At 40.1% G+C, this 560,448-nt stretch overlaps 5 protein-coding genes across 15 annotated transcripts; 3 read left to right on the forward strand and 2 right to left on the reverse strand.

Moving 5' to 3' along the window:
• Window positions 1-59,046: 59,046 nt before the first annotated feature.
• CAND1 (cullin associated and neddylation dissociated 1) lies at window positions 59,047-84,477 on the reverse strand. Its single transcript, XM_058022154.1, has 15 exons — window positions 84,286-84,477; window positions 79,798-79,941; window positions 72,873-73,027; window positions 71,018-71,141; window positions 70,343-70,599; window positions 70,155-70,260; window positions 69,508-69,653; window positions 68,176-68,468; window positions 67,411-67,552; window positions 65,291-66,784; window positions 64,413-64,508; window positions 62,679-62,848; window positions 62,423-62,587; window positions 62,090-62,197; window positions 59,047-61,036 (listed from the first exon to the last, which is right to left on the reverse strand). The coding sequence occupies exons 1-15, from the start codon at window positions 84,351-84,353 to the stop codon at window positions 60,812-60,814; spliced, it is 3,693 nt and encodes a 1,230-aa protein (XP_057878137.1). The 5' UTR covers window positions 84,354-84,477; the 3' UTR covers window positions 59,047-60,811.
• Window positions 84,478-129,613: 45,136 nt separating this feature from the next.
• Window positions 129,614-437,656, forward strand: GRIP1 (glutamate receptor interacting protein 1). 10 transcript variants are annotated; one of them, XM_058023639.1, is made up of 25 exons: window positions 129,614-129,743; window positions 334,387-334,467; window positions 357,995-358,130; window positions 359,017-359,162; window positions 362,346-362,429; window positions 363,274-363,349; window positions 364,697-364,842; window positions 387,787-387,934; window positions 389,537-389,706; window positions 395,000-395,155; window positions 400,025-400,211; window positions 401,557-401,702; window positions 402,712-402,792; window positions 410,215-410,284; window positions 410,549-410,694; window positions 415,290-415,434; window positions 416,472-416,611; window positions 416,775-416,963; window positions 419,599-419,752; window positions 421,458-421,658; window positions 424,048-424,159; window positions 424,305-424,349; window positions 426,765-426,998; window positions 434,175-434,321; window positions 435,371-437,656. In XM_058023639.1, exons 1-25 carry the CDS (start codon window positions 129,689-129,691, stop codon window positions 435,605-435,607), a joined length of 3,432 nt encoding a protein of 1,143 aa, XP_057879622.1. In that variant the 5' UTR covers window positions 129,614-129,688; the 3' UTR covers window positions 435,608-437,656. The 10 variants fall into 10 exon arrangements, with proteins under 10 accessions (XP_057879622.1, XP_057879627.1, XP_057879618.1 ...); XM_058023635.1 differs by lacking the exon at window positions 129,614-129,743 and adding an exon at window positions 223,457-223,980; XM_058023636.1 differs by lacking the exon at window positions 129,614-129,743 and adding an exon at window positions 223,457-223,980 and having other exon boundaries at window positions 395,003-395,155.
• Window positions 437,657-437,673: 17 nt separating this feature from the next.
• Window positions 437,674-452,556, reverse strand: HELB (DNA helicase B). The gene is made up of 13 exons (XM_058023647.1): window positions 452,367-452,556; window positions 450,779-451,153; window positions 448,333-448,541; window positions 446,176-447,039; window positions 444,955-445,126; window positions 444,053-444,194; window positions 442,978-443,108; window positions 441,854-441,938; window positions 440,922-440,981; window positions 440,172-440,376; window positions 439,410-439,544; window positions 438,763-439,200; window positions 437,674-438,277 (listed from the first exon to the last, which is right to left on the reverse strand). Exons 1-13 carry the CDS (start codon window positions 452,554-452,556, stop codon window positions 438,188-438,190), a joined length of 3,096 nt encoding a protein of 1,031 aa, XP_057879630.1. The 3' UTR covers window positions 437,674-438,187.
• Window positions 452,557-488,926: 36,370 nt separating this feature from the next.
• On the forward strand, window positions 488,927-495,726 carry TMBIM4 (transmembrane BAX inhibitor motif containing 4). Its single transcript, XM_058022560.1, has 7 exons — window positions 488,927-489,032; window positions 490,056-490,164; window positions 491,418-491,523; window positions 492,595-492,628; window positions 493,571-493,688; window positions 494,171-494,216; window positions 494,888-495,726. The coding sequence occupies exons 1-7, from the start codon at window positions 488,930-488,932 to the stop codon at window positions 495,092-495,094; spliced, it is 723 nt and encodes a 240-aa protein (XP_057878543.1). The 5' UTR covers window positions 488,927-488,929; the 3' UTR covers window positions 495,095-495,726.
• A 554-nt stretch (window positions 495,727-496,280) lies between these two features.
• On the forward strand, window positions 496,281-500,551 carry LLPH (LLP homolog, long-term synaptic facilitation factor). 2 transcript variants are annotated; one of them, XM_058022428.1, is made up of 3 exons: window positions 496,281-496,343; window positions 496,425-496,608; window positions 498,982-500,551. In XM_058022428.1, the coding sequence occupies exons 2-3, from the start codon at window positions 496,428-496,430 to the stop codon at window positions 499,143-499,145; spliced, it is 345 nt and encodes a 114-aa protein (XP_057878411.1). In that variant the 5' UTR covers window positions 496,281-496,343; window positions 496,425-496,427; the 3' UTR covers window positions 499,146-500,551. The 2 variants fall into 2 exon arrangements, with proteins under 2 accessions (XP_057878411.1, XP_057878412.1); XM_058022429.1 differs by having other exon boundaries at window positions 496,289-496,347.
• The last annotated feature ends 59,897 nt before the right edge of the window (window positions 500,552-560,448 follow it).

Below are 560,448 nucleotides of genomic sequence, written 5' to 3' on the forward strand. Positions count from 1 at the left end.
CAAGGTGAAAGTGTAGCAATGTTCTTTTTCAGGACTATTGCTTGGGCAATAATAATTTGTCGCTAGGCAATATTAAAATTTTCCTACAATCCTCTGTCTGCCTTATCTTTCTCATGAAGGCTTCTTTTGCTGATGCTTTATTCTGCCTTTATTCTGCTTTATTCTGCCCCACCTCTTCCCACATGCACCTTTCAGCACCTGCCTTTGGCCAGGCTGGTGTGAGGGGTGGCAGTGAGCCCTGTGCCCAGCCATGCCAGGTGCTTTGGATGGGCAGGGTGGGGTGTCGGGGCCTGGCTGGTCAGTGGGGCTGCAGGGCTCTCTGCTGGGCCCTTCAGCCATCCAGGCTGACACAGCTAATCCCCTTGCTGTCAGGGACAGCTGTCAGACCCTGCTGGCTTTTTGGTCACTGCCAGCCCCGGCCAGATTTAAGCTGACGTCCTGTGGATGGCCTTGGATACCTCATCATCGCTCCTGCGAGGGACTTTCTCTCTGTTTTTTATACTGGAGTTTATTCTGCAGGGCAGGCAGGGCTGGTGCTGGCTATAACTAGGTTGCTTGAACCTGGAGAGCTGGGAGACTGAGCCAACCAGCTCAACATATTTTAATCTTTAGGCTTTAATCAGAGCTCAGGGTCTGCACTGATGCCTGTAAAATACAAACAGAAGGGTGTGTGCAGCAGTCACTCCAAACCACATCCCTGCTTATTCTAGTTCTGGCTGCAAAGGTCACGAAGCACTCATATGAAGGCTATTTCTAATTATTATCCCATTTGCAAAAAAAAAATCCCATAGTGCAGTCATCCATGAAGAAGTGAAGGGAGAGAAATATGTCTTATATAAGCAGCACCTTTGGGGATTTGCTTGACTTTGTGTGTGCATATGTATGGGTAACATTTGGTGAAAAATGCTCTTTCTGTTGGAATGGATATTATTCATGAATAATAATTCCAGTTAAGCTAATTGCTTTTGACTTTAAAAAAAGAAGGGAAATTTTTAGTAAGCTGAAATACCTTACTTAGACACCTTTGAAATTAGGTGTTCCAAATTCTTATTTAAAAAGAAAAAATTTGCATGGTCATCAATCTGTTTTATTTTTTAAGAAAAAGGATTTGAGGTGGGGTAGAAGAAACTAAACAAAAAAAAAAGGAAGCTGCTGACCTAAAACTAAATTTGTCAGATATTCTAAATTTGGCCATCTGACTGAATGAATTTGTCTTTCACAAAGCCCCTTCTCAGAGGAGGTGAATTGCCATCTAGCCATTCAGGGTGAGCCTTTCACTCAAAAGCTGCTTGATGGAGAAGCCTCTGCATAGCACAGGGAGGAAAGTAGGCCAATCTTTGTCCTTTAGAGAGGCACCTGAAGCTGTGTAATCATGGAGGATTAAACCTTCTGGGACTCTCGCCTCCAAGATGGACAGATGGCAACTTCATGTAACAATAAAGGCATCCTTGCAAAATAAATGAAAGACAATTAGTCACTTCATACATATCAGAAGACCCTATTGCAGGCAGCAAGTCTTGGGGATTTGGAAGGGATAAAACAAGCTCTTAAGCTATATTTTTTCCAAGGCATATGGAGGGTAGAATTTAGGGCTGTGCAAATAATAGGAGTGTTGGAGTTTTTTGTTCTACAACTGAATGAAAAAATCAGAATAATAAATTACAAATTGGATTGAATGCTAGTTTATCACCAAAACAAGACGTAAAAAATAATTGCCTATTCCCAACAGATCCCATCTTCCTTTCAGTCATTTAAAAAGCAACACCAAGTAATGGTCCCATTAAGAAAACACTGTTAATACCTCTGTTTTATTGTGATACTAGTGATTACACTGTTGGCTCAGGATGTGGGATATCAACACTGAATATCCCACTCTACAGAAGGGTCCTTCTGTGTGCTTTTCCTGGACAGGCTTCATATCCATGTGTGTGCCCTGGATCTTGCTCTGCTGATTATTAAATTTATTTTTATTTCCAAGCAGATGCTGGATTTTGAGCAGCACTCCACAGCCTCAGCAGGAGTGCAGTGCTGGGGTGACAAGGAGGAGTGCTGGTCCCTCCTGGTGGTGGTGGGTATGTCTGGGATGCCAGGGGTAGTGACTGCTCTGAGAGCAGGATGGAGACTTCAGCCACATGGCACTGCAGCCAAACACCTTCCAGCTCCACTTGAGCTTTGAACTGAAGCCTTCTAGGACATTAGAAAATCCTGTCAGAAGTGCAGAGGCTTCTCCACCAGTGTGTGTGTGTTTGCTTTCCTTCTGGCTTTCAGAGGCAACACTATAATGCCTAGAATTTGCCTGAAAAAGCAGCCTCTCATTCCACCAAGTGCCACTACTTTGTTCCTCTGTAGCATTCTCCCTTCACCCTTCTCCAGCCCAGCCCAAAGTGCTGGTACCAAAACTGCTTTTGTTTCCCATTGCTCTGATCACAGACCTGGTAATTTCTTTATGTACCCAGAGATGTGTGCATCAGCTTCACTGAGTGCTTGTGTTTTCTGTAAGCAGTTTCACTCCGCTGTTGTAGCTGGTCCTCAGGGCACTAGTTCAGCCCCAGAAACCTTCCTCACTCTGGCCTTTGTGTCACTTTGTACTGTTTGCCAGGCCCTGCTCATGCCACATCTCCTGCTCACATCCATCTCATTCTCTTCCAGAGTATGTGGCCACATTGCCTCCAGTGCCATCTCTTAGCATGGTTAAGGAGGCTTCTTACACTGCTCTTGCCTCAGGAAGCCTTAAGCAGGTACCAGAGTCCAGGCCCTTCCTGGTATTTGCCAGGTGCATGGCAGGGCTGGCAGAATAAATTTGATATGTATTTCTTTCAAATCTCTGCCCATTCTCTCTGCACCCATCAGTGCAGTGTTTCACTGACTTCCCACTTGAAAGTAGTGAGGGAGCAACTTCTCTCTGCATTTCTTCCCTTCTGTGCTCCTGATTGTTCAGCCTACAAACTGGCTGGGACTGGTGTTGTTTCCCATCACTTCTTAGCACAGACTCTGGCACAAAGGGACTCTGATCTCCACAGATCTAAGCCCTGCTGTACCAATAGCTAATTAAAGTTTCTTCCATATTTAGGACCCTAATCATCCCTTTACTGACAGCTCTGTGAAATCACAGTGACTGGAAATCAGACTCAGTGATACTAAAAAGTAACCAACCAGACTGAGCACATCAAAGGTTTCCTGACCTGTTTCACTTTGTCTCCCTTAGCTGAACCACATGGGTGGAATTTAGCGCCTCTATTTTTAAATCTTTAACTTTGGCGTTGACCTCTTTACTGCAGTCACCCTATGTTCCCTTTGCAGTCAAAGAAGAGAGAGGCACTTCTGGGGTGCAGTTTGCATGGCCTACTTTTGGGGTCTCCTTTAGGGCAGGATGAAAGGGATCCCAGAAATGCCTGCTTCTTCTATTCACTGGCTGTGAACAAAGTCTTGGTAGTCATGCCACATGTTACAGTGTCAATCAAAAGTTCATCTAAATGCTCTGAGTTGCCCTTTAGACGCCATTGTGCACACTATGCTGTCTAAATAAACTGATTATAGCATATAGAGTTTTTTATATGTTACACAGGTTCTGTATTTATATACATATCATACCAAATCCATTCATTCATCTATTACTACGAAGCTAATCAAGCAGCTCTAGTTTTCACTGTAACACTTTTCTTACAGTTTCTTGGATGAGAACTCCACCTTCCAGCAAGTCAAACCAGTATTGATACTAGAGGAGAGTGCATGGGGTATAGATTTCCAAGGTCCATGTCCTTGGTGATTCTTTGCTTTTCTGACAATGTAATTCCAGTGCTAGCCACAAAGTCAGAGCCACGCTCTGGGGAGTCTGGCTGGGGTTATTTCTTTGTGTCTTACCAGGACTGCATGGCAGCTTGCAGGGGAGTTTGGCTGGCACTACTGAGTAATAGTAGCATACCCCATGAACCAATTCCTCACCTGGGCACTCCTACCAGTGAAGCTTTTGGGAACAAGGACTTGATGTGTCAGTGTGAGAAGCCAGGCTGTTCCCACGATTTTGCTGCAGCTGACCAAAATTAGATCTGGAATTTTTAAATTTACATTTGAATCTACATGTGAGTCACTTGATGATGAGACCCACCATATGCAAAATTAATAACCCATCAGTGCCACTGGATCTGCCTGATGGATGTTGTTAGCCACCCACTACATTGCAGCCTTTGAAAAATGGAACTGGTACTTAGGGAAAAGGATGTTCTTAAAGCACTCAAAATGCTATAGCCTCTGAACTAACTTTGCTGCTACGTTTAATGCAGAGGAGAGGATTTTTAGGAAGGCAGGCCACATATGCCCTCCTATAGAGGGCATAAACTAAACAATAGCTCTGAAGAAAGTTTTCATTTTGCTATTCAAATCACTCTGTAGGAAGTAATTATTTGACTTATCTTTTACCCAGTATGCTGCTGAGAACTGGTATCAGTCACAGCAGGATTAATGCACAGATGTGGGCACACATGCCACCATACATATAAACTACATGCATGTCCTAGGACCATGTTCAGACATCACTGATTTCTTTAACCTGCCTACAAGGTAATATATAAGAAATGGAAGAAAATTACCTGCTATCACTTTTCAGCAACAGTAAGTCATTTGGTCTTGAGCACAAATATTGCAATAAAACCTCTTGATATAAACACCATTTTGTGACAGACAATTCCATTTATTTCCTTGAATTGGAATGCTAATTAAATCTGTCACTCGTTCTTCTGCCAAAGTTCTGCTCCTACATCTGTGGGCAAAACTATATTTAAATACCCTTCAGAGTCAGTAGTATTTCATTGATTTGATTTATGAAGGGAGCAGTACCAGGAAAAATGTATTCTGCTATCTTCTCACCTAGGAAAACAATCTGATAAGCAGATTCTTAAGTGGAGACATCTTTTGGTAATGGGTTTAACTCTTTGTATGGCAAATGAAAGTATTATGAATAATACCTTAACATTTCAGTAACTCTTTACAGTGATAAACTGCATTAAAAATCCATAGCAAAATATTTTCCCTTTCTTCCTAAGAGGCATTGTAGCTGTTTTCTTTTATGCTCAATGGAGCCTGCAGAAGTTATCCTTTGTGTGCAGCAATCCTGGCACTCTCACATACCTTTCAAAGAAAATTGGCCCAGCTGTACTGCATTTCTTATGGAAGGCCCCAGAGATCAGTATTCTCTTTCTAGCTCAAAAGCAGCCCAGACCATCAATCAATATCCTACTGCATTTAAGAAGTGGGTTTCCCTGAAGGAAGAGGACTTGATAGCCTTGATAGCCTTATTTGCATTTCCCCTTCCTATACATCTGGCTTTATGCAAAGTCTCTGAAAGATGAATTGTAGGTACTTCTACCTCAATCACTGCAATACTGAACTGCAGCAATGCCTGTGCCTAGGCAGCTCCCAGACAGAGCATTCCCAACCTTTCTACGGGGTCCAGAACTGTGGACCAGATCCCATCTTCTCCCTATGCCAACACTGTGACATGAAGCATCTTACAGGATGGCAAGGGACTGGGTAACTTTTCCTGGACAAGCAAAGTGGCACAATGACCCCTGTTCTGTGAATAGAACAGTGATGTTCATGAAGGTGGATCCTGGAGGTCCCAGACATTCTGGCCCCTGTTGGTATTGTCAGGACCCCAACATGTTCAAGGTGCTCGTCCTATCACTATTGCACTGAGCTATTCATGGGGCTAAACTTGCAGGTTCTCACTGAGCTGTTTGTTTATGGAAAGGTTACTCCCATCCTGGGAGCTCATCTGGTGTTACAGCAGCTTTCTGGCTTGTACATGCACTTTGTAGCTTACAACTGTGAGCAAAGTGGGTGCAGCTGAGACTGAGGCAAGCCAAGGCCCTGATCTCTCTCCTGTATTTAGGATCTTCAGAATTCTGTGGGATTCTGTTCGATCAATACAATGTGGGTGTCCCCAGTGCATCCCAAGTGTCTGGCACACTGTGACTGCTCCTCAGACCTTTCCTCCTGACCCAGGCCCCATGAGAGGCCCTTTCCTGAGAGAGGGCAGTGGGATCCCAGGGCCCCATGGGTCCCTCTGTAGCTTCCAATGCAGCATGGGGGGCTTTGGGTGGTGTGGGCTGAGCTGAGGCAAGACACACAAAAAGCACCAAACACAGCAGTACTTCACAACATTATTTCATACTTGGAAGCAGTATTTCACCATTACAGCAGAACATGTGTCTGCACGTGAGAGAGCCCTGAATGGCACTTTCCAGAGCAGTGCAATGGTGGCAGCTGGCTGGTGCCAGCAGCCTGCCATAAGAGGTTGTGATACAGATGCAAGAGCCTCACTGCAGCTTAGAATATTCCTGATATGTAAATTGAAAATGTCTAATTTTTCAGGACAATGAAAGCACACATGTCAGGTCATGCTATTCGGGACTTGCACAGAGCCACAGCAGCTCTACAGTGGATATAAAGAGCTCTTCAGCATCTCTAATTGATGCTCAGCTTCCTCTCACTCCAGCTACCAAAGCATGGAGAAGCTCAGCTGCACTAGGTAAAATCTTTGTGCTGAAAACCTATAGCAGATGTCTGAGAGCAGCTCCAGAGATTTCACGCTGCTCAGAGACCCTGGCATCTTGCAGCATTAAGTCAGACGTATGGACCCTTAATGACCTCAAGACAGGGTCCTCAGAGCAGAGGTCTGCCTTGATGGCAAGTGTGATTATTGTCCTTAGATGGCCATCAGCAATGCAGACAATGGATCCGTGTGTCTGGCTAACAGCTGTCATCATGAATGGGATCAATGCGTGCCTGCCATGGCTCTGTATTTTAAGAAGGACAAGAGAGGTGCAGAAGTTTGCATGCAGTGTCTCCTCTCCCTATGCCATTCTTGGTCATAGGTTAGTGGGTTATTTTAGCATCTGATGTATCTAGGCTAATCCACTGGAACTCAATCAGATCAGCTGGGAATGGGCACCCAGTGATGCCAGATTGAATTAATGGTCTTTATCGCTGATTCAGTGACAGGGGTCTAATCCTGGTATTTCTGCCATGACATGCAGAACAGAGCACACACGGGAAAGCACAGACAAGGTAAGTGCAAACATGCTTTTAACTTCTCAAACACCTGTACATTTGAGTGGGCTGATGCTGGAAGAAGTAACTTTCCCTGTATTTTTAGTGGAAAGTCAGGTCCAAGCAACAACCAAACAATGTTTGTATCTTCCCTCACACCTCACTGATAGCATTACTGAATGATATGTACCTATTTCCTCATCAAGATACACACATTTTAATTATAGAAATGTTCCAGTTTCATTCTTGCCTCCAAATATATGAAGGCTTTTAATGTTATCATACTTACCTAAATACTAGTAAGGTCATACCTAAGGGCTAGCGTGGTCTGAGTTGTGTGTTATTTTATGTTGTGTTAATTTAAATATCACTTAAACTATCACTTAAACTTATTTGCTTCAGCATTACCACCTCTCTGAAGGTGATGTGGTAGAGAAATGTAGTCTGTATTTTCCCTTGTAGCCTTCAAGGTCTGTTCCCCAGAGATCAAGAGGTAATTTTTTGGGTAATAATTGAGGTTGTCTTTAATTTTGACTTTTCAAGGGAAGTTAAAAGACATATCCAAAACCAGAGAAAGTCACCAGTCATCTTTTAAAGACTTCAGCATGTCCACACAGCTTTATCTATGATTTATCATCACAGCTATTATTTGTCTAAAAAATAGGCCTATATACATACATATAAGAAATATCAGTGAGACTGCTGATAGAGGAAAGGTCAGCAGGATCAGACCTTAATATTTTACATGTAATCCTATGAATATTAGGTCCCATATGCCCTGCTAATTCCAGCTTTATCTCTAATACGTGGCTTATTTCTTAGGATTAGGTTAAGAACAGCAATTGGCTGTTCAACCACGAGTGCACCAAAGCATCCATCTTGCAGCTCCAATTGGCTTCTTCTGCTGGGATTGTGAAAAATAATTCTCCAGCTCAACATCTAAGCAGTTGAATCTCTCTGTGATGAAATCTGTGCCTCCTAATGGCCCCTGTGTACGTGCAGAAGAATTCCCTGCTCTGCTGGCAATAACTACTTTGCAGCCATGGAGAAATCTGGGATGGCACCCATTGTCTGCAAGCAATATCCAAGTCATCTATTACACTTGCCAAAATATTTCTGCCTCTGCCTCTGTGTGTCTGCTGGGCCGGGGTTTGCTGTGAGCTGCAAGCCCCTCCTTGCCTTTCCCCATCACTCCCTGTCACAGCCGGGACAGGACGCAGCATCGTGCCACAGAGGGTGCACAGGCTGCCCCTTGGGTGGGAGCAGATGGTGTTTTGAGCTGGATGAGCAGGGAAGTGAGCACATGAGGCTGGGAATGGTGCTGGAGGGTAGCTTGGGCACGGGGAACAGCAGCTGGGCTGTGCCTTCCACTGCAGAGCCCGTGCTGCCTTCTGCAGGGGGCTGTTGCCACATCCAGATTTCAGGGTACTTGCTTCAGTGCCTGGGGCCAAACCCCTGCAGTGATCTCTCCAGGCTCCACATCACATCCTCACCCACACAGCAATCCAGCTCCTAGTTCCCTTTCTGAACACCTTGTGAAAGCCCATCCTAAAAATAAGCTTCCTGGCTCATGGACACAGTGGGGAACAGTGGGAAAACAGCAGTTAAACAAATACAAGCAAGGCATGAGAACTCACAAAGTATTGGTTCACTGTCACATCATCCAGTTAGTTAATTTTGTCTTCTGTCATTTGCATCACATGCCCAGGCAGTCATTTAAATGTTTGAGTTTTTCCTTTACCTTTGTGGCTTCCAGGGTAATATTCCCTTCTGTTGGTTGGCTGGACTCACTGTTTCTTTTCCAAGGTCAGGATGAGTGTGAAGCTCTAGCAGTCTTGTGACTGACTTTCTGCTCTGCCACCAGCTCAAAGGTCTCCCAGCTGTGCACCACACAGGCCTTGGACACATCTTTCTCTCCAACATCCACCAACCCGGTGAACAAAAATGCAAAAATGCTAGAACCAAAAGACCGAACCAAAAGAAAAATAAAGAAATTTTGCGTTCATCTCAACTTGAGCCAAAAAAAGAGAAAGTTTTTAAAATTATTCTTGTGGAGGGAAAAATGCATTTCACTTATACAAAATGCAGTGATATATTTCTTTAGGCACCCAAAAGGCAAATCTCTTGAGGGTGTAAAATGGATCCAGTCCCTCCAGCCCAATGAGAAGACTACATCCTCTCCATACCTCTTACAAAAAGAGGCTGCCCCCTGAAAGAGAAACTGCTTCCCAGATGCAGAAAGCCCTCAGGACACAAACACCTTCATAACCTCCACACTGTCCCTTTGTCCACCTCTGGCAGCTGTCTGGCCTCTGCCCCAGGGCAGCACAGGACAGCAGGCAGTGTTAGATTCATCAGCACTGCCCTGGATGGGGCTCCCATCCAGGTGAGGTGCCCATGGTGTTCCAGCCTATGGAAAACATGGGCTTCATCCACTGCCTGCACAGATCTGGCCAAACCCCCAGGTAGGGTCCCCAGGTTGTTGTTTGGCTTGTTCAGCAAGTGTGGGTGCTGCACTGTGAAAGCACAAGCTGTTCCTCACTTCTTCCTCTGCTCTTTTTCCCCTGATTTCAAGTGGTTTGCTTCTCACAGCAGCCAACTGGTTGAGGAAAGGCTCCCTCCTGTCTGTCACCACTGGCACGTGGCATCTCCCCAGTGCAGGTATAAACAGCACCAGCCTCCAGAGCTGGGGGGCAGCTGCCATGCAGGGGCTTATCCCAGGACTAATCCACTCCAATGCTGGCAAAATCCAGCCTGTTAGCCCACAGTCCTTCTCTACAGAGAGGAATCATCTGTTATTTCCCAGCTTCCTGACCCTGCTCCCATGCAGGTCTGCTTCAAGCTTCTCTCTGGGAGTGTGGGTGCCTTGGCAAGCATGGGAACAAGAAGCCACAAACAGGCTGCTCACTGAGCATCCATGGAAAACCTCTTCAGTCTTACCTGACTGGGATGGTACTCAGCTGATGATTATTGTGGTTGTTGAAGTGCCCAAGTATTTATGCTCTATGACCCCATCACATAAGAGCCTTATTTAGGCTGATGGGCTAGATCTTTTTGTATTAAGGATTAATACAAATTTCTTGCATTACTATTAGAAAAATAGGATTTGCTGGGGTTTAATACCAGAAGGTAGAGGTTTAACATTATTTTGCTTCCTAGACTAGTATCTTATGCAGGAAAGCAATCTATGATCTTGATACACAATGTTGCTGTTACCTGAGATTCACAAAATCCCAAGGACCATCTCAGTGCAAGCATAAATATGTATGTTGCATCAGCAGCAAGTGCAGATATTTCAATAGGACATACAGGCTAAGGACTTTGCTGTGGATTCCTCTGACTAAAATTAGGACATGGCACACAGTGACTGAGAGTGTCTGTCCTGGAGCCCATAGCTCCATGCCCCCTTCAAAATCAATGGGGAGAAGGCACCTCTAGGGTACAATTCATCTGCTGTGGATTAGACTTGCCTTAGAATGACAGGAGCTCCGTGGGTATCTGTGTCCCTGCTCTAACCATTGAGCCCATCTGGATTAGGTACAGGCCCAGTGTAAGTGTGTGACACTGGTTATGTGAGTCCCATTCCAGGTGAAAATGGAATCCCATACCAGGTGTCCTTATAGCACAAAACTGGGAGGAGAATGGAAGGGGGAGGCAGGGTGAGATTTGTTAACAGTCCTCTAAGTTCTCTTGCTGTCAGTTTGCTCCTCTCAGCTTGGGTCAAGGGCAAGACCCCTCCAGTGCCCTAGAAAGGAGATGCCATCCAATGGAAGGGAAAAGGAATGGGACATGCCAAAAAGCCCCTGCCCCTTTTGTTCTCAACCCAAAATCCACTCAGCCAAGGTAGCTCTAGTGAGATTCTAAGCACAGGCAGGAAAGGTGGGTCATGAACCTTGGGAGGTGTTTGCAGACAATCTCATGCCTTACTTCAGTGGCTGCTGTTCAAGATCTTCCCACAGCTGGTTCCAGCACAATCAGTGGCCTTGGCTTTCTATGTCTCCCACACATCTTGAGCAGAGATTGTTTTCCCTCTTAGACCCAGAAGCCTTTTTCTTTAAACAGTTTTCAAAAAATAAATACTTCTCTCAGCATAACTGCTCCAGCCCAGCAGCTGTGAGCAGGTCTTGACCCCTGATCTCACTGTCTGAGGACAGATTCCCCCCTGCAGAATACCTGTAATTCAAGCGTTTGATTTTTCCCACAGGGAACAGTTTCTGCAAATGAAGTCTATTTGTGTAATGAAACATCAAGTAGTTCACACAGGGATATAGAACAGTCATAGAGGGAAAGAGCTCTCAAATGAAATGCCATGCCAGGAAAGATTTAATTGTAGTAACTATACAATAATAAAAGAAAAGAGAGGGAAAAGACTCCAACAAGATTGCAGGAACAGGCTGTTTTCATTTCCCAGCAATTGCACAGCAGCAAGGCCGCCTCAGCACTCAATAAGCTCCTGTTGGCACCAACTGGCACCCTTGGTGGTGGGTCTGTGTGGCTGGCGGGGCAGCCCCTGGCACACCCCTGCAGGCAGTGGCTGCACAGGGACACGGCGCACGCAGCTGCTCCTGCTTGGGACTGGCAGCAGCCTGGCCCTGGCAGCTCTCCTCACTTCTGCCAAAGAATTCCTCAGATAGGCAGAAAGCAAGTGCATGCACAGCCATGCTGATATCAGATGGGGGACTCCTGCCAGGATTTTAAGTGTAATTAGCAGCTTTGAGGTGTGCAGGGACACCTACTCCTTGGGTATAGCAGGCGTGTAGGTGCCTGTAGCGCTCAGAGTGTATGCTTCAGTGCTTTCTTCCATGAGGACCTCAAGAAGCCCAGAGTTCCTCTCAATCTTATTTACTGATAGCAACCAAGATGATCACAGGCTTTTCCCAGCTAGTATTTGCAGTGTTGTTTTCCATACTTCTCATTTCCTATGAACCTCCCCTTCTCTCTTTACAAGTTGCCACAACATTGCTACCCTTGTCCCTGACAGAGTCCAGAGTTTTTCCTGTGGAGGGAAACTTTCTCAGTGATTCTCAAGTGAATCGTAGCCTAGGGTAACCCAGGCTCTTCTTTTGGCCAGAGACCAAACCAGGCCCTTCTCTATGGTGTTTATGTGCCCAATGGCAGCCTGTCCCAGGGAGAGAGGGTAGTAAGACAGATCATACATAAAGGAGTCAGTGCTAAGTCTGCCTGTAAAATTTGAGCCAGGTTGCCTCAGCAACTTGGGACTTTGGGAAGAAACTTTACTATGAACACAGAAGCACTCTGTCAAAAATGCCAAATTGTTGCCAATTATTTTGCAGCCAAATCTAGGTCTGTTTTTTCATTTGCTTGTTGATTTGGTTTGGGTTTTCTTTTTTACAAGAAAAAAGAAGAGAGAAATGTTCCAATGGCTAAAAATTATCTCTGCAGTAGCTCTGTGTAATTGCTGGAAATGCACATTCATATATGAAGGATATCTTGCTATGCAAAATAAGTAACTTTATGAATGCATCAGCAATAAAAATGCCTGAGTTGTAACATAAAATTCTTGCAATAAGGCAGAGAAGAGGAAAATCTGATTGCCCACCAGTAAGCAATTTATTTTGTATGAAAATAAGCATTTCCATTCCTAATGACTATGTAAGCAGAAGTGCTTATGACAGCTACTTTATTTCTACAATAAGTGACTTCATGGGACTGGACAGTTTGTAGAATAGGGACACTGCATGCACTGATATTTGTCTGCATACCTAGTATTTTAGGTGGTCAAGAGGGAAGAGCCCTTATAAAGATGTCCCCAGAATCATAGCAGAATCACAGAATCACAGAATATGCTGAGTTGGAAGGGACCCATCAGGAGTGAGTCCAACTCCTGGGCCTGCACAGGACACCTCAAGAATGGCACCATGTGCCAGAGAGCATTGTCCAAACGTTTTTTGAACTCTGTCAGGCTGGCGCTGTGACCACTGCCCTGGGGAGCCTGGTCCAGTGCCCAACCACCCTCTGGGTGAAGAACCTTTAACTGATAGCAAATCTGAACCTCCTCTTACACAGCTTCATGATGTTTCAAGTCCTAGCACTGATCATGAGTGAAGACATCTGTACCTGGGGGGTGTTGGAGACCACCATGAGGTTCCTCCTCAGTGTCCTCCAGGCTGAACAAATCAAGTGTCCTCAGCCACTCCTCATAAGGCTTCTCCTCCAGACCCTTCACCCTTGTAATTCTGTGATCTGCGCTTCCCTTCAGGGAGGTCTGTGCTTACTCCTGCCATTGGATGGGATGGAACAGGGTTGGATGTCCCTTCCCAAGCCTGTCTGGTGGGGTCCAGCACTGGGGCTTGCCACCAGGTCCCACCCCTGCTCTGCCTCCTCATCCAGCTCCTCTGCTCCCACCCCTGCTCTGCCTCCTCATCCAGCTCCTCTGCTCCCACCCCTGCTCTGCAGTGGGGTTTCTGCCATGTCCCCTCCTGAGCCTCAGAAACAGCTGGCCGTCCCCTGTCAGGTATCTGTGTCCCACACTGGATGCTGGCTCACAGAAAATGGAGCCTCAGTAATGCCACAGCTAAGGCCAAAAAATAAGCACCTCTGGAAGGGGTTAAGATCTTATCTTCACACCTCTGATTTTGAATACCCATGCTTTAATTCAGCTGTGGTATGTGAAAAAAATATGAATGATCAATAATTGTTTTGTAGGTAAAATGACCATGCTGCAAATCACATTTTTATTTTAAATTTGATAATAAACACATAAGTAAAGGTATGCATTACATGTTCACAGTAGAGGATACCAAGCTTGTTAAAACAGTATCAATCAGGCACTGAAAATGGTTTATATTTAGCTCATCTCATTTTAGATTAAACAGACTCCACTCCCAATTATGCAGTAATTACCTAGAGGCATGAAGGCATGTACTCAAGGCTACAGCAAAGCAACTGTAAGTACTGGCTTACTTTGCTGTTGGTAAACTTCATTTTGTCAGGATTAATTGGAGAGAAGGCTGGTGATGAACACATGACAAGCACAACCCTCAATAATGCTTTAATAAAGTGATGGAAGCAAATGTTTTCCATCAAACCTCTTCAGCACAGGAAATGTGATTAATTAGACACATTCATCTAATTACTGTATGAATTCTCAGGAGGTAAATGTATACTCCAAGGCAGATACACTGAGTTGGATTCCAGAGGCTGTATTCAAACTATTTTTATGTGGTGTTTTTATGTAAACATTAAATAAGGTTTTTTTAAGGAGAGATCTTAATGGTGATTGGTTTCCAGCACTGGATCAAAGCTGATCCTACTCACCAGTGTTCTTCAGAGCTAATAGCTGCTCTTCCTTCAGAGTAACTCTTTAGCTTTTCTATTATCTCCAGTGAGACTGAGTTGTAGGAAAAATGCAACCACCAAAATGTTTGTTGGATATGGTCCATGTCTTACAAGCCTTCTGCTTTCCTTTGCATGAATAGTGTTTGGGTGTTCAGGGCTGGACCTGCGTTTCTAATTAGCAGCAGCAAACGAAGGACACCAGGCTCCAAATTGAGTCTCAATGGTACTGCCTGGGCCCAGGCCCTTTCAAAGGCAGGAGCCATAATGCCACTGTCATTAATCCAGGCACAGCAGCCCTACTTGATCAGCAGCTGTGCTACTCCATTAGATGCTGAGCTCCCAGCCCTTTTGTCAGCCTGGTGAGAGAAGCCCACAGGCAGGGCAGGGCAGGGCAGGTGTGGTGGCAGTGAGTGCCCGTGGCATTCCCCCCTGCCCACCACTGCCAGCCCAGTGCTGCCCTGGGGCTGTCTCCAGCACAGCGCAGAATTTGCTTCTGCAATGGAAATCCTCATTTTGCTTGGGACAGGAGAAGCAGCAGTGCAGGAACAATTCAGCCAAGTGATCCAAGGGGCAGAAAGGGCTGCTGAATCTTCCCCTTGCCCCAGCACAGCCCTGGGCTGCTGAGGGGCCAAATTCCCTCCCCAGCTGCAGGGTGGTCCCAGCCACAAGGTCACAGGGTGGGAGGCTGAAGGGGCTGGCATGCAGGGCACCAACAGACCTGCAATCACAGCAGTGCCTGGCTGTGGCTTTGTGCAGGAACACTGAATATTTGAGGTACTGAAGCTGGGGAGAGGGATACCAAAACTAGCAGTGAGGGAAAAGCCATGGCAAATTCCCACCACTTCTGTCAACGCTGCTTCCGCTCCATCCCCCTCTCCCTTCCCCAAGGGAAAACCCATGCCTGCTGCCTGTATCCTTAAAAAGATCATTGCTGAGCTATAAATATCCAGCCATCAATTAACTTCATGAATGCCCACTGTACAGAGGGCATTCTGAGCTGTCCTTCCGAGCTGCTAAGCTGATTAAAATCAGGGATGCTCACCATCACAGGTCCTGCCATACTTGCCTCATTAAACCTTGGACTTTACTGATGTATTTATTTTAGAGGTTTACAGCAATCTGGTCCATAGTGCATTTAAAGTTAACAGAAAGACTCTGCCTGACTTCTGTGGGCTTGGATTGCTTCCAAGAGAAATATTTTCCTACTTAAGTAACTCTGAAACAAGGCGATCACACCAACCAAAAAAAACCCCAACCCTGGAATGTTTCATTTAAAAATATGTTGTTGACAACAGAAAGCAAAAAGATCCTTAGCACTGGGGATGTATTTTTAATACTGCTTCAATCAAATGCTTCAGAATAATGAAAGACTTGCAAAAGAAACTTGTTTGCATTTATGGCCTTCCAGCTCTGGCTGGGAGGGGATGGGGGGAAGTTCTGTGAAATTCTGGTCCAAAGGAAACAACTAAGGAAAGCAAAAGCTTTCTCAGGCAGCCTGGCAGCTTGCTGGCTTCCCTGAGAGGGGCAGGGAGAGCAGAGGCTGGGAGAAGCCCCACAGTGTGATGCAGCACTGCTGCACTGCATCTGCCATGGTGGTGTGACCTAACTCATTGTAATACCAGCTCCTGACAAAGGTCTGGAGACTTTCCAGAGCATTTCACTAAGGACACTGCCCCTGGATGAACAGAAACAAGAAGGAATCCCCATGAGAGAAGGCAGGGCTCTGTTTGGCTTTTATTTGCTGACAGCAGCCCTGGGAGGATCCCACACACCCTAAATTGTTCATCACACATTGCTGATGCACCACAGGTACGCACAGCAGCAGCAGGTGAATATACCTGTGGGTAGGAAGATATCTGAGAGGGCTCCTGCAATCATTCCTGCTGTGTAATCACTTCCCTTCCCTATACTTAGTGCATAATTGGTGCCACTTCAGCAGGGTGAGCCTGCACTCACGGCATTGGAGCAGCCAGGTGACTCACCTGGGGCACCTGCTGGCTCCTGCCAGTGACAAGCAGGCAGTGTGGAGGAGGAGGAGGAAACACTTGCAGAGCTCACTGGGAGGGCAGGGCTAGCACCTGCCAAAGTACTCAATGGTGCAGCAAGATTCAAGCAACATCAAGTGAAACCGAAATCTGCAGAAGTATCAAGACGTGTAACTACTCTGGATTTGGGAAGGCTGTATGGTAGAGAGGTGACACATGGGCACTGGAGAGCCTGCAATCATCTCTTGATTGTCAGGAAAAGCAGAGGTCTGGTGTAAATTTGTCTGCCCTATTTCATAAATTAAACTTGTATCTAGGTACTGCTCCAGAGTGGTTAACCTGGTGTCTTCCATCAGTCTGTGTGATTTGGTGATTTTTGTCTGCCACTCTCTGTCCAGAGATTCATGTGTGGCCAGGGCCAGTAAAATGCTTTGGAGAGGTCTGTGCACTGTGTTGTCTCAGATCTGTATCTAATTGTATGGGATACCTAGGAGGGAGGCAGCAATCAAACCCTCACTGGGGCATTGTGAAGGGACAAGGGAAGCTGTTAGGACGTGGGCTGCAAACCCACAATTTTTCCTTGGGTTTGAAAGAGCAGTCCCAGAGTTCACCTTACTGAGATGTACATGACACACGAAGGGCTCTTCTCTCCCACTGTGCACTTAAGGTGTGGATATCAAGGTAACAGATCTGCCATTTGGAAAGCTAGCCACAGAAATGTTGCTTTGTGACATATCTTAGGCAGGCACTGTGTGCCTAGGACATGTCCCATGCCCTTCTTCTCCTTTGCAGCACCTTTGCTTACAAGAAGTGCCACTGAACTAAGTCCCCATTATGAAAAACCAGGGGAATATAGCATCACAGTCCAAGAGCTGGGTCTGTGTCCTGTTGAGCACATAGTAGGAGGGGGGGGGAAATAATGGAACAAGTGCTGGAGATTGAAAACATAAGAAATAGGGGTTGCCCTTCCCTTCCTGCCAGTGTCACCACAATGGCAGGAAGGGACTGCCTGAGGAGGTGCAACTGTGGTTGCAGCCCCAATATTTCTAAGACAGGAGGTGACCTGCAGCCTCAGCCCACAGAGACAAATAGGTGTCCTGCAGCTGAGACCCAGAAAAAAATCTCTTACAAATAAAAGGATGAAATAAGAAACATGAAGATCTGTATGAAAAGCCAACATACAATAGAAGACATAGACACAGGGCCCTGCTCATCTATAAAGTGATGCAGTGCTGGAAGGGGTGCAGGGCTGGGGCTGTCAGGACATGGACCAGATGTGGTAGCAGGAGGGTCCTGCCCTGGACTCCAGCTGAGCTCAGGTACCAGCAGGAAAAGGTTTGGAGAGGAGGCACTTTGCATTCAAAACACATATTCACATCTCTCCAGTTTGCCTCAGCTTCACTTTCCTCCCACAGCTGATGGAATGGGTCAGTCCTTTACAGAAAACAGCCTACACAGTTGTGAATGCATCCTCTCTTGTTTGTCTGTGTCCAGCTGTCACAGTTTCTTAAATATGGGCATGTGGGCAAAATGCCATTTTGATGAAAGACTGTAATATCCAAGAGAGCTGTGTAGAAAAATTGAGCATGGGCTTTTGGAGTAACTGGAATATCTGGACATGGAAGGATTACTAGATGCTGCTCATGCCATTTCTAAGGTGACTAAAGCAGCATGTTGTTTCCACTGCATTGCTAAAGCATATTACTTATCAAATACATTCTACAATTTATATACAGTGAGAAATGGCTTGAATGAAAAAGAAACAGATTTTCTTTAAAAAGAATTCAGAGGTGTCTCACAGTGGATGCACCAGATTTATCCTAGAATTTACTGTGGATGACCCAGGGCACATATTTGCTTTTTAATCCCCTTTTACATGATATTGAGCACAATAGGGCCCAGGCTTTGACAGTAGTTCCAAGATACTGTAGGAGTATAAGGAACATATGGGCCATAGTTTGGCTAGGATTTTGAAAAAAAAAACACCAGGGACCCAGTGCCCAAATCCAATGGCAATTTTGAGATGACTAATCTGTATCTTTAATTCTTAAAGAATGAAGATTACAGGAGGGTGTTCATGGCTGCTGCAGTGCAAAGCCCACGTTGCTGAAGAAGCCACTCCCAGTACAGAAAGTGAATAATCATGTATTTCCCTGTTACAGCCAGGCTGTCCTTTTCCATTTTGGGTGAATCACAGATTTCTCTAAACATTTAGTATTGATGTCCTCAGGTTTTTATCTGGGAGACCACAAACTCAAAACCTTTCTTGTATCTGTAATGCAGGTAGTAAAACAAGAATAGTACTGGATGCCAGGATCTGTGTGGCATGCAACTCCAGAACAATAAAAAACAGATGCTAAATTAGAGACACTTAAGGTAGAGCAAGCATTTAATGAGCATTTGGTAAATACTTGAGCTCAGGGTAAGAGGATAACACATACATAAGGAGAACTACTTTAACATCCTGGGGATACTTCTGCCCAAAAAGGAGACAATGATTTTTCAGGCTTACTGCCCAGAAGAGGAGTCATTCATTTCTGGTCCAGCAGTTCAAAGCTGAAGGTGTGCTAAGCTGGCTTCTTGACATCTGAGAACAGAGGCTGTCTCTGACCCAGCAAGAGAAACAAGATTAGCCTTTCCAGATTAGAAGGATAGTATTAGTAAAGCACCAGAGGGTTTGACATGAGGTCTATTTAATAGTGGCAGGCTGGATGATAATGGTGAAAGCAAGAGTTGCCAAGTCTATAAGGCAGGATGGATGAAGTATTAATTCAGTTATTGCTTAAATTCCAGCTGATAGTGAAATGCTGTTCAGGATAGACTGCTATAGAACAAGGTTTCTTGGAGCAAAGTCACAATATACAGCAAGAGCAGCTAAAATAATAAAAAGAAGGATTTTTAATCACCATACGAATATTTCCAAAGCTTTCAGCTAAGTACATCTGCAAGAAGAATAAGAAACATGAAACTGGGTGACCTGGCCCCAAGGAAAAATGGGGACTCTCTTGCTAATATCAGTGTGCCTCACCAGGGATATAATATATAAACAAATACTGTGTTAACATTTGCAGACCTGCTAGTAATCAGAAGATACATTTACTTCACAGTTTAGGCGTTTTCTACAGATTCAATATTTTCTTTTTACCTACTGCCAGATCTTAAACTAACTAAGGGCAGATTTCCTATGAGACCACAGAATTATGTATGTGTATTAGTCACTAGCTCTGGGATTGCACTGATCTCTTCCTTTATTTTTTTTCCTTGAGTTATTTCATTAACAAGATGACCCAACAGCAGATAGCCTCCATGGTGTCATTTTAGTATATAGGCATTGCTAAAGAATGGTGTCTCAATACTTTTCCTCTAGTAATTTTAATTTGTTTGTTCAGAGGGTGGCACAAGCCGTGTGGCAGAGACTTAATGCAGCAAATGCTAATCCATCAGATCAGGGCCAGAGTGCTGTGTTCAGTTTTGACACTCTGTTTTCTCAGCACCACAGGATGTCTCTTACCAGCCCTGCTCTCTAGCATGCGCTTCCCCATGGAACTGCACCTCAGAGAGGTGCAGCTCAGCTCTGCTCCCTTCATTGTCTTGTAGATGCACTACTTTAACATGAAACAAAATGCCATTTATGTGACAATTCCAACTGTTCATGTTGAATTAGTAAACAAGAAAAAAAATCAAATATCCAAATAGTTTTTATTTGACTGTGGTCATGAATAACAATGTACAAACATACTGCAAAATAAGATGTCCAGCTGTTCTCCTGCCAGAAGATGAACCAAATCAACATAATGCTATGCATTTGAGGTGTCTTTTTTTCTTAGCTCAAAAATCCTATGAAAAAAGCATTGCTGGATTTGAAGTAAACTATGAATAAACTGAGTTCAACACTGCCTTGGGGTACCCATGGACAAGCACTCACAGACCTTGTGGTGTGTACCTCTAGTGGGCTCACAGGCTGCTAAGAGGGATGCTAAACACTGTCCCTGCTCTGCACCTTTTGTGTGTGGTCAGTAGCAGAGGGCATGGGTTTTGCTACTTGAGATTCATTCATGAAAGCAAAATAAGAGAATAAAACCTCCTCTGAATGTTGCCATGAGAAATTGCTGCCCATCAGAAGTTAAAATCAGTCACAGCGTGTGGGTACATGCTGCTCACCTGAGCCCAGGCAGGCTGCCATCAGTGTGCACCATTTCTCTCAAAACCAAGCTCTGTTTGTACAACTGCCTCATGCAGGGCTCTCCTGACTGTAAATCCAGGCTGCAGGAGGCACTCAGTGTTTCTCCCTGGGCTGAGACAGGCAGACCCACAAGCCTGGGGAGCGAGGGCACCGGTGCCAGGCAGGGCGGGAGCCGAGCAGTCGGGTCAGACCCAGGGCGGGCAGAGAACACGCTCAGTGTGCTCCCTTCTGCAGGGGAGAGCAGCCATGTCTCAGAACAGGCTGTTTTCCCTTTTTCTCTGACTAGCAGGGCACTGGTAGTGACACCACTGACACCTCTCTGGTGTAGTCCAGATACATGGGAGCTGTTCTGGTTCCCATCAGTCTGGGATTGGGCTTTGCCATGTCCATAATTCACCTGAAACATACACTTAGCTGGTTTTGGCAAAAAGACTCCAGTGTCAGAGGCTCCTTTCTCAGAACACTTTCCAGCAGTCAGTAGAGAACATCATCATTTATTGTCATGGCTTAGTGATGTCTCAGCACTAGCTCTGCCCTGGAGCAGGGCTGTCTGTACCAGCCCTCTCCTGCCTCGGGGCAGCTGCCACACTCCCTTGGCAGTGCTCCTGTTCCACGCCACTTGTTGCTGAGAGCTGCTTCAGGTGCTCAGGATAAGGCTCACTTCTCAAACTTCATACCTTCTGTGCTAGGGTAACTGACCACTAAAATAAAACCTGACAGGGCACTTATTTTTCTGAGTAAGTGATTTCAGCAGAATTTCACCTATTGCCTCACAAACACAGTTATTTAACATAGCCTGGAACCTTACTCCTTCTGTTTGTTTTTTCACTGCCAATAGAGGCAGTAAAAAACCAACTCTTTTTTCCTTTTTTTCTTTTTTGTTTTTTTCTCCTTTAAAGGTAAATTCACTGTCAAAATCCAGATAATCAATTTACCTCCTGTTATGGCAATAGTCGAGCTGCGCTCAGTATCTCTCTTCTACCCAAACCTGGCTTTCTCCTTACTGGACAATAACCCAGGTGTCTCCTAGGCCCTGATAAGAAAACGAGCTCTAAACCAACAGGCAGCAGTTGAGATATGTGGCTCACTGACTTTGATGTTGTTTTCAACAGCACTGAGAGCCTTGACTTGCTGTGCTCCCCCCGCCAGGCCATGACCCCTCTGGGAGCCCAGGCAGCCACGAGCAGTGAGAGACCAGCACAAACACAACACCTGCCTGCAAGTTTTGGTGGTGCCAGCTCTTGCAGCCACGGCTGTGTTGCTCCAAGGGATAGGAAAAAGACAGGCAAAACCTTTCTGACAATGTTTTCATGTCTTGCTCACAACCACAACGCCTGAAAACACCAATTCAGAATAGCAAAGGAAAATAAGGTATTGAGTTGAGCTCACTGTGGAAACATATCAGGCTGGAACATTCCAATCTGACATTTTCAAATACCTTGAAATAAAAGGAAATCAAAACGATAGTTGAAAAACCCACATTATTTCGCATTACATTTGCCAATCAACAACAAATAGTCCAAAATTTAAAGGTTAACAGAGACCCAAAAATTACATTTTATTATGTTTTGAATTTTTTTAAATTTGAAAATTCTGCAGATTTTTCATCTGTAAAGCAAACAATCAGTAACCCCTCTTCGCAAAAAACTAGGAATACATGTATTGCTTTTGATTAGTCTGCTTTCCCCTTGCATGCAGAGAGTTCTTCTTTTCCATGTTTGAGCAGCACATTTCAATTGTGTGTTTTTATAAGAAAACTTAGAGGAAATTTTAGACGGAGATACAAAGTAAGAGTAGGGATTTTTTTGTTTTTCATTTTGTATTTACTCAGATTACTGAACTAGTGGGAAAGGACGCCCAAGATAAAGGTACAGCATGACAAAACATCTGAAGCATAGCAATTTCAATCCATCTCTAAATCACCTCCTTCTCATTGAACTTGCCTTTGTTTTCCAGTTTGTTTGCCTGGAGAAAAAAATAAATTCAATAATAATTGAATTTAATTCAATAAGTGGTAAAACATGATAAAATGAACTCTGCAAAAATGAACTCAAATAATATAACTTGTATATTAATAAATCTGTGGCCCTCACCAAGGGCTTCATAGCAAAACATCCTTTTCATGAACTACTTTGTCCAGGAAGGGTCACACCTCTTTTTACCCCCAGGATGTGAGTGCAGGCACCTGCATTGATCCCAGCTGCAGTGCTATGGCTGGGCAATAAATTGGTAGGCAGAAACAAAACTGGTACTTCATCATGTAATGAGAGCTGAAATTTGATGGACCCCGCTCTGTGTGGCCAGGTCACCAATGGGATGCTGCAGTGGAGGAAGGGAACAGCACTGACTGCCAGTCCAGGCAAGGAAGAGAATTTCAGCATTCTGACATTTCTGTCGTTTTTCATCCTCCCTCCAGGCCATCACTCATCTGAATTGTTGCACACGTGAGTTACCTCTAGGTGAGGAAGAAAGGTGAGACAGAACACTGCACCTCCAGACTGAAAATCTGGCTACCTTAGGAGCTGTACACTCAGGAATGCCCCAAACCACCTTTCTCCCCTTTTTTTATGCTACTGAAAAAAGCACAAATAGGGAAAACCATCCCTTCCTCATGCTTAAACACTGGCAGCTCTTCCTTCCAAGACCTTAATTCAGTGCTTTTTACTTATGGGAAGCAGACAAGGGGGGAGCCCAGCCTCTCTGTGCAGAAAAATGGCCCTGATAAAAATCCAAATTGCTGACATCTGAGGCCACGCAGTCAGGCTGGGTATTTTTTGTAGAAATTGTCTGATTTTAAGCCTCCAGCTTACCCCTTCCCAGTGCTGCCTGCGCTGCACTGCAGCAGTGACAGCTGTTGCTCTTTCCTTCCTCACTGGTGAGCGCAGGCAAGGAAAGCAATCAGAGGTTATTTTTCAATGCCTTACAAATTTTGCCATCTCCCCATAACACCAGGCACTATCTCCTCATTTTTCTCATCCTCTCAGATCACAGCTATTTGAATTATATCCCTCACATTGTCTCCAATTCACATCAGTAGGGACAGGGAACAGGCTCCTGCCCAACAGAGGCTTGGTGGGTTATGAAAACCCTGGCAGTCCAAGTGGCCTCTGAGGGTTGCTGCTTCTGGTACCTCCAATGCCTATGGCAGCTCAGTCCCTGGGCATTTCACTGCCAGGTTAAAAAGCTCATTCATCACTTGATCTTAAAATGGTAGATTTTCAAATGTTTAAAATATTTGTGTGGAAGAACCCACTTCCATAAATAAAACCTAGTTAAAGAGATTTCATTCAAGCTTTAAAGTGAATTAATTGCTTACTTTTTAGGCACAAAGCAAGCCTGGGAGTATTCACATGGCAGACAAAAAAAAACCAGCATGGAAACTTAAGGTGACAAAATACAGGCTCCCTGGTTTATCAGCCTGTACTCAAGTGGCTGCAGACAGCAAAAAGTTAGCAGTTTGCAAGTGTTTCAGCAAGTAGGTAAGTACTCAGATCAGGTTTTAACTGTGAAATGACCATTTGAAAAAACTGCTGTTGTATCTATTTCTAGATTATACACTATTTTAAAAATGTAGGGAAAAGGAGAAAAACTTCAATGGTATTTCAGCCTGCCTCTATATAGTTGAAAGGTCAATTACCAAGTAAATGAGGGATTTATAAAATCCACCCCATTTGTCCAGTCCCTCTGCCCGTGCTGCACATTCACCATGACATTTTGGTCCACAATTGATCAGTTTTGCCTTATTGCTTAAGCACAGTTTGCTTGTCACACACTAACCTGTTATTTTCTGAGTAATTTCCTCTGTGTGCCTCAGTCACACTAAACCAAGCCAAAACCAAATATTTACTGCCACTGTGGAGCACAAATAGCATTTATGGCCACGCAGAGATCTTAGTGAGGTAACTGTTTAAGCCCAAGAACTACATAGGGGTTTCTAGGAGCAAAGTCTTGCACAAAATCTGGCTGAGGTTGCTTTTAAGTTTTACGTTGTGAGGCTGTGGCTGCCCATGGGAGATGCTGTGGTGCCTCCTTCTCTCCAGCCTCCAAACCCCAGCCTACACTCTCCCAGCCTGGTCTGGGCATCTGAGCTTCAGTTTTGGGCTGAACTATGCTGACAAGCACAGGTCACACCAATGGCAAACCCAAGAGGTGGCTCTCCCTGCCCATCCATTGAGATAAAACCTGTTCTTTTTCTGTACAAGTGCTCATTACCACAACCCCAGCTTGGCAGATGTGAACACCAGCATGTTTGTACCCATCCATTTGCTAGCTTTGCTAGTGAAGCTGCCCTCTTTGCATCCCTGCAGAGGCCTCACCTTTCCTTTTATTGGGTGTCAGCAACAGATTTTAACCTTTGGAGCCCTGCTATCCAGAGTTGTGTGAAATATAAACACATATAGGCCATGACTCAGCTGAAGTGAAGGCACATCCCAGCATTCATTTCAGACAGATTCTAAGCAAAGGCTTCAAGGATGGCTTTTGAAGTTATGCTCCTAGGTGGAGGATGGAAACTCCAATTTCCAGTCTCACTGCTGTCACATTCCATAGAATCCCTGCTTCTCCTTGCAGCACCTGGTGACACTCCAGAAGTCAGCCACCGAAAAACAAATGCTGTGCTCCCTCTGGGCAGCTAGATACTTAACACTGGTAAGGATCTTTAGCTGTGAGCCCTCTCCCAGACTGAAGTCACAGAGCTGGAGTAAAAGAGATAGCAATGGACTTCACATCAGATACTGGGTGATGGCAGTGTGGACAGAAGTGATGAGTGGCCAGGTTCAAGTCCCACACTCTTCTTGATCTGAAGCAGGGATCCAAACCCCTGTTTCTCTGAGAAGTACTCCAATCACTGGGTCACTGGACACCTTTTTTGAAGGATAAATTGCTCAGGGTAGTTGTTCCACTGCACATAAAAGAAATAATCACATTTTAAGCTGATAGCAAAGTCAAAAGGCTTTACACCTTGACATTTAATCCCCTCAGAGAGGATAGCACAGTGAAAGTCTTTGTCATCCTAGCTAGAAGTGGGTGCTGCTAAACTGTGTGCATTTTGGGTTGTGTGCAATCTCCACCCCATTCCTCCCAAACAGACACTGGCTTTGACAGCAGCTTTTCAGTTCCACCATGACAATCATTTCTCCACAACCACATCACCAAGTGTGTGGAAAACAACTCACTTGCATAACAAATAAACAAAGAAGGAAACAAATACAAAGCATTTCCTCCCATAAGTTTAACATGAAAATACTCTGCTCATGGCAATGGCCAGCTAGAGTAACCCATTTGAGCATCATTTCATCAGCCACTGCTGAAATGGTCAGCTTCACAATGGAAGGACCTTTCTGAAGGTCATAATATTGCTTACAGGCATTTCATTACTACAGTTTGATTTAGTAAATACAGTGAAGAGTGACAGGTGGAAAGTTCAGAAAATTTGAGTTCTTTTGTTTATTTGAATTATTCCTGTAGATTATGGTGATGCTCCTAGTTCTTTTCCAGTCTCAGCTATCTGTCAAAAGTGCCCAGGACATCATTGTACTTTTCTTAGAGCTGCCTCTCTTAGGTTCAGGGCGAAACTCTGCCTTTGGCTCCCGTTACCAGCAACAGCTTCGTGCAGCCCCAGGCCAGACCCAGGCGGCGTCTCCAGTGGCACAGGCAGGAGGAACAGCTGTGTGGTGGCTTGGGGAACATGCATCACCACCCTCCAGTCACTTCAGGCAGGCTGGGTGGTCAATGAAGGGTGACAGGCCACCGAGCCCAAGGGCCCTGCCCAGGGGACAGGAGGGGGCAGCAGGGGTGAAATGTGCACAGGCAGAAATGGCTTGTAGCTCACAGGCCGATATTCCCCCACTGACCACCAGTCCCATCAATACAATTGTCATTTCAAGTCCCCCAGCATCACCCCTTCTGCTTTTGGACCAACCACAGTCAAAATTCCCTTTGGAAAGCCTGACCTGCCATGAGCTGTTATGAAAGCACAGCAGCCCCAGTTAAAAGAGGAGCATTTTGAGCATTGCTGTTCTTGGCCAGACAGATCATGGTCCTGCAGGCATCCAGTGAGGCAGAGCTGGGCTTGCACCATTCCCCTGGCCTTCCCAGCTGGGCTGGCTCTGCCCTCTGCTCCCCAGTGGTGTGACATTACATATCCACTTGTCATTCTGGTGTCAGCTGCTTCGGCATCTCTTCCTAGCAATGTTCGCTTCCAGAGGGGAAGGATGGGCTGGGGGTGGGGGATCTTTCCTGTTCACCTTCAGACATGTCAGTCATTGCAAGTAAGACAGAGTTCACCAGCACCAATAATCTTCCCATATTCCTGTTTTGTGGGTTTGTTTGCTTGTTTTTCCCTTTTTTCTTTAATTTGGAAAAAACCCCAAAACTAAAACCAAAACACCCCAAAAACCAAACCAACAACAAAACCAAAAACCCCCAGAAAACAAAAAAATCTATATCTTTAAAATTTATTTGTCTTGAAGATGCAAAACACAGATGACTGTACCAGATTCAGTCCAAAGGCCAACTTTTCAGTAAAATTTCCCTGTGTTTGCCGTTCCTGCAGTGACCCAGAGCAGCAAAGAGCATGGCACAGTGCAGCTGGTATGGCTGCCTGCTGCAAGCCAGCATCCCCATCCAGCAGCACGAGGAGCCCTCAAAATTGTTTAGTTGTCCATCTACTAGTGTCAAGGGTACTGAAACCCAGTTGGAAATTCAAAAAGGCAACAAAGAAAGTGTTCTCATTTAACCACTTTTCTAATATCTCAAGGGAAAAGCTGCTTGTTTTGGTAAGACTAAACAATTTTACCAGCAGTAACAAAAGCTGCTTGTTTCGATAAGACCAAACAATTTTACCACCAGTCCATATCTTCAGTTGGTTCCCCTGCAATGGAAAGCAGATTGTGTGCAAACAAAGCAAGTGGATAAGTTTGATCAAATTCCCTGTCCCTTATGAAAATAAGGATGTTCTCTGCACAGCTGCAGGCTTGCAATGAAGGACATTTTTGGGCAGTCTGAAGCAGAAAACTGTGCCACAAGCAACCATCATCTGTTTGGAGACTGAAGAAATATAAAGAAAAAACCTAGCAAGGTGTTTTCCTCTCTGTACACAGATATATCCAAGCATCACTGCTTCCAGAACCTGGGAACCACTAGTGAATTTGTCCTTGCCAGCCCAGCTGACATCACGTTACATTAGAGGAAGTCTTTCCAGGATCTGTTGAACTGGAAAATATTACCTGTGTTCTAATACACACTTATGTTTATTTATGTCTTTTAGGCAGGAAACTATCTTGATCAAGGCTACAAAAGAAAAATCCCTGAGACCCAGTATTCTGGTACTGGACCTCATCCTCCTAATCATTTCTGAAAGCCCCAGATATCTGTCACAAGATAAACTGTAGTGTTTCCACTTGCAGTCTATAAATAACCCATTTTGAACTCCCAGATACTCAGAAAAGAGAGAATGAGCCCAGCCCCCTTCCCTGCACAACTACTCATGATTTTGGACAAGGTACTTTCTAGAACAGCCTTTCTCCATGCTGACAAGTAAATAACAACATTTACCTACCTCAAAAATCATGGCAGTGGAGTCAAGACAGGATTTATAAGGCATTTCAAGGTTCTTGGAGAACAGGTATTACAGAATTGCAAGCTGATACAGTATCAGGCAGAACATTTATTATTTTATTTAGGATTACAAAACAAGCTGCTCTGTCTTATAGCAACATCAAGAAGTCAGATGGAATGCTCAAAGCATGAAATCCAGCACTTTTCTCTTGTAACAGAAGTCTCTTCATCAAAAGTTCATAAAAGGATGAATTGCTTTAACTGGTTCATATCATAAGACAACTGTTATAGGCATTGAGCTTAACTTAGAATTTCCCCAAATTTGTGGGTTTAAGTTGGAATTGGAAATGCTTTTGCCTGTGCTTGTGCAGAAACATGTGCATGTTGCAGGGAAAAAAAAAACAGTGAGAGCTGCCAATAACTGGCTGACAACCCAGCACAGGGGGTATGTTAGAACTGATTCACAGTCTTGTGCAACAACTTTGTTTTGGGTTAAAAGAGGGCAGAAAAAATAAACTCAGTTGAGACCGTGTTATGTGAGTCCGTGGACAAGGGCTTGACTTTTGATGTACATGCATTTGGCAGTCAGTGCTGGAGATTTATTTACAGGGTGTCATTTGAGGTTTGCTCTGATATGCCCCACAGGATAACCACTGGGGTTATTTTGCTTGGGGCTTGCTGTTTCCAGCTGCCTTCTTTAACTTTCTTCAGCTGCTCAGGAGACACTTCCTAAAGGCAACTTATTCCTACCTTGCACTGGGCTCAAACATTTCTGGTTTTCATTCCTCCACTGCTCCCTCTTAAACCTTGCCTGTCTAAGCAAATAAACAGGAGGCCTAAATATGTCCTTATGTATGCACATGCCAAAGAAAATACACATTCATTCACCCAAGGCCATACTGCCCTGCTCCTTGAGGGCTTGCAGAACCTCCTAAGGGACTGAGAGCTTTCCTTTGCTGAAAATCCCTATATTGCTGCAGCATGGTCATTCCTGAGAAGAGGTTAGGGGTATTACATGTTACCCTTGGAATGCTTCAGATGATGTAAGGCAGAAAGGTTTAATTTGTGTCAGGTAAGGATCTAACTCTGGAACATGACTTGACAGATGAAGACATTTGAAATCAGTCTCAGATCTGATTTCAGTTCTTCATGTGAATTGTTCAGTCTTTTGTCTCACTGTGAATTATTTTATGGTTTCCATCTACAGTTGTTATTAAATCAGTGAGTTCAAAATATGCTTATATTACACGCTTGATGAACACTTCTCATAAAGTCACACTTACAGTTGTGCAGCCTGAAAGAAATCAGTTGTTTTCACTTAGTGTGAGATTCCAGCAAGAGCCAGTCAGGCACACAACATCCATCAAAAACTGTCTCTGCCGGCTGAATCAGCGATATCAGCCTTAAGGGACTACCAGAATCATCTGCCATCAGAGAGCCTCTCACAGTCACAAAATCTCTTATTTGTAAATAGAAGCCAAGCTCTGTCTGGTGATGACACAGTCTGTTCCTGCCTTAGCTTCAGCATTAAGTACTGCACAGAAAAGTCACTGGTGCATGGCAGTGACTCTGGCTTTCCCAATGGAGACAATACAGCCACAGCTTCAGCCTCTGCAAATCCTCTCAAGGTTAAAAGGACCACGTCTCATAATCTGATGTGGCTGTGTGTGCTCCACAAACTCTTTCCTGCCACTTGCAACTAAAGATCACTGGCCATGGGGTGAGAGAGAAATGAGGGCAGGACTTGAACTGCTGAACCCTGAGCTGCTGGCAAGGCATGCCATTTTCCTCTGCTCTCCCCTCTTCCCTGGCAGGGGCTGCTGGGAATCTGTTTGTGGGTAGTGTGGCCAAGCACGGGGCCTCTCAGATGGGAACCTCCTCTCTGGGAGGTCAGCATGGCACACCTGTCTCTGAGGGAAGCACCTGAACCCTGGGGCAGACACAAGGAAGGGGGCCAGGAGCAGCAGTGATGGAGATGAGGAGGAGCAAGGAGCAATTCACCTCCAGAGCACATGAAGGACCAGTGCCAGTGGAAGGAGAAGAAAAATGACCTTACAACTACTGCCTTTAGCCTGACAGGCAGGCAGTTCCAGGGCTCCTGTGAGCTGGTTTCTCTTCCTGAATTACCTGCTCTCAACTATTACCATTCCTTTAATGTAGCTTGAGAATATTAAAGAGCACATGGGCTAAAAAAGTTTCTACAAACTTGAATGTGCAATTTCTTTTTACCAGCTTCTTCTGGGTCTTCAATTGCTCAAGCAATTATTTCTGAGCACTCTAACAACAATTACTCACATTTCAATAACCCTTTTCACATGAGCATGTCAACACTTGGTCCTCAGTTGAAGGTGAAGACCACTGCAAAGGAAATGGGCCTGATCTGATCTGTTAGAGACAGAGCTAACATTTTAGTGGAACTTATCTCAATAAAGCATCCATATTGTCCCCAGTCGCTGACTGAGAGAGACAGCATTTATTCAATGGAAAAAGGGATTCATTTATATTGATTGGACTTTCCCTCCCACCATGCACATTGTGTAACATCAGGGTACACTTATTCCACATCAGTAACTCTCAGCCCTGCTGCAGTCTAAGTGCTATCCCATTAAATTATTCAGGATGTCAGCATGACCAACCAGCTTAAAAAGAAAATCCAGAATGATCTAAAAAGGAAAGAAGGCTCTTGTCTTATAAAAAACCACAAACAACAGCAACAAAAAAATCAACCCACTAACCCCAAAGCAGGAATTGTCATGTTATTTTTACTTACAAAGATCTAATTATGGCACTATTAACTTGTTTCACTAGACAGAAGCCTATAAAAGAAATCAGTGTCATCAACACATAGGCTAATGCTAATTTTTTCTTTAGAAATCAGACCTTCTTGCTGTAACTGAGGTTAAAAACAGAAGTGTGAGCTACACATTATTTTAATGTGTGAGAACGGAAGTGAAGGATGGGCTGGAACAATAAATTAGTTGCTTGCTTGAAAAATAAGTGGAGGGAGATCACTGTCTTCGTGTCCTGGTCACATAATCTGGTGTTGTTTTAAACAAATTAAAGCAGACTGCTTTCTTTTTGTGCGTTCGAGTAAAACAGAGTTTTCAGCCAGCAGATATTCAATTTTCCTGGCTAGTTTTTGGATGCAGGCCATGTGTGATTAGTGACCTATTTTCACTGCAATGAGATCAGCTGTGTTTGTAGGAGCCTGATTCAGCAGATCTGTCCTTATTCCTGGCTCTGCCTGTCAGAGCACTGAGCCAGGCCTGCTCTCCAAACATGCTGACCTGCCACAGATCTGTAGCAAAGGGTGCTTGGTCACAAAAGAGCTGTGCTGAAACCTAACAGGACAGGACCCTCAGGATCTGTGGTGCACATAGATCTGCTGGTGCTGCTGAACTTGAAATTTTATTTGACTAATTGAAAGGGCCTAGGAATAGAAGAAACCTGTGCTGTTTGTAGGAATTATAATTCTTCCTGGGCAATAGTGCTATTAAAAAACATAAGGGGCAGAAGCAAGAGTCAGAGAAAGATCCTAGGGCTTTAGCTTTAGATCTGAAACAATTTTGGTGACAAATACCTGTGGCAGACTCTTGTCTTTGGAAAAGTACAGCATATCCCACACTTTGCTAGTAGTGCACGAATTATCATGTCCAAATGCAATTTTGAGTTCAGCTCCAAAGTATTCTGCTGTTGTTTGCCACCAAAGCCCAGTACAGCATCTGTGGAAGCTTGTTGGTGCTACTTGGACTGAGCTATACAGAAATGATTGAATCCTCATAGGAAAATTTAGGCTTGAGGGAACTCTGCAGAGGTCATCAAGTCCAACTCTCCACTCCAAGCAGGAACAGCTGAGATCAGGTTACTTGGAGACCTCTCAGTTGAGTTTTGGTGACTCAGAATAAAGTACACTATGTCCAGGATCTGCTCTTCTGGAATGAACCTCATTTGGATTAATAAATTTGAAGACAGTTTTGAAAGAAATTATTATTCATATAGGGCTGCACTGGAGACCAGAATTCTGACTGCAGTTCTTTTCACTTAGCCCCACAGCTGCCAGCAGCACTGGGCGCTCAGCTGTCAGGGAGAGAGGAGCTGGTGGCAAACAGATAGTGGTCAAAACCTGTCCCCACTGTTCAGCCAAGATCAAGGAAAGAGGAGGAAATAAAGACAGACAGATTTTCCTCCTAGCAGCCAGGAAAACAAAGGCAGTGGTTCACATCCTGCCTCCATTTACCTCTTATCCTGCGGCTGTTGGCAAAAAGAGTTGCTTTGTCAGGATTAGAGTATTGACTCTTGTCTTCATTTCCCAGTGGACCACCTCTGGGATGAAGTGATGTAAGAGGGATAAATTTGGTCTTGTGGTCACCAATGAAAACTATTGCTATGCATCACCTGAAACGTCCTCACAGTGCTCATAAAGACTGCACCAGCAGCAGCACCACTGGGGGTTTGTGAGGTGCAATGAGGGCCTCCTGGTAATGCAGCCTCCATACAGTGCTCTGAGGGAAACATAATTGAATCCATTGGCAGAACGCAAAACCATCTGTGGTGAGTGTTGTGTACCTGACTGCCTCTTACTGGATCCCACGCTGAGTAAAAACCACTGACTTCTGTGAATTTTGCTCAAAAACGCATATAATTTTGTGACAATCATTTGACATGATGCCTCCTTTCATTCTCCTCTGTAGTTCAGACTACAGTACTTCCCTGGGAACCTTTCTTTAGCACCAGCACCCCTGTGTGATCCCGGGAGGCCATTAAAATGCCAGAGACCCGAGTGTGACATGAAGAGGGCTGGCGTCTCTGCCAGCACAACTTCATGGACGCCAGTGCCCCGGGGAGCTGAGCTATGCCAGGGAAACATCCAAGACTTCAAATGTGAGCAGTGTCCCCTTAGTGCAATAGACATCCTCTCTTTGCATTCACAATGAATGACAAGCTGAAACGCCTGCCCTGAGGCGTGTGGCAGCAGCATGGGACAGCAGGAGCAGCCAAGTTCCTTCTGAAACACGGGGAATGATTTCATTACGTTAAAATCTCCGAGGACTCTGGGCAGATGCAGAAGTGAGAATGACAAAAGGCATTGCACGGTAGCCGCAGTGTGGACAGCAGATAGAGCTGGGGCTGGGCAGGTGAGCACAGCCCGGGTTAGAGCATTGTGATCTCCCGTGCCAGCTCACCTTCCTGCTGCCACAGAGGAATTTGCATATATTCTACAAATAGCTTTGCTGTGACCGAAGCGCTGAGGCTTTCCTTTGGGATAAGCATCTCTGCGTTTCAGCCATTCCTTTGTTGTTTGCTGCCTCCAACAGGATTACTGGGAAAATTTTCTCCAGGAGGTGACAATAGACCTGCAGTAAGAGCAGCTGCCTTTGATGCTCACAGAGGAGGGCAGAATGGTCCTGAGAGACAAGCAAGAGATTTGCAGCAAAATCAAGAGATGTCAGCTAAAAATTAGCACAGCTCCAGATTAAAAACTCTCTTCATGGTAGTTTAAGTATTAAACAGTAATACCACTGTTTAAAAGTTCATTAATAACAACAGATTTAAAAATCAATTGCTTTTTGGATAAGAAATGAAGATAATTCCTCCAGTGTTGTTCTTGGAGGTTTTATCTCTGTGAAAGGGCAGAGAAAATAGGAGAAGATTGCTGTGGGCCACCTCTCAAGCCACCCCTTCAGATGCTACCTAAGCTGCCTCTATATTCTCACACACCTGCTAGCACTGGATCTTTGAACCCAAGTGCAAAGTCTTGGTTCATTAGGACTAATGAAACTTGAGCTTAAGTCCAAAGTTTCAAGAAAGGTCAAACAGATTGCTGTGAGCTAGAAAAAGATGAGAGTGCTGCTTGACTTGAAGGAGTGCTACTGCTAAACACAAACTCAAGTGTAGGTTAACAAACATTTATGTGCTTGCAGATCTGCACACACACATGAAAAGCAGAGAGGAAAGAGAAAAAATGGGGGGGGAACTCATGCAATGCTCCTCATGTTACCTGCAGAAGACAAGGCAAAGAGATAAAGGGATTTCTCAGAAGTGCAGTATGTGCAATATGAGTGCAGAGTGGCCCCTGGATGCATGGGTGAGGCCACCTGCAAATCTTAGCCTGAACCACAGCATTCCCAACCTCCCAGAAGCTCAACGCACTGGTCCGCCAGACCCATCAGTCACCACAATGATTTTCTTACCAAGAAGGTGTTATGTGATGAAAAACAAAATCAGCAAGGGAAAGAACTTCTTCATTTCTGCTTTAACTGATTTTTCCATTGTGCAAGCAAACTGGAACCTGGGGGGACATGCATAGGTCTCAGTATTAAGGTGCTTGAGAGCTATGTGTTTATACAAAGACGTATTTAGTTAAAATTCTATGACCTCTTAACATACACAAGTCTAAAAATAACATTAAGCACATGCTTTTTATCACAGCTAAAGCTGTTGCAATAAACCCCATCCAACATCACACCCAGCTATTTGCTGTTATGTTGCATAGTAACAGTATTTGGCAAAAACAAAAACCACTTCTGGTCAAGTGAGATGGGGAATAAAGATCTGATAGAAACCCCAAAAGCTCCATGAAGCCCTTGAAGGAAGATACACAGCTGATGCTGTGGGATTTAATCTGATGAGGGAGACACAGGAAAGAGGCAAAGGCAAACTAGAGGCCAAGCCTAGTGCCATGACACCCAGTCAGGAAATGGGATGGGTTAAGAACACATTTTCCTGAGAATCAGCAAACATTTTTTCAATCCCAGGTGCAAGAAAGAGACAGAGCAAGGCTGCAGCATCCTTCCCCTTGGCTGTGCTCTGATCCTTCTTGCTGGGAGCTGGGAACCAGCAGAGGAGCCCTTATTTCAGGCCACTCAGTGGGAAGGAAGATGAGCAGGTTGTGCCTACTTGAGCATGTCTTCATGCAAGTGAAACAGTGTGAAATTAAATTAGTGCAATGAAGAATCAGTCCACAGACACAAAAGCATCAAACACCATGTCTATGATGAGCTATGATGATTGGTTTGTTTTCAGTGTGGCCCAGCTCATGCCCACAAATCTGGTCACATCCAAACTTCCAAATTCAGCTTTTTCTGTATGAAAAAAAGGATTAACTCAGATGGCACTCACTCCAAAATACCCTCAGTGACATGAACTTCAGCATCTAATCTACTTTTCTGAAACTCAGCCAACAGTTCTCTTCAGTTACTAGGAGCAGAAAAACACTGTTTCTCACATCTTCTGTTTAGCTGAGAGGCAAGAGCACATGCATTTGGCACTTTGTCAGTCAAGAAAGAAAAATGAGTTTATAAAGAAAATGCTGACACAAATGCTGGCAGGGCATCCCTGCAATAGGGGTGAAGAACACAAGCTGTTATTGTGACTGAACTCACCCTGGGCAAGACTTGCTGCCACGTGAGAGGGACACTGGTCCTGTCTCGTGCTGCTATCAGCTCTGGAGAGGCTGCTGACCATATGTTTGATCTCCGTTGATCCTAAGTTAGAAGCTAAACAGAAGGAGACAGCTAAAGGCTTGTGAGAGTGAAGTCTTCACAAGTCCTTGCTGCCAAGGCAAAACTCCCTGCTTTAAGGCAGAGGTGGTTTTACACCTTTGCCACACTGCTGAACATCACTGGTGTGCCACTAGTCCAGAATTTGCTTTATCCTTCCCTTGCCACCTCTTTATCACAGCTCCACTTCGTTCCTGGCCTCCAACTTGCTTCCTTCCATTTCCCTCAATTTCCTTGCCATATAGCACCTCTTTGTTCACCTACATCCTCCCAGAAAAAGCTGGGGACATAACCTTGTCTTGGCCACTGTCCTGTGATCCACTTCCCTTGTCTGCAAGTTCCCAACCCCCTGTATGCCAGTTGTTGCCCAGGCTACAGGACAGGAACTGCCTGCAGCCCTCTGCTTTGACAGAGGGTGCATGCCCAGATGCTCGTATTGTCATACACAGAACAGGCTTTTTACCACTGCTGGGGCTAGGTTAGTGGCTTGAGAAACATCATTCAGGACAGGCAGCTATTTCTGTTTCTTTTTTTCTTGCAATTCATAGGAATTCCAGCTCACTCATCAAAGATCCAGTTTGTTGCACAGCTTTCCACACTAGTCAGAGATAGTCACTGATTCCTGGGCTGTGTGGACAGAAGATGTGCTGGAAACTACACACTCTCTTTGCACCTGATTTTCTTTTCCCTGAGAAAGAAGCCAAAAAATTTTGGTTGCTCCTGCGCAAACACAGAGTGGGCAGGAGTGTAAAATGAAATTAAATAACTCAAAACCATCCAGAAATGGGGTAGACCTGCTGCCTGCTTAGGAGCTATTTCTACATCTATGTATAAAGATTTTAGTGTGGTTTTGTCCCATGTGCCATCACCTTTGGAGGGGTGACTGGGAGCCAGGAGAGCAGAAGAAGATGCTGGAGATTATGAGCTCCACTGGTGCAGAGGCCCCTGAGAGCAGCCCCAGGCAGCTGCTGCAGGTCCTGCTGGCTGACAGAACTCCTCATGGCCTCTATGTATTATTCTGTTATTTGCTAGGTATTTTTTCTGTGAATTCAGCTTCTGCTTTCCCAAGGAATGGCACAGTGCTTTCTCTTCCCCTCTTTTTCTGGGGGCACATAACCCCAAATTATTCAAGATTTGTATAAAACACTACCCTGTGTATACTTTCTTAAAGCTGCTGGAAAAAACAGCCCTGACCTGTTTCTCTCAAAGAGCTGGTGTGGGTCACCTGCATCTCCCTCCACTTGCAGAGATGTGGCCATCCACCCTACACAGAGGGCAGCTCTTTACCCACACCATGCTCTACTGCAAAGCTTAGGAGGCAACTTGAGCCAGATCCCAAAACTAGGATCTGTTCATGCTCTTGGTTCCCTTAAGGCCCCTGTGCCCATGGCTGTGCCCGGCAAGAGGGTGACCCCTACCTCCAGCACCTCAAGGATGACATGGAGAGGGCTGCTGCCCTGCCCATGGCTTTCTCCCAACCCCACACTCCCCTCTTGCTGACCTTCAGACCCTTCAAAGGGTTCTGAACACCACAAAGCCCAGAGCACACTGCAGCTACAAAAGGCATCCCAAGGGGAACACAGAACTGCCCCAACATGGCTGCCTCCACAGCTTTCTGCTTGGCACCAGCCTCTCCCCCATGCACCTTTTACTCCCTCACCTAGGGATAGGCTTACACTGAGGGTTAGGGTTCCAAAAACCACAAAGCCCAGAGCACACTGCAGCTGCAAAAGGCATCCCAAGGGGAGAACAGAACTGCCCCAACATGGCTGCCTCCACAGCTTTCTCCTTTGAGCCAGCCTCAGCCCAAGGCTGCTTCTCCTGCTCTGCCTCGGGTTAGGGTGACACCTAGGGTCTCCCACATGAAGTGTATGGCTCACCACACATCTGCTTGGTCTCACACGTTTGTAGGGCAGTGCCACACTGTCCCCTTGTATCTGCAACCCCAGAGCCTGGTCTCACCTGTGACTTACCAACTTGCTGAAACAGGCACATGGGGCCCCAAATTGGAAAGAAGCTGTCAGACTTCGAAAGCAGGTTATTTTCTACCAGTGAAAACACCTCTGCTCAGCAGTGCCCATGGGGCCAGGGAGGCCTGTGGGGTGTCAGCAGGTTCCCAGGCTGTCCCAGCTTGCTGTCTGTGGGACAGAAACCTCCCTGCTGAGAGCCTGGGCTTCCTCCATCAGCTCAATGCACACAAGGCACAAGCAATTTCCCCTGGGAACACAGACTTGCTGTCATCTCACTTGGTTTATAATTACCGGTCTGCACTTCAAACACTCAGTAGATTTTATTTCCTATGGAAACACCACCAATTCAAATTTTAAGATGTTGAACATCAGCACAATCCTATACCAGGCCCTTTTTTTTTTTTTAATTAAGAGACATTTTCAGAGAGGGGGTGAGGCAAATGAGAACAGTAATTAACTAAGAAACAACTTAAGTTGTTCTCTCAATTCCCTATGCACCAGGCTGAAATGGTATTACGGCTTCCTACAAAATTACACTTACCACATCAAAAGTAAACACTTAATCTAATATTCTAATTGTGGGTTTAGATAAACATCACAGTTATAAATCATTTTAATGAGTATATAAAAAAGAAGCAAATACCACATTAACTTTTCATTACCTTTTTAATATCCCCCATGGATAATGCAATTCATTTATGGGTATAACAGCCCCCTCTACTATATGGTGTAAATACACAGAGGAATTAAATAGTGTAGCTCTGGGGGTGGTTAAGGTGTTTTAGAGTAAGAAATGTCTATGACTTGTTGATGCATTGCTCGTAAAAATAAAGGTTATGCATTTTAACAAAGTCTGGGATGGAAACATGGATAATTTGATCCAGTAATTAAAAAGAAGAGTTTTCTTAATTGCTGAGCCTATACAAAAAGGGTTGTTAATCAAAGTAAAAGCGAACAGTGGAAAACTCTGAGGGAAGTCAACTTTTCTTGACAGGCTGTTAATCTAAAGACTCTCCAGTTACAGTCATGTCATCAAATACATCCCCAAAAAACATAGTTAAGGCAAACTAAGCATCCCAATGGGTGGCAACTTCTTTGCAATAGTAATTTAACTGCTTTCAGAAGTGCAGCCACATGCTTCAGTGAAGAACAGAAACATCTGGGGAAAAATCATGCTGTTCTGTAACTCAGCAGAATTTCAACATTGGCTTCAAATGTGCACCTCCAGGCACCGGGAGGTGTTTCCAGTGCTCTCTTTCAGGGAAAAGTCCCTCTTCAGGTCATTTGGCTGATAGTAATAACTTAAAAACATAAAACTTCAGTTATCTGAGCAAAAGCAGTATGAAATTCCTATTTATTTGAAACAATGTAAGCAAATATACCATGAAACCTTCCTACAGCAGTACAGCTGTTGTTTCTGATCTCACATTATTTTTTTTTGTCTTACTCTAAAATTTATGTTGTAATATTTGTACAGGCAATAGAATTTCACACAGATCTTTGCAGTAGCTGAATCAAATGACAGCAATGATGAAGAAAATAAATTCTTTCACTGTATCCTAATTTATTGCACTTGACTGAAATGGTTTAGAGGCATCTCTGAGCCACACAGCCAGTAATTCTATGCTTCATGGACAGGACATATTTTCCTAGATGTAAACTAAATTATTTCTATAATGCATAGAGCACATGAACCATCCATTACCTGATACCCTCAAAACAATAGGATGGAGAGCAGCCAGCATTAACTGATCATCCAACTGTCCAGTTACTCTGTGGGGGCAATTTATGCCAGATGCTGTATAACCACACTTTATATAACCAAACATTTTCCACAAATAAATCTTTCTTATAGAGGGAGGTGGTTGTCTTTGGAAAAGCTATTTATGAGCAGTGATTTGCCAGCTGCAGCACTTGGGTAGGACATGAGCCAAGCTCCTGTCCGTGCTGAGCAGCAGGGCTGGTGCTCACATCCAAACACACCTGATGGAAGGGCTGAGTCAGTGGGGCACTGTGTAATTCTTCTAAGACAGGTTTCTCTGAGGTGTCAGAGGCAGTTTGGCCTGGCTCAGAGGAATCAGGGAATAAAATTACAGCTACTTTCCAAAGCAGTGGAAAGAAAACCACCTTTGACAGCTCCGCCGGTGCCACTGGCTCAGCAGGGCTGGGCAGGCAGGTGGACACTCTGGTCTGCTCCCCAGAGCTGGGAGTCACCGTCTGAGCAGCAGCTGAACCAGCTCGTGGCTGAACCAGCGCCCTGGGACAGGAACAGCTCCAGCTCTGGGGCACTGCTTGGCACAAAGCCCAGGCTAAACAAACCAGCAAGGGCAGTGTGCCCTGTGCCCCAGCTCACACAGAGCCACACTGGCTGGTCCGTAGGGATGCCTCATGTGAACGTCACCCAGAGCATCTGGGCAAAATCTGCTCCTGTAGCATCAATGCATCACCCTCCTATCCTATATCAGCATGGACTATTTCATCCCGTGCAAACACGGTGATTAATCAATTAATCAAACAACAAGTTATTCTGGCCAATAAAAATGTCAACAAACTCTTTTTCTTTCTCTGATTGAGCCACCAGTTCTGAGAATCTTTCTGCTCTATCAGTTCTCTCCGTTCAACTTCATGCCCCACATGAATACTTGGGAAAGTTTTAATTTCTAATATCTACTTTCTATTCCACCAAAGCAAATATATTTACATCCAAGACCATCTGCCTGTTAAATTTGCAGCCTTCATATGGTTGGGTTTTTTCATTTCACAAGAGTTCTTCCTTTGGAAAAATCAGCCTTGGAACATTCCTCAACCTAGAAGGTGATGAGATGCTCTACACAACTCAAATCAGGGTGACAGATCAACATGGTATGTTTTAAAAAGATTTCCATGTCCATAAAAAGATTTTGTTTTATCTGGTAAGATATTATACATAGTATTTTTTTTATTGCATATGAAAAAATATTGAGAAATCTTATTTGTTATGACGGCAGTGTAAATCTTCATGTGGCCTCAGCAGGAGTGCCTGTGGGGCAGACAGAAACCCTCTAATGCATGACAAATAATTGCCATTCTTCACCTTTTCCTTGCTGCTCCACAAGACCTGATAACAGGTAATCTTGATAATCTGAGCAATTCACAGCTAAGCCTTTGCAATGACAAACTTGTCTTTCCCTGTGCACTGTGAGTCCCATTTTCCCCAGAAGAACAAGCCTGAGTGTCAGAGATTTCAGATGCAAACCATTTGGGATGTCCCACTGCCACCTACAAAGCAAAGCCAGCTGGTGTGCATGGGCTCTCCTGCTCTGGGAGGGATTTCTTTCATTTTCAGTGTATCCTACAGTTGCTCTGTCCCTTCCTTCCCTTTTCAAATCAGTCCATCTTTTCCTTTCTTCCTGACTCTCTCTTGCTCTTGTTTTCCCAAGTCTTTCAATGCCTACATTTTCCATTTTTTCCTCATCTAAGCTGACATTCTGTTCATTTCTTCCCTTATACTCCTAAAATTCACTCCCTGCAATGCACTACTGATCCCCAGGAGAGGAGGAGGTGGTGGCAGGACTGTGTTGTTCCTCCAAGACCTCTTTCCACCTACCCCTCTTCCCCATAAAAGACATCTTAATTCCACAGAAAATTATTACAGACGTTATGGGTAAAACGACAGTATCCCTTTTCACCTGTAAATTAATTTAGACGGATGACTCAGCTTAGTAAAGGTTTTGCTAAGGTACAGGAAACCCCCTACCTTTTCTGGAGTTCCCAAGTAGAAAACATTGCCCTATACAAAATTATAGTCCCTCAGATCCAAGGATACACGACCATTTAATACGGTTGTTTATAAGAAGTGCCACTTAAATCAGTAGCTGGGGTCTGAAGAGGTTTGCAGTGAACATGAGATCAGACCTGTCCACGCAGATGTGTCTGGCAACTGGAGCTCCTTCCTGCCCCTGGCACGATGTCAAACACTCAGATGCATGTGCCATGCATGGAGCTCACTGTGCTGGCAGGCAGTGTTCTGGAATTAACCACCTCCCTGCCATCTCCGTGGCAAACTGACGAGTCCTCCAGTGATGCTTAAAACCAGAGGTGAAATACAGCTGGTGACCAACTATTTTTTAAAAGAAGGGTTCAGTGTTTTCACTCACTATTGAAATGCAATTTGAGGCTCATGTGCAAGTAAAGGTCCAGATGAACCCTCTCAGTGCAGGAACACTCCATAGGTCAGAGCACGGTGCGGATAACCCTGAAGTTGTGGAGTCAACCCCCATTTGGGCCATTCATTTAGAGGTGGATTCGATCCTTGTGAGCCCCTTCCAACTCCAGATATCCTGTGAATTTGTGGCCAAAAAGCACAGCCAATTTCCTGTGACTGTGGTCACAAGGGTTTGCAGGTGAAGAGAGAGGCGAGAATGTTGATTCCATGATCAGAAGGCTTGATTTATTAATTTATTATATATATTACATTATGACTATACTAAAAAGAATAGAAGGAGAAGTTCTCAGAAGGCTGGCTAAGCTAGGAATAGAATAGAAAAGAATGATCAACAAAGGAGCTTTCTCCGACTCTGTCCAAGAGAGTTCAGCTCGATTGGCCATTAATTTTACACATCCAACATGGGCCAATCACAGGTGCACCTGTTGCATTTCACAGCAGCAGATAACCATTGTTTACATTCTTTTTCTGGGGCCTCAGCTTCCCAGAAGGGAAAATCTTAAAGAAAGGATTTTTATGAAAAGATGTCTGCGACAATTTCCCACCCAGCAACCCTGAGCAGCCATCACCCTGAGACATCTGAGTCCTCAGCAGAAGGCAGACGAAGGCTCACCCCTCCCGTGGGTGCAGGGAGGATTCTGGTCCCAGCCCAGACTTCCAGCCTGCCCTAGGAATGGATCTGCAGGCCACACTGAAAGTGTGCTCTCACTGGCTCCAGCTCTGAGAGAGCCAAGTGCAGAGCTGGCTAAACTGCTGATGCAAGGGGGAAACCCTGCATGCCAAGATGAAAGGGGGCGAGGGGTTTGCTTTGCTCTTCACTTCATTGCTTAGACCTTTCTTTTGATGTCTGCTTGGCTGCTCCAAAAAAATCACAGAAAGGAGATGCCAAACTACACAGCCTAGATTTGATCCAAGATTCTCTCTAAAATTTGTTTTATTCATAGTCTTTTCTACAAAAGGGGGATGTACATACTTTTACTGAGTCTTCTTATCTTTGCAGGACAGCCTAACTACCTAACTAGCAAAATATAGGGCCATAACAAAACAGGATAATAACTGTTTGACTGCTTATCTTAATGATAATTTATTCTCTAACAAAAGAGGCATATAGCTGTGAGATGGGAATTTATTTACAGCTCATGCCTGACCTTTTTAACGTCTGGTAAAATCATGTTATGGAACTGTTTGAAAATTTATTGTCCCCATTATCAATGCTGACATTTTGTGATTATTGGCCCTGGAAAATCTACTGGCACTGTCAGGCAGAGAAAGTTCAGAAATTGCTCTGCTCTGATTTTTAGAGTGCTGAACACTAACAGATCTTTTTTTATTGCATATTTTTAATATACACAAATAAGGAAAAACAAGATGCAAAGCAAAGCTGAAAAAGGAAAAGAGAGAAATACTCTTGATTAAATGCAAATTAGAACAGGGCTTCACTCCCAGCTGTCTGAAGTCCGTGGTAAAAAGCATCCTTACTTAAAGCAAGAATGGATCAGTCCAGGGACACTCCAAGACTGGTCCCGTGCCAGTTGGGGCTGAGGCAGGTGGAAAACAGCTCAGCACAGCCCAGCTGGCAGCAGAGCAGCCACGCAGGAGCTCCAGGCTTGTGGGGGGCTGCAGGCAGGGAGCCTCAGCAAATAGTGCTGGTGAAACTTTGCAAGTGCCCAGGCCACACAGGCAGGGCTGAGGGTGGTCCCACCAGGGCAAGTGACAGCTTTTGAGCATGGCCAAGGCGGTGCCCCTCAGCACCAGGTGCCTGGCACACAGCAGGGGTGAGGGGGAGCACTGCATCAGCAAAGCCCCCATAAAATTGTCAGTAGGTACTAGCCTGACATGGTGCTCAGGGTGGTGTTGAAAAAACCTCTGCCAGGATATTTCAGCTGCGTTCATGTACAGCAGCGAAATATTACTGCAGAATGACCACTTGCAGGCTTTGTTAGAAGACACCATGGTTTTCCTGACCTTTCATTCTCAGTGACCTTCCTTTTCAAAACTCTTCTTTATCCCTTTACATTTTTTCACCTAATGCTACAGAAAAATAGCATTAGATTTGTAGAAACCAATAACTTTTTGTACAGCAGTAAGAAACTACTTGCTCTGTCAAAATGTGCTTAAAATTCAGAGTGATATTGATTCACAAAATCTTTTCTATTGCTGAGATGAGGCAGCAGACCTCAGCTCTTAAAAGACACGTTCCTGGTGCATCAGCACTTCAGAACGAATTAGCTGGGCAGGGTTATAGCTGCTGTGGAAAAATGCTCAGTTAGCTGACCAGTTAACCAGTTTAGAACTGGGGGACAGGGATTTTCCAACACACTTAGCTTGCTACAAAATCTTTAATGCAACTGGATAAAAAATTCTTTCAGAATTGCAGCTACAAAGAGAACCAAGAAATAGAAAGATTTTCAGCTTTTCAAATATTCCATTTTTAGGTTGCCATCACGTCTGCAAATTCTGCAAGAGGAAGTGGCCTCCCTGTTGCACCAGGGGAGGTTTAGGTGGGCTATTAGGAAAAAACCTCTTCACTGAAAGGGTTGCCCAATATTGGAGCAGGCTGCCAAGGTATTCTCCATCCCAGGATATGTTCAAAAGGCACGTGGGTGTGTCAGCTAGAGGCATTGTTAAGTGGTGAACATGGAAGTGATGGGTTAACAGCTGGACTTGGGCTCTTAGTGGTCTTTTCCAACCTAAATATTTCTGTGATTCTTCTAAAGAAAACCACAGGGTACAGCAGAGGCCATAGCAGTTTGTGACAAGAAATATGTAAAACTAAACAAGTGGAAAATGTGAAAATTATGTTTATGGGGGTTTTGTTATGATAGTTCTCAACCATTGTTATTTAGAACCAGCCAAGTATTACACTGATTTCATTGAAGTATACTGGTCTTTACAACTGCTCCTCTAAATGTAGTGACTGATCTAACAGTAAGTTCAATGGAAATAACTCAACTACTTTTCAATAAAATACAGAACTTGCACTTTTGGAAAAAGCACTTTCTCTTGAAGCACACTACAACTCGATAAATGCAATTATGTACCTAAATGAGTTTTTCTTCATTCATAGCAGTATCAGATCTTTTCTGTCTGTTCTTAATGCTCCAAAGTTATTAATCAAAATCTCACATTAAAACATCTAGAAGAAATTTTGACTCAGCTACTCTAAAGGTCTGGTTTGCCACATGGATCACTATGTGCTGCTGCAGTCATTTATACCACAATAGAAATCTGATTATATTCTACTATCCTGCTTTGTCTGCTGCAGTAAAGAATCTCCATGGCTTTGCCAACACTTGAATTAATTTTAACAATAGCTTTTGACTTGATGGAACACCTCAAGAAGCTGTTAATTATAGGACATTTTCAGGCTCTTTCAGCAGATATAAAAGTTGTGTTGTCTGGTGATATTTTTCATAGTACCAGTTCTTCATTCTTTCTGCAAAATGCACATCTTAAAATTAATTGCTCCATTATGAAGGATTGGAGAAGCAAGGTAAAATAATGAAACCCTTATCCCAGTCTCAGTAATTGTACCAGGCTTAAGCTCAGGAGGAGGAACACAGATAACTTTTGTGTAACTGAACATTGCGAGCAATATGTTTATAAGAGTGACTGTTGTAAGAACTTGCCCCGTTTTGTGGTGAAAGTGATACCAGTTTGGATCAGGTTACACTTTTCTTTGTCTAGCTATTGTCAGCCTCACAGCTGTGCCTGGCTGTCAAGAAGACAATTTTCAAAAAAAAATGACAGAGTCCCCAAAGCTAAAATAAGAGAGGAGCAACCTTCTGGCCTAAGACAGACACAAACAGTGTGGGAAACAATGCAACAACTTCTTTCTGCAAAGAGCCAGCAATGACCCCAGTATTCCTGGAGCATTCTCAAGTGCAATTAAGGAAGTCTAGAGATGTAGTGAAGCTGCTGGTGGCCAAAAGGAGCACTGCTGGCGTGTGGAAAGCCCTCCTCACACGTTCTGTTTCAGGAGTCCGGCATGCCTGAGCCAGCATCCTTGAGGAAGTACACATTTTCTGGTATTTTTTACCTAAACAAGAGCATTTAAACAAAGCAGAACAGCCCTAATAAGGCACCTCGAGGGAAACTTACCTCAGATTAATTTACAGTTTGACTTTAGACTAGTGATAGTTAATGAAAGAACAAAACCAGACTCGAGATGAAGTTGATTTTCTCACTAGTGCCTGCAATCTCTTTTTGGGAAATTAAGAGAGCAGAGAAAAACCTAGCAAGAAAAGTGCAGCAGTAGCTCAACTAATCAATATTTCCATTTACATTGAAGAAAAAATTGTTATCTTTGATTTTGGAGTAGAATGTGATTCTTTCAGCTTTGCCATTATTGCACGGAATTTAATTCTGGACAGGGCAGCCCATTTTCACTTCTAACCTCATAAAGGGCAACATTGTCAGAAAAGTGCCTGTGAGTGCTGCTGGCCACCAAGCTGAGCAGGAGGCAGCGATGTGCCCTGGTGGCCAGGAAGGCCAACAGCCTCCTGGGCTGCCTCAGGCCCAGCCCTGCCAGCCGGGCGAGGGGGCCGATCCTTCCCCTCTGCCCATCCTGGTGAGACACACCCGGAGAGCCAGATCCACCCTGGGCTCCCCAGTGTGAGGGGGACATGCACAGACTGGAGCAGGTCCAGGGAAGGGCCTTGTGATGGCTCCAGGCTGTAGTGCCTGACACTGGGAGCGGGGAGGTGAGAGCTGGGATGTTCCACCTGGGTAACAGAAAGCTCCGTGAGGCATCTCACCCATGTGAGGGTACTCAAACTGGGGAGGAAATGAGTAAAGACAAGGATGTACAGTGACAAGGGGCAATAGCTATGAGTTGAAGCATAGATGAAACAAAGTAGAGAAGTTTTGAAGTTTTTCGTTTGTTGGGTTTTTTGTTTTGTTTTTTAATGAGGGTGGTCAAGCACTGGAACATGTTGCCCAGAGAGGTCCAGAGAGTTATTCCTGGTGTTCTATTCCCAAGGAATTTTAAACCTCTGGTACAGGGTAGCTTGTTTGCTGGTGTTTCATGGTTAGCTTGTAGTCTGGATGGATCAGATGGATCCCATCTCACAGCTCTCCCCAGCCTTATGTGTGAATTTATTAACCACATCCTTACACCTGTATTTATTAAAGCCCTAAAAGCAATTATCTGAGGCTCCACAGCAGCTTCACACCATCTCACTGCTTCTTCTTCAGCTGCCTCTCCTGTTAGTAACTCTTTCCCAAATTCTGAACCCTTCCTCGCCCTGGAAAGAAAGTCTTTATTGTCAAGCCAGTGCTTTACAGCTGATAAAGCATTCCAGATTGTAACAGCTGAGCTAGATAACCTCTGCAGAGACAGAAAGGAGAACAGTATTTTTCTCTCTAACCTGTGCAGTTCCTAAAAATACTCTGAAGCTAAAGCAAATGATTTAGAAAGTGTGAGATGATATGAAAATGTTATTCTCAGAAGTTAACTGAAATGACAATCACAGAGGATGCTGTGTCCTTTTGTTGGCCATTAATATGCATTTTGTGTTTTCATGGCCTGTGTGGACACACTGAGATGTAATTCATTTAAAAACACACCAAAGTTAAACAAAAATAGGTATATTAATGTGTGAATGTGATTTCAAACTTTAAAGATTATAAAAATTGGTGGCTTTTTCACGCCTAGAGAAATTAACCAGGTTATGCACAAGGTAACTCAGAGCAGATTTATGCTCTCAGTTGTTCACTAGAATAAATATAATGAAGGAAGTGGATCTGAAAGTTCAAGGTGAGCATTCACATCCAGGCAACTACAATTCAGGCAGCAGAGCTGTAAAAGCTGCCAATAAAGACCCTTCTTGGCCAGAATGGTGCAATGTCATCTCTTTGCCTCTATGGGAGCAAACCTGTTCCTGAGGCTGGAGATGCAGGCTCTGTCAGAGATGGCAACTGCTAAACAGCCACTTTTCCTATTGTTAGAGCAATGGGGCTGAAAGCCTGTAAATGCAGAAACAAACCAGCCCTTGTGTTTGTTCTATGCAGCTCCTAGCTCAATTGCATTCTGTTGTAGTGCTCTAACCAGTGACACCGAACTGCTCCACACTGAATTTTAGTCATGAGAAAAAAATTTAAATCTCAAACATTTTCTGCTCATTGACTTTTAACATTACATGAACTTAGTGGGAGAGTTTTTGCTTTGTCAGCTAGATACAGGGCTTTTTAAAATGGACAATTTCTCCTTACTCCAATATTTGCCATGTAATATTGGATCTCCACACACAGGGGTACATTTGAAGCCTGAAAAAAAAGCTCCTCATTGCTTGCTTGTACATCTAAAATTACCCATTCCCTTCTTGATAGCTGAGAGCACTCAAGCATGGCAGTTTTATGACATTCTCTGCAGCTTTATATGCTTTGGTTCTTCCAGAAACAGCACACACATGCTAATTAGCATAATACTGCTCCATAATAAGTACTGAGCAGTCAAGTAGTGCATACTTTAAAAAATATCTTTTTCCTTTTTGAAATTTCTCAAGCCTCAGGATGTTCCAGTTTTCCTTTCCAGTTAAGGTGTGTCAGGGAGCAGTGGGGGCCTCCCTCATCTTCTGACAAAGGGATGATATTTAGAGCATCACTCTATGAATGAGAAAAAGACAGTTCTGTCAAACTGACTTTAATTTTGTTTTAACTAAGATAACATTTCAGTTGGTATTTTTTACTGTGAGAGCTCTCTAAGAGTCATCCTTGACAAGCTGTTCATACAAAAAGAATTGTCACTGTCTTAGTAAATTCATTATAATTTTGATGCCTTTAATCCAGGCTGTTCCTGTAAGGCAAAACTTGTCATTGAAACTGGGTTCTGGTAAAACCAGCAAGTTCTGATGGCAGCTTAAACATTTAGAGCATTAGCACATCCAGGTGGCAGGTCAACTTCAGAGTGTATTTGTAACTTGAGTTTTGAAATGTATAGAAAAGCTAGTTTTCCTTTCCTTATTCCCCTCAGGTACCCAAGCTGCAGTTTTCTTCAGCAGTTTTTCAGCTAGAATGTTTGGGCAGATTAGCGCTGAGTTTTATTACATTTAGACCCCAAGCAAGAACACAGAGCCCAGTTTCCATACACATGAGAATAAACCAATTTTAAACTGTATCTTCTTCAAAATCTTCACAAATTTTGTTTCAGTTTTATTCTGAAGCTGTTTTTCAGACACAGAAGCTGAAGTGGCTCCCTGCATTGTACTTGGCAGGAGAAACCACTCAGTGAATGAGACCCTCGATTTAGGTGAAATTCAAAAAAACAAGGTAGATCAGAGACACATCCTGCCAGATGAGGAAACTGTTGATCTGCCACAGAAGCCAAGACACCGTGTACTTTTCCTGAGAACATTGTAAAGGAATACCAGCAACAGTTCTGGGCCCAAAGGGACTGAGTCAGCACAAGAGTGACGAATTTAGATCGTGCTGAGCGAAGGAATCCCTCTGCAGGGGAACAGCTGTGACAAACAGTGCTGAGCTGAACAGGAAGCTCCAAACAAACCCAGGAGGCTGATGGGCATATTGTACGCTCTGAGCACCAGGAGGAAGCCATGGAGGAGCACAGGCTTGTTGAGCTTAAGCAAAAGTGCAAAATAGCAAGGGGAGCTGGATGAGTTAGAAAATCAGAATCTACCTCAACTCACCAAATTAGTCCTTTTAGGCATGAGACCTTCTCTCTCAAGATCTCCTTGAGAAGGAATAAACTTCTTCAAGATACTGGGAAACTAACAATGAAACTGTGATGGGAAGGGGCAAATTGTGCTCAGGCCCCTAGCTGGAAATAGGCAATGAGAAGTAGGTCCACAGCCACGTCTCTGCAGCTTTCCCTGGCACCTGAGTTCAGGGCTTGCTGCTCTCCTTTTTCCCCATTAACAAGACCATAACCAAAACTCCTTTACAACACTAATGCAGTGTGATGACAGATGTTGTACTACCCTTGGACAAAACATACTCCTCAGTGAGGCAATAAAGGCATCCAGGATTTTTATTTGGTCTGATGCTGGTGTGAGCTGTGGGCATCTCAGAGAAAAGCTCTGCTCTGAGGGCTTGAGGACCAGGATAGTGGCTGAAATTAAAAGCAAACAAATAAAAGAAAACCCTCTGCAAGACTGAAAATACAAAAATGGTTACAAGTGAGATAAAACAAGCTGCAGCCAGACATCCAAATTCTGCTATCTCCCATAGCAGTGGCTAAGAACAACATCTGCAAGGATGTGTTTGGTCAGTGTTTGTGCTCACTGGATTTGACAGGTTTTTTCCTGCCTCTACTGCTGCCTGGAGCAGAAATCAAGCCTCCATCTCCAGGCATTTCTGCTAAGTTACTGCAGTATGGACAGATCATTTAAAACACTCATCACCTCCTTTTCAGTGTTCAGCACCAGATACAGAGATTTATAGGATCTATCAGATTTTTGGGGCTTTTTTTTTCTTTATCCACACATTTGTATATGCATTTGTGTATTTCAAATAAAATAATTTCATGTTTTGATTTTTGTAGAATCCTACCCCTAAGAGCTCTATCAGATGATAGAGCAGCATTTATTACAGCACTTGCAGCATGAAGTGCAGGTCTGCCCAAACCACCCCAAAAGAGTTTGTGAGCTCCTGAAGCTGCTGTTGGGCTTGCACAGACATCTCCAGGGACAACTGCTGGGCAGTTACCTTCTCCAGCTTTTCTTACAATTATGGTACAAGCTGTGCTTCGTTAGAATCACACACAGTTGGTTCTAGATTACTAGTTTTCCTCCCTTTGGTCAGCTTTCCCAGAATGGAAACCCCAGTTCTGCAGCATCAGAGAATATTACCATTGGAATTGGGGTCTGGTTGCATATTTTGTTCAGTTTATAGTCAAATTGTAAAACTGTATTTTAATACTTAATTTTAAAAAATTAAAAATAATAAAAAATAAAAAGGGTTTTGGTCGCCAGGGCAACTTAGATTCGAAATATAAATTAAAATCCTCTCTAGTTTAAACTCCAGACCTGCAAAGTAAGTCACTGTGCTGTTGCCCAAGCACCTGAATTTTACCACTGAAGAAGTGAATGCACTCATTCAGGGGAAGGGAATCACTGCTGACACACCCATCTGCTCACCAGAATCCAAACCTAGTTTTGTGAGGTCTCTCGTGTTCAGAGCCACCATTCCATTAGAGCTGACTGCTGAAAGCCTGCGAAAAAGGGAAATCATTAGCAAGGTAGAAAAAAAATATGGAACCATGCTACGAAATCTGCTTTTTCAGCCATGTAACTCAGCTGGGGAGGCCAGGGATTTACTGCACTCCTTGCAGCAGCAGCCAGCCATCCAGACTGGACCACCAGCAAACATCTGGCCACAGGAGCATTGCCTGGGGGCCACCCACCTGCACAAACTTTAACAAAATGTACACTACAGAAGCGAACCTCAGAAACAGCTTACAAAGGATTGAAATAGAACTTTGAAATAAGCCAGTCTTAACAGAAAGCTTCAGTAGCTTGTCAAGAAAAATAAAATTCACTAGATCCATTTCAAATCCATTCTTCAAACACCTGCAATTTCTTATCTGCGAAGAAATCTCGCTGGTTTTCCCCTCCCATTTTGTTTGGTGCTTGTTAATGAGGTTACGGCGCCATCTCCTGGAAGAACCCAACTGGTTGTGTCCTGAAATTTTCCATTTCACTGCGCCCACAGAACCTGCTTACACAATAGATTCAGGCGTGTCAGGGCAGCAACGTGAAGGAACTGGATGGGCAAAACAAGAAACTGCTGGCCTTTTTTTACTTAGTAGATATACTGCAATAATGAGCGCTGCGAGAGAATGGAGAGGTTGATTTTATCTCACACTCCACTTTTAAGAAGCAATGTGAGATTTATTATTATAGAATCAGCACTGGAAGAGCACAAGCCTGCTCAAATAGATTCACTAGTTCAAATAATGAAAATGAAAGGGTTTCTGGTCCAAGAGGTACATGTACCATGTGGTCAGAGGGTACAAAACCCAAGGTCCAAAAGCTTAATAACACCCCATGATGAAATCAAAATACCTCCAACGATTTGTTTTTTAGATTTGTGTTTCACTGCTTTACAAAAACACTGAGAAACTATTAGCAATAAAACTACTTTCATATAAAAAGGGCCATTGTCAGAGTTAATTTCAGCTTTTTTAAAAAATAAAATATTACTTAATGGTTTAACAGTTAGCATTGGAAAAACACCCAAGAATTGTCCTTTTAATCAGATGATTGATGTAACTTCTACAAATGCGATGCTGATCATCCAGGGGGAACAGTAACTTCAAAAAAATTGAAACACCAAAACATGAAAAACCCAGAAAGACCCATCCATTCTCAGATATATGTGCAGACAATATGCATAGATAATTAATGGGGATTTTAAAGTGTTAGAGAGCCACTTGAACAAACAGGAGACATTAATCAAGACTTACTAGCAAGCGGGTATTTTGATCTTGCAGCTAGATGTGATATTAAGTCCTAGGCACTTTGTTATATTAATGGAGCATTCTGAAAACTTTGTTATGGGGCATAAAGCATATACTTTATCAGCCTAGGGTTACTACTGGCATTATCAAGAAGAAATAATAGTTGTTTCCAGGACAGAAGAAATAAACAAAAAAATACTTAGTTACTTAAAACACTTTTCTTTCATTAAAAGGCTTCAGGGCTTGATATTTAAGGCTCTTCATGAAAAATGCAGAAAGAAAAAACTATAGTGATTTTTATGATCTAAGCAATGTAATATAATAGTCTTGGGTATCATAGCTCCTTGCTGAAAAATCCCACTGCACTAAAATTTTATTCAGAAATTCCATCAAAAGGGTAACTTGGGTTTACAGGAATACCCTATACACAACACATCATCTTGTGTCTGTGCACAAAAATAACCTACAGCACTGTGCTGTATTCACCAGCACAGGATAGTGTATTTACTGGTACAGGCAGGCAGAAACAGCAGGATCTTCCTTTGGCAAAGGCCACTGATGAGCTGTGCAGACAGACTTCACAGCAAATAGCCTCTTCTTCAGCCACATGACCAAGCAGCTCTAAGAACAGATTTATCAAAGAAGCTTCCAATGTTGTTCTCAGATACTATTCTTTTTAAAAGCCTATTTCCACTACTTTGTCAAAGAAATAGATGGTCTTCAAAATGGAGTGCATTACATATCACACCTCTGCAGTCAAACATACCGCTCTGCATGCCGACCTCAGACACTTCCTGGGGCTTCCATGTTTCTCCAACACCTGCTCGTGTCAGAAATGAATGTGTTTTTATTGCTATAGGCTGAAATCTGAACAAAACTACAGAAAAGTATGCAAGAGTTAAACAAGGCAAGCAAGACTGGGTTTTGTAGTGACAAAAAGCAAACGAACATTGACAATAAGAGACATAATCTCTTTACAATCCTAAAGTGCAGGTGTTGGAACATTTCTCTTATAAACAAACACTACAGAAGCTAAGAAACAACATTGTGACATTTAAGGCTAACTCTGCAAATAAATACTTAAATTTTGTATTATAGTTTTTGCCTTCCCAAAGCAGTATCCAGAGAGATTGCTCCTTGATGTGTTCTAAGTATTGCTGTACTTTATAACACTGGCAGATCACTTTCTGAAAGAAGTTGTCTCCTTCGAAGCTAACTGAAACAGATTGATAAGTAAGTCTGCAAACAAGTATATTTTTTTTTATTTTAAAAAAGCAGCATAAGCATTCTTGATTTGAAATCATATTTATTCACTAGATCATGTTAAAACTCAAAGAAGATGAACACAGACTAAATGCTCTCCCACTTTCTCTTCAGCACTTCTGAAGGTGGGAAGTAGGAAGAAAAATCTGACTTGATTCCTGCAGAATCTTTCAGCTGATCCTGGAAACTGTGCATTATAGTTGTTTGCTTTACTTCATTAGATGCCATAACAGCATTTTAAGGTTCCTCCTTGGAAACAGATTTATTGGAATTATTAAAGGTATTAAATCCTAGTTTCAGCTACTAACTGCTGCCAGAGGATTTTTTAAAAAATTACATTGAGGTGAATTTTCCAAAAGAAGATCCATGAGGCTAATTTTTAGGACAAACCTTCACTTGAAATGTAATTGTGCACTTACTAAAATTACAATTAAAAATATATGGAAAAAGTTGAGTATTGCATCCTTGTCGAGCAAACTGGACAGAGCTGCAAACGAGCACTACTCTGCTACCTCAAGCAAAACAAAGCTTCTGTACTTGCACTTAATGACCCATTGAAATATGAACTGAATGACGACATGACAGACTTTTTCTGCACCCCATCATCCCCATTTCACAACAGCATATTCTGATCAGCATTCACACTACACACAGCTATGGGCCTTCACTGCACCTGGGCTCAGAAGCACACTGTGAAATAAGCTCCCACGTTCTCTTCTTTCTGCAGTACAGGGCACACCTTTCCTACATGGTGTGGCTGAAAGCATACAAAATGACATCCACACTGCAACAGCAGCCTTTGGGGGATCTTTCCAACAGGTCTGATTCTCTTCTGTGAGTTTTAAGGAGACACTTGTTCTCTCAGCTGGGAGGTCTGATCTCACAGATATGCAAGGATATTACCAGGTCTATTTGGCCAGTAGTATTAGAATTTGTTTGTTCCTGGTATGCACTTCAGGACAGCAAGCAAAGAATACTTTGACCAAAGGATGCTCATTATACTCTGCAGTGCTCTTCCTGACCTCCATCTATAGAAGTACCTGAACCTGCCAATGGACCTTTTACTTTCCCACCCTTCCACATGCTGACATACAACAAGAAAATCCCAGCCTGTTGCCAAACTGTTTCTGCACTCGTTCCAATCCCTGTGACAAAGACAATTGGGTAACGTGTCAAATATTGTGTTGCTAACTAAGCTATGCAGTCTTGCAGCAATAAATGCCTACTGACACCAGTATTAAGAAAAACAGACCAACAAATATGAAACCTTTGCCAAACCGCACTACAATGCAGATTCATCTTTGTATGTGATAGCCTGCCTTTGTCTTCATTTTAAGTTTCCTGAAGCAGCCAGGTCCAGCCACCCAACAGACCTGAAATAAATAACTCATAGACAATCAGAAATTTTTACTGTTTCAGAAAATGTTCTGTCTTTACATGGTCCTTGATGAATCCAACTGTTTCAACCTTAATACATGTGTTCAAACCATTCAAAACATTTTCTCCATGTATAAATTACCTTTCCATTTTTTTTGTACAGCCACAGAATGACGGGATATTCAAGGCTGAAAGCCACTCAAATTAATTCACATTCAGAAATCAAATACCAACACCACTACAAAATTACACAATTGTGGGGTTTTTTTCTCTTATTTTCAAAACTTTGGAGTGAAGAAATGCAAAAATAATTTGTCATCTCCCTAGAAAATTACCTACGGCTAAGGTAAGGTCACTGTCAGAACAGTGTATAATCTTCCATGTCAAACAACTTTTTAATCTTTAAATTAGCTACTTGGAGATACACATATTCTATCATTTTAGTAGAGTTGAACTCAACCCACTTTATATGCCCAAACTGGTACCAAAAGCAAAAGCAGCACAGAGTATAGCATTTCATTTTGGCTGCCCCCTGCCAAGGTATTAAAATCAACCATTGATGCTCATCTGCATCTTCTTTTCTTCAATTCTGATGATGAGATGGTTTTTGCAAACAAGTCACATTTCAAACCAGTCACGGATTTTCAACCTACACTATTAGCAAAAACAAGAACTCCACAGAACTCAGTAACTTCAGTATATTTAAAAAGACTCATTTGATCATCTCCACATTTGGAAAAAAATATGGTAATGTTGTAAGACTTTGAAAAGGAGTTGATGATGGGAAATCCAATTTTTTTTCCCCTTCTGTCAAATGTGGCTGACATTTCAAAGTTGCCAGCTGTGGAGAGAAAAGAATCTAAGTAGCTCCTACCATACATTCCATCAGTAAGCAGAATTCAGCTGTTACAATTCAAAACACCTTACTGGCAAGCTGGGCTAGAATTTTAGATCATTCAATACAGTGTGAGCATTCTGAAACTGAGGGTCAGGAGAAAAATTTCCATGAAGCCACATTCATGGAATTCTGTGGAACACATCATTTTGTTTTGTCCCTAGATAATGTTAGGTATTTTCACTGCAGAGGGGAAGGCTTGGGCTATGAATGCTCTCAAAAATAGCATTCAGTTACATGTAAGCATGGCATCTCTGCATGAGCTCCCTCTGGAGAATGGATACTGCATGCAATAAAGGAAAACACTCTCTTGCACAATGGAAATATCATCGATACAGGAGACAAGCCTTGAGCCTTCTAGCATACAACCTTAGTAAGGACTGAAGGAAAAAATGTCTTCCAGAAGACTCCATATTACAACATCAAGAATCCCCAGGAAGGGTGGCATCCAAAGTAACAGTAATCAGATGTTTAGGAGTCCAGTATTTGTTCAGTTGAAGAGAAGAAAGGCTGGATGCTGAATAGAAATTACAGTCATATAGAACTGGGGCTTTTTAATCTATTAATAAAAGAGCAGTGGAAAAAAAATAAATGGCAAATTTCTTCTGTAGGAATATTTTTACTGCACTGAATCAAGTGACATAGCTTACTTCCTAAAGTCTTCAGCAGCTTTATTATACTGACTCAGAATTGTCAAGTGGGAGGAATCCACCTAAGAAGGGAAATAATTTCTGCACAATAAAAGAAAAAAAATAATAAAAATATGACAAACCCAAATATAAACTCTTTCAGAAAAAAAGTATTTTTTCAAAATTACTACACAGTTTTATCAAAATACTCTTTTTAAGAAGAAGCAAAAACTACCCCTTTGTGCTCTGGGATCACAGGCCACCACTTGCCCATTACTTTTTTCTTTCCCTTCTCTATTTCCCATTCTTCAAAAACATCAAAGGCAGAACACAGAGAAAATTATTTTAAATTAAAATAATCTCTTTGGATTTGTCTTTTTCTCAGCATAACAGTTTAGCTAACATCTTCCAGCCAGTGTCCAGCATTGTTCTTACAAGCATGCTTTTATTTCTTCTGAGGTTCAGTGTCATGCTCTAAACCACAACACACAGGTGAACATCAGCAGAAATCCTTTGTTTTGGGGGATGGATGTCCTTTCTGAAAGAAGGTTTTTCCTGATTTAAGATTATGTGGAAGTATTAAAGCCTCATGGGGTGGAAACAAATCTAAAGAAGTCCAACTCCATACCAAGACAAAATTGCCCGATTCTCACAAAAGCCTCATTTGCAGAAAGCTTCCCTGTTTCACCAACACTGCTCATGCAAGATTAATTTACTTCATTACTCTTAAAAACTCCATCTCCAAACTCAGATACAATGAAAAATTATAAATGGATACTGATGAAGAAGGTGGATTTAATGTGAGAGTTACAACTATACCCAAGAGCTCTTCTAGGGCAGGGAGCAACACTTGCTGCCAGAATTTTTACCTCCTCGTGTTCAGTAGTGCAGCACTCAAATCTTCCCATCACATAGCAAGGAGGAAGCAAAGAGGGGAAAAAAAGTAATAAACTGACTACTTTTTTTCTTTTTTTTTTCAGAATTAATTTTAAGAACAGCAATAACAAAATAGACATTTTATCTGAAGTTTAGAGCAACAGGGAAATAAAACCCAGAGGCTGCAGGTTGAACTGTTTGGCAGAAACAAGTATTATTTCAGTCAGAATGATAAGGACTCACAAAACAAAAACAACCCACACACACACATCCAAGGCCACATGTTTCTTTGCTTTTAGAAGTGGAGGTAATGGAGGAGAAGTACCAGTAAGTATGAGAACAGTTGCTAAATCCCTACTACTGAGTCCACCAGTACAGGGTGAACTTGTTCCAAGCCTCATTATTGAGAATATCTGTTAAGGCAAATACAATAGGAGCAGATATGGAGTTTTAATTCCTAACTTGGAGTTGATGAAATTTAAATATAATCCTTCATTCAAAGGAAGCAATGCTGTTTACATGGCTATGTGCTGCTTTGTACACCTCATAAAAATACAAGTGGAGTAGTACATCTCTCTTTATTTTGTCAACTGCTGTATTAGATGCCATACTTGGAAGGAAAATTATATAAAAAATAAATTTACATGACTGAAGTGCAGCATTCTTGAAGTATTTGTAGGTTTCAATTTCTAATTTTAGAAAAAAACTCTTGTAAGGATGGCAAGTTCTTTCACTGAAAAACAGAGCGTGAAGCCTTTTTGAGATACAAAAATATTTTAACCCAAGAATCTACAATGTGAGGACTGGCCAACCATTTATGTATTATGCACAAGCTTGTTCATGTGTCTCAACTGTCTGTGTGCAAAGCGATGAAAAATACTAGAGAAAGTTCTGATTTTACCAAACATCCTAAGGGTAGCCTTTGAGAATGCTGGTTTGTGTTTTAGTGAGAGAAATTTACTATTTCAGTTTCAAATACTCAGCATTTAAAAAACAGCTACAGGTATTTCTGACATCTTCCTTAAGAGAATTACATGAACGTAATTGATCTACAAGCATCAACACACCAGATTTATACAAGTACTTGGATATACAGAGGGAAAACCAAAGAAAACTTTCAATCTAGTGATCCAGTGAAACTGAGTGGAATTTCAACACCTAACGTAGTTAGATTTTGTAACATGGATAAATTATCTCAGTCATTATGGTGGAGTTACAATCTTTATGAGATAGTCTTCCCACATAACCAAAATAACTGCTATGTGGAGACAGCCACACTTAGAATTTCTGCAATTTACAGAGAATACTTAGTTCTTATGTTTCCACATGCTTTGTCAGTGGTCAAAGTGAAGATTACTCTTCTGCAAGAAAGCATTCACAAGGTAATAGAGCTCAAGCTTCCCTTCTGTCCTTAGGCTTGCTCCCCTGTAAAGTACTGTAAAGCAAAGTGAAGATGATCTGCCTCCACCACATCAGCTGTTTGTTATGGTAGTGCAGAAGCACACACAGATTCTCAACTACAAATATTCTGTTCACTTACCATTGTCACCTACTCCCTTTTCCTGTTTTAGCCTCATGGTTCATGTTTATCATACTATTCTCACATCTAACTTTAGATCTATAAAACATTTTAATATACTTTGAAAACTTAACACAAAAAGTTCAAAGATTAGTCTGACAACTAATTAGTACAACAGATTCTTAATTAGGAGGCCTGTATATTGCTGCAACTGAAGCAGATGATTTCTACAGTAAGATAGCATATACCTAATTCACAGTGATTTTTCTACTGTATGGTATCTCTCTAGTCATCCCACTCCTTTTCATGACATTTAGATATGTTGGTATGTTTAATCTCATTTATTTCTACTTCTAGAAGACAATTGTTACATTAGTATGAAGACTTTGGAGACAGAGAAAGCTACATTTTCAAAAATTTCTACAGCATTAGAATTGTTACTATTGAATGAGTTCATAGACTTCTTTGTTCAGGTCCTTCTATTAAGGTAAAATGTACCAGTATCTCTTTTGCTTTTCCCAAGCTGCAAGCATGTAAGGTGAAGATCTGCCCCCAAGCCCCAATGCTCACAGGAAACTGTCTCTGAGGTCATAAAAACGAATGCGTTTTCAGTCCCGTAGCAGCTTATGCCACGTACCCACATAACAGGTTTCCAAAATATCAAACTAGCTAAAAAAGACCAGTTAACTAAAAAAATTCAAATTTATATCTGACTTTGGGAAAAAAAGACAACTAAGCAGTTGCATAAAACAAGTAATGAGGCAGTGGTCCCTGATCATTTTGTTATTAAATTCCCAAATCCAGTTCATTGTGGGACTGCCAGCTCTCCAGTAAAGGTCCATTTCTAAATTACCCCATTGTATCCACAGAGGAATGTTTTCTTCTGTTTGCTCTCTATCTCTCTCCAGCCCTTTGGCCATTCCCTGTTTCCTGTCTCACCAGAATACTGTATGGCACTTGCAGCATTGCAGCCTACTGGTGGTGCCACGTGCCAGAACAAAATGATGGTCTGGCAACACTTGTCTAGGTAACACCATATATTAGTGCCTTAACAAAAGCTGTCAGATGAAGAATAGGAGATAGAATCCACTGAAGAAACTTCCTTCATACTTTTATAATAAAAGCAAAGTTGAATGCCGAGTTCAGGAACCACTGAGCAGCTCTTGTTGTCTCTGCTCATTTTACCTCCATCATGTTTCCTTCCAATCTCACGGTTTGTCCACCTTAATTCCAGTGGATTCAGTCTTTGGGAATGAAAACCCATGAAAACTGCAGAAACTGTCATGTTTACTGTAAGAATATCTGCAGGGTCATATTACTGGCATTTTAAAAAGCCAGGTTAAGACAACAAACCTTCATTCATCCCTTCCTGTCTGAATGGCCTGTATGTCAAAATACCTGAAAACTGCACTGATACAGTAGAACTTATTTTAACTTGCATTACGAATAAACTGCACATGCTGTTTTACAGACAATATATATTTGTAAACTTGCTCATGCAAAATTAGTGTGCACAACAGGGATATTGGTTTTCTAATCCCCACATCTGTAAAAATGACATTTATGTCTGCTCTTTTTGAACTGTGCCCAAACTCTCTTTTTAATATAATAAATCTTACACATAATTCATCTGCCAGCCAAACCAATTTATGAAGCTGAAACAAAGAATAAAAAGTTATACAAAAAACATGGTGCACCTGGACACTTGATTCCCACCTCCCCCCATACTGTTTACAAGTAGAAAGAATGACTAAAAGAAAAAAAAATCATGGTCACAAAATTTCGACATTTTAATCCTAAACATTACAGGGCAAATGGATGTTGGAATTTATTTCCATACACCATGAGTCAACTTTTTAATTCCCAAATGTGGCCAAATCCACTAAAACAAGAGTGGTTAAACTCTGGACTATGGAAATACATTTCTGGAATAAATGCTAGAAAAGCAATAATGGGAAAAGCCAACTGTCTCCATAAAGGTAAATAAAGTGGAACAATGTGTGGATTAGATACTTTTTCTGTTTCTTACTCATAACCTGTCAATTCAGTGCATCATATGGTTCAACATAATGGTCCCCATTAGACAAACATCTAACTAGTGTCCATTGATTCCAAGTTAGTGGATGATGAATCTTTTTGGATACTTTCAAAGATGGCTGCCAGCTCAGGGTTAGAGCTTATCTGTGACTGAAATTCACTCATTAATGGACTCTTCTCTGCTTCTGGAATGGTTAGAAGTGCTGCTACAGCTCTCATAGCAGATCGTTTTAGTTCATCTTGCTTTTCAAACTCCTGTTTCACTGAGTTTGCCTTTACCTACAGAAAAAATGAAAATATGTTTGAAACTTTACTCAACCCTCCCTCTATACAATCTTAAAAAATGTACCTTAAAATAAACCATATTTCCTCTCAAAATTATCTATGCTCTTAAAAAAAAACAACCAAACAAAAAATACCCCCAAAAATCTTTTTAGCAGAATTTTTACCAGCAGTTTACAAATAGACTGAAGCTCTGATATGGCACGGTAAGCAGAAAAAAGTTGTAAGCTGCCAAGTCAACCACAAATCAAAGCAACTATAGCAGCCAGCCTTTAAGCTAGTAAGTTCAGTAAATGACTTTAAACTGCTATTGTCAGAGTACTCCCAGCTTCTAGAGGACAGAACTTTTTAAAGAAGCTGACTTTCTTTAGAATAACTGCTTAACCTTCTCTTGTTATTCTCTAAGATATTTCAGTGCTACAAACATAAATTATAATTAAAGGCAGTCAATTTTCATTATGTGAAATAAAGCAGACTAGAGTAATGAAAAGCAAGGTAAATCAGACAATAAATGACTGTCAGAGCATGCAGGTGAATCAAGACCAAGCAGGAATGGAAGGAGACTAACTACAAAGATCCAATAATCCTGTAATATAAATGAAGAAGAGGTGGGGTAACTGACAAAATCTCTAACAGAAGTCTAGACAAAAAGTCTAACAAAACAAACACTACTTTACACTGCCTTTATCGGCCAAATGCTTGTCTGAAACAACATCATCATCAGAAGTGAGATAAACCCTCAGTATTCCAGTTTCAGATTTACAAGTTGCCGAAGTGGCAGCTGAATTTTTAAGGAACAAAAGAAAATGCATCATAGAAACAGAGGATTTTTTAAAAGAAGCTTACAAAAATCTCTCATTCTGTAATTTAAATACATTTAACACTTGTAAAAAAGATCCATTCATTTCTAATCTAATTATCCTCTCTACTGCAGCTTATCAACTGTAACTCAGGAAACGCTGCAGCAGTACAAAGGTATTCTTTAAACACAAGTTCATTTATATTTCTATAAGAAAACACAAACCAATGCATTTAAATAAGCTGAAATACCTTAGTTGTACACGTAGCACGCAGAGGTTCAACGAGCCTGTCCAACCTCTGCAGCACTGCACTTGGACAAAGGGTAGACAGCCTCACCAGCATTAAAAAGGTCAGCATCTAGGGTGAGGAAAAACCCAATTCAAAAACAGTTATGCCTGGCACATACATGGAGATACATCTCTCACCATGCTGTGTAACCTTTTGAACAGTCACACTTTAATTAAAATGGCAAATGTAGTGAAGTACTTAAGCATGTGAAGTAATATTTTCACCATTTCAGTCTATTAACTATTTGAAATATTTTGACAGTCACTGCTTTCACAGAGAAAAATGACAGCTAACCTTAATATCATAGTGATCCTTCAGGCCATCTTCAACATGGTTTAGGAATTCAAATATATCTAGTCTATCCAAACAGCTATCCAATAGAGTGTACATGCACTCAAAAGCTGCTTTCCTTATGTCCAACCCATCATCAACTGTGTGCTTAAATGGTCCCATTTCCACCTGTCAGTGAATAAAAAAAAAATGTTAAGTAATACACTTTTAAAAAACCACCTACTTACATATTTAGCATTGTTTCTCTCAGTTATCTTACCTCTCTGATTAATTCCTTTCTGACTTTTGTTTCATTGTAAAGATGAGGAAGCACAGTATCTAAGAGGTCCCTTATCAAAGATGGTTTATTGTGGGCAGCTGAATTAAAAGTCACTAGGGCTACTCTCCTGACATTGAGATCTGGGTCCTCCAGAGTTTTCAGAAAATCACCTGCAATCACATACAGAAAGAAAGCAACCTATGAGGATCTTTTACATTTGCCACTTTTAAAATATTTTTGCTTAGTTTTAAACTCAGAAAAAGACATACTTAGTGCAGGAGTTATTTTAATGTATCATATCAAAGCTATTAATATAATTGTTATATAGTAGTTCATATAATGAAACAGTAGTAGAAGAAACACCAACAAAATAAACTGCCATCACAATGACTTATAAACTTCCTTTTCACGTAAATTAATGAAAATTACATTTAACCTTTCATTTTTTCCATTTATTAAAATTCTCTCAAAATATGCACTGGAAAACCAATTTCAATTTCTGAGGTTCAGGAGTTCCAGAACACCTCTCAAGGAAACTACCAACATAACTGATTTTTTAACCCTCAAACTGGCATATACTGAGGATGCCTAAATTATTATAAAATTGGCCTACTCAGTATATATTAATGTAGCACCACCTCTCCCATGCGCCCCTACCTTTGGGCATTTTTAAATTAGTTTCTTCTATACTTCTCTAACACAGCTGTATTAAAAATAAATGGCTGCAAGAATATATCCTCAAACAAAGTGACTCTTACACCCACCAAAAAACTGGGTTACAAAACTCAAAATGACTGAGGTTTTTAAAGTACTAGATTCTGATAGCTTTTTGACTGAATAATCAATAAATATTTCCAGAAACCAAAGGGGCAAGACAAAGGGGGAAAACCTACAAACATAATTCTTGAATATATTACTTAGAAAACAAAAAAGCTTAGTGATGAAAATAACACACAGTAAACTCACTTCATTTCCCTATAAACAAAAACCTTGCTCTTTACAAAACTTTATGCTTTAAATCTTTCTCCTCCTATTAGGTTAAGAACCATAGATCATGTTTTTACAGATCTTTAGACCTGTAATTAAACAAGCACAGAACATTCATAACATCTTAAAAAATCTACAATACTTTGTTATACAAATGCAAAAATAAAAAAGCCACAGCATTGCAAAAGTCTTTGTCATACTGATGTTACACTGAAAGCTCTGATTACCTTACTCCTGTATAAAAATACACACAATTCCAAATGCTTTCAGACTACATGCACTACAGAATCATAACAACCTATATTTACAATTCAAAACCTGGTAATACTCAGAATAATTCACACAAGCATACATATCTTAAGTGGCTGAATGTCAAATATTTCCAAGACCACATTTCTTGGTAAATATAGTACATCTTATTAAATCAAACTGATATAATTTGGCAAAAACATGGAAAGCTTTTGGATCTCATCCTACTAAAAACATTAGCTTCTTGTTTTGCCCATCACAAAGTCAATACATAGAATTTTTAATGACATAATTTTTACTGCTCAGAATTCAAATAAATTAGTGTTAACAGAAATCATTGGCTACTATGGAAACATCTTGTAACTCTTCCAACAGTTATCATTAACAGCTAATTCTAGTATCTTCAAAATACTTATTTCTGGTAACACAAAAAGAAAATTTAAATGTAATTCTCTTGCCTGAAAACATAGAAGCTGTCAGGATAAGTGGAGTACTTACCTATGCAGTTCTTCAAGAGTGGGTCTATGGGTTGAGGATGATCAGAAATAGTGAACTTAACAGCAGTAACCACCGAACTTCGAGCATATGAGGACCCTAATAGGAAACAAAAGTGTGAACATGAAAGATTAAAACAGAACAACAACAGAATCTAAATCATGCTCAGTGCCACTCATTCCTCTTAGACTTCTAATACTCTTAAGAAACAGCAAACAAGAAATGCTATTTATTGCTAGCAATGCAACATGTAATTCAAATAAACCTACAGAGAGAATATTTTAAACAGGGGAAAAATACCATAACATTGTAATAAGCATGTAATGTTATCTCCTATAGAAAATGTGAGCAATAAGCCTATTAAAACAGATTATTTATGATCACACATCGGCCTACAAAAAAATTCTCCCCCTTACAGCAGAAGCACGTGAAGAAAACACGTGAATACAGTTCTTGATGTGAGACTGATTCATTAATTACGCACAAAAATCTTTCCTAATTCTTAAGAATTTCAGAATCCTTATCTAGAAAGTAGGAATATCATAGCTGACATGAAAAGGTCAAAATGTTGCAACTGGTTTGTCAATTTGTCCCTTAGTCACCCATTCTCCTTCTCCTTCAAGTTTATAGCTCTGTCTTAAACATAAAGGATAACATTGTTAACAGAAATATAATGTCTGAAAGCAGAACACAAGTAATTCTTGTTGTGTATGACTAACAACTTCTAGTAAACACAAAAAACCTTAACCTTCCATTGTTGGGGGAAGGGGGCAAAACTTCAAGACACAACATTTAAGCAAGTAATTTGAAAAAAAGATCCATTTTTAACAGGTATCATAAAGCCATCTGCTCCAGTACATACGTGCATTACTACTCCTCACCTGATGCCAAGTATCCCTTGAGTCGTGGAAGCAGAGTCTCTGGGTCTATCAACGTAAGCTTGCCCAAGCATTCAGCAACAACATTCCTCGTACCCTCTTCTGCACATTCACAGTGTTTCAGGAGTAAGGCCCAGATGTTCTCCACATATGGTTTGAGACCAATCACTGACGCAGAGCTAATTATTTCTTTCAAGGAATGCAGAAGAAGGTATTGCCTCTTAGGCTGACTGGTTATTTCTTGTAGGACAAATGGCAGATACTCAGGAAGATTGCCAACACTAATACTGCCTAAGGCGTACGATGCCGCTGACTTGACTTCTTCACTAGGAGAAGAGAACGCTTCCAGTATTACAGACTTCAGCTCGATTTGTCCACTTAAGTCAATGTGATGCCCAACTTCCCCAAGAGAAAGCAAAGCCAAAAGACGAATGGAATCTGTGGACCTCGAGTTCTTAACGTCTTGAATGAACTGACCTACGACAGCCGGTCCTTCCTTAGGGCAGGCTCGAGTGAGGGCAGCGACACATTTGGCAATGGAATAGTAAGACTGCTTGTGAGTAAGTGCTGTGCTCTGGGAGTACACTGGACCCGTTAACATGCGCAGTAAATCCATATAGCCTAAATTGTTTGTACCAGTCACAACCAAAGCCTGGAAAAATTCTAGCATGGCACTAAGTGCTCCACCCTGAAGTAGGGGTGATCTTACCAGCCCAATAAGTTCATTGAGAATGGAGCCACTAATCTTTGACAGGGAGGAAGGATATACTTTAGCCAGCGTTGTCAGAAAACTGATGGCCATCTGCGATACGTGCATGTCACTTTCGCTAATCAGAGGTGGAAGCTCATCCAGGACTGCATCAATCATGGCAGCTGTCAAGCTGTCACTGTAATTCTTAATTAAAATATCTAGCGCAGAAAGAGTGCCCAGCTTCAAAGCTCGCTGGTTCTTTCTCAGAAAAGAAGCAAGAATAGGAACTCCTTCCCCAAGGATTGGTCTCAAATCTATCTTCAAAGGAGAACCAGCAATCAATGTCATTGCCTTCACAGTAGTTAACCGAGTGATCTCATTCTTCAGTCTCTCTAGAAAGATCTGAAGTGTACTAGGCAGGTCTGTGCCTAGACTGTCACCAAGGCTACAAATTATTTGACCCATGCAAGATATTGCCCTTTCTTTCACCTCCTGATCAATGTCAGCAGCCTTTAATCTTTTGATTGTACAAGTAAACAAATCTTTGATGTAAGGAGTAGCATCAAAGGAAGTAGGCTGGTCTAAAGGACGAATAACCTTTACAAGTTGTTGGGTAACCAGTAGTGCCTCTGATGTTATCTTGTAAAATGGGTCACCAACACAAGCTACAACTGGAGGTACCAATGCTTGAACATGAGGATGAAAGACTTGGGGAGAATGATTGCAGAGGATCACATACAAACAGGACAAAGCATCTATCTTCAGATTAGAAGAACTTGATTTGTCATTCAGTGAAAAGATTATTCCTGGAAGAAACCAAAAAAATGTATTTTTAGGGCAGGTATTTATAGTGTCTGCTAGAACACTTTAAAATTTCCAAAGGAAGGCAGCTATACTGAATTTACACCTTCTGGCTCCCCATCTTTCTGAATGCTTCCAGGCCCCTTTAATCACTTTATTCAACCAATTAGCTTTTAAGCTGCCTCCCTCAAAAGACATGGGTCATTCAAGGGTCTATGACATATTTTCATAATTATAAAGAAACTCTGAACCTTTAACATTTTCAACCCCACTTTTGACCATTACTTCAAATTTCAACATTTTAAGTTTTAAAAGCTAAACTATGGAAAATATTTTTCTCTGTTCGGATAGAAAAGAAGGCAGTTTGATTTTGTAATTAAGAATCAAATTAACTTCTTTTTTTATAAAGAAGAAAAAACCTTTAATCTTCTCTTTAAGATTAATGGAAATATATGACTCAAATATTTATATGGATGCACATAATAGCTGATTATTTTGCCATTTTCTTTAACAGAAGCCACACTTCAAAGCTTTTGCAAAAAACACAGTCGGGACTTCAATATTTTGATGTTTCATAACTTCCCATACCACTTATTACTAAGTATTTAAGTTCATGCTGTGTTTCTCATACCTGGTACAAGTACAGGAACATGCTGTGTTAGGGCTCCAGGTAACACATTTACTAGCTCAGTCAGCATGTTAAAGCAGCACTGACGTGTCTTCACACTTTTCTCCTTCATCTGTTTGTGCAAGGCTTTAACTATGTTGGGAACCTGTAATCATCACACATCTGTTAATTGATTCAATAGCTGGATAGCTGGCATTTCTTTCATTATTGAACACTGGGGGCATATAAAGAAATATGTGCATCCTAATCCCCTGATTTCTCTACAGAACTAGAGCAGTTGTAGAAACACTGGGAAATGAAGATTCAAAATAATTGCATTTTTAAAAAAAGTGATTTAGCTTTGAAAGGTGATCTGCATTAATAAAACTTGTTGTAGAGAGCAACAATTGAAAAGCCACCTAAATAATTCACTTAGATGAAGTTTTCCAGCATTATCTTTTCTATTCTGCAAATAAAATATGTTGCAGCCGATTAAGTTTTATCTTCATCTTATGTCTGGATACAGAACGCAGGAAGTAACTTTTGCTTTGGCAATGTGCTAAATGACATAGGACATGCAACTTTTACAGGTGAGTAAACAAATTAAATAAGCACATTTGTACAAGTCAATTTCAGTTTCTAAGATTGCTGCATTTTTTGGGGCCACTTTATCCAGCTTGCTCTCTATGTTAGTACTACAGGACAAAGCACATTGAATGAACTATCCTTATGAACAGGGTGCAATTTTACCATGCCTTCTCAAAGATAACAAAAATCTTTACAAATAACCTGGCTCTGAAGCATTGTCAAAGGTGTCTCTCCTTGTTCCATTGCATCAGGATCACAAAGCCAACTTTGCACAGGTCGAGTTTGTTTTAAAAGAGAAAGATATGCATGAAAAACATCTGCTTTAACATTCTCTTCACGTTCTTTGAATCTGGCTATTAAAGCAGGAGATACAGTTTTGTAGAATTCTGGAAGCATTTCGTGTCGTGTGCTAACCACAGCATCCAGACATTTAGCAGCTGCACGTCTCACTTTCCAGCTCATGTCATCATCATCACTATATTCATCATCACTCCCTTGAAAAAATAAATTATGCATATGTTCAAGTTTAGACAAGCAAAGCATCAAGTTTTATTTTAAACAATTAAAAAGAACACACTTTTCAACAATTAAAAAGTTGGGTTCTTTGCATAAGACACACGAAGAAATAGGTTCAGAATTACGTTAAAAACCACACACACAAAAAGCCTTCTAAACAGCCTAACTTGTAATTCTCAGCCAATTTTTTCACGTTACCACCCCACACATATTAATTTAAACTGCAAATAGGAAAAGGAGCTCCCCATCATATTTCCAGCCTGACTACTGATTTAAAGCATATTCTTTCTTCATGACAACAAAGCAACAGTGAATACTAGCTGATCAAGATTCAACAAATTATTCTGTCTGCTTCTTTCTAGAGGTGAATCAAACTATACATTGTCCCCAAAAATAACAAAAAGCATAAAATAAGCAATATAGATTTTTCAGGTCTTAAAGCAACAGCTATACAGCTCACTCCTTCCTTAGGTAATGAGAATTTTATGCCCTCAGTTCAGATTACTTGTGTGTCCAAGTTTTCACAAAGCTTATATCTGGCAATGCTTGCCACCATATTAACAATAAAATACCTTATGCCTTTCAGTCTGAAACACTTCAATCCTACTGAAAAATACTGAGTCATTTTCAATCTATTCTGATTTTATGCATTAGGTACCAATATATTATAGTGGAAAGTAGTGAGAAGCCTTTCCCATGCCGTGTATGTATTTTCAATTCATTAACTGATGTTCTCACTTGATTTATATCATGCCACATGCTTCTGGCTTTTTCCACCTTTCAGGTATTTTAAAATATTTGTCTTGTATTTTATGTTCCCGCTCAGAATTACTGATCTCCAGCATCAACATCCTATACTTTTATGCCAGGAAGTGAGTTCATTAGCCATGTTTAAAAGAGGTACAAAATTTGAATTAAAATGCTGATACTCAGGAGTATTACCATCTACACCAATTCTCCCAGATGGGTGCAAGATCAAAAGCTCATTCTCTCTCCCAAACCAAAAAAAGAACATACCTTGATCATCATCATCACCGCCATCAGCATCCATAGCATTTTCATCTTCATCTTCATCATCATAATTGTAATTAGGATCATAAGTAAGATACTTAAGACAAATGTTTATAATAGTAGATACATGAGGATAAACTTCTTTAGGACACCTGTGTAATATAAAAATACAATCACTGTCAAATTACTTTGAAGTACTAAAATATTCTTAAAAGATTTTGTATTGCAAGCTGTACTTTGGAGAGAGTAGCCAAGACACCATCAAGGCATCCGTCTGAACTACAGAAATTCAAAGGGAAGGTCAGAAAGGGTAATGCCACTTTGTAACAGGATCTGCTAGACGGGAAGGTTGCAAAGGACTCAGATATGCCTTTGGATACCAATTTTTTATCACCACTACTGGACACAAATACAATCAGAGTACTTCCCACCTCTTGTTTGCACAAGTAGCAATGGCACAGTAGAAAGCTTGCAGAGTACAGACATAACACAGTGCTTAAGAGCTGAGTTACAAGATAGCTAAAGGAACTGTTCCAGCTCAAAGCTTGCAAGAGTAATTTGTAGGAAGGAGGCTGTCTCTTGACAGCTTACAACCAAATGACACACTACTAGATCTGAAGAAAGCCTGAAATAGGTACCAATGAATGACTTACCTCCTAACAAAAGATTCAAAGGCTTGAATGCAGTACTCTCGTAGTTCATCATCATCTACATTACAAAACTTTACAACCAAAGGAATTATTTTCTCAAGATATTCACCTGGTAAGATAAAAAAACTAGCTAAGTAATTACTCTCACGGAAAAACTTTAAAGTAAAAGATAATTTATATATTTTTCTTACCTATTCTATGACCTGCTTGCCTACTGATAGCAGCAATACACTGTATATAGGTCCTAGTTGTTGACATGGAATCATTTTTAGACAGTTCTGTCAACAGATGTTCAATGAGGTCAACAAAAACCATATTGCCACAACTCATAACCAGGTGACCAAGAGCAATGATGGTTCTTTTCCTCACAGCAAGTCTTGGGCTGGTCAGCTGGGGGAGCAGACAGGTCAGAATTGAAGGATGGAAGTTAACAAGCAGTCCTCCTTGCCTTAAAACAGACAAAACACAAACTCAAAACCAATTGAATCTAGATAACTTTGTTCATATACTGTAAAACAATCCTTCAAAAATTCACCAAACATCACAAACATTCCAACCAAATGTTTAAAATTTCAGGTTTTAGAACTTGTTAAAAGAAGAAATAGTTTAAAACGTAACTTCAAAATGACAAACATTAAAATAAGCTTAAAACCACAATTCTCAGAAAGTTAAATATTAATCGATCAACCAATTATCTTCAGTGCATTCACTTATTTTTTTCTAAATTAAGTTTCATCTACACATAACACTACCATATTATTTCATACGACTTGGAATAATTTAATTTTAACATTTGGAAAACTGAAGTTCAAGATTTAAGCAGTATTTATGAGTATTCGCCAGCATATTAGAAGAGAGATGTTTACCTGCTCAGCATATCAGCCATGATATCCAGTGCCTCCAGTTGAACAGACACATCTTCCTGCTTGGCTATAGCACTAGTGAGACGCCCTGTGATCTTTTTGCAAACATTAGCTGCTAATGCAGAACCTGAAAGTACAACAAAACCTCAGCATTTCCATATTCTAAAAATACACCTTTTAATACTAAAGATGATTTTTGCGACTATGGAAAGCAACCCAATCTACATAAAGAAGCTTTTTCCAACCAACAAAACAAGCTTAAATAGCCACTCTGCTAATGTCATGCATGCTCTGCATTAGAGCGGAAAAATTATCTATGTACAAACATACTAAGCAGTAAGGATTCCTGTCCCAGAGGGTACACACAACAGAGCACTGCTTTTGGAAGGGCAAGCGATGGAAAGTGAAAGTCACAACAAGTCTAGAGCAATAAATGAAAGGAGTGTAAGTAAAAATGAAGGTATATACTATATGGTAAGGAAAAGCACAAAAGTAGCAAAATAAAATTATTTTGCACAAGAAGCTACTTAAAAATTAAGTACCTGACTGAAATACTACTGAAACATTTGAGAAAGGCGGGAAAATTTATATCTGAAGTATTTTAAAATATAAGTAAAAATGTCTTTATAACAACTTCATAGTTCCCCATTCCTCTAATTGTCTAACATTGTTTGAAGTAATTATGAGAAGGAACTCCTATCATGGTAACGATTGCCCAGTGGTTAGTACTCATCTTCACCTGCATGAAATTTATTGTCACATTTTGCAAATTTTAATGTGAAATGAATACCATTCCAACCTATGGTAAATCTAGTTTATATATATTATGGCTCATTTTTAACTACAACTAAAATTAAAACATAACAAGTGGACAGTCTAATGTGTTACCATGGAGGCTAAGAAAAAGAGAACAATCTGTGTTTGAGTTGGGAGCAAGAAATAACATGCTGTTTATTTTTATACTAGGAATGTTAATTATATTGAAAGACTTGCCTACATTTTTGTTTGAGCTTCACCTCCACCCAAAAATCTTTTGTTTTGTGTAGGCAAACACAAGAGTAAAAGCTTAAAACAATTGACTTAAAATTAGTTACTTATGTAAAGCTTATGCATCTCACTGCTGCTTGATAGAAGCAAGACTTACATGTCAATTTTCAAAAAGGATATTAAAATCAGAGCTTTTTTTTAAATTCACGAGACCTCAGTCTCTAAAAATGTAGTTTCCAAAGCCTTTTTAATTACTCTCTAGTTTCATTCATATCCTACACTATGATATCTAAAAAGCACTTGAGTAAAAAAGTAATGCTATTAACTGATGAGCTGATCAACATTAGTGTCTCTTCTAGAGGAAAGACTGCCTTCATTTAAACCTGCAGGTAAGACTTTCACTAATTTAACAGGCAACTGTCAGAAGCACAATGTACTTCCCAAAACAATTCCTAGAAAGTGAGACAAGAAATCAGATGGTTAAGGAAAAATACAGGAGTTGTAATCAATTTTAAAGCTTATTATCAACCAAAGACCAAGATGAGATTTAGCTATTACTACAGCCTAGATGTGCTCCAACAGGCAATTATTAAAATATAAGTTTTTACAACTTGTTATACTGAAGTTTATATTCTCTGAACTTGTTTTTCACATTAATGCAATCCTTCAGTAAAAAATATGTTCTTAAACTAGTAAAATTTGGCAATATAGTCAGAGAAGGAGAAACTCAAAGGGTATTTGTGCCATGTTTTTACCCTAACTGAAACTATTTCCAGTGCTGAAACTCTTCCCTAAAACCTCCAGCTTTTTAAACTTTTTTGAATTAGTAAATGATACAACTACATAAAGTCTTTAGCACAAAATGCCTTACCACTGGAAGCAGGGGGAAGTTCTCCAATCACAGTTTTAAGACCAATGCTTGAAATGTCACGTAACTGTTCTTTATCTGAAAGCATGTTTGTACACAGGGTATCTACAATGGTCTCCACTTGATACTCCTTCACTTTACTCACCAGAGGTCCCAGACTGTATAAACAAGAGAAGAGTATTAAATTGGCAACAATATTATTTCAGTATTTTGCATTCAAGTCATAAACTTCAGCTTGGTTTTGGTAGCAACACAAAGTAGAATTTTAAAAACTGAAAACCCTCATCTGGTTGGACTGATAACTTGCTCCATAAATCTAGTAACAAAACACTTGTTTAGTACATGTTTCTTATTTGGAGCTGGAAATTCATTTTGTCTGGTTGTTCTGCTTCAGTCTCAAAACCACAGTCCCTCTTATTTCTCAGTTCACAACAAGATTTACAACAAAAATTAACCTACCCAGAGCCATCAGTTTACATGCTTGACCATCAGTGTCTGCATAATTCACAAACAAGTAAACAACATTCTTCATCACTGCATCTTTATTCTATACAACATTTGGATTCAGTCATGGCTCTATGCAGTAAAACAAACCCAAAGGCATCTTCCATCCCCAAACCTGTTGTAGGTACCCCATTGCTGTTACCATTTTTTCCATGTCCAAGAATTCACAGGGGCAAGACCCAATTATTATAAGAAAATGCCCATCATCAGCAAAAGGCAGAAAGCAAGAGCACACAGGAGTAGGACATGGACAAGCAAGCCCTTGCACTCAAGCACTAGCTGCACAATAGTAACCAGAGTAAGGTTCAGAGTTTTGCCATCAGGGGCTTGTCACCCATGTTAGGCAAACCTGGAGCTTCTCTTTTGATGGCCACGCTCACAAGGCCTTACCTCCCATGAACTCAGAACAGCGCTTGCACTTGAGGCACAACACTTGGATTAACACCCAGGAATCTGCAACTCCCAAGGCAATCACATCTAGCACTTGCCATGCTTTCCTTCACAAACCATAACCTGCTTGGTGTCTTTCTCTCCTTACCCACGCAGTAAAATCTGCTGAAAATACATGTGGGGGGCGGGGGCAGGGGAAGGGTGGGCGGAGAGGCAGCAAAGGCAAAACACACTTGCCAAAACCAGACACTGAAGTATCACTTGCAACTCACTCCATTTTGTTAATGCACAGAACTTGGAACTCATTTGAGATTAGTCAAACTAGTGCACAGACATCTGAAACTGATGCTTTATGATCAGCCACAAATTCAGAAAGATTGCAATTTATTCCATTTGGAGAGTATTTAATGGAGATTTACATATAACCTTAAAATAAATACACAAGAACAACTTTGGGGTTAGATTTTTAGCAAGTACGGCATACAGATAATCTCAAGAGAACTCTTAGTTGAGATACTGACTGGTATCTGATCAAAGGTATGAAGAGAAGCCCTTTAAGTGCACAGAAATGAAGATGTAATGGATGGTTTCTAACTTGCTTCAGCAGTTCCTGCAGAAATGAACAGTTCTGACAGAGATCCCTTCCTTAAAAGCAGTCAGACCTCATGCCCTAACCTGACACTACCCTTTAATTTAGGGAAAGGCCACTGTACTGGATTCTTTAGATTCTATTAAACTATCTCTACAGCCACTAAATCCCTGAGAGTAGGCAGGGGTTTAGAGGACCATATCCACAATCTAATCTGCTCATTTTATAGCTTCAATTATGTTAAATTATGAATGATTAAAATAATTTCTGAACACTAATATGGGTAAAAACTGCTAAATCTGTACACAAACATCTGCTAACACAAATTATTACCAATAATTATCTCTGAGACACAAATACATCAAGCTATCCCTGTCTACAGTTGAAATATTTTCACCAGTTGCTGAAAAAGCTCACAGCTTTCTTCACAACTTGATTTGACTCTTCAGTCAAGCTTTGCCTTCACCGTGATTCACTGACACATCTATATATAGAGTTTCTCTTTATACACACCACTGTCAGTCAGTGGCTACTCACAGCACTGTTGCATGCACCTACTCTTGGTGCATAGTAAATTGTTTTGCAAGCAACACAAGCACAAATCAACTCAAACAGAAACCTGTAGAATCCTAAGGTACAATGACTCCATAGTACTCCAGAGAAATGAAACTCCCTGTGTGTTTCAGTCAACAGACTACAGTACACAAGGTTAAAAACCCCTTATTTTAAACCTGAACTGCTGAACGACTACTGAATTCTTTTGATGTAAATATGCTTGTTTTTCAAAATGTTTTTCAAAATTTCAAATGCTTTTCAAAATTTAATTATGAGTAATTAAAATAATCACAGTAAAGGCCAGTCAATCAGATTCATCTCAGCTAAGAATCGGAAACTTTTTGCTAATGTTTTAAAGATGACCAAACCACTGGAATGATATTAACACACACTATGAATTACAGTTTCTGGGAAGTATTAAGCCATATATTACCTGAATCAGCATCTTCAGTCCTATTTATTCAACCTATTAGTTCAGCAAATCAGACATAACAATTGTGAAGTAAATTTTACAAAATATTACCTCAAGCTTTTCTGGCCTTCACAATCAGTAAATATCACTTATAGACCTTATTATTAGTCCGAGATTACAAATCAATCTTATCAGAAATTGAAAGTATACTATAACCTTCTTGTATCAAATCAGTTCTGACTACAAAGCTTTTGCACTTAAGCATGTATTTTACACACTTGAAGGCCATTTTGCATAGTTTTAAATGATCTTTGATCTTTTCCCTTTTACTAGCCAATAATTTGTGTCTAGGTTCTCTTAAAGTAAAAAGCTCATTCAGCTGCCTATGGAAATAAACAGCAACACACTGGCTCCTTTAAGTGACACACATTTGGAAATAAAGGTGTTCATAGCATAGCTCTTTATTAGGAAGCTGAACACCAACACATAATCAATTATAATCTCCAACTGGCATATTTTAACAGCTATGGAATAAGCACATTTATTTACAAGGAAGAATTAAAATTCACAAATTTAAAAAAACCCCACATTATTTAAATCACTAGTATAGCATGATGTGCAGCAGTGTATTAGCAAAGCATACAAAGTGCTTTAAAGCTGCTGAACTGGATCAGCCACACAGCAGCCAATACATGCATCATCCTGCTCACACTAATGACTCAGACTCACAGCGTCAGGGAGAGCTCCCTACATTGAACTACTGCCCAGAGAAGTCACTCTGATAAATGCAGAGAAACTGCAGTACCACACGGAGGAAGCACTGAAATGCTTACTTTAATTCCACCTTCTTTTTTCACTCTAGATAGATTTGGGTATGTTTGACTTCTTACTTAGTTCAGGAAAGATTTCACAGAGTGAATCAATAAAAATTTCTATTTGTAGGTTTAAATGGCAGAATATCAAAGTGTTCAAAACGAGAAACAACTCATCCTTAAGCTGCAACACTGAACACATGAAACAATTAATGTGCAATTTGGGCCAACAGAGCATTACAAAGATTATCAGCAATGAGGAACAAGCGATACCAACACAATACCTACACTTAGACAAACCACACTGCTTGACTACACCTCATGGACATAATCTTAATCAAGCCACAGGCAGTGCAACTACTGCTGCCATAAGGTGCACAGGATGCCATGCTGGACTAGATTTACAGTTATAAACTAAGGATATGCTGTAAGAATAGCCTTTTTCACACTGGCTGATGGTAAAACAGCCTATGACTATCAGGTAAATCATAAATCATTCCTTCAAAAATTGGAGACAACAAAAATACATTTAATATTTTACATGCAGTTAAGAAAAACAAGGTAAAGAACCTGTTGTTACTGACACAGGTTTCATCTACTGCCTGCAGTAAGAAGCTTAACAAATAAAACTCAGTTCCCTTCTGTAGGGTCAAAGACTACAGCAGGCCAACTTTTACTTCAAGACTCATACAGCTCATTCATTTTCACTTTTATTCAGAAATTAACTGGACAACTATTTTGCAAATAGCTACTCAAATACCAATGAACCCAAAAACTGACTTCTGCTTTGCTTTTACCTGGTTTATCCTGCCTCAAACAAGCATAATGTAATTGAAAGGAGCAAGAACAAAATCACCAGTGTGCTTTGTAGAGATAATAAGGAAAAGTTCATCAGCATTTTAACCAATGGAGCTCCTCTTACTCAAGCGTGAAAGCGAGCAGTGGATAAGGCAAAACCAGGAACACTGCTCACTTGTTGCTACACTCACCTAAAAATAAATACTGCTTTATGGTTGCTCTGAGTTGTTTCAAATCTGCTGGGTTCAGTGACCTCGAGAATCAAATCTTCAAAGAGTGACTCTTATGCAAGAGTTTTATTCAGAGCATTTCAATTGATCTACCTGTAAAGAAAGTTCCCCCAACAAGCTCCAACACCTTTCTCCCTTCCTCAAGGAAAATCTATCTCAAGTGCAGATTGAAAAGAATATTGGGCTGTCTTAAATCCTCTTTCTATGAGAGGGAATTGCTACTTTAATGGGTCATCAAGGGTCTGATAAAAGTTACTGCTAACAGTCTCTAATGTTCACCACAGTATTTAAATTAAGAGAGATTGAAAGACAGTTTGTGCTTTCCTCAGCTGGAAGTGCCAAGAAATCCTTAACAGAAATACACAAGAGCACAAAATATTTAAAATTTAAAAAGCCAAGAAAACTATGCTGTCTGAAATTAACTTCCCAACGAATCAGTCTTACATGGAGTGTTGTGGCAGATGGAAGATTTCAGATCAGCTTGAACTGTCTTAAAAAACCTAAACTAAAAAGCTTAGTAGTGCTCAGCCTCTCCCATCCTTCACCCCGCCAATTTTTCTATCAACAGGTAAACTGCAGGAGGAAAGCAATAAGCCAGAAGAAAACAAAGTCCCTAAACCAGACTGTCACAAAACCAGGGAAGGAGCAATGTGAGAAAAAGAACAAGGAGTACAAGAACAGCAAACAGGAAACAGCAGTAGTATTAGGCTTAAAAGTGTCATGAACTGTATTTTGACTACAAGCTGCTTTAAGAAAAGAATACTCTAAAAGAGTGGTGTTTTTTGTTGGGTTTTTTTTTTTTTTTTTTTTTTTTTTTATTTTTATTTAAAGCATAGCTGCAAGTGATTGGGACACAAACAAAAAAAACCCCACAACTTGATATGATCCAGAACATATACATGTCCACCTTCTACACAGATGGTCATAATTCACCTGAAAACTTTCTATTATGTTTCTTGTCCCATTAAAATAAATGTAAAACTGTTCCTTAACATTATCTGGAATTCTCAAAAACACTCCAAAATTGAAAGAGATTCAGTCATATTAGTTAAATCCAAGATTTTTATCAATATATCAAAGTAAATTTAAAAACTGAAGAACTGTTAATAAGAACAGGATGCGCACACACACAGGAAGTCATCTATTTTCTCATTCTCTTCCCTTTGCAATCTTTCTTCAACGTTTTAGTAAGCACTACTTGTACTTTAGACCCTACATTCTAACACTGCCATTAAAGATGGTGACATATGTCTCTACGTGCATTAATCTAAACTTCAGGACAACTTTAGGATTTACATTAGAAATGTATGCTAAAATGTAACTTTTCCATAAAATGCTCTTGCGCACAAAGACAATTCTAAGCCTGAGCCAAGTTTCACAACAATATGCTCTTCTGATTGAGTACAAGCAATCAGTTTCAAATTCATGAAAACATAAGGAGCAGATATTGCAGAAGTTTGAATTAAAAAGAAACAGGGTATTTTGTGTTGCTATGAAAAGAATAGGAGTAAGACACATGTTAAAAACACTGCATCCTTGGTGACAGTAGGGAAAAAGTAGTGACAATTATAGTGCAAATATACCTAACATAGCTAATATCTGGCTTGAAACTTGACATTCCAACACCCATTTGTCTGTGCAAGGTTTTGGTTACCATCACTTACTTCAAAAGCTGAAGCAAACACTGCTTCTAAGTACATAAGCAGAGGTACACACAGACTTTTTCTGCTTTGCTACTCTCACAGGGCTAAACTACAAAGAATAACGAGCTAAACCAAACTTGGCTAGTCACAATGTGAAACTTCTCAAGCTCCAAGTTTACTCCAATCCATACCTCATGGAATATAAGTAGTGTATATGGAGTATTAAAAAAAAAACCTAAGCTCACAAACAAGAAACATTCTCAGGAACACTATATGCCTCCTAAGAGAGGCTCGCTTTAAAGCACACAAAAATCAGAATGGCCAAGAACAAAAAGTCGTAAGAAATGTAGCACCTCTTCAAAGGGTGCTCTGGAAAATTCACACCATATGTAAAGCTCAATAAAGTGAGGAAGAGAGGGCAGTGAAGCAACAGAAGTCTCTGAAAGGCAAGTAAATGCACCCTGATCCCATAAAACATTTACAGTCCCTGAAAAGCTTGTAAAACCATCAGCAGAGCATTCTGAATGCTAGTGAAAAGGTAAGTTTCACTTTGATAACCGAGGCCACATCTTTACCATTCATGTTTTCATGTCTGCTTGAAAACAACTCTAATACCACAATTCTTCCCCTGCACACCATCTAAGGTCTCACCATCAAGTATCAATGTGGCAACTGCCACTGAATTATAAGCTTTTTCTATCTATTTAGCAATCAAGAATTGGCACCAAAGAGCAAGTGCATCACTCAAACACTTCCAGCAGGGGCTGCATGTGCTATTTGGTGCCTGAAACCCCAAATATTAATCCTCAATGTCAACAACATATAGTTTTTCATGTTACAACCATTAAGGCAGGTAGTCTACAAGAATAAGGGCTCCTCTGGGGACATAAATTTCAAAATTATTTTGTGAAGCAGTGGTCCTTTGAGTTTTCAGAAGTGCTTTATATTGTTCAGTCATTATACAATTCTTTACATCATAAAAAAAGAATACCTACCATTTAACAGCTAAGTTTTGTACCTCACCATTTTTATCTTCCAATAATTTCAAAATCATCTTCACCACCTTTCTTTCACTGTCATCATCCAGCTTGATAGAATCTTTCTGAAGTTCTGTCATCAAGTCATTAGTAGCCATAAACCTGACAAAAGATGTGAGATAGTTATTGCTAAAGGGATATGGGTTATTCACAGTGCTTAGGATTCAAAATTCTCATTTCCATAATTTGTTATCAAACAAATCACATTTAACATTGAGTTATTGTTGTCTGTTTTGTGATGCAAGTAGCACGTATAAAACAGAAAGGAAGAAAAACTGTATTTGAAAATGATAACTGAGCTAGGTCAGCACCTTTCTCTTATGAGAACAGCTACATATTTTACTTCCAGCATTTACATTATATTGCACATAATCTCCACAAAGAAAAACTGATACTTTCACAGATTTTAAGTAGTCCTTTCATAAGCTATGCTGATGTTGTAAAAAACAAGTTTTATAACTGTTTAAAAAAAACTGATCTCTGCTCTGAGTTTGTTTTAAAACAAGTTTTAACCAAGAAGAAAAAATATAGTTTCTTAAACATTCTCCCATAAAATTCACAAAAGCCAAACTTTAATTAATGAAGGGAGAAATAAAAGTTAAGCTTATGTTCCATGTGGTTTTAATTTTCTTGCCTTGTACAGACTAGCTTGTTTACAGCCAGAAAACAGAGCTGATCATTTATCCAGCCCTCAATACAGAGTGCCACAGTGAAGAACAAAATTAATTCTTGAGAGATCAAGCAAATAAAATCATCTTCATATCAATTAATTTACTATTTAATAACAGTCAATATCTACCAATAGAAGAACATACTGAAAAATTACTTTCCAAAAATATTGCCTTTATGCCTTCTGTTTCTTTTTAATCTGAAGTCTGTTTCACAATCCATTTTTCTTTTGTAAGTGCCCTCTCTTCTCAGAAGCAGCAATACAGATGTGTTTACTCAATTACAAATCCCACGGGCCTCGGCACTGACACCAACCCCCACTCAAAACTCCAAACAAGGGTTTGTAGTTAAACAGCTGAGGGTGACATTTGGACCTCAGGCACATCAGCCTCAAGCAGACATCACTTCAGCTCAGGTCATGCTTGGAAGGTTATCTCTGCAGCTTGACATGCCAGATACTACTTGTTACTGAAAACAAAAGCCAAGACTCTGCATAATCTTAATAAGCATCACAAATGCCAGACACCTAACCCTACATAACGGACCTCAACTTGTCCTGTCTTTTAATAATTCCAGTCTAATGGTCTCAAGGTGTTTCTAAGGTAAGACCTCACCCCTTTTTCACTCACTCCAACAGTCCCACTGAAGCAAGCCTGCAGTCTGACAGGAACCAGATGTGCACAAAAACAGGCTGGTGAGGCAAAGCATCAGCTTTTAAGCACAGTAATGAATAAAGCTACTTGGTAAGTAAAGATAACATATAGGACCTAATTTAAGCACATATATGAAGTCACACAGTACTAGAACACTCAAAAACTGTCTCCAACTTACTGCTGCATTTACCTCCTTTTCTTAAAAACTTTGGCCAATAGCTCCTATTTCCTAGCCTTAGAAGGTCATGTCCACTCATCACTCTCTTGTCAGTTCCTGAAGTAAGCACACCATGCACATCCTGCTGAGGTGCAGCAGCAGCCTCTGCATGCAACCACAATGGGGTTCTCTTGGTAGACTTCTCCACTGAAACTTGCAAACCAGCCCAAACACCACAATGGGGTGGGGAGACCAAGCAGCTTCAGTGTAAAGCTGCTGGTATTTAGAAACGTAGTTTTAAGTAGTTTTAATGTGACTTTTAGTCCCAATTCACCCTACCTGCACATCAAACTCCACCTGGTGCAAAGCAGGCAGCGTGTCAGCAGCTGCTCCCAGCCTGGACTCAGAGCACTCGTTCTCCTGCTGCAGGGAGGACACTCCTCCTCCCACAGCCAGACTGGAAACTGCCACCTTACCTGACTGCCTGCTTTAGAACTTACGCCCAAGCTTCTCTGTGGACAACACAATCACAAGTATGTACACCTTCCAAGAAGTACATATTCCAGCTCTGCATGGGACAGATCAGTTCATCAAGAAAAATGAGGATTACTTTCTACAGTAGACCGCTTACTTGAATGGTTGTTTTACACTCTGCTCCCTGGTATCAACAGGATAACTACACTGTCCTCATTCAAACAGACATGATCAAAGAACAAATGCACTTATAATTACTGAAACTAAATACTATTTTATCCATCATGCAAATACACAATACACATAAAGTTTCGTAAAATGTTACTCCATAACAGCCAGTTGGTAAAGGTCTATCATCACTCTTTTTTTTATGGTTTGTAACATTAGATTTTAATCTATGTTAAGATATTTTTTTTGTTTAACATTTGAGAATTTCAAAATTGTTCAAAGCTACTAGAACAGAATTTCTGAAGTGTGCTCTACTAAAGGAACTACAAAAGAAGTTTTAATTACACACAGCTGGGAGGAAAAGAGTGTTTGCTACAATTGCACTGGGCAGGTATAACCTAGCCCTTCTATACAGAAAGTTTTTAACTCCTAAAAATCAGTATCACAAATCCACTGGAACTTACTGTAAATCCTCCTCCCCATAACTACAAAATGCAAATTTTACTTAATCACAGAAACAAATTAGTATGAAAACAGTAAAAAATCTTGTAAAATTTAGAGGAAAAAATGTTTCAGTCTAGTTTCAGAACAATTTAAAGACAATTTTAGTTTGTGTCTTTTTAGACTAATCAGTATTTTATTTACACAATTTCTACACTGAACTCTCCAGGTAATATAAAGCTATTAAAATTTGAAAGAAATTGACACAAAAAATCCCATATCAAATTTGTGTCCTGTGCTAAAACACTCTGTCAAAACCTAACAAGATTATTCAAAATATCTATATATCAGGACCTCTGTTTTCCTTTAGATTTTAATACATTGAGACTTGTTTGGATGACTTTAATAATAAACTAAGCACTGTGATGCTGCAGCAAAGCAACAAAAAGCAAGTGTATTTTATGCCTTTTCCCTATCTGTATTGATATACTCTCACAGACAAGTAAAACCTTCAAACTTGAATTTCTGGTTGCACTCAATACCAAAACAATGTAATTCTTTTTAACCTAATGCTTTGCCAGAGGTACTGTGTAAATGTATTATCTCTGCTGTTTTTTAACTGTATTATTCTATTTTCTGAAATTTTACATTTCATCTGCTATTAATTTATTACAAAGCAAGCAAATGTTCCAATGAAAAGTAGCGCTCCTGTGACAGATCCTGAACTCAAAACTAAATCCAGTTCCCCATAAGACTTAACTGGATTTCTCTCTGGATGCACAGGGGCAGTAGCAAACTAAATGAGGAGCACAAACCCCCACTGTCTAAAAGACACAGCATCCAGAAGGATGTGAGCTGAGAATCACAGAATCGTCTGGGTTGGAAAGGAGCTCTGCAGATCATCCAGTCCAACCCGTGTGCAAAGACAGGGTAACCCAGAGCAGGTGACACAGGAACATGTCCAGGGTGGGTATGAAAGTCTGCAGCGAGGGAGACCCCATGGCTTCCCTGGGCAGCCTGTTCCAGTGCTCTGCTGCCCTCAGTGTAACAAAGCTCTTCCTCATGTTGAGATGAAACTTATTGTAGTTTAGTTTATGTCCACTCCTCTGAGTCCTGTCACTGGGCACTACTGAAAAGCGTCTGGCACCATCCTCTTGGCACGCACCTTTGAAAGAACTATATGCAGGTCCATATTGAAAGAACTATATAAGGTCCCCTCTCTTCTCTAGACTAAACACACCCAGCTCCCTCAGTCTCTCCTCATAAGGGGGATGCTCCAGTCCCTTTACCATCGTGGCCCTCCCCTGCACGGTCTTGAGTCTGCCCTAATGTCTACCCCTTCCTTCTATTCGTAGAATCGCAGGATCCATATTTTCTGAAGTTGGGAAGGGATAAGAGAGGTCACCTCACCCGACCTCTGCTGCTCGAGGCAGGGTCAGCGACAGCTGGTTGCTCAGGGCTTCTTCCCTTCGGCTTCTGAGCATCTGCGAGCTCAGGAATTCAGACCTCCACCCTCGCCTGTCCCCACGCGAGTCAGCAAAGCTGAGGCGGCTCAGCTTCTCCCGCCTGCTGGAGATCTCTGCCCACGATGCGCGGAGGCCGCGGCGGTGCCCGCACAGCCGCGCCCCGTCCTTCAAGGGCAGCGAGGAGCGGGGATCCCCTCACGGGAACTTTCTTCCCGGGGCAGCAGCAGCAGATTCGCGCCCAGCCCCGCAGCGGCGGCGCGGACAGCCCGGGCCCGCGGCACCGGCCCCGCCGCCGGGCACCTGCCCCCGCCCGGGCCGCCGCGGCACCAGGCCCGGGGCCGGCGCGCAGGCGGCCGCAGGGGCAGCGCGGGCGCGGGGCCGGCGGAGGGCGCGGAGGGACGGCGGCGGCGGATCTCACCTGAAGTCCTTGTCGCTGGATGTCATTTTCTCCAGCAGGTTGGAGATGTGGTACGAGGCGCTCGCCATGTTGACGGACCCGGCCGGGGCGCGGGGGGGAGGGAGAGCAGGAGAGCAGAAGGCGGCGGCGGCGGCGGCGGCGTCTTCCCGGCGGCGCCGGCTCCACTTCGCCCGCGGCTGCAGGGGCCGGGCCGGGCCGGGCCGGGCCGGGGGCGGCGGGGCGGGGGCGGCAGCTGCGGCGGACGCGGCGGGAGGGGCGGGGAGGCGCGCGCGGCCGCTCGCGCTCGGCGCCGGGTCGAAGGCCGGCGCTGTTGATTGGGTCCGCGGGCGGGCGGGAGGCGCGTGCAGCCCTGTGACACCACGTGACGTCAGAGCGTACGTGGCGCAGAGCGTGCGCGGGAAGTTCAGGCGCCGCCGGAGAGTGGCGGGAAGGGGGGAGGGGGCGCCGCTGAGCCCAGCCAGGACTGCGTGTCCCAGCGTGCATCGCGCTCGCGCTCATTCGTGGCCGTTAGCGGTGCACGCCGGGATGTGTAGTTTGGAGTGTGGCGGGTGCCCTGCGCCGCGGTGGCTGCTGGGATGCGGAGCCTCGTTGTGGCGCGGCGGCGCGGGTGCTGCTGAGGGAGAGCGGGCGGGGCTGGGAGCGGGGCTGGGGCGAGCCTCGGCGGCCTCGGCGGCCTCGGCGGCCTCGGCGGCCTCGGCGGCCTCGGTGCTGGCCGCGTCCAGAGCGCTCGGCAGCGCTGGGGCGAGCCCCCGCGGCCTCGGTCCCGTCCGCACCCAGAGCGCTCGGCAGCCCCGGGCCTACTGTGCTGTGCTCTGCGTGGCCATTACTAGCCCGCGACATACCCTCATGTTATGAATAAGAAGCTTGACTAGGCCAATATTCAAGCAGCAATCAGTTTATTATTTAATATGGTAAAGTATGAGCAATACAGCGTTGGGTACAGTGGGGGAAGTTTTCCCTCCAACTGCACACCGATAATTGATGGTTACAGGTATTTATAGGGGTACTCATCAGCTTTTTTTCAGCAGTTTCTATTTCCAGTCTTTTACTCATCAGCAATTTTTATTCCAAATTATTACATCACAATTCTATACACTATTGTGATTTTAATTTCTCAGGTTGTATCTCAAAAGAGTATCCCCAGATGGTGACGGTCCAGTTTCTGAAAGAAGAAGGGCGAATCCCATCTCGTGGGGTCCAGCTCCCCAGATGTGTGTCCACCTTTTAATTGCAAAGACTATAAATCTCATAACAGTGATGTCCAGCTTCCCTTTGGTCAAAACCATAAACCCTTGAGGTGATGTTCATCTTCCTTTCTCAAGCTGTTTTTCTCTGCTTCAATAAGGTGTGAGATAAGCATATTTCCTTTATATATATTCCAAAGCTATAGTTTCAAGGATACAAGTAATATTCTAAAATTACACTTCAAAAGGTTATTATTGCAGAGCTTTTTATGGATTAAATGCAAGCAAAAAGCAACATCTTTAACCCCTTAATTCCAATGCTCCTAAATCAACCAGGGTTAATTGCAAACAACAGATAGGTTCAAAGGCCTTTTTCCATGCTTTATTTTCCTCAGTTATTAGAATTCACAGCTCTCCCAATGTCCACACATTTCACATTCAGAACTACACACGTCACCTGTTTGTACCTGACACGAAACACAGCTTTGCATCTCACACTCATGTTACAGGGGCCGCACGCAGCTCCACTTGCAGGCCCCCTCAGAGCTGTACAGTGGTTCTCCTCATAGCTGAGCACGCTCAGAAAAATGTCAGATGTGAGCTAAAAATACTGTGAAAAATAATGTCCTGTGAAAAATAATTTTCTTGGTAGGTAATGGCGTGCTTCCATTGGTTGTGGTTTGCTGAAAGCAGTTTGAAAATATGAGTGCTTTCAGAGGCCTTGGAAGCCAAAGGAGGTTTCAGAGATGAGGCTTTTTTGTGTACACCCTTACTGTTCATGTCAGTCTCATTACTTCCCTGGGCTTAATTTATGGTTTGTCTATGCATAGATATGGAGCATTATATGGAGCATTAGGAAAACTGGGGAAATAGTTGCACATTGCATCTTTCTAAAAGTTCTTATTAAAGTTCCAGGCCATAAGTAAATAGCCTTAATCCTCAAATACATGTGTGTACAGCAAAACTGTAGAAGTGGCTTTTGAGACTATTATTAAAAATAAAAGACTTGAACTATAAAGAAAATTCCTATAGGCATTTATTACTGCAGCTTGCAGGCAGCCTTGCACAGCAGCTAATGGAAAATGTGCTCTTTACTCAGTTGGTGAACTGTGTCAGCACCACGGCCTGTCACCCTACCCCAGTGTACTGACAGCTATCTTGGAAGATGCTCATGCTGTTAATTTTCTGGCAGCTGTGCTATTTTTAAATAGGCCATTCACTCATTTGAATTAGAAATCCTTATTTTAGTGGTTACCTTTTAGAGAGGGAAATTCTGTACTTCATTTTGCTTGAATGCTTGTGTTGGATATTTAATGGAGCGAGCTGGAACAATACAGATGAAGATAGACTCAATCTTGACTTGGTTGTGACAGCTGAAAATAGTTTGTGATGATATTTTACACACACAGGAATACTGTAGCTCCTCTTTGAAGTACTGAGGCATCAAAAGTTGAAGTACAAATGTCTGACATTTGCCACACTGATTCATATTGTGCCATGGCAAGGATAGCACTATTCTGAAATGTTTCGGTGGCTGTAACATTGAGCATCTTACAACTTGTTTCTGGGACATTAGTGTCCCACAGTTGTCACATAGTGCAGGAAAAGAATGTTCTAACCTGGTCTTTATTTACATTCACATTTACATTACATTTTTACATTACATTTTACTTTATTTACATTAAATGGGGCTTGGGTGGTGAAAGATCATCTGTTCCAAAACCATTCTGCCCACTTGGTTACCATGATGCATTAAAGTGCAGAAACACGCTAAAACCAGGCAGACAAAAGAAAATCCTTCATGGCAGTTAGGGTTGTTTTATTGATTGCTCCTGCAGAGTAAAGCATTGCCAGTGGTCCCTGTGAACCACTGTTGGGATTTACCTTTTTAAATCCTTACCATTTTCAATTAGACACTAAAGCAAGTTATTTGCCTCTATGGGAATCCTGTATGCATCTGCTTAATATAAGAGATTGTACAAGAGGAAAAAAATCAGAACAATTCTGCTCTGCTCTGCTCTGCTCTGCTAGACAACCTTGAACACTTCTAAAATTTTTCTTAAATCCTCTGACATCATCCTTCCCTTGCTAGTTCCTGTACCACAGCCACCTTGTCCTGCCACTGCTCAAACCCAATCACGACGAGAAACACAGGCCGTCACAGAGGAAGAAAGTATTTTTTTGTTCAAGTACATTTATTACGATTGGGATTCAGCCATAGGAGATGTAATGTTCCAAAGGAAGGTAAACACAGAGAGAGACTAATTGAGTTGAGATTTTTTCCAGCTGATAGCAAACAACTTCACAGAAGGAGTGGCACTCCTGCTCTGTTCCCTGTAGGCATGCATATTAGATGCTGTTCAGTTCATTCACAAAGATAGCTGAAAGCTTAATTAAATGCTGGAACCTGAAAGGATTTATCTTGCTTTGCACTTACAAATACATTCCCCAAATGTTGAAGAAGAGGGAGTTAGAGATGCATATGCAGCCCTAGAATTGGAACCCTCCCCATTTTGCATTTTCACTTCACATGGGAGCTGTGAGGCCACTGATGGACAGAGGATATTGGGAATGTGCTGCATCTCAGTCTCAGTGTGGAAAGAGTTACACCACACAGCTGTACTCAGCTTAAAGGGAATCCTTTTGGATGACAAGTTAAAAGCTGGTTATCATTTTTTACAGCTGGTTTTGGGGGAATAAAAGGAAAATTGCTGCTCTAATTCAAAAGCTGCTCACTGCTGCAAGCAGATATTTGAACCAGAGGACCTTACAGTTGTGGTTTATCACTTAGATACATGGCTGACTTTGAACATATGAACTCTGAATTTTCACAAAGATGCCTGGAAAGAGAGTTTTACACATTTATTGACTGGTTTTATTAACAAACCAGAGATGGTTTCAAAGACGTGATCTAGATTTAAATATGAAAGAAATAAAAAGGAATGGTAGGGCAGTATTTAACTTAAGGCAAACGGTTTTTAAAAATAGCATAACCTACACTGGAATGGTCTCACAGGTAAATGTGTGTTCCAAGACATTAAGGTTATTATTGTATTGCATTGTATAAACTGTCATGTTCCAAGATATGAAGGTGAGTTAACTGTAGAACTTTAATCTTGGCTTTGGAATCTTAATCCTAACTATACTCTGCCAAGGGTGGATCTTTTTTCCTCCCCCCTTACTTTCTGTTTTCCTTATTTTTCAAGTTAGACGGCATTTCATAGCAAATTATAGCAATTTCCAAAGTAGGACACATTTCAAACTAAGTAAATCATTGGCTGCCTTTGACCTCATAAGCCAAAGTTTTAGTTAAGGTTTCTTTCTTCCTAAAACAGAAAATTTGTTGATGTAAGTAAGTAAGTAAGTAAGTAAGAGTGCCAAAGTATCTTTCCAAATGGTGCTAATCTGCTGATTTTCACTTAAGATTGTTTCATTTATGGACAATCGAAGATACTCTTGGCTTTATTTAGGAGATACCTCTACTGACTTACCAAAAAGAATAAACAATATCTGCAGTTGAGAACTACCTTCCTAACCCAGATAAACCACTCCTGAAAAGCAAAGCAAAGCAAAACAAAGTGTTTGAGTATCTGATTCCATCAGCTATAAAAAGAGAAAGATAGGAAAACAGTTCTAAAAAGAATGTATTCATCTGGGTAAGTAATGGAGTGAAACAACTGTCACATGAGCTCAAATTATCTCTCTAAAAGACAGACTTCCAATAGCAACCTCATCATAAGATTAAGTTTCAGGAAACATAATATCTTAAAGGAAAAAAATATAACAGCGTTTTAATTAAAATGTTAAAAAAATGTAAAACCTCTACAATGAAGCTAAAAGAAATTTCCCTTCTTATTGCTTAACACTGCACAGCTTTTTGCAGGATCTGTGGTCATTTTCAAATACATACAACAACCACCCAAAAATAGAAATGATCAGTCTTTCAAATGAAATCTGATTTGAAATATGACCCAGAAATTTAGATTCAAATATTTTTATCATTGTATTATTTTCATGCCAAATGAACTTGGTTTACAGAGCAAAATGGTTTTTTCCTCCCTCAGTAACTCTCCTAAAAATCAATCCACATTGTTTTTCTTTTTGCTTGACCATTTGTATTTTCATGCCTTCTCACAACTTGAAATTTATAATTCCTTCAGAGCCAATTATGTTTCCCTTTATGTCAGCATACCCACATTTGTTCATATAATGATCTCAGCAATGCTTGTACTTGAGACACTTGTCTTCAATAAACTTAAAAGCATTTGTTTAATTGAAGCTTCTGTTATTGAACCATATTCCCTGAATTTCAGAAGCTGTAAAAATACCAATTAAGTGTTTGCACTATTTAGGCTTATTAGAATCAGAGGTAGCTGTACTATGGATTTTCTTTACTCTGGATCCCACATTTCAAAAAAGCCTTGACCATACCTGCAATTTAGAGATTTCAATGTTAGTACATTGGCTAATTACACTATGAGTCAATGTTTGTCAAAGTGGACATAAGGGCTAATCTCTTTTGTTTTCTGACACAAGTGAATTCTGTTGGTTCTTAGAAATGCCTCACTTCAGGCCACAGAAGGTGCTATCTTTGGCACTTATGAGACTCAGTAACTGCAAAGTTGAAAAAATACAAATACAATTATTCTGCCATGCATCAATGTGAACAGAGAGGGCTAAAATTAAATTGCAATTAATGAATCGAGGGACTGGAGTGTAACTTTGCAGAGTCTGATTTCTTGGAACAAAACTGACTCATTTGGAGGATGGTCCAAGGTAAAGTGCCTCAGTGAGCTCTCTTGGAGCAGGTGATGCCTGTTGTCAGTTCACCATCACTTGAACAAGAAACACAGGCCACTGCCTGTCAAGATATGTCCCTGTTGGCTGCCACAAACTGACTCATGTTTTGATCTTTTCCATACTCTGTGAATGTTCTGCTGAAGGGCTTTATTAGTCTTTAGACATATGTTGAAGCTGAATGGCTCTTAATATATGATGTATGCTTTTCTAATTACTCAATATATACGGTCATCCACATTCCCAGAGCAGAACCTAAAAATATCCCCTGGCTTCCATATGCTCTGCAGGCACACTTCTCCAGGCATCCCTGTGTCATTGACTAGTTTTTAGACCTGCCATGTAATACCTGTAGCACTCAGGTCTTCCTGAGCAGGAACACGCTTGCTGGTCTTTATTAGAGACTCTTCTGGGACTGAGAACTCTACTGTCAATCAGCTCAAAAGTTTGTAGATTTCTTTTTAAGGTTTTTTTTAGTGAAGTATTTTTGACACATAATAAGTGTTTATTATGCACAAAACCTTGTCAGAGGAGTGCTAAATTCAAGTACTGATTAGAGCCTGTCTGTTTATTTTCCTCTTGTTACCTAGTTTTGCAAAGAGAACAAGGGTAACAGTACCATGCTCAGGAGCAGACTAGAAAGCAGCAGTAAGATTGCTTTCACTGTTTGCACTTACAGAACTGCCATATCTCCCTTCAAAATATTTAAGTGCTTTGAATTGAAACCTTCCAAAGGTCAGAAGTCAAGATCCAACCCCCAGAATTTATGAGTCTGCTAATATGTGAAAAAGCTCCAGTAACTCCTTGTCCACATTAAAGTTTTACCTAGACTTAGCTAACTCATTGCTCATTTATGCCAAGACCTTTTTTCCACTTTTCAGGAGGCAGGAGTGCTGAAGGGATTGGGGTCTCTGGAGTCCACTCTGGCTGTCTTGCATGCAGGTGGTGGCACCAAATTAGAGATGACCAACAATTGGTCTCTTCAGCTCAGCACTGAAGGTCTTGTGGGTGTCAACTACCATTTGAACAGAAACAAGAATTAATTTATACTGAAGAAAAGTCCTACCATAACCCATTGAACTCTGGGGCTTAGAGTCTTTGAAGATGATTTTGTTAATTCATATAAAACATTAAGCACATGTTTGTTTGCTAAAATTAGTTAACATGAAGTCATAAGTGTGAAAGGTGTTTACATGCATTTATTATTAGCCTATTCATATAACTCTAGGATTAGTAACCTAGATAACAAGGTATAGCCTAAGTTTAGGAGATCTATGCTATGGCATATGTTTGAACATGTCAGAGCCAGCATTAGAATTTTTAAGCCCTCTGGGTTTGTAAAATTTCTCTTCATAATAAATATGCATTAAACTGAGGACTGCCAAGTATAGGTGGCTTATTTGTGAATTTATGTATCTGAGAGGCAAATATGAAACAAAGTATCAAAAGAAGCAAGAATACAAGTCAAGAATCTCATATATCTCATGTGCATTATTCAAGCAAGGGGGGCCTCCCAAAAAAAAAAAAATCTACAATTAGTTATAATACTTTTGAAATCATTACATGCCAGGAAGAAAAACATATATCAATTTTTAACAATCAAATTTAAACAACATGATTACATTTTGAAACAGGTTTAAGAAATGCCTTCCAATATTTTGCTATCTCTTGGGGGGTTAATGATGCCAGTAGTTCTCACTGAGAGATCTGGTATTTTTTAATGACTTCCATCACAAAAGTCAACCCACATGCTACAGTCTGATGCAGAGGAATGTTCTTTCCAAAACAAAAATAGTTCTCCAAAATTTCGTCTTTTCATTTATTGGAAATTGAGTCACATTATTTACGTCAGAAACATCTCCTGCCTGTCACAGTCAAGGTGACTTATATGATTTTTAATTTTTTTACCACTTTTGTGGTACTGGCAATGTAAGGATGTCATTTTATCTCTGTGTTCCACTAGATCTGGGCTTTGTTCTGTTATCATCTTGTAGAGGCCAAAATTAGTCATTTTTCTAAGATTTTTGCATTACTAGCCAGTGCTTCAGAGAGACTGGAACAAATATATTGTAGAAGAAATGTCATTTGGAAGGATGAGATACAGAGAGACAATTGTCTGCTCACATATTGCAAGATGAAGATGATTTTGTCTCCCAACGATTTGTAAGAATGTCCTTGAAGTCCATTGCTACAGTGTTTCTGGAGGCAGTGCTTTCTGTAACAATAGAAATAAATAAGCTTCTTTCTTTGTTTTCCCTTACCTGATGTCGTCATTTACGCCAGCATGTAGTCAGTGTGAAAAAGCTGCTCTGATGGCATGTTGCAGTCTCTTTGCCCTGCTGTGAATAGTGACACCCTGTGCAGCTGTGATGGACACAGATGGAAGCAGGGTGCAGTTTTGCAGCCTTATCTTCCATCAAGAGGTCATTAGAGAGAGTGTGCCCATATAGAACTACTGTCAGGTCTGGTGTCCCTCAGCTCGCTCTTGAAACCTGTTCTGCCAAGGTGCAGAGAACCAGATGGAAAAACACCTACTGTATTCTGCCAGTCTTGTGTGTGGCCAAGTTTTTTTCTTGTGAGATACAGATTTATTCCATGAATAAACCACATAAGCTCATTGTTCTCAGGTCCTTGACATGGATTGCTTTCATTCTTGTCCACTCTGCTTTTCTACATGGTGTTAACGGGGTCATTCTGAGAACCCTTCAAAGGCTGAGAACACTGTGAGATTTGTATCATGTTGAATTTACACATCAGCTGAGGCTGAAAAAGAATTTTCATTGCCCCTCAGCAGTGTATAGTCTGAGGCATCTAGCTGAGAAGCTATGATATCATCCTGAAGGAATAGTTTGTACATGCCTCAAGGTTGGCTTGTAAATACAGATATTTTATTTCAGTTGAAAGATCCCATTTTAGTCAATGCTCATGAGCAAGACATTACTAGAAGAAGAATACTAGAAGAAGAGTGCTTACAGGAGTAGTTGGTTTTTTTCTGTTCAGAACTATTTGTCCACAAAGGATGCAATGGGTTTTTTTTTTCTCAAGAAGCCAACTCCAAAATTATATTTCCTTGAGATGATTCATCTGGTGGTGCAGTAGTGCCCCTGCAAGGCAGTCAGAGGAGGTTGGCAGTGGTCCATGGTATTTCAGGCTTCAGTGAATCGTGGAACATGGTTGGCTTGTGTGAGCCATCTTGGTTGATTCAAGGCACATTGCTGAATTTTAAAGCAGAGTGGTGTCTTATGGCTTCACATCTGCTTATGCACTGTGTTGGGAGAAAGATGTTGCTGTGTATGACAGGTGTATCAAGCAGGAAGAAAATCTCTATCACTATATACGTTCTGAGGCTCAGGTCCTTCTTTAGTTCCTGTATTTAAATCATGTGCTTCAGATATCAGGAAAAAAATAAGTTTTGTAATTTCCTTAATGAGTACCCAGCTTGTCAAAGTTCTTAGCTCAAGTTAGCACTTTACAACATGAATCCCATTTTCAGCATCTAGCAGGATAAAACCCTGACACATTTGCAAAACCAAGTGAAGTCTGAGATAGCAAAAACTTTTCCAGAACTGTGGAAAGTAATCAAAGGCAGCATTAAATCTACTTGACTCTCTTCCATTATCAACCACCTGGGTAGGTAATTCAGAACAAATGTGTTCCTTTGACTGATTTGAAACAACTGGAATGAAAATCCATTTTCACATCAATTGCTAAACACTGGCCAAATGAACAAATATGATGCTGAACCACGTTCTAATCTGGGGGAGGTGTAGAAGTCTGTCTGTCTATTGATCTATCTATCTATCTATCTATCTATCTATCTATCTATCTATCTATGTATCTATCTATCTCTTTCAGGATAAAGCACTGGGTCATGTATGTTGGAAGACAGAAGGGAAAAGAGCTACATGTCACAATTGTTTCTGCATTTCCCACCAACTAAAATATTTCCTGTAAAATTGTCCTGTTTAAGGTTTCTGCCTTAAGATAACTTTTTCACCTGCTGTTCAAAGATTAACTTGCATCTGTTGAAAAGAAACTTCCATTTGGGGTCAAATATGTTACCAAATGACATTTTTTATTTATTTGCGGAGCTAGGGCTACTGAATTAGGAAATCTTCCTCTTAATTTTGAGCTTTACTGTGGATCTTCATTATAAAATATTTTTTGAGACAGTGAAAACACTAAGGTTCTCAGTTTTATAGCAGGAAATAAAAGAAAAAAGAACATAGTTTCTTTCTGGATTTCTCTACAGTAATATATCTGTATTATTAACACTTCAGTTGTGTAAGCAATTCTATGCTCATCAAAAAATCACTCAGGTACCACAAAAAGTTATAGATTTTCATTATTAACTGCTTGATTCTTTCACTGTCATCTCTGGTAAGTGCTTTCCTCCATGCCATCCTCACACCTTCGAAGGATTTTCTTGTCAAAGTAATCTTTATGCCAAGCACCAATTCAGTGTCCTTCTTGATGTGTGCAGAATATGGCATAAGAAAGTAAGAGCAGTGTCTGCTTCTTAAAAAATAAGCGTTATGTATGGAGATGTTCCCAACATACAGTCTTTAAGAATTTTTGCAGAAAGCTTATAATATGGTTACTCCTCATGTAAAATAATATTCCTCTAGAAAAGTTATTTGATGACAGATATAGTTCTTTATCTTTGCACAGGTCTTTGTGCAGTTATTCTAGAATAACTTCTTTATGTACACAAGCTCAGTAACAATCAACATTAGTAAACTAGAGTTATCTAGATTCACTGGTTTTAATACAAAAAAGCTTGACAAAGAAGTAGAGGAGCAATGGCTGAAAATGCACCACTGTTTTTAACAAACCGGTATGAATTGCTCACTCCCTCCATGTTGCTCCCTAAATGTTGCTTTCTTTTTTGACAAGATCATTTACTCAAGCTGCCCTTTTGGCACATACAGTTTGTGGCCCATAGAGTCAAGTAAACCCCAGGTTTTCATCCTTTTTCCTGTAAGGGATTAAAATTCCTATGTAAACAGAATCAGGTGATGATACAAATGGGAGCTAGCAATTCCATTTTCTATGCTCTTAGGTCTTGTAGTGTTGATATACATTCATAGTTACTTCCAACTGAAATCTATCTCATGCCTATTTATTTTGTTTACCAACAGTTCCCAGGACAAACTAGTGTAAGAGGTTTAAAATGTGTTTACTGTTGTCCACATCACATCTTAAGAGTTATCATAATTTATGCTCAACATAAATGCCTAAAGAGCAAGACTATATTTCTAGGAATTGGAGCAAAATAGGGCTTCAGCAAAAAAAAAAAATATTCTCTGACTAAGTTATCAAGGGGTATAAGATTGTCCAGGGTTTTAGCATTGATTAAGGAATGCAAATGAAGGGAAAAAGAAATGCATGTTGTCCTGAGTGCTGAATGATATCAAGAACTAATGCAGCAATCAGCCCCTTTTATCCAAAGAGTCATTTTACAGTGGAGGGAGAAAAATGTGGTAATCACAACCTATAATGTGATGATGGAAGATACAGTGAGAATGATAGTCCTTTAAAGTTCATATTACATTTTTCACTAAAGATCAACAAGTTCAACAGTAGCTGAAGTCAGATTTCTATAGGCAGTTATTGTTTCAGCTGCCATTACCTCTTCATTATTTGCCATCAATTAAAGTTTTCAAGCAGCAGATCCAGTCCTTGCCTTAGCTGTGCTCAACTGATGCGCCAAAACACACTCAGAAAGGAAATACTGCAAGATTATTTGATACACAGTGACTTAAACATGAGGAAGAATTAAAGGAAATAATAAAAACAGTGTGCACTGAATCACAAAAAGGAAATAATTTCTTTTGCTAATAGAGCTACATAAAAGTAAAAACAAAGCAGTGGCTGTGCTTCAGGTCCAATTGATGCTGACAGAGTTAAGGTTCCTGATATTTAAGATTGAGTCACGCTGTGTGGCAGTCATGGTAGATTTTCTCTTGGCTATAAAAAACCCTTGTGATTCCAATAATAAAAACAGTTTCACTCAAATTCTGCAGCTTAATTCTTTTCCCTTCAAACCAAACCCGAGGAGCTGATGGCACAGAAGATATGGGAATTACATATCACATCAGTGGAGAATGATCTAATTTGCTCTGATGCAAAAGTCCTAAAGAAATATGCTGCTGAGGCAATCCAATCAGGCAGGGTTTCTTCTTTTCCTGTTCTAGTTTAGAAAGCAAAAAAACTGATCTGAAAACTAAAGCTATGCCCTCCAGAGAGTCACCTTATCACAAAATCAGTCACACATGAAATGCATAAATCTTTCAGGGAAAATAGACATCAAATCCAGCCTGGTGGTGTTACCGTCATTTTAGAGCTTCAGTAATGATATTCCAGAGAAATTTATAATGAACCCACAAAAAGAAAGAAGTCTGGAAAATTCACTTTCATTTCATACATGAATTAAAACAGCAGCTCCCAGACTGAGATAGTTCTCTCTAATCATAGTAAGCAAACCTACGCCTAAAGAACTGTCAAAAAAATCTTGCTAACATAATCAGAGTGTACCAGAATGTCTTCAGAGTTTATTTAGCCAAATGCAAAGGTACTGAAGTGTGATGTCTTGTTCTGCTACTAATAATACAACCAAGTATGATGATCTAGAAGGCTCAGTGTGCTCACAGTTGTTCTCTTTTTTATCTAGGGTAGCAATTCAAATCCTGAAATAAGTGAAGATAGTGAATTCTGTTGCCATATCTGCTCTAAGGGAATTGGTCAGAGTTCCTGGTAAACTGGTATTAATCAATACAAAATATTTTGTGTAAATTGTTGCCCTCTTAATCCTCAGAGAAAGAAATAATATTGACTGAAGCAGGCAGGAAGAACAAAATTCTCACTAGTTCTGTAACTTGTTCCCCTTTGGGCAACAGATTTACATTGAGGAATTGAGCCAGGAACAGCAAAAGAAATCTTGCAATTCTTCCCACCTCCATCTTCTAGTACCAGCCTTATGCTTAGCCAAACTTGGTCAATTTAATTTCTAAATTCTTCATGAAAGGCATTTTCAGGTCTGCATCGAAGCACTAAATGACAGCTAGAAAAATAACCCACAGCAACTAAGGAAGTTAAAGTAACTTATTTTTTTTTTCACTGAGGAAAACACATTTCGGATTTGCATTCTACTCATTCTCTCTCAGTGGTAATTTATTCTTTAGTCTTGTGCAACAGGTCATTAACCTGCTTAACAACCCTAAATTTAGATGTTTTCCCTTTAGAGAAGTGTAGTGAAAATACCAAATCTTTCTTCCACTTCACTTTCTTTGATAGTTTACAGGAATGCACAAACTGGGATTTTTCTTTCACAGTGGCAAACAGTAGTTTAGCTGTTAACTACATGGGATCCAGATTTGGGACCGTATGTCTGTGTACAGTCTTTTTATCTGCTGAGTCTGATTATATTCAGATCAATATTATCTGATGCCTGTTATCACTGGTAGGATATTTCAAGGATATTTCAACTTCCATCACCATCTGACAATAGGCAGAAGGTATCACTGCAAAGTTATTTCGTCATCTTGATCTTTTTTTTCCTAAACAGAAACAAGATGAAAATCCTTGAGAGGATAGTTTAAGTTTTTCATCCACATCTCCCATATTTTACCTGCACCAAAAGCCACATGGCTGTTTAAAATACAAATCACGTGAAGAAAGCAGAAGTAGAGCTATTCCTGAAAGCATAGTGACAGTTCAAACCCCCTCCTGAGTTTTGCCTCTCTCTCATTGGAATTGCTGGACAGAAGTTGCTGTTCTAAAGTTATGTTTAGATTTCCTATGTTTCCTTTGATGTATTCAGTCTTGTTCTCACCCATATCAATGTTCTTTTCCAATGCATAACCTGGAGGCAAAGGCCAAAACCTCTCTAGCTTAGAAGCAAATGCATTACTTGTTTTTCTTGAAGGATTATAAAACCCCATCATGTCTCTGCCAGAGATGTTCACTGAGAGAGACGCCAGCCAATATGTTGTTCCAGGATTAATTAAAGAGTTTGTCTGCCAGACATTTTTTAAGTCTGCTATTTCTCATTTTATTTTTACTTTTTGGCATGTAATAGTATTTCCATACTTATTAAATCCTGACTGATAATTACATGCAAAAGAGCAATTAGCAGCAGACAATTTAGTGGCAAAGAATTTATAATTTGAACTGTTTACCATTCATAGATGACTGAAAGTGATATCAACTGCATCAAATGAAACTTCATCAGTGATATTGTTCCAGTGGAGGTTCCACCTGGGGTGCTCTCTAGTTCTTCTATCTTTGTATTAAGCATAAAATCAAACCTGTAAGTAGACAGTTACAGGAATGTCCTGCAGGATATCAGATGTTTCCTAAAATCAAAACCTTATTTCATTGTTCAGCACTTTGTGTGTTGAGGGACCTGTGTTGCCTCCTGTTCTTATTAGAAAACCTGACTGTCACGAGTTAGCATAAATGAAATTTCCTAGTCAAAGAATCCCTGACTGAGTGGTTGAGATCTACAGAGGTTTTCCCTGCTTGTTTTCTATCCTTATTTTAAAAGAAGCTTTACTTTTCTGTCTGTGGGAGCATAGATTCTGTGTTCCAAAAATAATAGTGCCATTTCAAGCACAATCATTAGGCCAGCAAATGCAGAACCCTTATCAATCAGTACATATCTGAAAAAAGGAAAAGATTTGATGATTAGTAAAAGAGCTTATTCTGAATGAGACATTGAGAGTGAGGATTTGAACACCTCTCTGATCATGAACTAAGCAGGAACCAAAATGTCTCACCATTTTGACAGCCCTTTGAGCTTGAAGTATTTCAGTCCATTTATGTATGGGCAAGAATATGGACAGGTATTACCAGTTTACAGGAATAATTATCAACTGTCTCTGGTTCTTCTGGCACATGTCAGAATAAAGATTTGAAAATAGTGCTGGATAACCAAAAAGAAGAAGAATGCCTGGAAAAGAGAAGACACCCCCTCCCCTCAGACTGAGGCTTGATTTCTTTCTAGTATTTGCATGCTTTAGTCTGTTGCTTTTTTTTCCTAAAGTTACACTGCACTCCAATTTATACTGCAGTTACCCAAGATTGCTTCTCCTGTGTAAACCTTGTTTTCAATTGTCACCTTTTATGGTCAGCCATCCCATAAGAAACTGCATAGAAAACTCAGTACATTTATGATTCATCATCTCAAAGGAATTTGGGACCAGCTTATTAAGTAATACTAAGAAAGGAAAAGCTGAGATGAGGACCCAAGCTCATTGATCCCTTTAAGATGGGCAGGTAGCAGAGTATAGTTGTGTCAGTTTTAATGCCCTTGAACTTCTAAAAAGCCATTATGGGTTGTCCCTGGCTGGATGCTAGGTGCCCAGAAAAGCCATTCTATCACACCCCTTCTCAGCTGGGCAGGGGAGAGAAAATGTTAGGAAAGTCTGTTTGGTTGGGATAAGAACAGGGAGAGATCACTCACCAGTTACTGTGACAGGCCATACAGACTAAACTTGAAGACATCAGTCTAATTTGTTACCAATCAAATTCAAGTAGGATAATGATAAATAAAACCTAATCTTAAAATACCTTCCACACCTCCCCCTCCCTTTTTCCCAGACTCAAGTTTACTCACACATTTTCTCTTCCTCCCCTGAAGCAGCACAGCGGAAAGGGGAACGGGGGCTGTGCTCAGTTCACCACACATCGTCTCTGCTGCTGTTTCCTTCTCAGGGGGAGGACACCTTACACTCTTCCCCTACTCCAGTGTGGGTCCTCCCCATGTGAGACAGTCTTCCACAAGCTTCTCCAATGTAAGTCCTTCCCACAGGCTGCAGTTCTTCACAAATGGCTAAAGCATGGGTCCCTTCCATGGGGTGCTGTCCTTCACAAACAGACTGCTCCAGCACTGGTCTCACGTAGGATTACAAGACCTGCCATCAAGCCTCTCTCCATGGGGCCACAAATCCTGCCAGGACCCTGCTCCAGTATGGGCTTCCCACAGGGTCACAGCCTCCTTCCAGCATCCCCCTGTTCTGGCATGGCATCCTCCATGGGCTGTAGGTGGATGTCTGCATCCCTATGGACCTCCATGGGCTGCAGGGGGACAGCCTGTCTCACCATGGTCTGCACTGTGAGTTGCAGAGGAATCTCCGCTCCGGCACCTGGGGCACCTCCTGCCCCTACTGCACTAACTTGGTGTCTGCAGAGCTGTTGCTCTCACATATTCTCACTCCTCTCTTTCAGCTGCATCTGTGCAGGATTTTTTCTCCCTTCCTAAATCTGTTATGTCAGAGGCCCTTGCCACTGTCACTGATAGGCTCAGCCATGACCAGCGGAGGGTCTATCCTGGATCTGTGTGGCATTGTCTGTTGGATATGGTGGCACCTTCTCACAGAAGTCACCCCTGTAGTCCCTTGTCTACCAAATCCTTGCCACACAAACCCAACACAGTCATGTAGATCTTAGCTCTCTGTATTGACCTGGAGACTTGCAGTGACAATAGCGCCCTTTCAAACACTAGTTTAAGGCTCATACAAAAGGGAGTCTGCTATCTACTGGTGAATGTTTCCTTCCTGATTCACCTAGTATGTGTTTCCAACCTAATTATTGACCTAATCAAAACTCATTTAGCTTGTGAGAGCTGATGTGACTGCAGACTGGCAGGTATGACTTAGAATATTTCAGAACTCAGCAGAAGAAAATATATCCACTTCACATTGCAAACATCCTACCCTGAGCATGTATTTTGATTCATTACAGAAAGGCAACTGATGCTCTTAATAAGAAAGCAGAGAGGATCAGTTTTGAGGCTGTGTTATTTTTTATATTTATTTGCATGTGTAAGTAATGTGTAACTTCTTCGATCTAACCGACATAACAGGAAACTCTTGTTTGCTTTACAGTTGAAGGGTAAGTGTAATGAAAAGCATCCTTTAGCATCTATCATGAATATACACAACTGTGGCTCCATAATGACCTTTCAAGCCAAAATCAGAGAGGCTGGGAAAGCTTTGGTACGAATATATTTGTTACATCAAAGTCCTTGAGGCCATTGCCTACATTGTACTTACCAGCAGTTTTAAAGCACCACAAGAGTTTGTAGCCTCTGCATCTATCATTGGTTGCAGAATGATAACTGCATTATACTTGGTTTAATTCCTCTGAGATCAGTGTTCTCTTTTACTTTTCTAACCCTAAGACAAAACAGATAAATCCAGCACTATTAAGACAATATTGTTTTTAAGACAAAGGGTGTGTTTCTTTAATAAAATGAGAGACAACCATGCAATAAGGCATTAAAACATTTACACCTACAAAGAGGCGAGTAAGCATAGTTAGCCAGGCAATATTACTTAATTATATTGTAATAGAGTCTGCTGCTGTACTGGATGGAGAGTTCTTTATGGAGAAGATCCTCACCCATAAAAAACCAATTCCATTTGCTTATGCAAAAAAGGCGCAAAACTTTTCAAAATAACAAAGGATTATTCAGGCATTGAGTTGTTATTACTTCTCTGTCCTAGTCTGGGAAAAAAACAGTGTTGATGGTAGGTTGCAGGAGTCCATCTGGTCGGGAGGGTGTGGTGTGTGTACCAGTCCTTTCCCCCTTTGGTGGGGAGATGTCTGTCTTTCCACAGAGCCTATTCTTGCCTGCCCGGCTGCCTGCGCATTAATAACAGGGAACAGAATCCATTCAGTGATTGATACGAGCTTATGCTAAACAATTTCCCCTCCTGTTTCCAATAAACATGGCTGTTCAAATAGATTATAGTGTCTCAGAGCGTTCACATCCCCTCCAATCGCCCTCCCCGCTTCCCCCCTCCCGCCTTAGATGTCCTTTAGCTGCTCTTTTGTGATGGTAATGAAGCTAAACAGCATTTCAAAGAGGGCTTTGATTAGCATGATAACCGTGTAGTGGCTTGATGGGCAGCATGGAATGGTTGTCTAGCCTTCCAGCACCAACAGTTTGGAAGAGAAGTTATCCAACTTGTTAAAATGCATGCGTGGATGTAGATATGAATGTATGTGTGTTTGCATTCACATAAATGACGTATCAATAAAATCTGACAAGGTCTATTCATTGATACTCCCTGTTGGAACAGCGTTTTCCTGATGCACAGGCTAATTGCAGCAATTTGCCAAAACTTGCCCGGGTAATCCGTATGCATTTAAAGAGGGAACAGGAGGTGGAACTGCGGTAGAGCTCAGTAATTACTCATCATGTACAGCATCACCACACTGCTGCTTCTCAAGCCACTGGGCATTGCTAGAGGTTGGGATTCTGGAAATGACATAGAGCAGAAAGACTTCAGGAAACTCCGTGTCTCAAGACCTGTGTAATAGTGTCAACACTGAGGGCTGAAACTAAAATGCCGTGGCACCACTATAATATAGTCTCCCAAATCAGGTCATTTAGGCCAAGAGTTTGTGCTGAGAGAATGCCCTTCACCCCTTGTGATATTTATTCCTTTTTCTGAAAATTAAGTGCAAGACAAAAGTTTATTCTTGGACTGCTGTTATCTGACATGCATTGTGGTTCTAAAGGGTCAGAGCCACACAACGGGATGGGGAGCAGGAGCCCATTGGCTCTTTCACAGCAGTTAGACTTTATGGGACATTACTGACTCCTCTGGCTTCATTTGTTTTTGAGTTTCAGCTTTCAGCCTCCCCGTTGTAATTATTTGGAGCATGACCATGAAAAACTGCCTTAATTGAAATAATGTTTGCTCTGGATTTCTTTTTTAGTGTTTGTATGTATTTTGGCAGCCCTTCAGGATGCTATAATATGTTAAGCAAGTAGATGACAAGTGACATCTTGCTAGTCTGCAAATACTTAAATTCCAGAACATGAAGAAGCTTCATGTCATTTATACCAGCAACCTCTATCTGCATCCAAACAGAAGGTAAGAGAAAGTACATTGCAGAGGCAACAGATGAATTCAGCAGCATCATGAAGCTGATCACTATGACAAAAAGCAGACTGTCACCTCTGTAAGGGTACTCAGAACTTGCAGCTGTGGTTACTGAAGAATATCAAAAGCCTTACAAAGAGGTATATCTGCTTTACCTCTAGAAATACAAACAGCATGAACCCAATATATACTTTGGTAGAATATGTAAGGGTTTAGGTAAATATTGACAAAAATACTCAAATCAAGCCAACAAAACCTAAAGAGTTATTTGGAATGGAGAAGAAAACAGTGAGTAGCTGATGCTGCTGTGTAAATTTGGATATGGAGGGCCCTGTGTTAACAGCTGGCTGATCATGGGGGACTGAGTGGCTGGGGAGCAGCTCTGTGAGAAAGGGCTGGGACTCCTGGCTGACAGCAGGATGGAACATGAGTCAGCATCATGCCATGTGTGATGGGGATGGCTGGGAGCATGCCCAGCTGTGTCAGTAGGAGCAACATGGCCAAGGGATTATCACCCTTCTCTCAGTGCTCATCAGAGCACAGCTGGAATTCTGCATCCAGTCTTGGGTCCCGCAGTACAAGAAGAACATGAAAAAACTGGAGTGAATTCAGTGAAGGGCTACCCTTGATGTTAAAATCTGGGACACTTGCCCTTAAAGGACATACTGAAGAACCAGGGAATGAATCTCCAGTCTGGGAAAGGGAAGGCTCTGGGGGAGCCTGGCAGCAGTACCTACTAACCAGTACTAATTAGCACCTATCAAAGAGCACCCCTGCCTTATTGAGAAGCTGGAACCTGGGTCCTCCTGGCAGTGCATGGCAGCAAGACAAAGGACAATGGCCATGAAGAGCTGAATGGCAGATATGACTGAGTATAAAGGAAAATATTTTTCCAATGAAACTAAAAAAAATATTGGAACAAGGAAGTTTTGCAGTTTCTACCATGGACGTTTCACTGCCTAGCTGGATAAAGCCCTGAACAACTTCATCTGACCTCATAGCTGACTCTTGTTTTGAGCAGGAGGCTGGACTGCAGCCATCCTGAGGTCCCTTCCAGCCTGAATTACCAAGGGATCCTGTGTTTCACACAACTCATAGCCAAGCTGTACATCTTTGCTGCAGGATGCTGCAGACACTGTGGGTGTCAATGCAGGTTTCAGACACTGGCTAGGGTCACCAAAGGGAAATGCACTGATGTTTTGGGTCTGAACCCCAAACAAACACATGGAGAATGGGAAATATTCAGAGGAAATGCTGTAGGCTTGCTATAATCTCAAAATCTTCCTCGTGCAGCTGCTTATGGCCGCTGTCTGAGTTGGGGACTGACTGTCCATTTCCCAAACCAGTACAGCTCTTTTTGTCTTTTTATTTCTATAAAACACATCATCAGCATGATCTACTGTTTCAAACCTAAAATTTTGCAGAGCTTTTAATTACAGGGAAGTGCAGCTTTTAGAACGTCATCCCTACCCTTGGAAGGAATAGTAAAATAATGAGGCTTTTCAGACTACATTTTTTTCCAGTCAATTTTCATAATGACAGTATTTGGGGGGAAATTGAAGATTGTAGCATATTACCAAAAAGTATCATAAATGTTGTAGAGAGGTCTATTTTTATTTAATTTTTTTTTTTACTTCTTCAGAAGTTCAACAAGTTCATTGCAATCTGCCTTTCAAGGTCATCCATCTGAATCAATGATCTTAGCTCCACCAGTTCTGATTTTTTGAATAAAATTGTAATTACCATCCTTTTAAGCACCAGCTGTTCTATTGAAACATGATACTGGTGGTGTACTCAGTCCTGGTGGAAAAATATCTGTGAGCTGCTCTTCACTGAAGCCTCAGAGCTGATTGCAAGAAGCATTTATAGTCACAGAATTAAAGGGGCCACAACCAGATCCTTTATGGATACAGTTCCTTCTCCTTTTGTGCATTACCCTGTTCAAACATGCATTTGAACTTCCACTGTTCTTGTTCCTTATAAAATAATGAGAAAAGGTAAAGTTCAATATCATGCAGTGGAATGTGCAAAGGAATAATCTATGAGCTTGTCCACATGATGAGCCATATGAGAGCAATGCACAGAAACAGAAACCTTTTGGGGAAATGTTTCTCTGCCATTCTTTAGCAGCACCCATTTTTTAGATGTGTGTACCATCTTTATTGACAGGCAAGCAAGGTGAACAATTTAAGAGGAAGTTTATAATCTACGTACAGTAGGTTACTGTACTAAAGAATGAAAAGAGAAGCAGAAGAAGTGCTTTTCTAGCAGGATTTGCAGGAGAATTGAAAGGCTGATTGGCACAGGAAGTGGCATGGGAAAATAAAAGCAAGAGGTAGAATTTGTCTTGGCAGGAAAGTGATGTTCTACTATTAGAAATGCCTGCAGGCCAAAAAAAAAAAATCCTGTGCTGAGATTTAAAAAGGATTTTCCAACTGCTTTAAAGCTCAGGTCCTATACTAAATATCTTCCTAAAGGACATAGAATTTGGGAAGTGCAGAAGCTTTTGGTCATGTTCAGAGAAGCCAGAGACCAGTGAGTATTTCTGCTCTCAGACAGGGGTAGTGACAGTTTCTGTGCAGACAGGCAAGATGCAAGGAGCAGCCAGGCACTGTGGTGCACCTGCCAACTGCTGCATCCCTGCCTTCCCTCCTTTCCCCTGAAACATGTTTTCTTTATATATTATATGGTGGTGTATTTTCCTTTTTTTTCTTCTATTTTTATAAGAAATGAGGACGGTGGTAGTTTAGCGACATGTCTGAACAGCAGCTGCTGCCAGGGCAGGGTGCTACCAGAGGGCACTTGGGCCTGAGGACGCTGGGGAGGGAATTTGCCTTGTCAGCCACAAAATCTGAAGCATTGCAGTACTGCTGACTGATTAGGCATTGCTATATTTTTCTCTATTAACTACATGGCCTTTTCTCTTTCCAAGCCAGGAAAATGTCCACGCTGGCAGAAGTCAGGGGACACTCATCCCTCTGCAGTGTGCTATCAGGAATCAGAGTGCCTGGCGAGCCCCTGCTCTCTGGAAGTCTGTCCCTTACACAACAGACCTTGAGCAGTGTTCCTGTGCTCAGTGCTCCTGAGCATTAACTCATAAGGCCCCAGTTCAAGAAGACTTTAATGCACATAATGACAAATCTATTTTTCTAAAGATTGCACATAGCAGGCCACCATTATCCCTAAACTTGTCCTGAAGAAGTATTTCTTCCTGAGTCAGAGATAAGTAAATATCTGGAATGAAAAGGCAGTACACAAGGAGCAATGAAGGAACACAATACTAAGTTTTTTCTTATTGATTTAACAGAAATAAATACCAAAAAGGAGAAGAGCAATACCACGAGCATGTTGAAAATACCAGTACAATTGAATGGACTTAACAAGATTATTTCATTTGTGACATCCCTGTCTGTCCCTCATTGCAGATATTTGGCATGAGAATTATATTTTATTGCTTTTGTGTACAGCAGCTTTTGTCAGAGTTGTTCTTCATCTCATGCTGGATCTTTAGACAGTGCTGAAGGACAGGTGATAATAACTGGTAACAAGCATGGAGGGCTCTTGTAATCATTACTATATTTCTGGAAAGTAATGAGGGGAAAATCAGAATGACCACATGTATTAGTAAGAAAGACTTGCTGACTAGAGAGCTCAAATTATTTCATTTAAGGTAATACGAAAGATTGAGACTACATCTTTCTTTTAGAAATGCTCATTTTGTGACTTCTTTGATATTTGCTCTTGCTTTAAACAGTATATTCTTTTATCTTGATAATTGAAGTTGAATGGAGAGTCTTTTATTTTGAGATATGTAACTCATCACATCTCCAGATGGAGCCACTGCAAATAGTCTGAGCACTTCCAGTTCCTACTTCCCACTGTGCCAGTCTTCTGCTAGCCAACACGAGGTCATTTTGTCTTAATATTTCATTGAATTGGTGTATTAGCAGTACATCAAAGATGATGCCTTAATGAAATGCAGCAACTGGATATAGTCACAGCATTTGAAAGCAATGTCAGAAAAAGAAGGTTGTTTACTCTGCATGGAAAGGGAAGGCTGATGATATTTGATCTCCCGGAAGCTGGAGGCTCCAGCTCTGCAGTAGGTGAAATAGACAATATACATTTGGTGTATGTGAATTTTAGAGCTGGTGATAGACATGTAATCTCAGTCAGTTGGCAGAGATTCACAGAGCAGGCAGAGGCTGCTGCAACCAAGTAAGCTTCCATATGCTGCCTTGTCTCAAAACTAATCTGGAAAGCAGTCAGAAAATACTTTGTCATACCATGGCAAATTCCTGGTTTCATAGCCAAATGTCCTGCTGGGGTTTGTGACCAGCAGCAAACTCGTGGTTCTTGTGTTTCTCACCTGGGTGCTGGGCTGGGAGCACTCAGCTCATCCTGTACAGGGCAAGGGCTGGTCTCCAGGGGCTGGCAGTCCTTGGCCACCAGTGACTAGTGGCTGGTGTTAGGAGAGAGTTCAAGGTGAAGGATCTCCTTGTAGCACTACCTGTGCTCCAGGCTACCCATGTTTTCTCAGAACACAAAAGTACAGAAAAATAGACTCCAAATAGGCACTGGATGTTTCATTAACTTCTTCTATCAGTGTGACATTTTCTTCTTAGGAGGATATTATTTGTTTGCAGGTGATCACTGCTTTTCTTTTTCCTCTGTGAGATTATCATCTTAGAGAGACAAAAAAGGAGTCCCTGTCAGCTTTTATGACAAATGGTTGTTACAGGAGCACTGTACTATGTTTCTCCTTGAACAGATTTCATACTGTTTTTTAAGCTTTGTTCCTCCTGGTCATTTGATAACTGAATGTGTTTATCTCTGAAAGAACCTCACCCAGAGATCTTGAAAAACTCCTTTTCTCTAGAGGCCAGTGATATAGTTTATATATTACTTACAGATGCAATAAACAAAGCCTTTTCTCAACTGCAGTCTCTTAAGGTTGCAGAATAACTGATCAGGCTCTTGGCTCAATTTGCTGTTTGATCATTTAGTTGATAAGGTGAATCCTGACTCAGTCAGATTTTCTGTGGTGGATCAATCAAGTGATGGAAGCTGAATATTGCATTTTCTCACCTTATGATAATCAGGAAAAGCATCAGCATCAGTAGACATCTATTTTGGCAGGTAGTTTAAGCTCTAAATGTGATTTTTATCAGCAACTAATATGCTTTAAAAATAGCTGCATTTTGGAATGACAGCAATTATGTTCACTCTGCTGTTGTGTGAAGTGGACAGATCCAGGGGTTGCTCCAGTGTGTTTCTTACCAGTGACCCACTGGGTCAGTGTGCTTTACTGGTAAATAATTTTGCATGACATTGCCTACAAATGACTAAGAGGCAGAACACTCTCAACTAATAATAGAAATGTGTAGTAGAAGTGATCTACCTGGAAATTATTTTTTTTTACTTTTTCCTTTTAAAGATAATTTTATGTCGTCTGAATTAATTCATTCTTTATCAGTAAGAAGCCAATAAGAAAATCACTTCTGACAGAACATAATGGGAAAGCAAAAAAACCCCAAACAACAACAACAACAACAACAAGAAAAAAACACAAAACAAAATCCAAACAAAACAAAAAACCAAAAAAAACCCACCCAAGACAAAAAAACTACCCAGAAAAAGAAAAGCTAAATATAAAATACATCCTTGCATTAGACAATAGCTGTTACAGTACGGACATGAGACAATTTCAAAGTTCTCTTCAACTGATTAGAACTGAATAGTAATACAATGGAAAATGTCTTCCATCTTAATAAACAAGTATTCTTCCTTAATATAGAATGTACTATTAATTACTGAAAATGCTACTGAAATGGCTTTAAATTCATTGTGTACTACACAACTTGACTTTTGGAGAATATTATTTAACACACACGCCTAATTTACACATTATTCTTTCCTTCCTTGAAAAAGTGTGCAAATGACCAAGAAGTCCACACAACACTCACCCTTTGCTTAACTTTTCACATTTTATTGCAAAATATCTTAAATCCTGTGGATTCCATGCCCTCTGAAATAAAAAAAGTCCTTTAAAAGTATATTAAAACAAAACCTAAAATTTTCTGAAGCATTTAATTAATTGTAATAATTGAAAAATTAGTTATTTCTTTTGGTTTTGTGACTATAGAGAGAATTTTTAGTGGCAAAATAAATAATAATTGATTTTAAATATCTTCACTGAAAATGAAGTAATCCAAACAAATATAACATTCACTCCTTTGTCTATATGCATCCTAATTAAGTTTAATTAGGTGTAATCACCTGTCATTTCCACTTCTCCTGCATTCTGAAATCTGGCAATATATAAAACAGCTTGCTTTTTCATGCAGGATTCAATTGCAGGAAATCAAAGATGTGTTTGTATAGTCTGAACTTCTGGATAAAGGTTTTTGAACTACTGAACACTTAAAAAGCCTCTTAACTTCTTCCGTAGTAGATATTGCATCCTTGTTCTCTGTAAATTCTAATCTGAATGACTGTTACCTGCTACTAAATTTATCTAAGATGGAATTGTTGCCTGTAGATTTTCCACATTGTATCTCAAAGTTACCAGATTTAATACTCCTGACAACTTCATACATACAATTTTTTCTCTTTTTTTGCCTATATGATCAGTTTACTTATATGTCTTTTTGTTAGGAAATCCCTATTAGTTTAAATGCATGAAATGGCAATATTTAGTTAAAGAAGAAGTACTACCACTTCAAAACAAAAGTTATTATTCTGTATTTAGGCTGAACAAAAAAATCCATTTCGTACATCCACTCTTCTGTTGTAATTATGTTCCAGCAAAACCTCTCCCAAATCTGCAGAAGACTGGTAGTTCATTTTATGAATTTTAGTACTTAAAACGGAAAAAAATATCAGCTCATCATTTTTAGACCTTTGTGGAACTCTCTGTACCACACGGAAACAAACTCTCTTATCTGCTCAGAGACTGATGTGAGAAAAAGCAGTATCACCTCTGAATATATTACCAGGATAAAATAGCTGCTTTCCAGTAGAGGAAATGGATGATGGTGGCCATGATATCCACATGCCTGTAAAGCTCTGTGTTTCACTGATATCTTTATTTCCACACCAAGCAGAAAGATGAATCTTCCAGTTTCTAAAAGAAATGATGCTGTGAAGTTGCTGAGAACTGGATTTGGCACGATTTTTTCCCATCATTCTCTTAAATAAATCCCAAAGTCTTATGCTTGCTTGTTAGGCTTATAAATACAGACTGCTTCCTTTTCTGCTCTGGCTGCTTTCCTCGATATTGGCTGGCTTCAAAGGATGGGGAAGAGGAAGAAACATGCTGACAATGCTCACACTTTCTGTGAGTCTCTTTCATTTATTGTAGCCTTTAGCTCACATGAATTTCAGCCTTGAGGCATTTGCTTGTACAGCCATCTCGTCACCAACAGTTTCTCCAGCTGCCCCAAATCCTTTCCAGCTCTGCTCTATTTTAAGGACCTGGCTGCACCACATCTTCTGGGTGAAGAGAGAGAAACAAAAATAAGTGTTTATTTGCCAATGTCTTCTGGATTTAAAACAACTCAGCAGCTAACCCCTGCTGGGTAAATAGTTGCCACATTCATTTACTTCAGAAACACCAAGCACCTTTTCTGTATCAGGGACTTCAAGTGTTTCATGAATAACTGCTTTGGTATTAGTGCATTTAATCCTTTTTACGCAGAAGCCACTGGGGATATTATACACTAATTAATAAACCTAATTGTAAGTGTCTATACCTGGCTGTTGACATGTGGGTTTGAAGAGCTTGTTACAGGCAGTGGAGGTCTGCACACTGCAGGACCCTGAGAACAATGCAGCTGGCCCGTGCTGGGAGACTCAGATGGGACGCCCACACAGAAATATTTTGTGCTATCTGAGCTGTAACTGAGCTATTTGCACCGTGGTGGCAGACATGAGACAGAACCTCCAAGAGGTCCCCACACCCTCCCAGAGCAGCACTGGAAGGCCAGGATGGAGGTGTGTCTCAGCACCAACTGCTTGTCTGTAGCACCTCCCCAGTCCTCTGCTCCGAAAGGAATTTCCCTCTCACAAGTGTGTGACTCCATTGATTTGTCATGTCAGCTTAAACACATGGCTTGCCTGTGGACAATCACAAATAGGCATTTGTCTTTGGGTTTCATAATCTGGAGCTGAATTTCTCCATGGGACTTATTGTTAGGCCCTCACTTTTATTGCTTTGTACTGTATCGAGATTACACCTCCAGGTTCTGGAGAGCTCCTGGAGTAGGTGTCACAACAAGGCACTGCATTCTCCAAGAAGACTGGAAATATGCAGTCAAGGAGCTTGTGAAACATGCAGATTTAGAGCACCCTGAGTGCATGCACTGGAATACAATCAGGCCTTAAGGCAACTGAGCATACACAGGGCATGGGCAAATGTACACAGACAGGGCACTGGCTAATGCAAGTTAGAGCCATCCCTAAGGCAAGTTGGTCCTAAATATTTATTGGGACTGATAAGCCACTTTTGACTGCTGTGTTTTGTGGTTTTTTGTTTTTTTTTTTTTTGCCATATGACTCTTCAGACCCTGTACCAAGTATAGATTGCAGGGTCCAAGGACTGGACTGTTATTCTTCGGTGAATCTTACAACAGAAAGCACAACACTGCCTAACTTGTCTGATGGTTAGAAAAACACAAATGTAATACTAATTTGTACTGACCAGAATATATAAAAGACTGTATCCTAAATTAAAACTCATTGGAAAGTACATATTGAATACCTTAAAAACCACATTTGACAATATATTTACATTTCTCTTTCACACCACTCACTGTCAGAGAAATTGGTAAGAAACAGCAGCAAAGCTCATGTTGTAACAAAACTTAGATTTCTGGCCTTATTGACACCAGACTGGCTTTCCTGGAGTTAATCTGCTGAGGAATACAAGAGTCTATTGTGCAGAAACACACAGAAGCTGTTCAGATCTGGAAATGTGTAGCTGCATTGGCATGGCACTGCCCCAAGCATTTATGCTCTACAAACACATCTGAACTTCTCTGAGCCTTGAACTGTTGGCTCTGTATAGTGCCAGGCTATGTCATGGGGACCTGCTGGCTCAGGTTGGCTCTAACTCAGGTACTTCATTATACACCAGAAATTTGGCCTTCATGTCTAAAAATAAACAGGTAAAAATTTCAAATATGAACTATTCCTATTTTCTTTAGCTCATCTTAGAGGGTCTCTAATAATACATATATTCAAGATAGACTTGGTAGATTCAAGCAATCAAGATAGATTGCTCTAGAGCCAAGCTACAAACTTTTACATAGTCTCTGGTTGCTTAAGCCATTCTTAGCCACAAATATTTGCTGCCAGTCTAATATCTGGATACACAAAAGACTCATTGACTCATATTCACACTGAACTTACAATGTATGTCATTAGTGTTTTAAACAAAATTTCTTTGCTACATCCAGATTTCATCTTCTGTTGTTAACGGATGTAGCACTTATTCCAGGAGAGCTTCATCTCTCAGCAAAGACACGTGGTTTTTAAAATTCCTTACATTGTGTAGCAGACTCAACTGATGTGGTCCATTTATTCCCCCTTCAGCACATTATCTCCAGTATGTAAAATGAATTATTACCTCTTCTCCAGTGTAACAGAGCAGTATGTTCCACAGAAGACCCAAAACTTGTAGGCTGTGTTCCCACAAAATGTTCTTCCATGATGTCTGGGTGTCTGTAATGACACTTATTTCACTAACTGGTCATTTGTATTGTTCTAATAGTATTAAAAGTATATGTTAACATTAAAACTTTATTGAACTGGTTCCCAAAGAACATTAGAGTCTGAGGGTGAAGCTCATTCCCATGCAGCTCATTTGCCAGCCAAAGGAATACACATTTTACATGTGATTTATTGATGCATGCCCCAGCTGTTCAGCGTCTGCTTGGGAGATTTTCATTCTGGCTGCACGAACTCTGGGTAAGACCTTGCTGCTGTCTCATAGGAGTCTTATAAATTTTAAATAGTACTATTTAAGTGTGTTAAGTGTATAAAGCTCATGGCATTTATGTGAGAATCACTTTGTCCAGCCCTAAAGTAGAAACCACTTCAGACATAAAATACAACTGCTATTTAGTACCTCTAAAACGCTGTAGAAATTTGAAGATATATTCCATAGATCTATGAAACTACTACACAATGAAAGCAGTAAACAACAAGAAAACAAGCGTCCTTTTTAATATTAATGCTATTATTCTAATTGGTAGTAAATATAAAGTTCCTTCTAAACCCTTGGTGATCTTTTTTCCTAAGTGAATCAGAAGAGAGACTTAATAGCTATTGAATCATCAGCTGTGTTTTCAATAGCATATGGGATTTCTCCCTTAAGTACCAATGCAGCCCAATCCTGCTTAGGTTGTGATAGCTGATTAGATCACAGCTTGGGGCATACACAGTAATTGCTATTAACTTAATTATTTTACCTTATATTAAACATGCTACTGCCCTTCCACTATTCTCTCTAGCACTGCTCCATTTTTATCTTTCCAGTTAGATGACAAAATCATCCAAAAGCTAACCAGCATCAAAAAGAAGGCCACAAAATCCCACTCTTGCTTATTCTTTCAGATTTCTTTCTTTCTTTTTTTTTTGAAGGTGGCAGAGAAGTGTTGGTTAACATATGGTTACCCTTTAGGTTAATGCTTTTGTTTTGATGATGTTGCTAAAGGGGCTTAGAGGAACTTTTTCCAGTGTTACCACTTAGTGCAACTACTGCCTTGGGAATTGTATAGCTTTATTTTTCAATAAAAGCTTAGATTTTATATTAGTCATATTGTTGCACCTATTCTGTTATAAGATTAAAGTGTGTTTTGCAGAAGTGATTGAGAGTTTAGAAAAAGTGGATCTTGCCTGAGCTACACATAGCTCTCCAACTACCTGTTTTGTCTGCCTATCCACGTGCTATGAAGTGTTTGCTTTGTCTTTGGGAGGTCTTTTACTGGCTTCTCTCTTTTGACCTAACAAAGGCTCAAGGGAGAAAAGGTTAGAAGAACTTCCTGCTTTTGGACACGTGGTAAGTTGGAAACCATTAACAGTGCAAGGCAATTAAGCCCAAATATGTTGAGACCCTGATTTGTGGTGGTAAGGCATGAGAACAGGTTGCCCAGAGAAACTTTGGTTGCACTTCATCGCAGAAACTGAGAAGATGAAAGCAATCACCTGTCCCTGCTATTTGCTTGCACTGTAGTGTGCCACTGGGATATCCTGATTATGGGGCTGCTTCTTGCAGAGGAGTCACCATCAAAGCCTGGACAGTGGTGCAGGAGAAATGATCTGGAATGATGAGCCACATGTGGGAGCAGGCTTTCTCTTTTATACAGGTATAAATTTATGAGGAAGATCCAGCTTTGTCCAGGGTAAGACCATCCCCTTTCCACTTGCATTTATCCTACAGGCTTGGGCCTGAATAGAAAGGGAAGCTACATGAAGACTAAATTATTTATTGAGACTTCAGTTTGTGTGGTGAGACACTAGAACAGGCTGCCCAGAGAAACTGTGGATGCCCCTTTGTTGGAAGTGGTGCCCATCACAGGCCAGGGTAGGAGCAAAGACAATTTTATTCATGTTGAAGACTTTTGCCGGTTTTATATTACAAGAGAAAATGCTGTTCTTACTCAAAGTTCATTGAAGAAACAGCTCTGGGCACATGTGCAGTCTGTGAGTGTGTGTGCTAATTTTACACCTGGGTAGCTAATGGAGAGCATCACACATTTTGTCTTTTAAAGGCAGGGAGTCATGATGAGGTGGCCATTGTGAGTATTTGGGATCTTCAGACATTTTATCACTCTCCAGTGAGCATTCCCTGAGTGCAGCCCCAGACCCTGAGAGTCTGTCCTGTTGCTCCATGTGATTGCATATGAAAATGTCAAGAGTTCTTCTGAATACTTTTACCAGGAAAATTAGGCTAAAATTCACATTATCTTTTAAGCTGTGTATACATGTGCACACGAGCACACACACTCACAAACACACTTCTGTGCCTCCTTATGAAATCCACTTTACTAAGTTTGATCCACCCTTTTAAATCGATGGAGAGCCTCAAGAGTCACTTTGTACTTGTCAACGTTTTCTAGCGTGTTGCTGACCAGTGATACCAAATCTTCCTATCAATGTCAGATATTAAAAAAAAAAATCCTCTTTTTTTTCCTCTGGGATATCTGCATATTTGAGAAGGATTTTATTAGCCTATTTTGAGCTCTCATTTTTACTCCTCTTTTAGACCATTATTTTGAACATTCCTGCCTTTCTTATGCTTATTTAAGGGGAGAGATGAAAATATTTTATTGTAAATATATTCCAGCAAAAGCAGAATGAACACTGGCTGTCTATAAGGGTTAACCCATTACTGAAAAGCATGCCTGATAAATTGAAAGTGTGGCTCTCAGCCAAGAGAGATCGGTATATTCTGAGCATTCATTTTCTGCCTTAGGAGTGGCAAATCCTGTTGCTGGTATCAGATGTGATACAGCTTCTGAAAGAAGCAACCTCAGAGGCAAATTCATGCTTTGCTATTTAGGGAGCCATCCACTAACAGTGTACATGAATTAAGGGCATGCCTTGCTTACAAATGATTGTTGTATCTGGAATTGCAAATTGTAACTGAGAAATAAAAAGAAGCCATAAACAACTTTCAAATAGATCAAATTTCATTTTCAAAATACCATGTGGTGTGTCTAGTAATGTAAAAATTTTAAGAGGTATTTATTAATGCTCATTGACATATTTTACTCCAAATTTCAGCCATATTTTCACCCCACATTTCAGCCATATTTTCTTCCATTCTGAGTACTAAAATCTGTAATTCATTATTCAGATGCCAGGATGGAGTTGTTAATCCAAAAGCATTCCCATAATCTCAGTGTGGATCAGTAAAGAACTCCAGTCAAGCTGTCTGCAAGTGAAGCTGTCTTTGAACAAACTATGATTTAAGAATAACTAAACAGCAGCTAACCTTCCTGTTTTAAAAGACAGTAAATATTCCACAGTTTTTTTTTCCTTACAGACTCATTTTGCATTATAATCCCTATTGCATAATTCCCTCTCTGCAAACTCTAATTCAGCAGTTTTGTATTTAATTTACATTGTGTCTGATTTACACTGTGCTTAATTTACATCTACACAAGAGCAAGGAACAGAAGTCAGGCTTTGACAAATCCAGGCCATATTAAACCTTGTCAAATTCTTTCCAAAGGAAAAAATGTAGAGCCTCAGTGCTAATATTTCTTTGATATACTGGAATTTATGGAAGATTATGTTGCTCATCTACTAGTCACAGAGATCTTCAAGGAGGCTTTTGGGGGGGGGTCTTCAATTTTTTCTGGCAGACTATGAAGAGTGAAACACACACATCCTGGCATGGCGAGCACCCGTGTGCTTGCTGCCTGCTTCACCCAGTCATGCTGACTAAAGCCTTCCCCAGTGCCTTTGGTGCACCAACCCAGTTGTGTAGGGGGATAGAGTATAAGGAAATAAAGATAGTGTAGAAAGTAATCTTACCCCTAAGGAGTTGCAGCTGGGCCAGTTATCAATGATTAGGAGCAGGCCTGACTTTACCAGGCCACAGCTGTGACCAAGAGAAGAAGAGGGCTATAAAAGAGTGCGGTGGCTGGTTGAGAAGGGAACTGGGGTCAGTTGGCTGCTTTGTGAAGAAGCAAGGGGCAGTGCTTGAAGAAGCAGGCAACAAGAGCCACCAAGAAGGTATGAAACTTTTGTGATAAGGAGACAACAGTATGGAACCCCTGCAATAAGACGGCAACACAGTTGTCCTGGGCATCAGAGCCAAGCCTATAGAGAGGGGAAGGTTTTGTATAACAGGAGAGGGAAGACTAAAGTAGCCTTTGCCGTGTTTCTCTGCTGCCTTCTGCTCCTCCCTTCTCAGCCCATGAGGTGCCTTTGCCAGCCCTCAGGCAGCTGAGGACTGTTAGCAACAAGAGCACTGCTCCCTGTAGCAGGCCAGGCAGAACAGGACAGGGGTGGGGAAGGGCATCCTTGGAGAGAAGGATGGGAGAAGGGAGGAGGAGAAAAAGTGGGGACATCCCTAAACACTCTTGAATTCTTTAGCGCTCTACAACAGCCCCTTTTCTCTTACTTTTCAAAGTTAGTTACCATACTTTTACTGAGAGGCAGCTCTTATTATTCCACATGCTTTTGCCTTTCCTGTTAAAAGACATAAAACTTGTTTTCCATATAAAATCACCTCAATTTTCTCTATAAAAGTACTTTATCTGTTCAACTCTTGCAGGTCAAGTTCACACAAGAATATAGCAGGCTCTGAAACATCTCAAATCTATACTGCTGACATGCAGTCAATAGTTCATTAAGGAGAAGTAGATATATTTTAAAGAACTTATATTTAAAATGAAGGATTTTCTTTTCTTTTTAAGGAAAACTCATGTATTTATACAGTTACAGAGAATGTATTACTTTATCTTTCATATAATTCAATTATATTTGTAGAAGATGCCTAATATGTAAAATATGCTTGTTTGACATTTATGAAATGCACTGACTAATAATTTTCAAGATTTTCTGATGGATGTTTCCTATTGTTCAAGAAATGCAGAAGGAATATATTTCCTGCCATTTTACGAAATGCAAAATAATTTCTTCAGTGAATGTTCTACATTTGCTCTGTCTCCCTAACATTTTCTGGCAGGGAGGAAAACATGTCAACATGCTCATGTTGAGCATGCGTGAAAAATTTCCCAGTGTGGTTATGTACTCTTGGTATTCCAGCAGTCTGGAGAAGAATCCTATATATTCATGCGCTGACATAGACAAATTATCATTTTTATCACCTTCTAGCTGTTCAATGACATTATATACCTATCCACAAACAACTGTAATCACTTTGGTTTATAATTCATTATTCATTAGAACTTTAATATAACTTGTTTTTCTTTTTCAGAAATCAGACTTTGCAAGTTTGACCTGAGGATGAAATACTCTGAAAGAAACTTTACTGCAGTATGGAAATAAAACCTTCAGAACTAAAATTCCAGCGACCACAATTTTCCAAGATGCTTTGCATCTTATTTTAAAATTTATTTTATTTCATTATGTATTTCAATAGTTATACTACTTTTTACAGAACTTCTGGATACCTGAGTTTCCTTTGCAATTTAATAGGATTTCAAAGTGGTCAGAAGTCCAAGGTGTGTCTGTCTTCATTTTGTCTTGAAAGTGAACACCCAAATGCACAAAAATGGGCTTTGGCTTTTAAATGTAGTGTTTTGTTACAGCAGAAGCTGTAAACACTTTTTCAAATATCAAGCTATTGGCTAAGACATAATGTTGGTGCAGCGGTTTGTGAATAGCTTCCCTGTGAAATACTTTTTTATGTGAGACTTTTTCTTCAGGCTTGCTTTTGGTCCAGCAAAGACATCCTGAGCTGTAAAGAAACCTTTAAAATCTCATCTGGACCCTAGAAGTCTTTGCCCTAGTAACCTCCAAGACCTGGATCCCAAGCCCACAAAGTTTTGATGGGTATATGCAGGCTTAGCTGGTTCCCCTACATCCTCTCCCTTGATGTGCTGCTGAAGCCCCTCCTCCAGTGAGTGTGTAATTGCCTTTAGGAAAAGGGAAACTCGCCTCCCTGCAAAGGAGCAGCACACACTGAAACCAGTGCACTGCTGGCAGGATATGGTGAGCAGAAGCCTTCCTTGCCACCCTTGTGCACCAGGTTAGAAGGAGAGGCCATGGTGTGAGCAAAGTAAAACAAGTGTCATCCCTCCTATCTTGAAACAAGTCCAGTAGTATGGTCATTGTATGAGAACAATTGGAATCACACATTTACAAAATAGGCATTTACTTTTTGCTGGCTGCCTTTTATTTGAAACCCAAATCCACAACTTCTATAGACTACCACAAAGAAAAATAATGCATGAAGAAAAGAAGTTGGAATAAAAGGGGTACTCCAAACCCTTATAATACTGAACTTCCTTTATGATGCTTGACTTCTTTTCTTTTTTCCTTTACTTTTTTGCTTCCATGCAATTACAGTTCTTGTGTGAACTAGCAGTTGTCACTAGTGCTTTTACAGCAGTACCGTAAAGATTCACTGTTTCAGCAGGGGTAAAGCAAATCCAAGAACTCCAGCTTGGCAAAGCCTCTGAAAATTTACAGTGAGCTTGTGTGCTGTTTTTAAATATGGGCAGCAATATACTTTGGAACATTCTATATTTAAATTTCAGCAGTGATTATTTACTCCCTGACCACAAATGCTCCACAAATGTCTTTGTACAGTACCTGCTATGCAAGAGTTGGACTGAGATGTTCAAACTTGAAAATTGATGTCCAAATATCACTGGCAGAGGTGTGATGGGGAGAGGCAGTTGGAACACATTAATTCCCTTATTCTCAGTGCATACTTTTCTGTAGGTTTTGATCCTGCATGAAACAAATCTGTGCTACTTATTACTGTCATCTGGTCCTGGTGTTAGCTGCTACTCCAGGGTGGTTCTCAGCCTGTTACCTGACAGCCCTGGGCTGTGTTTGGTATCCTCAGCTTGTGCCCAGTTCAGTGGGGGCTGAACAGCCAGCAATCCTATCAAAGTGCTTGACCTACTACAGTAGGAGCATTACTGTTGTTTCACTCTGTTAATAATAGCTTCCACTGACTCAGGCTTTTTTTTTACCTCAGAGGTGTGATGGAGCTTCAAGTCTTCCCTGTTCAGACCCTAAAGAAGCATCGGAGAGTCTTGCTGGATTGCAAAGAACAAGAAGGTGACATGTAAACAGACCAGGATCATCTACATGGTGGCTGCTTCTTGCTGCTGTCCCTGGAAATTTTGTTTTAGACCAAAAAGCATGGTGGTGTCATGGCTTATAAGAGTGTTTACATAAACACATGCACAGGTCTGCACTCAACGTAGTTTGAATTAACAGACTGCTGTCCAAGTAAAGATTGCTGGCATGTACTACCTATGAGCACTGGGAGATGTCTTGGAAGATATTCCAGCTCTTGTCAGGCCAGCTTTAGGTAAGAGCTGGGTGTGAAAGCTGCAGGCTGTGGCAGCCCCAGGAGGTGAATCAGGAGTGGCAGCGCTGTGCCCCAGTCTGGACCTCTGCCTGCTCGGACCTGCAGGGCTGAAGAAGGAAGACAGCAGTGGGTGAAAGGCTGGGAGAAATGCTCCCTTAGATCATTCCTTCTCTAGGAACCCTTGTATGGGGAAGTGCAATACTGGATTTCTTTTAGAGGCCTCAGAGGCTATGCTTTTGGTAAAGCTAAACTGGGATATTATCCCCGAGAAAACATCAGCGTAAATATCCATTTTAAGCCACTAGAGTAGATTGAAACATTGCATTTGAATTACTTGTAATAGCTAATTTGTTGATCTGCACAAAAGGTTAGTTGCAATTTCAAAGCTAGTTCTATTAGATTTTATATAATGAGACACTTTATTACATTATAGGATAGCAGATCCCGTTGTTTGTGTGTTGTTTCAAGTGCTTTACTTTGCTGTTGAGACCTTGCCATCACAGTCTTGGTGTCTGTAATCTGTTCTGTGGGTCAAAAATGGGCATCAAAGGGCTTATTTTTTCTTTTTTTGAGTCAGTTTTCATTGTTACAAAGGCTTTGAGAAAGTTTCTGGTATTTTTGTTCAGGAAGCTTGTAGGAGACAAAGCAATAATAGGCTGAAAAATAAAAGGCTCTTTCCCAAGTAGCATGATATCACTCTAACCTCAGGCTGTATCACAGTGAAAATTACTAGCTAGAGTCTTTTATTAAAATATTTTCTATCAATCTGCTTATTAAATTCTATGAGAAAAGGTTAAAAGTGACATGTTTGCATTGTCTACCATAGAGGTGCCATTTTCTCTGACAGACATCTGTTACTCAATTATCATTATCTCACATTTCTTAATTTTCTAGTCCAACTCTTAATAGGGTCTCCAGCATGGAAGGCTCTGTTCAGCAGCAGGCTGGGAAACATTCTTCTGCTCTTTTGCAGAGAAAACTTCCAGGACTTGGTCTCCATTAAAAGAAATGATCAAGTTTGTGCTCCAACAGTTCAAGGTTTTCAAAAACATGCTGCTATTTTAATATTCATGGTATTTTCCCCTTAAATATTTAGACTGTGTCATGGCAACAGCTGCTTTTAGTTCTAAATTTGTTTTGCCATCCTTCATTTAAGAAAAAAAATGGCAGTTTCAATTTATTCCCCTTAAATGTAAAATTCAGTATTTTAAACTTTTATTAACTATAAACAACTATACCAATGGTTTGTGGTCTGCTTTGGATTCTCTATGCAAATGGAAATTACCATACTGATTGCTATTCATTATGAAGAGGCACCTAAAACTATAAGATAAAGGCAAATATAAAGTATGTACAATGCGTGTTGTAGGTTTTTTGGAAGGAGGATGGCAAGTAGAGGGTAAGTAGCAAAATTAGTATTCTCAGTACATATTTAAAAATCAAGAAGTAAGCTAAAAATAATTGTATCATAACAGGGGCAATCAATGGTCCAATTTTTTCCAGTGCATGAGTGCAAAGCGGATTGAATAACTGAATGTACAAATTCTTGATATTAACAGCTGAACATTTATTGCCCAAGACAGGGCTAAGAAAAAGGACATTCAAGATCCTTAAATGTAACTATTAACAAATGTAGCACAATTAATTGTTGCTGCTGTCATTATTGCTAGTATATTTGAAGAGTGCTGGAAGAAGAGTGTAGTGGATTCCACGACAGGTACTTTCTGAGTGCATTTGGATGATTTCTTACCTTGGTCAAAATAAGAGATTTAATTCTGTTGCAGAAATCCTACATTTCTTTTAAGAGTAGTCTGATCAGCAAGTAAATCAGTCAAACAAATTTAATGAAAAAGGTGCATGCAAGTCTTTTGCCTACATAAGCAATACACAGGACCTTAATGGGTATTTTATTAAAAAATAAACTGTTCTACTCAAATTCTGATTACTAACTGATTATTATAAATATTTATTCAACTTGCATATATTTATAAGGGAACAGGACAATGTACAGATATAAAAAGGTGCAATATCTTAATATAAAAAAGAAAACTGTTTTGACCTTTTAAAAAATTTTTTAAGTCTGAGGAAACCCTACTACTCCACTACCTAGTAGTACTGAGACTTTACAGTTAAGCTGAAACATGCTGCTAGTTTTAGCTCTGAAGTACCACTGCTTTATGCAGGATGGTTAAGGCAAGATATGTACTAATGGCTGATGGACAACAAAAAGATTTATAATTGGATTATGCTTATTATCAAGAAACTACACCTTGCCACAGGAGGAACACACATAACAGACATACAGATATTTCATACCAGTTAATTCTGTACCACTCCTTCCCCTATTTGTTTCAAAGCGAGAGTATGGATCTATACATGCTACTGTGAGTATTGATTTGCACAGAACCTGCTGGATTGCTTGATCCAGGAAAGCTCCTTTCACTCCCTTAGTGGAAGTAACCATATCATTAAAGTTACAGTTTGTCATATGTGCATCCTCCTCTGAATCAGGGCTGTCAGCATTGAATAGGACAAGGAATTGATACTAAACACTGTCTTCTTTGTAGAAAATTCATGATAAAATACTTATTATGACTCTCTAATCTCAATGTTTTTCAATGTTTTAAACAATTGCTGTAACAGTTTTTTCCTGTTGGAAAGTATAATTGCAGGTTTTCTTCCTTTTCTGGTGCAAGGCTTACAAACACATTCTTTAAGATCATTACATTATCTCAAGTACCTTTAAAAAACTTCCCTCTGATCAGCTCCATGTTCTGTGTATTGTAGGAGACACAGATAATAGAGTTATTCACATAAATTTGCATTAATGATACTGAAATTCCTTAAAAGTCTAAATTTAATCTACATTTCAAAAAATGAAAAAGTGTGGCCAACATTTTTCTGATAGGCACACTAGCTGAGCATCAGCTTTATGGCTGTTTGTCAAAGCAGATAGAAAATAAAAGCCTTTTCTTTAAGATATAGGGCAAAACTTGGAAATTGTAAATGCATCTGGGCAGCTGAGGTCCCAGTCTTGAAAGGCAGCTGGAGCACACCTACATTGCTGTGTGCTTTCATGTTCCAGTTCATCTGCTTCTGACAACATCAAGGCTCTGACACCCACAGTGCAGACTTTGCTCATTGCTTTTGGGGGCTACTCCTCCCGTACCCTACAGTTATGAAGGTTTTATGCTTGGGTATTTCTTAGGTTACCAAGTAACACTAAGTCCATCTTTTTTGTCCCTGTAAAATGTTGATGGTTTTAACTGAGCTCTTACTTGAGAGATTGTTTTCCTTCCTTCCTTGCTGCTGTTCATTCCAGCTTCCCTTTATGCTTGCCAAGCGTTTGTACAACAGGCAGGTGTTCTGTGAAATGCTGGATCCTGGACACATTAACTCTTCAGCTGTAAGATGGATTCAGGAGGGGCAGGACTGTATCAGTGTGGAGCACTGATGACAAGCAGTGTCTCCGGATCCTCCATCCCTGGAGGCAGATAGATTTCAGGAGCTTGCCCTAGGCCGCCAGAAATGGGACACTTCTGCCTTGAAGTGGAAACAGTTGCACAATAGGGTGGTTACCCCTCACAGCTCTAAGCTCATGACTGGGTCAGCACTGGCCTGCCATTACTCCTGGGCTTGTGAGGATTCATGAGACAATCAATCATATGGCCTGTGTGTGGATAATGGGCATAACTAATGTGCCTGAAATAGCAGCTGGCTTTCTGATAATGGACTTCCCAAAGTGCACTGAGTGTCATTAATAGTATTCATGGCTGCAGGTTGCTTGCCAGAACAAGTAAGTAAATACATTCATCAGAATTCAACACAGACTGGCATCACAATAAAATATGCAAGAAAGGCACCTGAAGAAAGTATAAGCACCTTGGGAATTTGAAGGGCCAAGTAGAGATTGTTTTGCATGGGCTGTTCTCTAGTACTGTGTCTTCCAGAGACCCCAAGGTGAGCCCTGAGAGGCTGCTGAAAAAGGAGCATAGGAGAGCTGAATGCAAAACTGGCACTCTCTAACTGGTCCCCCTGTGCCCTCACCCAGGCAGCGTGCTGGGAGCAGGCAAAACCAGCACCCTAGGAAAAATAGCTTTTTAAGTTGACCACACAGGTTACCTGCCAGCCTTGACTTTTTAAGGAAAGATTGTCAGTTATTTCTCTGCTCTCTCTCTCATTTTCCCCTGTCACTCCATGAAATCTGCCTTGGATTGTGAAAGACTGAGAGAGAAAAAGGTAACATGTGAACTGTTCTCAAATCTGAGGCAAAACCATTTCACTACAGGCAGTTTCCTTGACAATAACAATCTCATTAGTCACAATGAAATCAGAAATCATTGTCCATAATGCTTGCAGTAGAAATACTATGAATGGCAGTTAACAGGGCTGGATTTGTTTCCTCCAGGTTTTCTTCAGTCTTTTCCCTAAGCATTCCTAATGCCAGGATGCTTCATGGCCCATTCTTCTCTGCAGGCTGATCCTGAGCTTTTGACACCCTGAGTCGTAACCAAAACTACACTCCTATTCTGCTGCAGGCTTTATCTCTTTCCCACACAACTCAGCTTGACTATGTTGAGAACCAAGCATTTAAATGAAAGTCTTTTCTATGCTGACCCCAGAAATTAAGCAGAATTGTGGAGCCTTCCTTCAGGCAGGTGGCAGAGCCCTGAGTGATGGCTATCATGGAGTTTGGTGCTCCTGAGTAGGACTGTAGAGAGGGTTGTGATCAGTTAATGCTCTATTTTATTTATAATTCAATATCAGCACAAAAAGGCAGAGATAAGGGTATTAAATATTTGCATAATTTTCTTTTTTCATTACATTGGTAATTGTGTAGCCCTTTGCAGCTGATTTACACAACTCATTTTTGTGCAAACAAAACAGTTATAAGCACTAATTAGAGTATTTTATTTTAGCAGTGCACAACCCCAAAATTTTCATCTTGGGTATCTATATCTCTTCAGAGCTTAAAGGCTTAGCACACAGGGAAATGGTGTCTCTTTGTCTTGGTGCAAGTTACAGAAAGAGGAAAAGGCGAGTAGGTGGTCCCAAGGAGTCTGCTGTCTAGTGGGATTTGTGTGTGTTTGGCACAAGGGTGTTGTCATGACCAAGAATCTACATCTGCTAACTCTGAGCTTGTTTGCTGTAGTTCAAGGATCTGAGGTAAAACCTTAAAAATGTTTTCTTTAAAGGGAAATAGAGAAAATCTTCCTGCCTCCTTAAAACATCAGATGGCTAAATCCCAAGTCACACAGGTACCTAATATAGACAGCAGGTGGATTGCAGGTTCCTGAACACACAAACACAGTCCATAAAACTCCCACCTTCCCCTTTTGCTTATTTGAAGGCTGTGGCCGACTTCCCTAAACTAACTGTGCTCATATTTTGTCTGATTCCTAAATCTTTTTGGAACTGACAGATCAAGTAACTTGGGTTTTAACATCTTGATGGGCCCATTTCCACAGACAGGCTCAGAAATCCTCCTCTTCTGCTGAAATCTCCCACTTAGCCACTGTAAGAGATTCATAAACAGGGCAAGCCAAAGGGACCATGTCTCCTGCACTGGCCTAAGGTGGATATTCCCCACTGAGGCCGACAGTGACTGCCTACCACTCTGTGGCAGGATGTCCAACTATTTTTTCTTAACATTTGTTAAGAAAAGTCCAAAACTATGTCTAAAAAAAAAAAAAATCAATTGTCGGTATACTCATTATGTCTCATCTGTGAACTTTTTGACCCGATGTTCAGCAATGTGACAATATCTTTCAAGATAAGACACTTTTTAAATAAAAGGAAAATATAGAATGATAAAATAGAAGAGCAGTGGGCAGAGAAGATGCTGTATGGAGTTCATCTCTGGTCTGCCTAGTGCTCAGTTCTGACAGGATTGGTATCAGTTTTTTAATGAAATCACATTTGTAAGTGACTTGCACACATTTATGTAACACTTAGTAAGAATACAGTAACACAGCCTCAGGCTTGCACCTAAAAGAATCAGAATCTACCCTTCTCCCCAGATGGCACAGCCAAATACTACAGAGCCATCAACAACAACGCTCAAGTATTTTTATCAGAATGATATGGAAGTTCTGATCCAGAAACCCATAGAAGTTGCAACCTCTTAATATTATAAAAGTTATTTTAGGTGATTTTTGACTTTCATTTGCAGAAGAGATTTTCCTTCATACCTTCTAAAGCTCCTTGTAGTCAAAAATGTGTATGTAAACATGTCAGTTCTTTAGTAAAAAAACAAAAAAAAAATTTAAAAAAAAACAACCTAAAAGTTTAGTAGACCTAAAAGCTAAGGCATTTTTTGTAGCTTAGAGGTAATTTATGGTGCAAATCTCCATTTACTGAGAAACATTATATTCCTCCAGCAACTGAACCCTCTGCCTGATCATCTTCATATTTCTTCCTTTTAGGAAATACATAAGAACAGGAAATTAAAAAAAATGAATCTCTTCTTTAGAATGCTCACATAATAAAACCTTTCCTTGATGATACTTCTTTTGCTTTTGATTAATTCTAGAGTCATACATGCTCCAGATAACCTGCATGTTGCAGTATCAAGTAAGAATAAAGGGTGCTTTCTTGAAAAATCAAGATTTGATTAATTTAAAATTCTCTGGGGAAAAAACTGTAGGCAGTAGAGAACTGTCAGGAAGTTTATAGCTACCTGTGTGATATATTCACCATAAAATGCACATCTAAATCAGGTGGCTGCTTTCTTCCATTAGTAGCATTGGGATATGCAGAAGCAGTTGTTCAGTGTAAAACAGCTCATGTGAGTTAGAGAAAGCAATTAAATTAACTTGAGCCAGGCACCCATGCAAGCTTCTCCTTTGGCGAAGAAACGCGGAATTATAGACTGTCATTGCCTTAAAGGATTTATTTGTAAAGTACCACATAAGACAGAGAGAAGCATACATATTCCATTTAATGATGCAAATGTTGTCAACTATTTAATGTGTAGTATATTTGTTCCTGAGAAGCCAGTGATATTTTGAAAAAGTAGGACTTATCCCTCATTTTGAAACATATTTCTGGAGTAAATCCAAACCAGCAGCTGGGATTTTCTGACTCCTGCAGGATCCTGAAAAATCCCACATTCAGTCCTAAGGAATTCTTACTCACATTCAAAATGATGACGCTATAAAAAATAGCTAGAAAATGGCTTATTGTGGACTGAAGAGTAGGGCAATCTACTTCTTTATTCCTCTGACCTGCAATTTTGCAGAACTCCAGTGCTGGCAAAAAAAAAAAAAAATCAACTGGAAGGTCAGAACTACAACGTTAAGGCTCAATGTTTGTATTTTTATCATTTGTAATGGAAACATCAGGAGTAAAAGGTGGGTATCAGAGGTAGTATGTAAGATTTAGGAGATGGATGACACAATCATCTTATTTCATTCCATGGCACTTGGAAGTCCAGGTGTCTTAAGAAACGGCAGATGTAAATGCCAAAGTAATTTTATTTTTAAAGTAGTTGTATTTCTATACACTTTACTGCCTTTAAACCTGTTCCTGGCTGTGTGTTCTCCAGGAACTCTTGGGACAGTTTTCTGCACCTGCTCCTTGTATTGGTGCCTGCTGGGCTGAATAGCTGCAGAGTCTTTTCTCTCTCAGTTTTCTCTGCCTGAACACCCCAAAGGCATAGTGTGGAAGTTTTACCCTGTGAGCAAAGAATCTAACTGGAAATCTTTATTTTATAATGCTTAGAAATTCACATGCACACTCACATTTTTCTTTAGAAATACCAATAACAGCCCCCTCCCAACATTATTTAAGTAAAAGGATTATGAAAGGAAGGAGAATATTAGCATAAATAGGTCTCTTCTAAAAGAAAAGAGCCAAGATTGGGTTTCAAATATGCAGGGAATCCAAATTAAGTGTCCCCAATAAGGAAACAAAAATACCAATAGTGACATGATTCAAAGCTGACATAAATCCAGTCTGATACTTGTAACTTGGTAAAATGTTTCTGGTTTGTTAACTGCACATTGCTGGGTTTTGTTCTAGATCAAGTATCAACTGTCCTCTCACAGGTGCAAGAGTGTTGTCAACAAAAAGAACTTGTCATTGCATACTCTTAATTCAACCGAAATCCAGAATATGCCCACTGGTACTGCTCAGTGATCCTGCAGCATTACTGATGACAGGACTGCAGCCCAAGTGCAATCAAGGAAAAGCCAGGAGCTGCAGCTTTCATCAATGGGATTTTAAACAAGGGGTTTTCATGAGCACCAAGACACATTATGCTTGGCATGCTGGCACAAAGTCAACACAGAAGAATGCTGTGTCAGGAAACCGTCATGAAATTTACAGCACAAATTAAGCCCTTCACATTTTCCTCTGAGTAAAGGGTTCATGTGGGGTAGTTTGATTACATAAAATTACATAATTTATATAAACGTGAGGATGTTACAGACAATACAAAAATGATCACAACATAATTGGTAGGCAGGATGAAGCTCCTATAGCAGTGCACGCAGAAATGCCTGAGAAAATTAAAAAGCTCCAGCTGTATTGCTATCACTATTTTCAAATGACATTCAAACCTGCCACTTTAAATTTCTTTTCTGTAAAAAATAAAAGGAATATTTAATCATCACAGCATTAGTTTCCTGTTAGGACATGGCTGTGTCAGAAGTAATTTTAGTGGTGAGATTTAAGGCCTTTTAGTCAAAAGGTCGTAAGGAACTGCCTGCAATACTGACAGAAATTTGACCTGCCACAACCGGGTCCTGGACTCTTTATGGTGCAAATTCGGGTTTATGTGATCGGGGGCTGTCCCTGCCCTTGGCGGGAGCTAGCCTCTGTTTTAACTCCTTATAGCCGAGCTTTCGCACGCCTGGGTGCAGGGGAACTGGCCAGTCAGGAATTGCGGAGGGAAAGGGACGAGCCCCTGTCACGCTGCGAGGCGAGGCACCGCCGGGATGGCCGCGCCGCTGGCCACGCGGGGGCCGGAGCTCAGACCCCCGCACGGCTGCGGAGTTTCCCCGGTGCCACAGCCCCCGGCGTGGGGCAGCCCCTGGCCCGGCCCGCACCTGGCGGCCGAGAGGCGCCGCACCGGGCCCCGCCCGCCCCACCTGGGCCCGCCGTGCCGAGCGGGGCCGCCCCGCGCTCTCCATTGTGCGGCCGCCGGCTCGAGCCACCTGCCGGCGGCGCCAGGGCCGGGCCGGGGCCGGGCACCGCTCCGCGCCTCCTCTGCCTCCCACAATCCCCCCGCCCACCCTCTCCGGTCCCCGGCTGAACCGGGGCGAGCTCGCGCCTTCCTTCCCCGCCCGCTCCCTCCTGTCCCCCGGCTGGCGGAGCTCCGCCGCCTCCCCTCCCCCGCCCTCTCTCCCTCCCACCGCGCGGCCGCCGCCCCTCCGCCGCTGCCCGCCGGAGCCGCCGACTTCCCCTGAGCGCGGGTCGCCGCCGCCTCGCCCTGCCATGAGCCGCCCCCCGTCGCCGCCGCAGCAGCAGCGCTGAGCGGGGAGCGCGGAGCCATGCCGGGCTGGAAGAAGAACATCCCCATCTGCCTGCAAGCCGAGCCGGAGCGAGGTGAGCGTGGAGCCCCGGGGCGCCAGCCGCCCGCCGCGAGGGAAGGCAGGCGGGCGGGCGGGCCGGGGTCTGCGGCGCCGCCGGGTGCCCCCTCCGCAGCCCATGCCGGGCACGGCCGCAGCCGCCCCGCGGTGGGACGGGCGGCCGGCCCCGCGCCTTCCATCTTGCTCGGGCGCCGCGGCCGCAGCGGGGGCTGCGGGGGGCGGCACCGGGCCGGGGGACACAGCGGGCCGGCCCCCGCCGCCTCCGCACCAACTTTACTTTCCTCCGCGGCGCTGCCGCCCGCGCTGCCCCGGGCCGGGCTTCTACAGCCGGGGGAGCGTGAGCCGGAGGGGTGCGAAGGTGGCTCCGAAGTGACTTCGCGAAACTTCTCCATGTGTGGCTTTGCCCCGGGCCGCTGCCGGACCTATCCCGTCCCTCCCGGTGATCCGGCACGGTCGCGCCTCGGCGGCGAGCAGTGGCCGCAGTAGCTGCCCCGAGTCCCGGCAGCGGTCCCGGGATGGCCTCGGGTCCCCGAACCCCGCCGTACGAGTCGGGGATGTCGGAACCGAGAGGGTTTCTGGTCGCTCTTAAGAATAAACTATCTGTTATAATAAAAACGTGTCTTTGCCCCTTCCTCAGAGAGGGCTTCTGTCATGGGTGGATGTTCTGTCCCTTGCTCCTTCTTCAGCCTGTGGGTCAAAGACAAAAGAGGTTGGGACACCATTTAGTCTTAGGTGTGCGCGTCGAGTTATGTCTTTGATTTACAGGTCAGTTTCGTAGTAGCATGTGGAGTCCCGAGGCAGGACATTTGGGTTTGGTTGCTGCCGTGTTGGATAGCTGGCTCTCCTGCTAGGAGCAACAATTCTCTGAGTATTCAAAAGGAGGGAGGTGATTCTGATTACTGTGTGGAAGAAGTCTTGTTTGCTTGCTTTGGAGGTGGAGGTCTTTTGCAGAACTGCTGCCCTTCTGACTAGTAAATCCTGTCCCTAATGTGAAGTTCATCACAAATATATGACATCATGGAAATAGTTGCTGAAATAAGCACAAGGTGCTTCAGCTGTGAAAAGCGAGCTTTTGAGGCTTTACTCAGTAAATACATCATTACTAAGATCTGTGGTCATATTTCTTTATGTCACAAATCTGTGTAGCAGAGGAATCACAGAAATAGGATGGATGACAGTTGTCAAAATATATCAGATGCATTTACAGATGAGGGAACTTTAGAAAGGGTCTAATCTGGCTGTGTCAGAAACTGGAAAGATTTTCTCATTTTATTCTGCATAAAGGTTATGTCATGAGCTGTAACATGCGGACTTGTCTTTATTCAGAGTAAACAATAAGTGGTGGTTTTGCTCTGATGGGTTTAATGTCAGAATACTGATTTGTTAACAGTTCTTGTTTATTTCTTTTTCTGTTTAACCTCTTTCATCTTTATTATGAAGGCGAATAGATTTATATGTTAATAGTCTTACCACTGATACTTTTCTTTATTGTATTTCAATTGTGTAAAGAAAAAAAAAATCTCTGCTCTGCCTAAAGTAAATTATTGCCTTCTGAAGTATGTTGCATTGTATAGTGCTTAAGTTTTAGCTAATAATTTAACAGGATTCCAGTCGCTGGAACTTTCATGATTTAGACTTGGAAAAATATTAAATGGTCAAAATATTTAATCAGTATTGAATTTAATAGTTCTTGAGTATGAAGAATAGATGAAATAAAGCTTTCAAGCTAGGCAGAAAAACGGCTAGTGCAGTAATGAAATGAAGGTGCATCTTTAGCTAATGTAGGAGTTTAGTGTGGCATTGAGTAAAAGGCAATTACAAATACAGTTAAATTCTGGTTCAGAGCCAGTTATGCTAACATCCCCCTCTTCTGTTTCTAGAAAATATTTCCATTCAGTTAGTCTGCAGAACGTTTTATGTACATTGTGCTATCAGAAGACTTTTGTGAATGTAAACACTGTTATTTTAAACTAACAGTGTAGCTGATAGCTTTCTATGATTTAGATATGGAGTAATACTGAATATGAAATATTTAGTAATGTAAATTGTATTTATGTTGCATATACAAGTATGCCTTTATATAGGATATAAAATATCCATCCCAAATGCTTGTGTGTATGGGATAAGATCACTCATACTGAAGATAAGAATAGGAAACATTTAAATGCTTGTGTATTTTCTTTGATTTTATGTTCCTGTAATCTGATTGTTTTAATCAGTGTTTTGTTCCTGTGAGAGAAGCTAGTCTTTGTTCAACCCTATGAACACTGGTAGGACTGACTAGTAGTAATTTTCCTGTATAACAACACAGACCTGCTAAGTTAATTTCGTGCTGAAGTTTTTTGGTGGTGATCACTTGTGAAACAAACTACAAAATGAAAAGACGTAAAACAGCCCATCCAAACCAACAAAGTACCTACAACCACAAACCAAACAAGATTTCAAAAAAGAAGTGAGCAGGTAAGTAATGCCAGTTTATCCTTGTGCCTCCTGCTGACTTTCCCCTTCAGGGAAGCCTCTCCTGCTGGCTTTATTATATCCACAGTCCATGCCCCCCTTCTCTATCATAATAAACAGGTGCTGCACAGCTTTAATTTCAAGTCTGGTTGTAGCAGAAGATTTCAACTGGAAAAAATCAGCTCTGGAGGTGCTGGGAAAACTGGGAAGGCAAAGATTTCCTTGTGGTGAGCTATGAGTGGTTTGTACCAGACTTCTTCCCCTCAAGTATTACAGAGCTCTGTGTCTTCTGCATGCACCTCTAGGGAGCTGATCAGGCCCTTAGGTCCTCAGCAGTGGAAGGGAGGAAGGAAGTTGTGGGCACTAGGATGTGAGGCTTGAGGGGTGGGTGGATTTGGTAAAGAGGATGTGGGGGCTGTATCCTCGAGGCACTGCAGCATAGAAGGTTCACTGGGTACCAACACTCTTTTCTCACTCCAAACCAATGCAGCATTGCTTTGAGGAGCACTTCAAGGCTGTTGTATTTCCTTTGGTGCCCAGTTAGTCCTGGGAGTCAGGAACTGGATGGCAGTGCTGCCACACTGCAGTGCATGCCACAGCATGTGCTGGTGCAAGGAATCCACTTAAAATATGCAAGGAGCTGCATTGTTTTGATGTGAGGAGCTCTTGGGATATTGCAAATGGTGATAACCTTGTGCAGAGCTACTGAGTTTGCTCCTAGTGGAGTTGAATGTGTTGGTACCCTTGTTTGTCCCTTCCTGGCTTCAGAGCCCCCCTTCTATCTTGAATATCTACTGCAGAAAGTCCTTAGCGCAGCCTGTGATCGTTGTTCCTACAAGTCATGCGCTGAAATGGAGGTTATCCAAAAACTCGATAAAATCAGAATTTTGCTAATGGAAATTGGCCAGTCTTGCTGAAATGAAGTAGCAGAGACGTGGTCAATGCTGTTGGCTCACCTTGGCAACAACTGATACTCTGAGTAAAGGAGAATAACCTGGGATAATGTTTCAAGCATCAGAGCGTATATTTGCATGTAGAGTTTAATGTTTGTGAGAGTACTTTGTGGTGGTGAAGATTCTCTTCTGAGGGATGGCAATCAGTGGTATTTCAACAAGTATTTTTAGATGTCTTGACTGTGGAAATTATGTGGGATACTTACGTCAACTTAAAAAAAATCATATTGTGCTGGTTATCAGTGACTAAAGCCATATTTAAGATATGAAGTGGAGAGCTGCTTTTCTGTGTGTACTGCAGCACAGCTCCTGGTATTCTGCTGCCTGCTCTGTAATCGAGCAGTACTCTGCAGTGGCTGTGCTGCTTCTGGCTTTCACTGCCAAAATTATCACAAGAAGTCCTCTCCTCTAGAGGAAAGAAATTGTGCTCTGTGTTAAGTAAAAGATTTGTAATGTATAACTGATGCAGTATACCCTGTCATTTCAAAAATGACATGTGAAGATGTACTAGTGTAAGACAGTGCCTTTAAAATTCAGGGTGCACTTCCCTCCTCCCCAGTCTTTTGCCTAAGATATAAATCAGATCTTGTAAAACACCTAAAACACTTTCTGGGGTTACATCTTCATAAATACTTTAAGAAGCAAAATGTTACTGGAATTAATTTTGTTCAGTATTCCTTCCAAACAAGTTATATGAACGTGTTTAATGGAACTCCTGTTTCAACTTCATAGCTGATCAAGTTTGCCAGGAGTACAGAAAATACTATTTCTACATCTTGTATGCTCTACACTGTGGGACTGCTTGAGATCCCTTAATGTACACACATATTAATTTTGGAAATTAAAGCATCTAAGTATGTTTTGGTCTTGATTTTAGTTTTTAAGTAGTATTCATTCCAGAGTTGTTTTCCCTCTGTTAAATAGACCAGTTAGGTCAAGGAAGAAGGAAATACTGAATTTTTATTTTCTGCTTTTCTATCCATGTTCACACTTGAGAGGGAAATCAGGTGAACTTCAAGGAAACATTTTAAAGGAAACAGTAGGAAACGTTTTAAACCCCAGGACTCAAGGATAAAAAAAATGCACAGGTATTTTGTGAATCCTGCCTCAAATACAAAACTAGCATGGTCTCATGAAAGATGTGCTGACAACAAGCATCTATCCCTGAGGTTACTGCTGCGTGAGCTTGTCTGCTCATCTTAAGCTGGGAGAGAATCAGTTTCTCAGATAAGGGAAAGATATGTTACTGAATTTAATCATGTTGTTGTGGGTTAGCAATTTGCATCTGATCAAATGAGGCCACTTCACAGTGGATATGCTTCATGCTCTTGCCAGGTACATGTTAAAAATCAGCTTATTTTCAACTGAAGGCTGAGGGTGACTGTTCTTTGTATTACAATCTTTCACCTAGTAAGGCTAGAGGAATCTTTTTGTTCTTGAGCTTACATGGATTCTTGGAAACTGAAGAGAGCTGCAGACCTAGGATTAGAAACCTTGTAGAGGCTTTCTGTCTATCTTTATCTCATGTGTGTCACATGCCTCCTGAAAAGTTAAAGTATAACCTGGATGGTAGAAAACTTTTGTGAGGAGAGTATGTGTTCATAGTGGCAGCCCTAAGAATCAGGACTGGGTTTTGGGGATGAATGTTTGGAGAGAGATGCGTGGAAGATCATCTTTTGCTCCAGGGAAGGCATTGCCTCGACTTTGTGTGGAATGCAGATATCTAATACGTGAACAGTTGGGACATTTGGTCAGTTGTGGTATGCAAAGTGCACTGTAGTTGCTTACATTTAAGGTGAAGAAGTGATGAGGACAGAAATGGAAGGAAATGTCAGTTTCAGCTGCTGACACAAGAGGCTGGCTTGACCAGCTTCATTCCCCTCCTCCAGAAGCATCTGAAACAACCATTAAATCTCAGATTGGAAAACACTAATACTAGGAGACAGATTAATAAGAAAATGCCGTTTACAAACTGTATCTATTTTGTTCTTGTTGGCACTTCTGTCTCTTTTCACCTCAGTCTTGATTGAACTGTGTCTTGGACATTGGTCTTTCTCCATTTGCTAAACTGAGTGTTGGTGAAGACCATTTGCCAGGTGGGATAAGATGATGCTCTAGAGCTGGTTTTCAGCAACATGCAAAGGGCACAGGCACGCTGTGTCAGTTTTTTCATTCTTTCTCTTAAAACCAGCTGGCATGGGGAAGATTCTAACACAAGGATGGAAAAGAGGTAACAATTGCTCCCTAGTGCCCTTTCAACATGAAAGGAACTGAGAGCGGGCAAAAATCATATACATCTCTTGTGATCTGCATAGCCAAGTTAACAGCATTTTATGAGCTGTGGTATTACAAGAATTTGTTAAATCTTGTGGGATTTTCATGAAGGTATGGTCTTCACTGGTAGCTGGGAGATGATTGTCCCCTGTGTCTGGGTCACAACCAAGATTTTTTTCCCCTCTTGTAGAAAGAAAGTGTGAGATAAGTGCAAAGAAATGATTTCTGTTTTTTGCAGAGGCAGAAGCAGTTTTTATTCATGTCTGTCAGAAATGCAGTTAGATTTGTCAGCAGTGAGTGATTGCAGCAAATACTCCAGCTTGCCTCAAAGAATAGCAACACGTAGAATTTGAAGCAGTAACAATATTTGCCACTGACAGGCACAAGTTTCTTTTTTGTGGGTGTCTGGGAGCTATAAAGGGTATAAATTCTAAACGACAAGTTTTTGATCAGAGTTTCTTGTACACTGAAACTGGAAATACAGAAGCTAGAGTTGTAGATCCTTCAGCAATTTACATGTAGACAACTTCTCTTGAATCTTGGTGCATAATTATAACCCTACTATGGGTTGTTTTTCTATTATTCAAGATTATCTGAGCTGCCACAGCTTGAGGTTCTCCCTAAAGAGCTGTGAAGACCATGTTGCTCTGCAGTGGTTGGAGGAATTAAGGCTTGATGCTGCACCTTCTCCCCACTGCTTGTATCTGAGTCCTCTTTAGTCGTGGTAATGCTTTTGAAAAAAGATGCACCAAGTGAGCAGGTATCTGTAAGAGTCTGGTGGCTGTGAAATTTGGATGTGTTTCAATGTTTTATCTAAGTGTTTTGAATTTATGCAGGTTGAAATGTCAAGAGTACTGTCCATCTGTAGGGAAAAACAAACTAATGAGATGTGTCAGCATCCTGTATGGATGGGGACCTGCTCAATGTTTATTTGGGCAAGATGAGTGAGACCCTGCAAAATTTAGGGTAAAATAGTAACATTTATGTCAGATACAAGTAATCTTGATTACTGTATCACCCTACTGGTTTGTTTGTTTTGTTTGGTTGGTTTTTTCCCCTGTTACTCTTTCTGCTGGCACAGACTATGCTGGGCGGCTGGAGAGCACAAACTCACAAACTCTTCTGGCATGTCCTCTGGTATGAGGTGGCCAGCTTTTTTATGGTTCTGAATGATATTCATGGTCTTATGTCAGGGTTTTTTTCAAAGTCATTATCAGTGCAAGTTCAGTGGGTCACTGATCCTGCATCACAGATGAGAAGCAATGTTCTTTGCTTAGTGTTGAAATAGTTTGATGACAACATACAAGTAGAAAAGACAGGTAAGCAAGGGGTGACAGTTTTGGTACCAATATATATTCCACAAGGAATTTTGTTGTCTTTTCTCTTTGGAAATCACCACAGGAATTGAGAATGCCTGGCATGACAAACTAAATCTCCATCTTTTTTGTGCCCTAATTTCTTGTTATTAGTAAAAATCACCACTGGGAAGATTCTGCTACTGTGAAGGAAAACTGGAGAGAGTATTTTAAGAGTTTCACCATCTTCTTTACGCACTGGAATCCCACAGATATTTAGGGAATTCCATAGTTTCCTCATGCAAGTTTAAATCTTCTCTCAAAATAAGAGAAATTATTCCCTGAAATATAGAGATGTAATGATGACAGTTACTTTTAACTGTCAGTGAAACTGACCACTGCTTTGTGGGCTAGTAATTTCATGTTGTGTAACTGAATACAAACATTTCCTTATTAAGAGATAGTGTTTTGAATGTTGTAAAGTATTGCCAGAATGTGTCTTCTCAGTAACTGTTTTTCCTAGTAAGGTAGGAAAATTTAAAATAACTATTTTTGTTTACTAAGCCACTCAATGTAGTTAGCACTTTCTTCCTGAAGCAGTTTCCCAGCAGGTGAATGTACAGTGGGACATGGTCTCTGTCCCACACTGCAGTGTGTGAAATAAAACCAAGACATTTACATTTAATCAACAAAATGAAGAACAACATATCGGTGACTGGTGTGTAAGCGAACCAGACCTTGTTTTGTTTCTGTGGATATCAGTTGGCGACACAGAAGTAATGCCAGCTTTTCTACAATTGCCTGACATGGAGACAGGTGTTCTGCAGTCCAGCACTTGTTTGTCAGTTTAGCAGCTTGGGACAGTATTCATAAGTGGGACAGTGGGACAGTATTCATAAGAACAATTTTTGTAGGCAAAAAAATAAGAACAATAGCTGCCACTTTTGGGGCGGCTATAATAACAGATGATATGACACCAAATTCAGCAGTCAGAAATATCTTTGTGATAAATGTGTTCTGCATAGGCAAGAAGAAACAAGATTATAGGAAATTGTTATTGGGATAGAAATAACAGACTTGTGGAGTATTTGAATTATATTATTTTTTAAATTTGGATTATTGTCTCTGCGGACCAGATACTAAATCCTTTGTATTTCTGTTGCAAAGAACAACTTCCTCTGCTTCTGTATTTCACCTTGATTACTAGTTCCCCTTTCTTAAAGGTGAGGAACAACCCAGTGCTGACAAGTGCTGCCTCTCACCTAAGACGTTTTATTGGCATCTGAGCAAAGCCAGGATGGTTCCAAGAAGTGAGTTGTATCAAGCTCCCTGCTATGTTTTCTTGAAATCTCTTTAAAGCATTGGTAACTGGCAGGTTTTTGTTGTCACTTGTACCCATGCTTCTCACAACAGGGTTGAGACCTGAGTTTGAGAGGAGACAGTTGTGGAATAAGAATAAACACATTGTTTTAACACTGACAAAAGTTTAATCTCAGTGGCATTTTCAGTGAAGTATTTAGTTGTTTTTGTGTTAGGAATGGATTTACAAAACACCTGGGCAGGAAGTAGAGTGGTAGTCACAGAGCAAATACTCTGGGGAGTAAAATTCACTGCCTGGTAAATGGATGTAGTTCTGCTGGATTCTGAAGGTTAATTCACTTGTGACAGCAAATTTACTGAGCCCTTGTACCTGTTAGTGGAAGCTGTTTCCTAGTCCAGGTTCTCTTCTGAAAAGTCAGAGAAGACTGTTGCCAAAAATACATTGCCCCTTCATGTGTATTTGCCAGTTTTATTCTTCTGTATTTTTACATTTTCTGGATCATATTTGTAAATGCCACAATGTTATTGAATGCACTGAGAAATTTTGAGCCTGAGCCTTTTCGAAACACCCTATATATTTACTAAAGCTTCCAAATTTGTGAGGAATATACCTGTAATTTACTTTGATTTTTTTAGTCTAATATTAAACTTTCCCAAACCAAATGATATACCCAAGATGTGGGCTTTAAATTAACTGTGTTGTTAAAGATTTTATGTGCGTCATGATTTGAAGAACCAAAGAAATGTCTCCTCTCTTATAGAAATGTTTTGGAATAGCAATTTGTAGTCTTTTTACTTCGCCTCTTACTAGGAATGTTTGTGAAATGTTCAGGAGCCAGATGAACCTGCAGGATTTTCATGTCAAAAGTGAAGCAGTTAATCAAATGCTTTCAGCTAGGGTGTGGGCAGCTCTATGGACAGGGGAGAGAAAGCATGAAAGGGACAATACATAAGGATAATTCAGTATCTTAATACTTGTAGCTTTTGTGAGTCAATAACTCAATTCAGGGAGTTAGTAGTAGTGAAAACCTTGGGCCTGAAGCACAAAGTGTTAAAACATGGCTGATGATTTTATTTATTCATCTTTACTTATTGAGAGAACACATCTTTTGACTTAAGTTTCTTATTATCTTGATTTCAACATTATAGGGCTTTAGTGTTCCCAAGCTTTCCTGACAAAAATTATGCACTAACTCGGGCTTTTCTTATGGTCTCTCTTTTTTCCTGTGTCTTTGTACTAATCCTAAAGTTTTGAAGCTTCCTATCTGCGTTAGGTGTTTCTTTCACATGTCCACAGATTTAGGCATGCACTGGTGCCTATATTTATGTATTTGTTTAAAAACCAAACCAAAAAGATTAAGAATACTATATTGTAGTAGTTCCTCATTCTGTTTAGATACATTTCCAATACATTCACTGCTCTTTGTTCAAATATTTAATGTGAGCTGATTTTTGCTTTTCAGAATATTTTAATATGAAAAGGGCTTTAATTTTCAGATAATTTGCCCTCTGCCAGTAAAGATATATTTTTCAAACCAAAGAAAGAAGATTCAGCTACTGGCTCTGTATTCTATTTTCTGCTTTCATCAAAGATCAGGGTAGTAGGTAAGTAGTGCCTTGAGCCATGTTCCTATACATATGTTTCTTTTTCGTGAAGTGATTGAAGTAATTTTAAAAAACACAACCTCTGAGAATTTCATGATGTCTTCCTCGGGTTTAAAATAGGAAGCATCTGTGTAGGTGAGTAGGAGTCCCCTGTCATTTGAAAAACTAGTCTTGAATATTTTTTCTTTGCTACCTTATAATAAATATCTGGCTAGTTTTTCCTTTTCCTCCTTTTCCATCACTTTTTTTTTTTTCCCTGATCTTACAAGGGTTGGTGATATTTTTTTTTCTGACCCCTTTTTGTAACTAGGCATATTTAGTTCCTCTTTAACTGCCAAGAAAGAAGTCAGCATAAAAATTAAAAATAACTTGATTGGCATGTTCATTGAAAATGAACAACTGTCTGGTGTTTGGGCTACTACTTTGAAGAAAAGTAGCCTTTAACTGACTTGTTTCAAGTGTTGCTTATTATTTCCTTAATGGTAGTTGCCTGAAATAATTGCATAAGATGTCTTTTTTAATTTGTATGGTCTTGCTTTCAGTTATTAAAATGAAGATTTAGTTTGTTTATATGAAACTTCCAAATGTTCTAATTAACAAAATATTTTATGCAGTTATGTGAATGCATTGTAATTTTTTGGGAAGCTGATGCTCAATTATAGAGTGTTTCCTCCATAACTAAGATATTGAGAGTTGTAACTACACACATTTAAGGGTTTACAGGGTTAAAGGTAAGCATTTTCATGATATTTAAGAGTATGTCTTTTGTAGCCATGCTAGTAAAATACAATACACAGGGAGCAGAAATGAAGGTCTTTTCCTGGGGTTGTTTTTGTGACAGTGTCCTTTACATAGAACAATTTTAGCCTAATGTAATGAATCTGTGCTTTTAAGTTCAAACACATAAATTACCATATTGGCTTGTGGATTCCAGTTAATAATCGATAGCACACTAAGGATTAAAAGAAAAACAAAAACTTGTCATGAATTGACAATATGTCCAAAAGATCTGTCTGTCAGCAGAAGGTGCATGTGAAAGGCTTGAGCCAGCAAACTGTCCTGCGTGGAATCCCTAACCGAGCAAAGTATTTAAAAATATACATGTTTTATATTTTATATGTTATACATGTGCAGAACACGACAGTAGTGTCAGCTAGACTCTAGCAGAATGAATGGATGGTGCACCTGGTCCCAGTTCATTTGGTGCTTATCTGGAAAAGTTCTCTAAGTCCAGGGTCAAGGTCACTGAAACCTTTGCTGCTTAGAATCATAGAATGATTTGGGTTGGAAGAACCCTTAAAGGTCAGCTTGTTTGGACCCCTGTGCCATGGGAAGGGATACCTCCTACTAGACCAGGTTGCTCAGAGCCCCATGCAACCTGGTCTTTAACAGCCACAACTTCTCTGGGCAACTTGCTCCACTGCCTCACCACCCCTTCAGCAAAGAACTTCTTCCAAATATCTAATTGAAACCTACTCTCTTTCAGTTTGAAGCCATTCCCGCTTGTCTTGTCACTGCAATTCCTGATGGAGAGAGAGAATCCTTCTCTGGCTTCCATGCAGACCCCACCTAGGTACTGGAAGGCTGCTCTGGGCTCTCCACACGGCCTTCTCCAGGCTGAGCAGTCCCAACTCTCCCAGCCTGGCTTCAGAGCAGAGGTGCTCTAGTCCCCTTGCCAACTTTGTGGCCCTCTGGACTTGCTGCGGCCGTTCCCTGTCCTTATGTCAAGGGCACCAGAACTGTACCCAGCGCTCCAGGTGGGATCTCAGGAGGGCAGAGGGGCAGAATCACCTCCCTTGACCTGCTGGCCATGCTCCTTTTGATGCAGATATGGAGAATGAATAATCCATCTGAAGTCAGTGTGCTTAAACATAACTTCTATGTTTAAATGAATCAAAGGGTAATTCTAAAAAGAAACTATTTATTTTCTTTAATTAAAGGTCATTGTCATGATACACACTAATACCTGTTTTGGGAGGGGGAAGAGAAAGCAAGTATAAAGGATTTAAAATATTGTAAAATTTTTCCCTGTGTTTTTATCAAAATATTGAGGGGTTTTTTTCCGCAGAGAACATGTAAAATATGTTTTGATTTGGTGGTATTTCTCTGCTTGTTGCTCATTCCTTGTTGGAAGAAAAGTTAAATGTGTTTAAGTGCAGGGTGTTTGACATTCTTTTTTTCTGGTGGAAAAACTTCTTTTGTGGTCATTGAAAGATGTTGCATCGTGAATGTAAGTAATGTGCAAAAAATGTGTACTCAGAGCTGGCAGTTTTATCACCAGAAGTGGCATGTACCATTTACCCAGACACGTCTGAAATCCTACTGTGTTTTCAGAGTTACCTGATTTATTACCACAAAGAGGCTAATAATTCCATATCACAGTAGAAAGAACAGTCTTTGTCAAAGTGGAAATATTAAGAGAGTTGGGTTTTTACAGTTTTTTCAAATTTTTCTTTCACGTGGAGTCTAAAACCCATGAACTTTTCCCTACTACATATTTAACTGTAAAGTACTGAAAGCATAAGTTGTCACTGTACAAAATAGGGTAGCATCTTGGTTAAAGTCAGTAAGAATTTTTGGTTGAATTTGTTGAAAGTAGGATAGCTGAGCTGTTGCCAGTTGGGAAAGCTGCAAATGTGGGTTAGTTTTTTTTTTTTGAAAGCTGGAGTATAGCATTGGATGGAATGACAGGATCACCTGTTGAGAAAGAGAGATTAAACACTCTGGGGCTGTTGCTGTGAATTGGCATTGAAAGGAGGAAAACTAGTGCTGCTATTTTTGTGCCTTGTTCCTTAATTCCCAGGTAGTTTAAAATACATATACTTCTGGATATTCCTTCCTGCTTTGATTTTGTATTCCAGTCTTTCTGTTTTGTGAACTGCTGATGTCAGTACTTTGAAAATGCTTTGACACCCAGAAGGTGTTAATGAAATTAAGTAATAATAGAAACATTAGAATTTCCAAAGAAACTTAAAAATGCTCCCAGACAAGTCTGAATGTCTTCTGCTTTGTTGATCAGAAAAGAGGACTTTGAGTTCATTAGTTTGTTTCATCTTCAGCAGTGGGTTAAAACCTTAAGCTTCTCTTCTTTAAAGCAAGGTTGGTATTATTTTTAGGAAAAAAAATGGGGCAGATGTGTGGTTGTTGCAAGGTCATGGTAAAGATGTGCTTTGCAGTTGGAACTCTCATGTCTTGTTTTGCAGTCAGTAAAACACCAGTCTCTAGTTTTCCTGTGTGAAGGAATTGTAAAGATTTCTCTGTAATAGTTGGTTAGAAAATACAAATTGAAGAAAAGAGGCACCTTTTTTTTCCAGACAACAAACTACACTTGTGTGAGTACAGTAGGAGAGATTGTAAATCCACATGCTCACCCTTAAAAGCAAGATCCAATGTCAAGTGGATCATCCATGAAGTAAGCAGAATAATAATAAAAAAGCTGAATGAACCCAAGATTATTCTGCAGTATGACATTGCCATAAAACTCTTGTAGTGCTCCATAGCTTTTCAATCAGTTAAAAATTAAATATGTTCTCTGTTAACATACAATACTCATATGTCTTTAAATAGACTTGAGTATTGCTATGGTAAAAAATATTGTTGTGTAAGTCATTAAACCTAATGATTTTTATTTGTGTATGCTAGTTTCCTCTTCTGCTGGTGCATCTCAGTGTGTTTATTGAAGATTTCCTTGAGAAAAAGTCTTAAGGGAACATAATTTTAACATACCTGTTTAATCAGGGCAGAGACGGGCTTTATTTTTGTAATGAAAATGTCATCTTTCCCCTTGAACTGAGGTGCTGCATAAAAGGTAGACAAGAATAAAAGCACTTTTGCTTATTTGATCTTCCAAGGGCAAGTTTATGATCTGCCATTGCAGTTTGGGAGCTGATAATTGGTGAGCCCAGTTGCACAGAAGAGAGGAAGCAATTTTTTCCTTTGCATGTAAAACCAAGGATTTACATTTAATCTTGTGAAAAATCTTCCTTGCCAATACTAATATGTGAACACCAAGGTGCCTAAGTATGTACAGAAGAATTGTACCAAGTTAGAGTTGGCAGTGCTAGGTTTATGGCTGGACTTAATTGTCTTGAGGGTCTTTTCTAACCTGAATGATTGTATGATTCTAAGTTCATCTCAGAGAGACTGATTTAGCTATTAATCTTCATTCTTCCTCCTGATGTCCCACTAATTTGGGCTATGCTGGAGGCAGCTTTGGTCTCAGACACCTTTAGGTTTTCCTTCTGCTTTACTGAGCTTCTAGAGTTGTCTTTTCGATGGTGATGGATTAAATACCTCAGCTGCTTCCCCCATACTGTGTAACACAGCATTTGCCATTTGTTTTCTGTCTGACTGAGCAGGTGCTGTTCTCTTTCCCCACAACCACCCTTTGGCTTCCCCTGAGCTGTGAACATCATCTGGTATAGCAGAGAGCTGTAAATAGTTTTTGCATTAGGTTCTGCATTCAGATATCAGCATCATGTTCTGCTTCTTTCTGAAACTGAGTTTGCCGTGCAATTTTATGTAATTCATTCTTTTTGTGATATTTCACGGTTGCAATGAATTAAGGCAGTTATGGGAAGAATTTGAATCTTCAAGGCAAAATACAGGTGCAGTGAAAAACACCTATAGACAAACAGGTAGAATATATTGCTATGGAAGCATTATTAATTTGGCAGTGATAGGAATGCCAGATTGATTACTGCTTATTCATAAGATGTTTTATTAAAAAAGAAAAAAGTAAAAATCACAAAATCTTATTCAGCAAGTAGGGACAGTGCTATGGTGTTCAAAGATGTGAAGTAATATTTACCCATTCAAGGAAATACTAACAAAATGTCACTTTTATTAGAGAACAGCTTAAAGGTCTAGTGGTTCCTTCCTCTCGTTCTTTGCATACAGTATAGACTGTAAGCATAATTTGAGATTCAGAATATGATTTGTTTGAAAAAGCATTTCTTATTTTTATTCACTGAAATTCAAATTAGGATATATAAACTAAGGAATGAGCAAAAGAATACTGGGGTGAAATTGTTTGAAACTGTTTTAATTATGTCTCATGTCATTCCACAAATGTTTTAATTTCTTTTATGGTGAAGTGTTTAATGAACATAAACAAAATTATGTTTAATATTTTATTTAGTTGTACTAAAAGGTTTTCTTAAAAAGAAAACCAAGAAATTATTTTCTGGTAATCCACATAACCTTGCCTAAGCCCCTAGTTTATCTAATATTTTCATTTTCCATTTCCTCTATTAGTCTTGCTGTCTTCATGTTATTGTATTGTGGTATTTTATATGGTTTAGTAATATTTCATTGTTTGTTTCCTTTAACAATCCTCAGCTTTTGCAATGCTTTTTTTTTTTTTTTTTTTTTAATTTGGACTGATTTTTGTTAAAACAGAGAGAAAAGAGGCGGGGAAATAATGTTGAATCAGGAGCACTGTTTTTTGTCATCATTGTGTCCCTGTCCTTTGTCAGTGCTTCTTTGTGGTAGAGGCCTGCTACAGCTGGCCTGCACATTGCTTGTCTCTCCTTCGTGCCTGTGTCATTGGGCACTTCTCCGAATCTGGAAGACTGGAGCCCAGCACCAAGGTCCAGATCTGGATGTTTCTGTACTACAGCCTTGAAAATCCAAAAATCCATCCTTCTCCCTGCTTCTAGAGCTAGTGTTGTGCTTTGAGGGGAGCTCATCACAGGATTATCCATTGATCCTCTGTTATTGGGTTACCCTGTACTCATTTTCCTCAGATACCCTGACATTGCTCATAGACTGCTCATCTCTTCATTAACATTAGAAGTTTGTACTGATTATGCAAGAATGATTAATGTTGCCAGTTGTCCCTGTTGGGTGTCAATGTTTTTCTGCTTTTTTTCCTTTTTCAAAGATCTTATCTTCCTAGTTTAAACACATTCCTAGTCCTTCCTGGTCCAATTAATTGATGGAAAAAAATCTAGCATGAATCATAGAGTTAAGAAAAGTCAGAACTCATCCATTGACATTTCTTTGAACTCAGTTAAACCACTGATAAGGTTGATCGTTTTTTTTTTAAACTGAGTTGAATATACCTGCTTATGTGTACTTTGCTGACGTAAGATTTTTCTGATTGTTTAGGCTAAATGTTTGAATTTGCCTTCTGCATGATGTATATAATTTTGATTTACGTATCAGTCAGTTAACTTGACTGTTTAGGAGATGAGTGGGAGACGAAGATATGTATTTTTGCCTATGCATAGGAGAGCTTGGCAAACCTGGGCTCTCTGATTGTGAGCTCTCAGTTCCAGATTCCTTGCTGTTTAGCTGGAATAGATTCCAGCTCCTCTTACAACTTGCACTGTGGGTTTCTGAGCTCTGTGTCTGGGAATAGGGAAGCCCTGAAAGCCCAAATCATTTCAAAGTGTAAAGCAGGAGCTCTGGAGCCCTCTGTCGCTAGGCACTCTGCAGGTTGCAATATCCTAAAGCTGTGTATCCAGCAGCTCAGCATGGGAATTACCAGAATCCATATATGTCTGGATTTTTAATGAAGCATTCTGTATGTTGAGGTTATGTTGTTTCTTTTTTTTTTTTCCATGAAGCATTTATGTTTTGACAAATCAGTAATTGGAAAAACTTTAATTGTCATTGTAAGGATTGGTAAAAAATAAAGTTAAGATGACTGGCAAGACGCCAGTTTTCCTGTTTGAACTCAGAAGTATTAAGTGCAGTGGCACTTCCGAGAGAACGTAATGAGGAAAATTGTCATCTCATCATATCTGAGAAGTGTACTTACTGATGATGAAAGAGGTAACTTCCAGGAAGATGACCCAGTAGCAAAGACCATGTAAGTTGAAACAGTTGGGATTGCCTGCTTGGCATTGCCTGTGATTGCCTTTCTGGAAGTAGGATAGATGATTTGATGTGCCTCGGACTGACTTCCTCACGCTGTCAGCCCATCTGCACGTGTTGTGAGTGGTGGAGCAGAAGTGAGTGTGGCTCTTGCAAAGCCACTTTTGTCTCTTGTCTGTAATTGGAGGTTAATTGCTCCTGAGAACGTGTGTGTTCAGCAGTGGGCAGAACTGAGCTGCTCTGGCAGCGTTCCTGCTTCACTGATTGCTTTGGAGCAGCAGGGTGTGAGTACTGTGGCAGCCATGGTATTAAAAGTTTAAGATTTTTTGTGAGTAATTATTCATGAAAATAAATAATAAATCAATGTACTAGCTTGTCTGTTTTTTGATTTTACTCTGCATCTGGCTTTGTCTCTGGCCTGGTTTGTAGCATGAACAAGCAACCTGGCAATACTGGGCAGTGCCCTCTGTTTTAGCAAGTTGATGGGCGCTGATTGCTGTAGTTTACACCCAGCAAGAGGAGCAATTTCAAGCAATACCTACAAACCTTAACAGTTTCAACTGTTGATTTACTTGATGTGTTGGAAAGCTTTTTCCACTTGAGATTCTGTGCATGTGATTTGTCACTCTGGGTCTTTTTCCTTGCTTTCTTCTTCCAGCTCCCTAATAGCAGAGGGTCTCTGAACTGCTTCCCCTTTCCCCTCTTGCATCTCACCTATTCTCCTTTTTTCTTTCTCTGTCACTCTTTTTTTTTTTTTCCATTTTTTGCCATCTTTTATCATTATTTCTGCAGGTCTTTCTTGAGTTACCTCTTTAGACATGCATTATAAATAAGTTGCACTATACTAAGGGTGAAGACAAGCTGAATAAGATGAATGCTTGTTCACCTGGGCATAACTTATGACACTTTTGCCCACCAGTACAGCAATAATATATTGGCAAACTGCTGAAGAAAATTAAGAGGCAAAATGCTGAAAAGGGACTGTAAAGGTGGTTTTGTCTAGTGTTACTCAGCCTGTGGTTCATGAATTGCTGCTGGTCCATGCATCGCTATATAATGGTCCTTGAAACAACTGCAGCATGCCTCAGGCACACACATGCTCCCACACGTGGATTGTGTACACACAGCAGGATTGTGTACCAGTACATGGGCAGGCACAGTCAGCAGATGGCTCCCAGCCTGGCTGTGCAGCCTCATTAAAATGTTTATTGCTGTCCAGTTCTGAACTTACTCAAGATCTATTGTTTTACCCAAATATTAGATATCCCTGTTCTCAACTTCCTGTGATGCCAATACTTAGTTAAACCTCACACTTTCTTTGCTTAAGTCACTGTCTCTGGCTTGCAGTCCAGATCTGTTTCTGCAGTGAGTTGTATGTCTAATATCCTGTCTATTAGTAGAATAGCTTCACACCTCCTGGTTCCATAATTTCAAGTTTTACAAGTTTTGTTTGTGATCATCCATACATATGTGGCTAATACATTTTCCCCTACCTTGCTTCCAACTTTCCCAAGTTGTTGCCCTATATTCTTCATGTTTGCTTTCAAGCTGCTGGTAGTATGGTGGTCATAAGGATCACTGTATTTTATATGTTCTAGCGCCTACTTTCTGTATGTGCTTGTAAAACTTCTGTCAGTAATCACAGTAATCCTTGGAGGAAAAGTTTGGTTTTGTCCTTTTAGGCTCAGAAGATAATATCGTGGCTAATTCTTTCTTATGGACATGCATCAGAAATCTGAGAAATTAGCATGACATTATTTCTAATCAAGGTGTTTCTAATCAAGTCTGTGTCTTTTTTTGTGATTGATTTTATACTGTAGCTAAATTCAGGTAATTTTCCATGCTACATATGTGATGCAAGTTTGAAATTCTTAGCCTAAAGTGTGTAGATTGGAGGATATTCTAAAGAAAAAGCACTGGCTATTTTGGAAAATAGGACTTCAAGTATATTCACTTATTCCAAGTATGATAAAATCCTTCCAACTCTCTGACCCAGTTGGTTGAAGCAAGAACAGTAGGAGCAGCAATCACCTAGAGGCAGTTAATTAGCACAGATTTCAATGCAGTTAAGATTTGGCAAAGAAACAGATACCTACAGCAATCCTATGTTGTGAATAAGTAGCAACAGTAATAATAGGCAGTACTAATAATGAAAGCATTGGAGGAGAAAGTAGTTCCTGCAGAGTTACCAGAAGCTGATTTTCACTGTATTGAAGGGGTATCATGAGGAAAGAAGTCATCTGGTATGAATTCTGCTGCTTTTTCTTCCTACATGGGAAGGAATACCATTCAACCTTGTATTCAACAATATTAAAAAGCTGTCATGAACAAATCCAGTTGTTCTTGCTTTTAACCTTACAATGTGAGAGAGTTATCTAATGCAAAAAAAACCCCCTTTCTGATAAAGGCCAAAATTCTAATTAAAATTCCTGGCGTTCAGAATGAGCAGGCGCTGATAAAGAACACTTTTAGTAAATATTTCCCCATTGGTCCTGCAAAGGAACCTGACACTAATGTACACTCTGCTTTGGGAGGATATAATTAAAATAGAATAGGAGCTTCTTAATAAAACAGGCAATGTGTGAACCTTACAGGTCAGAGGAAGAAAAACCTGTTCCGTATTCATTTCCCCAAAGTAATGGAGGAGAGGCTATGCTCACAAAAGTTACTCTTATACCTACTGCTTGAAGGGGGAGATTTGCCCTAGGAAATAAACAGATAAATAAGTGGGAGTTCTCGGAGTAATGATGGGATGTTAGCAATGCTCCAGGCTGCAGTAGATTCTTCACAAGTTTTTCAGAGCTCCTAGCCTGAAGACCACAGCCACAGCCTGCTCAAATGGCTGGGTTTTGGCAGTACTGCTGGTGTTCAAACGGTGCTTCACAGATCACTGCTCTGTAAATGTGTGTGTTCTTGGTGGTGCATTTCCATTCTTGGATGTGTCCACATGGTGTGAACAGACACCTTACAGGTGTCATGGCTCCATCTCAGCATGTAGCAGTGTCCACTGGCAGTGAACATGCATCAACACAAGAGGCTGGATCTTGATATTGGCTCAACTGAGACTAAAATTTTTGAAACCTTCAATTTAATATAGAACCATGCTTTGGGAGGGAGGTGGAAATACTAGAGAAGCATAATCAAATTTCATGCATAGTGGAGGCTGAGTAGAGCAGAGACATACAAATTAATACATCTTTAAGGTAATCATTAAAATTATGTTTCATTTGATGGGCTGATAGCTGGTACATGTGGTCTGGCAGTCAGCATCTATGTAGCTCTGAGCTCGACATAACATGCGCTAGCCTGCCCTGGTAGGGATGTTAAAAGGGATATGGAGAGGAGCTTTGGGTGTGGAAGAGTGTTTGTAAGGGTGAAAGGGGCAGAGAGGAGTCTGTGGAATTTGAGGAGGGGACTTCATCAGTGGGGAAACAAATTCATGGTTGTGCTGCTGCTGGTACAATTGATTGTGTTATGTCCTATATGTATCATCCCCACTGTCAGTTGTACTTTCTGCATTTACAGAGCCAGAATCTGCCTTTATCATAGGTTTCTAGGAGGAAGACCTATTTTATTTCAATTTTGGTCTCTTTTGTTGTTTTCTCCAAAATGTTTTTAAATTTAGGTGCCCCTTAAAAACAAGGAGTGAATTCAGACTATTGTGTTGCATTGTTGCATTTATTATGCAAAATTTTACAAAGGGAGTGAAGTCAAGATTGCCTTAGAAAAAGGCAGTAGTCAGACTGCACTGAGTGCATCTGTTACAAACATCCCTTAGTTACTCTGAATGTGTGGGGTATGTATTCCTGTATTTTTTGCTAATTTTTTGGCCACTGCTGATATGCTCCCCCAGTCTTCTTATCTGATAGCAGCATTAGGTGAAGGTTTTCTTCACTGCTCCCCGTGCCTCAGTTGCAGGTTCATTCAGGCTTTGGCAGAGTACAGGAAATCCCTGCAGGCAGCTGTTTTCAGGCTTTGGGAAAAGGAGGAAAATGACAAGACAGTACAGGGTCAGTCTGTCTTGAAACTGAGGTGCAGGGATTTTTTGGGGGGGAAATGAAGGGATACCTTAAAGGCAGTGTTACAGGAGGACCAGTGCATGAGTAGCTGCTCTGAAGTCCTGACTCTTGTAGCCTTAAGCCCTCTCTTTTTAGATGTTCATGATTTATACTGGCTCCTCAGTATAAATCCTCAGTGGTTCCCCTTCTGTTTTCTCAGCTTCTGCTTCTGCAGTGCTCTTGAGCACTGTGCTACAAGTTGTATGTTTGAGTTTTGTTATGGCACCAGTTGTGTCATGGACAGAATGGATTTCCATGTGTACCTTTTAGCTCCTGATCCATTATCTGCTGCTGCTGCAGACATTTTCTGTCTTTGTCCCTGTAGTCCCATGCTCTTCGGAATGGGTGGCCTATTCCAAGCTTGGGTTTGCTCAACAGATTTGCCTATGAACAATGGGGTCCATGGACAAATTTCCCCGAATGAATGGACTCTGAAAAAATACTGATTTTTAAACTGTGTAAGAGCTTTAATCTATGTGTACAATTTAGGATCTAAGTGAGGTCTGTCTGTCAGCCATTGCTGTGCAAGCCTGTGCATTCCAGGCTCTAGGATGACCAGGGAAGTTGACCATCAGTTGACCTGATGAGCAGAGAAGTTGGACCAGATGACCCATGGTGGTCCCTTCCAGTCTCACCCATTTTGTGATTTTGTAGGGTTTCTCTGGAAAGTCCATGCAATTTCTAGTATATCGCCTAGTCAGCCAGGCTCCAAGTGCCCCGAGCTGAAAAGGAAATATCTAAAGCTTTGAAAAGAAAATATTGCCTGAAAAGAAAGTTAATGTTATATAAAGGATTCATCTTTTCTCAGAATGTCTATTAAACATAAAAATAGAAGGTATTTGTCATTTAAATCTGAACAACCATGAGAAATTTCAGCTCACCAGTTAAAATCCAGCTAAGCAAGAGGCACATAAAAGCTGCGTCAACTTTATTCATTGGCATTGATAATTGGTTAGAATAAATATATCTTTATCTTAAAATTGGAAAGGTTTTAGTCTGACTAAGAGTGGATTGGCTTCTCCTGTTACTTACGACATCAATCCTGGTTCCCAGAGGGAGAGCTGTGCTAAAGTTGGTGTGTCATTTCTCAGGAAATAAATGAGCAAATAGGGTATTTCTTTTTACATCATCATTAGTAGAACTTGCAGAATGCTTATTGCACAGGTTCTGGTAGTGTTCTTGACAATATAGTGTGAATTGCATTTGAAGCTGGTGTATGTTGACCTGATGCAATAATTTCAGAGCTTTTTTGGGAAATTATCCTTCAAGTTCTCTAGAGACTCGAGCATCTGCTGAGAAATGGAAACAAAGAAGGGCTTGATAATGAATGAAACTTGGGGTAATGAAAACATCTGTTCTGTTTTTCTGTAGTCTTTTCATCCTAGCTCTTGTTTGTAAGTGTTTTATAATACGACAAAGCATAACATCCCAGGGTGCCCTTTACGTGTGCTGTAGTGATGTAGGATGATTAGGCAGTCTGACCTCATGGAGGACAAATTGCACAGTGCTTATGAATCTTCAGAAAAACCTTCTTGTTAAAGTCATGTTTTGGATTTTAAAGGCTGTATGTGGTGGCTCATTTGTTTAGCTTGGTTATTGCTTTGTTTTGTGCAATGCATTTTTTGATGAACAGAATTCTCTCAAAACCAGCATTCAGAAATTTGGAAAGGTGCAAAAGAAAAAAATATTGTTGTACAACACCTACCTCATTTTGGAAAAATTATTTTCTATCATTAGATAAAAAAAATATAAAAGACTGTGCTGCTGTAAAAAAACCAAACTGATTTAGCATTTCTAAAATGTATAGTTTTAAATATTTAGAAAATCAAGCTCTTAGAAAAGCATGAGCGGGGTGACATCAGACATGTTCTGTATTTCAGTTAACATGTGTAGGGAATTAAGAACTCAGGATAGATTGTCATAATTACATAATGTTTTTTAAAGCAATTTAAGCATGTATTATTTGCTTACATAGCAAGCATTGTACACCTTTTCTGTCTTAAATTTTCTTAAGAATATTGTAAGTGCTTCTACCTGTTAATATTGAGCACTGTTACAACCCTGGGGAAGGTACTGCTCAGGAAAGCAGCTAGTTTAGACCATACACAGTATTTTTATTTCAGAGCTGGCTTCTGGCTTTAGCTTTGGCTGTCATCATTGCTTACTGCTGGTTGTTTGAGACTAGACAAGCTGCAAACTCAGCTGGACTTGCGTTTGCATTTATAGACTGCAACTGGAGCGCTGTGCTCTTGGACTGGCGCTGTCCTGCTTGTGCAACTTTGTGGAACACACTTGGCTTTGTTAGGTTGTTTCTTCTAGTGGCTAAATGACAGATTGTAACATTTGGATCTCTCCTTTGGGCCGGCTTTCTTCTATACTTCTTCTCCAAATACTTTTACCTGTTCTTCAGCTGGGCTTGCATTCACCACCTGACAGTGTAGCCAGTCTCAGCTTCTACTAAGATATGCTTCAAAGATTCAAATTTTTTATTGTTCTCCCTTCCTTCAGGAAAAATAGCTTTAATGAAATTAATGTTTCTATCCAACTTCAGTTTCTGCAGTTTCCATTGTGCTAGTAAAGACAACACTACAGAAATATCTCACTAATTCTTTCTTGCATAAATGGCTGTTCTGATAGCTTCCATTTTAAGCAAATAAAGATAACCTGTATGCCATTTAAAAAGAAAAGTACAGACTTCAAGTTTTAACACAGTTGTGCAAGAGTGTGTGTATTTTGAGTCATGCTCCTATTTGACTGGCTTCAGCTGCTACCATCATGGCAAAAGTTCATGTAAAATATTTTGTGGAAATGAGAGGCAGAAACATGTCTAATTAATAGACAATTACTTTGTGTTTTAATCTGTATACTGATTAGGTAAATTGAATTTGTTTTAGTTGTGGTCATGTAAATCACATTGCTGCTGCATGCTTTTGCTTTGGCTTGGGAGTGCAGTATGTATCTTGTTGGAAAGAGGAGGTGTGGGTGATACCCTTGGGAAGGGATACCATTTTGCTTTGCACATAGGATTTATGAGGAGTCCCATCTGAGAGTAAGGGCTTATTAGAACAGTAGCTTGTGCTACACATTGGTAAGATTTATTCTTACTTATTCTGAAATCAGCTCCTAGCCATTTATGGGGACTAACCTAATTTCAATGTTAGAATGGTTCATTAATTCCCAGCTTTCTCTATCATCACACTTAATGGTAGAGACTGCAAATGAAATGTTTTGATGTTTTAACACCATGGGTTCCCACTTTTTGTCAGTACTTGGTCACTTCATGTGTTTTTAATTTTTTATGTATTTATTTTTAATTAAACCAAATCACCCACCCAGAAATATGTCTAAGTGCATACAGAAGTTATTGGCAACCCTCCTTCCCTGCCACATACCAGTTGCTTTTTTTTCAAGCTGGAAACAAAATTCAATTGTAAATTCAGTATCAGCAAGCTGTGTTTGCATTTTTGGATGATGTGAACATCATGCATGTGTATCTTAAAGGAATGGCACTGTGCCAAGTGGTTTCAATGACATTTATTAGCTGACTCTCACTACTAACTAGTTGGATTTCCAGGGCTTCCTATGCTCTGTTTTGAGGTAGTGCATTGTCTTTTTTTCCCCAGTCCATCTCCTGTATATGTTGTAAAGCAATGAGTATCTTCACTGCTAGTTTGGATGAAGTAAACACTTTGTTGTCTGCAGCCACCTGCAAAAAAATTCTGCTGCTCTTGCGCCTTTTGTTTAAGCTTTTACAGATGACCTGCTATTACTAACCATTGGAGAATAAAGTGCAAGGGGGAATGAGGATAATGTTGCAAGTGTATAAACCAGAAGTGGGGTTGAGGTCCTTAGGTGCTGCTCCATCATGCTGAAATCCTGTCTGTCATTGCAGGACTACAGGTTACTGTTTATCCCATTTGGGGTTTCTGTGTCTCTGCTGATGGTGCAGAGTAATTCTGTTTTTCTGTGTTTGCATGGGAGAACTTTGGAAGATGATTTGTCCCACAGGTAGAGTCAAGGTTTGTACGTGTAAAGAATTCTACTTGTGTGAAGCTGTGGAGGATGTAGGCGGACCTCCTAGGGAAATGAATTTTTCCCAGTTGTCCCCTAAGCAGAGTGAGCTAAAGTTTGTATCAGAGAGTTTTTCTCCATTTGGGATTTAGAACACAGCATTATTTGTACTTCCTTTAAAAAGAAATCGTATTCAGTAAAAGTTTTATAGAGAATATCCTTAGTTTAAATATATTTTAATTCTATTTTGCCTTTAATTTTTGCTAGTGTTAGTAGATTAATGGTCTCTTTTTATTCATTAGAGCTCCTGCTTGACCAGACAGGATGTCTGTTCATTGAAAGCTGTTGTCAATCAGTGGGCATTGTCTTGTAGATTTGCACTTTGAAATACTACCGGTATTGGCAGTGAGTTTTGTGAATGCATGTTTGCTGTTTCACTTTTTTGTCCCCATTCCTTTATTGCATATTTGCTTGCAGGCATTTGAATTGCCTGACTTCAGTGAACTTGAGTTTGAAGTTGCTGATTCTGTGTCTTCGGTCTAGACTGTCCTTTTAAATAACAGTAACGAAGCGCTGTCACGGTGACTGTGGTGCTGTCTCCAGTGTGGGAAAATCGTCTCTGCTGCTTCCGAAAGCTTTGCCTGAGGTGGCTCCGTGTAATTGTAACATTTTAGATAATTGTTTGTAGTTTGTACTGTGCTTTTTGCCTAAACTGAGGACTACTTGAAAATGAATGGATTGAAAGCCCATCTCTTCCTTCTCTGCTTTGCTAATGACATAATGGTGCATGACTGGAGTTTTAAATATTTTTGGAACAGTTGCAGTTTGTTTCATTGTGTTTCTCCAAGGTGGATATGTTGCTTGGAGAAGACTTGTATCTCCCGAAGTATGGTGTGAGGAGGTATGAACTGGACCTCTTGTTACACAGAGGTTGCATCAGATAAGGCAGGTGTTTTGGTGGAATGAATGAATTGTGATTTTTGGTTTCACTGTCAGAGTCAGGTGGTATTCATTCAGAGGTTTATAGTGTTAACTTTTGCTGTCCAGTAGACTCTGTACTGCAACAACTGTAGGCAGCCTGAGGTTGCAAGTCCCTGACTGAAAAAATCTAGGCTATTACATGTGGGATTGCTACCCACATTGCTAAAGGGTTTTAGGAGTTAGTCCCATAGCTGTGCTATGTAAATGGGGGTGTGGGAGGATTCCCATGCATTTGTGCCTTAACCTTGCTTCTGTCATATCAGCTGTATCTGTTTAGCAGGGCAAGGAGTGCTTTGGCTGCACTGCTGCTCTTCTGTCAATAGCAGATTTATCTAAACTGGCATTGTTTTCCCATTTCTCTTTGTCCTTTCATTTCCCCAGAGAAGGATGTTGGTTTTCCTTGATGTGGCAGTTATTCTGTAGGTTCTTTCTCTAACTTTGATCTATAAAACGATCCAGGTTAAGAAAGGAACTTCATACTGAAAAAAGGGAAGAAGCTTCAGACTGATCTATCTGCATTATGAGAAAAGTATCAGCACTTTGTGCAGATGTCCTCTGTGTCATTACTATTTTTAATTTTTTAGAAAATCAAAATAAGAACAGAATGTAGGAATTACTCATATTGAGTCAGACCCAAAGTCTGTCTAACCCCATATCCTTTCTGACAGTGGCCAAAAATGAAAAGCTTGAGAAGATTACAGCAACAAGGTAATGACCCCACCATCTGTCTTCTCCCACCCTTCAGTGATATGTAACAGGATATTTTCCTGATATAGGGGTGCTTTCCATGTGGATATTGTCTGTTACTGCATTTATTTTTCATAAATATGTCTGGTCTCTCCTTAAAGCTCTAGGGTTTTCATAGCCATAGTATCTTGTGGCAGAGTCCCATGACTTAGATCAAAGTTGTGTGAATACTACTTCCATTTCTTCATTGTGAGCATGCTCCTGTTGGGCCACAAGTGGTACAACTCTTCATGCAGGCTGTGCCACCTGTGATTTTTATTAGCCACTGTTATATCCTGGCCCCTTCGTCCCCTTTGCAGGCAGTGGGGGATTAGCTGCTCAGCCTTTATCTGAGGAGAGGACGGGAACTGGAAGCAGCATTCAAGGTGCAGGTCCAAGGTGGGTTTAATGGCAATGTTAAGCTTGTCTCTATTTGGTGCTCTCCTCTGTATAGCTTTTAATAACCTGCTGTTTGGTGGTGGCTGCTGAGCATTTAGCTGATGGTTGCCTGAAAGCATCTATTTTGTCTTGGAGGAAAATACATTGTGCTGGGTCCGGCATCCCAGAGAAGCAAAGCAGCTGCTGCTTCAGGCCTCAGGGCCCGCCGGTGCTGAGGCCAAAATGTATCCCCAGCAGGCAGGAATGTGCACTGTGTGTGTATGCTGGGGATTAGGCGGGCAGAGAGAGCCCCGAGACGGTTCTGTTTGAGCAGGGGGAGCTCTGGGAGTGGGAGTATGTGTGTACACACCTTGGAGGAGCCTGCCAGCAGCTGAGCTCAGGTGCTAGCTCTGCTCAGAGGCTGTCCTGGTATCCCCAGTTGCTGGCACCTGGACATATGAGCTCCCTGGTCCCACACACACCACCCCAGGTGCTCTCATCTGTAGAAACATGCAGGTGTTCTCAAGCTCACAGGTGGCCCTCAGAGACCCACTATAACCCCTTGCTCCCAGCCACTCCTGCTCTCCAGCTTGGTCTTTGCTAGCACTCGCATGCTCATAAACCATATGCAACCACAAAATGCCCTTTCTTTTCATCCCACTATGTGTGCTACGCCCCAAGACTGAAACACTCCTTGGCTGGAAGAGTGATGAGGGGTAGCTGCTTCCTGCAACTTGTCCTGCTGTGTTCCATGCCTGGACACCATGGCTGAGATTCTCCTGGGACAGACAGGGTGTTACTCAGCTGGAGTCTTGCTTTGAGGTCCTGCCTGCTTCTCTTCCAATGCTCCTCTACATTTGGTGAGATGGGAGTAGACTGGAGATGTAGTATTTGTGTAGATGAAATAAGATTATTATCCCAGAATTATACTTGAGTAGGATCACAGCCCATTGCTTTATCTGTGCCGAGAAGATTGACTTTTTTCCAAGTGCACAGCCTTTTTACAATGTAACTTCTAAACCTTCTTTTTGCAATCAAGCCATTTTTTTACTTTCCTGACTAATTTAAATATTGTTAACAAATCTTGCACCTTAGTAGTCACCTCTGTTTTTCCCTAGTTGTATTAAGAATATACTGACTAGTATAGATCTTAATGCAGCTCTGCCAAACTACTGGTGGCTTCCCTCTAACAGCAGATCATCTTTTCTGATTTTGAAAAAATTATCTATGCAAGAATCAAAAAGGTATTATTTCTGTGTAGGAAACAAAGGAGTTATCTTTATTTTCAAGTTTTGTCTGGTTTTTTAGGCTTTTCATTGGCAATGAGGCTTCTGTAATTTTCTTTTGGAAATTATTTCATGATCAAATAGCTTTTTTTTTGGTCAGAATTTATGTACTCAACAATTTTATTCTGTCATTCATAATAATTTCCCCAGCCCTTGTAATTTTCTGAATTAGCCCTGTCATCCTTCAGTGTGACAAGCTTCCTATACACCTTTGTCAAGCAGCTGAAATTTTCTAAGTTTTCCTTATAAATTTAGTGCTTCTCTCACTTCTCAGGTCTTCCTGAGAAGGACTTCCCCCCATGGTCCTGCAGAACTGAGTATCTTGTTCCATCCATATTCTTTCCTATTTGCAGGAAATGCATCTCAGAGCAATATTACACCATGACCCACTCCGGTTTTTGGACAAGTCTGAAGGGCCCTATTAAAAAACTTTGAGTATTAGTTAAATATATATGTATGTATGATTTTTTAAGAAAAACCTAATATTTACTTTGGGAAAAAATTGCTGTCATAGTACAATAATTTTAAAAGGCATTGCTTTTTTTTTTTTAGAAAATTATTTTAGTAAGCACAGTAGCTGTAGAAATAAACAATTCATATATTCTTCCCTAGTTACCTTTACCACAGTAAATTATTTTTTTTTTATTCTTGACAGTTTCTACAATGCAAATAAAAAATTAGGCTTTGTGTTATCATTTTCTCCTATATGAGCATACCCAGTTCTGATCTTTTTCCTGAATTCTTTGCAGAACTGTTGTTTTTATTGAATCTATAATTAAATATGCCTCTCTTGATCATTCCGTATCTCTAGTCATTTGACTTTATTTTTTTCAGCTTTAAGGATGTTGTTTGTCAAGATTTTTGTATCTCTCTAGTGTTCTGTAGTGCAGCTTGTAGTCAGACCTTTCTGAAATCCTTCAAACTCTGCTGTGGGAACTGCAGCAGGGCAGCGAATCACCTCATGGGCAGATGTGCTTATGCAGTGGCTAGCAGCAAAGGCTTGGCTGGGTTAAAGTCCTTTGCACAAATAACATTAATTGAGGAGATTTTTATTTTTTCCTAGCCCCAGGCTATAGTGATCTGTTCCTGTCTGGAGTTTTGTCATTGGAGGTGGGGTGGGAAATACATGCTTTTTGCCAGAATTGAGCTGGGACATTCACATTTTCTGGTATAGGAATTCTATAATGTTCTGCCTGGGGCTTTGGAAATAATTGCTGATGAAACTTAGTGTACTGGTTCTGCTAGGGTGACTGAGTATCTGTCATTTTAACAGACTTAAACAGACATAAGCTTTGTAGCCCCTCTGGTTTGGTTACTGAAGTTCCAGCGTGCATTAGGCTGAAAAGGAGCAGATGCCCTGGTACTGTGTGTGCTGTGTTGTGTGTGTCAAGTGGGAATCTTCAGATACAAAGATTTCTTCATCTCTGATCACCAGTCCCTCAGAATTCCCTCAGAATTGCTATTTTTTGTTTTTATAAGCAGTAGCATTTCTTTCTGCCATTATGGAGCATTCAGAACCAAACTTGTCTGCCTCAGCTTAGCTTCTTTGAAATATCAAGCGCTTGTCTGCAGTTACTTTGGAGCTCTGTTCTAAAATATGGGAGGTTGTAAGTTTGTTGTTATAAATAGAGATAAAGGAGGATTTGGAGTCAAATGGGATTTTGTAAGTGCAAATGTTTTTCCTGGAAGTAGATTTCCTACTGGCTTTCCTCCTGAGTGACTTCATGGGCCTGGGCAGTTCCATCAGCTTGCAGGTGTGTTTGTAGGGAGAGCAGAGCCTGTGCGTGTGGGGTGAGTGGTTCTGATGGTTGTTCTGTCTCCTTGTGTTTCTGGTGAGAAACACCTGCTAGCATGGCCACTACTGCTTGGAAGCTCTGAGCAAAACCAAGCTCTTTCTGTGCTAACAAGTGCCTCATGTGGATGAGCCTTTGCTTAGGAGCTGGAACAGGTTAGAGTAGGGAAGAATTCTACCCTGTATTCTACACCTTCTAAAAATAGTTGGAGCTAAGGGTAACTTTACACTATGTAACTTCAAATGGGGAGCTTATAGGAGGGCAGAGCATTAAGCCCAAGTATTTGGTGTGGTAGAACATGACTGAATTGTAAACCCAGACATTAATTTGACTCCATTATTGGAAAAAATAAAATCAGACTACCCTTTCATCAAATGTTGAAGCGGTTACTGGAATGTAAAATACAACTATATGCTAAATTTCATGCATCTCATTTAAGAAATATTTTGCATAGAATTAGCTACAGTGGTGCTAACCACTTTTATTGAACACGGACACTTGTTAGAGGCCAGCTTAGAGCTTGAGGTGTTATTTCACATCTCCAGGCTTGGTGGGGAAGCTGTTCTCAGGGCAGTAAGCCTGCAGCCATGCAGAATGCAGTATGATCTGTCTCTGGGGAAATTAGTCCACTCATCTCATCAGGAACTGATTCTAGCAAACGACTGGTAAATGTTACAACACATTATTGTTTTTCTACTGTATTATGTCTCTCTGTCTCTTTAATATGTGTGCATATGAAATGCATGTAGTGATTTGATGTTATAAACATACTGGTATAATTCACAAGTAACAAATGAGCATCAGTTAAAAATTTAGCTGATCCTTCCAGCAGTAGCAATTTAAGGAAGCAAGCAGCAGTATGAATCACTTAGCTGGAAAAGAAGAAATATCTAGATGCAAACGGCATTTGGCAAATGAGTGATGGTATAAGAACCTGAATACTGTACAGACCATGACCCAGCTATTGGCATTGCTTTTAGTGTCCTGAATTGCTCAGCTGCCACACTCTTCTGAGGCTTCAGAATATCCTAAAAATACTTAAGTTTGTATTCACTGGTTTAAGATGTTGCCAAAAGCATTAAAAGAATTGCTGTCCTAAATTAATTAACTTTTGTTTGTTGAACCTGTAGTGTGGAACAGAAATGTCAGTTTTATTCAGACAAAGGGAAGTTTCATCTCCAGGCCATAAGTGATTTTGCCCTGGCTTAACGAGTCATATATTTCCACTGGACCTGAAAGAGAATTTTTTTTTAAATGATTGCTTCAGGCCACATATAACCTCATCATTTGCAGCAGTGCAATTTAAGGGATTTAATGTAAACTACTTGAAGTTTTTTGATTATGTGTTTGACCTAACCACAAGAAAAAAAATTGCCTAACCTTCAGTTATAGTAGCATAAGAAATAGAAGTCAGCAGATATGAAATAGTTTAAAATGGCAGGGTCTGCCTGCTGTGCTACATGGCTGCCCCTTGTCTTGCTTTGAGCGCATCATTGCCCACCCTCCTGCCTGGTGACATCTTTGCTGAGGCAGAGGCAGTGGATCCCAGTGGGGGCCTGGGTCCTTGGCTTGAGCTCTGCCCACCTGGCAGCCCTGTGGGGCTCAGCACTGAGCGTGCTGCCCTCCCAAGGACTTGCCATCAGGACTCAGCATGGTGATGCAGAATAGATTTAAATCTAAGCAATAGATTGCTTGGATTTGCTTTGCTCTTTTGAAGTGTGGTGTGATCTTTAGCCATAGGGACTAAGCATGTCAAAGTGAGAAGGCTGGAGTTTGCCTTCATGCTTGTTCTTTTTCTGTTTTCCCTAACAGTCTCTGTCAAATCTGTTGTTCTTTTTCAGTTCCCTTACAACAGGCAGGGACTGCTTTGGGGTGGCTGGTGCTCTTACCTGTCTTCATATCTGTGTTTTCCAGCATAATTCCACTTGAATTAGTTCAGCATACACATGTCATAATTGGTTCATGTAAGAGGTTTGTGGATCATAAGAAAATGTTTTGTAGTCACAAGGTTTCAGGTAGACTGCAAATACCTGATTTTTTAACCTGCTGTTATTCAAAACCATAATAATGATTTCAACATTGTTAAAACTCACTAATTCTTAAATCAATTACAAAAATAATGTGAAATATTTTGTTGGTATGAGGAAGTGTTGCATCTTTTCAGGTCTTGTAAATGGAGGGAGTGGATGATGCAGGGATGTACTGGGAATTGATTGCCTTTTGGAGCAGTAGCTGTACTACTGTGGATGTGTCCAAAAAAAGTCACTACAATCCCTTTAGCATCCTTGTGTACTTGCTTTATCGGGTACAGCAGAAGTGCCATGATGCAGTTTAATGACAGTGAAATGCAGATGGGAAGGAAGGAAAGTGAAGCAGAAAAAGATCTGTATATTGACTTGCAAAATTACTTGCTGTATACTTATTTGTCATGCAGCCTTGAATGCTGCTTGTTTTTCTGTCTCCCTGTGCCTTCATTCTTTTGTATTATCTTTGTAATGTCAGTCTGAAAGGGGAAGTGTTCTTCACCACAGATTGTGAAATCTTTCTCCAAAATCAATTCCTCCACTAGGATTTTTTTTCTTGGATAGGTCTTGTATGTGGGGTTTTTGTTTTTGTTTGTTTGTTTTTTTGGGTTTTTGTTTGTTTGGGGTTTTGGGGGGGTTGTTTGTTTGTTTGTTTTTGGTTTTTGTGGGTTTTTTGTGAGGGGTTAGTGGGGAGTCATATCTTGTGGTCTTAAATGGCAAAGGTTATCATTTTATATCTCAGGAAAGGCAGGTAATATTTCTTTTCTGCTGGGATACAGTATTTGACTGTACTTGAAAGAGTTCTAAGTCTTGAATATGGAATACTGCAGCTTTTGTATTCAAAAAAGTTGTTTTAGAATATTCTAAAAGGTTTTATAAAGGTATTAGCTGTTATTTTCTTTTCTTATGGATCCTGGTAAGTATTGAACATATAGCAGAATGAAGTGCTGAGCTTTCCAGGTGGAACAAGAAAATAAATGGTCCTAATAAAATATTGAAAGCTCTGTAAACAATTGTTTAAGTAGTTTTTCAGTAAAAAGTATGTGGTGTCTGTACAATATGGCCTGCTGGACACTAAAGATTTTTTCCCTTTCTAATCAGGAAATAGGTAAGTTGAACTCCATACCTCATGTGGACATTGAGGTTGTACTGTTCTAGAAAGTCTGCACTTGGTACTTAACCATTCATTCTCTGTTTTTTTTCTGAATCTGTAATTTTATAAACTATTTTCATTTTGTCCTGTAAGGATGCTTCATTTTGCAGCAGTATGTATATATTTTTTATTACTTTAAAATGTTTCTTTAAATATTTTATGTTCTTAATAGTGCTGAGCTTTGACTTCCATACTTATGTTCTATCTTTCATGGCCTGAGCACAAGTAGTGCAAGTAGTGGTACCTATTGCTGCAGGTTGTTTTAGATGAAATTTAAAGAGCTCTGTGCGTTGCTGCAGTGTGGCAAAGTTACTAACATTTTAAGCACTTCTAGGCAAAGTGATTTAAGGGTGACTAATATCTTGGAGTATATGGATTTAGCAGTGCTATTGGAGTAATTAAACCTTAAAAAGCTGATTCAGTGTACTCAGTAAAGAAGTATTGTTGGTGTAATGTTGTAATCCTTAAGTCATAGAATGGCTTGGATAGGAAGGGACCTTGAAGATCATCCAGTTCCAGCCCACCTGCCATGGGCTGGGACACTTCCTGCTAGACCAGGCTGCTCCAAGCCCTCTCTGACCTGGGATTGGACCCTTCTAGGAATTGGGCATCCGCAGCTTCTCTGGGCTACGTGCTCCCATGCCTTACACTGAAGAATGTCTTCCTAATACTTAATCTAATCCTTTTCAGGTTCAAACCATTCTTCCTTGTCCTGTCACTACATGCTCTTGCAAACTTTCTTCCTCCATCTTTCTGGTGGGCTCCCTTCAGGTACTGGAAGGCCACAATTAGGTGACTCCAAAACCATCTCTTTTTCAGGCTGAACCATCCAAACTCTCTCAGCCTTCCCTCACAGGAGAGGTGCTCCATCCCTCTTATCATCTTGGTGGCCTCCTCTGGACTCTCTCCAGCAGGTTGATGTCCTTCCTGTGCTGGGGACCCCAGAGCTGATGCAGCCCTGCAGGTGGGGTCTCACCAGAGCAGAGCAGAGGGGCAGAACCCCCTCCCTGGCCCTGCTGGTCAGCCTGGGCATGGCACCTTACACTTGGCCTTGTCAAACCTCATGAGATTCCCTCAGGCCATTTCTTGATCTTGTCCAGGTCCCTCTCGATGGCATCCTGTCCTTCAGGTGTGTCAACTGCACCACACAACTCAGTGTTGTCTGCAAATATGAGGGTGCACTCAATCTCTTTGTCTGTGTCATTAATGAAGGTATTAAGTAACACTGGTTAACACTGAGGTGCACCGCTTGCCCATTGAGACTCTGAGCCATTGACCATTATCCTCTGGATGTGACTCTCCAACCATTTTCTAATCCATCTAATAGTCCAGTCATGAAATCTGTCATTTCCCAAAGCCATCCATATCTTCATATCTTGCAAAGTGAAGGAATGGTATATGCAAACATAGTAACATGTCAATGTTTTCAGCTTTATTTAGTATAGAATTTTTAAAAGATTTTAAAATAATTTCAGGTCTGTAGAAATACTATTTTAAGAATGGCAGCAGTGATGCAGCAAAATATCCAAAGAAGATATGTTTTGTGGTGTGCTCTTCCTCCTTGCTTTTCTGAGTTGACTATCTCATTAATGAATTCACAGTAACTCAGTTTATTTGGATGAACTTTGTTACCTGGTATGACTCAAGATCCCTCTTTTGCTTGTATGTAATTAGCATAAAACCTCAAACTGGAAGTCTGCAATATAGTGTCTCATCACAAAAGCCAGCTAACTGTAAAAGCTGATAATGTTTGTAAAGCACGCTAAGCTCCCTGGGTGAAAGGTACCACAGAAATACAAAGTATTAAGCCAGTAGTTTAATTATAAGATAAGAAGTAATTGAAATTTTCCAACACGGTTGCATGTAGAAGACATTCTGGTGATTTGCTTTGTAATATTTAGGTCAGTGAATTGAGATGTCTTTCTAAATCCTTTATGAATATTCTCTCATTTAAGTACATTGCTCGAAGGTGTCTGATACATTTATTTGGCTGGCTGATACTGCAGTTTAAAAATACCACATTTCAAATAGGCAGTGAAGTGCTGTATAGAAACCTTTGAAATAACCAACCTTCATCTTTCAAAATGACAGTTATTGTGCTATAATAATTGTAGAAGTACTGAATTTACTTCAATTGATTTTTTTTTTGAATAGTAGACTGCTCGTTTAATACACAATGCCTCCAGAATTTTAATCTCCATGTCCCTCTTGTGGTTTACAATTTGGTGCAGATTTCCCTTGAGATATTTTTCCTTGTCTTATGTATATCTATATAAATACCAAACAGTTTATCACAAGTACTAAGTCCTGCTTTCTGGCACTTACTGTGCTGTCAGCTAGAATGATTCATGAGGTGAAATCAGTACTTTTATGTGTCATTAAGTCCTGAAAACTTTTGTACTACTTCCACTTACAATAAAAGGTAGCCTGTAACAATGGTATGATATTTTTGACTCTGAAATGTCTAAGACAGATCTTAATGTTATAGTAGTTCTCCCTGTTGCATCTGTTTTGACTGTAGGAACATGTCAGATTGGGTGCAGCTTGGATCATCCCAGCATCCCTGCATCTCTTCCCAAGCTGCCTCCGTGGTCAGTAATGCTTGATAGAGTGGACACTGTGTGGGACAGGAGGAGGGATTTGAGTCTCCATCATGCTCTTAGACCCTCAGGGGGAATTTCCTCCTTGGTCCCCTGCAGCTTTTCTCCTCTTGCAGTCATGGCAACACTGCAGGACCAGGAGCAGCCTTGTTTCCAGCCCAAAACTGTCTTTCGCGACTCTGCTGGCGGGAGCTAAAAAATTAAATGGACATCCTACTGCATTCTGCATGCAGTAGAGCAGTGTTTTAGTTAATTGTTAGTTTATCTTTATTAGAAAAATAAAATCATTGAAGTATTTTAACCTTTTTTTTTTCTTTGCACAATAATCCTTTCTTTTGAAGAGGGAAATCTCTTTATTCTTTCCCTCCCCCTGAGATTTTCTGTCACGGAGGAAGAGCCCTGTCCTGTGGGATGTGGCTGCAGCAGAGTCCGTATTGGCCGGGATGTGCTGCAGAGACGTCGCCTCAGACGGAGCCTTTGCCGGGAAGCTGCTGAGCCAAGGACAGACACTCAGGCAGTGGTCAGGGGGTGCTTCTAATGACAGTAAAAGCTGATCTCTAAAATGTTACAACTCTGAGTTCATAGCATGCAGAAATTTTTAGGGGGACCTGAATTTGGCAGAAATGGTAAAAGGTTCTTGTAATTACTGATGTAAAGGGTTTTCAGGTTTTAAATTATAACCTGGACTGGACATTTTAAAACTTGAATGTGAAAACTAGGTAAGTTTAGCTGCAGGGATTTAAAGACAAATTTAATTTTGAAAATAAGTATCCTTAAAGATTTAAGTTTTGAAAAACTAAAATCTTGAACAGATTTGCTGTGTATTTCAGAATGTGGAAACCTCAGACTGAGCGTGGGGGGCTTGTTTGGTACCTTCACAGGCAATGGCTGTGGCCTCCATTTTCCCCAGGCGTGCTCTGGGGCTGTGCTGGGAGGGCAGTACACTGCAGCCTTACAGGCCTGCTGCAGCTCAGCACCTCTCTTGTCAAGTAGAGAAACTAAGAGGGCCATTAATTCTCTGAGTTATGGTTTGCAGTGCAGGCTGTCTTCTGAGGGATGCAGAACAGTTTGCTTGTGGCATCACACAACTTTAACTGAGCTCTGCCTCTAAGTGCCCATTGCAGATGTGCGATCCTGTCGCTTTATAAGGAAAACACAATTTTTGCTATGAAGTTAAGGGGAAATTTGATTGTCCCAAAAGGAAGAAGCCTTCCTGAGGAGAGCCAGCTCAGTTCCTTCTGGCATCTTGGGAAGCTTCCTTAGCAGCATTTTTTTCCAAACTCTCTATATACTATCAATCCCCCTTGATCTTCCTGCTCATTATCCCTCCCCCGTGCTCTTACCCCCTGTTTCATCCTGAATCCCAGATGAAAAAAATATCCACTGCAGCCACCCTGCTGCCATTCCTCCAAGGCTCTTTTATAAACCCTGTCCTATGGCCTTGCATCCCAGTTCTGGCTGAGCTGCAAATCCCCTCCCTGGAGGGCCAGAGGGGGTGGAGATCATCCTGCAGGGGTGCAGCAATGCCACAGGAATGAAAACCTTGTCTCTTTAGCATGGTGCATGGGAGCAGGTCAGCTGCAGCCAGCCAACATGGTTGGTATGGAGCACAAGGAGGGCAGGAATGTGTAATCACTGAGTACAGTGTCTATCAGCAATTCTGTTTTGCCTTATGTAATGGATTGAAAATATACTTCATCACAGTCTAACTCTGAAAATTACAGAATCACAAGGTTGGAAGAGACCTATAAGATCATCAAGTCTAACCCATTCCCTAAGACCTCAACTAATTATTGCACTTATAAGACAGAGTCAAGTGTAAGAAGTAGGAATTCAGAGTTTTGCTTGGAATGACAAATCTTTCATTATTGTCTATGCATTTGAATTCTCTGTTTACATTCTATCTATTTTTTCTAATATTGAGGTGGCCCTGTGTCAGTTGGAATTTAGTCAGGACCTGAAATTTTATTGCCTGCATGCATATTCAATTGAATACTATCATGCTTCATGGACCATGAAGTTTAGATTGTATCTAGTAAATGAGCAAATGCTTTTTATAAATAATTAGTCTTCTGCTTAATTATAGGACTAGGTTTTCCAGCACATTTGTCATGTGATCTATGTATATGGTGTTGCTGTTTATAATTGAATGTGAGAAATAATCGGCTTTCTAAAAAACTTTTGCGTCAATACTTGCCTTATCACACTGTGCCTGATAGATTTAATTTGCTGTTTACAGAGTTATTGATTAACTAACTTAGAATTCCTTGAGAGAGAGGTAGTTACCTGGAAACTTAGCCTGCTTCTCCTCTTGAATGCACTAGTAAAAACAGCTCTCTAAATGTTACTGTTGGTTAATAGTTCATTTAGAAATAATAAACCCAGTCTAAATTAAATATAGCATGGTATTTCACTGTAGGAGACACTTTCTCTTGGGCTCATGTTTGATTTACTTGCAAAGTAGCTTCTGCTTTTTACATAGTACTTGGAATCTAAAATGTAATGTGTTTGTTTTAGAAGTGTTTCATCTCCAGTTTTTATTGAATAAAAGCCCAACTCTTTTCCCCGCAAGATTGTTAGGATTTTTGCTGAAAAAATTATAGACTGGAAAATTACTCAGTCACTTAAAATTATTACAATTTACATTACGGAAACTTTTGAAAGATAAGCAGTTGTGGAGGGATAGAATGTAAGAGAATAGTTCAGAAGGCAATCTCACCCCTGAGGAGTTGCAGCTGCACTAATCACCAAAGATTAGGAACACGTCTGCCCTTAACAGGCCACGTTAGGAGCACGTCTGCCCTTAACAGCTGTGTCCAATAAGAAGACAAGTGCTACAAAAGAGTGGGTTAGCTCAGGGAAGAGAGAGTTGGAGTTTGTTGGCTGTGCTGTGAAGAAGGAGGAGTCAGTGCTGTGAGGAGCTGCCCATGAGAAACTGCTGAGAAGGTATGGAACTTTGCAATAAGATGACAACAAGCAGTGATGTGTATGATGCTTATAAGACAGGCGGAGTTGAAGAGCTTTCTTCCTCAAAGAGAAGTTTCCAGCGGTGTCTCTTGGTGCCCTCTGTTTATAAAGCCTGTCTAAAGTCCCTCTCATGCCAGGCATCTGCAAGAGCAGCTTCTTCATGCTCATCCCGGCCTCTTCTTCCTGCTACTATTGCACTCTTTCCCCTCTGTCTTTTATCGGTGATCCAGGACACTTACTAACCAGTATAATTACCTGGCATGTTTCATTCTTTTTTGTTATATAGCTTCCATCTTTTGGATGATGGAATGTTTGGATATCTGTTTACATAAACTAGCAATATCAAGTCTCATTTAGAATTGGAATTAGTAACTGTAATCCCTCATTTTGTAGTAAACACTAAAATGGAAGTTTATTTTTCTTTAAATTTAAGTGTTTGTTTTAAAAATAAAAGCTTTGTATGTGAAATGAGAAATTTTAAATTATAATTTTATTTTGTGCATCAGTTAATGTTTAAGCTTTGGTTTTTGCTTGCTTTTCCAAGTACCACCTACTGGTATTCTTGAAGCTTTCTTTGGTAAAATTTGCCACTCCAGAAAATAAGGCTATACATGCTTCCATTTATGGGAAACTCCATAAAAATGAAAAACAAAAAGAATGAAAATTAATTGTGTATTTTGCAAGTTTGTTATTTGGTTAAACGTGTGTCCTGTTACAGATCAGGATATCCTCTGCATTTTTTTTAATGAAAAATTCTTATTAGAAGAACCCTGCCATATTTTGTCCCAGTTGCAGTAGTACTGTGTGTGCAATTTTTCTTCTTGATTTGACAAATGTAATGTCAACTGATGTAATGTGCATTTGATCACAAACCTTGGCTTAAAAAAGAAAGAAAAGCAGTTTTTTCTGAGGTGATTTTTCTAGCAGTTCAGTTTCAATAGCCCATGGAACTTTTTTGTCCTGATTTTGCAATTAGGTTGAAGTGAAGTGGTGATTTTGTGGGGACAGTTAGCAAAATGTCAGAAATCACAGCTAGAGGAGAGTGCATTACAGATCCTGCTACCCTGGGCTCAGTGGGAAGGAAAGGCTGCTGCTCCTCTCCACTGCTCGGTACCAGTCCCTGCAGTGGAAAACCTGATGGCTTTCTCCACACGTCTGACAGATTAGTGTGGCTCTAGCAGGTCAGAGAAGCCTTGTCCTTGGTCTCTAGTACTGGTTGGCATTCTGGCTGACTCAGCAGCATTTGGTACGTATGTTCTTCTGTTTCCTGTGGAACGTGCGAGTTAGGCAAACCTATATGATTTCTCTTAAATAAATAAATATGTCTGCTTTCAGAGCTCACAGCATGCGCAGCAAAGAGGTAATAGATTGAGAAGAGTGACTTTGTAGTCGAATCTGTGTTGCCATGATTTCCTCAAAACATTTGATTTCCTGCAAACCTTGGCAGTATAAGTCTGGGCTCTTAGAAGATGCTTGCTGATTTTATTTAATATTTTAGTTTTAATTGGAATTTTTTTCTTCTCTGGTTTTCAGCTTCTGATAAATCACTTATTTCTACTAATAAGTCTAGCAGCCTTTTTGTCTTATTCCTTTCATCCTCATTTTGAATCTTTGAGGAATGGATTTTGCTGGTCCCTGTAGAGCTGGGTATTGTTCTCCATATGCTGAAATGCCATTGTTTTCTTACAGTTTCAGAGTAATGAAATCTAAAATGATGGGAAAGTCTATTGACATATCTGGATAAAGATGATGATAAATAGGCTGCAGTACAACAACTCAGGTTGGAAATGTTTTTGTGGTTCAGGTTAAACAGGATAACTTTCTTTCCTTGGTGCTGTCCTGAGCACAAGGCTTGTCCCTTTTACTGTTTCAGTACTGTAGGACAAATAGTTGTGGTATCATAAATCCCTCTCCAGAGGCAGTGATGATCTTGGACACTTTTGTATAATTTAAAAAACTTTCAAATATTTGTTTTTTTACTCTATAAACTGTGTTTACAGATTGACATACAGAAGCTGTTTCTGAACTACAGAAGTAAACACATTGTGCAAATTTTTTTTCCCCAGGAAAAGGAATACATAGTTACTGTGTGTCTTTACAGCTTTATTCAATTTTCATATACATTGTTTCTGAGCATTCTAGGTCTAATTTGTTGTGCACCCAGAAATTTTGACCTGCAAATTTAATGTGGCTGTTCTGTGTTATGTATTGTTCCCCTCCTTTCTCCACTGCCTGAGTTTCATCTCTCTCTTCTTTACATCTTTCATATATGAACATCTTAACACCATCAAATAAATCATGGCTTTGCTCCTGGCAGATTTCCAGTGTGCTCTATTCTGCCAGCTGCTGGAAGCACTGGAGGAAAAAAGTAAGTGTCAATCTCATCACTCCATTATTCAGCATGGGATGAGATTTTAAGCATATGAGAATCTGTGTGGTAGGACTTACTGACCTCCTGTTTCAGTGATGCTGTCTTGTCATGGCTAACAGGCTCCTGAATGAAAAAGCCAGTGAATGAGAGCATCTCTCTTGCAAGGAAGGGCTGAGGGAGCTGGGCCTGTTCTTGTTCTGGCGTGACTGAGAGGGGACCTGATCAATGTCTACAAGTATTTGAAGGGAGCGTGTCAAGAGGATGGATCCAGGCTCTTCTCAGTGGTACCCAGCAATAGGATAAGAGGCATTGGGCAGAGACTGATGCACAGGAAGTTCCACCTGAACATGAGGAAGAACTTTACTGTGCTGGTGACTGTGCACTGGAACAGGTTTCCCAGAGAGGTTGTGGAGTTTCTCTTGCTGGAGTTATTCAAGAGCTGTCTGGACACAATCCTGTGCAATGTGTTTTGGGATGACCCTGCTTGAGCAGGGAGGTTGGACCAGATGATACACCGTGGTCCCTTCCAATCTGACCCACTCTGTGATTCTGAAAAGCAAATAACAATCATGAGGTACAGCAGTTGGGTCGCTGAGCATAAAAGCTAATGAAGCCTGACTTCATTAATTGTCAGCACATTAACCATTCTGGCCCCTTTCTTTCCTTGCCAAACTCCTGTCCAGAACAGGGCAAAAACTCTTCTCCCAGCTGCATCCTGAAACCTGTCCCTTTTACGAGAGCTGGCAGGTGCAGCAGCCAGTGACTGTCTGGCAGTCAGATGCTGCCAGCACTCAACGGGTTGTGCTGCAGCTCCTCCATTGCTCTGTGGAGGCTGCAGGTACTGACGCTTTCCAGCAGCTGATTGTTGTTAAATTTATGGAAGCATAATTATTTTGAAGGGTTTTTGTCCCTTGTAGAATTAAACTAGAATCAGTCAACAGGCTTAGAGAGCGCGTGGGCAGATAATGTGATAAAATAAGCTGAATTCCTTTGTAATCCATATGGATAATTTAAAAAAAAAAGGATTTTACATGAAGTTCTTAAACTGAGTAATTCAATTTATTCCAGAGTGACAGGAAAACTTCATAGTACTTTGAGATCTTAACTCATGGGTGTAGTGAAGGATTATCCCTAACATGAGAATTTTGTTTCCTATGTAGGTGTGATTTCATCCTTTTTAATAGTTTCATTGCTGGTCTAGAATAGAAAGTTACCTGACAGTACTGGTGGGAGTGACCTCATATATGAGGGTGAAAAATAGATAACCTTTAAACATGTTTCTGTAGCTAGTGTGTATTTGAGAGTTTTGTCTGTACTTTATCATCAGATATAAATCTTAATGCTGGATGCAGACATCATATCTGATAGCGGAATTTTGAAAGCTTCAGAAACAGGCTGAAGTGGAAATCTTGAAGATCTATGTAACTGAAGCTTCAGAAAAAGAGCAAGTCTTCCTGTAACATTTCTGTTCTCTGTCTGATAATCTGCTAGAAAATGACATAACCTTCCTTTCATCAACTAAAAGTAGTCAGCCACAACGAATGTGCTTCCCCGGTGGAAGTTGTTTTGTAAAAACAGACAGACAAAAAAAATTATTTCATGTATATTTATGCTCTACAATATCTTCAGTGTCCTGATTTGCTCAGTTCAGTAATCACAAAAATTATGCTTTCTGATTTGGTAGTAAGGGTCAAATATAAATTGCTTATTTTCCATACACCTGTCTTTTTACCCCTATTCTGTGACGTAAAGCCACACCTCCCAACCTCCCCCAAAACAACCAAGAAACCAAATTTTTGTGGTTAGTATCTGCATATCATAAAATGTTAAGGATTGGGAAAGACCTTAAAGATCATCTAGTTCCAGTCCCACTGCCTTGTACAGTAAGAGTTGCAGCATGCAGATTGATATGTCATGATTTAATTTCCAAGCTCACGCTGCTGATTCACTCTTTTCTGTTAGGGTCTGCCTTCCCTTGGTGGGTGCTTCCTGTAGCCTTGTAGTGTGCTGGCTGTGGTGTAATAAATGGATGCGTGAGTGAGTGGACTTGCCCCAGGGTAACAGTGCACTTGTGGTGATACGTTTCATAGGTTGCAGATCACACTCTGTTCATACTAGGTTGTTTATTGTAGCTGTAGCATTAATGTATTTTGGACTGCCTGTGCCCTGAGATGCTTACAGTCTGTGTTTGCTTTGATAGTGTGGACGAGCTGCCACAGGAAGCCTTGCTTTTTGGATAGAGACTGCTGTTAGTGTATGACACTTCATTTTGACCTTATATGCCTGTTGGGCGAGTCAGCCTCACTTGTTATTGCTTTCTTCCTTGAGGGTAAAGCAGTTTTCATCTCTTGGGACATGAAGTCAGCTTCTGGAAACTTACGTTAACAGCCAAATAGAAACTGTAGTTGAAGGGGAGCAAAATGTGTTTATGGACTGCAGAGGACAAATACAAGGAAAAAATATTTTACACCAGATGTGCCCCTATCTTCTGGTTGAATAGAGTTACCCTAGCAGTATTGGGATATCAAGCTTAGCATTTATTGGCCTATAAGAATGCTGGTGCAAGTAGGGTATGGTGTGAAGTTGAAGTGTAATAGTGATGTCAGCTAGTTGCATTAGGCTTTCTGGGTACGCATCACTGCACTGTGGGCAGAGGCTGTCAATACTTAGGGCAGCAGCACTTGAGGGGCAGAGCGGGAATAGTTGATGCTGTAGCAGCTGCATGCAGATATTTAGGCCATGACTTTTTAAACAGTGGAAAAAGCCAGGCTGCTTATTGAAAGGACAGCACTTGAATGAGAACATGGGAAAATTGCTCCTAGTTTGCCTAAGGACAATGTCCTGTGTCATTTGGGAACTATTCCTGTCTTTTAAAGCGATTGGCTCTGCAGCAGTGAAGCTGTTCCTGTCCATGCCATAACAAGGCGGGGAGGAAGCTGAGGCCACTGAGCGGCTCTGCGGCACTGATGTGGAACAGCGGCCTCCTGACACTTGTGTGGGCGCAGTGCTGTGTCCCCGGGGCTGCCTGGAGCTGCAGCCCGCAGGGGTGCTGGGCCCCGCGCACAGGGCTGCTGCACCCACAGCTGGCACGGGGGCTCGGAGCCTGGCGGGCAGGGCGTGTGCTCCTCACATCTGCTCTGCTTGTGTGAGCGGGCAAGCCCTCCACTGCAAAACCTCAGCAAAAGGAAGGGCGCAAAGTGACTGCCCATCTCTCATCTACTGCCTGTCCAAATCTGCCCCTTGAGCGTTTCTTTTCTCTTTCATGAGGAATAACTCTCCTCATAATCCCATCAGAGGCAATACAGTGAAGGGGGAGGTGGGTTTGGTGGGTCTGTGATTTCATTTGTTCAGTATTTCTTGCCAACACTTTGGATGACACACTTGTTTGTGCACTTTGTTTCAGTTGTCATCTAAATAACACATTTGTGGTTAAGACATTTTAGAGATGTTTGACCTGCTTCAACTTCATTTACCTTTTGGTTACCTCTGGTTTGTCATTTGACTGGGCTTTGCAGGACCATATGTTTGGCTGCCCCCTCAACCAAGGATGGAATTTTGTAAACAGTTGCTGGGGCCAGGTACACTTTGGCTTCCTATAAAGCACACACACTGGTCCCTGCAAAGCATGTGTGGGCTCCAGCATCTCTCCTAGAGAGTGTTTAGTGTGCAGAGGTAACACTTGCAGAATTGCTAGAGCTGTCTGAGAAAATTAAGCCAGGTCTTTTGAGTAGTTCACCTGCAAAATTCCTGTTTTCATTGTTTCCACCAGCTATGGTCTCAGACTAAGCTATGCAACATTTTGAAATTGTTGATCATATGAGTTTAAATACATAGAAGCATAAGAAATGTTCTCAAAAATTCTTGTCCTCAAAAATAAAATTCTAATTGTATTTGTAAAACTGTAACTTAATTTGGTAAGGGAATTTGGGAAATTCAAAGCAGTTTAAGGATAGTGTAGAGCCAAAAGCCCACCCTGTGTTATCTGTCAGGTCACTTGGATTGTAGATGCATCCATGGATCTCAGTGTTTGGTTTGATGGCCTGGTAGCAGAACCACTTTTAGAAAGGTTTTGTGGAGTGACATAATTTCAAGGAGAAGTGGAGCTTCTCAGTATAGCATTCAAACGAGCTAATGGTGGTTCACAGTGTGCTGGGAATAATGAATGATGCTTGTTTTCTCATCAGGTACCATGTACCAGAGAAGAAGCATGGGGGAGTGTGAGAGCATTCTGCAGCATGGCATAAATTACCATTAAATTCTGCTTCGATGCTTTTCTATTAGTATTATTTCTGCATGTCATATATTAAATACATGATAATTACATATTTGGGGATGAAATGTGTTTAAATATCCTGTCTGATGTTCTCTTTGGGAAAAAAGAAGGTAATATTGTTAGCATTTTGCTGATTTGGTGTCAGATCTAAGAGTTAGGGATGTTGTCATAGAATCAAAGGTAACAAAAAGTACAGACAACAGTAAAACAAAATATTCAGCATTTTCATAGAATGGCTTTCTTCTGGATGTTCCTTTGAGCAATTAAGCTGAACAGAAATGAAAAGGAGGGTAAAACTTAATTAACTACTGCAACATGGTGGAGTCTGAGTTTATTCAGTTCTTTAAGGCTGTGTCTCTGGTCAAGCATGAGAACACAATGACCCCATTTGGTGTTTGTAGTACAGACATAAAGTTTTGTTCAGTATTTTTGTTCGGTTTTAAGCAGAAGTTAGTTTTCTCTTAGACAATCTAATTTTCCATTAGGCAGAACTTCAGCTGTGTTCAAGATTATTTTTAATTAAAAGAAAGTGCTTTCCTGTAAATTTAAAATGGATGAAAAGAAGCAGCCCTTTCACAAAGTCACTGCTTGTTTTTTTTGACATCCTGGCACAACAGATATTCCCTGCTCTTCTGTTGTGCTTTACTGCTGCTCGCACAGACTCACACGTGGAGTCAGACATTTCTCTGGCTGTGGCTGGCAGCGCTGCTGATGCTTCACCACACCCTGATCCCTGAGGCTGTACATCCACTGCCTTTGGGGAAAGCCAGCTCCTTCCCTGTTAGTGGCATGGCTGAACTGCAGCTCAGCAGCTTTCTTTGAATAAATAAAAACACCTGAAATTTCCCTTTGGCTCTGCCAAGATTACAGTTTGATCTGTAACTGAAACTGTAAATGTTTGGAAAAACTAGAAATGTGGGAAAATGAGCTGCAGCTTCTGAGTCTGCATGGCAAGCCATTATCCATGCTTTGGTGGGTACCTAGGAATTTGTAGCAGCTAACAGACATCTAGTCATCTTCCATGCATTTGCTTAAGCTTACAGTTTCCTCCTTTGTGTGTGTTTTGTTGGTTTGAGGGTTTTGGTTGGTTGGGTTTTGTTGTGTTTTTTATGTTTGCTTTGGTTTTTCATTTGGGGTTTTTTCCCTCTTAAGGTGTAGTCTTCACAAACACTTTTTTGAATGTAAATGATGCCACCTTGCCAGGCGTACATATAGAATAAGGAGTGGGAAGTTGTAAAGGGCTAAATACTTTACCCTAGTTTTCCAGGACCCTTTGTTTTATTGTCTTCTGCTAGTCTTTGCCTCAAAAACCTTGCTGCTTTTCCCTTTATATCTTTTCAGATCCTTTTTAAATTCAGTGGCATTCTTTTGCCATTTAATATGTTAAATTTTCACATATAAGAAAGTGTGGCCAGCTTGACTGCTCTTTCTTCTGCAAGGTAGTACGTAATGTCCAATGTCACTTTCTCAATTATCACCTAAACTTTACAGGAAAATCCATACACTCCACAGTTGTTGAGGCAGGCCTGTGCTGGCCTGTTAAGTCTTGTGGAGGACTGCATTCGCATTTTTTCTTAATGGTCAGGAAGCATCAGATGGCCTTACCATATTTTGTAAGTCTGTATAGTAGTAACGATTAATAACATAAACTGAAAGAGAAAATGCTGGAAATAGTCAAATTCAAATACTGTGTTGATAACCTTACTTACAGTGGCATTTTTCTTTCTTCCTTGTAATAAGAGGAAATAGTGCAACTGCCTAATATTTCATTACACTTTTTTGGCTTTGTGTAAGTTGAATCCTTGACCATAATCAGAGGTAGTGTGTGTTAACTAAACAGTTATAAGTAAGTAGATGGGGTGACCATATAACTTATTTGGGCAAATCAGAATATTAGAGACAGTGAACCTTGCTTATAATAATTTACTGCAATGCACATATGTGCAAGGGGTAAATAAACATTTAAATGGTCATTGTGTTGGGTTGGCAAGAATTACAGAGCCTTCTCTGAGATTTCAGGGAGTGAAATCTCAAATGCTTTGATCAAAAAAGTCTGTATACTGTCCAAATTAGTCCTTTTAGTCTTTGGCTTGGTAGTTTATAGAGTTACTAGAGAAGTATCTGAAAGTTCCTGGGAGCCTTTAGGTGATGTATCAGAGCAAGTATGTGGCATGGGTGTATTTTGCTTTGTCTTTGAAATGGTGAAATACCAAAAAGTCCCAATGCCTTTCCACTCAAAAAAAAAAAAAAAATCCCCAAAAAACAAACAAGAATCCCCATAATTTAATAGGCTTAAATGTAAGTAGTAATTCTGTGATGTGATTAAAGAGGGTAATTGACACAGTGTTTGTATGATGCAGAAACTTTTATTCCAAAGATAAATGAATAGTTCTTGGCTGTGGTGATTTGACTGTGGCAGGATGCCAGGTATCCGCCAGAGCTTCTCTGTTGCTGCCCTCTGCAAGTGGACAGAGGATAGAAAATATAACAGAAGGCTCATGAACTGAGATAAGGACAGGAAGAGATCACTTATCAATTACTGTCATGAGCAAAGCAAACTTAACTTGTGGAAATTCATTTATTACCAATCAAATCAAAGTAGAGTAATAAGAAGTTAAATAAATCTTAAAAACACCTTCCCCCATCTTTTCTGGGTTCCACCTTCTCCCTCTCAGTGGCACAGGTGGAATGGAACAGGGGTTATGGTCTGTTCAGTACAGGTTGTTCTGCCGCTGTTCAGGGAGAGGAGTCCTTCCCCTGCTCCAGAGCAGGGTCTCTCTCACAAAAGACAGTTCTCCATGAAATTCTCAAATGTGAGTCATTCAGGCTACAGTTCTTCATGAACTGGTCTGGAGTGGTCCCCTACAGAGTGCAGTTCTTTAAAAAAGCCTCTCCTGGTGTGAGTCCGCCACAGAGTCAAAGGTCCTACCAGGGCACTTGTCCAGTGTGGGGCTCTTCTCTCCATCAGTCTGCAAGTCCTGCCAGGAGCCTGCTCCAGCACAGGCCTCCCATGGGTTCACAGTCTCCTCTCAGGAATCCACCTGCTCTGGTGTGGGTGTCCTCCACAGGCTGCAGGTGGATCTCTGCATCCTCATGGTCCTCCATGGGCTGCAGGGGCACAGCTGCATCACCATGGGCTGCACCACAGGCTGCAGAGGAGTCAGCTCCAGCACCTGGAACACCTCTTGTCTGTCCTCCTCTGATCTTGCTGTCTACAGAGCTGTTCTTCACAATTTTTTTTTCCTTAAATATGTTATTCCAGATCATTACTACTATCTCTGATAGGCATGCTTGGCCTTGGCCTGTAGTGGGTCTGTCCTGGTGCTGTCTGGCATTGGGTCTGGTAGACGTGGGGAAGGCTTCTGGCAGCTTCTCACAGAAGTCACCAGCCCTGTAGTCCCCTGCCACTAGCAAAACCTGGGAATGCAAACCCAGTACATTGGTGTAGACATACAATCCTGAGTTAAGCATTTTGGCAGATGTGTATATGTTGTGATGTGTAAGAACAAAAAAGGTGGAAAAAACCAGAACTGATACCTCTGCAAAACTGCATCTCCAGATCTGGCCTGTAGCTGTCCTCACTTTCACCATCCTGCACCTCATCTCCAGCTGGTGCCCTCAGTCTCTGGGTCAGCTGCGGGTCAGATTTCCCTCCTGCTGCTTTTTGTGCTTTGCTAAAAGGGTTTTACTGTAGAAGAGGGAAGCTCAGGGGCTTCCTTTCTTTGAGCAAACCTGACCCCAGAAAGGCCCACTGCTTCCTAGCCCTGCTGGTGCTGCCTGAGGAGGGGACTTCTCCTGCATATGCCACTGGATCCTGTGGTGGCTCCTGCTGCTCTGCTGCCCAGAGAGACCCTCTGTTTTTGAAACCACACCTGTGCTCATGTTGACTTCCATGAGGATGAGGGAGAAAAGGGACTCCCAGGTGGACTGGTTGGAAGAAGGGACTTTCCTGCTCTTCCTCTGGGGGCATTGGAACATCTCAGTCCAGGAGCTGCCCCTTTATCTTGATGCTCCCTTCAGGACAGTGGGCACCCCCAAGGGCTGCTGACACAGTGTATTGGGCCAGCACAGGTCTTTCAGGGAAAAGCAGAAAGGCTTTGTCTCTCTGTGGTACAAGTGGACAGTAGTGGTCTAAAAAAAAACTAAACTAGAATATAGAGGTTTTGTTATCTGTGTTACTCTTCTTCACATATATTTCCTAAAATAATTGAGAAAGTGTCATCGGTGTCTGGGGAGGTGAGGCATTTGATCTCAGATCTGTGCTGAAAAGATGATGGGCATCCTTCAGACAGAGGATGTAAGAAAGTCTGGTGAATCTTCTCTAGTGCTGGGTTACACCAGTTTGTTTTGCTGTATTGTTTTCTTCTTAGCAATTTTTATGAGGGGTTTTCTGTATTTTGTAAAACTCATTAGTGGCAGTGCAAGTAAAACAGAATTGATGGGAGGCAAGATCTCTGACCTAAAGAAATCTGTATCATGCACTTACAAATACACAGGAAATTAATGTGCTTGACTTCATAATGGATAAAATGTATGTAGAATATGTGGAAATTAATTTTTTAAGTGAATAAATGCATTCCAAGTAAATAAAGTATGTATGCATATTTGCCTCTGATAGTAAATTCTATTGGATGACTTTTTCTCTAGACTGAATCACAAAAGTTTACAACATTTGTTACCAGATAATGTTTTCCCTTGGTAGAAATCATATAATAAAGTCTCAATTGGGATAATATGATACAGCTAAACTAGAAATAAATGAAAACTGACAAATCTGTCATAAACTGTAAGTTTTAATAGAAGCTTAATATAAGCTTTCATGACTTTGTCAAAACCAATAATGTGTCAGCAGCTAGCTCTAAAGCTGGTTATGTTGAACTACAGGACTGCAGAGGTTAACAGGTTTTTAAGACCCAGCTGTGAAGTTATATATGTTTTAAAATGCCTTTAGCAGAAGGCACATTATAATCCATTAATGGAAAGATATTGTATGTTGATACTTGTTTCAAAATAATGTTCTTTTATAGCTAATTTAATAATTCCCTTATTGATATGCATTACTGAATATGACAGTGGCGACTGGATAGAATTTGGGCATGAAGAAAGTAACAACCACATTCTGTTTCTGTCTATTTCTAATGAGATTAATTCAGTGTCAGGGCATCCTTATAATAGATAAAGCAGAAAAAACATGAAACGTAATGAGACTTTCAACATTGCACCACAATTCTTGTTTCATAGATGACACATATAGACAATCAAAGGTTTTGTGACTGATAACCTATAGAGATGTTGGGATATTGCAATCAGATTAAAGAAATACCTCTGTTAAAAGAATATTATGGAATCTTCATTAAAATTCAATGCAATCTATGTGACTTCAAGGAGAATTATATTGAATCAAAAGAATAAACTGACTCAGTAAAAATGTTTCTGGATTTTTAAAATTATTAAATTTAATTTTTGACACTTGGAGCCACCACAAAAGAGAACCAAAGTGTTGTCCAGAGCGACCAAACAAGGCAAACTCAGGTCTCGAGGTGACTCAAGAACAATTATATGTGCACTAACTGAAGTTTTGTACCAAGCAAAGCAAATTTGACACAGTCCTTTGTTTACTGTGAAAGTGTTGTTGATACTTGGCTGGTTTTTGGGATGGGAATTTCAGGAAATTATGACTTAAAAAAAATAAAATAGCAATAATATTGTGCACAGACTAACACACAGTTTTAGTATTCATGAGGATTATTTATAGTTGTTAATGTTTTGTTGGTGGTTGGTTGGCTTTTTTTATCATAAAACACACAGGTAATGAAATATGCCCTCACTGGGTGTTGAGGAGGGGGAAGGGATGAAGTGGTATGTACCTGTTGTGGTTACTTTTCTGCAATCAGTGTAAGCAGTCCAGCACTGAGAGTTCTTAATGTAAGCTATGTCTTTTTAGGTATAGAAGAACAGTACTTACTTTAAAAATGCAAATAGCAGTTGTAGTTCTGGAATAATAATAATAGTCAGGACAGATGTTTCTTTTGTAATAAATTCCTAAGTTTTTTTCCTAAAGCGCATAAATTTAGGCAAATTATTTGTGAAACAAACTGTAAAATTGATCTATGTCAGACATCTGGCTCATGCTTAACTTTTAGCTTGCAGTTGGTATTTTATGCATGACAGCAAACAGGTGATCGTGATTGAGTGTCTTTCAAAAACATTAGCAAAAATTACAGGTTTCTGAAACTCTAATGGTAAGGAATGACTTAGTATAATTTATGTTTTCTCCAGTTCTTTAATTGTCATAATTTCGAAGACATACTTTACATTTTATTTAAAGCTCGAAAATCTGGTAGTTCTGATCTAGGAAGTTAAATGCTGAAGTGGAAGGAGATGGAAGTGTCAATGGGCTGCTTGATATTTATCTTGATTTTCTGTATGAAATTCAGTGAAAATGTGGCAGAAATTAATCTGATTTGTCACCTGCTTTGATCACAGAGGGTTTAATCAAAATCTTTCCAGTACCTGTGTGACGAAGCTGATGTGATGACTGGCCCTGTGCTGGTCTCTTCAGGGGCTTCATTTTCTCAGTGTCTGACAGTCTCAGAATAAAACATGACAGCTGTACCTCTTTCCATTGAAAACTTAGGTGTTGGTAGGGCCTTATTTTTGTAGAGATCAGATTGTGTAAGATATTTATACACTGTAGCAATTGGAATGCTTGTTTTGAAAGAGTGGACTTTGATTCAGTGCCTTTGTCAATATGAGGGATTCATGCAAGAGAGCTTGCCATAATGCTCTATTGTTACAGGGTCATTCTTATCTCCTGTTGCGAAGATGTGCAGGAAGAATTTACTTGGAGAGCAGGAAAAGGCATATATATGGAGAATAGCATAGCTCCTCTAATCCAGTGTTTTAGAGGATTCCTCTGGAGAAGAAAATCTCTGCTTCTGGAACCCCAGGCTTCATTTGTTTGATTTTAAGTGGCAGTTAGGTGAAATGTGCAAACAGTGTCAGGAACTGTCTCAGGTATTCCCTCTTTCAGCAGAGTGCTCCTGTCGCTAAGATACAAATTGCTTTGAGTTTTCTTTTTGGGGCTCAATAAATTTGGTGCTTTTCAAAGTGGATCTGAAAGACTATTGTCTTGCCTCTTTTGCTTTGCTTCCAGTCCCATCTTCCCACCTTCCTTCTTTCCTTCCCTCCCTTTGTGGTCACAGCCCTCTTCTGGTATGCTGGGCTGCTGGAACAGGGATTGGTCTGTGTCTTAAAAAATATAATAAATGCATTTAAATATAATAAAGTGTATTAAATATAATAAAGTGTAAATGTATTTGATTTTTTAGGATTTATTTTAAGAAATCCAACCAGACTAAAAAAAAAAATAGTCCAAGCCTGCAAAAGAGATTAGGGCACCTGAAATCAGGAAGAATGTGAAGTCCTGTAGCCTAGGTGCACGTGGATGTTTGAAGGCTGCAGAGAGACCCTAACCCCAGGGACTGGAGTAGTTTCATACGTCTTGATGTCCTGTGGGCAGAGTACCCAGCTCACCTGGCACTTGTTGGGCCCTGTGACTGACATGCTGGGCCTCCAGGCTCATCTTGGGTGCTGCTTTGGAAGCCTAGACATGCACTGCAGTGCTACAGATTGCTCCTATTGGAGCAAGGCTCTTAAAAGTGTTAAACCTCTACAGAGTGTGGATCTGGTCCAGTCCTCTGTTAAACTCCTCCACCATTAAATGGCAGGGGGTCCTGTTTATTTTATTGGGCTTTTAAGCAGGCTTCAGAGAGTCTGGTCTAATGAATTTCTTGCTGAAGAAGCAGCCTTACCACAGCATCACTGCTTGTGTCTTTCTGGAAACCTTGCTCTGGAGGGTGAAGCAATGTTTTTTGAAAATAATTATGATCTGTCTTTATTCTGGTAAACCAGGATGTGAAGGTGCTTTGCAATTGGTTTTAGCATTCTTGCATAATCAACTCATCAGTTATCAGAGTTAACTACTGAACAGACTAATCTGCTGTGCATTCATATTGATGCTAATATAATTGTCACAATTTTTCCTTTTAGACCAAAAAAATTCCCCAGAAAACTCTGGCATGCTGTTTACTTTGCAAGGTATTCTCCCATTTTATGCTTGCTGTACTTGCATCTGCTGACAAGTATCCCCAGGAAAAGCAGAGTGTTGGCAAACATCTAATTGTGATGCTTTCACAATGTGACAAGGAATCAGAATGTGTATGGACAATGGGCCTTGGTTCAGAATGGAAGTCAGGCAGACACTTGCATTGTCTTTAGCACTGATGGAAAAACAGAGAGTAAACTGTATACACCATGAAAAATAATAATGGGCCAACCCTTTCTCCATAACCTGTGGAGAATAGGAAGAGTCACTGTCCAAATGTAATCTAGTTGGACTTTCAGTCTGTTGGATGTTTGGCTCTGTGTGAGTCTCAGCCAGTCTGAGAAAATTAGCGTGAAATGGATGTGTGTAATCAGGGTGACTTTGGTGCTTTGATAGTCTCTCTCTTCCACCCTTTTCCCATTATATAGAAAGGAAACTTTTTATTTAATTATAGGAAAAATATTTTCCCCCGGTCTCCCAGGTTAAGAAATCAAACGATACAATAAGCTCCTGGGTGCTTGGAGACTTCACAGCTTTAGACACCTTGTCCCTTTACAAGATTGACTTCCATGGCCGCTTCATGGTTTGGGATGCTCTTGGCAAATTCAAAGTGAAATGGGAAAGTCAGGGTAAGCAGTTCTGGATAATACAGTATAATTGCAAACTGAACTGCATTTGTGCAGCAGTAATGTATAACTATTTTCATTGATATGGTACTAGTTCTAATAATGAATGTAAAATTTAGTCTTACAGGTAAGTTGTGTGGATAATGTGTATCACAACAACATCCATTCAGCTTTGTCTCAAAGAGAGAGTGCTGCTCTATCAGTCAGAGTAAAAACATTGCAGTTGCAGAGAACAGGAGATAACAGTTGACTGTGCTGAGGGCAAAAATGATGAAACAGGATTTTAATTTTTCTTGAACAACCAGCTCTTGGTTCCCCATGCTGGGATGAGGGAAGGACAGAGCTGTCCTCTGCATGGACTTGCAGGTTGCTCTGTGCAGCAATGCTGCCTTGCTCTTTGCTTCCTAAAGCTGTCCCTACTTTTCACAATTCCTATTGCAGTCTTCCTCACTGCTCATACATCACAGCTTTTACCATTCTGTGTCAAACTTAGATAGTTTATTCTGTGCATTCCAGTTTCTGTTGCACTCAGTAGCAGAGGGTAGGCTGCCTTCACATTTTAAGGCAATGATGTTTCCTAGTAACTGTACTGGGAAAAACAAGAATGGTCTTTGGGGAACTAGGATTTAGCTTGTCAGAAGACACTACTGGGTTATCAGTAATTCAAATGCCTTTTTTCACACTGGAATCTGACAGAACTGAAAATAGAAACTGTCAGCCTCCTGATTGTCTGATTATGTAAAACCATCAGTGAAACCAAAACAAACCAGGTATGATAGGCTTATATATGTGCATATATTTTTCTTGGAGATATTTTTAAAGCTTTACAAAGGAAAGAATTTCACTTCCAGCTGTAGATCTTAGTGTTTTGGAGAGTGAGCAAAAATTGCTGTAAGTCTTCCAAATGTAAACTCCTATTTTTGGTGCTGTTACAGGTTACAGTGGTAGTCTTTGAGGCTGATCAAAATAATAATTAAATGCTTAATCATTAAAAAAACCAGACATCTTTGGCAAAATGATGTGATTTACCAGACCAGGAGGATTTTCAGCTGCTGCCCAAATGAAAAATAAGAGATGTCTTGGAGGATCCTCTACTAAAATAGCATTTGGTTTTGGATCAGCTCTGTACAAAATATGTCTGTACAAAATATGGATCAGAAACACTTGGAGATAGGCAGGTACGAATCCATAACACTGTTGTTACCCCAGAGGGCTGTGAACTCCCTATTCCAGTCTAACAAAATGAAGATACAGTTACAAAGTCTTTATGTCATTGCTATATGTAGTATTACTATCCAGCCAGGCAACTTTCATAACTCTAAGCTATCAGTCAGGAATACTTCTGTACTAAATGTGTAGTATTGTGGCTTTGCCTTTGCTCTCGGGTACTCTGTTTGGAGTGATTGTTTCCTCTAGTGGTGAAGTGAACCTGGTATTTCATTAGACTTGAAATTCTTCAATTTCTCTGTGAAAGAAAGTTTTCCTAAGAAAAAAAGATACAGTGTTACTTCTCAGTGGATTATGTGCTGTCTTAAAACACACCTTCACATTTAAAGCACCCTTTAAACAAACTTTATTTACTCTAGCTCACTTCCAAAAGTACCCTTTTGGAAGTGAGCTAGAGTAAATAAAGTATGTTTAAATATCACTTGTGAAACTAAAAACAATTTGCAGTGTCCGTTTCAAAATTGGTGAAGTTACACTTTGTTTACTTCTAAGTACAAATTACTGTTTTTTCATTCACTTGTCAATAAAATTTAAGCTTGGGCAACCCCGTTAAATAAAAATACGTGTAAATAAAGCCAGATGACTACTTGGCATGCAGGGTGTTACTGCCCCTGAATTACTGATGGACCTGATTCAGAGAAATCTATTTTTTCATAGGCTCTGGTTTAGTAAGTTTTATGGAAAAGAAAGAAAAGTTAGATTATTGAGACAAAACAGGTTTTGACAATACTAGACAGATTTTCTGAAGAGTGAATTTTATTCCATCTTGGTGAAAGCTGGAATTAATCAGTTTTATGTGAAGACCTTACAGCTGGCCTGTAGTCCAGTTCCAGACCTCTGTCAGGCCCTGGGGCTGCATCACATCTGTCCTTTGCAGGTTTATATTCTTGCCTTGAAGGGTGGATGAGCAGCCGTGGTCCCCAGGGCCATCTGCAGTGCAAGGAGACACAGCACCAATGTCCCAAGAGGGTTTGTTTCTGAAGGCTAAGCCTAAAAGACAGGACAGGACTGTCAAATTCACACCACCTTTGTTTCACTGTGCTACTCTGCAAAGTCATTCTTGTTATAATTGCATTTTGTGAATATGACTAAATAATTCCCCCAAAGTTCATGCTGATTTTGACACAAATGAAAGAGCCTGTCCAGTCTGTTGTCATTTAAGTACACTGCTGAGGAATAATCAGCTTGGTGGGCTGAAATTAAACTAGGCAGTTGACAAATTTTCTCTTTAGAAAAAAACCCAAACAGACTGAAGAAAAAAAAAAACAACAAAAAAATCCCAAGCCAAATGAAAAACCTGAACTCAAAACTAGCCAGCCCTCTGTTTCATCTGATTTCTTTAGGTTTGATCAAGGGAATTTGTCCATTTGTTTTTTTTTTCCTTAGCAGTCCTCTTTCAAGCCAACAGACTTCAGCAAATACTGTTGTGTACAGTGAAGAATCACATAACTTCTGCTTTGACCATTTTTAAAGATCCTCAAGCGCAGGGCTGTTGAGAATAGAGAATCAAAGCAACATCTCAGCTGATGTTGAAAGAGTTTGACTGTTGTCCCACAAAGATTTTTTTCTACATAATACAGACACTCTTTTTTTTAGATAAACTTTACTGTGTGTTTCCTGGTGCAGTTGCTAATGATCTGAAGAGAATTAGTTGCCTGTACTGTGTTGACTCCCTTAATTTCAGCAGGGAGAAACAGATCATATAGGAAAGAGTGGGAAAATTCGAAGTAAAGAATAAAAATCAGATCCTGTGAATATACTTTTTTTTTTTCCCCAGAAGGATCAATGAAGCTTCACATGAGAACCTAAAAAAAATCACAATTCAGCTGCTGTTACACTGAGAAAGCTGAAGAGCTTTTGTGAGTGTTTTAGAGTCACACCTGAGTGGAAGCAGTTATCACATAAAACTGCTTGAGAGTTTTACATTTATTATTAGTCTGGTCACTGGATGAATGATTGAGGTGTGGGATTAACCTGCTGTACAAAGGGTCCGAAATCACACTTCCTAAACAGACTGTCAATAGCATTCATCAGCAGATTCCTCTATTGCTGGAGTTCAAGAAGTAAAATTATTTATGGATACCAATGGTTAATAATTATATAAAAGCCATGAGTTCAGATTGCTGAAGAAATGTGTTGCTTTGAGGTCAATCTATTTTACAGAGGATCTGTTTTACACCTGCCATGGTCTATAATTTTCACAGTTTTAGAGTAGAGAGATTTTGACATGTCAAGTTACCGATTGAAGTAATCTGCCTGCTTCAAGCACTTGGGAGTCAGGATGACTTGCTTGTGCTCAAGCCCTACTAGCGTTCAAGTAGTCTTGCCAGACCAACAATGCTTAGTTTTATTTTCCTGCAAAAATCAGTGGAAGCACAGAAAAGCTAATGGAGGGCATGCATGAGCTGTGCTGTTAAAGCATCAGTCTTATTGCTTTCCCCTTTGAAATTCCCAGGAGCTGACTTTGGCTGAAAATAGGAGTAGCTAGAGCTGAGCAAAGTGTTGTGTACAACAATTTTTGGGAATCTGTGTCTTGTGCTGGTGGGCTCTGCTGCAGCCAGTGGCCTTAGAGAAATGCAGGAGAAAATCAGAGCTTGGAGAGTCACCTGTGAGTTACGTATCTGTAGCTGTATCATACAAATAAGAACAATAGACACAGGACATCATGATTGTTATTATTTTAATTAAAACAAAGCTTTAATTAGCAGAAACCTTGTCTTCTAGATGAAAACAGCAATACTTCCTAAACAGATTACTTGAAAAGCTGTCTTCTCAAATGGAGTGCAATGTATTGATTTAGGTATTTATTTTACAAAAATCAGTTTAATTTCCAGTTTATGCTTCTGAAGTCCAAAGGAGATATCAGGTCATAACTCTGTAAAGGTATTTTTATCTTTCTTTTTCATTTATCTTTTATTTTAGCGCAAAGGAAGTATGCTGTGTTCTGTAGAGTGCATTGTGTTTCTGGTGGCTGTCTTCAGAACTGGGATTTAGTTCCCTGTTGTGGCTGGCATTTGTCCATGTAAATTCTGTGCAAGCTGGCTGGAAAGAGACATGGAAATCTTTGCTTCTTGTTTAGACAATGTACAGCTAGACTTTCAAGGCCTAACTGATGATATTTTTTCATCAGAATAACTTAGGTTTATCTATTTTCCTTGTTTAACATGCAAATTAGCTATTCAGAATGTTTTGCTGCTCTAAAAGTCTCTCAGTAGAGAACGTTAATTTGCAAGCAGCATCAGTAATTTAGCAGCATACATTTCACGGTTGGCAGGGCTGGTGTGACTCCAGAGAAATATTTGTACCTTCTATAGTTAGTTCTCTGCATGTTCATTTTGTAATTGATGAAATATCACAGTGGGTAAAGCGGATACATTTAATATGACAGCAGCATCTTTCATCACCTCAAAATCTGGGGTGTTTTTCCATGTCTGCTGCTATTGCTCTAGAGACTGGAGAACTTCAGCTTCCTCCTCCTCCTAAAACTGGGACTAGATGCACTTGCCATTATTGAGATAGTCAAGAGCATTCAGTTGCAGTGTAACTAACCACCTGCAGTGTTGTCAGACTAAACACTAGAAAAATCATAGTGTAAAATTAATCTTTTTGATGTTTATTTTCCTGTTTCTTAGCACAATGTTCTCCAGCATTTTTATGGCTGTGTGAAATGAAGAAAACTTGACAGTCACCTGATCTGATAAGAAGTTTGTTCATTATGAAATTATGAGTAGTATTCGAGAGATCCCTCCTGGGACAACCTCCATGAAGAGTCCATACCTGCAGCATGTTTCATTTCATGTAGTAAAGAAACTGAAAAAGTGGGAAGCAGAAGATTGAATTCTTTGTTTAATGAATGATGTTACATTTGTAGTAGTAGTTAGTTTTAAGGAGAACAGATGCTCCTGACAATAGGTTTATATGTCTTGTTTAAGATCCAAACATATTGTTGTGGCATATAGTTGCATGAATAAAAATATATTGGAGGAAGAGCAGTATGGACCAGCATTTCCAAAATGTCTCAGTGGTGCAGCAGTGCAGTAGCAGCACCTGCTGCCTGCAGGGTGCTGAACACCTCTGGGTGCTGTGTGTGCATCCCTCCTTGTGAATGCAGGGAGCTCCCTGGGGCTGTGCTGAGGCACTGCCAGAGGCACCTGGCTGCCTCTCCTGGCTCTTGCACAATAGTAAGTCATGGGGAGAGAGGCTGAAGTGCTCTGAGACCTCAGGTATTGTTAATGTGTAAGTGCTAGGAGGAGTAAGTGCTACTTACAGGGCGGTTTCTTCCTGTATTGGCAGCTCATGTTACCATTTAGTGGCAGAGGCTGAGCAAGTATATCTGTTCTCTAGGTCAAAGTGAACTTTTAGGCACTTGAAAAGCAGGGCTGTTTAAGATCTCCGAGGAAAGAAAATTCTTAATGGATAAGGAAGAGCTTGAGAGTGATTCAATTGATAAAGATGGAATAAGAATACAGAGAAGACAAGTGCTTCTCAATTTATTTATTTTAGTGCAGACTCCAATGAAGTAATTATGGTGATACATTAACCCAGAGATTTGCTGTGAACATTCCATTGGCTGTCTCCAGGGACATGCTTTTTTTCCTTCCTGTATAACCCTAAACTACATTTGAAAAAAAAAAAAAAATCAGGTGTTTATGGCAGACATTGTAAGCTGGAGCAAAATGCATTCTGAAAATTGGCAGCTTTCTTTGCTGTCTGTGGCATCACTGGTTGTTAATGAGGGAATGCAGTTAAAATGCATATTAATATTTAATTGAACAAGATTCATGTAAACCCCAGCTGTGACCATAAAAACTGGTGCTTTTTTTCTGAGAGAAATAAAAGCAGTGGTTCCCTATGGTCTCATTTGATTTCTTTATTCAGCAGCCACTCTTATGTTAGCATACATCTGTGTAGCCTTTTGTATACTTGCAGAATGAAATATGCAGTCCTCAGTCTTATTTTGGTTCAAAATGCTAGTGACAAAATTGCATGTTGACTGCTGATGCTCAAAGGTTTTAAATAACCATCATGAGGTTTTCTTTGTCATATTGGTAGTTGGAAGAAGTGTGCATAAACAAATGTACAGCAGATGGCACTGCACTGTAACTGTAGAATGAGAGGTTTGGGTAGAATAAACATGTTCATTTAGGGTTTTGTCCCTGTGTATGGAATTTGTATTTTCTTGTAAACAGTATTAGAAAGCAGAAGGCCTGTGTATTTTAGAGCAGAATTATGTGAACTTCAATAAGATACATGTCACATAAAGCTTTCATGATTCTTTACTAAGGGGGTCAGTGCTGTTTCCAATGATTTTTCATCTTTTAGTGAAGCTGTACTGCTAAATACCTATGAGCTTACTGAGAAACCCTGAAACTTACGTCAGGTCGAAGTTTTTTTAGAAGACAATTTCTCCAGGAGATTCTTCAACTGGGTAGGAACTTTCAGCATGAGTTTTATCAACAATTGAGAAACAGCTGCAGCTATGAGGAAGGAGAGTGTTCTGTGTAGGTGCTGCCATCTTCCCTTTGCTCCTCTTCTTCCCATGCCTCTGGCCCCTGTAGGAGCACTGACTTCATTGCTCTGTTCAGACTGAGTGACACATGAAAGGAATGGCTGTGCTCAGATAGGCTGTTCCACATTTCCACCACTGACATGTGTGTATTGAAGAGGCTTTATAAGCCTGATAGCTTTTCAGTGGGAATAGTAAAAAAATGACTCAGTGTAATTTTTTACACAGTGTGAAAAATTGCACACAGTGGTGTTTGTCACCTCATTGGAATTTGCCCCTTAACTAAGCATAGCCCTGACTACCTCTTGTAGTGAGTTGAGTTCGCAGCATTTTGTGCTCCATAGTGCTAGATTCCTTGTGAAGGATCTAGAAGGCTAAGTGAATGCAAGTTTTTGTCATTCATGCCTCCAGATTTGGAAAGTTGGCTCAGTATTATGTGAATCCCATTAAAAAAAAAAGTGAAATTGAAAGGGTTAGAGACTGTAGGATGATTTCAGCTTGATGCCTTGTTGGTCTGAAAATGGGCACCTTCTCTTCGAATGTTGAGCTAGAGCCAGTGACTCCCTTCCTGTGATGCTTGGTGGTGTTACTTAGCTGCAGCCTGGTTCTTCTGCTTCCTAAGTGGACTTAGGGTCAAGTCATGAACAGAGCTGTGTTTTAGGGAGTAAAACAGAAATAAAAGAGGAGACATCGGCCTTTTCAGAACTGATAGACCTGAAGCAGAAATAGTCAGCCAGTCTGCGTGGTGGTAAATTTACCAGTCCATGTCCTTTTGGTTGGTGAGGAACATGCCTCATGGTTATAGATAATTTAGAAATAATTTTCTGTGGAGGACTATATTAGTATACTACTTAGCATGTTTCATCATGTCCTAGGTGGCTGTAGTTCTTAAATCATCTTTAAAGCAGCAATTCATATTTCTTAGCATACCAACTTAGTGTTATAAGCAGAACTTTAAGTCAGTGGAAGGTGCTTGATTCTCATGCATTTAATTATATAGGAGTTGAAAAATATGCTTAAAGATCAATTTGCTTTGCTGCCTCAATGTTATCAGAAGCAGCAATTTGAAATGGGAATATAACCCAGAATGTGGTGAATGCAAGGAATGACGTTTTGTTGTCAACAGTCTTGGTGTGGTGCACATGAGGTCCTCTAAGCCTGGACGAGTAATGCTTAAGAAAATTTTCTCTTATGCATGCTAGTGTGCTTCAAAGAGATTAAATCAAGATGTATTTACAGTAAATTTAATGGCTTTTCTTGAACTGGAGTGTGATGTTAATCATGAAGCACTTCTGAGAACCCTCCATTAAAAATTGACAGTGATATTCATGGGTAACTACTTATGTGTAAATCTATTAGTAAATTAATCAACTGCGTGATCCTGAGAAAGGACACTAACGTGCTTTATTGGTTTGCTGCTCATTGCGTTGATTATTGAGGGCCCTTCTGAATGTGTTTCTTTGATTTCTGCTGCTTGCCAATTTGTCATGGTAGTGGTTAAATAACATTTTGCTGGCTCAGCATTCTTGTCTGTGCTGGATTTGTAGCAATAACTGAAGGTGATTCCCTTTTGCAAGGGGGACATAATTCTCTAGAGAAGGGAATGTAAATGTACTGCTACCACTGCCAGTGTGGAGTATTTTAATAGTGAGCTTGTCTTTGTTTACAGTAGCTTCAGATTTAAAATGATGAATTAGTTAACTTCTTAAAGTAACAAAATTAATTCCTCTAAATATATGAATGTATTCATATATATTCAATATATTAATGTAAATATACTGAGTATATTCAATATATTAATCTAAAGGTCACATTTTATTAATGATTAAGTAAACCATCATGAACTGAAATCAGATTTTGTAGTCACTTGTGCATTGTAGTATGTATTTCAGTTGTAGCACTCAGTATTTTGCAATAAGTAAATAATTTTGCAGAAACATTTATTTTAATTCTTTTTCATGTCTTTCAAATATGGACAGGGGAGAAAACTTACAGAAAAGTTATTAAGTAATGCAGGTATGAGATATTAATTTGACTTTTTTTTCTCATTTGAATCCAGGGGAGTTCTGATCGAGGAAAAGTAAATCTTTATTCAGTTATCAGTTTCTAGTTAAGTTGTCTTTATTATTAGTGTTCTGACTGTATAGGGTAAAGTACAGGATGATATTTTTGTCCTCTAATAGTGCTGAAATTGACTTGTGGGAAGTAAAGTAGTATTGATTTTGTCTTTGAATGTCCTAGATTATTTAAGTAGATGATCTTCAGTGTATGTTTATGTAAATGAAAAATATAGAATATTTTTCAGCATTTTTTAAAGATGCGCATTTCCATGGATGGTGTCCATAAACTCTACTCTCAGTAAAATCTGCATGTCCTGAGCTCGGGGGAGCTGGTGGCATACTGACATGGAGAACTTACACTGTGTGAGACCTTTGGTCTATGGAAATTACTTGGGGAAAAAAACAAAGAAAATAAAAATGAATGTTTAAAGAAAAAGTACCTATCAGCTGTCACTCCTTGGTCTGTTTTCTTCTAAATCCCCCAGCCTGTTTTCCTGAGGAATGAAACAGTATGATTCTTGAATTCCCTAGAAGTCTGATGTAGCTGTGTTGTAAAAAGGGTCAGACCCAGCTGTGGGGTGTTAGTTAGCCTGTTTTGAGCACTGGCTGTGACCTCCTGAGGGTCTCAAGAGCTCTCCAGGTTTGTGGGAATCTCTCAAAAGCAAAGTCCTGGGAAGAAGGCTTTCTTACAAGCCCTCTGCTCCTGTGTGCCATGTGTGAGCAGACAACCTCCGCTGTTATTTATATTAATAACCTGAATTTCATTAAAATTCTTTTCTTTCATACAGAGCAGTAAATATTGAATAGCAAGTTAAAAAGTAGTAAACGTAATTATTTCTGCTAGCCATTTAATAGAGGCGAGTCATTAATACTGATGTATCTTTTGCTTCTTTGTTCAGGCTGCTTCTCTTTTGAAGTAGCAGTGATACACAATAAATCAGGTCAGTCACATAACTAATCGACTGTGAACCAAGGCATAATTTTTTAAAGGCAGGAAAACCTCACTGAAGAACTGTCATCTCCTGCTTGGTTTGAGTCAAAAAAATAAATTCTTTTTTTGAAGTTTGATTTAAAAACTCCACAGCTTTCTTGCTTCCTCAGTGCTGTTTTTTACCCCCAAAGATTTTAATAAAATTTTAGTAGACGCTTCAAAATAAAATGACTGTTCAGGTGGAGGCCTTAGAGATGCAGTATGTCTTACAGCACACAGTATGTAATGTATTATTTGAAATTATGGAGTGATTCAAACAAGTCTGGCTTATATCATCAGAACAGTTTTCTCTCCCACCTTAATTTTCTTTGTGACTTGAGTTCAGGTTTGTGAGATTTGCATGACATTGATCCTTTCCTTGGGCGATCCACAATTTCATAATTCAAATGCAACAGCTGCTGTAACCATGATGCCAGCTGTCCCTGCAGATGCTCAAAAATCTCCAGCTTCTCAAAGATGTGTATATGTCCCTGGGGTAAACCATTTTTCTAAGAGGTAATGTATGAAGTATCTTTTAAAAGGGTTGCTGTGCTGGCAATTTTGAGTGTGTGGTGCATGTAGTGCTACTTAAAAAAAGCTCTTCTGTGTGTCACCCTACGTGGCCCATTGGGGGGGGGGGAAAGGAAAAATTGGCTTCCAAGCCCCCAACAAAGCAAACAACTCTTCCTGTCCATCTGTTATTGTTAATAACTAAAGAAATGAGGCTGTTAAATAAATAAGATGGTAAAATTTTCCAAGTAGGGTCCAAACTTCTGTCCAAGAGAGATGTTTACAGGCTTGATTTCCCTGTTTACCAGACTGCAGAGAATTTCCCCCATGTAGAAGAGATCCTGGTTGAACTCTTGTGGCTGCCTGATGAAGGATTATTCCTGCCTGGATGTATAATGGAGCAGCTGCTAAGCTCCACTGCAGTTTGGCTGGTTGTATTTCCAGTTAAGCCTTGTGAATTCAGTTCATTCCTTTGGGCTGGTGTGGTGCTCCCCTGTGGTGCCAGTGCTCTGATCCTCTGAGGCAGAGCCATCCAGTCATTGGAGCTCCTCCAGTGATTCATGGCTTATGGATGAGTGAAAAAGCCTGTTCTGGATGTTGAAGGGTACCTACCCTGCATTCAGACTGGGCTGAATGACCTAATGGTCCTTATAGGAATTGAACTAATTTTTTTAGTGTGTATTCCACAAATCATCTCCTTACCTTAAATTAACAGTATCTGAAAAATGAGGAAGATTAAAAAAATTTGTTTTGTGATGAAATAATTACTTAATAAGAAGTAAGCCCCTTAAGCTAGGAAAGCAGGAGTGTTCTGTATCTGAATCCATAACCCACATGTTTTACTGCTTCTCTTCCATGACAAATAAAATGTCAGTCATAGTAGTCCATTAATAGGAAGTGCCTCTAGAGACTGATGTTCCCCAGAACAAAGGCTTGGAACAATTCATAGCTGGAACTATCCTGTTTTTTTCTCCCCAGTCCCTGCTTAATGTTAGGTTAAAAAGAGGTAAATGCAGGTTTTATCTAAATTGGTCTGAAGTGAAGATAATCACTGTAGTTGTGAGGCTGAGCCTAAGTTGGAATGGCATCCCTTTCTGTAACTTAAGTTTCTTGAATCTTATTGCCTCCTTGTAAGAATTAATAATCTGGTCTTGCTACTGCCTCTTCTTTTTGTATCTACTTACCTTCTGAGATCCTGAGAACAGCCTGAAGTCCTTTTGCTCTGCTGTGGCAGTGTGGCAAGTGTGAATTTTATAGTCACACTAACATTCTGCCTGGAAAATGCAACTGGAAGAAAAGAGAGTTTATTTCTAATCAGCCCCAAAATTACACAAAGAACCGTTTTTGAAATGTGAAGACTGTTTTTTAAATGTGACTAGAAAAATAATTGCTTTTATGTTTTTGAAGTGCTGTGCCTAATCCCAACCTCTGTGCTTCACAAATGTAGAATTTTCATGAGGCCATTCTTGTAGTTGAAGAAGCTGGTCCCCTAGAGTTCAGTTAAAGACAAACAAGATCTACTTCTTTTTCAAAAAGGTTTCTGTAAGATAATGTCTTCAGAAAAACAATTTACATTTTTACATTTTTCTCCTTTAGAGAAATCTTTCGGAATGCCAAAAAGTAGTAAATTTGCAGGAAAGGGAAAACAACAGTGACAGAATTCAGAATTTAATAATACTTTAATTTATAATGATTTTTTAGAATGGAGGCAAAACTTGCCAGCCCAGAGCATGGTCTTTAATAAGTAAGCTTTTGATGTTCTTTTAGACTTTATTAGCAGTTACAGCTGTCAGGTGAATTTTTGCTCATTATTTCACAAATAGACATTGATTCTAAACTTAGAAACAATTTCTTAAGATTGAAAGAAAAAAAATTAGCTGATGAATGAAGGTTAAATTAAGAACAATAAGTCACATCCTCTGAATGCTTTTAATCTCAAGACCAAGACAGTTTTTGAAAGATCGTTGTAGAATAAGATAATAATTTTATTAATCAGATTTCATAATTGTGTCAGTTCAGCAGTTGGTCGGGAAAGCAACATAAAATGAGGGTATGAAAAGTATTTCCAAAAGAGAATACAATATCAAGAAACTGTGTCCTGAAGCTGTAAATACCTTGGAGCAAGAATACTAAGATCCCAGTTAAAGTCCCTGAAAGCTGTGCTGTTTAGCAGTTCATTTTGATGTATTGTAGACCTAAGGGCCATGCCATAATGTTTGCTTCATCTTGTAAACCCAGGTTTTCATTAAAGGTTTGTGGGTGCTCTTATCAGGAAGTGTACTTTTCAAAAAATACATTTTCAATTATGTAGTTCTTGCTGGAATGGAAATAATCGCTTTCATTGGAAATAAGCTGCTTTTAAGAATAAACACCTTAATTTTGCTACTGTTGATGGTAGTTTGCAGCAGCTGTTTATGTCTCTAGGCAGAATTATTCAGATAATTCACTTTGATTTTCTGTATAACGTGCATTCTTTGGACTTACACCATTCATTCCATCACTACTGTAGGACTCAGTATGTCTGCAATGATCTGCATCCACCATATGCTCTGAGCTGTCAGCCCTTGACCTTCTTAGCTCCTTGTGTGCTGTGGAGTTCATGTACAGGATTGTTGTCTGTCCCAGGTGCTGCTCCGGGAGAAAAGAGGATTTGGAATCAGGGTTTGATCAACAGATGTTGATCAGCTGTGCACTGGAATCCTGGCACGTCTGTCTGTCGTTTGTTGCTTTTGCAAACTCAAACCTGCAAGCAGACTCTTTTGTCTCTACTTACCCCCATGAGGCTCAGCGGACAGACTGAAGGTGTTGAATACACCTGCAGGCAAGCTAAGGACTTTGAGTCCCTGCTTATTACCACAGATCAGGCTATTCAGAAAAAAAGTAGATTTATAAGCCCTTATGCAGCCATTGAATTTTCTTCTGTTCACACAATTCAGTGGTATTCAAATAAAGCATCTTTTTTTGAGGTGACTCTAGAAGCCATTGAACTAGATATTATATATAGAGCTATTAAACATAAATATTAGGCATTTAAAGGGGTGGCAAGACATCAGCTGTGATATTATTGCCACAGGGATAGGGTTCTTCACTTAGATTCTGTGTGAGGGAAGAGAAGTGAAAAAACAGCAGGGCATGTAAAGAGAAATAAGTGTGTGTATGTGTTTGACCTTTATGCCATGCAGTGAGCAATGAAAGTGATGTACCTGGGTTTCCTTAAAACTTCATAACATCACCACCTGCACCAATAATTTGTCATTCTTCTAATATCAATACACCTTTTCTTGTAAGTAGTCTCTGAGTCCCCTCATGAAACAAAAGAGATGCCTCAGGGAGCAGGGGCACATGATCCATTTCTGAGGGCTTCCCTGTTTGAGGAGTCCTGCAGAGACTGGATACACACCAAAAATCAGGTTATTGACAAACTGATAACCTAATGTTGTGCTGCCTCTGTGTCACATCCTTCACCCTGGATCCCCATCCCACAGGTCTGTGTCTTTGATAGGCAGAAATCCTGCAATACTTGGCTGGATAGCACAGGGAGAAGCATCCTGGGACACCCTTCAGCAGGTTTCTCACTGTCTGCAGGGAAAAGGCTGCACCAGTCTCTCTGCTGAGAATCCTGCCAGCCAAGCTGTAGAATGATTTTGGCTTTAATTAGCGGAAGGTGGCAGGTTCCAGAGGCTCGGCTCCTCTTGGCTGCTGATCCCCTTGGCTTTCACGGAGGTGCATCTGTATTGGCTGGTGCTTCACAGATGCCTTACCATTACTTGTTTGCAAAGTTTCATTAAAACAGCACACCGGTTGCTGTTCCTGCCACCAAGTATCCTTCTTGAATAATTTTCACTTCTGATGACATACTAGTTTGTCTTTTATATGTCTGTCCTAAATGTATTAACTGGAGGATTTCTGAGTAGGTTTAGATGTGAATAAACTGCTTTGGTATCAGTATTTTTCCCCAGCTTACAGAAGATGATGACAGAGAGCTCTTTTCCCAATGAGATGCTCACAGAGTTCTCAAAAACCAGTCTATTTAGTGCATCTTAGCCATCATTTCCCTGCATCAAGGAGGTTAAGAGCAACTTTTCTGTGTGACTTACAGCTGTAGTTCCAGGACTGGTGTCATAGAAGTGGGTGATGTTTATGTACTTACATCAGCTTTGGGTCCGTTTTTTTCCCCTGGGAAGCTTAAAAACAGAATGAGGGATTACTGATTTCTCATCTATGAAATTTAGTGGAGATGACATGAATAGGCTTGGAGAGTGAAAAATAAGGCATTATTGGTATTGTTCAACTCAACAAACTCAATTGATTCTTACAGCTTTGCAATGATGCACAGGAAGCTTTATCTGTAAGATTGTTGAGTTGTGATGAAATTCACTTAGGAAACCTTCAGCCTGTCATTCCCAGCATTTGTTTTTTTTCTGCAGCTCTTATGTATGTGTTCTGCCCTCATATCAATTGCATCTTTTAACATGTTTTGGCCAGTTCGTGTGCTCTCCAAAGTGCCCCTTCTCTCCTCCCTGCATGGTTCACTGCCCCCAGTCCCTGAGCAGATGTACATTCTTACTCTTGGATGCCAGTGGGCCTCTTGATGTGGGCTTAATACTTCCTCTTCTGTCTTTACTCTCCCTGTTCTATTTTTTCCCATACTCTGCTGATGCTGTAAGTGAAGAAAGTGCCTGAGTCCAGAAGGGCACTGGCAAGTAACCAGGCACAAGCTCCTGTCTGCTTGCAAAGGCCTTTTGCAGTGACAGGGCTTCTATTTATTATATTTGAGCCAGATGCTGTGACTTTCCTTGATGCTGCACTTAAAGTCCTTTGTGCGATCCTGGCCGAGGGCTTTTGGCAAGTGCAAACCAGAGGCAAAGAGAGTATGAACTGCTGAATGCTGTTATGCAAGCCAGTGGCAGCCCACCAGAAATGCTCTGAATAACAATTCCTGTTGCAGAGAAGCTAATGAAAAAATTAATTTGCACAACTCCCTGCCTCGTCCACCTGCCTACTGTCCTGGTGGGGCCATGGTGGCACTGTGTAGCTTCTTGGGCTACTGGGTGAGTGATTTCTCAGCACTGACAAAATGGGAACGGGCAATCAGCTGCTGATACTTGTGTCAGGTTTGCCACAAGCAGCACATTTTACCCTCCAGGAGGCACACCAGACAGCACAGCTAGGTCTCAGGGGTGAACCGAGTGAAAGGAGTAGGGAGAAAATAAATCACGGTCTTACGGTTTTGCAGAGAATGAAATTAATGTGATGCAGGCTAGGCTGTAATTTAAATCATAGTCCTTGCTGCTTATAGATCCATGTGTGCCATCCCAGCCCCATTTACCATGTTTTCTGCATTCCTGAAGACCTCAGCTGGGCTCTGACCCTGGTTTTGACTTCATCTCTGACTTTTTCCTTACATTTCTGTTGGCATCTTGTTGTCTTGAAAATTCACGTGATCCCCAGGAGTGTCTGGCACTTTTGCCAAACCAGGGAGGCTCAGGGAGCGAGTGTCCATGTGGCAGAAAAAAGGGAGGTGTTAATTCAGCAGTGGAAAAGCCTTTTCTCAGCTCTGTTTGTGCTATTTTATGGCATTACTGGAATTTTTCTGCATATTTACAGGAGAGCATGTGTTTGCATACGTACATTTGGAGTCTAAAGCTGTTGTGTTTATACCAAAAAGAAATCGCATCAGACTTTCAGTTTGTTTATGTTTAATGAATTATAATTAAGCATTTGGAAGTCAGTTGTGACCACTAAAGATGTAATTTTCCATTTTAGTACATCTGTAGCATGGTCCAGCTTGCTCAGTCTTCTAAAGACTAGATTTCTACCTCTAAGTCACCTTTTTTTGGTTTAAAGCACAAGTTTCTTGGATCAGTTTTGGCTGTAAGTGTTTTTCACTTGGTTCTGGAGGTCATCACTGCTGCTAACATACTTGATATCTATGAAAGAATGAGGGTGAAGTTACTGAAAACATGTTACAGGACTATGTAATTGTTAACTGCTTTAGGTATCATCTCTGAAGACAACAATATTAAGTGAAAATAATACCAACACAACATTAATAATACCAAGGCAACATTAATACCAATACTATGCTAATATAAGATAATATTATTGTCTCCTATTACCTTGCTAGAGCAGATTATTTCATGCTGTTAGGTGTATCTTGTCCTTTTACCCCGCTTTCTTAAACTGTTCTAGTTTTTCTTTGTATCCTATCTAAACTCAAAGCGTTTATCAGAACTTTGTTTTGTGTTTTCAAACCATAAACATCAGAAAGTGACAAAGATGTGGTCACCTTGTGGCTGGTAGATGGTGGCGTTGGAGTAGGACTGTGCTGACTCCTTCCCTGCCTCAAGTGGGCTTGCTGTCTGTGAGAGCTGTGACGAGACCTGTCCTCGGTGAGCAGCAGTTCTGCAGGAGCCCCACGTGAGGAAATGCTCTCATGTTGCCCTGGCTTTGTTCCCCTGGTAATTCTGATGAGATTTATGAGGCTGCTTTCCTTCTTCAGTTCCTAATTAATAGTATGAAAAGAAAATACAAAAGCAGTGGAAATTTCATTGCTCAGTGGTTTCTGCTTATCCATTATAGTGATGGAGATACTGATGTGTAGGTTGACAGGGCCTGTTCACTGTGCTGGCCAGGGCAGATGGGCAGAGGGCTGGGGTTGTTCAGACCTGGTTGTGGATGGCAGATGCCATGTTTAATGCTGGCTGGTCAGTTCTGTGTTAGGTTAAACAAAGTATTCCTGGACAGGATTGTCAACCAGCAAAAATAAAATTTTGGTTTACAAATTCCTTCTGTGCAGCAGAAAATGGCTCAAACAGTGGATAACTGACGTGGGTTTGCATGTTCCCTGTCAGAAGACTCTCTTTGTTGGTATACATGCTGTACTTCACAGTACAGGGCTTTAGCTTGGGCCAACTTGATGAGCTTTTCCCACTGGAAGCTGCATGTAAACCTATTTCATGGAAGTTCTGATTGATCTGCATCTTAATTGCTAAGATGACTATTTGACTTCTGAGGATGAACCTTCTATCTCCTTTGCATTACAGTTTAATATACTTTTGCAAGTTAGTTTAATAACTGAAGGCATTTCTGCAGTAGGCCCCATGCTCCTGATTTCTTTATCAATGTGCTTTGATAAAGAAATCAGGACTTCTGAGGTCAGAAGAGTCAAAATTGGCTCTTCTCTGTGGTTACTTGTATTTGCAAGTAGATTTTGTATTTGCAGGTGTATGGTGTCAATCTCTTCTATCCAGTCTGGGTACACAGGATGCTGCTCACATCCTGATTGAAAAGCTATCCAAATAACTCCATCAGCCAATTCCTTCAGAGCAAACCAAATCCAAACATTTAACCTAGTGCAGCATTTTGCTTCTGTACATTGTTTTTCCTAAATCAATCCTGATTAGCTCATAATCAAATATTTTATCCTGACACCTGGGGCTGTATATGGTCTTGCAGGCTGGGGAGAAGTCATGATGGCTCCTGGTTCTGAAACCTGTAATTCTGTTGTCCAGGTCATTGCTTCTTTTGCTTTTGCTTCAGACATATTCCTTTATTCTTAAAAGATTCTTAATCTGAAACTTCTATCCCAAAATTTAAGATGCTTTTAATATAATCCTTTCCCTGTTCTTACCCATCAAGAAAGTTGCAAAGTATTCCTTTTTTTAATCTCTTCTTTTTTGGGGGTGTTGTTATATAAGCATCAAGGACAGGATGGATGTGCCCATGTGATAGCATTACCGTTAACAAGATGAAAAACAGCAAATCATGCCTGAAAGCTTGAAATAGTCTGTGGAAGGATGAAAAATTGCAGTATAACTTTCAAACAAATATTTTTTCATATACTAACCATTTTTTTTTGCTGACAAGTTAATTCTTTCTGACAGACTTGGCAAGTGAGCAAGTGTCTCCAAGGCAGACACTGAAGCTGTTTCATGAATTCATGTTACAGTTTCTCTGATATTGTTGCTCTCCTCAGATGGTATTTTTAGCTTTATTCACACCTTGCTTTAACATTTCTGTGAGTGAGGAAAATTTCTTATCCAGTCCTAACCAAGCCATGAGTTAGTGTTTCTCATTGTTGTTGTTATTTCTTGAAAAAATATTTGCAGGACCTAGAACCCCCTGAAAGGGAGCTCTCTGTCTTTGGGAATACTTAGCCAAGATCCTTGTTCCAAAACTTGTACCTCTCACATTGCAATTTTATGATTTTTTTTAAAAAAAGTTGGAATATTTTCTTTAGAGATGTGTAAAATATTCAAATTCCTAATAGAAAAAAAATCTCATATGTTGACCTGGTTGATATTTACTTAGACTATTTTGTCACACAGTTTTGCTCACAGGATGTGGTTTATAACTGAAAGTTCTAAGATGAAGAAGGTAAGGTCCTTCCCTGACCTCTGCTTGTGTTCACTTCTGCCTCATGTGGCTACAGAGGTCTTGTCAAGGGAGTGTGTTCAGTGGAGAACTGAAAGCACAGGAAAAATCTCTGCAAGATGAAAGTACAGGACTTTTTTACCAGTGCCAGCAGCACAGCACTGTATTTCATGTAGGCAGTGTCATCACAGGTCTGCTAGTCCCCAGCTTCCCAGTGTCTCCATCCTCTGCCATCCTCTAGAAACTCCCATAGCTGATTACCAGGCACAGTAACAGCTCAACAGAGCATCATTGTCCTTTTCCTGAGATAGCAAGGGCTAGAAGTCTTCTCCTGGCATGTACCAGACATGAAAATCAGGACCAAAGTGTAAACAGTTAGGAGGGAAAGAGTTTTATTGATAGAGACTCCAGGTTCGGATTCATTCTAGGTGTTTGTCATTCAGATCCTGGTCAAAGCCAAATAATTAAAAAACCTTCCAAGTACCTGTCTCAGCAATACCTCGAGCTGGAAAGTTAAGCACCCCTCTGTTTCTCTGAGATGTATCCAAAAATGACAGATGCTTGAAGATTGTTAATGAATAGTCTGTCCTTCACTGAGGAAGCTCAGGCAGACCTAGTCTGACAGAGGTCTGTGATTAAAATCCAGTTATTACCTGGGGCTCGCTCTGGCACAAACCAGTGCTGCCCTGCTGCCCATGGTGTAGCTCAGGACAGGTGATGGAGCCTGCCCTGTTTGCTCATTGTGATGAGCGTTGCTTGAGATGGTGCTTTCTCCTTTTGTGGAAATTCCCTCCTGGTTTTACCTGAAGCTGTTCTTACAGAGCAGGAGTTGGGGAGGAAAAGAAAACTAACCTGCTTCAAAGACAGCAATGAAAATGACTTGAGAGATCTGCATTTGGCAGCCTTGATGGAGCTTTAGGAAGAAAAAAAGTCTGCTCAAGAGGATGTGGAAATGGACCCTTCTTGCAAAGAGTAGGTTGAATCACCCACGTCAGCTGCAGCAGCAACTGAGAAAAATAAGAGAAAATCAATTTAATATTGTAGGTTTCAATGTTCCTTCCAAAATAAGTACAGCCTAATGATAGAGAATGTCTTTTCAAGTGGCAGATGGCCGCATTAAAGCTACAGCTGTGCCATCATTTTGGAATTTCTATAAGGCGCACATGAAGAGCGGACAGCTGCCTGTAGCGTGGGTGCTAGACCCTCTTAGGAAAGCTTATTTTTAACTTAGATCTACTCCCTGACTTGATTCACAGCTTGATGTCCTGGACAGCTCTCCCAGGTCAGCAAAAGGGGCAGTGTAGAGGCTGTGTGGGAGAGGGAGGGAGAGCTGGGGCTGCTTGTCCTGACCTTGATACTGGCAGGAACATGTCAGGAGTCAGGAGGCTTGGTTCTGCAGGAGTCGGGAGCTGCTGCCTTGTGTCAAGGAGAGATGGGGTGCTCAGCAGCATCTCCCACTCCCTGCTGGGTTTTTATAACCATGCCTAACCTTTAACTTGAAAATAAAAGCACAGCTGTCTCTCGCTCTGTGTCATGAAAGGAATCAGAAGACTTTGAGCTGGAGACACAGTTTTCTTGGGTTCCAAGCAGCTGTTCCAGAAAAAACAGAAAATAGAAAATTACTATTTCAGAAGAAATGTTCTTGTACTGGTCACAGTTGTTGCAATATCTGGACTATTTACAGAGATATTAGAATTGGGCTGTGTAAATTTAACTGGCTCATAAGAGAAGGAAACTTAGTTTGTTCTTCTGGTGAATGATCTACCATGAGTCTTCTTGAGGAAAAAAATACATGCAAAACCAAAGTTAAGGTAATAAGGAAAGGAAGAGGCTTTGATTTGTTTCAAAGTTATATGTCAGTACACAGATGTGTGTGTATTTTAAAATCTGGGCGTTGGGGTTAGGGGAAAATACGCACATGAGACACTGTAGAAAGCAGAAATCAGAGGCATTGGAAAGTACAGGGAATCAACAACACGACAGAAAGAAAGGGGAGCTGGGATCAAAGGGGAGCAGACAAGGAAGAACAGGCGCTGACAGAGGTTGCTGAAACACCACGTGTCTGAGAGAACCTTCGGCTTCTTTCCTCTATAGAAGCAAAGTAAGATGTTCACCAGCTCTTCTCCATTCCTGCTGGTTTCTCCTGGGATGTTAACCTCTCCACAGGAGAGAAAAGCAGCTATTGAAAACAGGATGGGCAACTACAGGATTAAAACTGATTTTTGGAAGGGAAGAAAGATTTTTGCAGGACAACGAAAAGATAAAGAGGAGAATGGAGAAAGAAAAAAGGCAAGAGTGCAGGAGAAGTCATCTGTAAGTTGAGCAAAAGGCAAGTAGGATAAACAGCACTAAGCAGCATAGAGAGATTTCATATATGAAAAGTTATATAAAATTATTGGAATGGTGGTTAGAAGGACCACTGGAGACTAAGATAATTCAAATAAAATTTCTAAACTTGACAAAAACCCATTTTCCAATACATGAAGTTGCTCTTTATGTTTGAGTGTGTTTGCAACTAATAGGATTACTTTTTATTTAAGCCTTTTATTTTTTCTAGCATCTTCGGTATCTTTTAATTTTTTCTTGCCTTTGGAATACACTAAATGGCTAGGCATTTATTTTGATATTATTCAGGGCCCTTTATTATTTTCCATGCAAAAGAATTCTACACATTCTGGGTTGTTTAAATATACCTTTCAGTCATTTTGAACTTGCAAGTGTTTGAAGTTGTTAGAGTAGCACTGCAGAATATAAAAACTGATGGATCAAGATTCTTATGTTTGAGAAATAAGAACAACAAACCCTCTGATGTGATTCCTACCTCTGCAATGCAGTGCTTCCCACAAACACTTCTGGCTGGTGACACTTCTGGTTTTACCCTTAGAATGTCTAGTTACTAGTCTGTGCAGCTTCTTGAAATTTTCTAGCTATAAGTAATCCACCTAAGTTTTACAGCTCTTAATTTAATCCAACTCCTGTTTTTGTATCTATCCTTGTCTAGTAACAAGTTTAGCCCAGACCTGAGAACTCATAAATTAACAGAGATGTATAATTGAAGTGTGTTAAATGCAGTGTTCAGAAGAGAAGTGGTATTAACCTAATCCCTTTCTGAAGTCAGTGTATCAGAATCCTCTCTAGCATGTCTCTTAAATACAGTATTTTATGGGATCAGGTTATGCCAAATTTTCCAGCAGTAATTATCTTGAGTTCCTTGTTTGCTAAGGAATATATTTTAGAAATTAAGCGAGTCATTGCTATTACCCATTTGCAACAAGCTGGTAAGCAAACTATTTTGATTAGAATGTAAAAAAAAGGAGTCTTTATTTTTGTCAAGTGCACAAATTTATAAGTGTATAAAATCTTCAGAAGTTCCCCACCCAATCAAACAGTTTACGTGACAAGTATCATTATTGACAAAGACTGCTGTCTGTGTGCCTCGTTCTGTCAGTAGCTAAATGTCACGTTCAGATAGCACATAAAATGTTGTGACAATTTCTGCTTTTCCCAGAAGATACACAGTACCATAAAGCTCCTACCCCTGGAAATTTGCACCTGCAAACAGTAGGTTGCCCTTGTAAGTTGAAGCAGAAATTTCTTTTCTTGTAGGTAACCATTCTTACTGGAGAGAGGCTCTGTCAAACATCTTGGCACTTTTCTCAATTTGGCTTGTTGGGAATAATGTAATTTTCTGTGAACCCCTGAGAGTTGTGTTGTTCTCTTCTACCATTAGTTTAAAATTTTTCTAACAGGGTGCCAGCATGGTTTTGAAGCATAAAGCTTCCAACAGTGATTGCTGAAATAGTGCAGAGTATAAAATTATAAAATTTGTTTTTCCAATTTTTCTATTATTTAGGAGGGTTAATCCTTCTTCATTTTTCTGCCATTAAATTATTGCTGAAGTCATGCATACATTGATTATTGTAATTATGAAATCCTTAGCTTGGATGTAGGGAAGTGGGAGAAAAATTACTCATTTCTAGTATATATAGTTTCATGCAAGGTTTTTGAATTTTTATTCCTATTGCACATGCATTTGTTCTTGTTTCCTGGGTAACAGCATGTTATACAAACTCAGATTTTTACCGTGGTAGAAGTAAGTAAAGCTAATCTCATAAAAATATGTAGCTATCAAAATCTTACTAAATCTTAATATTTTAAAATCTCAGTTTCATATCTTAGTCAAACATCTGTGTGTGCATGCCTTTACATATAGGTATATAGGTTCTGGAAGATAAAAGCATATATACTTGATTAACTTTAAATTGTAGCAGAATTGCTAATTTATTTCATGTTATACCTACACACTTTCAAGTTTAAAGATCTGCCTTTATTCTCTGCGGGTGATATGTATATATGCATACTTTATGTAGCTGAATCACCAAAAATGCTAAGGAAATATGTATACATAGTTATAAAAATAAATGTTGATATGCAGGTTGAGATTTCAGGCTTTTCAGAAAGTGAGCATTCTATTGTTTTCTGCCTGTATCAAAATAAGATTTTTTGGTTTTTTTTGGCCATCCTGTGGGATGCATCTAAAGAACTGTCTTCACAGAGTTTGGGAACTGTCTGGACTATTCTTTGAGCTGTAATATTGAAAGACTTTTACAGCTTTAATTGGAGGAAGGGCAATCTTGCCTTTAAAAAGACTTATGAAAAAATAGTCTGCTGGCCAATATTTCATGTGGTAATCATGTTTTTTCTTACGTAAAATATGTAAAAAGCTACAGATCTTGAAAATGCAAGTAATATTTTTTCTTTTAAGCTGACAAAACCAGTCACATGAAGTAATTTCTGAACTGTGGTCTCTCTTGCCACTAGTGGATTAATGTAAGCAGGTCTAACCAAGCTCTTTCATTTATAGTGAGGACAAAACACTGTCTGTGCCTTAAAGGAAATTTGCGTTAGTGTAAAGTTTTAATAAAGCATCTTTATTTTGCATTTGCACATTCAAAATTATCTTCTAGCTTGAGAGAGGAAATTAGAGTATTTTGATTTTATAATATCTTTAGTTCTTTTGTTAGAAGGTATCAGCTTATGGTTTAGTTCTCCTCAGTGGACTGCATACTTCCTCAGTGCTCTCTAAACTCTATGAGGTATGGAAAATAGGGCTGTATGATCATCCTTCCAGTGTAAAATTAGTTTTAGAAAGCTTATAGGTGATCATCTGAAGGATCTTTGTTCCTGCCTTGAATACTTTTGGATTATCCAGGTAAATTCCCTGTGTGATACAACCAATCTCTCTTTGTCTTTTGTGCTGTAAAGGCCTTGAAAGTTAAAAAGGCCTTTTTAAAGAGATTGTGCACCATGTATTCCTCTCTCACTACTGACTGTCAGCCCAGCACTCAGAGAAGGTTCCAGTTTTAGCTGTCAGAAAAGTGCCTGAGAGCCTCTCTGGGAATTGCAGATGGGATAAGGAAGTATTTGAAAATACTGTTTTATATGCTGCCTATTATAACATTCTCCCCTGTATTTTTTCCCCTTGTTTTCCATGCAGTTTAGTATCTAAGATTAATTTCTGAATATTATTGCTATCAAATTTCTAACTATGCAATATAAAATATCTGTTCATATTTATAACCCATTAGCTGAAATGATTGAAGCACTGTTCACACAAAAGGGAGAACTCGTGTTCTGTCTGAATATTTATTAGTGCCTTTCAGTCTTCAGGACTGCAGGAAAAAATAGCTGGAATGAACCTCTGGAGATTGTATAGTTGGTCTCCTAGCCCAAGGCACTATCTTTGTCATTCCTCACAGACACTGTAGAAGAATTATAAAATTTAGGTAGGAAGGAACCTGTGGAGATTGCCTGGTCCTGCCCCCTGTGCAAGTCAGGGCCACCTTTGAAGCTGGGTCAAGTTGCTTAGGGCCCCTATTCAGCTGAATTTTGAATAACTTTAAGGATGATAAGTCTTCTCTGAGAAACATGCTCTTAAGTTTTATCACACCTCCATGATTTTTTCCTCCCTTCTATCTAATTAGAATAATTCAAGATTAACTTTCTGTAACTTTTGTCTGTTGTCTTTTGTCCTTCCACTGTGAGTCCCTGAGAAGAGCCTGTCTTACTCTTTTCCAGAATCTTGAAAACAGGCCTTGAATTTCCCCTAATCTTTTTTCTAAAGGTTAGAAACTAAACAGACGGAAGCCCCTGAGCTGCTCTCCATACACGGCATGCTGCAGCCCTTCATCCCTGCCATGGCCCTCCATGGGCTGGCTTTACAGTGTCTCTATCCTGGACTGCTCCAGATGAGACAACGCTGCTGCACATGCTGTCTCACAAGTGCTGAACTGTGAGGAAGGACCACACCACGGTACCTGCTGCCCGTGCTGTTCCTGATTCAGCCCAGTATGGAGTTGGTCTTCGTTTCTACAAGGCTGCACTGCAGGCTGATGTGCAGCGCGTTGTCAGCCAGGACCCCCCAGTCCTTTTCACTAGAGCTGCTTTTCTTTCCAGCTGGTGCCTGTGCTGCAGGACTTGGCATTTGCTTTAGTTGAATTTCTTGGGGTTTCTGTCAGATCATCCCACTGCCCTTATCTGCTGAATGTTTTATTTTATGGTCCACCCAAATCTTCCAGACATCTCTGTAGAAAAGGGAAAATGAATTTTATTTCTTTTTCATGGTCTTTGATGTTTCTGTGTGTTCTGTTTCCACTATAGTCCTTTCTACTTCTATTTCTTATTCTGATTAAATTTTACAGATCTTTAATCTATGCTCACTTATTTTTTCCAAAAACTCTGGCATCTTAAATTTGGCCAGAAGCATCCAGTTCAGACCTTACCAGTATAGGAGAGCAAAGAAATGTGTGCTATAATGCTACTAAATATATCTCTATGATTGAGTAGTTTACCATAGTGGGTGTTGTTGAATTTAACTACTAAATGACTGTGGTAACCAGATGCTTTCCAGGGTAATACCTACCTAATCACTCGTTCTTCATCCTGAGCTTATATAGTTGCATATTCCTACTCACTGGAATATCTGGCATTTCTCCTTATTGAAAGACATCTTGTTTCTTTCAGATGATTACTTCAATCTGTTTATTTTCTATTCTAATCTGCTCCTCCAGAGTGCTTGCATTTGGTCTATGATCAGTGATGTCTTGGGATTTATTTGTGACCTAGATAGATAAAAATGGAAATGGCACATAAAGGATTGCATATGCATAATGTATAGAACATAAAATATTGAGTAGCAGTGGGTCCGCATCTTCCAAATTATTTGTTTTCTGATTGGATTCAGTATAGCTTTCAGTTTTGCATTCATCCTGACATAGGCAAACTTTCTTTAAGAGAGTGACATATATTGCATACTTGTGAGAATATTTAGTTAGCACATATGACATCTGTTGTGCTCTGTCTACATGGTTTGCTGTCTTGCTGCTAATTTGACATTATTTAATCATGAGAGATCCAGGTTGGCTGTTTGGTTTTTTTTTCCCGAGGTGTTGTTTCTTGATTTATTGTTTAAATGTTCTGTTTAATTTTTTAATCTCAGTATTTTCTTGAGTGGAGGTTTAATATAAATCATATAAAGATCTTCCTCTCCCACCCTCCATCTGCTTTAAGACTGAAGTTGACCTTTTCAAGTCTTGTATCTCCATGAGTTCTCAAAGATGACAACTAGTGGCTTACAGACTCTAGAATTAGAACAAGCCCAGCTACCATATCTCCAGTTGCAATACTGAGGAAAATCTACCACCTGCAAATGTAGTGGAATTACCAGCAGTTGCTGAGATTTTGTCCAGTAGACACATGTGTTACATCCAAGTGCCATGGGCTGTTTAAATAATCACAGATGACTGATCCTTTATTTTAGATCCACTTTGAAACTACTGGAGGAAGTCTGATTCATATTGGCCATAATTGTGACTGGGAAGAAATTAATTCTCTTTGTGCCTAATGGATGTTGATGTGCCCGTTAAAAATAAATACACATGAGTTTAAAAGAAGGTCTTCACGTAGCTCAAATATTGCATTTTTGCACTTGTGGTCAGGCTATTTGTATAATTTAAGCATAGTTTGGCATAAATTTTTAAGCAAATGTACACACACATTAGCATAACCCCGTTTCTAAACAACCCCCTGCAACTCCATGCTGCCAGTTTAATACTGTTTCAAGTAATCTGCCTCTGTCTGCTGGCACATTCACTATCTACTAACTTGCTGAGAATGTTAAAAAGTCTCAAAAATGTTTTCATTTGGTGGATAATTGTCAGTCCATGTGTAACTCCTGGAGTTTGTGTATTGTGGTATTTGGCCCTTTGAGCTCAGACTGCCATTGCAGGACCAAAAGAGTATGGATGAGTGAGAAATGGAAAGATGCTGGTAGGATGAGCCAGTGATTAACCCATATGCGTAATTTCATTGTTTCAAGGTGCTAGTACCCTTTGTAATTCTCTGAATCACTGTGATCGTAGAATAATTTGGGTTGAAAGAAACTTTAAAGGCCATCTAGTCCACCCTGCCCCTATGTCTGCCGTTGGCAGGAACATTTTCAACTAGATAACATTGCTCAGAGCCCTGTCCAGTGGGCCTTTAATGTTTCCAGGGATAGGGCATCCACTACCTCTTTGGGCAGCCTGTGCCAGTGCTTCGCCACAAGCGTTGTAAAAAACTTCCTCCACATATCTAATCTGAATTGACCCTCTTTTAAAACCATTGCCTGTTGTCCTGTTGGAACAGGCTATGCTGAAAAGTCTCTCTGCATCTTTCTTATGGGCCCCCTTTGATCCTGAAAGGCAGCAGTGAGGTCTTCTTGGAGGTGGTTGGCTCAAAGTCAGCAGTGCTCTACCCAGAGTGCAAGGGCAAGTCCTTCCAGCTCAGTCATGACCTGATGTCTCACAGAAACAGGGAATGTTTTTTCACCTTGTGTTTTGTAAATGGCTTGTCTTATGGTTTTCTTGTGGTTTTCTCCTCCCTCTCTTTAGAAATATGGATTTTTTGTGGATGTTAGCCCACTCTATGGGTTAGCGTCTCATTGCACAAAGATCGAAAGATTCTGAACTTGATCAGCTGAACAATATTGCCAATATAGGACTTCAAAATATTGTACATAGAAGGGGGAAAAATAAGGAGAAGGATAAATTCAAGGAGTTAGTAGGGAAGGGTCTAATTTTATTTGCGTTTTGTCTTTTGAGTTGAAGAATGTCTATAAATTACGTTTTCAAGACTGTGTCTTAAATCTTGTCTGCTTTCAACTTGTACTTGAAGTACAAGTGGAAATTCTCATGTACTTTAGTCCAGCAGCTAGTTTTAAAGCACCTTATGATATATCAATAGGAACACAATACCTTCAACAATGTATTTTCAGAAACAATGCTGTCAGCTTAATATTGTATCAACTGTTTTCCCTTTCGCCTCTTGGAAGTGGCATCAGAGGGGATTCTGGGAAGATTGACTGCATTGGCCGATAGAATCCATCTCATTAAACTGAATTTAAACCCTTGCTGCATGAGCTTAAGAGTGATTCATAATTTTTTGTCTTTTCTTCAAGAGGTTATTGAGTACACTAGGTAACATAAAGGATATAAATATTCATAAATCAATCATGTGTTCCCATTAGTAGGTACTTGATCTTAACCCAACTGGTGTACACACCAGTTGGGTTAAGGAGTATAGACTAGTCTTAAGGAGTATAGACTAGTCTTCCTAAACCAGACAGTTAGACGTTTTGCAAAATTAGTGACAGAAATTCTTCCATTAATTTTGCAAAAAAATAAAGGACACTGTAGCAGGCATCAGTTCTGTGTGCAAATACATTGTGTAAAAGGACTGATATATCTTTAAGCCAGGTGTGTAAGCTGGATTTTTTCCTCCAACTCTTGCAGGGTTTGGTTTTGCAGATACCTGCCAGGTCTTAGCTTTTGGACTTATTAACTTATCAACTTAACAGCTGATGAATCAAGGATGTGAGCTGCAAAAGACAGGGTCATTTCCCACCTGTCCTTTCATGCTTACCATTTCCTTTTGGTTGTTGTAAAGTAACCACCAAAGCTTAACATCAGAATCTGACAAAACCCCCTCCTAAATCACAAAATCATTGAATGATTTGGGTTGGAAGGGACCTTAAAGATTATGTAGTTCCAACCCCCCACCATGGACAGGAACGTTATCCCCTAGATAAGGTTTCTTGGAGCCTCATCCAAGCTTGAACAGGGCAGTGTCCAATCCTAAAGTATCAATGCCCTTGGCATAGGGCATCCACTTCAGTCAGTGGAAGTTTTTCCCACTGGCCTCAGTAGATGCCAGTATTCAGAGAAGTTGTTTTTAAAAGTAAGAGTAACCAATATAAAAAAAAAAATCAACATAATGGCCAAGAGAGAATCTGATCAAGATATTTTGCATTTTAAATCCAAAACCAAACCATGTACAATTTAGATAGAAGCTGTGTCTGTTTCTAGATGTGGTGGTGTGCAGCTTGATTTTACTCTTTGCAGAGTCTTTCTGATCTTAAAGTAGCTCTCTCCCTGTGGAGCATCAGTTATTGGGATATTTGTTGGTGGGGTGGAGGTGGTGGATCTTTCAGAAGGGAATCATTTGAGACAAAAAAGAAGAACATACTTAGAAGCAACCAAGCAGTACTTCAAACTAACTTTCGTTTGCTTTTTATTTTCCTTTTTCTTTCAAGATGCAAAATGCTTATTTTTCAACTTCTTTGTTTATTTACAGTAGTTTACAACTCATTAGAGGTCCTAAATCCTTTTCAGAGTTTTGCAGTTCTTATTCAGTTAGTCTTCTTATTTGGTAATTAGACTGAAAAAAATGTGATTTGATGTATTCAATAAGATTTGACGTGGTAATGAATCATTATGTGTTGTAACTGCGCAGGATTTTTTTAAGTAGCTAAATCATTAAAAAAGGTATATTATTGGATATATCTGTTTGTTTCATGTAGTGACTGGTGTAGTATATCACTTGCAGTAGGAGTATCAGAAAAAAAATAGCTATTCCTTGAAGAAACAGCATTGGAGTTTTTCCTTTAGCTTTCCCTTTAAAATAAACATCTGAGTAGATTCAGCCCACATGAAAAATCCTGATGAATTTATGGCTGTGTTCTGTAAAATTTCATCATCCTCTCACACAAGGCCATATGTTTTCACTGGCTTCCTAAACAGAAAACTTTTGGTTTTGACAATGTATTAGCAAAAATAGCATACAGGTTTATTTTTTATGTTTTGGCAGTAAATCTAGGAGTACTAGATATATATATAAAAATTAGCTTCTGCATTGTCTCAGTATTTTTAATTTCAAAATTGAATTTTTCATGACAGTTCAGACACATGTTTCATTAATGCACTTTTAGTGACTCTTAATGATAATGCAGTTTGTAAAGTGAAGTTAGAGTAAATGTGATGTAACTTTGCAATTCTGCAAATGTGTAATGATGGGACTAGCAAAGTGACTTCATCCATCTGTGGAGTATTTCAAGGTCACACCTTTATTGGCTACAAGATTTCTAACTAAAAAGACAGAGGATGACAGTACTTACACTTTGATATTGTTTGCTTACTAAGCGTGAAATGAAATTTAACAGTGCAGCATGTCTACATTTGTAAATTTATTGTGGTTGTTTAGACTTCTTGCAAAATGAAATGTCAAGTTATCACTCTTGCCTTCCAGGATGTGATCTTTAGGCCCAGCAAGAAAGTTCACTTTGTAAACTTTTCTTCAAATAAGTGTGACAATAATTTTTAAAAATGTATTTCTTAAGCAAACCAAAACTCATGGAATGACTGCATCTGAAGTTAGGATGTGGCAATACCAGCACAGCTGGGAGCATCTGATGCAGCAGCTGCTCATTATCATAGTCCTTGGTACCGCCAGGCATCATGTTCAGCTCAGTGGGACAGTGAGTGAGGTTAAGCTCTTAAAAGATTTCTAGATTGGCACCCTGTATCATAGCAGTACAAAATTTGTGTCATCCACACCTAAGCAAGTCGTGCATGAAGCAATTTGCAGGAAAGACAACTCTAAGAGTAGGATGGTCAGTTGTAAATACCTGAGACACTGTTTTTTAAGGGATTGAACTCTGACCTAAGGGTATATTTTTAAGGAGAAAGAAGAATTGCAGAACAGTTTATTAAGGAATCTTAATTGTCAGTCAATACCACGTGATACTCTGCACAAAATGGTATAAAATCAGGGAGAATGCGTGAGTGTGTCTACAGAATTGCTTTAGTGCTTCTGAGCAAAATGTTGACGGTGGGGTAATCCAAATAACAGTAATTACAAGTGAGTTTGTAAAAGACACATCCTGTCTGAATTTGCATCTTTTAGAACTGTAGATGTATTCTGAGCATCTAAAAGAGTGAAAAGTTTTCTTGGGATATCTGCAATAGTTATGAAATCGTTTGGATTGTGAAGTTTTAGCTGTGTCAGTTTTGCACACCAACTGATAATGATTTAACTGCTGTGGTGTAAAATTTCCTTAGTATTTTCTTTTATCATTTTGTTAGTGTGGGTGAAAACTGAGGTCTCTCAGTACCTTGGACTCTTGAATCTTGAGGTGATTAATTACAAGTCATTTTCTGTGACTTTATAATTAACAAGAGGAATGGTATGTATTTCTTGATATGCACGTTTTTAGTCATGTGACCAAATACATCATACGGTACAAAAACTCCAGGAGCTGCGAATTCATAACCTGCATACCAAGAGAGTGCCTGGAGGTGTGGATCTTACTGAAGAGCACAGGGCTGAGTGTGAGGATGAAAATGATTGTTAACGTGTGTTGTAAAGTGGATGTGTTAGGGATGACTTCTCGAGAACAGCTTGGAAAGCATTTGTATTTACCATGGACGAGGAGTGCCACAGAAGAGGAGTGAAGTAAATCCTGGTGTACAAAGTAGCTCTAAAGAGAAGTTTGAAAATATTTTGTCTCTTCTGAGTGTCACAGAATGTAAATTCCAAGTAACCTTTCATATGGGAACTGTCAGCTTTCAAATAGAAGGAACCTCAACTATTCTGTTGCTTCCGAAATGTATGATGAGGTTAAAGATCTCATAGTCTTTATGAGTAAAATCAGAATTACTTGTTACAGCCTTTATTATTACCCTGTAAAGAGTGCAACATTGAACAAGTGATTATATTTAGTCTGACAATTTTATATGGCAAAGTTGTTATTGTAAGAGTGAATTTACAGCAGAAAATGTCAAACTGTATAGCAGAAATAAATGAGATTCAGAAGCTTGGGATGTGATGCTTTTTTTTCCCTTTGGTTTGTCTTTTAACATTCAAATGCAGGAATGCTGTTCTCATGGAGGACAGAGCAGACAATTTTGAAGTCTGTGCTTTGGCTTTGTCTGTAGTTCCTTTGTTAACATCTTAGCAGCAGCACTAAGCAGATTTTCTCTACTTTTTTGTTATCTTTTAAGTTTTACTTTTTCTGTTCCCCTGGATGGAAAGAGATAGACTTGAACTAGGAAACAAATTACAAACTGAGCAGCAGAACCTGTTCTGTGCCCTTGGAATGGGGACAGAAGGGAAGTGAAACCTCATACATAAAGAGGTGTCAGCAGCTCTCATTTCCCAAACTGCTGTTTGGCGTGAGAGAGATGAAGCACCACACTAATGTTCAATGGGCCTTGCTACTGAGAGCTGCTGGATGGAAACCTCCATCCTTCAGAGCTGTGGAAATGTGCTTGGGCCTCATTTCTGTGAGGTTACATGTGAAGTTGTCCTTTTTGCCTTTCAAGTCTTTTTACCGTTCTTTTTACTTTGTATGCTCTGCAGTTTCAGACTGTGTAAAGACAACAGGAATTACTTAAAACTGGATGTGGAGGATATTGAGAGAGAAGGAGAAGGGTTAATCCATCTGGGCAACTGGATTCTTCATTACCATCAGGTTGGCCTGTGCCTCTAGGGCAGTGGAGTCCAGATGGATGGTTTAATTTGCATATATATTTACATAGTCTTTTATTGTAAATTCATGTGATCATAATGAGGAATTTCTCTGTAGTATTTTCTTGACAGTTAAACAGAATTTTCTTCTTGTCAGAGCTCACCTGCAATAAAATCTTTATTTATTTACTCCATCTTGACCCTGATAAAACATGGAGCTCAAGATACAGCTCAACTTCCTTTATGCCTGTGGGTTTTTTCCCCCCACAGGTGCTTCTCCATTATTTCAATTTTATTGTTGCCTCCAGAGTTTTTGTATTTTTCCCTTCAGATTTCTTTCCTGTTGCCCATCTTCTACTACTTCTAACTGCTCTTAGTTTTATTAAACAAATCACAGAAGTTTCTTGTTGCAATAATTGGTTCATCAGAGAAATGCAAAATATATAACAGGTAGATGTTTTCAATAATGAAACACAACAAGGTTTTTACTGCTCTTCACAACTAAATATTGTTAATAGAAGAGGGGGAACCCAGCAAAAAGTCTCTTACATGTAAAGAGCTGTTGAATGGTGGATTCTCCTGTGACTGAAATCTCACACAACATATTCAAAGAGGTCTTCCAATGTCAATTAACTGTGAAATCCCACCTTTTGCAACCTTGTTTGATGGCACGCTATAGCTCCTGTGGTCTGCAGCCGAAGAAAATATTTTGATGCTTTTGTTTTAAGAACTTCATTTCATGTATTAGCTAGGTATTTTTGTTCTGGCCAGCTGTAATTTCATAAATTAAATATTCAATCTTTCCAGTGCTCTATGTGCATTTTAATTATTGTCAGAGTTGAAATGCGCAGTTGTTGAAAAATCGAAAATCAGGGAAATATAATGTTGTTTTTACTCAGAGAGGAGTAAAAACCATATCCATATTCTAAACCCCTTCTTCATACGTATTTCATAGTTGATTTGAGATATCCTTTGTGCATAAAATAGACACATGATGCGAAATCTTGGTAGTGTTCCCTCTAGCCATTTGCTACATTTCTTTAGAGAGATGAAAACACCTTTAATTCAGACTTTCCTAGTCTGAATAGTTAAACTGAACTGTGTTCTAGTTTTACTATTTTAAAATTTCAGTCTGCTGCTTTAACCCTGAAGGGGTTTTACATATGGTTGGAATAGTTCTCTGCTTAGCTTTTCTTGAAGAATGATTATTGGTGTCACAAAATATTAAGGAAATTCAAAGGTTTTTTGTACTTAATTTTACCTGAGCAGTATTTCCTTGGTGGTGGTAAAATTAGCATTTGTTAATGCATATTTGTATCTTCTAATTAGCCACTTACTTAAAGCCAAGTAGGCTAGAAAGATGAGAAAAAAAATATAGAATGTATGCAAACGGCTTTAGCTGAGTTGAAGGGGAAAAAAAAAGTGTTTTTTCCCCTGAAGCATACATTCTGCATGAAATTCAACTTGACAAGTGACCCTTTCAAAACAGCGCCACAAAGATTTCTCGGTGTTCTCCATATATGAGAGGCTGCGTTCTTGCATTGTACACACAAGCAGTTCCCTCTAAATGAAAGTAGCCCCTTCCTCTCTCCTTTGTGCTCTGTTTTATCCTCATCCTTGTGTTGGCATTCACATCTGTGAGCACACTTTTATGTGAGAAAATTTTGCAAAAAAGCAAAACTACTGGGGATGTTAATACAAAATAACATATATGATCAAATACAATAAAGAATTCAAGTTCTTTATTTATTTCAAAGTACTGAGAATGTGTGTGTGTTCACTTGCAAAAAAAAGGAAAAAAGAGGGAAAAGATTTGGTAGTTAATTTAATTTACAGCTAGGTGATGCAAAAGCTGAACTCCAACTCTCAAGTCTTGCATTAATTTAGGAGCAGAGGACAAAAATGGTCTATGATTCTGTGTGAGCAATTAATAACAAGAATGTATGACTTGTGAAACTGAATGTAATGCATTAAAATCAGAGCAAACTGATAATTTAACAGTGTATAACAAGTATCAGATCTTAAAAATAGCACTATGGATCAGCAGTATTTTATCACCATTCAGTTCTCCTGCAGCAACAATCTAGAAATAGTGCACGGGTTATCCTGCATGCATATAAACTGTCAAATGGGAGAGAGATGCAGTGCAATATTTCATATGCCTCATGCCTTCATATGTGATGCTCTTTTCAGATGTCTTTAGGAAGAGAACAAAACTTGTGTTTGGAGTCTGGCTTGACAGAGGGGTTTTGGGTGGGGCAGTGGTACCCCAGGGGGTGGTGGCTGCTGCTAGCTACTGCTCACACACAGTATTGGCTTTGAACACAGCTCTGCTTCTGTGTATGTGGGCCATATGTTCTTGTAGAGTGTAATGGATTGTTGATTACAGCCATTTTATAATTCTCAAATTGATAAGCTCACATTTTGTACCAAGATATTTAGAGCAAAGGGTGGAAAATTGCAGCCTTGACATGAGCAATTGTCGTGTGTGAACAAACATTACTTGAAAAACTAGAAAGTCAGACAAGATGATACCGTAAGATAAATAAGGGGAATAGTTCCTTTGTTAGTTATTGCTGGTCTTCAAAAACAATGACAGCAGGTTATCAAAGACATCTCTCAGTTGAAGGAGAAACAGAGAAGAAATGATTATTTCTTCCTTTTGAGGCTTGTTGAACCTTTATGCTTAGGGGTTTGAAGGAGGTGGGAAAAAACCTGTTTCCTCTATTCAGCCAGCCTCCAAGAGCTGTTTATATTAATCCTAATTTTTGTATTGTCCATGTATAATTCTGTGGGGTTTTTCCACAAAAGTAACCTGGAGCAGGTAGATCTCTGCAACTGCCATCGTGTGCTCTCTTCCATAGTTGCCTCCCAATGAGGGGCATTGCTTCCCCCAGCAGGAGACTTGTAGGGCTGCCCAGAGAAGCAGAGGGAGATACAGGAGGGGAAGAGGGTTCATCTGTTTAAATTATTCTTCTTTTAAACAATGAAACATACTGATTAACAGAGTGCAAAATACTGCCCCAAACTATTAATATTTGGTGCCTGTTCCATTCTGTATTTATGATGCAACACATTAGAGAGTCTTGCTTCATGTACAGGCTCTGGTTTCAAAGCATCATGTTTGCAAGTCCACTCAAATGGAAATACTTGTTAAATATTTACTACTGTAGTGGCTTATCCTTGGATACCAAGATGTTTTTGTGCTGCTTTTCCCAAATACTGGGAAAAGTGCTGTAGAAAAGAAATATGTCACTTTCACAAAATTGTGAGTTTACCTTGATAACTATATAGCTAATTTTGTGGAAATAAAATGTTACATGCAGATATTTTGTATTATGAGAAACCTAATCTTTGCTCTGGGTAGGGTATAAAGACAAGTTAACGCTTAAATGCTGACATCTGTCTTCTAGAAAATTATCCATGGCTGCAAAAGCATTTATGCTTCAGCTCAACTTTGCAAAAAGGACTGTCTTATTTATGTATGTTTTATTATTGCTGTGAGGTCTTTTCCAGTGAGTCACTGACATGAGAGTGATCCAGTTTGATGGAGCTTCTCCTTAATGTAAACAAATTAATTATCAGAATGGAGTATGCAAATATTACCTAATTGGTGCCACTTGGCAAAATTTTTGTTATGCCAATCATGCTGGAGACAACATGACAATCCTTGCTTCTTCTGAGGAGTCCCCTTGGAAATGGTAATAGGATGCTTGCTTTGATTGGAGTAGGCAGAAAAGATGAGCCAAAGAGCTTCAGACATATTTACATTGCAACTTTCTATTGTGGCTTTAAAACACCAGAAAATTGATTCTCCAAATTCTAGTTCAGAGACAGCTTCAGAATATAAACCAACATCTAATTTTATGCCCTCGGGGCATAATTATCCTATTCTCTTTGTCATTAAGGATGAAACTCATTGTCATCTCAGATGTTTTGCATTTTAAAAATTTGAAAGACAGTATTTGTTTCTTTCTCTGCTTGTCCTGTCCATTCAATATACCTTTCTGAAACTGCCATATGCCGCTATTAGTTTCTGCTTTTTTATTTCTTTTCAAGCAGAAAGTTCAAAGAACCATGTTCATGTTCATTAGGAAATGAGTTCTTCTCCACAAGAAGCTGCAGAAGGGTGAATCCTGACCAATGGGGGAAGCAGTAGTTAAGCTGTTTATTTTTTTTCCGACAGTGTTTATGAAACTGAGTTATCTGTGTATACCTTTGAAAGTAGGACTATGATTAAATATTTACAGGTATGGCATGAGGAGTAGCTAATGAATGTCTCCAGCATTTTCAGCAAACAGTAGCAGTGGTATGTAAGGCATATGAAACAAAAATTTTGTTGAGAAATCTTACTAGTGTAGTAAAGCACTTAATGCTCCAATTTGTATTAATATATAACAACAATGTCCTCAGTTAAGGTATTTCCTTCTCTTTAAATTGCCCCAAATACCACAGTATTTTAGGTCAGAGAAAATCCAATCAAAAGCTTAGTTTGCTCTATATTTTTTTTTAAATATGTAAAAATTCTGAAATTATATGTGTCTGCTGTTTGCATTCATGTAAAGGGGAATGGCTGTGTGATTTACATGCTGGCAGGATTGTCAGTTCGTGTGTTAGAAACTGCAGGCCTGCTTCTGCATCTTTAGCGTAGGAGATGGAGCCTGGTTTGTGTAGAGAGTAGTTGGTGGTGGGAGAGAGTGAAGTGCAGCCGAGCTTGAACCTGCTCTTCTTATCTGAGGAGAGCTTGTGCTCCCCCTCAAGCCCTTCGTATTTTACGCACAACATGGGTGGGAGCGATTGCCATGAGCACTGGCCAGTAATACCGTTTGGTGCATTATTTTCTGCTTTACTGTAGCAGCCATATAGCTGTGTCATGCACCTCATGAGCATGAGAGAGAAGTCCACTGCACAAGGTAATAACGTACTTTCCAAAGCTGAAAATTTGCCCAGTCTTACATCGGTTCTCTCTAGACAGTGGTCAGGCAGTTGATGTCCTGCACCTGCTGCTTGTGATGCTACTTCAGATCATTTGGCTGCTCCCATATCTGCTTCTTTGTTGTATTTTTCTTGTTATGGATTGGCCTGAAGTCTCCCTGGGGTCTGCTGAGGACTAGGGAAACTGCTTCTGCTGCACTATGTTAAGCAACAGAGGCAGTGGAAAAGGTTGTATTTACTTAGTAAAAGCCAAGTGTGTCTGCTTATTCCAGTTTTCAGCTTTCATTTAGAAGACAGTTTAAAGCCAGAAAGTTTTACATTTTCTCCTTTTTAAAAAGCTTTGTAATTTTTAATTGAATGTAATAATTTAACTTCATGGAGCAGTGATGGCTGTAAGACTTCTGTCTCAACTGTTACTGACACCTACAAATACCTTTCTCACATCTTCAGGGAGAGTCCTCAACAGGGGCAACAATCTAACATTTCCTTCTCTAAAGAGAGAGTCCTGCCTCTGCTGTAGGCTACATCTTTGGTTTTCATGTTTTGTGACAGTAATGTTTTTGCTGCTTGGTGGCAGAGTGCAGAAAAGGTGCAAGTTGAAGCCTTCAAAACATACAGTGATCCCTTCCTAAAGTCATAGGTGAAGTTTCTCTGGCTTTTTAAATTTTGGTAATATGCCTGTAATACTCCTCTAAGGTCTTTACTATTTGAAAGTTGAAAGCTGTGTGATAAAACCAGACTTGTAATGAAACACAACCTCCTTATAGAAGTTTTACTAAAAATAGTTCTGGTGGTGCCCTGGGGGTGTTCATCAGCTAGCGACACGACTGCATTTTCACAGCGGGCAAGCAGGGCTGGTGAGGTCAAGGAGGATGAGTCTGTATTCCTGTGGGGAGCTTGGCAGGAGCATCCAGGGATTTTTGAGCTTTTACGGATAAAATGAGCGTGGGTTTGCGACAATATTGTTTTAAAATACCTGGAAAGCTGGAACAAGCCCAAAAGAATTCCAGTTCCATCTTTCAGTGTGTGTGTGTGTGTTTTAGGATCCCCAGGCATCAGGTCTAGTTGACCTCTACTTATAACTTTCATGTGTTTCAAAACTAGAAAATCCCAACTTAATACTGAATAATCTCTGCATTCCTTTTTGAAGCAGAATTGGTAAGTTACAATCCTGGTGTTTGCTTTGCTTCTTCTTTTCTTCTTTTGAAAACATTGCCCTGGTTTACTCTTTGCAGAATGACTCACTGAAATGTCTGCATCACCAGAAACTAATCCCTGCTCTGCATGCTCTCCCTTTTCCAGACGATGAACCTGTAAAATCTGTTTTACAGGAAGACTTCCTGACTTCCCTATGCTCTTAAGTGCAAAATGGTATCTCTTGGGAGCCTGTATGCAAGTGACCATGTTCAGCACATAGTTTGACTGAGGTGACTGCTTAATCCCTGACTTGTGCCAGCGGACAGGAGAAGTCGTGCTGGACTAGGAACCTGAGGACAATGAAAAGCCCCTGACAGATGTCAGCGTGTTAGCAGTCAAGCAGTCACTGCTTTTGTTTTTGTGCGGGAGGGAAACTTCATCAGAAACACGGATGAAATTCCAGCCTTATCTTAGGGAATGCATGTGGATTTCAGGCACGCAGCAAGAGAAAAAAGCCAGCGCCTTCTCAGTCTTTTTGCTTCTCTCACCCTGTGCAAAGGATATTCTGCTGCACCTTAATTTTAAAGTTTTTTGAACTCTGCTGGGATTTGAAATGAATATTGTCACAGTGTGCTTGTGATGTCGCTTCCTTTGTTTGCCTATTGCCATATACCCTGGCCAGCTCTGTAGGAGACCTGTCTGGAGTGCCTTTTAATGTTTAGATCTAGCAGTGATTAGAATACACTAATGCCCAGTGGGTATATGTGTCATTTTTTAACAGCTGCCGAGCTTTTTCCCTGCTGCTCCAATTAACGCATTCGGCGCACACTTGCCAGTGAGTGGGCTGTGTGTATGGATTAAACCACTTTGCTCTTTATTCATCCAGTGTATGAGATGCCAGAAATGGATTGGCGTGTTTCCCGTTCTTACAGCAAATGAAATCAAACGTGCTCCTGAGCCTTTGCCCCGGGTAGATTGAAGGGCAGCATTTAACTGGCAAATGGAAACCTGTTTTGCTGTGAGATATGGTTCAGTCCATTGACTAACATCTATCCCCGCCTCCCAGCCCCTCTTCAAATGATGGAGACACAGGATAGGGAGCTCTCAGTGCTGGGCTTCCCCTTGCTGACAAGGAGGTCTCTTCAACTTTGCCCTCTGCTGCTTAATAATAGCTTGAGATCCTAAAATTCTCCTTTTGCTTCAATGCTTTCCTCCTTTATTTATTTTCAGGTTGAAATATTCCAGTCAGTAGATTTGATAGTGTGTCTATGTGTGTCCCTGTTTTTTTTAAAAAAAAGGGAAAACAATATGCTTCCTAGTCAGAGCTGAGATAAGGGAGGGGTTGTTTAATGGTAGCGGAGCGGCTGGTGGGAGCCGCGGCTCTGCTCCGGTGCCTGCGGTTGATTCATGCTGGGACAGCTCTTTGTGAAGCCGAGGGCGAAGGGGGCTGCCGGCTGGGGCCGTGAGTGAGGAGGAGATGGAACGCTTCTTGGGCTTTGTCAAGCAGATACGAAGATCGAGAAGAAGAAAAGGCAAAAAGTACCGGCCAGAGGAGGATTACCACGAGGGCTATGAGGATGTTTACTATTATGCCTCAGAACATTTTCGAAGTAAGTATTTTGCATAACCTCATTTTCCTTTGGCTGTGATAAATGTTATGTTCTTAAGATGTTTAAACTCCAGAAATGCAAGCAATATTCCTCCCTTGCTAGAACCTGAGCCTCGTGTATGTATTAAAGTCAATTCCTGTAAGAGCTCTTGCTGGCTCTGCTGCCGATGAACAATACAAAGCATCTGAAGTGGCACAGAAGCTCTCAAAGTAAAGAGGGTCTGTCTGCAGACTCTGGTGAGATTTCAGATGCAGTTAATCCAGTCTGACTGCTGGAAACCTTTTGTTAAAACGCTGTTGAGGAGCGATTAGGGTGGCAATAGCCCTTGTAGAGTGTCTTTAGAAGGCTGTGTGGATATTTTTAAAGCACTACAGAGGCAGCGAGCACTCATTTGTAAGCTGAAGTTGATGAATAATGTTTGCTATTGAGGGAGAGTCAGTTTACTAAGCCTCTGCTGTGACCTGGTCTTTTCAGTAGTGAGTAAATTGAGTGGGCTGGTTCCTCGCTGCAGGTCCAGGACCACTGCTGGAGAATTAAGTGGGGATTTTTTCTGCTGGCACGCACGTGATGGCACTCAGCAGCTCTGCCAAAACCAAAATAAACCACCTGCTTAGAAATCCCTGTGCAAAGTGTATGCTGGACCCTGCAGCTTCTTAGAGTTTGTCTGCTGTGCCTGTCAGGTATCAGAGCTGCCAGTCTGCCGTGGTCTTCTGGAGAAGAGGATGTGCCCAGAGGTGCCCACGGGGAGGGTGGGAAGGAGGGAACCACACACAGCCTCTGCCTGGGGTCTTGTGTGGCACTGTCAGGGCAATGTGGTGGCAGTATGAGCATGATTCAGCCATGAGCAGAAATTGCCTTTTTCTGCTGTTTTTGCCACTGGTTTGGGACCTTTGCAGTGAAACTGTGCCTTGTTGGGCTGCTGAAGTTAGATGCACTTTTTTGTTGTTCTGTACCATGTGAGTGACTTTCAGCATCTTTTTTCCTTCATTTCCACATTGCTGAAATAAATCATAAGAACTGTACATTTGTTTTAATATTGAATGATAAATGTGATTGTGCCTTACAGCACCAGAGAACTGCTATCTTGTGGAAAACTAGGAAACAAGAGTTGTTCTTATTGGCTTTCTCCCGGTGCACCATGCTTGCCTATCTCCTAAAGACAATCAGTGTAGGGTGCTTGATTGTTTACTGGGCTTCTACTTGATACAAATTTGTTTGCTTTCAATTTTTAAGAAAACTCATCGTGCTGATAATTTTAAACAGTACAACCTACCTATGTTGTTAAGAGGGAGTTCTTGCAAGGAGAAGACCTATTTGGGAGGCAATGCAGTAATAATGGGTAACGTTGTGGCATGAAGTCTGCTACACAAAATCTACTACACAAGAACTAAAAATTTTAAATCTGTTTAGCACTGAGAATTTTGAAGGTGGTATATGTTAGGGAAAGTACATCACTTCTCCTTGCTTTAATATGTAAATCAAAAGAACGTGTCAAAGCCGTATGTCAAAATATTTCCCTAGCTGATTGTTGTTGTTGAAGGTCCTTTAAAGAGGAAAGCAAAGCCCCTCCAAAAACTGTCAAATGTAATAAGGGTTTCTTGACTGATGATTAATGAATTATTAACTCTTAACTTAATGTATGGCACTAAGATTGAGCCAAATATCTAATAGGTTTTTCCTTTTACTCTACTTAGATAACAGAAGAATAGTACATACTTCAGTTTGTGGAGGTCATAAGTATTTCAGACTGGATGAAATGTGTGTCACATTTTGAAGTGATGTTTTCAGCAGTGTTCAAGTACTCAGATTGAATTGAGCTCAAAATAGCACACAGCCCTATGGAGCTGGATGCACAAGGAGTTGGCTACTTCTCACAGTTACTTAAACCAAACAGTCACAGGAGATTTGAGCCATGCAGTCTTTATAGAGATACCATCTCAAGCACAATTCCTCAAGTGCTTTTGTCTGGTCTTTCCATGTGCTTTGTGTGTCAGTGTTTTGGTTGGATAGGTGTGGTAGTTACTTTAATGTGCAAAATCTGAAAAGAGGCCGCTGGTGCTACTACAAATGCACTTGTCCAATTAAATTTCATGTGTTTGGGACAATGAAATGTTTCATATTTAATTTAATTATGGTGTGGTGTTACACTGTTTACAGTACAAATTTAGAGTAATTGCAGAGCTTTTAATAGCCATTCCTTCTGCAGTCTTTTGCTTAAAAGAAATGTGTGCTTGCAGGAAAGATTGTATTTATTGTTACGATTTTTAGAATATCAGAGCTAATGAACTCAAATGCCTATTGTTCATTCAACTGAGATGAAGCTTTTTTAGATTTACTTTCTCTATGTTGTTAGGCATCCCTTCTCTATTATAATTTATGAGTTATATATCCAATTAGCCAGTACATTTGAAGATTGTCTGAGACAATCATTTTATGAGCTTGTTACTCTCTCTCTGCTTCCCCCATTTGTAATATGGCTTAGAGTGGTGCACAGGGAGGCAGAATTAATGGAAAAATGCAGAAACTGCATTATAATAACCGCAGGATCAAACAAAGACAACAAAGTTAAAAACAGAATAGGCCTCTGGAAATCACAGGAAAAAGGTGACTTTAGTTTGTCCTCAGCCCAGCTGTGCCCAGATGCTGGGATATTGTTGCTCCCACTGTTTGGTATACCATCTTTACTCCTCCAAAGCTTTGCCATGGAAGACCATATTAACTGTGATACTGGGATACAGCAGGATGAAGGGAACATGCAATGCTGCCTAAAGTTCCCCGAGTAAAAAAAAGACACCCCAGCTCCTGAGGCAGATGTGTTTTGTCTTGAACTTTTCATCCACTTGTTTTCAGTTAATGGATAACATTATTTGACATGCAGCACCAGCTCTCCTATCTTTCTGAAGTGTCTGTGCTATGTAATGCTAGAAAAACCAAAGTAACAATTTTGGTACGCAAGCATGTATTGACATTAGTAGTGTAAGCATCATACTCATTTCAGTGAGGCTTTGCAGTGTGAACATAATGGGTGATGAAATTGCTACCCAACCTACTCAGACAAGTTGGTGCTTATTTTATAAAACACTTTAAAAAGCATCATACTTATCTTGAGCAGCATTATACCACTGCCATTCAACATGTTCCTTATAGCAAGGCTTTGTGTGAAAAAGGCCCTTTTTATATTATTGCAGAGACTGTTTGCAAACCATCAGGAATGCTGCTTAGCAGAACTTGCTGGAATGCTTCCAGAAATTACATAAATCCAATTGCTGAAGTCAGGTTGTTGTGCCAAGACCTTTGAGTTTCAGCCTAGTCTTGAGTGGGAGTGTGGTTTTGGGACCCAGCTCAACTTGGTCACCTCTGACCAAAATAAACACTTCTTCCCACACCCTAAAATAATTTCAGCACTAAGTCTATTTTTCAAAATACTTGGAAGGATTTGGGTTTCTTTCAACTCATTTTGGAACTTCACAGGTTTTATGAAACATGCAGGTATAGAGGGTAAATGCATCTTGTTAAATTTTGCCTTATTTATGGTACTTCTGGTGTCTGTCATCCATCTCCTGAAAGATCTTTTTTTTCTCTTTAGTGGTCTTTCTTCTGATGATGATGTTCTTCTCAATGTGGTTCATGGCATAGTCTGTTGGCATAAAGATTTTACTTTCTGTGTAGCTACAATGACAATATTAAGTAATGATCACAAAAAGCAATGTTCTGAAGAATTCTGCTAGTAAGTACCCACTAACCTGAAAGGTCCTATGATTTTAGCCTTGACCTTAAAATGTTCCATTTAGCCACCAGGGTCCAAGGAATAACTTTCTTCTATCCTTTGTCAAGGCCTAGTATATATTGTGTAGCAAGAGTGTTGATATGTTAGAGAAAGTAATCTGCCATAGTCTATGTCTGCTGTGAAGTCATATATCATTTCCCTCTCTGATGCCATCTATTAATTATTTCAGAATCATCTGGTTCCTCAGTTTAGGACCATCAACCTCTTCAAATTCGTTCTCTAAATACATGTGATAGTCTTTCCACTGATTTGCCCTTCTCCCTCCCTTTATCATCACTGGAAAGTGAAGGGAAGGTATTTGACTCCTAGCCTAGCAAATAATGTAAAAAAGGAATAACTGAAGGTTTTGTATGACTCAGAATTGAAAATGTCCTCTTTGTTGACTGAAATCTGGAAATTATTAAAATTGTATATATGATATGCTTTTCGTGATGGTGCCGGTAGAAAAACTCCACTTGGGCGTTATTCTCCAACACAGCTCAATGTTATGGTGCAGAAACTCCCACACCATAGCTGCCAAAATGTTAGGAATAAATGTCTTTGCATTTCATACTGCAGGTGGTTTTGAAGCTGTATTAAATACGTAAGACAAAACACCAAGGGATGTGAGTGACATGCCAATGATTTCTTAATGATGTGGTCAGTAGCAACATCATTCTTGTCAAGGTTTTCTCCATTTTGTGAATTGGTAAAAATAGTTCTTGTTTGCAGCAATCTCACAGATTTGATTGGGGTTGCAGAAGAGTTAATGATTTTATGAGTCACGTGGTGACAAGGTAATTGAGTATCTCTTGCTCAAGCTATAGAGATGCTAATTGATCCTGAGGATGAGGAATGCAGGACAACTGTTTTTTATTTTACAATGATTGTATGTTGCTAGTTTGCTGTTAACTGGATGTGCATGTGTGGGGGGATTGTTCTTCACCTACCACAGATCTTGTCATGTCAGTACAGTAAAATCTCAGCTTTCATAGAAACTAAAGTATTGGTTGAAGCCTACAAGAAAAAAAGGCTTGGTAGCCCAAGTAGAGGATATTGCAGGCTTTGAAAACACAATAAAAATAATATTTAAAAGAAATAACTAAATTTTATTTAAACTTCCATTTCCTTCATCTTAATAACTGTTATATGGTTGTTGGAATCTGGAGATTTTCATTAATCGACTTCAGGTCTTGAGTATTTCTGTTTTACAGAAGTATTTCTGTTTTCCACTCCTTTCCTGAGATCTGGATAGCCCCAGTGCCTCGGGTTCATCATGGGTGTGATGCCATGTCCAGACAGACTCTGTCATCACAGGGCTACCACCCTGTGTCAGTTTGCAAGCCAGCCTCGGTGATAAAGGAAGCTGCTGTGTTGGAGCTTTATTGCTGGGGCAGGCGGTGTCAACTTCCCCATTCAGGGTTTTCTGAATGAAACAAAAGTGGTAGCAAGTGATGTTGTCTCTGCTTCCACTGCTAAGACTTCCCATGTGACAACAGCAATATTTTCCATTTTGGATAAAATTCACAGCGTCGTTAGATAAGGGTCTACCCACATGCTGCTTCTCTTGCTTTTTCATCTTCTTTAACACACATAGGTGTTAAAATTGCTAAAAAATTGTTGGGTTTTTTTAAAGCAATTGGTCATTGCATCTAGTGCAGTTTTATATTTCATGACATCCATCCTCTTACAGAGAATTGCTGGATTTTTGATGAGGTATGTGTGTGTTTTGGAGATGATTCCATTTATCTACCATCTTGTACATTGTGGTTGCTGGTAGAGGTGTTCTTTCTGGTGGAAGCCAAGTGGAGGAGAAGAATTACATACTATGCTCATTTTATAGACAAGCAAATGAGTAGGAGTAGGTAAAAAAAGAAGACTGTTAGCAGCTCTTCAGCCTCCCATGAAGTTATTTATGTTTTCTAAGCCCATAAGAGATATGCATATATTAAAATCTTATTTTACCCCTTTTATGGTTTTTATTAGTTAAAACGTGTAAGTCTGGGGATGAGACTTGTGTTTGTAGGTGTTTAGTCTGTTTGAATAGTAGCTTTAGCTGCATTCTGTAGTTTATATAATTAAGATATAATAAATGGGTGTTGTTCCTTGTGCTGCAGTAGTGTGATACCCAGCTTCACAGTCTGTTAGTGTGGCACCTAGACCTGAGGCTGTGGGGTTCCCTGCAGGACTGGAGCAATGCATCTCTTCTTGCCAGGCAGGTGTGTGCTGGTTTTGGTGAAACATTTTCATTTTCAAGAGACCACAAAATCCTAATTTTGTTTTTTACTTAAAACTGTCATGCAACAGCCAGTTTTAAGTTTGTTAGTAATAGGATTGCTTTTTTAAATGACCCTTTGTGGCTCTTCTACAAGTGGCCCTTAGGCTCCTGGGGCAGCACAGAGCATGGACAGTAAAACATTGCCTTGGAGTTACTTGAGGGAAAATAGCTTATTTATTTGAAGGCACCGAAATAATGAGACCTGAGTTATATAATTCTTTGCATGAAGTGGAAACACTTCTCCCTGCGAGCAATTATGAGTGTACAATTTCTTTCGTTTTATCTGTGCTACTTTTCTTTCATTTACTTTCCAGTCCAATTCTTTACTGAATTACTAAAGATCCTGATTGTCCCTGCTCAAGAAATTTACGCATTCTAACTCTTCCTCTTCTTACGGTGGCTACTGTTATAAGGCTGTACCTTAGTGTTTTAGAGAATTTGATACCCTTTATGTTTTAGTGTGTCTAGAATATATGATGTTCACATTCAGACAAAGAAATTTGGAGATCTGGGCTTCCTACCTCCTGAAATGATGTGTAAGTCCTTGGTTTTAATCATGGCTTTGTCAGTTTACATCATGAACATGGAGTGATGCGATTGTTTTTTCCCTGTGGATATTGTGAAGTGAATGAAATACCAGGTTTTATGAACTAAAAGAGATAGAAGCAACTACTGAGGTGTCAGTTTTAATATCGGCCTTCAGTTCCAGTGGAAGACTTGAAACAATTAGTAGAACGAAGAAAGAAACAATATAAGTCCCCTGCTGACGAGATTATAAACATTTATTGAACGATTGCTGTGTTTTGTTAGCAGGGCGTGACAGGAGCTGTCATTAATCATCATCATGAATATAAACACACCTGTTTACCATAGTTATTATTTCTGTAAGACAAATGTGTGGTACTCATCATATGTACAGAAATTATTGGGAATTTTGTGTAGTGTTTTTCAGCAGAAAAGCACAGGGGTTGTGCTGTGACTGGGTACTGGGGCTGACGATGGCTGCACGGCTGGTGACCCAGGCCCCTTAATGCTACTGATTTTGTTCAGAGGGTTTTCTAGTTACCCTCTGAAACCCAGGAATGATATACAAATCAGCATTCTGAGGACTCATAGTCCAGATTGAAAAAGCAGCAGAACTAAGGGTGCTTCTAGGAACTTTATTTGGCCCCTCATAAAGAGTCCTTAATGAAGGACCTGCTCAGTTTTGCTGTAGTGCTGGTGTGGCAGAGGCTGCACCAAATCCCATCAGGGCTCACCTCCCGTTTTCCTCACTTGAGTGCATGAACTTGCAGATGTCTGCCACCAGTTGCTGTAGCCAAGGGAGGTTTGGTTTGTATATACAGAAATTACATAAGCCTCAGTAGTCTGAAAATCCAGCCATAAGGCATCTCAGACTTCAGCCTTTCCATTCTTTCATACCTTTGATGATAATCTCCCTGTACTCTGGTTCTCTGCCTATGAGATGGGGTTAATCATTCCTCTCCTTCACAGATATGCTGTGGAAATAAATTAGTGTTTGCTAAGCTAGCAAATGCTACAGTGATGAGCACCACAAAAGAACTTGGGGAGAAATGAATGTCTGTCCAGAGAGAAGAGCTTGAATAGTGGGTGGGAATTAAGGTATGGAATTACACTTTGAGCAATGAGGGGAAAACAAGGTCTGAAACAATTCATCAGGTAGTTAATATAATTTCTTTTGAGCATTAAATGAAATGAGGTCTCATGCAAGAAGTAGATCAGGTAATTAAAGATTGTGTTGTAATGCATATGCAAAAGCAGGCCAAGTTTAGAAATTCTTAAATCTGGATCTTGCAGTTTGCTTTTTTTAATGGTTTGTCTATGTGTGCACATGCGTACTGTAGAGAACATGGAGCCAACAGTTCTGGGGTTTAGCATGCCATGGACATTTCATAACAGCGTGTTATGGATATAATATTTGCTATAAATGAACCAAAATATCCTTGAAGTTAAGAAGCAGAAGTTAATTCTGATGAGTGACCTTAGGATCTAATCACGTGTGTATCACTTCAGTGCATTCTGTAGTAGCAGTCCTTGTGCTGACACTGTGAGGGAACACTGTGGGCAGCTATGGGACAAAGGAGGGAGGAAGCAGACTGATTTTTTGGCTGTCTCTGGGCACTTTGAACAGATGATAAGAGACACTTGAGGTGACCTATCTTTGCAAAGATTACCATGGGAAGAGCCAAACTTTGGAAAGCAAAAAGGAGAAAAGTGATTTAAGACAGCTCTAGGGGAAATACTGTTTGAATGAAACTAAAAAAGAAAGTGAAATCAAGAGTATGCAGTAACGATGTGAAGTATTAACTCAGTAAATTGTTTTCAAGTCTGTTTGCAAATGCTTCCTTTGGGTGTGTTTAACAAGCTCTGTGGCTGCTCAGGTCTATTATATTTTGATAACATTGTCCCTCTCCCAGAAGGGTAAAACTCTTCACTTAACAATGCACTCTGTCACTATTCTGTCAGCTGGTAGCATCTCTATTAAAAAAGAGAAAGTATTCACAATGTATTACAAGTGAATGCAGTAAAAAAATGAATGCTATGCCAACATATATTAAATACAGAGACATACACACATTTTGCCCTTGCTTTCTGTAGGTTGTAGTAGGAAATATTTTAAAGCCCTTATGACCCGCTACCTGCACCCCATTTTTAGGAGCCCAGTTAAGTTGTGTGGTCATCAGGGATGAGTCACAGCAGTAGCTGCAGGCTGCAGTGCCAGCTGTATTAGCACCGAATGCTGGGAAATCAAAAGGGATGTTTGCCACACTGTCTGATAGGGACATTGCATCTGACAGCCCAGTTTAGGGAAAATGAGAAAATGCTTCTGAAGGAAAGTTGGGAGAGAGCCTGGATCTATGGCAGAGCACTGCCAGCAGCAGCAGCAGTGCTCAGGTCAGTTGTCAGTAAATCTAAATACGTCTGGTGGCATTTACAGTTTGGAAGGCAGGAATGCGGATTTTCCATTGTGTGGTGGTAGAATGTCACGTGGCTTGTCATGAAAATGCTACGCTCCCTTTCATAGCTAAAAGGAGACCACAATGAAATCTGAAGTGAAGAAACCAAAGCTGTTCAGGCTGGTGGTTATAGCTGCCCATCAGTAATTAAATAGAGTGCAGCGTGGTGGTGGAACTCTGAAATCCCCATGAATTTAATGCCATTTTGGTTGTCTCTGGAATGCTCCCTCTGTAGCTTGACCCATATTTCACCTAGGCTTCACAGATTTGCAGAGGAGTTACACAGGCATCCCCAGCACTTCTAAATCTGTTGGCATTCACTTCTGCCATACCCTGACAGGAAAAAAGAGAGAAGTTTTCTGAAGCTTAGCTTAATTATGATTTACCCATGCTTTTTTTGGTTTACACTAAGCATCTCACAAAAATAGAAGTGTATTTACGAGTGTGATAGGTTTTGAAAACAATCAGCTGCTCTCCCTGTTGTTATGTGTCTTAGCTGGCTTCTGCAGGCAGGGAATACCAAGCCCAGTGCTACAGGAGAACAGAGAGGACGAGGTTTGTCTGCTGGAAGAGCACAACCTTCCCTTTAAAATGCTGCCACTCCCAAACCTATCACAAGGGCTGGAGAATGCACTGAACAGTTTTGTTTTGTAACTGGTACTTGATTTATGTGTTGCAATTCAGCGTTCATGTTTTATTCTTGGGTGGGTAGAAAATAGTGCTCCTTTCTAGTTTATTTTGGGTTTTTTGGTATCTTTTTTGTCTTCATTACTCCTTTGAGCTCAAGCTCTTATAAGAATATGAAAGGCTGTGGATTTTATAGGGCAGATTGTGTCATGCAAATTGTTTCCACAGACTGAGCAAAACTGTTGAAGGCTGTTCTAGTTACAGCCTGGAGTTTGTGGCCCTTTGTTTTGTGCAGATAATTGAGCTTTTTACAGCCACATGTCCATTCACAATAGGTTGTTTTCTTCCTTTTAGATAGTGAAAGAAGTTTATGAGCTGTTGGTTTAAGTCCCTGACAAAAATGTTGCTCATGGCATAATTATTAAGGAGGTTACATCAGTGTGAGTAGAGGAGCAGGCCAAGGTAACACACTGCTCCATGGATGAAAATAGGTTTAATATATGGAAAATGCTCAAATCTTCTTTCTCATAAAATTGCAATTAAGACAGTTTTTAAAAAATCTGGAAAGCAATTTTTTGGAATTAATTCTTACACAAGAATCTTCTTTAATATGTTGGCATTCTATGCACTAGTAACATGTTGATGGATTTTCAGGTAAGGAAAATGTAGTTCTGGTGAGGGAGCTCTTATTTTGTGATAAAATGCCTTTTAAGTCTTGATGACTTGGTAACTATGTCTTATATGGTTAATAGCAACAGCTTTATGCTTTAGTTTTATGTAAACTACAACCAGCTGATAGGGACATGTTCAAATAAGGAGAGAAATGAAAGTTGATTTTGAGTAACATACAGAAGGTGATTACTAACCACTTAGGATCACTTATGCTAATTTTAACTAGTCTGTAAATAGTTAAAATGAATAGTTTAAATTGTTTTTGAAATTACTGGTAATATGTTTTTGGTCACAAGTGATTTTTTAAATTCACTGCAAAATTAAGCTGAAAAAAGACTCTAAGAAACAAGCGATATTTAAAAATCTGTAGTAGTTCAAGAGGTGAATTTTCCTGAGTTTTTCACTTGATTATTGTACTGTTAGAAAATGATCACTGCTTCCCAGAAGATCACTGAATGGTTTATCTGTCTATAGGCCTCTAAATTCGGCTTGTGGAATCTGGAAAATTTGTCCAGTTTTGAAGTGCAGTCTAATGTAGTAACAAGGACCATGGTATGGAGAGAAGGGTTAGGTGATAATCTCCAAATGAGAGCACACACTTACTGGCATTCACTACAGCCACTGTGTGCAACTGTGGAAGATTTTCTTCTCTTTTTTTTTTTTTTTTTTTAATCCTCCCCCAACCCCCCTTTCTCTCTGCTGATGCATATAGTTCTTTAATTCTTCAGCTGGGCCCTGGGCAGTTGAGTGACCCTGTTTACTTGATTTTTTTTTTTTCCCCCAAAGTGGAAATTTTATGTATTTTCTGAATTTCGCACATGGAACCCCTTTCTCCTTGTGTATCCTGAAGTCCTTTTAAGTACTTGAAAAATAAAGTTAATGGCACACAGTACCTCCTGAATTTGCATTCTAATAAAGATTTTTCTTGCAGTTTTGTCATAAAAATCAAACCATTGTTGCAAAGGAGAGAAAGTCAACTTGTGCCATCTGCAGTCATTTAAACCCTCAGGCAAGGAAGGCTTTCTAGTCACACTCAGACAGGAAAGGGTGTATCCAGAGGTGTGTATCTTACTTAATGTAAAATGGAAGATGCCTGCTCGTGGTCTCCAGTATATGGTTTACTTCTAAAAAGCATAAGTTCCTTGTATTCTGGCTGCCAGCTGCTCTTTCTGCTTACTTATTTATTTGAGCAGACTAGTGTGTGCTGCTCAGCAGGCCAGGGGCATGGTCAGTTGTCAAATGTGACAGCAGAGTCCAGAGCTCAAGATGAGTGTGCCCTGCCTTTAGGCTTGACCCAGGGCTGCTGGGGATGCCTTAACTTCAGGCTAGGTCAAAAAAATGTGAAAAGGAAGCTGTCTGGGAAAGAAGCAGGGGAAGTGAAGTTTAAGTAGCCTTTGCATCTGCAAATTCAGCTGTTCTAGTCAGAGGTTCTGGTCTTGGGTTTTAATGTGTTTTCCTGTGCATCTTAAAATGCATGGGGAGATTTATTTGTTTGTTTATAGCTGCTGCATAGAAAACAAAGCTCTCAAAAATCTGTTTGCAGTAATTGCACTTTTTCTGCTTGGTGTTTATTTTATCAAGCAGATTTGCAGAGCTGACAGTGGGAGGTTTTTTTGAGGTTTTGTATTGTCTCAGCTGTGCCTTGCTTTAGGCCAGCCAAAGACTTGGTCCTGGAAGTGCCAGGCGTGTAACTCCACTAGCGTGAGTGGTCCCATTGGTACAGGTTTGATCCAAGTCTGTAGTTGGGAACCTGAAAGAAAGTACTGTGTGTGTGTAGATAAAATAGTAATTCTAATGGTTTCTTCCCAGTGTTTGTTGTCTGTATTGTGTTTCTATACTCTGTACCTATTTCGGACAGAGATAAAACATCTTTTAACTGAGAGATCAGTATCTCTGTATTGTTTCCTCCAAGAGAATTTGTAAGCATGGTGGTTCTATTTCATTTTGGTTCTCAAGGAAATTGCTCAGACTTCAAAAACAAAGACAGTTGATTAGTTCTGCATTATTTCATTTCAGTGCATTATTTCAACCTTGTTCATTAAAGCTGAAGAGGAAAACCTGATCCTGAAGGACCGCTGTTGACAGGAACTAGCCTGGAGCATAGAATTCAATAATCATTGATTAATACACTTTATTGCTGATTTCTTTTGTTTGGAAAAGCCAATTATTCTTGCCAATATCTTTTATACATAAGCCTTCACTTAGAATTTAAAATTGTAACCTATAATAATATTAACATTTTAAACTGTATAATGCTTGCTGGAGGCAGGAGGTGGGGAAAGAAGGAAAAGAAAGACAAAAAGTGAGACTTATTTGATGCTGACCCTAAAATGCTGTTCCACTGGAGCAAAACCTGAAGTAGATAGATGTATTGTAGTAAATATTAAATGTGTTAAATTGCCTGCCAAGTGCAGTGATTTTTTATTTATTTCATTTTTATTCACTCTGAGTGAAAAATGGGCTTATATGGAGTTTTATAGAAGATATGACTGCTGCTTTTACTGTATGAAAGCCAATTGCTGTTACAGAATCCAAGCAAATGAATGTTTGCTCCCTTTGTTAGGAAGGCCAGTGGGATGCTATAGTCATAGACTGATTTGTGGACAGGAGCTAAGCACGTCTGTATGGGCACGTGGAAAATGTACATGGGGTGGATAAGTGACAGCTTGAGGTTCTTTGGTGGGGTATGAAAGATTGGAAATGTCAGAAGATGAGCTGTGTGTTTATATTGATCTCTTTGCTTAGAGCAGCTCAGTCTTGTTTCTTCAGATGTGTGAAGAGAAGGACCTTGCAGCAAAGCAAACTTCTGAGGTGCAGTCACTGTAGAATAAATTATTTACGTCTGGAACTTGGGGTTGCAGCAGGAGAACAGAGGTACAAAGCTTTGGTCTCTGTGTCTGCAGTTAGACATGAAGTCTAATGAAGAACTGAGTGACTGCCCTTGCTGTATGAGTCCTGTTGGTGTCCATGGGGCAGGGGGGAACAGGCGTGGGCATTCTTTCTTCTGAGCTTCTCCTGGGAGAGCATCTATTGGGGGAAAAACCCCTCGATACTGAAATTTCAACTCAGGTATCTAACTCAGGTATTTCAACTCAAATATCTCTGTCTCGGTGTGTGTGTGTATATATATATATATATATATGTTTTAGGAATCATGACTTTTGATTTCTGAATGACTTTTTTTGCTTTTTTGCATTTATTTCAAGAGCAGCATGTACAAAATCCCCTTATGCTGCTCCTTAAGTGTAGATAAGCCTGCATTTCTACTCAGTGAGCCTGTTTGAAATGTGGAGGGGGAAAAATTGGCAATCTCCCTAACAGGCAAAATTCCTATATCCTCAAAGAGTTCAAACATCTTCAAAACCACTTCAAACATATTTGGGTTTTTATCTGTAAATTATTTTCTTGGCTCTGTATTTTGCCACAGGGTTTAAGGAAGTAAGTATTTATTCAGCATAAAGACATTTTTTTGTATTGAATGTGCTGGGGACACCGCCCTCCCAGGCTTGTCTGCAGGCTGCCTGGCTGTCCCCTGGGGTTGATAATTCCATACTGCTCAGGGTCTGATGGACAGCACTTGGCATGTGAGGACACCAGTAGTTTCTTTTATTAATATTTTCTATTTTTTGCTGATGAATTGTGAATTAAAGCTTACCCTGTCATTTCTTGAAGAATGACTGAAATGTAGGAGAAATGATTGAAATGTAGGGTATTTTTTCTCCTTTTTTTTTTTTTTTTTTAAATTTTTTGTCATCTTTCTTTTACTTTACTGGTAGTCTGTATAGTTCAGTTTCAGGTGGGAGCAGAGGTGCTGGGTGAGGAGGTGCCAGAGACAGGACAGTGTCCATCTCCATTTCATTAAGGTTGGAAAGGACCTCAAAGATAATCGAGTCTAACTGTTCACCTAACACTGCCAAGCTCACCACTGAACCATGCCCCCCAAGGGACACATTTAGATGGTTTTCCAAAAACTTCCAGGGATGGTGGTGTCACCACTTCCTCGGGCAGCTTGTTCAAATGCTTCACAATGTCATTGAAGAAACATATTCTGATATGTAATTTAATGTTGCCCATGCTCATATCTGCTCCATAGCAGGCAAAAGTACCTTTTTCCTAGACATACCTCTAGCACCAAGTCTGGCCTCAGTCCACATTCCTCTTGGGTACAGCATACACAGTCCTACTGAAGACAAAATAATTTTCTATGGGTGATTTCTATGGGAGCTTCAGTTTATCTTGCCATGGTGATGAATGTGAAGGCTAAGAACAGTTTTGTCTAAATAGGATTTTAATAAATGTGCAAATGGAAACAAATAGCTGGGTTTCCCTCCTTGCCCTTATATTTTGTTTTTTTTTCTGTACAGAACAGTGCGTGTCAGTCTCAAGATTGTGAGTCTGTTCTGGGAAATGGCTTTGTGACTTTTGGATAACCTTTAACTCTAGAAGACATTCAGAGATGCAGAGTTAGAAAATTATTTTAAAATGTCAGCCTGTCTACAACTTGTTTTCCAAGTATTCTAAGACTAAAGCTGCCTAAAAATATTGCATTAGTGTTTCTGTATTGTAAAAGTTGTTTTTACTAAACAATCTATGGGACCACCACTCTTGTAAGGTATTGAAGACTTGTTTTAACTTCCTCACTTTATTTAATTTGAAACCAGTCTCAAAAAATGCGAGGGAATGAGATTTAGTTCTAAAAAAACTAATCTGACTGGCCCACGTACACCCTCAAGCGGGACTGGTGAGTGTTATAAATGAAAGAGCTTGCTTAGAGCACTGGTGTATCAGACAGGAACAGTATTCAGTAGAAGGCCAGAGATTCCTTCCAATGTCTCAGCCACATCCTCTGTTTGCCTGTTAAGGGTCTCTGTGGGACTGCTATGTTTTTTCTAGCTTTAAATGCTGCTTGAAGCCCGTATTGATGAGCTCTGGCATTGTTCGGGTCAGGTGGGTACTTGGCCTTGTGGGGCTCCCTAGTGCTGCTCCCCAGGTGTGGGCTGAAGGCTGCGGCCCAGCCCCAGCTCTCCCTCATGGCTCTTATGAAAGCCCGCTTCGTAGGTGGACACCACTGATGCAGCAGCTCCTGGCTTTAGCTGTTTCTGGGCCAAATCAGATCTCATACTTGCTCATCTAACTGGTACTTTTGTGCTGAGCATTTATAGGAACATAAAGTCTTTCTGAAAACAGTGAGGAAAAAAAAAAGAATAGTTTTTTTTTTTTTCTTTTGTTAGCAGTATGTATTTACTCTTTCCTTACAGTCATAAAATGCTTTTAGTGGTGAATTTTTGCTTGTCTAATTAAGACTGGCTAGATATTGACTGTGTGTATAATTTTTTTCCAAAGATACCAGTTGAATTAAGGGAAACAAAAATACTTGGCAATTATTAAACTTTCACCTTAGGTGTATTTGGTGTTTTGATGTACAGCCTTTTCTTGTACTGACTGATTGCCTAGCCTGAATATTTTATTTTCCTCTGCATGTGTTTGATACCAAGTAAAAATTCTATGTGAGAAACACTTATTATTGTATTTATATGTATATAAAATATATAAAATGTATAAAATTTGAATTGTCTTTCTGAGCAATTTTCATGCTTTCAACTTGGAAAATGGCTGGGCGTACTGAATGAAATTAAGTGTAGGTTCAGTGACTGCAAAGATACTATTTTTGAAAATTGAATGTCAGGCTATGTAGGGAATACCAAATATATGTAAATCTGTTGAGCGGGGTTGTGAGGAAGCCAGACTGGGGGTGTAGAGATTAAGTGAAGTGTGTTTAGGTGTCTAAAATAATTGTTTCCAAGCAACTAATGCCAATTGTTGAAAGTAAAGTTAATTTGCTAATGGGAACATTGGACCCTTTGAAATGCCATTTCAAGCACCAAGTTCATTTTAGAGATTTAATAATTAATCAAAGTGACTGTATTAAATGTCAGTGACTATATCTATGTGTTGCTGTCATACCTCTCTCTCAACATGAGTTTCCAGGCTCTTAATGATTAACACAGTGGGATCTGTAATGTAGTAATGCTGGTACTCTGGAAGGCGCAGTACCTCTTGAACCTTCTTACTGCAAATTCTTCAGCTTGGACTTTGTTACAAGCAGTGTGGGTATAAGGAGTGCTTTTGATGTGTTAACCCACACCCACATCTTGCTTAGAGGTTGCTTTTCTTCTTTGTAGAATTGAGCCCAAAGATACAGGGCAGGCTCTTCAACTCCCACTGTCGTTCCCCTATGGCTTCCCTGTGCTGCTCTACTGGAACAGCAGATGTTGCAAGGAAGATGCCAGGCTTGCAGAGAAATACATTTAGCGCAGGGAGATTGGCTCATGGAATTTGCCTTGCTGGTTTCTGTGCATTTCTTGTGTCTAGATGCACATTTAACTATTAATGTGGTCATTCAAGGTGTGCTTGTCTTGTGAAGGATTAAAATTATAGAATGTCTCATTTTACACACACGTGCAAGTGTGTGTGGACCATTCAAGGCATTGGAAATGGTAATGCAAGAAATGTGCTGTAGCAGCTATATGTGATACAAATAAACTGAAATTGCAACTTGTAGCATGTTTGTCCACTATTGTGGTCATGAAAAGGCAGCAAATCTTTTGCATTAGCAGAGATCTCTGTGGTTGCGTGTTGTTGTTGGTAGTCCTGTATTGCAGTGGATTACAGTCTGTGGCTGTTTGCATGCACATATTTGAGATAGCTTAAGAAAAGCCTGCCAGCCTTCTGGGAAGAAAGAAATCACTCAGGTCTAAAACTGCACTTACGTGCAGAACAGTGCGCTGTCTAGAGTGGCTTGCAGTGCTCTCTAGAGCAGCTCTGAATCACTGAACACTTACTCCAGCTTCTTCATAGTAATCCTGTTTTCAAGAGAGGCACTGCTTGATGCATTGTGATAAAGAAGTCACAGTAGTGAATACTTGGGTAATGTGGTTGCCATATAATAATGGAGTGGACAGGTCAGAAAGGACTCTAGAACATAAGGTTTGGTAGTGGACTTTTCAAAGGCTTGTGGCTCAAGCTGGTGCTTGAAGGCAGGTGTTCTGGGCAGTGGGGATGCTGTGTGGAGAGGATTTGTGTTGTAATAGTCTAAAGAGAGCTGGTAGAGCTCCCAGTCAGTAGACAGCATTGGTTCCTTGAGGACTCGAGTCACTCAAGGTAAGCTGCCAGGCTGTATTCTTTTGGAATTTCCCACAGCTTCTCTTGTGAGATATGACAGTCGAATTGCCCAGCTTAAAAAGTCTTGGGGGGAAGAAGGATAGGCTGTACTTCTAGATGATCAAAATTATCAGAAGTCCAGCATCAAAAAAGACATTACCCTTGAAAAGGCATATTATAAGGCAGGGTCTGTGGGGGCTATGATTCTTTCGGAGCTACCTTTTTCTCTCTCAGAATCTGTATGCTTCTTTAGAAACATCATTGCCCATAATCTTATATTAGTAGTATAAGAAAATATTTGTAACATAAACATTGAGGGAAACACGCCCTGAATAGGAGGCCTTTGAATTAAGTAAGCGATATGGCATTTGCTTCTGCAAAGATCATAGTCAATCCAGGTAGTCAACATTCTGAAGTAACTAAAGTGTTCTTTTTGCTATACAGCTGCATGCATCTTGTCACAACGTGGGTTTTAATCGCAACATTGTTTTCCCAGAGCTTCAGAAAGTTGTTAATTAAAACTAATAAAGTTAGAGATTACTTTGTAATTTTTTTATTAGATGTAATTCAGATTCAGAGATGTTTTTTGCTCTGGCTATAGCACTGAGCTCCCACCACTTCCCCTTTCTGGGGGAGCTGGTGACTGCTCTTCCATTCAATATGTGCTCATCACCTGCTGGTAGATGCAAACAATGCAGGGGGTGATTATATTGTCAGTGGGCAAGAATATTAGTAGAGTGCAGTAGAGGCAGTTGTGTGCTACAAAACCGTATTGTTTTATCACTGAAACTGTGTTGTCACTGGAGACTTTGAAAGCATTTTGTGGCTATGGGAAATGTTTTTCTTCATTTACTGGAAAATGTCTCAACTCTGGATGTAACACTGTACATTAAGAAAGGAAGCAATTAAATGTTGTAGTGTGTCTGTTTAAAAAACCTAAAATGGAAATTGCAGGAAAAATGGAATTTCTTTTAAGCCTTACTCTGCTAGAATTTCCGATACTGCAAAGATGCTCAAATCTTTTTATTTTACTCTGCTGAAATTTGGCAATAGCATCCATGTTTGTAAACCTTTTCATGTTTGCACAAGATTGTTAGAGTAGTAAAACAATGATTAAAATATTGAAGATCATTGTTCTCTTTTTCTATTTTCACTCATAACATTTACTTTTTGTAGTTTTCTTTTATAACCACTTCATTAGTTGTCATTGTTTTTATCAACTTCTGCTATAAAATTGGGAGAGAGTTCAAAATACTGTGAAAATTGACATAAAAAGGAAGTCCCATCCACTACAGCAAATAGAGCAGAGCCGGGTGAGCTTGGGTCTGTTTGCTCAGCTGTACCCTGGGTTTCCCCTGAAGCCTGACCCTTTCTTGTTGGTTTTCCTTCTTACGTATATAATTGTATAAATGGCATATATCTAGATACGTGTGTAAAAGAGGTAAGAGATACAAATCCATCAGGAGGCAGCATGTCCCCTTGTCCCTGTGAGGAGGGGGAGCGGGCAGAGCTGAGGCAGTGCCAGCTGCGTGCCCCAAGAAGCGCAGCCACGCGTTGCAGTGGAGCGTGAAGCATCGCCAAGGCATCGCTGGAGCCCTGACTGCCAGGCGTGGCAGTCGTCGTGCCCCCAGAACATGTCAGAGTGCCTTGAAAGACTCTCATGTCAGGAAATCCTCTGGGATTAATTTCATTTCCTCTGAGCATTCTTCCTTTCAGTCACCTTCGTCCCTGCTTCCCAAATTTCAGATACAGGAACTGAGAGGGGAGATGAGTCACCAGAGCTGATTAAGCGACAGGAGAGCATCGCATTAACTGGTACTGTAGAAAGAACTTCCTCCCCACAGCACATGGAAGCTGCCCCAGCTCCATGGGTCATGTTCTGCATTTGCCAGGTCAAACTGTGCAGTAAACCTATAAACCAAAGTAAATTCCCATCCCGCTGTCCTTTTCTACTGTGTATAAGAAACTAACAGACACCCTTTTTGTCCTCATCTTCTTGAAGATCTTCCTAAATGTTTACCTGATTTCTAGCCCTGCTGAGTAGCAATTATAGAAATGGTCCAAATGGGAAAGATGCTTCTAGAAGTGGTTGTTCCCTTTAGCTATATGTTTCTGGAAACATAGCTGCTGCCCAAAACTACTTTTATGGGCAGGAATCTTTGCCCGTCCTCCCAAATAAGCAGAGTGGACATGATATGGATATTTATATATATACAATGTAGGTATGTAAATATGAAACTAACTTTCAGATCTCTGGATAACTACAGTTGTTTTCCAGGTACTCCCCGTAAAGGTTAGAAACTGTGTTTTTGTCTTTGCTCTCAATATTTTGCCTCAGTTCTGTATCCCAGAGCTTGGCTCATAGCAGTCAGTGAATTGTTCTTCAGGTCAGAGGGAGCAGTCTGTTTTAGAGAAACAATTCTTGATAAAATACACATGCTTTTAATAATGAAAGTAGGAACAGTAGCACTGAAGTTGTGTGATTGCTTGTAAAATGGAAATGCAGATAGTAGAGACTAACACAGATAAATTCCTCTCTGGCTACAGCTGGAAGATTACTTTTTGGTTTTCATTTGCTTTTCCCCACACTGTAGTCTTTGGATGCTACAGCTGCTAACACCCTCATTTGCATAGGAATTCCCTCTTGAACATCCTTCTTCCCCTCAGTTGTGTTGTACTTGACCTACTTTTCACTGTGTTTCCCATTATCAACAAACATCCTCCCTAACTGTCTACCTGTGAGGAACAGCTAAATGACCATGACCACCCTTCAAGACAGTGCATAGCTGGGTATTGCAGAAAGTGCATCCCAGTAGTTCTTGTGGACTGCAGAGTTGTCCCTAATGAGTTGCAGCTGTTTCCTTTAGGCTGGTTTTAACAGCAGCAGCCACAAAGGAGATCACTATAGTTGCTTCAGGTAGAGGAATAGTCCCTAAGCTGTGCACTCAGCTCTGCTAACCCTGAAGATGAGTTCTGTAAGGGGAAAAGGTGAGAAAATTATCAGCTGAAAAGACGGTAACGTTTATTTTTGGGAAGTATTATAAGCCAGTGCTTTGACAAGGTGTTGTGAGAAAAAATTTAAATAACTGTGTACTCCAAATCAAAAGAAATCTTGACATTTTGAGTTGACACAGAGAATCAGAACAAATGGTATTGTGATACATAAATATCAAAGGCTTTTCTAGATATATTTTTGAACAAACCTACTGTGCATGTGGCTCCCTGGGTGGCTGCAGTCCTGGAAACAGGGCACAGTCCTTTGCCTGCTTGAATCTTGCATGGTTAGCATAGATGAGCTTCTTAAATAGAGCACTCATTTAACATGTTGAAATGACCTTCATACTCTATATGTGGGACCCAAGCTGTTTGAGCCATGAAATGGTTAGACAAATGGTGGACTGGTATGTGGTCAAAATCAGGAGCTATTGGAATAGAAGATCCCCAAATGAGAGTCTAATAGATGCTGTGTGTTCCAGGATGCAGTATGTGAGCCTGTGCTTTCCCTATCATCTTCCCGTGTGATGCTCAGAAATACAGTGCAAGTAATAAGCCTGCTATTGTTGAGAGACACTCCTGCAGATTTGCTGTCCATGCACATTAAATTCAAAGACAAAGCTTTTGCAATCCAGTGGAATTTCGGCTCTTAAATTAATCTACTGAAGAAAAATTCCTTAAGGCATCCCTAGAAGTCTTAGCTAAATCCAAGCAAAAAGGAAGATAAGATTGTATGTAAACTTCGGGAGATAGTTTGTGTGATGTGGCATTTAAGGTGTTTTTCAGAGACAGCATGAAATTACTACTGTGACTGAAGGAGCTGAAGTAAGAAAGTATGTAAGCTCTTAGCCAGTTGGAGCAGGTCCATTTTTAGTCAAAATACTCATTTACCTGTGTTCACAACTGTGCCTGCAAAGATGGAGCACTGTGGACTTGTCCTCTGGCAATGGCCTACATATATACTTTTTCTAGTTGTTGGACAGTGGAGGTTGGATTTTACTGAAGAAAAATGTGTAGCGAGGTGGCAAATGATGAGTTGTGGCAAATTGCACTGAAATCTGCAGTGTTTCAAGTATCGTGTCCAGGCCAGTCCTAAAAGCATGATCAATTTCTATCTTCCCCAACAGTTAAGAGGGTCAGAGTGTTTTGAATATTTTTGGTGAGAAAGGGCGTACACTTATTTGTGTCTCTGTCCAAAAGCCTTCTCCAGAAAAGCAAAATGTATCTATATTGTATTATCTGCCTTGTTCTTTTGGTGCATTTGAGCCAAAAGCTGCAAGTGGAGAAAGACCCTCATTAGGACTCTGCCAGCCATCTCAGTAACTAACTTTTCACAAACACTGTACCAAGAACATGACTTGGAAAAACGTTAAGCTAGAGAAGTCAATATCAGAAATGGAATTGCCTCCTAACACTGAAATGGGCTGTTGGAAATGTAGAGCAAACCAATTTTTTTTCTCGTTCTCTCAAGAACAGTTGTCCATAGACAGTGTCTTATTGTAATGTATTGCCTACAAGACCTAAACACATTACTTAAAAGGGTAAGGTTGTTAAATATTGAAAACTGAGGCTGATGGCAAAATAGAGGTATGATTCTGTATACAGGAGGGAGGTCACTTGTCACATATTGTTGCTCAAACATGACTGGAAACAGGTAATATACCTCCATCGTGTCAAGAATGTCTTATTTGTGTCACAAATTAAGATCTGCTCTCCTGACTTTCACGTAAGGAGGAACAGGAAATAATTAGAACACCTGTTGGTTCAGGTACTAGAACTGCTTTGAATTACCCAAATTGTAATTTCCAGGTAACACTTGCTGCCTCATTTTCTTTCCTGAGAAAGAAGGCAAGCTGCACCTGTCTTTGGTAAACTTGCCTTACTCTCACCTAGTGCTGAAGAGCTCTTGCAGCCCATTATAGGTATTAGCTGTGATTTGATTATGAATACTCAAGATTTACTGGCATCACAAGGGTCCTTAAGAATTGCTAATTCAGTAAGCACTCTAGATTAAATACTTTTGAGATTAATTTATCTCAAGAGAAATTGCTTAGGCAGCTAGAAATTATAATATTCTGGGAAGGTGAGAAGGGGCTGCTCCGCTTTCCATGTGAGAGAGCAGCAGGGATGTATGGCTCAGACAACTGAGAGCTTATGGGTCAGGCTAAGCACACAGACCAGAGTAGGTGACGTTGCGATGGGTGTTTGCTACAGACTGCTCCATCAGGAAGAAGCAGTGCATGATGTCTTCAAGCAGCTGGAAGAAGCCTTGTATTTGCAGGAAGTTGGTCCTGGTCCTCAGGGGGACTTTAGCCACCTTGATATTTATTGAAGGAATAACACAGCAGTGCACAAGTAATGCAGAAAGTTTGTGAGTGCCCTGATGATAGTAACTTCCTAACACACGTGATCAATAAGCTCATCAGTGGAGGTGCTTTCCTTGACCTCACACTTACCAGTGAGAAAGAACTGGGCAGGCGTGTGAAGGTTGAGCAGTCTTGGCTGCAGTTTCCATAATAAGGCAAGTAGCAGAGTAACAAACCTGGACCTCAGGAGAGCAGGCTTCTCTGATAGGAGGCCTGCAAGGAGGATCCAGGGAGTCACAGGCTGGTTAACTTCACATCAGTTTGTGGGAATGTGATGGAGCAAACAATCCTGGAAAGCATTTCCAAGAATCCTATGGGCAAGAAGGTGATTTGGAGCAGTCTGCATGAGTTTAAGAAGGTGAAACCATCCCTGACCAACCTTGATAGTTTTCTACAATGAGATGACAGCTGAATGGATGATCTGAGAAGAGTAGGTGTTCCTAATCTTGACTTTTGACACTATTCTCTGTACTATCCTTGCAAATTATTGAAGTATGGACTAGATAAGTGGTCTGTGTGCTGGGCTGAAAAATGACTGAACTGTGAGGCTTAGAGGATTGTTATTGGTACCGCCAAGTCCAGCTGGGGGTCAGCCACAGGTGGCATTCCCCACGGTCTGATACTGGCACCAGCACTGTTTAACATCTTTAATGACCTGGATGATGGGACAGAGTGCACGCTCAGCATGTTTGCTGGTGACACAATACTGGGAGGAGTGATGGATACAGCACATGGTTGTGCTTCATTCAAAGGGACCTTGACAGGCTGGAGAAATGGGCAAACAGGAATCTCAGGAAGTTCAGCACAGGGAAATGCAAAGTCCTGCATTTGGGGAGGAGTAACCCCATGTACTGTTCTGTTCTGGGGTCTGACAAGCTGGAAAGTAGCTTGGCAGAAAAGTGCCTGTGAGTGCTGCTGGACACCAAGCTGAGCAGGAGGCAGCGATGTGCCCTGGTGGCCAGGAAGGCCAACAGCCTCCTGGGCTGCCTCAGGCCCAGCCCTGCCAGCCGGGCGAGGGGGGCGATCCTTCCCCTCTGCCCATCCTGGTGAGACACACCCGGAGAGCCAGATCCAGCCCTGGGCTCCCCAGTGTGAGGGGGACATGGACAGACTGGAGCAGGTCCAGGGAAGGGCCCTGTGATGGCTACAGGCTGTAGTGCCTGACACTGGGAGCGGGGAGGTGAGAGCTGGGATGTTCCACCTGGGTAACAGAAAGCGTGATGGGGTCTTACCACAGCATGTGATGAGAGTGAGTAAAGAGGATGGCTCTTCTCAGTGGTGCCATCAGGCACCAGTGGTGACAGGGCAAAGGTCAGCAGGAACAAATAGGAGAAATTCCAGTTGAAAATAAGAAAAATGTCTCACGAGTATAAAATGAGAGATTGCCACAATAAAATATTAACAAATACACAGCGAGTAGACACGTTAACAGTATTGTATGTACTGCTCTGCCTGTAACAATTTACAGAGTGCCTCGTCAAGGACAAGGAAGTTATTAATCATTGTAAGTAGCAAATTGATCTTGGTTTTACAGACCAACTGAAAATAAATGTTCAGCAGAAAATGAGTTGATTCTTTTTCATTTTGTTGTTTTGCCAATTTCTGCTAAGAACGCTGTCATGATTTTAGCAGTTTGTCAAAAAAGGCATGATTACATCCTAAGTACTGTCAGGAAGAATTTAAAATTCAGCGCTCTTGTGAGGGAAGTAAATGAAAGTATCTTGTGCTTCTGTGTGTTACTGGCAAAAAAGGCATACTAACATTCATCCAGAAGTGCTATTTTTAGTCAGGCTGTCTAATGAACTTTACAGATGTACTTGTTACCCTAATTATTACTTAGTTTTTATTTGTGGTGATTATTCTTGTTTACTATAATCCTTTCTATTAAATGACATATATGTACTTTAGGATTAGAATGGTATAATAATATAGATGGGAAGTTTCTAATCTTTGTGGGACGGAGGAAATAAATCATGGGTCATATGCAATAAAATGTAAAGAGGAAAGATTAACGTGCCTCCATACCTACAGACTACTAAAAGGATTGTAGTGATTTCTAATAAGAGATGTAAAGGGAAAAGCAATTCTCTGTCTTTTTCTAGCTTCTTGACTACTTAATGCAAACTCTTGCTGTGTTATTTCCGTACTAAAATCTTGTCTCATACAGCTGACAGACAGGATGCAGATAATAAACTTCTGGATAAAATTTAAAATCAGTAAAAGTTAACATTTCTTGATTCTTTATGCATTATGTTAGAGCGTGTCTTTTTGATGGAAAATTTTTAATTATGTGCCTTTAGTAAAATTGCTTAGAAGCTCTCTGGTGCTTGCCTTCAGTTATATCTTCAGGATATGAAGTTGAGTTAAAAAAGAACAGTAAAATAAATTATTAGTTCAAGAAGTGTGGGATTATGGTGCTTGATCTTGTATTCTGTCTTTGGAAGATAGATGAAATAATGATTATAAAAATGGCAGGGAATGCAATTAGAGAAATACAACCAAAGTATGATTTTATATGCCAAACTCTGATTGATTGAGATTGGGAGGGCATGAGTGGTGTCTATTTATTGAATGTGACTGCTCTATGTTAGAATCTTACTGTAACATCAGTGGTTAGAGCATGCAGAAATGCAAATCTTAAGAAGTAAAAGAGGGACATGGAAAGTGCGTGGCACATTGTTAGTAAATGCTTCAGAAAGTGGAAACTGAGCATTTGTCACAATTTATAACCAGTTTCTGTGTTTTGACTCAGGAAAGCCATTTTCTGAAACAAGAAAAGAGCCTTCATTGCCCATCTGCAATGAAGATCATCGTGGCAGAACGGGTCGTTAGAGCTGTAAGCAGCAAGCTATCTGATGGTGCTAGCATTTGTCTTCCTAGGGAGTGCAAGCACCTGCTTCTCTACTTTATAATTTCTGTCACTTGAATAGAAAAGGAAGACTTAGCAAGTTTTAAGGGAAAAAGTGGAAAACAAACCCTTTGGTAATCTGGGAGTATAATGTGTGCTTAGCAGCTGGCAATGTCATTTTTGATTTGTGTGTAATTATTATTCAGTTTTCAGTGGTGTTTACATTCTTTGCTCCTGATGAGGAGATTCATTTGTACACATCATTATTATCTCTTCTGACATATGCCTTAGTGACATTAATCTGTGTTTTATTTTCTGCAGTGGTAATAGTGGGCTTGTCTATCCCTAGCTTTATTATGTTGTCGGGGTTTCTGAAGTTGTCCTTGTAGCACAAAGGAAAAGTGTAGCACAGGGATCTAGGGATAACCAAGTAACACTGAGTGCGGGGGAAGCAGCTCCTCTCATCTTGCCTCCTCCTTGCCAGGCTGTGATGTGCTTTCCTCACTGGTGGGCAGGCAGGCAGCATCAAGTTGTGCAATTGAAAAATACTTAATTAAATGTCTCCAGAAAGGGTGCAGCCACAGAAGCTTTATATTCTTGACAGGAACATTTAAATCCCCTTTGCAGTTTATTCTGGAAACATGAAAGATTATTGGGGGCAGTTAGAGATTTATTCACTTTTAGCTGGACTGAAATAGCCTCATTACTTTCAGAATGCAAGCTGATAAAATTACTCACTCATTTCAAACCATTCAAATGATGTTTTTCCAGAGCCTCTGATACTCTTTGCTTTATTACGAGATGCTAATGAGTCTTGTCAGACTGCTGAGAAAACTTTGGGTCCACAGTGGTATAGGTGTACTGTTTTCTTCTGTTGTCATCTTGGTTTCCTGATTTTTTTTCCCTACACTTATTTTTTTTTCCCTACACTTACACATATATACTTTATGTACTAAGATCTTTGTTCTGTCTCAGAATCTTTTTTGGGATTTTCTATGAAAACACAATATTCCACCTTGCACATCTGATTGTACTATCAATATGACAAAATCTATGATATGAAATATAAATGGAGGATGGAAGTTTTACCTGAGCATCTCCACTTTTCTTTCTGCTCATGTTCTTTATCTTCCTCCTCTTTTGATTTAATACTGTATTTGAGGAAGATAATAATATGCACAGTAGCCATATAAAATAAATATATCAATATTAAAAAGTGAAAGGTTAAAATTAGGGAGTTAGCCATTGTTTCTAGTCTGCCAAGTATCATTTCTTTCCCCTTATTGCCTCCATTATAATATTTGGAATTTATTCCCCATCATATAAAGTCTCCATCTTACATATGACTAATTGACTTTGTGTTATGGATACTAATGATATTGCTGGAAATGTTTCCTGTTGCTTTTTGAGATTTTAAAAAGGAGGTCTCAGAGTCCATGAGACTGAACTGTCATTGAGGGCATTGGTGTGGGTAGGTAAAAGTCTGGGGATAGGGACAAAGTGGTGGTGATGGTGGATTGATTCTAGCTTACACATGGTCCTCAGATCATCTTTTTCACTGATTTAAGAAAACAAGTCAAGGAATTGGGGTATCCCTTGCTTTATTCATTAATATATTCACACGACCTGGCGAGGAAGAGATGTTGCATTAGAATGTGACATACCTCTTTAGAATGTGACTATATTCTTTTCACTGAGGAACAGGAAAATTTAAATAATGTGTATGTTTTCCCAGATTTCAAGAGACTCCTGAAAATTCTTGTTTTGATGCACTGCATTTTGCTGTTCTCTAGTAAGGTTCTCCAAAATCCTGCAGGCATGACTGTACTGAAAATTAAAGCATAATCTCATTGTCCTTTTAATTTTTTGCAAAATAAAGTGCGAATGTGAGAAAACTGTTTTGTTTTTCCCCTTTTCTCAGACTGAACAAAAGCCTTTTCTTTTACAGGCATTTAATCTGCAAACAAATAAGTCTAATTACTTGTTCATCTGTGTGTTAAACTATGCAGCACTCTTTAATGTGTCTGTGGTTCTGAATTTATGTGGCTGCTTTAAAATAGTGATAAACATTTCTTTATGGTGTGATTGCTTAGGAGTGGAGATAGAGGGTGATACTCATTTTGGCAAAGCCCTATTGACTTTGGGGTTGTCAGAGATACCAGTATGGTAGCTCTTTATGTTACTGCATAACCTCATTTACTGGTGACTTTGCTTGACAACATTTCTTACAGTCATTAATGCTTTTACTTACCTTTTATCATTAATGTTTTGCTTTATTGGAACAATAATTGGATATCTTGAAGGCATGAGCAGTTAGTGGAATAGCAATAGTTCCAAAAATACCTACTCAGTATCTTTGTAGCGTGTGAGAGAAGATACCATTGCCATAGTGTAGAATGGATCCGTCAAAACCTTCCCCTGCAGAATACCCTTGATACCCACCTGCAAACAAGAACAGGCTCTGTGCTGCATGGAAAATTGGGTATTATGAGCTACAATGTAGAAAATAATGTTATATCCCCTAAATGAAAATACAGCTTTTGGTGTTGTTGCCATTTTAACCAATTGCCTTAAAGATCATTCCGCATGTTTTTGTTACAAGATGAATAGGTTGCAGGACCATTCATATGTGTTTTTTCTGTCTTTTAGTAGGAAAAACACTGCTGTTGACAAAGATCATAGCAGACCATGGTTATTTGCCATTGTTCTCAATGTGTACAAGCGCTCTGGTTCTGAGCATGTTGCCAGAAGTAGGGATTATAACTGAGGGTTTTTCCTCCTGAAAGGTAAAATGTATCAGTACATTTTACACTGTCATGTAAATGCATGTAAGGCAATACATTAGACAGTCATTTTGGGTAGTAAATAAGAAACAAGCAAAACAAGTCAAAAAGTAAGTCTCCTCTTAGGAAGAAGAATGTGAGAGGTCTTGCAAGATAAACTTTGAATGATTGAAAAGAATTTCTGCAAGTTCTTCAGGACAAGGTCCCATGCAGTTGGCCCACTGCTTGGAGAGTAGTTGGATGCCTGTGTTGCACACAGCTTGGTTGATGTGCATCCATGTAGGATGGATGCACACTGCAGTGGTCCTGGACATGCTCAACACCTTAGCCTGATGTTGCTAGGAGGGTATTTGTGTGGGAAAGCCTGGTCACAAATACAGACAGACACTGTCGTCTCTCCTGTTTCTAGTATGTGTTAGAGGAACATGTAGCTCCGAGCAAGACAAGGGATGTGCAATGATAAGCCTTGTGTATGTAATTAAAAGACAGTTCCTGCCCTAGAGAGATCTTTGATATAGCTTGTAGCACAGATGGATAAAAAACAAAAGGAGGATGACAAAGAACCACTGTTGCACTTGTTCTGATGGAGTTGTATGGTCTAAAGTTTTCATCTGTGCTTGTATAGTTCATGGATGACTGGTTTTGTGGTGAGGGCTGAATTTCCAGCTATCACTGCATGCTTTCATGAGGATACATCTTGTAGAACTGCTGTTGAAAACTGCCTGTGACCTTATTTATAATTAGTTATAATTGTACCGACTATCAATCTTTATAAAATCGTTCGTTTTTTTTAGAAAAGCTGTTGAGCAAATTCTTATAAAGCCACTCAGGCAGCCTGAGATTTTCACAGCTGAGAGATCTGTAGTTATTCAGCAGTCTGACTGATGCCATTTATGATACAACTCTCAATAATGGTAATAGGAAGTATGTCCCTTTTTAATAAATATTTTCTCCAAAGCAATATTTCTCATTGCTGTAAAATCTGGTGCTCAGCTGATCTCTGTGTCTTTGAAATTCAGATTACTTGGGCTTTGGCAATTAGATTTAATACTCCAACTGTAGTCACTCAAAACTTACAACCCAGACTGTATTTTTTCACCCAAATTTCTACCCACTTTTGAAAAATAAAATTATTTTAATGTGAATTAATAATAAATTTAGACCTTTCCTTGGCACAATATCCCCTGTGCCCTGTTTCTTCCATTGTTTAAAATGAATAGGCTGTCTCTGCCCCTCTGTCCTTGCTGACTAAGTTGTTGGCTCTGCTGCACCTCTTACGTATTGTTTCTGCTGAAGGGCACATTTCCCCCAGCTTTCCCTTGGAAGATAATAAAGGCATTGTTGCTGATATGATATACTTCTCTGTGGTTGGTGATTTCTTCATGTGCACAAACCTTGAGTTGTGGAAGCCATTAATAGCCAGAATTAGTCTGTGGACTGAACCTGGTTCACAAGGCGATATCAAGCCATGGCACTACAAAGGTAGAGTTTGGCAAAGCCAAACACAGTTAGGATGAGCAGTGGCATGGGGAGCGATCCAGTAGGTTTTTGAAGCATCCATTATTGCCTGCCTAGGTAGGTTCCTTGTTTGAGCATCCAGGTTGACTGAGATAGGAGGTGTGCAAAACTGGGGTGACAGGAAAGCTCTTTCTAGAAGAGCATTCTGGGCCTTGGGCAGAGAGCTCACTTTGGCCTTGGTTGGGTTTGCACTGTGCAGAAAGCTGAAGAGCTTTGAAGATGAGCATGGCAGCAGGTCCCCTGCTGGGACTCTGCTCAAGTGAGGAGATGCAGAGCAGGCTGACAGGCAGTGCCACTAGAGCAGAGGTTTGCAGTGTGCTTTTACTGCTGTATCAGGACATGGAAGTGCGTGGCTGCCAGGGCTAGGGTCTGTGTTTGAGTTGTAGGTCACCATCACCCTTCAGCAGTCTGGCTAGGAGAAATACCTCCTCTGTCAGGAGGCACTGTGGCTATGGGGCGCTTGACCATTGCCCAAGAAACAATATGCAAGGCAGGGAAGGAACCATGAACTCTAGAAAAATGAAGGGAATATTTGGAAGACTGGGGCTTGTGTCTGTAAGAACAGCCATAATGTCCTATTGTCCTGTGTCCACCTCCCCCTTGCCTATGAAGCAGCCAAACCAGTGTGCAAACATAGACAATGCTCCCTTCATAGCCTCAGTTCTTTTTTCTGGTTCTGAAACCACTTGAAGGACTGGCTTTGTAGTTAATAACCATCAACATATATTTGTTTTATGTTGTCATCCATTCTCCTCTCGAAAAAAACATTAAACAGCAGCAACATCCTTTGGCACTGAGTTCCCCTGGAGTTCTTGGCTGCTGTCTGGGGTTAAACCACAACCAAGAGCAATCACAGAGGTCTGTTGTGCATAAAGCAAAGCTAAACATGGCTTTAACACAAAGCTTATTTTCCTGAAGCAATTGTAAGAAGCTCACAGTGATAAGGCATTTTATTTTGTTGTTTTTCAGCATAGTAGAAAGTCATTTAATCAAAGCAACTGAAAATCATTTTAGGCTTAGCAACATGTTGAAACAAATGATAAAGTATTTAAAAGCCTCATTTTACTGAAGAATAACTGTCCTTAACAATTAAACTAATTTTAAAAAGCTTTCAGAGAGATACAAGAGAAATCTAGTTAACAAAATTGACAATAATTTGGGATTTTTGGTTTTATACAGCTTTGCACTGGTGGTTTTACTGAAGCTTCAGAAATACAATTAAGATCGGGTAATATTGAAGACATTGGCAGGTTTTGTTTTGTTTTATCACTGTTCCTTTCCTAGTATACTGTTTCAAATATGAATTATACTTTACTGTCCCTATTCTTTGTTGTTTTTCCATATTCAATGTGATATAAATGTCAAAATGTCATAGCGCATTCCAAGTTTGAATGTCTCAAAATTCTTAGAATAGTGTTCATGTTATTTATTTCTCCAAGAAAAAAAAAGGAAAATAACATGCTTCATTTGTAATGTAGACACTAAATTCAGACTTGAAATAAATTAATTTGTTTCTATAATCATGTGAAGTGTTGTGCTCATCGCATTAAGCTTGTGCTTGGCCTTGCAGCTTATTTTTCATACTATTTGGTATTTCACTATGCTAGAATGCATTTATAATTATTTTTACTGTTGTGTTAATTAATTATTGAATACATAGTCATTTCCATTTGAATGAATTCCCTTGGTTTGGATCACCCAACAGCCGTTGGCTCAGGCGTTCTAGTTCTTGACTGATGCTGCATGGAAAAGTGTCATGGGACATTGCTGTGTCCAGAGAATAGCTTGCATTCAAGTCTGGCTTGATAAGCAAAAGTGTTTGAAAACATCTCTATTTTGGAAAATAACTTAATAAATAGACAATCTAGCATGTTTACTCTTCACATAACATGGCTTTCTGCACAGAATCACAGAATGGGCAGGGTTGGAAGGGACACAGTGGCTCACCTGGTCCAATCTCCCTGCTCATCCCAGAGCACATGGCATAGGATAGCATCCTGAATATCTCTACTGAGGGAGACTCCACAACCTCTCTGGGCAATCTCTTCCAGTGTGTGTGGTCACCAGCACAGTAAAGAAGTTCTTTCTCATATTCAGGTGGAACTTTCTGTGTGTCACTCTGCCCGTTGCCTCTTGTCCCATTGCTGGGCACCACCAAGCAGAGCCTGGATCCATCCTCTTGACATCCTCCCTTCAGATACTCATAGACATTGATGAGACTCCTCTCAGTTGTCTCTTTTTGAGGCTGAGCAATCCCAGCTCACTCTTGCAGTCCCTTGTAATGTATTTGCTTTATTCCAAATGCACCCTGTTTTCCAGATCCCCTGGTTGCCATTTTGATGAAATGCTTAAATTTATTTTTTTATTATCATGCCAGTCTGTTCAGAAAATACAACTTTGCTAGGTTTTATTTCTCTATCAAATTGGGAAAACTAACTAGTCATATTATTGTGCTTTTCAACCCTAAAAATTAAGGTTTTCATTGCAGACGCTGTTGGAGATCTTCTGTATCCCTGTGCTGTATTTTACAGTGGAATTAAATCAGTTCCTTTTTCAAACCATCTGGTTGGGGTGTTTTCTCATTATAACTGCAAATGTCTAAATGTAGTTTCAGTTTTTTCAGAGTAAAAAATGTGGCTATTGTAAATAAAGCTTTAATTGATTTTTCTTCTCTTTCTGCAAAAGTAAGCTGGTAAGCCAGAGAAGAAAAAATGTAAAATTAGAAATGGAAGAAATGGTAAATTTGTTAAATTAATAATGCTCAAATGTAGAAGTATGAAAAATTTAAATGTCTTTTAAAGAGGCATTTGCTGTCTGATGAGCACTACACAGTTAAATTCATGAGAAAGCATTAGAAGACATCAATGCATACACTTCTATGGAGGTGGAGAAAGCTGGAAAAATTTTCACATGGAAATGTATCCTATCTGGACCTCTGGAGTAGTTTTTTAATTGTATTTATTATTTGTCTCAACAAATGCTTAAATTGTTTGTCTATATAATTTTAAAAATACCAAAGAAATGTGATACAAAACCTCGTTGTATTTCAGCACCTGTGGTCTGATGGTTCGGTTTTTAGTGAGCTTTCTGACGTGTTTGGAACGTGGACAGGCTTGGACTGGAGTTGTTGGATTGGCTCCTTGCCCTTTCTGCCCATCTCTACCCAGTCCAGCACAGTAGGCTCTTTGGGGCTTACACACACACTGTGTGCTACACTCTGTTCGGAAACATAATTTGGCTTTTTAACTGTCAGAGTTACCAATCATCAACGATTTAAAATGGTGTAGGAGTACTGTTTCATCAGGTATACTCCACCTTTACTTATGGCTTCCCAGAACAGACCATGGTGTGAATCTCAGCTCTTGTTTCTGAGAAATGGTTTGGCAGCTCTCAGGGTGCTCTGGAGTGTATGAGTCAGGCTGAGTGTGTGCCACCAGAACCTTCTTTCACCAGCTGGTGAGCACATTGTGGGGTTGTGGGCAGGGCTCGCCAGAAATGCAGCTATCTAGTGGGTGTGATTTTTCTAGACATACTATATCATTATGCCTTGGGGCTCTGCCTAAGGCATTTGAAAAGGGTCACACAGCTGTAGAGGATGCAGGAATGAAGCTCAGTTCTGTATCAGCTGGAGAATCTTACTAATTTGCCTTTAACATATAGAAGTGACAGACAAAACAAGCTTCAGGAATAAGAGAGGGGAGGATGAGGTAAATATGGGCTGGCTGGTATAGGAGTGGAATGTCTTGAGAGAGAGGAGACATGGAGAAAGGATGGAAAAGCTGCATCAATCAGAGACAAGTGTGGGGCAGGTATTGTGGAGTAACAATGTGGACTCCAGAGGCCACAAATGGCTGGAGCAGACCAGGGGCATTTGAATTGTTCTTCAGAAACTTAACATCTTTCACAGTGGGGGCACTGCATTACTAAAATAACTGTAAATAAAGACCTAAGAACAATGTGTGTGCTGTTAGCAACAACCTGTCAGTTCAGGTTGCACCATCCCCAGAGTCACCTGAAAGCTGCTGTGCATCAGATTTTGAGCTGAATGACAACAATAAATGCAGGCTGTCTCAGAAGGATAAATGAATCCAGAGTCTGCATATTTCAGCAAATGTGTGACTGGAGGAGAAATAATGTTTGTTCTAAAGCCTTCCAGGAGGATAAGATTTTGTTTATGATGTGTGGCAATAGTTTCAATCTACGTGAGGCACTGTGAGCCATGCTGGTTATCCACCAAGCTTGCAAGGAAGTAAATAGACTGTGTGCTCTGACTGTCAGCAGTATGACAGATAGCTGAGGTGTTCTGGGACATTACTCCTAAGAATTATGTTTTCTTGGGGTTTTTATGTGGTGAGGTTTTTGTTGTTGTTGTTTGGGGGGGGGTGGTGTTGTTTAACTAGAAGATTTGGGTTTATGATTCTTAGTGCTTAGAAATTAAATACTCAACTGTTACAGTTTTTTAAGGCTGGCATAGACTTTCAAGTTAGCTCCCCAAAATGACCTCTGACCAATCTCTTGTGTCATTCTTACAGGGATGCTGTAAAAGTGGTTTCCAGTTTGTAATACTGCCAAGTTTTTTAAATCAATATTAAAAGTGAAACATTCCCAAAGAAAAGCAGTGCCAACTTTTTTTTTGCATTAGTAATTTTTTAGAATGTTATAATGCAGTAGTGTCTAAAGCCACAAATAGGTGGAGGAGTTTAAGGGCACTAGGGAGATAAGAAGCAGAAACACTTGAGAGAGTTGCTTGTCTAAAGGCTTCAAAAGCCTTTTTGGTTTGGGGTGTAGTGCTTCAATTTTGATACAGTAACATTTTCTAACAAAGTCAGTCATGAAATCTCAAATCAGATAAAATTGTTAATATACTCTTTCCCCATCTTACCTTTTCAAAAAATTGAGAAATGCCCTTGTGTTTGAGGCATGCTGGGCACAGTGACAGAGCTGTTGCAATGGTTTTCTTCTCCATCATCTTCATATGTCAAGGTTGGAGGGGAGCAGTTCCTCTTCAATGACGGGATATTTCCTTCTCGCCATCGATGCTATAAGGGCTATTTTGTCTCTGTGTCTTGGTTTTAGTTTCAGTGTCATGAATGAGAGAGGCACAGGATAGATTTAGGAAACAGGTCTGTGCAGTGTGAGATGGGATGGTTTGAGGGAGGGAAACGAGTTGTGTTTTGGAGGTAAGTGAGATTGATGGAGAGAAGTGGAAAGAAATGAGACATACTTGCTGAATTCACAGAGGAAAAGATGTGGCATGAAAAGAAAGGAAATATGCAAGGGGGAGATAGGAGGAAAGTAATAAAGCACCAAAAATGTTTCATTACAAAAAGAAAAAGTTTAATTGGTCACAGCAGTGTGCTACAATTTAATTTAAGGCCTTTACAGAGAGAGTACAGGCCAGGAGCTCTAAATTTTATAATTTTTTATTATTACTGTTTTGTTCAGACAAATAAAATATTTGACAATAATTAAAAACTTCTTTCAAGCTGAGGCTTGTGAGGTTTTCACCACAAACACATTTGTAGAGTTTGGTTATAAATGACTGGAAACGGATAAAAACAAAAATGCTGATGCTGAAAACTCCACACAGTGTAGAGTGTGGTAATGAGAATATGCTTCAAAGACATGAGACATTTTAATGTCTTAGGATCTTAGTACTGAATAATAATTTCCCATTCATATCAGTTTTGTAATTCCCTTCTCTTCCTCTTTTTTCCCACTCTTCCTCCCAGTCTGAGCGTATTTAACACGCACTGCAGAATTCTATTTTGTATGAGCATCCTCCAGTGCACTTCACTATAATGGTGAATGTGCTGCAGTTCCCAGGCTAATTGCTCTTGAGCTGCTGTGTAGGTCATCACCTTGTGCTTTGCTTTGTCTTGTGTCCAAAGAGCTGCTACAGCTCATATTGCTGTGCTCTTGCAGGTTTGTTACAGATCAGCATCGTCTTGCTGCACCTGCAGCACAGCTTTTTGCTCCTTGCCAGGCATAAACAGCAGGTGGTCCCCTTATAGGAATATTTTATGTAAGCAAAGCTTTTTCACATTTAGCTCTGCTCCTGCCTCGTTGCCACTTCAGGCAACAGGCAGCAGCTCCTCCAATCTCTTCAGAAATGCTCCTTGGCGAAACCGCTTTCTGCAACTGCTGAAGAGTTAAAATTGTTGCTTAGTTCAAGTTAAAAAGAGCCTTGTATGTTGGGCACTAGACTGTGGCTCCATTGGGGCATACATAATTGAATATACATTTTTTTCTTTTTTTTAATCTCTCATTCTCTCTCACTTGAGAGGAAGCTGCATCTTTCTCTCTTGTTGAGCAGTTTGAGCATTCATATGTCCCATATTCCTGAAAGAATGAACTGAAACAATATGCAATTTCCTATTTCAGCTGGCTTTTATGAAAACCAGTGGCCAGTAACGTTAGACTGGCATTTGGCGTCCCGCGTCTTGAAATGCTTTGCAGACTAGGATTCACCACAGCAGTGTGATGGTGGCAGCACAGGGACTGTGTGTACAAGGCTGCTGGGTCAGTTCCTCAGTCATGTGCACCAATTCCACACCACTGTAGCTCCAGTTGCCACATTCTCCTGACTGTCACTAGTGTACACCATAAAGGAACGCAAGTTGGTTTTCCCATAATCTTGATGCCAATTTAAAAGCAAAGATGGTGCTGTGCTCAGCCTGTAACATTGCTTTTAAAACATCAGTGTTGTTTCTGTTGCCACCTCTGTGCTGAGTTGTGGATTCAGGGCCCAGATGCAGCCCTTGAGGCCATTCCAGAAGCACAGAGACATCCACCGAAATGCTTTGTCAGGGACATGGATGATGTGCTGATTCAGAATTTAGGGCTGCCCATCCCCTCCCCACTCCCCGTGGGCAGGGGTATTGTCTTCACAGAGAGCTTCTCTTTCACAGAGAGCTCCCCCTCTAGAATGGCTGTCTCCAGCCAAGCCAACTCCATGGAAAAGGAGTGTCTCTAAACCTTCCTCCCCCATTGATGTGTTTTTATGGAATTGCCACAATATGTGGCAATCAGAATTTAGCAAGATGAGAGTCCATCAGCAGCCATGTCCAGCTGTAATGTTGGGGGATTTTTTTAAAGAAAACTAGAGGTTATGGTAAGACACAACCTATCTTCAAGGAAAAGCTTTTTATTTAAGGGAAAAGGGATACTGGGGCAAAAAGGAGAGAAATGGAAGGGAGATGCTTACGTGCTCAGGGCTGTCTAGGAAGGAAACTGAAAGTGTGGGAAAGAATGTAGAAGAGGAGACTAAAGGTTTAGGTTGTTTAGGTTGTTTCAAATCAGGGGTGTCTGTTGGAGTTTACTTCATAGTACTTTGAAATCAGCTAAAAAAATCTTCGAGTCATTAGGGTTCTTAAGAAGCCATGGAAGGAGAGAAATGCACTTTGAGAGGATTAGGGAGGGACAGAGATGGATGCCTTCTCCAACACAGAAAGAGAAGTTATTGGCAACTATAAAACAGGTGTTGCAAAAAATGGAATAAATTATTAAATAATTTGCAAGTACTTAGCAAGTAGCAAGGGGATACTCAAATGGATTTGTCAAGAACAAATTATGTTGAGCTAGTCCAACTTCCAGTGTTGACAGACGAACTGGCAGAAAGTCTAAGGAAGAAGTATTAGATGTGATCCATTCTGACTTTAGTAAGGCTTTTGACACTATTTCACTTGACATTGTACTATGCAAACTAGGGAAGTAATTTAAATGAGGTATCTCTAAAGTGACTTCTGCAGTGGTTGAAAAACTGCAGCAAAGGTTTGGTTTTCAGTGACCTGATAGTACAAGTGGTGGGAATTCATTTTCTCAAGGGCTTTGTCATGTGCCCTGTTCTCTTCAGCATCTCTTTTATGATTTGCGTAATGAATTTGAAAATACTTATGAAAATACTTATGAAAATTGTGCATAGTGCTCAATTGAAAGGGGTTATGAATGTTTTTCAGACAGGACAGACTTCAGAATATTCTGGATAAATTAGGATAAGGGTCTGAAATAAGTAAGATGTTATTCAGTGGAAGCCACAGCTGGGAAGGAAAAATCAAATGTAAAACAGGAAATAAGGAGCTAAGCAGCTGTGCTGCAGAGCCGAATCAGTGTTCATTTTTAGTGGGTGATAAATTAAGCAGCTTAGTGGTGTGATACCATTGCAAAGAGCAAGAGTCTTGCTAAGTTTTATAAAGACTGTGTGTCCCATGTGAAGCTGTTGAGGATGGTGTCTGCTGTATTTGGGTATCACACTATGAAAGGAATAGGGAAACTAAATAGGGAGTGGGAGGGAAGATTGTTTTAGAAAACATGATTTGAGAGAGGGATGGAGAACTAAGACTTTTTTACTTGAGTTTAGGAATTCTTTGTTTTTCTGGGCTTTTCAATTTACCAAACATCCCATTGCTCTAAGAATAATACAGCACTTTCAGACCCACTGGACTAGATAAAAAGCAGCAGGAATTGGTACCATCTGAAACTGGAGACTATGAAGTTGAGCAAAATGAAAAAGACTTCAAAGAGGTGTACAATTCATGGAAAAATTTTGAGGAGCTTTGGGGTTTTACTGTTTTCTTAGCAAAGAGAATTTGAATTCTTAATTCAACCCTGTTACTTCTACTGCTTATCCCCCCTGGAATTAATATCACTGTACATAACCATACTATTTAAACAACCCCTAATTAGGATACCGGTGGGTGTGCCTTCCAGGTTCCCCCACAAGTTGCTGCCTTTTCCTCTTTTTTGTAAAGGAGACAGTCCAAGTCATTGCCTTGCCAGTTATACTCTCTTCAGACCCGTACTTCATTCACACTACTCTTGGGTATTTTTCCTCCTCTCATCAGGAAAATGCCAACTCAGATTGCCCAAAATTACCATTTTGCTTATGTTCCTTAGTACAACTTGGTCACTGAGAAGTTTTCTACGCTCTTATGTTGCCCCGATGCACTTTTATGGTTGACAGCGTTCCTTCTTTACAGTCTCTGGTTTGCTCTGGAGGACTTCAGCATTGTCTCCCAGAGCAAAGGGCCACAGCTGTGAGGGTGAGGTCAGCAAACTGCCACCTTTGCCACTGCTCAGTCTATCACATCATCTCTCTCGCTGTGGAGGTGCCTGGTGGAAAGTGTCCACCTGACATCTGCTTTCAATGCCCACCTTGCAGAGCAGCACTGCAAGCTCAGCAGCTTTCTGCACTTCATTTCTGCTATAAGATGCATGGAATACTGTCACCTGCTAATTGTTTGGCCTTTGATGATATTAATTGGTTATGGATTATGGCAGCTTCTTAGGGGATTTAGATTTAATTTTTGGGTCTCGTGTCTCAGAAGATCTTTCCCTCTGACACTGGAACAATAGTTACAGTAGACTATCGTGTTGAAATTTTTGTATGGCATTATGATGCATTATAATAATTATTAATAAAGTGAAGAATGTGCAGGGGGAAAAAGCTATGAATGCATCTAGCCAGAAAGAACTGGAATGACTAATGTTTTATAAAGACAGAGTGAGAATCTATGTACCATAAAACATCTATGCAGATTTTCCCAGGGTATTCAGTGTAAAGTCTGCGGCTTCAGTATTTGCTCTATTGGCAGAATTTCTCATTCTGTGTATGAAATACCTCTGGCATATTCTGTAGTCCTGAAATGACTACAAACTAGTTACAAACAGTTATATTCTGTAACAGAGCACAAGGGTGAATATTTTAAATATCTGTTCATCAGACTAAGGAGGGGTTTTGGAACTGGATGTGGCCAAAGTCACTGGAATTGTGCTTTAAAAAAAAAATTCCTTTCACCTGACAGTGCATTGGGGTTTGGTTCAAAACTTGATGCTGCTGATGCACACAGAATACAAAGCAGTAAGAATCTCCTGATGCTGAGGAAGGGAGAGCGGAAGCAGAGAGATCTCCTTTAACTCTGTGCAACATATATGAGAGGGGAGGAAAAACCACAAAGGAGGCTTTTTTTATTGCTTGCTCTAAGGATCCCCTTTTCTTTCATAGCCCAGGGCTTAGTTATCTTTCCCTTAATCTCAGGGTTGGTGGCAGGCTGCAGCTGTACAGCCTGTTGTTGTGTGAGTTAATGATGTGAGAGAAGTCCCACAGGAGTTTCTGTGATCTGTAGAGGAAACTTGTTTGGTGCTGCTTTCCAGGTGGTGAATGGCAGTTGGTTTCAGGAGCTTAACAGAGTCAGTGAGGGCGGGGAAACAGGAGCAGCGAGAGGTTTTGAAGCTGGTACTTTTTTGGCCTTTTCAGGCAGGTGGCATTTGGCCACATACAGAATGAAAGCAGCAGGTGAGTTTCCTTACACAGCAGGTCTGCCTGCCAGGCTGTATAGGACCCCTTGTTTTCAGTCAGAAAAGAGGTTGCTTTCTTTTGAACTTTTTGGAAGCATTGATAAACCAATATAAGACAGTTCTACATGGTGACAGTGCAGTTGTTCACCCCGTCAGAGGCAGGGAGAGCTGCAAGGCCTCCAATTGCAGAGGAGTTGTGTGTCACTTCATGTGCACTTAGGAGTCTGGCTATAAACTGCATGGGGCAGGAAAGAAGGGGGTAAGTGTGAAGCCTGCGCCTAGAAAACAAAGGAAGACGATGACATTTGAGATAAAAAGGGAGAAACAATAAATAACAGTTCTGTCTGTTGGTGCCATTTTATAGTCTAATCCTGAGTACAAGCTTATACTGAATCTCATTTGATCTATACATTCTGCTGCTTAAGCTGCCCTTGAGATGATCACAGTTTACTCACGGTAGTTTATTATAGCTAATGCCAATGCAGATGTTTTTCTAAAAAGAAATCTCCAACAAGCAAATGACAAAAATACCCAACTGTAGTGTTATGCAGAATTATCTTTTTCACTTGTAGATCAGATTTCTTCAGATTATCATGTGCAAAGCTGCAGTCCTATTTTCATATGAGCTAATTGCCTGAATGCAGGTCTTTCTTCCTGTCCTGGTTTTGGATGGGACAAAGTTAATTTTCGTCCTAATAACTATTCAGTGTTGTGTTTTGGATTAAGTATGAGTTTAATGCTGATATCACACTGATGTTTTTGTTGTTGCTAAGTGGTATCTACAGTAAGTCAAGGACTTTCCAGCCTGTCATCCCCTGCCAGTGCAAGGCTGGAGGAGCACCAGAAGTTGTGAGGGGACACAGCCCCACAGTTGGTGACCTCAGCTGGGCAAAGGGATATTCCAGACCATGCAACACCATGCTCAGTATATCAGCTGGGGGCAAAGCTGGTCAAGGGGTGCTGCTCAGGGACTGGCTGGGCGTCACTTGGTGAGCACCTGCCTCGTGCATCACTCGTTTTGTATATTTTACTTCTTTTATAATTACTGTCATTATTATTATTACTGTTATTTTCTTCCTGTTCTGTTCCATTAAACTGTCTTTACGGCAGCTCATGAGTTCTCTCACTTTTACACTTTTGAGTCTTCCCCATCCCACTGTGGAGGGGAGGGGAGGAGGAGAGGAAAGTGAGGAATTGGGGGTGTAGTGCTTAGCTGCTGGCTGCAGTTAAACCATAATACTCTCAAATACTTAACTGAGAAGGGTCTGTCCCTCAGCATCATAGTTCAGGCACAGCTGAACTGAAGCTGATACAGATCAGAGTTGTCCACTGTGCAGAGAAAATACTTTGTGCTGCAGGATGTCTAATGATCCCTTGATGCAGAAGGAGCCACATCAGGCAGAGGCTCAGCTGAAGGAATTGTAAGTTTAGGACTGCTGTCTTTTAATGTCAAAGTTGAGACTTCCATGCAAATTCTTCCCTTAGGAATCTTCTCCCTTCTACAAGACAGCCAGTCTGCTTCTCTCAGCTTCTTTGGGAGATGTATTGGCATGCTTTGAAGGTGAGTGACTTTGGTGTGATCACCTTTGGCTTTCTCTACATGCTTGGAAGAGGTTGTGGCCACAAGCCCAGCAGAGCAAAGCCTCAGTGGAGATGGTGAACTTTTCCTGCTGGGGCTGTTCCTGTACCAGCTGGTATAAAATGTAAAGCTTGAACTTTCAAACTGCAATTTGCAGGGAGTGCTTGTGCAGGGAAGGTCAAGCTGATGGATTGTCAGCTTTAGTCAGTCCCACAGGGAATGGCATGGCCTGAAATGTTGAAAGTTCACTTCATGCTGCCTTTACACAACTTTTATTTTTTTTTCCATTTTAATGTCAGAGTTTCTTGCTGCTGACTGTTTGAAAAGATAAGTGAATTTCTTTCAAGTCCTTGTGGCCGAGCTGGCTACACCCCAGGGATTGCCATGAGGTGTTTGGGGGCTGTGTTGTCAATCCAACAATTCATGTCAGTGCTCTTGGACTTAGACATGATTGTAGTCACTGGTGTTGCTTCCAAGGCTAGACTTGCATACCTGTTAAAGGTGACAGCTTTTGCCATGTGTATTTTTAACTTACTGAGTTCTAATTATGAAACTTGGGATAGTTTGTATTTATTCAATTACCTCCTTAAACTAGACTTAGATTGTTTTTTGGATCTCAGATGCTCTCACTTCCACCTTCAGTCTCCCTTGTCATGGTTTGCAGTCCTCAGGTTGCTTTTCTGTATTTACTAACAATCCTTTGTTTGCCTGGGGCTGCTCACATTTGTTAGTGATTTCACTGCACTAATGTTCGAAGGGAAAAACAGTATCTCTTCTTCGTGAAGAGGAGTTTGCAAATCCTGGATAAAGCTGTGTAAGAAAACATTTTGTATTGTTAGTAAACAGGGCAAGGCAGTGAGTTGATAGTTTCATTTTCTTTAGAGAAGATGGATTTTTTTATGCTATTTGATGAGAGTGGGAAGAGGAAGGCAATGTATAGTGTGCCACTCTCCTGATTTTAAAATCAATGGTTTTGCCTCTTCCCTTTCTCCCTGAACTACTCAGACTTAATTACATTCTTCAGTTGGGAACACAGGATTTATTTGCATTATCAGTTATAATTAAAGAAAAGTCCATGGTAATTACTGTCTAATATGCATTATCATTATATGCAAATGTCGAATCTTGCAGACAGCCTTATAGAGCCAATTTAAAAAATTATCTGTTTAAGATTAGATTCTTCAGACTTTTTCCATTCTACAAGTAAGAATCACTTTGGTACTATATTTGTTGGCTTTAAGAGATAGCTGAGCTTGAGGAGACAAGCTGTCATTTATAATGCCTGTTCTGTTTTCCCTATACTTTAATTTTCATCATTGCTGTGTGTTCCTTATGCCAAGCTGCAGTAACACTTTAGAGCAGCGTTTTTATTAACTTAAGAGGATTAACGTTTACTAGGACCACCACCTAAGTTCCTTTATGCTACACAGAGGTGCCAGCTGTAATAAAAAGCACGTTTTTGAAATAGTGATCATGTAGGTAGTCAGCTTTCTTTTTAAATGACTTAAGTATCTTGTGGTTTCTGTCACGGTTACACAAGGATGATGCTCTCGGCGAGAGGGAGATGTCAAATTAAGCAGCGGGAAGCCCCGAGACAGCGCTGCTGGCTGGAGCCTGCTGCCCTCTGCCTGTGGAATTCGGGAAATGTATTTTGCTTCTCACCTCAGCATTTAACCTGCAAAACTCACATTTTTCCCTTGGGGGAATCTTAGGAATTCCCTCCCATCAGAGGAGCTTCTTTGCAGAATTTTTTAACACCCCAGCTTTTAGGGTGACCTGTATTGTTACTGTTTGATAATCATGTGATGAATTATTTACAGCCATGCTTTCTGTGAGGAGAACCAGCTTTTGGTTATCATACTCTCCTCTCTCAAAAAAGATTAAAAAAAAAAAAAAAGGCAGGTTTGTGCCTGTAGAAGCTGTTTAATAGTGGTGCATGGGTGCAATGTTGCCTAAAGGATCATCATACCAGCACTCCCACTTTTTATTTTATATATGAAGCCTTCTAGGATAACAGGAATTTTCTGCTTCCAGTTATTTTCTGATTTTTCTGATAGAGGCCTTTCTGAAGAAGCATGTGCTGTTCAGAGTGTTTAAATAAGAAATGAACTGTGTGTCTGGAACTAAAGTAATAAAGCAAAAAATAAGGGTTTTTATGATTATTTAAAAGGTGGTAGTAATGTCAGGCTTACTTATGATTTGAAGAAGTTGGTTTTGTTTGCATCTTTATCCCATTTTTATGATTTGTGCAAATCACCAAGTCACCAAGTGTACAGATAAGTGTTTGTGTGTTTAGGTATGAAGGATGTTATATAGGCAATGTAAAACGAATGTTCCGTTTAGTAGAGGCTTGTGGAGTTGTGTCAACCTTATGATTACTTCATCATACAAAATAATTTTTTTAGAATGATGCTTTGAGAAACAGAGCTTTAAAACAGCTTACTGAAAAGAACCGTAAAAATCCATGTCTCTTACCATCTCAATGACATTAATTTCTTAATGTGTCTATAATGAGTTGGTGGAATGCTCACATTTATGGAAGTAGTGTGTGACTTTAGCAGAATGCAGCATTTCCATGAAACGTGATATCAGGCAAAAAAAATCCAAGAGATCAACAATTCATAGGTTTGAAATGAAAGGCAGAGTAAGTCATGGTCTTGTCCCTGTAATTAATTGAGCCAAAAATATGGCAGGCTGGTCACTCCTACCAGGTCCCCTAGGTCCAAGGGAGGGTAAAGGTGTGTGGATGGTAGGGCTGGGGCAGCTTTGCAGCCCATCAGGCTCCCTCATGCATATCCAGCCTCTGGCATTTCAAATTTCACAGTAAAATGCAAGCAGCGATTTTCTTTTTTAGAGACTTCCATAAATATTTTAAATGAAACGGAGCATTCCGTTTCATGAATCTTGCATTATTTATTTTAAGCCTGTTATAATAACGAAATCTGAAAGTTTGTGTGGAGTGAAAGGCAAACAGAACCCAGTTTCATATCTCTGAAGATTACTGAGCAAACTATAATTAGCATTAATACTGCGCACTTATTTGATGCTTATCCGGAATTTGCTGGGAAGCCGCTTGGATTCTTTGTGCAAGTTCTCTTGCAGATGCGCAGTGCCAAGCAGCCGAGTGAGATTTGGCGCAGTGTGCTGCAATGTTCGCGTTGTGCCTCGCCAGCAAAAGCAGAGGTGGTTTTTGGGAGAGGAAAGCGGCAGCTCCTGCCAGCAGAGGGAGTCGATGGACGCTGATCTGGGACTTCACATCTGTGTGCGGGGCTGCTTGGAGCGGTGCGTGTTCCGCTGTGTGTGCAGACGTACTCAAATTTCTGTGTGCTTCAGTCTTTTTATTAGGAAAATCTTTGATAGATATTTGTGCTTATGGACCAAAAGAGGTGAATAAATGCATCAGTGTTACCACATTTCACTTTTAAATAAGAAGGCTGAAAGTTCACATAATTATCACTTTCTTGCAGGCAGATTAGACTGTTTTCACCATTTTACTGTATTTTTTAATAATATCTAAGGATTTAGCAAAAGCAGGTCTTTCTTTGTTGCTCAACTCTGTTCACAGAAGATCTTTTTAAACCTTGGCATCAGAGGGCTGGAGGCAGCTCCATCCCCATGGTTCTGAAGCTCTGGTAGGAGGAAAAGGCAAGGAGAAAGGAAGCAACTACAAAGGAGGGATTACAGGGGAGCATTCCCTGGCAGACAAAGAGCTGCTGCACCCAGTGATGCCATCTTTGTGCTTTCCAGACTGTCTGTAAGGGAAGGACAGATTTAAGATAGGACCAAAGAAAAAAAAATAATTTCTGGGACCCAGAGCCTTCTGTCACATCTTACTGATTCCTAAAACCTGGATTGAGCATCTCTTGCTTTGAAAGTGGAGTATTTTTCTCTAATTGACCAGTGGCAGGAGACTGTTCCCCATCTGCTGAGCAGATCTGGCTTTAAATCCACAGTTACCATCATCTCCATTCCACCATCTGACTGAGAGAGGAGTGTGGTCCTCTCATCAGCTGCAAGGGTGCAGTTGTTGCACATGCAAGACTTGGTCTCCTGGGTTGGCTTTTTTGATGGTTGTGGTGGGGTTTCCTGAGGTGTTTGGAAACAAACTGTCTCATTTCAAAAACAGCCCCTAATTGCTGATTGGGCATAAGTAAAACAGTCTTCATTATGTTTTATCAGAAAATATTCCTGTTTATCATGACATAATCCAAACCAGTAGGGTTTTGTGTGCTGGTCACTTGGTCACTGCCAGTCACTGCTCTGGCATCTGATGGCATGTGTCACTTCAAATCCTGTAGTGCAGTCACAGGGCACGCTGTGTCCCAGGCTTGAGGGAGGTAACTCAAGGTCTCATTACATTCCTTACATTCCTTACAGTGTAAGGAATCAGTCTGAGGCAGGAGACTGCAAGGTGTGACAGTGACAGAGCCCCCTCCAAGGCAGTTTTGGAAGTTGGTTCATACCTGGTGAGGATTTAAAACAGTTCCAGCCTTCTGTTTCCTTTCTCAAGCATGGAGAAAACTTGGGGTTTCAGTTTTGTCCTACCACCAAATGTTCACTCAGTTCAGAAATATCCAGGTGCATTTTCTTCTGGTGTTGCTTTAACAAGCTTAAAGTGAAGAGGGGGAGTAGGAAAGTTTCATTTAAGAAGCATCCAAAAGATGCTGAAAAAAAAGCACTTGACTAAATGTGAAATGAATAAATATTCCCTAAAAGCTGTTTGTCAAGCACAAAATAAAAGGCAGCTGCCTTCCCTGAAAGCTTGTCTCTTGCACCCTGCATAGAGCAGAGGAAGCTTCTGCATCGTCAGGGATTTGCAGCAGGTTCACCAGTGCTCTAATGTTGAGTATATATTCTGTAGCATAAAGGTATGAAGGGAAACTTATTTTTGATCTCTTACAAAACCAAAGCTTTCTTTTATGACACCTGTTTAATAATCTAACGTAGCAGAGGAATATGGGAAACAGCTCTTAACCTTGAAAATCAACTTGGGAAAAATGCTCTGAAGACGATTTATATGGTGACAAATGTAACAATCCTCTGAATTGCTTTTTCTCCTGATATGAACTCTTACAGCTGTCCAATAACATAGTATAAAACACTGGAAAAAAAAAAAAAGGATGCTTTCAGTTTTAGAAAAAAAAAGAAGTATTTATGGCCAAGTTTAAAAACTAGTGAGCGACTTATTTTTAGTATAATAACATTTACAATAGGTTCTTTTACATTTTGTTTTTGGTGGGGTTTTTTGAAGTTTCTAATTGGCTTTTGCTAGGTTTCTTATTTGGTTTTACTGAGCTGGTTCATTATCAACTTAAATCATATGTTCTCTCCACTCACATATGGAACACCATTGTGGAACCACCGCATGGTTCACAAGCAATTGGAGAAACAAAGGAAAGACAGAATTGTAGATTTTGCCACCCATGCCTGGGTGACATAATATATACATATAATATTACATATAATTATTATATGTCATATATTATATATGTATAACATATATATATAACATACTATATTACCTATAATATTTACATATTATATGTAAAATATAATAATGTAAATATGAAGAATGGAACATAAAGAACACTGTCTGTAAAAGTAAAACCAACAACAAGCAAGCTCCAAACCACTTTTCATAGTATTAAAACCAATGACAAACAACAGAACAAAACCAAAGTACAACTGTTTTTTAAAATACAGTAGCCTTTTGTGAAGATTCTATGATGTGGGTCTTCTGCTTAATTATTATTCCTGGACCCCACTGATCAAGGATATGACCTTTCCTTGTTAACAAAATGATTCATTAGCTTCTTTGGAAGATGACTTCCTGTGTCTAACACCACTCTGCTGAGATTTTGAACAGGCTCATAATGTACATCATATTGTGTGTTCCCTTGCATTGTTCTTGTAACTTTTAATTGAGGCTGTCTTTTATTACCCTGGTTCATACTACCATTTTGCTGTAACTCATTTTCTTACAATTAGGTATGCCCCATCCCTCAAATGTAGTTTTCTTTGTGCTGGTAAACACACAGCACAAGTTTTACATTATTATTTTCATGAGACTTTTGTGTTTGACAAAAAATGAGAATTAGAAAACAAGATCCTGCAAGGCTAAGTTTTGCAGTACTTGAAGCCCTTGAGGCGTTTCCTGTGGCTGGGGCAGTTCTAGTATGGATTAAAAGTAGAAGAAAATTATCTGCGAAAGACTTGAGGGTGGGTTGTGGGTGTCTGTCATTCCTACTCACCACTTGGTGTTTTGTCAGTCTCTCTCTGTGAAACCAAACTGCCATGAGCTTGTTGATCTTGACAGAGAATTGAACAGAGAGGAGGCAGTGTGATAGAACTGATCATTCAAATCCATTGTGAATGGCAGAGTTCCCTTCCAGAGCCAAAGTCAGGGCTGCTCCCAGCCAGAGCTCTGTTGTCAGCAAGCGGAGGTGAGCTACACACCAGCCATAGCTCAGTGCCTTTCTGCAGGCCTCATCCTTCATTCTGATTAATGTATGACTGCACTCAGTGCATTTGGAGGATCGAGAAAGAGCCTGTTCACCAACGCGTGGCTTTAAATAAAAGGCAAACATTACAATGCTGGCATTTTTCTTGAGTGAACAAAAAGTAGCTTTTTGTTAGCCATCATATGAGCAGTACACTAAGTGTACTGCTCAAATAAAACCAGGATGGGGGTATTGAGGGATGTGCTGTGATATAACTGTAGGGCTGTTATTTATTTCCATTCTGAAGCTTAAGGTATTTAGTCACTTGTGATTTGTTTCTGGTATCTGGGCATAAGTTTCCAAGCAGCCTTACACAAAGGGTGTCAAGTTGCCTCTTAATTAGTATTGAACCTTCTGGGGAAGGACTGCTGACTCACTATATAACTCACTCTGCAACTTCTTTGTCATTTGTCATACGCCACTAAGCAACTCTTAGATATTAGAAACCATCCATCAGTACCTCCCTCAGCTGGATCCAAACTGACAGCTTACAAATGAAAGCCTCCCAAAATCAAAGTCAATCTTCTAAGATATTCAGTCCCTTAAAATAACGTTTCAGGTGGAATAAACTAAATATTAATGGCACTGATAAGAAGATGAACCTTTGCCATTTTCTCTTCTCCCTTTTTCTCAGGAGTGGGTAGCTCCTGGTTTGTAGCTCTCTGTGGGGCTGAACTCCAGACAGTGTAGGCATTTCAAATTGGTTCCCCCCCTCTTCCCATTCCTCTTTGGCTTAAAGAGCTAAAAGAGAGGACAAGGGCCTTTAGGGACTGAATCGTGCCAAGGGCTGGATCCACAATCACAAATGCTGGATGAGACATCTGTTGTGCCTCTGATTGTATCAGTGCTGAAGCTTATTGCATTATAGCTGTAGTTCAGAAACTCAACACTTTAAGTGAAAATATCAGGAAATGTGTTTAATATAGGCTTCCAGATTTTACATCAAAGATAAGGGCCAGTAGTTCTGTGAAAGCTAGTGGAGAGAAGAACTTGAGTTTAACTCTTCTCAGACCTTTAAGGCATATCATCTGTATAGGGTTTGTTTCCAGGCTTTATACGTGTGTGTGGGGGAAGGGGGGGTGTGAAATCAATATTCATTGTTGCTAGGGGACCCAGATACTTTATTTAAATGGGTTTGTATTTTACACTTGAGATTTATATGTGCTTATCAGAGAAGGGGAAAATGGACTAGGAAAGAACACACAAAATGAATATAAATGAAGTACTTCAAAATATATGAAAACTACTTACTTTTTCTCATTGTTTTTGGTGATAACATCTGGTAATAATAAATTCAGTATTTTCGGGATTCTAAGTAGTCTTTCTAATACCTGCACCAACTTTGTGCAAAAATCAGTGAAAATATTTGTCTCAGATGCAGACACATCTCGAATCTGTTAATTTAAAATGCCTGGGAAGAGGCCAGTGGGAGGTGCAGCATCATGCATCCAGCAAAAGGCTGTTACAGCTGTGTCACTTGGAGATAGCCCAAGTAAAGAGCTCTTGGTCATCACCTTTTAATAGATTTGCAAACTTAAAATGCACAGCCTGAAATGAGCATGTTAGTGGAAAATGTGCTGCCTCTCTGAGTGGGTAGTGTGTAAATGTTGATTATTATTTTTAGGTGAGGCTTTTTGTTATACTTGTTTTGGAAAAAAACAGAGCATCTGTACTGAAGCCTCATGTGAAAATGCCAGTAGCTGTAGGCTCATCTTCATGTTAGTAAGATGTGAACTGGCATAAATGAAACACCTCTTTCAGGAGTATGCTGTGCTTCTAATTAAAAAAAAATGAAGGCATAGACATGTTGTTACATGAGGGAGTGCAGTGGATCCCTGTTTTTTGACTAACTTAAGGAAGATGCTTCCTCTTTTGAAGGCTTTGCAGATCCAAATGAAAGCAAGCATAGATTTACTATTTATATACACACCTGTATTTACACTCTTTTTGTTTATGCTACACTAAGAGTATGTGTCTTGACTTCCTGGAGCCTCACCCATTTCCCCCAGTGTGTGTTTGGCATTACTATAGGAGCCAGCATCCTTGTTGCTGGAGCACAGCACCAGCAGAGCTCATTCTCTCCTGGAGCTCAACCAGCCATAGCAGTTACTGTACAAACATGGGTCTCTGGGTTGCATTTGCTCTCAGTAATGCTTCTGTCCCCCAGAGAGGAACTTCACCATCCACCTGACTCTGAATGTCTGGTTTCTTTGTTAGCAGGCTGTACCATTAGGACTCTCCTCCTTGGCCATGGAAGGTGAGCCCCAGGTACAGGAGGCAAACAAAGTTCACATAAGCAGCTTGAAGCCCCTGGTGTGGCCAAGTTGAGGATGAATCTTTAATGCCTTCTACTTGAGCTGCATTGCATTTTCATGCATCACAGAAAGTGCTGCATTCAATCTTTATTTAGATTTTCCTACCAGGTATGAAATGAGCTGATGGCAAAATCTGCAGTTACTTCATATTTTTAAATGATGGAGATGGATGGCTGTAATCTTCTGTCATTTGACATGATTTTTACCCCCATGTTTTTGTGCCTTGGCAGAAATGATGTGAATTCAGATGGTAATGAGGTGGCATCCAGATGCACGGCACAAACACGCCTATGCACAAAATACTGATTTAAATGTGTCCTGACAAGCTGGTCAGGCAGCAATCTGAAGGAAAGGAAACTTCTGAAGTGAAAGAGAAATAATGACAATAATGAAGAGGCAGAACATTGATTTTAATATGTAGCAGCAGTATGGAGATCTGGATCTGATGAATCAGAAGGGGGAAGCTGGCACAGGAGCAAACTGTGATTTGTTGCATACATTTGTTTCCATTTTTATCCATTAGCAGCACTGTGAGCATTCAGATGCAGACGAGAGATCTGGAATGGGAAACGGGGAGGGGAACTTGGGCTTTTAAAACTTGGATAGGTGATGAATTTATATCAGTTAGCTTTCTAATTTCTTGTTAAAATGTCCAGGCCCCTTTCTCCTTGCCTTGCTTTTAAATAAATAAATAAATTGCACAGTTACCATCCTGTTTCTGCATTCCAGGCTGCAGCTTGGGAGTATTTCCATCACCTCAACAGTTTTATGGACCTTTCCAGTAAGGCAGCAGGCCTTGGAAGTTGGTGCAGTACCATTAGCATATGCCTCTGCAAAATATTTCATCATTTTGTGACTCCCTTTTGATCAATTAAGTTTATGTAGCTCTTTCCAAGTAAGTTCATAGGGAGAATCTGTACACAGCAATCTTTTTGTGGTTCTGAGTTTATTTTCATTATTGAAGTGCAGCAGCTGGCGTGATGCAAACTAAAATGTTGGGAAAACATTGGGATGTTGGGAAAAATAGTACGTACATCAGGAGAAAATGCATTGGGGGAAAAAACTAAGTGCTTTACAATTGCAGTACGAGCCAGTTTTCATAAAGCCTTTGACACATCAACAAATGCAAAGAAATTCAAGTGTACATTGTTTGCCACTTTTCATCTCTGGCTGTGAACACACTGGTCTTTGGTATCTCTAGGTGTAACCTGTTTGTGTTCACCCAGGTAGAGTTTGACATTCTGTTTGAGTGGAAAGCTAGTGACATGCCACAAAAATACTAATATGTGCTCTTAAAAAGAGGAGAGAGACAAAAAAAGACAAGTTTTGAAGAAAGAAGAAAGAAAGAAGTTTTGGCCATGATCTTCTCCTTGATTTAATGTTGGTGTCTCTAAAATTTCAGTAGTGAAATAAATATTGAATAAGCATTAAAGAGGGAGAAGGATTTCAGGTCTTGGAAGATAATGTGAACATAGTTAATAAGCAGTATAGATTTGTAAATAATGAGCTCTGTCACAGTTTGGGATATAATACAAAATTTATGGAAAAAGTACTATTGCTTGATGCAACTCTGCAGGATGTTTTTGCATCTTTTAAAACATTTGGTGTCTTTTAAATGGTCATGATCTAAAAAGGGAAAGTACCTTAGAATGAGTTGGTTGAGAAACACCCCCAGGAGCTGATTCAAGAATAAAGACAGCAGTAGTGATTTAACGCCCTCGTTAACTGTTGATAAAATTAGCAGTTGAAATTAGATCAGGAGACCTACATAGTAATAAGAGTGGAGATGCCTTTAACTAGTCTTTAAATCAACTAGAAATGTGTAATATGCAGAACAATATCGTATGACTTGGCAAGTAAATGTGTCTATGGGGAAGTAATCCAAGATATGATGATATACTATGAATGAAAAGCTGGGAAAGCATCAGTGTTTAGAGGGACCAGCACATGTGGAGAAATTGCAGTTGGGTTTGCTAATCGCTAATAGCAGCAATACTTACAAAAGGGAGTAACTAATGCTGTACTAACAAAGGTCATGTCACGGGCATAGGAAAGTAACTGCCCTTTACTTACTCAGGTGTCTGCACCAGGGCTGTTAAATGTAATTATGGCTGCTTCTCATATTGAAACACAGGCATGAACAGAAAGGGTTCAGTAAAAAGCAGATGGATTTAATGCCTGACTTGTTGCAAAAGTTAAAAATGTGTGTGTATAGAATATTTGTATACAATGATTATTAGAAGAACCCAGATATCTATGGAAAGAGGAAGGTTCTAAGGGAAGATTTGAAAGGTCCCAATTGTTACCGAAAAGTAAGGGGAAAAATAAAGTTATTGTTAAAAAATTTTCACTGATACATACTGAGTCATATAAACCATGCTCAAAAAAAAAAGATTTTTGACTGTGTGACATGAAGAAGCAAGGTAGCAGCTTTCAAAGCAGTGTGGATGGCAGGAATGAGCTGTGTCTGGTACAGCCCCTTCAGGGTCTCAAGATCCTAAAGCTTCAGGGTCTCAAGATCCTAAAGACCTTTGAATGCATCAGGAATTCAAGATGGGGTTGTTTGGGCTTTTAAAGAAGATACGCAAGTTCAAAATTACTAGTTGGTTAATGAAGATGTAATACAGAACTTGAAGTTTGGTGTTCATTGATAAGCTCTAATTTCATATCTGACAGTGCAAAAGAGAGTTTTTGTATAAAAATGTTGAAGTATTAAAAAACTAATTAAAACACAGATTTGTTACTAGTTGATTATTTATAAGTGATACATCCACAATAATACAGGAAGACCAGTGCTTTTATTTTTCATTTACATTTTAAATTTTGCAGGGGTAACATTTGTTTTGCTGATTGGCATATTTTAGTTTTCTGCTGGGCTGTTCTGGAATGCACTGTTTTGCTCCTCTATCTAGTTGTTGTCCCCAGTTTTTTATTGATCACTTTTGTACACAATACCATATTTACCTTCAAAGATTGCAGGATTTCTATTATTAAAAAAAAAAAAAAAAAAAGAGAGAAGAGGAAACAAAACTGATAAATAATAGATATAAATACTGTATACACTCTTTCAAGTGTTGATGTTATCTGGCCAAGCTACTTTTTTTGAGAGTATTTTAAAAGGAACTATTAAAGATGTGATGAATAGCAGTGGGACACCACTAAACCATTAATGATCCATGGAAGAATAACACTAAAACAAGCTTGAGGCTATCAACCTTTCACTTTTGAGACTAACATTACAAATATTTCAACCTTATGCATAGGAGCCTTTCCTTTGTTTTGGTGACTTGGGAGGAAAGCATGGTGATAATTTCCTGTGAGTCATACATGCTACATATGTATAACATGTATGAATTTTCCTGATGTAAATAACATGCTTTGTGTTACTTTGCTCATGTGTGTTTTATGCCTCTTGCTGTGTGTCCTGTCCCTTCTTTTACAGCAAAAGGAAGAGGATGTGTGTGGCCAAGGATGGTGCACAAAAGGGTTTCCCTGCTTTTGAAATGTTAGCATTTTAGAATGTGGAGTTGTTGTGGTGTGTAATGGGGCACTTTTTACAGCACATTAAGGATTCTGGTTATAAAAAGATTTTTATATTGGTGTTAATTATATATTTGATAAAACATTATGTTTATGTATAGCTAGTCCTGTCTTTTATTTGTACAACATTTCATGTGCAAACCTGATGTGTATTTTAAGGATGAAAATGGCCTGAAAACTCTTACGGTCCATTTTTTATTGGTGTAATTTCTCTTAGTCCAAGCAGTAGTTACAGACAGTAGGAGGCCATCAAAAATCTTCTATCTTGCTTCATTTGCTTTCTAAGACAAGAGAGGACATGTAAGATGTGCAAGCTGGTTGTGACATCCAGCCTGTTACTGTTACAGCAGGTCCAATAACTGATGTTTTGAAACATGCGTATTCCTGAACCATTTTGGTAGTTTTATCTGTCAGTAGAGCTTCCAATCAGGAAGTGATTTGTTTGAATTTTAACACTTGTCTATCAAGTGATGTAGAAGCTCTGGAACACTCGATGTGTCCATCCCATGACAGCTCTTAGGCGCTCTCTAGTCAGGTCACTGTCCTAACTCTCCCAATCCAGTATTATACTTTCTGAGGCTGGCACTGCACAAGACTTTTTTATTGGTCAAATTACTCTTGGTGCTCTTCTCTGCCCCCTGTTCAGTTTTCCAGACTTTAAAAAACAAATCTAAGGTGAGCAAACCCCATCACATGTGGCAGAGCTGAATTTTGGGTTCTAGTGTAGGTCTCTGTATGCAAGGCATGTAGCGATGTTTTCTATTCTTGTTCTCAGTCTGCCCCCAATTATACAAGCAATGATTGCATTAAACCTCTTGTCACAGTTGCAAGTCGTTGGCTTTTCTTGAAATTATCTCCTCGGTTGTTTTTTTAGTCATCATATATTCTGGGATACACTCCCTGGTTCTCCCAGTACCAGTTCTACTTCTGGGATGGAATAGTTCATGTGGCTGGGAAAGTGCACTGGTGGGTGCCAGTTGGCTGGCAGCTGAGCACTGTGCACCAGTGTGATTTCAGTACAGAAATCCATTCTGTTCTGGTAAAGCAGCTGCTGCTATGTCTTCCTGCAGCTTGCACATGGTAGGTATCAATGAATCACCATTTCCCTTCATCTTGCAAAGGCTTGAAACTATTGTCAGTCAAAACTGCTTGTGCCATTCTTTCTTTCTGCTGCATCTCTAGAGCTATAATGTTCCATTGCCATCCTTTTTGACCATATCTTGAATATAAAGACTTGTACGTAAAAACTTGTGGAGTTAATTCCTAAAAAATACGTGGTAGTAGAGTAAATGACTTTATATTCTAGACTCATACCTCCAAATACACATTTTATTTTCTAGTGTGATATTCCAATTTCACGGTTGCTTAATATGTTGATAAGTATGTGGGAACAAAGCAGGATAGTTAGACAAAGATACAGTAATTCCACTTTTGTTCAAGTGGTTTTAGTAGAATCAAAATCTTTTCTTTTTTTTTTTTTTTTAGTCAGAGTAGAAGCAGCTGTTTTCTGCTAAGTCTCTGCTAAGAGAGAGTCTCCACTTCCAGTATGGTACTTTTGAGGGAATGCTTAGCTTTGTTTTGTTAGAGGTTGATGTAGCAGTTGGAAGGTCATCATTTTAATTAATTAAAAAAAACCTCTACAAAGTACCAAGCCTTACAGAAATTGTAATTACAGGAGTCTTTAACCATGTAGTGCAGCATGTGGAAGCTACTTGTAAGACAGAGTCATCCTTTAGTTTTGAGATTACGTTAAATCCCCAAGCCTGTAATTATATGCCTGTGGCTGGCAGGAGACCATGCTGGGCTGATTATGTTCAATGATCGGGGTGGTTACTTGCTGTTTCTCTCCATGGGACCTACATCATCCTGGAAAGCAAGTACCTAGTGCTTCCACTGCTGCTTCTGCTGCTGACAGGGCAGACAGACTACTTTGGATTTGATTTATTTCATTTTATTTTGACATATTTCAGGTTCTTTACAGTCAGTTCAGAAGATGCAAGGACAAATTATTAGTAATGCTCCAGAAAGTGAGCACTCTCTTCTGTCATTGTAAACCAAACCAAAGAAAGGGTACAGATTTGTGTCCGTACTAGAAATGAAGCGATACCTGATCCATAAGCTCTTGATTTTGTGACAAGACTTGATGCAAGGGGCACATGGGTGGAGGCAATCCTGGGCACAAGTACATGCCAGGCAGAGAAAGGATTGCAAGCCGCCCTGCTGAGAAGGACTTGGGCATGCTGGTGATGAGAAGCTCAACATGACCCAGCAATGTGAGCTCGCAGCACATCCTGGGCTGCATCCAAAGCAGGGGGCAGCAGGGCCAGGGAGGGGATCAGCCCCTCTGCTCTGCCCTGGTGAGACTCTACTGCACCCAGCTCTGGGGCACTCAGTGTAAGGAGTACATGGGTCTGGAGCAAGTCCAGAAGCCCAGCCCAAGGTCTGGAGCACCTCTTCTGTGAAGACAAGGCTGAGAGATCTCAGGTTATTCAGCCTGGAAAAGAGAACGCTTCAGGGAGACCTTAGAGCACCTTCCAGTAATTAAAGGGAGCTTAACAAAAGAGATGGCTTTTTTTTTTTTTTTTTTGCATGGACAGATAGTGATGGAGTTAGGGGGAACCTTTTTAACCTAAAAGAGGAGGGATTTAAGTTAGACATAAGAATTTGTTACAGTGAGCGTTGTGACACTCTGGAACAGGATTCCCAAAGAAGTTTTGGATGCCTCATCCCTGGAAGTGTTCAAGGCCAAGTTGGATGGGGCTCTGAGCAACCTGATCTAGTGGGTGGCAGGAGACTGAAGCTAGATGATGTTTAAGGCCTGTGCCAACCCAAACCAGGCAAAGATGATGATGGTGACTTGTTTCTGAAACAAATCTCAACTGGTTGTGACTATACTTGAAGTTACCTTTGAGAGACTACAACATACTTGTGCTACTGAAGTTTCTAATTTTCATAGTGTATATGGCATCTTCACATTTTCCAAGTCTTTTAAATCTGTAATTATTTTTAAGCAAATATTTGTGGCTTAGAAAGGGTGGAAAAAGCTACTAGTGTGTTTGCCAGTAGCTGAAATGAAGTTAAAAGTCAAAGTTGTACTCAAAGGTTTTTTAAGCTCTTTTTCTAGTAAGAAAGATCTCTTAACCTTTGTATATCAACACAATTTCGCTGAAAAGGACAAGTTTAATTTTTGCCAGCAATTGAAACAGACTGGTAACATAAAGATTTTTGTGTAAAGCTCTGGTGTGAGATTCTTGTAAAGGGTAATGTAGGCAATGCTGTACCTTAGGTTGTGCTAAAGGGTAATGTTCAGTGGAGAGTTATTTTCATGTAGAAAAGATGTATGTATTCTCTCTCCTTTAATACTGCATTATAAATTTTAAAAAATATATTGTTAAATCAGACTTTTAAAAAAGTAAATTAAAATGTGAATCTGCTGTGCAGTAAAACACTTCAATAAAAGCCATCCCAGGATGTGGCAATATTGACTGATTTTATCACCACTTATTTAATACCTACTGATTCAAAAAGGTTAACATTGCTTGGAGCCAATAAAAGAAGATTTTTGGGGTTTTTAACTTAAAAGGCCCCTAAATTATTTTTCCTAATCTCTTCCTAGGCAATGAAGCTAAAATACATGTATGGTGCTATGCAGTAGTGTTTTGGCATCAACTTAGATCTTTACCAGATGTATTCTTGTCTTCTGTTAACCACTTCCAACACACACATGTCCTTGCTTTGCAACATGCCGTATCTCGTACCTGACATGTTCTCCAGTGAGGATCTTCTGAAGCCAGAGCAGCTTTTATGACTCTTAATGACCTGTAAAGCATTCTGCTGCAATGCCTGAATGAAATTACCCATCAGTGTTGCAGAGGTGGTTATAAAGCTAGGAAATAGCTGCTGCAGTTGATTTAATAAAAATGTAAATTTACAAGATCCTCCAAATTATGCAAAGCTGACAAGTTGTCTTTTTTGATAATCTGAGCACTGGGGAATAACAGGGTGTCTTTATTTCACTTGCCTTTTTATTCCTTCTCCCTGTAGTGAAGGGGAATCTTGATAATAGAGCAATATTCATTGCAAAATGCTGGACTAACTGAGCCTGCAAAAATTTTGTTCAGATAGGCATTCCTCATATTGTTACAAGTTTGTATCAAATACTATAGTGGAAATGTTTTAGTTTTCAAGGTATCCATATAGCAATTTGTTATTTTCAGAGCTAAATTAAGTTTCTTTGTTCCTTAAAAATCTGACTTTCAATTTGACTAATGTGGTAGATGCCAGCAGTAACTTGTAAAATGATGGAACAAAATACTGACTTGTACAAAATCTTTATGCGTTCAGATTTCATAATATTTCATTTCAATTTTCTTATGCAGGAAGATCCAGCAGATATCACTGTGTCTTCCTGACACATGAAGCATTCGATAGCTGCATTGCTTTCTCGTTGCTTTCATGTTTGACTGATACAAGTGAGTTCTCTGTGGTGCATCTGCTTCTGTGTGGCCACACACAAACTTAAAACAGGAGCACGTGACATCCAAAACCAATTGTAGGAGCTCATGTGGACAAATCCCCTGACAAGTGAAAGAGGGGATGGTGTGGAAATGGTTTTAAGGTGTTGTTCAGTCACTGTATGAAAGGAAATGTTTGATACAGCATGAATGGAATTGTACTTGTAGGTTGCCTTCCAGGTATAGATATTCCTGTGAAACAGAAGGGTGTGTACTCTGCATACAAAGCTCATTTTTTGAAAACATTTCCCCCCCCCCTCCAAACACAATTTCGTATTTTGCAGAATTTGTACTCTTCATTGAATACTGGTTCTTTACAGAAATTTCCTCATTGTATCTAAATGCCACCCTGTATAAAGATTGTAATCTTCAATTTAATTTAGAGAAATTTCATTACTTTTTTTTATCCTACAGAAAAGTGTAATAGATAGTAAAATTTTTTGATTCATTTATTTCAGCTAATGTGATCTGATAAGATTAACCTGAAGTTTGTGTTAAATAGGATACATATATTACACTGTCTGTCTTATTGCATGAAAATATAAGCTTCTTTCATCTAGGGGCCTTCTACTGAGTACTTATGAATAAAAATTCAGTTGATAAAGCATTTGTGTGTTATATATATTCTAGATTTATAAATAATCTTTCAGACTCCTGAAAAAAGGAGTGAGTGCAGCAATAAAAGTGATACAAATTCATGCTACTGCTAGAAGGATCACAATGAAAAAAGATTTTTACAGATGAGTCCAGAGAAAATTGTGACAAAATATGTAGCTGAATTAATTAATAAGGAAGAAATATAATTGCTAAGAGTTTAAGCTGTGTTATATAGACTATAAATAATTTTTTAGTATGTCTGAGGGTTTTTGATCTCCTGATGTTAGATACCTTTTTGGTTTTACCTCCTCCCCCATTTTTCCTCCTGAAACCAGTTAATTCCAGCTGCAGAGTAGAATTAATGACACTTCAGCAAATGATGGCTGTCTTTGAAATGTTGAAACATTTAAAAAATCACTAAATAGTTATTGTGGTAAAAATATATATGTATTAATATATGAGGTATAGTTAAATTAATTTCAGGAGTTGGACTTTGGACAAGAACAGTTCTGTTAATTCTCATGATTGTTGTCCTGAAAGAAGGTGATAAAACCATGTCTGTCATGAGTGAATATTTTAGAAATTGTTCCAAAAAGTGGATCTTTTCCAGACCTATTAAAAATAAGGAAAAAATATGCAGTACATACAATAGATCATTATGTTCCATGTTGTATTTGAAGTATGGCTTCTTTGTCTTCTGAAACCTTTTTGAGAAATTCAAATCTGTACACAACCTCCCTTGGCAAGGACAGAAAAATTGTCTGAAGAAACAAAAGCAAAAAATTGTCCTATTTACTTGGTTGGAAGTGACTATTGCAGTGCTTCAGAGGCTGTTTAACATACACACCATAATCTAGTAGTAAACAATACAATAAGCTTTTTGGATCAAGGAATGCATGTATCCTTTCACTGCTAGTAAGCTTTGTCTGACCAAGTCTGCTGCTGATTTTGCATATATATCACAGTTTCTGTACAATTATTACAGTTTTACACATTTCTACTTAATCCTGTTGGGACTCAGCATTTCCTTACCTAAAGGCTTGATTTTTCTCCAGTGTTGAAGTCTGTCTTTTGCAGCCTCTTAGCTCTGTAAGTATCCTCTGTTTTGCACCCTCTGTCAAAGGAGCTGAACCAGGGTAAGTCATGAAGTCAGATCACAAAGGCAAGCAAGAAGTTCTTCCTCGTGGTGTAGCTACAACCTCTTGCCATTTTTTGCCCAGCAGAAGTCTTCAATGATTGTATTGATTAAAATTGCGCAAAAGTGGACTCTTGATTTGAGACCTGCTCACCAAAATCATCTTCTTTTGAAGGGCAGAAGGAACACTGCAGGCTCACCCGGCCCCGATGCTGGCAGGTGGTGTCAAGGTCCATATCCAGAGAGGTGGGACTGGAGACCTTACTGCCCGGAGTAGACAGTGCTGACCCCACAGCTGACTGGGAAGGATCAAAGGACAAACGTTAGGGCAGCCAAACTATCATCTTGGCAGTATCATCTGGTGGCCCATGAGTTAAGCGCAAGTGTTCAAACTGGTCTGCCTGGGTCCAGCAAGGTTTGTGGCATTGAGGACAGGCATCTGGCAGATGAAAAGGCTGTAAAAAAGATTCTGGATGCTAATCTGCAGAAGGAGAGCAGCAAGTTCAGGCAGCATTGGCATCTCAAACCTGAAAGAGCTGTGAACAGGCCCTGTGTGCTGAGCCATAGCCTTTGGTTTCTGGAACAGATTTTTCAGGGGAGCAGGGAGAAAAGAAAACAGGTATGGGGTGGTATTTATTGGTATTATTGTTGTGAAGTCCTGTTACCTGAGCAGGAGGTGGCAAGAAAGGGTGGTGGCAAATTTTTTTTGTCTAAAAGCATATTGGCAGAGAGAGAGAGAGCCACTTTATGGGAGAACAAGAACACACAACTCCTCTCCCCTTTCCTCTGCCTAATACTCCCAAGATTTTGTTTTCTTTCTGAACTGCTGAATTACACTGATGTAAACCTCTACCTTCACCCACTGGTTTCACCCCTCCTTGTATGCCCTGTCCATCCTTGGCCAGAGGTCTGTGGTTATGAGGATGGAGCCATCAGTTCACACCTTCAGGTGCATCTACTGTTCCACTGGCTGGGTTTTATGGCTCTCTGGTACAGGAGCAGCTACAAGAAGCAATAACAGGGTTGGTGAACAGATGACTCGATTACCCCCATCTGGTTTTAATGACAATGAAATAAAATCAATTTTCACCAGCTCTGTCTAGGCAATTGCAATGGTGCTGATGGAGTGACCCTTGGAAATATGGTTGTTGCTCTAACCAATAAAACAAAAATAAGAAAAGCAATAGTAATAGTAGTTGGAGCTGGACTGTGGGAAGCACAGAGCTGCTGATGCAGTGAAGAGAGGAAGGGAGAGAGGAATAGCTCAGAGTGTGAGAGCTGTCCGTGCTTCCTCCTGGCTTGCTGTAGCTGCTGGTAGAAGACCAGTGCATCATGACACTGGACCATAACATTAAATACAGTGATGGATAAAAGATGGTAGAAGAGAAACCAAGCAATTTTGTAATCAAAGCATGTGAGTGAGACAGAATATATGAAGACAGTTTTAAATATATCATTCAAGTGAAGCATAAATCTTGAGAAAGAAGTAATTCTCTCTTGTCTTAAAGGAGAGTATCTGGTGCGGGACTCGAGGTTTATGCATAGATTTGATGGGAAGAACTCTATATGGAATATTTTGGTTTCCTTGCTTGGTTTTTAGAATGGGTATGAGTTTTGTCCATAAAGGTGGTATGGAACTCTTGTTTAAGTGGTATGCTCTACTTCATAATTTTCTGAATGAATTCTAAAAGCAGATTAATTTGCTGTTTGAATCGACTTGAGAGGGCATAAAACTCCTTGTGAGCTGAAGAAATCTTACACATGGTGCAATATTTGGCCAATTCAGCTGCTCTAAAATCTGCTCTCTTCTCCCTTTAGTGAAGGCAGAAAACTCGATTCACTGTGTGTTTTCTATTCAGCATAATTTTATTTTGGTGTGATCAAATGCTTGGTGGTCCTGCCCACACAGAGCAATCCATCAATTCCCTCCACTCTCTCCCTCCCCCTGTGGTCTGTGCTTCACCGGCTGTAATATACTTGTCTACAATTGTCAAAAAGCTTTCCTGGTTATCAAATCAGGCTTCTTCTTTTTTCTTCCTTATAGATCAGTAGGATTAAATCTTTAATGTGCTTTGATTAGAATATTTCCATTTGAAATGGGCTCCTTCTCTCCCAGAAGTAGGATTCCTGGTGTTTTTGCCCTATTTATTCCTAGGAAACACTAAGGGAAAGGATAGATACCAGGAAGGAGGAGAAAAATCACCATGTCTTGTTGAAATGTGGGGCCCTTTGCCTGGCACAGCAACCATCACTCCCTGCAGGGTCAGGGAATGCGAGAGGCTGGGGGATGTGTCCCTCTAATATCCGCGTCTGTGTGTGCAGCTAGATGCTTTCTAGCCTGTAAAGAAATATGGCTTTCCAAGCCTGCATCTCCTCGTGCAGGTGGTGGTGACGGCGCTAGTAGTGAATGACACAGCTTTGCCAGATGACACGGAGCTGATCTCTGCATCAGCCAAGAGGAATTAAGCTTTGTCACTCCCCGCCGGAGCTACCTTTTGCCTGGTATGTGCGGGAGGAGGAATTCACAGGCTGCTGCTGCATTCACCCAAGCAGAGCCCCGAGCACGCTTTGCCAGGGGAGGCAGGCAGCCAGAATGATAGCTGTCTCTTTTAAATGCCGCTGTCAGATCCTGAGGAGACTTGCTAAAGGTAACGTGCTTTCCTTCTTACTCAACCAGGGGCTCCGTTGCGTCCTTCCAGAGACACAGCCTGATTTTTTTACTTTTAAATATGACCGTCCTTCCAATGTACTGTCAGGCAACAAAGAACTCCTGATACAGGAGTGTGTAGGAGCTCTTTCAGTTAACATTCCTACATGTCCCAGGCTGTGGTTCTGCTAGGAAGATAATCCCAGGGTTTTTTTATCTTTTTCTTTTTTTTTTTCTTTTTTTTTTTTTCTTATTGCTAGAAGGAGGATTTTTTTCCCAAGTGAAGTGCTAAAGTTATTGTGTGGTGTTGTCGTTTTGTATTTGTGCTAACTGCTGAGAGGCATTCCTCCTGGGTCAGTGCACGCTCTGCCTTACTGGGAACAACTGACACTGCTGTCCTGGACCTGTATCCAGGACGAATTTCTGTTGTTTCATGTCCTTTGTGAGCTATTTTTACCTGTGCTTTACATGCCAAAGGCTGTTGGATGTGATGAAGAAGGGGATAGCAGCGTGTGTTTTTTCGGGCTGCACTCTCATATCACACTTTGGAAGTTAATTTGCCTGCTAGAGCAATATGCGTTTTATCTTACTGTAAATCTTTGCAGTCTCTCATTTTACCGCTTGGAACTTTAAAATACTACCCTGAGTCCTGTGTGATTGTTAATGCAGATAGATATGTGAAAACCTGCCTAATGCACCTTCACTGTTCAGAAATGAACATACCTTATTTTCTAAAAATAACTTTTTTTTTTTTTAATCTGTTATGTTTGGTAATTTTTTCCTTCTCTGTGTAAAATGGTTGATTTGGGGTTTTAGCTCAGTGTTTTGATGGAAACTTCCAACATTGTAATAGCATTATGTGTCTGCAAATAAGAAGCTTCTGTTTTTTATCTTGGGTGCTGTGAAATATTTAATGGCTGTTACTGTGCAGCTGGATATACATCCATGTGTGAATTAAACAATTTTTATCAGCTGTCTTTGATTATTAGTCAGCATAGCTTAAAATCAATTACTGTTTTATTTTGCAGATGTATGAGAAGGTAGCATGCTAATACAATGAGATCAGTAATAGGAAAAGAGACAAATACTGCAATCAAACTTATATAAGCATTTTCCTTTTATTTAGATTGCTCAGTGGGGTCACGTTGTTCAAAACATAGAAACTTAAATATTTATTAATCATCCTCTCAGTAGATTTGCTTCTCTTTCAAATCTATGCCGGGTAATGCCTGTTTTTCTCGTTTGTATAAAATGTTTCTCTTCTGGTAGCTCTATTACATGTTTATCAGGTTGAAAGTCAGTGTACTCTCTTTTTCTGGTGTGAGCAGAGCAACCTTTTTGTCTGCTGATGTCTTTATTAGACAGATCTGGGCACTAATTTAGTTACTCACTGATGAGAGTTGTTGTTCCACTTAAATACAGTTGCCCTGTGAATAATCAATAATCTAATACATCATAGCCATCCTAATTATTTCATGCTTCCATCATTCAATGGAACTAGTGGCTAGTGGTTTTTTTCTCCTCTGAAATAATCTTAACTACCATTGAGACTCTTTGCTCCTCCCACTCCCTCCCAATAGGAACTGGCATGATACTATTGATTTTTTGCATTAGTGTGCCTTATGCTTGTCTCTGGTTGATGAAGAAAAAGACAGTCTAGAGGTATGTTCATATATCCTCCTGTAAGCCATATGCACACTGGACTGGCGTTGCTGTCCTAATTGACAGGTTCCTGAATTTTCACTGTTTTGAGTGAAACCTTTGGTTTTTTATCTAATTCTCTGGGTTTTATGATGTTGGCATTTGCATCTCAGAAAACATCTCAACACAGCCTGGCTGAGGTCAGGGATGGACCTTCACATTATTACTGTGGAGAGGATTCTTGCCAACAGCTGGCAATCTCCTGCTGCTGTATCAGCTGGAATATCTCCTTTCCTTCTAACCTGCTAGCCATGGAGGTTTTCTGCATTCACTGAGTTCCTTAGCTCCAAGCTTAGTTCCTTAGTTCCTTGCTTTAGTACTTCCCTGCAGCCTGTCTCTGCTAGGGTCTTTTTCTTCTGCACTAATCCTGTAGCTTTGTGCAGTTTCCCAAAATAATTTCTTTACTGTCTTTCATGCCCTACTGTGGTGCAAAGATACAAGTGTGTTGCACACTAGATTAGTGTCTTGTGTTTTTAATAAAAGATGTGCAGCTAACTATGCATCAAAATGTGGAAATATCTGTTTTGTCTGTGTTGTGTCATTTTTCACGCCTGTCTTGACAAAGTAAGCTTGCAGCTTCATTTCCTGTTCTTTCAGATAGGGATGTAAACAGAAATGCCTCATCTGGGAAACTGAAGACTCTCTAAAAGTAATTCTTTCCAGTAGAGAGGTGTTCAGGCAATATTTTATAACAATTGTACTCCCCTCTTCTTGTACTTTACCTTAACCTTTCAAAGCAAAAAGGAGAGGTTATTTTTGTGTTTCTTTGCATTGTTGCATGTACTTACTGTGTAATTGAAAAAAACTCTGGTGGGAGCATCTTCAAGTGTTGTGAGCTAATTTCAAGGCAAAAATATAATATAGTAGTGGGAGTGCTCTCCAAAACCCAGTCAGTCAGAGCCTTACCTCTGCTATACAGATAACCCTTACCTCTCTTGACCTCACCTCCATGGTCATCTTCAGATGGGAGCATTAGCCTTCTTCTTTGCCCTCTGCCTTCAAATTTACACCATTCATATGAGATAGGCACAATTATAGAATCATAGAATGGTTTGGGTTGGAAAGGATCTTCAAACATCTTCCAGTCCAGCCCCCTGCCCCTCAGTCCTGCTTCACTGCTGCCCATGCACTCCTTTTGTGCCATATTGCCTCTGTGGGTCCGAGGGCTACTGTGGCTGCTGCAGCTGCTGTACAGAAGCCTTCTTCTATATCTCCACTATACTAATCACCCCTCTTAAAGCAAAAGATGTGGCAAACAAGAAGTGCACAATAATTATTCATGCAGAAAATTTAGAAGACTATGAGATTAGGTCCCGTAATGCATATTACACTTCAGTTTTGTGAGTCTTTATTTTGGAGGTCAGTACATTTTCAGTAATGAAATTGTACATTACCAAGGTCAGACGAAGCTTCATGTTTGTGTCCATTAACAAGCAACCATGAGAGAAAAGTATTATGTTATTTGATGATGCAATTTGCAAGAACGATGCTGTGTGAGACTCTTCTCGTAGCTGTGGAGACATGATTTGAATTTAGATCTAGTCCATCCAGTTAAGAACAGCAACAAAAAAAATCTGGTTTTTACACCAGTGTGTTGTTTTTACACAAGCCTGTTGTTTCTATGCTATTTTTCCATTACACATTTTTTAATAGCTATTAAAATGTTTATTGTGGATGGGAGTTTGTGCTTTAAATTACCTGATTCCTTTCATTAATAAATATTTCCCACTTTTACTTTTGAGCTGACCTATTGCTGGGTTGATGTCTTTGTTGTGACTATCTATACCTATTTGAATCTCTATGTGTATGTATATACATTTTAAGCAATGTTGGAGGTAGTTAAAAGGTTCTGAAAAGATAAAAGGTATTTTTACCATACTAGGTACTAAAATTTGCAGTGAGAAGAGAATCTTGTAATTTTTATATATTATTTTAATTTTTTATCTCCTTTCTATCCCAAAAGAGCACATTAAGCCAAAAGATACATTAAGAATCTGAAGTAGTAGCTGCTTTTATAGTTTTCACTCTGAGAAGTACTGGGCTCAGAGAGAATGGTGGCTTACATTTGGACCAAGTGAATATAAGGAAAGGCCGCCTTTGTAGTTGTAAAAGCAACCTCAAATCTGCACTTCGTGCAGCTGCTTGTATTGTAGCATTATTTTTTTTGTGCAGTGGGGAAACACTAGGGTTTCCCCCCACCCAGTTTATTCATATAAGACCTTGGGCATTGAACAGTGTGCTGTGCATACCAAAGAGCCTGTGGTTTACACTGCATATGTATGCTAAATAAAATTTACAGTTATTATGTTAAGTAAAACAGTGAGCAATATACATATATAGCATACAATAGCGAAAAGTTGCTGAAATGTGTAGGCTGGTCAGGTTTACAGGTAACTTAACCACTTTATAGTTTAAAAATTGCCTTTCAAGTAGTGCATTACAACGCCTTGGCTGTGGCTAATTGATGTATGGACACGTTTGTTTTTTCCCTTTATTATCTGGAAGAACAGCACTTTTAGGAAGCTGTGTCTGTAGTATAAAGTTTCTCACAGAAATGGGTCTTTTCGTTAGTCAGGAATGCAGTTCTGTACATACACAGATCAGTGAAGTTATTCTGAATTTTATTATAATGGAAACAGAATAGGAGCACTCTGATAAAGATGTCAGCTGTTGTTACACAGGGCAGAGCGTGAGGAGCTGAGTGGAATGCCTCTCACCCATCAAAGCTTTATAGCCTATCTTCAGGATAATTTATCACCCACTGTGCATACAGATCCTTTCTGCAGACATATATTTTTATTCTCCCAGTATGTTTCCAATACAGCGAGATAAAGCAAGCTTTAAAGGCAAGATGCTGCACTCCATTTTACAAGATGATCAGTTATCTAAAAATTGGATTGGGGCCTAAAGCATCAAAGGATGAATTCTGAATGTAGCTGGACGTAGGCTGTGCTCTGCCTTGCGCACAAGCAACCACAACATGCACAAAGCTACAATTTCTTTTTTAAAGAATGGAATTAAAATTGAGTGTTAGAGAGTTGACATTGAGGCTATATAGTATTTTATTACAAACTTGCTAGTGTTTTAGAGACTCATCCCTGGTCACCAGCCTTTGACTTATTTTAATAGTAACTCTGATTATGTGATCTCTTTTTGCCAATAAATTGCTTATAGAAATACAAATTTAACTACTAGAACCGAGTAAACAGCTTGCTTTGAATGAAGTAAAAATCACAAATAACAATATCTCTAGGGGCATTTAAATGTCCTAAAATGTTGAAATATTGTTTCTCTGTCTTTCTAAAATTATTTCTGAAGGTTCAGAAAACTTGTGTCTGGTAAGTTCAATAAATAGGCAGTCAGTAAGGATTTGTTGGCTTTGTGCATTTTGGTTGGGGTTTCAGGAATACACTTTGAAGCTTTTCATACTTAACACCTGTTTATCCAATGTGTCCATATTTCCAAGTTTTTTGCATTTTATTTCTGAATGTGACTTCTGTGCTTCCTCTGATTTAGTAAACAAACTACAGTGAAAGAATAAAAAGTAGTAGCAAAATTTGGAAAATTTGTTTTCCACTAGCATGTTGGAACTTCAGGGCCACCTCCAGAGTTGTAGCCCTTCCTCAGGCATTAGTGGGGACTTCATGAGAAGACAGGAGAGAGTCCACAGGGGAGAGCTGTGGACCTCTGTTAGCAAGGGAAGATATTGCTCTCAGTGCTTGTGATGTAGTAAATACAATTTTTAAAACAACCAGAACAAAAACATTCCTTAGTACTACTTGGAATTTTTTGTTTTGTTTTGTTTAAAAAAAATTGTTTTGTTGCAAGACTTGTTTGTCAGATAAGGAAACGAAGGCAAAGAGTAGGCACGACCTGTTTTGTGTCACTCTCCATGCTGGTCTTGGGGATAACCCTATCCTCCTATTCCCATTTGTTTATTGCTGGTTAGGAACAGTTACAGAAGTTGGCAAAGACTGTGAGATTGCAGAGAAGACCCTGCATGACTTCTTCACTTCTAGATTTTTCACTAGTTTTGACTTTTTTATTTGCACCTAAGAATGCCTTTGCCCAGGATTGTTTTAGGATTGCTTTGAAATTGTAAGTGCCTGCATTACGATTGCTGAAGGAGAGGGAGAGAGATGAATTTTTGTTAAGATGTTCCTTCTATAATTGGTATTTAGGCTTTCCAGCACTGAGTATGTGAAGAACAAAAGAGGCAGATTTATTATATTTAATGAGCATTATTAGTTCGCAATATTGTCTTTTTGTTCAGAAGAATTCTTTGAACGTATTGTTGTAAGAAATAATGAAAGGAGAAAGGATTTTCTCTTCTAGAGCAAGCCAATCACAGTTCAGAAGTTCAAGCAATATTTCTTCACCACTAATATATTCAAGAAGTGGCAAACTCTCTATTAATTATTCAGGATGATCTGAAGTACAGCAGCATACTAACCAATCTATGTGATGCTTTGACAAAAAAGAAACACATAAAAATACTTTCCAAATCTAGCATGTACTAGTTAAAGTAGGAGCATGCTGCAGCCCTTATGGTTTGAGGGTGTGTGTATGGCTGGAGCTCTGCAGAGAAATTTTTTAGCTTAGATAAACAGATATAATTGCATGCAGGTGCCCGTAGGGTGTGAAGAGAAAGCCGAAGTCATTTCAAGAGATGGAAGTGGCTATTAGTTATCTTTTATCTATCAGATTTACCAGCTGGTGTCTGATGTGGTTGCTCTGATATCTGATATATACATATGGAAAACATGGGAAATGTTTTTTCTAGCATGTGTAGTACTACCTAGATGTCTTGGGAATATATTGCAGGCTGAGGCTCCAGGTGGAAATGGGCTCTGGTTCTTTGTGTGAAGAACAGACTCATTCTCTCATGAGCTTTATATAATCTTAGTCTGGGGGTCTGTTGAATCTGAGGAACACTGTGTAATAGGGTGAGAGCATACCTGCCTTCTGAGGCAGATTTCTGCAGCTTAATCTGTCTCCCAGCATGGCTCTGCTTAGTAGTGCCCCATCTGCATTTCATATTGTGCTGCTGCTGATGTGCTTCTGCCATGGGAAGGTCCTGCTCTGGGCATGGCCCCTAAGCAGGCGAGTCTGTCTCTGTCAGCACAGGTTACAGCACCTCTGCAAGCAGCTGTCAGTAAATCAGCAAAGGATCATCTCATTTCTTCTGTCATATCTACATTCCCTGCAGGAGTTCTACTGGCCTGGGGAGATGGCTGCTCAGCTGGGCACGCAGGGAGGACTGCCCTGGTTGGAGAATATCACAAAGGGCCAAGTTTTAGCCAGTTGCAAGCAAAAAGAGAGTGGTTCATAACAATGTTCTTTTTCTCCTCAAGGGGAAAAAAATAAATCAAAATTTAAAAATTTATTTATTATCTAAATTAATGGAACCTTCTGCATCAAAACTGATTTACCTCAGTGTTACCACAACCACCATGTCATTCCCTCCCTGTCACAGGATCATTTAGATTGAAAAAGACCTCTAAGATCATTGAGTCCAACCATTGACACAGCACTACCAAGTCCACCAGTAAAACATGTCCCTAAATTGCACACCTAGACTTCTTTTACGTACGATATCCCTGGGCAGCCTGTTCCAGTGCTTGACAACCTTTTCCATGAAGGAATTTTTTGTAATATCCAATTTAAGTCTCTCCCAGCACAACTTGTGGCCATTTCCCCGTATCCCATCGCTTTTTCCTTGGAGAAGAGACCAACCCTACCTGTGTACTTTCAGGTAATTGGAGAGGGCGATGAGGCCTGAGCCTCTTTCCTCCAGGCTAAACACCCACAGCTCCCTCAGACTTGTGCTCCAGAGCCTTCACCTGCTCCCTTGACCCTCTCTGGACACACTCCAGCACCTCAGGGTCTGTGCTGCAGTGAGGGGCCCAGAACTGAGCACAGGATTCAAGGTGTGGCCTCACCAGTGCTGAGTACAGGGGACAGTCACTGCCCTGGTCCTGCTGGACACACAGTTCTGATATTTCACAAACTGCAGGCCGAGTCCTGTTGGCATCTTGCAAGTGTATGAATTTCTCAAGATACTGATCCTTTGTGCCTCCATTCTTCTTTTGGGCATTTGCTTTAAAGCAGCACTCCTGTAATATTTCAGAACCTTCTAAGACTTTATGCAAAAGTTAATGAAAGCTTTGGCCCAGAATGTTGTTATTACAGAAAAATGAAAAGTATTATGTAAGTCTCCACTGCAACTTCAATCTTATCCCTTGAAGTTTTTATTAATGCTGTTGGGAATTATGCTGTTACTAGAAAAGGAGACTTCCCTGAAAGTGTATTGGGGCAGAAAAATTGCTCCAGATTGGACTGATTATAAAAAGACAAACACTAGACATAGTTTTGTGGGGGAAAATGTGTTACTGGAAATAGTGTCACATTTAACAGGTTTATTCTGCCTTAGCTTCTCAGCAGAGAATAGAGGAAGATGTTAAGCAAGGAAATACCAGCTATTCCAATGACTGCATTACCATAGTACTTTGGTAAATGTCACCAATAAAGCACAGTTTAAATCCATACTGCTCTTAAGGAAACATTTATACTTTAAGTGAACTAGAATTTGACAGCTCTGTCTGGCAGAAGGAATGGTTTCTGGTGTTTAGTTTTGGTTGGCCAATAGTTTAACCATTTTTAGTTTGATTATTTGTTTAGTTTTGTTTTTCTGGGCATCCAGTATGTATTGTGACCTCTTAGAGACCAGCACAGATTTGCAAATAGACTGTGGCCATGTTCTCTGCTGTATCACAGGACAGTGATGATTGACGAGGATGGAATTTCCTACCATGACAGGAGGCTTAAGTTTTGATGTATCATTTCCTTCTCCCCAGAAGTCCAAAAGGAGGGCACCTTTAAGTATTTTAAGCTTTCCAGTGACAGGGTTTATATGTTTTTTTCCCTTTACTGACATGCTTATACACATAAATTTCTGTAGACCCTAAGATAATGTGATATTGTTATATCACCTCTGGGTCAGGAATTCATTTTGCTGAACCTGAGCATAAACTTAGTGCAGATTTTGTTTCATTGAGCTAAAAGGAGTTAGGAATTGAGATAAAACCTGACAGCCTGAGCTAATGTGTAATATGAACAGATCTTTTTTACTGGACCAAAAAAAAAAAAAAAAACCAAAAAAACCCCAAAAACCTACACAAGGCTTGAAAGCAAAAAGAAATTACATTCTTCAAAAATAAACAGACATAAAAACTTTTTATTTAATAGCTGTTTCCTCAAAGAATGAGGAGGAACAGAGAAAATGGGGATTCTAGTTTAGGTTTTGTTTTACTACTTAAAAAAAAAAATAGCAGGAAAGTGCAGGGTTGGTGGGGGAGTTCCTTGGGAAGTCCAGCAGTCCAGAAGATTGTCTAGTTACATTTTGTCTCTGTTTTCACCCTGGGGCTGTGTAATGCAGTGATAAATGTGCCCAAAGACCACTTTTACTCAGTGTTCCAGAGCTTCCAAGGCAGCAGGAGCCTGTCCTGACGCACAAGTGGAAGGTAGGTCGTGCCTTAGGAAGCGCTTGAGTTCCTTTGTAGAAGAATGCAGTTTCCCCTCCAGGGCTGCTCTTGTGGACCTTGTCAGGTTCAGGCAAGGCCACCAAAGCAGCAGCAGCTCCTGCAGACACCCTGTGAGGGCTGCTTTCTGTGCACATATGCTATGTAATATTGAAGAGCAGCTGCTCGATGTTGGCTGACAGCTGCACTGAGGTGGGAGCTGTAGCCCCAGGGAGTAAGGCTGACTTCTTTTTTGCTGCATCTGTGGCAGTAGTGCAGTGTGGAGATCTCCTTTGTCCAGTGTAACAGAAAATCTTCATCACTTACTCCCTGCAGGAATGTGAGTATAAACTCTACCCTTATTTTTCATGAGATTCACATCCTCACAATTTATCCAGACTGAGAACTTGGAGTTGTTGGGCTGGGATGTGCCCAGTACTGAGCTTTTCAGCTGTCTCCAAGATTTCATATCTCAGTGTAGCCATAATTGAAATTAGCAGTTCTAGACAAGTCAGTTTGACTTTTAACACATATTTCAGACCTGCTCTGTTCCTACAGTACACTGTGTGTTTTGGTGATGTTTTTTTTTTTTTTACCTGACTGTCAAAAAAAGTGCCTTTACTTTTGTAAATATGTAGCTGGGTAGAGGAGATCTCAAAGGTAGTTCTGAATCTAGGCTATTTCTTTTTCATGGTTTCCAAGAGAATAGGGAAAAATCTTCCAAACATTTTCCTGATTTCTGCCTTTGGACAGTTAGGAAAGTTGGACCTTCTTGAATGGGCATTGGCCACGTGGACCATTTTGAAGGGGTTTGCATGTTGTGTCTGCACATCCAGTGCATTTTGAAAGCTCCAGGCAAACATGCTGAGGCAATTATTCAGTTTATCAGGGGTTCAAGTAATACCCTGGGTAGCATATTATAATAGATGACTTAAAATACATCTGTGAGATACCAACTGTGTGTAGGAAACTTTGAAGTTACTTTGATGGCATCTTCAGTAGAGAATTTTAAGGAATATGGTCCTGATCCTGATGGACAGCTGCCCTAGAAGCAATTAGGACCTGAATTGACACTTCCAGCATAGTGTCCCACTGAAGGTAGCATTCAGCACCATTGTGCATCCACTCAGATGCTCATTCACAGCATAGTAAGTTTCTCTCCTTCACGTATTGCTCAGGAATTATGCAGGAGCCAAAAAATTACTGTAATGAGCTCCCCCACCAACTATTTAATCATAATTAAGTCATAGAGTAATGAAGTAAGTAACATTTCCTGTGATCTTTTCACAGCAAGTTCTACTGTCCATGTTACCATAAAAAGAAAAGAGCAGGGGGATGATGTTGGAAAGAGCAATTGGCTTGTGTTTAGGTTGGTTCCCCCTAAGTTCCCCAGTCTGTCCCACAGTGACATCTTTGTCATGCCAAAAGGTACCAGAAGAGGTGAGCTTAGTAACCTGCTTGAAACATGGTATTTTCAGACATTTGAGTGATTCATGGTTAGCTGAAAGTATTTTCAGATTCTTTTTGTTAATGTGGTTTTCTGCTTGTTTTCTTAAGCTGTTAGAAGTTATATTTTCAGGTATTTTGTTGAGATTTCACTATTAGCCCAGGTTTGAGAATCAGAATGTAATTTAATTTTATTGATTTAATTCTGTTAACATTTGTTGTTCATTGTGATTGAATGTAAAGAAAGAGGGAAAACGATGATTTAAACTAAAATCATTGTGTTTCTTATCCAAGAGCAGAAGATCTATCTAATGTGTTGTATATCTACACTGCTTATCTTGGAGACACCAAATGCAGTGATATGTGAAGCCTGTGCCTTTACAGATGGAGGCAGAGGAATATCTGAAGGTGTCAGAAATTGTGGTGAATAGCAGAAGGATAGAGTAGGCAATTAGTGTTCAGAAACAAACTTCAAGATGGTTAGTGTTGGTTACAAAGCTGAAGATAACACATCAAGTGACTCTTGCAAAGTTATCATGAACAATTTACAAACTCAGAGGAAAAAATCTCTATATAATTCTGACAAAACATAATGACAAAGTTTAATGGGCAGTGACAGCAGAAAAATTCAATGAGGGGCCCATGAGCTATTCACAGTCCATGCACTATTTTCAAGGGGCCTGAAAAGGAAATCAAGAAGAGCAAACTTTTGTTCTGCATTTAATTTTCGCTGTGACGGAAAATACTAAAACAACTGAAAAATCATAAAAAATGGAGCATTTATGTGTTTGTGTAAATATACAGGTGTTTACATACACACAATATGTGGACACATACATACAGCAGTTATCTTACTGCTGAAGCCAGAGGTTATAGCTAACAGTTCAAATCCCAAATCATTGCAATAAACTATTTGAACAATGTAGGAAGGAATAATTCTAAATTTTAATTTCATTAGAATAGCGAGATAAATCTACAACAGTAATTTTCACTGCAACCAGTCACATTACTATTGTTGCATATCTGTAAGCAAAAAGATTAACATTTGCTGTATCTGTAAAGATGATTTTTAATCGGTTATTCCAGAGTATAAAAAAATAGCATGAGAAAGAGTGTTGCAGGACATTTGAATAGTTAGTCCCAAATTCATAATTCTTTGAGAGCTGAAGTTATGAGAACTAAGAGATAACGACCATTCTTCCAATTTGGATGGTAAATATAAAATAAGTAAAACATAGTAGCTTTACAGCATGTAACAAAAAATGAATAAAATTCTGTTCACTACATAAACATCATAAAGCTTGAAAAATGATAGCTAAACTTTTTTCCTTAGGAGAGCTTTCTGGAAGACATACCTGCTACATACTTTATGACATGGATCTCTTGTTACCCTGCAGATGTGGAGGGGGAAACATGTCCTCACTGTTAAGTTTTTAAAATTTTAATTAAGAGTTAAGATGAACAAAATCAAACCTCCTATTTCAAGATCAACTTTGTCTTGATTAGGAAAAACAGCAAAGATAGATTATGTAAGCAAAAAGAGAGAATGTGCTTGGATTAAAGCTTCTTCATCCTTGTTTGCAGTCAGGGTGTCATTGGGATATCCAGGAATGTTCTCATGCAGAGAGCATGAAGCTCATACATTTTTATCTGAGCAGCTGAAATACAAAGAATGTATGGTAATTTATTCTCTTTGCTGGTTTTCATTACAAGGGTTTTTATTCTTGGTAAGCCTTTCCTGCAAAGGGGAATAGTCTTCCTGTAAATGTAGGTTTTGTGACATGAATCCATGGGGACTGTCTGTCTGATTTGAAGTTGCTAATGGATTCGGCATATTGCTGAAGCGTTTGCTCATCTAATACCACCTCCTTGAATCATGAATTGCATTCAGGTTTTGTTCTTGGCCTCCTTCTCTTCAGCTTCTCCTTTCGTGGTGTCTGTGCCAATGAGCACATCCAAATCTATTTCTCTGTTTCTAATCTTACTGGTCCAGATTTGGTTTTGAAAGCATTCTGTGTAGCTGTTCCAACGAAGTTTGGAGAACCAAAATTGTAGGTGCAAATGCTGAAAATCTGAATGCATACTGTGCTCTAGCGACCCAGGTGTCAGATGTAAGAAAAAAGAGATCATTTTAATAAGGAAAAGCTGGCTAGGATCTGATTGTGAAGCTTTAGATACATTTATATATATTTATATGTGTGAATATATATATATATGGTTGTATTATACATGAGATAAGTACAGATGCTGTGTATTTGATGAGCAGCATGGCTGTGCTAGACTGGGGATTGAGCAGCTACGTGATAGTTAATGTTGGGAGAGCATTTCTGCAACTCTGTCAAACCTGTTCCACTCAGAATAGGTAAGAAATCACAGCTTGGAGTTTTGAGGGGTAGTAATTGGCAGACTCTTTGGATGGTCCCTAGATTATTTCCAGCTATAATGCTGCAGAAGCAGTACCATGTAGACATGAGGGCTCATCACATAAGCTTAGCTGGAGAAATGCACCAGCTTTTGTATAGCATTCACTAGTCTTCATCCTTTAGGTGATCCTTGGACCTCTAAAGACTTTATCCTAAGGTTCTTTCCCTAAGGATTTAAAATCCCTTGTCTTTAAATATCTCTGTTCTCCAGCATTTCATGTTGCTAAAAGTCACAGCTATATCTGGCTGTCATTTATAAAGGAATAATAAATTTATAGTGTGTATTTTAACAAGTTGTTGCTGCATAGGTGCATTGATCAAGAGTTGGAAGGTTTCTTTATAATAATGGCTTATAATGCTTCAAAACTGTTTACTGACATTAAAGGTATCTGTCAGTAATACAACTTGGCTATTTTATAAAGTTGTTTAAAATATTTGCAGTTTGAGAAATGTCGGCTGTAATTTAATTCTGGGTTTATATTCTAGCAAATGCTGGCTTGTTTCAACCATTTCTCAAGCAACCATCTAAATACTGCTGTAGTGCAATATTCTCAGGAGTGAAAGATCCTGTCAGACAAAGCTGGCAGATCACACTGCTGCTACCTAACTGGGATAATATTTTTATATCTATGTATTTATATAGATATATAAATATATTTTTTACTCTGTACAAATCAAGTGCCTTGCTGACTGAACTCTTAAAACTGTCAGTATTCAAACTTTAGCAGTTACACCATTTCATATTGTTTTATTCAGAACATCTTGCAGCACTTCTAGGTAGCTGTATTTTGGATTGTTAATGTTTTCACAAGGCAGTACTTTGGGCTGCCATTGAGAATTTGTAATCATTGCTTTATGCATTGAAGTTGTACATAGTTATCCTGTTATCATGAAGGTTTTGGCTGAAGTCTAAACTCTCAGATTATAAATAATTGGTAACTTTACTTTCGGTCAGATTGAGAGCCATGTTTTTGATGCTCTATTGAGTTGACTGTATATTCTTTTCAAATTTGATTTTGCAGATCCCTTAAAATATTTTAATCACTGTTATATTCTGTAATACAATTTTTTGTTTTGTCTTTTTTTAACTGATATTTGTATTTATAAACAAAATTTAAAACACTCTTGAGTGGAGAATGGTGAGAGAATTGTGGAGGTTAGACTTTGTGAATGTACATAATTACAGTTCTTCATTTTGAATGAGGAACAATTAAGAGGATGATGACAGTATTTCACTCCAAGGATGGTCAAGAATATTCTGTTTTATCTGGAAATACTTTTAATTCCTCATGGTCATGTGGTATCATGCTTACCGAACCTCTCTCGCTGCTGCACTGTTTTCCATAGCAGTAATTTGGCAGAGAGATGGTGAGATTTTTTAAAGTTCTTAGCACTAAATATTTGTGTTTTCTTGTTTTCAGCCTGTGTCTGAGATCACCTCTATTCAATTTTGAAAGAATTTGTGGTTTGGTTTTTTTTTAGTTGTCTATTGCTTTGTTACTTGAGAGAGCCTCTTCAGAGTAAAATTTAACTGATTTGCAAACCCTACAGTAATGTGTTGACAATAATTAATGTAAAACAGGAGTTTTATTTGATTTTTATAAGATGCCAGAATTTTGTCTCCTAGTTTGCTGTGCAGAAAATAATTCAAATTATCAGATACTATTTTTATAGTGTGAAGGTGATTGATATTTCTGCCTTAAGGCAATTGTGTTTATACATTAAAGAAGTTAAATGATAACAGGTTCTGTACACTGCATTCACGTGTCTTTCCTGTAGTTTTCTCCTTTTCAAAACAACCCTGACTTAAGGAGCAGGAGTGGCTCCTATTTGCATACACAAACTGTGAATCCTTGTGTCTTGAATAGAATAGAAGGAAAGCATCATTTACAGCTGTGGTCCAGTCAAGTCCCCTCTTTATACTCTGCAGTTCCTATGGGCTCTCAGTGAGTTTCCAGTCTCTTTTTATCCTCTGTCTAGGGATATTAGGCAAAGATGGGGATACAGCTCCATGATGTGGTAAAAAACATTTGATGCTTGTGATTTCATGTTTGTTTTTTTAGAACCTTCTAAAGGTACGGTTGGAAATAATATCCTGGTTTGTGGTAGTTTGCTTTTGAGCCAGAGTGGTATGATTTCACCTCAGGACTTGAGTGTGAGGCTTCTGTGCTTCAATTCCCCTTCTCTGCCTGTGGGGCTGTCTGGATTTAGACCACCACAGGAAACAAACTCTGTGAGGATGAATCTGATGGGGATGAGCAGAGCCTCATGTTACCTGGCCACACTTCCTGCTTAAAATTTTGGGAGCCAAGGAAAGATAATGTAATCCCTGGCCTTGACTCTGGGTCCAGACATTGAAGTGTAAGAAAACAAATGAGCTTTCCAGAAACAGCTGTAAGGAGAGGGACTCTTGAGCGACAGATGTTAGCTGAGAAGACATCAGTATCTCCAGATTGTGATTTTTTTGGTTTAACTGCTAGGAAACATGTCTCTGTGGAATACTTCTTTGCCATTGAATTTGGTTTTGATCTCCTTCAGGTTGCATCTTTTCACCAGATATCTTTGTTGTTTTGCACTAGGTATTTGTGAAAGATAAATTAAGCGTTTCAGAAATTGAAGTCTTGCTGCAGTTAGAAATAACCATTCAATATCCGCATGTCACCCAGTGTAAAATAATGCCATTTTTACACATGTTGAATAATTTCTTTCATGTTATGTATAGAAATTTCAAAGTTCCATCTATGGAGGCATATATCAATCAGGAGAATGACATATTCAGTTACATCTTTTCTGAGGCAGAGGGTAGACCTGAAGTCATTCAACTATTTCCAAACATGCAACATTTTAAACTGCTAATGCAGTGGTAATTTCCTAAATGCATCATTAAGTAGCGGTATGGACTTTCAGGGCTTTTGTTCCAATTTTGGTAAAAGTGGACGATTCTATGAAGCAATCAAGTAATTGATAATAGTTTTCATTTCCTGGGGGATTTATGCAGTTTTTCTTTTGTCACCCCAAAACTTTAAACTTTTCATTTATTTACTGGTTCTAGCTCTGTGATCAATGCATGGTTCCTACTACATGCTAGCATTGTGAATTATATAGTGTACTTAAGGCAAGAGTTGAAAGTATAGTGATGACAACTAACAAATTGCCTTAATAATCCTGTTAAGGATGGCTATGAAAAGGGATATAACTACAAATTAGGATGATACAAAAGACACACTGCATTAAATTACACCATGTTAGTAGTTTCACCACTGGTGTAAGTATAGGCAGCTGTACCAGCTGAATAGATAGAGTTATCCTGCAGTTCTCTCTGCTTTTTGCACCAGTCACTTTGTTGTAGTGTTACAATGACTTCTCTCAGTTTGTCCATTCATCTTTTTTGGTGAAATGTATTAAGAATATGCAGCAAAGTCCTTCCAAGGCACAAAGCTCTTTTTTCCCCCCAGTTTTGAAGGAAGCTCAGTTTTTTTATAAGGTCTGATGCATTCTATGGTGATGTAAAACTGATATGGAAAACTTTGGTTCTTCCCAAAGATGCGTTCTTTATATTGAAACACTTAAATGTTGTGCTGTAAACTGATAAGACTCACATAAAAGAAATACCAATAAATGAAAGCACTTGAAAAATAATGCCAAATATATCTGTATTTCATGTAGAGTTGTAAATTACTTTGTAGAACTAAGCAATAGTTTAGTATTCTAAAGCTGGGGAATCTGCTTTCTCAGTGGAAAGAAAAAAAAGTACATTAAGTATGCTATTGTTTTCTTCGCCTGCATATTAAAATGTATATCTTTACTTGGATTGTATAGAAAAGCTTTTCATAGAATTAAAGTTAAATTAGTTGTGACAGTTGATCGTGATTAATCACCAGATTTTCACTGAAATAATTCTGTTTTTCAGTGTTGAAAAATAGGATTCCACAAGGAATTATACACAGTGGGAAACATCAATCATATTTGTATGAAATCTGAAAGACTTATGAAGTATGTCATATTAATGGATGCTTGTGTATTTTATTTGGAGGTTAGAGTGACCTTTCTTTTGTTACCTTAAAAACAGGTAGTTTTTAGAGGTGGAGAGAGAATCATAGAATTTTGGCTGAAAGATGACTGGCAAGTTACCATGAGAGTTTTTCATGGCCTCTCACAATTGTTTGGTGTAGGCACCAAGGGTAAAGGATAAATATTAAGCTGGATACAAGTGCAATTTGATACAGTTTCCATGAAATAACCTGTTGTGTGTTTCTGAGCATCATGAGGGTTTTAAAAGTTGTTAAATGTAGAATGAGTCTCAAGGGCTATGAAGGAACCTTGAAAAACTCATTTTATGCCCTAGTCAGCTTTAGCTTCAGAATAAACAGTACAGTAGGTGAAGTACTAAGTGGTTCAGTCTTTCTTCCAGGCTGGAACTTAACTTAGGTGTTAACATTGGAAGACCTTCTGTATATCTGTGACACACAAATTTGCAAGGACTTAAAAAAATTACAAATACTTACTGTGTCTGTACATGCAGAAATAGTGCTTGGGTACAGATTAGGTATTGGACTAATTTTGAAGGAAGTTATTTAACCATGAAGTATAAAATTCTGACATTTTACTTGGTAGCAGTTTTAATACAGGGATTTTTACTGTGCCACAGATAGAGGTGTGCTGTATATAAGGCATTCAGGTGAAGTTCTAATTGGAGGTTAAATTATTCCCAGCCTTAGTAAGAAGCTAAATTCCTTGGGATGAGGAAAATTTTCAAAGATTGAGATGAAAGATTTCAAACAGGATCACATTCTGTTTTATAGCTGGTTCTTAATGAGTTTTACTTCATAAGTCTATGTTTTAATTATCTTCTGTGTATTAGCCTGAGCCATCTAGTATGTTTGCATGTATTAATTCTTTCAAAACTTATTTATATATGAATAATTTTATCTGAATTCTGTGCACATTAATTAGTCTTGTAGGGGTTGGTTCTCCAAGCATCTGCATAAGTATTTGAAAAATTGCACTCCAGTGAAAATACTGCTGCAGCTTGCGTCTTAATAGAAATAGCAGAACTCGTTGGAAAAAATCACATTAAAATGAGGATTGAGAAGCATTTTGCTGTTGTTCCCACTTCATTTCGTCAGAATTCTGTTATAGTGTGACTCTGATAACTGTGTTAACAACTGTGAAATGCAGGTCATTAGGGAGATTAGGCTGGCAGCCAGTTGCATTGTTATTACCTTTCAAACTTAAGGTGCTTGGTAGATTATGAAGTACTGCAAGAGATGTAGCTGTATGTTTTCTCCATTTCTTGAAAACTTTTCAAGTATATTTTATATGCTAAACAAACATTTCTAGTGCTGCAATAGATTTCTTAATTAGATAAATATGTAACATACAGTCATAGATTTCTATCCCCAGAAATGATAAATGATAGTGGTTGGAGTTGCTCTTATGCAAATGTAATTACTGGCAGGAAGAAGCCGCACTTCACTTCATTATGCATTCTGCTTTTGTCTTTTTGGTGGCTTTGCAGCCTTGTGCTTGCACATTACTGTGACCATCTTTGGTATTTGTTAAAAAACTCCGTACCATATTTATGCAGGTGTTAAGACAGTAAGCAGTGTATATTAGTAGGTGTGTCATTTGGATGGACATAGATTTATATGCATACAGGGAAGCACGTATGGCATGCATGTACATAATGCTTTGTCTTTTTGCACATTCTGAGAGATATGAAACTTGTTATGAGCAAAAACAGCCTCAAGAGAATCAAACTACAGTGAAAGAACCTTGAAAAACTTATTTGGTGACTCCCATTATACTCAGAGCTGCTGTTGCAGAAGTACGTGCTGAGCATTAGACCAAAGTTAGTTAGACCACAGGCAAGTGTTTAATTTTCCAGCCCTTACAAATCCCCTCCCCACATTTAGGTGTGTATATCCATTTCAACTGCAGTAGGTCAGGCACTATGACATCTTCAGGATCTTACATTCTCATAGATCATAGCAAGATTTGGCAAAAGTATGCAGTTTGCAGTTAGGAGCTTCAGCAAGTCATCCTACAACTTGCGAATACTCTGGTTTTAGTTTTTCCTACTTTGTTGAACCAAATCCCCTTTGAAACAAGTAGTAGGATTTTTATCAATTGTAAGTTTTATCAGTTCAGGTTTTCAAAACCTTCTCAAAAGAGCTCCAATTTCACATTTGCATTTCCTCCGCAGAACTTTAGGAGGCTAGGACATCTTGTACCTCAGATTTCGTCTTGCTTTAATTTGAGATTAATGGTTCAGAGAATACAAAATAACAACAACAAAAAAGACACTTTGGCCTCTCCTCTTCTTTAACACTGTTGTGATTTCATTATCTATTTTATTTTCAAGTTATGTATAAGAATCTTTGTAATTTTCCTGGTGATTCGGATTTCTATAAAGTTTGGCTTCCAGAGAGGAAGGTTGTTTGCAAAAGCAATAGGCCTTCAAGTCTTTACTCTGTCTCTAAGTCTTTTTTTAGTGCAACACTCTGGAAATTCAAGTGCTGAATAAAATGTCAGTGATTAAACTCTTTCTGTATTCCATAGTATGTTTAATTAATACATTCATTTTAATAGCCTTTAGGTATTTGCCTGTTATGAAAATAAGGATGTACTTGAGGGAATAACTTAAGGCATCTTTTACCTGTATATAAAATAGTTTGGACTAGTAAATGTAATTTTAGAAATCCATCTATTGTAAATGTCTAAAATGTAATTTTAGAAATAGCATCTGTAAGATTCAGAAATGTAGCCGATACTGCTTTAGCAGTTCTACGTCTAATATTTCTGAACAAAAAAGTTCAGGTTCTTTAAAAAGTCTCTGAAGGAACTTCTCAATCAAGTATGACAAATTATAGGGAAAATTACCTTAAACAATAAAGTTTTTTATCAAGAAGTGTGGGAAAGCCAGCAGGTGAAATGTAATAGGGTTTTTCACTGAGATATAGAGGCATAAGTGCCCACAGTAGTCTTGAAAATGTTAGTTTTGTCATTTTGTCATTTGGCTAGATCTGCATGTTGATGCTGAGAAAGTGGGTGCGTCTCTACTGTGACCCTGATCTGACAGACCTCCTGCTAGATGCCCATGTTCCCTGTGCAGTGTACATGAGAATTGGCCATCACGAGGTGAGAGCTCAGCTGGACAAAGATGTCAGCAGGAGCTCGTGTGTTGCTGGCACCCCACTTGCATGTAGCCTGAATTAGCCAGCAGGTAATTCTGAGTATGGTGAGCTGGGGGTCTCTTGAGTCCACAGAAGGATTGAGTTTTCCATGCCAGCTCCCCAGCCTGTGCATTTCTCTTCTGAAGGTGCATGCCCATATGTACCCTTTCTTAACAAACTCAAGAGAGACAGAGAGTGGAAGAAGCCACTCTTTTCTTTAAAAATCTGGGTGCCCCCTGTGTGGTTTTCCATTTTGTCAGTATTTGGGTGCTTAGGTTCCCCTCTTTAGTTCTGAAGAATTCAAACCTATACCTTCCACCTGCACATGACAAAAGAGGTCTCTGAGTCACACCACTGCAATGGTTGCATTAAATATGTGCTCTTTTTCTTGTTGTGGTACACAGTGATGGAATTTGTACTGACGAAGATGAGAGAAAGCAGAGGAGAAATTGTACCCTTGCATCTTACAGGAGCTTTGACTTCCTGGGCAAGGGTCTTTTTGACTTCCTCTTCTGGAAATATTTTACTGTTCCACATGAAAGAGATTGCAGATAAAACCAAATTTGTATACTTCTGAAAGGCCACCCGAACAGTGGGTCACATTTCCTTTATTAGGTAGTTTATCCCAATGACAAATGGTCTTCTTAAAATCCTTTAAGGTGTGATTTAATTAAACTTCCAGGCAAAAAAAAGAAAAAAAACACCCAAAAAAACCCCCCAAAAAACACAACAAAACCCCAACAAAAAGAAAATCCAAAAAACAAACAAAAACAAATACCAAAGAAAAACAAACTAAAAATCAAACTAAAAACACCAAACAATCAAACAAATAAAAAACACCAAAAAACCTCTACCAAAACAAAAAACCTCAGAATAATCTTGAGGATGATAGACTTTTTTAGGCAGAGGGTAACCTAAAGTTTCTGAGTAACAATCAAATGCTTCCAGCTGCTTCATCCTGTAAAAAACAAGATACAGAAACTGCTTTTTCAGGTATTATGGGACCTTACTTTACATGGAAATTGTGGTTTGCTCTCTCTGTGGAGAGGTACATACCTTCAGAGGCTGGTGGCACAGAGTAAGGATTTTTAGGGTTACATTGTAGGAATCTGGAGACCTAAAAGCCATTATGAAGTTTCCATGTAGGTATACAGCATCAACACTGAATCTATCCTTCAAGCTGTCTTGAATCTCATTGGTGATATTTCATATTCTGTGGTACAATAAAAACAAATGTGATTTTCACTGGCATTTGTCTTTATAGAATGTGGCAGATGGAAACTGCATGTCTCAAAAGTTTAAAGTTTGTTGTTGTTTTTCTTCATCTTAAATGTTGTGTGGAAATTTATCTGCTAACATTCAGCTGTCTGGGATAGGGTATAATGGAAATTATGTCCTTGCCAATTTTAAGAGTCCCTGCAAGGCATTCCTGACTATATATATTTGCATAATGAAGCATAGCAGTATTTCTGTATAAAGTTTTTGCAAGATTTTCCCTGTAATGTATTACAGTTAATATTTAGGTACTGGATTGAGACAACCCACTCCAACTCAGGATAGCATTTAAGTGCACACAACTGAACTTTATAGGCTTGCTTAAATCTCATTGGCTTGGTATGTTTAAGTACAGTGCTGAATTTTTAAGCTGCTCAACTAGTTTATTTGGAAATATTACCTGTGTATTTTTATGGTTTCAGTAGATTGTGAGATATTTCAGTGAAAAAGGAAACTGAGTTTTCCCAAAGCTTTTTGTACCTCATTGTTCTCTAATTTCTTTCAAGTGTTGGACTGATTAGTTATGATTAGACAGGTACAATTTTGACCGTGATAGATTTTATTGATGTACTGTAATATCAGGACAGGACAAGCCCTGATTTTTGTATCAGAAAATAAAAGTAGTACTGAGTCATGTACCCCAGTACAATTGCATTCCTGGGTGCAAAATTGTTTCCTTGACCTCTTAGTATCCACAAATAGATGGAACAAAGGCAAAGACCATTAGAGGAATCTCAGTGTTATTTGAACAGCAGTGGAATGATTTTTCCCAGTGTACCTGGGTCAACATGGGCGTCACAGAATCCAGTATGGGTTGCCTGGCTTTCCATTATCAATGCAGAACTATCTACCATGTGTACATTTCTGAACAGGACTAATGCCTAATAAGAATGCCAAAATACTGTAATAAGCTCAAACCCAGTGAAAAGAAAAGGCTATATATGTGCTTTATAAACGTATTTATCAAATGGAATGTGTTTTATCTTACTTGAAAAATCAGCTTTCAGTTGTAGCAATCATGAATTGACAGAAGCGAAATTATGTTTTCATGCATATAACAGTAGCACTTTTGCACCCTTCAGAGTTGACAAATTCCTTGTTGGGTATAAAATACTCTCTGAGAGTATTAATCAACCTATTCTGCACAGCATTAAGTGCTTGTAGCTTGTTTTATTGGGCATCACCAATACTTGACATTTATAGAAAGCAATGCCTCTGGTGCACATATTAGTAAGAGTCATTTTGAATTAGTCATCTGGGTATAACTACAGACATTGGAAAATACCAACTTAGCCAACTATGGCATTTAAATGGATGAGGTTGGATTGCTTGAAAACAGACATGAAATGACTAAACTAAACCAGCACTCACCCTGCCAGGTCATCTGCATTAGTATCAGTTAGGATAGCATGCTGCCAGATTGTAATGGCATTGCAGGATATGGCCCTTTTGTCTGTGGGTGAAGAAAGGTGTTTTGTTGCATTTTCTCTTTGACAGTTCTTATGTCATGTGTGATTTCTTGTTCCATTTAGTTTTGGGGAGGGATTATACTACTACTACTTGAAAGTGGTTCTAATATATTTTAGTGGCTCTAATATAACTTACAATTCACCGGAATAATTGTGAGAGTTGTGCAAACTGCTTTGTATCTCCTCTAATTCCCACCGGCTTGATTAGCAACACATTCACTCTTACATAGGCTGAGAAAGTGATAATTACCTCCGTCTTTATGAATAAAGCTTGGAGAAGTCTTTCTTGACAAGTCATGAATTTGCTGAGAAGCAAGAGGTAGAGATCAGAAATATGTGCATTTTCAAGGATGATTACTGCCAGTAATTTTGACTGAAAAAGAAAGATGATTTCCCCAGATGCTGCAGTGTCTTGTTTCAGCATTTTCAAAATTAGATCCGTCCTCTTTCCTTTCAAAATATTTTGGAGCTTTTTACTGTATTTTTTTATCCTTAAAGAAAACATGTTTTTAAGGATTAAATAACTTTAAAGGAAGCATTGTATTTTGGATCAAAAATGATGCTTCAGGTTGACCCAAAAAGTAATTTATTACTGTATTATTTTACTGTATTATTTTTCATCATTATCTGTTTCTCTAAATTCAAACTCTTCCCCCTTTTTTGTTTACTTTTCATGTTTAAAACTGCCATCAGTTCAGTTCTAATCTAGAGTTTGTATGAAAAATCACTTGAAAGTTTCCAGTAAAATGGATGTAATTTATGTTTCAGAGTAAATACAATATCTCCCCATAAACCATACAAGTGCCTCAGAGTATGTTATTAGAATATCACACTTTACCAAACAGCTGGTGTATGTTAGCAGCTTTCCAAACATGTTCTATAATAATCACATATGAGAGCAAATATATTGCTTCCTCCAGTTTCCTGGAGGGAGTTGCAAGCCAAGAACTGGTGGTTCCCACTGGAGTCCTGTATTTTCAGAAGGTATAGACTCAGCCTTCTGAAGTGGTGTGTTCAATCCCTTTTCTGATGCATGACTCGCAGCTGAGCCAGGATGATGCAGTAGTGGGAGTTCAGAGAGGTGTCTTGGTCTCTACAGCCCTGTGGAAGATGGGAATTGACCATATACATCAAGAATGAAACCAGAGCAATTGCTGTGATGTGCTGCAGATCTGTCTGTATTCATTCAGTTGTGTAGTAATTCTGAATGTTAAAATGATCTGTTGAATATCAGTTTCTACTGTATCCCTTCTGATCAGTCAGTCTGTGAAAGAAGTGGGAGCCTTTCTTTACACAGGTGTGTGCAGTGCTGAGTGTGAGTTCATTGTGTGCTGAGTGGGTTTTTGATGCAGAGTGCTGAAGCAGGTGCTTCCCTCTCTGGCTTCACTGGAGCTTGTCTGGCTTGCAAGGGGGTCCTCAGGGCATCAATGCCTAAGGCAGGGATGGTTTGCCTTGCTTAACCCTTCACTCTTCCTGCTGAAACTACTAGGTTTTATCCCAGTATTTGATTATGTGGATGCAGTTTCTCTTCTGGTAAATAGACATTGTGGTGTACCTAGTCAGCTTGTGTGGAATGTTTCTAACGATGCTGTAGTAACTTCCCAATAAATAATTATCTATTTAACAGCCTTTGCACAGAAAACAGTTCAGATCTCCCCGGGGAACAGGCAAATGATGCTACTATTTGGTACATTTCAGATACATTTTGCTGTCTATTCTGTTTTCCTGTTGTGTCACGTAATCTTTTGTGCCTGCATGTGATTGTCAGGTTGAGTATTCAGCAACTGAGAACGCAGGAAAATCTTTAATTTAGGAAACAAAATGCTGTATCAGTGCATATCAATTGGGTATGTGCCAAGTGACTGTGTGCCAGCTGCGTTTGGGGAATGCTGGTGCCCACCGTGGTGGGCAATATTATTCATGTTCTTATCCATTTGTGCTTTCCATTTGTGCATCTTCCACCTCCTGTCCCAGGATGTTTAAAGCTTCTGGTCTTCATTATTAACTTTATATTGTGACAAGAAGGTAGTGCATCCTTGGGAGTTGACATGGACTGTTTATTTTTTGCAGTTAAGGGAAGTAAAGTATGTAAAGTGTAGTGAATACTTCATGCTGTTACTAAGAGCACTCAGAAACTCCTACCATCTGCAGAAATAAATTTCCTGGAGCAGAAATAGTTGTGCATCAGGCTTTAATGCACAGGATTTTTTTTGTCCATGTATTCTTCATGTATCTTTGTTCTAAGTGCCTGGAGTTGGGCAACTTCAGACAATTTTGCTGTAAGCTGAAATGACTGAGAGATTCAGGGGAAAAAAAAGACAGAATTGTGCAGTGGAATCTCCAAGAACAGTGGTACCATCAGTTATTCAATTTTAGCAGAAGATGAACGTACTTCTGCACACACAGTGGGTTGTGCAGCCCTGTTCACATAAACTGTTAGTCACTTCCAAGCACAGGAGAAGACGGAGCTGCCACCTTGCCTTGCGTGTTTCTGAAGGCTGCAGGGGGAGACATCCTGCCCCCCTCTATGCTCAGGGCGGGCTAAGAGAAGGGATAACTCTGTTTCCTGGTGTCCAAGAAAGCATTTGCATCAGTTTGCCAATGACTACAGCCATGGTTTGTCCTTCCTCCCCTGTTCCCAGCAGTGGCTTCTTATGGACCTATTCTCACTTAGTATATACTTAATGAGTCCAGCTATTGAAAAAAGCACTGCCAAGGCTACCACTAAAACATGACCCAAAGTGCCACATCTCCACATGTTTTAAATACATCTGGGGATCGTGATTCAACTGCTTCTCTGAGCAGCTTGTGCCAATGCTTTACAACTCTTTTCCTGAAGAAATTTTTCCTAATATCCAGTCTAATTTGGGTGTTTCTGGATGACTATGCAGTCCATTCTTTTCCAAACTGAGATGCCTATTCCTTTCAGGCAGGCATCTGGTAAACTCATGGTAACTCCCCAACACTGTTTTAGCCAAATCTCGTGATTTACGTGTGGCTTGTCTGGTACCATGCAGGAGACTGGCTCCTCTCTGTCCGGCCTGACAGTGTGAGTGCTGCTGTTGGTGTCCCTTTGGTGCTGGTCTGGGGTTAAGGAAGAGACACTGGAGCCTCTCCTGCTCCTTGGGCTGGGTTCAGGACCAGGGCTGTTGGTCAGTGCATCACCTTCAGGTGACTTTGTCAGCTCTTCAGCATCTCTTCTGGAGCCTTGGAGAATTCCTGTACAGCACACAGCTGGCTTTGACAGCAGCGTGGTTCAGCTGTAATGGTTACCTCTGTGTACCTTTTAATTACTTTAAATACACAGTCTGTATCTCTGGAACAAACTGCCTGATGCCTCTTAATCTTCCTGTTTATCACTGTTTGCTCTGGTTATCTTCAAAATGCCAGTCAAATACTTGAAAAATGTCTGCATTGATTCTGTAGAATGACTTGTGTAACACAAGTCTTTGATTTCCATAAATTAAGGAATTAATCCTATTTAAATTTGAGCAGCCTTTAGATAAATATTGATCTTAATTTTAAAAAATGTTTAGCAATGAAAAATGAACATTATTGCAAAAGTGTTACTGAAAATCAGTATTAATGATCCAAGAGCTTTTTGGCTTAGCTATTGAATCAGAGTCATCCAGACCTGCTGATAGTGGACTGCCTACCTTGCTATCATTGAAAATCATACTAAATTATTGTTGAATTAGAAATACACTGTTATTGTCATGATAAGTTATGTAATCCATTGTTTTTTGACAGTTGTGATTCTTCTTCCTAAAAATACTGCACAGAGATTTTGTAGGGTTTTATTTTTGCCAAACACAGTTTTTTCTCTTAAAGCCTCAAAACTTTTATTGTAGGTCTCTATAGATGATAGTTTGTGGTTTCTGTGCATCATCATCTACTTACACTTTCTCTCACATCAATGAAATATTAGTGACTTGTAAGCTAGGAACAGCATTTCTACATGGTAAGAACCCTAACCTGTTCTCAGTCATACTCCTTCTTCAACAAGTCTTTATTATGCATTTTAATTATCTAATTTTGCTTTTCTTCTCACTCCAGTACTTTTATTATTTTCAGCTTAAATTTTTTTCCCCTATACATTACTTGTTCTGACATCTCCTGTCTAGCACACAGGTTTCTAGTCCTGATGCAGACACAATTATCTTCTCTTCCTACTTCCCATCTTTAGTAATTTCAGATAAATTAGTTTCCCAAACCTTGATTTCCTTTTTTTTTTTAATGCTGGATGACTATTCATTTGACTCTCTAGCTGTTCTCTCCAGCCATTCTCCTTTTTGGTATTAGTTTTATCAGCCTGATTGACCCATTTCTTACAAGGTTGACTCCCAGTCTGCTGCACTGGAGGGCAACGAGGTTGTCAGCCTTGTTCCTTAAGAAGATGGCCCTGACCAACATACAGACCAACCCTTGTGTCTTTGAGGGTTGCTGACACATCTGTTTGCTGGGTTAATCTTGGAACAAAGGGAAGCCTAAGGTTTGACGATCAATGCCGATTTGGGAGGATGCGCAATAGGGAACAGATGTTGCATCCGGATATTTATCCCAGCGCATCCCTGTGCTGGCCAACAGTTCCAGTTTATCCGAGTTGGACCCACACCAGCTGGCTTTTATCCAGATGCCAGACATTTGTCTTAGCAGGGGATGAAAAACCACTGGGCATCTATGAGAAATGACATATCTCAACACACCAGAGTTACCACAGCTCAGACCTCTCCAGGCGTGCCTGTGGCTTCCTGTGGGAGAAGTGGTGGGGAAAGGCAGCCAGGCACAGGCTCTCTGTCATTGCCCATTGCCCTGTGGACCTCAACAAATTCAGTCATTTCATCCTAGGCACAAGTCTTTGCTCAGAATGCCTTACCCATGCATTTTGTACAGGCTGTACCGAGAATGGGCAGGCTGAGCTTAGCGTCAGTTCCCGAGCTTTGGTTTGCACAAACCACCTTTGTTTCATTTCTGCAGTGTTTTGCACAGCAGTGATAAGCTCTCATGTGGAGGGATGCATTGCTTCTGAGTGGGTAGTGTTTCCCAGCTGCAGGGAATTTCACTGAAATTCCCTGATCATTACAAATTCTGCAGCTGTGCTGTTGCCTTTGAGGGCTTTGTCTTCTCTCTTAAAGAGGCACACCACCAAGAAAAATGTCCTCTATCTGCCATGCTTTCCACTCAAGCAAATATGTTTCCTTTGTAATTTCCCATTTCAGGAGCTCTTGCATGCCGTGGTGGGAGAGGTGCCAGTGGGCGCTCTGTGTGCTTTCCTGCTGCAGGCAAGGGCAGTGTGGCTGAGCAGGGGCGACAAGGGCAGCATGGGCTGGAGAGAGCTCTGGGAGACACAGCCCTTGGCTGGCAGAGCCGAGGCTAACCCGACTGCAAAAGTGAACAGGGCAAGGGAGAAGGAGAGAAACATGGGTTGCCAGCTGTGCAGCTGCTGCCCCCGTAGTGCTCAGGGTGGTGACAGCAGCGGGGCTCGGTGTGCTCAGGGTGTGCACTGCCGCCTGTGGAGCTGTCCAAGGGCAGGAGTGCACAACAAGCTGTGCTTTCAAAAGCATGCTCTTTCCTCCTGGATCTGAGTCAACTTTGGGTCTGGCAACTTCCATGCATTCAGGAACAATGAATTCAGAATCACAGAGCCATCTATGTTGGAAAGGTCCTCGAACATCCTCGAGTCCAGATGTTAACTCAGCACTGCCAAATTCACCACTAAATCACATCCCTAAGTGCTATGTCTAAATGTCTTTTAAGTACCTCCAGTGATGGTGACTCAATCACTTCCTCAGGAAGCCTGTTCCAATGCTTGACAGCCCCTTCCATGAAGAAATTTTTCCTAATATTTAATCTAAACCTCCCCTGGCACAACTTGAGGCCATTTTCTCTTGTCAGTCACTTTTTGCATCAGAGAATGCAATTGGAGTTAATTTGTTTGTTTTCATTAAAAAAAAAAATCTCCTTTTATACTACTCGTTGCCTGGTGTATTACAACTGTAAAAAAAATTAAATCTGTAGTGACAGTGTTTTGGGGTGGGGGGATAGGGTTTAAGTTGTATAGATGGCTGTGCAAGAAAAACAATGATAGAAGCACAAAAAAGAGGGAAGAGGCTGTCAGTGAGTAGCTTCAGGCTTTCTTGTTTTGTTTCATTTGGTGTTTGTTGTTGTTATTGTTCCAAATAAACCTGAGACCTCTTTTTCATTTAAGCGTGGAAATATTTGTTTAGACCCTGGTGTCAAAGCAAGCAAAAGCTTTAAACTTAAGAGTTTTGTTAAAAGGAAATAGGGGAAATAGGAAATTGATTTTACTGCCACAAATCATCTTCTGGCACCTTAACTTTTGCATTTTACCTGAAATCAAGGATAGAATGATCTGAGGAATTAAGTCTTCTTGTCTGAAGACAGTGCAATCATGTTTCTTCTGCTTTGCCTCCCAAAGTCTTGGTCCCACATTCAGAGGGCTTTGGCTCAGGTCCTTCCCCAGTTGTAGATCCAATGAGCAGCACCAAGTATAGTGCTCAGTATGATGCTTATGGCCTTTCCTAGCAAGGTCACATCCTAGCAGAGAGCTGAGAGGTTCGTGGTATGTTGTTCTGTTGTCAAAGGTGAGCACTATTGATCAAGTTTCTAAATTTGTAGCCAGCTTGCACACTGATGCATGCCCCAGTTCTCTGGGTCTGTGTTCAGGCTGGACTTGTTTGCTGGGAGGGTTATAGTGGACAAAATGATGGTAGATAGCCCACTTACAGATGTAATAATACAGATCTACAAATACAATCCTTATTAGAATCATACAGCCATTAAGACTGGAAAAGACTCAAAATTATTGAGTTTAGCCCTTAGCCCAGTACCATCTTTTTTACCACTAAACTATGTCCCCAAGTGCCACATCTGCACACCTTTTGGACATTTATTGTTCATACTTGAAAATAAAGTAGCCTTAGTTCTAGGCTAGATCAGTGTACAAATTTTTCAAAAGCATAAAGGACACTCTGCAGGACCAGAGGTGGCAATATCCTGTTGAACCTTACTTTTCAGCAGTTACAAAAATTTGATTTTATGGCCTTGTTGGTCTAGAGTGAATAGTGGTCAGCATGGTTAGCTGGGGAACAGTGTTCAGAACTGAGAGAGCAGAGCAGTCTCCCTCCTTCCTTCATGCTCTCATTCCTAGGGAGAGATGGTAGTTAGACACCAAAGGTGCAGGCAGGCTAATGAGGAGCATATTTGAGCATACCAGGGGGAAGTCAGAGCTATAGTTATCCCTGGTAATATTAGCATGCCATGTTGTTCCTCCTTTAAGTATTTCAGCAGCAGAGATCATCTGCCTTCAGCTTGTTGCTGCAACCTTGAAAATATCTGCCAGTTTAGTGCATGTTTCAGATGGCTGTAATAGAAAGTGTGCCTGCAGCGGGTCTGGGAGGATGCTGTCCCCTGCTGTGGTGGAAAAACAGTGCTGCTGGGGGCAGTTACAATTCTAGTCCCAGCAAGCATGAACCTGATCTCTTGCATGGGTTTATGTGGCTGCACACTTTGAAAAAACCCCATAGTCTCCATTTAGCATCAATGGATGCTTAGCAGTCCAGATGAAACATGGGTCACTACGTGGCTGTGCTTTGTTGTGCATGGGCTCAGTTCAAAACCTCTCTCCTGTTGGAAACTGTCTGGGAGGACACATGTAATTGCCTGCAGGATCATTTCTCCTTCTTGCTGGCTGCTTCCAGCAGCTGTGTGTGACAGCAGGGAAATGCTCCGTGACAAGAGAGCCAGGCCAGTGCCGGCCATCAGGCCATGGTGCATTGAACCTAGATTAACAAAACCTTTTCTTGCAAGAGCTGGAAATTATCATAAAGTGCACTTCATGAAGATCTCTCCTTAAGATTTAGTTTCTCCAGAATAGCTTTCTCTTGTAAGTTCTTGATAAACTCAAATTACTTGATAGATAGCAGATAATATCAAACGTAAATTATATTTTTGAGAAGCAAATTTGTTTTCCTTGCACAATGTTCTTGAAGAAATAAGAGAATAATTGTGATTTCATAAAATTCTAGTGACAGGTCAGATGATACTTTATTTGGGGGTCATTTCTGACATCAAGTAAACTGAAGATATATTTTATCTAGCGTCTTTATTGCTTCATTTTTAAGTGTAGTGTCTCATGAATTGAATCAATTGTATAGTCCTTCTCTAGGGAAAAAATTTGGATTTTAAATGTGAGAATGGCTCTGTAGACTTTTGAATAATTTAAATTACTTGGCTTCATGCTTATTTGGCTTTTCAACTAGTATTGATACCACTTTTTTCTGATTTTAGCCAGTTTGTATAGAATGTCTTGAAGGCAAATCTCAAAACCCACAAATCTTACTGTTCACTGAGGTTGACTGTTTTCTATTTATGTATGATCTCACTGAATTTATCTTGTAATGTTAAAGGTGATCTTTAGCAGAATCTGGTAGCAAGAACTTGGGAGAAGCAGCTGTTGTATTTAAAATTAGCACATAAAGTGTCATTAAAATAATGATAGAGGTTCACAGAGTTGCATTCTAAGTGCTAATCATCCTATCTTGTGGATGAGTTGACTGCTGTGCCTTACTCCATGGTGCTTCATGGGTTTGGATTATTGGCCTAAATTATTCTGTAAAAGGCTGATAAAAATAGGAGCACATATATGCATAATGTGTGACATCTGCCTAATTTCTGCCTGCTGAACCCATCAACTAAATTAACATTTTCTTCTCCATCCTTGATCTTTGCCAGTGTCACTGTTAGGTGTAAATTACTGTCCTCTCTGGATTGTCATGAGGATTTTCAGTGTACTGGCTTGAATCAGCAGGGGAAGAAAAAATTGCGATGGACTGGCAATATTCTAAGTTGTATGGGAGCTAACAAATTACCAGGGCTGGGATTACTTTTTGGCAAGCTAAAACATCAACATGAAGAAATGATCATTCACAAAGATTGTCCAGGAGAGCTGTAATTATAATCATAATCCAGAGTGGCTTTTCTCTGTTCATTTAGGCAGATTTTCATAAGGGAACTGGGTCAGCCAAATCAGCATGCATACCTTTACAAATCCACACTACTCTTTTGTCACTTACCTGCTCACATAAAAATCATTGTTTCCGTTGTACAGTGGAAAAGACTAAAATTTGTGCTTGATTGGGGTTTAGTTGCAAATAATACATGAATGGTTGTGAAGTCTTTAATACTAATTAGTGAATTGAAGCAAAAGTAAGGTAATAAAGGTTGTTTTTTTTTTTAATGGAAAGCCACTGTAGTGGTGGTGTTTGTAGATTAGTGTCTGTATGCATGAATGGACTGCAACCTTTTCTCTTTAAGCACTTGGATGCACTTTAATAAACTTCTGTCTATTTTCAAGTTTGTATGAACACAAAAAAATCTATGAAGAAAGGGATGGTAGTCCACACATCTGGGAATTTCAGAATAGATTGTGTGTTTATAAAAAATGCTGGACAATCTTTTATAGCCTTTTTATATCAAAGTGCTGTTGTTCTGAAATTGCTATTGTTTTGTATTGTAAATCACTGTGTTGGAAACATTTATTTTTATGAGCTTTATGAGAGTAAATGTTACAATATTTTTTTAAAAGAGACTAAAATGATGAATGTGTGACTTCCAATATCCAGTTTTTTATTCTTACATAGAAGTTGTGCATCAGAGTTGCAGAGAGCCATGCTCACTGCAGTTTGCCAGGGTATTCAGCAGGAAGCTGCTACAGTAGGGGCCTGGTTTTTTACAGCTGCAATTAAGAATGTGATACTAAGTGCCATATTTAAGAAATGCTTGTAGAAATGATGGTGTATGGATTTGTAATGGATTTTTGCTTACTTTTCCTTACATTATGAAGCATACAGTAACACCACACAGAAAAATGTATTATTGTGCATTTTATGTAAATGTACATGTTTTGACTTTCTCAATGCACTTAGAGAGCAAAAAGCCATGCATGTGCCTGAATAGCTGCAAAACCAGATCAGGAGAGCATCCCAAATCCAAAACAGCATCCTGTGTTCAAAAAGCGGTCCACTAACTTTGAAATCCCACTGCCTTTTCATTTGGCTTTAACAGGAGCAAATGACCCCTTAAACTGACATACTTTTTCAGAGCAGGGTCCTAAGGACAATTTTTGCATTTACTATTGCTGTAGTAGCCAGTCTGACTAACCTGAAGATATCCTGGCAATATTCACTAATAAGTAATCCTTTTATGTTTAACTTTCTTGTTTTAACTTCTGATTTGATTTGAATAAATCCATTAGAAAAGGATAATAGGAACATTTTATTCTTTATCATATGCTTTATTGAAAAGAACATCTTGAAATAACTTATATTACTTGTATGAAACATTACACATGTATGGATCTTGGCATGAACTTGGGGAATAGGCATTCTTTGATCTCTGTTATAATTTTATTCAACTTCTAATTAACTTTTTACATTCAAGTCTCAATAGACTTTCATACTGGAAGCAATGGGAGCAATTCTGAGGCTAACGCAGTCCCTTAAAAGATCATGCTAGAGAAAAAAATGTGTACAACAGTGATGGTTAAATAAATAATTTCTCTGCCAAGACCCTATGTTCTGTTCACTTTGTTTTGTCTTTGTCATTGACACTTCTGTATTTTTATTTCATACATATAATGACAGGAGTAGCACTATCATTGTTATGTGTGCTTCTCTGCTAAGCAGAATATTAAAGAAATTATCTGAACCAAAAATTCTGCATGCTTGCAGAAGTATTAAGGGCTTTGTTTCCTGAACTTCATAGCTTGTTTTCAGTTCCCACTCAGGCTCCTTGAGCTGGTGATGGTGACAGAACATAAATACAGCTCTCACTATCTCCCCTATTCATTTGTGTCTCACAGGGAGAAACATCAGCCTAGAGCAGAGGAGACACTTTGGGAAGGGAAGCAGCGCAGTATTTGTTCCTGCTGTGATACTGGTGTCTCAGGTGTTTCTTGCCAAATCAGCTTGTCCAGTGGATTCTCCATTGGCCTTTTGCTATTAGGAGTAGGAACTCAAAGTCAAGGACTTTTAACGTCTGTGTGATTTCAAACCAGGCTGCTTCGCTTGTACTGTGTAGTTAGCAAAGGAAATACAACTTGTTAGAGGAGTTTGGGAGGCAGTCAAGAAGGAACTGAGATGTGGGATTAGTCTCCAGCCATTCATCCTCTCCCATACTGTTACTTCCTTTCCTTTTCCTCTGCAATCCAACATAGTTTGGTTTTGCTCTTCTCTCCCTCTTCCTTAGTTGACACACAGCATCCTATGCATTGCATATATTTACTTTCTGTTTGTTTTCTGTCAGACCTCATCTCAGTTTTGATTCTTTCTATTCTGTATACACTGTTAAAATGTATTGACCCTTCAAAGGGAAGAAGGGACTCAAAGAAGCAGGCAGAAGGAATGCTGCTGTGGAACATGCAAAAATACGGCTTTGTTCAGCATCCCTTGCCTTTGGTCTGACCTTACATGGAAATACGAAGCATGGGAGCTCCTTTCACAGAGCTGTTTGGTGGAAGTGTCTTTTGACAGAGAGAAAACAACATTTTTATTATAAACTCTGGGACAGAATGGGTTCAGAAAAGCCTAGGGTAAATTCTACCAGCTCAGCTGCCCTACAACTCCCTCAAGGACAAGTCTGCTTGGGTTTGTACTTTACATGGAAATGGCAGGTGACTGGCAGCTTTGAACACCCATAAACCTCATAGACAATGACTTTATTATTATTTATTCTCTTAAGGCAAGAAGACAGGAATAGAAATGGAATTTTTGTGGAGTATGAGACAAGGGGAAAGTGTTAGCAAGATGTTTTATAAGCCTCAAAAAGAATAATTTGACTCCTGGATTATGCATAGTGAATGGCAGGGTTTTGCTGGTAGACCACTTCAGGTGGGTTTTAATGTGTTTGTTTTTCAGAGTGATTGATGGGAACCCAGGTTATTTTTAAAGTACATCCTCCTAGACATTTAACTTAGAGCAAGCAATCTTCCCCTCCTCCTCCCAACCCCACCTTTCTTCCCGCCCCCAAGAATTTTGGACAAAACAGGTTCTATTTATTTGTTTATTGCAAACTCTCAGCATGGCTTCTCCTCCTTCTATTTGATGCTCATACAGCTTGTTCACCACTGATTCTTGTTGCCAGCCTGCACTTTCTGTACTCTGCCATCCTCTACAGCCTGCCCTGCTGATGCTCCCACCCCTTACGTACTCATGCACTCCGACAGAAGTCTCCTCCATGGCTCTGCCTCTCTTCCCCATGCTTTCCTGTCAAGGAATGTACCAGAGAAGCTGAAAACACATTGAGCTGGCACTGTCCATCAGAGGAGTTAGCAGTACTTGTTCCACAGTCCTAAGTCCTGTTTGGAAATGTTTTCAGAAGCATTTACTTTTCTAGCCAGCTAAAACCAATGCAAATCTTCGAGCTGTAAAAGCTGGAAGTCAGAATGTGGCTATGGAGGGCAGAAACTTGTTTTGTTCAGGCTCTCAGGGCAGATGATGGTGCTTGTTGTCTTTAAGGCTTTATTTTTCTTTGTTTCGATACTTAGTCGTGTTGTGCACCTTAAGAACTAGATTGCAGTAGACTAAAGAAATAATTTCTTCTTAAGGGCTTTCAAGAGATATATCACAGTAGAGTGTGATTTTTTTAGGGCTTGACAGATAAAGGTTAAAAGCCACTGCCTTAATCAACAATTCTTGTGAGTCTCAGTGGCTTGTTTTTGCTGTTCTCACAGTCTAAATGAGTGTTCAACTCACCTCTTTGCAGCAAACCACTTGCTTTGTGCAATATGGAAATCATAGCTTGAATTAGTTGCCTTTTTTTAAAATACCAGTTATTTCTTGAAATACCTGAAAGATCAAACTTGTGCTATCATCTGTAAGGCATTGTGCCCTGGTTATTGGTACAGATACTGTCCTTTGTGTTTCCTTGTTGATTTGGTCAGTAAAATTCCAGCTGTGCCTGTGGTTGTATATCCGGCTTGATAGGGGTGGTGCTGCTGGTTGTGTGTCTGCTTCCGGGCGTGGTTAATAAGATATTGTTGTTGCCTGGATTGCTAAGCTGCAGCAAGTAATTGAAAGCTTTTTCCTCCTTGCATGCATAGGAATGTTTCTCCCTTCCTTCTCAAAGGCAGTTTACATTAATGTGTAATGTATTCTGCACCAGGCTCTCCTTTTAGAGATTTCAGATCATGAAGGAAATAGGAAATAGTGTCCCTGTGAAATAATGATGTGGCCTATTTTTCTTAGCTTTCTTTTTTTCATATGTTTAGTACAGATGTATTCCGCAGCCTGAACAGTGTGCAGATGTTAATATATCTAGCATTTCATTGGGTCTGAAGTCTTACACACCATGTCTTATTAATAGTTATATTCTACTCTGGCTCCTAAAATCAGCTTGGTTTCCCTCAGTCTTGCATTATAAAAACCTGGACAAGGCACAGGCTAGCCATGATAGAGTGATCTCGACTCTGGCATTCATCATGTTGTTGGTCTGCCAAAACAAGGGCTTATTTGACCTTCGTTATACGGCCAGTCTGGAAGGTCTCAGCTTTTGCCTTAAACGTCATGCAGAATGAGTCCTTTAGCAGCATCAGGTTGATTTAACTTATTTTTAATATGTGATATTTCTTGTTATTTGCGGTTGCTTTCTGTTGTCTATTTTGAAATTATTTTGTGAATTTAGTAAATGCATTGTTGTGTATGCGTGCACACATACACGTATCGTGATGGATCTGAAGTTGCTGGCCATGTGCTGGTAATACACAAAAAGATGCAATAATTGCATCACCATTACTGCAGTGTTGGGAGAAAAAAGTTTAAATAGAATTTTCACAGTATGAAAAAACTAAATCCATATTTATTCTTCCTGCAGTTGTGGCCAACGATAAGTTAATGCTGTTGTTGTTTCTAGGAGATTCAGAGCCAAAGGCTTTATGAAGGTATAGCTGTGAATTCCTGAAAGAGAAGGGATCCTACTTAAAAGGCTTGGGAGATTTGTGCATAGAAAGATTAAAAATTATTTGTCTGTATTCTTGAAGGTTATGGGAGTATAATTTTTCATGTATGCCATATATTCATGTTTTTCTATTTCTTTATTGCTGTATTTTCCACAGGATTGCAAAAAGCTGATCCACACATGGACTAAATTGCATGTAGGCAAAGATATGGGCAAGCAGATATAATAATTACCATTTTACAGAATTTGAGGAATACTGCAGACAGTGAACTGCTTGCCCTAAATAAGCTTTGAGATTAAATAGGACCCAGGAGACACTGGCAAATAAAGATTGTTTGACAGGTTAAAAGCCTTGCTGTAAGAACTACATGCATGGATAGATGCTGTCTGGAGCACAGAAGGTGGCCTAGGCTCTATGTGAGCTTTAAGTAAGACAAATATGTATATATTGTTTTGTCAACTTGACATCTCTTTTGTTGCTACACTTTGTTCTCACTTCTAAAAGCACACAGCACTTTATTTAGAAGGAATCTTACTCTGCACTGTGTTCAAACCTGTCACATCTTCCAAAAACAATGAAGTTTTGCTGACAAGTGAAGTTAGTCTAAATTATTGCAGAGTCTCTGTGGATATATTGAGTAAAGTCTTCCAGGGTAGGGGCTGAAAGTAGGACAGTATTTCACAAGGCCATGAGGAAGGTGCCAGGTTTATGGCCTGACTCTTAAAAGAAGTGCAGTCTGAAAGATCTGGTTTTCACTTAGCCTGAGCTGTGCCAATTTGGACTAAAGTGCATCATTTGGACTACAAATAAGAGGGACAATCCCACTGGCATGCCAGTATAAATGTACTGGTATAGTGTTTATGCAGCTCCTAGTGGCAGGTTAGAATTATTCTGTGAGTCAAATGAAGCTTGTTAGTGGGATTAAAAAAATAACTTTAATGCTGCAGATGTATACATTACAAAGATGGAAAAGTATGCTTTAGTCTTAACATTGTCCACGCTGGAGTTAAACTTGTGTAAATTCTTGCTTTAAAATGAAATGGGATACTCCACCAAATGAATATTCTAGTCAGTGCTCTGGTGACAAGATCAGGCAGTGTTTGTTCTAGGTCATACCCAGGAAGAAGAGCTGGTAGGATCTGAGCCTAAAGCAGTAGGCTCAGTAATCTGTGTGGCTTCTGGAATGAACAGAATACATGAGAGATAGCCCTAATAAGATCTTCTGAAGAGTGGAAGAATGTTATTAGGAATAATAGAATGACAGTTAAAGCAAGTAAAGAAAATTGCAGACTGATGGAGGGAACTATTTTCCAGCTGTGAGACCTGATGCATCCTGTGGAGCAGCTTCCAGAGGAAGGTGATGAAGATGTCATCACCAGAGACACTTACAGACACAAAAAGGCTGAAACACATATTATACAATTTACCGCAAATAGCATTAGTACAGCAGCAGAATTGAGATGAGATAACTAAACTCAAGAAAAAAATTACCATTTCTGACTTCTTTTCTTTGAAGATAGTGTTGTGACTTTACTTATTCCTAAGCAAACTAAACACCTGTTTTCTGAACAGTTTAACATGTTTCACGTATTTTTAACATGTTTCACGTATTTTTTCTGCACCTTGAATTAGTCTCACTCACTCAGCTATTAACCTGCATCACTGGCTTCCCCCTGCACACATGAAGCTAGCTTCTGCTTTTCCTGTAATGCACTGGAGGAGTTCCTAGTTGACATCCTCTCTTCCCCCAGTCCCTACCAGCTGTAATGTCAGCAACCTGGGCACTTGGTCCTGATCTGCTTTGTGTTGTGCTCTGCACTCACAGAAGATGGTATGTCTCTTCCTCCCTTCTACTTCCTAACTTTCAAGCAGTCAGACTGTAGGGGAAACCTAAGACTGGGCTGAAAGAGCACAGGCACAGCTGATGCACAAAGCCGTGGCTGTAGAGGTGCAGAACTCAGATGAACGGTATATATTTCTGCTGTTGCACTTTAACCACAAATGTAACAACAGACCATAGCACACATTGTGGTACAGTGTAGTACATTCCTTACAGTGGAATGCTGTTGGCCAGGAAGCCAATTGCCTTTTGTCCAAAGGAGGCACAGTGGTGGGCAGCCACAGCAGTCAGCGGCGTGGTGGTGTAGCTTCAGGCATGGTCCAGGAACCACGGGATGTGGCTTGGCCCCTTTTCTCCCTATCACCTACCACTGTCTCCCCAGCCTATCTGGGAATGGGTAGCTGAACCCAGGGCAGAGAATTCAAGATAATGCTAAGTTAATTGATGCATTTTTAAAGTTAATAGCTATTCATAAAAGTGTTTTTCCATGGAGTGTGGAATTTATACTCAAATATTCTTGAGGGATGCTGATTTAGCATTTACCAGTGTTAAAGGTATTGAACTTATTAATTATTAGAACTTTGTAAAGAAAACAGTTTTCAATACATTTTTCCCCCAAAAGCTAATGAATGGCACTTTCATACAATGCCAGCATGCAGCAGTACATCAGAGCTACACAGGTGCAAGAAGGACAACAAAAACTTCCTATGAACCAGGGTGTTCAGAATAAAATTGAAGCACTTCCTATGGACCAGGGTGTTCAGAATAAAATTGAAGCATGAATATCTGGAAATGCTTCTTGTCAGTGATATCTGTGTCACTTAGGAATTTCCTTTTACGTGGAAAGGTTTATAGCCCCATTCTCTAGGATAAGATTTTCTGCAGAAGTACAGAAAAATCCCAAGACTGTTGCAGAAAGGAAAATAGTTTACATCCCCAGTTCCTTCAAGCTTTTTCATGCACCAGCCTCTTAGGTTTCTAGCTGTTCTGGGTAATCCTCACAGATATCACTTATGTGATGCCTGTATTATTTCCATAAACAATAAACAGCAGCTCAAGACAATAAAGTGAAACTCAAGTTGAATTTTAAAATTATGTAACAATTCAGTGATGATTCTGGTTTATGGCATTTGTGCTTAATGCTTGATGCTGTATAAACAAAAAGACATATTTATCAGATTTGAAGTAGTTTGTTGTTGGAGTATTATTTAAATAGGATTACTTTTTTATTAGATAATCCACTGAAGTGAATTTCACCATATGCTAATATCTCTCGAGACACATTTTTGAGCTTTCTGCAGATCCTGCATGTTTTAAATGGTCTTGGAAAGTTCTGAATTTTCATGAGCAAAATAGCTTTGAGAGGAGATCAGCATACTTATTCATTTAGAAAACCAAGCATTTCCATTCACGTGCCTAAGTGCAGGCATAGGAAATTAACTTTGCACAAGCAAACTTGGAGGATATTCAGATCATTTTTCAAACAGTCAAGCTTGCTGAGGTATTGTAAGTATCAATATGAAATGGATTCACAGTTATGCATAATTACAGTACTCTACTTCTCTTGCTTCTAGATTAAAACTGAGCTGCTACTGTAATAAGTAACCATATAATTCAGAAAAAAGAGAATTAAATTTACATAAAGTATAATAAAATTGAATAAATTTTCACTTTAGAGAGACAACACAGTTATTCACTGGTAGTATAGCTGTTAAAATTAAGTTTCTGAGAAAACCAGAGACATGTCTGCTAAATGTGGAAAAGAAAATTACCAGAGGAGCTATTCTAGCTCTTTCTTCTCATAATTTTTTCATATCACACACACCAACAAATGTTACTTATGGAAGCATTTGAAACCCTATGTTTTCTTAACAAAGACTGCTCTCGAGAGCACTGAGCACACAATTTGATAAGAAGGGATGAAGATTAAATACATCCATATTTGTCCTACTTGAAGCCTAGGCCATTAATGGCTACTTTACATGCAATGCTTAAAAATTTTTAGATATATCTGAGCGCTACTTTGAAGAGCAGCATTGCCATTTCAAAAAATCAATTGTCATAGGAAGTGACTGAAGCCACAGCTGTAAAATGAACTTCAAAAATTATTATTCCTCTATGCCAGTAGGAGAAATTAATGCTTTATTTCATGGTTGGAGCTCCCATAACACATCTGAAAGGGTTAGCGTATGGGAATAGCAAATTGTTGATATTCTGTTGTTTCCTGAATCATATACATTCAAAATCTGTACATTCTACACCTGGTGAAAAAAACTGAGATAATTTTATCTTTTTTTCAACAATTTATAGTCCCCTATGCTCTGACACAGCTGTAGTGACATTGTAGTAACCATGAAAGTTCCAGGATGTTAGTTTTGCTCTAGACTTCTGCATAATTTAAAAGGAAATCTTACAAAAACATGCTACTTTCCAGGAAAAATACATTCTCTGAGATATCTTCTATTTACTTTTGTCAGAGTGAGGTAGCAAGACAAAATGATTGTCTAGCTGGGAGTTTGGGTACTCTCTGTGAATGTGAGACTGGGCTTCAAGTCCCTGCTCCAAACAAGCATTTCAGCTTTCTCTCAGGAGAGATCTTTAACAGAAAGGTCTGAGTTTAGAAGAGAGTCAGTTGCTGCAGGAATGATCCTAAAAGTTTTTCATTACTCTTTCTAAGTCTTCCACAACTTCAGAGATTCTATAAACCACAGGCATCAATGGATACAAGTTTATTTTTATCTGTAAAAGCTTCTAGCTGCAAGCATTGAAGATAATGAAGAATGCTGTAGCTCAGAATTTGCTGTCACTGGTATGATGTTGTGCAAAGAAAATATGCTTTTAGATAATGTTTATGCCATTTAAAGATAAAATTCAAGGGAAGTTTCAGATATAGGAAGTATGAGAACCTATTTTGTGCTGTACTGACAGGATTCATAAAAATTCATTGTTTTTAGTGAAAAAGTACTCTTCATTATAAAATTAAGGAACAATGAATTTCAGTGAATGGAATATTGCAGATCTAGGAATGTGTGAAGTAACAACTGGGGCTCTGGTGCTTTTAATTTTTGAAGAACTAATCTTGGGGGTGTTCTCTCAGTTGCAGCCGATCCTGTTGAGTTTGTGGTGTTGCCAGTCTCTGTACAGATATGTGATTCTCTGCTTGTCTGACGTGCATGCTGTCCCAGGCAGTGCTAACAGCAACACACAAAGTTGATCTTACTCCTGTAGTGAGACAGCTGGAGCAGCTGAAAATGTAATGTGCTTCTTTGAGGAGTCTTGGGACTCTGTTGAAGATTCTTCACAGTGGGGAACATTTGAGAACACATCAGATTTCACTTGTTTGGGTTGTGAAGTCTACTTGGGACCTAGATGGTTAAGCTCTAAAATTATTTAAATTCAGTTTTTCCTTGCCCAAATAATGGCTTGTTCTGTGGTGAGACATAAGTAAAGCCATCAAAGAATGGAAAATGAAGAACTGAAAGATGGAAACTCTGTTTTCCCTCATAATGTTTTCGCATCTACTGTTGGAAAAATTTAGTACAGCTTTCAAGCTCCTAAATATTAGAAAATTCCCGTGTTTGAAATTTCATGTACAAATTTGATGCCGCATTATTCCCCTGCTCCCTCTAATGCAGGTTTTGCAGTAGAAAAGCAGGTACAAATGGTGACATAGAGCTGAGAACAAGTGAAGCATCTTCACCTTTCCTCTCCATGTAGGAGGGGCAAAGTGACAGTCACAGAGTTGTTCAGGAGCTGTTCCCAGTGGGGTGGGAAGAAGCTTCCCCTTTGTATGAAGCATGATGTAGCTGTGCTTAGTCACTTTCTGGGCCACCTGGTGCTGCCCAGGATTTGGACACATTTACTGTTTTCAGCAGTTATCGCAGGGACGTGTGTGGCAGCAGTGAAGGAAATGTCCTCTAACCCCTTCTGAAGACTGGAAGGAGAGACTGCCCTTAGCCTTTACCACATGTGTAAACAACATCTTGTGTCAATAGCTTCCACAGCCCCCAGGAGAGACATGAGAATGCTTCAGTGGCCATAAACTGCCTGAAACGTTGAATGTCTAGACTTGGCTGTTGAGGAAGTGTCTTTAGGCCTTCCTTTTATTCCCTCTTATGTGCCCCCAGTTGGTATCCTTCAAAGGATATTAAACTAAATACAGCAAATATCTAATGATTTCATATGGTCATTTTGCTGACACCATCCTAGGCACTTCAAATATGTATCTGTACACATTGCCTCATGTGTAATCCTTCTGGAGTTACATTACTGTTCTTTCTTACTGTCTTTAGAGACATTAAACTTGGACAGATGCCCCACACCTGTATATTAAAAGCAATGCAGAATGATATAAATGGGTCACAGCATGGTCCCTAACTCAAAGAATGAATCATTCTGTTACAGGATAGAGATGCCATCAGGTTAAAAATAGGAAGGAAAGTGCAAAAAAAGCTGTTTGTTTACCACACAAGCAAAAGGCAATAAACCGACAGTAATAGCTGTAAACAGCAGGACTATTTGCCTGTCCACTTGATTATTAGCTTTGTAGTCTATAATGGTATACAGGGCTTTGAAAGGATGATGTGTAAGCTCCTGTTACTGGTGTTCAGGACTGTTTCATGAGGACAAGCAAAAGGAGAAGACATAAATGTAATTTTGCTTTGCTGGTTAAGAATCCAAATAAAATCTGCAAGGTGTCACCTGAAATTATCATTTGTGTTCTGCCAAGAAGGAGTGAGTTAGCACAGTGTACATTTTCACTATTGCACATTTACAAGTGTAAGAAACATGCAAAGTGTGAATTTGGTGGAAATGACTCCTGCCTCTTAACAGTGTAAGAGGGTTGGTTTCCAGTAGTCACTGAGTGAAGAGATCAGCTGGCACAGCCAACCCCTTTGTATGACCTACTGACTAGCTGAAATTGTTTACTCTGATTTTTTAGCCAGAGGGAATTATGAGAGGAAAAAAAGCCAGTGGTGTATAAAAGCATCTGCACAAGTGGATGGGTGTAGCTAAGCTGGCAGGGAATGTGGCCACCTGTGGAGCATTCCTTCAGAAGCAGATAAGAATCCATGCTGAGTGGCAGGGTTTGCAGCTGTGTGTCCAGGTGAAGGCATTTCTGTGCTTTGGGGCAGTGCACTTTGGCCTGTGATTCCTTATGGTCTGCTGATGATATGCTACTCTTAGGGGTGTAAACAGGTGAGATTTATCTTTCTGAATCTAGCCTGTTTCTCCCTCTACTTTGTATGTGTGGCATCTTAAAATATATCACAGTTGTTCCTAGTATTGAATTAACTCCTATCTGGGGGGGAAAAGCTTCATATCCTTTTGCTCCTTTGCTTTTTCTGTGTGTTGGCTTGCTGAATTGATCTCCAAGTCTATCATTGCTGGTAATACAAAACTCTCCGACAAATCCCCCTAGGCAGTGCTGTCATTAGACATTTTTGCATTTTTAAGACCCTCCCTGCCAACTACAGAGTGGATGAATGTATCCAGAAATTTTAATTTGATGATAAATTCTTGTGGCTGCTCATGCAACTTTGTTAGTACGTATAAACAGATTTTTTCATTTGGGGCACCATGAATGGTGTGTGACATTTCAGGGCTCTCAGGACTTCCTTGTCTTTCTAGCTTCTTTAGGGTGATCTTTATCACCCTAGAGAAGCATTTGTCTGATCTTTATTTTGCTTTCCTGTCTCAGTTAAGTATCTCAGAAAGATTCAATAGGAACTCTTTGTACAGTTGGTTGTGTTTGTTGTCCTTGGTTTCGTGGAGTCCTTCGTACCTATTTCTAGTTATGTTTCAGTCTGATTTTACTGTTAAAAGGGCATTGGAAGAAGATTCTTTCAAGTTCTGAGAACAGCTTGCCGTTCCACAATGGCTCATTGTTCTTTCCCAGTAATAATAGGGTATATTTTGCATTTATGGGGTTTCAGAAGTTTGTGAAGAAACTTTTTGATCTCTTTGTTTTGCTACAAGAATCTTTGAGCTGATTAAGAAATGTAATGCAATTTCATGCCTGCAGTACCCACCCCATAAAGGTTTCAATTATAATAGGCTTAAATTAAAATACTATCTTACTCACCTGTGCAGTCTTACTTACTTTCACATCTGCCAGTTATTATGTAGAAAACATTTTTGCTCAGGCTCCCTGGTAAGTATTTGAATGTGCAGTCCCCTCCCCTCGTTGGTGTTGGTAGCCAGAAAGATTTGCAGACTTGTCCTGAGTTCTGAACTCAGAATAACCACAAGTACTCATAGTCCAGTGCAATATTGGGAAAATCTTCCAGCATGAGAGTTGACATTTGCTCCATGACAAAGATTCCGTGGAAAAAGTCTAGTTGTGAAAATTCTTCTTTCCTTTTTTCCTCTCCCTTGATCTGATGACAATAATTTGCATGTAAGAAGTCTGACTTGGAGAGGACTGTTTTGTTCTGTAAATGGATAGGTTTTTCCTAGGAAGAGCATACAGTCAAATAGAGCCCAGAAGTCATCACTATCCATCAGTTATGGAGAAATTGTATTATGTTTTCTGCCCACTTTTTAATAGAAAAATGTGTATGCGTCACACTATCTGCTGTCATGTTCAGCAAGTGCAACTAAGTAGTAATGGATGGGACATCTAAGCCACATGTTCAGTTTCTTTGTCTTCTGCCTTGAGTTCAAGCTCAGTGGTGCTTCTTCTGTGAAAGAAAAAAAGATAAATGCTGCTTCTTTCAGAAGCTTTGGTTCAGTCATACTGTATTTTTTTTCCTTTAATGAGGGGGTGTATATTCTACATATGCAATAATATTAGCTTATCAAGTTACCTCAAATGGAAGGATAAGGCTTTACATATCTTTGTCTTAAATTATGTACCTAGATCCATGTTATTATTTTTTCCATGCTTTTCTATTTCCTGTAGTTAGCAGCTTTATTTTCTTGGTGTTTGTACTAGCATGTAACATAATCAAGCCTGTTAGTCTTCCACTTGTAACACTGTAGTCCTAAAACAATTGCAGTTCATTTTACTGTAGAAAACACAATTATATTGGCTGTTGTGCTATTTTACCAATACATGTTCTTCACTAGTTGCTGTATTTTCATCAAGGTTCATGGCTATAAATAATTATTTTGCTTTTCCCTTTTTTTTCCTTTTTTACTAATTCCAGTTTTTTGTTGTTGCAACTGCCTAACAGTAGCAGACTTCATTACAGAAGTTCTGGTTCTAAAGGATAACCAGCTCTTTCAGTCACTTCTTTGAGACCTGATTTTAAATTAAATTATGCTGACCAAACCCTTATCTCACTGGTATAAAAATGGACTGCTGTCTTTGATGCAAGTTTCCAAAGCAGTTTGAGACCTCGCCAGATGTAAAGAGTGCAATCAGCAAAGAAGGATTATACTGTCAAGAGTGTCAGCTGAAAAGATGGTCCTCCAGAAAAAGTTTATATGGTTCTGTTTGATCTGAGGATGCTATAACAGATAATGTAGTCTTTGATTCCTCTACTCATTGATCGGAATTTAAGCATGTATTCATGCACATGCTATAAATGCATCAGTCATTTGCAATCTGAAGCAAAATATGCAAACAGAAAGATTTGTGACGCTTCAAAGTCTTTGAGCACTCAATTATGGGAGGGCAAGGCAGAAGCCTTATTTCTTCTGAGTCCTTTCTTTTGATTGAAATGATAAAATGCATATACTGTTTCTTCTTTTATTCATATTTCTTTCCGGCACTTATAGCTTGTCCCTTTCAAAGCTACAATATAGTTGATTTTTTTTTCCTTACCATCGTTCTTCTCTTAAGAGGGATGCAGAAGTGACTCACTTTCTGCCTAATGCTGTCTCTAATTGGTGACTCATCTGCTCATCCCACCATTAGTGGTCTTTGATGCACTGAAGTTGATCAGTACATGTTCCACATAGCTTCCTATTTAGACACAGACAGGTACAGGGCTGTTCTTGAGGCACGAATGTGCCTGGCCTGTTTGGCAACAGCTTTCTGTTTTCTCCAATCAATTGTTACAAAGGAAAAGGAATCACCCACTGACAGATCCTAAAGGAAAAGGAGTGCATCTTCCCAGCCAGAATATTCAAAAGCTCCTAAGAAGCCTTTTACTCCTGAACAGGGACAGTGCCTCTGTCATTCAAGTCTTTGACACACGAAGTTTCTAAACATGAGAAAAGGGCAATTTTTATCAGTATGTTAAACCTGAAAAAGCTTTTGTATATCAGGCCTGTCATCAATGTGTTACCTCAAATCTGAATTTTAGCACATCCTTTTCAGCTGTCCTATTCAGAGCCTTTGTCACCAAGGCTAAACATGACATTGAGCATTGAATCAGCATTTAGAAATACCCATCCTCATCTGGCTCACAGCATCTCTTCTGATCTGCTCTGCTAGTTCATACAGTACCTGGATAAAAAAATGTTGGTTTTAACATTATAATTAACAGTAACTGGAGGTGTTGCTTGTTTCTGTTTAGATGAGAGTCCTTACACAAAATCTGCAAACCAGGCAAAGGCACCTGATGGAGCACTGTCTGTGAGGAGACAGAGTATTCCAGGTAAGATTTGCTTCGCTTTTTGTAACACCTAACTTGGTTTTGATCAGCAAGGTAACACTAATCAAAATTCAGCTAGTTATAAAAAGCAAATGTATTGCAGTTGCTATTGAGCAACTTTAAAAGGCAAGAGAGCTGTAAGAAGTTTCTAGTTAGGTTGCCTCAAGCTTTTGCTGTGAAGAACATCCCTGTATCTCTGTCTTTCACAGCAGATTTGAGACACTGAGCACAACAACCTTTTCATCAGAGGCTCATATATTTTCAGGCCCTCTGAAATCTGTTCTTTCCTATCTGGTTTCAATAATAGAGGGAGATGGCTCATATTTTCCACTACTCATCAGCCAGGCTCAGAAGTCTAACAGAGAAATGCTCTGCCAGAGTTCGTCTTCATGTGATTTTCTGCCATGTGCAGAATCACTTGTCCATCCTTGTCTTTTGTGTCATTGCATCACACAAAGCTGGACCATTAGATCAATGGTTGGTTAAAATAAGTGATCTTTCAACCTGTGTCTCTTTTAATTCCTTCAGATAAGTCTGATGTACGTCCAAGTTTGACATACATATTATGCAGCAATCTAAAGGGATTTTCACCTCAAGTAATATTTTAGAGACCTTTTAATGAAAACAAACGAATGCTGACCAAGGGTGCACTCAGGTGGAATTATTGATGTTGCCGTTCTCACCTCAAGCACAGTAACCTCTGACTCGAAGGGAAGATGCATTGCAATAGAAATCAGAGCTGTGAGGTCCTGTCACCCACCCTCTAATGGTTAATATTGCCTGTGCTAAGTGGCTTTATTATTGAACAAAGACACACAACCCACAGAGGGTCTGTGGATGGGGGATGGAGCTCAGACCTTTGCCACTGCTAGGCTGAGATTTCATCCCAACAGCTATAGGGAGCAGCTAAAGCACATTTTGTGGATGGTTTTTGTGCGTGTTTCAATGTGTGAGAGAGAGCACGCTGCCTTATTTAGTATTGCTTATAATGAACATTCATATTCATTCTTGAAAACACCATAGTGATTTAAAAATTTTTATTTTTATGGTAGAATCGTGAAGATCATAACCATTGTGAAAAGACACAAGTACAGCATCCAGTGTGCAGTTAAAATATTTAATTATACAAACATCAACCAGGTCTTTTTTATCCAAGTCAATATAAATCAATATTCATTGTTCTTCAGAGTGAATGACGACCTCTATAGGGTACTTTTCAGGTAATGCTGTAGCTCATAGGTCAGTAATATTTATGGCCTTGAAAGTATTCAACCTTTTGGGTTTTTTTGCTGTGATCTTAGTAGTTATAATTTATAGTGTCATTAGTAGTTATCATTTATAGTATCATTACTGTATTTATAAAACACTTAAGCTAAGGTCTGGGAACAGGCTGAAGTTTGTGGTTTCATAGGACATTTTGAGAACTCATGACGATTTTCACTTGTGTTCTTTAAAAAGAAAGTTTGATGAAAATGTACTGGTACAATTTTTATTCAGAGCAGCTGATAAGATTAGGAATTTCAGGTGTTGAGTAATAGTCATCATGACTAATGACCATTTATTTTGACTAATGACCATTTATTTTGATTTTTTTTTACAATATTGATGCGCATTCTGGAGTTCTTGAGAGCATTGCAGATAAATTTTTACTTTGTGCTCTGCATAAGTCACAGTTTATTCAGAGAGATAATACAAGTGTTCAGTGAGAAGTGCTTTGCTGTATTTCAGGTGTTCTGAAAACAGCTGATCTACGCTTGTGTATATTCTTCAGCTTTTAATATAGTGATGACATTATCTGAATTACTTATTCCATCTCTAGACCTTAGGAGCCCCAAAGGATAAACTAGATTGAGCTGGTTAGATATTTTTAAAAATTGTAATTAAAATTCTTCATGCCTTAGCAAATTCTCATTGTAACACAATGAATGTTGTGAGTTTACGTACACAAAGGTGTTGCAAAACTAAGCATTACTTTGAGAATTAACTTGAACATTTAGGAGTTGACTGAAGTTTCTGAAAATAACCTATAAACATTTATATCACTTGACACCATGTTTTGTATGTGAGATAGCACCTTGTAAATAGCTTCTATTCTCACTTGTGTGTGAGCCTTTTATTCACATTATGGATTAGTCTTGGCAGAGGTGCAGAAGCACCCCAGCTAGCCAGCTTTGTTTGGCAATAGGAAGTTCACTATTAACTAGTAGCATTAATTAGTACAAGACCAGAAGCAGAACAGCTGCTTTTACTCGATCACCCTTCTGATGTTATGTAGGTCAGCTCCAAATAGCTTTAAAATTGGAAGGTGTGGTGCAATGAACCCAGTAAATTCTGCTGGACCTGGATGGGAACATGTCAGCTGGAGTTACTGTCAGTAATCCTCACATGGAGATCTTGTGGAAAGCATTCATTTCTGTTCCCCCAGATGGTATGCCTGATAACACATCACATTTCTGAACTGCTAGTTTTTCAAGCTTGAAGCAAGGGAGTACCTTTGACAGTACAGCTGTCTATTCCACTTGATGCTCTGTCATTCCTAAGACATGGACAGCAGATGTTCTATTCCCAAGGAATGCTCTGCCTATTGAATTAGCCAAGGGAAAACTTGTGGGTTTTAGCAACGTAATTGATTGCATGCAGAGTTTTGCACAGGTTTGAGCAGTCTGTGAAAAAAAATACTAGTGAAGATACACAGGATGTGAGATGTAAATCTTCCAGCTTGGTAATGGGATCGTGGCATCTCTCTGTGTCTGGTGAAAGTTCCTTCTCATGACATTTGAATTCACTTTAAAGGATTTCACTGCTCCATCCTTTTGGCAACTATCAAAAAAGCAAGCTTTTGTTGCTGCGAGGCCTGACACTACTATACCAGCTGCAAAGCTCTAGAGGTGGGTTTTATCCTTCCATGTGAAACTGTATTGAAAGAGCAGTATTGATGAGCACTGACTGAGTGCACAGAGAAGTAATGTAATTCTGTAGAGGTTACATGGAGCTCAGGCTTGGTTTATTTTACAGGGAAAAATGTTGAAATAATAATTTTATAATTAAAGTCAAATGAGCACATACTGTGAGATCAGTGCACTGAGTTTAATTTCTTTCATCCCCAGAAGGAAGGAATGGATTAAGCATCTCCCTGGAGCAGAACCTGCTTATTTGAGATGCAGAATGCATAATTCATGTGATGAGACTACATGTCATATTTACCATGTCTTCACATGGTGCAAAATCAACAAGCAGCAGATCCTTTCAAAGGGATTTACAGAATTGCTGAAATAATAGTTAATTCAAATTATATGCATTAATATAATGCAGTTTGAAACATGGACTTTATTTTACATGTGTGTAGGTGTTTAGTTACAGTTATATATACAGGATTGTTTGAAACATTACTTAGCTTTACAGTCAGAATTTCTTAACTTAAAAGTAAGGCTGAGGTAATGCTAGCATGAGAAGCAGCTTGCAGTCAGAAACAAACAGATTTTCCCCTCTAAATATTTAAATTTAGACTGTCAAGCAGAACATAATGAACCCTTATTGCTACTGTGTCCTTACAGAAGCCAAGGGAGTGAGTGTATTGTGCCCCCCTGAGAAACTGTCAGCAGCAGTGTTAAGGCGCATCAATGAAAACAATGTGTTTCAGAAGCCGTGGGTTAGACCCTTCCCTCACAATCATAGATGCAGTTAAAAACAACAGTACTTTAAAATGAAGGTATTTGATAGCCAGCCTCCTGAGTCCCTAGGTTTAGGTGGACACAGTTCCCTTGAGTTCTGGGCTGAGGTTTCCTGAGTGCCGAGGGTGTGCCCCGGCAGTGCCCGGCCAAGGGCAAGTGTTGGGACAGAGCAGGTGAGCCAAAGGTGCCATTCCTAGGATTGCTTATTCCTGCAGGAGCTTTAAAAAGGACATCAGCTATTCCTGTGGCACTGATACAACGTCAAGAGCTGATGGCACATTTAAAGAGGCACTTTGAAGTCAAGGAGACCTTAACATTTACTCCAAGATAAGCATGTTCCTGTGCTGTCCTGAATATGGACAGGCTGAATAACTGTTCCCATGATTTCCAAACTAAAATTCAATGTCCTCGTATCTGTTTTAACAACGTGGGTAAATCAGTCAACAGTAATGATGTGCAAACTGTTCGCTTTATACATCTATTTCTTTGTTTTCAGTTTACTTACTGAAAACTGAGGGCATGGAGGGGAACAAAGCAACCTGACGCAAGGATAAAAATTATTGTTTTGTGAAGTGAGAATAAGACACCATGCATTTAAGACTGATTAAAATATTTCGTAGAATCTGCAACAAAAGTTTAATTTTGCTTTTAGTCCATTTTTTTATTGAGTCTTAAAACTTACCATTACTAAAAAAATAGTTTAAAATACCACATTATTTTGAGGTGAAATGTGTCAGCTTCTCAGTGTTTCATTTTTGGGAAAAGTGAATTTCTGCTCAATCTACTTGGCATTAAATTAAAAATAAATCCATACTAATTCCTTCTTCTGTCTGCTAACCTAGACATGTGCACTGTCTGAGACTTCTGACTGTAAAGTCTTGTTGCCTGAAGTAGTCAAGGGCTCAGAAGAACTATAGTGTGAACTAAACACTGGGAGAGCTGTTTGAATCATCTGTGAATTCAGAGATTTTGTTTGGCTTGGGATGATTGCAGTTGTGAGCTGTCTCTTTCCTGAGTAAATTCTTGTTCAAGAAACAGGCACCAAATAACAAAGAGTAGAGAAAGTATTTCCTCAAAGAGAGGAGTTTTCCTCTTGTCTGGGTCAGAAGAATGGCAAAGCTGCCTGCCTTCTGTCCTGCTCCACACACCCAGCAGAAGGCCCTTGGACTCTTGTCCTCACCGTGTTGTCCAAGCCGCGGTTGTTTCACCTCCCATGTAACCCTTGTGCTCCAGCTCTGCCTGCCTCTGGGACCCACAGGAGCCTTCCCAAGCCTCATTCCAGCCACCCCCCACTCCACAGTGACAGCAGGCAAATTATCTGCATTTATGGTGTGAGTGCATGCTAAGCCTTGCAGAGACAAGCAGGAAATGACCAAACCTAGATGTCATAGATCATTCTTTTGAGGTTTTCTCCACCAACAGGAGCCTCTTTTTCTCTCTAACCAGTTTTTGTATTATTATTTGTCATTTGTAAGTTTTGTACCTGGCTGCAGGGAGGTACTAACAGGTCAGTTATTAAAATAGGTCACTGTGCTCTGAAGGAAAATTGTGAAGACTTTAAAGTCTGAAATTAAAGCGACTAGATTTTTCAGTTCCTTTGTACATGTGTAAATACTGCACTTTCTTTCCACACTACCTGACTCTTTGAAGCGTGCTGTAATACAGGTTTTGTATTTCAGTACAGTGTTTGATCTCAAAAACAAGAGTAGCCATCAAACTGGAGGGAAAAAAGAGTGAATGTAAAGCCCTGAGCACATCCTCTGCAGTGGCTCAAGATCTGGAATTGCAGTTAGTAGATGGTTTGCAGCCTTGTTTGGGGGGATCTTGGTAACAGGATTTTAATGCAAAAATAAAATGTTAAACAAACATAATTTTAGGGTAGGCTGAATTTTGAACTGCTAAGCTAGAAGGGAGCACATGCAAATCAAAGAAGCTTAAAATGCCTTGAAAAGATAATATTTACAGAGCTGATACTAAAAAAGTAATTGCTGTATGATGTAGTGTCCTCAGTAATTGCTTAGGACACAAAATATTCCTAAGAGAAGCTATGAAATACTAAATTATTGTAATAAAACCAATAGTTAACATCCTGGGAATTTTCTGGCTCTGAAATATTTAAATACACAATGTAAATGTCCTTAGAAAGCAGTAAGGCAGTTTTCATCCTGTCCTTGGCTCTGAACACATAGAGGAGCTGTTTACAAAAATACAGAGGTATGCCTTTTTTTCCCCTCCCTGGCCCACAGCCTGCTGTGCAGCAAATGCTCACAATTCTGTCTCAAGCTGCATCAAATCTGGCTTTCCTGAGGGGTTTGTCTACTACCCACAACCAATGAACTCAAATGTAGGTCAGGTGGAAGCCGAAGAATTTCAAAGACCCTTCTTCTTTCTTCACTATGATTCTTGGGCTTTTGTAACATCTGGGAATATCTGTTTAAATAAAAATACTATCAGAAAATTACTATCAGAAAGCAAGCAGAGGTTGTGAAAAAAATAAGAAAGTAATTGAATTTATATATATATCTGTATATGTGTGTATATATATGTGAACAAAAATTCCAGAATCCAGTCTAAATTAAAGCCAGAACATGTGATCCAGTTATGATGTCATTGAATTGCCAATATAGAATTGTAGTAACTGAATTTAAGATCGTGTGTGCTGTGCCTCGAATTAAATAAGGAAAAGTTCTGTACTGCATAGATGGAGTGCATTAATTTTCTGTTGCAAGATAATCTCAGAAAAAGGTGAGAAATCTGGAAAGTAAGATGGGAGAGATAAAAGGGTTTCTAAAAAAATCCACATTGATTGAAAAATAATTAGACTTCTGAAGTGATCCTGGCATCTAAGCTCCATTAAGTGACAGTGCTCAGGAGGGAGATGGCTCCCAGGTTATTCCTGTAGCTCAGCTCTTAACATCTGCACCAGGTTCCCAGTGACTGACAGATGTGACAGATGATGCATCCCTCTGGGTACGTGTTTACCTGTATGCAAACACAGCTCCAGAGCCAGTTTTGTTTTCCTTGGTGGTTAATATGGCATTGGCAAGACAGTGAGTGTTCAAAAGCAGCTGTTCTCAAGCCGCAGTTAACTTGGTTCAATTCCTTCAGGCTCCTCTGCTGAGTAAAACTGCAGATTTAAATGATCCTGTTATTTTTTGACAGAGTGCTCCTAACATCAACAGGCCCCCTTGCATCATTTGCTATAGTGCAGCCACCCTCTCAAGCAATGTTGGCTGACTTGTGCAGTCCTTAGTCATTTTTTTCATCCTTGTCAAAAGAAACCTGCCTTGACTTTAACTTCAGCTTCTCTCAGATTTCAGAAGCACTCTGCTGTCACAGATGCAGCACTGTGTTACCTAATCCTTCATCCCCCATCAAAATGTGAAATAGTCTTCATTGGCCAACTGGTTTTGCAGAGTAAGAACATGATTTGCCTGAGAAAACCTGTGAAAATCATCCCCAACCTTTTTCATAGTTCTCATGGTGAGAAAAAAGAATTCATCACAGAAGACTTGAACAAAAAACATATGTCAGTAAAAGCTGGGTTAGGAAATTCAAGTATGTCTCTACAAAAGCACTTTTTTCCCTCAATTTGCATTTTTCTCATAGTCACTTACTTTTACAATGTACTTTTAAAAATCAGCACAAAATGCCACTGAAGAGATTTTAAGCATTTAGAAATCCATTAGCTGTAACCTCTGCAGTCACAGTTATTATGGTAACGATCGTGGGTGATTTCCGAGCAGAAGCAAGAGTTCTGACCTGTGAAATGCAGATCACAGCCTAGTAAGCTTTTCTGCACTTGAGGTGTTTATTATATCTGCAAAGTCATTTGCTGATTTTCATGTTTGATGAGAGGCTCCAGTTGCTGTATCATTTACAGGCTTCCCTGTGTGTTTGTTTAACCTGCTGGAGGTTTACCAAATGGTCTGTGAAGCAGCTGCAGGGCTATATGTCTTTTCCTTCCCACTGACATTGAAAATTTTGGAATTTGCTTTCACATGTTTATTACTGAAGATTTCTTTCTTGTCCTTCCGCCTTTTCATCAAAACAAGACTTCATGTTTCATACACAGATAAACAGGAAGGAAATCTGTCTCTTGTAGAAAATTACCAAAGGTCACTGAGTTCTTACGTAATTGAGATTGCTGATGATTTATTTATACATATTCTTTACAGGTCTGCTACATGCTGGTGTTTTTCACTACTGAAAAAGGATTAGAATAGAGAACAGTCTCATTTGACTCCTTTTACCATGAAGGAGAAAATGTATTAAGGGCAATACTCTACGCAAGGAATGTGCACTTTTTCAAATATCCAACTGATTCAAGGTCTGAAAATTTACCTGAAAATTTGAAATTATTTTTGATATTCACACAGCCAGGAGCAGGTTTTGATGCTGATGGTACCAAACACCTTCATTCATGTGTATTTGAATTTAGTTGCATATAGTTTTGCTAACATTTAGCCTTTAAGAGTGAAATGTATTAATTTATTGCAGCTGCATTTTTTTTCCAGAAAAATCAGTTTAGCTATTTGTAGTATAGGATGATATACCATATAGCATCTATAACATCATTAAAAAAACTGCCTCAGCAGGTTAGCTGTTGCATACACATTTAGGGGCAGGATGGGCAGTTCTGAGTGAATTGTTGTGTACTCAGCAAATGTGCTTGCAGTGTGTACATGTGCATGTACTCCTCTGTGCTAGTTTGAAGCATGAGTCCCTAGTGCCTTCCTTCCAGTCACTGGGATACCACAGGATTTTTCAATGGAGCTTGGAACCTGAAAATAGGCTGGGAAGCATCAGTGCATCTCCTGAGGTTGGGGGTCCCATCTTCCAGGACAGTTGTTTTCCTGCACAATTCTGGCATGCTGTCTAAGCTCCACAAAGGGAAATTACCCTTGTGGTGGTTGGTTTTGCTCATTTTTATCAAAGTGTTGATGATGTCTGTTGAAAAATTTATTCTCCTTTAAAGGTTTCAGTTTGAAGAGGAGGCAGGGTATAGTGGACGTGTGAGAAGAGGGGAACAAGGAAAAGAAGAAAGATGGTCAAGGCTAGATTTGAAATAGGAGCATGGAGACAGTCTCTGAAAGAGACACTGGACTAGCTAGGTGAGCCTGGAAAGGGGGAGGAAAACCATATATTCTTGAAAGGTCATGGAAGGAGGTGCAAAGCAGAAGGAGATTTGTAACCCTGGGATTGTGCAACTGATGGTGATCCCTTCCTGGCTGAACATAAAACTTGCCAATCCAAGCAATCACTGCTGTCTACAAGAAGTTGTAAAACTTTGTGAAACCAGACTGACTGTCCCTTGTGGAATACACAACCTAGTGCAGCTACTAGAGGTTCTTCTGGGTAACAGAGAAGCTAAAATTTAGTATTAATGTCTTGAAGAATGACTGCATTTTCATGGGATAGTGCAGCTGGGATTTCTTGGGGCAACAAAAAGGGGGTGTCTTCAGAAAAACTGATAGTACATGAGGAGAAAATTCACGAGGAAAGCTCAGGTTTGCCAGTCTGTTCAGAAGTAAGGAGAGGTATTAAAATTGTTTTCAGGCAATATAATTTTCTCTGAGTGGAAATCTATGTAAATTCTTCTCTATACTGCTTTCAGTCCAGTATTGGAGGAAAAATGTGTATTCAACAGCAAAAATAATTTCTGCATCATTATATGTAGATACTCATGGATGCAGTATCTCTAGAGAGGAAGAGCAAGCAGTAAATCTGTGTATTCAAACTGTGTCAGTGCATTCAGAAGAGACTGAGTAAACTAATTGCCAAGAGTTTCATATGTAAATATTGAAAAGACTGAGGAACATTGTACTCTCTAATGTGGCACTACTGGATGTCAAGGAACTGTGGCAGGACCACACTGGGCAAAGCAGGCTGGTTCTCATGCTGTCCCTAAACCTCCTTCTTTCCAAGATGGAGCAGGATTAGATGGAGTGTTTTTGATCTGACTCACGAGAGCATTGCTTTATTTCAAAAGTCTTGTGTTGCACAAATCTGTAGACAGAAGCATATGACAGACAAACAAAATCTAGGCTTGTTCCTTTAAGGTCTCAGAGGTTTGCTCATCTGAGAAGTTTGGGAAAATTTTTTAATAATTTGCCTGCTTGAGTCTTTTTGCACTTAATAATTTTTTTATCTTATAGTTATAGATAATTAACTTGATGTTTTTAATGTTCCTAATATAATTTCTTATACCTCTTTAAAAGACTTAATGCATGATTTCCATCTGTTCAGAGGTTTTTTAATATCTCTTTCAATTTCTTCAGTGATTATCATTTCAGGGCATGAAAATAGTAAGGAAATAATATACCATCTACAAAGATAACACCAAAATATGCTACCCCAGAGCTGGATAGTAGTTTGCCTCTTTTCAACTGTATCAGTGCATCAAAGCTGCTCATTCTCACTTTGCAGCCTGATTTATACGCAAAAATCTTAAATTATTTTTTGTTGCTATAAAATTCTGTGTCCATTTTGCCAGTATGAAATGGCTCAAAGTATTTTTTATGGAGGATGGAGAAAAGGTTTCTTTGCTTGTTTGCCTTATAGCATTTTCATGCTTTCTATTCATTTCTTACAATTAAAAGAGGAAAAGAGATTCTGGTGCTCGTGTGTCTTCCACATCACATCCGTGGTACGTGGGGCAGACAGAGATGTAATGGCATGCCTCATAGTGTAGAATAAAAGAAGTGGTTTGGTTTGTGCAGGATCTGGAAGACCAGAAGTTTATTATAACATCAATGCAAACTAGCTTTTGGTTCCTTGCTATTTAAAAGCGCAGTAGTAAGAACAAAGGTCTTGTCTGTTCGAGTTTCGATGTATTTATTGTGAATTTCTGGGGCCAAAAGAGGTATTTGTGTCTATCTTAACTAAACATACAGCTTCCTGGAATTTATTTGAATCTCAACTTGTATTTGAATTATATTTTAGAAGGACATTCAATCTATTTATGGTTGCCAGTGATGCAAAATGCATCACAACCCTTTGTGGTTAGACTCACTGCATTTATTTTTAGTTTGAGTATGCGCAGGTTCAGCTTCACCTCATTTGTAAGAAAGAGTTGTTTTTCATCAAAATTCACCTCATCCTTTATAGGCACTTCACTCTGGAATCACTATTTAACCTTCCCTTTGTTAAAGTAATCAAGTTGTGTTTCAGGAGTTGTTCCTCCCTGGAATTTTCCTTTAACTATTGTGAAAACTCTTTCATGACTTTCCTGTCCTCTCTTTTGTTACTAATAATCTTGGGGAATTGTGTCAAAAGAAGGAGAAAGAGCATCTGAGTGACAGTCACTACTCCACTAACAGAAAGGTGTACTAAGTACTGCTCTGTTAAGCTGTTTTCTTTATACAGTCATGGTTTCTATTAATTATTCTGGCCAGTGAGAGGTTTGATCACCTGGGAGGGTTCCCAAATAACTTTTTGGCAACTTTAATTTTGTAACTAATTTACTGGGAACCTGTTGGGGTTTTTTATATATAGGTGCACACATCCATTCACATCTTTTACATTGGTAGAACAAGGTACTTATAAAAGTTTGTAGGTGATATGCAGGCTAGGAGGATGCAGATAGTTTTTTTTTTATTTATTATCCTTGTCCAAATTGCAGTTATCTGTGACACTTTATGTCTGTGTAGCTTGGGGAATCCACTGATGTTATGTGAATAAACACATAAAGAAGGCTCTTCAGTAAAGTCAATCTTATTACCAAGCTGAAAAGAGAACAAGAAAGCAAAACAAGGAGTATTTTAATAGGGGAAAATTGCAACAAGGAGCAACAAGGCCAAAGTCAGGAGATTTCATTGCTCTTATTCACAGAAAACATTGGTAGAAGGACACTGTGAATATCAATCCAAGCAGGAACAAATGTCAGTCTTCAATGCTAATTGATTTTATTGGTGGAGCAAAATGAGCCCAGCTTCATAGTTAAATGTGAGACAAGATTCTGCCAAGACCTTCCTCCTATATGAGATGACACTGTGACCCTGAGTACTTGTTGGATAAATGATATAGAAAATGAGCACTGACCTTTGAGATACTAAAGACACAATGTCATAGACAAATGAGACGTGTTAGAGCTGAATTTTAGATATCACTGCCAAATGATGAGTGATCATACCTGATAACACAATGTGACTCTTGAACCCCAGAATATTGCTTCTGTAGAGGAAAGTGAGAAGTAAAAATTGATAGAGGTCATACAGGGAAATCATGCCATTATGCCAAGATTGCAACAAAACAGACCAAATCGATCAAGAATAAAAATGTTACAGTACAGGTAATAATTTCTAAATAACTTGTAGTTAACATATTCACATTGGACTAAAAGTGTTCTCATTCAGAAAGATTTCAAATTTATTTCTGAAATTGAAAGTTTAGCAAATATATTTGAAAGTCATTACAAATTTTTAGCTACAAACCCAGATACCTAGCAAGGAACTTTTGCAATTTTATGATAAGGATGGTATGTAACTAAGGAAGCCATTAAAAGCCAAGGGCTTTTTCCTTAGCCACTAACCAAAGGTAATGGTGCAATAGAGAGCATATACTGGGTGGGAATGTCCAATGTCAAAGCTTGACTTACTTAATCAAACACCACAGAAAATAACAGGAAAGCTGTTTAAGTCAGTCTAGTTTAAGTGCTAGCCAGTGAGGATGATAGCTGGATATGATTATAATGTGTGGTAAGATGTGCTTTCCATGGCCTGTGTTAAGAGTATGGGGGAAATTGAAGTATTTTTGACAAGTTGAAAATAGATTTTATAGTCCTAGTTTTCTCTGTGTATAAAATTGGAGTAGAGACTAGAACATTTTATTTGTTGATCCACTGCAAATTGTAGTATATCTACTACCCTATAAAATTATCATTGACCAGTAGTCAAAACATGGGAATGAGATGATGTCAAGGCACCATCTTGTATTTTTCTAATGCATATATACTTAAAATTAAGCATTATAAACTCAAATCCATGCCAAACAGTTTTATGAGATTGTAGCAGCTAACATTAGGCTCATTATCTCTATTTCCATCATAAGCTCTGGGTCTTCACTAAGGACAATATTGTGAGTGTACCAACCTGTTCCAACCACTGTTAAATCAAGAAGGGAAAGAAAAACTGGAGCAAAGGCTCTCTTACAGACATTTTGTAAGACCACAGGGAGCAAAAGTTTGTTTATTTCAAAAACATCACATATTGATTTATGTAGAGAAGAAAAGAATTTCAGAATGCACTTGTTTGTGTAACTTAGTAAAGTTTTATACAAACCTGGAGCTGTATGAAATGTAAAAAATTCCATAACTTTTTCTCTAGGCCTGATTAGCAAATTTTACTCTCAATGGTAGGGGAAGATCTCTGTGCTGAAGCCTCTGTGTTGAGAAAGGCCCGCTAAGTTCATTAAGTGATTTTTGTACATTTAAAATAATTTAGAATTTAAATATTTTCTTTAAAAATGCTAGCAGTATATCCTTTAAAAGCAGAGGAGAAAAAAAACAGAGACAAACCCATCTTGTGAATTGTCTGCATGGAGTCAGCAACCTGAAGAAATGCTCTCATGCTGCAGTTTCCTTCTGTTTGAGCATAGCCTTTATTAAGAGTCAGGTCTTTTTCACAGGCAATCTTACTTTAAAGGAAGTATTTTCAACAAGCATGCTTTGAGTTGTGTTAGCAGCTTCCTCATTTGCATCCTTATTGAGATTCTGTACATTGCACTGTGCTTGGAATGAAAGATGTCATTGAAGCCTTCAGGTAGTACTATTTAGCTGAATCTTTATCTGTTTCGGTCTATTTGAAGATTTTAGCTATTTCTTCAATCCATATAAACATTTTCCTGTCTGTTTTAAACTGTTGGTCACTGAAAGAAGAGAAGGACCTTGCAATACACCCAACAGACAAGATGTGTTTTTGAAGTAGAGGTGAACCAGAATATACAGTTAGGAGGTCTTAATGTTTTTGGAGAGGAAGGTGAGATGTAATCTTTGTTCCTTTTCACCCAAAGTTTCTGGAGAGTAAGAGTAAATGTTGAAAGAAGAGCCAAAAAACTTTCCTGTGAAACTTACGTCATATTTTGGACAGAGGAAAGTCTTCTTTCTACATATATAATAATAAGGCTGCTCTGGAATGATATAAGCCTCTTATGTTGATGTCACATTCAGATTTTTACAAAAACCTGCAAACACCTCCTTGAAGTGACCTGAAGATGTGAAATGTTCCTATTGTCTCACAGGCTAGTGTGTGCAATGTCACTATGTGCTAATATGATGCCATCTCAGTTTCTGTGCTAATTTAATGGAATACGGTGACAATTTAGATGAAAGAAGAGATCACATAGGTAGATACTTGCAGCTGGGTATTTTACTGTTTCGCTGCAGTGATTTGTTCAGCAAGCTTGACTATCTAATAAGCTAGTTCATGCAAATGAAGGCATCTATCTTCATCCCTCTTTGCCATTAGTTCTTATGCATACATTAAACTTCAGAGAATAAGCACAGAGATTGATTAGAGAGTTCCAGAGCACAGGTTAGCAGCCTAGAAATGCCTGAGTTATTCCTTTTCTTTTTTCCCCCATGTTGGCACACTTACTTTACAGGAATAGTAAATTCTTGAGGATCTTATGTGCTTATTGACGTCTAAAGTCATCCCTATTTCTGTGATTTGGTAAATTTTAATATAAGCCAGTAGGTTATTTTGCAGTTCTTTAACCCTCCTTTTCCATTGGATTTAACTGTATTTTTTTTCTTCATCTTGAATATTGAGCAAGTTAATAATCTTTTTGACACAGGCACTTTTTTTTTCCCTATAAAAATCTAGTAAAAACTCAGTGCATCCTGTTTGCTAGGTTGCATATTAAATTGCCCCCTAAGCCATCCTTGTAACTTTGGTTTTATATCAGACTGAAGTATGCAAAAAGAATGAGTCATTGACAGATCACTTTTTAAACCATTTGTAGCAATGCATTCATCCAGCCTGATTTTGAACTACCATCTTCCAGAGGTCAGCATTTCTGGGCTGGGGTTTTCCACAAAGGTGGGGAGTAAGCAAACCGTAAAGAGAGCAGCGGTCACTGAGCACAAAGGACAAAAGGTAAAATGTGTGGGAAGGGAAGCATTCACTCGCATTTTCCATATTTCTCATTTTTCTCATCCATATCTCATTTTCTCAAGGATAGCCTGATCTTCTACAGAGAGACTTTGATAAACCCTTTTGTCATGCTGAGTCTCCTTCAATACTACCAAGTAGAAAGAGAGGGTGTGCATATAATTCAGGTGTATTTGTTCTGCAGTCATTTACGTATATGACCCCTAAAAACTTAAACATTTGTTCCTTAATCTTTGTACTTCAAAAAGTTATGCAGTCCCATTCCTCCAAATTTCAAATATTTGAAAATTCACTACCCACTATTTGAATACATGAATGATAGTTTTTCTAAACAGGAGTGACACCATTACTATATCCTTTCCTTATCCTAAGTGATTTGGTTTGCCATGACACTAATGATCTAGCTTCATGCCATAAAAAGGAAAACCACTTGTGTTAACTAATATATTACATTATATAGCAACTGTAGATCATAAAAGGCAATGCAAGGTATGTCAGGAAAAATAAATGACAGCTCAAATGGAGAAATGTGATTCAATGACACTATTGCTAAGATTTAACTGGTAGCAACAGGATGTTAAAACATTGTGGCAAACCATGTCTTAAATAGCAAAAACCTAAGCAGTTCAGACAGTTCTTAATCTAAAAGGAAAAAAAGATTAGGAGGTGATTTGATTGGAGGTCGCAGTTCTGCATCGAAGGGATATCCTGAATGTAATAATGGTACTATAATGAGATCTTTGTCTCAAAGGTTTGGCTACTCCCAAATCAGATAGACATTATCTACACATGTAGCAGAGTTTTCATCACTTTCAAAGCCACACTGGATATCTTTCTAAAAGGTAATCTATAGGTGGACATACCACCATATCAAGTTTCTTTGCTTGTCTCACTCAGGTCATGAGGGCGAGAATTGTTTTCAGTGGTTCTTTCCTGCTTTGAAATGCACAAATGCAATCAGTCCTGTAATCAATCCAGCCTGATCCATTTTGGTAACTGTAGAAAGCAGAGCAACTGCAACTCTTAGGCTGTGTTTTTGTGAGTAGTGACACATCAGTGTAAAGAAGCACAAATTATCAAGAGTTTTCTTGGTGTTAATTTCTCATTAAAAAGAAATTAAGAGGAAGTTGGAGGTGAATTCATCAGAATTATGGGAAGAAGTTCTATAAATCTAAATTAGTGTCTAAGTTCTGTGCTGTTCTGCACAGTAGGGTTTCTGCTAGAGAAGGAGGGTTAATGAAGCCTCCATCCCATTCAGACAGAAATGTAGAAAAGACTAATGTCATGGGGTTCTGTCCTTTCTTCATCACTACTGTCAACAGAGACAAGCAGAGGAGATCAGGGTCACACTACTGATGCACAAGCCATTCTTGAGTTTAAGATTTTGTTGCTTGTGGTGTGATCAAAAATTTCAAAAGGAGATACTTGTTTCGTGTGGGAGATACAAGTTTGAGATAACTATGGGTATAAGCTTCAGCTTGGAAGTACTTTCTACTATCCATTCCACACCGGAGCTAGCAATGATACGGTGTGGAAGCTTGAGCTCTGGAAAGCCTTGCAATACCTGCTGAAGAGGTGAAGGTTGAGACCATCAAGTCCTTCGTCACTGTGCTCATTTTTATGTTCCAATGTCTTTGCTAAATAAAGCTCCACCTTGACAGTTTAGTGAGCTGCTCTGGCCCCAACAGGTGTTCAGGAATTTGACTGCCATCAGAGATAATGAGGAAGCAAAAAAATGCTTAAACATTCTGAAACATTGCAAGTGCCTCAAGGTGGAACTGGTCCTCATCCGAAGATGAGGAAGTTGATGGTTGCAGATTTTCAAGTGATCAATGGATAGTATAGATACATGTACGTTTTCTCTAAAAGAGAACCATTGATGAAAACACTTCCCAGATTGAAAGAACTTCCCAGCTATCTTAAGGAATAAATGTACTTTCACTACACTGCATCATTGGGCAAGTTGTAGTTTCCACTGCATCTTTATTCCAACCCTACAACAAGGTGGCATATCAGGGATAATTTTTCTTTTTGTAGGTAATAATACAAGAAAAAGTTTTGTTGCTGTGATTTAACTAAATCTGGATATTCTTACTGTAATATATTAAAGTATTCATATTTACTGAAGCTAAAAGTTTTAATGTTTTATAATTTTTAAAATAGTTTTTCCTCCAGTTAAATTCCTCTGCGTAGGGTTTATTAATAGGGAATAATTGTGTTTAGCCTGATTTTTCCAATCCTTGATGTATAGCAAAAAAATAAGTACAGAGAAAATAATTCAGAAGTGTTCACTGACAAAAATTCCTAATAGAGTCAGCTCTTAGAAGAATCAGATGCCATCATCTGTATAAAGATAACTCAAGTTGATCTCTTTGCACAATATCTGTCAAATTAATGTCGTGAATAATTTTAGGCTGATAGTACTTGGAATGCACTATTGTGCAATTCAGTTGTGAATACAAGGAAAAAACCCCAACAAAACAAAAAAAACCATGCAAGCAGGACTATCCAGAGGGCCAAAAAGCCTGTTCCCTTACCAGCATTTGTCTGGCTTGAAAAAGCATCTAGACATGTGACCATCCATCTCTTGTTTTAGTCTGCATATCTGCCACAGTTAGCCTGGAGAAACCTCTCTGCTTCTTACACAGCTGCTGCCATGGAGCACTTTTTCCTCTAAGTTAAAAGCAGCTTTTTTTTTTTGCACCCTCATGTGAAGCCATCCTTTGTAATTTGACTTTACAGAGATCATCCTTGTCTTTTCTGTGTGAAGCTTCTTTAACTTGAAAACTGATTTTACACCATGCCACACTTATTTTCATTTTGTAGCAAATGTTCTTCACTACTCCTGTCTAGGACAGGATTCAGATGCAAGCAGGATGTTGTCCTTTGAGCATTTGCCATTGGTAGCACAGCTGTGCTGCTGCTGGAGAAGCACTGGGGCTGCCCTGTAGGCTGTGGAATGCAAATGCTAAGCCCTGGGAAGGTAATAGTGGTTTATTCCAGTAATTGTTCACTCCTGAAATGTAATTAGTGAAGTTACTGCAGTGTGCATTGATAATGGTGTCATATATGCTTTTTTTTCAGTACTCTTCTGTTAGGAAATTCAGGTGAGATTCTTTCATTAAGAATTAAGAGCCTCCTTTTTTTGTCTGCAGCTGGCTTTCTAGTGGTTATTTGATTTTCAGGCTTGGGATACTTTTATTAAATTCTGATATTTAAGTTAGAAACAGAATTTAAAATCTAATGCTTACATTTGTGGTTAAATTGAAGACCTCCTTTGTTGAATGCCTCAGTTGAGATTTAGAGAGTGTTGGCTGCTAATGATTCTGCAAATATGAAAAATGTACCCAAAACCAAATAGCACAAGAGCTAATCTCATTTTAGACAGGCAACCAATGAACCCAGGTGTGAACTGTGCTGCTGTGTCCTGCAGGCCTGGTGCTTTCAGTGAATTATGTGATCATGTCCTGTATATCACTGCTTGTGATGGATCATAAAATACCCTTATTTCCTTTTCTGTGTCATGCCTAGGCTAGGCAGACTTTTTCTAGTCTATAAGCTCTGGTGGAAGGAATTTGGATTTTAGGTAATATTTTTGCAATGGCAAAGTCATCTTGTAGATGCTCTTATAGCAAAAAAAAAAAAAAAAAAAAAAAAAAAATATATATATATATATATATATATATATATATATAAAAAGGAGACCATCTAATGCCTTGTACAAAACCAGAGCAGGTGTCAGTGTAAACTGAATCTCTTTTGGACAGTTTTTGCAAGTGTCTTAGCCTTGCCTATCTCCTTTGCTTTCACTGAAAATGGCACACATTTCACCTGTCCATTTATACAGATTAACCTGGCTGCTGACCCACGGCAGCCTGCATTGGCAGTGTTTTAAATTTGCAGTGTTGTTGGTAAGTGCAGTGTGTTGTGCCTTGTAGATGTGCTCTGCTGCACCTTGTACCGCTTTTGTTTTCCACTGTGGGTGGCTTGCTTCTCAACTGGGCCTGGTTTGGGGATTGTCCCTGCACAGGATGGAGGGGAGGCCACAGGGCAGGTTGTGACCAACTTCATGTCCTCAGACTCTCCTCAGTGATGTGGTTTTGTTTGTTTTTGATAGAAATTTTGATGGTTTAGAAGTTAGTGACAGCCAGTCAGGAAAAGGGCAGCAAGGAATGGACTGTTCATCATCTCTTGACATCCTTCTTGTCACACTAAGAGAAATACACATACCCACAGGACTTGAAACACTGAGTAAATGTGATGTCTTCACTATAACAAACTGCTATCTGTTCCCAAAGAATTGACTTTATCTTTATGTGATTTCTTATTAAGCTAGGAAGTACCTACTGGGATGTAAAACAAAATGTTTTTTCTCTGCAGAATTTCTGCTGACATACAAGGGAAATTCCATTCCAGGACAGCATTCACTATATTTTCAGCAAACTTACCAATTGCTTACTTTTTAATTATATATGATTTTGGTAGGAAAATGTCAAGAACAGCAAGTTTGGGGTTTTTTACTTTTATGTTCAGTTCCATTTATGCAGCTGTTCCAGCTGCACTTAACAAACTTATTCACTAGGTGGAAAACAGAAACAAGCACTTGACCTGATTGTGTAGATTTTAGACATTTTTTGGGGTTTTAAAATGAAATTTTCACAGAAGGGCCTCAATATCTGAAATGAAGGCAAATATTTTGAACTTTAATATGTACATTAAGATATAAAATTGTAGTAATTTAGAAAATAAATTATAATAATTTTGAGTAAAAATTCTCTCAGCTTTCAAATATTTTTCTGCAAAAAAAATCTCTTCTATCATTTAGTACTGTTTTATTTTTGAAGAAGTGAATATACTCCAGGTTCATAAGTCTCATGAGAATTTATTTTCCATGCTGTTTGTTTATTGAAAGATATTATTTATATACACCAAAGAGTAGAAAAGGACAAGAAGACTGCTCATGTATAAAATACTGGAAGCTTTACTATGTTTCTATTATTATTGAAGAAAAATTGGTCATGGTGTTTCTTCAGTTTTACCTACCTGTAAATTGTTCCATGTATTCACTCTCTCACAGTAAGATTTACCCAGTCTAGAATTTGAGCATCAGCTTTATCTTTGAAGCTTTCTTGTGCTACATTGAGAATTGCTGTAGTCCTCCAGGCTCCAGGGCAGATCGCAGTGTTAATGCACCAGCTGACCCAGCTGCAAGTCAGGCACATTCAGTCAGGATATTGCAGCAGCAAGCCTGAGAGAAGCATCCAGAACAGCAACTGAGAAAACAGCACCAGTGTAACGTTTCTGTGGAATTCAGCTGCTGTGTATGCTCCTGCTTACAGAACTGGAGATCTAAAGGAAGCTCTTTGGAGCAGAAACCATTCTTTTTCTTCTTACGTCTGCTTGTGTGCCTGTTTTTGCTCCCCTCGCTGAGCCATTTCCATGATGCAGTGGGATTCCTGAGCCCCATGCCAGAGGCAGGTGGGTGCCAAGAAAGCTGTGGAGTGGCTGGTGCAGCATGGACAGGCATGTACCCAGGATTGTCCTTGCAACAGCAGGAAACGATGGAAGTGCTAAGGCAGAACCAAGATGCCCCCTCCATAGGCTGAGGGAAGGCAAGTCCAAGTGTGAATTCATAAGAAGTCTGGAAATAACTTCTGTGTTTTCCCTTCAGATGCTGACTATGCTAATATTATTACCCGTGTGGGAGTACATGTAGGAAAGAACAGACTCCAGAGACTTCTAACTAATTAGGAGTTTGCTGGTTGGCATAAGTAATGAATTATGAGTGAGGTGATACATTAAGTAGTTTGAATTTTACCCTTAAATTGTAACACAGCATTGCCTTGACTAGGAAACAGAGACTGACCTTGCATTAGTTGGGGAATAGCATGTACAGATGTGGTTGTGTGTTGGATTGGAAATGAACTCCCAGGGTTGTTCTGATATTGAACATTTCAATAATTTTCCAGCGGGGATTAGTCTGTAATAATAATGCCAAAGCAATGCAGATGAGTAAGCATGTCATATATAGCATTATAAGATCAGTAATCGTGTGTGATTTAAGAAAGCAAAGATGAAAAACAGAATGATGAGGGTATCAAATGGGCCTGGTTCAGATCACTTGCAGGGATAACAGTCTCTTATAAGCAAAACCAGCTTAGGTAGTTTAATTTTTTCCTGATATGATTATGTACAACAAAAGCTACAAAATCCTTCAGAGCAGCAAACCTAATGAAACTACTGTGCATGCCTGGATGACCTTATTTGTCAGTGTGCAAGGAGCACCTCACACCACCCCTCCCTTACAGTGCTGGTGCATCTTTCCCTCCTGCCTACCAGGGAAGAGTGCCTAGAAGTCATTGTTCTGTTGGCAGAGGTAAACAGAAATTTGTCATAATAGACGGTGAGACGGAACGAGCCTGGTTATCACTTTCCATGCCAGTAGTTGAAGGGACTTGTATAATTGTTAGCCTGCTTAAAATACTGCTTGGATCATCTGTTCCACATGTACTTTGGACAGCAGAGTATTGCCCAGCATTGGATTGCAAACTCAGAACCTATGTAAAAGACCAAAACACATGACAGTATTATGCTATGGCAAAAGATTCGCCATTGCTTTGCAGTGCAGTGCATTGTTTATGTCCTGTATATGCATTGTGGCAAAGTATTTGTTTAAAAAAATATCTTAGATGGTTACTGAAAGCCAGATTGTACTACTGAGAATTAAAAGGAAGGATTCAGTCTGGGATGAGGGAAGGGAGGGGAATTTTCCTTTGGACTCAGATCTTGTGGTTGGGTAAACCCTGAATAACATGTGTCACACACTGGCACAGCACCTGAGGTTGCATCATGGGTGCCAATGTACATTATCCTCAGCTGCAGTAAGTACCGTGACTAACTCTTGTATTCATTATGAATACTTACAGGTTTTTATAAAACTGAAAGCAGCATTATTTTGGTCCATAGCTGTGCAACATGTCTGCATGTTCAGAAACAGGTAATCACATCTGTTCTTTCTGAACTGTCAAAAAGGCCAGATGTGAGTAAACATTATGAGAGCTCAACAGCTTCCAGATGGTACCAAATGGTGGTTTGGTGTCAGCCAAGTTGGAGAATGCACCGGTTAGCTATGCTGCTGTCTGCTTCTGACAACCTGGGTTGCTGGATGCATTGCAGAATTTTGTAGTAGTAGAAGCTTATAAGCACAGAGGAATTCTTGTCCAAGCATGCTGTATAATGGTCAAAATGTGAATAACTGAAGTGAGGTCATCATCAGCTGGAATAGATAGAAGATCCTGTCAGACACCTAGAAATGAGCAGGAGCACAGGCTGATGCCACATCAGAAAAATGTTCAGCAGCTAATCCTAGTAGAAGTACTACCACGAATTACAAGCCTGTGCACCAGGACTGGAGTCTCTTCTGAATTATTTCCTCAATCTGCCACCGTTTCCTCAAATACAGAGGTAATGGTGGTGGTTTGTCAGTTCTTGTTCAGGGCAGCAGTTCTTCATTATAAGGTGAAAATGTGTTACGTCGTCTCCACAGTCAGGTGGAATGATCTTGATAGAGCCTTGTTGCTATTTGGATAGTGCTACTTCTACACTTACTGGTGAACATTTGAATATATACAAGGACCTTGCTTGGGTTTTGGGAGACTTTTCATCTTTAAATCTCATGCTGCTACAGCAACTTGCTGATGCAGTGCAGACATACTGTTTGTTTACAGTGAATATTTGATGCTTGCATCTGATCAATTCACCTAAAAGCTGCATATTAGTACTGAAAAGGAGGATCCTGAGACGGATGCTCCTGAAATGATCTGAAAATTCTGAAAGGATGATCCTTTCAGAATTTTCCAGGATATTTAGGATTTCATGTATTTTTCCAGAATACCCAGGCAGCTGGTGGTTTTACTAGGTCTTCTCAGACTGCAAACAATGGATATGTGGCTTTCCAAAGAGTTGCAGTCCTGCTGAAACTGCTTATGTAGGTTACCTTGTCCACCCATGTGCAATAAGGACATATCTTTTTGAAAGTTTGATGCCTTTTGCTGCATGTGGCCTGCCTTTGTTGTCTGTGGAATTAACTTACCATTTTCCAAAAATGAAGAAAGTGCAGAAGAAGGTATTTTAGCATGTGAGGGAAATTTTATATACACTTAATCACTATGAAAGCCCTTCACTTACTTTATACCTGTACTGCAGAAATTGCAGAGAGTTACAGTGGAGCTGTATTTATGTAAAAATAAGGAATAAAACTGTTAAAATCTGATGTATCTCTGTCTGGATTCTTGCTGTATTCAATTGTTCTATTAACACTGACATCTCCTTGTGGCCTCATAGTGAGTCTGAACCTAAAATTATAGTTCTGGTATATCATGTTGAAGTGCATTATAAAGCTCAGAGGTCAGAGGTAGAGAGCAGAAAATGAGGAAAGATAGCTTTTTTAAAATGAGAAACAACTATCTTTAGTTATAAGTGTTCCCAGACTTCATATTTGTGGGCTCTGTATAGTATACTAGCACGTTGGTCATTTTTAATAACCTTTTACAGAACATATGGCTCAAGACTTATCTATATGCAGAGCCTTGTGGACAGAACTTGTAAATTGTAATATAAAAATATCTCCAGATGTACATGTTATTTCTTACACAGAATGATTTTCTTGGGAAGAAGGTGACATATTGGAAAGGCAACATCTGTGTTACTACTTAAATTTTAATAATGTGAATAATTTTCTTTCAACAGAGGAATTCAAGGGCTCAACAATAGTTGAATTAATGAAAAAAGAAGGCACCACCCTAGGGCTCACAGTATCGGGTGGTATCGACAAGGATGGGAAACCAAGAGTATCTAACCTTCGTCAGGGAGGAATCGCTGCTAGGTAACCGCATCTCAAGCTGCAAAATGCATTATAATATGTGATTGCCTCAGAAATACCTGCTGCATCAGAAAGGTCACCTAAAAAATATGTGACTGATGCATCTGTAATGGCAGCCCATCACACTGGAGAACCTCAGGGAAATGGCAACAGCTGGTCCTTCTTTTTGCTCAAGGCTACTTTGATGAAAACTGGAAATAGCAATGAAATCTTTGAAAGTTGTCATAAAACTCATGGTATTTCTTCTAAATTATACATGTTTTATTTCTGGGGTGGTTTTTTTGTCTTTGAACAAAAATTTGAGACAAGCATAGCATACTGAGGGGAAAAAAACAAAAGGGAAAAAAGAATGATATTGCTACCATAATCTTATTCTGTTTTTAGTTCTTCATTAGATATCTTTGAGATTAAAAAGACTCTAAAGTGATAGGTACCTTGCTTACTACTACAGTGCAAAGAAAAAGGATTTTAATAATGAGTGAGACGAGTCAAAAGATGAGCGTTGAGCTAAATCATTCCAAGTAACTAAGTAGAACAAAAAAAATTTTTTTTTGTTTGGACATTTCCCAGAGAGAGACAAAAATGGGGACATGAAGAAGATGACTTCCCAGATCCTATGCCCAAACCAGTCAAATCATCCAGCTCCTTTATTGTAGGGCTGGTTTTGTACCTCAGGAATGAATAATGCAAAAATGTTCTTATTTTAATATTTAACAAGCTAGAGTAGATTAATATCTTAAAATGCCACTTTCTGTTCTGTTAGTAATATCAACTCGTTTTGATCGAGATTCATGGGAAAAAAATTCTTAGTTACTAAACAGTAATTTAAAGGATTTAGTTTGGTTCATCAGATCTGTCTTTCACAAAAGAAATATGTACTTTTCCCTAGGAGTGACCAGCTGGATATAGGGGACTACATCAAATCTGTGAATGGAATCAACCTGACCAAATTTCGCCATGATGAGATCATCAGCCTGCTCAAGAATGTTGGTGAAAGGGTTGTGTTAGAAGTGGAGTATGAGCTGCCTCCAGTCTGTAAGTATTTCCAGAGCAAAATGAAAGCCTATGTAGAATAGCAGACATAGGCAACAATGAGATGAGCATGGTTGGTAGTAGTCATTTTAGTAGTGGTTGTTTTTTAATTTTCTTTTCTTAATTCTGTTTATTCCTGTGGCTTATCACAGAACGTTGAAGCAGTACAAAAGAACTGGCGGTACAGAGGGATGCTCTCTAATGTTTTAGAAGCAGAAATCTCACCAACAACAGAGCAGAGTTACCAATCTCTGCTTTTTGTTGGTTTTTTGGTTTTCTGGGGGTGAGGGTTGGTTTTTGGTTGGTTAGTTTTGGTTGGTTGGGTATTGTTTGGGGAGTTTTGCTCAGAAGCTGATGAACTTCCCCACTGCTTTCTAGTAGCTGGAGGATTAGTCTAGTTATGTATTTGGGAGTTTTTTGAACCTCCTGACAAGCACACTAAAAAATTTTGAATGTCCTCTGTTGATTAGTGTTTGCTTGTGGAGAGGGAACTTCATGTTCTGAAGCAGAGTATTTGAATTAATCAGCTGAGTTCAGAGTTACTTTGCTGCAGACGTAGTTCTTTCATCAGCATTATTTGTTTTGCATTTATTCAACTGGGCTTTCTTTGGTTTTCATCCCCTTTTAGCAATGTACCACTCTTGTTCACTGAGACTGGATTTTGACATACTAAATTACAGCAGCATTTGTAACTTTCTGTTTAATTCTCTGGAACTTCCAGCCTCTTCATACAAGCATAGATGATAAAGTTGGAGATAATTAGCAGACTAGTTGTTTCCATGAACTCCTGGTGAGCAAGCTGTTTTTGTTAAATATTAAAGTTTTCCAGTAGTTGTGTGGAGAAGACCTGGCACTTCCTTCCTGGCCCCATACATAATGAAATTCTACTGTTGTTCCCATGCTTGCTCCCTCAGGCAGAGCGCTGTTGCAGTTTCAGAGCCAGAAAATGTCAGTCATTTAATAATGATGGATTAAATTTGGCTGAGCACTGGTAATCCCGCTCCCTAGTGCTTCCTTCCATTGCTGAAGTGTTCACAGCAGGAGGGTCCAGCTGCTGTTTTCAGCACAAGCCACCTCAGTGTTTAAAACTGGAAGGTGAGCAGTGCCTGCCCCGTGTCTATTGATGATGGGTGACTCTAATGTGCTCTGACTGTGATTTCAGAAGGCTGAATAATTGCTTTATTAAGCTATACTATATTACACTAATTCTGTACTACATTACAGACTAAAGAGATACTATACTACAAAGATACTAAAGAAAAACCCATGACGGTCTGGAGACAGTCAGGATACAGCTTTGACTCAATTGGCCAAGGAATCAAAACAACTTTCAGTGGTGTCCAATTAACAAATCACTTTGGGTAAACAATCTCCATAACACATTCCGCATGTGCAAAACAAAAGGAGCAGTGAAGAGATAAGAATTGTTTTCTCTTCTTCTCTGAGCTTCTCACTGCCTTCCCCAGGAAAAATCCTGGGAGAGAGTTGTGCCTGCTACTCTCTGTGAGGAGAGGTGCGACCACACGTGTCTGCCTTTCCCTGTTGGAAAGGGTTAAGCAGTTTTTTCCCACAGCAGGCTGAGGCTGGGGTTCAAGGACAGCCACCTGAGTGTCTGTCCCCACGTGGAAGGAGGCTGCTGCCATTCCTCACTGCTGAGCTGTGGGTTTCACCTCTCCCCTGTGGAAGTTACAGGTCACGCCAAACAAATGGGGAAGCGTGGGTTCATCGTGACCTACATGCAAGGCCACTTTCTGTGAATAGGAATGAAGGCAGAAGTTGTCTTCTCATTCTTCTTTTTATTGTCAGTAAAACATTTCTAAATGAAGAGAAAACAACCACATGGACTCAGTAACACAGTTGTGATCTTCAAGCTATAGCAGGAATTACTGCAGCACAGAGCAGTGCTCTGGAGGGCCATGTTTCACCTGTTTTCCTAAGAAATCGAGATTTATGTGATTTCACTAGGTGATTCTCCTGGTTCCCTGCAGTAACTTTTTTAATAGGGACTCAAAAAAAGTACATTACATACGGTACATCTCCTGGAAATAAACACCTGAGTGAGCTGGGAGCAGGAGGGTCCCCAGAGAGACAGAGAGAGGGGCAGGGAGCACTGAGGGCCCTCTGCTCTTCCTGGTGCCTTTCATGACTGGCAGCACACACGGGGTAGCCTGTGGCACCCTTGCGCCCTCAGGGTGTCCTGACAGGGAAACTCTGGTTATTGCAGGCAGGAACATTAAATGACACAAGTTTTCATTAGTTCTGCTGCTCACAGAACATGTATTTTATAGAGCTGGGTTGGTTTGGTTTTGAGTTTTTTTTAATTTTATGTGTGTTTGTACTGTTTGCAGTACTTGAGTGGAAGGTGGAAAGTGTGAGTGCATGTGATTTTGCACAGAGTCCTCTTCTCATTGGAAAATAGAGTTCTTAGACCCTGCCAAAGTTTTTCCTGTAAAAGCTAATAGCAAACTGTCTGCTGGTCTCTTAACAGCAGTGGTTTCAAATTCTGTAAAGTGGATTATCACACCCAAATGCATTAGTCTGTGCATTAGGCTTCTCACCTCCTAGTCCAGCTGTACACCAGTTCTTTAGTACTTCCAGAGAAAATACTGACTCAGCTAGAAGCTAAAGAACTTTTTTACCAACTCACCAATTATAAGAGAGCATGCTGCATTTTGAAAAAGAAAAAAAAGTCCTTATGATAATATAAAATGCATTTTGCCTTGTAATCTAGTAACCTAAGATCAAAGAAACAGCCCAAAAATCTTGTCTTCTCTCTAAGTGACAAAAACAAATGTTTTCAAAGCTAAACAAGAAGCTCAATAGGTACTCTTAAGAATTTTGTATCATTTTTGTCTCACTGTGTGTTTCCATGTGTTCTAGCACTCTTCTGTAACTATAAGAAAAGCAAAATTATGCCATAATTTAAACAGTAAGACTCAAATTCCTCAACTATTATATGCATCTGTGTCTTTTTCCACACCATTGTCACTCTGCAAAATATCTATCCCAAAATTCTCTCAAAAAGGGAGTGAGTTCTACGTAATCACAGGTCTTCAGTCTGTCTGTCCTGTAACTGAGTCTTTCCAATTGCATGACTCAATATCTATCTTAAATTAGAAAAGATGTAAATCTGTGTGTATAATTAGAAAAATAATAACCATTAAGGTTTGGATTCTTTTCTTTTAGCTGTACAAGGGTCAGGTCTCATCTTTAGAACTGTGGAAGTTACTTTACATAAAGAGGGGAACACTTTTGGATTTGTAATAAGAGGTGAGTCATTGTTGAATTTGAACTCTGTATTTTCTTGTTTTAAAAAAAAGGGGTAAGTTTTTGAAGCACTCAGAAATATGTCAAGATTTATGTCTTACAGTTTGTAAAAATCAATATATTACATTTTCCACATTTTCATGTGCTGCTTTTATGAGGTGCTGAAATTTTTGTTCATGGAAGAATTGTGAGTAATCAACTATGCCAAAAAACATGACAAACTCTGGTCACATAACACCAAATTCTGCTACCACTGAAATCTCCGGGAAGATCATAGTTCTTTAAAAAAATTTACATGTAGTACTTCTATATATTAGGCATGAAATTTGATTAATACTGCTGGTAGTCTGAATTGTACAAGTAAAATATTATCATTGACTTGGAGAACAGAAAAAAGATGCAGCTGTTAATTAATATACCCCAATAATGAATTATTATTTTCTTCAGGAAAAATGTCTTTTTTCTTTAATACATAAATTATTAGTGGTCACTAATTAGTCTCCATATACATAAAGTGCAGATTTTTTTTCTCTGTGCTGCAAACATTGCAGAACAATTGTTCACACTGAGATCTTATTTTCAGAGTGAAAATTCTAAGAAAAAAATACTCATTTAGTAAGAATCCTTCCATATAAATGTTTTTAAAGATTCATCTATACCTAGAGTAAGTTGATTTTATTTAGGTAAAATTCAGTGGAGGGTGATATTAATGGCTTGGCCATTTTTTTCATTCTTTTAGCCCATCTGTGAAGGTGCATGATGCAAGATGTAGTCTTGCCTTTTGGAAATGAGCTTGCATAAAAAGCTTAAAATGAAGGTATACTTTCTCTGGCTTTTTCCTTTTCAGGTGGAGCACACGATGACAGAAATAAATCTCGTCCTGTAGTAATAACATGTGTCAGACCTGGAGGGCCTGCTGACAGGTACAATTCATCTTTCTCTGGAGTTCATGTGAAAGAGAAATTGAGAAAGGTGAATTATTTGGGACAGAAGTTAAGATTTTGAGTGAAATAGATGGATTTAAATACTGTCCTTTGGAATTCATGGGTTTGTCTTTAATTGTTGTAACAGAAATAATAATAACTGCAGCAATAGTAATGGGCAGCCACTGAGGCTCAGCATGTTATGGTGTGTGTGAATTTTAATTTAGAATCTTGCACCTAAAATAATTAGAATAAATTCCTGCAATAGGTCAGGGCACCTTTTTTTGCATTCTTCAGACAACTGATGTAGGTCTTAATTATGCTTTTCATACTCTAACACCACAATATTTTTCTCTTGCGATTCAAAATAATACTGTGACCAGTTTGAGTGTTTTATTGTTCTGTTAAGATGTTTGTACATATCTGCATGTGAGGTCACACATAACTTTACCTAGAAAACTTCTGAGCACAGATATATGTTTTGGCCATACTTGTATATAATACCATTATTTTTATATATATATATAAAGAATATTCACTTTATTTTTATGCACAAACTGTATTTTCAGAAATGGCATTTGTGTCCTTAAACCATTAAAGAAACTCAAAGGGCAGTTTCTTTAAAGCAGATTGATATCTATAGCCTATGTTGACATTTTCAACCTTGGAAACTAAGAAGAAAATGTTTCAAGCGAGCGTTTCTTTTGTTCCCACACTTTTTTCTCTCCCTCATCCACTGGTTTCCTTGTTTTTCTCCACGATCCTTAAGTTGACAGTGTTAGTATTTAATTTTTTGTTATAGTTCTGAATAGGTTATGAGATGTGCTTAGGAGACAGCATTTTAGATTTAGAGCTGAATTACTTCTGAGTAGGAAGAAAGGAAAACTGGAATTATGCAAGATATTAAAAGATATTTTTAAAGAAAATCAGTAAATGGACATTCATATTTTGCAATCTGTTTCAGCACCCATGTGTTTGCACCTCATGTTTATTTTTAAGAAAATATTGGAGGAGGATGTGTTTGTGTATGTATGAAAACAGAGCTGTGTGGACAAGGTAGAAAGAAAGCATATGTTGAGCAGAAGCTATACTTAGATGCAATTTAACGTGACTTGATTATTTCACTGTGTGGTAAGCTGTTTTCCAGTCACTGACTTTCCAATTAAAGCAATTTCCTTTCCACTGCGCCCTCTGATCATTCTGGCTGTCAAAGCAAATGTTAAGTGTTAAGGCAAGAGGGATGGATGTCAGGGAGGGCGCGAGAGAATCGCTCTGCATAAAAATGGTACTATGTCCACATCAATTTGTCTTACACTAACAAAGATCACTCCTTTATTCTCCCTCCAGAGAGGGCACAATCAAACCTGGGGACAGGCTGCTGAGCGTGGATGGGATCCGGCTGTTGGGAACCACGCACGCTGAAGCCATGAGCATTCTGAAGCAGTGCGGGCAGGAGGCGACTCTGCTGGTGGAATACGATGTCTCGGTGATGGGTAGGTCCTGGCAGGAACTGGGGCTGTGACACTGGGAGCCAGCTGTGATATTTCCCTGCCTGTTCTCCATGAGCTGTTTCAGCAGCGATTGTGACCTGTTATGCTCCTAGTAGCACTGCTATTCCCTTCTGCCTTGTATCATTAATCTTGGGTTCATAAGGAGGTGAGCAGTGTTTTACTGTAATTTAGCATTCTGACAATTCCGTGGTTTGTAGGCTGCAACCATAGTGTGGATTCTAGCAAAGTAACTTTTCCAGTGACTAGTTTATAATAAAGGTTAATGAAGTGTAAGCATTTCTGTCACATGAGGGAGGGGAATACTTGATCTAACAAAAATTCTTTTGCCTTTTGCCAGTGCTGCTAGTAGGACAAGACATAATTAAAAAGTCACAAGACTGCCACAGAGAAAAGAATAGGGGAGAGAAATTTTGTTAAGAAATACAGAGGAGGCAAATGGCTTGAAAAATGAGCTTACATGTTATACAAACTTTGATTGAATTCACTGAAAATATGGGAGGTTTTTTTGGGAATTCAAGTAGACCAGAGGATTTTTAAAATGAGATTTGGAATTTATTTGTTTCCATTTGTTTTGGAAATTGTCATTTCCCCTTAATTTTTTCAAGATACAGAAAATTCATAGCAGCAAGAAACAGAAATACTCACCAGTCAGACTGAAATATTTCTTGTCTTTTTCACTTCTTTTTGTGTTCAGTTCCACAGTCAGGTTTCTAGCCTAGCAGTAAAGCAGCCTCCTAGGGATTTGTGAAATAGCACTGTCAAACTTCAAAGCCTTGGAAAAGATTAATACTGAAAAGAAAAATGTCAGATATTTGCTTATTCTAGAACAGCCCTCTTTATTCTTCTCTGAGACACAGATTTCTCTTTTTTTATTACAATATATGTCTCTGTTTACTGAACTGTCAAGAATTGAAGTGGCAGGTTTGTGTAGTGTCTGTCAGGCCTGATGGACAGTTGTACAGATTCATGTCCAGAAAGGTGGAGACAGCTCAGATGAGTTCTAGCTTCTGAGGAGAACTAGAATTTAGGTGTTTTCATTCGTTTCTTCTTTTTCTTCCAAACACAATGGATGACCAAACCCTGTCCATCATCACAGTTAAATCAATATTCTTTCTACTCCACTTTTTCTAAAATGAACCCCTGGCTGTAGACAAAGTTCCCAGCAAACTTTCATTTCAGAGAAAATTCCCGTCCCAGTTTTCCTCGTATACCCCAGGGGGTGTGTAAGCCTCCATTTCACTGAGGATCTTCTGGAAATCTTTGAAGGTTTGTGTAAGGAGGAGACCACGTGATGAAATGCTCTGTTGTTTCCTAAACTGCAGCTTGTTCAAGGCAGGAACTTTCTTTTCAGTACTATCTGGATAGAGCTCAGTTCAGGAGGATACAGAACTTAGGTGGAAATATCAGGGTTGTAACTCTATAGGCAGCACCCACCAATCAGTCTCTGTGTCATTTTCTCTCTGAATAAACTTTTTGTTCTCAGCACCAAATCTGGATTTACTATTCCTGTCTTCCTGGCAATGAATGTGTTATCCAACAAAAATTAAAGGAGGTAGAAGAATCTGAGACTTGTGGAGTCAGAAGGAAAGAAGGAAAAGGAAATCAAACACTGGGAAATGTATGGAGTGGTGATCCAGCAGAGTCTGCAAGAAGAAACAGGGAGGGAACCAGCAGACTGTCTTTCTAATGCATTGTGATAATACCTAGCCCCCAGTAGGTTTTGAATTTTTTCCAATCTGTGTGCCCTGCATAGTATTTAGCAATGGTGTGAACAAGAAATTTTGTTGGGAAGCTCGCTTGTGCAGCTATTTTATGACCATGGTGCAAAGGCTGAAAATCATTCACCCTAATCCATTGAATCCTGGCCAGGAAACCTTTTCTGATTTGAATCTTCACTTAGTTCTCCTCAAGAGCAGGAAAGTCAAAGTTGGGAGTAACATGAAAGAGAGAGCATGAGTCATGAAAAGAAATTTAAAAATTACAGAAATGTTATCCTTTTTTCTCAACTCTTATGTTGCCCATAAACTGTTTGTAACGCTGTCTGAGGGTTGATGAGAATTTGAAAATAGACTAAAACAAAGGGAGAATATTGGGTAAGGTGACTTTTCAATAACTGATGCTTGAAAATAGATTAGTAGGTTAGCCTGCCTGAAGGGGACAGAAACAATCCAAAAGTTGCACAGAAGTCTTGTGTATTCTGTAGGGTACTCCTGGTATAAGTTTTCAGTAGAATATTTTACTCCTAGAGATATAATTGTAGCACTGCTTGCTTCAATACCTTCTCTTCTGTTAGTGATGGTAATATCCTGTAAAGTAGCATTCTGTGTGGCCAGAACTGGAAAGAGCCATCAAATACATTCTGATAGCATGAAATTGGAACTTGATTTGAAATGGTTTTACTAGATGAAGAAAATAATCCTGAACTATTTTTGAACTACAGTCCTGTAGTGTGTAACTGACTTTTCTTACTCCTGTAAGCATAAGCTGTTTCAAAGGTGCTCTATTTCTCAAAGTTTAGTTCTCCCAGCTGAAGTCTTCAAGAGGTCACTTGGGAAGCTTGTACATTTTATTGTTTCTGGACCCTAGACAAACTGGAGTAAAAAAGGCATCAAGGGGTTCTGTGCAGGGTAATCAAGTGTGTATATAATGTAAGAGATGTGGCTGTTCTTGTTGAACTCTGGGGTTACACCTGTGCTTGCTTAATACATCCTGAAGTCTCCTGCTCTGCTGGGTCCAAGGAAATAAACTTGTCAATTCAGCTTCTTGGAAGAGATATTTTTTTTTAGGTGCTGCTGAAAATATTCCCAGGTTGGTGTGTGGAGTGTATTGCTGTAGTTTCAAAGAGACTTTGTCATAGTAGGAGTTTGAACATACCAAGATAATCCCTGAAGAAAATTGATAAAGCTAATTTCTGAGAAAGTATTATGAAATGTGATAAAAGTTACATTTGAAGCTGTGGAGGATGCAGTCTTCCAAATGTGTTTCTGTTTTGCAGAACACATTCTCCAGTGATTGCTTACCTTTCTTGTTGATTTTAGAGGAACTGCCTGTGTTTTTTAACTTTGTGATGCTTAAATAATGCTGCACTTCAGCGTTTGCAAAGGACGTGGTTGTGATGACTCGCTCTCCCCAGAACTGTATAGAATTAACATGATCTTTGTGAGCTTTATTGCTTTTCTCTGTAGTCCTTACACGTTAAGTGTCCAAAATTTCTGGTCCTGTGGGTCACCTATTTTCATCTAGAGGTGGGAGAGGTCTGTGTAGTGCAGCTCTCTGTGCCCTGTGATTACACCTGAGCCCTCATTTTGAGGAAGGGGAGAAGCAGAGGCAAGGTTATAGCTAGCAGTGACTTGCTGCCGCTGTCAAGGTAATTTTACAACCTGAATCCTCTCCTGTGGCAATCAAATAAAACATATTAATTCCAAGCTATAAAGTTAGGTTGGAGAGACTGAAATTCTCACTGTTAGGCAGTGGTCAGGTGAAGTATCATAATTAGCTGCTCACAGCTGGAGTTGTAGTGAGAGTAAGAATGCAACACTAATAACAAGCTACAAACAAAGATTCATGGTGCATTTGTCTAAAACAAAAAATAAAAGTTTATCAGTACATTGAAGCTGAGGAGATGCATTTTCTCTTCAGGTTTTCAAAGATCTGCCATGATGCCACTGGGCTCTGTGTGGTGTCTATAATTGGGGTTGCATCTGCTTGGGTAACCTTCCATATTTTCTCTGAAAGGGAGCAATCAGATAAGTTCAAAGGTAGTGACTACCTTGAGTTTAAATTCTGACCATTTTTATGTAGTTCATATCTAGAGTTTATGATCTTTTGAGCAACCTACTTTTTAAATCTTGGATGCTCGTGCTGGGGTAATCTTTGAATCAAGGATACTGTAGTTAAAGAAAACTAACAGCTTTTGCCAGAACTTGGACACAAAAGAAGCTTTTTTTAGTTGTTTGCACTTGTGAGACAACATCTTTCTCTCTTCAGTGGGTGTTTGTTAGTTCAAACCACTCTGTGGTGTTCAGGAGTAAATGAACATATTGCACTTTCAAATTCCATATGTTTCTCTGGCTTCTTTAACAGTTCTTGCTCTTATTTGAGCCAGGATAGATTTGCTGGAATGTGGCACCCTGTAAGTTTTCTCTACAAAACAGAAACAGTCAGCTTGTTTTCTGTTGCAAATCTATCAGAGTCACCCTGACACAGAACTGCTTGATTTTAACTAAAGCAACACCCTCTATTTTCTGAACTCAGTGTTTAACACTGATAGAACTTCCTAGAAAGGGGAATAATGATGCAGACATTTGCTAGTAAATTTTTTTGCTAGCCTCATCCAAGGCTTTTGCTGCTTTAAATTCACCTATTAAAAGAAGCTAATTAATTAATTAACGCTGTCATGACCTTATGAAGGTATATTTAAAGAAACCTGCTTCACCTTTTAGCAATTCTGCCTGACAAGAAGGGCACTAGGGAGAGAAAATTTGCATAGTTTAAAGATCAGGTGAGATAATCTGCAGTTCTAATGTAGACATTCAGCAATTTGTGGAAGGCAAAAAATAGAGGAGAAAAAAGAACTTATGGGCTGACCCTTAAGTTTCATAAAGCAATATCACTCAAGTGCATCCAGAGCTGTGGAGACTCTTTAAAGCTAGAGATTTTACAAGCCCAAAGGAGCAGGAGCCCCAGAGACTCCAAGGACTGACTTAGGATCTTCATAAGCCTTAGAAGTGTTGCAAGGCCTTGCAAATAGAAGTAAAGTCAGGAACCCTGTAGGATTCCACACTGCCTTTTTCTTTCTGCTGCTTTACAAACTTAAACTGTACATTTCTCTTGTCTCATATAGGGTTTTGACAAAATAGATAGGTTAACATACTCTAGCATTTGACTGCAGCTGCAGGTCTCCTGGCTATGCAGGGCAGTGAATTGAGATCCCTTGAAATTCTAAGTATGAATTAATTGCTTAAAGCTTTTAAGAAGTTTTCCTGTCTTATGTTGCTTCAGAGACAGATAGAATGAAAATCAATGTGCAAAACAAAGGTCATAATAGCTGTTATTAACTGAAACATTACTTTAAATACTGCTACACAGACACATACACAAGTTAAGTTACAAGACAATGCTGGAAGTCAAAATGTTGAGTGTTCCATTTGGGAAATGTCAGAAGTGAGACTGCTCAGCCACTGTCCAGAGGGGTGTGCATGCAGTACAGTCACAAGAGCCACAGGAGAGATAATAACCTTTTATGCGGCTATTCATTTTGAATTTTATTTCCGTCTCCAGTGTGTGACCACAGGTTTATTAAAGGCACTGCCCTGATCCTTGTCTAAATGCAAAGTTATTAATTCCTGCTTTTTTTTTCCTGAGGCCCTAATCCAGCCACAGTTTGAGTGCTTCAGGCAATATGCAGATCTCAAGGAGAAAACCTCTGAGTCCCAAGGTCATTCCATATGTATTGGATCTTTCTTACAGCAGGAGATAACACAGACATAACTCTAACACTTCCAGAAATATCCACTCACAGATATGTCACTAGGTGAAACACATGGGATTTTTTTGTCTCTCGTGGAAGCTAATGAGTGATTCACATTCACTGAGCAGATCTTAAATCTATGTGCTATGGCACATTAGTCTCATCTTACTGTGCAGTTTACTTGTTCATCAAATCCATTGCATGTTCTACTGTTGGTGCCAGATGCCTGCATCAGGGACACCAGTGTGAACTGACAGTCAGCTGTGAATATACACAATAAATAACTTTTCTCTTTGTAGTGCCAGCAAAGTGTGCTAAGGCACAGGGAGGTGGTTCAAGACAGCCAGCACAGCTTCACTGAGGGCAAGTCCTGCCTGACCGACCTATTGGGCTTCTGTGATGGAGTAACTATCCCAGAGGACAGGGCAAGGGCTGCAGATGTCATCTCTCTGGACTTCTGTAAAGCTTTTGATATGGTCTGCCACAACATCTTTAGCTCTAAACTGGAGAGAGATGGATTCAGTGAGTGGACTGTTGTTAGATGGATAAAGAATTGATTGGACAGTCACGTCCAGAGGGTAGTGGTAATGTCTCAGGGCATCAGTGACAAGTGATGTCCCTCAGAGGACCAGTGTTATTAAATATCTTCATTAATGACACAGATTAAGAGATTGAGTGCACCCTCAGTAAACTGGCAGGTGACACTGAGCTGAGTGGTGCAGTTGACACACCTGAAGGACAGGATGCCATCAAGAGGGACCTGGACAAGCTCAAGAAATGGGTCTGAGGGAATCTCAGGAGGTTTAACAAGGCCAAGTGCAAGGTGCTGCACCCAGATCAGGGCAATCCCTGGTATCAGCACAGGCTGGGGATGGACAGATGGAGAGCAGCCCTGCTGAGAAGGGCTCGGGGTGCTGGGGGAGGAGAGGAGAGGCTGGACATGACCCAGCCATGGGCCCTCCCAGCACAGAGAGCCAAACGTGTCCTGGGCTGCATCCAGAGCAGCGTGGGCAGCAGGGCCAGGGAGGGGGTTCTGCCCCTCTGCTCTGCTCTGGTGAGACCCCACCTGCAGGGCTGCATCAGCTCTGGGGTCCCCAGCACAGGAAGGACATCAGCCTGCTGGAGAGAGTCCAGAGGAGGCCACCAAGATGGTAAGAGGGATGGAGCACCTCTCCTGTGAGGGAAGGCTGAGAGAGTTGGGTTTGTTCAGCCTGAAAAAGAGATGGTTTTGGAGTCACCTAATTGTGGCCTTCCAGTACCTGAAGGGAGCCCACCAGAAAGATGGAGAGAGTCTTGTTACAAGGACTTGTAGAGACAGAAAAAGGGGGAATGGCTTCAAACTGAAAGAAAGCAGGTTTGGATTAGATATAAGGAGGAAATCCTTCACTGTAGGGGTAGTGAGGCACTGGAACAGGTAGCTCTAAGAAGTTGTGGCTGAAAGTGTCCAAGACCAGGATTGATGGGACTCTGAGCAACCTGATGTAGTGGAAGGAATCCCTGCTTATTGCAGGTGGGCTGGAACTAGATGATCTTTAAAGTCCCTTCCAACCCAAGCCATTCAATGATCCTGTGGTTTCATATGATTTACCCTTGGCATGAGAAGCCTGAGGCTTGTGATGTGTTTCTGCTATCGAGTTCTCTGGCTTTCAGGACTGCTCTTTTACAATAGGGAGAATGGGTTATTGCTTTTAACCCTTTGTCTCTCATGCTGCTACAAAATATGACTTCACTTAGTCTCATCACGGGCCTGTAAGATGGTTGATACTGATCAGTTTGTCATAAGCTCCTGCATCCTTACCTGCTTTAATCTGCTTTACTTATCTTCTTTAAAGGAAATATAAATACCTTTTTTAACACCTCTTGAGATAAATGTGATAACATGGAAACCTAAGGTAAATAGGTTAGGTTAAAAAAATCCAGCTTTTTGGGCTGGATTCAAGTTCAAATTGAAATTCAAAAAACAGTTCTTGCTTGATCAGTTTTTTGTGTCATCAAGAGATACAGCTGCTGGCTGTGATAGTGAAATAAAAAAATGCTTGCAATTGGTGACCAATGCTGTTGGTACCTTTCAGCCTTTACAGAATTTGTGATATAATCTGATATGTAAAAGCAGCAATGAGGTGTTCCCTCCGTGTTTCATAACCTTCTTTTCCTTGCAGTTCCCTTTTTATGCCTTACACACCTCCTACCCAACTCATGCACAGCTAGCTCCTCAAAACTTATAATGCTTTCCCCTATGGGTAGGACATTTGTTTCATTGTGGGGACTGCTGAGCAGTGAAAGAGGTGTGGAACTGGGCCTTGTAAGCAAACAGATTTTTCTTTCCAATGAATGGTACCCCTGGGTTGCATAAGCAACTCTCAGTTTGTTGTTTACCAGTACCTGTGTAAGCTTACATCCTTAACAGCTTTGCCACATTTTTGTGTACCATTACCTGGGTTTCTCTGTCCAAAAAACTTCAATCTTCTGACATCCATACCAGAATGGTTCCTCAAAAGAGTGAGAGCCACTAAGCCTGCTCTCTGTTAGCAGCATTATCAGACCAGCTGTCCCGCACAGTGAACATGTGATTGATTCCTGGAGGCCAGAGAAGTCTTCATACACACACGACTGCAGGGTTTTTGCTGAAAGTGGAGAACAACTGCAAGGGTTATGGATCCCATGTTCCTGTCTATTTCATGGAGGCATGATGCTTGTTCCCTCCATTCTTTGCTCTTATCCTGATTCTGAGCTGCATTACTGTCTTTTCCAGTAGCTGCTTGATTTTTCCTTTCTCTGCTGACCTAGTTTGAGTTGTCTTTTCTAGAAGGTCCTAAATCCCCAACATACTATTCCCTCTCCTTACAGCCCAGTTTTTTCTGCTGTCTTTTGCCAAGTAAGGCTTAAATAATTTTCCAATACATTTCTCTCACACTGCTGATTTCTCTGTTTTAAAGGCCTTTTGCAGTTTTCATGCCTGTCCTTCTTTAGCCCTTTCTCTAGTCCCCATCTCTTAGCAAACCATTCCCAAGTTTCTTGTTCTGCCGCTTCTTTATGGATCACTAACCCTCTCACCTCAGTTCTTCTCCTTCTTGCCCAAAAAGTCCTTCTCTCCCCTCTTCTTAGCTCTTGATTCCCAGTGCCAGATCTGTCAGGTAGAGAGGATACATAGAGAACATGAGTTTTCCATATAAAGCCTAGAGAATTTTCAGGGGGAAGGGCAGGGTAGGTGGGGCAAACTCTGGGTTTTCCTAATGACCTGTTTCAGCTAAAATTACTAAAGGGAGAGAAAAAAGTACAGTCTGAGAAGGGTAACCATTGTAAGAAAACATCACACCAGATATTTGTACTGTGGCCAAGTTGTAAGTTACAAGCAGTTAAAAACAAGATGTTTTAATCAGAAAAGTATTATGTCCATGATTCCCAAGTCTGTTTGCCTGATATTTTTTCTTTTCTCTCTCTGGTTGTGATTTGCTGCTGCAATTTAATAGCCATCTTGCTAGTAGCAGCTAGTGCTAGCAGAAGGGAGGAGTTGTCATGTTTTACAAGGATTTCATAAATCTTACGGGTGTTTCTTTTTTTACAAACTTCCTGATCATCCCTAAAGAAAAATTAAAGGAGTTTAGCTGAACCATATAAGTTACAAATTACTCTAACAGGTCCAATTAAAATTTATCTCAAGTGCTTTTGAAACTATGACCTTATTAAAAGCACCTTAATAAACATTGTTTTGTATGGGAGAAAAAAAAACCTGTAATGGTGAAATTAGATGTCCCTGAAACAGAAAATTAAAGTTACAATTTAATTGTCATAAATAACTAGAAAGGGAGAGGAGTTTCACTTCATGTATAAAATTACTCTGTTTTACTTACTGAGTTTTGAGAGTAATGGAAAAATTTGTATTCAAAGACTTGTCAGGAAGGTGAAACCTGTATTTGCTTGCAGTTAATCTAAATAGCCTGCAAGTATAAAAAATCAATCTGAAATATCAAATGTATTTCACGGGCATTCATTAAAGAAGACCCTTGCTAATCTGTGTTAGTATCTCTTTACAAAGCACATGGTCCTATGATGCTAATCCAGGGGCTATGATCCTCAAACGGAAGCAGTCTCTACCTCTTAAAAATATGATATTTTGCTTCTTTTTGTTAAACACAATTGATGGAAGGATAAAATTCTTGTAGTAATCTCTCCTGTCCACCCTCCAGGCTTCAAGAATGCAGAGCAAAGGAGCAAATAACCCTCACAGACACTTAGTAAAAGATGGGAAATAAAGGATTGATCAAAACTTTCCACTCCACATGAGGGCTATCCAGATGCACCATGAAATGCAGGGTGGAAGAGAATTGGCACCCCTACCACATGCTCATACCTCTGGTCAGCTGGAAATGGGTCAGTCAGTTGGCTTCTCTGTTACTTAGCATGCCTTTCAACAGAGGCTGTGATTACAACAGCATAATGAGGTATCCTGGCTTGTGCTTGTCTGGAAAACAAATTAGGCAGGTAGCTGCAGTGCTTAAATTCAGAGCACAGAGGTGAACGTTTTACAGAAATGGTGATAATTAAGTTTTGTGGAGATTAAAGGATCTTTTGCATGTGCCATGCAATTCAAATCAAGAGAAACTCTGTATTTGGAAAAAATCTAATTAAAAAAATATAACAAGATATTGTGTTAGTGCCACTGCAGTCATCTGAGAGACTAAGGACTAAGAGACAGATCTGATTTTCTTTATACTAGAGAGAATTTGTGCTGTAACCCCAGAAAACACTAAATATCTCCCAAGACTTTCCCTGAGGGGAGGCATTTTAAAAAACCTGGAACTGAACCACTGCATCCTCTTGACTTTTTTTCATGGGTTTGAGACATCAGACTGTCTCTGACAGGTTAGGTCAAGGGGGAAGAAACCCCAGAGTCCCTCAGGTCATTTGCTTGAACACCTGTACCAGGCATAATCTAGGAGGTTAAAAGGGGATGCAGATTTTTGTTCCTTTACAGTAAGGTTAATGTTCATTAGTCATTTCACAGAACATTTATGCTGAAAAGGAATGGATTTCAAAGTATGAATATTTTAGATCTTTTGCCTAAATATGACCTCAGTTAATGGTGTTGAAGTGCAAAACCTGTGTGAGTTGAGAGCATGTTGGATGGACAGCCACTATACATTTGATTTTATTTAGTTTTTGGCATTCACATAACAGACCGGATTTCAAATATCAGTATTTGATTTTATAAATCATGGCATGGCATTGATGCTGATGGTCTTCTCAGTATATCCTGTCATTCATTAGTTGGATATGGAATGTGGGAGAAGCATCCGCTGCTATGTTTAAACTAGAAATCAGCTGCAAAGGGAAAGCAAATAAGAAAGGATATGTCCTTTCTGTGCTTCTTTGAGATGTCCCTTCCTGGAGGAGTGGCTTTTTTGCTACTTTCATACACTGACCCACAGTTAAACTCAAGATTTGAAAGATTTTTAAAGATAAACCCAAGATTTTTTTGTGTAAATTTTTTGTGAGGTTTTTTCTTGTCTTTGCAAAGTTCCTTTCAGTTTAGCTCTTCAGGGATTAGAAATGTAAGAATTTAAGATGCCCATGCAGCCTTACTCAGATGCGTTGGTGCATATGTTACATTACGAATTTTAATTGGAATGATTGCATACATTTTACCTTCCACAGTCACTTGCTGCATAGTACTAAATGATCTGAAGAACAGTCATGTGAGAGAAATGTGCTAAAAAAAGGTGATCTCATCTTGATGCAGATGCCTAAACTGAGGCAGGTGAAACACATTTGTCAAATGTCAGTTTTCTTGGGTGGTTGTAGAGAGAGTTTAGGCTCAGGTGTAGCCACTTCAGGTCTGCCCTAGAGAGGTCTGCATTTTGGTGCAGTGAACCCCAACACAGGTGTCTTAAAACGTCCTCTCCAGACAAATGGATGCTTTCAACCTTCATTTCTTTGATCCTTGCTTGTTTATCTCTGCAGTGGGAAAAGCACCATGCTTTTGCTCTAAAGTGTGGTTATAAGAGAAAATCGTTAATAAACATGTTGTAGGGAATACTCGGAGGCTGCAGCATACAACGGCTCTCCCCCACCGCATATGCTCAGAGAAGATTGAGAATACTGTTTAGTAATTAAGGCATGAGCTTGGAAAAAAAGGGAGAAATGTTCCTTCTCATTAAATATTCACTGTCTACCTTCCATATGAGGCTCTTGAAGAAGGAAGTATATGTGCTTATTTAATTAAGAGGGAAGGTAAAAATAAGTACATCCAGGCAATATTCATTCTGGGGATCATTAGGTTTGAAGTGCTTTGTGCCCACATGGTGACTGTAATATTTTCCTTTTAATGTCCTTCTGTTTGTAAACAGATGCTTCTGATCTTTATTGGTATACGTGTATTTTTATGATGATTTATACTGATATTCTGCAGATTTTAATCAACTTCTCATTTGGGTTTTTTTACACCTTGCATAAGCACAGTTTTTCTGTTACAGTCAGCTCAGCAGTGTTGTTTGGAATAGCCTTTTTCTGAACACTGTGACCTCTAATTTTTCAAGGTCTTTACAGAGACCTTAGGTAAATTTGGGTGGATTTCACTGGTAAAAGAAAAAGAACAACCAAAACCAAAGAAACAGACTGAAAAGAAACACAAATGAAAAAAGCTTTTCACAGTTTCTCCTTTACATAAATTCAGTAATTGCTTAATTATAAATATGAGCAATGGAGCATCTTCAAAAAGAAACAAGTCACCAGACTTGCATGAGAGGACCTGGAGCCCCTCGGAGGCTGGCAGCAGGAGCTGCTCTGGCAGGAGGTAAATGTCTTGTCCTGCAGCAAAGGAGGAGACACATGGGAACCTTGCCAAAGGTGACCCTGGCAGCAAGCTGGCAGGCTGTCTGCTGAGATAGCAGATGATAGAGTGCCCTTCTCATTGTATGGCTATAACAGTTATGGGCCACTTGAGTTTCTAGAGGTTATTGCTTAACTGGGATTTTGGGAGCAGAAATATGGGGAATTGGTTTTGCTGGAAATGTATGCTGCAGAGAACAGGGGATATAGAAGCTTTCTTTTACTTTAAATGTGTGAATGCTCCCAGTAGTAATCTTCCTATATTCTTTGGAACAAGTACTGGGAAGGGAAAGGCTGGAAATATATAAGCAATTCTAGATTATTTTTGCAATGAGGTTTGAAAGAGTTTATGTTTAGGACCATGGTTTCTGTGTTGGGTTTAAGGGCAATTTACCTAAACTGCTTTCTCTGTTTCTTTGAAATGTTTTTGCTGAACTGCTGCTGAGGCAGTACCGAAGCAGAAAGAGAGAGCAGTAAATAAACTTGTTTACTGACTCATTTTTGTCTGACTCAAACATACCAAAGTTTGTGCAACCCCTAAGAGCAGAAAAACTCTATTTTCCTTATAGCACTTATTTTCCTTATATAGATCTGACCTGGAGCAAAAAACCTCCAGGTCAGATCTCAGCCTCAACTTTCTGCATGGTAGCCTTTTATAATGTTTCTGTGCCAATGCAGTAATTATTTTAAATTTAATCTGTACTAGAGCACAGATTATTTAACAGACCAAAGTTTCAGGTGAAAAAGTAGTAGCAGTAGTACATATCTGAAGGATTAGAAATTAATATTTTCTGTTATGAACAGCAAGGTACAGTTTAATTTTTCTTTTCTTCTGGTTCATAGTTACCTGATAGGCCTTGCAGAGGAGTTTTAGACTAGTCTTAAAGTCCTGCCTGTTGAACCAAACCAAATCAGCTGATGTCAATGTTAGCAGCAGCACACCCAAGGTCAGCTTTCCGAGGCAGAGACTGCAATTATCTTGTGTTCAGAGGTCACTAACACATGTAAACAGTAAGTAACCATGCATGTATAAGTTGGTATGTTTCAGTACAGAGGAGCCCTGAGCAAGGTCCAGTCATGAAGCTCGCATACACCAGGCAGGTCAGCCACATGGGAATGGGGCTGTACTTGGGTCACTCATCCTGTTGACAAGCAGGAGTGGCTGTCACAGCCTCAGCATCTTGCTTATGTGGCTCTGCTGCTTCCAGGGCTTCAGCTCCACCGCCATGGCAGAGAGACAGGGGCAGCTGAGGTTCTCACTAACACAGCATTGACTTACCCAGGTGTCCAAAGTAGCCATGGCACACCTTTGCTCTGAAGTTTTTGGCACTATATGAGATGTCCTGTCAGATGGAGACTTGGATAGATGGGCACTGTCAGCTCAATGCAAAGGTTGGGTGCTTGGCTGTTCACAGTGCTTGTTCCCATCTATGAAGTGACAGAGTGAGGGTCTTTGTGCTCTGTAGACTTTTGAAGAGAATCCAATCCCATTCTAATTCCAATCCCATTCTAATTATTAGTGTTCCCATTAGATGGAACTTAGGGGCATTGTGTCAAATAGGCATAATTGATGGGTACTGCAGCTCTTTGTATTATCTATGGTGTGTACTTATGGACATGCTTTCAAGGTTGGCTGACGTAAAATTCAGCGCACCAGCTGTATCTTAGTTTGCAGGCTGAGGTGCAGATTGTGTTGCCCTTATTTGTTCTATTTGTTGTGATTAGACAGACAAAGAATCATGCAAGAGATGTAGAGTTTTGAAGATACCAAAGTTCTTGTGCATTTTATTTTCTGTCCTACTTGGAGGAGAAAATAAGTACGGGAAGTTCTTTTGAACATATGTACCTGTCTATCAGGCCCTGAGAAGTTTTGGATATTCCATAAGTGAAAGTGTGCAGGACCAGGTTGGATTGGACTTTGAATAAATTGGTCTAGTGGAGAGTGACCCTGCTTTATGGAAGGGGATTGGGACTAAATGGTTTTAAAGGTTCCTCCCAACTCAAACTATTCTGTGATTCAATGGTTCTTTGAGAGCATCTGTGCTAATTAGTGTTTTGTATTGCAGGGCCTCAGCAGAAGACTTATTATTTGCACGTTTTCGGTGTCTGTCTCATTTTGGAAGATGGTTTTTAAAAAGAATTATTTGTAAGTTCCATTCCTGGAATGAAATGCAGGAAGAATTCCATTTCTGCTGATTTCTGCAAATATTTCACAATCAATCTAATGCTATATAGTGTTTCAGGGCAGTTTTCAGGAGCTGTCCTTCAATGGAAAGGTGCTATTTAAGGCTCAGGTTGCCAAACTAACCATAAAGGTGTACTTGTAAGCTCCCAAGTTCTGAAACCATGTGCTGCCATCGAGGATAAGGATTTTGAGTTCCTAACAGTTCTTTAAGTGCCATGTGAATTTTCGGTGTGGTATTCTTTCTCAAGGTAACAAAGGCAGAAAGTTTTAGTGCCTGGGCTTATTTACAATAATAAACTCAGACTGTCCTCAAAGAGGCAGATCCTGGATTCTCTGTACAGGCATCATCTACCAAGTTGCTTTTGTGTTGTAAATTGTGCAATAAACAGATTGCAGTTTAGATTAACAAGGCACGTGTAAAGAAAAAGAGAGGTAAATCAAGAGATTGGGATTTTATACAGCTTTGAGCAGGGAAGAGGCCTAGTAAAAGTGTGAGCTTGTAACAGTTAGTATGAGGAAGCAGCATCCTGAGAACTGGGGAAAGTATTTTGAGCTGAAGTTGTTTAGGCAGGTTTTTATGGTCTGAAATGAGAGAAAGTCCCAAACTGATTTTGAACATGTCCATATCCACAGTCTGGGAGCATTTTTAAGGCAGAGATGGTTCTTCAACTAGTTAGTGATATTTTTTAGCTGAGAAGCATGGTGGGGCTAAGGTTGCAAAGTATGAAATTGGTAAAAGTAGCTCCTAAGCTTTTGATTTGAAGAAGGTGGCTAAATTAGAAGCATATAAATGAGCTGCAGGAATTAGGCAACAAGAGGAAAATTGAAAGACTGTGCCAGTCAGTTGACAAGAATATTAAATTGCTTGTGGATAGAGAGGATAATAGGTGGCACATTTGTTTAGAGAATAATGTCTCCATTTTCCATTCTGAGGTTGAGAGGTCTCTCTGATTTTGCTATCACTCATTCTGCTGGCATCCTCTTGCAATTATTCCTATTTATCATTTTTGAAATTTGATTATTCTAAAGGTGAGAGAGTATAAAATACCATTGGTGGCTTTTTTCCTTAGCTGCAATTAATGGGGTTTTTTTCTGTGAACTCTGTGATCTTTCTTTAAGTAGACCAACAGTTCCAGTGGTGCCTTGTTACTTGCATATAAAGGAAAATACATTATTTTATTTATCTATTTTTGGTGCTGGTTTTGCCTCTCTAGTTCTAGTTCAGGTAAAATTATAACAGCTGTTGCTCATTCTACAGCCTGTCTGTAACACACAATACCCCAAAATCAAGGGAATGCAAGGAGCACATATATTGTATGATAGATTGTAAGTTCGGCCTTAGAGACTGGCACTTCGAACAAGAACAATATTTAATTTTTAAATAGTGGTTCTATTATTAAAAACTGCTTTTCTTTCTCCACAAATATTACTCGTAATACTTTGTCAGCTTACTCTGTTTTATAGAATCATGGAATAGTTTGGGTTGGAAGAGACCTTAAATATCATCTAGTTCCAGCCCCTCTGCCACAGGCAGGGATGCCACTAGATCATGTTGCCTAGGGCCCAGTCAAACCTGGCCTTGAATGCCCCCAGGAATGGGGCATGCACAGCTTCTCTAGGCAACCTGTACCTGTGCTTTACCACCTTCTGGTAAAGAGTTTCCTCCTAATAGCTAAACTAAATCTCCTCTCTTTCAGTTTAAAACTGTTCCACCTTGTTCTGTCACTATCTACCCATGCAAGAGGTCATTCTCCATCTTTTTTATAAGGTTCCTTCAAGTACTGAAAGGCAGCAATGAGGTCTTCCCAGAGCCTTCTCTTCCCCAGTTCTCTCAGCCCATCCTCCAGCAAAGGTGCTCCAGCACTCTGAGCAGCTTCATGGCCCTCCACTGGACCTACTCCAACAGTTTCACAGCTTTCTTAGCTTTCCAGAAATCCCTTTTAGAGCTTGCTAGCTGTCATTGATTTTATTTTGCCCATAAGATCTGCGATGAGTAAAAGGTTACTCTGCTAAATGAAGCATGAACAAAGCCAGGGTGCAAACATTATGCAATATTAGTAGAACAGGGTAGCAAAGCCAGCACCGTGAATCACGCTCTGTGTGTGGTACATTTATGACCTTTAGCCACAAACGTATGAGGAATCAAATAATATTACTCTGAATGAGTGATAATGGTGCTTCCCAGCTGTAGGGCATCTTGAATGTTGTTCCTGTGCCCTTTAAACACTGCAGAAGTCTCATTCCTGCCTCTCTTCCTTGCTGCTACATTCCCTCTTGAAACCATTGACCCATGATCCCAATCTCAACTTCTTGATTAGGTAGATCATCTTTAAAAATACGTAATTATATCCTTTCTTTGCAAAATAGAGATCAAATAATCTTTGCGGTACAAGGAAAGTGTATTACATAAATAAGTGACCTCCCATGCCCCCACCTCCGCACAAAAAAACCCCAGTATTTAAATAACCATCACTCTGTAAGAGACTTGGTTGGTCATCCAACTGATGTAAAAAAAATTAGTAAATGAAAATGCCCCTACAAAAGAAATTTTAAATGGTAGCAAAGTAGCCTAAGTGCTTTACGATGTAGATGAAGAATAGGGGCGAAAGTGGGGTTTTGTCAGCTCTTTTTATCTGTGACTTGGTGAAACCTGGAAAAAGAAAAGAAGAAAGGTATAAGTGAATTGAAGCAGAAAGGAAGGAGAATAGCAGAGAAAAGCTTCCCTACTTGCAGCAGATCTCTCTCTTGCACACACATTTTTAGTTGTAGCTCTTGTTTTGCATGAGATCATGGAAAAGACAGACAGACAAGTTACTGCCTATCTCTATGGCAATCTCAGAAAAACATGAAAAGGGACGTAGGGGAGCCACAGTATGATAGAGGACTATGAACCTCACACAGCTAGGAATGCAGTCTTGCACCGAACTGTGAGGAGCTGGGACAACTTTAAGTGTGTCAGTCTTACGGAGAAAATGTTTTAATGGACGCCAAAAAATGGGGGGCTTGGGCTGGTATTCACGTAAAAGAAATACTCCTTAAGAATACAAAAACCACACAGAGAATTACAAGATTCATTAAGTGTAGTTTAAGATACTGTCTGGCAGTAATGAATAGTCTGTGGGTGAATGAAGAAAAGTGGATGTGAATGCACACAGAGTCCCTGAGTGCTTTCACATTGCTCTGCTGTCAGCTGAGCAGTACTGTAAGGGACTTTGCAAAATGGTCTGTATGGAGAGCGTCACTGCTAAAACCACACATCTTAGAAATTAAATTCATCAAGCCTGTTAGAAGTCCTGCCTGTTCTTTGGGTTGGTTATCTGGTCCCAAGTTTGAACAGCTAGCTGTGGATTTCAAGTGCCGTGTAAGATTTGTACCGGCTTTGATTTTTGCATTTCGGCAATCTAGCTCCCCTAAGCAGGGGCAAATACTCAGAACTCATGGTGGTAAGTGTGTGGTATTTTCATCCATTTCTGTTACAAAAAGCAAAAAGCTTTTAACATTTCAGCTCTAGTTTCTTAACACAGAAAACAGGGAGGCTAATCCCTAGCACACTGATTCTGGACTGGCACAACCACATCTACTGTGCTTTCCTCACCATTGATTATTCTGTCAATCATAGAATGATTTAGGTTGGAAAGGACCTTAAAGATCATCCAGTTCTACCCCCTGTGCCATGGGCCGGGACACCTTCCATTAGACAAGGTTGCTCAGAGCCCCATCCACCCTGGTCTTGAACACTGCCAAGGATAAGGCATCCACTATTTCTCTGGGCAACATGCTAAATAGGTACATATGTAGAAAAGAGTTTCTCCTACTTTTTTTTTTTTTTTTTCAGGTAAGGCAGGGGAAAAAGCCAAGCACTTGGATTTCTTTAAAACATTCTGCAGCTTCTCTGGGCAACCAACCTTGTATGTTATTCTCAACTGAGACTAAGATACCAATTAAAGGCACAGATTTGGTTGCTTATTCTGTGCTTTACACATCAGTTTCATCACTGCTGCTTTTAAGTACCTTCTACTTGTGTGCTGAGCGCTGACAGTAGCTTGTTGGGATGTCTCAACCTCTCACTGCAATGGAGTATTTTGTGTTGGACCCTTTCTGGAACTCACACTGGCTTGTGTACACTCTGCACACGCATAGTTCCCCTACATTCTGTTGGGTTTTGTTAAAGAAAGCAAGTTCAAGGAAAGGCTTGTGCATTTCTGCATTTAAGGATTTGTGAGTGTCCATCTATGAGAGTTTACTCAACAACTTCTTTGGGGAGCAGTCAGTGCTGTCCCTTATACATCAGAGCTGTCACATACATGATTGCTGAGCAGGTACTGGAAAAGATTCATTGATTTTTGTGAATTGGAAAAAGAACAAAGAGAGCAGAGGAAAGCAAGAATGTAGTCTAAGGCATTTGGGAGTGATGGGGGATTGAAACTGATTTCTTCAATCTTTCTGTAAGTGTTCCAACATTTTGCTCTTAAAGGCAAGAGTGTCAAAATTTCAGGTTTTTTTCCACTTCTTAACAATCTTCCTTAACTTCACTAAGATATGCATCTCTAATCCACTAGTCTGAACATGAGGCATGCAGGCACCGGGTGTAAAAATTAGGATTACAGAAAAGGAGAAAGAACATAAAGTCTCAGGTGTGCTGACAAGAACTGAATGGAGAAAAGGGAGCTCCTACCTGAGGGAGAGATTGCTTTGCTTAGAATCATAGAATCTTTATGGTTGGAAAAGACATCTAAAATCAGCAAGTCCAGCCATACTTGCTATCTGTGGGCTGCAAAGATTTTGTATAAAGGGAACAAAAAAAGGTGTGAGGGGTAGAAGAGCACACTTCTTCAATCAAGAAAAACTATTTCTGTAAAATACTGTCTTCTGTTTTTAACATAAGTGAGACACATTTAAATCTGTGAAGGTACTACTACAAAGGTGTTAAAACTTTGTGTTGCAAGAACTACAAGGTTTGAGGACATATGCATTTTTTCTGGTCTGAACAAGCACCTTGCCAGATTTTTTACTACTATCAGTCAGAGAATCACAATAGAGAAGGCTACAGGGACCTGCTATACACAGTTTTAAGGTGAAAACCTGGTTAGTCTAGACTAAAAAGGTTGGTTTCCTTTGAATTTGGTGTCATTATTGATCACAAGCTATGACTGAAGCTTTTCCCTTTCTAGGGCAGTTAAAGGTACTGTTTCACATTTAGATCCTCTGCTGCCTAATGCCAGCAGCTCACTTTCTGGTTTCCCCACTGTGGGAATCCTAGTGTTTTTTGTCCTCTACCACCCACCAGCTGTTGACCTGGATTTCAGATACCATGGGGATCAGTAAGGATTAACAGAAATATACATTTTTGAGGACATAAAGAAACACATGCAATGTGATGTCTTTATCAGGTTAAAAATACATTTTTCAATTTTCAAAATGATTTGTGGTTATCTTTTGAGGCAGAGGAGGTTGGTAACACTGCTCATTTTATTTAAAAAAATTCTAAATACTATACTACATACTATTTATTCTATACTAAATATAGTATATTTACATATCATGAAATTATATCCAGAATAAAACCCCTTGTTTCCAGTGATTTAAGCTGTCAAATAAAAAAGGTGTGCTGCTATGTAGCTGTATTAGCATGCAGAAAGCAATGCTGCTTCCTCTGGGAGGTTTTAATCAAGCCTCTTGTAGTGATTGAGATGCAATACTCTAAAATGAGAAAAATTATTAACAAAATCAAAAATCTAGAGTGCCTTTCACACAAATATTCATCAGTGTATTCATCAGTATCTTATGTAATTACATAGTCAATAAATCAACATAGTGTGTAAGTGCTTCAGTCATGGTGTAAATATCTTAATGACTGGAACATCTTCACACATGAATAATTTATACCTGTATGATTCATTTTTCATATCCACGCTTTACTTCAGCATGAAAAACTAATTCTTCTCTGTCAGAGAATGTGTGCTTGATTATTGCCTTCTTTCTCTTCCTTGTGCTTCTTTTCCACCATTAGACACACTCCATTTCTTCTCTTCTGGTTCCTCTAATGTAGTTATCTTATTTATTCATCCTGTCTGCCTTGGTTTGTGTCCCAGTGCATTTCAACAGGCACCTGGGAAATAACACTCGGGCATAAGCTGCTTGTGCTTATGCAGTTTCCCAAGTAACTGGAAAAAGGACCAGCATCTTGAAAGATTTACACATTCTCAACAGATATTTGCATTCAGTTTCCTCTCCTCAAGGCAGCCATTGCAGAAAGAACTTGTGCAAGTAGAGCTTTGCCATTTTCTGGATCAGTATGAGTTAAAACCTTTGCCAAGGTACAGATGGCAAAAATTGTTTGAGTCTTCTTCTCATATATTTGCAAATGTGGAACTTGTGTGTAGCTCCAGAAATCACTGTAATGTTCAAGATGAAAATAATTGCTTCTCAGTGCAGGAATGGGAATAAGGAATGCTTAAATTCTGCTCTGCTGCACATGTTTATTTGGCTGTTTGCAAGGCACTGCATGAATCCTGCCTTACTTAGACCTTTAACCAAGTCATCTAAGACAGCAATTTCATTGTGATAAACTCCTTCTTTAGTTAGTAAGAGAAAGATAGGTAAGTTAGTAACTTTAGTTAGTAAGATAAAGACTGCTGAGGGCAGTTCATCCAGCTTTAAAGCTACTTAGTGCTTGAAGCTCCAGGCAGAAGTGCTATTGGGTGGACTCTATTCTTTTCTTTTAGCTCAGAATTTAAACATCAGTTCAAGTTTGTGGAACAGCTTATTTCGTAGTGCCTCTGAAGGTTGAGCCTTTAAAAATTCAACCCTAGTTGTGTACAGAAATTGTTAACTCAGATTTAATGACAGCTTTCAAAATTGCTGAATCTTGCCTTCAAATCCTCAGATTTTGAACTTGAAAAAAAAAGAAAGCCATCAGGAATCTAAAAAATTATTTCAAGTTGTGGGGGGAAAAGGAGTTCTATAATAATCAACTGACACTTTTCTGGTATTGTATGTTATTCCATCCAACCTTTTTTCCATTTCTATATGCAGAAAAGATATAAAAATATCTTTACCTACATTACACTCTAGTGAGGAAGAGCACCTTCACTGAGTTCATCATCCTGTCATTCAATTTCTTGTATTATTATATAGATTGTTAGTTTTGTATCCTAATACAGTTTTACTGGTACTTCTGTGCCAGTATTACATTTTTTGACTAATTTTTTAGATTTAGGACTGAGTGGAGTATCTTATATCTGTCCTCTCTCCTCTCCTCCATACTTGGAAGCCCAGCTGCAGCTCTTTTACAGCTTCAATCTTAGTGTCTTCTGAGATACATCACAATTGATTGTTGTCTTTGTATGCTCACAGCTGGTTCCAGTATGTTGTGAATACCAGTCTCTCCTGCTTGCTGACAGGACAGTTGGTAACTTTGATCCAACATAAGTCTTCATTTATTCAGTTTTTTCTTACTTTGACTGTAAGCACCTCCAAAGGTTTCTGATAGCACTTTGTTTGTCTCAATCTTTTAATATCCTTAAAGGACATCTTCTCTCACTGTATCTTACTGCACTGAGTTATTGATCAGTGGGTATTGGTTAGTAGGAGTTTTCAGCCAGTCTCCACAATGTACTTCATCCTGATCCCTGCCTGCTTTGTTTTGGCATTTAGGAAGAAGCCTGCTCTGTTTTTGCTCTGTTGTGTCTAGCACTTGTTCTCTAGGGTAGTTTCTCACCACAGTCATCAATCATGACTGTTGCTCCAACTTATTTTCCTGTTTTCTTTATTCAGTGTTGATCACTTGCTATGTCCTGTTGTAAGGCAGTATTTTATCCAGTGCAAGGATGCTAAAAGACTCTTCTGAACTTCCTCACATATACTTTGCTTTAACTTCTACTGTGTATAGGTGTCACACCTCCTACACTTTCACCATTTTGGCCTTTCTTTTGTGAAGCATTTCTTGTAGACCCTTTCTTTATCTTCATTTGATTATTAGAACTGCTATCTACAGACCTTCAACTTCTTTTGTGAAAATCAGTTTCGCTTCCTTCTCTAACCTATTCACTGGTTCATTTTTTCAGATAATTTTCGACTTTTTAAATTAATTCTGTTTTTTCAGCATGTCTTTTTAAATTCCAGGTAATGTTTATCATCAGTTGTTCAAGAGAATGATTCACTAACACACCCTGTTTCCCTCATCTGTTTCATCTCTGATTCTGACACACTCTTGAAACTTTCAGACATCCCAGATTCAGAAACTTCCTCTTGTTTTTATAATTTTCAACATCAAGAGCTGGTTATTGACTCCTTGAATTATGCTATTCCAGTATTTCTTGAAGTGGCATGTTATCTGGTCAGAGAAATAGAATAGCCGTGGAAATTCTATGTGGGGAAACATGAAAATGGCATGAGTACCACATTGGTATAATACTGATCTTTTGTTGTCTAATTTTAACAGATTCAGTAGCAACAGCTTCTGGGCCACTGCTAGTTGAAGTTGCCAAAACTCCTGGTGCTGCTCTTGGGGTCGCACTATCTACCTCGATGTGCTGCAACAAACAGGTCATTGTCATAGACAAAATCAAATCTGCAAGTATTGCAGACAGGTGAGTGTGACAGAGGACTGGCACTGCAGGTCCATGCATCCATTTTACTTCTTTTTCTGTTTGGTCTGGTTTTAAAGGAACCCTTCCCTCTGTTGAGAAAATCGACTGAACCAGGTCCTCTCAAGGTTGCATGTCTTAAAATTAGCACTTTGTCAGCTGGCTGTTCCAGAGTGCCGAGTCCAAGGCTTCCATCTACTTTAGCTCATCCGTGCAGTATTGGGTGACATAAGCCAGCCCCCGTGTAGTGCGTGACTGGTGCTTGCACTGTGCAGCACAGGAGTCTGGCTGTTAAATGTAACACTGTGGCAGAGATCAGGATTTAAAAAAATAAACATTACCCACTGGAATTCTTGAAGTAAGCCCACCATATGGAACAGCTGTCAAGGGAAGTAAATTTTGAGGCTTTGCAACCTTGGAGTGTTCTTTTAGGATATATCACTCAATCTTGTGGCGCAGTGAAATGGAACTCCTTATGTCTGGATTCTTCTACTGATATTTTAGCATACAAGTGAAGTATAAGGAAGACTGGCTTCTGTATTTTTAAATTGTTTTGCTGTAATATTTCCACTTCATTTAAACCTTCAAATAAAACCATTTAAACCATTAAAATTATAGCTATATATTTTTCCCCAGTGGTCTGATCCCCTGCAACAAAGTTGTGGGATCTTTCCTGGGGCGTGTGTGTGTGTGTGTGTGTGTGTATGTGTGTGTTTATACATATACAAGATATTTCTATATTCATATCTCTATTTAAATTTTTTTTAAATATTATGTTTCAGCAGCAAATTCTTCCTGCATGTCCCCAGTCACCCTACCTTGTAACTCCTCTTTGGCAACGGTGCTTTTGGTAGCACCCACTTGTAGCAGTGAGTCTACAGCTCCTCTGTGGGCTTTTCCCTACAGTAGAAACTTTGAGAGTGACGGCCATTGATCCAGGGGTGTTCTCCAGTTCAATGGTGCAGGATGCTTTAATTTTCTCCCTCTGTTTTTTCCCATTTCGCAGGGGGTAACCAATTAAAGGAGCTGTCCACTTGACTGGTACGTCGGGATGCTGACTGCTGTGTTTGCATTTCTCAACTCATCCAGTAGCCAGTCTCTTGAGTGCAGCAAAATTTAGCAGATAGCCCCCTCCCCACCCCACTCCTAGAGTCACCATGCTAGCCCTGGTTTCATTATTTGTTTGACTACTGCATAATTTCATCATCATTTACAGCTTTTGTACTAATAAATGTTTGAATTATAACTCAAAAAATGATGAACTGGGTGCTTGTGTGAGGGATATGTGACCAAGTTATTTGAGTCTCCTTAAGCTCTTCTCATTTTATCCTGCTGCCATTCACATATATTTTAGAGTCAGCTACCCCATTTGCAGTTTGCAGTTCTGTGAGTGATGTCTTGGCATATACTGTATTAACGGAATTGTTTTTAAGGTTTGTACTAATAGAGTTAAAGTCTGACCAGTGACAGTGCCTACAAAACACAAATGTCTCTCGAAAAAAAAGAACATGTTCATAGTTGTCATGACCAGTTTGAAGGCAGAAAAACTCATTGTGCAAGCAAATAGCATACCTGATCATACCAAGTTTTTCCCCTTTTGTATAGATGTGGTGCATTACATGTAGGAGACCATATTCTGTCCATTGATGGCACCAGCATGGAGTACTGTACACTGGCGGAAGCAACGCAGTTTTTGGCTAATGCAACTGATAATGTTAAACTGGAGATCCTTCCCCACCACCAGACACGGCTAGCACTGAAGGGCCCAGAGCACGGTAAGAGGATCTGTAGCACTAAATGCCTCTTCTCTTGCTTTCTTGTGCTTTGCCTGCCCATGCTGAATGATCAAAGCTATCGCTGCAGTTTTGTCTGTAAGTGTTGTTTCAGCTCCCCACATTATGCTTCTGCAGTTTCTGAGCAGCTCTGTGTGTTCTTGGTCTTAATGAACCCTCTGAGATTCCTATGGCCAGAGAGGGAAACGTTTTGCTAAGAAATACCTCTACAAACTTGCAAATGCACATAAAGACACCTGTTGACTCTACTGTTGCAATTGTTGGGGGTGCTATGAGATTCTTCAGTAAATTCATCTCTACATTGATTCTTTAAATTTAGAGTGGGGAAGTAGTATCACAGCCAAACTTATTTTCAGCATATTGATTTGATAGTTGTGGTCAATTAATAACACCTGTTCTCCCCTAAAATACGTAAACCCCTCCCTTACTTTCTCTTGTTAATGGCATTATTATTTATTGCCACCATCTTTTAAAGTGCTTCTGAGATTGCTTCACAGGTTCACTGTCAGGGCTTATGAAAACTGTTTGGAAACAGTTTCCTGGATTGCAGACCTTTTCACTGTGATTCTTATTTCATACCAATATGCTTGAATAGAATTGCTTTCCATTTTTAAATCAAATGTTTGTAAAATGTCTTAGTATTTGAAGATGGAGGCTGCCTGTCTCGTCTTCTAACTAATTGGGAGAAAGTGGCTAATTCACAGTAATCCTTAAATTCAGTCTGAAATAGCATATGATGATAGGCATCAAAACAGTAACAAGGGTTATCAAATACACAGAGAATAGATACATGTGTTGCAGCATGAACCAGTGGCTTAATTTTTCTGAGCCTATGGTACTGTGCTTCTGCCTCCTCTGGACCAAGACAAGATTTCTGAGGTCTTGAAATGTCAGTGATGGTCATGGATATTCTGGGACATCCATGCAGCATCCAGGTTGTCCCTTGATAAGCAGTGTTCTAGACAGTTTCTCAGAGTGGGGAATACTGAACTAGTGACAGAGGAGACATTCATTTCTCCTAGACCAGGGTGAAAAAAAAGTAACCTTTGTAATTACATGTTCTCCCTGTACTCAGCTCTTGCCCTTTTCTACTTAAGCTGCTTAGAGCCACAAGGAGCAGAGTGATACTGCACAAGCAGAATGAGTTGGAGCCCAAATTTGCAGTGTACTCCCATTCCTTTCAGTTATGACAGTACATTGCAAACAAATCTTTCTCTTTTTTTGAAGCAAAGATGTAATGCAATTAATTTCTGATGGTTAAAGAATTTTGAAGACTGTTTTTTGTGGGAAGACAAATGCTGGGGCCAATGATTTGTGTAGATGATTATATTACTTGAAGCAGTTGGTTTGTTAACCAACATTTATAACAGATTGATGCTGTAAATATTCTAGTAACCAGTGTAGATGCTTAGAAAAAGAAATGCTCTTGCTATGCGAGAGTTAAGAACTGTCTGTTACTAAATCATATCGAGGTGATCAGCAAATGATGATCTATTAGAGCATCTTTTGGGGGAAAATATCCCTAATGTTATAAAGTTGCTTTCTTCAGTAAGGCAGAATAACTAGGATGTTTACAGACCGTTCCAGCCCCTAATCAGGTGGTGCTACCACAATATCATGACCAATTCAAGATGTAACAAGCTTTATGGAAGCAAGTTCCCTCTTAGAAACAACCTTTTATCAGGTGTGGTATGACCTAGAGGCTGCAGAGAGTGAAAATCTCCTTTGCTTTGTCTGGAATAAGCTGAGTCATTAGGGCTGTACCTGCTGAGCTCAGTTATTGGTCTTGTGGGAATATGTTAGGAATTTAAAACAGGCAGGAAAGTCAGTATATAAAATAAACTGAAATTTTAGCCCTAAAATAAAGTGAAGAGCTCTATAAAATATAGGATTCTTTTTCATGTTTTTTTTCTTTATATTCTGCTGCTGACATTCATTTCTCTTGCTGCCCCATTAGTTTTATGTTTACTATACACAGCCCTGTACTGGAAAAGCTGAAATTATCACTAAATTACTATGGTTACACACAAAAGGATTTTCTTGTACAGAACTTTTATTGAATTGGGACTATCCTTCTACAAGCTGAGCAAACTGAATTTGTGTACTTTCCCACTTTGTAGGACATTTTTATCTCTACTCTCGGCATGAAAAAAAACATTAAGAAAAAAATCTCAAGGACTGGCAGATAATTTCCTGCTGGAAGCAGTCTTTTTTAATTAAACAAGGCTCACAGCAGGTTGAAAATAATGAAAATCCACCTGGCCACATTGTTCTTATCAGATTTTAATTTTTTCACTGTAGTTAAAGTTAAGGAATCTTGCTGTCTGTGCACGTAATTGAAGAGACGATTCCATCTGAGAAGACATTCTAAGTCTCTAAGACACATAAGGCCATATCAGACTGCTTCTGGTGTTTCCAGGACTTTTCTGGCTAACATGAGATTTTCCAAAGTCCCTGAGGGTGATGGTCCTAGCAGGTGAGGAACCCAGGGGGCACAGATCCAGCCTGGTGCTGGCATTGCACCTCTACCTTACTTTTGATATTTGAGATTGGGGCAAAAAAATAATTCTTTTGATTCAAGTACATGCCAGGGCACAGTGTTCTCATGGAGGATTGCAGCTCCAGGGCAATCTGAGTGGAGACACAGGGCCAGGTCAGGGAACTCCAGGGCCTGCAGGGTCTCCACCACTCCACCAGGCTGCAGGGACACGGTGAGCCCCTGTGCTCTCCTTTCCCTGTCCCTTCCTTGGTGTGCCCTCCATAGATCCACCCTGCAGAGACAGGCATGGCTCTTGAGTCAGAGGGGGTAGTAGAGCCAGGAGATGAGCGCATCACTGCTCCTGTGATACAAAGTGAAACCAAGGCACAGCTTTCCTTCTGCCTGAGCACAGGGCTGGCTTGTAGTAGTAGTAGTAGCTGCCCTTTCCCCCCCTTGTTTTATTTCATGGAATAAGATATGAACATAAGGTGTGGGTCCAACCTAAATGCTCAGGGTTTTGGGCTCCTGTTAAAGGCCAGCATGGGGACAGACAAGTCTGCAGCCATTTTAGCAGACATTTAGCCATTTTAGCCATTTAGCAGGTAGCAGAGGGACACAGGTAATACAGCTCATGGGACAAAGACAGCAAACTCTATGTTTTATAGAAACAGATTTAGAGACAGTTTAGATTAGATATTAGGAAGAAATTCTTCACTGTGCAGATGGTGAAGCACTGGGACGGGTTACCAGAGAAGCTGTGGCAGCCTCATCCCTGGAAGTGTTGAGGCCAGGCTGGAAGGGGCCCTGAGCCACCTGGTCTAGTGAAAGGTGTCCCTTCCCATGGTAGCAGGGTTTGAACAAGATGGTCTTTAAGGTCCCTTCAAACCCAAACCATTCCATGATTCTGTAGTATGGGCAAATCCCTTGGTGTTTTGAGACAAAAAATTCAGTGAATACTTCCCAGTTTGAACTGTGCCTTTATGGTTCAGCAAGGGTACAGACATGCTGAATTTAATGATGAATATATTGTATTTAATCAAGGGAGACTTCAATCCCTTTACTTTAGGATTTGACAACTGAAATGCTTCCCGTTCTCTTAGTAAATACCAGTCTTCACTTTTGGCACATAGAACCCCCAATTAAATAATTAAATACAGTATCAAATTTCATCCAGTGAAGGATTATTTTAAAGTTTTGAAGATCAAGTTTAAAAAAAAAAAACACAAAAACCACAAAACAAAAATACAAAATTGCAAATCCAGCTAATCAATAAGACCTCTTTTCTTTATTAACCAGGTTTTAGGATAGTTTTCCTGCTTCTGGCATTGGGAAGTCATTTACTGCACAGAATAGCATAATGCCAGCAATAGATTGTGGCAAAATTAAAATGTCAATACAGTAAATTGAAATGACAGGGAAGCATCTCCATTCTAGGCAGTGCCATGTAAAGTATCTGGTTGGTCTTTTTAAAATAGATTAATGCAAGCAGAGAGTTATTAACCTTCAGTTAGTGGTCATATGTAGTATCTTAGTGTTTTCTGAGAAAGTTTGCAATCTTAGCTCTGTAGCCAGAAGGAGATAAGAAATCAATTCAGTAACCATAATTTTTGAAACAAATATAAAAAAGAAAGAAAAAACTCAATCAGAAATGTTTTTCTGAGAAAAAATATTATTTCTGCTCCTCAAGTTAGAACCCCCTGATAAAAAGACAAGACCAGGTTATTTATTTTATTTTATTTCATTATATTTTGTTTTGTTTTGTTTTGTTTTATTTTATTTTCAATTTGTTTTCTTTCTTTCACTTCTGGTCTATAGTTTTTTTTTTATTTTGTTTGTGCAATTCAGTTACTTTTACCTCTTCTCTGGTCCTTTTGTTTTCTGATTTTCCATCATCCCTTCATGCGGGCAGTGAAGGTTGAAAGAAGCATCAGGCAACTTACCTGGGATTCGTGTGCCAACAGCCAGAGCAGCCTCCTCACCTACCACCATTATAACACCTACCACCCTGACCATTGCAGGATGCCAGCCTTGAAATTCCAGAAAGCGCCTCCTCAAAAAAGCCTTCGTAATGTTCACACCTTTTCCTGCTGACATACTCACTTCTCCTCTTCTTCTTCTTCCTCCTCCTCTCTTTTCTTCCTCCTCCCTCCCTTCTTCTTTCACTCATACTTTTCCCATTTCAGGCTCTAAAACCTTTTCAGTTTTATGGATGCTACACTTTTTCATAGCCATGCCAAGGTTATTTCTGACATTTTACACCTTTTCTTCTCTATAACAAAGCAGCCTTTGTAGGCAGGAAAAGGCTTGAAAATTCTGAATTAATCAGCTCTTCTTCTATGTATGAGTAGACCATTGGATTGGAAAAGTCTATACAAAGCATGATTTTTGAATGCAAAGCCTTGCTTACAAATCTTTGTCAGAAATTACCTACTACAAAAAGGCATTTCTAAAATCAGTGTATCTAAATATATTGATTTGCATTAGTCTGGGGATATGTGTTGAAAAGTTTAATTTCACATGGTTTTCTTAAAGTAAGTTGTATACTATGAATAATCTTTTGTGTCTACATTATCTTTGTTAGCTTCCAGCAAGTGTTGTCACGAAATGCTGGCTTTACTTTTTCCTAGGGTCACCTGTGTGGTTTAAATATCTTTGTTATTGGAAGTGCACCAAGCATTCCTGTGCATCATACACAGCCTATACATAAAATGTTTGATTCATTGATGAGTTACAGGCATGTGCCGCGCTCTTCTGTGAAGACTGAGTGCTGTATGCCAAGTGTTTGATTTCTTACAGCAGCTCTGGTGTCTTCATCCTTCTCTCCTACCTCCATGAGTGCATACAGCCTGAGTTCCCTGAACATGGGGACCTTGCCTCGCAGCCTCTACTCCACCAGCCCACGGGGGACAATGATGAGGCGGAGGATGAAAAAGAAGGACTTCAAAAGCTCCTGTAGGTGGTAACTGCATTTCCTCAAAAATGTGCAGTGAATGAATGGGTGGAGGAGGGGGAAGATGCAGAAAAAAAGCACAGTACCTTAATTAAACACATATATTCTAGACAGAAGAGAGAGTTCCTGGTAGACGTAGGGAAACACAAGGGTGAAAATCTTTGTCCAATGCTAAAATGAGATGAGTAGATGCTGTCTAGCGTAACTATCTCATCTGAAATTTATAAAGGAATATTTTTTTCAGACAGTGCTGGAAGAGTTTGTTATACCATTACTGAAGTGATTTTAAAATTCCTTTTTTAACTCTTCCTATGTTCATTAGGGAATAGTCAAAAGCAGATTGCTGGTAAGCTCAACCAGCTGTCACATTAGGGAAGGCACAGCTTGCCACAGCACCTCCTAGGTAGTTCTAATGTTTACATCTACACCATGACCTGTACAGTCATTTTGGTGAGGGAGAGCACGATATGGTGAAGACTAAATAGCCTCATTTGACCACTCTCTGGGACTCAAAGCATGGATTGCCTATGAGTCAGTCATTTCCCAAGGCAGAACAGATCTATTCAGGCTGTTCCATTTTGCATATTGCTAAGCATTCACTGGGCTGGAAAGAGTGTGGCTGTGTCAGTGAATTTTTTCCCAGACTCCATGACAGTGCCTCCTCTCTTTGGGTTTGTCTGTCTTTGTGCAACCCACAGCAACTCAGTTCCTCCAGAGCAGGGAGGTGAGAACTGCTCTGTAAATCATTTGCTCTAGGTAACAGTGCTCAGAAGTCCACTCTGAAAGAACTGAGCTGCTGCACATTACAGCACTGCTGCTGTATTTTAAAGATTCCCCATGTTCATAGTAAAACCAGAGCAAACCAGCAGCTTCCAAGGCCAATCACTACAGAATTATGAGAACACATTAGAGAGGAACTGAGGTTTTGCTTTCTTGCAGTTTTTGTTGCTTGCTTGTTATTTCTTCTGTAAAGCACATATTTTTGCATAACATTTGCCTGTAAGTGCATTTTTTGTTTTTAATCCGATCAGCCATTTTTCACAGCTCATCTATTGACATGTTAGCTTCTAATGCATTCTTTTTGGTCAAGGGGGGATACTGTGTCTGTCATGCTATGGTATCAGTAGAGATCCAGCTCTTACACCTTCTCCTTTGCGCTTGAGAACCAGTAGTAGTGTTACACTAGTAGTAATTGATTTGAATAGTAAAATCAATGCAAAAAATTGTTCATCAGTTGTGCTACGTTTTAGCTGTTCAACAAAGGATGAAATCCTCAAAGTTAATCCTGTTTTGGATCTTGGACACAGCTGTATCTTGCGCTGTTAAATTTTTCTGATATTTTTCCTTCGAGGAAGCCTTGTCTGTGTTACCTTGAAAGACTCAAAACAAGGCCAGTGATGTGGCATTTAGGGGAACAGTCACATACTTACTGCAGCCCACCTAAAAGATTTTTCAAGTCAGAAGGCCCTGGGCATGACAAGCTGCTATGAGTAAACAAATCTCTAGATAGGAGAAGTTAGGACAAGGCTTAGTTGTGCAGTAGTTTATTACCCATTTGCATTGTGAGGTCTCGATACAGAGCATTACAAAATACCTGAAACTGGCCCCATCGCTGAGTGGTCACCGCCTCAGTACAACCTGTGACTGCATCAACAGCCCTGAACTGGAACTGGCTGTGGAGGAATTGGCTGGCCAGCCAGACTTGTTTGCTTTTTTTGTGGGTTTGCTTCTCAGCCCATGCAGAGTTCCTTACTCTGATAGTAGACTTATACCCATACTTGTGACAGCAATAACAGCCCACTTTAGAGACCCACACTGCTCTGGACCAGGATAGAGAATGTCCCGTCCTGTATCTTTCCACTATCCATCAACAAGACTTGGAAAACCTCTCCCTTTGTGGGAGGCTCATGAGAACCAGGTAGATTGACTGCTGTGCTTTTCATGGAAAAAGAGTAGCAGAGTCTTTAATTTTTAGTGGGATTTTTTTCTTTAATCCAGTTGGATCATTTGAGAGTTTTATTAAAGTTTATTAAATCTTTTAGAATGTTACTTGGTAATAAAAATACATAGGTTGCTATAAAGTTTACATTGCCAATTATTTAAGAATATTTGCACAACATAATGTGATCATTGCATAATTCATGAAGATGAAGTGTGATGGCACGATGGGTTAAAGACTTCTATCGTCATGATTTAACAATCATTGCATTAGTTATGCAGATCCTTCTAAACATGTGGCTGTAAAAGTTGGGGGCATGCCCTGCTGCCACATGCTTTTTTTGTCGCTTGTTTTCAGGTTTTATTCTTCTTCTGCTTTTGTTTGTTTGTTTAAGGTGTGGGATTCATTGTTGGAACACTTACATTATTATTTCATTAAAGTTTAAATCCTGAAGTATTTTGCATTAGGTCCCTATTAGTGGTTGCAAACGAGCCATAATTAATACCAATTTACTTTACCAGGATTGCATATGTGGTAGAAGTTTGAGAGAGTTTTAGACATGCACAGGTGCTCTTTTCTCAACAGCTATCAGGAGGAATTGCGAATATTTTTTAATTGCTTGTAGGTCAGAATGGGAGACTGGAGGCATAATAACCCATAGATGCACCTTGAAGCACATCTTGTTCTGCTTCTTGTATAACTGCGGGCATAAAAGTGCATAATCTTCAAATTCATGATCATGATTTGCATAACTGCAGAGCATATAGCAAACCAGCCCCCAGGAATGTTGCTAAGAGTTAGATGAGAGCTATACAAGTATGCTGGAATGTACCCCTAGCAATAGCAATAGCAAGCAGTGTTCACTGGAAATACAAACACATTCATGTCCCCTTTTAAAATCAGCAGCGCTGCTTCCTGGCCTGTAAAAATTCTAATCCACCAAGGAGCCAAAAAATGTCACTGTTTCTTGCTGCAGTTACTGTTGAGTTACAAACCCCAACGTGCTCTAAGTCATGGGTTTTGGTACCTGTGACATTTTATATTTTGGGTACCTGTGGCATTTAGAGTCTTAGGAAATATTTATTAAGAGACATGACTAAGAAAGGATAATTTTAATCTCTGAGAGGTTTTTTTTGTTCCTGTTTCACTTTCCTTTTCTTTTGGAGTGGAAGGAGTTCCTAATTATCATACTTAAGTGTCGACATCATCAAAATGTTTATCAGAGTGAGTTTTAAATCCCGCAGATAGTGACTTAATTTCCCAATGTTAATTAAAACTTTTACTGTCTTTATTTCAACTGAAAGTTGAAATAAATTTTATGAGATATTTAGGTTCCTAGTAGGACATTACAAAAAGAGTAAGAAGGTTACAGAGTCAACTAGATACCTGCTGCATGGAGGGAATAGAGGCGTAAGCAATGGGAGATAGAGATGAAGGTAACAAGCAATTGTTATATGACCTTTAAGAAAGGGAAAATTGAACTTTTCTTTGCCCTAAATTAAGATGTTTCTAGAAGGTGTCTTAGGTATTGTATTAATTTATTTGATTTCATTATATTTTAGCCTTTGCAGCAGTGAGGGCTGGAGAAACCTATTTCTCAGATGCAGTAAATGCTAAAGCTGATGGAAGTTTCTAAGAACAGATTTTTAGTATTTGTATTTGTGTATAAGCACATCTTATTGAGTGCAGATAAAAGAAAGATTAAGAAGGAAGCTATTGAGTATCTGAAATTATTCTTTAAAATGATTCTTAGAATTCTTAGAAAGAAAACTTAAAACAAGATATGAGGAAGAATTCAAAGTTACTTGGAAGAGACAGTTTTAGTGTGGGAAGGGGCTTTGCTGGGAGAAAACAAAAAATTGTGAGTTTTTTGGCAAGTGAAAAATTTTGCAAAGATCTGTCATTGGCAGCTGTGACACATCAATCAGATTTATACTAACTGATATAGAGCAAAATGCAGATGCTTGCAGCCCCATAGTGTGGGAAAATACTTATATAACCTCTGACATCTTTTTACAGTTGCACTAATACTATCTATAATGTCAACATTTTTTTTCCCCGCGTCAAAGAAAAAAAAAATGCACAAGTAACCTCTCCCTCAAATAAACTATGAAATTTTACCTAATCCTTAGCAGACATGTGTATGACATGAAAGGCAATAGTTTGTCACTGGGGGAATTCAAACCATAATACAATAGACATTTAGACAGAGGTCAGGGGGGCAAAGATGCAGTCCTTCCTTTTACAGGTAGTTTTTGTCTTGATCTGTACTGCAGCCTTTCAGAAAAGGTGTGAGTAAAGCCTGAGTTTCTCATAGAAGGGTCCCCCAGTGGCTTGGAGAGACCCCACAGAACCTTTTTTCTCACAATCCCTTGAGATACACTGGTTGGCAAAACAGGGGGGTTTGTTCAACTTCCATACATTACCCAGTTAGCCTGACAAATGGCTGACTTACGGTAAACACGTACAAGAAGAAGGCATCCTTACTTCTTGCAAGCAAGCCTGATTCGTGTGCTTTGTTGCTAACTACAGTGAATGGCTGTGAGATGTTCAAAAGAGGAATCTGCCTGAATAACAGCTGGGCTTGTGCCTCCAATTGCCTTAGTTCCTGTTGAAGTTCTGCTTATCCATGCCTCCAACCTAATGCAAAAAGAATTCAAGGATGTCCTGAGATTTTTGGAGTGGGGATATCAAACACATTTATTTTACTCAGAACAAGAATTATCTTTTTGCATTCCAGCATACAACCAGATGTTTTCTATTATCTTATATGCCATAACTGTTTATACATAATTTATAAACTCTAGCCTAAATTGACTTTTAAAGAGACATTTCATTGACTAGATTTATTGTAAAGAACAATTTTCTCAAAAAGCAATGAAACTTCTGCTGTATATGAATGTCTTTCCTCCTGGTCTGCTCTGTTTTATAGTGTCTTTAGCCTCTAGCACTGTTGGTTTGGCTGGGCAGGTGGTCCACACAGAAACCACAGAAGTGGTGCTGACAGCTGACCCCATAGTGGGGTTTGGGATACAGCTCCAGGGTAGCGTGTTTGCTACCGAGACCTTGTCCTCTCCACCCCTCATTTCCTACATTGAGGCTGACAGTCCGGCGGAAAGGTGAGCTCTTGGACTGACTGCTGAGTGCCTTCCGTGGGCGTTCTCGGGGGCTTTGGGCTTCTTGCTCTCTTCCATGTTGTGACAAATTGCAGGGCCTTGCTCAGTGGAGTGGGCCAAGTAATACACTTTCTGTTCTGACAATGGTGTTTCATGCACTTGGTCAGCTATAAAAGAATGACAAGCACCGGTGTTCTGACCATACAGAGTCCTCCAGAAGGAGACTGGAAGCTATATTCATGCAAAACAAAACCAAAAAAAAAGAAAAAAATCAGAAAAACCAGTGAAGTCAAAATAGTGATAATTGAGTGTGTGGGGGGAAAGCTATAGCCAGCTCTTTTCAGTTTTGGTACAGAATCAAATCTTAGGGAGTACCAGAATTTTGACTTACTAATTATTTCAATTACATTTTTATGCCTAAAAATGTATTTAATCGTGTCATGGGAATGATAGCAGCTGCACAGACAAGCACCAGCTGCCATTTCACCTGCAGCCCAGGGTCAGAGGCACAGATGATGTCCATGGGTGGGGTGGAAGCATGAAGACCCCTCTTCCTGGGTCCCAGCACCTAGAGGGCATGACCCATACTGGGAGTGCTAGATAGTGTCGTGGTGCAAAGGGGCAGCAGCTTCTGTGCCTAGGTAGCTTGGTGAGATGCTATGCCATAATTGTCCTTCAAGGTCCGGTTAAGGTGTTTGATCAGATGGGTCATATCAGAAACTGTGTGGCCAGCCAAACCAGGGCAGTGTCATGTCCCCGTGCTTGGCACTGGTGAGGGCACACCTCAGGTGCTGTGTTCATTCTGGGCCCCTCTTTATATGAAAGACATTGAGGTGCTGGAGTGTGCCCAGAGAAGGGCAATGGAGCCAGTGAAGGGGCTGAAGAACTCTAACAAGGAGCAGCTGAGGGAGCTGGGGGTGTTTAATCTGGAGGAAAGGAGGCTCCAGGGCAGCCTTATAGCTCCCCACAACTGTCTGAGAACAGGATGTAGCCAGGTGGGGATTGGTCTCTTCTCCCAGATAACACACAACAGGACAAGAGGAAATGGCCTCAAGTTGTGCCAGGGTAGGTTTAGATTGAATATTAGGAAACATTTCTTCAGTGAAAAAGGTTGTCAAGGACTGGAACAGACTGCCCAGGGAAGAAGTTCAGACTCAATTCCTGATGGTATTTAAAAGACATGTAAACATGGCAAATCAACAATGAAAGGGTGGGCTTGTCAGTGCTGGGTTAATGGCAGGGCTCAGTGATGTTAAAGCATTTTCCCCACCTAAATGATTCTGCTGTGATACTGCTGGTTCTGGTAACATGCACATCTGATGATTGTTTTGTATCGTTTTGTACCAAGGTGTGGGGTGCTGCAAATAGGAGACAGAATAGTGTCAATAAATGGTGTCCCAACAGAAGACAGCACATTTGATGAGGCCAATCAACTGCTCAGAGACTCCTCCATCACCAACAAGGTCACTTTGGAAATAGAATTTGATGTTGCAGGTATGAATGTCCTGTTATTCTGTCTTGCAAGAAAAATGAAGGAATAAATCCCAAGTACATTGCAAGTGTTAGGAATCTGAGGTGGAAGTTTTCTTCTCACATCTACACCATTCAGTTTTCAAGTGACTTATTTGAAATGTGGTTTCTTGTACAGCTTTCTCATTTCACACAGCCCTGCAGTCTACTTCTGAAAGCAAATAGAAATGACAGGTCCTGTAGTAAGATCTGGAGATTGTCTCCCCTCTGACTTATTTCCAGGCATTTTTCTGGCCTGAGATAGAAATGTTCTGCTAAACAGAGACAAATCCTCTACAGGCCAAATAATGAAATGTTTCACAAGACAGAAAATTATTAAAAAGGGTGGATAAACAAAAAAAAAAACTCTTGAGGTGTTTCACTTACAGTATTAAAATAACAGAAAATTAATTTAGAAAGGTCAGAAGAATCATTGTTAATTTTTCTGGTATTAATACTAATGGCATTCCTTTATTCTGTAATGTGTTTAAGCACACAGAATATACCCATGAAATCACAAATTGTGTATATTAAGTACACATTATGTGTGTGCACCACTGGATTCGTTTCCTTCACACTAGATGTTACACCCATGGCAGTTACCTTAGTGGGCAGTTAAAAATAAGTGCTAGTCCTGCAGCAGCAAAGGTCAGAAATCCTCATGACCCAATCTCCTGTCCTTTTAATTAAAAGCTGTCTGCCAGCAGTGAAATTTTCCCATGTGCTCACAGAACTTGCATATGAGCTAAAACCTGCAGTCTCAGCTGGCTGCTGGCCCATGCAATCTCCACAAATTCAGTTAAACCCTAAAAAAAATTGAGTAACCGTGAAATTACTGGTGGAGTTATAAATCATATCTCCTTCATTTTAGCACCCGTGTTTCATCGCTGCCTTGTGACTCTGGTGTGATTTCATCAACTTACATGCATAGTTCCATGCTCATGGAATTGCTGTGCCTTGTAAATTATCTAACAATTTAAATGTTTTTTAATAGAATCAGTTATACCAAGCAGTGGAACATTTCATGTGAAACTACCAAAGAAGCATAATGTGGAACTTGGCATCACCATAAGTTGTAAGTACAAGGGTTTATTTTTCTGACCACATTTATGGGGTAATCTGCAGATAATAGATCTTGTAGCTACAGACTAGCATTTCTTTTGGTATATTTTTTTTTCCTTTTTCTAGCTTCTTTTACTCTTTTTCTCCTTTGAAATACTGTTCTGTAATATGTTTATACTCCCCTTCAAGTAGTTAACAAAGCCAGAAGTTTGCCAAATCTAATGTTTGACTTATTCCTTCACATGCATAGTAAATATGTAACTCCAATTAAAGTTACTTATTAAAAAGAAAATCAGAATTAGGTCCATGCAAATGTATTTCCATAGCTGGGAAATTTATAGCAGAGTCTGTCATGGTCCCTCACAGGCTCCTGAGCAGAACCCCTCTGAAGGGTCTCACAGATATGAGGACCCACATACCTAGGGTTATTTTCTGCTTCAGAACCCAGGTACATCCTCAGTCTCTAGAACGTTTGGCCAGTCCTGAATGTGCAGCTCACAGCAAAATCCCCTTTCACTGAGGATTGCAGAGATTGCTGAAGAAAGCCACAAGAGCTGGCATCAATCTGTTTCTCAAGAAGTATTTGTTGCTGTGGTTTGAAATTAAAAGTGTTCCTATATTTATTTTGTGAGGAGGGAGTAAAACAATGTGTTAGAACTGGATTTTGACCAGGTGAACTCCAGCATACTGAATTCAGCTCTTGAGGGAAGGAAAAACAATCCATATCAAAGTTAATGGGCTTGACACTGCAGAATCTGGTGTCATTAGAATTAACATTCTTTTATGGCTGTGGCCTTTCTTAGGCTATTAGTCTTCCTTTGGAGTTTTTCATGTGTCTTGGGGCAAGACTGTGCTTTGTCTTGTATTCTCAAAGCTTTTACCAGCACAGTGGAATATGGTTCATCAAAAGTACAGCAGGGATCTCAGTGCTTAGGATTACATCTCAGGAACAAATGAGAGACACTGCAGGCCTGTTTGTGTTGCACACTTGAATGAGTGTGATACTGTTAGACTCTGTAAGATGTGATGTGTTATTTGAAGCAAAATCGTAGGTCTACATGTATCTGTGCAAATGAAAATATTGAGAAATGAGAAAACCTGGAGCGAGGCTGTTCTACTTAAATGTTATTCTTAAGACTGATAAAGGTTTTTAAGGTTATTAAAAAAATATGATCTTAGTAGTAATTTGATTTGTGTTGTTTTTTGGAATGCAGACATCTACTTTTTTTTGTCTGTAGGAATAAACTTTTAATGGAAAGCTAATATTCTTGGAATTTAGTTTTTAGCACTGTTCTTACAAACTTTGCATGCCTTACTGATCTGGAATTTAATTTAAAAAAATTAGTGCTTTATAAAATTAGTGCTTTATATAATCAGAGTAACATGTGCTTGGTCTTAGCTCTCTGCTTTTGTGAATATACTGCAGTATCTTTAACGTATTTAAATTAAATTATCTCTTCTATATAATAATCTCATTAGTAGTATTTAATTCATATAAAATTTATCTAGGATAAATTATTTACATTGTTTTAAAGGGTTTCTATTAATAACTGGTAGAAGTCTTGAATTGCTGCATGTCATGCTTGCTTTTCAGTGTTTTGCTCTGTTTTACCTAATTAACTGCTAAATAAGGCAATATGATTTGAAGAATACAAACATTTTATATTCATTTTGTCAAATTTCTGTCAGGGCACATTAGCATGCCATTGATTACTGATATTTTCAGAAAGCTATATGATTTCTTTTAAGGAACAAATACTAAAGGAAACTTGGCAGAGTTGGTATGGATGGGGGGGGTGGAGGTGATCAGATTCATTCACTTGTGGGCTTGATCTCTTAAAAGGGCTACAGACCTGTGTCATCCTCTTCCTTCTCAAGTTAATGGAGTTAATGGTAAATGAGAAAGTGCTATTAAAACATTACAGAGAAACACCTTTCTTACTTTCCATATCCCCATTTAGTTTGGGATTTGTATAAGAAAGTCAGGAAATTACCTAATCTGACAGACAAGACAGACATTTTTTGTCAGACAGGAAGTGCAACTTCACTTTGGACTGGCATGTGAGCATTTGTCTATTTTTAAGTCCAAGAGTTCTTCTAGGTCAGCTGTTAGGAGTCAGAGATCCTAGAAGAGGAATTTATTTCTCTTTTTTGGAATTGTTTTCCATGGTAATGAGCACCAAGAGTGCTTGCACAGTTACAGCCAGGTGCTTTATTGAAGGCATATCTGAGATGACACACAACACTAAAGACAAATAAGGTAATTCATAGACTTTGAAAAACAAGACTTGTAATAGGAGAAGAGACTTTCTTTAGTTTCAGATTTATTAATTCAAGGGAAAAATAACAGAAAACATTAAAAATCCCCTTAGATGGCATAACCCCTTAAAAGCAGGAGAGAAGAAAGTTTCATGAGGATCACTGTTCATATTAATCCAGGGCTCTGAGTTTTGGATAGTTCATATCAGTTATCTCCCAGTATAGTGGTCTTGCCTACTGCTGCCTTCATACACACATTGCAGTCCTATAATTTGTCCCTCAGCTCTGCACTATCTGTCTAATTTATCAATGAAAAATACTTACACTGAATATAGATCTTATTTCATATTTTCATATTTTGCAAATATACATGACCTTATATTTCATGCTTCACAAATCACTAGTTTCACACCCAGTTACCTGATTAGAGCAAATAGAAGGCCTCAGTTCTTAAAATTATATCATCCAAATTAAACACAGGAGTGTTCCTGTGCATGTGATTATGCTTTTGTAGCAGAATCATTCCCTAGAAGAAGGAACATTTACAAGTAGTGCTAGTAGCACTCAAAGCTGTTCAATTTATTTGACATTGACTTGAAACCATGTAATGAATATAGATTTTCTTTTCAAAGACAAAAACCTTTTTTAAAGGTTTTTGAGGCAACTGGCTACTTTATCACAGACTAATTATTTTTTTGTCAAGAACATTGAATGATGTCCAGTAAAATGACTTAGTAGTGGATTCTGGTAATTGTATTTAACAGCTTTTTTTTTTTTTTTCTCCTTTTCTTTTTTTCTGTCTTATGTAAGATTCTGATATCCTTACTGGTAATGAACTGCAGCACTTTGCTTCATAAATAATCTCTCTGAAGCTAATGGGACTATTCAAGGAATAAGAGGCTGCAAAGCTGGTAAGAATATCAGAATCTCACCCAAACTATTTTCTGTTTCTCTGAGTCACTTTGTCTAGCAGCTATACCATAGTCAGCTTCATTGTTTTTGTATTTCATTGGAAACAAGCTTTGTAAATACCTAAAGATACGTTGACTATGAGAATTTATTTTCTAAAACATGCTTCTGTGTATTTTGGGATTTCATCTGGCAAGCTCTACTTAATTTTGAAGCATTACAGGTAATTCTTCTCAAGACAGAAAAATATCAACAGATTTCTCAGCGGCTCCACATGAACCAATACTTAAGGAACAAAAGAGCTGCATCAGTGTAATTTTAAAAAACTTATTTATCTATTTATTAATCACACTATTCTTAAAAATTTCTAGTAGCTGTAAACCAGTATTATGGATAAATGGACTGACTTTGTATAAAATATTTTTTTCGATCACATGAGCATCTTCCTTTGTTTGTTCAGTTTGTTCAGAGCTTGATCAAACTCCAGAGTTTGAAGCCAGGCTGAAAGTAGTGGGTTTTGTCTGGGTGGTGGGTGAGATGTCCAGCCCAAAATCTGTTGAGGTCACTTTGTGGGCAGTTTTGTTTGAGTTAGCAATGAAATAAGCAAGGAGCATTTTTTGAGGTTTTTTTTAAAATGTAACTGACAACATTTCATTGAACTTACTTTCAAGTGGCTGGGTAAGTGTAGTAGAATAGGGTAGAGAGACCTGGGATGGAGACCAGATCAAAGAGTAATTTAGAGACAACAAACAACTTGCTTAAGAGCAGCCATTTAGCTGCAACACTAAATTTAGTACCTGTACAACTTCATGCACTCTTCAGTCCATTTGTAGTTATTCATACAGACTCTAAGGTCTCTGCAAAGCTGAACAAGACTAACAGCTGGAACAGGGAAGAAAAAGATGAGATGAGATGAGATCTTCATTGGGCGAGGAGAGGAAACAAGTGGAAAGCTGTAACAGAGAGGCAGCAAATGAGGGGAGAGGCTGAGCTGTGATCAGGATTAGGGGCAGCTGGGACTTGAACAAGAAGGCTGGACATGGGTGAGTGGTAAGGTGCTTTATTTTTAACAGCCTCTTAAAACCAGAAATAATTCTGAAGTGGAGCCTGGAAGCTGTACAGTGTCACTTCAAGCTTACATTAATTGATGTGGGTATATGAACTGGTCAAAGACTGCTTTCCCTCTGGATCTCTGGTTTCTCTGCTCCCTGGGGAGAGATGAAACAGTGGTGTATAACAAAGGGGATGGAGGCTGCATAATGAGCAGGATGGAGGATTGCAGAAAGACAAAGGAGGCAATCTCATGGTCAAGGTGGTTTGATGCTACCCTGGAGAAATTAGGGTGGTTTTTCTCTTCTCTGCAAAAGACTTTTGCTGAGACAAGTCATTCTGGGAGTGGGGGGTGGAGATTTTCCACAGGTGGATGCTTGATTTTATGCAGAAATATTGAGATCATGGGGTTGCACTTACAGAAATGCTACTCGTCTGCAGCTGTTGCTGAAAATGCCAGTAGTGTATTTCAGACATAGAAGCTGTTATATTCTACAAACTACTGTAGGATATAAAGGCATGGATATCTCAAATTGCTCACTGAAAACTGTCATACTTTGACCAAAATTTTCCTATGTTTCCTTTGCTTATCTGTAATATCAGGGTAGTACTCAATCTTCTTGCTGGAGACAGCATTTGTTCACCAGTGTTTGGGAGACAATCTTAGCCTGTGGTAATGTGCAAAAAGGTCCAAAATTTTGGGAGGGAATTCGTGATTTTATCTCTGCAACACAACTTGAATAATTTGTAGGAAGTATGCCATGAGCACTGAACAATAACAAAATGAAGTGTGGTGTACTGCTTCTCATTGTGGGGGGATTCGTTCCACACAGAGCTGTTTGGTGCCTACCAAAAGGCTTTCATTCTCCAGACCAAATAATAGCCCAGGAGAACTCTTAAAATGCTGCTGGTTCACACTTCCTCAGTTTGAAACGGTGATAACTTTGTGTGCAGCATCATAATCTTTGCATCCACACGTACTTTGTGGTTCTGCTCTTTGAGCTGTGCTCTTTCCCTCATTTTGGTTCCTCCTCTCTTCTTTTTGCAACAATAATGGACTGTTTTCTTAGTTCTGGTAATTTTGTAAGACCCTTTCATGAAAAGTATTTCAAAACTCAAACCCTAGTCTGTGGTGGATAGCCTATAACCTCAGAGTAAGGCAACCCAGAGGGCAAAAACATGGAATTAAAAAATCACCAAAGTGATACTCTAAAATATTAACGAGATACTAATTGGTAAAACAAATTCAAAGGATTCAATTAAATGATGGAGTTTTAATGTATTTGACCCATGACATGAAAGTATGAGAAACAAGCTATGAAAAGAACATACCTTGCAAAAAGTTAATTACTGTTCTCTAAATTGCAACATAAACATTTCCTGAAAGCATGCTGGTTTAGAAAAATTTCTAAAAATTCTTCAGAGTCCTTGTATGTCTGTCTTCTGGACTTTCACATTGCATTTGAAATATGGCTCTTTAGCAGTTCTTGAACAGTTCCTTTGGACATTCAAAGGCTGTCTCAGCCAGGGCAGCTAAGGTCAACAAGACCTGTTAGCATATTGTGTTGGAAATGTCATTATTAATTTACCATGTGGTTGCTGTAGGTGAAGATCTGTCATTTTGCATCAAAGAGAAGATTCTTGAGCAGCTAAAGTAACTGACATCAGGATTTTGTAGGTGATCCTGCAATAAGGGCAGGTTTTTTTGGGTGATTGTCAGTTCAGGCCTGGGAGCCTGCTGGAAAGGATGCAGGGACTCAGTTCACAGAGCAGGAATGGTGTAGGCCAGTTGAAGAATACTAAATGTGCAAAACTAATTAGTGCTTTCAGGAGAGCTGAGAGTGTTTTACCACATGGCAATGTTTTATTATCAGCACACTCTTTGTTAGCAGTCCCAAAAGTCTGTCTGTGTTCACCACATGGAGCGCCTCTTGGGCAGAGCAGCTGTAGGTGTTCTTCCCAGAGGTAGACAGCATGTGCCACACAGATGTCTAACAATGTGTCTTCCTCACCCTCAAATTCTAAGGTGACTGCTTGCCATATCAGATCTACAGTGCAGTCTTCTGTCAGCAAATGGATGAACCCTCCAAAACAATGCACTCAGCGAAGCCACTTAAAGTAACAGTCCTTTGGAAATAGATAGTGATCACTGTTGACTTCCTCTGGTGTGTTTAACTGCTTCCTAGGCAGCTGAAGGTCAAGCAAAATTGCAGAGTAAATTTCCTGGCCAAAGGAAACTTGTCAAATACTTTTACACAAGTTGGTAAAGAATCGCAATGCCTGGCGCTGAAGAGCAGAGCATGTTTTTTAACCATGAGAGACAGATAGCAAAATTGACCATTAATGTCAGATTCTTCCAAAAAGAGATAAGTGTGCAAGGAGAGTGGTGGGAGTTTTACTAAACTGCCTGGAATTGCAGTTTGTAGTAGGCATCCCCAGTACAAAGTTAGGAAAAGTCCACAATTCTTATGGTCCGGCAGCAGTACAGGGGGGCAAGGTTACTCTCACCAAAAGAGGCACAGGTTGCTTCAGAGGAAGCAGTGAGTTACAGTGAAGCAAACATTGGTGTGCTGTGAGCTACACCTGTGCAAACCTGCTAATAGTGTATCAGCCCAGTGGGGTGTGTGGCCACTGTCCACAGCATCAGCTTTATTGGAGTGGATTCCTCCTTCTCAGCCAGGACACCTTACCTTCACACCTCTGCCTTAAGCACTGGATGGGACACAAGTGGATGGAAAGAATGTGGACTAGCCCACTCTAGATATTTTGCCAGAGCAGCTCTGTTGGACAGGGATATGGTATTACAGGATTTATTCTGCCAAAAAATCACCATTAGTAGTTGCACTGAAAGATTATAATGACAGAAAGTCTTTCTTATGTGTTACAGCTGTGCAGAATTTTATGATAGATCACTGGAGCTGTACTGTGGTGTCTTCACATGGCTCAGTCCTGGTCTAACCCAGAATTCAGACATATCAGGCTAAGTTCCCTTTGTACCACCCACTGGAATTCTGAAATTTTCTAATGTTTGAGGAGTATCCAGTCTTGCCAGTATGCTGCTGGTGTTAGTTTTCACTTCAAGTTCAGATAATTTAGGGGTAGGGGAGGAATATGACGCAAGTAAGGAATGTGTAGGAAGTACTGATTTACGGTCAAAATTAGTCCATCTGCGCATCTAGAAACAAACCCAAATGTCTGTATATATTCTTTATTACAGCTCCATCAAGCAGAAAACCAGGGGACCCTCTGGTTATTTCTGATATCAAGAAAGGAAGTGTTGCTCACAGGTAAGACTCCCAAAAAAGCTCCCAATAAAAATCTGTTTATGTGTGTAACCAGCCAAATTCAAATTAAACAGAGAGAGCTTGTAAGAGACTGTGCGCTTCTTTTTTAAATAAAAACTTCTGTGAAAAGTTAGAAAATAGAAGGCATTATTAAGAAATAATTATCCTAAAAATCCATCTTGTTTCTATAATAATATTTAGACCTTCCCAGATACCTTCCTGTTAAAGTTACTTGAGTTTCATGTCAGCTTGTTTGCTTGTTTGCAGGACTGGGACACTGGAACTGGGTGATAAGTTGCTGGCAATAGATAATATTCGCCTTGACAACTGCTCCATGGAAGATGCTGTCCAGATCCTCCAGCACTGTGAGGACCTTGTAAAGCTAAAGATCCGCAAGGACGAAGATAATTCCGGTATTAGCAATGACTATGGCAGATTCCTGTGGATTTTCAGGATTTCTAGAGCATAGGGGATTTCATTTCAATTTTAGTGAAATGTTTTTTTCTGAACATGTCTGGTTTATGCTAATGATAATCAGAAAATGTCACCTAAAAAGAATTTTAATGGTATGTAAAGTGTTGAATTTTCTCACTGGCTATATTGCTTGCACTGCAAAATTAGGTCTTCAGTTCAGTGAAAAGACAATTGGCCCTCAGGTGCAGCCATATAAAGTTGATCTGTTTCTTACCAGAGTATTGGGATTTTCTCTGCTTTTAAAATTGGAATCATGGTTAGCAAAGCATGGATCCCTAGGCTTCAGTTCTCCAACAAAGTGGTGTAGTGTGTGCTTTGTCCATAAACTTAAAAATTTGACTTTTGACAAGGTAAGTAGTACTTTACACACTGTGCTGGATATCTGATGGATGCCATGTCTGATCAGCCCAATGGAATAATGGACTTGCCATAATTTTCTGCACCTACATGTATTCATAGTCTTGTGTCTTCCCCACTGTGGATTCCATAAGAGCAGAATTTCTACCTGGAGATAATAAAGTGAGTTCTGTTATGCACTGTAGGGCAAAGGAAGTAAGACAGTTATAACTACTATTACTGCTGGTGTTTATATTACAGTGTTACACAAAAGCACAAAGTGGAGATTCAGTTCTCTTCAGCTCTTTTTGTAAAGAGCTTCTCACAGCAAAAAGGCACAACCTGCCACACTTTATTATTTGAAATTAAGTGCAGCTGTTGAAGTGCTGTTTAGAATTGCACTTGAAGGCTTGTTTCCTTTTTCTTTCCCCCTCCTAACTGATTTTGAAAGCAAACCAAGTATCTTCTCAAGTATTATAGTACAAAGCAAAGGCAGCTGCATTTAGTACCTTGTGCAAATGGTCGCTGTAATTGAAATGGGGATTTCGGTCTCCACTCATGGAAAATAAGATCTTTGCTCTCTTAGGTATTGCACGCCATGGTATCTGGTACAGATTTTAGTCTCTGTGGGATTCTTATACCACAGTTTCCTTTTACACACTCTCATTGCTTGATATGTATCTGTATCAAGATTCTCACACAGTGTTTTATCCAGACATGATTGGTGTAACTGAACAATTCAAGTGTAACTGGACAGCTACTCAGAAACCTACTAAAAAAAATTCTTTGTACAAATTATTCTTGTAAGAGTTGACTAAGTGTCAAAGTGTAAACGAAAGTAATTATAGCAGATTTGAGGTACTTTGAAATTTAAAATGAGTGAGTGTCTCCTCAAATGTTAAAGAAAAATTATTTAGTGGTATAACAGTAGCAAAGGTGTAATAAAAAGTATATCTCAGTTAAAATAATTCTTTTTGTGTTTGCCATTAATTTACTTATGAAAGTTTTTTTCCTCACAAAGGAAGAAATGTGCTGATCAAACTCAACAGAGGAAAATAATAAATTCCCTGAGAAAATACAAGCCTAATGCTGATTGATGAGTAGGCATGGAGCACTCCAAAGTGTTTTGTAAAGCACAGAATAAGATTAAGATTTAAACTTCTTTTTATTTCTCACGGCATGTTTTTTTGAGGAAGGTGAGGCAGAGAGTGGGGCTCTCAGAGCTGTGTTCCTCTGAGCCATCGTGCAGCTGAGGCCGCAGCAGGGTGAGGCATGTCAGGGCTCCCCAGATCCTGCTGCTCTTTGCCCTTGTCACTCTATTGCTCTGATGTTGTTCTGATGAGCAAGAGGCCACTGGGCACAGCAGAGCCACTGAAGCACAGAGGATCTACTTTCATTAAATGTGGTTTCCAAGAATTAGCCACAAGAATTGCATCACAAGAAAAGAAAGATGGAAAATCTCAAAAAGATGAGACCCATAACCATAGTACTTCAGTTATATCTTCTCCCCAGATGGAGGTATGCTTCCAACAATTTTTCCTTTTCTTCTTGCCAGCTTCCCAAACTGAGGACAATCTTAAATCCTGATTAACCTCATAGCTAGCTCCCTTTCTTGAATATTACCATTCTTTGCTTTCACATGGCAGAACTGGCCTTCCTGGTGAATTCAGGCCCTGTTCTTGGATAGCTCAGCCAATAACATTCTGCCAAAAATTGTCTGACCTACAGCTAACCAGAAACAGACGTAATGGACCAGTCTCCTTTCCAGTCATTCACTCAGATCTATGGACTTCCAGCTCTCATGTGGAAGGGCTGCTGATTGTTAGTAACTTTTTATTCACTTTGTGTATATAGCAGGGAAATGTTAATGTTGTGTCACTTGTTAGCAAGTGCTGGCTATTGCATTTTCAGCTAGCTGGTGTGTTACTTTCCACCTTTCAGCTGAAGCCTTGTACCCTGTCCATGCCACCTCTGGATGAACAGTGCCAGCATTAGACCCCAGGGGATTTGTGGTTGTTCATAAATGCTTAAAGCAAGCAAAGCTGCCCCTGTTCTGCTGTGCAGTGGCAGCGTGCATGCCAGCCCACTGTGAGCCACACAGGGGCTTCCAGTGACATCTGGGGACCTGGGTGCTTCTGGGAAGGGCATGGCAAACAAAGTGCATGATGTGAACTGTGCCACAACCCTGATGGCAATGCCCCAGGATGGCACAGACCCCCTGTGTTCTTTGCTGAATGAACACCACTAATGCTTCTCTCCTTTGAGCCTCTGTGTGTAGCTTTTTCTGTACGTGGATAGCAAGGAGGACATAGAAGGAGAAGGTGGGGGGCTGAAAATCTAAATTTTCTGAAAATTGGGAAGAAACTTAAGTAGCTTCAAATGTATTAGTGTTCCTGCAGTTCTGCCTAAAGTACCACGTTTAGTATTAGAAGGAGGCAACTCTTTGAGCCTTTGCTAGTGATGTAGGTTTGGGGTTTTTTTTTTTCCCTTTCTAAGCTTTTCTATCTACAGGAATTACAACATTTGAATTTTCTAAGTTGTTTTAGTTTTAGTAACATTTATGGAATGTGCATCCTAGACATTTTCCACATTCACTGAACTGCTTAAAATGTCATTACCCACAGATCTAAGAGAATTTGTCCACCAGACCAGTTGTCCTGGCTGAATTCCAATATCAGAACATGAGCTAGAAAGCATTTGTTACTTTGAGGAGAATTCTGGCATTTTAAATTTTAAAATATTACTTCACAACTCAAAGATGCTACAGTTGATTGCTCTCCTTCTGTGGTTAGGATTTTTTTAATAATATGTAAAGAGTATTGTATAAATACAGGCACTTATCTTGTTGGTGAAATGCCTATTGAGTGTTGTTTAAGGAAATGCATTGTATTTAAATTTACTCAGTGATGGATTCTTTTCCAATTCTGATAATTGTTTGGTGAGATAAAACTTAAAAATAACTTCAAAGTTCAACTTCAAATTACTTCAAGCAATATCATTAAATAATATCTAATGGACTTACTATTCAGTTTAGTTGATAATTCAGTATACAGAATATATTTTTGATTCTGTTACAGAAAGCTCAAAAGATGTCCATCAAAAACATGGACTATTTACAAACACAGCTGCTCATCTTACAATGACTTTTGAATTTAAGAAAGTTTGGGTTTAAAACTTTTGAATTACCTTTAATTTTAAATACCTTCTATTCAGTTCAAGAAACAGATGAGTATCAGTATTTATACCATAGTAGTAACTTGCCTTTTCTCTAATAATGTGACACTGTGGCAAATAAGGACAACAGCCTCCTGGTCTGCAAGAGGCAGAGCCTGGCCAGCAGGTCCAAGGAGGTGATGCTTCTCTGCTGCTCAGCAGAGCAGAGGGATTTCTGGAGTGCTGGCTCCAGTCCATGGGCTGCCCAGCGCAAGACAGACATGGACAGACAGTGGATGAGGTCCAGCAAAGGGTCACAAAGGTAATGAAGAGGCCAGAGCATCTCTCCTCTGAGGAAAGGCTGGGGGAGATAGGACCACTCAGCCTGGAGAATCTTATTAGGGTGTATAGATATCTGGGGGGAGGGTGTAAAGCAGACAGAGGCAGGCTCTCCTCAGTGGTGCCCAGTGGCAGGACCAGAGGGACTGAACACAAACCTAAACACACTGCGGTTCTGTTAGTGTCAGGAAACACTTCTTTACTTTGAAAGTGACCAAACACTGGCACAGGCTGTACAGAGAGCTTGTGGGGTTTCTACCCATGGAGAAATTCAAGAGCCAGCTGGACACAACCCTGGGAAATCAGCTGTAGTTGGCCCTGGTTGTCCAAGGAGGTTGGACAAGGAGGCATCCAGAGATCCTTTTCAACTTCAATCAATCTGTGATTCTGTAACGAAATAGCCTTAAGTTCTAGTTTGATAGGAAGATCATCTAAAGATTTTAAAGAGAGTAAAATTTAGTCTTAACAGAATGAGGAGAGTTTTTCTATCAACTTGTTTTTCTATCAGCTTTTGGTAATAAAAAATTGCATAATAGGTAATTTTTGTTTTTTAGAAAATAATCTGGTAGGATATGATTAAGAATTGTATCTGAGATGTGATCCTTTGAAAGTGTTGTTCGATTACCAGTCACTAGACTGAATATGCTATTTTTTTCATTCCTTCTTTCATAAGAAATCAATTGCATCCCCTTGGCATTTATTGCAGATGAACAGGAGAGCTCTGGAGCAATTATTTATACTGTTGAGCTCAAGCGCTATGGTGGGCCTCTTGGAATTACAATCTCTGGTACTGAAGAGCCCTTTGATCCCATAATCATTTCCAGCCTTACAAAAGGAGGATTAGCTGAAAGGTAAGTTGGAAAGAAAATAATTTTTAATATTCCCTCTGCCAAAATAGAGGTTTGTTTTGTTTACCAAAAAAACCTGATTTTCCTGGGTTAGCAATTGATTTTTTTTATAATTCTCCCAAATCTGAGTTCCTAATATTTTTGCTGTTGTTTTTTGATCATTGCCAAGCTCCAGGAGCACAAGCAGGATGTACATACAATACAAGGCAGAGGATTGTGTATTATTATAGATCACCAAGGAAAACCTATATCAATCCAACTGAGCAGTTTGAGTAACAGGAACATTTTAGCAGTCTTTTAAAACCAATAGGGTTGTATAATGCAATAAATAAAGAAAGCACTTCATGTGTGCGGGTTTATCTGAACTCATCATACACTTATCTGCTACTGCATCTGCATGTGCACTTACATACACCATAGGAAGTGTTTTCAGAGGAGCAGAAATGCTCCTCATGGTAAGTGATAGATAGAGAATAATGAAAATGATCAGGATTTCTGTCACCTGTCATTTCTCAGATTGAATGAGTCGTTGAAATTTGGTGGTTTCACCTTTGGTGGTGGTTTCAGAGAGAAGGTTCAGCACACAAAACATGATACTGTGCACAGCCAGAACCATTTACACAAAAATAATTTATTTTCTTTTCTTGATTGACCCATCCTGAAGGCCAGGTTTGTGAAATAGCAGTGTTGCTTGCTTACAATGTTATGAGACTTCTAGAAACTTGACTCAATTTAGGATTTACTAAGCTGTCTGAGATTGCTCTTGAGCAGGTGGGCTGCAGTGAGTTTCATCCACAGGTGATTAACTCAACTGTCACAGTAACAGAGAAATGCACATAATGCCTCAGCTCTGCTATTGTCACTACAACAAAGGTGACTTGCTTTAAGCATTTCTAACAAAAGAATTACTCTGTGACACAGCAGTAAAAGCAAAATGAAAGAAAGGGAGATGAGACTTTAATGCTCCAAAATGCAAAGAAATTGCCTTTGTTGCCTTTTACTCTCTATTCTCAATGTTTTATTTCTCTTTCTTTTTGTAGGACTGGGGCAATTCACATAGGAGACAGAATCCTAGCAATAAATAGTAGCAGTCTGAAAGGAAAACCTTTGAGTGAAGCCATTCATTTGTTACAGATGGCAGGAGAAACTGTCACCTTGAAAATCAAGAAGCAAACAGATGGTGAGTGGGGCCAAGAGTACCATCCATGGTCCTTAATGCACATGTTACTGCAGATTAACAAGCATTTAGCCATGGAAAAGCTTGGTGTCAGGAGTAAAAACCAGATTCTCAGAACTGCAGTACAGCAAGGATCAACACCTTTTTTTTATATAATCCTATTCAGCTACCAGTCCCAAGAAATTTTCTGTGCCTGTGGGTCACGTGAGTGAGCTGAGTGATGCTGAAGATGAAAGCTCTGCTGCACAGAAATCTGGCAAGCTCTCAGACATCTATTCCACTGCAGTGCCAAGTGTGGACAGCGCAGTGGAGTCCTGGGATGGCTCTGGTATTGATACCAGCTTTGGAAATCAAGGTACTGTCAAAAATACAATCGACATTTAAGGCAGGAATTATTGCCTTCCTGGTTGACCTTCCTTTGCCCTAAGTAGAACTTTTTTATCTGTACTAACTTTTAACCCTGTACTTTATAATGTGCTGCTGTCTCATTATGACCACACATCTCGGCAGGCAGCATGATTTCTTGCACTTGGCTGGCCTCAGATTCATTCTTCCAGGAGGATGTGATGTGTTACAAAGCATTTATCAATACATTAACAGGCTTTTGTTAGCTTTACTGGCATCTGAATTGCTTGGTCCATAGCTCATCCACAACTAAATGAGTTTATCCTTCAAGTACAGATCAATGCAAGGCGCAGAACACTCTGGAGATGTTCATGAGTTTGATGCCCATATGCATTAATTTTTAAATGACAACAGATTTATTATAAACTGCTCAAGGGCAACATTAGTCATTGCCTATAATTTGTAAATCCTTTGCTTCTTCCTCATTCCTGCAGTATTAACACCTAACTCCCAGGTGTCAAAAACAATAATTCCATTTAAAGACATGATTTTCTATAATGATAATTTTTTCACCTCTCTCTGACTATTGTTTTATATAGGATTTTCAAATAATTTCAATTTGTAACACATATTTATTTAGGCAGTGAAGGATATAGACATCTTGTAATATTTATTCTTGATAACAAGAAAAGTAACTTACACACAACTTCAGTGTTTTATTTAACTCTTTTAAAAATGTTTCTTCCCATAGTAAAGCATGTATTCCCATTACCTGGGAGGTATTTGGACAGATAGATCCTTACTTCAAATAACTTTTCCGCTGGAGTTGGAATTTGGATGAATTTGATCCCTTTCCTTAACTGTATTGGTCAGTTTACCAAAATAAGTTGTATTAGATTTTCGTCTGGTATTTTTGATAGGTCTAAGGAGAGCTATTGCTGAATAAGTGCCAGGATGGTAATTCTCATTTTCTGGATGAATTGAATGTATTTGGAGCAAATTGTTCAGCTATGGAAAGGATTGAGGCGCAGAATGCTTTCCAAAGTACTGATTATTTGGATTCTGTGCCAAAGCTGAACCAGTACCTCAAGGCAGCTTTTTCTTTAACTCCCTTGAAAAAATCAGCCCAGACTTGACTGCATACATGGCACCTCTGCTAAACAGCCTGAGTGCAACCAGATGTGTGCCTTTATCCCTTGGTGTCGTGGTGGCCCCCATTTTTATAAAAGTTCATTCTGTCTTGACCCATCAAGCTGAGTTTGGCTTTGCTCCAAACCTTCTTGGCAATAAGCACAGACTAAGCAAGTTGAGGAGTTTGGGGGATGGTTCTGCAGCACCAGATAATGCTTTATCCTATTAATTACCAATTTAATGCTGGTGAGCTGTCTTTTCTCTCCTTGAATTAATACCCCATTTTGTACCTTTGTGTTATGTGTCTGTTTTACTAATCCGGAGCCTTCCCCACACAGCAGTCACATTCCCCAACCAATACCTTTCCTAGAATCTGTGCTAATATCTGCCAGTTTGCTGGAAAATACTCACAGCTCTGTAGGTACACAGCATTTGAGGGAGACAGGTCTAGACTGATTTTGGAAGCAAATTACCCTCTTTAGAGGGGGGCAGCAGTGATAACAATAACACTAATCCAATATGCACAATATGCACATCAAAAAACACCAACTTTTTTAGTGTACAGAACCAAAAAAGTAATATATCAAGGTGCAGTATATTACATGTATGTGTTATATATGTGTATGTGTGTATATATACATACATACATGCACACATACATACATACATACATATATAGTGTATATGTTATGTATATCATTTCCACCATAATGGATTTTGCTTACTAGATCAGCATCAGCTTGTGACCCATTGATCCATGTGTTCTTCTTGATACATCACTTGGAAACTGCTTCCTACCCGGAATTCAAATTACACCTGGTTTCAGTTAAAGTACTATTGAAATAGTACCTGCTTTGCTAGTATGATAAAAGCACCCAGAAATAAACTCTTCAGGTCTAAAAGCCATGTGATGCCACTTACACAGCCTTGAGACACTTAGAAATGGGTGATAGAGATGGCGTATATTGGTCCTGGGAATGTGTGCCCATTGTAAGACAGATCTTTCCTGAGCTCTCAGAGCCCTAGCAAAAGGGCATGTGAAAAGCCAAGTTCATGGGATATTTTAATGCATCTTTGGAAACTGTTTTCAACACATGTGAAGCGGTTTTCTTAATAAGTTAGCTTTAATTTTGGGCATGTTGCATATGACCATGTTAACACGTATTTAACACATCCATAACATGTGATTTATTCACTACTGTTCAATCTAGGATGTTGAATGGGAAATTGATAAATTGTGGTAGTATCTAGAACTAAATATAGAAGCAGCTGAGACATAAACAGTAGGAGAACAGTGTTAGATGTATTTAGGATTTTGCTTTCAGTGGACTTTCACAAGAGAAACTCTAGAGCATGCCTAATTCCAGACATAGTCTAGGTCAAACAATCTGGCTACAGAAAAAAATAAGTTAACAATGACAAATTCAACAGTTCTTGAGAAGCCGGCTTCAGAGGTGTGCCTTCCTGTCACTTCAGCATATGCATTGCTGCAAATTAGTAATTCCTCTTTTTAGGACACACCTATCAGGCTTCAGGATACAGCTTCAATGCCTACGAGTGGAGGAGTCCCAAGCAGGGCAGTTTGTCCCCTCCCGGCAAAGCACGGAGTCACCCGTTCCACGATCCGGGGCTCAGTGACGACGAGTGGGACCGACCTGCAGCAAGCACGTGAGTGCCAGACCAGTGTCTGTTCTCTGGCCTGCAGCTGCAGCACTGCCTCAAAAATGAACAACACTACCTGTCTTGAATGAAATTATGTTTTCTAATGAAGTTACAGCAGACACAGTATACTTAATGAAACTTACTGGGATGGATTAGTGGTCTTTATGGAGGATTATGATGCCAACACTAAGACACCTATATTTATTTCAAGTTACTTCAGCCTATAAAACACAGCATTTATCCCTTAAGAATAAACAAACAAAAAAATTAGGGCATTTCCCTGGGCAAGTTTCAGAAAAAATCTGATCTGTTTTCCACTCCACAAAACTAAACCTACAGATAATGTGGCTGAAGACAGCTGGTGTGTTAATCTTTTGTCTTCTATGAAAATTCATTTTGGTTTGGGCAAAGAAGCACAAATTGCAGTCTTCTTCCATAAATGCTTGAGACATTCACATTCAGTAGGAGTGATTCAGTAGGAGTAAAAAGTGATCCAGGTACAAATGTCTTGTCCAAACTATTGGTATTTTGCCATGCATTTATTCCTTCTCTCCTGAGAAGTAAATCTCATTTTCAGTTTTTCTCTGCAGACAAAAGCATTTCCTGAGGGAAAAAAAATTACTTCACAATTCCTGGAGATAGTGAAAGACCCAAAAATCTATCTTCTGTTCTAAGTTTTCTTTTCTTTTGGATTTGTTTGTGGATCCACTGCAGAGGCTTGGGTAATTTCTGCCAATGAACAGTTCTTCCTCAGATGTGGGAAGACAGGCATGTCCTTCATGAGAAATAGACTTTCTTGGTGTGCCAGCACAGCTACCCTGAAATCCCAGTCTGTGAAAAATTCAAGTTTGGTATCAAAAAAAACCCTTCCTGGTGCCCATATAAACACACTGGGTAAGGAAATCCATGAGGTCCAGTCTGTAAGCTTTGAAATACAAATCAAGGCAAAGATTAGATGCTGCTTTCAGAATTTGAATGACAGACCCTCTGATATAGCCCAAAGCTTTGTGGCATTTTGTCTGGAGACAAGCCTGGCAAGATGGCAGCTAAGATATGAGCAAGTGTGAATTCCCAGTCCATATCCAGCTCCTTTGGTCCCTGCTGCAGAAGCACACTGCAGTTTTCATAGGCTAGTAGTGGACAGTGTTTGATAAAGGAAATCAGATCGTTTTCTTCATACTGGCTATTTTTGGTAGCCTAATATTTTTAGTTTAATAGGGTCTTTATCCACAGTTACAGCCCATATTTTGTTTCTCGAATGCAGCCATGATTCCAGAACACCTACTGTTTTGCAGCTATGTAAGTAATGGGCTGAAAAAGTTGATGAGCAGTGAATCAGGGAGATGGATTGTAAAATACAGAATCTTCTAAATGAAAAGCATGTGTTCTATTTACCATTTTAAAGCACTGTTCAGCAGAAAATATGCACATTAAAGAGTCTTGTTCTGCTTGTCGATGTGACTTACACCTGAGAGATACAGTACACATTAAAATAGCCATTACTTTAATGCTGTATCTGTAAAATGGATGGTGCCACATCTGATGGTGTTGCTATCCCAAATGCTGGAGTGTTTGAGAAGGCTGTGTCTGTTCTCCGAGCCTGTTATAGGAATCCTCAGAAAAAGCACCACTTTTCTTGTAGTTCTAGCTAAACAACTTCTCTCCCTCTCTAGCTGTAGAAAGTAATTTTTTCTTACCTTTTTTTGTGTAGCACAGCTTCCAAGAATGCGTGGCAACAGAAGGAGACTGAGACATTGGGAGAGAATCAAGAAAACCATTTAAAGCAAACATCTGTAGAAAGATCAGGTGGAGAGAGCGTCAGGAGCGTGAAGAAAGAGGGAAAGATGTGGAAAGGTTCCTCTGGAGGGCAAAGGAAAGGTGGGGGACAGCTGGAAGAGTGGAATACTTCCAGGTAGGAAACCAAAAAGTGCACAGAAGTGAGATCCAGCTGGGCTGAGGCAGAGGTGGGGGGCAGGGGGTGTGAAAAGACAAGGGAAGAAAGGAAAATCATTTGAAATGAGAAAAACAGGGTAAAAGCAGAAAACAACCGCATTAACTTGCTGTCGATTGACAGAAATTTCAGTGGGCAAGCAAATGAAACCAGAGAGCTTAAACCACTCTCTAGCCTGGTGTCTACCTATCACTGGCAGGTAGGACAAGTCTGTTACAGTTCCTGCTCCAGAGAAAATGTTTAACACATTAAAACATCAATGCTTACAGGAACGAGTCTGCCAGATCCAAGAACCTCCTGATTAAGAAAACTAAAAAACACAAAGTTTTTGTCTCTCATATGGGAGTGAGAACCAAATCAGATACCCATGTCTTCATTATCTGTCCTACTGCCTTTCCTTCAGTCTTTTTATGTATCTATTTCTGACAGCTCTTTAAAAAAGCGTCAGAAAACCAAATATGTTCATTATGGATCAAACAATATTTCATATGTTTTAAAATCAATCCCTCAGGTTTTAGATAAAAAAGACATCTAGGTAAATTGTTTTGGTACCTCTTCTGGTGTTTTGGTGTAGTAGCTCAGCTACAAATTACTCATGTGGCTGTAATAAAGATGCAAAAGTTGAGATTTCACACACCAGGAGACAAGACTCAGAGAAAGAGCACAAGAAGAGAGGAGAGCTGAAAAAGAAATTGTTTCCACTAAGAAGTCCAGACATAGAGGCATCATGATTTTCTGTTTCACAGAAGTCAGAGAAGAAATGGACCTCCAGTTCTAGGAAATCCAGGTTTTTCTGTCGCAGACAATTGCCTCAAATTATCCTGTCATTAGCTTAAGCTCCATTTGATATCATTAATGTGCAATATAATAAGAGATATTGTAATGGATAAATTAATCTATATTCAAAATTGACTGTTGAAAGTAGTACATAGATTTATGGGAAAAGCTCATTTCAGAAGTCAAGGATCTTTCTAAAATCATGTTTTAAATACTTTCTTGTCTTGCCTGGGAGGAATTGCATCTGTGATCTGAGTAGGTATTCTTGCCATTGCTGTATCTATTGCAATATCTTAGAAGAGACACTGATGCTAGGTGGAGAATCATTGCAATAAGAGATTGAAATGGCTGACCATTGTCTGCTTGACTGATTGTAGCTGTAAGAAAGCATCTCTGAGGCAGAGTATCATGTGTGTGAAGCATTCAAGCTGTCCTCCCTTGTGCTGGGCAATTCGCCTATTTAAAAGCTATTCTGTAAACAGAATTGCATTCACGCTATTCTCAGTAATACATTGTTTGTCAAGCAAGGCCTCAGATGCTTCCATAATAGTGTTTGCTCTGTTTATGTGCTGGTTAAGCACCACTAGCTGCAGTCCATGGGCAGCTGCTCCAAAGTAACAGCTTGCTGCCACCAAAAGGGCAAATTGTCACTTTCCTTCCTCATCCTTCTTCCCCTGTGCCTTTCACATAATCAGCCCTCTCCCATGCAGCAGCTCTGATGCTTGTGTGAACCTTTATGGAGCTGCTTCCCCTTGCTAAGGTAGAACCCCCTCCTGCTTCCCTCCCTGTGTACACACATACACTGTAAAGGTGTTGCTTTGGGCTGTGTCACCGCAGCCCAGAGTGGAGGTTTTTGTCAGACCTCGCTTGCTGAGCAGCTACCCTAAGCACCACTGTTACCAACATCTGCTCAAGAGTGCTTTTAATAAGGCTTTGGGTGCATTTATGAAACACCAGAAACCTAAGTTTCCATGCAAGACAGTGGCATCCCTGAAAGTTTCTCTGTGTTTATGTATGAAATGATTGGAGCAGTTTCTGTTATGGCAATCAGGTGGGCTTAAATTGATAAATGCAGCTTAGGCTGAAGGAATCAGGTAAAAAGCACCACCAAGCCTCTTTTGAAAAATGTTGCTTGCAAAAAAAAAAAAAAAAGAGGACTCTTTCCATATTGCCTGGGAGAAGTCTGTGAGGTTGAAAGGTTTTATTGCAAATATTTGTTGCACGGAGCAGCTCCGCACACAGCTACTGGTTAATTCATTAATTTTCATAGGGAGGTCCCAGTTTCAATCCAGTAAAAATGTGTATTGAATTGTTCTTGGAATCCATTTATCTCCTTACTGAACAACTCGCTGCTCAGGTCCTGCCAGCTGCTAGTGACTGCCAGGTTATGAGAAGGCTTGTCTGTCATGTGCTCTGCATGCCCATCCGGCCTCTCCTGGTCAGCCACTCTCCCACTCTCCTGCATAACCTTGTGTCATTCAAGTTGCAGTCTGTGGCAAGGCACGTGTGTAATATATATATTTTTAGAGGGGGGAAAAAGTCCACATTTTTTAACTTCTCATTGTAAATCTAGCTTCACAGGTACCCATGATAACACCGAGGCTGACCAGGAGGAAAATTTCTGGTCTCAGGCTCTGGAGGATTTAGAGACCTGTGGCCAGTCAGGAATTCTGAGGGAACTAGAGGTAGAACAATCTTAACCTTTCTTTCCAATTATAGAGAAATATAATGGTTTTGGTTTGGTTTACATTCATTTTATTTTCTCCTTTTTTTCTTTTAAGTTGCACTAATCACACCAATTCATTTAAAAGCTTTAACCCCTCTCCACAGGACAAGGCTGACAGGCGTCTGTGTTTGAGAAACATGACTCTCTTGGTACCTACCCTTTACCTTTATATTTTTGCTTGTGCAGCTGCCTCCCCTGCCCCTAACCAGAGCTGTTTTCTTTTGTGCAATGCAACCAAAATTCTGTGAACATGTTCACCCCAGTGCTTTTGACTTGCAGCTTCTGCTGTGCATAACCATCGATGCTGTCCGTACAGGCAGCAAATGGCACAGAACTTCTAAGTGGGCATAACCTTCCTGCAGCAATACATTCCACTCGCTGACAGATGCTTCATGCAGCTTTTCTTAGCATGTTGTAGGTTGTCTTTTAAATTGAAACTTAATTTGATTAAGATGAACATAAAAGAAAATCAGCTTCTCAAAATGTTTACCTGTAATCGTACCACTCTGAAAGAGAAAGAAGCTGGCAATGTGAGAAATGTTCATTATGCGGCAATTTTTTCACTGTGTAACAAATTTCCATATTTCATCCTTAAATTTATTACAAGTCTAACCATACTTTGTGTTAGATTGTGCTGAGGGCATCGGGGGAAGAAAACAGAGACAGAGTAACTTGGGAGTGTTTAATTGTCTAATCACCTTTTCTCTAAGTTATCTAATCACAACAATTACCATTATACTGCCAATTAAAGCTACAGAATGAAAGGTGCTAAAATATTTTCTTTTATGTTCTTTTAAATTCCTGGAGCTGCAAAACTGGCAGAATCTCATTTTCATTTTTATGTTATATAAAGTCCTTTAGCAGCCAGGAGGAATGTGAATGGCATAACTGGGTGAAAGTTTTTCAGTTCAGATTAATCTACTTCCTCAGATTTATGGCTTTTGTATTGCATGTTCGGGTAGCAAAATGTGATTCTCATATATTTGTTATTGAAAACCAGAGAAATGTAGGAGAAAATGTTATACTGGTTTAATTCCATAGTTAGATATGGTTTAGTACTGCAGGCTTCTCTTGCAGTTTTCGGTATTCAGAGCATAATAAAAGGATATGGAAATAGATAATTTCAAAAGAGAAATAGGTCATCCATGCTGACCAGAATTCAGTTATTTCAACACACTGAATTTTCCTCAGCCTTTCACGAAAGTGAAATTCAGAACTGTAGATGTACCATTTATAGCATCGCCTTGTTGCACAACCCCCAGCTCTGAAAAGAAAGCCAGACTCATTCAGTGTGACAGGATGCTGAGAGTGGCCATGTCTCTGCTTTATGAAGTGCCATGGTGTAGTCAAGGACTCCTTATCATTTTTCATTTCAAGGTCTTCAGCCAAAGAGCAAAGAAGGCTGTTGTTTGCCAAGTTCTCTGGCTGCTTTTGCTCCATCAGCCAGTAATATCAGTCATTACTGAGCACAAAAGAGTGTTATGGCTACCATCCATTATCTTATAGTGAAAGTAGTGCTGCAGCTGTGAGAAGGAAGGGTGACAGACATGCTCACCAGAGTTAAAGGCAAACATTTATTTGTCTGTTTTGCCCTTATTTTTTACTTCTCCCATTCAAGCAGGCTGTCTGCATCCAGTCCCAGTCAGAGTTCAGGTTATGGTCTTTAAATTTCCCTTTCCAGCTGTCCATCAGAAGAGATAATAAGTAGGAAATTTAGAAATTTAGCACACCCTGTGCCCACAGTGGCTGTACCAAGTGCATTTGCCTCCCATTCCCCAGAGCAGAAAATCTTTCCCAAGGGTGAAGGCTCATTGCTGTGCATGGATTCTTTTAAAGTTCAGTCTGTTCCACACAGTGGGCGAGGTGACTCCCATCATCATCTCTCATGATTTCATGTATTCTTGCATCTAAAACAAAGGGCTTTTACTGAGATTAAAACCAGCAGTGAGACAAGGGCCAGTATTAGTATTAGAGCTAAGGCAGCCACTTTTGCAGTGTGCATGTCATGCAAAGTTTCTTTCCAGGCAGTGAGCTCACCTGCGCTGAGTTTTCCCTGAGCTTGGGTAGAGCCAGGCACTCTGCCCATGCTGCCTCTAGAGCTACCTACAAATTCTGCTGGCTCACATACTTTTACCTTGCACACACAGTGTGAATTGTAAATGCCTTCCTGTAGTTCCAATTCCAGCAAATGCAATTATGCCACAACTTAGATGTTGTTTTATTTATGTGTAAAATATTTTTAAAGTAAGCAATTGCACTACATACTCTTCAGTCTGCCAGGGGACTGGCTTACAAGCACAGCAGTTCTGGTGCTCAGTATTTTAGTTTGAAATGCCATCTGAAAACTTTTGCCCATAGGGTTCATATATTGTTATTGTGTTTTGTTGTGGTCTTTATTTTATAGTGACTTGCAAGCAGATTGAACATCTATCCTCTTGCCTTTTGCTGTGCCCTGAGTGATTGTGTTCTAACAAAGAATAGAGGTGTTTTTCCTACTGCTATGAATTAACCGCTTACTTAACCCACATTCTCTGTTACAAATAACCTGTTCATTAATGCTCTAGGCCACAATCATGTCAGGAAGTACAATGAGTTTGAATCAGGAGAACCCACAGCCACGTAACCAGCTGGGAAGACAAGCCAGCTTCCAGGAAAGAAGTTCTGTAAGGCCACATTACAGTCAAACTACTCGTAGCAACACATTGCCATCAGATGTGGGGAGAAAGTCCATGGTTCTGAGAAAATTTAAGCAAGAAATGAAAGAAATCATGTCGCCAACTCCTGTGGAGTTACACAAGGTCTGTAATTTTTTTTCTGACAGCTTTGAAATAATATATTCAGCACATGAACTCTAATTATATGGCAACACAGTAAGCACTTTTTATAATGACTCCACAGATGTAATTTGGGGGCCATGCATATTAGTTCTTACAAACACATTAATGATAGATCCTTGTGGGGGAAAACAAATGAATAAGATGCATCCTTGTCTACTATTTCATTTTACAATAAATCCTCAAAAGGCACTGCTCTTTTGAAAGGAGCATCCACTGGTAATTTGAATTGACAGGACCAATAACTCTTCTCCACAAAATGTGTTCATTAAGAAAGCAAAGTTTAATTTCTAGAAAATACATTTCTTCAGGAAATTACTCAGGAGGGTTTGGGGCTCCCATAGGTCCTTTTTTAAATTAACACTCATTTTGAATCAAATACAAGGAATCCAATGTACATAATATAGAATGTTATTTCAAATTAGGTATTGCTTCTTTTTTCTTTATAATTCCTTTGCTCTAGAAAGGATAAATAATCTTCAGACTATGCAACTTTTCACTGCTCAAGATGGTTGGAATCACTCAGTGATATGGAGGTGGCACTGCATTCCTAGCAAGTACTGGATAAAGGATGTTTGGATATGCCCAGCAAACACCAGACCACTTTAGGTCTCAAGTCCAGTGAGGCCATAAGAGCAACCAATTTCCAAAACATCAAGGGACATTATAATGCGGTTCTCCCTGATGGGAATGAGCATCCCATTTCCTGCACCCACCTTCCTCCCAAAGGTCTTGGATCTTTCCAGAGAGGAGGCAGAATACAGGGATATTTCATTAATATGTCACCTGGTCATTCTCCAGAGGTTTGGGTTGGTTTCTAAGCCCTGTGGATTTGCCTGAGTTTGGTCTGTAGTTCAGTTGAGTTCAGCAGTGTAAGGACTTGCTGAGCATGGGCTAAATGAGTGTTTATAGAAGGTAGTAGAGAATTGATCTCATATATGGTAAATTAAGTCATTGCCAATGTATATGATCAATAAGGATGTGTTGGGATAGTTTTAAGCTTCTCCTATTTCCAGCTTGATGTGATCAGTGGAGTTAGGTACTGGGCTCAGTTTTTCTGAGTGGTGAATAAATGTGGAATAGAAAACCAAAGTATGCCAGTAGGCATTTCACAGTGTGCTCACATTCAGCAAAGGCACAGCTCTGGATTACAAAGCCAGCCTTACATGCTAAAAGAAATCATTACCTCGAAAGGAATTCTGAGATTTCTGTTAATGACTCAGTGGTATTCTGTGATAGTAACTAGCTGTTGAGTCCTGAGCAGTACCAATAACCTGTCCATGAGCTTTCTCTTGCTTCAGCTGACTCTTTTTAAGATTGCTTTGACCTTCCCTTGGAGTAATTTCCAGATTTTTTCAGACAATATACCCACTTTTCCCCTGTCTGCTGAAGTGATGCTGAGTTTGCTTTTACTGTCTGTTCTTTCACCCAGAGAAGAGTCATTTCCTCTCTAAAACATCTAAATGTTGAACCTGTACCAAGGATTTTCCAAATCCTTACAGTCATTCAAGAAAAATAGAAACTAGTGACTGGATCTTATGCTCTGATTCCCCAAAGTGAGGTTGTACCCCTATGACACATGCAGGTTAGCCCAGGCAGCATGGACTGCTTTTTACCTGAGCAAGTTCTCACTTGTTAGTTTTCCTGCTGGTTCTTGTGTAGCAGTGTGCCTGCTACTTTCTCTCATGTATTCATGTTCATTTTTTGTATTGGACCTTTAGTTTAATACCCTGTTCCTTTGGACAGCTTATTCAACCAGAGGTTTCCAAAAGAGCTGCAATGCCATAGGAATGACTTCACTGTCAGAGAAATGCCTTGGTTGAAGTATTCTTCACGTATCCTCTTGCTGGCAATGTGTTCTGCCCTCTGCAGGGGACTGAAAAATAGGAAGACTTGGGAAAATGTGATGGTATGGGCAGTTCTGAGATACAAGCTAGGACACAGCTTGCCTGAGACCTCCCTTGGCAGATTCTCAAGCCCATACTTGGCTGAGCTGTGCCAGTCTCTGGGCAGGGCAGGTGCCACTGTGCTGTGCCACTGTGACCCTTCTGCATCCCTGCTGAGGCAGGAGGGCAGGTGCCACTGTCCTGTGCCACTGTGACCTGTCTGCATCCCTGCTGAGGCAGGGCCTGGGTGCCACTGTCCTGTGTCACTGTGACCCTTCTGCATCCCTGCTGAGGTAGGGCCTGGGTGCCACTGTCCTGTGTCACTGTGACCCGTCTGCATCCCTGCTGAGGCAGGGCCTGGGTGCCACTGTCCTGTGTCACTGTGACCTGTCTGCATCCCTGCTGAGGTAGGGCCTGGGTGCCACTGTCCTGTGTCACTGTGACCCGTCTGCATCCCTGCTGAGGCAGGGCCTGGGTGCCACTGTCCTGTGTCACTGTGACCTGTCTGCATCCCTGCTGAGGCAGGGCCTGGGTGCCACTGTCCTGTGTCACTGTGACCCGTCTGCATCCCTGCTGAGGCAGGGCAGGTGCCACTGTCCTGTGCCACTGTGACCCGTCTGCATCCCTGCTGAGGCAGGGCCTGGGTGCCACTGTCCTGTGTCACTGTGACCTGTCTGCATCCCTGCTGAGGCAGGGCCTGGGTGCCACTGTCCTGTGCCACTGTGACCCGTCTGCATCCCTGCTGAGGCAGGGCAGGTGCCACTGTCCTGTGCCACTGTGACCCATCTGCATCCCTGCTGAGGCAGGGCAGGTGCCACTGTCCTGTGCCACTGTGACCTGTCTGCATCCCTGCTGAGGCAGGGCAGGTGCCACTGTCCTGTGTCACTGGGACCCATCTGCATCCCTGCTGAGGCAGGGCCTGGGTGCACACAGGTCAGAGCTCACTCTGCAGCAAAGCAACCTGAATTCTTCACTGCTCCTTCCTTCTGCATCGCATTCACCACCTGTGCTCTTGAACTGTCCGTGTCCTGAGGAAAATAGGATTGAGATAAGTGTCCTACAAATCTCTTCAAACATTTGTTCTTTATGGTTTAATAACATTTAATTTAGCTGGATAGTGTATTGCTATATCAGTACCCAAATTTAATGAATGCCTTTAATGATTTTATCTACTTAGATAATAATATAGATTAATATTTTTCTAAAAATCATAGCAGACCATTTTTCAGAAGTTTCATAGAGCACGCTTTCCTCTGAGAGCAAAAATATGCACTAGGATCAGATAATTTTTCAATATTATTATTACAAGTAGTCATTAACCTAAAATTACATTCAGTAAAATATCTCAATAGCTGATCTGTGCAAGATGTATGAATTTAAATTAAGCATTTTCCCATAGACTTGAGAGGGAGAAGAGGCATAGGCACAGACTCAAAATGTATAAGCTTGTGTTTTAAATTTGTAACTATTTAATTGCTTATGAAATATGAATTAAATTTCCAAATCCACTTTCTTTTTCCCTTAGGCTCCTGATGTAAATTTAAAAGTCTAATAAATCACCCAGATGGAGATTTTGCTATTGAGATCAGACCTTCCAAAGAGTTGTGATCAGCAGTAGAGATAAACCAGCATGATTTAGGTGTTGTGTGAATTGTCTGCAGTTTTATTCCTTTCAGAGAGGGTTGCTGCAAGTCAAGATGAGGAACCTGTGGAAGGGCTTTGTCCATACCCATGATTGAGTAGAAATTGAGTATTTCAGGTAGCAAGGCTTTTATCAGAGATTCTCTTTGAAGAATATATGTTACCCTGGGAAGAATTAGCCCAAAAATTATAACCTCTAATACAAAAGAAAGTTGTCTGCAGATTACTTCCATCTGAAAAATGTGACAGCTGTCAAACATGCAACAAAGTTAAATTGCTACCTCATTCCTGAAGCAAGCATCAGTTTTTTTAAGTTCCAAGCTCCTGTTAAGCACAGCAAAAGTCAAGAGAAGATAGCCATAAGGGAAGCAGGTTGTAAAAATCTAGGATCTGTATATCTGAAGAACCACAAGCTTCAGGAAATATTTTGAAATGTGTAAGTTGTGATTGATAAACGACTTGGGATGATCATTCCCAATGCCCCTCCTTGTCCCCTGCCTTGCCTGTTCCATAGCAGCCTCTTCCCATTGAATCTCTAGAGCAAAGCCCCTCTTTCATGCCCTTTGTAATTTGAAATGCTCCATTTTTTGTCTCACAAGGTGGGCATGAAGTAGCACATGCATTATTACAGACAAGATCCAGGTTAAGGTGTGCTAATGTGTCGTGGCTCTTCCTGTGGGTGTCTAGAGCTGGATTTGTGTGTGTGCTGTTTGCTGATAGATCACTCACTGAAAACAGGGAAAAAAGCAACTCTGGCATGGAACATATGAATGGGACCACCATCCCTGGTGAGCTGTTCTCCACTCCAGTTTGGCTTTGAGAAGGTCTTGACTGTAATAGTGTCCAGTATGGGAGCTGAAACTTAAAGAAAGATGTTGACCATATGGACAGGATCCAGAGAAAAGCCTTATTTCACATCACTGCAGAGAAAGACAGAATAAAGTGATCTTGATCTCTGTGGATAGCAACAGGCTTAAGCCTCAGCAAGGGTGTTTTAGTTTAGACCCAAGGGAAACATCTGAATGACTAGAAGGGATTACTTTAATAGACTGTGGAATCTTGATCACCGGAGGTTTGAAAATGTGGGGCAGATAAATGTAGGTGCAGTTGATCCTGTCTTAGGACAAGAATGAAGTCTGGATGACTTCAGAGAGTCCCCTCTTTCATGTGCTTTTGTTGTTCATCTGGGGCTGGAGCCAGCTCCATTTGACTCCAGTGCCTGAAGAAGGGGAAAAGAAAAGGAGTAAAAAAGGGAAGTTCCTTTTAAAAAACATGCCACCTGTGCTGGAACAGGACAGAATATTTCAAGTCTGCTTCTCTTAGGCATTATATCCCATTTTTACATGAACTTTTCAAGGCTTCTTGAAGAAGCAGTTAACTTGAAGAACTTCTGTCGTTTGTGATGATGGGGATAAAAAAGTTACTTTGCAAGAAAGGAATTTGAGTCTTGGTCCAGAGCTAGTTATTTTTAATTTCTGCCAGGAAGTACAAATCCAAATCTATCAGTAAAATGTATCTCCCTGCTTTTGTTTTTGTTTTTTTTTTTTAGTCTTGCAGAATGGTGGTCTTACAGCACTTTTGTAGCAGCTTCAAACACACTCTTCATTAAAGCCATGTTAAACATGCTGTGATACCACCAACCAAAAGTCTCTGTTCATAGCAAATTATTAGAATTTCCCTAGAGTCCTGCTGATAATAGCATCTGTTGATACAAATTAAAATCATTCTATGATTAATTACTGTGAATTTGCAGATAGGTTTTTCAGTAGCTAAAATGCCCATTGACTCCTAAAGTTCATGCAGGGATGGAGGACATATGACAGATCAGACATATGGCAAGAAGTTATCTTGGAGGAGGATGGGGGAAAAGAAGGCAAGAAAGTTAAATTCCACAGTCCCTGCAAAGTATGAAATGACAGCTCATACCCAAAAATGTCCCTGGCAGGAAGAAAACCTTTAGCCTGAGGGGACTTTAGGTGTGGCTTTCTGCTTTGCAGGGCTGTTCAGGGGGACAAAAGCAGGGGAAGAGGAGGAGCTGGGGTAAAGTAAGGGACGAAAACTACGTGGGTGTGTTGGTGCTCCCCACGGCACAAGGCTCTGATGTTTGCACAGCAGCCCCACAATGCACCATCCACATTGCAGAGAAAATGGTGCTAAAGCTGCAGCCACTGCCCTTGTGTCCAGCTTCTCTCAACTGCTGCCCAGCACAGCTACCAAACCTACTAGGGAGTGTGATTGCATTCTGGTCACAGCAGGGCTGATACACCCCTAAACCCAAGTCAAGAAAAATGCAGAGAGCAGGAAAGAAACCCAAATCGTTTACTCCTGTTTGGAGACAGCCTGGTCTGTTCTGGCATGCCTTTTCACACTGGCAAGTTAAACAGGAGCTCAGCAGCTTTCTGAAGGCAGCACCAACCAGTGCTGTGCCCCAGCACTGCTGTGCCTTGGCATCCTTCTGTGAAATACCAACCATGTCCTCAGCCTGCTTTGAGCAGGACACTGAACTAGAGACTCTCCAAAGTCCCCTTCAATTCAAATTATTCTGCAATTCAGAAACATCAGGAAGGAATACAGTGGCTGGTGCACACACAAGGATGCAACACATGGAACAGTATTTGTACCAAGTCATTATAAAATTTTGGAACAGTTAATGTCATTTTTATCAGCCAAGGTATGATAAAATCAGTGCATTTTGAATTAAAGGTGATACACGCTACAGCCTTAAAAACAGGGGTTTGACTGTGCAGCTGTAACTCTGCACAGTGGCACAACACTCACACAATTTACTTGCATGGGTCAGCACCCCTGATATGAGGGAGGACCAAGAAAAAATAAAAACCTAAAAAAAGCATGCCACTTACCCACAAAGAAGTCTCTATCTTTATCTGTCAAATAGCTAAATTCACAGAACTATCTGTGAGGACTTACCTTCTGAATAACTGAAAAGCCTTCTCCTAACTGTTTCATCTTCTGTTTCCTGCTTTTTAATGACCACCTCATGGTTATGTAACTGTAAGAACACTGCCTGCAAGCTCTTTCAGAAGGAGCCTTATTTGTGCTTCCTTAAAAGATTGCATTATAACTCTTATACTGAGCACTTCTGAGGTTAGGCTTTACAGGGTGGACCACTGCCTGCCCAAAGCAGGCAGTCTGGAGCTTAAACTGACAATAGTCTTAATTGCAAGACACAACACCAATTGTTTGATTGAGGCCAGATCTTTGTACTTGAAGCAAAACGAATCCATATCTTGTACTCAGATCCTGGCAGCTAGAGAATAGAGAGACAAAACACTAAGAATGAAAAAGTGACACCAGAAAAGGGGGCTAAATACCACAAATTTCCAGCTGACAAGCAGAAATGAAAAGGGCTGTTTATTTAGAGAAGAAAAAGGTGGCTTCTGAGAATATTAACATAATGTCAAAATGGCAACAACTTTAATGTCAAAATGGCGACAACTTTAATTTGTAAGTACCAAATAGTAGGTAAGTGATCTCTCTAATGTGAAAAAAAAAATTAAAAATCACCAAAACCATCCTAGGAAGAAAACCTGCTTCATGCTTGTAGAAATGGGAGGATAGTGTTTTTTCTCATCACATCACCTCTCCTCCACAGGTAACTTTGTACAAGGACTCTGATGGAGAAGACTTTGGGTTCAGTGTCTCAGATGGTTTATTGGAAAAAGGAGTGTATGTTAAAAACATTCGACCAGCTGGCCCTGGTGATCTGGGAGGTTTAAAACCATATGACAGACTTCTACAGGTAATGTTTCTGGCACTGTGCAGGTCTAGCATGAAGGGGCATGACATACAGATTGCTTTGTAAAAAGGTTTATGACCACACTGGGGGTATTTGGGTAGGTGTCTTTGGAGATGTGATTGTAGAAAACTGCACTTTTTCAGTTTTGTTACTTGGAACAGCCCTGTAATCTACATTGCTTATTAAATAATGAGCACCACTGTTTGTTTGTATTTCTGCTGGGAAGGGATGTGTGTAGGGGGACCAGGAAGGACAAATGACCATAATTGCTCTGCACCACAGGCTGTGCTGTGTAGATTTCTGAGATTTCTTTTCTTGGCAAGAAAAGGCAGCACTTCATGGAGCTTTGGAGTTTTATGCAGTGGCACTAAAGCTGGATTTTCCTGTGCAGTCAGGTTTATAGCAACAAATTCTTTCAGAATGCTAAGTATTTTAGCACTCCAAAGGAGACATACAAATGCTCACTAGGAAGCTGCAATTTCCCACATCATTTCCAGACAGATTTTTCTTTCTTGGTTTTCTTGATACAAACCTGAGAATTATTTCTGTGTTTAATCCAAGTGCTTACTGATGTAGCTGGAATAATGTAACACTTACTCAGCACCACACTTTTCACAGTGCCAAGTTAGACTATGATGAAAAAGCCAAATTATTTCTCAACTAGCCTAATAAATTTATATATATTAGGTAAAACCAGAGAGGACTTGAACCGAATTGAAATTACAGATGTGTTCTACTGCATTTTAAGTGACGAACACCATGAAAAACTATGTGCTGTTAAATGTCATTATTGGAGTGAGCATTGTGAAAGCTGGCAACAGCCAGCACCAGTCTAAATATCCCCACCTCTGCAACATTCTCTTTAAAAGTGAACAGAAAAGTTAATTGATGTCTTCAGACCAGACATCACAGTCAAGAAGTCTTATACTTAGCGATTCTCTACTTGGAATAGTTAAATCAAGCTCCATAGTCTCAAGAATAAATTGTTTCTCTTGTGATCTCTTTTATTTCTTCCTAAAACAGTAACAAAAATCAATCTTCTCCTCAATCAGGTAAACCACGTTCGCACCAGAGACTTTGACTGCTGTTTGGTTGTGCCCCTCATCGCAGAATCTGGCAATAAGCTGGAACTGGTCATTAGCAGGAACCCCCTGGCATCGCAGAAAGGAGGCTCAGACCAGCACCCAGCAGGGAGCGGGGAGTGGAGCGAGCCCAGCGCCGCCTTCCTGCAGCAGAGCGCGCACAGCGGCGCCGGCGCGGAGACACGGGACCCCACAAACACCTTATAGCAGGAACCACTGCGCGGGACACCCGGCAACTACGGACAATTATGGTGCTAAATCCATGCCAGAGTGCTCCGAGGTTGAGGCTCAGATGCTGTACAGCACTGAAAAGCACAGGAGGTCAGTTGGTCTGTCTCAAGGCTTCTATTAATCCACGGTTACTTTGGAAGTAGTTTCATTCTTCATTAAGTCATTTTCCATTCTAAGCAATCTAGGATTAGTAACAGTAAAAAAAAAAAAAAAAAAAAAACAAACACATAAGGGCCTTTTTTTTTCCCTAATAAGAAACTGGGGAGATGTTTTAAACATGATCTAAATGTTCTTCTCCCTTCAGCAACAGCAGCTGTTTGAGGGAAAAACATGGAGTTAACCTCTGCTAACAAACAGTAGTGTCCAGGTTATGGTGTTTTTAAAAATCCTTTTATGAGGAAGGTGCTGCTGTCTGATGGACAAGGTTTACTGCACTGGGTTTTCCTGGGAAATAGCTACATCTCTGATTTTGGAAACCTTTATTCGCTGGCGAGAAGGTGCACTCATTAGACAAAGCAGGGTTTAGATGCTGTAACAAAATGCTTGCAGGAAGCTGCAGTCTGCATTGAACATTGCTCCCCACTTCAGCAAACTTTGTTAGAACATATGTTACTCCCTATGCAATGAAATATTTAATGGTATGTCTTGCAACCTGTGGGGATTTTTAAGCAGAGACTTTTTAGTGGGATAAAACCTCTGATGAGGGATTACTGAAAAGAGTGAAACTGAAATGAGTTCAGACAAATTAGAAAGGTTTTTTTAAAAGAAAATGGCTTTTTTAAAATTATGTCAGTGGAGATTGATACAAAAGCTCTTTAATGATCCATAAACCTGTAAACTTGTACTGTCACACATGAGCTTTTTAAGTCAATCAGTTTCTTGAAGGAAGAAAGGTCCTATTTAATATGCTTTGTTTTCAGTCTTCTTTATGATAAACATTACCCCCTGCCACACATTTTTAGAATATAAAATTGTAAATATATTTTACAAACACATCACACAAATTGTCTCCTCTCCCCTCTTCCCCCAAGCAATAAAATACTGCCAGTTGCTTTATATGCTCACCAGCAGCTGCATTGGTTTATTCTGGTATTCAAGTTGTTATTGGTAATTATTGTTATTGGTGAATATAAAGATACTGGATTTGTACATTTGTAGAGTCTCCATATCTAAGCAATCACCTTACAGAGTTGTTTCTGGTCAATTTAAACTGTTTAATGTATCCCTGTTGCTGTTTCCAATACATAAACAAGCTCACCTGCCCTGCACACACACGAGTAGCTCTGATTTCTATTTCAGCACTGCCAGAACAGGTCAGAATGACATTACAGGCTGAATCATGTAAAAAAAAAAAAAACAACAAAACAAAAATTCCAAGGTTCATGAGTCACTTAAATATGTATTTTTATTTGTAACAAATAAGTATTAAACTGTAAAGTATTTTTGTACAAATTTAATACTTTAATAGCATGATATTTATCGTCTATGTTATGTTTTTTGAAATTCAAACTGTTGCAAATATTTGTATGGAAAAACTGTATAAATTGAAATAAACAGTGATTTGAAGACATTAAAAATGAGGTAGAGTTTTTCTACTTCATATTTTTCCCATTTTTTTTCCCACAGTTTTAGAAAAAAAAACATTTTTATATTTGTGGTATACTTTTTCCTACCATATGTGAAAAGAAAAAATTGTTGAAGGTAAGCAGGTTGTCCACATTTTAGTACAATGTGTCTGATGTTTGATTGAACATTCAATTTATTAATTTCAAAACTACAATGCAGCAAGTCCCAAAGCACACATGAGAAAGCTAAAAGTGGAATGTTATTTCAGCTCTGATTTGGAGTTTTGCTTTTCTTACCAAGATCATCATCAGCATAGAACTATTAGCTAAAGCAGCAATGGCAAGTTCTACATCATAGAAAAAGTTTTCTATGTCACTGATTGCAACTTTCTTGTTATGTCTATAACAAGATTAAAACCCATGATCCATCAAAGTTTCATGGCCACAAATCTGCCATCAGTTTTCTATGTCACTGATTGCAACTTTCTTGTTATGTCTATAACAAGATTAAAACCCATGATCCATCAAAGTTTCATGGCCACAAATCTGCCATCAGAAAAACCTAGACCCCTTTGTAAACTGTTTTTTTTTCCTCAAGGAATCAATAGAATTGGCACATCAGTAAGAGCATCTCATCAATATCATAGCATTTGGAGATGGATAAATCTTGGTATGGACAACTAGGAGTCTTTAAACCAAAATACATCCTTGTGTATTTTTTAAGGGAACATCTGGAACCTCAAAGACCTGTAAGTTCAGTCTTCAGCAAAATAAAAGAATTACATGATTTCTGATGACCAGTACACCAGTGAATCTATTAAAAATGGATCTCTGAAAATTTAAGAGGCTCAGTATAAAATAAGCTGTTCTTCACAGAACATACAAAACCAAGAAATCCTTTAAAAGGCACCTGAACATTCAGGATCTCCATCCCAAAAATCTTCAACAGGTTCAATAAAGGTTCATACCAAGACCAATTAATAATTGTCTGTTAGCTTTTGAAGAGTTTCCTGGGAATTTGCTGTCCCAATGAAAGATTCTTAAGTCTGGAAGATCCAAGTGGGGATTCTTCTACTGTTGTCTGTCAAAACAAAAAAAAAGTTACCCAAGCTTGAAACAGAACTAAAATATATTAGCTCCTTCAAAACAGGCACTTTCTCCACGAGCTCAGAAATTACATCTAATGGAAAAAAAAAGCATCTGTTATCAGGTTTGACTTAATAAAAATCAATTTCAATTATTAAATTTTATATACATCTCTCACAGCACGTCACCTAAAAACTGACATTTGTGCACAAACCATAAGCTGATACAGGCTAAGCTGGCTAAGAGATCACTCTGAGAGTAAAAACACATATAAGTTTTCTACTATTGACCTTTTTTCTCTTTATTAGCCATATATTACTCTGCAAAGACATCTGCCAAATTTGACTGCTTCACCAAATACTGGTCAACTTGAAAATTATTAAATAAATGTCAATCAAACAATCGTAACAGTGCCCTGGTGACTTGTGGTGGTGAAAGAGAGTGCAAAAGTTTGAACTTTCTCAGTAAGGAGATACTCACCAGGGGTATTTCTGTAGCATCCTCAGGTGCAGGGATTTGTCTTTTACATGGACTTTGCTGCAGACTGCCCATCTTCTCTTTACTGAGAACTGATGACCCTTCCTGTATCATGAGGTCACTCTGAAGTTCAGGTGGGTCAGGAGCACCTTGAGTAGCAGAAACAGACTGAGCCTTGAGCTCTTGATTTTGCCAGCACCTCTTTGGGGGAGAGGGCATTTGTTCGGGACAGTGGTTTGTTTCTGCAATTGCCTCTCTCAGAAACCTCTGCAAACGCGTTTTTCTGGCGATCTCCTTGCTCTTCACGGCTCTCCGCAGGTGCAGCTCCTCAGCCACGATGTAGACGCGGCAGCGCCCCCTGGTCACAGCCGTGTACACGTGCTGCCAGTGCTGCCGGCCCGCGTTGCCAACCACGTACACCACGGTCCTCTCCTCCGAGCCCTGCAACGCCGGAGAACTCTGATTCAAAGGCTGATCTCCAGGAAACAGTTTAAAAATCGATAGGAGTGAGGAAGTTGGAGGCAACTGGGGATACTCTCGAGGATATTTTCTATCCTGCATTCAAGGAATTCTAGTTTCAAGAAAAGTTTCTGATTCTTTCATGAGAGAATAGAGTGCATTAGCTCAGCTGACAGCTGCTGTGGTTTTACCTGGAATGTGTGAATAGTTCTGGCCCAGGCATGCCTGATGTGACACAGCTTCCTCAGTGCCGTGTAGTTCACAGTGAACATGGAGCCGTCCGTGCTGCTGATGGTCAGCAAGCGCTGCTTATCAATTTCTACATCCTAAAGGAATAGCACAACACTCAGCAGTGAGCCTGGAGCAATGTCTGTACTTCCCTATTCTGGCCTGCCCCGAAATTACAACAGCTGCAAGGTCACCAGCTCAAAGTTTCAGAAGACACTAAACCCAATAAATTGCTGTCTTTCCCTGACCACCTTGAAGGAAAACAGTTTTCACTGTTCAGGGCCTATGCTAACTACTGATACTTTCACTGCTCAACTCACTGAACCCAGCAAAAAAAAAAAACAGTTTTTTGTTGCTGTTACTTTTAGGCCAGCTTGGTTTTCTTCAGGGGAAAACTTCAGCTGTAACATTACTCTTTACTTCAGACCATGTTAAACATTATCTATTTCAATTACAGTACATGTGAGTAGTTACAGACTGTATCTACGCTGAACACAATCACACCAAGTGAAACACATTGTACCAAAAACCCAGAATAGAGGTTTTTTTACTTTTCTACCGTACCTTGCCTCTTCCATGCCTTTTAGACAACTGTTTAGCAGAATTAAGTATGCATTAGGGGCCAAATTTTAAAAGTGTCAATTGTTTTGTTCTGGGGATTCAGCAAGCACTGAATCACTTCCCACCAGGTTTTCTTTGTGCAAGTTCTTGCTGCCAGGACTCACCTCTGTTATGAAAAATATATCTCCATTGCAGAGTCGTTTGCCCTCCTCATTAGACTCTGCAGTGAGTGGGGTTTCTCCACTTCTGCATTCCTGGCCATTAGAACCCTCTCTGACACCACAGGTGGCCAAGAGATCCTTGAGATAAACATTGCGTGTGCTGGCAATCTTGTCCCCAGTTTGAAACAGAAATCTGTTCTTAGGGTCTCTAGGTCAGAGAAAGAAAAAGGGGAAAATGTATTTACAAAGTGTGCATTTACCATCTCTCAGTATTTTTTCTCTTTCCATTCTCTATACTTGACCCAGATTAAAAACTTCAATAATATTCAAAAGAGTTAAGGTAACACATTTGTGTCTTGAACTTTTGTAAAACAAATTGGTAAAAAAACAATAATATAAACCAGTAATACAGAGTAGCCCAAAATATTTCAGAATCTATTTAGAAATCATATAGTAGCAAAAAAAATTTAACCTTGAGGGTTTTTCATGTTGCTTTTATATGAATTTTGAATATTCAATAATAACTTAAAATCTCAGAATTCACATAATGAATTTAAATGAAAAGCCATTTACCACTATTCAAAATGAAGAGCCCATCAAATAAAGTTTATTGTATGAATGATTTATAACATTATCAGATCTAGATGCAACATTGGAAGTTTTAAAATCTTATTTTATGGTGTTGGTCTGGCTATAACACTTTTAAAAACAAAATTAAATTGGTGACAGGAAAAATGCGAAACACTGGCTTACCTGGTTAAATGACCTGAGTAGTGTTGGCAACAAAGTTCATTTATTAGATCACAATCTTGCCTAAATCATACAAAACAAGAACATGAACAGAGTCATTATATACAAAACATACAATTATAAGCAATGTCACATAAGCATTACTTTACAAATAATGGAAAAAGCCCTTTTTCTCTCTGATGCTCTTCTACCACCTATTAGAACAATTACTTATTCAGAGTTTAGAAGACAGAGCAGTAAAGGAACAGTTCTGTCTGAATAGCACAGAAAGCTTTTGCACTGTACACCTAGATTAGCTAGAATTGGTTTTAACATACAGAAGAAAACTAAAGAAAAACTAAAACATGGACAGATTATTTTCTGTCTGTGGATATACTAAAAATAGCAATAAGATTTATTTGCGTTTTAAAGACTTGGAATTTTAACTTTTAAATGCAACTCAAGTACCTATAAATATATTCTAGAAGAATCATACAGAAAAATGACTAATAATAGTATTGTACCTGAATGCAGACTGGAGAAAAAAATTGATACCAGAGTTACTCAGCATTCACAAATCACTTATTAGCTCACTGGGAACCTGTAAATAGTGCATGATTTTTACGTCCTGAGAAAATGTTCTTCACAATTAAAGGTGGAGTTTTTTCTTAAGTACCCTTTTGTGCAGAACTCAAGATTATGGACTATTGGTGCTAGTGCACATTATGACTTTTATCCTTCAGTGTTTCTGCAAAGCCATGCATACTATTCATGCTCCTGTGATTACTGACTTCCAGTCTTTCTCAAAGTGTGTTAGAGCCCTACATCCCACCGTTCCTAGGTGATGAGTATTCTGAGTATCTAGCACTAGTCTCTCCAACTCAACACACTCAGCTATTTTTAGATTGTGGCTGCTAGCAAGGATTTTTTCAATGTCTTCCTGCACACTCCGTTACCTTCTGAAAGCAATGAATTGTGATTGTTTGGCATCCTCCAATCCTGGCCCTTTTTTAAGTAAAATCTTTATTGCAGTTTGTAAATCTGTTTTAAAAGACATAAAAGGTAAGACATGAAAATATTCAGAATTTAAAAAAGAAAAATATAATTCAATATGAAATTGCCTTTGCTTATTTCTTGCTTTAATGACATCTCAACTTGTTTAAAACAAAACAAAGAAACAACCCCCCCCTCCCAAAACTCTCACACAAAATGACACACCCCAAAAGAAACAGAAATACACCATAAAATACCCAGGAAAGCATCATGCAGTTAATCCACTATTAAAATCAGAGAAATAAGACAGATATGGAAAGAAACAAATTCTTATTTCTGCGTAAAACAACAGCTGCATGAAGCATATTTCATGCAAAGTAAGGTTTTGCTACAGCACATTGAAAAGGTAAAGATTAAATATTTTCAAGCCACAGACCTATACACTTGGATTTCACAGAAGAAATCTACCTTCAGTATTCTGCTTGCTGAGTATTTTACTAGAGTAAGATAAGGTGATAATGTTCATACTATTTTTTTCTGCATTCCCCTTGAAGTGTTTTGATGCATATAAAAGAGAGGCCACTCAATCCACTTACACCCAATAAATGTCAAAAAACCCCACTAAACAATGGCTCTAGCCCTGACCCCAAAACATTTTAAGAGCAATACTGCCATCCCTTCTTAGAATTTTCCTAACTCAATTCTACAGCTGGGAGCACATTCCTGTCCAGCACACCACACTGTTAGAGTCACTTTTTACTCAAATGATTCACCTCTGAATCAATTCTGAAAATCTCTTAAGGTTTGACAGCTCCACTACAATATAAAAAGACAACCCCATTTGGTTACAGTGGTGGAAGCTGTCCCCCATTTCAAAGTCTCATTGGTGTGATGGAGCTCTACAGCCCATTCTTTGCACTTACAGGTCTTGTTGTGTGTACTTACTTAGAAGGCAAAAGACAAACTATGAATGTAGCATTTAAATTTATGCCACAAACAAAGCCAATTAAAATTTTCCCAAAATTTTTGCTCCAGACAATAGTCTATGCTTTACCAAAGGGAAAATCAAGATCAGAAACTGACATACTCTCACAATTCCCGCCAGCAGGCAAAGCAATAAAAATAAATTTCTTCTCTGGGATTGGCATTGTCATTTCCTCATTCCAAGCAGAAACTTTCAGCACCTCATCAAATTCAGGAAGCTGCCGGTGAGAGATTCTGGAGCAGAGCATTGGAGGAAAAACAAAAAGTTATTTTCAGTTACAGAATTCCAGCATATCATCATCTGCATCAGCCTGAAGTTCACCACCTAGAAATCTTTTGTCATCTACTCTATATTGCCTGAAAACTCTTTCCTCAGAGCATAACTTGATTTCACATTGAAAAAATTGGTAGTTTGTTCTCTAAACCCTCCATCACTGCAGCAGATACTTAGTATTACTCATACAGTTCTTCTCATGGGAGCAAAATGGAGTGAAACAGAAGTGTTATCAAAAAATAAGTAAGAATGTTTGTGAAACACTTAGTGGTTCTGGACATCTTGCAAATGTTCAGAATATTCTTAAATTCAAATAATATCAAAACCTAGATTTTCTTCTTAGAGGTTTAAAAAAGAAATCAAGCACTGATAGGATAATTTCCACAACAAAAGTAATGCAAATGCTGGAAACATTTAGACTCTTTAGCTATTGAAGAGAAAAAAATACAAACAACCTGTGATGTAATGGCCCTTGACATCTAAAGTCTCCAAGCAATTCAGTCTGTTTTAGTTGTTGTCATGCTTACCAGCAATGTCTTTAAAACTTCATTTTTAGAGGAGCAATTGTCAGCCATATTAGAAGGCATAAAGTCAGTTGCGCATTTACAACTCATTTGAAAGCAGAGAGTATCTGACAGCATAATAGTGAAACACATCCCATAAAATTCAAGAGCATTCCAACACACACTTTTTTTGTCCAATATATATGTCTGAAAAAATCTGTAGAGTTTTGTTGTTGTTGTTTTGGAGGGTTGCTTGTTTTTAAAACCAATGTGATGGATTTGGACTAAAAAAACTAACAGAAGCAATACTACAGAGTCAAATCTGGATGCAGGGCTATTTGCATGGAAAAGGCCAGGCAAGAATTACAAGGATTCTTCACACACACATCAGGATATCCTACCTTGACGCATTGTCTACAATTAGTTGTGATTCAGCTCTGTGGTTAGTTCGCAGTTCCACAGAAAAGCCTCTTGATTTTAGACCCTCAAAGATATCAGCTAACATGTTTCCTGGGTCTATGCTTGGCAGCTGTCTAGTGTCACCTAAACAGAATGCGTGTTAGTCTTTGTGAGAAGGAATAACATATCAGCTGAAAACTGTCCTTAAAAAAATGAATACTTGTATGAACAAATACTCACACGTCTACATAGTAACATCCATCCTTAATGCAATTCACACAAAATCAAACTTTCAAGAATCTAAGAAACTTTGGGAATAAGGCTGTAGTGTAGTTTTCTTATACTCCTCACCCAGTAATGCTTTACTAGCAAGTGCAAATCCTTCTGCCTGATCTGCACTGACAGTGATCACATCTTACCCAAACCCACTTTGAAAGCTACGTATTTAAAAACAAATGCCATAAATAGCGTGTCAAAAAGGAACCTCTAAGAAAGCATAAAAAATTGACTTTACATTTCTTTGCTTTCCTTTTTAAATTAAAACAAGATGATCCTAGCATTAAGAATGACATGAAAACTCCCTTCTAACAAACAATTCATATGCTAACAACAGCTCCTTCACATTTAAGGAAATCAGAAAAGTTTTCCGTTTGCAAGATGTAATAACCTACCACATGGAAGTCAGAATAAGACAAAACACTGCTAAAACAGATAATGGAGATACTGATACTTTCATACTGACATTTGGGAAATTGTCTACCTCATGTGACCTTAAGAAATAGCAGAAGTATCCAAGTACAGAACAATGTAACATTTTAAGAGACTCAGTGCGAGCTCTGATACTTACACTGTATATTGGGCATTATGAAACATTGTACAATGCTAAATTTGCTGTTTCACTTACCTAGAATAATAAGCTTAGCAAGCTGAGCATGCTCACACAAGAGTTTCAAAACTAAACTAAGAATGCGTACAGACACCAAACTTCCTTCATCCACAATGAGAACTGTAACTGCAGAAAATTTCCACGGCTGTTGTTGGTCACTCCGCCTCCACGACTTAAAGCTACAGATAATCTAGAAACAAATAAAGCAAGCTCTGACACTAATCAACTCTAAGCTATGTCATATAAGTACAGTGTGGTATCATCTCATGTATGCAGAGCTATTATCCAAAATTCTGAACTTACACCTGTAAAGACCCAGAAGACTCAACCATTTTGTCTTATTTTCTTCCTCAGTGAATGCATTTCTAGCTGAGATTAGCAACACTGACTTACATAAAAGCATAATCTTTTTTTCCTGCAGAAATTGTTAAACACACTAGGTCAGCGATTAGGTTGCTCAGTAACAGAACACCTCCTACTACAACTTGCTGTCATTAATAATACCCAAAATTGCATGGGGAAGGGGAACAGGCAACTAACTATCCAGTCCCCAAAGATAAAATAAACCAACAGTACTTTTTATGTTATTATAATTTCTATTTATATGGGTTACTATGTAACTCCAATGTCTTCTTGGCACTGTTGCTACCTAGAACAAGACAGACTTGGCCTAAGTTTATTAACAAAGTTTGCTTTATACATTTTTCTAAAAAAAATTCCACAATACCTAACATTAATTAAGGAAACACTGTGCAAATGAGATTTCTCTCATTATTCAGCTCCAGGCTACTGATGTTTTCATGTACATGCTGCTATGATTGCTAGGCAACTAGAATCCTAGATCTAGGATCCTAGAAAACAGCTCTTCCACCTAGAAATCATTTTTGTCTTCATTAAACTAAAATGCGGAACTGAGAAGCTGAAAAAATTAGATGCCCTAGAGTAGCACAAGTTTCAGATGTATATAAATAGTAAAGAAACCAAAGTTAGAAAATAATGTATTTCAAGTGACTGATTTATGATTCCCCCAAAACATAATGCTGATTTTCAGATGCTGATAAGCTGTACCCAAGCATTAACATTAGTAACACTAATAGGCTATACATTTCTTAAGGGAAGTCCTATAACAAGCTGCTTTTCTTTTCTAAAACAAGAATGAACAGTGTCAAAATATGTTTCAGAACCCAATTAAAAAAAAAAAACAAACAAGAAACAAAACCCAAAACAAACAAACCTTACCTGATGTAGTGTATATGCAGGAAGCTGCGTTTTTTCTCTCAAAAGACTTGTTGCCCTCCCTGTAGGTGCAGTGAATAGTACATTCAAATATTTTTTTGCATACATATTCTCTGGTTCCCAGCAGTGATCAAATGTATTCCATTCCTCAGATGCATCCAAGTCTCCTTCAAAGACCTTGGAAGCAGCTTCCACTTCTTTTTCCATTTGCTTTAAGTGACGAAAAAGGCAGCTAACTATTGTACTCTTCCCACAGCCTCCTTTTCCACTTATGATTGTGACAGGATTAGAACAAATTTTTTCTACAGCAATCACCTGATCTTTGTCTACCTCTGCTTTACTTTGGATACCAGACATAGAGCCCACCTCCTTTTCGGGAAAGTGATTTTCACCATTATGACTGTCTGGATTATTTTCCTCTATTTCATGTGCCTGGGTAATATTCATTTTGTTATCTACAGTTTCTCCTGGTGCCTCAGAAATGCTAAGTATCTTTCTGACATCCACATCTAGTTTCCATGTGTGTTTTGCCAGAAGGTCACCTACATACATTGCAATGTCTCTTTCAGATTTGTAAAGATGAGGCAGAAACACCAGCTTTTTCTCTCGTATCACTACATTCTGATCTTTCAAAAACTCAAGAGATTGCCAAACATGCTCGATGGACATGTGTTTGGATAGCAAACGAGCTAATTCATCTTGATCTTCATATGTGTGTCCCATTTGTCTGCAGCGTGTCTTGAGCTGATCATACAGAATTAATGCATTCTTCTGCAAGACAGGAATCTTCCAGAGGAGATGTTCACACTGACAGAAGGCAGCCCACGTTGCCTCACAGTAAGGAATGTTCAACTCCTTATACATAATCTTCTCCCCAAAAAGAGTAAAAGCAAACATAGATTTATTTCAGAACATGTTAGCCTCTTGCTGAACAACATTCCTCCTAGTAAATACAAATTGCAATTCAGAAGGTGGAAGTTTGCAAAAATTTGCATATTTTTCATAAAGTAAAATACTTAAAAGTATGCTGGAATAAGTCCTCTTACTTACTCATCTGTATGAAACAGAAACTTTAAAAATAAAAAACCTGGCAAAGAAATTGGGTACTAGGGAAGAACTCATGCACACCAAATTCAACATTTTCATGTAAACGTACACAAACTGTAGAAACAGTGCACAGGAAAGCCAGTAGCCAGAATACTGTTCCTAATTCTGAACGTGTTCAAGAAATATGCCACCTCTACAGACACTACCACAAAATAGTGAAAGATCGAGATGTGCAAAACAGATGAACTACTGAGAGCAAGAAAAATTAAATGTACTTGCTCAGTTGTAAGAGAAAAAGCTAAAGAGAGTCTTCAAGCAATAAAAAACTGCAGTGAGAATGCAGGTCCTTGAAGCAAGAGAGCAGCAAGTCCATATTGCATAAGGAACAGTCAAACTGGACATCAGGAAAATCTTTTCAAAGGAAATTACGTGAAACACTGGAATATATTGGCTACCCTGCTGAATCTCTGAAATTAGATTAAGGCAAGTCAGAACCTCCATCAGTAAAGCACTGGAGGCCTAAAGAAGGAAAACCAACCACATTTGTGAACACCTAATGCTCTCATGTAAGGTCCAGGACTGCTAAGGTGAGGTGCAGCAGCAAAGCTCACAGCAAGTGCAGCAAAGGAAAACAGCAAGGTAAGCAGCCACTGCAAATTCCATTGCAAAAAACAAACTACTGGACCAGATGACCTCTTACAGAGAAACTTATCAACCTTACTATGAAAGCATAGATTTTGTTCTATATATCAGGAACAAAAGTCTCACTTACCAGTATAAAATTGAAGAGAACAGTTGAGGATTTTAAATTTGCTAACTTTTGGCCCAATTACCTCAAGCACTTTATTTTCTGTCTCTTGTAGAAAATACTAAACAAATGGTTGTAACAGAACTACTTTCTAAAATCTTCTGAGATTAATTAATTCTAGACCAAAGGGAAAAACAAAACCCTTGCTAAAACTGAGTCCTGTACATCATCCATTTCCAAATAAGCTACGCTCAGCCCCTACAAATGCCCATTCAATCAAGTGAACCCAGCTAAAACAGTACTGCAGTCTAATGCACCTCAAATGCAGCACACACCTTATTTTTACCATACATAACATTACTTACCCTGCTGAATCCAAGTTTCCATGGCTCATCCTTTAGTATCTCATCCAGTTTTGTTCCCATCTCATCAGCCACCTCCTCATCATCCACATCAGCCTCTCCTCCCCAACATATCTTATCTAACAGACCGCAGAAGTGGCGTGGCAGAAGAACTGGCAAGAACTCCAGAATCCTTGGAAAGGCCAGAGCTCCCAATACAGCCTTTCCTGCAACTGCACACACCATAAACACAGCAATTTTTATGTCATCTACAAAGACTGTTGCAAAGAAATTTACACTGACTCTGGCTTCATCCTTCTGCTTTCATTATATCCAAGACATTACAAATTCCTCTCATTTTCTTAGCTTTCATAACACTTTTCAATTTTTTTTAAAGTCTGTTTTCCCTGAACTGCCTTAAGAAAAAAGAAAAAAAACAAGGTAAACAGATGACATAAAATCAGCAACTAAATGTATTCACCTGGAAAATATGTACCATTCACTTGGTTTAAACTGCATACTCAACAGCATTTTGTAGAAAGTCAGTTCAGACCTCACTATGCCTGCCTCTTACCTAGAAGTAATTTTCATACAGATGTACAGAAGAACATTTCAAATTCAAAATATAAAAAAAAGGCTTCTATATTTGTAGTATCAGATCATTAGAGGAATTTAACAAAAAAGTGCTCTCCACTAGCTTTCTCAATGACCCCAAAATTAAGCTATCACTTTCCCTATTTACATCAGTCATGGGCTAAGAGTGAGGAATAATGAAACTGATTTGCTCTATATTTTGCTTTAAAAAGGTAATTTCAGAAGAAAGAAAAACAAATTTAAACAGAAAGTGAGACTTTCAGAATCTGTAGCTCTTGGAAAAAAATAGGCTATTTTTAATTAAGTGTTAAGGAAAAGTTAAACCACTAATTTTTCTCAAATACTTTTTCTGATCACTGTCTTATCCTCATAAAGCCAGACCTTTTCCCTTTTAAGCAAGTACTTTATTTACACACAAATCATCAATACACACTATTTCCACACACAAAAAAATACCATGAAGGCTTGAAGAACAAACTACTTAAGCCCATAACAATTAACGACAACTAAAAGAATTTACAATACTAACAGTAGCAACTGGGGTAGGGGGAGGGTCCATATTGCTCAATGATAAAGATTAACACTTAAAACGTAGCAAATTAATTTCAGCTAGATACTAGGGAAAAATCACCAACTACAAGAAAGGTGAAGAGCAGGCACACTGTGCAATCTTTTCTATCATTACAAAATGAGAACAAAAAGCCTGAAAGACTACAGAACACTCTCCTCCTCTTACCAATGGGATCTGAAGTACAGGCAGTTCAAGTCTAGCAGAGGCCCTGAATCATGCTGTTACACACAGTCTGACATCCAAAAGCGATGCCACCTCCATCATCTGACCTGACGCTGCCCAGAGAAAACTCTGTTTGCTTACACCTAACAGCAGGTAGACCCAACCTGTGTGCACAGGTCATGGAAACAGACCATCAGAGCAGACCAGAGCTCTAACTGAGGCCACACCTCAGACACGCCAACTTTCTCATATTTCAGTGTTTTCATATTTCAGACCAGCTGTCTGGTCCCACAGAGTGAATGCCCTTTATGGACTGGAGTACCCCAGGAATGCAGGTGGAACACCTTGTTTGGGTTTCATCCAGCAGGGATACTCAGTCAGTACTCTCAGAGATTGCACCACAGCGGGGACAAGGGGGATGTCAGCTTTAAAAGCACACTCCTGATCCAGTCTCTAACACTCACACTCATGCAATCACACCAACATTGCCCACAACAGTACCCTCAGCAGTCTGAAGTGGAGACACTCCAATGCTTCCACAGTCTGCTCCCAGCCATACCAATTTGCTGACAGTGGGACCCAAACACACCTAGACAGACTATTTAGTGCAGTTGGTTAGGACTACACTCAACTCCTTCACTGATCCCTGTACTACAGAGAAGCACCTATACTACTTCTGAACATGTGCCAGCCCTAAAAAGCCATCACCACCGTGCCTAAGTAGTGATGAACCCATTTTTCAATAAGCCTTGTTATAGCTGAATAAACTACAGGAAGCACCAGTGTCCTTGCATGCTAGAATCACAGAAGCATAGAATAGTTTGGGTTGGACCTTAAAGATCAACTAGTTCCAAACCCCTGCCACTGGCAGGGACACCTTCCAGGAGACCAGGCTGCTCAGAGCCCCATCCAACCTGGCATTAAGCACTTCCAGTGATGGGGAATCCCTAGCACATACAATTCTTGGCCTACAGAATTCAGCAAAGTCCTTCTGTATGCCTATCTTTAACTGATAAATTGTCTTGCTGTCCTGACATATTTTAAAATAAAAAAATCATTTGAATACACGTTAGTTTGAATGCTGTATAAGAGAGAAAACTCCTTAGATTATAAAACAATTGGAACAGTACAGGATATACCTACGTGATTTTGAAACATAATGGAAGATGTTGTAATCCTTGGTATCTCTTTTGATCCCTCTTGGCTGTAGCTGTGAAACTTGGAACTGTTTCAGTTTTTCTTCGAGGTTGCTAAAACTCAGCACAGACTCCATAGGGAGCCAAGCAAAAAATTTTTCTTTCCAATCTGCAGGAACACAACACTCCTCAAGAAAGAGTGAAAATACTTGTCGGTTGTTTTCTTCTACATCAGTCCGCAGAAAATACGATGGATATCCTTGCACAAAGTACTTCGACCCCATTTTTTTAGCTTTAACATTAACTTTCCACCAAGGGCCAACTAATGGAAAACGTCCAACCACTTCATACTCCTTTTTGGAGCCACATTCCTGTATAATAACTGAATCATTAAAAAAAAAAAACAAATCCAGTGTTACTTGGCAGTCATAAAAATTAAAACTTTGTGTTGATTAAGAGTATTGTTGGTTCAATACTTTTTTTTGGTCTTTTCTGTAAGTTACAGTAGTAATAGTAAAGCAGGGGTTTTCATAAACTCCTGATGCCTGTCTCTCCACTAATATTTAAAAAAGAAAGTGAAACCAAACTCAGAAACAAGCACTAAAACTTCTTCTCTAAGCATGAGGAATAAATCTTGCCTATGAATTTATTACACTAATGAAATACACATGGTATAATATTATGGCTTACTATTTATTCCACCTCATGTTTATAGCTGAATTTGAAACAGTTTTATCACAAAGCATTCTATCACAATGCCTAAATAATCTTCAGATACATTTGTATACCAAATATTTCCCATGACTGGAACCACCAAAATTATAACGAATTAATATATTTAATTCTTAACATTTTGTACGACCTGGTTTGCCTTCTCTTTGCCTTAAAAAAAAAAAAAAATACACCATTCCCTGATCAGCAACTGGGGAGCAACTGCTATGACCAGAACAATGTGGGCACCTATGTTCGGCAGGGCCTCTTCCTCACCAGGACAGCTCTTAGGTCTGTAATAACTTACTCGTTTCTTCCTGGTTATTTAGCTCAGTTTAGCCATTTTAACAACAACTTGCAGATAAAATACTTTTTAGGCAGACGTTGCTCCAACTTCACCTACTTTTCCAAGCTCTAAACAGAAAGTTGGAAGTCATTAACGTCAAGTATCAACACGCTCGTATGCCATAAAAAAAAAAGTGCATGCTTTGTGTAGAGTTAATTTGAATGGGAAACCTTATATTTTCTAACTGCTGCAATCCTGTGCCCCCGGAAAAGCAGAGACCACGCTTCCCTCGCACTACCTATTCACCGCCTACTTCGGTTCCCAGTCCCTTCGCGCGCCATCAATTCCGGCAGTGAGGCAGGGCCGAGCCAGGACCGTCCCCAGGCGCACAGCGCCGCGCCCGGGCGGGCGGGCCGGGGCCGGGGCTGCCTCCCCGCCGCCATTCATGCGGCGCCGGCCCCGCTCGCCTCCCCGCGCCCTGCCCGGAGCCCCGAGCCCCGCGCAGGGAGGGCACCGCGGCCCTGCCCGTCCGGCCCGGCCAGGCCTGGCCCGCTCCCGCCGCCCCTCACCGGCCCGGCCCGCTCCCGCCGCCCCTCACCAGCGCGGCGCGGGGGCAGCGCGGCCGGCAGCTCCGTGCCGGCGGCCTCCAGGAGCGCATCCTCCGCCAACAGCTCCTCGAAGTCCTCGTCGCTTTCCTCATCGTCGTCCGCCGCCTCCCAGCGCGGCAGCGGCCGCAGGTGCCCCCAGAGCTCCAGGAGCGCGCCCCGCAGCCCGCCGGCCTCCGCCATGCCGGCCCCGCCGCCGGTCTGCCCGCCCCCGAGCAAGGGCGGGACGGCGCGCCCGGGTCGGGACCGTCCGCAGCGACGAGTTAATTTTTTATTTTTTATTTTTTTTTAACACTTTGGGACATAATTCTCTGTGTTTACATGACCCCTATCACAAAACTATCACAAAACATCGCACTTCCAGTCTATCAGATTGTGTTTCGCCCACGTGCCCCCAGAGTAGTTTAATGTTGTGTGTAACTGGCAAACTCTTCTCCCGAAGGCCCTCATTGAAAACCACCTTTCCTTCCCTGCACTGGAACCCTGGCAGCTGCTGCTTAGTCTTCACTTTTGCTCAACACCGCATCCTTGCCTTTTCTGAAACCTTCATTGATGCAATACCAAGCTTTCTAATCTTTAGTATTAAACTCTCACTGAAGACCCCAGAAATCCTGCTGTTCAGACATGAAAGCAAGTCTTTCTACAACCTGTTTTAAACAGATTTTCACTCATTAGTAGTTAGCAGGTGTGAAAAATGCATATATTTTATGATTGGCCTTTCGCAAATATTAAAATGAATATTATATGTGTTGTGTTAGAAAGTAATGCTGTATTAATTCTCTTAAGTACTGTGTTAAATATAGTTTTAGGTTATAAAAATTGTTAAAATAAAAACTATGCTATGTAAGATGCTTTGTTTAACAGAAAGGGCTTGCAGCGAGATAGCAGCCACAGGACACCTACATCTTTCAGAGAAAGGGAATTTATTGCCTTTTTATCAGAAGAAACTAACTTCTTCCCGCCTTGGAGGCACTGTTAGGATTAGAAGGAAGAAGCTGACAATGACCAGACAGAATCCTGTGTTTGAATGGAATTTATTCATCATGTGAAATGTATGAACATGCAACGGGCTATTGTTCTTAAGGGTTAATCCTTTGTTAACGGGGGTCCTTTTTTGGGCTCATGATGCCCAGAAAGAGGTACCTGGATGTCCATAACTCTTTGTTTTTGTTGTCTCATATTGTCTTAATTCAATTTGTCCAAATTGTTATTACTGTAATTGTGTTACTATTTTTTAACCATTTTATTACTATTAAACTTTTAAAAATTTTAAAAACAAGTGATTGGCATTTTTCACAGGTTAATATTTGCCATGTTGTTACATAGCTCTGTTTTTTCAGCAAAATTTTGCAGTTGTATTTTTGCATGTTCACGCTGCTAGCAAGCATATGTTTTCATCAATGAATTAAATTTTGTAAGATTTATTTTTCTAAAAGGAAAAAAATTTTGCTGACTCCTGTATTTTGATCTACCCTGTCTTTATTTTTTTTAACTATTTTCTTCCAACTTCTTTGTTTTGTTCTATATTTTCACACAGTACACTGGAGGCCTCTGTGGATGTCTCACTGCTGTACCAGAGTACTGGCAAGCAAATTAAAGGAGACACAAAAGCAGCAGGTGCTGGCGCATTATTCAGATTGAGATTAAATAACTGGCTGGTTTCACACCCCAAAAGACCAAAATGCAACACAGAAATGCCCCCAGTGCTACACTAAATAGAACGCAGCAAATAATTTGCCCAGCTTCTGAGAAGCTGTCAGCTGCACAGACCTACCCTGCAGAACAGTAGCATAGGTTGTTTGTATGTGTGTTTAGAACAAGTGATGTATAATAAAATAGATCAACATACAACAATTACTTTTGGTCTAAGCTGAAAGAAACACAATTCTTTTCCACATTGTTTCATGACTCCTTCCCACGCATGATCCAGGAGGCCTTCCACCCACAGGACTACCCTACAAAGAATGTCCCCCTCTTTGCCACCTTCCTCCTTACAGAATTGATGGGCCTTCAGCTCTCTCACACAGAAGCAGGGGACTTTGTCCTGGCATGGTTCTCTGCCACCTCTCCATCCCTGGGATTACCTACATCACTGTGTCCAAGTAATACCTATAACATGACAGAGGCGTGTAAATACTGCTGTTACTGTGTTAAAACCCAGCTGCAAGTCTCATGCACACGTAAGAATATTGAAATAGTTGTTTTCAGTTCTTATGTGAGAAATATTGGGGTTCTTTCTCCATCTTAATTCACAGAAAATTAAGTAACTACTTGACATGGCAGGCTGAAAACACATGGCCTATAAAAGGGAGACATGAGAGGAGATGGAAACATTGATGTTAATTTTAAAAATTTAAAGCATTAGCTTACTGAAGTGTTTAATGGTGTTAGGCAATCATACATTTGACTCAATGCTTTAAGATACTTTTTCCTTATGAAACATCATTTCACATTTAACTATGTACTTGTCTAAGTGAAACTGGATATCTGAGTGCCCCAGTCTATTCTTAAAATACAAATTTAATACTATATTCATCAAGGCTGACTGGAATTTTGTAGTCTTTCCACAATCCATACTATATGTGCTGAATTTCTGTATGATGCCTTACATTTACATTTCTCCTTATCATCCAGTCAAATGTGTTCTGATAATGAATGGCTTTCTATGTGCCCAGCTTTATTAGGTAAGTCTTGATTTTCAAAAATATGACCATTTGCCACTCATGTGAAGTCAGATTGGTTTTCTAGAGATTGGTGAGGATTAGATGATTTTTTTGAATATTTGAGACTAAATGTTTTGCTTCTTTCAGGAAAGGAAATGAAAGCTTATGATTTCAATGAAGATAACTGGTCAAGCTTCAGTCCTTTTCCCTGCACTTTGTGTTATCCCATTCACTTTTATTGTTTTGACTTCACTTCAGAATTTTCTCCTTTTTTTTAGCATTTCATTTCTTTAATTTCTTCTCCTGTGTTTGTTTGCCTTTCTTCCCTGATTTTGAGATTTCAGTGTAAAGAATTTTGGCACCTCTTGGTCCTTTTCACTGCATCTCATTTCACCTCAGTATATTTTGTTGTAGTCGCTCCATTTCCAAATTTCCTTTTTTTACTTCTATTTTATTTTATCATATCTCCTTTCCAAAATATTTGTTAAACTCTGTTCTTTGATTTCAAGATTTCATTTCCTTTCCTGTCACAAAGATTTTAAATCATACTTTGAAAAAGACTTGGAAATCTTAGATAGCCTTCAGGGACTAGCTTATTCTCCATCATGTCTCACTTCAAATATCACCCTAAAATCCAGCAATGTACAGTAAACAGCAACATGCTTTGATAGCCCTTTGATTTTACTTTCCAGTGCATCATGATATCACTGTTATGATAATTCATTATTCTTAAAGTATAATCTGTCATGCCACTACAGAAGTTAGTGTTGCTCTTCTGTGTGTGGAGAAAAAAATCTGTTTATAAATTTGAACAAAATATTGATGCATTCAGTGAAAAAGAAATGCAAATCCCCGAAAAGCAAACTCATGATGAGCAAGGAGAGATTTGCTGTGTTTTACTGCTTAGTGTCTTGTCCCACAGTAGCAAGTGTGTCTTGTCCCATATTGTTTTCATTTAATAAGAAGTATGCCCATATAAATCTCCCTCTTTTAAAAAGGTGTGTGCAATCCTGGAAACAATTTTCAGAACATTCTGACAGGTACCATTTATACACTGAAGGGTTATATTTATGCCAGCCTCCAGATTTGAATAAGACTTGGTACATTTTTTAGTGTTTCCCCACACCAGACACCCTCTGTCACAGGATGCCTAGCAGTTCATCTTCAAATCTGACTAGGGCTGGGAGTAGGGGGGGCATTCCCAAATTTGCCTGCATATCCACTGCTTCCTGATCTGTGCTGCGATTAAAGACATTCCTGTCTGCCAAATCAGCAATAAATCTAAGTTTGCCACCTGAGCAGCAACTGGAAGTCCTCAGAGGGTGAAATTAGGTGATGTATCCAGCGCACCAGGAGGCAGGAGTAGCAGAGGAAGGGTTAAACTCTAATTCCTCTTGAGATGGAAAGGGTTTGGTTTTACCCTGTGGTCTTTCAGGGTGTCATAGAGCAATCATGTCCACAGAAATACTTTTCAGGAAGTGAGGCTCTGGAGGGCAGCAAGGCAGCCTAGCTGCCTTTTGAGATGTTACACCGAAGTGCTGCACCCAGACAGCAGTGAGCTGTCCTTGCTGCTAGCCACGAGCCTCCTGGAGCACAAGGCCCACAAGTGGTCAGCTACCACCAGCCTGACTTGATAGTGGAACATGGGGATTTTTGTGATCTAGGATCCCATAAACAGGTGTCAACATATGGAAGCTTTCAGAGGGTGGTGGCTAGTGAAAAGGGGCTGTAAAATGACTGCAGATTAATTAGCACTTTTACTTACCAGAGTTTCTAGTGTGAAATTTCTTCACAGTTGGGTGACATTTCTATAGATGAGGCAAAAAGTGCTAATTCCACTGACATGGCTTTTTCCCTAGACAGTAAGTTTCAGAAAATGTCAAACTTGCCATGAATGAGATATATACTTCTCACAGTCCTCATTATGAATCAGACTGGTAGAACTTGAGACATATAAACATTCAAAACCTTTGAAAAGTGAGAGTTGTTATAAGAGCATCATATTGCAGCATGCTTAACCATAGTCGAGAAGAGGGGCTTTCTGAAAACTCGATAGGTGTAAGATAGAGTCCCCTGTTAGGGGGGATGTAGTGATTTAACTTGGAACTCTCCCAGTGTAAACCAGCACATTAGCAATAATGTTGAACTTTTCTTAGAAAACATGCTTGGCATTGCCAGGACTTAAGGAATCAAGGCAGATTCTTTGCATTTAATCCAAAGTTCTGACACAGGACTGCTCCTTATTAAAAGCTTCAGAAGAAAACCAAGAGAACCTTTTCTTTCTCCTTTCTTCCCAAGGCCACAGAATGTTTGCAGCATCTGACATGTACTTCCCCTTACAGAATGATGACCTCATCAAGATGTGAGATCAGGGTGGCTTTAACTGAACCATACTGTTGCGGAACATTTTAAAAAAATGTTTTACAAGTTATTATTTTCTGTGTCTGAGGGAGGAAAAAGCAAATCCAAGAGGAAAAAATATCTGGATAAAATGGCTGCTGTTACAGCCTGTTGAAGATTGGAATGCAGGCTGTTTTCCATTACCATCTGTATGGCAGATTACCTTTGTCGAGTGGGCAGTTTGCTTTATCTCTCTCTTTGAGTGACCACATTCACACCTCCCTCGGGAGGGGACATCTGCTGATAACAGACTATTGAATGTCACTGCACCACCGATAAGAACTATAACATCCCATCCTGAGATGCTCCATCCGGAGGAAGGAGCCAAGCATTGCTACCCAGATATAATCCAGAAGTTTTTGAGATACCAGCACAGCTTTCTCCAGGGGATTCCCCAGGGAAACAGCAGCTGCCTCTCCCTCCACTGGATCTTCAGAGGAATAATACATCCTTCTCTACAGATTCCCCTTGCTCCAACAGAACTACACTTGATATACTTCAAGAGGGCTGCAGCCACATTTCCAATTGGACTGCCACCAACACCCTGACCCACAGGGTGTCACTGACTCTGTCAGTGTTGTTCTAGTGTACTGTGTGATATGTAATAGAGTTAATTCATGCTGTAAAAGTAGATATGTGTGGATATAAAATATTGTAGAAGTTATGCTTTCTAACCACTCCAGCCAGGAGCAGAATTCTCTTCAAATTGTAACTAATTCCAGGGGCAGCATCCAGATATCAGGCCTGTTAATGTCCGAATGGGACCATCCTGGACAATCAGCGATGATTTCCGTGCCACCTACACCTGGGAGATAACATCGGGGCCTTCCTGGCCCATTATTAATTGCAGTGTCCCAAGAATTTCACGAGGCTCAGACCCGCCCTGATTGCATGTGTGGTACTCAGGAACCGATACCAACTTATTACATGTGAAAGCAAACTCTGCCTGGATGCTCAGACACTTGTCTGAAAACTGGGACCCGTCTTTGTCTATTTCAACATATGTATAGAAATAGCTTTGCATTCAAAGAAGTGAATAGAAAGATGTGGTCATCTGTGCCTCAGGCAGAATAAACTGTATATAAGCTGGACGCTGGAAACACTCGGGGTGAACCTTTGGGGGAACACCGGCACTCTGTCGGCCCAGCCTCTGGTTTCATCCAGCGCCTGTTCCTGGGACAGACGCTGCCTTGATTGTGGTGGTTGCTCAAAATTCTATTTTTTTTTGTAATTGACCCAATAATTTGTTGTTAAATTTTTTTTATAAATTTGGCTATCGATTTGATAATTTATAACATACTGCATTGTAATTTTATCCTTTAATTGTTTTTCTTTTCCCTGTTAAAGAACTGTTTTTTCCTGCTCCCATATTTTTGCCTGAGAGCCCTCTTAATTTAAAATTTATAGCAATTCAGAGGGGTGGGGAGGGTTTACATTCTCCATTTCAGGGAAGGCTCCTGCCTTCCTTATCAGACTCCTGTCTTTCCAAACCAAGACACAGCCAAAACCAAAAACCCACCCAAATTACTATTTTTATAATTAGGTGTATGTGTACAAGGATTTCTGCTGGAATATATTACATTCATTCACCAGGCTTCATGTCATACTTGCGGGTTTGTGTATCTCAGGAGCGAAGTCCAGTACTGTTCTCTGATTTGCCAGGAACACATAACACTTCCCTTAACAGTGTTTCATAGTGGGTAATACTTGGAAATACTTCTTCTAAAATAGTCTGTATCTTGGTGGCTTATAGAAAAAATCTCCTATGTTTATCTCCTATGTTTATCCGATTAATGAAAAGGTACAGAAAACAGAAACAACAACATCCAAACCAAAACCAAACAAAAAAAAAAAAAAAACCAAAAAAAAACTCGAACCCCCCAGAAAATGAAAGACAGCCTTCTTAAGAAATGCCTGACATTCTCCAGTTCTACTTGTAAATGAAAGTATGGGTAATTTTAATGACCATGTTATAATATTTTGGTGCACTTGTCCCTGGCTTCCCTCCCTCAGCATCCTCTCATAATTAATGGTTTGGAGGAGAAACAAACTGTACAAGTCTGCATTTTTGCAAGAGAATCCAAGACTTGGTCTTTATAATTTATAGAGCTATCTTGGTCTGTAATGGTGTAATCTCTACATTCCTGGTGAACCAGCAAAGATCTAGTTAATAAACTGAAAATTAAATAGAAAGAAGTCTCAGAAAAGGAAAAGTCTTTGTCTTTCGAGTCTGTCAAGCAAAAGATTATTAGTAAATATGTTTTAAGTATTGTTGTACAGTTGCTCATCGTTACTTTGTGAGAATATTTTTCTGATAACAGGGAGGACTAAATGGGGGAGAAGGGGGGGTAAGAGGGTGGGGTGAACATTTCCCTCAGGATTTGACTGAAGACTAGTATTTTCTGGGCTAATGGAATGGGTTTTTAAATTTTTCTAAGGCAAAGGTCACCATGCTGCCAACAGTATCATACTGTGTGCCTGTCAGGGTGTGATTCTGGGCCCAATTTTCATCTATGTTTGCAAACTACCCTGGGCCAGAACAGGGCCTGAAGTGAATGTGTGCCACCATCCACACTGTCTGCTGCTAAGGCACTCTGGCACATTTTGCCCTGTGTCAACAAACACCATCTCAGATGATGCCCAGACCTTGAGAGTTTTTCTTCCCCTTCTCACAGTTCAGAATCAGGACCAAATAACAGATCCTGCTTTCTTTTCTGGTTCAGAGGTAGCCACTAAAGCTTCCCAAGAGAAGTCATTTACCTGAGTACAGTTCTACTTTGCAGCTGTTTGCCACCAAAGGCCACTGCTCCCATTAGCTCTATAAAGCTTTTTGTGATACTCAGATCTGGAAAAAATTTGTATCCACTTTCCCCCTCTTTAATTTTTATCTGGAGCTTTCCTTGAAAAAGAACTAAATAAAAATGAGTAAGCACTTTCACCATCGAAGGTCTGAGCCAGTTTCCAGAGGGTCCTTTGAGAGTCCTTCCAATTACTTGCCTTCAGCTGGGCTCCTGAGTTTAGCTATTAATTTTTCTTTGTAAATAAATCACATCTGTGCACTAACCCTTCTTTGTTACTGTTCCCCAAATCTTCAATACTTTTCTGGTAACGAATTTAATGCAATTGTCTTCATGTGGTCTTATAAGCATAATGAGCAGATGGAAGTGCTCGGATTACAGCTAAAGCCAGCTTAAATGCAACTGTTCATCTTCTTTTGAAACAAATCAATGAATACAAAGATTAATTTCTGCCTAAGTTTGATTTGCCTCTTTTTCTTCAAAGAGCCACTTGCAATAGGTGTTCTGCTGGAAATAGCAAGGTTCCAAGAAGGATTTAGAGAGAAGGGATGGAGAAGGAGCAGATGAGAGATACTAGTAGAGCTGAGTGTTACAGGAAAGAACTTTACAATCCTCCTATTCATCCCAACTACTTCCAGGTCTGGATAGAGAGTATCAGACTGTAAACCCTGCCTTTTGTTTTTGTGTAAGGCACTCTGATACTTGTGGTTAATAGAAAAACTGGGAAGAGTGGTGGCATCTTGTTGGTTGATGCTGTCAAGCAGCAACAGGAATAGAGGTCAGGAGGATTTAAAATCCCCTGGGATTTAATGCACTTTACTCTGGGATGGCTTCCATCCTAAATAAACCACCTGGAGAACAGAAGTACTTATGACAAGAGGGATATGGCAGCTCTGAACTTAATAAAAAGTAAAAATGCTCACATAACAGAGTGCTGTGTCGCACATCTAGTATGGATCAGAAGGTACTTATGGAAAGTGAATGCACAGTGACAGGCGAATTGCCCAAACCATGTGGCTTTTTTAGCATAGCAACAATAGTAAAATAAAGAATAAAGCTCCCTTTGGGGTCCTCACACAGAGTGAAATTTAAGTTTTCCAGACCAAAATGCCAGATGTTGGTAGAAACACATTGTGTTTTGGGATTGATAAAGTGCTGCAGCTATTATGCTTTTCCTTTGGAAATGTATTAGACCTTCAGTGATCACTGCAGGCCAGGACTTTGTTATTTCACAGAAATAAAATTACAGGATTATTTTTTCCAAACTTTAAAAGATTTTTCAGTCTTAATTGCACGTAGCAATTGTTTTGTGACCATGAAACCAGAACCTGTTTTCCTCACTGACATGTTTGCTCCCCTTTTGTTGATATACAACAGTTTTAACAGGTAGTGGGTTGTGTGTTCTGGGTTTTGTGGTTTCATAGGTTTTTTGTTTGGTGTCGTTTTTGCAATGAACTTTTCATTTCTTCTGAAGCATAAAATTTGACACAACACATGGCAAATAGATAAATTAGAAGGGCAAGCCTAATGTGGAGTTCTAATATTTGCAATTTAGCCAAGATTTCTCTCATAAGCGATGGAAGAGTTTGCAGTGGTATCCATGGTGTGTGGGAGTCTCTCCTCCAGTCATGGAACGCTCTGCAGTAGTGTCAACAGAGCACACAGAGAGGGAGGGTGGAGGGAAAACACAGGAAAATGTGGGGGCTACCTTGAACTGTAAGCTGAAAAATTTTAGAGGATGCTAGATTACGGAGGAATGGGGGAAGATGTGAATATGGAAAAGAAAAAGAGGTCCTTTCTGAGGATGCAGAAGGAAAAAGTAGAAAATTCATGTAAAATAAAGAAAAGGAAGGCAGACTTTCCATTGCTGTTTCTCAAGGAAAAAGCCCAACACTTAACAAGCAGCGCTGTCTCCACTAAACTCATTTAGAAACCAGATCCTGGCTAGAATTTTGATTAGTAATTATGAGCATGTTTCCTTTCACCTACAGCTTTCCTGGGAGAGAGACCAAACATTGACTGAATCCAGTGATTTCTCTTTTGTGTTAGCACTACTCACACATCATTCATAATGCCCCAAACAGCAGTAATGAATATGTTCTATACAGTGAGCTAATTGCATCAGAAATTATTTGTTTAATAATAAGATGACCCCTGAAAAGTCAGTTTTAAGATGTAAAGCAGATAAAATTATTTCTTGACATGACATGTGGCAAAGGTTTTCTAACACATAAAGGTCTTCCTACTCCTTTGTGTGTATGAGTCTACTCATGTAACAGCTATTCAGAAAATAATACAAAATTTTTTATATTAATGGGATAGATTTTGAAATTTAAAACTCCTCTCACTTATTTACTCTTAATTTAAGAGAGCTGTTCCTATGAAGCATACCTGCATGATACTTGTATTTTTGATTCTAACAAAATGAATTTTGCTGCATTCTGATTCATTTTGTTCACAGTTGAGTGTGCTTGCAGGAGATCCCCTGAATTTTTTAACACAATACCAACACAAATATTCAGATTGGGTTTTTATTACTAATGAAGACAATCGGTGATTTCATGTAATGAATCTGATATTGAATTAATGAAAGACAACATGTATGCAAATGGGCCAGATCATTCTTCCACAATGCATTTCACAGCAGAACTCAAATTTTATGTGAGTATTTTGAACTGTGACAACCTACTCAGCTGCTACTAAGTTTGAAAGAAGAAGCTCTTAATGGAAAAGGATTTTTTTTATTGGCTGTAAGACCAGCCTAATGAGATTCAGGACATTTACCTTGCAACATACCATTGGTCATGAACAGAACAAGTTTTTTCTTGTCTCCTAGCAATTATGAGTCCATTTTTTGATTATTCCCATCAATACCTTGATATGTGGATTTATTGCTTATCTGGCTATTCTACCTCTTGATGAACCACTCTTTTGGCCAGTTGCCATGAAAGTAAACGTTGGAGCTAAGCTGTGGTCAGATGGATCAGATGGTATCACAGCCCGTTTGTTTCTCGTGCTCTGCCTTCCTCTACACAGGTGAAGCCACACAGTCAGCTCTCCCAGCACTCATCTGCTCCTGCACAGTACTGCTCAGTTTATTTTAGCAGCTTGCAACAGCATTTTAACCTAAACTGGCCAGTTTTCCCAATGACACGGGTGAAGGGCATTCATGCTAAACATGATGAGGCAAGCAGATGGGAGAGTTTAGAAGTGTTACCTAAATTCTTTTACTTTGAAGAGACTCTCTGATCAGTTACCTATGCTCAGGGCATTTTGGCTCTGTTCTTGACTTGTCACAGGGTTAAGGAGAGAAATCCTTAACGAGCTCTGAGAACAGGAGTTAAAAGTATTTCTTGAACATACCATATATATATATATATATATATATATACACCTTTACAAGGTATATACTATTCACAAGCATTATTTTCCTTCATTCTGATATCAAAGATGTGAACTATCTTCAGAGAATGAAATACCATCTCAAGATAAATCATGTGGTTTCTTACTAATGCTCCTCTATCAGAGCATCCAAGTCACTGCTAAGCAATCTAGCAAGTGGAGGAAAGGGTGAGTCATTATTAAATTTATGAGAAGCTGCTTCATAAATTCTATATAATCACTTTTTCTGAGCTGACTTGGGAAAATCCTTTAAAGCTGCCTCATTCTATTTGGCATCCACAGTAGCTCAGTGTGACAGAAGAGATTTACCTTTCCCCAGACAACTTCTCAGAGCCCTTGCTTTTCAGCTGACAGCAAGGAAAGAACCTGTAGCAATGCGTTTCATTTTAGAGTCAGATTTAAAGTCTTCGAAGGCACCTGAATTTAAGCAAAGCTTAGGCACGTAAAGCCAGAATTACAACTCAAACCCCCTCACTCTGTAATTCCCTCATTCTGGAATTATTGAACCACCCTGGGTACCTAGCTTATTTACTTCAAAGCTTTCCATGTCTCTGTCCAAAGCTCAATGAGGATTCAGAGCTGGGGTGTTTCTTCTCCTAACCTTCCCATGGGGTCTGTTTCAGCAGCCCTCCTGGATGCCTTATGCCCTAGTAAAATCAAGATTCATGCGGGGAAAGTAAAAGAAAAGGATCAAGATGAAAGCCAGATGTTGAGCACTGATCCAGGGCAGGGAGGTCCCAGGGTCTCAGTGAATGTTTACAGTGGCTCCTTGATTCCAGATAAGCTCCTCAAGCCTCTCTCCTGAGATGCAGGCTCCAAGCAGATGTATGTGCCCATCTCCCAAGATGGGCAGGATTTTGGATCACTCATAACCCTCGAAGCACCACGCTGGATGCTCCTTGCTGGCCTCCTCCTCGAGCTCTCAGCCTCACACATGGCCTGACACAATTCCTGGCAGCAGCATCTGCCTTGAAACAAGGGCAGGGCTCCCAGGTCAGTTTCAGTGCCCAAAATCTGGAGTGTCAGAGCCTAGCTCCAGCTCTCATCAGTCTGGTCCCTGGAGTGGGAGAGGAGTCTGGGGCTCTCAAAGCTTTGCATCTGCAGCTGAGCTTCTCCTGAGCTGAAACCAGAGTCTGGAAAGCCAGAAACTGTAGTAGTGTGCCAAGAGGGCTCTTCAGAGCTGTCTAAAGCAATTATTTTTATGTAACATTTTTGAAAGATTAAGATGTATTTCTCATCTTTGAAATGGTGAATGACAGTTACAGTTTTTACTTCCCGTAGCTCTGGAATATTACCCAGGTCCAGAACAGAATTCATTACCTTGCTAATTTTGAGGGGTTTGACTTTTTTGATGACCAACCCTCATGTTCCTCCTAAATCCCTTAGCTAATCAACAGATCTATCAGGATATGCTTCTGAAGTATACTCTGTGCTTGCATTTTACATCAGTGACTACTGGCACAGAATCAAAAAGCCTAATTGGGATTAAATATTCATATAAAATAGAGAACAGTGTCAACAGCAGAAGCCTTACCAGCATGTTCCTGCTTGCTTGCCTTTGCAATAGCTGCATGTCCCTCTTTTACTCTGTTCTCATCCTTGACTTTACTGATTCCTGCTTGTCATGGAGTTTATAAATAGGGGTTTTCCTTCCCCTTTGATTTAAAACAGCAGTTGTAAGAGCTCAGCAGCTGCCAGTGTATTCTTTTATTTAAGCCATCTGATTCACTTTGTTATATCAATAAATGAGAGACCCTTTTCTTCAAAATGCTTTTCTCAGATTTCTCCCAAAATTTACAGTGCTTGTGAAGATGAACAAAGTTCACAATGGCTCAATTCTTTGTAAGCATAGCAGATCTCAGCTTGAAACAAGATAACCACCTAAACTATACATTTAATGTAGTGCAATTTTTATTATAAAGTGCTTCTTAAATATTTCATGATCTTCTGCTACAGAATTATTAAATACAATCTAATTCATTATCATCTTCCAACAGAAGAATTTATTACTTGAGGTTTTTCTTGTTCTCATTGACACGACCAAGTAATGGATAGCAATTAATGTCTAAGAAGAAAGTTACTAATGCAGAGATTTTTATAATAACAGACAGAAAGCAATTTTGGAATAAATTATCAAAACCTGAATTTTTTTGTTTAGGTTTCTTTTTTTCTTGATTGATGGAGGAAAATTGTACTGCATGTATCTTCTTATTCAACATTGGATTTGTTTGGTTTTCTTTCAGAGTGTGTTGATTTTATGTCGTCATTTCTTTCCTTTCCTTTGCAAGAACTCTAAATTAGAGTGCACATCCTTCAACACAACTGGTGTGACACAAGACCAGCAGTGTGCATGTATAGAATATCAGGACCTTAAATAACTCTCATGTTGCATTCAGTGATCTGAATTTTCATGCTGCAAATGTAAATGCCATGTTCAATTTTACTTTCTGCTGCTGTAATGCAAGTATGAATATTGCCATTTTCTGTAAACCCAAAAAGATCTGGCAAAGCAACACTGCTCCTGGGCTTGACAGTGATGGCAGTGTTTCAGCTTCCATTAAACAAATGGGAAAAGACTTAAAAAATTAAACACAAAGTTGAATATTTCATAGTGACTTTGCTAAATGGGACTGGTCTGTCTCCTCCAGAGAACTCTACAGAAAGTGATCCCTTGTGGCAGGCGTGCGTCCATCTGCAGGTGTGCAGGGTCGCCTGCACCACAGCACATCTCAGGCAAGGCTTTTTTCAGCTGGCCTGAAAACCAGGGGACTGTGGCCCCAAAGATCTGAAACCCAGACTTTGGAAAAGAGTGGAGAAGTGCTGCTGCTCCTAAGCACCTGGCCCTGTTTCTGTGCCACTGCAAGATCTTCAGATATCCTCCCCTTCCCTCCCTAGGCTGCAGAGAAGCCGAGATGGATCTTACCTGTGCATGAGTTTATATACAAGCTGTGAAAATTAACAAATAATGACTGGCTTTTGTGTTCCATTTCCATGACAAAAAAGACATTCCCACAGTTTTCAGGTGCCCCTTGTTAATTTCTTCCCAGCACTGGGTGACACTAAGTGGTTGATGGCCAGACCTCTGATGTAATGAGCTCCTGTGGTGCTTTGGGTGTGTCTGAAAGGTGGAGGGCTGGCTGTGGATCGCAGGTGTGCAGGGGCTGGCAGCAGGGGGTGTGCTCTGCCTAGCACAGGAGGAGACAAATAATCACAGTGAGAAGAGTCAGGGCTGCAAATGCACCTGAACAGCCAGACCACCAAACAGAGGCTGTGTCAGTCGTTGATGGGTCCTGGAAGCAATGTTGCTTGTTCAAGAAAGCCAAGGGGAGCTCAGTGAGGAATAAGGCGATGTTATTCAGCCCATCATCCCTCCTCTGTAGTGAATGAACTGAGGCATCTCTGCTTTGTAAAGCTAAACAGTGAAGCAGTTGCTGTGCCTTACATCCCATTTTAGTTTCCCTGTGCAGTGTACAAGCTCCTTTACAAAATAAATAGCCCAGCAAAGATCTTCTGGAAAGTTACATGTTAACAGTGTTTTGAAGATGTTCACATTTTCTCTGTGCGCTTTCATATGTATGCAAGCTGGTGTTGGAATTGATCCCCTAAAAAAGGGCTTATGGCTAAAATATTCTACGTAACAATTGATAAATTTTATAAAATGCAGCTCATAAAATCCTGCAGAATGTCTTGTATGGTATAAAGCTGTGAAGTGCATCTCATAAAATACTCTGAAACCTGTATCTTGAAGCAGAGGATAGATCAAACGCTGCAGCAAATGAATTTGGATGACACCTGGCTTTCACAGTGATGGGTTTATTATTGGAATCTGCTGTGCTGGAAGAGATGTGAGGAGGGGGGAGAAGGTAGGGGGAAGGGAAGCATGGTCTGCTCTCCTGTATGATGAGCCAGCCTCAGCTAGGGAATATTTATAGTAGTGTTACTAGAAATGGTAACCCCTTTCTGTCCCTCCCAGCACAATCACTATTCTGAGCAAGGAGCAAATCCATAGAAATCCCTCTCAACTGGGCAAAGGTAAAGAGGCATCAGCTCCCTGGAACATGGCAAACACCGTGTCTGCCTTCCAGCCTCTTAATAATATATGTGTATGTTTCTCTTTTTTTGTATAAGATGCCACAAGAAAGAAAATTACTCCAGCTTCTTTCCTGGGGCTGTCAGGATGGATGTATCCCAACTGCCATGTCCATGGAGAGGTTTTGTCGGAGGGAAGATTTTGTTGTAGGGGTAAGGTCTTTCTGGATAATGATGCTTCCCCTTTCACCAGGGAAGAGGTGATGGAAAAATGGAGCCTTTTTAAGCACTTGGCCATTCTGACACCTCTGTCACAAACCACTCATGCATGAGACGTCAAGCTGTCACAGTTTTGTGACAGTGGCTCACGCTTTAAACATGTTCAAAATATGTATTTGAGAGGTCTTGCTGAAGTTGGAGAAAGCAATTACACACCTGGACTTGTCTACATGGTCCCTGGGAGCATACTAGTCTGAAGGTACATTTGCATCACAGTTGTGGTTTTAAACAGATGCTGATCAATACAGATTCCTGGCAGCTCCTTTTGTGTCTCAAGGCCCACGACCCCAGCAGCAGACAGCAAGAACTGCTCTGATGCTTCCTCTCTGAAGTTCCCACTTGCACCTGCCCAGCAGAGCCCAGCAGCAGAGCAAGTGCTCAAACATGGGGACCTGGTCAGGACAGGTTTCAGTATCACCTCATAAAAGCACCCAAAGCCTGTCTGCAGCACTCTTTGCTCCATTTTGAGCACCAGCACTATTTCCACATTGCTAAAACAGCTCTAAAAGTTCTCACTGCAGAGGACGCAGGTGACATCGGACTTGCTCATCCATTTTCTTTATCACACTTTGCAGAGAAACAACCTCTGCCTGGGGGTCCTATTTTTACATCCATTTATGACTCTGTAGTGTCCTCCCACTGCAACTGAAAAACCACACACACATGCCAGATGCCAATTTTAGTCACTTTGTACACTCCAGATTAATCCAGATATTTCTCCTTTCTACTTTGTAATTAGTTCATCTTTCTTATCCTCAAGCCCATGTAGATGGCTTTATTTTACAGTGACTTCATTGATGCTTCATAGAAACTTCCCTCAAAATATGTCAGGAGAAGATATATTGTACAGGAGGACAGGCCACCTTGTAAGAGACCCAAATTTTAAAAGTACAAATTGACAAGTAATGAATGCCTGCTGTACTGGAAACTTTACAATTATTTCTTCCAAACCTTATCCAGGTTATCCAGGAAAAACTTATCCAGGTTATCCAGGGAAATCTCACAATCTTCCTCACAAATATCAGTAAAATCCAACAATGCTTCCTGGAGGCATTTTGCAAACTATGGTGGGTAGTGGCATTATCCCCACTTGGCAGCGGTACCTTCACATCCATTTCACATCCATGTGCTTCTCCAAATAATGACTTAATCTGTGACAAAACCAGGCCAAGGTGACATAAAGAGAAGGTCACTCTGGTATCAAAGACCCTGCTGTAATAACTATTAAAGTTAGTGGATGTATCAAAAATACATCAGAATCCATTAAAACGGAATAAAATTACTATTTTCTTTCCTTTCCAGTGCAGAAGAAGATGATACAATTTGGTGTCCATTAGTCACTCCCATAAGACCATGAAGATCTTGTTCTAGTCCTGCAGCCAGGTAAAAAAAGGTTGTATGCTCCCAGAGGCATCAGGAAGCCTGGGGTTTTTTGGGGCTAGGATGGAGAAATGGCCCAATTTTTCTGCTGATTCACTGTCTTCTTTTTCTGTTCAGTTGCAGTAATGTGACTTCACAACCACTGTGCTCAAGAGGAATGCTCTTTGTTCACTTTTCTATTTTGGGAGGAAGCAACAGAAAATTTTGGTGTTTCCTGTTTTCTGCAGGTATTTTGGGAGCAGGAGCCTGAAAGATGAAACAGTGTGAAAGACTTCAAAGATCATGGCTGACTGGCAGTGAAATTCAGAGTCTAGGGAAAATTTTCTAGTGCCCAATGCCTAAAAAACCCAATTAGATGGAGACACAGAGTCATTGCAAGTGGGACTGCCATGTTGATCTCTGTGACAGTGTCTTGAATCGGTGCAAGTAAGGGTTCAAGCAAGTAAGCAGGTGTTCAAGACCCACAAAAGCAGAGTTGGGAGAAACAGCTCCTATTCCAAGCAGGCTCAAGCTTTTTCCTCCCTCACCATGTTTTCTTTCAACTTTTTGTTACTTGTTCTGCTCCCAGATTCCTCCCATCTATATTCCCCACTGCCCTTTTAGTGATCTTTTATTGCTTTCTTCCCTCCTTCTTGGTCACATGTGGTCATGTACAAGAAAATAGAAAGTGGATGACAACCTAATCTAAAGAAGACAGGAAATCTTTCAGAGAGTGCTCTGAGATATTTAAATCAAACCAAACACATCATCAACGCTGTGACTCAAATTCAGCTTACACAATTATATAAAAATATGCATCGTTTTCATGAACATTTAAAACATGGGTGCAAGACTCCCACATGCGATCTGCACATCACTAAATCAGTCAGGAAAAGCCACTTGCACTTTGCCAGCGGCTGACGACTGGCTAATGGTGCAAAGCACAAGCGCTAACGAGCCCTAATGACTGGCAGGAAGAGGGAGGAACTGCTCAAGACCAGGACCGGTTCCAAAAGCTATGGTGCTACTGCCACCTGAGGTTTTCTTCTGGAAATACAGCTCCTATGTGGAAGGGCTTACACTAAAATTGGGCTAGAGCAGGCTGCCTCTGCCCTCCTCACCGCCCTTGCCAGCCTGGGCAGAAGGACCAGAGATCTCCAGAGGTCCCTGCCAGATGATTTGTCCTGTGATCCTATGATGGTTAAGACAGCTGTGTTTTCATACAGTTTTTTAAGCTGTGTGATGTTCCAACTTCTTATGCAAAAAATTTTTTTATCTGCTGCTACCTTGACCTATAAGGATTGCAATGTAACCAGAGAAAGTGAAGGCATTTCACCATTATGGTACTGGCAACCTTTAAAACCAGAATCCTGGCCAGGGTCCACATGCACTGCTCCAGAGCACTGCACCATGGCTGGGATCTCTCTCTTCCCACTGCACACACAGACGTCTGTGTTGAACAGCACATTAGCAGAACTGGTGCCCAAATCCATGTAGTCCTGATATAGCATGTGACAGCGAAAATGAATGGAGCTTTTGAAAAGCCCAGTAATTTTTTTGTTAATTAAAAATTAATTATATACATTTCATCATCTTCTCATCTTCTGTTGTGTTGGTATCTGATTTTAATTGGGAAAGACCATGATGTCATTTGTGCCCAGCTTTTGATCCTGTTTCTGAATTTCTCTTATTTGTTATAAAACACTCTTTTGATCATAAAAGCTATTCTCTCATACAAACTTCTCCTATGGTGGATCTCAGATTTGGACACGATGTACGTTGACCCACTAGACGAAACCTCAGCAAGGCATGAATTTTAAAGTTAGTTTTCTCCATCATGTTCATCATTACATCTTTCTGGCTAGAAAAAAAGTATAACCTAATTACATTTAAAATAAAAAAGTTAGAAACGTGGCATGCCATTTTCAATTGTGACTCTCACCAAGATATTATTTTTGACTCTATCTCTTTTTCAAAGCCCATCAAAACTTCCATTATGGCCTAAAATAGTATAAAATAAAGCTACATTACTTTTGATATTGTAAAATATTAATGAACTATGAATAACCAACTAAAGCTATTAAGTATATTTTATTAGGGTTTTAATTATTTTATCATTTCTTGCTTGCTTAATTTCCTTATAATGGTAAAATCATTGCACAATATTTAATGTTAAATCAAATAAAGCAAAAAAAATTAAGATAATCTATCCTACTAATCAGATAATTCAGGAAAAGAAAAATATTTTATTACTTTACAAAAGTTGATACTTGCAGTTCCATAGCTTTAGATGCCATTTTATAGAAGGTTTGCCCTTTTTAATAACTTCTCTGTTCATCTCCAGAACTTATTTGTATTTGTACTCTCAGTGCAAATGTGAACTACCACTTGGGATCTCAGGCATGACACAGAAAAATCCGACAATTTTGGTTAAATGTGGTTATCCAAAAAAATGTTTGTACTAAAATGGTATATAGATTTATATGAATTGTTTACATATGAAAAAAGGTGGGAAGGGAGACAAGAGATGAAGGGTGAAAAATCAGGCAAAGGAAATTCAATGCTTATATTTTCTTAATGCATCAAATTCTTCCCGATTCTTATATTAGTATTTTATTGTTCATTATAGCTCCAATGAAGCAATTCTGTTTATGTGTGTGCTGGAAGAAGTAGTCTACCACTTCTAGTGAGATTCCTTAAATATTTTCAAGATGAGCAGATGCTTGAAATAAGCATACACTGGGCCAGTGCCCAACTGCACTGCTTGGTATTTATTAGTAGTAGTGCGTGGCTAATGTAATAGTTACTTCCTTTCTAAATTCTCTCTTCAGCTGTTCATAACTTCCCAAACCAAATTCCTTTTAAGCCTTAAATTCTAAATAGTTGGCCTCATGCAAAAGACAATCTTTGTATATTGGTTCCGGTAAAATCCATCCATCTGAATTGACATTATGTGGATAAGACAGAAGTGATTACCATGAACTCTTGCTCAGTTTTTTTTTTCATATAACTGATAATAGCCATGAAGTTTCAAGCATGGTTGAAATTGCCAAATTCAGCCTCTCATTTTACAACAGATCTTCTGCAGATGCACCATGACTCACGCTCATGAGTTCACTGAACTCAAGGAGAATTTGAGGAGGATCAAAGTTTCACTTGTGCAGTGTTTAGGAAGGACTGAGCATGCACAGTTCCTGCCAGGAGCCAGAAGCCATGTGGACCTGCCAGCCAGGGATGTCCATGAGGGAGGACAGACCCCTCAGCCCCACTGCCAGACGTGTTTGTGGTGACACACCAGGGTTGGGGCCCAGCTGGAAAGTCTGCAAATCTGAAAGTCTGGCTGAACAGGGTCCACAGCCAGGCAGGGATGGGACAAGGCTGGGGACATGGTCACCTACAACTTGGATAGGGGACAGTCCCAAAGGCTGAGCTGAAATGGGGTCCACTTTAATACCTTTCATTCTGCAAAGAGCTCTTCATAAAACTAGGCAACTGGACAACAGTGAGGCAGTTAATTATCCAAAATGAGATAGTTTTTAAGAGAACTTTAAGAGAATTTTAAGCCAGAAAGTTTTTAAGAGAATGAAACAGTTACATTCTTTGGAATCATTCCTTTCTAAATACATGTAATGCCACTCTGGTTCCTATTGCTGTCTGTGTATGAAGGCTACACAGCATGCATGAAAATGTCATTTCTATGACATACCTTGCAGCTCTGTACAAATCACTGTGCAGATCTGGACAGTATGCAAATACTGAAAAACTTTGGCTGCTCCTATTAATATAGACAAACTAATTTGCTAGTAGAGAGAGAAATAATCATTCCAAAACCAGAGGCATTAATTAAGTAGTTACTCTGTGTAAGACAAAAATTCCACTTCAAAAAGCACAACAATAGATGGCAATCTCAAAGAAAAACACCATATGATAATTGCTATCCCTCTGGTTTTGAATGTAGACTGGATATTCACTGAAGGGCTTTGATATACAGATTAACCTGCATTCCTTCCAACTGAATTTGATTTTCTTCATTAAATGCCACCCAGTTGAGTTTTGCAATCAAAATTAAGAAATAGCTTTTCAACATTTTCAGAGGGGTTGAAGATGATATTACTCTTGTTCAGTAGAAAATAATGACACTACTCCTAAAGAAATATAGAAGTATTTGCAATATCAAGACCCTTAATATCTTCTTTTCTTACCTTTACAAAATAGAAATGCTTAAAACACACATTGAAGGGCTTGAATTGGTATAAACACCAGCAGCAACAAGGTGTTTTACATCAAGTTGTACTGGAGGCTTTCAAACTCCATTTAATCCTGAGAAAAATTTATTGCTATTGCAGGTTTCAATTATTGGCAACAAGGGTTTCTCAGCTAATGTTGACAAGGAAAATCCATTTTCAGTGCAATTATAGAAGTATTGGCAGAGACATGGGAGATTATGTGCCATCACATGTCTTGAAAAGGTGCTGAAAATGCTTTTGTTCTGTACATGGCAGGATTAAATAATTTTTTGTCTGTCTGGCCTCTGGTGCTTCTCTAACATCAGAGTAATTAGGATAAATGAACTCCCATTTGACCCTCTTCAATGCCTGTGGTACATAAACCCAACCTATAAGATAACACAAGTATTACACTTAATCCCCAGTTCAGCAGAGCACTTAAATGTATATTTTGAGACCCGATTTAAAGGTATGTTTCAAAAGAAACATTTCTTAATGGCACTGGTGAATTGGGGCCTTAACAGGCTTTCACGGTCACTGCTTGAGGAAGCCATGAGTTAATGTAAATCCTTGGGGAGCAGCACTTCTTCCACACCTCACACCAGCAACACAGCTGGACTGCCCAGCAAGCTCCGTCCCAGAGCTCTCGACAGCCAGGCACTGCTCCAGGGGTGGTGAGATGCACAGAGCACTGCACAGCCACACATGGAAGCAGAAAATACCAAACACAAACCCAGAGAAAACTCTCACACCAAAGGCACTCTCCAGCAAACATTCTTTTCTTTGGAAAACTATTTTAATGTAGTCAGCGTCAGGATAACTCATATTGTATAAGCAAACATCTTTATAAAGTCTGACACAAAATGGGAGTGCCAATATTTATTTGCCAATTAAGGCTTCTGCACTGTTTTTCTTAATATAAAGTAGAGCAGCTCATTCCATGACAATATCCACCTATTTCAAGCAAGCTTGGGTGAAGAAACTGAGGCACTGGGTACCTCTAGAAGCCTTCATTGCTCAATAGGAAGTAAAGGACCAGTATTTCATATATGCCAGCATGGTCTCAGGAAAATCACTTTCACAGGCAATAGCACCAGCACAGAAAGGCATTGAATGAAGTAAAGAGTCACTTAGGTAAATGTGTTATGAATTTGAATGTAACATTGCCTGATGACAATACAGGAAAAAAATACTATAAATGAAAACTTAAATTCAAATGTAATGGCTTTGAACATTTTCTATAGCGTACCCAATGCAAATTGGTTTTTAACCATAAATAAATATTTGGTGGATAAAGCCTGTAAGATCTGCTGGCAAAGATGCATGGTCAGAGCTATAAATATGTGGGAAAATCTAATAGTTCAAATTTACTCCAAAGGTCATCTGGAGTATAAATGTATTCTCAGAAAAATTATGCAGAAATTTTATCATTCTCTTCTTCACATGGGCTGAGATTGCAGGAAATAAGTAAGTCCTCACAAAATATAATGACAGGAAGAGAAAAATGCCTGTGCTGTGACTGAATCCAGTTTCTTCTAACAAATTATTATGTGCTCTGTGACATAAATTCCAACCATTAATCACTTCCATAGGCATGAAGCCAGAAGAATAGCACTATTAAGACCAGTTTCAGCTAACCCCTGAAATATTTTACTTTTGAAAAGGTTGCATTTTTCTAGACAAAGGAGGTTTACATGCAGCTTGGCAAGAAGTTAATGTGAAAAGGAAAAGCCAAAACAAAATCACCTTACAACTGCAAAGCTTTGACTTCTGAATGAAATGGTTTCTTCATGTGTTTTGCCTATATATAAGCCAGGAAACATATATAATCAGTGAGTTACAGTGCACAGATGTACTTACGTCTTGTTAATGTGGGATGCAACTCCTCTATCATAAAAGGAAAATGTAAAGTCATTTACCTCACCAACATCCAATACTTGGGCCACAAGGAACATGCAAGAACCGTGTGTGCTTGCCAGATCAAAATATAAGAATAAACCTATACCACAGCAGATTCCAAAGACTTTTCCTTTTCCTTTGCTTGCAGATGGGCACAAGGTCCCAGGAGAGATCTTGCATTGGGAGTATTTCCAGGACGGCTATAAGAGTTCCAGTTCACACTCTTGTCCGTAATGAATGGGAATAAGCTACACTTTGTGGGAATACATGTTGGAGAATTTTGCTCAGACATGGCTTAAAGAAAGAGGCCATGAAACTATACAGCTGATGGAAAAGTAAAAGGCAGCTGTAAAGCAGCAGTTCTCAAGCCTGTTTCTGTAAATAATTAGGTTCTCAGGCACATTTTATAAACAGCAGGATTCTCAGACAGTCTTCTCATAACAGGTAAACATTCTGTCCTTGGGAACAGACATGGAGGTTGAGAACCCTTCATATCAGGGTGAGAACAAAAATCTTGTTTTCAATAAACAAACCACAGGTATTGAAAACAAAGGGAGGGGTTAATGTTTGCCCGGTAGCCTATCGTGAGCTCAAGTTTTGCAATATGTATGATCTTAATTAACACGGTTATAAAAACGTGCCTTTGGATCAATAAATTCGGAGTCGATGCTGATCAACAAGGATGGGTCGTCTCCCTTCGCTTTCAACAAGTACATATATGCTAATTAGCACCATTTCCTCTGAAATTATATTTTAATTAAACAACCTTTAACAGAAATCAGACTGATAGCAAGTCCCCCCAAAACAAGCACACAAAAAAGCCCCTGCCTCTTCAGCTGCAATGGCAGAGAGCTTAGATTCTCAGTCGTGACCGTAAAATTCAAGACAGCACCACATAACAAAGCCCAAGAAAATTATTACAGGATTTCTGTATGTACATAAAGTAAATAAAAGCATGTGCAGATACTTCCCATCCTCCTATATCTCAATAACACTAGCCAATGAGCTATTAATAACATTTATGACAGCAAGAGGCAACTTAACTTTCACTTCTTCTTTTGTTCTATACTAAACATTTATCCTAGGAAGTGGAATTTAAGTAGATATTGGGCATGTAATTTTTACATAGAAAGCTGAGCATTATTTATCATCCATTTATAGAATATTAACAGCTTCATGGTTCTTTTCCCCTTTTTTTGTCACTGATATTACACACTTTTTTCACTGCTGTGTCCACAGAATTAAAACTAGTAAATGAAAAGAATGGTATGAGGATGCTGAAGGTGAGCTCTGGGACTATGAAGCAGAGACAAAAGTGTGTCCCTCTCCCTTTGGATTTTCCCTCTCTCCAGATAGCACAGCTCAGAGCAGTGATGCCATGATGCAGCACCAGCACTGCTGGGGACTCGCCATCCGTGAAACCCGCTGGAGACACGTAGGAAACTTTCTCTTCTGTATTGCTGCATTTTGGTGCTCTTCAATCTCTCCACTGCTTCAACCTCTCCAAATAAGGTTTGCAATAAAAGCAATAAGAAGAATGAAGTGGCAATGCATTTCCTAAGAAGAACCAAATGCTAAGCAATAAAGCAATGCAAACCCAGCATTATTGATGTTCATTTTTTAAATACTGACAGAAGTACAGCATATCCTCTGACAGATTCTCTGTCCTTTGTGTGTCTAAACCATGGTACTTCACAAAATCTTATATTAGCCTTCTTTTTCATCTGTGTCACAAGAGTGATGATGCTGAGTTGGTAACAGACTTATCAGGAAAAACAAAAATTTATCTTTTTTTGATATTTAAAAATATTGTGATTTTTAAATATTGTTTTTAAAACATTTTACATTTGAAAGCAATACATATTTTTATATATTCACCCATTTTCTATATTGTCAGAAACCTGATTGGGGTTTTTTTAATCAAGAGTTTTTCACATAAAACACATTAGGAAAACACACAGGAAAACACAGTCCCAGAGTTAATTTCTATTCATTAAAGTAGAAGATTTATCCTTTGTTACTTCAGGAAGGTGAAAAATGTGTCTTATCAGTTGGATGGGAAACAGTGATATGCATTCTAGTGCTTAGGCTGATGTAACCTAAGAGATGACACTACAGATTCACTCCAAAATAGAACTGTGCTAAAGTCAGTTTGTATGTAGAAATACCATCAATGATACTATAAATGGTCTCAACATAATGATAGATTGTTGAATTAAAACATGTCTAAAATCATAAAAATGCAGCAGTTTTATATTTGCTTTCTGTTGTGTGAAGAAGTCACAAACTTAACAGATGCAGAATGTCAGTAAGCATCTGAAGGAAAAATCTGCATTTGTATTCTGAGAACTCAAAGGCAGTTAACAGGAGTTTTGTAATTTATTGCCATCATGGGAATCATAACTTTCAGGAAAGCCTGTGAGTTTCTCAAACTATATTCCCAGCATCAACCTATTTACAGAAAGAATTTCAATGAGAATTACAATTATATGTGGGGCTGATGAAAAGCATCTTTTCCCACATTGGTGCTGCTAGAAACTGCCAGTCAAAGCATATTTCAGTATTTCCTATTTTAATGATGAGATTTGGGAATGCATACACACTAATTGTTTCCAAAAAATAAAAAGAAAAGGAAGAAAGAAAGAAATTGCTGAGTTTTATACATTTCATTCCTTACCTTAGTGTCTTAATGTCGATGCAAAATTCAGCATAGCACAGCCAGTTAAAAACATGAGTTGGTGAATACTTATATTGCAAATTGGCCTCTGGAAAACTCTTGTCTACCATCAGTCATATCACTATAAAAATTGCTACAACTGGTCTCTCAAACACGTCTGTGTACTCAAAGTCCTGCTTCTCCACATCTCTCTTTAAAAAAACTACAAATTATTTGGGTCATTTATGCAGTTACTGTATTTCTAGAGTGCTTAGCAAACACAACACTGCCAAAATGCCATTAACACAAACTTCAGTTAGATGAATTATACTCTCTACTTCCCAGGAACACAGGATACAAAGAATGTTTAGGTAACATTTTCTAGCACTGCAAATTTTACACCTGTTTTTATATGAGAAAGATAAAACCATCATGAAGTCAGAAATTTTTGCTCCTCTTAGCTCATCAATAAAATCCTACCCATTTGAAAATGTTCCAGATGTGCATTTTATGTGGAAGAGCTCTGCTTTGGATTTATTCCCCAGAAATAATAAAATCTGACAGGACTGACACCTTCAGCTGCCTCTTAAGTGCTTCCACAGTGTAACCACAGCAGTGCACCTCTCAGCAACATGCAGATTTCATAGAAATGTGAAGAGAAAAGCAATGTGATTTTGAAGAAAGTTTAAGGGAGAATTCACCATCCAGATAACACTTAACTTCTGTCATCCATTCCACTCAGGACATAGATGCAGATATGGCAATTTTCAAAGTATTTTGAGATTGAGGGTGCATTTCCATCTCTGGCCAAAAGTCCTAAGAAGCCAAATATGAAATATATTTTTCCAAACATGTATTTCTGAGACTGGCAGAGAAATATTCCAACTTTTGGCACCACAATATTGCTGTGCATCAGCTGGTCCTGTCACATACATTGAGCCACACACCTTTTACACTGGTACCTTGTATGTAACAGAGCTCCAGCCTGCTGTTATTTTATAATATTGTCCCAACCCTTAACACTATTGAAGGACTAATTTATGCTCCAAGTAACATTTGAATATGATAGCCACAAGGGAAATAGTTGGGTCAAATGTTACCTAAAACTGGGATTCCATAATTAGCTTAAGCTGCTGGACTGCAGGCTGCCACCAACCCTCGTGTGCCCATTGCCTTCCTCTTGTGAGCACAAACAGCAGCCCACCAGAGTTCAGCTCATACTGGTTGTGATCTACACACTGACTTACTCAGTATGGATTTACACGAAAATGTGATTGTCTGTGAAAGTCTATCTTCAGAAATGTCTGCTCCTGAAATTCTTCAGGATGAGCTGCTGCACTTCCATCCATGTTCCTTCCGATGCAGCTTAATATGCAGTTTTTATACAAGTCCTTGTAGAAAAATCAAACAAGAGAACCAGTTTAGGCAACAGTGAAGTTCTAAATGACTCCCAAGTCTATGAAAACTGCTAAAACTCCTGCTTAATGTTGGCTATCAAAGTGGGACTGTAAATCCCACCTTTTGAGGAAGAACATCCAGCTCAAGCAATCTCAAGTTCTGCCCCATTACACACCCTCAAAAAAGTACACAAATCTTCAAAATAATCAGTGTAGCCATGTGTATTGCAAAGCACTCCAGAAAAACAGCAGTGTGACTATTGGGCAAGGGAGGTACATTTCCCCTGCTCTAATGCAAGAGACACATGCTAGGCACAGAAGACTTCCACAGGGGAACTCTCCACTGACCTGGAAAATCCAGTTTGCACCAGCAGCCCTAGGAGTTAAAGCTCCTACTGTGTGCATTTGCTTGTATTGAAGAAACAGACCCTGAGGCATGGTGTAGGGCATTTGAATATTTTTTTTCTTTTTTCCCTAATTTGTGAGAGAATTTGGGGAATTTTCTGGGCTTTTTACCTGAAATTACTTGAATCCCAGCCATGTAAAATCAGGTATCTCAGTATTGCTTTACACTAGGGCAGAGGAGTCCTCAGGCTGAGATCCAGTACCTAGAAAATACCTTGGAAGTGCTACTCCAGAAACTAGTTGACAGATTTCTCTCTCCTTTTGACTGTTATTCTTGAAAAAGGAGAAATTGATATTTGAATATAAAGGGAGAGGTTCCCCCAAAATCATAAAGTTGAAGTCTCATAAAGAGCTATTAATTATGTTCATACTTTGTCACATCTATTGTTCTCTTCAGAAGCCTCACAGAGATGATTAAGGAGAATCTTGCCCCAGCTGTGATTTTCAGCAAAGTGGTAGCATCTAAAACATGCCTGCTAACTTTGGACATAGTGTTTTGAGGGAACAGCAGAACAGTTGGTGAACAATTATAGGTTTTGGCCAGTAATCAAAAAACACCATTAAAAGGGTTCAATTGCAATTACAGTTATTTTCTTGGCAGGTATTAATGAATGTGTTTAATATTTTAGTGGAGATATTAGATTTCTAATTAGATTAGATGTCTAACACCAAGTATTAGATTTAAAGAATCAATCACTTTAATGGCTGACTCATTAAGATGCAGAGTCAACTACCTTACCTATGAAAATAATTTTAAAATTTATTTTCCTCAGGCAAAGATCTGTAAAAAAAAAAAAATCAGTATTGAATAACTGGATTAGGATGCAAACAAATGCAGGTGTGCTCCAAATGATGCATGCTGCAGAATGCTCAATAAGATCTCACACATGAAAGTAGGCCAAGTCTAGTGATTTACAGTAGAAATTTACCTGGGCACTCAATTTCTTAGCATAACTAATATTACTATGTAATTCCGGTTGCCTTTCTGCATTCTTAGTGTTACGTATCTCTGAAACAGCCTTAAAAGCAAACACTGCTGTTAAAACATCTTCCTTTAAATTTAGTCAGTGGATTTGACCTGTCAATTTGATATGGCTCTGCTTTCCTGAAAAGCAAAAGGTTATGTCTCAACATGGATTTTCCTATCCCCTTTGTTTTCATAAGTTAGATATGTCAGTCTTGGAGGGTGTCACGATCCACTCTACAAGCAGGGAATTGTGATGGTTTGTTTCGCTGATCTCAGAGTGCATAAAAACCAGCATGAAAGGATTTCAGTATTAATCAAAACAAATGCACCTTTTATTGAATGACCTCAGCAAATGCGATAGAGGGATTAAGGGAGAGAAAAAGATGGAGAAAGAGACAGAGAGAGAGTGGGGGTTATAGCTACCAAACGCAGAGATGAAGTCCTTTGCAGTCCAGCCAAGGATCTGCCTGTTAGGTCAGGAAGAGATCAAAATCTCTAGCTAACTCAGAGGTTTTTATTATGATAACTCTATTGAAAATTTTGAAGGGTGGGAAACGGATACAATAAAGAATAGATGTAACAGGTAGTCCATGTTCTCAGCAGTAAGCAAGAGCCATTGTGTTCTTGGTCCAGCAATCGGGTAGTGCTTGGCAAAATCTCGCTTTGGTCAGGTGGGCTCTCCCCCTCCCCCGTGTTAGCGATTTCAGTCTCAGCCCTTGGGAGGGGGGGAACCTTCGATATAGGGGTCTCATGTCTCAGTCCTTGAAATGGGGCTTCGTCCATCTCAGTCCATCCATCACAGTGGTTGAAAAGCAGAGGAGGTATTCTCAGTAGGGGACCACCAAAGGTTCCCCCAGAAAGACCATTTGGCCAAGAGGCAGGGGAAATTCATGAGCTATTGGAGCAGGAACCATGAAGCAGGTGCAAGCATTCAGGGCAAGTCATCTCCCTTTCCCAGGCTCAGTGTTCCATGGCAGCAAACACACCTGCAAACAATAGCTTGGCAAACCAGCAGGGTTCTCAGGATCTTGGTGAGCAACCATCTCTAAGCAAGGCCAGAATTCCAACCAGTGTCTTTTTGGTGGTCCTAGTTTCTGTCCTTTCTGTCCTTTCAATTGTGAGGCAGATGAGAGAAACTTCAGACAGCAACTTGCAGAGGGCAAGAGCTCAAGCACAGCTGGTGTCACAGCAGAGAACCTTTTCACAAGACCACAACAGCCCGCTCAGCCAGCACATATCCTCAAGCTCCCTGTTATTACCAGTGGGGATATTCTCTTCCCAAGTGGCAGTGGGCTGCCAGCCACCACCAAAGATTACAGTGAGGGCAGTAAAACACTGGCACGGGTTGCCCGGAGAGGTGGTGGATGCTCCATCCCTGGAAACACTCGAGGGCACAGTGGATGGGGCTTTGAGCAACCTGGTCGACTTGAAGCTGTCCCTGCTTATCACAGACTGTTAGACTAGATGAGACTAGATGCCTTTAGAGGTCCATTCCAACCCAAAGTATTGTATGATGATTCTGTGCTTTGTAAAAGTCACTAACAGCAGTCCTTGTAGTCAAAACCTCTGGAGTTCAACATAGAGTGAAACACAGAATTCATTCTTTTTAAATTATGGGGGCTGCTGAGCTGCTTTATTGCTGCAGGAGAAGGGATGCTTCTGCTTTCTAAGTCACAGCATTAACTTCTGGCATTTATACAATCTCAATTCTAAAAGCATTGGAAACATCTAACCCAAATTCCACTTTAAAAAAAAAAAAAAAAAAAAAAAAAAAAAAAAAAAAAAGAAGAGCACTTTTTAGGTTTTTCCAAACATTTTCAAGACAGGCAATGCTGACAAGAGTGTGGAAAAAAATCCTGAATACAACAAAGATGATTGTCCAGCTCATAGTCTCTGTACAGGCACCACACACCAATTAATACTACTTCTTGTCAAAGTAAAAATCAAGTTTTAAAAGGAACATCTAGCTAAAAATTCAATTGTGATTATCCAAATCTCTGTCTGACTAATGAACCACTGTTCTTCCTGCTAGTATCTAAGAATGTCAAGATTACACAAGATTCACTGATGTTTTAAAAATGGTATTTAATTATTAACACTAAGACCACTCAGTTGAAAGCTCTGTCTTTGACTCTTTTCTCTGTTGCTGGACCAAGTGTAGTATTTAGGGATCTGTGGAAGTCTTTTCTCGCTGCTGTTCCAGAGAGGCGCCTTGAAGCGACATGAAAGTACTTCGCTGCGTCTGGAGCCACGAGCTTTGTTTCTGCCTTATGCAAAGTGAGCAGCAACAACATATCTGACATACATCTCCTGAGACTCAATGCTGAAGAAGCTGACTTCAGACAGCTAAATAATTAACCTTATGAATAAGCAAAGGATTTGCTGCTGACCCACTTCCCAAGGAGCCTGCATGAGGCTGACTACACTCTTGTTCCCTCAGCACCACAACAAACATCTCACCAGTTTCATCCTTCCCTCCATATTTTTCAGCGCTGTAAAGCTCCAGGAGGCTCTTGAAAGCCACTCAGCTGTGGAAAAAAGGTCTGGGAAAACTAAGGGCTGCTCAGCACTTTATGGCCCAAAGGCCCCTTAGTGCCTTTGGTGTTTTTGTCTGAAGATGGTGAAAGACTCCAATTACCTCAAGTTTCTTGTCCCAGCCCCTGTGCAGGACACTGCAGGAGTTGCATGCAGCCCTTCACATTGGGGTCAACACGTGTGTGATGGCAGCATGAGGAAATGAGGTGATTCCAGCCATGCCTGGTGCCTTTTGAAGCCCCTCTAGACAAAACCTGGGCGCAAGCAGTGCCTGAGGGTGAAGTGTGTCCTCCTCTCCTCCCAGCTTTGTTAGCTCCTCAAATAAAGAGGGCCATATCTGTGCGGGTACTTCCGTGCTGATGAAGCTCTCCCGGCAGAGACAAGGCTGCATCGACATCAGGGGAAGTTTGCTGGCCTGGTTTTATGGGTGAGCCTTCACATACACATCTCTCACAGCCTTCAGGGTTTTCTGCCAGCTCCTCCTCCCTCTATCCTGCCCCTGCTATGTGCCCATCCCACTTGTGATATATGTTCCACAAATGCAGGGTGCCATTACTTATACATTGGAATTTGGTGCCTTTCAGGATGCTCCAAGGTTCTCAGGGTATGGCCTGGCTTTGCAGATATAAGGAAATATAAAGAAGCTCAGTGCCTTCACAGAGGAGCAAATGGAATTGAGATTGATACTCTAAGAGCCATAAAATGGCACCAGACACATTAGGCATCTGCATGCCACCCTTATTTCCACTGACAGTAATGGTTGCTTAAGCACTTTGTACACCTGTAGATACCTATTTACAGACACTCAAGTGCAGTTATTTTCATCTAGAGCTGAATCCTGCTCTTCAATCTCTGCAGGACAGACCTCACCATGAGCTGAAAAGCCACTGCTATTTTAAGTATTTAGGGGTTTTTTTGTCCTTTAGCAGCATACATACTATTAATGTTGTTACACGTGGGAGTTCTAATCAGGATTGAATTCAACCAGACACTCAAACAGAAGTAAGCATATCTGACCTCAACTTTTCAAAATGCCAGGAAATAAAAGATTCAGAATTAAAAGTGATCATAACAAAATAAGTTCAAATGTTGAGATAAACTAATTTGTCTCGGGTTTTAGATGACAGAACGACTGGCTGTTACAGGTGATGGAGGCTGTTCAGTGAGGACAACTGAAGACAATTAAAGAACAATGGAATTTGTACAGAAAGAGTAGTTAAGGGTTTTATAAACAGAGTCCATAGAGCACTCCCAATATTCAGGCAGCTCTAACTGCGAAATTGAAAATGGACAAAATAATAGCAAACTCAGAGCAGACTATGCTTTGATGTTTTGTTCAGAGAAACAAACTGAAGAATAATCTGCCTTCTGTTTCACAAGGTAGTGCAGTTATTAAATTGGTTTTGTTTGTAACATTACTTCCATGAAGAAGAAAAAGAAATTCCTTTTTACATAAAAAAGGAAAAATTCCCTATATCTGGGCTGTCAGTGTAGCATTTCATATTTTCCTAGGATTCAGTCTTACACGTGGAATAAAATGGTAATGCTCTTTTTTTAAACTTCAGCAGCTACTGAAATAAAAAAGGTGTGATTATAAGCAAAGATAGATTCCAGACTGATCCTGACCTTAAAATATAAAATCTCTCAGCTTGCTAAAATAAGATGGCATCCTTGAAAGACATGAGACTTCTATAAATGGGCAAAAACCTTGAAAGAAGACTTTTAAGACTGCTAGGATTATTAACTACCAGCACTACCCTATTAACTGCAGAGGTATATTTATCCTGAAGTCTTGTTTTCAAAAGGAATTGGACTCACCCTGAGCCCATTCAAAATGTCTCACCCAATCGTATGAATCAAAGCAACATGTCTGTTCAAGAGCTGTTCACAATCTTTAAAATAAAGGTCACAGTGATGGACTGCTGCCTAGTGCCACCAGACAGCTCTGTTCCTAGGCACAGCCCATTTCTTATTGCAGCTAGACCTCCCCTGAGAATAGGATCCAAAACTAACCTGTCATATCTTACCAGAAATGTACATGGTTTAAAACAAAAATTTAAAAAGGAGATAATTGAGTTACAATAGGGAGAGGTGTAATGAAAAAAATATAATGCAGATGGGATTTAACAGGAAAAAGAATGTATCATTATTAAGCAAAGATGTGGGCCGTAGGAAACCAAAGAAACATTGAGAGATGCTCTTCATCCTGGAATAGTTTAGCTTTGTGACCTGCTTGCTAAAGGGTAGAGTCTTTCTCATGAAACTGTAAGTACTAAAGAAGATAAACTCTCCTCGCTTGATCAGTGGATTTGAAAATTCACCATCAGGGATTTTACAGAAACAGATGGCACATCTGTCTCTGAGTTTCCTTGTTATTTTCCTGCCCTGTAAGAACATCATGATGGATTTGCACCTGCATATTGTACACATTGAAATATAATTTGGAATAACTTTACAATTACGTGATTGCCTCCACTTCCCATGGAAAACCTTGTAACTTTGAGTCTGAGGGTAATTTCATAGTAACTCATGGAATTATTAAATGGTTTGGGTTGGAAGGGACCTTAAAAATCGTCTAGTTCCAATCCCCCTGCCATGGGCAGCAGCACCTTCTACTACACCAGGCTGCTCAAGTTGTTCAAGCCAGCCTTGAACATTTCCAGGGGTAGGGCATCCACAGGTTCTCCAGGCAAGCTGTCCCAGTACCTCACCACCCTCACAGTAAAGAATTTCTTTTTAGTATCTAATTTAAAACTACTCTCTTTCATTTCAAAGCCATCATCCCTATCACTACACACCCTTGTAAAAAATGTACATCTGTGGCTCGCTTGTAGGCCCCCCTTAGATACTGGAAAGCTGCTACGACTCATATTTCTTCAAATTAGGGGTCCTCAGGATCACACAATTACATGATTCCTTTAACTTAGCCAGCTATTTTGAAACTGAGAGACCAAAGCTCACCTGGGGATAAATTAATGGTTAATGGCCATGCGGATGCACCTACATAATCTAACCTTTCTCCTCTGTTTTCCCACATTGCTTTGTATCCATGTGTGCTGTGCTCTTCTGAGCACAAATTGCCTGGATGTTACCTCCCTGTGGAAAGGCTGGCAGGCAGCCACAGGGCCCCCTGTGTGACCCTGTGCTCCCAGAACCACACTGCAGCAATACTCCAGCAGTTGTGCCTTATGCATTTGTACGGAGCCACGCAGAGGTCATGGACTCGGCAGTCTGGGAAGAGGAGACCATTTAGTCCTGCCTCAACAAGGGCCGTGATGATGTGAAGATACACAGATGTATATCAAAGCCATGCTGAGAGGGGTCACTCTGGGAACACTGCTCAAAGCAAACGAAGGGCCTCTGGCACAATGATTTAAAAACAAACCGCTGGAAAGAAGCAGAATCCTGGCAACGCTCCAAGTACCTTTCCCAAGTACCTCTGAGCAACAGATGGACTTTTTCCAGCAAAGCCACCGGTTATGTATAACGCAGACAAAAGGCACAGAGGAGTTCATGGTCCTTACCAGGCCTCCAGTGACAGCGAGCTTCCTCTCCCCACACTGGAGCCCGGAGCAGAAGCTGGGAGAACAGAAAGCTCTTTCACCCCTGCACGCACGCACACGGAGCGGGAGCGTCTAGCCAGCCCCGAGCCAGCCACTGTGGGACTGCCGTGGTTTCAAATAAAAATAGTGTGATGGAGGTATGTTTATGAAAACACCAAATACAGAAAAGAAAGGCAATGTAAAACACACTTTCCTTTTCATAAGGCATTTTTAGCATTTTACAAGGTATACTTTCCCAAGTGAGGAATGGAAAATTGCTAAGGCATTGAAAGCACTCAGGCAGACAGACTCAGTGTCATTAAATGTTCATTCAGTACAGGCATTCCAAAGAACTGCATTCTGTATGTGCTTGCAAGTAACAGGACCTTAAGACAAAAATTATGCTCTCTTTTGGCATGAAAATGGCAGCCTTTATCAGTGTTGCAGAGGTAAATAATTTTCCATTCCCATCTGCAGCAGGTCTGGCAGATTGTGCTCCTCGGTGGTGTCACTGGGCGATTTTGCTGCTTTGTCTCTTGCCTGGCCGAATAAGCTGATTACTGACTCTTGGTGGCTTCCATCAGACCAACATCTTCCACACGGGAGGTGGGTGTGTGAGTGCAAAGGCCCACATGCCTGCTTCCTGCCATCTCCTATCTCCCAGCCTGTGCCTAAACCCCGGCTAACTATTCCACAGCTTTACCCTGATTACTCTTAAAAGTACTCAAGCTTTCACCCTGAATATTCCCTAGTGCAGTTTAGGCCATGCTACCTCTCATGTGACACTTTCTCCACAACTGGAGGACTGCAACAGCCTTAAAAAGAATATTTGAAGGCTACTGTTATATCTATCCTTCAATTGTCTCAAGCCTCAAACTATTTGCAGGAGTCAACTCCTGTGCCAATGCTCTGAAATGTTCCATTTCTCAGACAGAAGGCCTCTAAGAGGTACTTTAAAGGAAACAGCACTGCATGTATTTGGAGAAGGCAACACCAGATGCTTTACCAGAACTCTAAATGCTTCTTCTGGGAGAGCATCAGTGTTGTTCTTCTGCAGAGGCAGATGCAAGAAAGCACACAGCATAACTGTTTTCAAACAGTTACCATTCAGCAGGGCAAGCAAACTGAAAGATCCTACTTGCAGCAACTGAAAAATGCAAAACGGTGGTAAGAAAATTATAAATACTTCCCAGAATATAAAGTCATGCTCATAATTCTTATCTCTGCAAGTGAAAGTGACTTTTCTACTAAGTCACCTCAGTAGAAAAGCTGCTCAAGATTATTTCATCACGAAATCATAGAATTGATTTACTTCTCTCTTGAGAAGCTGAATACAGTTCAGGCCCCTATTTTCCAATTTTCAAAAGCACTTCTAGTCAAATGTATTACATATATTTCTAAAGTGTCTGTTGCTTCAGTTTCTTGGCGCACTTTAGATAATATTCAAGAGTTAAACAAATACCCTGCTGCACAGGTTACCCACATCCCCAGATGGTGCCTTTTGTGATTGCTCAGTGTGAGCTCCCACACGCCCGACTGCACCAAGCGCTTTGTGACGCCTGAGAAACGCCGTGCATCTTTGCTTTCTGCTCAATTACAGAGTTTGAAGGACGGGACACGCAACTAGGAGAAGGCCGAGGTAAAATTCTGCTTTGCAAGAAAGGTTTCTGGAAGTGAAGCCCGTCCCTGTGGGACACAGGCGGACGGGAGCATCAGCCCCACCGCCGCTCCCTGAGGCACCGCCGAACAGGCAGCGTGTGCAGCTGCAGCACCGTCCGGAGGGCAGCGGAGTGCCGCTGCGGCGAAGAGCAGCCCAAGGGCTGGGTTTTCCAGGCTCTGGAAGCTCCCCCAGGCCCTTCAGAGCTCAATTACACACGGCCACTCCGCAGCGCCCGCCACAAAGGCCGCACCCGCGATCGACGCGCTCGGCCGCTCGGCGGGGCGCCCTGCTCGGTGCCACACCCCCCGGAAGCGGAGAAGGACGGCGGCCACGGCGGCCATGGCGGCCATGGCGGGGGAGCAGCGCTACCCGCGGAGCTCCATCGAGGATGACTTCAACTATGGCAGCAACGTGGCCTCGGCCAGCGTCCACATCCGCATGGGTGAGGACTGCGGATGGGTGGGAGAGCCGCACGGCTCCGCTACAGGCCCCCAGCGCTTGCGGAGAGGTCCCGTTGCCCGCAGTGGCGGGGCGGTGAGGGGATGCCCTGCTCTCCCGGCAGGTGCCCCTGTGACACCCCGGTCACCCCCGGCCTTGAGCTGCACTCGGGCTCCGCGCAGTGTTTTAACCTGGCCGAAGGTTGTGAGTGCGGAGCCAGGGCGCTGTTTAGTCCAAGTCAGGCGTCAAGGGTGAGGGGCCGCGGCCGGCGGAGGCTTTGTCGTTTAACCGTGAGTGAAGGGGGTGGGTGTTCTCCGGAGAGCGGGTACCCGTGTACTCTGCGGGATTCAGACCTGGGTCTGTTCAGCGTGATGAGTTTTGGAGTCCAGACATGAACCATGAGATGGTAGTCCCTGCACAGACGCACCTCCCTGAGGTGTGGAGGGAAAGCCTGGACGTGGCAGTGGGTGCCATGGTCTGTGACACGGCGCTGTTGGACTCTGTGCCCTCACACGTCTTTTCCAAGCGTATTCATTCTGTGATTCATAAATACTAGAATTAGTGACTGTAATTACAGAAGTGTAGCCATGAGACTGAGGGATTGGAATTTCTTCTGTGAGGTGTGAAAACTTTTGTTTCTTGCAAGCATTTGGCATGCCTTCCATGTTAACCCTCTGTCAGTTAGGTCCATTAGGCAGCAGGAACATGATGGAGAAGGTGTGCTGTCAGTATAGTGAGAATGGGTGTACATAAGTCTTAAACTGATCCAAAGTAAATTCCTGGCAAGTGTTTTCTATATTTCTTTTGTCATCATTGTTAATAGTTAAATAATGGTGTCCAGGAATAAATGCAATTTTGCTGTAATACTGTGTCAGGTTTTCAAAGTAAAATGGCTTTTTACGACTTTGTGTTTTTTCACTATGACTTTGTAACAGTTCCCTCTGAAAATGCAAACTTGTATCTGATTCACTGTTAAACTTTGAAGCTGTAAGTCAAAAGTGGTTTCATTTTTATTTTCCTTTTCCAGCATTTCTGCGAAAGGTGTACAGCATTCTTTCTGTTCAAGTTCTATTGACCACAGTCACGTCTGCAATCTTCCTATACTCTACTGGAGTGCAGGCATTTGTTCATGACAGGTAAATTCTTAGGTGAAATGCAGCTGTTTGGAATGTGTTAGGTATAAATTATGTAACTTGTTGCTACACTTTGTAACCCTTTTTATAATCTGTGGTTTTGTTGCTGTAATAGATACTTTTAAACCTGATTAGGGAATAACTTTTCTTCTCTGACATTTTTCTCCTTGGTTTATTATGAAAACCATTATTACCTTTTTTGTTGTGTTGTTATTTTAATCAATTCTTTATTAATAGTGCTTATTTTAATATTAATGCTGTGCAAACTTTTACATGAGTTGCAGAACATCTCATTTACTGACATTTCTTGTTTTACAGTCTAAATACTTTTAGAATCTCTTTGGAATGCTGTTGTTTATAGGTGCCTGTTCCAAAAAGCAGAATCATGTCTTATTCCTCTTCCTCCCTCTCCCATCTTCTTTTTGCCCTTACCCCCTCCCCACTCCCCCAAAAGAATTAGTCTGCTTAAATTCCTGTGGGCGTGCTTCATTTTGCCTCTCAGATTTTCATGATAAAATAAGTCTCAGAATGTAAACTGTGGTGAACAGGCCAGGGAAAAGACCAGCTGGGAAAGGAGAGCACCGAGTCTAGCTTCAGTTTTCCTCCAAATGCACTTTTGGACTTCTACTTTCACTTTAAAGCCCAAATATAAAGGAGGAATAAACACTGCATGAAAGTTTCAGTTTCTGTATAACCTATAGTGTATACAGCAGTGGTTGTAAAACTACAGTTTTCTACATAAACTTGATAATTTTAAATTGTCCTACTTGCTTGGAACTGTTGAGATTTTGTGTTTCATGTTGGCCCCATTTTTCTTAGAGGGCTACTGGAATGATTTAGCAATACTTACTGGTCACTACTGATTTTCTTTGGTGCAGTTAGTGCCCATGTTTGTTGCATTCGGGTGCTTATGGAAAATAGTTCTCTGAATATGGAGTTCAGAACAGGCAAAACAGTTTTACTTTGTATGGATGGATTTTCTTCTTTGTATGTGCTCATTTCCAGGTCATGGATTACGGGGCAATCTTCAGCTTTAGTATGAAAAAGTTGTCTTTACTTCTGGCTGTGCTATTTTTAACTGATTATCTGTAGTAGTCTTCTTTAAACAGCTTTATTGTAAACTTGCATTACATTTACTTTGGATATCTTTTCCTAGATGATCATGTAAAAATTTGAATTTATATAAACTGTTCCATAGTCTTACAGATATTTAAGTTTGATTACTTTTTTTTTTTTTTTAATATGGAATTTTACAGGCCTGCCTTGCTTTTGATATCTGGGTTTGGATCTCTGGCTGTAATCGTGGCACTGACCCTCTACAGACACCAGCACCCTGTTAATTTATACCTGCTGTTTGGATTTGTAAGTGTTTAATTAAGTTAAATTTTTAATTGATTAATTAATTCAATGTAATAGTCCCTTGAATATCTGGCATTATAATTAATTCCTTGAAACTAGAGGTATGTAATTTGTTTTTCTTGCATTCCTTGAAAGATATCCTATATATTTATGAAGGTCTGAGTTACTTTTTGTAGATTCTGCCCACAGGTTGTTCCTACATAGCAGGCACTTCAGGTTTCTTTCAGCATCTTTTTAGAAAGAGTGTTAGAACTTGGAACCAATTTGAGCAAGGGTTATTGCATGTGTGTAGAAATCTTATCTGCTCTCGTTGTTCAGTTGATGTCAGGGATTTTTTCTATGCAACTGCTCAGTAGGAAAGGAGGAGGTATTCCTGTTACCTAAATTGTTAAATGGACAGCCTTCAGCAGAGACCCAAACCAGCCATATAATTTATTCTTCCAGTTGTCTTTTTGATGCTAAATTCTGAGCATGTTTTCAGCACAGGCAGATCTGTCAGAGCTGTCCTCAAATTTTAGTCTTCTGCCTGATGTTGTGAGTATGTAGATCCAGGCTAAGAGTTGCTCTTGGATATTTTGGATTATGTAGCAAATCAGTCTTCTGAAAAGAAGTGACAGTAGCTCAATTAAAATTTGATGTTTCAAGAGTTGCCTAAATTGTGTTTGTGATAAAACAGAAAGACAGCTTTGCTGTGAAGTGAACAGATTATTTAAAGGGTAAGTGTGGAAGGGAAACTGATGCAGACCCTGTTAGACAGCTGTCCAACAAAATATTACAAATACATTACTTTTATAGCCCCTTGAATAGTTTGTCAGAAGTGTCATATAAATGCTGTGCACTTACAGTAGGAAATGTAAGTGACATTTTTCTATAGGAAAAGTCTGTCACTCATTTTCACTTTGTATTGTACTTTTTTAATGTAACACAACTTCCAGCCCAAGAGGACAGTGTGATTGCCATTTTCTTGTTGAAAATGAAACATGTTTTCATACAGAAAGATTTAACAAGAGACCTAATGTTTAATGGTTTGATTTTTTTCTTACCCTCCTCTTTTTTTGGGTTTGCTTTTTGTAGACTCTACTGGAAGCACTGACAGTTGCCATTACAGGTAAATAGTAGCCATCCTATTGTCTGATTCCATAAAGAATTTGGAAAATGAATCCATTATATTGTACTAATTGCCATTAGGGTTTTGTAGATGTGACTAACATGATAATGAATCCTGTTTGAAAATTTCAATGACAGTGATAGGAGTTCAGCAAAACCAGGAAATCAAGGGAGAAAACTGAATTCTGATTCAGAAATGAAACTGTATAAACTTGAAGTGAGAAACTGGGGAATCCATTCTTTCAGTATAGTTAAAAATGTTCTTTTTCATAATGTTCAGATCGATCTTAAAAGTTGAAATAGTCCTACCTGCCCCCTCAATTTCCTCAGAGGGAATCTGAGTTTGGAGAATTCTGTGCTTCATGGTCAGGGTTGAAATGAGCAGTGTGCAGTCACATCATGGCATCATCTTGAACTATACCTTAGTGCATAAGATGAAACCTCTTCATTGTGACCTATGATATCCTGATTTGGGGAAAGGAAAGAAAAAGGAGGAAGGAGGGAAGAAAAAGATTGCACGTGTTTCTGCTATCTTTCCTTTCCTGTCCCCTAATCAAAACTTCGAGCATTTTTAGGGGATTGTTTTATTTTTCCCCTTGTTGCAATATTGTGAAAAATTCATACAGTTTTTTTCCTTAAGATCTCTGTTATCTGTGCTTAAAATCCTTTTGCTTTGTTTTGTTGCTGTGTTCATAATTCTGACTAGGGAATACCTTTTATTTTCATTTAAGAAGCTACAGCTATAAAGTAACTGTCAAACTTAGTACACGATCACTGAGTCCTATGATCATGAATTTGAAATGCAAAGACAAGTTCAGGCCTAATTTTGTTTTTACCAAATTTTGTTCACAGTTAAGTTTAAATTTCTGTTTCCTCAAAAGATAACTCAGCAAATACATAGGGTGGAGTTCTTTAATTGACAGATTACTCTTTCTGTTTATAGTGAGTTTCTATGATGTCTCCATCGTCTTGCAAGCCTTTATTCTTACTACTGCTGTATTTCTTGGATTGACTGCATATACCTTGCAGTCAAAGAGAGATTTCAGCAAATTTGGAGCAGGGTATGTTGTCATATTGATGATTTTTATTTTTAAATTATTTGTTGTTGTTAAGGTTTTGGGGTTTTTTTCTTTCTTAAACCAAGCTTTGCAGGTATAGTAAGGAATACAGGTCAATAGAACCTGCTTCAAGGGAATGGTGAGGGTTATTTATTTAAAATTATTCATTTTACCCACTTCTGATCCTTGGTAAATTCTTTTCAGTGATAAAGAATCTTAAAACAATTAGAAAACTAGTTTACATGGATTTTTCACTGAGAGAGAAGGCAGATGTTTCAAATCTTTAAAAAAATTAAAGTTAGAACATAACTTTTGAAAGCTTTACAAAACCTTTACTGCTGAGACCAGTAAACAGTTGGCATCTTAAGAATTCCAGACATTTACTTGCCATATATATTGTGAAGAGATTTTAGAAAGGAGGATATTTTAAGTTAAGTCTAAAAGAATGTATATTGTTGGTCACAGTGTAATTTATTTTCTTTCAGCCTCTTTGCTTGTTTGTGGATTTTAATCATCTCAGGTTTCTTGAGGGTAAGATATGTTGTGTTCACAGTTCAAAGATATTCACAGTATCACAGAATGGTGTGGGTTGGGAGGGACCTTAAGGATCATCTATTCCACCCCCCTGCCATGAACAGGGACACCTTCCACTAAGATCAGGTCACTCAGACCTGTTACTGACTTCTGGTGTAACTAAAAGGTTTGGATCAGCCCACTGTAGCTTAATGAAAGAAAATTGTTAGCCAGATCCATTACTGTTCTACATCATGCTGGTCATCATTTAACCACACATTTTCAAGTTAGATTTTTGTTGGGTGCTGTTCTTGCCAACATAAAAGGGGTATTTGGGTTGATTGATGAAATTTGTCAATTGAGATCCACTACTTGATGAAGAGAATGTGAAGGACATTTGAGATTTAATTATATTTTGGTTTTCTAGTTTCTAGTTTTCTAGTCTGCTGTTAGTATTCTGGGGACCAGATCTTCCTCCCTCTTAAATGGAGGCACTTTTACTCAGTCAGAGATTTTGTGACTGGAGAGTATATGGAATAAGAGCATTGAAATATTACCATTATACTGTGGTTTTGTGTACATGACAGTAGAAAGACTGTGTTTTAAATGTGGCATATAATTATGTAGGGATTTTAATATTTAAAAAATGAAATTTACAAGTATCTTTTTCATATTTTATCTGCCTCCAGCTGTTTTTCTATAGTGAGACAGTAGAGTTGGTGTTTGCTGCTGCTGGAGCTCTTCTGTTCTGTGGATTTATTATTTATGACACTCATCTGCTGATGCACAAGTTGTCCCCTGAAGAGTACATACTGGCTGCAATCAATCTCTACTTGGACATCATAAATCTGTTCCTACACCTGCTGCGTTTTCTGGAGGCATTTAATAAAAAATAGTCAAAAGCAGAGTGGTTTGACTACAGCACAATTAAAGTTAAGTTTATGGATGATCTGCAAACTCTGTAGTTCTGCCTTCTAAAGACTGAATCTTTATTATGTTTGCATTCCATGCATATTGGTCTCTCCTTAGGGGGAAAAATGCCTTTTTACATAGCTACAGTTCTTCTCCATGTATATTATGTAGTTAACATGCCGTCTTCATTACAGTCACTTTTTTAATCACTTAATTTGCAGTGTAATTAATGATTGAAATTTTGCCAACTCCTGTTTACTTCAGAATAAGCTTCCCTGCTGTTCTGTAGCTGCTGAAAATGTTTCCTTTGGGATTGATCATTCATTTATGTACCACATAAGGGTAGCATGAGTTTATCATTGTGCAGTGTTTCACTAAGATAATTTTTTTTTTTGTTTGGTAAATTGAAATGCTGTCTCTGTCAGGTATTCTGTCCTAGTTAAGGGCTGTCACTATGGAAGCTGTGAGGGTGTTAAAACAATTAAAGGGAATATTCTTTATTTTAGTACTATTTATTGCCTATCAGTGTTCTGAAAAATCATTTGGAGATTGATTATGGCATTTTATGAACTTATGTATAATAAAACTCACTGTGTGTCAATAAAAATTGGAAAGCCTTTAGTCTGTTCTTGGAGAACTTCGGGATGCTGAGAATGAGCGCTGCAGACTGGTCGGTGCTGGCAGGGTAGAGGTGCTGGGACTGTGGCTGCTTCCCACGCTGTGGGATGTTGGAGGGGCAGGCAGCCTAAAAACGGTTTTGAAAGGCTTCCTTCCTGTTCGGTAAGGGATTGTTACTGCTCGCAGTCCTGTCAGTGAGGGGTGGGAGAAGAGGAATGCCGTACTTGGGGAAGGTGCGCTCCTGCCCGCCCCACGCTGCCACCGAGTGCGCTTTCCGTGAGGCCGTCCAGCTACCACTGCGGATGGGTTTGAGCGAGTGTCATAGCCTTAGGATTTCATTCAGAACAGCGGGGCAGGAGCTACGAACAAATCCCTGTTTTTTACGTTGTGATGGAGCACACGTTTATCCTTTCATGCCTTCCGCTCGCCCCGGCCGCGCAGCGCCGTCCGGCACAGCCCCTCAGGGGCGCAAGCGGGAATGCGGCTGCGCGCTCGCTCCGACACTTACGGTAGAGCCCATCTGCCCCCGCGGGCGGCCGGGCGCCTCCGTGTGCGCGTGCGCGGGCGGGCCGCGTGGCCTGGCGGGAGTGTGTGTGGCGGCCTCGCGCGCGGCAGGTGAGTGGGTGGCGCCCCCTCCTCCCCCCCCCGAGGGGGCGCGCGAGCCCCCGGTGAGCACTCTCGCTTCCCTCCCCGCAGGACATGGCGAAGAGCCTGAGGAGCAAATGGAGGAGGAAGATGCGGGCCGAGAAGAGGAAGAAGAACGCGCCCAAGGAGCTGGAGAGGCTGAAGAAGATCCTGGGAACCAAAGCGGATGTCATCATGGAGGAGGTCAAGGAGGTGGCGACCGTGGTGCCCCCCGAGAAGGTCCTGGAGGCGAAAGGTGAGTGCAGTTTTTCCCTCCCCGGTGCGGCAGGGCCCCGGTGCTGTTACTGCCCTGTAGCTGTCACCGCCGCCATCAGCCGTGCGAGTGCTTGTTACAGGAGGAGAACAGGCACTCGGCAAACCTGTGTTTTAAAGCTAAAACACTGACTCTGGTCCTCTCGCAACACTGGCATCCATACTGTCCATACTGCATCCGGTCACTTGCGGAACAAGGTTATTAGCATTTGGTTTTAGTACGTAAAGTATGTAATGTTTTGTATGGAGAAACATCTCTGAGACCCTCAGGTGAATGTGGATTCACCAGTTGGCAGTTGTTCCAATCACAGCATTATGTTTGCTGCCAAACTGTCCTAATTTGAGGAGGCTGCTAAACATAAAGTAGTTGGGGTAGGAATAACACGGGCCCAGTTTCTGAATACTAATTAGTGTTGCATTGCCACATGGTGCAGGAGTGGGTGGTATTAGGTGTCCATAAATAATGCCATCTTCCTCCTTGTGTCTGGAATCATATGTAAAATGTAAAGGAAGTAACCCAGAGAGGGGAAACAAAGGTTTTCAATAGCTGCATACTGGATGGGAGTCAGAACAACACCTCCTCTTTCCAAAATTGATGTCCTAACTAAATCATAGTCTTATTTTGATTCTCCAATTTGTGCCACTTAAGATGTTCTGATCCTGGAAATGGAAATAAAATGGTATATATACTTGTCCAATTAAGGTTAGCTTCAAGTATAATCTGTAATTTTGTCCATGGTTCAGATTTGTCCTAGAAATCGGGTGTAAAAGTTATTCTTTAAAGGTTAGTTAGAATTGAATTTCCAAAATGTTTTGGAACGCTGTCAGACTTCTGATGCTGAAGGAGAAATCATTCCTTTAAACCTGGTTTCTGAAATAAATACATGGCTATCTGTAATTTTTGCACCTCCTTCCAACTCTGCTGGCAACTTCTCTATAGTGGCCAGTTTCAGCTGGCTTTTTCAGAGAGATAGCAGCCTCAGAAATACCTAAGAAAATATGTATTTCACAAAACAGCTACAAGTTTTGTGAAAATAATGGTGTTTTCTTTGAGAGGACTTTTCAGGAGTAAGTGTAGGAGCTCGCAATTGCCAAGTGTTACAAGAACTGAAGTAGATAAAGACTTCACCCATAATATGTACTTACTGCAGACAGATAAATAATTTTCCAGCCGAAGAAAGTATATAGGTAAATATTGCTGACATCTTACCCTATTACTTTAGGGTATTGTTTACAGAACACTGTGAATTTTTTTTTCCGTTTTTCTTAAGAAAAAAATAATATAAGGTCTGCTGTGCTGGATAGGCTTTTGGTTCTGCCACCAGCCCCTGTGCTGATTCTCTGCTGATTGCAAGTATTTGCAGGCCCCCCAGTTTAGGGCTCCATAAGCATCTCTCTGATGCAGATTCCTGTAGCCTCTCAACCTCAGCTGTTGAAGCAGCACGTTGGCCTTTTTCTCCTGAGCTTTGTCTCCCAACATTAGACAAGCAGTACATAAAAGTCTTTTTTCCCTCTCCATAAAACTTGTGGTAAAGGCTTGAGTTGCACACATATGGTTTGGGAGCAAGGTTGGGATGAAATTACAGAGCACAGTTGCAGTTAGTACTTAGCAAAGTGCTCCTCTTGCACTTTCTTATCTCCTGAGACATGACGTTCATGGGATGTTAGGCAGCTGGGGACACCGTTCTTGGGAGTGACCGTGTCATGGGCAGTGTTCCTCACCTCTTGGGAGTGACCGTGTCATGGGCAGTGTTCCTCACCTCTTGGGAGTGACCATGTCATGGGCAGTGTTCCTCATTGTAGGGATTAATCCTCTCCTGCCTGTCAATGTGTTAGACGTGATGTCATGCTCACACCTTGAGGCAAGTGTGGCATCACTGGCTGATAATTACTACTGTCATTGTATTTCACCTTTTCTCCTTACTATTCTTTTTACTTGTATTCATTTTCCACTCTGAATAATTTCTTAGAGCAGATCTTAAACGTTACATCCTAAAAAGTGTGTAATTGTGCATATCTTTCAGTAAGCCTCTGGCTTCATGCATGCTTCCATGATGGAATTACAGTGTTCTTAGACACAGGATTAGAGCAGATTGCTGATGAAAGAATTAGATGCTTTGCCCATACATGACCTTTAGGAAAAATATTGCACATTTACTGTCAACTCTTGAAGTTCTTGGGTTGCAGTTACATGGGTTTGGAAAGTGCTTTCAGTTTATAAATCCTTCAGTTCTCTATGTACAAATACTGTTGTGTCTAGGGATATTTTTATCATTTGGGGGAATCTAGTAACAAAATAGCTTCTGTGAAGCTGATTCAGATATTTTACTCACTAAAAATCCCTTTAATTTTTCAGATGACTGCAAAATGGAGCTGGATAATAAACGAAACAAAAAAACTCTTCTAGACCAGCATGGACAGTACCCAATATGGATGAATTCCAGGCAAAGAAAGAAGCTCAAGGCCCAGCGTGTTAAAGGGAAAAAAAAATCAAAAGTGGCCAAAGGCCTCGTCTGGTAAAATCGGTTTTGTAAAGATCATGAATATTTTATTTAACAAAATAAATTGTCCACATAAATTTATGAGATTTTGTGCTTGGTCACTGCATATAATTTATTGTGTCGAATGAATTTTTGAAGAGACTGTTTGGCCGGCAAATGATGAAAGAAATTGCAGCTTGGTGTCTGCCAAACTTAAAAAGCAAGCTGAGTGCCTTTGAATAACTAATTGTGTGTGGTTATGTGTTTTCCTGGGGGGGTGAGCGTCTTCATCTTTTATACTGTGAGCACCAAAAACAGTAAAGGAAATCCTAAAAGTAATTAAACCAAATGGTTTTGTACTGTGGTCTTTGTCAGTGTGGCTTGTCTTTTAGTAAAAATAGCCAAAGGTTTCTGTAAACACACAGTATCCTTTAAATCTTCCTGTAAAATTTGTTGCACTGACTTGTGTTGCTTTTACCATCTGATAATTAACAAAAATATATTTTCATATGTAACTCCAAAATTTTTATGCTGAAACAACACCAGAGCCTCATGAAAATTCTGCAAGTAAAATGAGAAAGTGTTAGTCTGACATAAGTTCACAAAGAGAACAACAAAATATTTCATTGCTGTCTGCAACAGAAATACTGCAGGAACTAAATAAGTGCAAGTACAACCAATTATTTTATTATTAAAATGAGAACACAAATGCACCAAATGGAAATAAAACAGTTTTATTTAAGATCTTCTCCAAGTTTAGTAAAGTAAATGAGAATTTTGCTTTCCATATATATTTTCAGTAGCCTTTTATTCCTTTTAAATGGTACTTACCTATCCTGCTTTACAATGTGTGCATAGGATAAAATACTGCGTGATTGTGTAACAGATGCCATTTGTGTGATTAGCTACATTTGGGTGCATATTACTTGGCAATAACATGTGATGACGGATGCAAGGCTTAGTTGCCCTGAAAGCTTGTTTTTAAAATGTCTCTCATTTCAAGGATGGAAATAATTACAGTACCAACACTGCAGTATGTTGCCTTTTCAAGTACCAGGCATGGGTACAGGGCATAACCTTTGTCCAGCTTCGTGAGATGAGATCAATGTTCTGTGATTACCCACAGATTGTGGTTTGTATCCATTATGATAACTTGGGCACAGGAAAGAAGATCTGTTATTTTAATTACACTAGGTTGTAGTATGCTAAACTCTGGTAAGATGAGCTCAGTGTGATAGAAAATTAAGTTTTTCTGGAAAAAAAATGTGGACTTATTACTATTGTTAGGGAAAGGTACATAAATTACAACAACGTTAAAGGAAAAACCAATGTGTCTTCTATTTTCACATAAATTGACATTTAATGACTTGGTAAGATATATAGGGATAGGGGGCATATTACCAAATTATATGCTATTGATAACTTTATATTTTAAAAATATTTCCATTAAGTTGGTAAAAGCCCTGCTAGTTGATAAAAACAGCTGCTGCTATCAATTTCTTTTCGGTCTTACTAGATAAATGGATCTAGATTTTGGTATCAAACTTATCCAAATGTTAGCATGTAGATTAGGACTACTTTAAAAGTGATTCATGTGGAGGAAACTGTTTATGAATGTGTTTAACCAGGAATGAAATGGAATGAACAGTCAGACTGTATTTATTTATTGTTGTAACAATGTAGGCTTTATTTGGCTTAATACATGCTTTGGGGAATTGAGGAGGGGAGCTTCTTGGGCTTAAGTGTGAAAAAACAATTGTTTTCTTCTGTAAAGTAAGCAGAGTGCTATTTTTGACATGTTTGTAAATCAGCTGACTTTCAAGCGGCTCCCTTGGGAAAGCAGGCTGCTTTTCCTGAGTGGAGATGATTAAACTGGCAAGGTCCCCCTGTTTAGATGTACAGCTTCAGTCAGTTTATTTAGGTGCACAGCCATCATCTGCCTCATCTTCATCGAGCCTGCCACCGCTGCACTGCCCTTACGCTGTCCTCTCTCCAGAGCTGTTTCACTGCTGCTTCCTCTATAAGAGAAAATCACCTTCATAACTAAATATCATGCTTATTTGTGCTTTTATGACCTAACCCTGAGCTTTGTTGTGTAGCTTTATTATTCAACTGCTTTTGTGACCAGATTAAGAATTTGAATCTTAAGTGAAAGACAGCAGATGCTGCACTGATGTTTTATTTAGAAGTTGCTTCCTTCCTGTAACAATACTGGCTGTGTGAGGTATTTCCTTCGTGGTGTCCAGGATAAAGTCAAACATGTTCACTTAAACTACAGATATTTTAAGACATCCTGTTTGATTTTTGAGGTGAAATGGAGGATAAGAAAGGAATAAACCTGGTCTTTACTGGAACAGAGCTCTTGGTGTAGTACCAGTGTATTGTGTACAATGTCATACCTCACTTGGGTGAGGCAGAGCTCTCTATGGGCCAGGAAATATTTTTGATATTTGATAATATTTTGTTTGGGTGGGATTTGTAATCCAAGCTAAAAGCTTGCTTGTAGACAGACAGCAGGAACCTGGCTTAACATGCAGCATGGATGTAACCAGAGCCTAAGTCATGGATACAGCAGGGAAATTCTACTTTCTGGGATTTGAGTATATACTGTATGTGGAGACTTTAATTTTGTATTTGGAATTTGTTTTGACCAACTCTATTTTTTGAATGGAAATACCAAATTACTTAGCTGCCTTTGAGTATTTGATTCATACTGCTGAATCTAAAACATGTTTCTGTTTGAGTTGATGGAAAAAGCCATGTTTCCTTCCAATAGAAATTAATTTAAACATAATTGGTTTTGACTGAAATACATATTTTAAAACTCCATAGAGGGATTTTCAAAGAAGTAACTGATCTGCTTCTAAACAGCATTCTAATAATATCATAATTCATTGGTCTTTACTTAAAAAATGTTATTTAGGTTGGAATTTAGGGAGAAAATGTTATAGTCAATTAAATAAACTTTCAGATGGAAGTCTGAAAGTGTGTAACTTAAATGACACTGTCAAAGTTGTGGTGGTTGAGTTTTTTTTAATTCTGTAATTGTGTTGTTATGAAACTGCTTAGTTGCAACTTTCTGCCACCTACCTCTGCAAAGTGCTGTGGTAACTGTACTTCCTGGACCTACATACAGAAGGCAGAGGAAGTAATGCAGGTACTTTTGAACTACATGCAGAAAAAAGCATGAAAGAATTCTGTCATTTTATTGAAATGTTTATGTGCATAAGATGTGCATGTATTCATGCAGTATAAAAATTGCATTAGCAAATTTCTATATGTCCTGCAGATTGTTGGCAGTTTCTTAGGAAGATGTCAAGGTCTGCCCTTTTTGACCTAGTGTGTAGGAATTGATTTTTAAAGTTAATTATTTCAGATGCCTAAAATAACTGGCAGCACTGATGGTTCAGTTCCTGGGCTTTTCTGGTAACTCATTCCTGCCCTGGGCCACCTTTACACTGTGTAGTCAAATCGGTTAGGGGACCAGTTAACTAAGATACACTGAAAATCTTTTCCCCATTTTTTCAGCTGGATTGTTTTACAGCCTTCCTGTACAAAAAGCAGTGTCAGTAGGAGGCAGTACAAGACCAGAGTACAAGACCAGGCTGGTGAAGGCTGTGTCAGGCTGTCCTGGTTCATGAGCCACCTTTCCTCCTGTGGCATTAGTGCCTCTCGGTGAGGCCACTGGGCAGTACAGCACTGTGAAGGTGGAGAGAAGTTCTGGAGACAGGCCAAGCAAGTGCATTGAATGAGGGTTTTGAAAGTCTTTCTCAATTAAGGGCATAGTATTGGAGTCTTACCTACAGCCATCACTGTGGTTATAGAGGATGATAAATATAGTTTGGGGCTGCTTAGTACTGGAGGAAGAATGTCATTGCCACATGGTACACAGTGGTCACAACAAAAGGAGTCCTGTACAAAGGCTTTATAGTGTAGGTCTGTTTCTATTATTCTACCTTTTCCTCCTCCTGCCTGAACAGTTGCATGAGTTGTGACTTTGATGAAAGCTGGACATCTGATCTGTATCTGATGTGTAGTGTGAGCATGTCTGGTATCAGACATTAGGAGACTGTAGCCTCAGCGTGCAGAAATCTGAGTGCTGCAAAGCAATCTGCTGCTCAGGGTGGCATGATCTGAATTGAGCTATGGCACTTGTGGGGAGGATGAGACTGAAGCAAGAGCTATGCATCACTTTCTTAAGGCCATGGTTTTGCCATCAATTTTAACTTGCCAAGGAGCGAAGTTTCAGGACAGAACTGACTGAGCCATCTGAGAGCTCAGTGCTACAGGAAGAGACTCTTTTCAGCCTTTTTCTTTCCCTTCTCCAGCTGTATTGTCCAACTCACAATTTCCTACTTCAGAAGAAACAGACATTGGGATTATTTTTTCCAAGTTAAAAGTGAGAAAGAACTAATAACTTCCTTCTGTTAATAAATGCTGCACAGTTGTGACAAGCCCACCATTTTCATTGTTATTTCGTTCTTCCTACACTACTACAGTTTTCTGATCTCTACCTAATCAATAGTGACAGAATTTAAAGGAAAAGAGAAGGCAGAATTGGAAGGGGATATTTGCACTGATTCCTCTCTCTCAGTCATTTAAACATTGCTTTCTCGGGTCTCTAATCTTTCTCATGCTCATGTATCAATATAAAAGATCAAATATCAATATAAAAGACCAAATATCAATAAAATATAACTGAAATGTTAGCAACAGTACATGGTGTGGCAAAGGGTCAGTGTATCAAGGGTCCTGTGCAAGGCAGCATGAGGACTGCTTATGAAGTGCTTGTATATTCACAGTAAACTGACTTCTGTTTTCAATCTAGTCGACTATTAGGAGGCTGTGAAAGTTACTGATGTTCTTGTTTAGTAAACTATTATCTGGTATATTTTCTCTCTAACTACAGTTAATTTTCTTGCAAGACTTTTAAAGTCTGAAAATTTCACAGGATTTTTAACTGTTTGCTTTTAACCAGAAGCTGGATTTGTGGATAGTATTTCAGGAAACAAAGGTGCATTTGTTGTCTCAGGATGGCTTATCAACTCAGCCAAGCTGGTTCATTCATACACTCACTTTATGTGCAATGTATAATATCTCTCTTGAAAGATGACAAGTTCATAATGTATAGATGCAACAGCTATTCCATACTACAGCTTGATACCTTGAGTCTTTAAATTACTTTGACAGTAGATGTTCTGTAAATTTAGCTTTGGTGGATCCTCATGTCTATGTTTGAAACAAGAACTTTTTAGGTCTACCAATTGTGCTTCTGTCTGTCTTGCTTCTGCAAAATATGACAGAGTTTGGTGTAGATCAGATCAGAGCTGCAGTTTGTCTTGCAACAGAATGCAAAACATTTCTATGAAAGCTTAGAAGGGCTCAGTGACAGCAGCCCCTTGATTGTAGTCTCTTGGGTTTAGTTTATCACCACTGCTGCTACTGAGTAGCCTCAACACAAATGCAAAATTTGGGTTAGTTCCCTAAATATGTGCAAAAGTATATTTTAAACTAAATTGTTTGTGAGAACTAAGAAGGGTAAGATACACTGCTTTTTCTAAACTTCTTGCACCCCCTTGGAATGTGGAATTGTTAGAGGATGTACAGGAAGAAGCTGGGAACTGAAGTGCACCAGGTTGTGTGCAAGCTGATGGTGGAGCTGCAAAGTGACCCATCCGAAGCACAGCTGGGTCCCCTCAGACACTTAGATTGTTTTTTCTCTCTTAAATGTCTTTAAGTCTGCCTGAATTCTTGTGGAAAAAAACTAAAAAATTGGCAACACTTTAGAGCAAATGCAGCCGCAGTGTGATCCATTTACTTGCGGTTGCTGGAACTGCTCATCCATGTCTTGGCTGCTACTGTTTTGAAGAGAAAAAAATGTTTAATTCCTTGAGTGTGAAACCAGGGTGTAAGATCATCCATGGGAGAGGTTACAGGTTGTTTTGTTGATGTAATAACTTTAGGAACTGTTGCTTCAGTGAAGGGTGCAGTGTGTTTATATACAGGCACCTGTGATTTTATCCATCACTTTTAAAGAGGTGAAGTGTCAAGCACAAGGCTTTTTCTCTTGCGGGAGAAGATTGCATGTGGATTTCTTGGTTAATTTGCTTGCTGTTTAAAATAAATACTGATCTGCTAAGCCCTCTATGTGTCCAGTATTTTAGAAATATTGTTATAAAATTTAAAACCAAAATTTGCATTTCTATTTCATTAGGCATCCAGAAAGATGTTAACAGCCAATGCATCTCCCTAACACATGCTAACAAATCTTCAGAATATTGTAATTGTAGAGATTGGAATTTGAGGAAATTGTAGGGGTTTGGGATTTTTGGGTTTCTTCCCCCTTGGAAGAATAGTTTTTTGTTGAACTCCTTAAGCAGCTCCTGACAGAAACCTTTAGCAGTGGGAAGTGAATCTGTACTTCCACAACTGGTGATTGCCCTGTAATAGCACAATGCATTTCCATCTCAGCATTTCATTGTCCTCAACAGCATCACCCAAATTCACTGCCGGGCGAGACTGGGTTACCCGTCGTTGTGCTAAATGGCAACAACTTCTACCGTGTCATGTCCTCACTCGGACTCAGCAGTGGCACAGATGCCGTGAGTTGGTGGCTTCGCTCCGTGTCCCCCTCGGTGTACCGGGGGCACGGCTGGGTGCTGGGAGAAAGGCGGAGGCTTTTCATGCCGAATGCCCCTTCATGCCTCCCTGCGGGACCCGGCTGGGCGGGCAGGAGCCTCTCTGTGCCGGGGCAGCCGCTGCCCGCCAGGAGGCGCCGGCGGCCGCGGGAGCGCGGTGGGCCCGCGCCGGGGCACCGGCCCGCGAGCGTCCCCGGAGCGGCCCGGGAGTGTCCCCGGAGCGGCCCGGAGTGTTCCCAGAGCGGCCCCGGAGCGGCACCGGGGCGGCCCGGAGTGTTCGCAGACGGGTCCGGAGCGGCCCGGGAGTGTCCCCGGAGCGGCCCGGAGTGTTCCCAGACGGGTCCGGAGCGGCACCGGGGCGGCCCGGAGTGTTCCCATACGGGTCCGGAGCGGCCCGGAGTGTCCCCGGAGCGGCCCGGAGTGTTCCCAGACGGGTCCGGAGCGGCCCGGAGTGTTCCCAGATCGGCCCGGAGTGTTCCCAGACGGGTCCGGAGCGGCCCGGAGTGTCCCGGGCTCTCGGGCCTGCGAGGGCTCGCAGTGCCAGCCCCCGCGCGGTGCCGTTCCCTTTCCTTGGGGAGCATTGCCCCTGGCCGGCGGGCGGGCGGCGGCACCCGGGGAAGGCCGGTGCCCAGCCCGGGCTCGGCTTGCCCTGCGTGTTCCCGGCGCTCCCGGGCTCCACGCTCTCCTCACTGCCCGGAAAGCTGCTGGAAGCGCAGTCACATTCTCTGTCCTAGTAAGGAGTGGCATTGAAATGTCTAAAACCACTTGATGTTTTTACTGATGATATGTTTATAACTAAGTGCAGTTATTCTCTAAAAATATACTAAAAATGCTACTTCATGAAAATGTTTCCCCAATCTATTTTTTTCCCCCTTAAACATGTCATTTTTCCAGGGAAGTGCACAAAGGGATCCATGACTTTTTCTGATATGTAGTGTTTTGTGTTTAAAAGGAAGGTTCTTTAAAAGCCTCTTATCAATCAACTGAAGCATTTTAATGACAATTTCAGAAACTCAGTGGAAAGAGAGTTGTTTTATATCTGCTTGTTTTATTTGCATTTAAAAATCTCCACGTGGTGATTTCAGCTAAGGTCCTGTGTCAGGGAAATCCAGAAGTGAAGTTGACCAGAGACAAGTAAAAATGCCTGTGTTGTTTTCATTGTCCAAATGTAATGATGTGCAATGATTTAAACCAGCAGTTTCACATGGTTAAAAATGAATCAGATTTATAAAATTCTAAAAGTAACCTCAGACACACCAAAAAGGATAACAGTTTGTGTTAGGGTAGCATTAGTTTTGAGACTACAAAAACTATTTTCCATGCATTCACAAAACAAAAAGTGTTTTTATTTTTAGGCATGCACAGAAAAAAAGGATTGTTTTTATACCAACAAACACTGTTACAGCAAATGCATCCGTTCCTGCAATTATAATTGAAGCTGAGAAAAATAAAATAATCTCAAGTATTTCAGGAGTAAGTGTGAAACAATATAAATTAAAATAAAATCAGAGGGAAAGTATTTTGGGTATACAAGATCCACTCTGTAAGAAAAACACAGAAAGCAAGTTTCTTTTTCTAAGCAGAAATTTAAGAAAGACGCACAATGATACAGTTGAAGAAATTTATGGAATAATATTTAAAATTGAAAAATATTTTTCAAGATGCGAGAAAAAAAATGTTGCTTAATTTGCAGAAATAAATTTATCGTTGGGGGGAAAAGTAAGTTAGAAATAGATTTAATTTGCATAAATCCATACAAATAAAGTAAATTTATGTTGTAACTAAACCTACCAATTCCAGTGAATGAGAATTTTTCCATTCATTGGTCTGGAAACAAAGGTTAAATCTTGGGAAAAAAAACAAAAACAAAAACTAACAAAAAACCAGAGAAGCTGAAATTCCAGCTTTCATTGAAAATAAAATGAACAAAAAAGTTTTTGCAAAACCTTTTCAAATGTTAATTGAAGTTCTAAATACACTTTTACTTTTTTTTTTTTTTTTAGAGTTATTACATTATCTTTCATTCACAGACTCTACGTTTTGAAGTCTTATTTCTGTCAGAAACTTCACTAACACAAAAGTGTAAACCAATGAACTCAACTTTTGGTCTGCCCTGACATCTTTAGAGATTGTTTTGTTGTGGAAGGAAATTAAATAATTTCCAAAATGATCTTTCCCAAGTATCTTTTTGCATTAAACAGGTTTTGGATTCAGTGATTCCTAATGAATTTGGATATGTTAACTGTGACTGGATCATATCCAAATATGACTTGATGGGAAAGCCATTAGTTTTTTTCCCTGAGGTTACACTGGGATCCCATCTGGTGATTGCTAATAAATGTAGATACATTCTGGAATAAAAAGAGCTTGTATTGGATTCTAGTATGAATTACTGGGAATGCAGTTTCTTGAAGTTTCATTCATGCACTTCAGGGAAGCTGGAGTGCTTTAAAACTTGACAAAAAGAACATGACATAAGACTTCTTTTTTTTTTTTTTATTCTACAGCAATTGCTTTTGCAATAGAGTCATGTTTGAGATCAGCAAAAATTCATTATTATACATTTTTGTATAATAATTTTATACATTTTTGTATTATACATTTTTGCATAATATTTTTAATAAATAAGTAAGAACACTTATGACAAAATCCAAAAACCATCCAAATTAAAAGCAATTTTATATTTGATTGTAGCTACCAAATGTTTACCAAAAAATAAAACTTCAATTATAGAGTGAGTGTCTGAATATCCCTCCACAGTGGGATGAAATCTAAGTCATATTTATCTTTCATATGCACCATCCAGAACACTTAGGCAAGTTTCATTTTTATATGCAGTGTTAGGGAGGAAATGTGAAGAGGACCAGAAACAAATGTTTGCCTCAACAAAGAGGAAATGCACATCCGTTTTCAAAATCCTATAAATTCTTTGAAAATACGGCAGTGTGTTTAGAATAGTAAGGCCGATGGTTGAATGCATCTTAGGTTATCTGTGAACACTACAACTGTTAATTCCATGCAGGGAAATGCTGGATTTCTTTTTATAAAGTTAGAATACTGTTCAGCTCACTTTTTTCTTTTCTTTTCTTTCTTTTTTTTTTTTTTTTTTCTCTTTTTTCTCCCTTAACAAACCAATTATTAGCCAGGGCAAATTGCCCCTGGTTTTGATCAAAGGAGCAGTTTATCTCCTGCTGCAGCTCTGCAGCCTAGCAGCTATCTGTGGTTGCACAAAGTGTGGGTCGCCTCTAGCTGCCGACCCCATCCAGGCACGAGAAAAGGGAGTGAGGAAAAACCTATAAAGCCCAAAATAAAACTGTGGGTTCTTCTGGTTCTTGTCAGGTTCAGTTACAGTGGTACAGAAACAGCAGTAAATTCACTCTGGCTCTATCAGATCAAAACAGCTCTGTTATAAATATCATTCATATAAACCATGTGGGCGAGACAGAAACTGTCAGAAGAAGGGAAAGGAAAATAGATCTTCTGCACTTAAATGAATTATATGATACTTTTATAGATTAAAAGAAAAAAATTAAAACCTAACATATGTATGCCTATATGTGTGAGTGCATGTATGTGTGTATATTCACTTGGTAGTACTCATTTAAATATTCAAATGTTCTAAATCCAAATATTTTACTTTAAAAAAATACAGAGATTTCAGTGACTGTAGATAAAATTAGAGTACAGTATAAATCTAGAACAAGAAATTCAAACAGTGCCTCATGTTTTCCTCAAGAATTGACTCAATGGCTTGATGCACTTTTAATTGGGTGAACAGCGTAGTTCTGCTGGGTTTTGCAATTGGTGAGCAGCCGAGAGGGTTATGATTATTAAAAGTCATGACCTTTAAAGGTGATGAGGATGTGATGACCAAAGCCCTTGTTGCCTACACAGTTGATAGAAGAAGGTTGTTTTGTATGTTTCTCTGATGTAATTAAAATTATCAGCCAGGGTTTTAATGACATACCATTTTGACAAACTCTCTGTGGTTGATGGTGGCATGTCTGGATGTTTTACATTTTGAGATGCCTTGACACAATTGTTGGAGTACAATTAACAATTCCTTTACATGAAATAGCTTGAAGTTGCCAGGTGATAATGTACTTTTTCCTCCTTTCTGACCTCAGCTAGATCTAGAGCCATATCTTAGCTACAAGAGTTCATTAACTAGAGAAAGATTAATATGTACATGTCAGTTCAGTAAAGCATAAATGAGAGAGAACACGCTAGCAAAACCATTAACACTGCAATGGCCACAGCTGTAAAGTAAGAAAATAGGGACACATTAACAAGATGGGAGTGCACCAAGGCTTTTAACAAGGAAATTAGGTTTGTTACATGATTTCATGAGAAGTGAAGCTACATGCAGTTTACACAGCATTTACCAAATGGAGTAAATCTGTTTCTTAAAAATTGTCACATTTTTGGGCACACCACTAACTTTGATCTTCAATTATTTTATTTTTAAACAATTTTCAAGTGGTTTTTCTTGCCACTGTCTCCTGATTCCTTGCCCTGGGGAGCCGAGGTTGTTGAGTTCTACTGTCAGTGCTGTGCATTTGCTGGCTCAAGTCCCAAGTCAGCCGAACAGACAGATAGTTGCTTCAAAAGGGTAAAAGATGGGATTCAAGATAATTTTGGTACTTAACTGCTCACAGTAGATAGCTTACTGCCTTGCAGGTCACTCCTTAATGTCACAGGGAGTAAAGCCAGAGACAAAGAAAAATGAGGTTCAATGAAAACCAGGAACACAGAGGAGGAAATGTGCAGAAACAGGACTCCTAACTTAAAAACTGTGAAGCAAAAAGAGCCACGAGCTGACCCCAAGGCTCCCTCTGCTCTTCTCTGTTGGGTTCACACGTTCACTCGGTACCTGTAATTGTGTCTCTGATCATATCCAAAACTGTTACAGACTGACAGTGCATCTTTAGGCACAGCTGGGAAATCAGAGCAGCATTCATTTACTCCAGCTTTGCTCTCTTTATTTAGAGACTTTAATCAGAGCTGGTTATCCTTAGCCACATTTTCCATCATGGGAGGAAATAAGGGACAACTCAAGGGGATATTTAACTCAATTTTTTTTTTTTTTTTTACTTTTTCTGCATATACTAATCTGTTTTCCTCTATCTGCTTCTGTCCACTCACTACAGTGAAAGGTATGGGTGAGTTACGTGGATTAGACCTTTAGCATAGCAGTGCCCAATATCTTTCTCCCAAATTTTCTCTTTTCCTCCCACATTCCCTTCCCAACCAATGGAACCCACAACATCGTGGCTCAAGCCACAGGGTGACAGGAAGGAAGAATTTGACAGCTTGCAAGCAGAATTTGTGCCTTGCATCAGCCTTGTAACCTTTTTGTTTGTGGGGCAGTATCTGAGAAGACAAAACTGTTGGGTTTTTGGGAGGAAAGATGTAAGTGGCATCCAACACACTAGAGAGCCTCTCTGTGAATTGGTTCTGAGCAGACATCTTCTGTTGGGCCTGGATGTGGCACTTTCAGAGAGGAACAGAATTCAGAATACATCTTGAAGTGGATGATACTGATTCTAGACAGCTGCCCATTCAACACACTTGAGCCCTCTGCAAAGCCACTTATTGTTCCCCATAAAAAGAAACATTAGACTTGAAAGTCCATGGATCTCTGCTGAAGTCTATGATCTTGAAGCTTAATCCTGAGTGCTTCTCTCTTTTTTGCATTTATGTGTTTTGCTGAGTGTTGCTTTTGCACATGTGCAGATGTGTATAAATTCTGAGGAGTTTGAGAGAAGGAATGTAGTGTAGAGGAGAAGGATGACACTACTGGGCTCTGAAGCTGATGTTAAAAATGAACTAGCAGGCCAGACCTAGCACATGTGCTTTTGCACTACTAAGGAGCACCAAAAAATAAAAAAAATCACAGCTTTCAAATTTTAGAGATGAAGGACAAATTTGGCAACACCTTTGATGGACTCACCATTCTGGTGACGTCCCTGCTGCAAGGATGTCAGGAACACCTCCTCTCCCTGGGAGTCGTCCTTCCTGCTCTGCCATATGCTGGCTTGGAGGACTGTCTGCAGCACAGGCAGATACAGTGGGCTGTGTATCCAGAGGTGAATCAGAGTGCATGCACGGGGCCAGCATTGTCTGTGGAAGGGGTGCCCTGGGTATTGCTGATGCCTGAATGTACAGACCTGCTTTGTAAGGTAAGTTTTTGTGTCTCTTCTTGACTGCAGATGCTGTGTCTCTTCTTCACTACAGATGGTGAATTATGTTTTTCTGTAATTTCGTTTTCTGCTGCAGCTGCCATCCAGCCCTCTAAAGTAAAAATCTATAAACTACTTCTGTGAGTCACTAGGTGGAAGCATCTACCTTAATAGTACTAGCAAAACTCCTTATTTAGAGAGGTAAGTTTTTCAGTTCCTCTCATCTTTAATTTCCACATCACATTACACAATGTCTCATTAAGAGATGCTATTAATGGCAGTTGTTCTGTTGTCTGGTTCAGCAAAGTACCTCAGCACAAGACCATCCTATGTCCTGATCCTGTAATGTTTGGAAATGCACTTTATTTTGCATAGTGACTAACGCTTGCATATTTGAGACTTCATTTGGTGAGACATGCAAGTATGTGTTTAAACTGAGCTCACAGGAGCAAATGCCTTAGTGGCTGAGCTGGGACTAACACAAGCCTGACCTGCAAACAGCTTCAGCAAAAATTCAGTATGAAGCCTTCTCAAAAGGGCTTCCTGGGCCCCTTCTTTCTGTACCAGTACCTCCCATTTTCTCCAGGCTGTGAATTCTCTTTTTCCTTTCTTCTCTCCATTCAGAATTATTGGCTGCCTTGGAGAGAAGTCAAGGTGCCAATCAGCTGTTGTGACCTGGGCAGCCTAGAGAATGTTGTTGTTATACTGGAAAATGTCCCTAATTTATGTATAGGTCTTCTGCAGCATCGTGCCTCTTAACTAGATGGCCACTCCTTCCTCCAGGTTTTGGTATGCTCATTCTTCTCCAATTCTGTTCTGGCCATTGGAATCTGGAATACTCACTAAAGCTCTGGAAATTGCCAGGTGCAGGTGAGCAGTGGTGTTAAGCAGAAAAGGAGACAAGTTGAGATGGGCCATCCAGCTGGATATTGCATTCTGACATGCCAGAGGCTACGACTGAAGGCTGATCTCTAGGTCTCTCAGTTCCTAATTTACTTTAGGCAACAGCACCAGGGCAAATTCAATTTAAACCATTTAATCTAACCTGGTAGATTTTGCAGGAAAGTGGATTAGCAAGTGCTGAAAGCACTGCTTTGCCAGCAAAGCTCCATAGATGATAACCTCATGGAAAGAGACTGCAAACAACTGTCTGAGGCTGCCCTGGAAGTGTTTTACCCTTCTCAACCACGCCAACTCCGCAGCAGGCAAGCAAAGCAGCTCCATCCTAATCCAGCTCTTCCTCCATTGGTGGGTTCTCCCGCAAATGCCCGTTTTTATTGAGGTTGATATGTGAATCAGAAAGAACTGAGTTTGGTTTTCATGCCACAGACTACAATGCTGAGAAATAAACAAAAAGAAATCTGTTTTTTACTTGTTAGCTGAGCAGTTTTGATTTGAAAATCGCTGACAGACGTCAAACATGGGACCCCACAATGAAATGTTTACAGTGCCATTTCAGAGAGGAATCCCACTTTGAAAGTGAGTGGAAGTATGTGGGAAGTTTGCAGAGCAGGACGTGTAGGGGTAGAAAATTAAAGCACGATGGAGCCATCAGCATCCAGAGTTTAAGGAAAGAAATGGTATTTATATTCCTCATGTTTCTTCTCAATTGACAAGCTGATCCCTTCCATTTGTGGTTATTGAGCTAGCTAGCTTTGTCCTGATTCCCTGTATTTTCAATTTGCTGGCTTTGGCTTTGTGTTATTTTCCTTTATAAATGGCACTAGCAAACTGGGGAGCTCTGCACACTCAATTGTGAAACAGAAAGAAGACCATTTCTTTATGTTTTTCTTCTGTTTTTCTTGTATGAAGATATGTTTCATGCAAATCAATAATTTATATATAATTTATGTATAATTCAGCACTGTGCTGCACCTTTATTTTTGTTTGATGGAGAAATGCTTAACAATTGACATTATTTAATTTTAATATTATTTTAATTTTCTATTTAATTTTCTCATGCAACAGCTTATGCTGCTTTCCATAACATAAATGAAGAAGGCTAACTCTATAATTTGAAACTTGGAACGACTTTATTATTACAATCTGATTTGTTTACTGTTGGCAAACCCCAAATATTCTTCTGAAGAGGAAGTTACTCTGTTGTGCCTGCCATTAATATAAATATATATTATGCCATGTGTTTTATCTATATATCGCACATTTACTTCCCAGTTCACTGTTTGTCACTGAGAATAGAGAAAACAATTACAAGACAACTTGCTTTTTATTTTGAAACTGTAAAAGTTATAAATAGCAGTGAATTGGAAAGACTCAAGCTGCTCTATGGGACAGAGGCATTCCAAAGCACTTCCACTGGCCCTGGAAGTACAGAAACAAGACCACGTTGAGGACACTTTGTGGAGGTAACTGGCAGTAAAAGAGATGTGACTCTCTTGTGCCTTCTGTTGGCCTAGCTCTCTTTGCAGTTTGGGTTTGTGTTTCTAGAGGCAGCACACAGAGGAGTGCAGAAAGTAATTCTGCTCTTGTACAACTGAAGCTGCAGTGTCACTTTTGCACCTCAGGGTAAGGATTAACAGAAAGTATTGCACAAAGTGGAGAGAGCACCAGCTTGGGAACAGCTTGGGGGAGTGATGCTTATTCATGTGGTGGGGGACTCACAGGGGGTGGCTTAGGGGCAGCACACACAGCATACATGAAGAGGGAAGATAGGGGCTGAAGAGAATGAGGAGAAGCCTTCCTGCAGGTCAGTAATATGAACTTGGCTGGCTGCTATCCCTGGGAAGTGGCAGAAACCTTGTTGTTTGGAGCATGTGAAACTAGTATAAACAGGACCATAATAAATGTTTGCTGGAGAACAGTCCTGTGCTGGCAGGGAGTGCTGGGTGACTTAATGGGTCTTTTCCATCTGTAGAGTTTATGAATAACAACAGATGATGCAAAAAAAGGAAAAAAAAAGGTGTGAAACTTGTGCAGGCATTTTTCAGCAAGTAAATTGCTTTCCTAAAACAGAGAAAAAATGATCTGAAATCACTGAAAGACATTTGTTGAGCCTTATCCAAGCCTGTTTTTACAAAATTTGTTGATATTCAGCTGCCAGGTGAAATCTTGGGCTGATTGACATCCAGTGGAATCCTACCACTAGCTTCAGCAGGGCCAGGTTGGAGTAATTGGGGAACCAGAGTTTGGTTCATTTGATCAATCAGAACTGAGAAATAATAACTCCAGCTCAAAACAGTTTAACTCATTTTTCATCCTCACAAACAAACAAACAAAAAAAAAACCAACAAAAAAAACCAAAAAAAACCCCAAAAAACAAAAAACAAAAAACCCCAACAAAAACCACAAGTCAAGAAAGAAGAAAAAGAATCTAGCAAAAGAGTAGATAAAAGCACTGCACTTCCAGTCTCCCTCTTCCCTTCTCACCAACCTGCCTTGCCCCTCACCATCCCAGTAATCCTGCAGGGCTGCTGTGTTTGGTTTGCTTGTTTTGTTTGGATTAAAAAATACCCATTAGATGTAGCTCAATAATTGTGGCAGAAAATCCAGAAAGTGAAACAAGACAGAAACATAAGAAAGATGAGTGATCTGTTTTCGTTATTTTTCTTTCATTTTCAGATGGAGCAGATGTTGTCTGTTCTCAGCTTTTCCCAGTGGACACTCTTTGCTCAGACTTTGTTGCCACTGTCCTTTGAGGATGCTTTGCCCTTGCTGGCCTTTCAGCTCTGGCTATTTTTCCTTCTGCAGTGATGCTTCTGAGGTTTGGGAACATGAGGAAGACGGAGTGGAGAAATGAGAGGACAACTGAGGTGAGGCAGGAGGCTTGTACCTCTGTGGAGGCCCAGCTGGGTGAAGAGGGGGGATGGAAAAGCAGCAGTTTCCTCTGCTGCACCTGAGTTCCCGCAGCTCAGGGCGGCTCTGTGCCTTCCCAGGACCTTTTCCTGCCCATTCCTGCCACCAGCACCCCTGCCTCGGTGGCCTGGACTCACATCCTCCTCAAATCTCCCTTTCTGAGGAATTTCTGTGGCTCCAGGCTGCCCATCCCCCAGGTTCCCTTGGGCAGGAGCAGGGCAGTGGTCCCATCCTGCAGCCCCACTGTGTTTGTTGGGGCTGTGCAATCTCTGGATGTTCCAAGAAAGCACAATAAAAATTAGAGCAGTGCTGAGCCACAGCGTCTTTGATTCATGCTCAGTAACCACATGAGAGGATTGCATGCTTATAAAATGAAACTGTTTCAGCATTAAGAGAAATATTTATGAAGATCCTGCCAGCACAGCTGACCTGCAAGACTGATTTCCTGATGTCTCCTCCTTGCGGCAGCCTTCCTTTCTCTGCCAGGTTGTTGCATCTTTCTTTTGTCAGGGTTTGTTTTGTTGTGTCATTTCAGGGGGCAGGAAAGATGGGTGTGTGTCTCCCCAGCCTCAGCCCCCTGGCAGTGTGCAGAGATCTCAGTACTCCTTTGCTCTGACTGTTGAGTTTGGTGTCTTTCCAACTGCTCCCATGACCTGCCCTCCTGGAGGGTTGTGCTTTGGTTTTTCAGTCTATCAGAGCCTGTGCTTGACCTCTTCTGACAGCTCTGCAAGGGCAGGCTCTGGTGGGCTCAGCACCTCTTCCTTATCATGCTCTTCCCATGCCTCAGGCTTCTGAATGTGGTTATGATCAGCTTTGCTTTGGTTAACTCCACTGGCTTTTAGGGTGCCTTGGAGAAGATGCCTTGTGGGCTCAGATTCTCATTTGGGGCAACAATTTTATTATATCCTTGGCAATGCCCAGGTATGTCATATCACACAAAATGTTCCTTAACTTCCATCTCGCAGTGCTTGTCTGAATGCCCTCCAGGGACCTCCCCTGTCCTCCCTCCACAGAGAAATGGAGGAAATATTCCCTGGTGATCAGGGTCTGCTCTTCCAGCCTTTTCCCATGGCTGGTTTGGGATTTCACGGTGCAGTGGACTTTCCCATAGCTGTTGGTCACGGTATGCACTGAAGACTTCTCACTGTGCTGTGCGAACTCCCTGTCACACCTGGTGAGCAGACTCACCTTGAGGTTAACTTGAGAGTGGTTCTGTCTTTGTCTAGGTGTTTTTGGCATTTCTCCCCCAGCCCTCACTGTTGTTGCCTTTTCCTCCTGGCTGTCACACTGGGTCCTTGCCCCATCATCTCAGTCCTTTCTTTGTCCATGCAGCTACTTCCTTGCACTTGAAGTCTCACCTCCTTGCTCTTCAGACAGAGCCAAGTACAAATTTTGTAAATTGTCACGTGTGGCTTTAGGCATCTGAGCTTTAGAATACAGAGATTTTCATTGATGCCTGTCCTGGGTTATCCTGTGTGTTTTTAAAAACCTCTGGCCTCTTTCAAGGAAGCAGAAATTAGGGTCCTGAGCATCACATTTTCTTCAGAGCCTTCTCTAAAATGTTTGAGCGCATCCACAAAGGTGCAAGGAGAAGTGTTCATTGCAGAAGAGTGCACATGTGTGTGTGCATATGCATATAGATGTGTGAATGTGTGTATGTGGGCTCCTTGTGCTAGATCAGGTGCCAGCAATAGGGTACAGTGAATAAATGTGCACTGCTTGATTTTTTGGAGGGACTATGGTTTCATTTAGCACTATGGTTGCTCACAACAGGGGCATTTTTTGTTGTCTTTTGACACTTTAGCAGGTACAGGTTTCAATGCTTTGGATATGAGGGCACAAAGAGGAAGTTTTGGACTGGAGGCTGGGAAAGCATTTGCCAATAATTGCTCTAACCCATAGAAATAATAATAGTAAATGGCTAATATGTTCAAATCTAAGCAGCATGAGGGTAAAGCAAGCTCTAGGAAATAAATGAGTAATAGTAGTGGTGTAGGTTGGTGGACAAGGACTGTCTCTAATTTTGCAGTGAGAGAATGCAAACAGTATTCAGTGTCTTAAAAAGTGAAACATTTTAAAACATTTTTAAAGAATGAATGCTGCAAGTATCCCACTTGTGACAGTCATGTGTACAATCTGAAGAGATCTGTTGGGACCCACAGCATTTCAAAGCTGAGTTCCATAATTAGATGTGTGCAGCACTGTCTGGTAAAGGGGTCTGATTGCCAAGCAATGTTTTGAGTTATAACAAGACAAAGAATCAATCATGAAGAGCCACAAAGGGAAGATGCATAATATTTGCCTTATGCAGCTTTCAGGATATAGTAGTGACAGCTCTGGAGCTTGCCCTGCAAAGCATCATGCTGCACCCTGATCGTTTCTCTACCCCACCAGTTTATAGCCTTGGAGTGGCATTGCAGGGGCCGAGTTTCACCCCTTGCCTTTAGTCTTAGGGGGCTGCCAATGGCAGCAACACACAGGCCAAAGGTACAGGCAATATTATCTGCAAAATAAAATTATGACCCTCTTGCAAGAGGCAGAAAAAAGTCCTTATTTGTGGCATTGTACAGGGCTTCTGCATGATGGAAGCCACACACATCTTTTGCTGACTTGTGGCCCAAGAGATTATGGTTTGCAATGTTAAATCATTGACAGTAGTACACATTGAACAATCATTTTTTATCGGGATGTTGAATGGTGGCAGTAAACAAATTAATCAGGGAACAGAAATACAAACATATGCCGTTATCGCTTATGGCATGGGTAGAACCCTTATTTTCTCCACTTAGTTAGTGTGTATGTTGTTAATGGAATAAGTTAAATGTTCGTCATTTTTCTTGTTGTCCAAGATTTCAGCAACAAAACAGTAGGGAACTCCCATTACCCATTCCAGCTCCAAAAGTATTCTTTTTCTTCTCTCTGCAAAATGCTCGGGTCCAGTGATCCAAGTTAAACATTACTGGAATTTAACCATGACTCAGAAACAATATTAATTTTGAGCCCACATATTTTTATTCTGGTAGGGTATAAAAGTTTAAAATATGTGCACCCGCCAGACAATCTGTAAATGGTAGAATGCAATGAGACAAAGAAAAACAAAACAACATGCAAATATACCAACAGAGCAGCAGCAGTGTTGGGTGGTATGAACTTTTTTGGTATGATGGCAGGAACCAGAGTTTTCTCCCCCATTTCTGTTGTCTAGTTCAAAGGGAACAGAAGACTGGCATCATGCCACTGAGCTGGGTCAGAGGATTTCTGTCCCATACAAATTCATAACTGGGGTTACTTCTTGGTGGGAAGCACAGGGATTGTTCAGAATATTAGCATGGCATTTCTGAACTCCCCCGTCGCTCACTCCCTCCCTGCGCGGGAGATACCACACTGCTGTTTGTCTGAAGTCTAAAGGCTGCCACAGCCATCTTTTTCAAATTAAAATGGCAATGTAAATTTTGTAAATGTTAGTTCTCCTAATTGGCAGTGGCTTGTATAATTAAAATAAAATCACTAATACTTTCTCTTGTTTTTTTTTATTATCACTGAAGTTCATTTTTCAGTAACTCAGACAATGTCTTCATTTTTATGAAGACCCATACTGACCTCTAAATATCTGATTTTTTTCAGTGAATGTTTATGCCCATCTGGTTTGAATTTAGCATTCTTATGAGTCATTCCACTTTGATAGGAACACTCTGCTTTAGAAAACTTCTTTTAATATTTTAAAGTTTTAAATCAAACACTGCAAACTGCATTACCTAAGCCCCCCTACAATTATGGAAATCAGTGGTTTTGTTTTCTTCATCGGACATTGCATTTGCTCTCTTTGTGAATTAAATGATTTTCATGCTAGAAAGGTCTATAATGCACATGTGTTCAAGTGTTTTACCATCTTTTGTTGCCACATCCTTTCCCAGACTTAATAACAGCATTTTTGGAAACAGGCTCAGTAGAGGAAGGATGAGTGATTCTATAGGAAATAAGGATGCTCAGCACTTCCTTACATCTGACATATAACCCAAGCAAAAGTGCTATATTTATTTTACTATCAACACTGATTTTATTACTTCTTATGTTCTTACTACACGCATTTCCTGATTTTAAAGATATAACCAATTCTTTTGGGTTATTTCTTTTCATGCAGTGAAGAGTTTAAATAGATTTTTTTAAAGTGAATTGCAAATGAAAGGGAAGAAAAAAAGTTCAAAGCAAGCTATTAAATGTATGGTGCAGTGGAAACCATTCTATTTAAAAATGAAATTTCAATTTGCCAGTATGTTTTGTTGAGCTATAACTGAATCATCACATAAAATAGAACAGGTCGATTCCAACTGGAAAAAACTGGAATATTTTAAAGTATTGTTTGTTTGCACTTAATACATTCTAACAAGTTAAGACTCCACTTCCTTTCTTGACTAGTTAAATTAATTTTAGCTCTTAAATACATACAAAGTAAAATTTAAACATTGATGTTTTCTCTGAGACCCCCAACTAGAAGAGAAAAGTTTCTGAGCAAATATGGGTGAATTGCTTTAAACCAGATGAAAATTACAGTATTTTATTTTATTATAATATGGGAAAATGTAAGAAGTTGGGGTTTTTTCCATAAACACAAATATTTAAGCCCTCAGTTTAAGCAAATGCTTAGCAATTTTGAGAACATCTTCCCACATACTTAATAATTAGACTGACACTACTTTCCCAGTTTATAGCCTATAATGTCCTTCTTCAAAGCCTCTGACTTATGTCTCTTTTTCTGCCAGGGTAAATTTGGATTCAAGTAAACAAAGAGAGCACCTAATTTCTAGCTGATCTTTAGCGGAAAATGCAGAAGCCTACCTTGAGGATGAAGCTTCATGAGGACCCCAAATGCCCATAGTTTATATTCTTATGCTAGGGTGCATTTTACATTGACCAGGGCAGCAGAGCAGCAGCAAATGTGCTGTAAGCAAGACCTGCTCACTGGAACAAAGCATTGTCATTGCTATGCAGACCCATTCTAACGTTTGGTTTATTTTGGTAGCATTTTAGGTAAGGTAAAAAAAAGGACAGGCCCATTAATAGAGGCTAGAATGTAGCCGCTTCCTTTCCATCATTCCTAAGCAGCCTGTAACATGAAGAATGCTTTTGTAGTTCACATTAGTCACATTATCATGATGGAATAATGATAGAAGAAAGGATTTATTTTTAAGTACAGTTCAGAGGTGTAGCGTTGTCAGACTAATGTCAGAATACCACACTTTTAAAAAACACTTAACCTTCATCAGTCAGACAGATAAATACTGAAGATACTAAAGTCCCTTTCTAATCCATTGAGGATGCTGTGTTTTTTCTTATCTTTCCTTTTATTTTTTTTCCCTATAGATCAGATAATGGAAAACTTTAGCCTTGTTATGAAATCTGGGGATATTATATTATAGAATTATGATTTTGCCAATTTTCAGTAATATTTTTTCACCAATTGCTGAACTTTGTTTTCTCCATTTGCAAAGACAAAAAGGAAAATACCTTCACTCATTTGCTCAGTATATGTATAGAGTGGTGACTGTTCATTTTCACACGTAATGGACATGTGAAACATTCATCACATAGTTGTATTCACACAGGCTCTCTCCCATTTTACTTGTAAGGGTTAGGGAGAGGTAGTGGAGAGACTGCCCTGGTGAGTGTGCATATTCTGAGAGCTGTTAAACAAAGCATTTTGCATTAAACACTTTGATGGTCTGACATTATTTTTGACATCATTATGCAGGTAGTCTGTTCCCTTTGGGCATACCAAGTACCCTAGAGTACCATCCACAACTAGCAGAGCACAGAAAGGGATCCCCACAGCAAATCATCCTATTGTTGACTTCTTATTTAATAACCAATTTTTAGAGGTAGAAACAGGAGAAGCTTGCAGGTAAGGCACTGATCTGAACTGCCAAAGACTGGGCTCAGTTCCTGATTCTGGTGCAAGTGCTCTCTGACATGGAACATGCTATTTGGGATACAGGTACACCCTGCAGCAGGCTGAGTCTGACACCAAACCCCTTTTGCACTGACCTTGCAGGGATGCAATGCCATGCTCAGATGCTCGGCTTTACTCAAACTGGAGGGAAAGGTGAGGCTCCTGCTGCTGTGGATGGTGGTGTAAATATGCCCAGAGCCACTGTGGAGGGGTGTTATCCCAGCTGCCTTCATGGTGATTGTTGTGGTGTGCTGTAATGTCCCATTTTAGACTTCCAGGTCACTTCCCCAGGTGTGCCAATACCTCTCTCTCTTCCCCCTTGCCCCCATGCTGAGTGAGTCCTGTCAATCAGGCTTAACATTCCAGCAAGGCGTCGTGTGGTTGGTCAAGTTCAAAGGATGCCCCTCAGGCCTGGGGGTCATTGGCCTGTCTGGGTGTCATCTTCCCCTGAGACCCTGCCCCTCTCACCTGGTTGGTGGCTCACCTTTACCTCCCCCCCCCCGTCCCTGAGCTTAAAAGGTCATCAGACCATGCGGTCAGATTCTGTTGGAGCAGTTGCCCACGTTCAGACCTCTGTAACCATGGAATAAACCTCTGGACATTAAACCCTCCAGCAGAATCCATCCTTTTTCTCTTCACCATCGCCTGAAGCCATTCCTCCTGAGGTAAACGGGGTTCCTAACAAGCCTGGACTTGTTCAGTGCCCAGCTGCAACCACCAGCAAGCCAAGGTATCTCTGGGGTGACACACCGCAGTTGCTGCCTTTGGCCCAGCAGCGAGGGTCAGACTGGCCAAGGCACAATCTAACTGGTAATATTGGGAGCCGTATTCCACACCACAACAGGTGATAGCACGTACCCAGCCCTGGCCAGGGGAGGCAGCTGGGAGACCTTTTCCAAACGTGTCCCAAGTACTTCCCATAAAAGCAAACAGGATTCACAGGTTGCTGCCCAAACTGTCCTTACAGCTCTAAGTGTATGTTGCAGGAAGGCACAGGTATCTGTGCCCCAAGCTGGGGGGGCTGTGGTACTCACCCCATTCATCAGGTTTTGGGATCCTAACGAGCTGGGCATGGGTTACACTATTAAATTTGGTTGAAACTGGCCAGAAGTTGTTTCTTGGGAAACTGGCAGACAGATAGATGGATACTATGGTTGCATACACCTAATTTCCTAAGGAAACTGGATCAAGAAATGAGGATGGTAGCACCTCCCTACCATACAAGGATGGTATGAGAATAAGGGCTTTTCTGGTGGTGAGCTGCTCAGATGTTTCAGGGATGGAGAAAATGCAAATTCCTAGACAACTAGATTAATTTTGGCATTTTTCCTTCTATTTTGAAGTTGTGTACTGCAAATGGTCACTCATGGGCATATCTTTTGAGCCAGTAACTCTGCTAATACAAACTGTGTTTGAAGTATCAGCAACTAATGAAGTGGAAAGAGATTCAGATTTTGTCTGCTGAACTGCTAAGTGTCTGTGTGGCAAAACACAAGAATTCCTACTTACTTTTCCATGAGGAGAGCATATTTTGAGTACAGCACTACTCCCTTTCTCCAGAAAGTTCATCAACTGAAAGCAACTAAATATACCTTTCATATTTCGAATTGTGGTGCATTTCCTTGCCTTGAATTTGAAAAAAAAAATTGTGTGTAATAATGAGAAAATCTTTGCAGTTCAAAGGAGAAGCAGGTGCAAGCTTTAGCTGCACAAAGCATTGGTCTTTCTGAGCAGAAAGGTAAGCAGCAGTAAATCATTAAAGCTCAGGTTCATGAGCAATCCAAGCACTTCCAACAGAAATCAGGAGGAATTTCAGAAGGCATTCTAAGGCTAAGAGCCTAAAATCGTCCACTCTTTCGCAGCCTGGTGCTGCAGGGGATGAAACTCTGGAAGCTCTTCAGTTCTCCGTTCCCAAACCCTGGGCAGGGGTAGCTCAGCTCCCTTATCACAGGGAAGGTGGCCTCTGAGAGGCCTGGCCATGCTGGCACCTGCCTTGGGCTGAAGGTCTGCTGGGACCTTTGTAGAAGGCATTTCTCCTTGCTATATTGTGCCTAAAAAACACCAGGTTGCTCACGAACCCAGCAGCGGCTCTTTTATGAGATCAGGATGGGGGAGTGCTGTGCTGCTGTGTGCCGCCTGCCCTGTGGGTATCCCATGCACGTGAGATGGGACTAATCCCCTGACCAGTTTTCCACATACTCTGCCTCTGTCAGGGCAAACCCTGTTGCTTAAAAAAAAAAAAAGAAAATACTTGGTCAGGAAGAAGGAGCCGGTACATCTTTGTGCTCCTCAGGAGGGAGGAGTACAGGCTCCAGCATTTTCTTACACATCTCACCTAATGGCTGGCTCCTCTATCTGCAAGGAGGGCAGGGCCTGGGCTGATGTAGGCAAACAGGGAAGCTGAATTCAGGTCTCCCACATGCTAGATAAACACTCCTGATACTGCAATGCTGTATTAAAAACCATAGTTGTCCCTGCCAGCTAATATAAAGGGCATTAAAAAGCAGGCTTGGTCAGCTTTTGGAGAGGTTAGCCTCTGAGCTCAGAGGAGAGGGAGTGATGGCATGCATGTCTTAAACCATCTTTCTCCTCAGTGTGGGTTTTTCTGGAGCATCTCCAAAGATCACTAGCTGTCCCCATTTTCTGGACCTCAGCACGCAGGGAAAAGGTCTAGACTCCTGTTCCTGTAACAGGCATCTCAAATTAGGTGGTGCAAGTCCTGGCACGTTCAGCAGGGATTTGGCCCAGCAGTGTCTGTGTTTGTTTAAAGAGCTATATGCTGAGCCAGGTTAGTGCCTGCTGCATTAGTCATAACAAGCTTTCAGGATTATAAATGGGGAAAATGCTGAGTAACTTGTGATTCAGCCTTACTATGATTTCTAAGTACATATTACTAATACATTCCATGCTGTTACACTCCTTCCCCTCCCAGTTTGACACCTACATCCGTTCCCCTCACAAATCTGGAGCAGAGAAAGCTCCTCTTATTTCCAGTAGCTGCTAGGACATGAGGAGCTGCCTCATCCTCCGCTCGACATTTATATCACCCTCAAAAACTCCCTTGTTTAAAACTGTTTACTCTGTGCTGGGATGTTTTCTTTGGGAAATAGTAGTGACAGAAACCAGTGGATTTAAGGCAAAGCTGCAGGTTCTGCACCCCCTGTGTGTAGCAATCAGTATTTTTTGCCTTTGTATTTACCATGAGTTATCTGCAGGGTTTTTAAAGGAGAGTGAAAATTGAGCCATCAGGTGGTTTCTGTGGTGGAAGTTTGAATGTTCTATATATATATAAAAAAGACAACTTTGTTTCTTTTGGCATTATCTAAAATGAAGTTAATGGTGGGTGGAGGCTTCCTGGGAAGGAAATGTGCAGGGGTAAAAAATGAAATTGTGGTGGGCCACCACCCTGTAGAGCCTTGGTGAAACGCTGAATAATTATCTGAATGTTGTGGGTGATGGAAGTTTGTGTCCTTTTCAGGCAGGGCTTTGCAGGAAAGGCTGTTTGTGCACCTTTGGGTTGGCAGGAAGAACACACACGCACTCCTCAAGCAAGGGCAGAGCCTTACTTGCTGGAATTTCATTTGATCAACTTTACTTATATTGAGACATCTATAATGCCAAGAAAGGCCTCTTTTGAAGAAAGAAAAATTATTTTTGTGGTAAGGGTTTGTGTACTGCAGTACTGGAGGAGGTTGGGATCAGTGATGCCAGGCTCAGGAGGGGTTTCAGTGTCATGCTCCTCCCTAAATGGGGCTGTGGCAGTCCCCAAAATTGGAAGCAGAGTCGCTCCTTTAACAGCTGGGAGAAGGAGAGGGACCCCCACAGCCCCTTGACTTCTTTCTCCAGCTTTCTTTCAGGGCCTGTCAAGGGACCCTGAAGTGACAGGACTTTAATAACTTACTTTAGGTTGGAAGGGATGAGTCTGAGAATCTGAAGTGCAGATTACACCTCTGGCAGCAACTTAAGAAGTTTCTCTCCCTCCTCATCAGCTCCATTGAACACTGAAGAGCCCAGGTTTTTCAGGCATGTTCCCAGTTTGGGAATTTCAGCACATGGCTGGAGATGGTGCCAGTTTTGCATCATGCTGGAGGGTCAGTGCAGTGGTGCAGGTGAAGCCCTGGGTGAGCCCACAGGAGTCACACAAGGCAGGGGTCAGAGGAAGGCTGTAGCTGCCCAGGCCAGGTCCTCAGCAAGGAACCTGCTGATCATGGATGTGGGAAGCACTACATCTGCAAAAGTGAGGTTTAGCAGATAAAAGCAATTTTTAGAGGTAAGCACCATAATAACCACAGGTTTCTCTTGAAACACTGGTGCTGTTTGTTGCAAATGACCAAGTGGCCTGGTGACCTGCCCAGGAGTGAGGGAGATGTGTGCTCCAGGTGCTCATTGATTCAAGAGACTGGAAACTTTAGCTTCTGTAGCCATCTGAGTGCTTTGACCACCAGGCTCAGGCTATTCTAGAAGAAAGCACCCCACTGAAGCTGCTCCGAGATATGCAAACCTCATGGACTCTGGACCCCTCTAATGTCTACTTGTACAGGGAAGGGCTTTTACTGGAAGCAATGGAACTTGTTGTTCCAAGCCTGTTTATAAATTTATTTTACTCTGTATATAAAGACAAAAAAACACACAGGAGGCAGTGCCTGGGACCCACCATCTTTCATCCACCTCTCCCACTGCACCCCATCCACTGATCTGAGCCTGGCACTGGCTCCTGGCCACGGAGCAAAACAACATCCATTGGTACAGGAGGCACTCCATTGGTACAGGAGGCACAGACAGCCTCAGTGAGGAGAGAAATACCTTCACAGTGCGTTCAGCACTACCTTGGACACTGCAGGAAGAATTCCCCTTGATACAGTCTCCCTGGGAATGGAGAATAGGTCCTTGCTCACCTCTGTGACAGAGCATGCCAGGATCATGGTGAAATATTAACTCTAGGCACCTCAGAGGGGTAGGTGTTGAATTCAAATGGAGATTAATTTCTCACCTTCATCTCTGACTTGTAATCAGAGGTGGAAAGTGTCATCAGCTCTGCTGCATAGGTCAGTGTTGTATCTCTCAAGAACGCAATCAGCTGGAAAAGATTTTCCCAATGTCTATTAAATGCAGGCAAAAGAGGAAATGAAAGAAAATAAAAATTAACAAAGAGGAGCCTGTGAAGGCTTTAGTGGTATTGCTCTGGCATAGAACTGCCAGTGAGCTGGGGATGGTGGGAGTGTGTGGAGCAGTGCAGGGTAAGCAAAGGGCAGCACCTGAACCCTGTGTGTCAGCAGGTATGCATTCTGCACAGTATCAGTTACCTCAGCCATTCAGACAGACTGAAATGGGAGCTATTCCTTATGAAAAATGACCACAAGAGCTTTCCATTCCATGGCTTTAATTTAGCTTTTTTTAGGCATTTGGATATTTTCCAGTGCTTCCCGGTAGCTGCTATTACAGTATTGTTTCGAATATAGATTGTATGAGTCGCTGTACTGCCAAATTTAGCATTCATCCTGGAAATGCTCAGGCTCTTTCAGCTCTTTTCTCCCAATCCCTTGGGTATTACACAGGTTTCCTCCAGATTTTATCCCAAAGTCCTCACCATTCCACCTGATGTCCTCTTTGTGGTGAAATCTAGTTGTTACAAAACATTGTGACCTCTGAGAGGTTAAGCAGGCAAGCTAACAGTAAATCCAGAGAATTTTGGGTAAGCACTTCCTGACAAAAACAGTTTTACATATTTGCAGTTCAGAGTCTGGTTGGAAGTTTTCTTCAAAGAAAAAAGAAAGGCAAGAAATTCACATCTTTGGAACTATCTGTGATGATAAGGAATGCCTTCATGTGTGTGCTTTTCCAAGACTGTGCCTAGAAAAGCTGGAGAAGCAAAGTACTTCAGGTCTTCAGGAAAACTGCATCTGTAGCCTACTTTCTTCCCTTTTAGTTTTTTTTTTAAGAGGATATAACACAACGTTTGTGCTGTAAAGCCAGCTTCAGCAGGAAGCATCCTTTCTAGAGGTACAATTTGTGCAAGGTTTTAGCACACTCACGTGCAAAATAATCCAAATAACAGACAACTGCAGACTGTGTGCTCAGCTGGACATGTAGAGCTCTTGCTGAAGATAAGCAATATCCATCACAGGGATTTGCAGCTCAGCCCTGCTAATTGTGTACCTCTTTATCTTACCACTTTATTTCTGTTACCTTTTCTTCTGTATGGTAGAAATAATTTTAGCCTATTTTGGACCTGTACAGGAATCACAGATCTATTTCTTCTTCCACTCTAGTGTTATACCTTTAATGTGATAGGAACTGCAGTCTTGTTTGAATTACTCTTGTGTTGTGTTTGGATGCTGCTGTGTCTGGTGGTCAAAGCAATGAGAAAAGTAGCTCATAATCTGTGAAACACATGAACTACATTCCTGCGACATTTAGAATACTTGGCAGAGAGACAGTGTTGATTGAAAATGAGCAAAGCACTGTTACCTTTCCTTGTAGTTTGCTTTCTGTTATGGTGGCTAAGAATGCTGTTGCATAATAATTTTAAATTGTTTTTCTTTTAGGCTAGGAGGCCAGATACTTTTGTTTGGGTTGTTTTGTTTTGTTGGGTTTTTGCTTTGTTTAGTTTTTTGGTGTAGAAAAAACCGTATGCATCCCCACACACCACTGCTTGTTTCCCAGTATATAACTGACATCTCAAAAGGAGAAACCCCCCCTGAAACTCACTAAACATTAAGTTGGCTGATTCTTCACCAGAAAGACCTTGAATGGGCATTTAGGTTTTATTACATATTACAGTGTTTATCCTCTATGAGGTAAATTTGCTGAATTGAAAAAACATGTCAATATAATAACAAATACATCAGCTGTAAACATTTCTTTGCCTTGCTGAAGACAGAAAACAAACCTCACATTCTATACTAAGGCCCACTAAGACAGTTTTTAATATGAAAAGGAATAACAAATCATTAAGTGGAAAGTGGCAGAACACAGAGCTGAATACTACTGCATACTTTGTGTCAGGCTCTCAACTACCCAAGCCTTGGAGAATTTATTTAGCCAAAGCTTCCTCCACATGAATGATATCAAAGGAACCTCGAGCCCTCAGACATGTTTGATGCACACTCCCACCAAACTTGACAGGATGTGATGGGATACATCCTTATGCCATGCCACAAAAATAAATCTGACAGGCTGCAATATAACATTTTTGTTCTTTTGGACACTGGGTCAGAAAAGCCACCAAAAGCTGCCACAATCACACAATGCCTAGGAAATTCCCATGCCAAATACTTTGTGATAGGTCTAGAGCATGCTAAGCGTGAGCACTCTGCAGCAGCTCGTCCAGGAACCAGGCTTTGCTCACTGTGGTACTCAAGGCTGCAGGAGCCATGGGCAGCTCCTGATAGCTCCTACCTAAAGTGTCTGTTGTCTGGTTGAGGAAGTCGTGGATCTCAGAGGTTGAATGAACAGGAACTATTCATTCTTCATCAAAGCTCTGCAGTCATTTCTGTACTTGCAGGCAGTACTAATGTGTGATAGGTAATAGCTGTAATAGCACAGAAGTCTTAATTTATGGTAGGTATATGATGCATACACTAAAGGTGTCCTTGCGAAAGCCAGAAGCAGAAAGCCTCAGCACTCTACTTATTCCTAAAGGAAATGGGTTCTTACATTGTCACTTTCTTTCTCTTGGTGAAACTTGCTCCTCATAGCACAGCAATTTGCCTGGTCCAGCTGGCAGAGAGCTGTCCCAAGGAATCAGCTGGCAATGCAGGCCCTGTTTACCTCTGGGTAACCAAGGGGCTGTGTGAGCATGGAGCACACCATTGTCTGACTGATTCCATAATCCAGGGCGAGACCAGGGGCTGCATCTGAAGGGTGAGATGACATCAGTTCAGGTGCCTGAAGGCTGAATTGGTAGTGGGAGAGGGAAGGGCTGTAACTATGGATCTGCTTTCCTACTCCTTTTAACACACAGTAACCAATCATAGTTGGTTTGTTTTCAAACAAAATCATTACCTTTAAAAAAAAACAAACTATCAGAGATGTTCTTACAGAGTACAGGGAGTAGAGCAAGGATAACTCACAGTCTACATTATTGTACATACTCAATGCCACCTAAACTGTGCCAAATTGGTAGAATAAAGCTCTGTTTAACCTCGTGCAGTGGCCTCAGGGCTCCATAGCTGCATACTCCTCTGGTAATAGAGGTGTGGCACTCACTGCTGTCTTCAGAGCATTTGTTACTGGGGATCTGGGGATTGGTAGTGTTCCCATAGCACCCAAAAGACCTGGTCCTGCTGCAGAGCCCCCATGTTCTCCGAGGTGCATGGCTATGTGATAGTGTTGTCTTTGTAATACTTCAGCTTAATTAAAAAAAAAAAAGGAACCTGTGGGAGCAAGATTTGGGTTGGCTGTAAACCAACATATGCACAGTTTAATAACATACATCTACATCCAGTGATTTCAGGTCTTATCTTTCAATCAGAAGCTATAGGACCCTAACCCAAATTTTAAACAGCTTACAAGTGCAGATTTTAAGTCTTACCTTTTGTTTTCTTTGTACTGAGTTAAGTAGTGAGAAAAATCACTGTTATGGAAAAAAACTCTTACAAAAACCATTATTAGTCAACAGGTTTTAAGCTTTTCTACCAGCTTCACAGTTGCTGTTTCCAGGTCTCTTTTAATTAATCCTGGTAACTGAAAGGTTTGACAGAAGTTTGTAAACCCCTATCCTTACAGGGTTTTCAATTACATTAATTAATTAGTTTTATATAAATCAATTCACACAGCTGAATAGACATAATTAAAAATAAATACATTTACAAGCTATCTTATTACGGCAGCACTGAGGGTAATGAGTTCATTAAGCATCACGCGGAGACGTTTCCAGGCTGAGGGTACAGGCTGCAACGTGTTGAAGACACTCGCTGCTGAGGAAAGGAGGCTCTGCCAACAGAGATTAGCCTATCTGCAACAAAAGCTTTTACTTCAAAGATCATAGATAACGTTGGAGGGCTTAATGAGAGTGTATTTTTAAAATGTAAATAGGAGGATCTAGTGGGCACATAAATTGCATAACACTCATAGCACACCCTCTGCTCTTGCTTATGCAAGTAAAGAGAGTAAAAGTTAACAAGTTATGGACATCACCCCCCTATTTCAAGGGGTTGTAGATCGATTCCTGTTAGTGCAGGAGTGCCTTAATAATTGGAACTGTATCACAAGCTTGAAATAGCTGCTGCACACCCCATTTGTCTGAGTACCACTTTTGATGAGGTTGGTCCCAAAATGCCGAACATTTAACTGAAATAAATATAAGGTGTCTCAGCACACTGTTGTGCTGTTCTGCCTGTAAAAGGGTGAACTTCCAAAAAATCCCTTTCAGATCGCAAAAACGTAAAATGCTTTATGGGTAATACTGAAAATGGGATTTGTTTTATGTTACGCAGAACTGATAATTGGTTCTTTAAAAGTTTGCTGCGTTTTCACATGAAACATTAAAATGTTACGTGCTGAACTGACAGACAGAGGAAATTTTTAATATGCTGAAATAAAATGTGCTTAAATAACACTCCCCAATAGTCTTTCATTCTTTGCTTCACTTATACAGAGAACCAGCCGTCACTTTTAACATTTAATAAGTTTCATATGTTTTGTAGAGGAACTGTGTTTGGTTAATTCTAACCTTTAATTAGTAGCCTCTGGATTGGTGTATACCCCAGGCACGGGGATGTTATTAGTGTGAACTGAAAGCTATGTGTGTTACTCCATAACAGATCAAAACAAACCTTGTATGCTCTGACAGCATTAAACCCCACTGAGACTTTGTGCAGGATATGGTTTTCCACTTGCAAAAGAAAATTGTAATTCACAAGCCTTTGCCAGATGTTGTCCTCCCATACTTACATACCTACCGAGTAGGTGGTCACCTAGGGTAAAGCCAAGTGTGCCCTGTTAGAGCATTTGTCAGACTAAATAATTTCTTGAGGTCTTTTCTTCTCTTTTTCTTTTTTTTTTTTTTTTAAGAAAAATAGCAGCAAAATATTTTTAAAAGCTGTGCTGGAAAATTACTGTTTTCTATGAATGTGATCCTGTTGTACAAAGGAGTCTGTTGAAGACTTGATTTCAGCTGAACAATGTCACTACAGACCATGCTGCGCCGTAAGTGAGCAGTAACACAAAATCTTGAAGCAGACAAAATGAAAAGGAGATTGCAATGGAATGCTTTGAGAGGTGACTTCAGAAGACATTCTTTTGTTAAAATTAGAGAGATTCCTGTAACCAAATAGAAGAGTCCCCTAAATGAGAATAAAATACACTGCTGGTTGCTCACCCTGGCATTTTATTAGCGTGTAGATACCTGGTACAAACAGGTACTACTATCAGACTGCTATCAGATTTTACCAAGTCAGCAAAATTCATCTTTGTTCTCTGTAAAAAACTTTTCCCAGAGAAAAATTGTTTAAACTTTGCACAGAAAAGAGAAGCTTAAATGAAAAAATTACACTCAACCTTCACCCAAATTTTCTTTGGAAACAGCTTGGGTGACCCCACTTTGGTGTTTTTTACATACTCAGCTGTAAACACAAAAACATGACTTACATATTGTAAATGTTATTGCAACTTTTGTGGTCCAAGAATAAAAGTGAGGCAGAATTGTGGACAGTAATTAAAATTAAAACAGTGTTCCATAATGGAAACTTGGAATAATTTTCAGACTTAATCTTCTTTGGTAATTTTATGCAAAATTCTGTAAGTAAAAGGAGAAGTTTCTAGTGTTTTAGAATGTGCAGATGGTTTGGTTTTTTTTTCCAGGAGATTTTATAAACATGTCAAGTAATGACTGCAAGTGATTTTATACAGCAAAAAACATTAAGATGACTTTTTAAAAGAAATCAAGTTCTCCCTGGCTTCTGGACTCTTTGAGAAGAAAGAGATAAACTTTTGACTCTGAATGCCATAAGGTACTTATGGTTTGACTGCTTGAAGCCGCAAAAATCTTATCTGCTACCATGGTGGAAACCAGCCTGTGAACATCAGACGTTCAGTGACATACTTAGGTGATCTATTTTTGACCAGATCTAATGTAAGCTTTGTGATAAAAGGGCAGGTGCTGCCAACAAGTCGGCACATGAAGTGAAGTGCAGCTGCCGACAGCCAGGGGTGTCCCAGAGCAGCCCTGCAGCTCCTGGAGCTCTGGGCACAGGTACTCTCTGCAGGGTCAGGAATTGCATGCACGTGGAACTGCTTTGCTGGCTGCTTTGATGCCTGCCTGAATAACTTCTCAATAAATCTACTGCAGGAAGTGCCTTCCTTTTATTCTATTAAAAAGCACATGTAGCTTTAGTTCTATCGACGGAGACCTTCCTCAAAAAGTCCATGTCTGTCCTAGGAATGAATTAAAACTAGTCACACAGCTGTTATGTTACAGTACATAGAATGCAATGTTTCTCTGTCTAGGAACACCACACTGGCAACTGATTTGGAGCAATAGTCCCATATCTGCCTTTTCATGCATCTTGGATTTAGTGGTATTACATTTTGTGTCCATATAAACAAAGGAAAAAATCTCTCTCATCGGCAACAAGAACAATGTACATGAACATGACTGTAAGGGCTTCCAGCAATAAATTTTATGTGTAAAAACACCAATAAAAATCTGAGCTAAGCTTTGAGATTTTAGAAGAAATCTGAAAAGCCAGGGTTTTTTCTCCTTGCGTTTCTCCTTGTTTTTCCTCTTTTTTCTTCCTCTTTTTAATAAACAGACAAGGCAAATCTTCCAACAGACTCTGCAGCGTACATCTCTACAGGTAAACACTACTGGTCATTTCTTTCAAACATGTCATCTTCCTGAGATTAAACCTGGATTAATTTCTTCTTTAGACAGGTGACTTTCCACTTCTTGACAGAAACTGAACAGCATAAAAAATGGTTCTGGTCAAAATTACAGATCAGCTGGAAATTCACAAGCAGTCGCACAGGATTTCCTCTGGAGAACTGACTGACTGACTGACTGACTTAGAGCCATTTTATTTGTCAGTTATGTTGTTTTCCTCCAGAGGATAATGGACAAGCAAATTAATTAGTGAAAATAAGCTACAAAACCATCAAAACATTCAGGCAAAGCTTCACTCAAACTAACATGTTCAGTGAAACAGAAACTTGGACTGGCAGCTCTCTGTTTTTACACTATTTGTTGATTCTACTGACAGCTTTAATCATTGCTGAGCTGACATTCTGGTGGTACAAATGAGTAAATAAAATGTCAGTTTTGCTTACGATGACATTGAACATAACTGTTCAACCTTGACAGGTCTATATTTGTAGACAAGATAATCATTTCTTTAGACTTTCCTGCAAGAATAACATGTCTAAAATCTGCGCTGCTACCAAATACATGGCCTGTAAACACTAAAAATCAGCTATTTTTATTTGTGATCTTTTGACAAAAACTAATAGTGTCATTTTTAAAATTTTTTTAACCTAGTCAGAAGGGCTGAACAGCCAGTGTGCACCCAGCTTCAGATCACAGAGCAGAAGCCCCACCTCACCCCAAATGATGGGAGTTCCTCTCTTAGCTGCTGTGGGCTCAGTGTTGTCTCTTCCAAGGGTTGCACAAAACTCCAAGTTTTTCTGTGAAAAATCTTGTGTCAAAGAGGTTCTTTGTTTCAGGCATAACCTGAGTTGTCTGTCAAATGTGGGCCCTGATCCAGCAAAGCACTTAAGCACATGTGTAGTGTTGTTGAAACCAACGGGACTACCGCTCACATGCTCAAAGTCACGCGTGTGTTTAAGTGCTTTGCCGGCCTGAAGCCTTGCAGAAGTCCTTTATATCATGTTGATTTCAAAGCACATTTCGTTATTACATCACCGTGCTGTTCTTGGCAAGGAATGAATTAATAAATGAGACAAGGAGAGCTCCGGCAGGAGCTGCTGGGGGAGTGGGACACTGCATTCCTTTCAAAGCCAGGTTGTGGCAATAAGTTTACAGGAGACATGAATCAGCCACGTAGGCAGATATAAATAACATGAAGCAGCCAGGCCCAGTGACATACTGCTGCACTTTGTATTGCAAGAACATACCAATACTGGGTACATTGTGTTTTTAATCTTTCCACAGACCTGGCATCTACCCACCCTCCAAGGCCAGCCATATTCTGGTCAGTGTGAGAATGCACTAAGCCCCTCTCTCTGCACAGGATTTTAATGCTATTTCACAACCTGGGATTGCATGGCTGGAGAGCAGCCCTGTTGTAAAGCGACAGTATTGGCATGCAAGTGCTTTATAGATATGTTAAAGCCAAAATGTCTCCCTTGAGGACACAGTGGTAACCATAGGGTTGGTGAGACACATGCTCTTAAATCACAAGATGAGCTCTTCCAGAGGGATGCTCTGTTGCATCCTGGACCATGTGGCCATAATTGTGTTGCTGCAATCAAAGCTGATCTGCTTTCACATGCACAGTCCTGTTCAGATCATGTATTTAGGGAAGTCCACGAACCTGCTGCTGTCACCATGATATTTTCTGAAAAATCCTTTTGCCAGGATTTCTTCTCTGGCAAGATGAGAAGCCTCAGATTCTCCATGTTTTGCTGCTGTGGAATGTGATCTGGAGATTGTTTATCCAAACATGAGAATTGTTTTTAATCAATGACCAATCACCATCCGCTGTGTTGGACTCTGAGGAGTCACTCACGAGCTTTCATTACCATTCTTGTTTAGCCTTCTGATGTATCTTTTCTCCTTCTATTTCCTTAGTATAGTTTTAATATATATATATTTTAATATATATAATATAATATAATATAATATAATATAATATAATATAATATAATATAATAATAAATCAGGCTTCTGGGAACATGGAGTCAAATTCTCATCTCTCACCTCATCCTGGGGACCTCACAACAGCACATGCAGCCATGCCATGGCCATGGTACTGCCAGCAGCCAGCCTTGCAGGCTGTTGCTGGTGAGGTGTCCCAGCAGCCAGAGCCCTGCCCGTGGGTGAGGTGTCAGAGCCTGTGCTGCAGAGAGCCCTGTGCCTCCATGTCAAGGCATTGCACTCACGCTGGCACCTCACCCAGGCTAGCAAGGTGCAATGGAGTCTGCAGGCACCATCTGCTCAGATAAGGATGATGGCAAAAGCCACACTGGGGTCTCCCTTGTCTTGGTCCTACTTAGGAAGGGAGCAGCTAAGTGGAAAAGAAAGAGTGCTTTGGGGAATAGGGCAGGAAAAAGAGGGCAGAAGGGATGAGGAAGAAGGAAGAAGAGGAACAAGAGGGTAGCAAACTGTATGAAAGAAATGTCCTAGAAACAGATGAAGTTCCCTTTTGGGACCTCTCACTGAGGAACTGCCTACGTGGTGATGAGGATGGGGGTGCAGCTATGCCCAGATGTGACGATGAAAGAACGTTTCCCTTGCTGTGAGAAGAGGGTGCGGGGTGGAAATCTGGGAGTGGAAAATTGATACCACAAATCAGCTGGTCTGTTGTTATCTAGGAAAGATATCAATGCCCCTTTCATTTTGCTGGGATTGGGTTAAGTATTGACTTTTATTGATCACATGAATGGGAGGAAACAATGGGAGCTATGGAGCTTTCTAAATAATCTTCATGCACAATAAAATACAGACAAATAGCACAAATATAGTTCCTCTTTCCTTTGAAAGTTGCTTCTAAGGAAGTCACTGTGCTACAGATATTGACAAGCAGCTGGAAGAAATAACATCCAGTACTGGGAAGGCCAGTGGAAAGAGTGGACTGCTCCCTGTCAGAGCCTCAGCTTCATATGCCTTTTGTGTTGAAATCTGCAAAATCTTGTAAGGCAGGACAAGGAATTTATTTATCATTTCATCTGGGAATTCTAGAAGTTTGGAACCATTTTTCATTTTTCTGCACACTTTTTTATTTATTTGCATATTGTTACTGGTAGATTATTTTAATGCCATTCATGACCAGAATACAACCGATCATGTAATTAACTATAAACAAAGTTAAACAAACTACGGTTTTCTAATCTGAAAAGGGGCTTGATTTAGATTTTTTCCTTGAACTAGGACTCAGTGTCCCCTTTGATGAAAGTTGGAGGAAGGCTCTCAGCAGCAGCTTAAACACACATTGCCAAACTCTCAGCAGAGAAGGAGCAATCACATGCTTTCCAGAGGATGTTTTGTATCCAGTTGTCCCAGCAGCACGCAGCACTGCTGTTATCATGGAGGCTGAATTGATGCTTTTCCTGGGAAACATCATTTGGAGAAGTGCTATAACCATCTTTTCTGATAGATACATTGCACAGTGCTGATAGAAAATGAGTACCTAATCCAAAACCCTGTCACCAATGGTAAAGTTTCTGTGCTTTCTCTGGGGTTTGGATCAATTTCCCTGTCTGTAGTTGCTGATACAAGAGGAATGTTATTTTTGCTGTGGTACTTGCATTAAAATTAAGCTATCATTTAATCAAGGTTGTTGCAATATGTTTGCTAACAGACACAACTTCTCTGAAGGATTTAAATCTGCTAAACCATCTGGGAAAGTGAAGATAATGCAAAATGTAATTTTAATGTATGTAAATGTAATGTACAAGGTAATTTTAATCAATGTCATAAGTGAACCACTTTTTACAATCTGATTCTTATCTGCAATTCTTAAGAATAATGTACCACAGCTTTTACATTTCTTCTTTTAGGACAGCTACTTTCAAATTATTCTCCTTTTAAAAAGGCTTCAGGAGAGAGGCAAGAAGAAGAGCTTGTGCTCACACATGGCAGGACATGGGTTATGTTACCACAGCCTGCCACATTCAGCTCACCTCTGTGTGCCAGTCTAGGGTGGCTGCAGCTGGGCTGGAGAAGGAATTACCTCTCCAGGCTGACCCCTGCAGCTCATTGCCGCAGAGGGAAGCTTCAACAGACTGGGCTACACAGCTTTTTCTTAGCTCAGCAGATCTCATTTTGAGAAATTTTGAGTTGCAGGTGCTGGCTGGTATGTTTTTTTTGTCTGGAGCAGTTTTGGGAACACTGCCCAAGTAGGAGCTCCCTCCTGCAGGTGATGAGGACTTTGGTGCTGTGTCATTTTGCTTTGCCACCCCCTGAGCCCCTGGGCCACAGGGGCTGCACAGGGCACTGTCCATTCTGGAGCTCACTGCAGCTGCAGACAGGGCAAGGGCTGCTGCTCAGCTGAGCCCGTGGCCATCAGGCAAAGGCCAAAGGTGCTGACAAAGTGCACCTCTTAAAAATCACTGAGATAGCTAACCTCTGCCACCAGAGAAAAGTTAGATGTGAAAAATTCTCTTGAGATCCTTGCAGGCGTTCTAAACCATTGCATGGGCTGAGCCAAGTGGCTCTATTAGAGAAACGTACCTGGAAAGTAAGGTTAGAGGAAGGAAGGGTTAATTTAGGTAGGGAATGTCAGTGCATGGACAGGCTATGGGTAAACCTGACAGCACCTCCCAGAAAGAATAGCTTGCTATACAGCAGTAGAAATCAGGGAGGGCAGAGGTCTTTTGTGAGGGGCAGGAAGGGAAAGTCCTTCAGCCTGTGGAACGCAGCAGGGAAGGGAGCAAGGGAGCACCTGGTCGCTATTTACCACTTTGCTGCACTCTTTTGCCCTCTGCTCCACTTGGCTGTGAGCAGTGATGGTGTTAATCAGCTTTCAAAGATGGCATTTCTCCTGCATGACACTGTTTACTCTGGGTGTAGGAGGAGGTGACCCACTGATTATCCTGATGGACCAAAGGAGCAGAAAGTCAAGTTTCAAGCTATTGCTGTGACTTAAGAAGCATGCAACTCTTTTGCCTCTGGACATAATCAAGTCAACATGTTCAGTATTGGTTTATGCTTTAAAAGCAAAGTAAAAGCAGATGAAGTGTATTTATAAGTTCATCAGCCAATGAATGATGAAATGGAAAAAGAAATTAATAGGAAAATGTCAGCCAGGATAGAGGAGGGAATCAGTGTGAAGTTCACATTCAGACCAACAACTTCGAGTTAATTCCAAAGACTAGGATATCTTGATTTTCAGTAGAAAAAATTGACACCTTATCAACTCTGAATTCAAATGTAAACCATAAAAAAATAAGGTGAAGAAGATCCTTTTGCCTGATTAATTCAGTCTAGGAAGGTTAAGGGGCACTTAGGTTTGGCAACTTGAAAATGCGTAGCTTTGATTTAAAGTTCAAAATCTTAAATAAAAAGGAGAACATAGAAAGCAATGTTACAATGAAGCCTAGTCTCCCTTACACTTCCCAGATCCAGATAAACTTGGATCTAACACTAAGAGCAGTGAATAGAAAAGTAGAGGTGGAAAAATGCCTCTTTGCTCTGTGCTTTTTTGCTCTGCTAAAATTGCTGCTTTTTGTGCAAGGAAAAATCTGCTATTTAAAAGCTATTTTCGGCAACATGAAATACAGGGACAAGTAGAAAAAAACTGCAGCCTTGTTAACTGAAATGTGAGGGCAGGCCAGTAACAGAGGATACCAGCACTGAACCATCCATCTTTTAAAAATTATTTAGGGAGTTGAGAAAAAGACTTTATATTTCATAAAAATCTCCTTGCCTGATCTAGTCCAGTATTTAAGAGAAAGAGATATGACGAAGGCAGCATAATGAAACCCAGCCCAAATAGGCCAGACTGGAACAAAGGAGTTGCTGTTGATTTTGTGTCAAGCTTTGCCACAGTTTGAGCTGGAGCAAGTCTTTATGTCCATGCTGCCATCAAAGGTGTGATTGCAGCTCATATATTCATGCCCTCGAGCACTCTTTGCATCACTTTAGCCATCTGCGCCAGAGCCATCATACACTTTTACCTCTTTTAAAGGCTGCAGCAAAGACTGACGTAATCCATCCAAGTTTGCAAAAGCTTTTGTGGTCTACTGATGAAAAGCATAGAAATGAAAGATGCTGTAATATTTCTGCTTATTGAACCTACTGGTACAGCCATGTGTCTTGCTGCTGGAAGAATCCTTTAATAAAACAAAATCCATTGCTCATCCACTTTTTTCTGGCTGCAAAACTATTGCTGTGAATTGACGCAGGCTTAAAAATCTAAGCCAGAGCACAGAACTGAGCAATACTACACATATATATGTTCTTGGCAGGGCCTTGATGCAGATCCTGACCACGATCTGTTTAATGAATGTTATTTAATGATCCATCCGGTGCTGATTTAGAAAAGAGCAAATTGGAATATTTGTGCTCAAACAGCAACTAGGAAAAGATGGCTCAAAACAAGCTCTTCCCTTGGTTCTGGTAGATCTCAGGGCTAAGAAGCAACCCATTGAAATGGCTTTAAATGAGTCTGAGTGGAGTTTACACATTGATGTTCATAATACAATTTGTGTTTCTGAAAAGTAATAACTGAGAACACACGCATAACAGAGGCTCAGTGAACAAAGCTTGTAATGTCTAATTTGCAAGGAATATTTCTTTAAAAATGTAAAGCAGGAGTATCACTTATCATTCCCACATGGAAGGAGTGGTGAAAAGGTTGTGGAAATAATTTTCATTGTTATCATATGTTTTTCCTAAATGTTGCTATAGAAGTAAACCCTTTTTGGTATTGCTTAAAGTATTGCTATTGTTTGACATCCAGCATTACACTTGTGTTTGAATAGCTTGCCCTTGTAGCATCCTTCTTTGCCTTTGTTGATTAACTCAGAGATAAATATACCATTGTTTTCATGGTGGATAAAAACTATTCAGTCTCCTGCTGGGTGACTGAATATTCAAGGAATGGCAGGAGTGCTCTTAGTGGAATAACACACCTGGACAGTTTCTCATCTGGTTTCCTTCCATTCCCTTGCCCTAGGATGCTGCACACAGCTCCTGGAGACTGTATGAATCTCACTGCTACCCAGCTCCTCCTCTGAGGAGGAATTTGCAGCCTGGAGCAGGTCTGTAGGACTTGGAGATGAATTAAACTTCCTACAGTTGGTTTCATTTGACTTGTGTGGTCAAAATGAATCATTTTTGGTCTCCTGTGAAAGGTGATCAAGGAGGTTCTGCTAACAAATGTGTGAGTCTCTCTCAGAATGTATTTCAAGTTTTAGAAAAACATGGATATGTAGGGGATGAGGTAGTTTTCAATGTTCCATTTTTATGATTTTCAGGGGAATACTAGAAGTTTAGAATTAGGAATACATACATCGGTTCTTGCTTGCATTTTTTTGTCGGTACATCTGATTTTCTGACCATATATTGCCACTTCCATGTGAAAGGCACAGCAGGTCAGAGTTTTATTCCATGGAAAACAGCTGCAGTGAGTTAGCAGACATCCTTCACTATGTTGCAGCTGCTGAGAAACAGTTGAGTTCTGATGTCAATGGACACCGGTGCCCCATCCCTGGAAGAGTTCAAGGTCAATGTGGTGGTTTTAAATAGCTTGATTTTTGGTGAGGGGGAAGAAACTACGAGTGGGAAAAAAACACTACAGTCAGGTTGGATGGGGCTCTGAGCAACATGGTTTTAGTGAAAGTTGTCCCTATGCCTATGGCAGTGCTGTTGGAACTCGGTGATTTTTGAAGTGCCTTCCAACTCAAACCATTCTATGATTCTATGATGTATTATACCTAACCATATTTTTAAATATATTCACTTTTATCAAAAGAATTGGTGTCTGGGATCACCTGAGACAGCTCCAATTCACTCTTCTCAATGTGAAAATTAAAAGTGAAAACAACAGTGCTTTTCTTATGCTTAAAGAGATGCAATTCACGAATATAAAGTGAAACAGACATTAAGATATGTAGGTATGTAAAGGACTCAGTGTTTTAGAAGCTCAGTGAGTCCCCAGGGACTTTCAAAGAGACTGGGAATCTCAAGATACTGGCAGGGTCACTGAGTGAGGGGAACTCTTAGGGCTTGTCACTGAATCACAGAATGGTTGTGGTTGGAAAGGCTCTGAACGACACCTTATCCACCCACCCCCTGTCCAAGCAGGGCCACATAGAGGAGTGGCCAAAAGCTGTGTCCAGGTGTCTTTGTGTCTTTTGAATATCTTCAGGGATGGGAGACTCCATAATCTCTCTGAATAACCTGTGCCAGTGTTCAGACAACCTCAAAATGAAAAAGTGTTTCCTAATTTTTGGGAGAAATCTCCTGTGTTTCAATTTGATCCCATAACTGGGCACCACTGAAAAGAACTTGGATCTGTCTTCCTTATCACCCTCTCTTCAGGTGTTTATACACACTGATAACATCCCCCTTTGGAGCCTTCTCTTCCCTAGGCTGAGCTGTCCCATCTCAGAGCCTTTCCACAGAGAAGAGAAGTTCCATCACTTTATCCTCACTGTGACCCTTGGTTGAACTTCTCTTCAGTATGTCCATGTCTGTCTTTTACTGGGAGCCCAGATCCTGACCCAGTGCTTCAGGTGTGACCTCACTGGTGCTATGGGAACTGCCTCGACCTGCTGGCATCATGCTGGGTGCATTTGTTACAACCGTGATCCTTTTGGCATAGTTTATCATCTACGGGGTTTGCAGTGTTCTAGTGTTCTCAAAGGCATCCAGTTTGCTACTTGGAACTCGTGATCATAGCTAGAAAAGAGCATATCCTGGATCCAGTGATAGTTGGACAAATTAGTGCATCACTGGCAAGACATGCCTCTTAATCTAGAAAACTTATTCAGGGAGGTGAAAAGGAAGCAGAATTCCTAGAATTTTCTGAGGAGAGCTCAGCCCATGGCAAGCAAGATGGGCACTATCCATCACCTGCAAAAGAAAGGCCTTTGATTGAGCTGCCATGCTCTCCTGGACACTGTGGGTTGATGCAATGCCCAGAAAACTTTAATAAATTAGCCCAGCTGAAAATAGCTGAGGTGATAAATATCTTTGCTGGTTATCTCATAGAAAAGCTGTGCAAGCCAAAGGAGAGAGTGACCTTCTGCATGGCCTTGCCAAGGCCTCCTTACCCCTCTAGTCCTCTTTCTGCCTTCACACTCCTCCATTGCTGGGTACAAAATCCTTACTGCCTGGTGTGCCAGTGCCATGCAGGGAATTACCCTGGAGATTGTCTGTATTTCTTACTACACAGTATTTCTTCATTGATCAGGTCTGGTAATACAAAACCGGCAAAATATCAGGAAAGAATTCCCTGGAAACTACCCTGAGACTGCTGCTATTCCCCTTTTAGGGGCATGAAGTTACTTAATTTCAGGGGCAGCACAGAGAAATCCTCGTCCCTGCAGGAGTTTGCCATTAGCTGGGAATGACATGGTGCTCTCTACTATGTGGGCTAGCATCCACAGAAAAGGGGTGAAGACCTGCCTGAGCCTGCAATCACATTACACATTCTTCACTCTCACCCTGTGAGGTGCACCACAGACATTTTATCAGATAAGCAATGCCTTGCATTGAAGTGTAGCAATTCAATAAACTCATATCTTCCTTTAAAAGCAACTTGCTTTCAAACAATGGTGCACAATGTCAAAAATACATGTTGTGTAGCTTACATCAAGTTTTAATCTCATTTTCAGTAATTGTTTAAACAGAAATGTTTCATTTTATATAAACGTTAACATTATGCTAAGCTGCATTCTACTTCTGTGTACTAACAAAGGTCACGAATAGAGTAATAAGTGTTTGAGGTTTGCAGGACTGCTTTGATGTAAATTCTATTTGCCACTGGTATTCTTCATTTACCACATATTTCCCCAGAGAACAGCTTGCCTGCATAGCTCATAAATTTGTTATAAATCATAATGCTTCTATTACATCATTTCCAACCTATCCAAGCTAAATACACAATGTGATTTTTTTTTTTCTCCCTATGTGAAATTTCCAGTTTGGTGGCATATCTGCTGCATAATAAATTCCAGACAGTCATTCTTTCATGGTATATCTAATGTCTGCATTTTGGACTCAATCTAGTTGATTATTGAAATCTGTGGGAGATTGCCAGAAGTTACAACAGGACCAGAATTGTGTCCTCTTTGTATCTAACTTGCCTTTGTTGGAGCAGCATGCTGGTTTGGAACCAGTTTCTAATGAGAATATATCTGGAGCTGCAAACACCAAATGTACTAATTGTCTGCTGAAATGCTGGGTTGGGTGCCAACTGTAAGTGTTGGGTTTCTAATTCAAGGCTGTTTGTTTTCTCTTATGATTTAGTGCCACAAAATTCATCTGTTACCCTTTGCAACAAAAGCAAATGAGGAAAATGTTGGCTTACAATGAACATTTCTGCAATCTGGTAAAAGAAGGGCAGTGGTGCACCATATTTCTGCTTGGTTTCTACTATGCATACTTTCATTTCAAAATAGGGAAGAAAAAAAACTGATGTGATTTTATGTGATAGTATTAGCAATACTATTTATTAAATCTTGTTGAAAGATAAGTCTGTTAGTGTAAGCCCCCATTTGCAAGCTTTGTTAATACACATTAGTCTCCAGAAGTGCATATTGTATTGAATTCAGTGGAATTATCCATATGCATTCAGTTATGCAGTTCAATGTCTGTAGTGTTGTGATTTACTTTGGTAGGAAGCAGAAGGGTGAGATCAAACTCCTGGTTTATAATATTCAGAAATATTCAGACTAAAGATGGCAAATGGATCAAAGTCATAGTAAACATGCTCTGCTTTTTATCAGGGACATAATTTGGTGCTTACATGTGGGTCTACCTGTTTTCTGCTTATCTTTGGTAGCAATATAATGATGAATAAAACTAAAACTGCTGGAATAAGGAAACAGTATGCCCTCTGTCTTTTCAGTGCTTTGCACGGTGAGCCAAGCATTCCCCATGGCTTCTTGTTTCCCCGCTCTGGGTCTGGTGGAAAACCCTTGGGTGTAGGCAGCCTTGTGCTGGTGACTGTACTGAAAAGTGAAGGAAGCTCTCCAAGAGCTTCCTTCTGCACCCCAGCCAAGCCACCCTGCAGGGCAGCAGTGTACCTGCAGAGCTGAAGCAAGAGGCAGGGAGACAGACACAGCAATAGCTCAATTAGGTGCATTTTTTGCCAGCAATTTCCCACATAGCCCAACTCAATTTAAAACAAAAACCACCTATCAAGAAATGCCTTGAAATTATTTACTGTTTTATGATTGCAGTGTATGGCAACATAATACTTTTAATGGAAGCCCAAATAAACGGCATATGCTGCAAAGTGTCTAGGAATGGGTTTTATGAGCTTGAATTCTCACGTCACGCACTGGTAGCAATCATGCCTTGGGGACATAGAAGAGCATATATAGAGCTTTAATAAAGGTATAAACTGATAATATTTATTTTAAAAGTGTATTATCACACTAGGAGAGCAGGTGGGGGAAATATCACAAATAATGAAAAGATTTATTGTTGCAAAGTGCTTTACAAGTGTTACAATATGTTAAAATGTAGTGGTCTCCAGTACAGGCATTGGTTGCAGGGGCAGTCCCACTGGCTCAGCTCATAGGCAAACACCACAGAGACTCTGTGGACTGGAGCTAAGGGGCAGCACGATGATCATGCTGATGGCTCATGGCAATGAACATCTGCCCTTGGGCTGTCTGGGCCAAAGGGCTGGCACAGGAGTTTAGCGGTTTATGGAGACAAGGATAGATGGGGCATGTGTGGGTGCATCCCCTGCTGGAGTAAACTGTTTTTAACTGTGACTATCCAGACCTTGACATCCTTTCAGGCATGCTTGGTGCCAGACTGTAATCAGCCTTTAGTCCTTGCTGGGAGCCATTTTCTGCACATATTGCCAAGTTAAGACAATGGTATGTGACTGCTTCAGCTAGAGATGTTTTCAAACCAGCTCTGGTGTGACTCAGTGTTCTCATCCTTTTCCCATCCCATAATATACTCATCTCCATTTTTGTTTTAAAATTTTAATTTTATGGTACCAGAAACATGATTTATTTTTTTGATTACTAGTTGAAATGAAATTCCTTTCCAACTGAATAAATATCCCGTGTATAACCTTCCTCTCCACAAAACTTCAAGATCACACACAGTCATGAAACTATTCCCCAACGGATGTATTTATGATCAAGCATTTCTTGGCCATATTTGGTGTGTGTTTAGCTGTTTCAATATGTGTTCAGTCCAGATATACTCAGCAATCAAACAGTTGTTGTATGTGAAATTGCTTCATTAATCATGTTAGTGGTGCCATTCCAATGGTATAAGAGAGCCAGACCACCACTATTTCAGAGTCCATCCCTGGTCTCTCCCAGAATATGATGTCAGGAAGGTGAGTGAGTGCTTAGGCATATCGAGATTAGGATTTGCAAAGGGTCCAGAGCAGATGCCAAGTAGTGAGTCATGAGAGAACAAACAGACATCATCTAGGGACCTGGATGCCAACCTACCCCACACAGGTGAGTACCATAACTTTGGTACCACAGTTGTGTTTAGACATATCTGTTTGGACCTGTACTTGTCACTTGAGCTGTGCTGAAGTGACAGAACCTGCACACCACAGTCCTGCTGATGTGGATTCAAGTCCCTCCAGCATGATCCATTGCTGCAGATCCACGGGGACACGCCAGAGCAGGCCCGGGGTAGAGACACATGCTGCAGAGAGTGAGGAGCAAAGGGAAGATTTTCCTCCTGCCCTGAAAAATGAAGTGTCACTGAGCTCACCACTCATCCTCAGCAGAGGGCTGACAGAGTGTGTGAGCTGTGTGAGAGGCTGGCAGTGACTGGAAATTGCAAAATTTAGCCCCTTTGCCTGCAGTGAGGGCTCCTAAATCATCTGGAGGAGGCATCCAACAGCTTTACCCTAACCCACCAGATGTGAGGTACCCTATGTGCTTCCTGAACTAGTGTTTTATGGGAAGTGCAAATCAGAACACATCGATCCTGCTCTGTGCTGCCATGACTGCCCCCTTTGGACCTTGCTGCTGCCGTGGGCGTTCTTGCTGCCCTGGTGCTGTGGTGCAGCAGTGTGCATCCCCCAGCAGCCCCTCCCTGCATGTGCATGCAGAACCAGGTGACCCCACTGACATGTCTCTGCTCCCATCACCTGGATGGTTCCAGCAATGCACAGCAAGGGTGCAGGGCTGTGTTTTGGGGATGGGCAGCAGGCAATCCTCTCCTGGGTTTGTTAGCATAGAAGCAGGAAGGAGCCTAGGAAAAATCCTGTATCCCAGCACCCTTTCTTACAGCACTTCCCAAAGTCTCTTGCTCCCTTCCATGCATAAAGGCTCCCCCTCTCACCCTGTATCTGGTCAGTTCTCAGCACCAGCTGGTGCAATATGGACCCTGTTCTCTGCAGGGCATGGAGGAGAAAATCCTGGCTCCAGTGAATTTACAGGCAGGCAAAACTCAGGGACTTACTCTTTATTCTAAAAGATGGGTTTCACCATTAGTATGAAGTCTTACACCTCCTTTCAAACTGCTCTGTGATGTGACTGCTAAAGTACTACGAGACCAGCATTTATAATGAAACTGAAATTTTTATATTTATGCACACTGTCTGTTAGGATAAAGTAATTAATTTTTTATTAAAGCATTTTTCTAAAATGCTCTCAAAAGTTTTCCCATGTAAAACATGCTGTTATTCTTTCCCCACTAACCTATTTTTCTCTTCAGTGTGATGCTTTGGTTTTTGTTTTGTGACTTATGCTTCTCTGAAAAAAAAAGCCCATAAACCTTGACAAAAAGGCACTTTTGGCTTATAGCTTTATTCAATAAATATGGTGTATCTGTAGCAAAACTGTTTTAGGAGCCTTGGGAAGACAAGTCCACTTGCTGAGTACCAGAACAAAAAAGCTTTAGAAAGATGCTTTATAACACAGAGGAATCTATTCTGATTTTGGTTGTATTTGTACCACACTTTATAAACTGTGGCTTTTTGAAGTATGAATGTGATTTCATGTAGTTCAATTCTAATAAATCTTTCAGGAGTGCTTCAGCAAGTCTGTGCAAGCATTTCTGAAAGCTCCCCCAGCTCAGACAAGCACAAACCCTGTGGCTACAAACAAGTCCCCAGCTGCTGTAACTCCAGGGTAGGAACCAACCAGGGAACAGGAGGGTGAGGGTTAGCAATTAGCTGTAATCCAAGATTAATACAGTTTTATTGCATGTCTCCACAAATCTCAGATTGATGTGGAACTAATGGTTTTCTTCAGTGCTGATTTGTGCTGTGCTCAGGGGTACAAAATTAAGAGTAAAAATATTGTTTCTCAATAATTAGCACTTCAATTGATGATACTGTAATTTACTAATAAAATTAATGAAGAAAAGTTCACTGTTATCTATATTTTTTTCCTCTCTCTCCCATGCTGTTTTAATCCTTTTCCTTAAAATTTCTCTTTTTTCTGCTAGAAGCAAATAGAATTGCAACAATAATGAAAACAGTGCATTACAGCACAGATCTGAAGTGCTGTAGCTGTTTGTATTCTAACACTTAAGCTTCATGAGGGATAATTCTCTTTGTAGATTCAGGAGGAAGAAAAGCTGGACAGTGTGGAAAGCCACAGGAGAACTCAGGCAAGGAGGGTGGCTTTTTTTCTTCAGTTTTATCCTATACTAAAGCCTCTGAAGGAAGGTTTGACCCAGGTCTCTCAAAGCTGAGTCACAGCACGTCCAGGGAGGGTCTCACCAGGTGCTATGCAAGCCTTCCCCATTTGCCCACCTGTGGCTTTGGCTGCTCATGCTGACTAGAGAAACTGATGTGAGGTTTTCATTTGATTGCAATACCTAATGTAGGTTAGGGGATGTAGGTGCTAAACAGCTGCTCTTGGCCCAGAAACAAGCACCTGTTCTGGGAAATGCACCATCAAAACGGGGATGGAGAAAGAAAGGAAAAAACCTTTTAAATAAATATTTCTCTTTCCCATGCAATGGCTCTACAGGATGAAACAGAGAAGAGCTCTGTTTTTAGAGTTCCCTGCAGTTAAGTAATCTTTGTCTGGAAATTAACAGAAACATTTGTGCTTCCTGCTGAGGTCTGTAGTCTTATTCACAGGCACTGGAGAAAGCATCTTTCTCCATGGACTCAGCAGGTTTGCATGACACCAGGCTCAGGGTGGTCTGAAACTGTGTCTGTGAAATTTTTCTGGGTGCCAATGCTGATGACTTGGGGTATATGCTCAGTTCTGTGTGCCCAAGGAGGTTGTTCAGTGGAAACTACCTGAATATCCAAAGGGATAATCTTCAGAAGTAATTGCAGAACCCAAGATCTTCACTGGGAAAATCCAGACAAGTGCCTTCACCCAGCAGCCACTGCATTCACCCACAAGCTTTGATTTTTCAGTAGGGTAGGTGCCAGCTAAGATAGGCTTCTCTAGACCACGAAGGAAGCTATAGAAAGGCGGGCACTTGCAGGTTCAGGATGACACGCTGAGCCCCACAGGAGCTCAGACCTGGCACAGGCCCTGTGCTCTCCTCCTGGCTCACTCCTCCTGCTGCTGGTCCCCTTGGATCCTGCCTGACCACACAGACTCCTGCCTGACCACACAAGTTTTCCTGTGACTCCTCCTGAACTTTGTCACATCCCAGCATTTCAGCTTCTGTTGGTTTAGCCATTTCCAGCCAGCTTAGATTGAGAGGCTGGAAAGGACTGGGGAGAGGGGAGAGCAGAGGCTGTCCCTAGCAGCAGCACAGATTTATGCCTACCTAAAGAGGCTGCTCAACTCCAATCTCATCTTCCTTCACACACATTTTCTGCTTTTTAATTGTTCCCTTTGATTACTAAAATTTCAGGTGTAATTTGCTGCCTTCTTCCTCTGCCTCACAGGCTTAATTTCTTCTCCACCTCCTTGATCTGGCACCGCTTGCTGGGTGCAGGCAGGGTGACCTGTTTGCTGCACACATCTCAGCCAGGCCCAGCATTGCACATGGATCCATGGCTCTGGACAAGGTATTACACACAACTGTATGAAAGCAGACATGACAGCACCAAACACGGTGGCCAGCATCACTCTGATGTTTCCATTCTGCCACTTTGGGCTGCATGGCACAAAGAGCTGAAGGAGAGAGGCAGCAGTGATTGGCATAACACTGTAATTCATGCAGGGTGTAATAAAAGATGCCTGGAGTTTAGTGCAAATGTCTGTACGTACTCATGCTTTGTCCTGGGCACTGCAGGTGAGACTTGGGCCTGTGGATTTCAGCAGGAGGGCTCCCACTTTGCCTTTGAGCTGTTTCCTCTGTGAGGAAAGGGTGTAGGGACCAGGCTGTGAGGAATACTGAAGGACACAGGGAGGGCTGCTCAACGCTTCCATCTGTCCTTTGCTACACGGTATGAGCAAGGAGAAAGGGAGTGTCTCAATCTCTTTAATCTCTGGAGATTAAAACAGATTAAAGGACATCCATCCTTTTCATCCTCTGCATCCGTTGCTTGGTAGGACAAAAATTTTAAACTTTTGGATAATGAATCCATATTTATTAAATATATAGTATAATCACAAGTAGCATATATAAATATATATTTATATCAGTTGAATTGCTGATTCTCTTAGTAGAGTTACAAAATCTCCAGATGAATTGTTTTCAGTACCTTGCAGCAAAAATGCTGATCCTTCTGCTCCCCCCAGATAACTCCAATCCTATAAAATTAAGAAAATACATTTTAGATTTTCCCTGGAAAAATACTGTCGCACTATCCCAATGTGCAACATTTTCTCTCCCAAAGAGAAAAATAGTGGTTTTTCAACACACAAACATTAGCAGGCAGACAGGACATTATGATCCATGGAGATCTGCACTTTTAAACTCAGGAAGTACAAATCAACCTATTTCTTATTAATCTTATCTCAAAAATCTAGCTGATGGGACATACTCTTAAGTTTATTCCTTTTTTAAAAAAGCTTTTCCCTCCTCCAGGAGTGCTGGTGTTTGCTGCTTAGATCAAACTGCTAAAGCCAGCCACCAGGTTATCTGTTAACTACTTCTAGGATTAAGACATTCTTCTCAAATTATGTTTATAGGCTGCTCCCCTCCCTTTCTGCTCAAGTCCAGACCTCTGGTGTTTAAATTACATACTGTGCTAGGTATCTTATCACATCAATACATGAGATCTCTTCTTGCCCTCCTGTTTTCTTTTTATGCTAAAATAGATGGGTGCCATATGAGTAATCTCTAAACACAATTAATTTCCTCCAAAATTGTATCCTTTTAGTGGGGTGTCTAATGCACCTTTCTAATCTTAGCAGCACCATACCATTAGAATTGGCCTCTTCAGCTCTGGAAAAGGGCTCTCATCAGTGTGCTTGACACTGCTGGAGTAGCTTCAGTGGGTTTAAACATCAGGCTTATATACCCAAAGAGCTTGCTTGGCTTACTGACAGCTGCCTAGCAGGGTGCAGATGGTTTTAGTTTATTCCCCATTTACCACCAAATGATTTTGCCCTTAAAATTAATAGAAGAAAAATATTTGGAAAGTGATAGCTGGTTGTTAGATATTACTTTTAGTGTTCCTGTTCATATTTTTCTTTTCTTTCCCATATGTGCTTTTTCTTGTCATCTTGCAGGACTGTAAAGTTATGATTCAGCAAAGTGCTGAAGGTGAGAGCATGGCTGTGCTGATTCTGTGGCTGCCATAGAGCCAGGAGCACCTCCTGGGTGTGCCTTTTGCTGGGGTGCTTCGCTTGGTCAGCTCCGTGGCAGCACCCCAGCTCTGGGGTCACTGTCACCCTCAGGATGGGAAGGAATGGGTGGTATGCAACACAGGGATGGGCTCTAGCAGGGGGGTCAGTGCCATCCCTGTGTCTGCCCCAGACATAGTTTTGGGATACAGCATAGGGGTAAGGAAACTTTTCAAATGGGATTTCAAGGGGGGAGGGTACCCTGTGTCTGTGGTTTATTGCTTTTGTGGGCATCCAGCCTCTTGACCCAGACCGTCCCAAGGCTGGAGAGAAGGCAAGGCTTTTGATTCTTACAGAACTGATAGCATCTATTGAAATTAATTCCATGTGGGGAAGTAAGGACTGTCTCCACATAGTAAGACTCAGTGTGGAGCATACTGTCGAATTTGAGCTCTGACTCCAAAAAAAAGCTTGAAGGCAGAACAAATGCTTCCTGGGGTTTTGAAGGTACCACAACCCATGAGAAAGCTAAGGCTGCATGACTGTGTTTTGTATAATCCACGAACAAAAAAAATCTCAGAAAGCCTTGGACTTTTCACATTCATATCACTCTTAAATAAGTGCAAGTGTGGTTTCTGCAGTCATTCTTCCTTTATCCATGTATAATGAGAATACACCTTTGCCTTCTAGTTGGATGTCATTGAAGTCTAATCTCTCTGTTCAGATGGGCCTTTAGAGCACCAGCACCAAGCTCCAGAGAAGTGCTGACAGACATTACCTCTGCAACTCGTATACATTTTCCCTCTCCTCCTTTCAGACAAGGAGGTTCTGAAGGTGTTTTAGCCAGACTTTGATTGGCTGACTTCTTCAGTGGCATCAGGAAGAGTGATTTCATTGATTTCCCAGAGCTAAACAGATTCACACCACCTGGGAAGGTGAGACAAAAGATTTACAGTGAAAAACGTGCATCATAATTTTACTATTTTCTGATGCTGTTTTATTCTTATGAGATCAGGGTCTGGACAATGATAGTTCAAAAGGTTTCTTTTATAGTCTTTTTTACAGGGCTGCACAGATGGAGGTTTAGACTCCATCCAAAGGCTCAGCTGTGTAATTTTTACTCAAACTCAATCCAGCAGGAGCAGCCAGTGCAGCAGGACTGAGCCTGATGGCACTGTAGGTTGAAATTGAACATTGGCTTTAATTAACTCCTCCATTTCCAGAAGTGGCCTGTTTTGAGTTTAATTGTAATATAATCTATTATATTACAATAGAATATATATTGTAATATAATATATAGTGTATACAATATAATAGATATTGTATATATAATATATAGTGAGGGAATCTGATCAGGTTCGGGCCACAGTCTCCCATCCCTGATGCTGACATCTGCCCCAAATCAAAAAGAGCAGCGCTGATGAACTTCCCAAGAAGCTGCTGACTTATTTGAAATATGTGTCCTTGTTGTCTGTGACATAAGTGCACTCACTAATCAGCAAGTCTCAGCTGAGATGGTTGTTTTCCACCATGAGTTTAAAATACTCCACATGGCTCCTTCAAGCCCTTTACCGCAGACTTTACTGTGGTCACGCTGCCGTCGCTGCGCACGCCGCCCACTCTGCTCACTGACTGCTCAGCTGGGGCAGCACACCTGGCTCAGTCGTCCTTTGGGTGGGGCTGCAAACTTTGCATCCCCTCCAATATCTGTGTGACCATTGATGCTGTTCCCCTCACTTTTTAAATGCTACACCACAGGCTGGACAAACCATAAGCAAATACAAAATTATAAGGAAGTGTAGTGACAACATGACTCTGTATTTTTGCCCTTTATTTCCATGCTTTGGATTGTACTTATGGTTGTTTGAGGTTTGAACTGACCATATAACATCTCCTTGCAGGTATGTGACATCATTGTATAGAGGGACTTCAAAGCATAGGACCATAGAATGGTTTGGGTTGGGAGGACTTTTGAAGGTCATCTCATCCAACCCCAAACACACGCGACCTTAGTGCTCCTAAAGTACTCGGGACACCAAAGAAATGATGGTGGATGGGAATACCTCTAAGACCTTAATTGGAAATTACCTGTGCTGGTTTGGACAGGGGTGTAATTAATTTTCTCTGTAGTAGCTGTATGGGACTAAGTGGTGGATTTGTGCTCAAAGCTGTGAAGAATACAAATCTGTTGTTGCTGAGCAGGGCTTGCCCAGCATCAGCACCTTTCTGCTTCTTGTACTGCTGCACCAGAACGTGGGCTGGGGATACACCAGAAGATGGGAGGGGACTCAGCTGGGACAGCTGACCAAAGGGATATACCATACCATATGGCATCATGTTCAGTCCATAAAATCTGGAGGAAGATGACAAAAGGGGAACACATGTTTGAGCTGATATCATTTGTGTTTCCAAGTCGCCACTATGCACGAGGGACCCCTGTTTTCCTGGAGATGCCTGAACACCTGCCTGCCCACAGGAAGTGGTGAATGAATTCCTTGTTTTGCTTTGCTTCCATAGGCAGCTTTTGCTTTACCTATTAAATTCCTTTTATTTAAATCCATGAATTTCCTCACTTTTACTTTTCTGATTGTCTCCCTCATGTCACTGGGGAAGAGTGAGTTGTGTGCCAGCTGGGGTTAAATCACAACCTCACCCTAGCCTTTGATGAGTCACATTCAAGGGACAGGTGTAGGAATGCCTGCCTGCTGGCTCGGAGGGGACATGACTGTCTATACTGATCCTGTCCCTCTCCCAGTCTGCACTTATTGTTCCTCTGAAACTGGGACACAAAGCCTGAATCTCATTCTGGATTTTATGCACCGACATTGTGCATGTAATGAAGACAACTGACTTATCTGCCTTTGGAGACACATCTGGAGGAGGAGTGCAGGGGTTAGAGAAATTGCTCATGAGTAGGAGTGCTCAGCTCAGCAATGTAATTGGAAACTGCCCATATTCACTTTTTTTGAGCTAAGTTAACATCACTGTCTCAGCTTCCTGAACAGTCAGTAGGGAGGGATGAGTAATTCATCCCACCCAGCTTAGACCCATATTTTAGGAAGGAAGGAATTGCCCTCTGGCTGATGAAAACCTTAGATGAGACATCTAAGTTTTAAATGACTAAAGCTTGGTGACACAGATCTTTGCCTAAATGCAGAAAACCTGTTAATTTGGCTACTCTTTTGACCTTTAACTGAAGAAAAACATGCTAACTTTTCATCAACACCAAACACTTAATTTTCTTATTTACTACTATCCTACTGCTTCCTGGTGTCAGCCTGCTCTTCATGAAGAGCACCCTGAGTCTCATGTCCTGAGGAGAGCAGAAGCAGAGCCATAGTCTTTGTAGTCAGCACTTGGGCCAAAAGCATTCTTGCCTAGCTTTCTTCTTACCGTGCTCACAATGCTATTTGCCCCACTCTGTCTCTCCTTCCTCCACTTCTGTTTTTGTCTGGTTGCTTTTCTTTTGCATACAATTTACTAGATTCACTAGGTTTTGTGTGTGGACCAGAGGTTGCAACTTTAGCTGGTCTTCACTTCCATGAAATAGATCAATTATCCCTAAAACTCACTGCCATAAGCCACTCTGATTTCACCCACCTCCCCATCACCCCATCACTGTTTTCTTCCTTGCATCTGTCATTTGTGTGCATCCTGAATTGTGCCTGTTTAACTTCATGATTTGTAGGTTTTTGTGTTACCAGAAAAACCATTACTGATCCATGACCAGCCTTTCAGGGCTGCATGTCCTAAGAGTTTATTTAAGGCCTTGAGATTCTCCATAATCTAGAGTTCAGAGAAGTGCAAAGGTGAATCTGTGCACTACAAGCTTATTTTAGTCAAGCCCTCATGAGGAAAAGGCAATAGTAGAGGTAATCCTTTACAGGTCAAGGCTAATTGCCAAAAAGAATTGAAATAGCTTTGACGTTGTTAAGGGAAAGGGGATAGGCAGAAGATAATAAATGCTTTCTGTGTTCCACAGGAAATGAAATCTTCCTATCTTCCTTTCTTAAGCCTATTTCCTATTGAAATCAAGCACTATACTATTTATTGTGTGTATTGGTTAAGAAAGATGGGGACTATTTTCATGTCAAATACACCCACACATACCCAAACCAAAGTGTTTTGTGTCAAATTCTGATAGAAGGTAAAACAGCTTTCATTCCTAGCACAGACAATTAGGTGCTTATGAAACCATTTCATTCTAAAGATTTTAGTGGAAAACAAGTCTTCCCCCTAACCTCTGAATAATGATGCACTGAAACTTATTTATAAAGAAAATTGGTCTGGATAATACAAGGTTTCTGACTTTCATTCTGTGCTGTGCAATTGCTGTGTTGTTGTTGTAAATACAATATAACACTTTGTTGAGACTTCGCCAGGGACATAAGTGATGGAGAATCACCAGTAGCCTCTGAAAAATGTCTTTCTTTTTTTTTTTTTTTTAAGTATTGGAAGTATTTAGATGCACTTATGGTCCTGCTATATAGTTACACATACCCAAAACCAAACAGAGATGCACCTCATGATTGTAAACCGCTTGCAAGAGTGAGAGTGGGGTTTGTGTAATGGCCACCTCCAACACAAGTTCTGTAGCATTGGTTTTTGCCACACAGAGCTTTGTTTAGGGCAAGACGCCTTTCTCTCTGCAAAGATGTAGGGTAACTTATTGACCAGTCAGTGGTACTCTAGGGAGTATAACTGGACAGGGAGGTGGATCTCAAGGGTGTTGCTTGTAACACAACAGCCATATGTGGGGACACCAAAAGTCTGGATCATGTGGGGAACTCCAGTGGATGATATTCCCCAGGGCTTGAATCTCAGTGACTTTACTGTCTGTTGGGATAAAAATACCAAATCTAAACCATCCCAAAGTGTGCACATTATGAACCTTGGGCAAAAATAATCTAATTAACTGTGCCCTTGAGAGACATTAATTTGTCTTGGACCCAAGTGCGGCTGCAGTCTAGGAGCAGTAATTTCTCTTGAACACCTCCTGAGCATATCAGGCCTCATAAAACCCCTATCTTATACTATGATGTAGCTTCAAAGACAATATTCTGCTGTTATGCAGGACCAAAGCAGCTCATTCAGTGCATCTGCTGAGCTGGTTTTTTTTCAAATGTTGATTTAAATTTTACTTTTTATTATGTGATATTGCTAAAACTATGGTTTTATGGCAAATGTGTTCCAGTTCAATAAAAATGTGCTTATTTTTTTCCTCCTCCCTGAACTAAGAACAAAATGCCTTGAGGGACTATATATGTTTAATAGATTTTCTGAATTAAAACCCCCTTCAATTAAAATAATAATCTTTGGTGGTCCCACATAATATTTTGTAGCTGACATTTGTGTATAATGTAATGTAATCTTTTTTTTTTTTTTTTTTTTTTTTGATGGGACTTCTGTCTTTGCTAAGTTTCCTCTCTGGCTAATTAATGTTTTTGCCTGCTATTGATTTTTCAGATCCACCCAACTTTCATTTGTTATTTCCTTTCACTGATTATTTTAATAGCATGCCTTAATGTAGCATATGTTCAGATTCCAGCTCCAGTTTTACCCTTGCCATTATTAACAATGTAAAGCTCCTCCTTTATGTGACAATGCTAATGTTTTTAGCTGTGCTTAATTAGCCCCATCTCAATAGGGAAGCACTGTTAAGGCTTGTGTCCTATCTGTTAATGTTTCAATTTCCCCTTTTTCTAGCAGATAAAAGCTGATTGTAATCCCATGTGGTAGGCTTGGGGCACAGCCATCTGCAGTCTCATTTTAGAGTCTAAACAGGCAGATTGCTTCCCACTTAAACTGCTGCCACAGTAGACTGCTATCTTCAGGGTAATCATAATTACATTCATGTATCTTCAGAGGATGTTAATTACAGGAGGGTGGTTTCTTTCTCTTGAATCCAGGAACAAGTACACTGCAAGTTTAGAGGGATTAAGGAGGGGAAAAGCATTAAATCACAGGTGGGAAGGAAAGAAGTGAGAAGCATATCCAATAGGCCAAAAGGTTGTTTGAATGGCAAAGGGAAGTAAAGGTGTGAAGAAAAAAGACATGTTAAACCTTACTGTCACGTGGAGGTGAATCAGTCCAGAGCAGCAGAGCTCGTCATCCTAACTGAAGGACATGAGGATGGTTGGTACAGCAACTTGGGTAAAGTAGGACCTGCATGCCAGGGACATCTGGAAGCAAAGTGGAGTGCATGCTCAGGATGGCTTCCCTCCTTTTGCACTTGAGAGTGAGGTGGGATGGCAGGAGGATCAAGGTTTCCCCATTACTAGCATGTCAGCATGGCACAAAGCCCGTGGATCCCAGAGCCAGGCAAAAAGAGCATTGACCTGTATTGACTCTGCTTGTTGCAAAGACTCCAGACAGCAAGGATCATAGGATCATAGAATCATAGAAGAGTTTGGGTTGGAAAGTACCTTAAAAGTCCAGCTTCTTACAATAAGCAGGGATATCTTCAATTAGATCTAGTTGTTCAGAGCTCCGTCCAATCTGACTTCCAGTGTTTCCATGTCTATAAGTTCAGAAAATGTATTTAACATACAATGGCACACATTCATTTGGCTGAGCAGCTAGATGCAATAAATCAGAATCACAGAATGATTTGGGTTGAAGAGGACTGAAAGATTATCTAATTCTAAGCCCCATGCCATGGGCAGGCACCCTTTCCACTACACCAAGGTGCTCAAAGCCTCTTCCCACCTGGCCTTGAACACTTCCAGGGATCAAGTATCCGCAGCTTCTGGGGACAACCTGTTCAATAAAGTTTCAACTGGTAGTACTTCTGAAAAGAGGAGGCATAAAGCAACTGGACCTTTATTTGTGCAAAAAACTTTATGTTTGTCCTGTTTTTATCCAAGGACAGGGTTAATTTTTCTCAGAAGCTGAGAGGGAGCCATGTGGCATGTCCATGTTGTCATTCTATACCATGCACATCATCACTTGTGAGTGGAGTTAAAAGACTCTCACTTCTGAGAAGGAGGGCATTGCAGTCAGAGAAAAAGCAGGTGCACGGGGGTCTGGCTGCCATTTTCTTAGTTGTCTCAGGGTCATGCTGCATCAGGTCAGTGGGTGAACAATTTGCATGTAAAACACCCATTCTGTTGTACACTATTGTAATTAATATTGTTGCTGTTACTGTTTATTTTCTTATCTCACTGCTGTTTACAGTAAGTTTCTCTTAGCTCATAATCTCTGCCTTTTGTCCCTCTCACTGGAGGGCCCTGAGGGAGGGAGCAGGAGTGTCATTCCTAAACCAGGACAATGCTTAAGTACTTCTGTATATTTAAAAATTAATGTAATCACAAAGATGGTGGGACATCAAGAAAGGAAAAATTGAGAGGTAAAATTCTACTTCCTTGTATGCAGGGGTGCTGGAGTGAAAAGCATCATTCAGGCTTCAGGTGAAGTGTGAGGCATGACAAATGTGGCTCCTCTCGTGTGATCGGGAGAACACATTGTTGCCATTGCTCTGAGCTGTGTTTCTAATAATGAGCAGTCCAGATGGTTTGGTTTTGAAAAGAGCTATGGACAATTAAATAGCTGTGCAAGGCACTGGCAGCACCAGCTTTCAGTACTTCCTCCCCATATTTGCGTGGACGAGATGTGATGGCAGAGGAAAGCAAAACCAGGAACTTAATATGACACCTGCCACAGGCATCTTGGATAAAGCACTCTTGGCTGCTGGACAAATGCAGGCCTTGATCTGGCAGAAGCCAATTAGTTTTGTACACACAAATAGTCTCACTGTGGAATAAAGCATGCAGAAGTTTATTGGGGAGTTTATTCCCTGGGAAGTGGAAGTGAAGCAAGCTGGAGGAATGACTAAGAAGTAGGGGGGAGTTAAACACAGAGTAGCAGAAGCTGGCTACCCACTTGGCTGACCCATCAGGTGAGTGGGTTGCAGCTGGAGTATCACATCAGATAAAATAACAGGAAGAGCCAAGTGATGGCACACACAGGGAAGATGACCACCAGGAAAAGTGAACACTGGAATGATCTTTTAATACCAGTAAGCAGGATGACAAAGCAGAAGAGGACATATTATGTGATGAATGCAATTACTCACATCTGACTCAGGACTGAATGGGTGTTGTTACTTAGTGCTTTTTTTGTCATCTTCTTTTGGTTATTTTACAAGTAACTGAGGCCAAAGGAAACGTGTCATGAAGCCCTTGGGAAGACATAGGTTAAGAGCGGAGAGTCTGCAAACGAGTGAATACAAAGAATGTGTAAACCTACACATCTCAGGAAATAATAACTGCAAAATCCCCTTAGGTGAGAGAGGAATGGTTGCCAATATGAATCAATGGACATGCACCACAGAGACTTAATCAGACGATGGAGGGAACTATCCCACTCTGCTCTGCACTTTTATGGCTACACCTTAAATCCTGTACATAGTTTTGGGCACCATAATATAAAAAAGATATAAATCTGTTAGAGAGTGTCCAAAGGAGGGCCAGGAGGATGGTGAAGGGCCTTGAAGGGAAGCTGTATGAGGGGCAGCTGAGGTCACTTGTCTTGTTTGGCCTGGAAAAAGGAGACTGAGGGGACACCTCACAGTGGTCTTCAACTTCCTCACAAGGGGAAGCAGAGGGGCAGGAACTGATTTCTTAACTCTTGTGACCAGGTACAGGACTCCAGAAAAGGTCATGAAGCTGAATCAGGGGAGGTTTAGGTTCGATATCAGAAAATGATTCTTCACCCAGAGGGTGATCAGGCCAGGAACAGGCTCCCCAGGGAAGTGGCCACAACACCAGCCTGACAGAGTTCAAGAAGTGTTTGGGCAACACTCTCAGGCACATGGTGTGATTCTTGTGGCTGTTCTGTGCAGGGCCAGGAGCTGGACTTTGACAGTCCTCGTGGGTCCCTTCCAACTCTGGATATTCTATGATTCTATAATTTTAAGTTTCACTGTAACAGGCCAAGAGACCATGGAAGAGCAAATGAAGAACAGACAGAAGAATCCTGCCAACTTACCTGTGGGAATCTTGGGGGCAGCTTGGTTTTAATACAGTTTCCTGAACTCTTCAATTTGTGCCCCAGACATTACCCAGACATATCCCTGTGTCTGCTGCTCTGAGTACCTGCTCTTTCTAACCTAATGCCTGCATAATGGAAACTTCATGAACTGGGATGCAAACTGCCATCTTCCTTAAGAAGAGAAGGCTCATCATCTTGGTGGACCTCCAAGAGGCAGATCTGGGACCAGGCAAAAAACCCCTATCAGCTTGGCCTGTGCTATGGTGCTCTCTGTCCTGCGGGTACTTGCTGGTCCCCAAATGCACAGTTTAGCCCTTAGCTCAGCACAGCGAGTCC

The sequence above is a fragment of the Melospiza georgiana genome, chromosome 4 (assembly GCF_028018845.1).
Source record: "Melospiza georgiana isolate bMelGeo1 chromosome 4, bMelGeo1.pri, whole genome shotgun sequence".
NCBI classification, from domain to species: domain Eukaryota; kingdom Metazoa; phylum Chordata; class Aves; order Passeriformes; family Passerellidae; genus Melospiza; species Melospiza georgiana.

Bases quoted from the DNA above. Each gene is read 5' to 3' on its own strand.
- CAND1 (XM_058022154.1), bottom strand. From the start codon at position 84,353: ATGGCGAGCGCCTCGTACCACATCTCCAACCTGCTGGAGAAAATGACA. The intron at 69,654-70,154 runs GTAAGTCATTCA...TATATTACACAG, and splicing joins TTTGAATCTTTTGTTAGGAG to GTGTCCTAAAGAAGTTTATC. The intron at 62,849-64,412 runs GTAAGTACTCCA...ATGTGATTGCAG, and splicing joins ACTCTTGAAGAACTGCATAG to GTGATTTTCTGAAAACTCTG.
- GRIP1 (XM_058023635.1), top strand. From the start codon at position 223,848: ATGGAACGCTTCTTGGGCTTTGTCAAGCAGATACGAAGATCGAGAAGA. The intron at 362,430-363,273 runs GTGAGTCATTGT...TTTCCTTTTCAG, and splicing joins TTTTGGATTTGTAATAAGAG to GTGGAGCACACGATGACAGA. The intron at 364,843-387,786 runs GTAGGTCCTGGC...TAATTTTAACAG, and splicing joins ATACGATGTCTCGGTGATGG to ATTCAGTAGCAACAGCTTCT.
- HELB (XM_058023647.1), bottom strand. From the start codon at position 452,556: ATGGCGGAGGCCGGCGGGCTGCGGGGCGCGCTCCTGGAGCTCTGGGGG. The intron at 451,154-452,366 runs GTGAGGGGCGGC...TTAATGATTCAG, and splicing joins GCTGCCCCCGCGCCGCGCTG to TTATTATACAGGAATGTGGC. The intron at 441,939-442,977 runs GTATGTCAGTTT...CTTTTAAAACAG, and splicing joins TGCTGGCGGGAATTGTGAGA to ATTTACAAACTGCAATAAAG.
- TMBIM4 (XM_058022560.1), top strand. From the start codon at position 488,930: ATGGCGGCCATGGCGGGGGAGCAGCGCTACCCGCGGAGCTCCATCGAG. The intron at 490,165-491,417 runs GTAAATTCTTAG...GGAATTTTACAG, and splicing joins CAGGCATTTGTTCATGACAG to GCCTGCCTTGCTTTTGATAT. The intron at 494,217-494,887 runs GTAAGATATGTT...ATCTGCCTCCAG, and splicing joins TCATCTCAGGTTTCTTGAGG to CTGTTTTTCTATAGTGAGAC.
- LLPH (XM_058022428.1), top strand. From the start codon at position 496,428: ATGGCGAAGAGCCTGAGGAGCAAATGGAGGAGGAAGATGCGGGCCGAG. The intron at 496,609-498,981 runs GTGAGTGCAGTT...TTAATTTTTCAG, and splicing joins GAAGGTCCTGGAGGCGAAAG to ATGACTGCAAAATGGAGCTG.